This window comes from Leucopleurus acutus (assembly GCF_964270905.1).
Source record: "Leucopleurus acutus genome assembly, chromosome: 19".
NCBI classification, from domain to species: Eukaryota; Metazoa; Chordata; class Mammalia; order Artiodactyla; family Delphinidae; genus Leucopleurus; species Leucopleurus acutus.
Window position 1 is genome coordinate 14,919,938 of NC_139161.1, and position 502,215 is coordinate 15,422,152.

The 502,215-nt window shown below is 38.8% G+C and overlaps 2 protein-coding genes across 2 annotated transcripts; both read right to left on the reverse strand.

The window, feature by feature from the left end:
* Positions 1-4,042: 4,042 nt before the first annotated feature.
* TANC2 (tetratricopeptide repeat, ankyrin repeat and coiled-coil containing 2) lies at positions 4,043-357,516 on the reverse strand (the record flags this gene model as incomplete). The annotated part of the gene is made up of 28 exons (XM_082861750.1): positions 357,415-357,516; positions 324,925-325,018; positions 269,305-269,376; positions 242,575-242,757; positions 185,860-185,970; positions 156,295-156,443; positions 145,733-145,919; positions 135,194-135,457; positions 120,968-121,093; positions 94,749-95,030; positions 89,880-90,013; positions 77,553-77,784; positions 68,954-69,120; positions 64,882-65,489; positions 41,008-41,116; positions 33,965-34,087; positions 33,174-33,410; positions 28,638-28,823; positions 26,255-26,348; positions 19,777-19,910; positions 17,957-18,080; positions 14,156-14,331; positions 13,727-13,859; positions 13,137-13,166; positions 12,224-12,315; positions 10,108-10,254; positions 7,580-7,680; positions 4,043-5,996 (listed from the first exon to the last, which is right to left on the reverse strand). The coding sequence occupies exons 2-28, from the start codon at positions 324,989-324,991 to the stop codon at positions 4,043-4,045; spliced, it is 6,222 nt and encodes a 2,073-aa protein (XP_082717876.1). The 5' UTR covers positions 324,992-325,018; positions 357,415-357,516.
* Positions 159,110-159,499, reverse strand: LOC309975897 (large ribosomal subunit protein P1-like; the record flags this gene model as incomplete). Its single annotated transcript, XM_082861241.1, has 1 exon — positions 159,110-159,499. The coding sequence occupies one exon, from the start codon at positions 159,497-159,499 to the stop codon at positions 159,119-159,121; it is 381 nt and encodes a 126-aa protein (XP_082717367.1). The 3' UTR covers positions 159,110-159,118.
* Positions 357,517-502,215: the final 144,699 nt, after the last annotated feature.

The following is a 502,215-nucleotide window of genomic DNA, read 5'->3' on the forward strand; positions in this document are numbered from 1 at the left end:
ACAGGCAGGGCGGGCGAGGCTGGGATGGGGTGGGTACATCCTGCCCCCTGGGGAGCCTGTTCCATTTTGTGGCAAAGATTCAGCAAGCAACTGGTTTTGTCCAAGGCAATTCTGCAGGAGAAAAATAACTATCTTTGAATCAAACCATCCAACCGTGACACCTCTGGAGTTATAAAAGTTGGAGGCCGAGAGGAACTGAGAGGGATGCTCCTGGGGAAGAAATGGGTCTTCTGCACGCCCATTCATCCACCAGAGAAAGGGAACTCTGGTCAGCCTTCCCCCAGCCTCTGCCTGGCTGAAGGTCCAAAGCAGGAAGTGTTCAAAGAGCTTATCTCGCCACATCTGGCACAGATGTATGAAGAGCCCTTTCCAGGCCTTTGTTCCCTCCTTCTCGAACCCTCTTGAGCCTATGAGCCTGTCTGTTGTTGGCCTGGATGTCGCTCCTCCAGAGATGCTGCAATTCTCTGCTACCAGACAAGCCTGGTGCAGAGCCACAGTGACACCTAGTGGTAAAGTATGGTGAAGCAAGGTGACATCCACAAAAACCCACTGTCTATGACTAAAATCTAAGGAAAATACTTATGGATATTAAATTAGATACTGACTAATTTTTCTGTTGGGTACATCTCTGGAATATAAAAATACCAATATTTAGAGAGGGGGTTCATAAACTACTATACAATATAAGGGCCGAGAATACCTTTCTCTAAGCTGTTCTGTTTACAATAATCCAGGCTTAACTAAATTAGCAAACTTGTTATCTCTGGACAACGACCTGGGGTACTGTACATGATTCTAATTAGTGGAATTTTCCTGAGCCTTCGAGTTTAAGTTAAACACATCTAGAAAGAAGGGCACATGGGAGAGGAACAAGAAGGGTTTGTGCTCTATTAACTTGGGACTTTTAATAGCGCACGTCTGCAACCCGGACAAGATACAACAGCAGATACAAAATGGTCTCCATTTTGTCCATGCCAAATTCTCATGTTACACAGGTTTTCCCTTTACTTTGTAAATAAACATTAATTTTTAATTGTTAATTGTGTGCCTTACTGATCCAGTAAATAAAGTAACCATGTCTCAGGAGTCCCTAAGAAAATTGCTGGAAAAGCACTTTAAAATCACGGCAAGTATTTTTTTGTATTTAAAAACTCTTAATCTTTTTGATGCTTATATACAACAGTTATTTCTTGTGCTATAAATGTTGTGATCCACTGCTTGCTTTCTTTCCTTTTTTTTTTTTTCCCCTTGAAAAATACACTAAAAGACAAGGGCGGTTTTGCTATTTTCTAATGAAGACATTACTCACACTTAAATATCCAGTATTTATCAGTTACAAATTCAAACAATAAAGTGCACCCATTTAAAGACATGATGTGATGGAAACCCATTAGTGCAAGAATTCTGGGTGAACGGAAGGTAGGATTTGGTGAGAAACCTATGAGCTGAAGTCTGTCACCACTGTCTCCATTTCAGGGTGATGTGAATTGGCTGAGTGGAACTTACCGGTTTCATGTGAAAAATTCCCCCCCCCCCCACCTGAAGCCAGACATTGACTGAGCAAGTGCTGCCTGGGGAGGAGGCATCTCTAAGGTACAGCACTGAGATCGTCCCGTGGCAGTGAAGTAGCAAAACAGGGCACAGGCAGTCTGCTTACAAGGAAGAGCTTTGTCTCCTGCTCCAATAAGGTCCAGTTGGCAATTTTTAGTCAAAAACAACGGGCGCCCAGTAGTGATATTCACTCCCTCTTACGATGGCTAAAAAAGAATTGCATCTTGACTGTTGACAGTTTAGTGTTTTGTCCAGTAAGGCATGGACCCTAAATCTGTCTGTCCTAGAAAATTCTAAGAGACACGCTCGGGAGAAGTGGCATCAGTGGTGTATTTGTAAAACTACAGCACCTGCTTGCCCACTCACGTGAGTGCAGGTGGTACGTGTGGTGTTCCAAATAAACAAGGGGCACTTTTCTAATAAACACTGAGAAATTTTCAAAATGTAGCAGCAGCTCCTCAGTGAGTAGTAGTTAAAAAGGGTAAGATGCAAAGAGCCCAACAGGGCTGAGATCTGGACAAAAAAAGCTGAGAGGCTGCTGGGCTCCTGGCTGTAGGCTGATGCTATAGCTGAACATTTCACCTTCTTGAGAGAAAGAGAGAGACACTGATGTCCACTCTGCGCTAGGTGAGTGGGAGATAGTCCTTAAGCATCAGAGAGAGTGGACAGAGGCTGGGTCTTGAGTTAGCCTTGCTGTTGACTTCTAGCACAGGACACACATCCTGGCCTGTTCCAGGCTTGGGGGTGGAGGGGTTCATCTATTTGGCAGAATCTAAGTTAGTAAAGAAGTGTTTCTGATTTCAGCTTCATGCTCCCCGTGTCTTAACGATTCTTTCAGAGGACACTTACTATTACAAACAGGTCTGGTCACATCTGGATTTTTACTCAGGAAACCTCCCTTCCTGTAGCCCTTTACTAACAAGAGCAGAATGATTCCTGGTAACAGTGACCGAATTCTTTTGTTTACTTTTAGTTGTTTAGTTTGTTAACTCTAAGAGCTGATGTGCAGTCGCTACCAGGCCTGTGCTAAGGCTTCGATTTCAGTGTTCTTGCCGTCCCTCTCATGCTGGCCTCAGTCACTCAAAGGACCGGTTAGCAAAGGGCCACCAGACACAGGAGATGTCTGGAGGGTGACTGGATCAGAAGACTTGCTGTCTACCTTATGTGCTCCTACCCAGGGCTGAAAGGGGTCTTTCTTCACCCGGAAACACTTTGCTGTGCCTGGCCTTTAAATATCAATCCCCAAACACTCCTACCTAGAAGAAGAAAAGAGTAAACAATTCCTGTAATAACAGATAATGAAACAATAGACCTTGAAATGGAGTTAGACAGCATTTGCCATGGAATGCAATGGCCCTGGGTGCAAGCTCTGGGAATAAGTCTTACCGTCCCCAGAGAATTCAACTTCCTTCCCCCAAAACCAATTCTTCACTATACCATCTGGGTTTAAAAAAAAAACAAAAAGAGGGCCAGTAGAACAAAATCTGGCTCTAGGCAAAGATCCAACTTAACAGGATTACTACACCAGGCAACCTCCGGGAAGAGAATGCTTTTTGAGGAATACGATGCTCAGTGACGTATCAGAACCCAAAAAGTAGATTTCTCCAAGACAGATTTTCTACAGCCTTTCACTGAGAATCCAGAACAGTCTCTCTCTCTACGTATTTATTCTCTCCCCCACCCATGGAAAATCGGTAGCTTTTAATGGTTAATTTGGCTAAAAACGTAAAGAATAACTCAGTGAATTATTTAAAAGTATGCACGATTCTCATCCAATTTCCTCGGCTGACTGGAATATTTAAAGGGCTGGTTGTTTTCTCAATGTTCCTAAAATGCCTCTTGGGAAATCCATGTAGTGACATTTCAAATAACCGCATTGGTGCTTTCTTATTTCTTCTCTTTCTCCTTGATCCTTTACCCCCAGAGGAAGACCAGCGATAATCTAAATGAACATTCTAGACCGGATGGCTGCAGGGAGCTGGCGGTCCAGGGGAGGAGACCATGGCACAAGAATGCACTGGGGCTGCTATTTGGATAACACTGGCTAAGAATGCAAAGGCAAAGGGGCAACACACTCTTTCTAAAGTTCCTAGAAGAAAACGAACAAGAACATCTTATTTTTGTAAAAAAAGGAGAAAGACGTTTTACACAACAAGAACATCAGTGAAAGCGATTGTCTCCTGGAAAAAGCTGACCAGTGTGTCTGATCTCCCTGGGTTAAAGCACACGGCACAACAATCTCCTCGTTGGCATCTGAAGAGAGGGAGAGAGCGTGTGGCTAGGGTACAGACAAAAGAAACCCAAGTCCTGGCTCCCCGGAGGCCAGCTTCCCAGTTGGCTGCATGCAAAGGATTTCGGCATGTGGGCTGCCACCTCTGAACACCACGCGGAAACTACATGAGAAATTAAGCCAGAGAACTACCTCGAATGTGGAAACCAAGCCTGAAAATGTGCAGTGAACACATAGGGGTCTCACTCCAACACACGTCTTTTAAACATTAGACTCCACAAATGGTCTCTTTGGTTTGATAGGGGACGTCTGCCCGTGTCGAGAGTCCCGGGACAGCTGCCTGTGCAGGTTGTCCTGGTACGCCTGAGCCACAGGGAGGGTCCGAGCCACCTTCACGTCGGGGTACGAGGAGGCCTGGCTAACTCTCTCCAGCAGGTCTCCGCGCGACCCGTTAGCCAGCATCCCATGAGGGCTGTAGTAATCGTCCTCCAGCAAGTGGCCGTTCTGTGCATTGTTGGTTTTGTTATAAAAGGCAATGTTGCTGATGGATGACGGTGGGCTGAAGGACTCAGGCTGAGGCAGGTTGCCTGGAGACGTAGGACTGAGAACGGTATCCACTGATGACACTGCCCAGGTCCGATTCTGCTGGTGAAGGTGGGGGTACTGTTGAGTCCGGGCTGTTTTATCTATGATCCCCATGAATGGTGTGGTCCTGGATCGGGTGGGCTCACTAGGGTAACCTCCCTGAGTGGGAGACACTGGCGACAGCTCGTCACATGACCTATCGTATGCCGGTTTCAGTGGGATCTCCATTTGTTGAATCGAGGAAGATGGCCGGAAGGTAGGAGTTAGGTTGGAGGCGGATGAGATACTATTGCTAGATGGAGAGAAACGAAGGCCTACGCTTTGGGAGTGCAACAATGGCCTGGGAGTTGGTGGGTGGGGTTTGATTTCATTAGGGTTGACACTAATAGGTCTTCTGATTAAATGTGACACATCGGGGGAACCTAGTTGGCTGGAGGAACGCTCCAGATCTAGTTTTGAGTGACAGACTGGGTAATAGGATGCGGACTGGCTACGCCCAATCTGTGGTGTCTGGCTGTATCTCATGCCACCTCGATAGGCGGAGGAAGGTCGCTGGGGAAGGTCTTCTTTGGTCAACCCTCCGTGCTGACAGATGGCGCCTGCACTCAGGCTGGCCTGCACATGCTGCACGGGTCTCCCATCCCCTACAATCCCCCCGATTGACCCTTGATAAACCAACCGGCTCTGACTTACTCCTATGTCTCCTTGTGAAGACTGGTATTTACCAGCCATCGAATGGGCCACTTGGCCGTAGGCCCCTGTGGAGATGACAGTGCTCGAATGAACTGCTGAGCTGGGCTGGTTGCTTCTCACGATCTGCGCTTTGGCCGGCTGGAGCCTGAGCCCTTGCTGGGGCACTGCCACGGGAAGCTGGGGCATCTGGTAGGGCCGCTGGGCCATCTTGGATAGTGGAGATTTCGGTCTTCCAGGAAGCTGACTAACATTTGTTTCTTGCTGATAGCGCACGGGGGAGCCTGACTGGGATCTATAGACACTCATGCTTTCCGCGGGAGGGCTGGCCCGATACTGAGGGCCTCTGCGGAGAGGGGACGGGGGAGGGCTCGGGTATTCCTTGCCCTGCCCTCCCACAGGAGGGGGGCTGAAGCGGTAAGATCCTCCCTGATGAGCTGGGGAAGTGTGCGGGGGGCTAGGCCTGTAATGCGAGTTCTGGTGAGTCGGAGAAAGAGCGGGTGAGGTGGACTGATAGCTCTGCCTAGTGGGAGAACCTACAGAACTGCTGGACCGGAAGTCAAAAACCTGGTGAGAGCCGAGAGGCGAGCTGGAGACGTAGGCCGCGTCACGGTGGGCCGGGGAGGGGGGCGGGCTCTGGATTATCGGGGGCCCCTGGCTGGGCCGAGCCTCCGTCTGGAGGCCGATGGACACATTCTCAACATCCTGTTCCAAGAACTCCTCCTCGAGTATGTCCTGCACGGAGTAGATATCTTCATGCTGGGGTTCGGGTTCTGTCTCTTCCGGTAACTGCTGCTGAGGCTGCTGCTGTGCCGCCGGCGGCTGCTGCTGCATCTGCCGACACTCCTCCTCCACTCTCAGCAGAAGCCTCTGGATCTCACGGTTGTTTGGACACAGCTTGATGGCCTCGTTCAGGTCCTCTAAGGCTGCTGCAAACTGTCTGCTTGACAAAATGTAAACACAGGAACTGGAGTTATTCTGAATCAACAGGAACCACCAAGAGCTGAGAACACGGTCACTGTTTCAGAGAACTGTTAGCGTCTGGGGGCATCTGGGGGGCTTTGGTTTCGTCTGATTTGTAAGGAAGGAAATAGGTAGGCTGTCATTCCAGAAGAGTCCAGAATGATTCCCTAGCCAGTTCAGCCTCCATCTTCCCTCTGGCCTCTCTGGGATCAGTGGAGAAATGTCCCCATTTTGTCAGTCCAGCGAGGCCCTTCAGGAAGTTTCTCTCAGTGTCCAAATGCACACCAGGTAGTATGAGGGTTGGGTGGGGTTGTCATTTACAGGGCCACTGTCAATTAGCTTAGGAACAAAACAGTAACTACAATATTTAAAATCTTGCTGATCCAGCAGAATTTTTTCTTTATATTTTAGCTCCAATTTCCAGGCCTGTTCCATCCTAGGCAAGAACCCTGTCCTCTGCCCTTTCTACCCCTCACCCCACAGCACTGCGGCTCCTCCATTCTGCTACATCCAAGCTGGGCAGGCGTTAGGCTTGCTGACGAGAAAACTCAGATTCTAGTCTACAGATAAGGACACAAACGGTCAGAGATACTCCCATCCTCTCTATTAACCTTGCCCAGAAAAGGGGCAATTGGCCTTGTGGGGAAGGAATAATCCAAGGGGAAAGAGAATTTGACAGTCAAGCTTCTGTAAGAACTCTGTTGCCCCAGCTAATTAAGACCAAGATCACTGCCACCGTCATCACTAGACTTAACCTGGGTTTGATTTTCAGGACCACATGCCCCCTGGTCATAGCTGTGAACCTGAAGCAGTTCTTTTACAGGCAGAGCTGGGGAGAAGGGCAGGGCGCCGGGCAGGAGGCATTAAGGACAGTGACAAGTTATCTAAAGATCACTGATGGCAGTTTCTAGATCTTTCTGGAGGCTTTCCTGCCCACTGGCCAAACCACAGCAGATGGGGCATGAGAGATGGGGTTTCTCTTGGGCCCTCTCAGTCCTGGCAGCAGGACCTCCTGTCTCCATGCATGTGTGGTGCGGTGCTGGGAGGGGTGGGTATGGGAGAAGGAGGCTTGACCCCACCAGACTTGAGGAGAGCCCCAGGAGGAAGACTAAATGATCCAGGGAATCTCCCAAAGGCCTGTAAGAAAAGAAGGAGGGGCCTGTGATATATGCCCACCTACTTTCCCCTCGAAAGGGCTGGGAGGATATTTTGCTCAAGTGACCTCTTCTTAAGCCACCAGTGTCTCTACGCTATCTGCTTGGGGGGTTAAAGAGCGACTGAGATACGGCAGAGGCTTCTGGGAAGAAGGTGCCATTCTCCAACAATGAAAAGGCAGTTTTCTCCCAAAGGAAAATGCTCTAGATCTCCACAGCCCCAAAGAGCTGCCAGCTGTACGATGCGTTCTGTGCGATGGGAGCCGTCCCCAAAGCTTGGTCCTGCGAGTCCTCAGGGACAGACATGTGGGTCTGTCCGATATGCCCCAGGATGGTCTACGTTGCCTTGGCCAGATTTTCAGAAAAGAGAGCTCTTGCTTCTCACCCTCTCTCTCTCTCTCCTCACCTGCTGCTGCGTTTTGCCCTTGCTCTTGCATAGTAAGCTTCATAAGATTTCGGTTTCAGCTCCAGGGCCTTAGTAGCAAATTCCTCCGCCATTCCAAAATCCTGTCATTACAATAGGTGTGCAAATGAGTCATTGAAGAGATATGAAAAATAGACATCTTGGGAATAAAACAGATTATATGTACATTTCTTTGACATTTATGGACGGAACACCTGGGATTCTTGACATGCCTGGCATGGCTCTAGCCACGTGGCCCAGACTGAAAGTTCCTTCTGCCTTTTGCCCTGTGTGGCCCTGCAATGGCTCACAGGAATTCACCTGCCCAAAAGTATGAAAATATTTTTAATTTGTCCTCTTTCTGCCTTTGCAACATAGTTCTTTCTGGTCCAGAAGCCAAATGTCAACCCACTGAAGCTCTTGAAGTTGGAAACCCAAACTCTCGCTGCACATGCGTATATGAGGCAAACACACACGTCGACGCCTCGTGTGTGCCCTCATCCTACCCCCCACCTTCCTGCCGCACCCACTATTCCTTGGCTTTAAAGGGATGAGAAATAAGTCTAGGAAGATGGGATTTGTGTAAAAAAGAAATGACCGGCTATGGAGACGGGAGGGATGGAGGAGGGACGTCAGACAGGCTTGCGTTCGATTCTCTGCTCCGCTTTGTAAGCCCTCGGGGTGTGTTGTGTGTTTTCTTATCCATACGGACCTCCCAGGTAGGATTAAGAGCAATAAAGCATTTGAAAGCTCCATACACAGTCCCTGGCACACAGGAGATGCTCAATGAACGGTAGTTTCCATTCTGTTTCATAGAGGCTTCTCTGGCCTGCTCCTTCTCTTAACTTGTTCCTTACGTAGGAAACATTTAAAATTTAAATAATAATAATAAAACAAGAGAGAAGACTGGCTGTCACTGGGGCCTGTGCTGTCACCTCATCTCTTAATCACTGAGGCTTCCTGGAGGAACACGGTCCCATCTGTGCTCATTCTGAGAAGCCCTGGGAACAGGAACCAGGGAAACGAAGCCATAGTCTTCAAGACACCCTTACATACTAAACTAAAGGGGAAGGTTTTCTCCTCTTTTACTATCAAAGCCATAGTACAGCACAGTAGCCTCTGGTTAAACTTGTGAATCCTAAGGCAGAACAAAGGCCCTGGGGTGGAGGTAAAGTTGAAAAAAAAAGATTAATGGGCAACTTTCTACATAGGACGACAGACTTCAGGCGGTCCTGGGAGGTGATTAACTGTTTCTGATCCAACGTGGAGCTACAGAGGAAGTGTTCTATTTTATAGAATCGGCTTCCAGCTCTACTGTTTCAACCTTTCCCCTTCATTTTTTCTTTTGGGACAATCGTTATTTCTGGGAAGATGACAGAGTATTTTTAAGAAGCAGACTATTTGTGAGGCAAAAAGGCAGCCAGCAGGTTGGCAGCAGCTTCGGAGCTTTGTCTAACCCTTACTAACTGGAGGAGACCCTTGCTGCTGTTTCTTCTGTTTCACGTAAGAACCTCACCACCTTTCCCGGAGCACCTCTCCCCCATCCCCGCTCTCCTCGGCACCTGGGAAAACTCTGCCTCTTAGGGCATCACTGTGCCCTCTGAGATACCCAAGTCTGTTTATCAGGGTGCTCTTTTCATTGCCATCTAAAGATGGATGATATAAAGGTCATTTTCCAGAACCGACAGCAGATCTGTTGCTACTGAGGCTGAAAGCTCACTTCTGTACACCTGAGTTCTCTATCCCTTTATTCAAACATTCCTGTTTGGCCTGGATTATTTTTATCTCCTGAGGAACCACGAGACCTCAGGCTAGTGGATGTCAGAGATGCCTGACATGATCCTGGCTATTCCCAGGATCTGAGAGAGGGTTCTTGGCCCAGGAGTGTCTGCAGGTCAAGGGAGCAGTGCCTGAGGCCATCAGAGGCTGTATCTGCAAGGCAGGCAAGAAGGACCAAGGACTACTTAGGGGATAATAAAGGACCAGGAGGAGTTCTAAGACTCCCTCTGTGACAAGAAGGGACACGTCATGTTAGAATAAAAGGACGAAGAAAGAAGTGAAAAGTTGAAGATTAGCCTTAGAAATTAAACCTTCAAGTTCATGGTCCTGGGCCCTCTTTCCAGCCCTTCCTTAAATGACTAGGGGGTCTACCAGTAAGGAAGGGAATGACTAAAATTTGTATCTAATTGCATCTGGAATTCCAGTGACCACTGCTCTCACATTTTCCCAAAGACCAGAAAACTGACCTGGGGGCAGGGCAGGATGATGATGGCATTCCAATCACTTTCAGCAGGAATGAGGAAAGTTCAGAAAGCTACAAAGTGCCCACAGGATTCACTTTTTTATCGTTTGAGGTACGGATTGTACTTAGACTTGATTTCTTTCAAATTGCAAATGTCAGTGCTCTGTGAAGGACAACCAAGTTCCAAATGGGGCAGACAAGGATTTCAGGGGCCTGGTAAAAGCCAGTGCGTGACACGGACCGTCAACTTCCAGTACTGCAGAAAGGAGCCGGGATGAGAGGGACTTACGTTCATTTTCCTGCGACATCGAGAGAGGTTGAGGAGGAGAGACACTTTTAGTTCCCGGAAGGTTTTCAAGTCCTCACCAAACCCTTCTCTAGGGAATTTCTTCAGAGCGTACTGGTAGCGCTGGGCAGCTTCCTTTACTTTCCCTTTCTAGTGGGAGCACAAGATAGCAAAACGCGCTGTTGGTCTGCTGAGCAGCTGAGGAGGTTTGCCCCCACTCCCCTCCTCTCTGCGCAGTTACTACTAAGGGTTAGCCCTCCCAACACCAGCCCCGACGGTGAGAGCAGCAGGGTCCAGTCTTTTCTACTGGAAGCTCACCTGGCAGGTGAGGGGTGACGAAGGGGATTCCCAAGATACAAGCCAGAGAAACAAAGTCTTGGCGTAGGAAAGGCCTGGGACCCCAGCTTCCCAACTGGACTCCCAAGGAACTGACCTTGTTCATTTCAAAGGAGGTTTTTCCCAACCTGATCTCCCTATAGGACACATGGCATTCCCCAGTCCCAATCACTCCAAGGTTATTACTACTTCTTTACATCTGTCTTATCTGGAAATTCTTTTTGTTCCACCTTGCCAGTCCTCTACAAGAGGCCATTCTCCTCCTCACAAAGGATGTGGGAGCTAAAGCAGTCTAGCTGTTGCTCCCCTAATCTCATGGCATAAAAGAATATCAATGAGTCTTCCCCTGTTTTTCGGAAAGGCATGGGGTAGGGTGGTGGTAGACAAGTGAAATTTAGAATTTGTGATTCCATCTATGTCAGAGGGATTTTCCAAGATGAGGTAAATCTGTGACCCACCTAGGGAACTGGTCACAGGGGCCTTGAACTTTTCTTACATTTTGCATCTGAAAATCTATAAGCTGAGCCCAGAATGATGCAGGAGGCATCTCACACTCTGTTAGCTGCCCCTTATCCACTCCATTCTGTCTGTATAGTTGCAACTCCAACCAGGGATCCTGATCTTTTATTTTCTCTTTAGACCCTTTCACTGAGGATAGACTTGGGAGTCTTCCAAGGCAGAATTCTGGGTAGGAGCAGGAGTAGCTCTGCCTGTTTAGGAGGTAGGACTCCTTGTCTTGGGGTGCCACAAGTTATGTCATGAACAGGGCTGAGATTCTTGACAGCAGTGCCACTCTCGAGTCCATAAACATGACACCCTGAGAGGCCCTTCTTTGAAGTCATGTAAAATCATGGCTGGGTCAGAACTCAAGTTTCCTAGAAGCCTAAGAGTCCTAGATTACAATAACTCTCACTCAAAGGGTCTTTGGGAAATACAACTGTACTCCCAGGAGCTCTGTATGCTCCTTACACAAGGCGGAAGTAACGTGCATCACAATCATTTCCTCATCTTTGGGCCTGGGCATGTCTCAGTGACACCCGCTGCCAAAAGTTGGGCTGGATTTGTATTTACTTTAGGAGAAGAAGATTCAGCTAATCTTAACACAATGAGATAACTCTGACATGGGAAGTTCTTAAGGGACTTCCTGCAGCCCATGGGAGTTTGTGTGTGTTAGGGATATGCAGCCTTCAGCTTGAACTGTGAGTACAAGAAGACTTCATACCTTTTTTGTTGTCATTTCAAGTAAATCTTGTAATTGCTATTTGTCTTGGTTTCCTTTCCTTCCTCAGGGATGCTGATAAGCTATTATTACTACAGAGTTTTAAATCTACATATATATTAAATATAAAAGCTAAGATTGATGCCTCTTTCCCACAGACGGGAAATATCTGCACTACATAACGTTTCTTTTACTTGTCCCATGGTTTCCAGGCTCCAATGAACAGATTCCATGTAGAATCTACCTACATGTAGAATCTACTACTACCATGTAGTAGAATCTACTAATCTATTCCATGTAGAATCTACTACTACCATGTAGTATCTGCCTATTAGTGACCAGGTAAGACCAGGTCTTTAGGTCCATCAGCTGCAGGCATGTGCAGGCTACTCTTGCTTTCTTGTTGAGAAAGCAAAAGCCTGGGGTCCTCAGCTTATGGGCCCACCACCGAGGGATGGCATTGCCTCTAGAACCAAGAGTGAGACCTGCCGAGACTTCGGGAGATTCTACAAGGAGAGAACAGTCAGCGGCTGTCTGGAGGACACGGTTCCTTCCTCCGCTCACCTTATAAAACATGTCCCCCTCTTCCATCAGCTTGCTCAGCAGGATGATCATGATGTCTGGTTTGGAGGTGGCCATCGCCCATGTGGCTGGACCTGTAGTGTACAGGATGCATGATGGGTAAAAAACTCATACAATGTAAGGGTGGCAGGAAGCTAGGTGAAAAAAACACCCTTGGGGAATTTCTGCTGAGAGAACAACTTGCTCCACAACAATGGCCTCATCTTTTAGAACTGGGAGTGTCTTAGTAACTCCCACTGCCAAGAAGCTGCGTTGGATTTGTATTCACCTTAAAATAAGAATGTTTGAACTGTCTGAGTTTGCACCACTGGAGGGCAGCAAAGCCTGCGTGTTGTATTTGGGCAGGCGATGGCTTATTTTGGAGTTATTTTAAATAAGGAAATTGGGAGAAAGGGTTTACATTAAATGTCACCATAAGATTTAAAAAATCTAAAAAGGGTAATTTATTTCAGAATCTGGGACTCAAGAGCCCCAGCTGTTTAGTCTCAATTTTTAAATACGTTCTTTGCAGAAGGGAAACCATGAAAGACTCTAAAGGCTCCCCTAGTTTGTAAGTACTGAATAGGACTCCTGGGATTCATGCTGAACCAGGAGCACGGTTCCAATGTGAAACAAGCCAACATGACCGAGGACCACTTTACCCACAAAGAGAAAGAAAAGGTTAACGTGATTAGTTTGCGGATGCCCGAATTATTTACCAACTAGGCTTTTCAGGGTTAGTTATCAAAAGTTCAAGTTATTCTCTACAACAGTCATTAAAAAAAATCTTCTTTTAAGGTGAAGTAAATTAAAAGATTAGAGGTGTAGGGAACTCATGCAGGCTAAATCAGAGAGGAGAAGGCAAAGCTGACCAAGCCATCAGACCACGCCTGATGCTGACAGCGGTGAAATATACCTCGTGGGCGACTCGGTAACGTCTGACAACCTTCAAAGAAAGGAGAAAACAAAAAGTTGTAGGAGAGGAAAAAAAAATGGATGAAGGTGAAAAAAAAAAAAAAAAAAAAAGAAGGAAAAAGCAGCGGTGAGAGGCAGGCAGCAAAAAAGCCAGCATATCAGCCAACCCTTGTCTACAGGCCTGAGGGACGGGGAGTGGATGGGACAGCAGCCGCAGGGACTCGAGAGTCCAAAGCACATACAGAGCAAGGGAAAGAGAAGGCTGTGGCGGTGCAGGGATCCAGGATGCTCACAGGGCGGGGCTGCTACCGAGGTGTCAGCGCTGAGATGTGCTTAAGGTTGGAGCAGCCTCCTGGCTAAGGCTACTCGGGGCACGGCAGATAACCGTGTGATTTTGGACACAGGGTAGTGTAGACCATGGCTCAGATGGTGCTTTCTCTGGGCCAAGAGCCTTCTGTTCACTTGGACAATAACTGGGCCAGGGCAGAGGGGAAACTACATACACGCACACCACACACCCAGGGCAGCCAGACCGCCGGACCAGTCTGGCCCCTGGGCACAGATGGCCAGCACCTTCTTCCCTTTTCCTACCTATCTTGGCTCCTTTCTTCAGAAGAGTGACAACAACAGAAGTGTTCCGGCACCCCACTGCCCTGTCCAAAGGGCGCATTCCGCTGTAGTCAACGTGCTCAATCATGGCCCCGTGATCCACCAGGAACTGGACCTAGGACACGGACGAAGCAGCGCAGTTAACGCAGGTGTGACGGCTCACACTGCTCCACTCAGGGCTCTGGCTGCTGCCTGCCCTTCATTCAGCTACTGGTTTGAGCCAGGCTGGACAGTCATGGTATTCCAGGCCAGACCTATGCTCCTGGTCTTTAATGGTGTTTGCAATGTTCCCGCCCTGGAACAAGTACAGATCTGAGAACTTTATATCAGGAATCATCAACCCCAGATAACACTGTGGATAGAGAACCTTCCCTATTCTTACCACCCTGAGGCTTGGTTAAAGGCACTCACCACCTCAGCATCACCATAGAAAGCCGCCAGATCCAGTGGGGTGCGGCCATTCTTGTCAGCATGGTCTGTGGCGGCTCCATTATCCACCAGAGAACGTACTACTGAGAGGTGACCCTTCAAACAAGCCCAGCTGAGGGCTGTCAATCCTTCTTTGTCCATTAGTGCAATGGAGGCACCTACAAGAGCAGGCATAATACAGGGCTGAGGAAACATGAAAAACATGGAAATTCACAGCAGGAGGGAAAGCTGGTATTTAAGGTGTACACTCGGCCAAAGCACAGTTATGTTTCTGGGATGTGAGTTGTCTTTGGATAAAACTGTTAACAAAATTGCTCCACAAGCTGTCAGTACAAGAGTCCAGTTCTTTGACAGGGCAGCCTATCCTGGGTTATGCATAATCTCTCCCCAAGCTTACTGTTTATCCTTAAGTTTCATTACTCCTCTGTGAGAATCCTCAACTTTGCCCAAAATGGATGTGCTCACCACCTCTAGAATCTCCCACAAGTACTCCTGTATCCGCACTTCCGGTCATGCTGTCTCCATGTGTGGATACCTTTTATCTCCCCATGACTTACCTTACTTCTACCTGTTCTCTAGGAACCATCTCAAACCTCCCTGTCGGGGCTTCCCTGGTGGCACAGTGGTTGAGAGTCCGCCTCCCGATGCAGGGGACACGGGTTCGTGCCCTGGTCCGGGAGGATTCCACATGCCACGGAGCGGCTGGGCCCGTGAGCCATGGCCACTGAGCCTGCACATCCGGAGCCTGTGCTCCACAACGGGAGAGGCCACAACAGTGAGAGGCCCGCATACCGCAAAAAAAAAAAAAACCCAAAAAACAAAAAAAAACCCTCCCTGTCTCCAAAAAGCTTCTCGCATTCACTGTTACCTCATCTTGAACCTGCTTGACATATGTCACCTTATTCTGATATTAATCTTTTTTTTAATGTATCCCACTTATTTGTAATAAATTCTCAGTGCTTATTTTCTGAACTTGGCAAAAATCTTCGATTTCTAATGGTATAAACAATTAGTCTAAACTTCAATATACGTTTGGTTCTCAGCCTAGACTGTAAGCTCTTGGATGGCAAAGAGCCTGTCGTTCCCTTGCTAGTTTTGAAGAGTACCTAAGATGACTCTTTCCACACAGTTGGCATGACATGCGCACTAACTAAATTAGAGATCAACTTACTGCACACACAGTACGTTTTCCAGGCTGCGTCCTCAGCTGGACAGGATTCAGATGTCAGATCAAGCTCAGGACCTGCCACAGCCAGGCTCTGGGGCTACTCAGCAGATATGTGGCCTATCACCTCTGTATCCCTAGAGGTCAGACAACCAGACTTTGTGGCTTCCCGTAACAGGATGGAGGGTTGGAAAGTACGATACTTCTAACCCTGAGGAGAGCCATCCATGTAGTGGGTTATCTTTTCACAATGGTGTAGTTTGCAACTAAAACACTGACTCTAACATGGAATGAATCTGAATATGGGACAGGATCTAAGGAGTTTTCTCAGATGCAACATCTATAAATTTCCTGGACAGAGTCTTCAGGGGTGGAAAAAGCAGGATAAGAAGGTTCTGGATGTATGTTACAGATAAATTGATTTTACAAAGATAAGGGAAGCTGGAATTTAAGAAATTAAAAGAAGATACATATGAAAAACACCCAGGTATTCAATTTCCTCTGAAAATTCAATTTGAAATCTTCCTCTTCTCTCTTTTCTTCTCCGGGCAGTTAACAGAATCACAGTTCTCCCAAACATCCCTTTTAGAACTTTGGAGTTACCGTCAACTCATCTGTCCTTACGACCTGCATGTAATCAACCCTTATATCCAAAATCTTTTTTGCACTTGGCCCTCCTGTTCTAACAGCTACTGCACCTGGATTCGGCATTACCTCTCATCTACTCAATGACAATGGCTTCCTAATTGATCCCCAGGTCCACTATAATCCCTTCATCAACTCTACTATTCACACTACTGCCAAAGTGATTTTTCTTTTTTTTTTTAAAGCGCAACTCTGGCACTGATTCTCTTTTTAAAAATCTTGAAAGGCTCCCTACTGCCTTCAGATAAGTCCAAACTCTTTGAATCTGCTCCTTTTCAATTCCTTTCCACATACATTTCCAATTTTATTTCCCAACAGTCCTCATGTACGTCACTGGACAACTTGCATATTTCCCCAAACCTGTTGTGTACTGTTTCTCCTCTCTGACCTTTCATTTACATTACGTCCTCTCCCTGAATATAGAACATTTTTCCCATTCAAATTTCAAAGTCTGTCCTGTTCTAACTCAAATACCTTTATCATCAGAGTACTTAGGATTCTCTGCTTTTTAAGGTAGTTCCTTATCTTTGTTTTATCCCCTCCTTGCCAGATTATAGACCCTTTGAAGACATGGATTGTAGTGTATTTATTTAAAAAAATCACTCAGTTCCTAGCATAGTAGGATTTGTTGATTGAGAGAAACTCTCTGATTTAAGTGTGAAAGAATGAAACGGTAAGAAGACCGGGACCAGAATGCCTGCAGCGTAAAGGGAACACATGTCTGGGATCTGTGTCTGATGAGCTTCCACGGGCTCACGGCAGACTGTGTGCAGTCATCTACAGCTTATCTGTGGTGAAGGGGTCCTGCCTTTTCCAGTAGACTCAGGTTGTTCTGGGACATTTACTCCTGCCATGTTTTATCCTGAGGAGCTAGGCGTATCTCCCTTGCTCCTCCAGCCCCCTCTTAGCAGAAGGATAGAAACCATGAAAACAGGTTTGTTTGGTGGCTTGTATTGGGGAAGCAAGAACCACTCTGTACACGGGGAAAACAGTTCTCTGATTCTGACCCAGTTTTGTGAGTCTAAGGTTGTGGAAACAAATCTTTGCAGGAGAGAGCTAAAGATCCAGTAAGTCTCTGACTGAGTTGTAGTTTGAAATCTTAGAAGAAGAAACCTTGTCTTCTTCCTAAATCAACTACCCTTCAGCTGCTCCAGCCTGGGCATGATGTGCAGGGGCTTGTTTTTCTTGAAGTGTGTGCACCTGTGGGTATTAATTATCGATGAGAAGATCCCGTTTACTCATAGGGGAGGCTTGCTGGAATGGAGTAAAAGCTGGTCACAGTCACACCACCTCCTGCTTGATGCAAATGCTCGAGCTCCACTAGATGGTACTGCAGAGTCACCAGTGACTGGAGCTTTTCTACTACAGAGGTTCGTTCCCCTGTCACTCACTACTATTCTGTATAGATGACTGAGGTCGGAGCCATTGAAGGGAATGCTTTGGATAGTATGACCACAAACTCCTTTAACTTATTTCCCATTCACCAGGAATATATGAATGTTGGTAAATGTCAAAAGGAATTTATTACAATAGGAGGGTAATAATACCCTGATTCCTCAAATAGGGTCCCATGGTCAACAATCATTTCAACTTCCATTTGCCTCCTTAGGATACAAGAAAAATATTAGTTGTGCAGGCTTACAAAACAATTGATCAAGTCAAAATAAGATCCCCGGAAGATGAACATTTATTGAGTGTACGTTAAAAAAAATCAAAGTTGGGAGATTAAAGAGCTTAGATTATGTAAATTTGATTAGGATACCAAAAACCCCTCAAGCCATAAAGAAATAGAGAATGTCAGAATTAGAAGGGTCCCACTGTATATGAGAAGAGAGGAGACGGACTTTCATTTTCTCACCAACTGGCTTAAGAATATCCGTTCTCAACTCCTCTTGGAATCCATCCCTGGAAATCATGAGTTCCTGGGGTTGTTATGGGCACTGGTCATCAAGCTCTGGCACTGCAGGACTGACCTTGAGCAAGGAGAAAGTCCACAGTTCCCAGGTGGCCTTCGGAGGCTGCCATCATCAGGGGAGTGCGGCCCTGCTTGTCCGCCATGTTGACATCAGCTCCGTGGGTGAGTAAAAGATCAACAATCTGCAGGTGCAGAGAAGCAGGGCCCAATCAGCCAGGAAGCGCTGCTGAGCAGACACACGCACGCCCTCCCCCACACCGTGAGAACTCCCCGCTAGTCACCCCTAAAGAAACTTTCCACTGCAAGAACCCCCCACGTGGTCTGGTACCATGGGATTCGATCTCTGACTGTCTCAGGGACAGCCGAATGAGAAGAACTCAACTCTAAACGTCCGACTCAGCCACTCAGTAAAAAAGAATTCAAGATGACAAAGGCCAAGATGTAGACGAAACAACCCCATGATGGAAGCGCCAACACCTATGTCAGTGCCATTTTCCTGGCCTCCAGGGGTTGCAAACCTGCCTGCAGTGAATATTTACAACTGAACAGAAGACAGTAACTACAGAATACAGCCTCTGACAACTCTTTAGCAATGCTTGGCTCCTAGGACGTTTTTCCTGCTTAAACATTTTCAAAGATTATAACCAATAGACTTTTTTTTTCCATCCTAAATATATAAATTAGCGTTTATCCAGAATCCAAACATCTGGAAAGATCACATAACTAGAATTTACAAATACCACATTTTCTTTTTGCAAGTCTGAGGCACACCTGCTGTAAGCGGTTAGCAGGGATCTGTTGAGGTTTGAACCTTCCAGAGACCCTGGGGATGTTGTGAAGTGTGAGAAGGAGGTCGCTGCACCACCAGGCCAAAAGTAGCTAGTCCTTCTATATGATACAGATCATCGGGAATGATCTGTATTATATAGAATGTATGAATGTTAATTTTCGGATGTACTCTCAATTAACCAGAATATTAATAACAGAGGCCCAAGTCTTCAAACCCAAAATTTTGTGATTCTTTTGCTCTCTGCTTGAGAAGTTCCCACCCAGGAATGTAAATTGATACAGCCACTATGGAGAACAGTATGGACGTTCCTTAAAAAACTAAAAACAGAACTACCATATGACCCAGCAATCCCAGTACTGGGCATATACCCTGAGAAAACCATAATTCAAAAAGAGTCATGTACCAAAATGTTCATTGCAGCTCTATTTACAATAGCCAGGACATGGAAGCAACCTAAGTGTCCATCAACAGATGAATGGATAAAGATGATGTGGCACATATATACAATGGAATATTACTCAGCCATAAAAAGAAACGAAATTAAGTTATTTGTAGTGAGGTGGATGGACCTAGGGTCTGTCATACAGAGTGAAGTAAGTCAGAAAGAGAAAAACAAATACTGTATGCTAACACATATATATGGAATCTAAGGAAAAAAAAAAGAAGGTCATGAAGAACCTACGGGTAAGATGGGAATAAAGACACAGACCTACTAGAGCATGGACTTGAGGATATGGGGAGGGGGAAGGGTAAGCTGTGACAAAGTGAGAGAGTGGCATGGACATATATACACTACCAAACGTAAAATAGATAGCTAGTAGGAAGCAGGCGCACAGCACAGGGAGATCAGCTAGGTGGTTTGTGACCACCTAGAGGGGTGGGATAGGGAGGGTGGGAGGGAGGGAGATGCAAGAGGGAGGAGATATGGGGATATATGTATATGTATAACTGATTCACTTTGTTATAAAGCAGAAACTAACACACCATTAAAGCAATTATACTCCAATAAAGATGTTAAAAAAAAAAAAAAGAAGTTCCCACCCAGAACTCACCCCTGCCTGGGGCACTGGAAGTAGCTACGTGCTTACCTGCCAGTGGCCTTGGCGAACGGTGCTGAATAAGGGCACTGCCCCTCGGCGGTTTGGCTGGGCCACTGCTGCCCCCTGTTCCAGGAGTAGACGACACACCTCCAGTTTGCCCCTTCCGGCTGCAGCTGTCAGGGCTAAGGGCAGAGAGCACAGAATGAGCACAGGGGGTCTTGCCTTCTCCAGCCCTCGAGGGTAAGCAGGGCAGCACACCTGTGTTTGATGAATGTAATTGCTACTTTACCTCCAAGAATGATGATTCTGGCTACTTCTGCCATGAAGGAAATTTTCAAAGAAAAATAAAAGGGCTTACATATACGGAGACAGTTATAATAATTTTATTGAAAAAATCACCTTTGACCAAACTTACTTGGTTTCATGTTTCCTACCCAGACTATCTTCTCTGCTTTTAATCCCTCTCTTTTTTGGTACCTCGTCCCAGCTACAAACCTTTTACTGGTATGTGCATGGGTAAGAATGCAGAGAGAAGGGTCTTTGCAGACTACGGTCTTTTAGAGTTAGCTAGGAACCACCTCTGGCCAATTTCTACTCCTGGGCCCTTAAACTCAGAGAACCAGTCAGAAATTGCAGTCTTAATTTTGTTGATTTCTTAAATGACAGTTTCCTGGATTGCTTTTAAGGGAGTATTTACAATAAAAATATATTAAAAAATGTAAAAAAAAAAAAGAAAAAAAAGAAATTGCAGTCTAAGAGCCTTGGGCCAGTTTTCTTTTTTGTCATCAGTTGGGACAGAAGTTTCTAGTACATGTGTGACCATTTTCATAGGAGGGTCAAAACTGTTCAAAGTAATAGTCTTAAAGATGAGAGGAGTGTGACAAAGGCTCTTTTCTTCTGAATACAGGATAATGGAGTCACAGATAAAGCACAGCTATAGCGAGGATAAAGGACACACAGCAGGAAGAAACATAAACATTCTTCCTTCTGTGCTACTGCCCATTGTTTATGGTCTCTGATACAGAGGATTCTAAGAGTGCTTATTTCATCCTTTGAGTACTGTTTCAATAGCAGTAAGAGGAATTTGTCAATACACTTTCTACTAAGTTCATATTTGAACAAATATGTATGTGTTTCTTAACCAGGGATCTCAAATGTGTACACTCAGTGTTTTAAATGGATGAGGGTAGGGAAGATGGTAAACACTGTTAGAAAATGGCAGGAGTTATGCTTTTAAAGAAAGAGTATGGAGACCTTTTTCCCCACAGACTTGAAAAACAGATGTGGTCGTCAGCAGGTCCTTCCTTTGCTGTGGCCACCTACTCCAATGACAAATCAGAGGAAGATAACACACGGCAGGTGCAGATATTTCAGTTTGCAAGTGTTGGTATCTAATCAGGGAAGCAACTGAAAATCAAATCAAATGGTCACTTGTGATTTTTTTCATTTAAGTGCAAATTAAGGCATTTTGTCTTTGAGCTTGGCTAAATTTACCCACGACTGACTCATATGCAAAACTAAAACTACCTGTAATTTCCACTGAGATAAACCTTCAAAGTAATCTTTTCCTTCTTCAAGGATAGAAAGGGCTTATGAAGGAAAATGTGGCAATTTTAGAAGATCTTAAACTAGATGTATCTAGGCCTTGTCTTATGTGTATTTTTCATTTTATTTTTTGGAATTCTTAACATAGGCATTTCCATCCTGTTCTCACAGAAGGGCAGAGGCTTCATCCTATCTGAGGTGAGGGTCATTTCCAAGTTCCGAATGGATAAGTTACAAGTATTGATGGGTTTGATTGTTTACTTGACTGAGAAGTTTGTCTCTTGTTCTTTAAATCAAAGTGATTTTCCCTCTTTTCCAAGTTCACATTTCTAATAGTTCAGGAAAAAAAAAAAAACTTTAGTTCTTGGGTCAGAACACAAGAGTAGCTTAAGAATTTGACTGGCAATCATCACATTGTATACATTAAACTTACACGATGTTGTATGTCAATTATATCTCAGTCAAGCTGGGGAAAAAGAAAGAACTTGACTGGGTTAGACACTTGTTAGGAACCATAAGAATCACCTCATTGGTACATAAAACAAAGGGTTTGGAAAATTTCTAACTCTCCCAAGTTTAAATTAGCTACCAGGGGGCAGGGACGCAGCAAGCCTCCCTTTCAATGTCTTGTGTATGGCGTGGTGTGTGTGTGTGTGTGTGTGTGCGCAAATACATTCTTTTTCACGCAAGAATTTATAGCACTCTGGAGAAAATACAGACAGTATTTCAGAATCAAGCCTCTCGTCAATGATGCTAGTTCACAGAACACAGATAAAAATTCACAAGCAGTGCCCATCCTGAAAGCTAAACTTATATACTGTCTGCTCTAACCTGGAGTCATGTTGCTGGGGGCTGGCCCATCTCAACCCACTGGACAACATGTTTATATGAGAGGGAATGTTCCATTTGGCCTTTTTCTTTGTTGTATCATCTCTGTTACTTAGGTTATGATGTAATTTGGCAGGAATCTCCAGCTGATATCTGGACACGGTCATTAACACAGCTGGCCAACTTCATCTCAGAACAACACAACTATGGAAAATTGGGTCTGTACTTTTCAAAATCCAAGAGCAAGGAGTTGCTTTGGCTGGATTTTATATAGTTCTTATCAAAAACCATTAAAACTTTTTGAAAGTGAGACGAATAAGGCAAAGCCAGTTCTGTAAAACAACCACCTGATTCTTAGAGCAAATGTTAACAGTTTGGAGCCAAATCTCTCTTCCTAAGAGACCAGTAACAGAATTCGTTCCCTAGCGTGTCAGCATCTGATGAGATTATTTGAAATAAATGGTCCTTTTTCAAAGGGAAACAGCTAAGGAGTTTGAAGAAACAGATAGGATACAGCTCAGAGTTGATGAAATAGCCAAAGTCGGCTTCGATGGGATGCTGATGCTAAATAGAATGCAGAGAAGCAAATGGTTCTTTTATCTCTTCTCAACCTTGACAGTGTACAGCACAGACAGGTCATGGAAGACCGATGGGATGGAGGTGGGTGGGGAAGACATATACTGATCACTGCTATCCAAAACAACATTCATTAGTTACACATTTATAGAGCTATTTTGTCAGATACTGTCAGCTCTCAAGGAACTCAGGGTTGAATAAGGATAACAGACAAACAAAAACATTACTATACAGTGTGATAAGCACAACAGAGATAAGTCCACGGGGGCTGTCTGGAGGTGGCACAGAGGAAGAAGTGTCTGAGAAGGTCTCCAGGAAGAGATGACAATCTAAACAAGATGCTGAAAGAGAAATAGGAGACTTATAGGCAACGACGACAGGGAGGCATTCTAGGCACAGGGAGAGCACGTATAAAGGCACTGAGGTGGGGAACGGCACGTTTACTCCTACTGGAGAAGACAGGCAACAGATGATGCTAGAGATCACGACACGTCTTTTTATGCTACCTTTTTTTTTTTGGCCGCATCACACAGCATGTGGGATCTTAGTTCCCCGACCAGGGATCGAACCTGTGTCCCCTGCATTGGGAGCGTGGAGTCGTAACCACTGCACCACCAGGGAAGTCCCTTTTTATGCTACATTAATGTTACAGGTGGTCAATGAAGGGTGGTAAGCAGGAAAGTGACATGGACAGATTGTGGCTTAGAGAGATCACTTTGGCTGAAGCCTGGGAGATAAATCACAAAAGGGTGAGGCCAGAGACAAGAAGATCAGCTAGGAAGTAGTTGCAATAATCTAGACAAAAGATGATGAAGGCATGAATTAATGGTATCTTGTTTATGTTCTGAATTTTCGCTACTTTTGGGCCATGGATGGCTCAGGCTCTCCAGAGTTGCTAGAAGCTTTTAATGCTGGTTCTGTTCTACAGCTGTAAGACAAAGGAGAGGAGGGATTGGTGAATCTTGTCATCTTAATTGCCTTTCTTCTGTGTTGGAATACAGATTTCTGTGTTCCATAAGAAATCTGTGAAAACCCTGCAGGATGGGAGGGGGTCAGCCAGACGGTGAAAGCTCGATGTAGGAAGGTGCTCTTTGGAAGGACAAAAAGGCCATAAAAGGAGGACGAAGACAACCAGGATATTCCAGTGACCTGCTTTTAGAAAATCTGATATGTAAAAATTACATCTCCATAAATATTTCACTATATGCTATGATACATTTCATTGATTCTAAGATGTACTTTCTTCCCTCCGCATTTTTAACATCTCAAAGTCAGGTTGCATCTCATAATCGATGTGATAATAAAGAACTGTGTCAGTTTTATAGGCAGAGGGTTTTTCTTTCTGGTTTTTTTTTTGGAATGGCACATAAGATAATGGTTCTATAGTTTCTTATAGTTACTGGTGTTTTGGATTTAATACAGCTTTGATTTGATACAAATTTGATACAAATTGTTGGAAACATCATTACCATCATATTTTCCCTAAGTAAAAACTGGGTTGTTTAGGCCAGGGTTGCAGATACGAGACCCTAACCAGCTGGCTGCAGGTCACAGACCTTCATTCTCTATGCAAGGGAAACCTGTATGAGATTTTGCCATTGGAGGAAACATCACAATTCAATGAGTCATTATAAATTTTAAATGATTATGTGCTGTAAGTTAAAAAGAAATGTGTACTTGGTAAACCCATCACTATAGACAGAAAAGCAACTCAGAGTCTACTCTACACTAGCGGTGAGTGGTAGGGACATTTTTTAACATAGCAAAGACATTATTTCCCAGCAATTTTTCTGAAGTCAAATAACTTTTTATAGCTCTATAAATTATATTACAAATGTATTTCATTCTAACTCATATTTAAATAACGTCTTATGTTCATAATGCTGAAATTAGTTCATATAAATATAAAATTAAACACAACACAATTCTGACTACAAGCAAACTGACATGAAACTTTGATTTTTTTTTTACAATCTTGAGATACGGTATGTAGGTAAGAAAATTAATGTAACAAACTTTATTGCACACTTTAAAGCAGGAACTCTTTTAAAAGTCCTGAGGCTGTAAAGTTTTATTCTAATAAGAAATTCATCTCAATAAAAATAAGTCTTCCACTTAGTTCACACCCTTCTTCAACATTTTTAAGGAATTCTTTCAAGGACAGCACTAGGACGTGTGTGATAGTCATCACTATGATGGTTAGTCTTGTAATTTCTGTCCACTGTCGCCAGCGGGCCACTACTTTTTGTTGCGCTCCCCAGTTAGGGTTAGGGTTGCACGCGGGTGGCCTGGCAACAGGAGACTCTGGGAGGGACGGAGGGGCTGTGCCGGGGAGGCTGTGCTGACGGGATGTGAACCGTCATGTCTCTCCTGCAGCTCCAGGTCTCAGGACGCACACTCCACAACTGCTGGCGACCTGGCCAGCCCCTCCCCCTCAGTGTGTCCTCTGGCTTCCCTCAGGGTGGGGCCCCAGAGACAGCAGCTGTTGCCAGCTGCACATTTTCCTTTAATCTGTCATGGGCTCTTAAGCTGCAGCTGCCCGGCATCTGCTCCCTTTGGCTCTGACAGAGGGAGGGATTGTTTGAGAAGCAAATTCCTGAGCTCTGGACCATTCTACATGATGTTAAAGAAGCCATGAAACCTATATGAGATTACTGCCATGTGTGGAAACATCACAGTTCAATAGGTAATTATACATTTTAAGTGAATTCAAGCCTCTTCTCATTTTTAATAACATTCTGACCCTAACGAAAGCATACCCCCTTCTTGTTCAGTAAAACGCTCTCCCTAAAATCGGCCATCTCCATGTTGGTCTACTTATCCTGGCAAACACGACACATATCTGTGGTGACGCTACAGTTTTTACGGCCCTGGTTTCATAAACACATAAAAGGTTACTAATGTTTTTCCAGATGTTCCAGTTTAGACTTGGGGGAAAGACAACAATCATTTCCTGCAAAGGCCACAAGGAAGAGGCTTCTGTTTGTGGAGTAAGTACCAAGCAATATAGAAATGGCTTTGCTGCAGATCGTGAGAGACTACGCAGGGCTGTGCCCTACAGGGGGGACCTTCATTTTGCATCCTGACAGCAACGGTACTCATGACGTATCAGTTTAATCATGTCAGGACCACTCCGCCGTGCTAACACTTGGTTCAGTAAGCCAGAGGTGTCGATAAAAATTTAACTTCTTGGTTTATAGCTACAGGAGAAATATTTACTCCTAACTGCTATAAGGATCACAGGGAAAAAAAGTTCACAACTCTTTTCTGCTATGGTTTGGCATATTGTAAGGAAACTTCCAGTCTTTTAAAATATTTGGAAACAAGAGCGGGGGAAGGTTTGTCTGAAAGAAGACTCTGGGGCTAACGGCATGGAGCACCCAAAGGGAAAGAGGATTGAAAGGAGGAAACTTGTGACTTTTCCTTTGGCTGAATCAGTCTCCAACACAATAGCCATAAGACAGAGATGGCCACCTTTGGTCTGGCAGAGAAAAAAATCAGGGTGTGAGATGCAGAGAATATCTCCACACAGACATGACACGTTCACAGAGAAGAGAGAGATGTCCACAGGAGGTACCTGTCTCTCCCCAGAGACTGTCAAAGCTGTTGATCTGTGCTCGTTCCACCTCTTCCTCATCTTTTTCTGGAAGATCAAGTAGGTAGGAGACAATCTGAAACAAGAAGCTGTGTCAGCTCAAAGGTCAGTTGGAAAACTGTACTACTGATACTAGCCTGTGAGGTTTGGAAGATACCCGGATACCCAAGGGTCACGCTCTCTCTTGCACACAAAAGGCATCAGAACTGACTGTCCTCGTCTAAAAACCCAAAGCTGCCATGATGAGCATTTGTTCTACCAGGTACAGTTTACATGTTTCCCTTGAACACAATTAACTTACATAGCATGTGACTTTTAAAAATCACATATTTATCACATTTGAGTTAAAAAAGCAAACCCTCGTCCTCCTAATAAAAATGCTACCAAGAAATAAACAGGAAAAAAATCAATAAACAAAACCCAGAAAATAAATATGGAGAAAACTGAGGGTCTGTAGTTTTTCAGAGCGGAGCTATTATCTTCTTTTTTCCTCTTGGAATTACAAGGACTGTTTGGGGATAATAAAAGGAGAATGGCTGCTAACAACAAAGGAAAGTGACAGCTCTGTTTCCAGGAATTGCACTGTAGAGAGAGCTAAAAAACCTTCTGTAGATAATAAAAATTCCAATTTTACTTAATATTCCCTTGGTGATACGTCAGGTCAGCTGATGGGGTAGCTGTGTCACTGAAGCATCTCAAGCAGGGGCGAGCCAACGTGTACTGGCCCGTGAAAGCGGACTGTTAAATTTTCGGAATTTTGCAAGCCAGTCAGTAAACAAAGATGTTTATTAAAAATTAAATAACGATTAAAGAAATTAAATTCAAAAAGGTTAAAATATCAAATGTTATAACTTCTTAATTATTTAATTACATTTTACTATTATCTATGCTCTTCAGGTTATTTATATTTACTGTATCTGTATGGTGGAAATTTTATATAATGGTGTGCTCCTGTGCATCTCTTTGAAACTTTGTGTTCGGTGATGTCACATTGGCAGCTTGAAATCAGCCATGGTGGGGGGACTTATACCCTGGAAATTGGCAAACTTTGTAAATGAGGATTTGATTTACTGCTAAAGCTAAAAGGGGTTCCAGTTTAATGAATATAATTTGTATGAGGATGAGAAGTAATTTAACAGTAGATCGCACATCAGATTTAATGACAAAATTATTGGGAAAAGAGCAAATAGGGGTGCAACTTCATTTATCAAATCATGGTTGAGTTGTAACCACAGGTTGGGTACGGATATACGTTTAGCAAAAATCAACAAAAGCATTCAATTAAGAGTATTACACAATTCATTATTATTTGTAAGCTGTGTGCAACATTTTTAAAAATATCAGTAAAATTTATCATAAATTTAAGTCTGTATGTACACACACACACACACACACACACATACACACACACACACACACACACACTTCTGTTCCACTCCACTCCCCTCCCCAGAGCTGGCTGTTACACCTTTCCTAGAACACTACCAATTCCACATATTTTGCCACTGTATTATTACTTTCATTAATAAATAAATTAGCAAAAATACCATTTGCACAGTGATTAACAGTTTACATCTCATATCAACCTTGTAAAAAAGAATTTATTAGCCTCGCTTTACTGGTGGGAAACTAAGGTTCTAAGAGATTAGGTATATTGCCCAAGGTCCAGAGCTAATGAGTAGGAAAGCTGGGCCTCAAACCTGGTCCTTCTGAGATTCCAACTGTTGTGCCCTTTCCATTCCACTCTGTCTACCCATGTGAACACAGGTCAAAAAATAATCCACCTGAGCCTAGTGTCATTGTCTGTTAAATAGGGGTGGAAAGATGGGGAGGAATCAGATTAGATAATTCCCGAGGTCCTTTCCAACATAATTCTAGGTACCCTGGAATCTCCCTACTCCTCAGATCAATGACCAAAAACCTAATTCACATTAATTAGGCTAACAAATTTTTTTTTAATTTATTTTTGGCTGCGTTGGGTCTTTGTTGCTGTGCACGGGCTTTCTCTAGTTGCAGCGAGCAGGCTTCTCATTGTGGTGGCTTCTCTTGTTGCGGAGCACAGGCTCCAGGCGCGTGGGCTTCAGTAGTTGCAGCATGCGGGCTCAGTAGTTGTGGCTCGCAGGCTCTAGAGCGCAGGCTCAGTAGCTGTGGCACACGGGCTTAGTTGCTCCGTGGCATGTGGAATCTTCCCGGACCAGGGCTTGAACCCGTGTCCCCTGCATTGGCAGGTGGATTCCTAACCACTGCACCACCAGGGAAGCCCTAGGCTGGCAATTTTATAATAATGCAACCTCTTTCTCCTGGTTTCCTAGGTCCTTCAATACATAGCTTGAAAAAACCCCCCAAACCTTATCCGCTTTCTTACCTCAGTATAACCCATGCTGGCTGCAGCGATGAGGGCCTGCTGGATGGCGTGGCTCTTCTTAAACACCCCTTGCTGCTGGCCCGCCATTGTCCAGTCACACTGAATCAAAAACTTGACAACCTCCAGATGACCTCGGAGTGCAGCGTGGACCAAGGCACACTGTCCATTCTTATCCAAGTGATCCACCTACGGGAGGGGACAGAGAAACCTATGTGAAAAAGACTGTGGCTGTATTCCCAATCTAGTCACATCAGCCCACTGCACAGGTCGGGACTACTAAGATTCATCCTCTCCTATTCCTTGGACCAATCCCTGAGAAAATTTAGAAGATACTCTCCTACTCAGGCTAGATCTTCACTGAGCTACAACTCTGGTAGATGCCCCTCTGGGGAGAACCTCTTTGCATAACGTCAGGCTTTTGTTTTCACATCAAAAGAAACCAAAAAAAAACCAAAACAAAACCCAAAAACAAAACACCAAAACTCCCAGCTCCAGCTTTGTTTTCCTGAGGTACACTCTCCCTTGTCTTCAAATAGTTCTTTTTAGACCCAAATTTGAAAGACTTGTAAGCTGCGTTGGCACAAAAAACTCTTTGAAATCATGAAAGGGAAGAAAAAAATTTTGAAGCTCAAATTTTTTGGTCTTCCAAAGAGGCAAAACACCTCATATCATGACTCACACATTTGACCACTATGCTGTAGCAAAGGCCACTGCTCTCTCCCAGTGGGAGGGCGGAATCGCAACCATCCGGCCAAAATGGCTGGAGGTACTTCGAACTTAATGCTAGACTATGTTCCACCAGCAGTTTTTACAGTTGCAGTGCTGGTTACAAGTTTAGGCTGAAAGAGAAGGCTGACTAAGGTCAATGTACCAGAAGGTCCCCAGCTACAAGTCTCAATAGATGAACAGCCTTTTCTGGCAGGTGGGCAGGTTATTTTCCAGTGGTAGTTAGAGCACTTGAAGCCTAAGTTCTGTATCTGGTTCTCTCCAGCTTTAGTTTCACCCGGCCATCCATATAACAAATGTTTACTGAATGCCTACCGTGTACAAGGTACACAATAGGATAAAAAGGTAAATAGGAGAGTAAAATATAGATTCTGCTCTCAAAGTTTTGAACAAGATAGGGGCAATGCGACCAATACAACAAAAACGTGTCCAACAAAGGTGTAATATAATAAATGTCAGACGGAAAGCAAAAGTGCAATAAAATTTCAGAGAATTTCCAGCCAGAAGCAGGAACAGATTCAGAGGGAAAGGTGCAATGGTCTGAATGTTTGTGTTCTCCCACCATTATTCGTTGGAATTCTAACCCCTGAGGTAATTAGGAGGTGGTGCCTTTGGAAAGTGACTGCGTCATGAGGGCAGAGCCCTCATGAATGGGATTAGTATCCTTATACAGAGGCCCCAGAGAGCTTGCTTGCCCCCTTCCACCGTGTGACGGCACAGCGAGAAGGCACTGTCCGTAAACCAGGAAGCTCTCACCAGACACCGAATCTGCTGGCGCCATGCTGTGGGGACTTAACATCCAGAACTGTAAGAAGGAAATGTTTATAAGATACTCAGTCTATGGTATTTTATTACAGCAGCCCAAATGGACTAAGAAAAGGGCTATCTCAACTGGCTGGGATAGGAAATGATTAATTCTAGTTTTTGAAGGGTAAAATACATTAAGGGGGAGTTCAAACTACAATGTTGAGAGGGTCTTTCGGGACAAGAGCATGGATATTTTGAATGCCAGGCTAGTGGTCTGAATTTTCATAAGTAATGGAGAGTCACTGAGAATTTTCATGTTCAGAACTGTATTTTTTAAAAACTAAAGGCATGAATTAAAAGAACCCTTGGCTTCTTGGGGAAATGGTTGATTCCAGGGCTGGGACAGTAATAGCAAAAGATGAGTTTGGAACATCTTGTGGTGCCAGAAAGTACAGAAGCACTCATGAAATAATGGGGGGGGGGGCTTGAAAGGACACAGGAACCAACGTGAAGAAGCTCCCAGTGGCCAAATCTGGGGCAATTTGAGCAAAAAAAGAAAATACCGGCAATGAGTTATAGATCACAGAATAAAATAAATATCCAGGAACCCATAGTGCTATAAGTAAATGAACACATTGAGGAGAAGGGACAGCTCTTCCTTACAGTAGAATTCCAATTAATAAATGTAGAAGGAAGAGGGAAATAGAAAATCGCTATAATGCAAATATCATAGCAATAATTACTGCAGCAAGAATGGACCCATCAATGGATGGATCCTAAATTAGTGGACAAAAAAATTAGTGGACAAAAAAAAGATACAAGGTATCTGCCTAGTCTGAAAGCATCTCCCTAAAAGATATTTCTTAATTCCAAATGGGAGAAACAGTGACTTCAGGTTGAGAAACCTGGAAGATACCACCTTATCCAAGTGATAGAGGTTAACATCCCCTGTAATGAGATCTCAACATCACGCACCTCCTGCAGCGCTGCATGAATAAGGGCAGAGCATCATGTCTGTGGTGTGCTTGCCAAAAACATACAAACTCAATCTAATGAAGAGAAAATACCAGACCAACTATAATTGAAGAACATTCAATTCAGTTATGCAACAAAATAACTGGCTAAATACATAAGTGGTTTAGAGGGGTGAGAAATGAGAAATAGTTACTTTATTTGGCGACTGACAGTTGTTAGTGACTTTTGAGAGCAGCTTCAGTTGAATGCCAAGAGGTTGGGGTTTTTCAAGGATATTATTTATTAGGCACTGCATGAGACTAAAAGAGACTTCATCTCTTTTTAAAAAGGCTCGATCACTTTTAATTGTCACAATGCCCCTCTTAATCCTGTTTCTAGGTTAAACAAGTGAGGCTGAGAGAGGTCAAATGACTCGTCCAAGCCCTCAGAGAAAGCGAGTGTGAATGCAGGCTTTGACCAGGTCGTGCTTGAAGCCGAAGTTTATGATTTTAATGACTTGCCTCCTCTTTCTGTCACGGAAGCCAGACCACAAATGGTTAAGGAGTAGTAAGGAAGCAGTGGTAGCAAGTAGAGATGACTCTTAGGACAGGCTTGGTGGACATGGGTGGGAAGAGATGGGATGGTGGCTTCTGGTTAGGAGAGAGAGGGGAGTTTCTCTTTTGGGTTAGAGAAGACAATCATAGGCTGTAGAAACTGAGAAGAAAGGTAGTGTGAATTTAGAAAAAGAATGAAATGATGTGAGAGAAAGAGCAACATACTGAGATTAAAAAATATAGGTGGGGAATTCCCTGGCAGTCCAGTGGTTAGGACTCCGCACTCCCACTGCAGGGGGCATGGGTTCCATCCCTGGTCGGGAACTAAGATCCCACAAGCTGTGCAGCATTGCCGGAAAAAAAAAAAAAAAATATATATATATATATATATATATATATAGTGGAGGCAAGCATTCTGGAAAGGAAGGTAAACACTTCCTTCTCTGAGGCAGAAGTAAAGGTGAGTGTATGTAAGGATTAATAGAGTTTTGAGACCGAGGCACAGTGAGATTAAAATCAATCTTGGTAGTCGTAGGAGGGCAAAAAAGGTTTGATAGGGTCTTGAAAAGATCACAAATTATTTATTTATCTGCTCTGGGGAAAACAAGAGATGAATAAAATGATACCTGAGCAACAGGAAAGACCCAGCTGAGATTAGAATATGAATTCACAGCAGTAATAATAAGGCCCAATTTTCACTCTGTTTCTAGAGGTGTTCATTCAAGTGACTAGGACCATTCCTGTGTCACAGTTAACATCTACAGCTCTGAGATTTCACTGAGGTTCCCAGGTCCCAGCTCCCAAAGGAGTCTCAGGAGACACAGTTCTTCCCTGGTAAGGACACTGGACGCCTCAGAACGAGGGCATACATATTACTTATATTTCACTGCAAAACCACCAAATTCCTCAGTTTGTTTTCAGGATGGAAACAAAATACTATTGGGCTACAATGTTCCCCAGAGGCCTACATTTTTGAGACCAGCATTTTTCTTTTCACCAATATTTTCAAATTGAGTTCTATCAGTGGCCTTTGAGATACTATAAAGCAAATATATTTCTGAGAAATGTTTTGAGAGAATTAAAATACACTAACAGAAACACTTCTGAGTTCCTCTGGTCAGAGAGAATCATCTTCTCCCCATACCTCTTCAGGGGTATCTTCAAGACTCTAACATGAAAGGCTTAGAGTCTAGAGGCACCATTCAGTTCAGACTTCACAGGGCCATCTCCTTGCTCCCCCACTTCTCTTTCCTCACTCTGAGCTCAGGAGAGAATTTCTTGGCTGTTAGGGACTTTTTGTGGCTGCTGATAAATGCAGTTTCCTAAGTGCCTCTCAAAAGTTTTAGAACTGTGTGCAAATTCAGCATGGAACTGGCCATGGCAGGTGGGCAACAGTAGGATGTAATCAGAGCTAGTTCTCCCTTTGATCTGCTCCCTAATAGGATCAGATGTATTCTACCTACACTCAGGAGGTCACGCAGGAGTTAAGGAAGAGTCTATAGCAGGAAGAAAGAAAAGGGAAGAAGAAAAGGCAGCAGAGCCGGACAGCCACTACCTTGGCCCGTTTCTTGCACAGCAGCACGACAATGCTTAGGAAGCCTGCGGCTGCAGCATAGCCCAGAGGAGTCAGGCCGCTTTCCGAGGAGGCATCCACGTTGGCCCCAAACTCCAACAGTAGGGCCACCATTTCTGTGTAACCAAGATGACACTGGACGCATAGAATTGGAGCATTATTTAAAACCTCTGTCCGGTAATTAATGTTGGCACCTCCCAAAATCAGCAGTCGGCTGACCTAGAAATAAGTGAATACACAGAAATAATACTCACATAAATATCAGTTATATCCTATTAGTCATCTTGTATTAAGTCCTCTGGGACCCCACAATAAGTGCCCAGAAGCATTTAGTAACGGCTTTATTTTAAAATCTTCATTTGTTCCTTTTTCAATCCCTTGCCTTTGGAAAGGGATGTGAAATATCTCCTTTATATAAACTGCTCAGTAACTAAAGTCAACACCACCCATACTGTAGTGCTGTCAGAGTCTCCACTAAGTGAGCTGTCAGTCAGAAAAAACCCTATCAAAACAAAGGTGGTCCAAGAATGACTTACTCCCTAGAAGCAGCAGGACTTATTCTACAAATCAGATCATCTTATACAAGGTACAAGGTCAACAGGCTTGGTCTTCAACTCACAGAACAAAATGTAAAATATATCAAATTATCAGTAAAAGGTTAATAGGAGACAGTCTAAGGCAAGTCAAAGATCGATTAAATAGCTACTTAAATGTCCTCCTAGTTTTAGGTTTTCATAGTTAATTTTTTAATCTGACTGTAATTTATCACTTACCTTTATATTTGGAGTATAGAGATTTCGTAAAGATGCCAATGCCATGGAAAGACCCTCTGTGCTATAGGAGATCCAGAGACCTTGGAGGATGGAGGATGATACTCCAACTTTTTTACTCAAACCCTGAAAAAGAAATATAGAGACAATTAAATCATTAGCCCAGCTAAAAAGTACCATCAGTAGTTAAGTTAGGAGCCTCTAGGTTTGTGGTACTAACAAATGAGAAGAGAGTCTTGCTCAAACAATACCCAGGCATAACAAAGCCAATCCACTGATGCAGACGAAGACTAGTCCTGCAGGAACAGGCTAACTTAAACTGTCTCCACCTTGGCAGTCTGCGGAAACAAATCTACTTAATACCTCTCTTTTCTGCTATATCTGGATATAATCCCCTCTCCCCCCAGATCTTTTCTACTAGCCTTCTTGAATCAATCTCTTAAATTCAAGTTAGTAAAGTATACACGGTAACAGAGATAATGCAGTGTGATCACTGATCTCCATCTCATTTCCGTCCTGGGCATTTGTGAAAACTGTATCTCTCAGCCTCCTTTACAGTTATGCGGGCCATGGGACTGACTCCTGGCTAATAAAATGTGGGCAGAAGTAATATGTCATGTCCAGCCTTGGCCCCACATTCCCTGTGTGTTTCTCCACACTTTCTATTATTCCTCTTGATTGCAGGCCAGATGATCCAATGGAGGATCCTGAGGCCCTAGGAGATTCTGGAACTACTGTGTGGAAGAAGCCTGCCCAATGATCTGTACTGGACTGCAACGAAAGTGAAAAATAAGCCTTGGTTAAGTCACTGAGATTTTGCAGGTTTGTTAGAGTAGCTAGCATTGCTCACCCTAACATAGCCTAAAATAATCACATCTGTTCATCCTCAGGGAAACAACATAGGTTTGATTGCCATCAGCAACAAATTTTCTCTAGTATGACTGGCCTAAGTCCCACTGTATGTACTAATGCTTGCCCTTTTACTTGGACTTCTCCAAAAGGAAGTTAGAATAAATTGTCTTTTAAAATCTCCTGCTGTGATGGCAAGATTCTCTGGCAATCTTCTTCTTCTTCTTTCTTAAGGCTGTGCAGCGTGGCTTGCAGGATCTTTGCTCCCTGACCAGGGATTGAACCTGGGGCCCCTGCAGTGGAAGTGTGGAGTCCTAACCACTGGACCGCCAGGGAATTCCCAGCAATCTTCTTACTATTCTGCCAATATCTGGGTCAAGTGAGTTAAAGCAGGAAATCCTGAGGGCCGCAAGATATTAACAATGAAGTTTGGGAACCACAAAGTAGATCTGAGGAGGTATTTTTTTTAAAAACTTAATCTGCTCTGTTTGCTTTGTGAGAAAGTAGTCCAGTTTGATTCTTTTGTGTGTAACTGTCCAGTTTTCCCAATACCATTTATTGAAGAGGCTGTCTTTTCCCCATTGTATATTCTTGCCTCTTTTGTCATGGATTAATTGACTATATAAGTGCGGGTTCATTTTTGGGTTCTCTGTTCTGTTCCATTGATCTATGTGTCTGTTTTTGTGCCAGTACCATACTGTTTTGATTACTGTAGCTTTGCAGTATAGTTTGAAACCAGGGAGCATGATACCTCCAGCTTTGTTCTTCTTTCTCAAGATTGCTTTTGTTATTCAGGGTCTTTTGCATTTCCACACAAATTTTAGAATTATTTGTTCTAATTCTGTGAAAAATGCCTTTCATGTTTTGACAGAGATTGCACTGAATCTGTAGATTGCCTTGGGTAGTATGGTCATTTTAACAATATTAATTCTTCCAATCCATGAGTATGGTATATCTTTCCATTTGTTTGTGTAGTTTTCGATTTCTTTCATCAGTGTCTTATAGTTTTCTGGATAGAAGTGTTTTACTGCTTTAGTTAGATATATTCCTAGGTATTTTTTTTTTTTGATGCAATTGTAAATGGGATTGTTTTCTTAAGTTCTCTTTCCAATAGTTTGTTATCAGTGTATAGAAACACAACAGGTAACTGTTTATTAATTTTGTGTCCTGCAACTTTACTGAATTAACTGATTAGTTCCAACGGTTTTTGGTAGCATCTTTAGGATTTTCTATATATAATATCATGTCACCTGCAAACAGTGACAATTTTACATCTTCCTTTCCAATTTGGATGCCTTTTATTTCTTTTCCTTCTCTGATTCTTGTGGCTAGGACTTCCAATCTATGTTGAATAAAAGTGGTGAGAGTGGGTATCCTCGTCTTGTTCCTGATCTTAGAGGAAATGCTTTCAGCTTTTCATCACTGAGGATGATGTTGGCTATGGATTTGCCATATACGACTTTTATTATGTTGAAGTATGTTCCCTCTGTATACTCTGTTGAGACTTTTTATTATAAATCGATGTTGAATTTTGGCAAAAGCTTTTTCTGCATCTACTGAGATAATCATATGATTTTTATCCTTCATTTTGTTAATGTGGTGTAAGATGTTGATTGATTTGCAGATACTGAACCATCCTTGCATCCCTAGGATAAATCCCACTTGATCATGGTGTATGATCCTTTTTATATTATGTATTATTGAATTCGGGTTACTAATATTTCGTTGAGAACTTTTGTATCTGTGTTTATCAGTGATCTGGGCTTGTCAGTTTCTTTCTCTGCGGTGTCTTTGTCTGGTTTTGGTATCAGGGTGATGCTGGCCACACAGAATGAATTTGGAAGTGCTCCTTCCTCTTCAAGTTTTTGGAACAGCTTGAGAAGGACAGGCATTAACTCTTTAAATGTTTGGTAGAATTCACCTGTGAAGCTGTCTGGTCCTGGACTTTTGTTTGTTGGGAGTTTTTTTTTTAAATTATTGATTCAATTTTCAATTTCATTACTGGTAATCAATTTGTTCATATTTTCTATTTCTTCCTTATTTAGTCTTGGGAGATTGTAAGTTCCTAGGAACTTATCTGTTTCTTCAGGTTGTCCGTTTTATTGGTGTACAATTGTTTGTAGTAATCTCTTATGCTCCTTTGTATTTCTGTGGTTATTTGTTATAACTTCTCTTTTATTTTTGATTTTATTTATTTGGGTCCTCTCTTTTTCTTCATGAGTCTGGCTAAACATTTATCAATTTTGTTTGTTTTTTCAAAGAAGCAGCTCTTGATTTCATTGATTTTTTCTATTTTGTCTATTCATTTATTTCTGCTCTGATCTTTAAGATTTCTTTTCTTCTACTAACTTTGGGTTTTTTTTTTTTTCCCAGTTCCTTTACGTGTAAGGTTAGATTGTTTGAGATTTTTCCTGTTTCCCGAGGTAGGCTTCTATCACTATAAACTTCTTTCTTAGACTTGCTTTTGCTGCATCCCATAGACTCTGGATCATTGTGTTTCCATTTTCATTTATCTCTAGATATTTTTTGATTTCCTCAGTGACTCACTGGTTGTTTAGTAGTGTGTTGTTTGGAGTTCACGTGTTTGTGTTTTTTTTTTTTTTGCGGTATGTGGGCCTCTCACTGTTGTGGCCTCTCCCGTTGCAGAGCACAGGCTCCAGACATACAGGCCCAGCGGCCATGGCTCACAGGCCCAGTCACTCCATGGCATGTGGGATCCTCCCGGACCGGGGCACGAACCCGTGTCCCCTGCATTGGCAGGTGGACTCTCAACCACTGTGCCACCAGGGAAGGCCCCTTGTTTGTGTTTTTTGTAGTTTTTTCCTTATAGTTGATTTGTACTCTCATACCACTGTGGTCAAAAAAGATGCTTGATATAATTCAATCTTCTTAAATTTATTGAGAACTGTTCGTGGAATAGCATGTGCTCTATTCTAGAGAATGCTCCATGTGCACTTGAAGAAAGTGTGTGTTCTGCTGTTTTTGGATGAAACGTTCTGTACATATCTATTAATTCCATAATTGTCATTTAAGCCTAGTGTTTCTTTGTTGATTTTCTGTCTGGATGATCTGTCCATTGATACGAGTGGGGTATTAAGTCCCCTACTATTATTGTATTACTGTCAATTTCTCCCTTTATGTTTGTTAAAATTTGCTTTATGTATTTATGTGCTACTATGCATCCACATTTACAATTGTTACATCTTCTTGTTGGATTGATCCCTTTACTCCTTTATCATTATGTATCATTGATCCCTTTATCATTATCATTGATCCCTTTACCCTTCTTTGCTAGTCCTTGTTTTAAAGTCTATTTTGTATAAGTAATGCCAGTCCAACTTTCTTTTTGTTTCCATTTGCATGGAATACCTTTTTCTATCCCCTTACTTTCAGTCTGCGTATCTCTGAACTGAAGTGAGTCTCTTGTAGGCAGCATATATACAGGCCTTTTTTTTTTTTTCAGTCCATTTAGCCACTCTATTCCTGCAGCTCTTTGGGACTCCCAAAAGTAATCGCCACTGGCCTTCAAAGCCAAATGCTCTGGGGACTCATCTTCCCGGTGCAGGACACCCAGGCTGGGGAGCCCGATGAGGGACTCAGACCTCTCACTCCTTTGGGAGAACTGAAGACATGTCCACACAAAAACCTGAACACTAACATTGTAAGTGTACTAAATGCCAATGCGTTATTCACTTTAATATGTCTAATTTTATTTTTAAAAAATAAAAAGAGGAAAAAAAAACCCTGTATGCTATGTTCATAGCAGCGTTATTCACAACAGCCAAAAAGTGGAAAAAACTGAAATGTGCAACTAGCAAATGGATAAACAAAAAGGAGTATTATTTGGCAATAAGAAGGAATCAAGTACTGATACATGCTACAACATGGATGAACCCTAAAGTCATCATGCTAAGTGAAAGAAGCCAGACATAGACAACCAGGGATTGTATGATTCCATTTATACTAGATGTCCAGAAGAGTCAAACTTACAAACAGTAGATTAGTGGTTGCCAGGGGTTGGGGGAAGCTCATGGGGAGTGACTTCAAATGGACACAAGGTTTATTTTTAAGGTGATGGAAATGTACTAATAGTGGTAATAATTACACAACTCTGTAAATATACCAAATATCCAGAATTACAGACACTCAACCTCATATTTTTAAGGTGATTAATGACATCATATGTAATTTTTCATGAACAAAGATAAAATAAGGGAAATTTAAAACTAATTGGAAAGAAATATGAATTGGACTATATGTCATTGCTGATTGGCAGTTCTAAGTGGCGCTGAGTCTAAGCATTGAGTCTGTCTTTGCCTTTTCATGACCCTCAGCTGATAGGAAGTGAGAATTCTGGCAGTCTGAGAGAAGCTTAAGTCTATCAACAGGGAGCACACTGCATTTAGAGGACCCTGAAAACTGCAGCATCAGGAAAACCATGGTCCGAGTCCACATTCTTCAGCTTGCAGTCATGTCATCACCACATGCTATACACCCAAGTATTTATGGCCTGAATCACACACGGAGCCAGTCTTATCTCAGGCAACCATGTTGTCTGCAGCAACATAAGATAAAACTGTGTCAGTGACAGGAGTGTATGGTTTAAGTGTAGGTCTCTATGACAGGCTGGTGGTTCCCAGAGAGGAGGGGGTTGTGGGGAGGATGAAGTAGGTGAAGGGATCAAGAGGTACAAACGTCTGGTTATAAAATAAATTAAGCCATGGGGATATTAAAAAAAAAAAATGTAGATCTCCCTGTAGTGGATAAAGTCACAGGGGATCAAATGAAACTTCATATCATTTATCTGTTTCATGTGGTATTTATTTTATGGTGCAGGGCATAAAGACAGACATCATCTTCATTGCATCTGATCCTAGGCAGAGGGTGATGACAAATGTTCAAGCGTTTAAAGCAGTGATGCTTAATATGTAAGTTACTTTCCCGTCTAATTGAAGGATACTCATCTTACAGTTTGTAGAAGTAGCAGATACTTTTTGGTCCACTTGAAATGGGAATGAGACACCTTGCCTGTTAAAAGAGTCTCATTCTGCTCCCATTAAGTAAGGTCATTTTTGGTAGAGTGATTTATTAATAAGACAATTATGATTCAAATAAAGGACTTGTCACTGTGGGTTTTACTTCTGTCCATCTGATGAAAAGGCTTCTCTAGCTGTGTACTTATATACTGGGAAGAATTTGCTAGGCTCTTGAAGTTGCCCTTAATGCCATTTTTCTCTCTGAAGAGAACAGAACTGTTTTATCTTCAACAGTATCTCTTGGGAGAAGTCCAAGCCAGAGGACTATTTAAGATCTCTGTATTTCTCAATCTGGGAGCAGCAAAAGTGGTCTGAAGAGATTGTAGGGATTGTAGGTGGCAGATGAAATAGCAAGCTGTGGGCTAGGAAAATCAGGAAAACAAATTTCTTCCTTGACTTCTGTCCTTTGCCCCACAACTGATATCTAGACAATAAATTCCTTGAGATTAGGGGCTGTATATTTTTGGCTTGTGTATCCCTAGTACCTAGTACAATGCCTCAGTAAGCACTGAATAAACAAATGAATGCATACAAGCACAAACAGATGAATTACGTGCCCTTCTCTGGGTCCTCCACTCCAGCCGTGTGGATGTTGGGACAGGGAGGCTGATGCTTGGAGTCCTTAAAAGTTTTGAAACTACTGCGAAAAACTGGGATTATAATTTGAAGAGGGAATGGGGGAAGTAGCTTAAAGGAAGGTTATAGTTGGTTCTAGACAAAGAGTTTGAAAATCACAGCACCAGGAATATTAAAATCTTCACTAAGACAATTATGAGAACACAGAGAGTAAACTGCTCTCAGCGATTTTTTTTAGACGTTGTGAAAACCTGCGACTAATGCTACAACGTGACTCTTCTCAGGAGATGGTGGGTCATATATGGAGTACACATGTGTATGTGTATATGCTTCTTACCTAAATGATTATACATGTACCTTTTCTGGAAAGCCTAGCAATCCACTAAACTGGGAGATGACAAATGTGGCTTTCTTTCAAAGTCCTAGGGAGGAACGGGTCAGAAATGTTAGGAGATGGACCAATTTTGCAACAAACTGATTTCAGAAAGCAGGGGCCACACTGACATAACAGTAGCTTCATACACACAGTGTTAAGGAAAGCCTGATGGAAATGGAAAGAAAAACACCTCCAACTTCTTTAATTACCTTAAAAATGTGTGCTTTGAGGATGTGATGTCCCAGTTCAATTGTCTGCTGTCGGTTTAGTTTTCCCTCTTGGCGGGAAAACCAGAAGGCAAGTAATGTGTGACCACTCCTGCCAAAAAAAAAAAAAGACCCATTTTAGAAAATTTAATGCTCCATTTCTCCTTTGGGTGGATGACTGTTCAGGTCTAGCCATGCCTCCAATGAAACTCTGTCTCATTCAACCAGTTTCTTAGGGAAGGGCACCTGCTATTGGGCAAGTAACGGGCAGTGAACGGTTCCTAGCTTTTACCGGTCCTTTACCCAAATCACATGTGTGAATATCACAGAATGTCCTTTCTAGTTGGCTTACACCCATCCCACACATAGATGGCATTAAAAGATCCACTTTTATTTTCTGTCTCTGTCAACTCCTCTTATTTCACCCATGCTTTAAAAGTCAGGATCCTGCTTCCTCAGGATCTCAGCTTTGGTCCTAGTGTGTCTTCTGGATTTAGCCCATCCATCCTCAGAGCCTTCGCCACCACCTAAACCCTATTATCTTTTTCTCTATCTAGATGTTTCAGCTTTAGATCAATATACATCAACTGTCTACTGGATTTCTCTACCTAGAGGTCCTATAGTACCTTAAACTCAACATGTCCCAAACTGGATTAACAACCTCTTCCCCAAGTGAAGTCTTCTCTGATCAGCCTCTACCAAGCCTCTATCCTTTCTCTCTCACATTTTCTCCCAGCCGAGAACACAGCACTCTGTCTTTGGTGCAATCATCATCGGTTGTATATGCCTTTAGTACAGTGTCTACCACACTATTACATGCTCTCTCCTCTACTAGACTGTAGGTTTCCTGATGGCATCATTCTCACCCCCCATCTCCTCGTCAACAGATCCCCAATCTGCTCATGAAAGAGAAAACCCTTTTCTCTGCCTCTTCATGTTGTCTTATCTGCCCAGGATGCTCAGTACTGCCACAGCCCTCCTGTAATCACGTGGTCAGCTGGCCTGATGACAAAGCCAACAAAAAGGCTAAGCTGAGAAAACTGCTGAAAAACAGAGCCTGAGTCCTGACTGTACAGCATCAGAAGCGGCCCTAATTTTGGACTGCTTGTTATATGAAGTGATAAATTTCTTTATTGTTTAATCCATTTGAGTTGATGTTTCCTATTTCTTCCAGCTCAGAGCATACTAATGATATATGCCTTTAAGTGTGAATGTATATATGTATATGTGTATGTATGTAAGGTATGTGTATGCATGCAGGATTCTGTATGTTTATTTACATTTATGACAGAAATCCCGAGTTGTTTATACTCTCCACAGTGCCAAACATTGTGTATTGCACATAAAAATTCTCAATAAAATTTTCTGGGGGGCTTCCCTGGTGGTGCAGTGGTTAAGAATACGCCTGTCAATGCAGGAGACACAGGTTTGAGCCCTGGTCCGGGAAGATCCCACATGCCACAGAGTAACTAAGCCAGTGTACTACAAATAGTGAGCCCGTGCTCTAGAGCCCACATGCCACAACTACTGAAGCCTGCACGCCTAGAGCCTGTGCTCCGCAACAAGAGAAGCCACTGCAGTGAGAAGCCTACGCACCGCAATGAAGAGTAGCCTCCGCTCGCCGCAACTAGAGAAAGCCCGCGCACAGCAACGAAGACCCAACACAGCCAAAAATAAAACAAATAAATAGATAAATTTATTAAAAAAATTTTTTTTTGGAAGCAAGATCAGACATTAAAGAAAGGATACTGGGTCACCTTTGGGCTGTGCCTTCTTACCACATTTGCTGTAGTCTGTAGGAACTATGACACTTAGAACTGTCTCTCTACTCCCCAACCAGGTTAGTGTCAGCGGAGTTCTCTATGCTACTGACAACACAACTCTTTTACTCCTTTCACTTGAAGTGTCATAGAGGAGGAAAATCAAACTATTATCTCAGTTTCAAGCCTAATGAATTAATCAAACAGAAGGAAAAACAGCAAATGAATTTTTGTTGGTGACTCTTCGCTGAGAAGAGGCCCAAATGTCTACTGGACGATTTTCTCTCATATTTAACACTGGCTACTCTGCCAGGTTTAACATTTGAAGATGTCTAATACTGAAGTCTGAAAAACAAACATATCCTTCCTTCCTTCTTCCTTTCCTTCCTCCCTCCCTTTTTTTTAAGCTTCAGTAAAGAACCTGGAGAACAGAGGATGGGACAGTTCCCATCTTAGGTAGGAATCATCCTATAAAACTTTAAAAAGAATTTCTACCATGTTCTAACCTTCGGCTTCATAGAATTTCTGAATCCTAGTGGATACCAGGACATCTTACTTGATCAGACAAGACTAACCATAAAGGAAAGAAAGTTATTTAATTGAGAGAATGTCTCAGACAACTGTATCTTGTATGGAATCATCAGTGTCATCTGAAGATATGAGCCCAGGGTTGTTTCACACTCACAAAATCTAGAAATTGCTACTGAACTTTTATATATCCCTTGAAAGCCCAATGTAGTTGGTAGGCTATTTTAACAGAAGTTAATGAGAACCATTTCTAAAAGTTCCCTATCTCAAGTTCTCAAAATCCTACCCAGTTATTAACAATGAAATTATTGTAGCCTCCCTGGTGTAAGAATTATTACATTAAGCGTCTCATCCATGGCTGTACATAGTGACTAGAACTCCTGAATACGATCCACCACTTACGCTTCAGGCCATTAATGAGTATCCACGCCGGTGAGAAATAAGGATGAAGCTCATGGCTGACAAGGATATGAATTGTCAGTTAGACACGGAACTGACTTGCCCTAGTGCATTTACTTTACTACCGTGACTAGGGCACCCTGGGAAGATGCTTCCGTCTCTCTAGTGTGCATTTCAGCCAGCTACAGAGGACAGTGCTTGCTTTTGTTATTGTTGATCAGGCACTGAGGAGAAACAGCAAGCCATATGGGTCAAGGAAAAGATGAAGGTGACAACACTAGTTTCTTTCTTTTCGGATACAAGCATATTACATTATTCATAAAAGAATGATTCTGATCAGTTCACTGGACTCAAAGCTTATGGTGTTTAGGACACAAAAGGTAAAACAGCAATTTCCATTACATGCTGGCATTTCCATTTGTACCTTACTATTTTTTTTAACACCTTTATTGGAATATAATTGCCTTACAATGATGTGTCAGTTTCTGTTGTATAATAAAGTGAATCCGCTATACATATACATATATCCCCATTTCTCCTCCCTCTTGTGTCTCCCTCCCACCCTCCCTATCCCACCCCTCGAGGTGGACACAAAGCACCAAGCTGATCTCCCTGTGCTATGCGGCTGCTTCCCACTAGCTATCTGTTTTACATTTGGTAGTATATATATATCCATGCCACTCTCCCACTTCGTCTCAGCTTACCCTTCACCCTCCCTGTGTCCTCAAGTCTATTCTCTACGTCTGTGTCTTTATTCCTGTCCTGCCCTTAGGCTCAGCAGAACCTTTTTTTTTTTTTTAAGATTCCATATATATGTGTTAGCATATGCTATTTGTTTTTCTCTTTCTGACTTACTTCACTCTGTATGACAGTCTCTAGGTCCATCCACCTCACTACAAATAACTCAATTTTGTTTCTTTTTATGGCTGAGTAATATTCCATTGTATATATGTGCCATATCTTCTTTATGCATTTATCTGTCGATGGACACTTAGGTTGCTTCCATGTCCTGGCTATTGCAGATAGAGCTGCAATGAACATTGTGGTACATGACTCTTTCTGAATTATGGTTTTCTCAGGGTATATGCCCAGTACTGGGATTGCTGGGTCGTATGGTAGTTCTATTTTTAGTTTTTTAAGGAACCTCTATACTGTTCTCCATAGTGGCTGTATCAATTTACATTCCCACCAACAGTGCAAGAGGGTTCCCTCTTCTCCACACCCTCTCCAGCATTTATTGCTTGTAGATTTTTTGATGATAGCCATTCTGACAGGTGTGAGGTGATACCTCATTGTAGTTTGGATTTGCATTTCTCTAATGATTAGTGATGTTGACCAACCTGTCATAAGTTTGTTGGCAATCTGTATATCTTCTTTGGAGAAATGTCTTAGGTTTTCTGCCCATTTTTGGATTGGGTTGTTTTTTTTGTTTTGTTTTGTTTTTTATTTATTTGCGCTAACCGGGCCCCTCACTGTTGTGGCCTCTCCCGTTGTGGAGCACAGGCTCCGGATTCGCAGGCTCAGCGGCCATGGCTCACGGGCCCAGCTGCTCCGCGGCATGTGGGATCTTCCCGGACCGGGGCACGAACCCGCGTCCCCTGCATCGGCAGGCAGACTCTCAACCACTGCGCCACCAGGGAAGCCCGGGTTGTTTGTTTTTTTGATATTGAGCTGCATGAGCTGTTTGTATATTTTGGGGATTAATCCTTTGTCAGTTGCTTCCTTTGCAAATATTTTCTCCCATTCTGAGGGTTGTCTTTTCATCTTGTTTATGGTTTCCTTTGCTGTGCAAAAGCTTTTAAGTTTCCTTAGGTCCCATTTGTTTATTTTTATTTCCATTTCTCTAGCAGGTGGGTCAAAAAGGATCTTGTTGTGATTTATGTCACAGACTGTTCTGCCTATGTTTTCCTCTAAGAGTTTTATAGTGTCTGGCCTTACATTTACGTCTTTAATCCATTTTGAGTTTATTTTTGTGTATGGTGTTAGGGAGTGTTCTAATTTCATTCTTTCACATGTAGCTGTCCAGTTTTCCCAGCACCACTTATTGAAGAGGCTGTCTTTTCTCCATTGTATATTCTTGCCTCCTTTATCAAAGATAAGGTGACCATATGTGTGTGGGTTTATCTCTGGGCTTTCTATCCTGTTTCATTGATCTATATTTCTGTTTCCGTGCCAGTACCATACTGTCTTGCTGACTGTAGCTTTGTAGTATAGTCTGAAGTCAGGGAGCCTGGTTCCTCCAGATCCATTTTTCTTTCTCAAGATTGCTTTGGCTATTTGGGGTCTTTTGTGTTTCCATACAAATTGTGAAATTTTTTGTTCTAGTTCTGTGAAAAATGCCATTGGTAGTTTGATAGGGATTCTACTGAATCTGTAGATTGCTTTGGGTAGTACAGTCATTTTCACAATGTTGATTCTTCCAACCAAGAACATGGTATATCTCACCATCTGTTTCTATCATTTTTAATTCCTTTCATCAGTGTCTTATAGTTTTCTGCATACAGGTCTTTTGTCTCCTTAGGTAGGTTTATTCCTAGGTATTTTATTCTTTTTGTTGCAATGGTAAATGGGAGTGTTTCTTTAATATCTCTTTCAGATTTTTCATCATTAGTGTATAGGAATGCAAGAGATTTCTGTGCATTAATTTTGTATCCTGCTACTCTACCAAATTCATTGATTAGCTCTAGTAGTTTTCTGGTACCATCTTTAGGATTCTCTATGTATAGTATCATGTCATCTGCAAACATTGACAGTTTTACTTCTTCTTTTCCTATTTGGATTCCTTTTATTTCTTTGCCGTCTCTGATTGCTGTGGCTAAAACTTCCAAAAGTATGTTGAATAATAGTGGTGAGAGTAGGCAACCTTGTCTTGTTCCTGATCTTAGTGGAAATGGTTTCAGTTTTTCACCATTGAAAATGATGCTGGCTGTGTGTTTGTCATATATGGCCTTCATTATGTTGAGGTAAGTTCCCTATATGCCTATTTTCTGGAGGGTTTTTATCATAAATGGGTGTTGAATTTTGTCAAAAGCTTTTTCTGCATCTATTGAGATGATCATATGGTTCTCCTTCAATTTGTTAATATGGTGTATCACATCGATTGATTTGCATATATTGAAGAATCCTTGCATTCCTGTGATAAACCCCACTTGCTCAAGGTGTATGATCCTTTTAATGTGCTGTTGGATTCTGTTTGCTAGTATTTTCTTGAGGATTTTTGCATCTATGTTCATCAGTGATATTGGCCTGTAGTTTTCTCTTTTAGTGACATCTCTGTCTGGTTTTGGTATCAGGGTGATGGTGGTCTCATAGAATGAGTTTGGGAGTGTACCTCCCTCTGCTATATTTTGGACGAGTTTGAGAAGGATATGTGTTAGCTATTCTCTAAATGTTTGAGAGAATTTGCCTGTGAAGCCATCTTTTTTAAATTTTTTTAATCACAGTCTCAATATCAGTGCTTCTGATTGGTCTGTTTCTATTTTCTATTTCTTCCTGGTTCAGTCTCGGAAGGTTGTGCTTTTCTAAGACTTTGTCCATGTCTTCCATGTTGTCCATTTTATTGGCATATAGTTGCTTGTAGTAATTTCTCATGATCCTTTGTATTTCTGAAGTGTCAGTTGTTACTTCTCCTTTTTCATTTCTAATTCTATTTGAGTCTTTTCCCTTTTTTTCTTGATGAGTCTGGCTAATAGTTTATCTTCTCAAAGAGCCAGGTTTTAGTTTTACTGATCTTTGCTATCGTTTCCTTCATTTCTTTTTCATTTATTTCTGATCTGATCTTTATGATTTCTTTCCTTCTGCTAAGTTTGATGTGTTTTTGTCCTTCTTTCTCTAATTGCTTTAGGTGTAAGGTTAGGTTGTTTATTTGAGATGTTTCTTGTTTCTTGAGGTAGGATTGTATTGCTATAAACTTCCCTCTTAAAACTACTTTTGCTGCGTCCCATAGGTTGTGGGTCGTCGTGTTTTTGTTGTCTTTTGTCTCTAGGTATTTTTTTATTTTCTCTTTGATTTCTTCAGTGATCTCTTGGTTATTTAGTAGTGTATTGTTTAACCTCCATGTGTTTGTATTTTTTACAGGTTTTTTTCCCTGTAATTGATATCCAGTCTTATAGTGTTGTGGTCAGAAAAGATACTTGATATAATTTCAAATTTCTTAAAGTTACCAAGGCTTGATTTGTGACCCAAGATATGATCCTGGAGAATGGTCCATGAGCACTTGAGAAGAAAGTGTATTCCGCTGTTTTTGGATGGAATGTCCTCTAAATATCAATTAAGTCCATCTTGTTGAATGTGTCATTTAAAGCTTGTGTTTCCTTATTTATTTTCTTTTTGGATGATCTGTCCACTGGTGAAAGTGGGGTGTTAAAGTCCCCTATTATGACTGTGCTACTGTCGATTTCCCCTTTTATGGCTGTTAGGATTTACCTTATGTATTGAGGTGCTCCTATGTTGGGTGCATAAATATTTACAATTGTTATATCTTCTTCTTGGATTGATCCCTTGATCATTCTGTAGTGTCCTTCTTTGTCTCTTGTAATAGTCTTTATTTTAAAGTTTATTTTGTCTGATATGAGAACTGCTGCTCCAGCTTTCTTTTCTTTCTTTTTTTTTTTTTTTTTTGCAGTACGCGGGCCTCTCACTGTCGTGGCCTCTCCCATTGCGGAGCACAGCCTCCGGACGCGCAGGCTCAGCGGCCATGGCTCACGGGCCCAGCCGCTCTGCAGCATGTGGGATCTTCCCGGACCGGGGCACGAACCCATGTCCCCTGCATCGGCAGGCGGACTCTCAACCACTGCGCCACCAGGGAAGCCCCTCCAGCTTTCTTTTGATGTCCATTTGCATGGAATATCTTTTTTAATCCCTTCACTTTCAGTCTGTATGTGCCCGCAGGTCTGAAGCGGGTCTCTTGTAGACAGCATATATATGGGTCTTGTTTTTGTATCCATTCAGCCAGTCTATACCTTTTGGTTGGAGCATTTAATCCATTTACATTTAAGGTAATTATCGATATGTATGTTCCTATTACCATTTTCTTAATTGTCTTGGGTTTGTTATTGTACGCCTTTTCCTTCTCTTGTGTTTCCTGCATAGAGAAGTTCCTTTAGCATTTGTTGTAAAGCTGGTTTGGTGGTGCTGAATTCTCTTAGCTTTTGCTTGTCTGTAAAGGTTTTAATTTCTCCGTCGAATCTGAATGAGATCCTTGCTGGGTAGAGTAATCTTGGTTGTAGGTTTTTCCCTTTCATCACTTTAAATATGTCCTGCCACTCCCTTCTGGCTTGCAGAGTTTCTGCTGAAAGATCAGCTGTTAACTTTATGGGGATTCCCTTGTATGTTATTTGTTGCTTTTCCCTTGCTGCTTTTAATATTTTTTCTTTGCATTTAATTTTTTATAGTTTGAATAATATGTGTCTTGGCTTGTTTCTCCTTGGATTTATCCTGTATGGGACTCTCTGTGCTTCCTGGACTTGATTGACTATCTCCTTTCCCATATTAGGGAAGTTTTCAACCATAATCTTTTCAAATATTTTCTCAGTCCCTTGCTTTTTCTCTTCTTCTTCTGGGACCCCTATAATTCAAATATGGTTCGTTTAATGTTGTCTCAAAGGTCTCTGAGACGGTGCTCAATTCTTTTCATTCTTTTTTCTTTATTCTGGTCTGCAGTAGTTATTTCCACTATTTTATCTTCCAGGTTACTTATCCATTCTTCTGCCTCAGTTATTCTGCTATTGATTCCTTCTAGAGAACTTTTAATTTCATTTATTGTGTTGTTCATCATTGTTTGTTTCCTCTTTAGTTCTGCTAGGTCCTTGTTAAATGTTTCTTGTATTTTCTCCATTCTGTTTCCAAGATTTTGGATCATCTTTACTATCATTACTCTGAATTCTTTTTCAGGTAGACTGCCTATTTCCTCTTCATTTGTTTGGTCTGGTGGGTTTTTACTTTGGTCCTTCATCTGCTGCATATTTCTTTGTCTTCTCATTTTGCTTAATGTACTGTGTTTGGTGTCTCCTTTTCAGAGGCTGCAGGTTCGTAGTTCCTGTTGTTTTTGGTGTCTGCCCCCAGTGGGTAAGGTTGGTTCAGTGGGTTGTGTAGGCTTCCTGGTGGAGTGGACTAGCGCCTGTGTTCTGGTGGATGAGGCTGGATCTTGTCTTTCTGGGGGGCAGGACCATGTCTGGTGGTGTGTTTTGGGGTATCTGTGAACTTACTATGATTTTAGGCAGCCTCTCTGCTAATGGGTGGGGTTGTGTTCCTGTCTTGCTAATTGTTTGGCATGGGGTGTTCAGTACTGTAGCTTGCTGGTCGTTGTGTGTAGCTGGGTCTAAGCGTTGAGATCGAGATCTCTGGGAGAGCTCTCGCTCATTGATATTACGAGGGGACAGGAGGCTTCTGGTGGACCAATGTCCTGAACTCAGCTCTCCCATCTCAGAGGCTCAGGTCTAACACCTGGCCGGAGAACCAAGACCCTGTCAGCCACTTGGCTCAGAAGAAAAAAAAGAAAAATAAATAAAATAAAGTTATTAAAATAAAAAAATTATTAAAAATTAAAAAGTAATAAAAAAGAAAAGAAAGAAGAGAGCAACGAAAGCAAAAAGCAAATCCACCAATGATAACAAGTGCTAAAAACTATACTTAAAAAAACAAAAAAACATGGACAGACAGAACCCTAGCACAAACGGTAAAAGCAAGCTACACAGACAAAATCACACAAAGAAGCACACACATACACACAAAAAGAGAAAAAGGAAAAAACTATGTATATAAAGGAAGAAAGCAACCAAATCAATAAACAAATCTGCCAATGATAATCAGCTGTAAATACTAAACTAAGATAAACATAAAACTAGAAATGAAGTAGATGCAGAAAGCAAACGCCAAGTCTACAGTTGCTCCCAAAGTCCACCGTCTCAATTTTGGGAGGATTCATTGTCTATTCAGGTATTCCACAGAGGCAGGGTACATCAGGTTGATTGTGGAGATTTAATCTGCTGCTCCTGAGGCTGCATAGGGAGATTTCCCTTTCTCTTCTTTGTTCACACAGCTCCTGGGGTTCAGCTTTGGATTTGGCCCCGCCTCTGCGTGTAGGTCATCTGAAGGTGTCTTTTTGGAAGTCTGAGGTCTTCTGCCAGCGTTCAGTAGGTGTTCTGTAGGAGTTGTTCCACATGTAGATGTATTTTTGATGTATTTGCGGGGAGGAAGGCAATCTCCATATCTTACTCGTCCGCCACCTTGAAGGTCCCTCCCCTGTACCTTACTATTCTGACAAAATATGATGTCACTGGCTAATCCACAGTCTGAATGTGCCTATATGTGGAGTTGTCTACATTTATGTCTATTTTTCTTATTATTTGCTCACTCCCAAACCTTTTTTTTTTTAAGAATACAACATTTGAACATTTATTTAACTTTCTTTTATACTTATTTAGGGCTATAAATTTCAAATATAACACTTCTAATTTTTTGTTTACATCCCTCTCATTGAAGATGGCAAGTGTTAACCAAAACAAGTCCCTGCAAAGTCACATGACCAAGGGCTTGGCTACAAGAAAGAACAAAGAATTAAAGTCCATGATGCAATTTACCAGACAATGATACAGAGATGAGTTTGCAAGAAGCTAGCATTCTGGCTGGAGTGGTGGATGGAGCAGAGTAGGCACTGATTGTGGTATGTGCTACAAAGAAGTACAAATATAAAATACATTACTATGAGTCCATTTCTGAAAATAAACATGAACCAGGCAATATGCTGTTTCATATACATCATTTCATTTACTTCCCACAACACCACAAATAAGTAAATATCATTATCCCCATTTTACAGATATTAGATATAAAAATCAGAGAGGGGAAGTGACTCCACTAAGACAGCACAGTAAGTGACAGAACCCAGATTCCATCCCAGGTCTATCTGATTACCAAGCTTGTGCTCTGAACCTCTTGACTGCTACTGAGTTCCTGAAATTAAATGTAACAGTGATTCTGAGGAGAGAGAGGGAATTGAAAGTCTTCCTGCAAGAGAAATCCTTTGTCTCTGGGTCCTGGAAGTTTGAGTGTGATGCTGATAGGTAGGAAAATAGGAAAGTGGGGAAAGGTGTAGAAGATGGAGGGAACAGAATGAATGAACATATAAAGGCAAATTTTTACAATCCCAGAGGATGTATGGGGAGAAACAAGTCAACTGCTTTGGCTTCCCAGGAAAGTTAAGATTCTGGGCTGAGGAGTCGGTATTCAACACCACAGGGAGGCACTGAAGGCAAACCTTATTCCTTTTGACTCCTAGCCTCACCATTCTCTAAGATCACCAGGAGCCTCTTAATTGGTTTTCTTTTAGCCTTTGATCTTTTTCTTTCTATTTTCTCCCTCCAGCTTTAGGTCTTATGGACTATTTTCCTTGAAACTGTCTCTTTTCTTAACATCTGTGACACTACCTTGGCACTTTTCCTTTCCTTCGGTTACATTAACTTCTTTGCTCTATTCCCCATTCACTCTTCTTTCACAGGTAGCCCTCCCCTCGACTCCTGGCTTCAGCTCTCACTGCAACAGCATCTCTAGCACTGAGATTTCCTTTGCTTCTCTAGCTGCCTGCTGATCCCTCTACCTCCAAATGACCTGTCAAACGATGCTGTTTGAAGCTGAAGTCTTCCCTTAAAACCAAATCCCCTTAAGAGTTCTTTATTTTTAAAAAATACTTCCAGTCACTCAGGCATAACATCAGCTGCTGTTTTTCTCCCCCCTTTGCATCGTCTCTCTTGGATACTTGCAATCCACTCATTCTCTCCACTGCCTCCTTCCTGGCCCACACAGAAACCTGATCAAAATTCACCTCAAAATTCTTCAATGGCTTTATATTTCCTTCTGTACATAATCTAATAAACTCCTTAGCATGGTATTCAAAGGCTCTCCATAATTTGTCCCTCATCTATCTGTCTCTGTCTTTACCTCCTTACCTTGTACTTCTAATTCCAGACAGAGTAACTCATTCTAGAGTTCCAAACATGCTTTCCCTCTGCCTGGAATTCTCTTCTCCGTTTAGTTCATCAGGCAAACTACTTCTCATTCTTCAAGTCTCAGTCCACACCATCTCCTCTGTGCAGCCTTCCCTGGTGCCCCCAGATGGACTCAGGGATTCTTTCCTTTAGACTCTGTTGTACCTGGTACACATCCCCATCACTGCACCAATTGCAGCACTCCCTCTCTGTCTGCACGTCGGTCTTCCCACTAGACTGTACTGAGGACGGAAGCTACGTTTTTTCACATATGTACAACCTACTAATAGGAGTAAATAGCTGCAGAATGAATATTAATCCCTTACATTTATAAACTACTTCATGATTTTTGAAATACTACAAATACTACAACACTTATATTCTCCTGTACACCTATACTACATTATTTCTCCTAATACGATAGAAAATTGACTGAAACTCAGGAAGATTGAAGGACAGATCCTAGCTCACGTTGCTCAGATGTAAAAGAGATGAGATGAGAACCCAAGGTCTTCTGAAACCTTGTTCCACTGCCACACTGACAAGATTAGCAACTGGTTTTTATTTCTGGGCAAATTTGTATGAAAAAGTTGACCAATGTAAAGAACAATATGTTCATTTTTACAGTGTACAATCTGAATTCTTACAATTAAAATCAGCAACTGTTAATTTTGACATTTTTCGATTAGCATTTTGGGAGAGAGTAGTTAAGAAATAGAGAGAGACCTAGTCACTGTGACATTTTACGCATGACTGAACACAACTATGTTTTCCCCTATAATTAAAGATGATGGTGATCAAAATAAACATTAATGTGGGTTCATATGTGGTTATAAAGACCAATGGGGGGGTGGCAGTGGTGAGGGCAGAAGAAGTATTTCCACATAGCTTATATAATGAGGTCACCTTGTGATTCAGTCACCCTGCGGACTCCATCCCTGAAAGAAAGTCAAATCCCAGTTCTGTCATTTACAAGCTCTATAGCCTTGAATAAGCTTTCTAACCTCTCTGTAAGACAGGGATAGTAACACCTGTCTCTCAGGACTGTGGTGAGAATTAAGTGAGAGATATTAAGTAAAATGTATTTTATATTTCTTTTATATCCTCCATAGTAACTAGCACACTGCTGGACTAAAGGAATGAACGTTAACCATAAAAGACTTTAAACATATTAAAAGATGACTGTGTGCTCAAAAAGAACTTTAATCTTTAACGTATGCAGCACGGTGAAATGCAGTACCCTATCCTTAACTCCAATCTTTGCCCCTCCACACCTAACCCCACTACCTTTACAGCCAGAAAGGAAATCCATGGATCAGGGAAAAATGACTGGGGATGGATGTCATTCACTGTTAGTCACTGCAGGAAAACTTGGCAGTGTAACTTCAGGCAGAGAGTGGGGATAAGGACAGAGCTAACCAGTCCCTAAGAAATAAGGTAAAAGTTAAGCTAACAGGAGGAATATTAACCTCTCATGTAGATCAGAGGTTTTCAGGAGGATATACACCTTACATTCAAGATATATTTGCTTTGCGATATTTTAGGAGAGAATCAATCACGTATCAGAGTTAAAGATTCTTCCCCCCAGAACTGTCTCCTCTCCCCTCTCCTGACAAAAGGCAGGGAAGGGCGTATCCAGAATAACAGAGGGTAGATCCAACCTCCGTTCCATCTGTAGGCATCAGCAGCCCCTCGATAAGGATAACGGGAGACAAGTGATACTCACCCTTGGACAACTATAGGTTATAAGACAGTGAGGAACTGCCCTTACCTGATGCCCCTGTACCACAAGAGTTCAGAATTATGGAATCTTTTCAGACAAAATCTCTTTCTAAGGCAAGACTACCCTCTAGGGCATCCCTACCCTCTGCCCATTTCCCGGTTTGGAAGTTTCATAACAGTTGTTATATATAAAATATACAATGGTACTATGTTTTTCTAATAGATTTTCACTTAGCACACAAGGGAGATAGTTAATCTTAAAGCTTCTATTTGTAGTACTGAAACACACTAACAAATGGACTCAAATATTTCCAGCATGGATGTTTTCTCCATTGTTCTAGCCAGAGTCACTAATGTGTAGTCACATAGATTTCATCAGCTCTGGTGATGACAAACCTGATACACAACACTATAGTGTTTCAGAGAAATAACACTTAAGTGTTCTGATATTCTTCTATGTGGTGCTCAGATGTGATAAAGTGGTACAGGGACAGCCAGCTGGCGAGGAACTGCTTACAACCTAAAGCCTATCCTAGCTATCTTATAATGTGGGCTGAAATAACATGTGCTGCTGTGGAATGTCTTTATATTATAGAGGTACTTGTGGGGAATTATTTAGGGAGACCTAGTGAGATTAGAATTATGGGGCAGAGAAGGGTATCTGTCTGCAAAAGGTCTGCGCTCCCATCCACAGTCGAGAGTTGTTGGGAAGCAGTTACTTTGCCAGGGACCTTGCGTTCACATTCAAGTGGGGTCACTTGACAGTTCTGGCTAATGGAATACAGGCAGAAATTATATTCATTACTTCAGACCTAACCCGGAAAAATCTTCTCCTTTGATTTCCATGACCTTACTTTCTCGTTTCTCTAATATTATTCTTGTAAATTATTATTTGGCTCACCATTTTCTACTAGCATTTAAATACACCTACTCTGATATGAACCTATTTACGAAACAGAAATAGACTCACAGACATAGAGAACAGACTTGTGGTTGCCAAGGGGGAGAGGGTTGAGGGAGGGATGGAGTGGGAGGCTGGGGTTCGCAGATGTAAGCTATTATGTATAGAATGGATGAACAACAAGGTATTACTGTTATAGCACAGGGAACTATATTCAATATCCTATGATAAACCATAATGGAAAAGAATACAAAAAAAAAAGAATGTGTGTGTGAGTGTGTGTGTGTGTATATATATATATAAATCACTTTGCTGTACAGCAGAAACTAACACAACATTGTAAAACAAATATATGTCAATAAAAAAATATACCTATTCTGTTTTCATGCTTCCAAACTTCCTGCTTTATACTCTTAACCTGGGTGATCTTGTTAAGTTGTATGGCTTCTACTGTCAGTTATTTGCTGATAACTCTGCAGTCCATAACCTCATGCCTTCAATTTTCTCTTTTCCTGTTTTCCAAGGTCACATTTCTACATATATTTGTTCATCTTCCCTTGGAGGCAATACATTATAAACATGCCAAAAATAGGATGTCACCTCTCCCCATAAGTCTGTTCTTCCTCCTGCCTTTGTTCATGCTAAAACCTTTCCTCCTTTCAGAATGTTCTATGCTGGTCAGTAGCTTCACTATTTTCCATCATTGAAGATAGGTTCTGAAGTCATTTTTGATCCCTCCACCCTTACCTCCCATACACACAAAAAAAGACCAAGTGCTTTTGAGTATCTCCAAAATGTCTACCTTGCTCTCTGTTCTCACATTACAGGCCTTAGTGTTTCTCACCTAGACTACTGCTCTAAACCTCATAACTAGTATCCTGACCTGCAGTCTCTCCTCTTCTTCAACCCATCTTCTATTTGCTACTTGTCAGAGCTATTTTGCACATTATCAGAGTTATATGATCATTGTCTCCTCCTTCTCACAAAATTATAGACTCCCTGTTATCTAGAGAATAAACTGTAAAGTCTTAAACCTGGCATTCAAGACTTTTTTCCTAGTGACACTTGCTATCATTCTCTCTGACCATATGTCTTATTTTCTAATTATGGCTTCTCACAATTCCCCAAGGGCACTTCACGTCTTCATACTTGTTTTTGTCCCTGCCATTATGTTTTCTAGCCTGCTTACAGTGCTCTCCTGTGCCAATGCTGCTAAACGGAATCAACTCATCCTTCAAGGCTGAACCTGACTGTCACTTACTCTGCAAAGTATTTTCTCTTTGTCTAGGTCCCTATGGTACTCAGTACTATGGCACTGTCATTGGTTGCTATGTGTTTGGCATTCCTCTAGAAGGTCATGGCTCTAGTGTGGGGGTGTCTCAGTCACCTAAGTTTCTCTAGTAACTAGCAGAGCCCTTGGTGTAGAGTAAAAGTTCAATAAATGTTTCATGAATGAATAAATGCCACGCAGATGCGTTCATGGAAAAGCAACACAGGGACTTCCAGACCCACTGTCTAATCCACTACCCAATTCAACCTTGAATTGGCAGGCATCTCTGTTGCCACGGATCAACTGTGAAATGAGTGTGACCACGACTCAAATACTGACCGTACACTGACAATCCTGATCTTTTTCATCTCTCATCTTAAAATCCTGCCTGCAGTTAAATTTATAGTCTGCTTATTGCAAATGACACCCACATCTTTACAAAAATGCTCGCCTCTATCTTCAGCTTTTCAGTTAGTAACTGCTTTGGCATGTTCTTTTTGTGGCTTTCTCATGGAATCAGAATACAAAATACATCTCTAGTCAGCTTGTCTTACTGTTTCATATTCAACGCAGAGATGGAAGCGCTAACGATAAGGAGGCTATATATAAGTAAAGCGTGCCCAAGATGTACCTTTGTAGAAATGGGTGCAACAGCATGATTTCTTTTTAAACATAGAACTTGGATAGAAATTTGCTTTCTCCCGCTATGCCTCGCAGTTTCCTCCTGTGCTTCTGTTCTGTTAATGCATCACTGGCCCTAGGAAAACGGATGCTGTCTGCCTCTGCTGTGCCAGTGAAGCCTTTAGGCAGCTGGCAGGGCTTCATGAGGCAGCAGAGCTGTGACGCCATTGAACTGCCACAGTTTGAAACGCCAACAACAGGCACAGGAAGATGGATCACTTCTTCTTCCTCCACGTTCCTCAGCTCTTCCTTTGTACCTCCAGCACAGCACTCGGCCTTAAATAATAGCTGGTCATAAATATGTCTGTTAAAACTGCTATCCTGTAAGTCGTGGTACACAGATCTGTCTTACTTGTATTTGTATCCGCTGTAGTGCTTAACACAGAGCCTTGAATATGTTACCTAACGAACGTTCACTGGGTGTGTGCCGAAATGCATGCCTTCACTTTCTACTGACGTGCAGGAGCAGAAAAACGAAACTACTTAACTGTGGGAAGAGTTTCTCAAATACTTCCAGTTGCAAGCTTAAAGTTAGTACCACTTACCACTTCTTTGTTCACTCATTAATTCATTATTTAACAAAATATTTGCTGAGTGCTGACTGTGTGCCAGCCACTCTATTAATCATTAGGAAGACCAAGGTGAGCGTGATAGGAAGGTTCCTATCCTCATGGAGCTCACTCACATTCTAGATGGGCAAGTGGACAATAAACAAGTATTCACAGACAATAAATTAATAAAAGACTAGAAAGTAAAAAGGTTGCTATGTTAAAGCCAGGAAGGACTTTCTGAGATAAGGTGACACGTGGAAGTCTTAGGAGGTGGCCATTAGGCTGAGACCTGAAGGAGTGAGGGATCTTGCCATGTGATGAGGGAAAGTGAGCTCCGGATGGAGCGAACTATTAAGTGCAAAGAGCCAGGGGTGGAAAAGAGCTTAGCAAATTCTAGGAACTGGTAGATGACCATTTATGACCAGAAAATTGTGAGTAAGAGGGAGAACAAATGAACTTAATTAGAGAGGGTCGGCAGAAGCTATCTTTGTAATACAGGGCTTTGAAGGATCTGGCTTTGATTTTATTCTAATCACAACAAGAAGCCATTGCAGGATTTTCAGGAGGAGGTTACATAGGGTGTGGTCAGTAGAGGTGGAAATAAGTGGATACTTACAAGTAAAATTTGGGTGGTAGAACCAAGTGAGTATGCTGATGGCTATAGTGAATACATGTCTCACAGCTGTGGGTTCTTATGGTTGAGTGAATAGAAGGCTATTAGTGTTGATTTTACCAAATGTGGAGAATCAGCTGCTTTTGAAAGTCTAGAGACAGCCGAGTAAGTTGTTCCGCTCACAAAAAAAGAAAATGTGCTGTCATATCCCACTAAGCTGGCAGTAACTCATTCTGATTGCTGTGCCATGAATCTTGGTTTGACAATCTAGGAAAGCCTGTGGGATTCCCATCTTTTCATTCAGCCAGTGTTGCTTCAGAGACTCATTAACAGGACAAATTAGGCTCTATTTCCTAGGCTACTTTCAGTACCAAAAATTTCCCTTAAAATTTCCCTGCTCTACTTCTTCTTCTTTTTTTTTTTTAGCGGTACGCGGGCCTTTCACTGTTGTGGCCTCTCCCGTTGCAGAGCACAGGCTCCGGACACGCAGGCTCAGTGGCCATGGCTCACGGGCCCAGCCACTCCGCGGCACGTGGGATCTTCCCGGACCCGGGCACGAACCCATGTCCCCTGCATCGGCAAGCAGACTCTCAACCACTGCGCCACCAGGGAAGCCCTCCCTGCTCTACTTCTTATGTGAAGTTGCTTTAACCTGTATTTGCTACACCTTAGAAAAGCAATATATATATAAAATTTAAATATATAAAGCAATATTATGTTTGCAGCAAAATCAAATATAGGAGAGTACAAGTCCCTTCTGTGTTTTCGTTAGCTGACTCTTCTGCATGCCTGCTAAGTCATAAAATGATGCTCTCTCTCCATCTTCTAAGCAGAACTACTTCTCTGTATATTTATTAACTTAGCAAACTTCACGTGAGTTTTTATGACAGTAAAAATAAGTAGTTCTCAGTTTTAAATAGTTGTGGAGAACAATTCTGATTACCAGCTTTCCCCAAACTTAATTTTGGACTTGGAAAAGGAAAAAAAATATGTTATAGCTGTACATCTCTGAAGACATGAGAGTTTTAACAATGGGGACAATTTACCTATTTGACTGATAGATGTGGGTTCCATGATTTATGCTGAGAGAAACAAATTTGTAAAGTTTAAGGACATCATGCCTGGGGAAACTGGACACATTCCCAGATATATATTAGATTTCATGTAATATCTTCCTTGCATTATATTACAAAACCATGACCCTGGGTCACTAGAATAATAGATATTCTGTTATTATTTTGAGTCTCAAATTTATTCTTGATGCCAATAGGGAGTTAGAAAATGGTTTAGATAATAAGGACAAAATATTTATTGCAAATTAGACAAATCCCCCCAATTATCATAGATTAGTGAAATCTCTCCATGAAAATCACATATCGAAATCATGACACCAGAAGACTGACTTCCCCTTAGTGGTAGAAAAGAATTAGGAGTGAAGCAGATCTGGACCCAGAACAGTGATTAGACAGCTAATATTTCTAGGCAGGTAAGGTCATCTACTAAGGGACATGTACTAGCAAAAGGTGTTCGGTACACCTCTCCTCTCTCTGCATTACCTCTTCCAAACCTCCTAAAGGCTGACTTAGTTCCAGAAGCCTTTTTTTTCTTCCATGATCTATCACTTTGCTGAATTCTTTCCTAATGCTTTTAGAAAGCAAAATCCATCTGCCAGTTCAAGGGGTTGTTGTGGGAGCCTGCAATGGCTGAGGAGCAGTAACCTCAAGTTCGTGCTTCAGTGAGGGTAAGGTTAAGTGTCGTTCTGCCTGGAGGCTCCTGTTTGGATTAAAAAAACAAACAGGGCTTCCCTGGTGGCACAGTGGTTGAGAGTCCGCCTGCCGATGCAGGGGACACGGGTTCGTGCCCCGGTCCGGGAAGATCCCACATGCCGCGGAGCGGCTGGGCCCGTGAGCCGTGGCCGCTGAGCCTGTGCGTCTGGAGCCTGTGCTCCGCAGCGGGAGAGGTCACAGCAGTGAGAGGCCCGCGTACCGCAAAAACAAAACAAAACAAAACAAAAACAAATAAAACCACCACAACCCTGCAACTCACCATTTTGTGGTCGTTTCAGACTTACGTATTCTTTAAGAAGCCAGGCTGTACAAGTTCCTGACACAGAATTAGTTTTCCTTTATAGGGAGAATGGCCTCTTTTTTTTTTTCCCTTTGACAAACTGCTTCTACTCTGACACTATGCTTTGTGACATGGATTTTGGAGCACCCAGTCTCCATTGTGTAATTTGCTAACATGGCCAAAATAATTAAGAAAAATCTTAAAGAACATTTATTTTAAGATATCAACTCTGGCCACAAGGAATTGAGTAAGTCCTCAACTGTCCTCACAGGTACAGTTAGGACTTGTGTAGCCTTTTCCCTTTTCCACCCACTATAAATCTGCTACTCTCAGTTTGAGGAAATCAGGCCAGCTCAAATTAGGCTTCCAAATCAAACCTCATTGGTTCTACAGCTTAAGACTCGTTAAAGTTTACAACAGGCTTCCTGTGTTTTATTCAAACAGTTAAAAATAAGGCAGCTGAGTCTTTGAATCTCTATGTCAAAATCTTACATGTATATACACATCAAAATGTTGATCTGAGAGCTGTTCTTAGGGAAGGGGAGGCTAATACCATGAACACTGAGATAACAGGAAAGAAACAGGAAAAACAAGAGTGGGGATTCATTCAGGGCTAGCCTAAAGCTATGTAGAAATATTAGGCAGTAACTGGACAGCACCACAAGGCTGGTGGCCCAAACTGTCTACTCTACCAGCCTCACATTTCAACTATCAAAGTCATTAATAGGTTGGATTATAAAGGCTGGTGACTTCTCTTAAATGCCTTACTTAAAATACACAAGTTGCATTTAATGTTTTCTACTTCCCTGTTATGAACGTAACAACAGAGATTAGTTTATTAGATTAGTGAGTTAATCTGATAGCTCAGTGGCCGAGGGAATAACATATAAGAAAGATTAGTTTCAGAGTATGACAGAATATGACAGTGATAGATAGTGGGAAATAGAAGGCAGTATAAGGTGGTGAGGTCTAAGGCTTATGAGTGCTTCAAGGGGTAAACTTTTATCTAGAATGTAAATCTAAAATCTTAGAAGTTTTGATGTAATAAAAGATTTTGCAGTGATACTTTGCTTACAGTTTGATAAACACCAACATGCATATATATACAAATACCAAGCCAAGAAAAGGTATCTATAACTCATTTCTTTCTGTGACAGACGTGTATGCAACCTTAGGTCACTCTTTCTGGGATGTCAATTGTCTGCCCTGATTCTGGGACAACAGGAAATCTGATATTTAAAATAAGGAAAACTCTATCTCAGCTGCTGCACTGACCTCCAGCTCTGCTTTTTCCTCTTTCTAGCGCCATCCTCAGATTACTGACTCTCTTCACTTAGCAGAAGTACCTCCCTGGGTGGCCTATTTCTGATGAAGGTCAACTACTTTTTGGCTTCAGTAGAATATTCTCATCGGTGTCTAATTCCCTAATAAGGTCAATAAGTTCAGGGTGAAGACGTGAGTGTTGAAAGCCCAGGAAAACGGACTAGAAGACATGTTCTGTAGCTTCTGAAAGTTCTCCTTACACAGAGTTATGCATGTCAGGCACTGGCCTACATAATGTGACTTCAGAGGCACTGAGTTAGTCTTCCCTGGTCTACTGAACCACATTAGATGTTCTAGAGAGAAGCTGGAGATGAAGTGGAGAACAGAGTGGGAAACAATGTACAGGAAATAGAGGCTGAAGCCATAATGGCAAACCCTGCCTGGAGAGAGTCCTGCTAATCAGACTCGCCTACAATGGAAAGCAATTACAGCCAGTTTCTTTGAAAGGCCAGCCTGGGCTTTGCCAGTGACATTAAATTCTTAGTGAATTTCCATCTCATTGACCCAGGGGGCCTTGAGCTCTGAGATCAATACCTTAGTAACAAAGCTGGTGCCAGACAGTGCTGGGAAGAAGGCTGAATTCCAACTGAGATGAAACGTGTAAGAAAGCTTTTTTGATAATGCCTGGTCCTGTTTACTCTCTGCCATTAAGTGATATACGATGATCCCTCAGCAGCCCTGAGTGTTATTCAATCACCAGGGAACAGACTACACAGCATTTGAAGTTAGAAGTGTTTGCTCTCCTTGTCCCAGTGCATCAGCCTCTTGCCAAAATGGTTCTAGTTAATAAACAATGTTGAGAAGGTAAGCCTGTAGAGCCATGATATGGCTGCATAAATACCATCTTTTTCCCTTTGAAAGCCTGAGGGTTTTATCTGTTGTAAGGATACTGTTAATTCAGCGTTCGTCTGGCTCCCTTGGACCTCAGTTCTCAATCCTCTGAGACGTTCCAGGATAAGAGAGCAGATCAGCCAGCAAAGTTCCTCTGGAAACTGATTTCAGTGTTCATTAGGCAATCCTAGATTGGTCTCTTTTTCTTAACTATGTCGTTGCCAACTCTGTGTACCAACATCAGCAGCAGTACTAGTGGGATTTACAATAAAATCCTCTTGGGAATGGCATACAACTCATAGAAGAGACTCAGACCCAGGGTTTTTTAAAAAAATCTTATGCCCCCAGATGCGGATAGCAGAAGACTCCTGCTGCCTATCCAATCAGCCACAGGATTTAGCTAAGGTGCACCTGAAAGGTCTATTACTGCAGAGAGAGGAGGACAAGGAACATCCCCTGACCACCTTCTCTGTACTCTGTGCTAGTCTAGGCACTACACTACATGACCTCAATTCTCAACAGCTCTAGAAATTATTATTCCTTTTATGTAGATGAGGAAACTGTCTCAGAAACATTGTGTAATTTTCCAAAGGCCACAGTTCCTAGAAGAGGTAGGATTTATTAAGCAGGTCATCTGACTCTAACGTTTATGTTCTTTCCACTACAGCATGTTTCTTTAAAAAGTTTCCCTCTTAGGGAAGACAGCACAAAATCTCCTGCCTGGCTTAATATCGTCATCAGAGTCTGGAACTGATTTTCTAATGAGTCGGCATGACGTAGGCCGAGCAGCACGCCCACGAGCACAGGTGTCTCTAACAGGACCTGGTGAAGAACATGCCTCGCGAGTAATAATAAAATCGCAGCACGGTCAGAGACGGTCAGCCTCTGATGACTCACAGCGGAAGGCAGAGGCAAACCTGGCCTATCTTCTTTTTGAGCCACAATAAGCTCTGCGTTTGTCAGCTATGTTGTTGGTATCTTCTTTGTTTCCGGGAAATCAGGACTATACCTGCTTTTGAAAACATCAACTTTATTAAAGGAACAGTTCTTTCAAAAAGGAGTGTGAAGGAGTAGAAAGCACACCTCACTAGGATGCTAGAGATCTAGGTTCTACCCAAGAGAATGGGAAACAGTTTCATATCGAGTCTGGTTTGTTGAGCTGAGAGAGATTAAGCCAGGGTCAAGTTCATCAGGAGAGAGTGCTGGGGTAAATCAGTGACGTCTGCCATGGGTGCAGGATAGGGGAGCGGTGGTACACACAGCGCATTTGCCATTCTTCTTTTAACTCCTCTTCCTTTCTCCCACCTGTTAACCTTATGGCTTTTCACAAGTGATTCAGCATTTTAAGGCCTTTATAGTAAAATAGGGATAATGACACTTTATTTATCTAAAGGTAAGAGTGGCTAAATCAGCTGATCTCCTCAAGTCTTTTTCAGCTATAAGGTGTAAGATTCCATTTTCCACTGTAAATCTTAGCATCAGCTGGGCTCTAATGGGGTCAGTCATTGGTGACTTTAACAATGGCATGGCTTTTAAAAGGGCACTCACAATTTTAAAACAATTCTGCTCTAAGTCAAAGAGGTGAACAATGTATCAATTCTTTCTGAAGAATACTGAGGAAGTCTGTTAAATGGTTAAATTAATTACCGCCTGGGGACTGCCCTGGTGGCGCAGTGGTTAAGAAATTGCCTGCCAAAGCAGGGGACACAGGTTCAAGCCCTGGTCCGGGAAGATCCCACATGCTGCAGACCAACTAAGCCCATGCGCCGCAACTACTGAGCCTGTACTCTAGAGCCTGCAAGTCACAACTACTGAGCCCGTGCTCCGCAACAAAAGAAGCCACCGCAATGAGAAGTCTGCTCACCACAACGAAGAGTAGCCCCTCCTCGCCGCAACTAGAGAAAGCCCGCATGCAGCAATGAAGACCCAACGCAGCCAAAATAAATAAATTAATTAAAAGAAATTAATTATAGCCTGTGAACCCTAGTGGAATCAGAGAAAGTTGTTTAGAAAAATACAGGAATGTAAGGAGCATTCTAAACATCTATGCAGATTTTGAGTCTTAAGGAAATAATATTGTGAGAAAATAAACTTCATTATAGCCTTGTCTTAAGAAGAAACAGAGATGATGCTTCCTTTATGTGAAATGTTCAATGAAGAACACTTCTCACTGTTTTCAATACCCATGCTCCATGCAATAAATACAAAATAGGCTCACAAATTGCTTATTACAGATCTATGGCTTACCTGGGATCACAGAGAAATTTGGTTTTCTCTCCTTCTTCTCTCCAGATAAGCCATTCTCGAAAAGAAGGATGTACAAACATACGAGTCATGTCTCTGCGCTTGATTAGGAACATGGAGAGGTTCTCCATTCTCTGCTGAAAATCCTCCCATTCTAGCGTGCCTTCAATGCTGCCAGCATTGATGGCTTGGAAGATATGTTCATCAGTCAGTGGGTGGAGAGAGGCCACTGCCACATTCAGGAGAGGCATCACCCGGTCAAAGGAAGACTGGGTTGGGAACTTCATATTGCACTGGAGTAAGTAAACCTCAGAGAGCGAAACAGGAACTACTTTGTAGCTAGAGCTCTTTAACACTAGATAGCCTTTCTCTATGAGGTCAAATGTGAGTTTCAGGTATAGATAGGACCCTTGACTGAGTGTCTTGAGATGAGAACTGAGTTTGCCAAATGTAGTATTGTCCATTTTGCCATTAAGTGAAATGTTATTCTGGATCTCTGAGCTGCTGTGTATCCGGTGCAGGATGTAAGCCTGCAGGTCCTGGTCTATGGCTTCATTCTCTTCTAGTCGATCCAAAAAAATCCTATGGAAAGGCAGCAGCTTGGTAATTTCCTAAAACAGATGGAGAGAGAGAGAGAGAGAGAGAGAGAGAAAGACCTTCAGTTTCCCCTAACTCTTGTGATAAACTACGAGGTCCACAAATTTATTCTGAACTTCTGAGTGGTCAAAGAAAAGAGGGAAATACGATCGAGTATTAGTGTCCATAGATTAAGACATATTAGTTGCACAGGAGGGACACTTTTCCTAATATTGAGACTTAAAATAACTTTTATGGGTCTTCATAAAGGGCACTTTAGGAGTGATTTAATGGTCACTATCCTAAATAACACTCACTCCTAAAATAGAAAAGAGAATGCCATCTAACTTCTGTTGTAATTTTTCTCAGCGTAAACCATAGCCTAATGTCAAAGTACAACTCACTAAGATAAATGTAAAAGGACTTAAAGAATGTCATATAAAAATGTGACCTTCTATCCCACCTGATAAAATGACTTTATTTTAATGTAGGTTTTTTGGAGATGCCTTAGCCCAAAGGAACACTTCTAATAGTGGGAAGCTTGGTACCTTGGTGATCTGCTTGGAAATTACACTGGGGGAAGGTGACAGGGCTTTGTGGTGACTCTCATGCTCTGGAATCCATCTTTTCTTATCTGCTTATAGACTTTGCTCCTGTAAGTATCTATTCCCTCTCCTGCACTAATTTCCTCTTCTCTTCTCTTTCTGTCTTGTCTCCACACAGACATGTGACTCCATATTCCTCCCTCCAACTACTATATCTCTGTTCCCATGTTTAGCAAAACCTAACAGAAAAGTTTTCTCTACTTACTGTATTTCATTCCTCCCTTCCCATTCTCTCCTCCATTTGTTGCAATTGGCTTCAATCTCGTCACTTCACTGAAATGGTCCTTGCCAAGATGATCAGCAATCTTCATCTTGCCAAATCCAATAACCAAGTTTCATTTCTCTTCCCCCTCAACCTCTCAGCAGTATCTGACACAGGTGAACACATCTTTCTTCTCGAGTCCCCTCCTGCAGCTTTTGCTTCCACAGCATGCTCCCCTCGTCTTCCTCTTAGCACACTGGCTACTCCTACCCAGCCTTTTCGGCTGGCTCCTCTCTCATTTCTCAGTCCACCCAGGGCTCACGTCTCCATTCTTTCCTCTTATCTGGCCACCCTCACTCCCTAGAATAGTTGGGTCCCATGGTTCTAAATATCATCTATACATGGATGATGTCTAATTTCATATTTCCAGCTTAGCCATTTCTTCTGAGCTCTCATCTTATATCTCCGTCTACTCAACAATGACACCTGGATGTTTCATAGACAAACTTAATGTGTGATCAAATCAGAACTACTAAAATCTCCCCCCACCACAAAACCTCCACACGTCAATAAATGGTATTACCACTAACCCTACCACCAAATCGTAGGAACTATCTATGATCCTTCTCTTTTCCTCAAACCAGCATCTACCCAGTGGCTCACCAAAACCCCACAATTCATCCTTGAATCTTCTCTCTTGCTCATTCCCACATCCAGCCCATCATCAAGTCCTTTTGATTCTTCTTCAAAATATACTCCAAATATGACCACTTCAGAGGGTCTCCACTGTTCCCACTCTGGTCTAAGCCACCATCACCTTTCACCTGTACTTCTGCTTCCATTCTTGATCCCCTACATATTATTATCTACACAGCCAGCAGCCAGAGAAAGTAAGTCAGATGTCATCACTTTACAAGGCTCCTTGGAGAGGCCTTTCCTACCTGCCCTATCTAAAATATCTGTCATCCTCATTTATCCCTTTACTCTGTTATGTTTGTCTTCACAGCACTAACACTACCTAAATTTTTAATATATGTTCATTTTTTACTTTATTATTTGTGTTCCTCACTAGAATACAAGCTTTACGAGGGCAGGGATATTGTCTGTCTTGTTCACCATCGTATCCTCAGCTCTTAGAAAGAGCCTTTTATACTTGAAGTATGTAAAAAATGTTTGTGGAAATAATGAATGATCGATTATGAGGGTTCACTTTTAAAGACCTAGGAATTGTTTCATTGTCAGCTAAATAATTTTAAAAAGTTATTGGTTGAAGTGAATGAAGTATCTGGGAAGTTGTTGCAGGTCTTGATCTATGAAGACATTGACATTTGGACTTTGAGTGTATAGTACTTTTCCTGTTCTTTGGCACAGCTGAAAAATTAAAGTTACGTGGTCTACCAAGTCATACTTAAAACGTCTTTTGAGATTGCACACGGCATTATATAAAAATATAAATGAAGAAAAAAACCAAAACCAAACAAACAAAAATTATATAAACGAAGATATCTCCTAAGTACGTACTTAGTAAAACTAGTCAGAGACTGTGTTCCTGGAAGTTTCTTTTATTCATCTTTCATCTTTAACAAGCTACTGACCAATAATGGCGGATTACATAATTTTTAATTGTAAAGATGCATTTACGTTGATTCATTCACATTCCTCAAATTACTTTGAGATTTTAATAACAAACATCTGCAAGTTGGTGGTCAGGATCAGAAGTACAGTCTTTGATCAAAGAAGGCAGACTGACCTAAATTGGTCAATCTATAGGAAAAATACTAAATGCCTGGGAGAGGGGAAAAGGAGGGCACCGAGACTATTTTCTGTATATTAACAACTGTTTTAAGGGAGTTGCATCAAAATAGTGGGATGGGTGTATAATATGCAAAATTTTAATGTTCTTTAAAAGAGGTTATGGTTAGGGGAAAAAAGGTTGAGAAACCCTGTTTCAAACCAAGTGTGAATACGTAAAGAATGGAAAATACCAGCTCAGCTATACTGTGAGTGGTAGAGAAGGTGGAGTCATTTCTCCTCAGCCTGTATGTCTTTTACAGGCACAGTTCCAACATTCCTAGTCATTCTTCTAGGCCATAAACTGAGTGGTCAGTGAGTGAGCAGGGATGGTAATTAAAAAAACCTCTTATCTCCCAGCTGCAGTAAATTTAATATAAAGCCTTAATATTGCCAATATTTCTTAGAAAAAGAAATATATAGAAGAAAGTCCATCTTCATGCTATAGAAAGTTGAGAAACAGAGGGAAGAACTAGAAAATCTGACTCTACACTGTATATTGAACTGGATTTTGCCTGGCATTAAATGATAAAAAACATAAAACAAAAGTCAAACAGTGAATTAGAGTGTTACACCATCTATTTGCTTTACTATACTCATGACAAAGTCTAGAAAAGTGGACTTTCTTTTCATACTTTTTTGAGGGACACTTTATCAAAACTTACCCAGAGCAATGGAAATGGGAATTTGAGCTAAGAGAGTAGTATACAGAGAATGCTCTCTCTAGATTGTATCTCTTACTCTCAAAATATGCTCGTTGGGAATTACTCTTGCTAGCGCTCTAGGACATGGTAGAGATTTGGAAAAGCTCATCACTAAGGGTACAAGGACCTAGAACTTTTTCAGTTTAAGAACTCTCCAAGGGAAATAATTTATGGTCCAAAAGCAAACAAACACATACCTGTAAACTGGTCCTAACTGTTACAATTAGTTTCAGCCAGGAAGGAAATTTTCCAATCATTTTACTCAGAAATGATACAATTGTATCCCCATAATCCGGTTTGTGAAATTCTGCTTCATTTAATCCATCAATTAAGATGATGAAATCTCCATCTGGGATTTTTCTCTCTGAGATAGAAAGAAACAAATTACTTAATAATTACAAGTGGATAAGTGAGTTCTTTCTGGGTCTTTGATCACATATCTCCTTGGAAGAAAAAATTAGAAAAGGTCTGTTGTGTGTTTAGTGAATGCTAAGGGTACGTAATTTATTATAAACACGTGGAATAATTCATTTAGTGGGTTCATTTTGCTTTTCACCAGGTATGAATGTGTTTGTCACATAAATAATATATAAGGCATATGTATCATCATCATCATTTCCCCCACGTTATCAGTTGTGAGACAGCCTGAGCAACGCATTTATGAGAATTTGCACATGTAAATTTATTTTTCTCTCATACCTGAAAAAGCTGGAAAGAATGTTTTTCTCCCCCTCAGCCCCCTGGAATCTGACAGCATTAAAGAGAACAGTATCACATGTTCTTTGGGGAATTTCCAAAAAAAAAAAGAAAAAGGTCTAATTTGGAGTCCACAGCAGTATATAAGACTATATGTGAATACGTAGTAGGAAGGAAGGGATGGAGGAACAGAGAAAAGGAATCCCAACCCACAGACAGATCTACACTAGGCAGGCTGGATTCCAAGATCTTACAGAACCAGCAGCTTCCTAGACTATACCTAAAGCAGCTTCAAGGAGACCAGACCCTTACATGATCTTTCCAGGGGAGCAGGAGCCATGTAGGAAAGACAAATATCTTTTGTTTCCCTTTCCCGCCTGGAGGCTATACTATCCTAAACTGACAAAATCAGTTTATCGTTAGGGCTAGGCTGCAGAAGACTTGGTAAGATTTCAGGTTTCCACTCCCATTAAATGCTTACTGATTCTTAAACAATACTGAACAGTTAGAGATTAAAAAAATCCCCTGGCTGAATGAATATTTCAGTATAAATGAATTGCAAATAACAAGTAAAAGTTCCTAGTTGGTAGGACCTTACAGGTTCTGAAGAGAGGAAAGCAGGGGAAGAGAGAAAGAAGTCACTGGATGCCTGAAACAGGAAATAGGTTATATCTGAGGAGGAAAAAGGAAGTGAAGCTGGGGACAGAAGGAAAACTCTGAGTAACTCTGTACCACGTTGGCTCTTTTAGCTTTTGAAAGAGTCAAGGCTAATCGAAACTACATATTTTTGTTTCACATTTGAAAATATGCAGATTTTTTGCATGATTAATAAATCTTTATATTTCCCCTCTGAAGTACAAGTTTACATAAAGGAGTTTAATTTCAATAGCCTAAGTACTATAAATTAGTTCTCAAATTATAAAGAGTTTCAACTATTACTTTCATCTGGTGACTTTCGGAAGAGAAATGAACTATGGATTTCAGCTCCCTAACTGTTAACAATGATTATTAATGAAATGGCATTCTAGATGATGTAGGGCTAAGAAAACACATTACTCCTTTAGGGAGTCCAAAGAATTCCGGAAGAGAGAGGAGCTGCTTGGAACTAATTGGGATTTACCCACACAAATGGGGGCTCTTAAGTTCTTGATTTTGAGGACCCTGGCTCCCTTTAGCGTACTTGTGTCTTTAAGTCCCATAGAGGAATTTTCTAATTGATTCTGCTTGGTGATATACTAGAGCTATCCTTTGTTACTGAGTAGAACCTTAAAGTATCGTGCAAAACGTTGACTCTCATTTTTTAAAGAAAAATATATAATTTGAAATCTAGCTCTTGAATCGAAATTGAAAGTGTTTTCAACTGAACTTTCCTGGAAAGAAAACTCCAGCTACCTTTAAAAAACTCCCTATTTTAAAAACTACTGTGATAAAACTTATATATATATAATTAATACAATTAATTGTGAAGATCTTAACTGTACACTTCGGTGAGTTTTGACAAACATGTATACTCATGTAACTAACATCCTGATCAAAGTAGAGGACGTCTCCATCATTCCAGAGAGTTCCCTGAGGTTCCTTCGCAGTTCTCAATAGGCAACCACTGTTCTGATTCATATCACCATAGACTATACTTGCTTCTTATGCTTGATACAATGTTTCTGAGATTCATTTATGTTGTTGAGGGTATTATTAGTTTCTTCCTTTTTACTACTAAGAAGAATACTGAGAATTTAATACTAAGATTTCATTTAATATCCATCGAATGAATATACAATTTGTTTATGTATTCTTTTGTTGAAGGACCTTCGGCTGTTTCCAGTTTTTAACTACTATGAATAAAGTCAATATAAACATTTTTGTATGAGTCTTTTTGTAGATATATGTTTTCGTTTCTTTTGGGTAAATACATAGGGATAGAATTGCTTGGTCATAAGGCAGATTTATCTTTAACTTTATAAGGAACTGTCAAATAGTTTTCCAAAGTAGTTGTACCATTTTAAACTCCCACCAGCAACGTGTGAGGGTTCCAGCTGCTTACCATCCTCACCGACATTTGATGTTCAACTTTAAAAATGTTAACCACTGTAGTGGGAGTAAAGTGGTGTCTCATTGTGATTTTAATTGGCATTTCCCTGACGACTAACGATGGCAAACACCTTTCTATGTGCTGGCAGCCTATTTGAATATCTTCTTTTGTGAAGCATCTAAATTTTTTGTCCATTTAAGAATTGGATTATTTATCTTTTCAGCAATGATTTATAGAAATTCTTTAGATACTATGGATACAAGTGCTTTGTCACACACGTACACAGAGTGAATTATTTTCTCCCCTTTTGTGATTTGCTTTTCCTTTTTCTTAGTGTATCTTACGTTGAGCAGACATTTAACATTTTGATGAAGTCCAATTTATTAATTTTTTCCTACATGGTTAATGATTTTTAGGACCTAAGAAATCTTTACCTACCCCAAGGTTGTGAAGATATTCTGAGTTTTTTCTATTAGCTTTAGAGATTTAGTTTTTATATTTTGGACCATGATCTATCTTGAATTTATTTTTGTGCACCTATAGTGTGAGGTAAGGATTAAGATTCATTTTTTTCTCCATACATGTATCCAGTTGTTGTAGCATCATTTGATGACAAAAATTCTCTTTTCCAAATTATCTTGGCATCTTTGAGGAAGGTAAACTGACTCCATATGTGTGGATTTCCTTTTAGATTTTCCATTCTGTTCCACTGACCTATTTATCTATCCTTGTGGGAATACCACCCTGTCAGGGGAGCGCTAGAGCCATCTCAAGCTGGTTCATGGGAGCTGATTGCTAAATTTCTTATGGTCAAATCAGGCCCCCACCCCTGGACTGACTGTTAAACATTTACTAACATATTACTGCCTGTCATGATTTCTGTAGCTTTATATTAAATCTTGAAACCAGGTACTGTTGGTCTTCCAGTACTGTTGGTCTTCCAATTTTTTTCTTTTTTAAGATTGTTTTGGCTATTCACAGTCCTTTGAATTTCTGAAAGTTGTCAATTAAAAAAAAAAATCCTGCTGGGATTTTGATTGGGATTATGTGGAATCCACAGATCAGTTTGGGGAAAAACTCCAATCTACAAACATGGCCTATCTCTTCCATTTACTAAGTTCTTTAATTTCACTCTGCATGTTTTGTAGCTGTCACTGTGGAAGTCTTACACATCTTTTGTTAAATTTATTCTTAAGCATTTTGATTCTATAGAAAACGGTATTTGCTCCAGTTATCTACTGCTGCATCAAACAGCTAAGAGTTACTCAATGGCTGGGAAACGGAATCATCTGCAACAAAAACTCACATGTTTGGTGTCACGGCCAGAACGACCTGATGACTAAGAACAGTCAACTGGAACACTAACATACGGCTGCTCCATGTGGTTTGTACTTCCTCACAGCAGGGTAAACTCAAAGTAGTCAGTCTTTTGACATGGCAATGCATACCCCCAAAAGCAAGTGTTTCAGTGAACAAGATGGAAGCAGCATGACCATTTATGACCTAGCCTCAGATATCACATAGCATCATTTTGTAGTATTTTATTGGTTGAAGCAGCCACAAGTCTGCTAAGATGCAAGGGAAGGAGACACAGACCCTAAATCTGGATGGGAGGAATGTCAAAGATTTTGCAGCCACGTTTTAAAACTGCCACACTACTTTTTAAATTTCAGTTTTCAGTTGTTTGCTGCTAGTATATAAATACAACAGATACTGCATATTAACCAGTATGGAGTGGAGGAGACTGTAGCTCCACCTATGTTAATTCTCGTAGGCTTTTTTTTTTCTTTTGTAGATTCCTTAGACTGTTCTAGGTAAACAATCACATCTGCAAATAAAGACAGTTTTACTTCTTCCTTTCCAATCTTTATACTATTTGCTTGTTTGTTTTCTTATTGTGCTAGCTTGGACCACACATGGAATGTCGAATGTTAAGTCGCCTTGCTCCTGATAGTAGGGGAAATGTATTTAATATTTCATTGTTACCCGCTTGTCCTTTAGGAGACTAAGTTTTCTTCTATTCTTAGTTTGCAGAAAGTTTTTATTGTTAATTGTAATATTTTGTTAAATGTTTTTCTGCATTTGTTGAGATTACAGATATATATTTATATAAAGACATATAGATTTTCTCATTTATTCTGTTAATATTATGAATTACAGTGATTAACTTTCAAATGTTAAACTAACATTGCATTCCTGGTCAAGTAAAACTAATCATTTTGCTATTAGTGTGTTTCAGGATTTTGCTATTATGGTTATGAGGAATACATGTCTGTAATTTTCTTTTCTTATAAAGTCCTTATCATATTTTGGTTTCAGCATTAATGCTTGTCTAATAAAACAAACTGAGAAATGTTCTCTTTTCCTTTATTTTCTGAAAACATTTGTGTAAGACTCATATTATTTCTTCTTTAAATGTTGGATACAATTCATTAGTAAAGCCATCTGAGCCTGGAGTTTTCTTTTAACTTACAAATTAAATAGATAAGAGCTAGTCAGATTTTCTCTTTCCTCTTGAGTCACTTTTGGTAAGTTGTGTTTTTTATAGAATTTGCCCAATTTAAGTTGTTGAATTTATTGTTATATAGTTGTTCATAATAATCCCTTATTTTTCTTTTAATGTCTGTAGGAACTGTAGTGCTAGCTCCTCTTTCATGCCTGATGTGTTTTCCTTTCATTTTCTTGATCAGTCTTCCTAGGGGTTTATTCATTTTAACTATTAATTTTTTTCTATTTCACTGACTGCTGCTCTTGCTTTTTATTATTTCCTTCTTTCTGCTACCTCTGGTTTTATTTTCCTCATTTTTTTCTAGTTTATTAAGTCATAAACTTAACCACTGATTTTATGTATTACTCAGTTTGAAATATTCTATAATTCGCTTTGTGATTTCTTCTTTCTCTAATGGGTTGTTTAGAAGTACACTGCTAAATTGCTAAATATTTGGGGATTTTATGTGTATTGATTTCTAATTTAATTCCATTATCTCAGAGAACATTTTCTGTAAGATTTTAATTTCTTGAAAATTTCAGACTGATTTTATGGTCCAGAATAAGGTCCATATGCACTTGAAAAGAATGTATATTGTGCAGTTATTGGGTAGTGTTCTATAAATGTCAGTTGGATCAAATTGGTTGACAGTGTTGTTAAAATCTTCTATATATTTACTAATTTTTGTCTACTTGTTCTAACAGCTACTGAGAGAGAGGTGTTAAAATTTCCAGCTATGACTGGGTATTTGTCTATTTAGCTCTTTGGTTCTATTAGTTTTTGATTCATGTATTTTGAACCTCCATTATTAGGTTCATACACATTTAGGATTACTTTATCTTCTGATAAATTGGTCCCTTTATGTTTATCAAATGCCCCTCTGATAATACTCCTTGTCTTGAGGTCTACTCTGCCTCACATTAATAGACCCACTCCAGCCTTCTTATGCTCCATGTTTATAGAGTATATATTCTTCTACCCTTTCACTTTCAATCTGTGTCTTTAAATAACCTCTCCTGCAGACAGCATATGGTTGGGTCTTGTTTTTTATCCAGTCTGACAGTTTCTGCCTTTTGATAGAAGTATTTGGTCAATTTAAATTTAATGTAATTATTGATATGGTTGATTTTAATCTCTCATCTTGTTCCATACTAAAAAAAATTATTCTGTTCTTTCTTTCCAGGCTTCTTTTGGATTAATCAAACAAGTTTTAGTATTTCATTAATTTTATAAATTGTGTTTCCAGTTATTGCTCATGATGGTGATTTTCTTTTAAGGGTAAGAACATGGGAATTTGATAGAATAATTAAATTCACTCAGAACAACATTTACCAATGGGGATATCTAAAGCTGGTTATGGAGACCTAAATGAGAAGCAAATATATCTAGTAGCAAAATTAAAAAACACATGAATTATGGTTGAGAATCCAGAGCTGAGTCTGCATGCATTTGGATATTCTCCTTGAATTAGCCTTAAGATGTAGATCCTTGTATCACTGACTTTCCTTCAAGGTACCCCTACATGTGAGCAATTTCTATGTTCACTTATTTGTTCAAAATTTATTTCCTGAAATGCCTACTATGTCCAAGGTGAGGTAATCACTATGAAGGATAAAAGTTGAACAAGAAAAGGTTCCTAACTTCAAAAGCATGCAATTTAGTCAAAGGAATAAGTACAGAAATAACTAATTCTTATAAAGCACAAAGTATAATATCTGACGTATAATAAATGTTAGTAATAAAAATTTAAGTTCTTACTATACATACAGTAATGTATGAAGTACCACAAGTGAGATATAAAAAAGAAAAACCTATTGTCAATTTGGAAGGATATTGTAACTTACTGGAGGGGGCAGGTGGATCAGCAGGTATTTCATGAATGAGGTGGTATTTAAGGTGGTCCTTGAAAGATGGGTAGAATTCTGACAGGTAGAGATATGAGGAGAAGGTATATCAAGAAAAGGAAACAATGAACAAATGTATGGAGGCAGGAAAATGGAGGGGAGTATTTAAGGATTAATGGATACTTTGGTTTACATGTAAATACAGGGTTCATAAGGGTAAAAGTAGATAATAAGGCTGGAAAGTAGGCTGGATCCAGGTCATTAAGTACCTTAAATGATAGGTCAAGGAGCTGGAAGTTAATTCAGTGAGGTAATAGGGAAGCACTGGAGGTTTCTAAACAGGGAAATTTAGTGATCAGAGCAATGCTTTACGAAGCTTTATCTGGAAGCAGTACATAAAGTCTAGAAGACTGGAGAGACTGGGCAGAGACTACTCACCAGGTATGCCATTAATGGGTTAGAGGTGTGCCTAAAAATGAATCCCTTCAGCCCTCAGGGCTTCGGGGGATTTGTGCAGCTGTAGCCTCAGGGCCAGCCATGTCCAGCCATGAGGAGGCATGATTTTTTATCCCAATGTGCTAAACAAATTTTAATAATTTTCCAAGTGTGTTATGATGTGAAAGAAGCACTAGACCAGAAAACCAGAGAAGACCAGGAAGGGTAGCAACACAGATGTGATATCACGGGCAGCTGAGCAGCCTTCAAGGTAACAGTGGTAGGAATGACTCTGAGATTAACGGATGTGAGAGACATCAGGAGGGCAGAATTAACAGGATTTAAAGATTGACTGAATGTACAGAAATTTCTTTTTAAGTTTGCTCAAAATACTTGCAGAGAAATTCCAATATTTAAAAAAGTCTAGGGTATGGTAAAGCTAATAGGTAGGTAGTAGAAGTACAGATAGAGGTCATCAGCATTGAGAAGAGAAACTCTGATATCCAAGTAATTGGCATGGAAGTTCACATAACTGAAGATAGAGGCCGGAAGAATGTAAATTCTTATAAGTATCTCTGAAATGCTCGAGAAAAGTATATAAGTCTCTCAGGAATAAGCAGGATTCTCAGCAATCTCATGCTTACTCAGGTCCTTTTCTTCGGCTTCCAGCACTGACAGAACATTAGGAAGGGGGTGAGGCAGAGAGACGGGTGAAGGAGGAGATGGTTACATTTAGGTCACAGCCGACACTTGAGCTGCAGAGTTAAAACGGAGGAAAGGCACGAGGCGTGAGAGGGGGATGGATCCCATTTCATTTTCCCCCACTTCTTAAAAATATCTTAATACCTTTTAGTGGACAATTAAGTAATTTTTAGCATATACACAGTTATGCAACTCTACATGCCATTTCATTTTACCTGACTGTGGAGTAATAAAAAAAAATAGCAAATATAAAAACTGAGGATGTTTCTAACCATAGAAACTCCACGGCACTGGGTTGGAGTCATGGCTTTACTGATTTATTTGAACTCCACGGAAGGACTGGTAGCTCTACTACCTTTAGTTCAAGAGAAATGCTTTATATTTGGAAATAAGAATGAGAATTTTTACAAATAAAGGAGGAAGTAGCAATTCCTGGAGGAATTTTTATTTTTTTCAGGTAAAACCTTTTATTTGTTAACTGTATCCTGTAGGAACATTTAGTTTTTGCAGTGTGATAAAAATGATCATTTTTATAGCATGACCCGAGGTGAACTTGGGCTTCAGAGCCTCCACCTTCCACCTGCTTTGCACCTCATCTGTACCTTTGTGGAGATTCTCCAGGGGCTCCAGCACTCCCCTCCGGAAGGAGGCCATGGGATCTTGAACACAGGACCGAAGGCTCAGCATGCTCTGTAGGTGAGGCTCCCGGAGAAGCTGCTCCCGATAGGCCGCCAGCTGTGGTGAGCGGCAGAGCAGGGCAGCAACATTGTGGACGAATTCCGGCACCAGGCAGGTGTAGGCATTATCTGCTTGGCAATAGTGATAGGCAACCACCTAAAAAAGAAAGATGAGAACACAGACAGGTTTATCAGTAGCAAGAGCAACAGTCATGGCTACTGTACAATCATTCTCTAACACTGTCTTCTGTCTCCCCACTCCTCAACTTCTTCAAGTAAAAATAAAAGCTGCTAAACTTTGAAACTGCCTGATTTATCTAAGATCAGAAATTTGACCCAATATTTCTCTTGTGTATGTATGGTATCATAATTCGTAATTAAAATTTATAAATATAAATTGAGTTTTCCCTCTGGATTATAAGAAATAGGAAGCAGGCCTGAGAATAAAGATTTATATTAATCTCTCTAATATTTATTCAGCATAGAGTAGTAGAGGAAAGAGTCTGATATTGTAACAAAGCATTAGGGATAAAATAACCAGAGAAATACCATATGTTAGACTCAACAAACATATGCTCCTAAGGCATATTTTAAAAATTATTAAAAAATTATAATTTCATTATAAACATCTTATAAAAAATAAAATGACTCTGACTTAAGAATTCTCACTAAGTATTTCCTGAGCACCCAGAGAGAATCAGAATTAGATAACAGGAAGCAGAAAAGGAGTGAGATTTTTGTCAGATGCAGGTGTTAAATTCAAAGAACTTAGAAAATGTATGCATCTTAATACCGTTCACGGTCTGGCCTGTCAGGCTGGAACCTGCAATTTTAAGCTCTGTTTTTTTTGTGTGTTTTTTTTGCCGTACGCGGGCCTCTCACTGTTGCGGTCTCTCCCGTTGCGGAGCACAGGTTCTGGACGCGCAGGCTCAGTGGCATGGCTCACGGGCCCAGTCGCTCCGCGGCATGTGGGATCCTCCCGGACCGGGGCACGAACCCGTGTCCCTTGAATCGGCAGGTGGACCCTCAACCACTGCGCCACCAGGGAAGCCCTGTTTTCTTTTTTTTGTTTGTTTGAATTTGCACAGGATTCGCTCTATACCTTCTGGTTGTTCCCTCTGCCTCAAGGTCAAGTGCAGAGGGTGATTTTAATCTAGACCACTCTGTTGGCTCAGTACTACCTACAAAAGTGATGGGATTGTGCAGATAACAAGAAACTGCAGGGGAGATTCAGCCTGAATGTATGGAAAGCATTGACATGGTGCTCAGAACATACAAGCGCACAGTAATGTTAGCCGATGCTGCCACCACCATCATCATTGCCTTCCTTCTCCTCTTTCATCACATCATCTCCATCAACATCACGGTCATCATCAAGGTTCTGTATACCCTCTCCTTTTCAGCTACTGGCTTTGTAACTACAGGCATTTGAAATTTGCCCTAGGAGCATGCATAGATATACCACTGGGACCCCAGCTCCTCAATCATCTCTCAGAGAACAGTCATCCACGAAAGTGTTCTGCTTTGAAATGACTCTTAATCTAGCTCTTTAACAAATGCTGGGGTTTCCCTGGTGGCACAGTGGTTAGGAGTCCACCTGCCAATGCAGGGGACACTGGTCAAGCCCTGGTCTGCGAAGATCCCACATGCTGGGGAGCAACTAAGCTCATGCACCACAACTACTGAACCTGTGCTCTAGAGCCCATGAACCGCAACTACTGAGCCCATGTGCCACAATGACTGAAGCCCATGTGCCTAGAGCCCGTTCTCCGCAACAAGAGAAGCCACCACAGGGAGAAGCCCGTGCACCACACCAAAGAGTAGCCCCAGCTCGCCGCAACTAGAGAAAGCCCACGTGCAGCAACAAAGACCCAATGCAGCCAAAAATAAATAAATAAGTAAATAAATTAAAACAAAACAAAAACCCAAATGCTGGAAATGTCACTTTTTAAAAAACACCTGAAATTGTTCTCATTCAGCATTAAGAAAACTGAACAATACAGGAAATGTTACTACACATGTAAAGCTGAGGATAGGAATTGCTTGTGAGTGAAGCAATGATGTCTGAGCACAGTGTGGAACTGGAAATGAGGAGGTGTACTTAGAAATCTCCACTCCTTTCTGTAGACAGATTGACCACCGACCTTAAGCACAACATAAGGAACCCAAAGAGAAAACTTGGCAGCAATCCATCTGTGCTCTCAATGAACAGTGAATGTCAATGGTTATGCCCACAAGGACACAGATCTCCACTTTATAAAAAGCAAACAGCAAACCTCTGAATCAATATGAACTTTCATCATATTTTACCTCAATTGATTTCACATGTCCAGGCAAAGCACAGCTGAGCAAATCAGCTGTAACTTACCCTTTACCTAAAGTAACGAGATAGGAGTTTGAAGATAAAAATTCTAAAATTTAGGAAGAGGGTTCTTTTACTGATTTCATTAAAAATCATCTGCACTCTTGGCTGTATGAGGTTTTATCTAACAAAGATCATTGCTAAAGTTGCCCCTTCTGTGGCTGCCTTTCTTTCTTTTAATTTAAAAAATTTTTAGGCATTCTAAATATAAAATCTCGATTCCTCTGAAGAATTCAGGCAGAAAGACCATTCAACATCTTCATGAAATTTGTAGTTTGACTCAGAACTGATCATCTACTAGACATTTCAAAGCAGCTACACAGTATGTAAATGTACACACAATCTGTCAAAAACACTTGGTACTTCCCCTTAAATTGTCTATTGACATTATCTACAACTTTTCCTACATATGCAAATAGGAAACAAGTCTGGGAATGTAGTTTTCTCCTGCATTCTCTCATTGTACTAGTGTTCAGTGATGGATAATAGATCACTCCCTACAGCTCTGAGGAAGTCATCACAGCCACCCATACTCAGTCACTATTATTACAACTTCTTGGAAATGGTTCAGAATTAGTCCACCCTCAATAAATCAGCAGGTAAAACCTTTCTGCTTGGTGAACTCTTGTCTCTCACAATGACCTGTTGAAATTTCATTTTCAGCTATGTTTTTCTTATGTTATTAATTTTTTTCCATCTCACATTTTCCTTATGTTAAATCTCTATACTTTTGATTAAAACAATTCTATCCAAAATATCTATCTATCTATATATATATATATATCTCTAATATAACCAACACTGTAGTAATTCTTTGAAGAGGACAGTGAGTAACTTTTAGATTAATGCTGTGAGGGAGGAAAAAAAAGGCCAGGTTTGTAGACTATACAGACCAAAAAAAAAAAGAAGACTGGAGGTCAGTATTGCCTTGGGTATAAAAAGGTTTTGATTTAAAGCTATACACAAGAAATGATACAACTAAGCAAAATCCTCATCAAAGGCCTTAATCAAATGATTGAATGGCAGCAAACCTGTCAGGCTTGTGTTAAAAGTCCCAGGCCTTCACTCTTTAAAGATTCTTTTCTACTTCAAATGAATAATCTGTGACAGGATTAAGCTAATCTCACATAAAGAAAAGGCAGCTTTGAATATATGGAACTCATTTGGACATAAAAATTTAATTTACATCATGACTGGCATTTGCATTACTTAAATTCTAATGTTGTCATTGACCTTCCTTCAGGTCTGCTCTCATATTCTTATTCCCTGTCTCCTTCTCTTCACTTCTTGAATGCCCTCACCACCACCTGATTGATTTCTGACTCAGCGCATCCCTTCCAACACTTCGGGTTACTTTGGCTTTTTGTGTTTCTAGGGACCTGAAGGCTCAGTGTCAAAAACTACTTTCTCTGCCTTTTCTCCTGTCCCTCAACTCTGATTCTAATCTCCATCCTGGGACTGGAAGCTAAGAATAATTCCAGACTTGGGTTCGGCCTCAGTAATTTTCCAGCTTGGAGCTCTAACTTTTTTTTTTGTCAGTAGGACTTTTATTTATTTTTTAAAACTTTTTATTTTGAGCTAATTTTAGACTTAAATGTTGCAAAAAGATGTGAGTTTCCGTATATCCCTTACCCAGCTTCCCTTAACATTTTATATAACCGTAGCATAATTATCAAAACCAGGAAATAACACTGGCACAACACTATTAACTAAAGGCAGTATTCGAATTTTGTCAGTTTTCCACTAATGAGCTTTTTCTGTTCCAGCATTCTATCCAGGACCCTGTGTTGCATTTAGTTGTCATTTCTCCTTAAACTCCTGTAGTCTGTAAGAGCTCCTTAGTCTTTGTCTTTCATACCTTGACACTTTTGAAGAATCCTGATCTGTTATTTTGTTGAATATCAGTCAACGTGGGTTTGCCTAATGTTTTCCTCATATTCCAACTGAGACTTTTTGGCAAGAATACCACAAAAACAATGTTGTGTCACTCTCAGTGAATCATGTCATGGGGTTCATGATGTTGACATGTCTTGTTACCGGTGATGCTGACCTTGATCGCTTGGCTAAGATGAAGGCTTCTTCTACGTTTCTCTACTGTAAAGTTACTGTCTTACCCTTTGTAGTTAATAAATATCTTGGGGGAGATACTTTGAGAGAATGCAAATCCTGTTTTTTCCACAAATTTTTGCCCATTACTTTTAGTATCCATCGGTGGCTGCTGTCTGCAACATTATCATTATTGTGATGCTGTACAACACGGTGACTATAGTTAACAATACTATACTGTATAGTTGAAAGTGGCTAAGAGAGTAGATCTTAAAAGTTCTCATCACAAGAAAAAATTCTGTAACTACAGGAGCTGATGGGTATTAACTAAACTTAGTGTGGTAATCGTTTCACAATATATACACATATCAAATCATTATGCTGTACATCTTTAACTAATACAATGCTATATGTCAATTCTATCTCAGTAAAACTGGGGGAAAAGCACTATGAGAGAGGAAATATAAGATGTTGGTACAACATATCTAAGTAACTTAGGAGAGCCAGAGAAGTCTTCTTGAAAGTAAAACTTAAGCTGAGATCTAAAGGATGAGGTGGAGTGAACAGGCATAGGAGTGTCCCAGGCAGAGGAAAGCAATATGTGCAAAGGCCCTCAGGCAAGACACAGTTTTACACTTTCAGGAAATCAGTTTTAGTGTGGCTACAGTGGAAGTGAGCTGGGGGTAGTAGGAGATAAGACAGAGCAGAGGTTTTCATCTGGGGTGGCTTTGCTCCCCACGGGACACTTGGCAACGTCTGGAGACAGCTTTGGTCATCACAACTGGGGGTGGGAGGATGCTACTGGATAGTGGGTAGAGGCCAAGGACACTCCTACACATACTACAATAAACAGGAAGGCCCCAAACAAAGAATCCTCTGGCCCAAAATGTCAATGGTGCTGAGGCTGAGAAAACCTGAGCTAGATATAAAAGGTAAAAAGCCCTTTATGCTAATACATGTGATGTTTCAAGAAGGGAGCGTGGATTCCATTTAAGGGCAAGGAGGAGCCACTGACAGGTTTTATGTAGCAAGAAGAAAAATACATTTTAGAAAGATTACTCAGGCTTCAGTATAGAGAACAGACTACAATTTAGTCACTCATTTAACACATATTTCTGTGCAAGGCATTGTGCTAGGAGCTGGGGATAGAGTGGTGAACAATAATTTAAATACTGACCATTCTGGTGAAGGAGACAGATTAAAAACCACAAGATGGACAAAGGAATAAATAAGGTTGTTTCCCATATTCAGTATCCTGAATGTAGATGTAATCTGGGTCTCACTATAAAATTTCAGTGTTAATTTTTAGAGGAAAAAAGCCCTAGACACATTTTATAAAACATCATCTATAGGTTACTTGTTTAGTTCTGATCACATTTCTCCTAAAATGTAAATCTTTTAAAAAATACCCAACTGGAACACAAACCAAATCTTATACTTCACTGTTGTCATTTTTTGTTTTTCTCTCTCCATGTGTGGCTTAAGTCTCTGTATTATGCTCAACACACATGTGTGAACTGCTGAAATGATCACTTCCTTGGCTGATAGCTTTAACAGTATCAGCAACAATCTCAGGAACCGTATCACTTGACATCCATCCTCCTGATTTAGTACAGAACTAGTCTCTTGGCAAGGATGACATTTCAGTTTTCTTTCTTTCATAGATTTCCTTCGGTGAAAAAAACCTTTGCTTTTTGTATCACTGTGACACTTCTTAAAATTAGCTGGCTTCTCTAATTAGCTTTATTTCAGATGTATTAGCTTCTTAATATAAGGACTAAGCTAGTGACAATTTACCTAATGTGACAAGAGCTTCTAGATGCATAAAAACTTTTTTTAAAGACTTTTTTTTGGATGTGGACTGCTTTTAAAGTCTTTATTGAATTTGTTACAATATTGCTTCTGTTTCATATTTTGGTTTTTTGGCCGCAAGGTGTGTGGGATCTTAGCTCCTCAACCAGGGAAGCTAAGCTAAGCAAACCCGCACCCCCTGCATTGGAAGGTGAAGTCTTGACCACTGGACCACCAGGGAAGTCCTGCATAAAAACTTTTTGAAGAAGAATTTTAGGTCAGCAAAATTTCTGAAAGGTGCCCCTTCATTATGACTTCCTTACTTTAAAGCCACTCAATTATCGATAGATTTTCCAAAAGAACACTAAATAAAAATCCTTCCTGTCACACTACAGAGGCAGCACAGTGGTTAAAAGCATGGACTCTGGAGCCTGCCTGCCTCAGTTTAAATCTGGTTTCAAGTCACGTACTAGTTATCTCAGCAAGTTGTGTAACCTCAGAGCCTCTGTTTATCTGTGAAATGGAGAGAAGAAGAAGACTCACTTCATTGGGGTGAATACTGGCTCTGTATCCTAGCTCTGCCATTTACTAATAGTAAGACCTTGGGAAAATTAACTATCACTGAAGCACAGTTTCCTCATCTGTAAAATGGGGATGATAATGACCACCTCACAGGCTTAAGAATGAAGAAGTGAAATAACAACTATAATGTAAAAAGTACTAAGCTCAACACACATTAAGCCCTCAGTAAATGGAAGTCAGCCTCTCCTTGTCTGGGGAAGTCTGCATGTATGATCACTTGGTGGCAACAGACTGAAAGCCTGGAAAATCTATGGTTGTTATAAAGTCACACACCCAGGAGAGGCCCCGAATGAGATCTTTGCACCGCTCTACTGTGATTATACTTCAGAACACGTAAGATTAACTGGAAATACATTTAAGAGATGTACACCTAGCAAAACCTGTTACTTCAAGTGGGAAGTGTTTCTTCAATAAATAAAATTGCTTGAAAGTTGTGACAAGAACTCTTCAGTGTTCTCAATTATGAAGAAGCATAAGAAGCGGCAAGCATACTACGAAATACCAGTGATAATTGATGATATACAAGCACCAACACTAAGAACTCTGGCTAGCAAATCAAGAAGTTTTTCAAGGACACTTTTAGTTCTCATATATTAGCTTACTTTATCAAAATATTAACTGGTTTGAAAAGATAATTTCTGCTTACCAGTTTGTTACAGATGAGAAGCAAGGTTGTTGGCTTCTGCTCTATGCTCCTACAGCACAAACTTACACCTGAACTGCAACCTGTGGCACAATTACTGGGATAATATTCAATTTTAATCTAAGGGGCCATTTGTTTTAGATTTTTTTTGTTTAGTGTAAACTTCACAATATCCCATCTCTAGGTGTGAACAGATGTATTTATATTTTGCTTAAGGAAGAAATAAGTGTGAAATTTTAAATATGTTCCTTGAGTAAGTGTAAATAATCACTAATTTCTCACTTATAATATTTAACATTTTCCAAATATTGAACTAAACATCAATTTTAATCTAAAGGGCCATTTCTTATATAATGTTTAATATAAATTTTAAAATATCCCATTTCTAGGTACAAAAGACATTTATTTATATTTTGCTTAAGGAAGGTATAACCATGGAATTTAAAATGTGATCACTTTTCAAGTAAGTAGAGTCACTAATTACCTACTAAAAATAAATAACATTTTCCAAATACTTAACATAAACATCTTGGGACTTCTTCTCTTGATGAGAGAGAGGCTAAGAAGTGAAAACATGGGGAGACTTTCTTTTTAGCACTCATCACCATCTGACATATTACATATTTGTTTGTTAATTGGCCTTTTCCCACCACAAAAATGTGGGCTACATAACAGCAGGGATTGTGCCTGTCTTGTTCACTGCTTTAACTTCAATCTTGTGTTATAGGCATTCCAAGCATATATTCTAAATGAATAAATAAATGACTGTGATGATGAAAGCTCTTCAGCATTTGTGTATTTCTTTCTTTCTTTTCTTTTTTTTTTTTTAGCATTTGTGTATTTCTAGGATGACAGTTATTTTGATTTTTCTAAAGAAGAGGCAGGAGTCACCTTACATGGAATATTTGGAAAAGTAAAACAAAGATGTCTTTTTTTCTTTTTTTTTTTGGCTCCACTGGGTCTTCGTTGCTGTGCATGGGCTTTCTTTAGCTTCAGCGAGTGGGGGCTACCCTTCGTTGCGGTGTGCGGGCTTCTCATTGTGGTGGCTTCTCTTGTTGCAGAGCATGGGCTCTAGGTGTGTGGGCTTCAGTAGTTGCAGCACGCAGGCCCTAGAGTGTGCAGGTTTCAGTAGTTACAGTGCATGGGCTCAGTACTTGTGGTGCACTGGCTCTAAGGCATGTGGGCTTCAGTAGTTGTGGTGCGCAGGCTCAGTAGTTGTGGCTCGCGGGCTCTAGAGCAGAGGCTCAGTAGTTGTGGCGCACGGGCTTAGACGCTCTGCAGCATGTGGGATCTTCCTGGACCAGGGATCGAACCTGTATCCCCTGCAGTGGCAGGCGGATTCTTAACCACTGGGCCACCAGGGAAGTCCTCCAAAGATGTCTTTTAAAGTTGCACTGACTTAGCAATGAATATAAGGGAAATCTCAGACCGTTTTCAGAAGCCCATTTATAAATGGATGTGTACCAATAAGTGGGGACAACTGAAAACGTATTTGGGGGAAACGTGCTGTTTCTGGCTGTAAGCTGGACAGGATTTCTATGAGGAAATTAGAACCTTATGACATTGAAGATGGCTCCCTGTTCCTCATTACTAATTAACCATGCCAAGAGATTTCTTTAAATACTGGAGACAGGCACTCTGCACTCTATACTTCTCCTTAAAATCCTCAAAAATAAGGAGAATAAGAAACAGAAATGCAAACTCCATTGATTAGGAATATCTATCTCTAATCTTAGATTATAATATATAAAGATGGAAAGTGGATGTAGGATTAAACAACCTAACAGACAGAAGAAGGTGAAACAAATGCCTGCTGGGGTTAACAACAGGAATGAGCCAAATCATCTGTCAAACCTCAGAAAAGCACAGGAGTTAGAAGCACCAGGTACTATGGAAGATGGGGGTGAGGAAGGAAGTTGCAAACACGAAACTATTATATGAAGTTTATATAAAGAGCAGTTAGATTCCCAGATATCCATCCCTATCCTGCCCAGCCAGGTGACTACCTTCCCCAAAACCCACAGGAAAGAGAAATTAAAATCACTAGAGAAACTAAAGCAGAGAATCTAGGCTTAGGAGACATAGAGTAGGTGAGGATCAGGTGCAGGACTGAAAACAAGGGGCTTAGGTAAAAGGCTGCAGCCTAAATGATGAAACTCCGCCACCTTCTCCTACTAGCTCCAGAATGTTGGCGACCAGGTTATACACCCTCCAGGAAATTGGTGGATTCTTTGCTAGAACAGTGCAAGGAAAAAACTTATGGACACTGACTTTTGGGTTTTCCCATAAAGGCTGGAGGGTCATCTTAATGCTCTATAGTTAAGCTCTCCATATATATAAGCTTCCATCAGTTCTTTGGTGCCTAACTATTAAGGAAGAGATAAGAGAACATACTGCATCTATAAAACAAAAACAGTATGCTATAAAAAAGAGGGGTACAGGGACTTCCCTGGTGGTCCAGTGGTTAAGACTCTGTGCTTCCAATGCAGAGGGCTTGGGTTCAATCCCTGGTCAGGCAACTAAGATACCACATGCCATGCAGTGCTGCCAAAAACTAAACTAAAAAAAAAAAAAATCTCAGCTTCCCTTGTGGCACAGTGCTTAAGAATCCACCTGCCAATGCAGGGGACACGGGTTTGATCCCTGGTCTGGGAAGATCCCACATGCCACGGAGCACCTAAGTCCGTGCGCCACAACTACTGAGCCTGTGCTCCAGAGCCTGTGAGCCACAACTAGTGAGTCTGCACGCCACAACTACTGAAACCCGTGCGCCTACAGCCCGTGTTCTGCAACAAGAGAAGCCACCGCAATGAGGAGCCTGTGCACCGCAACGAAGAGTAGCCCCTGCTTGCTGCAACTAGAGAAAGCCTGCGTGCAGCAATGAAGACCTAATGCAGCCAAAAAAAAAAAACCTCAATTACAAAAAAAAGAAGGGAACAACTGGGGGAAATAAAGACCTATTGGAAATTAAAACTATGATAGCCAAAAAATTTTTTGTGAAAGGACTGAAAGGTAATGTTGAAGAAATCTCCTAAAAGTGGATAAACAAATAGGAAACAGAAAAGTTAAGAAGAGTAACAATACAGGCAATCTAATTTTTGACTAAAAGGAGTTGTAGAAGGAGAGAACAGAGGAAGTGGTGGTGAGAAAATTTTCAATAAATACTACAAAAGCATTTCCCTGAAACAAAAAATATCTCCAGGGCTCACTAGGTACCAACAGAATATGAAAAAAAGACCCAAGAACAGTGGTGATAAAAAGAAGATTCTGGGCTTCCCTGGTGGCGCAGTGGTTGAGAGTCTGCCTGCCGATGCAGGGGACATGAGTTTGTGGCCCGGTCTGGTAAGATCCCACATGCCACGGAGCGGCTGGGCCCGTGAGCCATGGCCGCTGAGCCTGCGCGTCTGGAGCCTGTGCTCTGCAACGGGAGAGGCCACAACAGTGAGAGGCCCGCGTACCGCAAAAAAAAAAAAAAAAAATAAAAGAAGATTTTAAAAGCTTCTGGAGAGAAAAAAGGTATATATAAAGAATTAGGAATAAGAATAGTACCATATTATTTAATAGTAATACTGGAAGTTCAAGATGGATGCCTTCAAAATTCTGAGGGAAAATAATTTTTAACCTAGAATTATGTCAAACAAAGAGTAATGTATGAGAATGGAATAAAGATGCTTTTAGGAACATTAAGTCTCAAAAAACTTACCTCCTATGCATTCTTTCTTAGCAAGCTACCAGAGGACGTGCTCCGTCAAAATAAGGAATACAATCAAGAAAGACGATGACATGGGATCAAACACAAAAGGGAAGTAACAGGAATTTCCAGGATAACAAGTAGGTGGTAAGACTAGAGCATCCTAGGTCCAGATTACCTCGATGGAGAGCTCTAGGATTTCCAGGGTGGGGGGGGGGGGGAAATGTAACTGATGTGGAAAACTATATTGAGAGGCATTTTACAAAGCATTAAGGCTTATGGAATGACAGCCATAGTTTTGAAGAAAAATAAGCAAACTTTACAATGAGGCATTTCATAACCCAGGAAAAACAAAACTGCTCAAGAAGAAAATGTTATCCTTGGTTCCACAGTGAACCATATTTGTGTAGTATTAATACTGAAAATACTGTAACATGGATTCAGACTAAAATCATGATATAACTGTACTGAGATGGTAGAGGGAGGAAGGAAGGTGAAAGAGCTAACATTCTCAACATCCATAATAAGAAGGAATAGATAATGTACACAACTGATCAAAAAAGTTATAGCAGTATATGAATATTATTTAGAAACATGGAGGTAAAGATCAGAGAAACATCTCCAAATGTTGAAAGGAGCTGCCTTTGGGGAGAGGGTGGGCTCAGGAGGGGAAAAGAATTTCTGGTTTTTATTATAAGTCTTTGAACATTATTTGATTTCCTAAACTATGTATATATGTTACTTTGATAAAAATAGAAAATTAAAATGCAAACATATAAAGAAGTTATGGATAGTGTGGTATAGCAGGAAGAGTTTTGAGCTAGGAATGAAAATACAAAGCTATTGATTACTTATACTGTGATCTTGGGTAAATCATACAACTTCTTTGAGTCTCAATTTCCTTATCTATTCATTGTGGGACTTTGGTTATTTCTAAGGGCCTTTCCAACAATAAGGTTCTGATTCCATAATAACGAAGTATTTTTCTAGGAACGGCAAAGAGAGAGAAACTTTTATCCATGTTCTCATGGTCCACCTGTACATACTTTTGTTCACTTTGCCAGGGGTCTCCCTACCATTGCCCCCTTGATGTTAAAATGGAACTAGCATGCCCGCAACCTGAGAATCCGATTGTACCTGCGAGGCTAGTCTCCGCATGGCCTCCTCCTGCCGCCTCCGCATTTCTGGAGTTCCTGGGCAGCTTCCACTGGTGATGGCTGAGTGGGCTGAAGGTGGCTGTGTGAGTGGCAGCTCTCTGTTGGCATCCATATCTGTATTATAAAGATGAGATGTTTGCATCAGATAATCATAAAACTCTAAAGAAAGACTGGTTAAATCCCATTTGTTCTTTGATCCAGCAATTCTACTCTTAGGGGTATGTACCCAAGAGAATTAAAAACATATGTCCATGCAAAAACTTGTACAAAAATGTTCAAAGAAGCAAGATTCATAATAGCCCCAAAACGGAAACAACCCAAATGTCCATCAACTGATGAATGGATAAAAGATGGTACAGCCTCACAGTCGAGCATTACTCAACAATAATAAAAAGAAATGAAATACCAATATATGTTACAACATGGATAACCCTTGAAATTTTACACTCACTCAAAGAAGTCAGTTACAAAAGACCATATAGCATACGATTCTATTTATTTGAAATGCCCAGAATACGGAAATCCATAGGGACAAAAGGCAGATTAGTGGTTACCTAGGGGTAGAGATAGGGATTTAGGGGGGGAAATGAAGACTGACTGCTAATGGGCATGGGATTTCTTTTAGGGGGGAATGAAAAAGTTCTAAGATTAAGGTGATTGCTGCACAACTGAGTGACTACAGTAAAAAGCAGTGAATTGAACCGTTTAAATGGGTGAATTATACGGTACGTGAATTGTAGCTTAATAAAGCTGTTTTTTAAAAATTCCATTCGTTTATGTTATTTAGGTAACATCTTAACTACTACTAGAAATTATAGACTCTATTTATAAATACAGACCATACTTAAAAATGGGTACACAATAAGTAGACTGTTATTGGATGGTCAATAACTACTGAAAAGGAGAAGAAATAGGGGAAAATAGTTCTCATTTAACTCCCTACCAGTAGGACTTAATTGAGACTTCTTCCATCCAACTGGCAAAGTAAATTCCCTGGCCACCGCATAGAGTTCTGAATAAACTGTAGGGGGGTAGGTGTGGGAGACGGCAGTGAAAAAGACTGAAGAAATGTGCGCAGTAAAGTTCAGTGACTGTCACTGTATCATGCCTGTTGTTCACTCCCTCTGTCCACCCCATTCCCCCTTATCTGGTTTTGTGGGTAATTAGTGTCTGAGTACCTTCTGTCTTCTAGCTGTTCCCTTTTGGAGAGGCCCTCCTTTTTGTCTGGGTGTCTTTACTTTCTGCTTGGTATTCAGAGAACAGTAGAAATAAAAGTTAATAGGGAGGAGCAGTCAGCGTGCACAGCGAACTGGCAACACAGACTTCTGGAATGAGCAGAGTGGGGAGGGGAGGGGTTACTCACTGAACAGCTATTTGGGGGCATGGCAGCTGTTGGCAAATGTCAAATCCAAACAGTAACTACCCTCAGACTTTCAGTGATAGGAAAATACAGTCTTGTAATTAGACCGAACTTCCCTAACTACTGTACTGGGTACACTTGTAGTTAATGTAACAATGCCTGGATTACACAACAGGTCCATTTTTCACAAAATGTTTCCGTTCTCTGTACGTGTGTGTTGCGGGGTGGGTGGTGACGGTAGAGATTGATGGGGGAGTCGGGTTTGGGACGGGGTGTAGGTGGACAGCAAGATGACAGGCTAGTGTCTGCCTTGACAGCTTCTCTGTGCCTTCCCAGGGAAATGACAAGGAGGGGGCGGCTGGGGGCTGGGTGTCTGTGGGGGAAGGACAGAGCCAGGCAATGCAGTGCTGCAGGCTCGACTGCTCATGTCTTCCACAGCAGCGCTGCTCAGCGTGGAGGAGTGAGGGACAGAAGAAAGAATGACACAGGATGCAGAAACGGAGGTGGGGAGCTCCAATAATCTTCCACCTATTTTCATTACTACTACAACTGCATCACTGACTTAGGGTTGGGAAGGCCAGTGGGATCCCAAATACACCTATCAAAGTTGAATGTAAATTAAACTGCAAAACATTAAGCCAACTCTCTCTCGCTAAGACATCATTCTTATTCACTAATGAAAAAAATTCTGCTACTGCCAGTAACATTTTCAGTGCCGGCTCATAAAGTAACAGATCAATGCCGAAAAACAGCTTGTTCTTTATCAACCACTTACTCTTTTTTTTTTTTCTCAAAGAAATATGTTTAAATTGGTTAAGATATATTCAGTTCATATTTGTTTACAGAAATAACAAATATAAAACAGAAACAGATCACTGATTTTTTTTAAAAAAGTAACATTTTTGAGCGCTAATACTTGAAAAGCTTTAACCAAAACCTCGTGAGGATAATACAAGAAAGACAAAACATTTGTCCTCAAAACTAGAAAATTTAATGAGAGCCAGTTCTAAAACAAACTGAAGTTAGATTTTATTATTAATCATTTGCATAACAGAAAATGAAATTTTACAGGTGTGTGTAGCTATTGGGGTAATTTCAAGAGTTGATTTTGTTTTTCAGAGTTAATATTTAAATACCAGTAAATGACATCAACCATTTATTCTTGACCATTCTTAAGTGGTTCAGTTAAGATGGCAGAGGTGGAATGTAGTTTGGACATCAAAGCGGGCAACAAAAATTATTACATCAAATTACGACAAGGCAATGCTGGTTCTGTGTAGTTCTGATAAATATATAACCACATACTCAATCCCCTTTAACACCTTTTCAAGTTTTCTAAGTTAACTATCAGGCCAAATCTATAGTCTTGACATGTGGACATTTATCACATGAATGGGGTATTTTTAGAGTTTCTCTGGAGGTAAAAGGCAACGGATGTTAGAGAATAACTTAATGAACTATCTTTAAAGGACCTCTGCTTTGGGGAGCACATGGGCTGTTTTCTATTAACTCCTGCTCTCCCAGGCTTAGAGGGGGCACTTCCAGGCACCTTTGCTTTCAGAGAAAGCAGCTCTTCTTGCCCTTGAGCCATGATTCTACCATCTGTTATCTGCAACAGTGATTGATATATAGAGGAGTCAGAGAGACTACTACCTAGCTGGTTTTCTTTCTGACACACTCAAATAGTTAACCTCTTGGATTACTCAGATAAGAAGTAGTCTGGCATGATATTTAAGCTAAGCACTCTAACGAAAATACTGGAATAGGTATGGAAAGTTACTTTCAACCATGCAGACATCTTAGAATCACAGAATTTTAGCATAGGAATGAATCTTAAAGATCACCTAATCCCACTGACTTATTTTACAGATGACAAAAACCAAGGTCTAAAGAATTAAAGTAAAATTCTCAAGGTTACAAAGTACAGTAAGTTTGAGCGCTGGAGCCAAACTATGGGCTCTTGACTCCCATGACATTATGCCAATCTACCTCAGATAAACTTAATCCAGAAACTAAGCATGATACTGCTCTTAAGACATGAATTATTCCATACCAATTCTTACCATACCCTGGCAAATGGGACTCTTGATCCAACCAGTTTTCTTTCTAGACACTAGTTCTTCTACGTGTCAGATATCCATAAGTTTACCAGAGGCAATCTGCCTACTTAACAACATGAAACAGGAATTAATTTCAACAGGAAGCCAGGATGTTTGGAGGGTGTTCAGTGAGCTCCTGTTGAGTTCCCACAGCACCGTTCTAGACTCTGTAACTACAATACTATGATCCCAAACAAACCATTTCTAGTGGTTGCTGTCTGGAAATCTGTGGTGAGCTAGATTATTGATTTGGACTAGCAGGGCAAGAGTTTCTTTTTGTTTTCTTATAACTAGCAGAAGCCAGGTAGACTGGTTCGATACATATAGTGTGTATAGGAAGAACCCTTATACATTTCTTTTTATCTCCTTTACTCAAGTGAGTTCCATCAATAAGGAGAGGGAGCACAGCAAAATGGATGACACTGGCCTCTGAAACCAGACTGCTTAGGCTCAAATTCTAGTTTCACTATTTAGTGGCTACGAAACCTGGGAGGCTTACTTAACCTCTCTGAGCCTTAAACCACTTATCTGTGAAAGGAAGATAACAGGAACTACCTCTCTGAAAGAGATAAGAAGGTTGGATGAATGAATGTTTGTTAAGCTCTTAGAGAGTGCCTGGTACTAAGGACCATATAAGTATTTTAAAAACAAATAAACAGGATCCTGATGGTGATCATTAAGCTGCACCTGCCTGTGATGAAAGAAGCATAAATATATATGAGATCTCAGCATCTTTTCACATAGAAGCAGGAGAAACCCTTCAAGGACACAATGAAGTTCAAGCCCAAGCAGTGCAACACTGACATCGATCGCAAGGAAATGAAGGCCGCAAACAGACTGTGCCGGTGTGAACAGGAAGCCTGCACACAGGCTGAGCAAAAGCTGACAGTGATGGATGCAAACAAGCTCTTATGGGCAATTGCTCTAGTCATTATCCAAAGGACAGACCAGCCAGACAGTCAGGAGGGAAGAGGCATACATTTATTCTGAGAGAAAGGTTTTTTCAGTCACTCTCAGGTGACTGTTGGATATGTGGGTTAAATGTCAACAGAGTATTACATTCTTTCCCTCGACTCTGAGTTAATGGTCCTCACGTGCCAGTCAGGTTTTGCAGATGAGAAAATGAAAGGATATAAGACTTAATACAAAGATGCCGGAAAAAATTTCAGAGCAATGAAGCATGGAGTTATTTAAAAAAAATTTTTTTAGTGTTTTTTTTTTTAACATATTTATTGGAGTATAATTGCTTTACAATGGTGTGTTAGTTTCTGCTTTACAACACAGTGAATCAGCTATACATTTACATATATCCCCATATCTCCTCCCTCTTGTGTCTCCCTCCCACCCTCCCTATCCCACCACACGGAGTTCTTTAAAAAGGGATACATACGTTTGGGGGAGGCATGTGGGCTGTCTGAGGCGATCTGTCTCATCCGTGTTCCGTGGCAGCTGAGGGCCACCAGTCTGGAGACGATGGCGGTTTTGCCGAACCCAATGTTCCCCACGATCACTACTCCTTGGTTCACGCTGGCATTTGAACTCTGAAGTTGAGCATCTATTTCATGGAAAACCCAATCCCGGCCAACAAACACTGACTCTGTAGTGATGCTGGGCACTTCAAAGAGCAGCGGCTTCAGGGAGATATCGGGAGGCCTGTAAGGTGCAAAGCGAACTGGAAGGAACAATAAGAGAACACAGAACTTAGGCCAAACCATCAACATTGAGAGAAATAAACAAAAAAACCAGTATGGTTTAGGAGACCACTGGGAGTTATAGTATGATGGTATTCTGGGTTATTCAGAAAATAATAAAACTCTGAATTTTGGTTCTACACAGATAAGCAATGGCACATGAGCTAGAGCTATTTGATACTGTAGCTGGCAGAACATAAGCATAGCTAAAACAGTAATAATTTACGTTATAGGCAGAAAGTCAGGGTGATATTCAAAATTATTAAGCAATGGAGATGGCCCAGGCACCGGCAATCAGGATGGATGCAAAAGTAACAAAATGCAGGGTTCTTAAGGCCTCCTTCTATGCCTGGGGATAACCTTCAAAATGTTGGATTGTGGGGAGATGTAGGGTTGGAGTTTCTGGGGGAGAAGCTGGGGTGTGGCAGGGAATCGGGACGGCTTACAGCGCCAGTCCTGTAGATGCAATGTAAAGAGAACTTGTGTTTTTAAAAATACCAATAAAAACAGTAATTCCTTTAAGTTCACAATGGTAGTTTTTAAAAATCTAGTAAGTATATTAAGGGAAGCAAACTCCTAAAAACCGTGATGGTTTAAAAGGTTTTCAATATGTTAAGCAGTCAAGGAAACAGAAACCAAACTTTCATTTAATGTCTCTGCACCTGTAATGCTTGTACTCATGCCAACTGAAGAAAAAAAAAGATTTCTGGTTTACACACACACGTCTTGGGGACAAATCCCTATTGCTTTTCTCGAGATTTTTTTCTGTGCTTATGTAGTTGTGAGATGTGCTAAGGGCCAACCAAGCATGAGCTCTACTTGCTCTCTAAAAACGCATAATAGATATAACCTGGTTTCAATGATCAACCTTCTAATTACAGTGATGGTAAAAACAAGTCCTGCCTGACCTCCCTCATCTGAGTTAAATGCCTTCATAACTCTTTCTTTTTTTTTGGGCCACACCGTGTGGCCTGTGGGATCTTAGTTCCCCGACCAGGGAATGATCCTGGGCCCCCAGCAGTGAAAGCCCGGAATCCTAACCACTGGACCGCCAGGGAATTCCCTTTTTAACTGTTTCAAGAGCAGTTCTACATGTATCTTTTTTTTTCATTTTATTATTTTTTAAAAGTTCATTTTCTGTATCATTTACCTTAGCACAGTACCTTGACACACAGTAGATGCTAAATAAATGCTTACTGAAAGAATTAATTAAAAACAAGGTATTAACACTCTCAGCCCATTTTATATTTTGAAGAATAAAGTCCGGGGTGGGAAGGGAATGAGGATAGGAGAAAGGGAAATCATAAAGGGGGAAATCAGATCTATTAGTATGGCTGATATTACTCTAGAACATACTTAAACCACTTATACATCATAAATTGGGATCTGGAGATGGCAGCTTACTCGAAAAACACACACAAACACACTTCATGTAAACACTCACTTAAAACCATCTGAAAGCCATTAGAATGATAGCTGAGCATTTTCAAAAAGGTAACAATTCCAGGGCTTCCCTGGTGGCGCAGTGGTTGAGAGTCCGCCTGCCGATGCAGGGGACACGGGTTCATGCCCCGGTCTGGGAAGATACCACATGCTGCAGAGCGGCTAGGGCAGTGAGCCATGGCCGCTGAGCCTGCGTGTCCGGAGCCTGTGCTCCACAACGGGAGAGGCCACAACAGTGAGAGGCCCGTGTACCGCAAAAAAAAAAAAAAAAAAAAAAAGGTAACAATTCCAAAAGTAGTACAAAAATTAAAAATATAAAGCCAAATCTAATAATAGAAGCAAACTGTTTCCTATGTAAGTTTTAAAATTTCCCAAATTTTCACTAAAAAAAAAGGCTGTGGAGATACACCTACATGGTTACTTGTAATTTCCTGATTCACATCTCCTTATCAAAACGTACTCTTTTAAAATACATATGTAATTACAGAATTAAGTGAAAAATTAGACTTTAACTTGCTAAAAATATTCTTAATTCTATTTTGTGTCTGGCTTCTTTCATTTAGCATGTTTTTCAGGTTCATCCATGTTGTAGCATGTATCATTACTTCATCCTTTTTACTGCTGAACAATATTCCATTATACGGATAGATCACATTTTGTTTATCCCATTTATCAGCTGACAAAAATTTGGGTTGTTTCCACTTTTTGTCTATTATGAATCATGCTACTATGAACATTCATGTACAAGTTTCTTTTCTTCTTTTTCTTTTTTAAAATTAATGACTAAATTTTTTAAACACCTTTATTGGAGTATAAGTGCTTTACAATGGTATGTTAGTTTCTGCTGTAAAACAAAGTGAATCAGCTATACATATACATATATCCCCATATCTCCTCCCTCTTGTGTCTCCCTCCCATCCTCTCTATCCCACCCGCCTAGGGGGTCACAAAGCACCGAGCTGATCTCCCTGTGCTATGCGGCTGCTTCCCACTAGCTATCTATTTTACCCTAGGTTCTTCAGAACCATTTTTTTTTTTTTTAGATTCCATATGTATGTGTTAGCATACGGTATTTGTTTTTCTCTTTCTGACTTACTTCACCCTGCAGGACAGACTCTAGGTCCTTCCACCTAACTACAAATAACTCAATTTCGTTTCTTTTTATGGCTGAGTAATATTCCATTGTATATATGTGCCACATCTTCTTTATCCATTCATCTGTTGATGGACACTTAGGTTGCTTCCATGTCCTGGCTATTGTAAATAGAGCTGCAATGAACATTGTGGTACATGACTCTTTTTGACTTATGGTTTTCTCAGGGTATATGCCCAGTAGTGGGATTGCTGGGTCATATGGTAGTTCTATTTTTAGTTTTATAAGGAACCTCCATACTGCTCTCCATAGTGGCTATATCAATTTACATACCCACCAACAGTGCAAGAGCGTTCCCTTTTTTCCACACCCTCTCCAGCATTTATTGTTTGTAGATTTTTTGATGATGGCTATTCTGACAAGTGTGAGGTGATACCTCATTGCAGTTTTGATTTGCATTTCTCTAATGATTAGTGATGTTGAGCATCCTTTCATGTGCTTGTTGGCAATCTGTATATCTTCTTTGGAGAGATGTCTATTTAGGTCTTCAGCCCATGTTTGGATTGGGTTGTTTGTTTTTTGGATATTGAGCTGCATGAGCTGTTTGTATATTTTGGAGATTAATCCTTTGTCAGCTGCTTCATTTGCAAATACTTTCTCCCATTCTGAGGGTTGTCTTTTCATCTTGTTTATGGTTTCCTTTGCTGTGCAAAAGCTTTTAAGTTTCATTAGCTCCCATTTATTTTTGTTTTTATTTCCATTTCTCTAGCAGGTGGGTCAAAAAGGATCTTGCTGTGATTTATGTCACAGAGTGTTCTGCCTATGTTTTCCTCTAAGAGTTTTATAGTGTCTGACTTTACATTTAGGTCTTTAGTCCATTCTGAGTTTGTTGTATACAGTGTTAGGGAGTGTTCTAATTTCATTCTTTTACATGTAGCTGTCCAGTTTTCCCAGCATCACTTACTGAAGATGCTGTCTTTTCTCCATTGTATATTCTTGCCTCCTTTATCAAAGATAAGGTGACCATATGTGTGTGGGTTTATCTCTGGGCTTTCTATCCTGTTCCATTGATCTATATTTCTGCTTTTGTGCCAGTACCATACTGTCTTGCTGACTGTAGCTTTGTAGTATAGTCTGAAGTCAGGGAGCATGATTCCTCCAGTTCTGTTTTTCTTTCTCAAGATTGCTATGGCTATTCGGGGTCTTTTGTGTTTCCATATAAATTGTGAATTTTTTTGTTCTAGTTCTGTGAAAAATGGCATTGGTAGTTTGATAGGAATTGTACTGAATCTGTAGATTGCTTTGGGTAGTATAGTCATTTTCACAGTGTTGATTCTTCCAATCCAAGAACATGGTATATCTCACCATCTGTTTCTATTATCTTTAATTTCTTTCATCAGTATCTTAAAGTTTTCTGCATACACGTCTTTAGTCTCCTTAGGTAGGATTATTCCTAGGTATTTTATTCTTTTTGTTGCAATAGTAAATGGGAGTGTTTCCTTAATTTCTCTTTCAGATTTTTCATCATTAGTGTATAGGAATGCAAGAGATTTCTGTACATTAATTTTGTATCCTGCTACTCTACCAAATTCATTGATTAGCTCTAGTAGTTTTCTGGTACCATCTTTAGGATTCCCTATGTATAGTATCATGTCATCTGCAAACAGTGACATTTTTACTTCTTCTTTTCTGATTTGGATTCCTTTAATTTCTTTTATGTCTCTGATTGCTGTGGCTAAAACTTCTAAAACTGTGCTGAATAGTAGTGGTGAGAGTGGGCAACCTTGTCTTATTCCTGATCTTAGTGGAAATAGTTTCAGTTTTTCACCATTGAGGATGATGTTGGCTATGGGTTTGTCATATATGGCCTTTATTATGTTGAGGTAAGTTCCCTCTAGGCCTACTTTCTGGAGGGTTTTTATCATAAATGGGTGTTGAATTTTGTCGAAAGCTTTTTCTGCATCTATTCAGATGATCATATGGTTTTCATCCTTCAATTTGTTAATATGGTGTATCATATTGATTGATTTGCATATATTCAAGAATCATTGTATTCCTGGGATAAACCCCATTTGATCATGGTGTATGATCCTTTTAATGTGCTGTTGGATTCTGTTTGCTAATATTTTGCTGAAGATTTTTGCATCTATGTTCATCAGTGATATTGGCCTGTAGTTTTCTTTTTTTGTGACATCTTTGTCTGGTTTTGGTATCAGGGTGATGGTGGCCTCGTAGAATGAGTTTGGGAGTGTTCCTCCCTCTGCTATATTTTGGAAGAGTTTGAGAAGGATAGGTGTTAGCTATTCTCTAAATGTGTGATAGAATTCGCCTGTGAAGCCATTGGGCTTGGGCTTTGGTTGGCGGAAGATTTTTTTTTTTTCTTTCGTGGTACGCGGCCTCTCACTGTTGTGGCCTCTCCCATTGCAGAGCACAGGCTCTGGACGCGCAGGCTCAGCGGCCATGGCTCACGGGCCCAGCTGCTCCGCGGAATGTGGGACCTTCCTGGACCGGGGCACGAACCCGTGTACCCTGCATCGGCAGGCGGACTCTCAACCACTGCGCCACCAGGGAAGCCCCCTGACAAAGATTTTTAATCACAGTTTCAATTTCACTGCTTGTGAATGGTCTGTTTATATTTTCTATTTCTTCCTGGTTCAGTCTCAGAAGGTTGTACTTTTCTAAGAATTTGTCCATTTTTTCCAGGTTGTCCATTTTATTGGCATATAGTTGCTTGTAGTAATCTCTCATGATCCTTTGTATTTCTGCAGTGGCAGTTGTTAATTCTCCTTTTTCATTTCTAATTCTATTGATCTGAGTCTTTTCCCTTTTTTTCTTGATGAGTCTGGCTAATGGTGTATCAATAATGTTTATCTTCTCAAAGAACCAGCTTTTAGTTTATTGATCTTTGCTATCATTTCCTTCATTTCTTTTTCATTTATTTCTCATCTGATCTTTATGATTTCTTTCCTCCTGCTAACATGGGTTTTTTTTTGTTGTTGTTGTTCTTCATTCTCTAATTGCTTTAGGTGTAAGGTTAGGTTGTTTATTTGAGATGTTTCTTGAGGTAGGATTGTATTGCTATAAACTTCCTTCCTAGAACTGCTTTTGCTGCATCTCACAGGTTTTGGATCATCGTGTTTTTGTTGTCATTTGTCTCTAGGTATATTTTGATTTCCTCTTGGGTTTCTTCAGTGAACTCTTGGTTATTTAGTAGTGTATTGTTTAGCCTCCATGTGTTTGTATTTTTTACAGGTTTTTTTCCCTGCAATTGATATCTAGTCTTACAGTGTTGTGGTCAGAAAAGATACTTGATACAATTTCAATTTCCTTAAATTTACCAAGGCTTGATTTGTGACCCAAGATATGATCTATCCTGGAGAATGGTCCATGAGCACTTGAGAAGAAAGTGTATTCTGTTGTTTTTGGATGGAGTGTCCTCTAAATGTCAATTACATCCATGTTGTTGAATGTGTCATTTAAAGCTTGTGTTTCCTTATTTAATTTCTTTTTGGATGATCTATTGGTGAAAGTGGGGTGTTAAAGTCCCCTATTATGACTGTGCTACTGTCGATTTCTCCTTTCATGGCTGTTAGCATTTTCCTTATGTATTGAGGTGCTCCTATGTTGCGTGCATAAATATTTACAATTGTTATATCTTCTTCTTGGATTGATCCCTTGATCATTATGTGCCCTTCTTTGTCTCTTGTAACAGTCTTTATTTTAAAGTCTATTTTGTCTGATATGAGAATTGCTACTCAAGCTTTCTTTTGATTTCCATTTGTACGGAATATCTTTTTCCATCCCCTCACTTTCAGTCTGTATGTGCCACTAGGTCTGAAGTGGGTCTCCTGCAGAAAACATATATATGGGTCTTGTTTTTGTATCCATTCAGCCAGTCTATACCTTTTAGTTGGAGCATTTAATCCATTTACATTTAAGGTAATTATCGATATGTATGTTCCTATTACCATTTCTTAATTGTTTTGGGTTTGTTATTGTAGGTCTTTTCCTTCTCTTGTGTTTCCTGCCTAGAAAAGTTCCTTTAGCATTTGTTGTAACGCTAGTTTGGTGGTGCTGAATTCTCTTAGCTTTTGCTTGTCTGTAAAGGTTTTAATTTCTCCATCGAATCTGAACAAGATCCTTGTTGGGTAGAGTAATCTTGGTTGTAGGTTATGCCCTTTCATGACTTTAAATATGTCCTGCCACTCCCTCCTGGCTTGCAGAGTTTCTGCTTAAAGATCAGCTGTTAACCTTATGGGGATTCCCTTGTATGTTATTTGTTGCTTTTCCCTTGCTGCTTTTAATATTTTTCTTTGTATTTAATTTTTGATAGTTTGATTAGTATGTGTCTTGGCATGTTTCTCCTTGAATTTATCCTGTATGGGACGCTCTGCACTTCCTGGACTTGATTGTCTATTTCCTTTCCCATATTAGGGAAGTTTTCAACTATCATCTCTTCAAATATTTTCTCAGTCCCTCTGGGACCCTATAATTTGAATGTTGGTGTGTTTAATGTTGTCCCAGAGGTCTCTGAGGCTGTCCTTAATTCTTTTCATTCTTTTTTCTTTATTCTGCTCTGCAGTAGTTATTTCCACTATTTTATCTTCCAGGTCACTATCTGTTCCTCTGCCTCAGTTATTCTACTGATTCCTTCTAGAGAATTTTAAATTCCATTTATTGTGTTGTTCATCGTTGTTTGTTTGCTCTTTAGTTCTTCTAGGTCCTTGTTAAACATTTCTTGTATTTTCTCCATTCTATTTCCAAGATTTTGGATCATCTTTACTATCATTAATCTGAATTCGTTTTCTGGTAGACTGCCTATTTCTTTTGTTTGATCTGCTGGGTTTTTACCTTTCTCCTTCATCTGCTGTGTATTTCTCTGTCTTCTCATTTTGCTTAACTTACTGCATTTGGGGTCTCCTTTTCACAGGCTGCAGGTTCGTAGTTCCTGTTGTTTTTGATGTCTGCCCCCATTGGGTAAGGTTGTTTCAGTGGGTTGTGTAGGTTTCCTGGTGGAGGGGACTAGTGCCTATGTTCTGGTGGACGAGGCTGGATCTTGTCTTTCTGGTGGGCAGGACCACGTCTGGTGGTGTGTTTGGGGGTATCTGTGAACTTACTATGATTTTAGGCAGCCTCTCTGCTAATGGGTGGGGTTGTGTTCCTGTCTTGCTAGTTGTTTGGCACAGGGTGTCCAGTACTGTAGCTTGCTGGTCGTTGTGTGGAGCTGGGTCCTATCATTGAGATCAAGATCTCTGGGAGAGCTCTTGCCAATTGATATTATGAGGGGCCAGGAGGTTTCTGGTGGACCAATGTCCTGAACTCGGCTTTCCAACCTCAGAGGCTCAGGCCCGACACGCGGCCGGAGTACCAAGACCCAGTCAGTCACACGGCTTTTGGGAAGTCTGAGGTCTTCTGCCAGCATTCAGTAGGTGTTCTGTAAGTGTTGTTCCACATGTAGATGTATTTTTGATGTATCTGTGGGGAGGAAGGTGATCTCCATGTTTACTCCTCCGCCATCTTGAAGGTCCTCCCATGTACAAGTTTTTATGTACAGATGTTTTTAGTTCTCTTGGGTATATGTCTATGAGAGGTATTGCTGGGTCATATGGAAACTCTATGTTTCAGCTTTTTGAGAAACAGCCAAACTGTTCTATTTTACTTTTGTTTTTTTACATGGAAGTAATACATACTCACTACAGAAAATTTAGGAATAGCTGATAAACAAAATAATTTTACTCCCATTGGCTAGAGAGAAACACAATTCACTTTAAAAACAATTTAGTTAAAATAAATTATTTTAATTAATTTATTTTATTTATTTAATTTTTGGCTGCATTGGGTCTTCATTGCTCCATGCGGGCTTTCTCTGGTTGTGGTGAGCGGGGGCTACTCTTCATTGTGGTGGCTTCTCTTGTTGGGAGCACGAGCTCTATGCGTGTGGGCTTCAGTAATCATAGCACATGGGCTCAGCAGTTGTGGTGCATGGGCTCAGTAGCTGTGGCTCGTGGGCTCTAGAGCGCAGGCTCAGTAGTTTTGATGCACAGGCTTTTTTGCTCTGCGGCATGTGGGATCTTCCTGGACCAGGGCTCAAACCTGTGTCTCCTGAATTGGCAGGCGGACTCTTAACTACTGCACCACCATGGAAGCCCCGCACGATTCACTTTTTTTTTCCCCGAGTTTTGTCTGTATTATATATACTTATTTTTAAGACAAAAATCATACTATAGGTACTGTTTTATAATCTGCTTTTCTTGCTTTGCTTAGCAGTTCTAGAGTTCTGAAAAACTCTAGAGTTCTGTCAGACTTGCTTCAGTGGAGGGACTGATTTATTGGAGCTCCTTACTCCATTTTCCATAATGTCACTTGATAGTAGGGGGCTGCTCACCATGCAGGGGGGTTCCTGGGTATCTGAGTGCCCTTCGTGGGCAGACACCCAGACATATGCTGAGCTCTGGCTGAGCAGTCACAGGACTCACAGCGAGGAAGGAGAAAACAGATCAATTGGTTTGAGATAAGTGTAATTAGGCCTAGAGAGATCTAAGGTCACACGGCTGGTTTCAGAACTAGAATCAAAACCTAGTTTTGACTCCAAAATTCAGGTTTTTTTCTATTATTTTATGTTGCTGCTCTATAGGATGTCACTATGAAGTCTGAAATCTGGTCATGAGTTATACTACTGATGACCAGAATTGAGCAGCCTTTAGCTGACTGGCTAGGCTAGCTTCTTTCTCCTTCACCTCTCCTGTGCTTCCCTTTAGGAATTGCATGCTTGACCTTCCAGAGAGAGAAGAGCTTCTGAGACACTCAGTTGCTTTCTAAACTAACAGACCTATCTCTTCAGGTCCAGGATTACTTAACATTTTGCATCAAAAGGGGGTTTCATGAACATGACCGGTGCCAATTTATAATATGGGATAAGTAAAGATTCAACTTAAATGCTGAAGTTTTTGAGAAAAACTCTATTAAGATAACTTGTTCTCATGTTGATGTAATCTCTCATCATATTTTATTCTACTGAGAAAGCTCTGACATTTTAAAAAGTTATTTTAAAATTTTTCTAAAAATGTAATCAATTTACAAAAGCCTCAAGGGAAGAACAGACAAAATTAGCCCAGCACCATATGGTAAAACAACTGTAGACACCAAGAACAGCCTAGAAACAATTTCTGTACCTCAGAATCTAATGCTTTTGTCAGATCAATATGATAAAAGAAAGCCATACCTCCTATGCACCAACAATAAATTTAGGGCATACGAACAAGAGGGCACTTTGGCCTGCACTGTGAAACACGGAGGTAATGAATACCCTCTGTGGAGTTCATATTCCTAAATAAATGCTTCTTTGTTTAGGATATCCACTGGCTTCCAAGAGATTTTCTAAGGCAGAAACCACTGAAATAATCCAGTGAGAAATGACCACTGCAACTATAGCTGAGCCAAGGGATAAGAGATGAGCTAATCCATATATTTAGTAACAGATGTGGTCTTCTTACCCCTGGCACCCAAGAAGTGGCAGTCCCAGGGTGGCAACAGAATGGGAACACCATCCCATCCTTCTCAAAATAGTCCAAAGTATACTGACATCTGGAATTTACTTTGAAATTTGTAAAAAATGATGCGTGGTTAAAGAGATGGGCAGATAGATATGTGATAAAAATAATAAAATATTAATGATATAATCAAGGCAAGTAAACGAGGGTTTACTGTAAAATTGTCCTTTTTTGGGGTATATCCGAAAATTTTCCTAATAAAATGTTGAAGAAAAATACACAAAGAGGAAAAACATTCCAACAGGGTATACAAATAAGACAAGCTTTGGAAGGCAGTTTTTTAAAGAAATTTAATAACCACTCAAGACTCAGATCTGTGTGTGCATCTCTTCAATGCAAATTAGGCTTGTGACAGACAAATGAATGCTCTCTAGGAAACAGTCTCTGTGAGACCATCGATACAAATAATTATATATCTAGGCTTATAGAGAAAACTGACCTTTCTTTAACTATGGCAAAGAGTAAACATTTAAAAAACAAACAAAAGTGCATTAAGGCTAACAGACCAGCTCGTCCAAATGCAAATATAAACAGCTGCAGCAAGAGGAAAAGGGGAAGGGGAAGTGGGGGCAAAAGAGCTCTAACTGGATTTAGACTAAAGCTTATTTACTCATGGAAAACAACTATGAATCATCTTAAAAGAAGTCAGTCACAGGACTGGCAGAAGAAAGGGTGTATGTAATACAGACAAAGGTCTCGTGCAAACAGGAGCAGAGTTGTATTTCCTCACATTCTTCCATTATGGCTGCACAGCCTAGCCTGGAAGTACCTCTGTTCCTCAGAACAAAAGATAATTTCAGGCTTATTCTTAGGGTTCGGGCCATGTATGCTATTCCCTACACGGAGCAGAGGATAAAAACATGTTCTTCAGACAAAACCTGATATCACTTTAGTGCCAAACGTAAGTCAAAAAAACATGCTTATTTTTTTCTCAAGTATATTTATTAAACCAAGGCAGGGCTCATTTGTCTACTGAGTTTCTAGAAGACTCATTATTCCATTTACAAGAGTCAAATCTCTTTAGGATCTGTTCCTTATTTATGGCACTAAGGAATAGGACTACAATTGGCAGGTACTCCTACCCCAGGAAATGAGTTTTGGAAGAATGTAAAGCAATTTGAAGCAGGTCCTAGAAAACAATCTAAAGATAATAGCTTGAGAAATGTTCATTCCAGATAACTTCTGTTTAAAAAAAAAAAAGATTAAATAAAGCAGAGTCACTTTTTGGGTGAGCAGGGAAACATAGAGAGCAGGGTGGGTAAAACTGCGGACTCAGAGCCAGGATGCTTCAGCTTGTATCCAGTCTCTGTTACTTATGGGCTGTGCGACCTTAGGATAGTGACTTATGTTCTTGGTATCTCAGTTCTCCTTATCTTTAAAACAGGGATAACCATGACATGTGAGGATTAAAATGAGTTAATACATGTAGTGTGCCTAGGACAGAGTCTGCTGGTTAACTCTGGTAGCTGCTACTACTATCCACGTGATCAAGCCAAAAAAGAATCCAGTGTAACCTAATCACCTCCCTCCCACACACATTTATTTAAAACAAACATAATGAAAAGGATATTGAGACCATACTGGCTCTCTTGGAGCCCTCATCCCTTTGAGTTTCTGACTTATGTCCCTTCTCCCTTTCACCCCCACCCCCCTACAACATTTTGAAAGGGCCATGCTTGCCATCTTCACTTCCACAGCAGTAACTCATCCTAGCCTGGCTTCCTCCCATGTTACTCTGTTGAAATTGTTTTAGGTAATAACACTAAAGACTTCCTAAATTTTAAGTCCAATGAATTATTTTCAGTCTTTATACTTAACCATGCTTTAGTATTTAACACTTCTAATAAATCCCCACTTTTTGAAATACATTCTGTTCTTGGGCTTTACATAATAACACTTTCTTCTAGTTCTTTTTTTGGTCCTCTCTTCCTGATATATCTTTAATGATTCCTCCTCTTCTGCCCATCCCTAAAATATTGCCAATCTTAGGTTCTATATTTTATTTTTTTTTTCTTCTTCATGATCTCCCTGGGTAATCTCAAAGGAACAGACTGATGGCTTTTATAACCATCTAAGTGGTGATGGTTTACGTATCTGTTCCAGATCCCATTCCTAAACTCCTGTATAGCATTTCCAGCAATTTACAAGAGTTATCTATGTGGATTTCCAATAGATATCTCAAACTTAAAATGTTCAGAACTAAAGTTATTTTCTCACTCACCTTAACCTATTCTTTATTTTCCATTCATTATCTCAGTTAATGGAATATCACCATCTGCCTGGTCTCCCAAGATAGTAACTTGGGACTCACCAGGATTTCTTCTTTCTTGACCTTTACATCTAATTTGTCACAGGTCCTATCAATTATTCTTGAGGAATATCTCCCAGATATAATTTCTGTTTTCTTTTCCCATTCCACTGTTGCTCCTAATGATATAATCTTTGGAGGTGTTGCCAGATTACTCTAAGCCTCATTTTTGTTATCTGTAAAATGAGGATAATAAGAACATCTATCTCATAAGGCTAAACAAGAAAATGTACATTAAGTTTGTAGTTCAGAACCTAGTTAATCCTCAATGAATGACAGTCATATAGTTCAGATTCTCAACATCTCTTGCTTTTTACCATGTACTTAAACAAGCTTTTAATGAATAACTTTGCATTCCACACAGCCCTCCTGTATACAGTCATCAATGATATGTATCTGATATAATCATTTCAGCCCCTACACTTCTACCCTCATATCGCATCAACTTACCCTACCACAATCACCCAACCTAGTAAGTCCTTATTAACTAGGACAGTTCTTGTCACAGGGTATGTACATTTAATAACATTTAATAAATGAATTAGTGAATGAAAACAGTGAATATGAATTTTCCATTCTTAACTGCAGGGAAATGTTTATAGACTTGGCTTTGGTAGGACAGCAGGGCTACAGGAAGACAGTTATAGGATGCAAACCAAAGTCTTTGAAAATCACTTGAACCATATTATAATAAAAAGAAATGAATCATTTGTTTGACACCTTTCAAGGATAAATTCCTGTTTAAAGGCTTCTGTCATAAACAAGAGGGCCATTAAGTAACAAGACATTCAGGGAAGAAAAACTGTTATTTTCGAAGCTCTGTACACATCACAGGCAAGGCCTGGATGCTGGCCAAGACACAAACAATCATATTCCTACAGGAAGCTGGGGGAAGGGAGAAAATGTGCCTTAGAGCTAGTGTCCAGAGAGGACAGGATATATTTTTTTAAAGACTAGTTTTCCTTTCTTTTAGAAAAGTTACTGAGAAGGCTGAAGTCACACATATCCACTTAGTAACTAAAGTCTTGCTAATGTGACATGTGGGATTTATTCTGTGCAAATAATAACCATATTTTTCTTCATCATAAGTAAATATGTATTTTAGCTTACAGAAAACCCAGTTCTAACTCTCAAGCCAGTCATTTTCTAAGGAGAGATGGGTTGATGCTCTGGTTCATTTCATCTATAATTTTCTTTTTAAAAATCTGACATGAATTTCCACTTCTGGCGAAGGAGAAACAAGGACTAGATTTGCCCTCCCCCCTAAAACAACTCCAGAACAAACATATAAAGCTCTAGACAAAGTATATGAAATGACGGTTTTCAAGACACTAGACACAGGCAATGAAAAATAGTAATCCCTGAGAGATGAAAAACAAATGAGGTAAACCCTATGCCCACTCACAACATTGAGAAAATTTTCAGACCACTATGGAGGGAGAGAGAGCCCAGTCAGATTCTGGCAGACTCCCTTAGTTGAGTAGACTGAGCTGAGAATCCAGGAGACCAAGGCAGCCACTGTTCAAAGAACAGAGTACTGGAAAGGAGAGAGCTGTACAGAAATAATTCTGGGGACCTGTGGGGAGTAACCCTTGAGTAATCAGCAGGATAGTGATTAGCACAAGTATGAGGATTGGAGACAAGAGTATCTGCAGCTTACACTGGGCCAGGAATAGTGCCTGCTCCTACCAGCCAGAATGGAAAACCTCACAATGCACAGGACATTGGATAAATCCAGGAAGACCTTGACTCAGTCGTATAGAATAATGAGACCTGTAAATATTGTTCTGGTTCTACTCAACAAATTTTAAAGGCAAGACCCAAAATTGATCATACTGTTTCCAAATAAGTAAGTCACATTCCAGAAAAAAGCTGAAGAATATTTATAGGAATACAAAAATATCCAACACCCGATAACGTAAAACTCCCAATGTCTGGCATCCAAATGAAGATTGTCAGGCAAGCAGAAAGAAGCAGGAAAATATGAGCCATAAGTAGGAGAAAAACCAATCAACCGAAACTGACCCAGAACTGACCCAGATGTTAGAATTAGCAGAGAAAAGTATTAAAACCACGACTATATTCTATCTGTTCAAAAGGGACAGGGAAGATACAGAAGACCCTCATTGTGCTTCTACAGAAAAAAACATCAGAAATGAAAAATACACTAGATGGGATTTGGGACAAATCTGACATTACAAAAGAAAAGATGAGTAACCTTGAAGACACAGTAATAAAAACAATGCAAGGGCTTCCCTGGTGGCGCAGTGGTTGAGAGTCCGCCTGCTGATGCAGGGGACGCGGGTTTGTGCCCTGGTCCGGGAAGATCCCACATGCCGCAGAGTGGCTGGGCCCGTGAGCCGTGGCCGCTGAGCCTGCGCGTCCGGAGCCTGTGCTCTGCAACGGGAGAGGCCCCAACAGTGAGACGCCCATGTACCGCAAAAAAAAAAAAACACACAAAAAAACCACAATGCAAAATTAAATACACAGAGAAAGAAGAGATAAACATAAAAAAATTATTTTAAAAAATAAAAAGAGCATCTGTGAACTGTGGGACAACTCCAAGTGGTTAAGTATAGGTGTAACTGGAGTCCTTAAAGGTAGAGGACAAAAAAAATATTTAAATAAATAATGGCTATGAAATTTCCAAATATGACAAAAACTATAAACTTACTGATCCAGGAAACTCAATGAGCCCCAAGGCAAGAAACATGAAGAAAATGACACCAAGGCACATCACAGTCAACTTGCTCAAAACCAGCGATAAAGAGAAAAAAAATGCAGCCACAGAATAAAAAGACACATTAAGTACAGAGGAACAAAGATAAGGATGACAGCAGATCTCTTGTCAAAAACAATGCAAATGAGAAGGTAGTAGACCTAAAGCTTTAAATTATGAGAAAAAAAACATGTCAATCTGGAATTCTATACCCACTGAAAATATCTTTCAAAAATAACGATGAAATAAAGATTTTCAGATATATAAAAGCTGAAAAAAATTAATAATTAGTTACCAGGAGACCCATAACATAAGAAATGTTAAAAGAAGTCCTTTAGGCAGAAGAAAAATGACATCAGATAGAAAAATACGACAAAAGAAATGAAGAGCACCAGAAATGGGAACTATGTGGATTAACATATAAGATTTTTTTCACAACTCTTTAAAAGATAACTGACTTTTATATGGTGGGGTTTATAACATTTAGATAAATAAACAGTCTCACAACAATAACATAAAGGCTCAGAGGAGAGAAACAGAAATATACTATTGTGCAGAAAAGAGTTAACATAACAGGCCTAAGACTACTAACCCTTAGAAAGCCTGCTTACAAGATTGGCCCTTACTGAAGTTTGGGAACGTAGATTTCAAGAGGATTCACACCATTCCAAGAACTAAGAAGAATGGCTCACTGTGCCTAATTTGTTTGTACAAACAATATTGTTTAGGCTGAATACTTGCTTTTCTTCTGGAAATCTGGAATTTTGGTATTTTTTTTTAGGCAAGGAGGTCTATGTGACCAGACCCCCATAAAAATCTTGGGCACTGAATCTCTAATGAGATCTCCTGGTAGACATTTCACACAGGTCACAACTTATTGCTGGAGGAATTAAGTGCATGTTGTATGACTTCACTGAGAGAGAACACTTGGAAGCTTGTGTCCACTTTCCTCTGGACTTTCGCCCATCTACCTTTCCCTTTGCTGATTTTGTTTTGTATCATTCTACTGTAATAAAGCATAGCTATGGGAGTGACTATATGCTGAGTACTGTGAGTCCTCCTAGTGAATCAGTGAACCTGAGGGACGACCCAGACACAAGTATTATAAAGGCCTTGAAAAATTTACCAAGATAGACCATATTTTGGCTCATGAAAAATTCTGGATAAATTTAAAAGAATTCATGCTGTTCAAAGTGTGTTCTTTCACCATAACAGAACTAAGTTAGGAATCAACAGCAGAAATATATCTGGAAATTCCCCAGAAATATCCCTGAGATGAAGAAGAAATCAAAAAGCAAATTAGTATTTTGAACTGGATGAAAGTGAAAATACAAAAATCTATGAAATACAGCTAAAGCAGTACTTAACAGGGAAATTTGTAGCATTAAAATGCTTATATTAGAATAGAAGAAAGGTCTATGTCAATGACCTCACCGTTTACCTCAGCAAATTAGCAAATAAAGAAAAAAATCCCAAAGTAAGCAGAAGAAAGGAAATATAAAAATCGGAGTGGAAATAAAATAGTAAACAGAAAAACAATAGAAAAATTAATGAAAATAAAAGATTTAATAAGCTCAATAAAACTGATAAATCTCTAAGCAGACTAATAAGGAAAGAAAGAGAAGACATACCAATAAGGATAGAATCAAGAATGAGGGGTAACATGACTACAGATTAAAAGGGTTAAGGGATAACTATGAACAATTTTATACCAATAAATTCAACAGGTTATATAAAATAGACAAATATCTTGAAAGACACAAACTAATGAAGCCCACTAAAAAAACCCACACATGACCTGAATAGCCTATATCTACTAAAGTAACTGAATTGATAGTTAAAACCTTCCCATAATTAAAACTGCAGACCCTGATGGCTTCATGAGCAAAACCCAATCATTTAAGGAAGAAATAACATCTATTTTACACAAACTCTTTATAAAACTAAAGAGGAGAGAATACTTTCTCATTACTATGGTATTAAAACCAGACAAAGACATTGCAAGAAAACTATAACCCAATATATCTCATGAACACAGATGCAAAAAAATATAAAAATTATAGTAAATTGAAGCCAATATAAAAAAATACACCATGATCAAGTGGATTTTATACTAGGAATTCAATGTTGGCTTAACATTTGAAAAATCAATGTAATTCATCATATTAACAAAGCAAAAAAAAAACCATATGATCATTTCCACAGATACAGAAAAACCACTTGACAAAATCCAACATAAACTCCTGATTAAAAAATAAAAAATCAAACAACTCTTACAAACTAACAATAGTAGGGGAACAACCTCAACCTGATAAAGTGCATCTACTGAAAACCTATCACTAACGTATCTCATGGTGAAAGACTGAATGCTTTCTCTCAAAGATCAGAATAAGGTAAGGATTTCTGCTCTCTTTGCTTCTATTCAACAATGTACTAGTTCTAGTCAGAGTCACAAGATAAGAAAAAGAAAAAGGAAGAAGTAAAACTATGTTTGCAGACTATATGATTATCTTAATGTAGAAAATCCTATGGAATCTATTAAAAAGTCATTAGAGGGGGCTTCCCTGGTGGCGCAGTGATTGAGAGTTCACTTGCCGATGCAGGGGACACAGGTTCGTGCCCTGGTCCGGGAAGATCCCACATGCCGCGGAGCAGCTAGGCCTGTGAGCCATGGCCGCTGAGCCTGCACGTCTGGAGCCTGTGCTCCGCAATGGGAGAGGCCACAACAGTGAGAGGCCCGCATACCGCAAAAAAAAAAAAAAAAAGTCATTAGAAATAATAAATGAGTTTAGCAAGGTTTCAGGATACAGAAGCAATAGCAAGGTTTCAGGATATTCAGAAGCAATATACAAAAATCAATAGTACTTCTATGTAATTGTTCACTAGCAATGAACAATTAGAAACAGAAAGCAATACTATTTATAATAGCATAAGAAATATGAAATACTGAAGGGTAAATATGACAAAATATGTTCAACCTCTGTACATCTACAAAACATTGCTGAGAGAAGTTAAGGAAGACCTAAATGAATGGAGAGATATATTATGTTCATGGATTGGAAGATTCAACATTGATAAGAAGTCAATTTTCCTCAAATTGATTTACAGATCCAATGCAATCCCCATCGAAATTCCAGCAGGCTTTATGGGTAGAAATTTACAAGGTTTCATATGGAAATACAAAGAACCTGGAATAGCCATAACAATTCTGAAAATGAACAACAACATTGGAGGGTTAACAGTACCTGATTTTAAGCTTTATTATAAAGCTACAGTAATCAAGAAGGTGTGGTATTAGCATCAAGATAAAACAAACAGATGAATGGAACAGAAGCAGTCCAGAAACAGATCCATACATATATGGATGACTGATTTTTGACAGTGCAAACGTGCAAAAGGAATTCCGTAGAGGAAGAACAGTATTTGCAACAAATGATGTTAGAACAGTTGTATATCTACATGCCAAAAACAAAAACCCAGAAAACTTTGATACATATCACGCACTGCACCACATACAAAAATTAACCCAAAATCAATCACAGACCTAAACGTAAAACCTAAACCTGTAAAACGTCTAGAAGAAAATACAGGAGAAAATATTTGTGACTTTGGGTTTGTCAAAGAAATCTTAGATACAACCCCAGAAGAACAATCCATCAAAGGCAAAAATTCATAAACTGGACTTCTAAGAACTTCTGCTCTTTAAAAGATACTGTTAAGAAAACGAAAAGACAAGCCCAAAACTGGGAAAACATATTTGCAAAGTACCCATCTGATAAAGGACTTGTATCCAAATTATATAACAAACCCTTGAAGCTCATTAATAAGAAAAGAAACCATCCAATAAAAGGGGACAAAATATCTGAATAGACACTTCACTAAAAAAGATATCTGATGGCAAATAATCATATGAGATGATTAACAATAAGCACAATGTTGTACAGCAGATCCCTAGAACTTTTTCATCTTGCATGACTCAAACTTTATATGCCCAATCAACAGCAACTCCCCATTTTCCACTCCCTGCAGGGCTTAGCAACCACCATCCGGCAATTAGTGTTTATATGCAACTGTTTCCCATCCCTAACACCCCGGTGTACTGAACTATGTACAATAAGCCATCGTATTGCTATTATTATATTACTTAAAGCTTTTTATATTATATTGTCTATGACATAGGATAGCATGGTGGTTAAGAGCACAGGCTCCAGAGTCTTCCACATATGAAATGAATCCTTGCACTGCCAACTACTAGACCTGTAACTCTAAGCAAGTTACTTAATCTCTCTAAGTCCCAGTTTCCTTACTACCCCACTTGCATCAAAGCGTTGTGAGGATTAAATAACATGTTTAAAGCTCTTAACACTGGGTCTATAAAGAATAAGAACTCCAATAAATGTAAGCTATCATTTTTATCTGTTTAAAAGTGCCCCATTCTCAGCATTTGTCTTAGTGTTTTAAGAAGTCTATTGTATTCTACTAATGTGGGGATAAAAAAGGGAAAAGGCTTATTTGCCTCTTGAAAATAACACTTTGAGTCTCTGAAAAACTTGCATATTAAATTTCAGCTTTCTGACATCCGTCTTATAGAAAAACATTTGTTGAGAAAAACCTGGAATCATTGCTGAGTGGAATTTTCAGGAAGGGAACAATGATCCTTGAAAAATAGTGGAAGAAATAGGGAAAATCCAACTCTCCTAAATGTTGCTACTTTTCACATGTTTCCTCACACTTAATATCTCAAAATGTGGGGAAAGTATAAAAATGGTAAACCTTTTAAAATGTGAAACATCTGATAAAAGAATTATATAACTATGTCAACATAGTTTTGTGCTATTAGATTGTTGGTCTTGAAGGTGAGATTTTTATTGGGGAATCAGAACTGGCTAATTACTTGAAATTTAAGATTAAACTTAAAAAAATTAATTAATTAATTGGCTGTGTTGGGTCTTTGTTGCTGCACGCAGGCTTTCTCTAGCTGTGGTGAGCGGGGGGCTACTCTGTGTTGCGGTGTGCAGGCTTCTCATTGTGGTGGTTTCTCTTACTGCGGAGCATGGGCTCTAGGCGTGCGGGCTTCAGTAGTTGTGGCACACAGGCTCAGCAGTTGTGGCTCACGAGCTCTAGAGCGCAGGCTCAGTAGTTGTGGCGCATGGGCTTAGTTGCTCCGCGGCATGTGGGATCTTCCTGGACCAGGGATCGAACTCGTATCACCTGCATTTGCAGGCGGATTCTTAACCGCTGCACCATCAGGGAAACCCAGATTCAACATTTTTAAAGTGAACACTCAGTGATGAAACAGCTATGGCCCTACAAAGGAAACTCTCCTGTGCTATATTTTGTTAGTATCTGGGGAAGTTATTACATAAAAAGTCTTTTATTACATACTGTAAGATTGGAACACTTAGATCATTTTACTGAATCAAAAATGTTTTACAAAGTGTTACCTAAATAAATTTACTGGCATTATGGTTAGTTTAATAAGATTTAGTCACTTTTGGAGAATATAATGATAGAAAGATTAACTGGGAAGCTATTCTTTAAATCTAATTTAGATCAAAACATAAAAATGGCTTAATAGTTATTTTTCTTTATTGCACTTAAGGCATTTAAAAATATTTTCAGTGATTTATTCTTGCAGAACTAGATATCACGATTAGAATTTCTTTCATGTTACTCCACAGCCTTTCTTTAAGTAGTGTGTTATTTAATGCGAGAGGTCAATACGTGCCCTGTTAGAAGATTAAATGGTTTATAGACTCTTGTCTTTCCCAAAGGCTAATTTTCCCTTTCAGGTCTTGTGGAGGAACTTTGTTGTATATTAGCCACTGTTTGTGCTTTCAAATTTTTAGACAGATTTACCAACTAAAGCTGGTTTATATAAAAACCAGATCTGTGTACTGATCTGGAGCTACTTTAACAAGTAGTGATCTGCTTTAAAAAACGACAGCTAGACTACTCCAAAATGTATAAATCAGTTTTCTAGCAGACAAAGACATCCAGTTTGAGTACTGCATTTTAAAATTTTAGGGTACTTTGCAAAAGAGCTGGCTGGAGGCGAGAGGATCACCTCATACAACTAAAGCTTACAATCTACCCTAATATTTATATATAGGCAGTTATGTGCATGCAACTTTATTTCTGGATGTTCGATTTACCTAAAAAGAAAGAAATTTTATCTTGGAAAAATAAAACAATGACCAGTGAGATAGAAAAGACTGATGGAAATATTCCCTTGTAAATGTGAGAGCTAGCCAGGCAATGATCAAGATGACTAAGCAACCTCAGGGATGTATGACTCAGTAGGCTAATGCAAGATTATTAGCTTCATGACATACAACTTAGCCATCTTCAGAAAGGATTCATTGTTTTGGAAAAGTAGGGGACTCACAAATGGCATGAAACACTGATTTTATTTGATAAAAATTCAATTTTTTGCTTTGACAAAGCCAAGTGAACTTTGTCAGGGTCAATTTCACATCAGTTCTGCCAATGAGTCAGACCATCATTTGCACATACGCCCCAACCTAGTATCTATTAAAGCAGCTATTAATTAAATCCAATGCCTGTGAATGGCCATTTATGTAATGGGATTTAGTAAAAGTCCTAAGGAAACCAACACATATTGAGAAATGAAGTTTTAATTAGGAATGTCTAATCTCTTTAAGCAGAATACTGTGATGATGATTTCACATCAGGCAGGTTCCAGAGTCTTATCAATAATAATCTGTTGTTAATTTACCCCAAGTAGCTATTATTCAAAGTCATTATGCTATGATTTGCTTTGTGTATTTTTTTTTTTTTTTTTTGGCGGTACGCGGGCCTCTCCCTGTTGTGGCCTTTCCCGTTGCGGAGCACAGGCTCCGGACGCGCAGGCCCAGCGGCCATGGCTCACGGGCCCAGCCGCTCTGCAGCATGTGGGATCTTCCCGGACCGGGGCACAGACCCGTGTCCCCTGCATCGGCAGGCGCACTCTCAACCACTGCGCCGCCAGGGAAGCCCTGCTTTGTGTATTTTAACTTCCCCTGGTTGCATTTATATATTCTTTCTTCAGATTTATTACATTTATCCATAAAAACCAACATCCTCTTCTTCCCTTTTACTGGACAGTAAACAGTTTCTTTCTTTATCTGGGTAAAAAGAGATTCCATTAAGGTGGTCAGAGAGAGTGAGAGGTTTCAGGTCTAGCATGACTCCACATTTACACAAGGTGATTAAATTAAAAATGGACCCTGAAAATAATTTTAAAAACTTGACTTAAAAACTTTAAGATTTCAAATTAATATCTGTCAAGGACATTAGGCTTTGGGACTTAAAAGGCACATGTAGTAGGTTAACTAGCTGTATACTCTGCATTAGGACACAATCTACTGTAACTATTTTGTCATTAGAGCTCAAGCTCTTGGATGGTTGACAGCTAGAAATCTACTGACTTGCTGCACTAAGATCCTGGACAGTGCACTTATGTGACCTCCTCCCCACTGTTGGGCTGGGTCTCTGGAAACATCAATTTTGGGAGAACAGTTGTTCAAAACAGCTGTCTTGAGAAGTAAAAAAAAAAAAAAAAAAAAAGACTTTTTACTAATGAGGCAAATGTTAATGTTAATACTGAACTTGAAGATCCAAACTGTAGCTCATGGGTTACCTCAGCAACTTCTGCTTCAGCAGTCAAAAGACTATTATTATGATCAAACAACTGCAGTTATTATTAAGATAACTGTTAAATGAACTATGCCTGTACTATTAAACCATGTTCATGAATAACTTCTAACCAACTCTCAAACTACACTTTTCCACATTTCTGTAAACAGGCTCCGTGATCCTTAAAGGCATAAAACTTATCTTCAGTTACAATGGTATCCTCTAAACCAGTCTTTCTTAGTGTGATATTGGGACCCCTGGGGCTTCTCAAGACACTTTTGCGGGTCCACAAAGGCAAAACTATTTTCATAATATTAAGAGAGTATTTGTCTTTTTCCACTCTTATTCTCTCACAAGGGTAGGGTGGAATTTTCCAGAGCTTACATTAACACTTAATGTGTCTACTATTAAAAAAAAAAAAAAGAATAGGTATTTTAACAATTTATCAGTTTTAATTTAATATGGTAAATATCAATCAATACAACTCATATAACACAAGCTTTTTAGGGTCCTCAATAATTTTTTAAGGTGGAAAGAGGTCCTGGGCTCAAAAAGTTTGAGAACCACAGCTCTGAACAAAATAGTGCAGGACTGCCTGTATGAAGGGCCCAATAAATGCTTGCCATCTCTTCATATATCACAGTGATTTTACTTCAGATAATCTCTGTACTTGAAATCAGTCAGTTAATTTAGTACCCACTGGATATACTACAGTGTACATGACCATTAACTACGTTCTTCTGAAGATCCAGGGTCATTTAAAACCGGAATTGTGATTTAAAAACTATTTCATAGGACTTGTTTGAGTTATACTTTAAAATACAGAAAGATATACCTCTAATGTAGAAAGAGATACCTTAATGTACACTAAAAAAGTTTTCAATCACTTTATTACTTTTTTGGGGTAAAGTTGTTTTACTTCAATCATAACCAGAGTTAGCAGAAGATATAAAACTGAAATATGACTGCAATTTGTATGTTCCTTAAAATAAAAGTAGAAAACATGATGTGACATGATTTTTTAAAATTATACCAGGAAAACAATATGATTCTGTTTCTATAGTAAAGTGTACTGTTTTGGATATAATAACCACAAATTATAAAGGCTTGCCAAACAGGTCTACAGAAACACAAGGAAAATCTGTCCAAGTTTGCTTTCCTTTCTTGTTAATGTCTAAGCTACAGAGTTCATTTGTAAATAGTAATCAAGACAACATGTTTTTGAGGGAAGGTTATTGTCTAGGGCTTCAAAGTTCTAAATAAAAGTATGCTAATTTTAGAAGATAAAATACTTAGTAAACACCCTGTGTCTTATGGATTAATACACTCAACTGGATGGCATGTTCCAACCCTTTGGACTACTAAAAGAAAACTTATTGAAAGAAAAGACAGCTTTAAGGAACTGAAACACTAATACCATAGCACACTCATCAACGGACAAACTCCATCTTTAAGTATTAATGTAAGCAGTAAGTTGAAACCCTATCTGCAAGGGATATGAAATTAGTTTTGTTAGGAATGCATTATTCAGGTGGAGAGCTTCCTAAAGATTTAGGTATGCTTTGGAAAAATCTTTGGAGGCACTTTGGTTTTACTGAATGTTTAGGCTGAAGCTCAGTGAAATGGAAAAGATTTTCGTTGTATTCTATACACAGCTGATATCTATGTGTAAACAGCAAGCTTACCAGAATGTATCTGTCGAAGACCTTACTAAAATCTTTAGATACTGGAAGTAGACATGTGTCATCAAGTATCAATAAAACCCAACATGAAGGGTTCTCAAACATACACAGCTGGAATCTGTCATTAATTTTGTTTTTGATGTAGTATAAAATCCATTATTCAATGACTAGCAAAGCAGAAAATAAACTCAACAATGTCAGTATGTTTTTCAGTAATGCAATGCAAGGTGATGCCAATGTGGCAGATTTTCAATCAAATCTGAAGGTCTATATAGATCAATAGTTATATCCCATCTTCTTTATTATGCCTTCTGGTCATGGCACAAATAATATACTTGGCCTTTGAATAAATTTATTCAGGCTTTGGACATGATCAGTATAGCAGCACTAAAGTAATACTTGACATAATTCCACTTTCTGGGATAAGCAACTAAGATGTGGCTAACTGAAGAAACGGCAAGCAGGATGGATAGGATTGGGAACTAAAACCATGACTGAGGCCATCAACTCACCACTGTTGATGGGAGGTATGGTAATTGTAGCAATACAACTAATTATTTTATGCTCCTAGTTTCTGAGCCATCAGTGAAAAACGGTCAGCATAATGACTTCCAGAATGGACAGCAGGCATGTTTGAGTCCCTTCCTGTGTGAGTTATGCATGTGGCACTACACAGATTAGAGTAGGGCACAGCACAAGGGGTGAGGAGAAGAGCAAAGCAAAGATGCAAATAATCTGTAAGATAAAATAAATAATGAACCTGATGTAGTAGAGCTATGGATTACTAGATACTAGAGAAAGCAGACCATCTGTTAAGACTATCACAGACAGTTTGGTTCACTTGAACAAACAAGAGGCACAAGCAGAGACACCAATAACAGGCCTCTCAACTAGACTGTGGTTATAACAAAATGAAAAGTCTTCAAAAACATCAGGTTCCTGACTGCAGAAGCATGTAGCATGCACAAAAAACAGGTGTCTGAATGGGAAAAGGATAAGTTGTTTAGATGTTGCCAGGACAGGACTAGAAGCACTAAAATTCTAAGAAAATAAAAGTACTGTATGTCACTAGAAATGGCCACTAGAATGTAAATGAAATGCATTCTCTAGTGAAACAAATTAGCAGCATCAAGTTCACCAGCAATAGGGCTAGGGCTGAAATTGGTCAACAATTACTTCTAAAATCCAGGACCTTAAAAAGGTTATTTCCCCCATCAACCCCAGCCCTTTCCACTTGTTTTCTTTCAGAATTTCAAGGAATCAATGCTTCCAACTGTTGGTAATTACACTGCCTTTCTATGATGATGAGTACAATGTATTTGTGTTCACCTTTCTCTCTAGATTCAGCAGAAATGAACTGGTTACATGCTCACTTAAGGGAGGCTTAAATAGGTGTGGAAATTGGAAACAAAGGAACTTTTTGCCTACTGCCCATTTCCATTTTCCCCTGGGCATCCCCATGCAAAGCCCTCTTGTGGTTCTAACCTCTTAAATCCTGTTGTGTGCGAGCACCGGCCATGCTCTGTCTTGGCATTCGAAGAGAAGTTCTCAAAGGTGTATGTCTCTGCTCATCCAGGTAAGCGAGGTCCTCCAAGTGGGTGGAGCTTGTGGCTGATAAGACAGAAGAGTTTAGTCAGAATACCTAAGTTTAGAAAACTGTCAGTTAGTCTGTATCTCCAGACTTTGGAATCAGAGCAGATACATTTACTGAGAATTTGCTTAACTCAAAGTCCTCATCAGTGTCTGGAACATGTGCCAGGAAAACATGTCAAGAGTTGTCTGTGGCTCCTTCACTACTATCAAATGCCTGAGCTTATAGAGAATACTAGCAACAAGTTGGCAAACACATTAGTACCTGACAACAAAGATTATTAGTTTTTGCTTCTTTTGGGTCACAAATCCCATCTGTATAAACATCAGTGGAGAAATCTGTTCCAAATTATATTAAGCTAGAAAAGAACCATGAAGCTCTATTTTCAACATTTCTCATTCACGGTAAAGAATGAAATATGAAAACATCCTAAAAACAATTTTCACATGTGTGTATATATATGTATATAATGGAAAGGCGGGCACCTGGGACAACGGACAGAGAATTGCCAAATAGCATTTAGGGAAATGCCAATGTCCATGAATTCCAAACAACGTGTTGTTGCTCTCTGAAGATGAAGGTCAAGTAACAGTGGCTTCCCACTGCGCCTATAAATCCTTTAACCCCTAACCTAGCCACGAAAGAGAAAGAGAAAACGGCAGAAGATGGGGGTAAAACGGCACTGCTACATACTGAGAGCTATTGAGTCCAAGAATCAGGAAGTGCTGAAGACAAAAAGCTTTTAACAAGAAAGAAAAAAACCCCCAAACTTCCATCAGAAAATGGTTATTTAGAGCTCATACGTGATTAATTAAACCGTTAATTCAATCTGTTGCCAACTATGTAAGATACTGTGCTGGGGGTTAGTTCAGTAATTCCATGACAATCATTTACTGAGAGACTCCTGTGCGCCAGGCTCTGTTCTTGGTGCCCTCGCTGGCTTCATTGCTAGTCTACCTCTGGGACATTTTGGAGTGGGTGAAATGAAGCAAACTGAGATCACTCTTGGCTGCTGAGCTCCAGTGAAGCAACGTCCACATCCTCAGTCAAGGTAAGACATAACAATAACATAAAGAGGGCTACGATAAATGGCACAAAGTCAGTTACAAAGTGCTCCATGAGCTGAAAAAGAGAGAGAAAAGATGGAGAAAATCGAAGAGAGGGAGAGGAGGAGAGAAAAGAATAAGAACAAGTGCAAGAGACGTATATTCCCCTCACCCTTCAATTACTCCAATTGTCTTATTTACCTGTATCTACTGGAAACCCACACAAAAGGAATTTATCCAAATTATACATATAGTTTCTATAAGGAAATAAAAGTCTTTGAAAGCTAGTCCAGGGAACTTAAACCAAGAAAGGGAAGCCAAATGACACATGACACACCAGAGAGAGGAAGAGAACAACTATCAGAAGAATAAAAGATAATCTCGATTTCTGCATTCTGAAATTAAAACTATAAAGAATAGATAACTTTCTAATCTCTTATTTAAAAACACTGGGGGGCTTCCCTGGTGGCGCAGTGGTTGAGAGTCCACCTGCCAATGCAGGGTACATGGGTTCGTGCCCTGGTCCGGGAAGATCCCACATGCTGCAGAGCGGCTGGGCCCGTGAGCCATGGCCGCTGGGCCTGCGCGTCCGGAGCCTGTGCTCCGCAACGGGAGAGGCCACAACAGTGAGAGGCCCGCGTACCGCAAAAAAAAAAAAAAAAAAAAAAAACCCACATAAAAACACTGGGGACAATTACACCATCCCCACTGGTTCTAATTTGGTTCTGTGAATTAGTTCTTTCTTATGTTTCATACAATCCCTCCTGTTTTAACCAAAGTCTATTTTCTTTTGCTAGGTTCTTTATCCATATGTGTGTAGCTACCAAAAAAAAAAAAAAAAAAAGGTGGGGGGTGGGCAGCCCCCAGAAGTCCTGTCCCCACAGAGCCCTCCTTGGAGCTCAGAAATATTAGCATCAGTTGAGCATGGCCCCGTCACAGAGATGTTTGTTTCAGCTTTGTGGGGCCTCTCCCCCAAGCTTCTATGGTTTAATCATCCCAACCTCTTCTCGTTTACAGGCTCAGAAGTGGTAGCTGCTTCCTGAAGTTGCTAAGTCCATGATATCTCAGTGTTCTCTTTTACCTTTTCAGTTCTTTAAAACCTAGTTAACAATTCTTTATATATAACATCTTCTGTTAAAATATCTGTGTGGTTTCTGTCTCCTGGCTAGCCCCTGGCTGAGATAGCATAGAAAATAACTGAACAGCAATTCTTTTACTACGTGATGTTGATAATAAAGCAATATCACAGAACGCAGATGTAAAAGACGTTTTAAAGGCCATCTAGACTAGAGGTCAGCAAACTATGGCCTGTGGATGAAATCTGGCCTGTCGCATAAAGTTTTACTGGAACACAGCCTTGCCTCTTTGTTTAAATAGCTGTTTACCATAGAGTTGAATAGTTTCGACACAGACCATATGGCCTGCAAAGCCTAAAATACTAGCTGACCCCAATCTAGTCAAATCCCCTCCTTTCACAGTTTAGGAGACAGTGAAGTCATTTATCTACAGTGACTCACTTATTCACTGGAGAGCCAGGCCTGGAAACCAGCTATCTTAACTGTCAATCCAGTGAGCACTGTTTGCATTGTACCCTCCTCTCCTTTTAAACCTAAACAAATCTAATTCTTTCTTAAAAAGCTTATTTTTCATTCCTTCTTCATCTTTGTCACTTTCCCTCAATTCTCTGTTTTTTATGGTTTCAAAGAGCAGTGATCAAACTTGGGCAATAAAGGCCTTGCCAATGCACAGTAAGGTGCCCTGCATGTCACAGACCAATACATCTCTGCACTTCAAAATTTTCTGCAGAAGAAACAAAAGAACAAACAAAAGTCCAAATCTGTTATTTTTTTAATAAGAAAAATACTTATAAGGTACTTTTTAAGCTGATAAACTGAAGAGTAATATGAAAAGACCAATGACAATGAGAATTTTTTATTTTCTTTTATTCACATTAAAACAAAATTCAAATAAAAACTGTAACAGCTGGATGAGTGATAGAAATTTCTGGTTATCATTATGGCAATATTAATGGTACATTATATGATTTTAAAGCAAGGTTCTAGCAGGGTACTTTTACTAAAATGGTTCTATGTGCTAACACACTAAGATGGTTTGATATGTTTTAATAAAAAGAGAATATATATTTCATTAACAGTAGGCAGAATGATATAGAAATACACAACATGAAGTGGAGCAAAAAGCTTTGTTAAAAAAAGAAGCCTAAAGTCTTTCCTTTTTATACGTTATATCCATCTATGAATCTTTTAAAGATTAAACTATGGGAGATCTATACTTGGAGTATAGATTTAAGTTAAATAGCAGTTACATAATCCATTTTAATTTCTTTGTATTAAAAAAATCTTCTGGCACAGCCTTCGTTTCACAGGTTCAACTTCTTATATTAAATGAAGAGCTACTGACAGCTTTTATAAAACGTAAATGTTTACTGTGAACTTAACAAGTTTTACTAAACTAAGCTTTACCATAGTAATTCCTAGAAAAATGAACATCAGTTGTTCTACTGCTTTTTTTCACAAAACCAAGAAATGTAGTAAAATATATTTTGGAATCAGCACATTTCTCAATTCAGATAAATGACATTAGAAGAAAAAGAAAAAATATTGCAATAACCGAACTGAAAAACAGGTCATTCCTTTACAAGTCCAAATACTCACAGGCAAACTGAACTAAGGAAAAGCAGAGATATTCAATATCAAGCACTATAGCTCTGAACCAGCCAATGGGGAACTACTGCTTTATTCTAGACTGCAACTGATTTATGGTTAGTGTTACCTAAGTCTCTTAAAACATTCATTCTTTTTCTTATTTTGGCAATAATATCTTTTTCTCTGATCTCTGAATCTATCACTATTTTATCAAATAATCCAAAATAATTTCTTTACTGCCTCTTTTCCTTATTAAATTGTTTTCCTTAGTCTTATTTTCAGTTTCTTTCTGCTTCATCATTTTCAAAATTCTTGTCCCTTCAAATATAGTATTTAAAGACTTGGCAGACAAATACTGGAAAGATCAGCCAGGAGATCTGAAATTCTATGCGCTGTGGCCTTTGTTTCACTAATTGTACGTAGTTGTACTCTCCGGCGTAGTCACATGAATCTTTTCTATTTGCAAGCCAATTTCTGAGAAAAAGTCTTTGTCATACTTTGCCAAACATCTCACTCATTGTCAAAATTTGCTCAGGCTACACTTTTTCTGCTTCCCTGATAGATCCCCCAGGCAGAATTAATTGCTTCTCCCTTTCAGCAACCATACACATATATGGCTAATTAGAACTTGTGTTATTCAGCTAATTGTTTACATGTCTGTCTTCCCTTACTAGATTATGGTAGGTTCTTGAGGGCAACTAGGAAATGTCTGATTCTTCTTTGATAACTACATTCCTTTAGAGTAAATCAGAGTGCCCTGCACGTAATGCTCAATACAGAACTAAATTCCAGGCTAGTCCTACTTAGATTTAGAAATCTGTCTGGCTCTATCCTCACCTTCCTCATTGCTCTGCTTAATGTTTAACAGACATCACTATGGTAATATGCTTGGCTCCAATGATATTCATAAAATCTTTCTTCAGGTACTGCTGATCCTTTACTTTTTTCTATAACACATATCACTTTCTACTGTATTGAATACTATATAAATTACTTATTTATTCTGTTTATTTTACTTTCCCTGGTGGGAATGTAAGTTCCACGAGGGTGAGAATCTTTGTTTTGTTTATTGATGATTCTCAAGTGCTTAGAAGAGTGCCTGGCATATATAGCATATGCTCAATAAGTGCTATTCTAATGACTAAATAATTGTATTTAACATACACGTTGTGTTTTGCCTATATTTAAACAATCAATGAATAACAAATTAGGTTTTGTCTCATTGGGTTATCTGAAAGCTAAGGATGAAGGAGGTGGCTATAACAACAATGCCTTGTACATCATCATCCCATAAAAACACCAGTGATAGATCTATAGGGACACATATATTCCCACCTTGTAGCGCTACTCTTACTGTGAAATTGTCCTGGCAATTTTTTTGAGATAATTCTGTCAAATTAAATCAATACTATAATATTTAATGAACACTTTCTAGATACAAATATAAGAATTAATCAGGTAAGTTGAAGTGAACTGATGAAATAGGAAAAACAAGTCAACAATAAAAAGTTTTATGTAAAAAGAAAATGCTTTAAAAAAGTAAGCCCATAAAATCTATGTCATTAAAAAATCCTTGTTTTCAGAGAAGGAAGAGGGAAGTGGAAAAAGGGAGCATATATTTTTCTGAGATTTCATCAGATTGGAACAGCTGACTCATTTACAGAACATTTAACTGACATACTTTTTGAATTTAATACACAAGTGGGCAGGAAGAAATCCAGCAGATGACATTTGGTACAAAACATTCCAGAGGCAACTCTGTATTACAGAGTTTGGAATCAGTTTAAATTGTTTCTTCTTATATCGGTTGCCACTAATGCAAACAGATTTTAGTAGCACAACTGCCATTCTGGCTGACCTGAGCAGGGAGCCTGGAATGACACTTTATGTTTGCTACAGCCTGGGCAAGAAGCCACTCTGCTGTTCTTACACCCTTGATTCATAAAGCCAACATTCTGACTGCAGAAAAGCCCATTTCTGATTTTACTCTTTTTGGTAAAATCTTTATTACAGTTTCCGATTGGATTCATTTAAATCCCCCAGGATTCCCATTTTGCATTTACCTGATTCTTAAGATCCTTCTCTTAGGAAAATGTGCAGCACCAAACATTAAGAAGCAGATGGTGAGAGTTTATATTTTAACTGACTTCTGTTGTTTGCATGTTTCCCTGATAGACTCTTCATTTTCACACAAAGCACTGAGGACAGCTGTTGTAAGTGAACATTTCCTGCTTCTCATATCCCTCCAATTCATTGCCAATCTCATTTTAAGACATCAAGGATGACCACAGACAGCCTACTCTGATCATTTCTGCCATGCAACCACAAGTCCACAAGGGTTCTCTGCTTCCTTCCAACACAACAGGCTTAAAAATATGCAATAGTGATTTACATTTTGAGAACAATAAAAGACAGTTTTTATTTTTTCATATTTTACGATTTTAATTTAAAGGTGCATAAACTTCTAAATTTCTATTCAGAAAACTGAGCTGCTCCAGGAAAAACCCAACCTTTAATGCTAGACTGCCAAAACTCACCTTTAATCACTTCATCATTCAAGATAAAAGTTTGTATGTTTTCAGTAAATAGTACTATTTTCATTTGTGGTATATGGAGCTTTTAATTGGTACATTAACTTTAGACTTCACTTGTTTAAGAATCTTTATGTTGCTAAAGGTATATAGCTAAATCTAACTGACCAATATATTTATTCAATCAGACCTACTTTTGTAATCAATAAAAAGTACATGATTGTTTAAAAAATTTCATTACATATGTTACTTCAATACACTGTAGTGAGTTAAAATCTCAGAAAATATTAAAAAAATAAATCACCATAAACATTTTATATGTGCTGACTCCATTCCCTGAAAATAGAAGTGTTATAAAAGCCACATATCCTTTCCAATTCTCTTTAAAATCAAGTATTATGGAATAACACAGTTTTACTCTTCAGAGTTCAATCCAGCATCAGCCTCATATAATTCCTGGACAATTTCCTGGTTGTGACAAATGTGGTCCTGTAAAGATGCCACAAAGCTCAAGCTAAAGAGGATGCTTCTCTTCCCCAGGTGGGGAGAAGTCTATAACACAGCAAGGACCAATTAAACAACTAATTCCCTAGGTTTTTAAAAATGTGATGAAAATGGTATTTTCATATCATTATTCAACATTAATTGGTCTCTAAAATAAATAATTATATCACTCATATTGAGATAAAGTTTAAAAAAGAAGGAAATTTAAAAGCTGAGTTTGAACAAAGCCTTTTATTACTGGCATTCATCACTCCCCAACCCCATTCATACACTTAGAACAATTTAATAAGTAAAATATACTGACTCTTTTCCCTATTTCAAACTCATCTCATATTTGAAATCATCAATCATTCCTGTTCACCAAGGAGATTTGAGTATTTGATCTTCCCCCAGCTTGGGGAACCACTTCTACGTACATTAGAAAGTAAAGGAAAACATATATATCTAGAGCTAAAATGAGAAGAGAGGACCCTCCTGAGCTAATACAATTTACTTTAAAAACTGATTTAGGTATCTAATCACTTAAGCTACTAGAGATTGTGGTCTTATCAAATATTTACACACATTATACAGTTAGCAGGTGAAAGTAATTTTGTCCTTCTACATTCTGGAAACACTTTCAACCTATAATCTATTAAATTTTGAAAATAATTGAGTCGTTTGGTTTACTTTCCTGCCTCTGTGTGAGGATCTGAAACGATGGTTTCCAGATACAGAACATGGTTACAGATACAGATACATGGTTTCCCATACAAACTACTCCTTGACCTATGACTTGCCCTGTAGGCAACAGAAGGTCTGTTTGTATTACATTCAACATTGACAAGAAATAATTCTCTGATGAAGTATTTTGTTCAACATAGTAAGTGCTCCTCCAACAGTATAAAATCCTATTCTCCAGGACAGATCTATTGAAGAAGCATGATCAGTACTGCTTAGGAATCTGAAAAATCTCTGCTAGCCAGAAAGGCCAGTGTTATGAGATGCCCACTGTGATAGACGAAAAACTAATCAATAATTAAGGTTTATCGGAATAACAATTTAGACTAATATTATGCCTTTTATTTATGTTTTAACATGAGGGAGGGTAGAAGGAAAAGAAGAAGGAAGAAAGCATTTAAGTATGTAAGGAAGTATTTTTCAGTACTTGAGTTAAAATAAACTTCAATAACAAAGAAAAATCAGTGTTTTATAATACTTGATATAAACAGTTTTACTTTCTGTTAAAATGATTTAAAAAAAAAATGGCACCAAAAGCATGGTCCACAGAAGAAAAATCTGATAAATTGATGTCATCAAATTTTTTGTGTTTCAGATGAATGGATAAAGAAGATGTGGTATATACATACAATGGAGTATTACTTAGCCATAAAAAAGAATGAAATAGTGCCATTTGCAGCAACATGGAAGGACCTAGAGATTATCATACTAAGTGAAGTAAGCCAGACAGAGAAAGACAAATATCATATGATACCACTTGTACGTGGAATCTAAAAAACGATACAAATGAACTCATTTACAAAACAGAAAGACTTACAGACATAGAAAACAAACTTATGGTTACCAAAGGGGAAAGGGAGGGGGGAGGGAAAAATTTGGAATTTGGGATAAACAGATACACGCTACTATATATAAAATAGATAACCAACAAGGACCTACAGGGTACTGTATTCAGTATCTTGTAATAACCTATAATGGAAAAGAATCTGAAAGAGCATACAAATATATATGTATAACTGAAACACCTTGCTGTACACCTGAAACATTGTAAATCAACTACACTTCAATAAAGGAATAAAAATTTAAAAAAATTTTGTGTTTCAAAATACATCAATAAGAAAACAAAAAGATAAGCAACAGAGTGGGAGAAAATATTTTACAAACACATCTCTGATAAGGATTCGTATGCAGAATATACAACAAATTCTAACAACTCAATAATAGGAAGACAGACAGCCCATAAAAAATAGTTATTTCACCAGAGAAGATATATGAATAGCTAATAAGCACACAAAAGAAACTCAACATCATTAGTCACTAGGAAAATGCAAATTAAAACCACAAGACAGCATTTCACATCTGCTAGAATAACCATAATAAGAGGTAAGACAATAACAAATGGTAGACGGGAGGTGGAGAAACAGGAGTCTCCACACACTGTGGGTGGTGCAGTCGCTTTGGAAAACGGTTTTGCAGTTTCTTAAAAAGTTAAACATAGATTTACCCTATGATCCAGCAATTCCAATCCTAGGTATCTATTCAAGAGAAATGAAAATATATATCCATTCAAAGACTGGCACAAGAATGTTCATAGCAGCAGTATTCACCAATAGCTAAAAAATGGAAAAAACCTCAATGTCCATCAACTTGGTGAATGGACAGATAAAATGAGGGAGAGACGTACAATGGAATACTATTTGCAAGAAAAAGGAACAAACTTCTGATACACCTTAAGTAAATCATCCAGTTCTTGAAGTTATTTGGATATTTTTAATCAACACTAAAAATAGGTATTTCTTCAAAGATCTAGTGATGTCACCTAGGACTGCTATTTTTTTTTTTTTTGCAGTATGCGGGCCTCTCTGTTGTGGCCTCTCCCGTTGCGGAGCACAGGCTCCGGACGCGCAGGCTCAGCGGCCATAGCTCGTCGGCCTAGCCGCTCCGCGGCACGTGGGATCTTCCCGGACCGGGGCACGAACCCGTGTCCCCTGCATCGGCAGGCGGACTCTCAACCACTGCGCCACCAGGGAAGCCCCTAGGACTGCTATTTTTAAACCAAAGACAAAGGAAAACCCTTCTAGAAAGACAAGAGCTTAAATATATACTTTATATGTATTTTAAGTTGAGGTATAATTTATATACATAGTGTACATAAATCTTAAGTATTTAGCTCAATAAATTTTTATCTATGTATACACCCATGCAACCACCATTCAGATCAATATATAGAAGGCTCCCTTAATTGATACTCCCACCAAAGGTAACCACTACTTTAGTTATTCACCACAGAAGTGCCATAGTTTTGTCTGTCTTTCTGAACTTTATATAAATATACATACTTCATATAGTGTGCACTCTCCACGATGTTGTCTACAGCAGTAGTACATTCGTTTTCATTGTTGTACACAATTCATCAAGACTGCTGATGGACATGTGGATTAATTTCAGCTTTTGGGTATTATAACTAAAACTGATATGAGCATTCTTATATTTGCCTTTTGGTGAATATAAGGACTTATTTTTGATGGCTAGTCTATGCAGGAGTGGAATCGCTAGGTTTTAGATAACATGCACATATAGCTTTATACACCTTTAACAGATCTTGCCAAGCAGCTTTACAAAGTGGTAATGCCAATTTATTAATATACCCCCATCAGCGATGTATGACAATTCCAATTGCATCACATCCTCATGAACACTTGGCATTGCCGTTCCTTTTAATTTTTTTAGGTATGGGTATAATGGTATTTCATTGTCAAGAACTGTGAAGGATCTGATATTTTATCCTACTTGTAAGCTAACAAGCCTGGATGCTTGAGGAAGAAGACATGAGACATCTAGGTCATAAATGAAAGACAGTTTATTACTCAGAGGAGTAACAGTAGCCAGAGTATCGACATTGTGTCAGTTATGAGCCCCAATTCCCACAGGGTCATACAAAGAGGGCTCGGTGAAACTCGCACGTGCAGATGGTTGTATTGCAAGAGAGACCCTCTGTGCCTATAGACTAGTTTGCATTTTCTAGGATTTTATATAAATGTAATCATACAGTATGTACTTTTTAAAACTCTGGCTTCTTTCACTCAGCATTAACTATTCTGAGATTCATACATGTTGTTGCAGTATCAGTTCATTCTTTTTACTGCTGGGTAGTATTCACTGTAAAGATATGCTTAATTTGTTTATCCATTCACCTGTTGATGGGCATTTGGGATACTGACAATTTGTGGCCATTACAAATAAAGCTGCTATGATTTGTGTAAATCTGGGTAAGAACAGATGCTTTCATTTCTCTTGTATAAATCTTATTGATTTTTGACCTCACATGTCTCTTACATATGTTATAATCACATGTAGCTATATAATATATATTATATTATGTATATAATATGAATATTGTATGTATAATATATTTTTTTTAAAGAATCATAATATTAACGTTTTACTAAGAAGAGGGGAAAGTGGCTTTTCCTTTTGTGTTTGAATCTGAATTTTTATTTTATATATATTATATAATATATATGAATCTTTAATTTCTAGAATATGTCAGCAGGAACCACTGGGCAAGGAGGTTATAGCTCGTTTCTTGTTTTGTTTTCTTCTTTATATCTCTCTGTATTAAAAAATCTAATAAATGTTATTTTTTAAGGTAAAAAAGAAGAAGATCTCTCAAGCCACTCTCTCAACTCTATTGATATAACCTGGCAATTCAATTCACTATAATTTTGCACAATACCAGAAGCTTTTAACTATTTTCTCTAACTCCAGGCTTTTGCCCTTCAGTCTATCTTATAAGGGATGGATACGTACAGTCATTCTTTTGAACTGCAAACGTGATAATATGGCTCCTGTTTAAACTCACTATCAACAAAGTAAACCCAACATAACATCAGAGTGCATAAGGTCTTTGGCATCCCTTTCAACATCATTTTCTACCATTCCTTCCATATACCCCAGGTCCTAGTCATGGAGAAATACCAAGTATATGCCAAGTTTTTTAACTTCTTGGTGCCTCCTTCCTCTTTCTTCTCTTAGTCCTTCTAGTGAACTCTTATTTGTCCTTCTCTGTGATGTTTTCTGTTCTTCTCTACCCTACTCTCCCCTTTGCACTTAGATGCTTCCTTCTCTGTGTTCCTATGGTACTTCATAAATTACTGTATTATAGCATTTATCACACTGTAGCCAAGTAGGTTACCAAAACAACAATGGATGTCAATTAGAATTCCCTCCTGTAATTCTCCCCAAAAATCCTAATATTTGCTTCAGTCACTGTTCCAATGGATATGCAAAAAGTTACCGAAGTACAATTGTAGCCACAAGTATGTTGACGACTGCAAACAGTGAAGTTGCTAAGTGGCAGTTTGCAGAAATATACCATGAGAGGCAGCTAAGAAGTCTGAAAAACTCACCAATTGAATAATTCCCTAGAAGTTGACCACAAGTTAAAAGATTTTATTAAGTAACTAGAATAACAGTGCTTACAAGATAAAATTCTAAATAGACAAAAATCTTACAATCCATATAATGGAAGAATGTACTCTTCACCTGATAAAATACTGCTTGCTTTTTAAAGTTTTTTAAAAAACATCTTTCAAATTATACTTTTACCCGGTGATTAAAATACCTGGTATAGAAACCTGGGTTCTATACAGTCAATTTCTTCAATATCTATTAGTTAGAGAAATGTCTGATAACTTATTGATGCTTCTGACAGCTGCCTTATGCCAATTTCTGGAAAGCAACAGTGTTAGAAACCTTTTGAGACAGTGAGGGATGAATCATATCTGTCTAATTAGTCCTGTACAACTTTTTGTAAAACCTAAAGTTAGTTTTTGCATAGGGTAAAATAATGAACCTTTACAGACACTTACTCTCAAGAAGGGAAAAGTATTTTATAATCTCTTTAGTGAACTAAAAAGAGAACAAAAGAAGCTTATACCTCTGTTTCCTACTAAGTGCTCAGTGATTTTCTCAAATAACAGAGCCAGAATTCTCTTAGAAATCACTGCAGCTTGGTTAAGAAGTAAACTGGGATGTACCATTAAGGCTGGTAGCTATATTTTCCATTTTTATGTAAGCAAGGATTTAAATGCTTCTCTTTTGGATAGATTGAATTTGCCTAGCAATTTCTCATAAGTTATAGCAGTCTAGGATTCTAAAAATGATGTCATGGTTGGGGATCATCATATTTAAAAGAACCCAGGAGAGAAAGTTTTCTGTCATTATATAAAAGTGAATAATCTTGAAAAATTAATATTAAAATCTTTTGCAGTTACTGATCTTCCAGATGAGCCATGCTCCTCGTAATCACATCTGATGACAGATGCTGATGGTCTCCAGAGGACAGAACAAAGAGTAATGGTTTAGAAAAGGTACAGAAGGGAGATGGGAAAGGCAAGAAGCATCACACCATCATCTGCGTAACATAAATAATTACATCTGGAAAGAGCTCTTGACTACAATAAGTATTTTATTATCTTGTGTCAGTGAGATAAACCCATCCTGACACTCATCAGGCAAGTAAGAAAGACAAACATAACTTTGATTTTGTAGCATGGACAAAGTCCAGATGATGATGCATTTTGAAAATGTCAGAATGCCCAACCGTTCTGCAAAAGTCTTGGTCTGAATTATTAAACAGCAACTTAGCTGTATTAAAAATACCCCTTGACGTAGTTCTGAACAGCTGCTAAAGAATAATGGCTCCATATTCCAGCCACTTATTATCTGTATCATCCCCTTATGACTGAGACTGCTAGTAGTGTTTGAGTTATTCTTTAGCAATGTAGGTACCTGATGATTCTACTATGGTAAGATAGCCAGTGTACTGTGAAAATACTGAGCTCTTCGAATGGGGAAGTTGAATTCTTGCCTGCTTGTCACTCTCTCAAACTACAGGTGATGTTTCTGGTAATATAAATTCGACTGAAATATACTTCAATTTAATAATGTTTTTAAAATTTTATTTTGGCTGCACAGCGCAGCTTGTGGGATCTTAGCTCCCTGACCAGGGGTCGAACCCAGGCCCTTGGCAGTGAAAGCTCAGAATCCTAACCACTGGCCTGCCAGGGAATTCTCAAATAATGTTTTTTAAAACGAAAGTTTTTAAAACCTAAAATCTCAAAGTGAAATCATTTGAAAGACTTCTGACGTGAGAAAAGACTTTTAACAGCTTGACAATATACTTTATAGGTTCTCTTTTTGACTTAATGTGTTTTTATTTTATATTTTGGTTTTCTTTTAAGATTTTTTTTTGATGTGGACCTTTTTTTTTTAAAGTCTTTATTGAATTTGTTACAACATTGCTTCTGCTCTATGTTTTGGTTTTTTGGCCGGAGGCATGTGGGATCTTAGCTCCCTGAGCAGGGATCAAACCCGCAGCCCCTGCTTTGGTAGGTGAAGTCTTAACCACTGGACTGCAAGCGAACTCCCTATTTTATATTTATATTTTGGAAGCAGAACTAAACAATCACTTAAACAACACAAACCTTCCCCCAGGTTCAAAAAGATATACACATGTATATCACCCAAACATAAAAGAATAGCTTAGTTGAAGAAGATGAATGGAAAATTTGAATACTGTGAGAACAGAATTTATCTTCATTTCAATATATATGCCAATAAAATGGTGATTTAAAACAAATAAAACTTACCTGCTACTGAATTTGGCCGTGGCATAAGATAAAGAGGAATAGACTGTACTGACTGTGATAAAACTGTTTCCAAATTCCTCTCTGGGATCTTATTCAGACTATAGGTGGAAGCCGTCATGTTTTCATCTACTCGATATAAACAGGAATCCATGCTGGATTTTTGAGACTGCCAAGGCTTTATGTTTCCTCCAGATCCTAATTCTTTACTGCTTTCCCCAACGTATTTTGTGCGTTCCATGTTTTCAGAATAGCTTGTCAAGGTAGCTGAAGAAAAGAGTAAAGTGAATTAAAAAAGAAAACCAAACCTAGAGGTTAATCTGTTTACTACTCTCCAAATACATGACTAGATAATGACAATATCAGAAACATTATTTTTAAAAAGTTACTGATGATCTCATCTCCATCATGAAGTTTAAACAATTGAAACCAAAATATAACTCTCTCACACAGGTTCTCTCTCAAAGATTTACTTTTAACAACTCTATTTGAATGAATTAAATTCATATATCAGTGCCAAAGGACCTACAAATAGGGCCCATCAATGGTAAAAACTGTGGAATTTCATCAAAAGGGAATGTACATACTTTTCATGGATTGCTGGAGAGCCCCAGAGGTGTCAAAAGATCTTTATAGTCTTTTTACCCTATATTTTTCCTTCCTGGCCCTTTATATGAAACAAAGAATTAGAGAATATAGAAACATTCCCTAAGTAGATGCTAATATAGGAGAAAGAGTCTGTCTAAGTAAGGAAACACTACAAGGCCTCTGTTTTTAATTAAAAATTCAGTTCATATATTTATCTTTCAGTCATAAATAGCCCAACGGATCCTAACCTTTTTGCCACCAAACACAATGTTACACCTTCCCCAATGAGATTTTATGGGTTCTACAGCATACTGTATAATTTCTAAATATGTTCAGTGATAATATATAGGTGTAAATTTATATTACGTGTGTATGTGTCTGTGTGCGTTCTTTTTAAACAGATGCATGCTTCTTTTCCTAATTTCTGGAAATTGTCTTATTACTTTAAAATATATTTAAACATTTTTCTTTCTGTAAAATTTGACTGAAGTATAATTTCATTTGGTGTAAAGATGTGGTGATTCAGCTGGCTTTTAATTCTTAGCTAGAGGCTTGGAGTTCACACAGCTGCTAGGGTCAGTATGATGAAAGCTGGAGAATGTAAAACTTCTGTTTCCCGGAGGACTTGTCTACATGTAAAGTGTCTGTTAGTTAACCCTTTGCCTTTCATGGTTTTTTTTGGTGGTGTGTCCCAGCAGAAGTTTTTAATCCTTAGGTCCCAAATGAGAGCTGGCTAAGATCCACTTGTATCTGTGTGGTCTCACCCTGGTATATATTCCAGAAATAGACCCCTTTTCTCCAGATAAACCCTGAGCACATTCAGTAGGCTCCAAACATTGGAACACGACACCTTTAAAGGTCTGAGCAGGTAGTAATGGGTTTCACTATTTTCAATATTTCAAATAATTTGTAAGTAATAATATGTTTTCAAATAATTTATAAGTAATAATATGTTGACTAGTTACCTAAAACATCAAGCTTCTATAAACATAGTTGCAATTATATCAAGGGTGATAACATTAGTTATCTCACGCTGAACAGAAATTTTGGCATATATATATATATGTATACATATCATATGTGTATATATATATCATACATATATATACATTTGATAAATAAAAAATGAGATAGAAGCTATTGGATAGTGAATAGAGTGATGCTGAAAAGTTTTTCAAAAATACAGGGCCTATCAATAAAAATTATGAAAGTCCTCATTGGTGGTGAAAAGATTTGAGAAACTTTGAATTAGTTCATGGTACAAAGAATTATTCATTGGCCTATGGACCCTATTTTATCATTTAAATGATAAAGTTTATAATAAGGAAGGGCTTCATGGTCATGGTATTTAAAAGTAAAGACAAGGAAGACATCCAGTTTCCCAGTGTGAGAAGAGCAGTGATGTCATTTTGCACTACAACTGTACTATCTGCATGAACCAAACCTGTTATTATATAGTTCACTTGTTTTTCAAACCCAAAGTATCCCTTGCCCTTTTTCACTAGAGAGAAATGTATCTAGTCCCTGGCACAGGGATCAACAAATATTTGTTGAGAGGATGAATAAATTAGTTTTATTGGATGCTCAATGGTCCAGAACCATTGGGGCACAGAAAGAGTGAAAACAGACAACTCACATAAAATACCAGAAGTAAAATCCTCTGGTTAACCATTCCCATTTAGGAATTTTGTACATTTTTGCTTCATTGATGCTTTTCACAGAATATGGTGACTTTTAGTTTATTTCATTCACTTATCTAGCCAATAAAATTTTATTGAGCAACTAGTATGTGTCAGACTACAGTGGCGAACAAGATAGGTCCTAAATCTTTAATCCCAGAAAAAGGACAATCCTGTGGCAAAAGAGGCCACACACAGAAAAATGAAGAATCACAAAATGAAATGCTATTTTTTTTCTTGAGGTACGCGGGCCTCTCACTGCCGTGGCCTCTCCCGCTGCGGAGCACAGGCTCTGGACGCGCAGGCTCAGCGGCCATGGCTCACGGGCCTAGCCGCTCCGCGGCACGTGGGATCTTCCCGGACCGGGGCACAAACCCACGTCCCCTGCATCAACAGGCAGACTCTCAACCACTGCGCCACCAGGGAAGCCCTGAAATGCTATTTTTAATAACAACATGCTAATGTTGTTATTTTATGTCAATTTTATTTATTTATTTTTAGTCAATTTTATGGATGCTCCTATTTTACTCAACCATTCCTCTAGAGTGAGAACTTATCATATCACCTGAAGTCAACAAGGTGAATGAAGCTCCAGAGAATGCAATGATATTTTGATTCCTGTGGCTACTAAAAGTTTCAAAAGTCTAAAGCCCAAGTCTATATGTCAGACATTGGCCTACATAAATTAAGCACCCCTATGTGCAAAGTTTCTATGAGTGGAGTTGAAGAGGAAGACATGGCCTCACATTGACAATTATACATATTTGTTTTCCACTAGACCTATTCTATCTCCATTTTAATTCTCTAGACCTAGTCATTCCCATGTGGAGCAAAGAATAGTGGGAAATATTGAGTTGTAAGTAATTAAGGATATTTTTCTGAGAATTTCTCCATTTTCCTTCCTTGATATAGAAAAATAAATTGCTACCTCAGTATAAAGAACTGCTTACATGGCATTTCTGTTTATATTGTCATATAGGCCAGGAAGATAGTGTGAGAAAGTAGGAATTACAGGCTTATAAACAGGCTCATTGTGAATAAAATTAGCTCCATATATTTAAGTTTTATTGAGGTACAATTTACATACCATAAAATGCACCCATTGTAAGTGTACATGGGTACAAGCACATTTGCTTGTCATCTATAATAATTAAAAACTGATAGTAGGGACTTCCTTGGTGGCACTGTCATTAAGATTCCACGCTCCCAATGTAGGGGGCCTGGGTTTGATCCCTGATCCAGGAACTAGATCCCACAGGCATGTCTCAACTAAGGAGCCCACCTGCCACAACTATGGAGCCCATGTGCTGCAACTAAGAAGCACTCGAGCCACAACTAAGGAGTCCGTGAGCCACAAGTAAGGAGCCTGCCTGCTGCAACCAAGACCCGACACAACCAAATAAACAAATAAATATTAAAAATAACTGATAGTAATAATTTTTATCTTGATTCACTACTTTGCTTTTGCTGATAAAAACTAAATTTTTAATGCTGGATAATAGTCTTAGGTCATCTGTTCTGAGAGAGAATTATTTTAGAACCATGCACTGTTTTGTAATAATTAGGACCATGGGTTTTGAAGTTATACAGAACTGAACTTGAATCTTAGCTTTGCCTCTTAATATCTATGTGATCTGGGACCAATTATTTTTGAATCTCAGTTTTCTAAGTCTAAGAAAGATTGTTATAGTATTATGTAAGACAGAGTTAATTTACAGCTAGACTGGGCCAGCCCTACACTTATCTCTGGGGATGCCTGGAACTCTGGTACTGACTCTTAGCCAAGATAAGGTCAACAGGGATAACTAATGATTTATAATTTGCTGTTTAAAGTTTGAAACTCCCCTGGTAGCAACCAGGTCTAGTTGCTTATTGACAGCTTACACCTGGACTACTTAGACAGCCTGGCTTAGCTATGTGACCAGAGGGGCATAAAAAGCTTCACTGTAAACTTCTGGGGAGCTCTCCTGAAACCAAGATTCCTTATACAAATCTCGGTGATTTATACTCTGGGGACAGGCACATCCTATTTGATTAAGAAGGAACCTGGATATATATGGAATCTAAAAAAACAAAAATGGTTCTGAATAACCTAGGGGCAGGACAGGAATAAAGACGCAGATGTAGAGAATGGACTTAAGGACACGGGGAGGGGGAAGGGTAAGCTAGGACAAAGAGAGCGAGTGGCATGGACATATATATACTACTAAATGTAAAACAGATAGCTAGTGGGAAGCAGCCGCATAGCTCAGGGAGATCAGCTCGGTGCTTTGTGTCCACCTAGAGTGGTGGGATGTGGGGGTGGGAGGGAGACGCAAGAGGGAGGAGATACGGGGATACATGTATATGTATAGCTGATTCACTTTGTTATACAGCAGCAACTAACAACAATGTAAAGCAATTATACTCCAATAAAGATGTTAAAAAGAAAAAAAGAACGTGGAGAACTGCACTTGGGAATGGATCCTCGGTGCTCGCCAGCATTCTCTTTCGTCTGCTGTACTGTATCTTTACTAAAAGCTTTTTGTAAGCATTTTTCTGCGGAGTCTTATGTACCCTTTCAATTACCTGATCCTGTGAAACCTTTACAACTACTTTCTTATAAGATGATTGTAAAGAATAAGTAATGGTACCTGCCTCGTACTTTGTACTCAATCAACGGTTGTTGTTACTATTATTATTGTTATTTTAGTTAGGTCAATTATGCAAGAGAAATGCTCTGTTTGGTCTCCTTGATCAATTTAATAGGCAGTATCTAGACTTCTTTAACATATATGCCATGCCATATAAATATAACGCTACAGCTACCAAAAATTTATTAGTGCTAAGTAAGTAGAAGGTGGGAAGGATGACAGAGTCACTGGCACAATAACTGGAGAAACTTAGCAGTGAAGATACAATTGCACATTTCTGAAAACAGGTTGGAGAAAATATAAAAAAATAACTCAAGTTATCTAATGTTCAAGTTTATGACTCAGGGAGGTGATTTTTTAAATGTGAAAATTTGGATCCAAAAAAGAACATACAACATCCTACTGGAATATATGTTACTAAACGAACAAAGGTCTTTGATTAGGAGTTTCTGATTTTGCTTTTTAGTTACTAACGTGAAATACTAGGAAAACATAATCACTGAACAATGAGCAAAGCTGTAGATGTTTCATCTTCCCAGGTGTTAAGTGATATAAGGCTAAAGGATATAAGAACAAATTTGGCAATAAATCAGAACCTAAAGAAAAAAAAATTCTGAGATTTAATTAAAAGAGGGAATTCAAGAATTATACCTTTCTGGGACTTCCCTGGAGGCACAGTGGTTAAGAATCTGCCTGCCAATGTAGGGGACACAGGTTTGATCCCTGGTCCGGGAAGATCCCACATGCCGCGGCGCAACTAAGCCTGTGCACCACAACTACTGAGCCTGTGCTCTAGAGCCCGCGAGCCACAACTACTGAGCCTGAGTGCCACAACTACTGAAGTCTGCGTGCCTAGAGGCCGTTCTGTGCAACAAGAGAAGCCACAGCAATACGAAGCCCACGCACTGCAATGAAGAGTAGCTCCCGCTCACCGCAACTAGAGAAAGCCCGCGTGCAGCAATGAAGACCCAGTGCAGCCAAAAATAAAAAATAAACAAATAAATTAAAAAAAAAGAAATTTAAAAAGAATTATACCCTCTGGAAGGAACTGTGATCTCCAGATAAACAAAAGGCAAGAAACATGCCTAAATGGATCCATGCTTAAATTCATTTTGCTACGTAACACCATACCAAAACAGCCCATTATTAAAACTTAACATGAAAAAGGAATAGGATATAAAAATGATGTGTATCTCACAGAGTTTATGATTATCAAGATTTTTGCTCGAAGCTATATAGGAGCTTATATATAAGCTAATAGGAGATTATATGTAGTTGGTGGTATTTAACTAGCCACATATGTAAGACCATTATACCATTAAAGTTCTACCAATAAAATAAAAGAGTAACAAATATGGGGGCTTCCCTGGTGGCGCAGTGGTTGAGAGTCCGCCTGCTGATGCAGGGGACATGAGTTCATGCCCCGGTCCGGGAAGATCCCACATGCCGCGGAGCGGCTGGGTCTGTGAGCCATGGCCGCTGTGCCTGCGCGTCCGGAGCCTGTGCTCCGCAACGGGAGAGGCCACAACAGTGAGAGGCCCGCGTACCACAAAAAAAAAAAAATTAAAAAAGTAACAAATATGAAATTACATTGTAAACACCTGACAATCATGTCAGTGACATTTTACCACATATTTAAGAAAGGTTGTGAGTTTGAGGAAAGGGAAGCTATGATTGGAACAGAGAATGCTTTCTGTGGTAAAAATTAAATTACATCTGGGGTGAATCTAGACCACATAGAATCTAAGAAGTTACAGTTATTTACAACCTTTTAGAATCTGAGAGAGGAACTTTTTACATTAACAATACTTAAAAATTCAGGAACTCTGCATTTCTAGTATTCTGATTCTTATAACTAGAATTCTACATATTTTGGCATGCTATAAGAGTGATACAGCAGGCACCACTAAAATTCTGATTGCTATAATTACAAAATGTAATCATAAGGAATTCACACTGAACTGACTGATATATAAAGAAATCAAAAATAGATAATTTAAATTAATACATTTAATAACTTTTGTGCTTTTCGCTGACAGGGCAAGATTTAAATATGGAACACTAATAAACAACAGACCATCTTGGAAGTTTTTGTTTGAAATAATTAAGCAACATTTAATTTGGAAAAGCAGATGTTTCTATAATCAGCAGGGAAAATACTTGAAACATATTTAACAGTTAAGGTAGGCTAGCCTTGAGATTTCCAAGGTAATAACAATATCTTTGACTATTATTACTTATGCCATATACAATTTTCTTCCAAATCAGACTGAAGTGAAAAAAAACTAAAGGGAAACAAGTCATTTCTCAAGATAAGCTGCTCACATATAATTTGATAACTACTCTATAGTCTTATGTAATTTTAGGAACAGACATTATTCTCTTTCTTCTCTCATTATTTTGCAAGTAAATCTGTTTCAGTATTTATACACATTAAAGAATGGAAGTTCATTATTCTTCAAATTAGCTCTCTTATCCACAAAGGCACTTATATTTACAAGGAACACAATTTTGGAAATTTATCAGAAAAAAAAATGAGGAACGCTGTCGGCTATAAGTCAAAGCAGGATCTCATTTTTAATTTTCAGAACATTATGAACATTTATTCTGAACACTCACTGACATGTTAAGCTTCCACTTTGAAAGGTAACTACTTGTAAATGGATTTTATCCAATCTGTCAGTACCATGCCTTCTGCTTGGATGAATGTATTTCTAAAGCTATTTTTTAATGTATGGCAGAATAGATGATATGCAGTTACAGACACTCTAATAAGATGAACAGAAGAACCCAGGAAGAGGTGTGGCTGGGATTATAAAAGTCACTGGGCCAAAATGAATCATAAAGAGAATTTAAGAGAATAAGATTAGTCGATGGAGAATTCTAATCTCTATTATTTATTAAAAATTTAATAAAGTTCCATCTTGTATCCAATGGTCACTCTAAACACTCTAAACACCTGTCAAAAAAGTAAAGTGCCAGGTCAGTCCTTTATCCCCTCTCCTTCCACACTTAAGCTTTCTTTCCTTTGAGCACCTACTATGCTACCATGTGTCAGTCACTGGACTAGGTGCTACAGATACGGATGAATAAGACACAATTTTGGCTAACAAGAAACAGTCTAATGGTGAAAAGCAGGCTCCAAAAGTAATTATAATACCATGTGTTAAATGTAATGGTACAGATATGCACAGGTATTACTGGGAACATGGAATAATAATATGTATTGGATAGGAGGTGGAGTGGAGAAGTGAAGAGAGGTGGTGGTAGTAGTGGTGACAGAATACTCAAGGTGAATCTTAAAAAATATGTAGGAGTTAGTCAAATTTAAGAGGGAGAGAGGAGATTACAAGGCAGAATGATCAATATGAGCAAAAGCACAGAGATGAAAACATGAATGTGTCAGGTAACAACAAAATCTGAAGTTGCCAGAATAATATATACAAGGCCGAAAGTAGTGGGCTTGAAGGCTGGAGAAATTGGCTGCGGTCAGATCAGGAGAGCCTGGCCTTTATCTGCTAGGTAAATGGGAGTCAAAGGAGTGATCTGATCAGATTTGATTTTCAGGTAGTTCACTACATCTTATAGATAACAGAATCAAAACAGTAATTGTTTTTCAGTTAATTCACTTTGGTGGCTGTGTGAAAAACAGACTTAGGACAAGGCAAAAAACGCAGAGAGAACAGTTAGATTTGTATTAATCTAGGTCTAAGATAATGCGGACTATCAAGGCAATGCTAGGAAAGATGAAAAAACAATACAGGGATGAGAAATACAGGGGGAAGGAAGGTGGGAAGGACTCTCCTCTTGGCTTTCTAGCTTGGGTTCCTGGGTAGGTAGTGATGTCATTGTAAGAGAATATTTTGGACAAGTTTTTGCAAATAAATTTGAAAGAAAAACCATTACTAAGGAAAAGAGATTCAGAAAGAAAAAGAAAAAAATTTAAGTCCTACAGTATTAAATACACTGAAATAGTAGTTTAAAAGATTGACATAAAGAAAATAACAGGTCTGAAATATTTTAATGGCAGGTCCTACTAAATAGTCCAGAAACAGGTAATTCCAATTTTCTATAAACTATTTCAGAGGTTAGGAAAAGAGGTCAATTTTCATCATATTTTATCTATGTATTTTATTTAGTTAAAATATTTAGCTATTTAATGATAATACCTTCATAATGACTTCTCATATAAAGTAAGCACAAGTCAGAAATTATTATGTTACATACTGAGGGTACATTAAATTATTAGACATGAATCTGCCTTTTAGGAGCTATATAGTAAGTTTTAAAATCAGGAAATGTGAGTCCTCCAACTCTGTTCTCCTTTTTCAAAATTGTTTTGATTATATGGGGTCCTTTGAGATTTCACAGGAATTTTAGAATGGGTGTTTCTGTTTCTGCAAAGAACATTGTTGGGATTATGATAGGGATTTCACTGATTCTGCAGATTGCTTTGAGAAATATTATTTTAACAATATCAGTCTTCCAATCCATGAACACAGGATATATTTCCAATTATTTAAGTCTTTTAAAATTTCTTTAGCAATGTTTTGTGGTGTTTAGTGTAAATGCCTTTTGCCTCCTTAGTTAAATTTATTCCTAAGTATTTTATTCTTTTTGATGCTACTGTAATGGAATTGCTTTCTTAATTTTATTTTTTTTGGTTATCCATTGTTTAGGGTATAGAAATGCAACTGGTTTTTGTATGTTGATTTTGTATCCTGTAACTTTGCTGTAAAAATATTCTTTTTATCAACTCATTATTTATTTAAAGTGAATAAATTCACGTTGATGTATATTCATTTAAGTACTAGAGATATGCTTAGTTGACATGGCATTAAAATATTTGCAATAATATCTAAACAAATAAATATTTTGATTTGATAACCTTTAGAAGGAAGCCAAATGAGGAAAAAATATTTCATTGTCTTTATTCCTTTATCGTTTCCACTTTCCTAGTCTCTTCAGCTTCTGTCATTTGTTGACCAGCCTCTCCTCACCCCTTCCTTGAAACTTTTATCTTCCTTGGCACTTATAACATTATACTGCCCCAGTTTTTCTCCTATCTGTCTGACTACCCTTTTTCTGTATCTACTGGCTCATTCTCACACCGCTCACCCCCTGCTCAATTTGAACATGCCCTAAGATTCTGTGCTCAGTCTTCTTTTCTTCTCTTTGCATTTCTTTGTCTTCAGAGTCTTCTTTTCCCAAAACTTTGCTCACTTCCATGTGACTGACTCCCCTTAACAAGTATACAACAGGCAATAATACGAAGAACTGAGAACCACCAAGAAACTACTAGTTCAGTGAGGGATGAACTTTTTCTGAACCACTTCTGTTGGTAGACAGATGATGCATGTGAATTTACAAGAAGAAGTAGAAAGAACTTTTTCTATTCATCCATTCTTTTATCAGATAATATCTTTAAAGGACTGGTTAAGCAGGGAGAGATACCTCTCATTTTGTTTACCCTTTATGTCTCTCTCCTGTATCATTAAAAAGAAAAGGACACATTTTATATATACATCTCAGTAACTCAAAAGCAGAATTTTTGAAAACCTTGAGCTTGTGTAATTATTTTAAAAGGAAAAAAAGACATAAAATGCTTTCTTTTTTAATGATTAATATAAAAACCAACTTACCAATGATACCGCTATCTCTGCTTTCAAGGGTGGAGGTTGGACTAGTGACAGCCCCATAGCTGCTATCCTTGGCAGTTGCATTTGTACTGACTTGCGGGAGAGTAGAGCAGGGGCTACTGGCTGGTGGAGAGGCAGTGCTGCTAGTCAAGGTGGAACAGGGACTTATCCTCTGGGTGATTGCTGAGGTCTGAAAAATTTAAATGAAAAATGAGATAAACTGATCAGCTGTTAAAGTAAAATATATCTTACGGTAAAACACATGCTTTGATAAGAAAAAAAAATTCACATGCACAACTTTTACATCTATTAGGTTCTGTTTGTTTTTGCCTTCCGGGATAAAGCATTCTGTGTTCTATAATTAAGGTGAAACTTGATAAATTTAACATGAGCAGAGACTGGCCTGTTTTTCTGCCTAGGAAACTCACAGTGACAAGTAGTCTTTATCACTGCTATGAACTAACAGAGGAATTTATTAATCACAAAATTTTCTTGCTATTTTCAATCGAAATTTTTCTGAAGGCTTGGAACTTTTTCTTGCTAATAATTTTCTTTGGATAGAAAAAAATATCTCTGCAGCCAAAGAGAAATAAAAATAAAGTTCTTAATGCAAATAAATGGGGTTTTTTTGATACACAGGTGGTTGCTCAGAGGCAATAAATGAATGCAGGGAAAATGCCTTATCTAAAAGTTTGTCAAATAAAATAGATCAAACAATATTAATTTAATACAAAATGAAATAAGTTCTCTGTAGAAACTGATTACAGACTGAGATCACTGAGTGATTCTCACACCTAAAGTTACCTCCTTTTCACATTTTTGATGGGAAGTAATGAATAATCACCAAAAAGACTGATGCTAATATATTCCGGTTTACCTAATTAAATGACAATTCGCTTTTCTTTAGCTCTTTCTACCCAAATAAATTAATGAAATAATGAATGAAAGTCTACGTTTTTTCAAACACTCAAGAAATGTTATCCTACCCTGATACCAAAACCAGACAAAGATGTCACAAAGAGAGAAAACTACAGGCCAATATCACTGATGAACATAGATGCAAAAACCCTCAACAAAATACTAGCAAACAGAATCCAACAGCACATTAAAAGGATCATACACCATGATCAAGTGGGGTGTATTCCAGGAATGCAAGGATTCTTCAATATATGCAAATCAATCAATGTGATAAACCATATTAACAAATTGAAGGAGAAAAACCATATGATCATCTGAATAGATGCAAAAAAAGCATTCGACAAAATTGAACACCATTTATGATTAAAAAAACCTCCAGAAAGTAGGCATAGAGGGAACTTACCTCAACATAATAAAGGCCATATATGACAAACCCACAGCCAACATCATTCTCAATGGTGAAAAACAGAAACTATTTCCACTAAGATCAGGAACAAGACAAGGTTGTCCACTCTCACCACTCTTATTCAACACAGTTTTGGAAGTTTTAGCCACAGCGATCAGAGAAGAAAAGGAAATAAAAGGAATCCAAATCGGAAAAGAAGAAGCAAAGCTGTCACTGTTTGCAGATGACATGATACTATACGTAGAGAATCCTAAAGATGCTACCAGAAAACTACTACAGCTAATCAATGAATTTCGTAGAGTGCCAGGACACAAAATTAATGCACAGATATCTCTTGCATTCCTATACACTAATGATGAACAATCTGAAAGAGATATTAAAGAAACACTCCCATTTACCATTGCAACAAAAAGAATAAAATACCTAGGAATAAACCTACCTAAGGAGACAAAAGAGCTGTATGCAGAAAGCTATAAGACACTGATGAAAGAAATTAAAGATGATACAAACAGGTGGAGAGATATACCATGTTCTTGGATTGGAAGAATCAACACTGTGAAAATGATTCTACTACCCAAAGCAATCTACAGATTCAGTACAATCCCTATCAAACTACCAATGGCATTTTTCACAGAGCTAGAATAAAAAAATTCACAATTTGTGTGGAAACACCAAAAACCCCAAAGAGCCAAAGCAATCTTGAGAAAGAAAAATGGAGGTGGAGGAATCAGGCTCCCTGACTTCAGACTATACTACAAAGCTACAGTCAGCAAGACAGTAATGGTACTGGCACAAAAACAGAAATATAGATCAATGGAACAGGATAGAAAGCCCAGAGATAAACCCACACACATACGGTCACTTTATTTTTCATAAAGGAGGCAAGAATATACAGTGGAGAAAAGACAGCCTCTTCAATAAGTGGTGCTGGGAAAACTGGACAGCTCCATGCAAAAGAATGAAATTAGAACACTCCCTAACACCATACACAAAAATAAACTCAAAATGGATTAAAGACCTAAATGTAAGACCAGACACCATCAAACTCTTAGAGGAAAACATAGGCAGAACACTCTATGACATAAATCACAGCAAGATCCTTTTTGACCCACCTCCTAGAACAAGCGAAATAAAAACAAAAATAAACAAATGGATGGGACCTAATGAAACTTAAAAGCTGTTGCACAGCAAAGGAAACCATAAACAAGACGAAAAGACAACTCTCAGAATGGGAGAAAATATTTGCAAACGAAGCAAGTGACAAAGGATTAATCTCCAAAATATACAAGCAGCTCATGCAGCTCAATAACAAAAAAACAAACAACCCAATCCAAAAATGGGCAGAAGACCTAAATAGACATCTCTCCAAACAAGATATACAGACAGCCAACAAACACATGAAAGGATGCTCAACGTCACTAATCATTAGAGAAATGCAAATCAAAACTACATGAGATATCATCTCACACCAGTCAGAATGGCCATCATCAAAAAATCTAGAAACAATAAATGCTGGAGAGGGTGTGGAGAAAAGGGAACACTCTTGCACTGTTGGTGGGAATGTAAATTGATACAGCCACTGTGGAGAACAGTATGGAGGTACCTTAAAAAACTACAAATAGAACTACCATATGACCCAGCAATCCCACTACTAGGCATATACCCTGAGAAAACCATAATTCAAAAAGAGTCATGTACCAAAATGTTCATTGCAGCTCTATCTGCAATAGCCCAGAGATGGAAACAACCTAAGTGCCCATCATCAGATGAATGGATAAAGAAGATGTGGCACATATATAAAATGGAATATTACTCAGCCATAAAAAGAAACAAAATTGAGCTATTTGTAATGAGGTGGATAGACCTAGAGTCTGTCATACAGAGTGAAGTAAGTCAGAAAGAGAGAGACAAATACCGTATGCTAACACATATATATGGAATTTAAGGAAAAAAATGTCATGAAGAACCTAGGGGTAAGACAGGAATAAAGACACAGACCTACCAGAGAATGGACTTGATATGGGGAGGGGGAAGGGTAAGCTGTGACAAAGTGAGAGAGTGGCATGGACATATATACACTACCAAACGTAAGGTAGATAGCTAGTGGGAAGCAGCCACATAGCACAGGGAGATTAGCTCGGTGCTTTGTGATTGCCTGGAGGGGTGGGATAGGGAGGGTGGGAGGGAGGGAGACACAAGAGGGAAGAGATATATGTATATATGTATACATATGTATATATGTAACTGATTCATTTTGTTGTAAAGCAGAAACTAACACACCATTGTAAAGCAATTATACTCCAATAAAGATGTTAAAAAAAAATAAAACTACAATGAGGTTATCACCTCACACCAGTCAGAATGGCCATCATCAAAAAATCTACAAACAGTAAATGCTGGAGAGGGTGTGGAGAAAAGGGAACCCTCTTGCACTGTTGGTGGGAATGTAAATTGATAACAGCCGCTATGGAGAGCAGTATGCAGGTTCCTTATAAAACTAAAAATAGAACTACCATATGACCCAGCAATCCCACTACTGGGCATTTACCCTGAGAAAACCATAATTCAAAAAGAGTCATGTACCACAATGTTCATTGCAGCTCTATTTACAATAGCCAGGACATGGAAGCAACCTAAGTGTCCATCAACAGATGAATGGATAAGGAAGATGTGGCACATATATACAATGGAATATTACTCAGCCATAAAAAGAAATGAAACTGAGTTATTTGTAGTGAGGTGGATGGACCTAGAGTCTGTCCTACAGAGTGAAGTAAGTCAGAAAGAGAGAAACAAATACCGTATGCTAACACACATATATGGAATAATAAAAAAAAAAGGTTCTGAAAAACCTAGGGGCAGGACGGGAATAAAGACGCAGATGTAGAGAATGGACTTGGGGACACGGGGAGGGGGAAGGGTAAACTGGGATGAAGTGACAGAGTGGCATGGACATATATATACTACCAAATGTAAAATAGATGGCTAGTGGGAAGCAGCTGCACAGCACAGGGAGATCAGCTCACTGCTTTGTGACCCCCTAAAGGGGTGGGATAGGGAAGGTGGGAGGGAGACACAAGAGGGAGGGGATATGGGGATATATGTACATGTATAGCTGATTCACTTTGTTATAAAGCAGAAACTAACACACCACTGTAAAGCAATTATACTCCAATAATGATGTTTAAAAAAAAATGTTATCCTTTTCAAAACAGTACCTGATCAGTGGCAAAATTACTTGGAGTACTAATGATAAATTTAACATCTTTAAATGTTAAATTAAAAAAAGCATTTCAACTTTACATACAGCGTCTATTCATAATCTCTCTGCTAAAATTGAAGATTTATATTTTATAACTTGACTGGAAAATATGCTGATCACTGAATATGAGAATATCAAGGCTCTTTGACTCATCCCCAAATGATTTCCAGATGCAATCTCTTATATTTAATTATCTGTGTTGAATCCAGGTTTTGATTTTAATTTAAATGCTATAACCAGGTCATAAAAGATACATTCAACTCAACCAAGCATAAGTGACATTCTCAGAACCCTGCAACCAAGTAAATCTTTTCAATCATATGAATAATATTAGAAACTGATTTTTCTTAACAACACAATAAGCCCTCAAATCTATGCCATTTCTCTTCTATATAATTTTTCTCCAGAAGAGGGAGGAGTTTCAATTTCTTTGTAATTTCCTCTATTTCTATAAAATGATGTTGGTCTACCAGAGCAATGAATTTTTTAAAAACTGGGCTTGCAGTAGAATTTCCCGTGGAATGTAAAAAACAAGTTCCCCTACAAAACTGACAGATACTGAACCCCACCCCAGTCTTACTGACTTAGAATCCTCCCTAGTTAGAATTTGGCATGGCAATTTTTAACGGCCTCATTCTCAGTTTAAGAAATATGTGGGTACTGTAATAGAACTGTATTAGATTCTTCTACATTAGATGTATCTATACTATAGTCATTCCATGTTGAAAAAGTTTAATTTGGGTATAAATCTATTACCTCTATAGCAACTAATTTCCATTTTTAGACAAGATTCTCAGTCGGTTCTTTGAGAAAGGAAACTGTATTATATGCATAATATAGCCAATGTGGAGGTTAGGCTCAAATGACACATAATTTTTACTACAAGTTATTTTCTGGAAAATAAAGCATTTATCACAGACTATGCTTTAAAAGCTTTAACTGTAAAAGCAAAGCTTAAAGATCAAGCCATTCAGAAAGCAGAAAATTGTTCATGGCTTGTGAATTAAAAGGCAAGCCTTATATTTATTTAAGGAGGCTAGTTAATGAGACATAGAAATCTCTTCTGGGCACAGAAAGACAACATTATCTACTCTCCATACTGCAGGCTAAAATGGACATCTAATTAAGCCGCTCCGCTTCTAAAACCTTTCAGTGGTTTTCCCATTGATCTTTTAGTGGTCTCCAGAAGGATCCCAAACTCCCAATCGGATCTCTTCAAGGTTCTACAAATACCCAAGGGAAGAATCTAATGATGGAATTTATAAGGTACATCCTAATACACCAGAAACTACTGAGAGAAGACCAAGAGACAACCCTCAGAATGGGAGAAAATATTTGCAAATGAAGCAACTGACAAAGGATTAATCTCCAAAATTTATAAGCAGCTCATGCAGCTTAATAACAAAAAAACAAACAACCCAATCCAAAAATGGGCAGAAGACCTAAATAGACATTTCTCCAAAGAAGATATACAGACTGCCAACAAACACATGAAAGAATGCTCAACATCACTAATCATTAGAGAAATGCAAATCAAAACTACAATGAGATATCATCTCACACCAGTCAGAATGGCCATCATCAAAAAAATCTAGAAACAATAAATGCTGGAGAGGGTGTGGAGAAAAGGGAACCCTCTTACACTGTTGGTGGGAATGTAAATTGATACAGCCACTGTGGAGAACAGTATGGAGGTTCCTTAAAAAACTACAAATAGAACTACCATATGACCCAGCAATCCCACTACTGGGCACATACCCTGAGAAAACCGTAATTCAAAAAGAGTCATGTACCAAAATGTTCATTGCAGCTCTATTTACAATAGCCCAGAGATGGAAACAACCTAAGTGTCCATCATCGGATGAATGGATAAAGAAGATGTGGCACATATATACAATGGAATATTACTCAGCCATAAAAAGAGACGAAATTGAGCTATTTGTAATGAGGTGGATAGGCCTAGAGTCTGTCATACAGAGTGAAGTAAGTCAGAAAGAGAGAGACAAATACCGTATGCTAACACATATATATGGAATTTAAGGAAAAAAAAATGTCATGAAAAACCTAGGGGTGAAACAGGAATAAAGACACAGACTTACTAGAGAATGGACTTGAGGCTATGGGGAGGGGGAAGGGTAAACGGTGACAAAGCGATAAAGAGGCATGGACATATATACACTACCAAACGTAAGGTAGATAGCTAGTGGGAAGCAGCCGCATAGCACAGGGAGATCAGCTCGGTGCTTTGTGACCGCCTGGAGGGGTGGGATAGGGAGGGTGGGAGGGAGGGAGACACAAGTGGGAAGAGATATGGGAATATATGTATATATGTAACTGATTCATTTTGTTGTGAAGCTGAAACTAACATACCATTGTAAAGCAATTATACTCCAATAAAGATGTTTAAAAAAAAAAAAAACATTCACATTGGGGAAAAAAAAAAAAAAGAAAATATAGTGATCAGTTGAATATCACTTTCAATATGTTGTCCTTTGCAAAAAAATGATATATGCTGACTTGCCTGTGCTGGATTTTGTCATTACTAGCACTATTCTGAGGACACCATTACTATATAGGGTCTTTCTAAACAAAGCAATCTATCTTTGTCAGTATGTTGTTTAGTACAGAAGAAAGTCTCTAAGTGAACATGACCTCCTAGTTCTTAATAATTTTCCTAAGACTAGAAATTCCAATGGTCAATTCAGCCACTTTCTTCTGTGGTTCCAAGATAGTTTCATGGTATATTATATTCCAAGAGGGCTATCATGTCGCTTCATTATTAATATTTTACATTTGTTCAATGTTTCGTAGTTAAAATTTTTTAAATGTTATAATTGATACTTCATTATCTCCTTATCAACCAAGTATGAGGCATAATAAATATTATTTCCCCATTTGAGAAATGTGAAAATGAAACTACCCTAAGTATGCAAGCTATGAAGCGATTTCCCCCAAATCATACAGTTCCTGCATACATTTACATACTAATTATATTGCATATATATCTTTTGTTTATATGACACTTTACAGCTTACAAAGTGATTTCATATTCATGATAAAACTTGATCTTCACAACAATCCTGTCATTATTTCATGCTATACTGGACCAGTATGGTGTAGCTATTAAGAACATAAGTTGTAAAAGCAGACTGCCTGGATTTGAATACTAGTCCATCACTTTCTGGCAGTGTGCTTCCATTTTTCTTTACCTGAAAATTGAAATATAAATGAACCCTACACATCTTCTACCTCCTGGTTCAGTGACTTTTCTGTTATACTATATCACTTTAATTACATTAAATCAATGATACTACTCATTTACTTATTTTATGACGAATTTATTCAGTAAACGCACAAAGCACGCTCTAATCTGAAATCTTTATTTACCATGACCAGGAAGGGGCTACCTGATTTCTAAATGAAGTCGCAAGTCATGTGACTTCATTTAGAAATTACTGCAACAGGCTGTGACATGAAGCATCTCAAAAGCAACCAAATATAAATTTTAGCACCTCAAGAAATGTAGCTTTTTAGAAACACAGGGTCCTTGGCAAATTCTCAGATTGTAATGTCATGTTTCTTGGTCATTATCAGAACAGTCATATTTTAACCTGCTGTGAATATAAAGAGATAAAAAGTAAAATAGATGTTTTATTTATACCAATTTAAATGAAGCTCTCAACATGTATCATTTCTATTTTTTATTCACAGATCACAGCATACTGACATAGTTACAATGTAAATTAGTTAAAAAAAAATCCCTATCACCATGCAGCTTACATTCTTGTATGATATACACAACCCCCTCCACAACTAAATATATAATGTAATAAATTAATAAGAGCTATAAAAAAAATAAAGTACAAGGATAAGGGGATACAGTGATGGGCAGATGCTATTAGATAAAGTAATTAAGGAAGAGGCCTCTCGGAGGAGGTAACATTTGAGCAGAGCACTGGATAAAGTAAGGAAGTGAGTTATGTGGGAAGAACATTCCAGTATAAATGAATGTTTTATGTGTTTGAGGAATGACAGGAAGGCCAGTGTTGCTGGCGAGCTGCAGGTGAAAGGGAGAGGGGTAGGAAATGATGTAGGAGAGGCAGCGAGGGGTCAGATCAGGTAACCCCTTGCTGGTCATGGTAAAGATTTCAGATTTAATGTTAAATGTGGGGGAATACAGTGGGAGATTGAGAGAAGAGAAGTCAAAGGACCAGGTTCACATTTTCAAGGATCACGCTGGCTTCTGTGTAAACAGACTACAGGGGGCAAGAGTGGAAGCAGAGCCCTATTAGGAGGCCATTTATTCAGACAGTAAATATTTATTGAGCACCTACTAATAGTAGACATTGTTCTAGGTGCAGAGGATACAGCCGTAAATAGAACAGGCAAAAGTTCCAGCCTTCTAGCCTTACATTCTAGGAGCTATTGCACTAGCCCAGGCAAGAGATGACAGTGACCTGGATTTAGGTGTACCAGTGGAAGTAATGAAAAGGGATCAGATTTAGCATAAATTCTGAAGACAAAGCCTACATAATTTGCTGAAAGAGTGAATGTAGAGTGTGACAGAGTAAAGCCAAGAATGACTCCAGTGCCTTTGTTTTATGCCTGTAGGTGATGCCACCTATTCAGACAGGAAACTCAGTAGAAGGAGCAGGTTCTGGGGAAAAATGCAAGAGTTCAGTTTTTTGACATGTTAAATTTGAGATGTATCTTGGACACACAGGTAGAAAAGGTAGTGTAGGCAGCTAAAAATACAGATCTAGAGTTAAGGGGAAAGGCAGGGCTAGAGATAGTTTAGGAGTTAAGACAGTATTTAAAGACATAAGAATGGAAGAGTTTCAATCTGATTAGAATCTCCAGGTATTTGAATTTTACAGAAACTGCCCACGAGATCAGAATGTGCAGCCAGAAAAACCAACGACCTTAGGAGTGAGAATATAAAGAAAGGAAAAGTCTGAGGAGAGCGCTCTGGAACATCTGAGCATTAACCACATGATCGACAAATATATTCAAATAATCCTTGTACACTTTATGGTGAAGCTAACATATGACATAGAATCTTCACCAACATTACTGAGAATACGCAATTTGAATTTAATTTGTCATCTTCTGAGTAAAATGGTTCACTACCGGACGTTCATTTTAAAGATTAAGACCGCATAAATGAATCTGAGTCTAATACTTCTTTTGCTACATTTTAACTGAAAAGAATGGAATAGACAAAAGAAAAAAGTCTATGAAATAATAATTTTTTCAAATTGCTAATATTTTTAACTTTCTGAGATAAATATCTAGATCATTAATTTTTCGGATTTTCTAATATATGTATCCAAAACTAAAGTTTTTTAAAGCATATTTTATATACTACAAGTTTTATTATATTTCGTTTTTTATTATTTCCGTTTAAAATCTTTTCCAATTTCTTGTGATTTTCTGACTTAAAGACTACTTAGGAGTATATCAATATCCCAACACTTGGGGATTTTGATTTTCTGAGTTATCTTTTAGCTATCATTTTCTATGTTATTTTATAATTGATTAATTCTACTATGGTCACAGTAGTTGAAATCTTTTGACATTTGTTGAGATCTGTTCAATGGATCAGCATATTGTCAATTTGGCAAATAATCCATGTGTACCTGAAAACAATATGTATTCTGCAATTTGGGGGTGCGGTGCTCATATATATGTCTATTTTGTTTGTTGGCTTATTTACTTATTTATTTCCTCATTCATTCAATAAATAAGTCAAAACCTTAAAGTGGCTTTTTAAACTTAAGAAGGAAACTAAAAGACGTTCTATAAACTGAAGAAATATAGTGATTATGGAAAATTAAGTTATATCTCCAGGCCTCAAAAGGCACTCTATACTTGGGATTATTCTTCTCAGAACACTGACACCCTGCAACATTTTTCCTTTCCTGGTTATAATAGGCTGTTTCATCCCATGTTTCACTAAGTTAATAGGAAGCAGTTTACCTGATTTTCATCCTGTACTTCCATGTTGTATTGGTCACCTGGCTGAACTTCCGTGACTTTCTCTCCAAGGAGGAAACCCAGACGAGTCATGAGTGTGTTTGCTGCCTCATCTACAGATGGAGGGGGACCAAGTTCTTGTTCAGCATCACCTATAACAGGAAGACATTGAAACACCTGAATCTATCAAAATAAAATGGCCAATTTTGCAACTATTTTTACATTCAGTTTGGTCATTTCCTTTGTTTTCACATTCTAAATGCAAAATTACTAGGTCCTTGACTAGAAGCTGATTTTTCCACTGTTACATATTATAATTGATAGTCTACTCAGAATCCTCAATATATTTACTTGAAACCCTTGAATTTGAGAGAATGTTTTTGTAACTCACTGAATAGAAGTTTCCCATTTCTTTGGCAGTTAGCCTTCCAATACAAGTCCTAGTCTTGGGATCTAGTCCTGGCCATAATCACCACCTTCATTCAGGTTCTTTTATCTTTTTTTTCCTTACAGTTCGTGTAAATATCCTTTTTTATTTTAAAATCAGTTCAAACTTACAAAAAGTTTCAAGAATAGTACAAAGAACATTTTTTTCCTTAACCATTTGAAAATATAGACATGATATCCCATCATGCCCAGACAGTATGCATTTCCTATAAACAAGCAATTCTCTTACATAACCACAGTACTAGCAGAGAAATCAGGAACCTAACATTTTACATTATTATGATCTCATCCACAGACCCCATTTAAGTTTTGATATTTATCCAGTAATGTCATTTCTAGCAAAAAGATCCAATTCAGGATTAAGCAACTGCACTGAGTTCTTAGTTCTCTTTGACTCCTTTAATCTCGAACAGTTCCTCAGTCTCATCTTAACTTTCATGATCTTGACACTTTTGAAGCTTACAGGCCAGCCATTTTGCACAGTGTCCCTCAATTTGAAGTTATCTCATGACTTAACTCAGGTTATGCATTTTTGGCAGGACTATTGCAGAAGCAATGCTGTGTTAACTTTGATCACTTGGTTATGGCAGTGTTTACCAGATATTTCCACGCTAAAATTATACTCTTTCTCTTTGTAATTAATAAGTATGTAATGGGGGGATACTTTGAAAGTATGTAAGTATACCATTCTTCAACAAACTTTTAAATTAAAAAAAATTTTTGTGATAAAAATACACGTAACAAAATTTGCCATTTTAACCATTTTTAAGTGTACGATTCAGTGGCATTAAGTACATTCACAATGTTGTGCAACCATCTCCATTTTCAGAACTTTTTAATCATCCCCCAGAGAAACTCTGTATCCACTAAATAAAACTCCCCAATCTCCCCTCTTACTAGCCCTAGTAACCTCTATTCTACTTTCTGTCTCTATGAATTTACTTATTCTAGGTACCCCATATAAGTGGAATCACACAGTATTTGTCCTTTTATGTCTAACTTATCTCACTTTGCAAATTTTCAAGGTTCATCCCATGTTAGATCATGTGTCCGAATTTCACTCCTTTTTATGGCTGACTCCATTTTATGTACATACCACATTTAGTTTATCTATTCATCTGTCCATCAAGTTGGACACTTGAGCTGTTTCCATCTATTAGATATTATGAATAATGATAGTATGAACACTGGTGTATAAGTAGCAGTCTGAATCTCTCAATAAAACTTTGCCCACTATTTTTAGCATCCATTAATGTTTCTTGGTAGAATTACTATCATGCTTGCCAAATAGTGATATTTTCTAAATCCATCACTCTTCTATAGTTTAGTTTCTTTTCCTTTACCTATCTACCTACCTATCTGAACTCAAAGACTCCTATCTTACTCAATGAGTTATAACCTGTTACTATTATTATTAATTTTGATGCTCAAATTGTCCCAAAGTTGGCCACGTAAGCCCTTTCGATTTGGCTCCTGTAACCTTCTGATATATCCCTGTCATTTTCTGAGCACTTCTTTGCTTTCTGGCATCAGATGTTCCAGGCTCATCTTGTACTTTCCCTGCCCTAGCCCTAGAATCAGTCCTTTTCCCAAGAAGAGTTGGTTTTTTTTTTTTTTTTAGTGGGGAAAGGTATTTAGAATATCAGGTATGCTCATTGCCATCAGGATGTCACTGCCCCCCAGGTCCACTCCATCGACAGAGTTAGGCAGTATGCTCATACACTTATATACATACACACAACTCTATATTCATTTTTATTTGTAAATCCATATACAAACATACACTCTAAATGTTCACAAAGATGCTCCAATTCCAATTCATACCATAGGGTTAATTCTAGACTTCTTCCTTTCCAAAGTTATAACTCTGTTCTCCAATAGTGAAAAATCTGGTTCTTGTTTTCCTTATTTAATACTATACTTATTTAATCTATCCCCCTACATGTAACAAATCTCACCGCTGCTCATTGCCACCCTGCACAAAGGTGCACTACTCACCCTGGTTGGGTTCCTACCCTATGCCAGATGGCCCTGAGCTATCATTTTCCCCACAGTCAGGGTCATTTTTTCAAAATAATTCATATACCATAAACTCTGTCCTCTTAAAGTATACAGCTCAGTGGCTTTAGTCTCTTCATAAGTTTATGGAACCATCACCACTTTCTAATTCCAGAATACTTTCATCACTCCAAAAAGAAACCCCATTCAGGTTCATTTTTCTGCCCTGGAATTTAGACCCCTAAAATTCCTGATCTCTGGCATTCATTTTAATCCTGTGCTTCCAGACTGCTACACTCTTCCCATACAATTAGCTTTTAACGCAATTTTCTTTTTTCTTTTTTAAGAGCTCAGATTTTATTGAACGTGTTACTAAAGAGGTTTAGTCAAAAAGACCAAAGCCCATGTCATCATCAGACTCTTCAGATTCTTCTTCCTTTGCTTCCACTTTCTTCTCCTCAGCTGGGGCAGCAGTGGTGGAGGGGCCAGGACCTCCTGCCGGTGCAGCCCCAGATGCTGGGGCAGGTCCACCTGCCCCTGCATTGCAGATGAGGCTCCAGATGTTGACACTGGCCAAAGCCTTTGCAAACAAGCCTGGCCAGAAAAGTTCAACATTTACACTGGCTGCTTTAATGAGGGCATTGATCTTATCCTCGGTGACTGTCACCTCATTGTCGGACAGGATGAGGCCCGAGTAGGTGCAGGTGAGCGCTGAGTCGGAAGCCATGGTGCGGGCGAGTGCTAGGCAGGGGTTGCCGGGCATGGTGCAGTCGCCAGATGAAGTGAGGGCCTACACCCCAATGCAGCCTTAGCTTCCTCAGAAGGACTGAGCACCTTAGCGGCAGCTGAGGAAACCGTACTTTTCTTTCTATTTAGGCTATTTTTCGGTGGTTCCCAACTACAGGAATTATTCTTTTTCAAACCTTTTCACTGAGGGATGCTGAATAATGTCAGTGTGAGGTTTTTCCTTGGGCTCAATTTATTTCCAAATAGAGAATTTACAGAAATTTATAGACATAAAAAATAGCCAGGGAACTCAACATGATCTATTTTAAATGTGAGGCAGAACTAATTTACCTAAACTGAATATCCCTTTACATTAACTTGATTCATTGTCAGCATTTTTTCAGATTTTGTTTTATGTTCAGATGCACTCAATCTAACCTGTTAACAATCCACAGTAGCACATATCCTACATAGGATATTACAAAAATCTTTTTTTTTTTTTTGGAGTCAGATATGTCCTTCCACCATAGCAAGCATTAACTAGAGTATCATACGGTTTGATGCTAAAATATAATAGCTTAATTTTTTAGGATATTCAGCGTTACACATTAAATCACTCCTAATGGCAAGAAAGTGAGGTTTATGTTCTTATTATTCAATTTAACATTTACCTTAACTTCTCTACTAAAGTCACAAGTTGCAGGTCAGAGGAAGGGACTACAGGTGTATCCTTGTATAGTATTATTGAACTCAAGTGCTCCATCTGTGGAAAATCTATATAGAATTCTCACTGAGGACTTCCCTGGTGGCACAGTGGTTAAGAATCCGCCTGCTGGGTTCAAGCCCTGGTCTGGGAAGATCCCAGATGCCATAGAGTAACTACGCTTGCGCACCATAACTACTGAGCCTGCGCTCTAGAACCTGCGAGCCACAACTACTGAGCCCATGAACCACAATTACTGAGCCCACGTGCCACAACTACTGAAGCCCTTGCACCTAGAGCCTGTGCTCCGCAACAAGAGAAGCCACCACAATGAGAAGCCCGTGCACCACAATGAAGAGTAGCCCCCGCTCGCCACAACTAGAGAAGGCCCATGCACAGCAATGAAGGCCCAATGCAGACAAAATAAATAATAAATAAATTAATTAATTAAAAAAGAAAGTGCCTAGACTGGCATTCAAACCTAATTCTACCAGCGTTAAAGTCCCATTAAAAAAAAAAAAAAAGAATTCGCATTGAAATTACGCCAGAGTAGAAAAACAGGGTCTATATTCCCTTCCCTACTTCTCTGCAAGAGGCAACAAAAACGGATTTCTCTGCCAGAGACCAGAAAGATATCCCAGGGGCTTTATTACCTCTATAATGTCCAACATTATAGACAGTTCCTTATCTCTCTACCTCTGCCCAACTATGATACTCTAACATAAAATCTCAGGAAAAAGCTGTGTTACAAATGCATGCAAATGCATCTTCAAAACAAGTACCCTAAATCTAAAAAATAATACAAATGAGTGTATATACAAAACAGAAACAGAGTTACAGAGATAGAAAACAAACCTGTGGTTACCAAAGGGGAGAGGGAAGGGTGGAGGGACAAATTAGGGGTATGAGATTAACAGATACAAACTACTACATATAAGTAGATAAGCACCAATGGTACACTATATAGCACAGGGAATTATATCCATTATCTTGTAATAATCTATAATGGAATATAATCTGCAAAAATACTGAACCATTATGCTGTACACCTGAAGCTTACACAAGACTGTAGATCAACTATACTTCAATTAAAAACAAACAAATCCCCTATCCGTCATTCAAGCAAATTTCCACCTTTAAACCCTTGCTATGAAGAATTTTTCATTTCGTTACCACAGTGTGTAGAATTTCTAAACTACTGAGTCAACTATTTAATATTATTAAAATTTATCAAAGTCTACTATGATAACAAGAATATTTATAGCATATGAAATTTGAAGTAAACAGTTTCAGGTTAAAATGCTAAATGTAATTATGAAGACATCTATAATAAAATGTAGAAGTCCCTGACCTCTTTAAATTTCACAACATACTACTACACTATACACAAATGGCAGGCAAGAGGTTATTATTATTTTTTCATGCATTATTTGCAAAAGTCCAAATGTTACTCACTTAAGAAAGAGGCTAGGGGAAAAGAAACCAAACTCCTCCTTTTTCTTCTAGGCTCTTATACTCATGTTACTCTTAGTCTTATTATATCACTCTATTTCTCTTAAGTGCTTTTTTTCCTAAATATTAGTTTCTTAAAAAGATACTAATATTTATTATTTTTAAGAAGTCCACAAGCTCATATACTTTATATACATTAAAGTATTTATGGGAGAAATGGTATAATGACCAGGTTTTGCTGAAATTACTACAGAAAAAAAATGGAGAAGATATAGATAAAACAAAGTTGTCAAAATTATTGAAGCTAGGAAATGACTACATAGTAGTGCATTATTTTATTCTCTGTTTGTGAATGTTTGGAACTTGAGGAAAAAACTCTATGCAGGGAAGTTTCTTTTAAATAACTTAGCAGTTCTCAACTGGTGACAATTTTGCCCCCCGGGGAACGTTTGGCAATGAGTGGAGATATTTCTGGTTGTCACACTGCAGGGAGCGGTGCTGCTACTGGCATCTAGTAGGTAGAGGCCAGGGACTCTGCCAAACATCCTACAATACACAAGACAGCTCTGCACAATAAAGGATTATCTAGCCCCGAAAGTCATCAAATAGTATTGAGGTTGAGAAACCCTGAAACAGCTAGAATCACCTTATCCTTTAAAATCTGTCAAATTGGATGAACTCTTAACACACAGTCAGTAGGAAAACCAGTGTCCAACCTGTGACTTCCATGGATTCTTAAAATTACTTCAATTTCTAACTTACAATGAATTTTTAGTCTTTGGGCTATTTCTTTCCTGAGTGTAGGGTCTGTTTTCTGCACTACTAGATTCTGCTGTAATCTTTTCAGTCTTCAACGAACCTTAGTCTTATGGTGGTGTGTGGACAGGACTTTACTGGGGTTACAGTGTGCTTGTTAAGGGTGGGGGATTATATCATGGCACAGAACAATTAAATGAAACTAAAAAATATGATATATCTCAAATTTTCAGATTATCTTTTATTAATTATAATAACAGCTAGCACATATGGGGATTAATAATATGCCAGGTACTGTTTCTAAGTACTTTATATACATTAACTCTTTTAATGATCATAACCACCCTATGAGGTAGGCACATATATCCCCTTCTTATGAATAAAGAAAGTGAAGCACAGAGGGATGAGTAACTTACCCAAATTCATAAGCTAATAAGTAGCTGATCCAGAAAATCTGGATCTAGAACTCAGGCTCTTAACCCCTAAGCTCTACTGTCATCCTTGATTCCAGTCTCTCACCATTTTGTTGGGCATCACTTCCTACCTCCCCTCTGCCCAGGGTATTTGTTCAAAACTCTCAAAATTCCTCTTAAATCCTCATACCAAATATTTTACCTATCTTTCTGTCTCATCCATGACCATCCAGGCGATGTGAAGAAGGTGTCATCTTCATAACCAAACACGCCCAATTAAGGTATGTCCCTAAACAAAGACAGTACTTTTCTTGAGTGGAATTCTACTGTGACTCCTTATAATAATGATGAATTTGGAGTATGATACACAACAAAACAAGATGGCTGGTAGGTTGTTGGAAAATAATCACCGTGACACTATTATACACAAAATAAATCATATCATTCATACATTATGTTGATTAAAACTCTTGAAATTTATCTTGGCTATTTGGGAGCAGTGTGTTTATGCAATAGGCTTTGCTCCCAGAATACTGAATGAGGAATACAGCATCGTAAAACTAAAGGATTCTTATGCTTGGATATTTTTTCCACAGCAGAAGTGGTTATTGAATGTTTATCAAATGCCTTTTTTAGCCTCTATGAAGAAAACTAGTTGTTTTTATTTCTCTTACAGCTATTAGTATGATGAACTATTTTAATGGATTTTGTAATTTTGAAAAGCCTTCATTAAAGTTAATAGGAATTATTATTAAACATTAAAAAAAATAAAGGATTTAAAATTCACATGGGAATGGAAAGGTCTAGGAATAGTAAAGAAAATGTGAAGAAGAATGACTGCTATTACTTAATATCAAGGTTTAATCTAATGCTAAAGTAATTAAGACAGAGTATGATTGGTACAAGCATAGATAAAATGACCAGGAGAACAGAATAAAGAATCCAGAAACATATCTATACATGTATATTCACCTTATTTGGACAGAGATGCCATTGCAATATTTTAGTAATCAAATGGCGTTTTCAATCTTTGGTGACGGATCAGTATGTATGAATAAAAATGAAACCTGTCCCAACCTCATCCCATACACAAAAATCAATTCCAGGTGGATAAAAGACCCAAATACGAAAGATAATACATTTTCTGGAAGATAGCCTAATAGAATAACTTCATGAACTAGGACTAGGCAAAGATTTCTTAAACAGAACACAAAAAAGAAAAGATGGGTAAGTTTATTAATGAGAAAAACTTCTGTTCACCAAAGACTCCATTAAAACAGTAAAAAGGGGCTTCCCTTGTGGCGCAGTGGTTGAGAGTCCGCCTGCCGATGCAGGGGATACGGGTTCGTGCCCCGGTCCGGGAAGATCCCACATGCCGCGGAGTGGCTGGGCCCGTGAGCCATGGCCGCTGAGCCTGCGCGTCCGGAGCCTGTGCTCCGCGATGGGAGAGGCCACAACAGTGAGAGGCCCGCGTACCGCAAAAAAACAAAACAAAACAAAACAGTAAAAAGGCAAGCCATAGAGTGGGAAAAATATCTTTAGTTCATACATCCAACAAAGGACTTGTATTTAGAATATACAAAGAACTCGTACAAATCAATAAGAAAAATAAAGACAATACGATTAAAAGATGAACAAAAGAAATTCCACACGGGAATTTACAAAACTCCTGTTTTATACAAAATGTTCAACATTGTACGGAAATGAAAATCAAAACCACAATGAGATACCACTACGTATGTGTAGTGCAGGATAGCATACAAAAGAAACAAACCAAAAACACCTGATAATATGGGGTAAAAGGACAGTTAAATCCTGTTGTACTGGTGTGAATGTAAACTGGTAGCATCAAATCTGGAAAAAAATTCAGACTGGGGACTGAAACCCCATGACCCAGCAAGTCTACTACTAGGTATATACCGAAAGGAAAAGTATATGTAGGGGCATCAAAATAGATGTAACAAACATTCATAGAATTGTTCATAATAGCCAAAGTTGAAAATGTCCATCAACAGTAGACATACAATGAAATATGACAGCAATGAAAGAGAATCTCACAAACATACTACTAAACAAAAGAAGACAGACTCAAAGGAGTACATACTAAATGACTTCGTTTATATAAAGTTTGAAAACTGGTAAAAGAAATCATTGATAATGCAGTCGGAACAGTGGTCAAGCTTAGAGGGAACGGATTATGATGCAGAGGAAACATGAGAAAAGGTTATGAGGTGCCGGTAATGTTCTATGTCTTGATTTAGGTAGTGGTTATACAAGTGTGTTCACTTCTGAAAATTTCATAGAGCTGCATAATTATTATTTGTATACCTTTCTGTAATTATGTTATATTTTAATTTTCAAAACTTACAGAAAATGTATTAAGGACATAGGACACTGGGTTTGAGAATGAAACAATATTCACAATACTTTTTTTCCTCCAAGAAAGGAGTCTACAGCTATGAAAAACTAACTAATGCTATATATAATTAAAAATTGAGTGTAAAATAAAAAATTATCTGACCACTCCCCTCTTACATCCGTTAACTTAAAGTGGAGCAACGACCTAAGGATAGAGAGAAGCCAGTATATATACAAGAAGTATTTTGTAAATTAAAGAAAGTAGTAGAGAGCACAGAGAAAGAACAATTAAACTTGTTCTGGAAAGATGGAGGAAGAAAAGGAGGAAAGAAGGTTTTTTGCAGGAGGCCATACTTGTTTGATTTTTTAACAGTAGAGTTAAGGAAAAAGAGCAGAGGGAGGAGCAATTTTCAGATTCAAATTCTGTAAGACTTACCAGTTCAACACAAAGACAGAATTCTGAGATCAAAACTGAGTGATATAGCATATTCAGTATTGTTTTAAAAGAGTGTTTTAAGTTTATTTCTGGAATAATAATATTGATAGTTGTACTAGTAGTAATAATAACTTATTGAGGCATTACTGTCTGGTACTCTTCTAAGTGCTTTACATGTATTAAATCATTCAATCTTCACAACACCTTCCTTATCGTACAGAGAGTAAAAGTGAGGCACACACAGATCAAGCTTTTGCTCGCCCACAGTTACACAGTTAGGCAAGTGACAGAGTCAATGTTGAAGTCCAGGCTGCCTGGCTGCTGGACTCATTATTTTGCCAGGAAACATGTGATTATTAAGTACAAATTGTTTAAATGGTTATTTTATTTATTAATGGGATCCAGCAGAATAACCTCCATGGACAATACAAGAAAGCATGAATTAATTCAATAAATATTTACTAAGTACTTTCTGTGTGTCCAGCACTGTGTGAGGTATTAGATCACATTTGTGAACAATGGGCACAGTCCCTATCCTTAAGGAGCTTATAGTCTCGTGGGGAAAAATGGAAAATAAATAATTTGAATCATAGCAAATTAAACTCTGAGAAATATAATGCAGGCAAGAAATAGGATGCTGTAAAAAAGCAAATGCTGAATATTTCAGAATATTTTGGTGTTTTGATGACATCAATTTTCTTTTCAGAGATGGTTTATACTTTACAACATTTGCAAAAAGTATTTTTTACTCTAAGTAGCCAAACTGCAGAAGGATTAAACAATGATTAAAACTGTGCCAAGAAATGAATTCATTTCTTGGATACAATTAGCTAATGTATCCAAATCCCTAATCTGTATTCCTAACATGGCAGGCTACACATAGAACAGTTCCACAGACTCTTTAATTCTCAGCATTCTCTTAGTATTTTCTCATCGGGCTGTTTACATTTTCCTTTATGATCTGTTCATTATAAACTGCTTGTTCTCATCTATTTCAAGACTCAGAACTTCGTACTACATTTAATCAAATAAAGAAACCCATGCTTTCTCTCCAACAGAGTTACAAAACCTGTGATTAGCTTGGCCCAACTGCCAAAGCAAACCTGGTTATATTTTCATTTCTTAGTTCTTAAATGGCAACCTAAATTTCTCCTTTTCTGATGAACATTGGAAATGGGTGACCGACAAAAGCAGTGCTTCTGCAGTTTGCCGCAGGAAGTGCTAAAGTGGAGCTCTACCACATCCTCCCCACGCTGAGCTCCAGATTGTGAGTCACTGCCAGTGATCCAGTGATCAAGAATCAAAGCAACACCACTAGCCCATCTCTACTCATAGAGGCTGACCTGAAAGCATATCCCTACGCTTCTTAGTTCTCTTGGGCATAACTGAAGCAGCGGGGGAGAAAATACATGAAATGATTGTTGATACTGTGGGGTGGGTATATGGGAGGTTCTCTGGGTAGGTTTAAAACTTTACACAATGAAAGATGGTTTTGGCTTGGCCATGTGACTTTATTTGGACCTTGGAATGTTATGAGCAGAGGCTTGAAATGTGCCTGAGCAGTTGGGCTTGTGTTCTTGTGCTCTGGTGATCCGCCAGGAGAAAGAGCTTCTCTCCAGTGGATGCCCCTTCATCCTGGGCCCCAGAATGAACACCCACAGGCCTGAGCCCAACTTGAACCCCAGAGCTGCTCAGCCAACCTGCAGCCTGAGACAGAGCCATCCCAACCCACACTTGCAAATCCATGACTAAAAAAACTGCTTATTTTTTGGTTGCTCTAAATTTTAGGGTGGTTTGTTACACAGCATTATGATGAGCATTTACTTTTTAGGTACTTAATTTGATTCAAATGCAACCATAACTTATTAGTAGACCAAAATGAAACCCTGGTGATTTCTCTTACCATGTATTTTCTGTTCAGTATAACCATTCTCTCATTCTCAACCACTCACCTTCATACCCACTCACTTCTAGCTGTCATCTTATTCCAGGATTCTATTCTATTTCTTACTCACCTATTGATCTTGTCTTTTTAAAGATGTAATTTACATACAATAAATTATATTCCAATAAAGTGTGCAATTCAGTGAATTTTGACAGATATATACATCTGTGAAACTACCACCAAAATTGAGATATAGAACATTTCTATCATCCCCAGAAGTTTCCTTAGGTCCCTTTGAAGTCAAACCCTCTCTCAAACCCTAGCCACAGGCAACCACGTTTTCTATTATCAGAAACAGAAACCACTGCTTTCTGTTATCTTAGTTTATATCTTCTATAATTTTATATAACTGGAATTAAATAGTGTATTTTCTCTTTTGTCTGGCTTCTTTCATTCGGTTTTTGAAATCTATCCATCTTTCAACAGTTTGTTTCTTTTTATAGCTGAGTAGTATTCCTTCGTATGGCTATACCACCTTTTTTTTCTTCCTGCTGATGAACACTGGGTTGTTTCATATACAATAGTTTTTTGGCTTTTATATATGAAGAAACTACGAATATTCTTATAAAAGTCTTTGTGTGGATATATATTTTAACTTCTCTTGGACAAATACAAAGTTGTATAATGGCTGGGTTATAAAGTTTAAACATTTAACTTTGTAAGAAATTGCCGGTTTCCAAAGAGACTGTTCACACTCCCAAGTAGTGTGTAAGAGTTCTAGTTGCTCCATATCCTCGCTAACGCTTCGTATTGTGAGCCATTTTGATTTTAGCCATACCAATGGGTGCACAGAGGTATCTCATGGTTTCACTTTGCATTTCTCTGATGACTAAAGATATTGAACACCTTTTCATGTATTTACTGGCCATTCTTATATCTTCTTTTGTGAATGTTTCTCCAAATCTTCTGTACTTTAAAAAATTAGGTTCTCTTCTTATTATTTGTAAGAGTTCTTTATATTGGATACAAATCTGTCAGACATATGTATGCTAATATTTTTCCTGTTCTATGGCTTGCCTTTTCCTTTTCTCAAAAGCCTCTTTTGAAGAACAAAAGTTTTAAATTTAAAGATAAAGCCCAACTTTTAAATTTTTTCTTTTATAGCTCACACTTCTTTTGTCCTATCCAAGAAAACTTTGCCTACCTTAAGATTGCAAAGATTTGCTCCTAGCTCTTACATTTAGGTCTATGGTACTTTAAGTTAACTTTTGTGCATGGTATGATGTAAGGATTGATGTTCACTTCCCCACTGAATTTCCCTGACACCTTTATTGAAGAATAATGGAAGTCCTTTAACTTTGCTGTTCTTTTGAAAAAGCACTGGGGCCACTCTAGGTCATTTGCATTCCTATAAAAATTTTAAAATCATGTAAATTTCTAAATTTATAATCATGTAAATCTTATAAATTTCTACAAACATTTTTTTCTTGGGATTGTAGTAAATCAAAATTGCTACTTTAGCAATACTGAATCTTCTAATCCATAAACGATATCTTCATTTATTTGGATCTTTATCTCAGCACTGTTTTATTTATAATTTTTAGTGTACATGTTTTGTTGAATTTATCCCTAAATATTTCATGATTTTGGATGTTATTGTAAATGAAGTTGTTTTTAGATTTAATTTTCCAATTGTTCTTTGCTAGAATATAGAAACACTCCTGATTTTTATATACTGACCTCACTGTCCTTCTTTTATACTTACATAAATGCATTTATATAAATGTTATTGGAAATGTATCTTGCAAGTATTAGTCTGTGTTTGTGTATTGCTCTGCTAGTATATAAACATATAATATAAAGGTAGTTAGAGTTGGGGTGGGAATCTCCATGTCCACATAGAACACTGACATATCGAGGCAGCTTATCAGAGGCTTGCTTTACACCAAATTTGGGAGAAACAATGATGAGACACTCAGGTATTACCTAGTTCTGGCATTAGGATTCTTAAACAGGAAAGGAAGATAGTCACAGACTATCTTCTAAATTCTCAGGCAAGTCCATAAATACTGACATATATGGAAACTTTCTTTTAGTGCTCCTAGGGGAAACAATTTAGGGTGGAAGACGAGATGCCACTTCCAGTACCTTCGAACTTAACTGCAGGAACCTGGTTCTGAGTTCTTCCAGCTGCGGATAAAGGTAAGGGGAATGGAGGTGGTGTAAGGGTGTAAGAAAATGAGGCTAATAAAAGAGCTGTTAAACTAGGGGTACTGTACAGAACCGAAAGAGTAAGTTAATTCTAATTTAGAAGTCTGACAAGAGCTGTAATACTGGCATACTAAAAAAGCGCTTACCTCACACAGCATAGCTTCAGTGCCATGAGATGACTAAATCAAAATCAGTTAATGTGGAAAGTGATACACCACCAAGGCATTAATAGATTCCAAAGTCATGTCAAGATCTGCCTTTGTCACTGGGAATGATGTTATGTGAAAAAAAGGTATGGAAATAAATGAAGACCACCCAAATAAGAACAAGAAAAGGCTATTTATTCAGAGCTTGCTATAGCAAGGGAATCAGCTACTATCACTTGCACCTGGAGGAGACTTAAAGGCAGGCAGAGGAGTTGAAAAGCTTTATAGTGGGAAAAAAAGGAGAGGCTTCAGGTCATGCCCTGATCGGAGGCACCTGGCACAGACGAGCTGAAGGTGGGCTAGCTAGAAGCGTCCTACGTGACTGGCTAGGTGTGTGTATTTAGCCTTCTCTGGTTACTCCTAAGCTGGAAGTGAGGGCAAATACTAGGGAAGCTGTCAGTTAAAAATCAAGCCCTGGTCATTTAGTTCCAATAGTTACAGGGGTTACTTTTGGCTTCCTGGACTGGTTATTAGAGATAGTAGTCTTACTTCCTACAAGTCTGACTTGTAGATAGTAAGTTGGGTTCCTAGGCTATCTGCTGCAAATTGGGTGTCAGAACTCTATTTTTATACATGGTCTGGTCATTGTTATATATATTCAGTTTCTCAAAGGATAGTGTTAAGCTTATTCATGTATTTATTTTCTTTTCCCTGACCTTTGAGGATAAATGTGTCACATTTGGCTGGCAGATATTTTCCTGAAATCCTCATTCTTTGTTTTATACTCATTGATTATGTTCTCTAATGACATTTATTACAATTCACTCGTAGCTGACTGATCTCAGTTGGCTGCCATGGCCGAATTCTTATCTAGTGAAGCTTGAAGCCCCTTCCCATATGCTAGTCACATTGGCCTTGTAGGTAGACTTCTATCAATGGAAGGAGAAAGTTTAGGAATTTAAAGCAAATGAGATACCACAAATTAAAAAACCACTGAAAGAAATACTACTGCCCCTTTCTCAACACCATAGTGAAATTACATTATAAGCACAGATTAAGAAATCATGGTTCCAGCTGTTCACACTTACAGGCCCCTCTGTAGTAAATTAGAAAAAGACATATTCCTAAGTAGAGAGAAAACCATGTGATTTACACATATTTATAACATACTAAATTTTTTTTCGTTTTGCCTTCCTCTGACTTTTTAGGTTCATTTCATTCATTCAACACACACTGAATGAACACCTACTATGTATTAGTCAGTCACTGCACTAGGCACTGTGGATACAGTGGTGAGCATAAAGGAGAAAATGTGTAAATTGTCCAGATGAGTGGTTTTGGTCATTTTAGTGTGGTTTTTTTTTTCCTTCTTTTCCTCTTGTTTGAATATTTAAGAAGAAATGATTTAGGGATAACTGTTATTCAAAAGCTTTCATTAGAGAAATGCTGTGATGATTCACTTATAGTTTAATTCTTTCTTCTCTCTAAGGCAGAGAGCATATAATCTGGGTCATTATAAAGAATGTTACTTGATTAGGGACCAGATAAGGCATGTGTTGTACTAGAGAATTCATTGTATAGAATAAATTTTAACTAAGAAAATAAGCATCATTGCTCTGGTAAGGTACCAGAAAACAGCATCCATATTTTATGTCCTTGACTATAATGGAAGTTTTACTTGTATACAAATGAATTCTAACCAGAGTTCTTTCACTTTAAGACTTATAAACAGGGCTTCCCTGGTCGCGCAGTGGTTGAGAGTCCGCCTGCCGATGCAGGGGACACGGGTTCGTGCCCTGGTCCGGGAAGATCCCACATGCCGCGGAGCGGCTGGGCCCGTGAGCCATGGCCGCTCAGCCTGCGCGTCCGGAGCCTGTACTCCACAACGGGGAGGCCACAACAGTGAGAGGCCCACATACAGCAAAAAAAAAAAAAAAGACTTATAAACAAAAAAATTATTTATATGAAACAAATAATACCTTTACATTTTAAGGGTAGCATTCTGTTCTATAGTATCAAAGATGATTTACATAGATTAATAGAAAATTGAGTCTTTAATATATGTACTAGGAATTTTGTGGTAAATACAAAAAATAGATTACATGGCTTTTGATATTCAATGTTTTAATGAAACATTAACCAGCAGATTAGAACATTCCTTTTAAAATTGGTTTGCAACAGAGCCAAGCAATAGAAAGCCAGACTGTAGTAAGCTTGTGTCTCATGATCCTCTTCAAACACTAAAGAAACTCTCCAATCATTTTGCATGATGACTCCTATTCCCTATTTAAAATTTTTTGTCTGGCAGCAATATAAACATCAGCTTCATTCACTCACAATTATAATTTAACTATTACGGCTATTGTAGAAGGTAAGATGAAAGCTGAAAACATAATAATGTTTAACTTACCTCAGTAATCTATGAAATATATTTGGGATTTGTGACTGGATGAAACAGACATTTTCCTCCCCAATCTAATAGTAATAGATCAAATAACACCAGAAAGACATCAGGCGCAGAAAGGCACGTTTTTCAACAATTCAGTATCATGGGTAATATCATAATCACACTTGGCAAAACTTGCCAAAATTTTGATGCAAAATACTAATTTCTTTGAGATTAAGTTCCAAGTCCAAACAGGAGACAACTTGCTCAAAGAGATGGACCATGAACCAACTCTGAGAACCTGTTTCAGGGCTTCCCTGGTGGCACAGTGGTTAAGAATCCGCATGCCAATGTAGGGGACACGGATTCGAGCCCTGGTCCGGGAAGATCCCGCATGCTGTGGAGCAACTAAACCCGTGCGCCACAACTACTGAGCCTGAGCTCTAGAGCCCGAGAGCCACAACTACTGAGCCCACGTGCCACAACTGCTGAAGCCCACGTGCCTAGAGCCCGTGCTCTGCAACAAGAGAAGCCACTGCAATGAGAAACCCGCGCATTGCAACAAAGAGTAGCCCCTGCTCGCAGCAACTAGAGAAAGCCCATGTGCAGCAATGAAGACCCAACGCAGCCAAAAATAAATAAATTAAAATAAATAAATAAATAAATAAATAATTTTTAAAGGCCTGTTTGAAAAGAGAAGTTCTTTATATTGATATTTAATCAACCGGCTAATACTATCAGTTCAATTTCTTAGTAGATAGCTCCCAGAATTTATGGGGACTGGTTTGTCCAAAGAGGTAGTGTTCTAAGACTGTTTTAGCATACAGTCTGTTCCCATGTAGCTTCATGGGGAGCACAGAACAGAAAAATAAAAATGTATACATACCTTCAGATGTATACATGATCTACAAATACAAATGCTAGAATTTTTTTCCCCCAAAGGAAATAATGATGGTAGGGATCTTTTAGTAATTGGAAACCTTCCAGCTGATGACAATTATTAAAAACTGGACAAAATATATTTTAAAAATCTTTTGGAAAGCATTAAAGATCCAACAAGATGGTGGTAAGTCATCATTATAAGAACAGGGAGAAGATGGAAATCAGAAATGGAGATCTTGCCCAGCACGGAGAGCCACTTTAGCACTGGGGGCATTTCTTAATAGGGAGGAAATGACTGAGCAGCTGAGCTGTGTGTTTAGCTGTCTCACAAGGTCAGGGGAACAAAAATGGAGTCTAGGATCTTCCAGGAGTGGGAAATCTAGTAAAACGCCCCATACTTTAGGCTGAGACCCTTAAGAGCTACAACCTAAGGGTAAAGATGAACCAGAAGTAAACTAGGTCCTGCAGTACCGATTTGTGTCATTTCATTGGCTTGGAAAACTTCACACCCTGAACTTGGATTGAACTGGTCACAGGTGGCAGAAGCAAATGAAAACCCTCTCTGGAAAAAAAAGAAATCATCCTACTTTCAGATTATTTCTACACATATTTTCAAATATTAAATCCAGCACACAAAAATAATTAGGGGTATGAAAAGGCAAGAGAATTAGCAGAATAATAGGCAAAAGAAATAATGATAAAGGTCATAGGGTTAGAGTAGTACAGTCAATCTTTTAAGATTATTCTTAATATAATATTGTAAAAATGTGGTAGAAAAGAGCTAGAGTCTGTGGGAAGATGAGTGGTGGAGATGGAGGAAGGAGAGAGCAGTGGGAGAGTTACAAGAATAAGAGTCATTTGATGAACACCGTGTTGGAAAAGGTGAATATTTCCCTAACACCACTAGAGGTTATTGGTTGAGGAAATTCTCCTTTAGTTCTTCTCTTTTTAAAGTAACATTACATTTCAATTGTTCAATCATGCACAATGCTTCCTCCTAGCAGAGCTAAACCACAGCAGCTAATAACAAATGATAGTCTAAATAGTAGCTTATGTCAGCTAATGAATGATCTGAATCAAGAACTCTTGATGTGAGATCCTATGATACACTTTTGGAAGTCTATGAATCTCCTGAACTTGCATGTTTTAATAGGGAGAGAGTAAGGGAAATTTTCATTCTTTCATCTTCCAGTTCTTCTTTGCCACCTCCTAAAAAAAGTTAACGACTTCCTGTAACCCACAGCAGAGGTTGCAAACCCAAATACCTTCAGGATATAAGAAATTTTAATATATCTGGCATGGCTAGGGGTGATGGTAGCAGGAAATGATAAAGTGTATGTTGAGCTGCAGAATATACAGCCAGGCTGAAGGCACTCTATTTCTTTTCAATGTGCTTGCTAAACAGTTTTTGAATACCTTATCTCAAAAAATGTGTCTACTGTTTTAAAATTAAATATAAGTTGGAGGTTAAGATGGTGGTCTTGGTCTGAGATGTTTTCCATAGTTCTAAGTGAGAGCCACCTCTCAATATGGAGGATCAGGAGGGCAGAAAATAGGGAAGAATGGTCCCTGGATGTAGATGGGAAAACTAGATCCATGTCAGGGTACCAGTGACACAGGTCACTGTCAATCCTCAACTGAGGGAAAAAAAGTGCCTTAGTTGGGGCAGGTGCAGAGAAATCTAAGGAACCTTTAATCACAGGACCCCATCTCTTTAAAACAGAAGTGTTTGAATTTCTCCTACTTACCCTTCCTTTCCCCTACTTCCTTCCTAAATAACTGCCTTCTTTAAATTAACTCACCTAGAGCCTAAGTTAAAGAACCAACTTTTATGGAATCTCTACAGTTGCATTATTTAGATACCTAGCTTTAGGGTATGGAATGGAAGTTAGCAATAATGTAACTTCCTTAGAAGACTCTAGTCTGATTCTTATTAATTTTGGTTTGCTTAGACTAGTTTTCAGATAAAACTATTACACAGGGCAAACAAACCTAAATGTTTTATTAATTTCTTCAAAACTCAGACAATATGCAAAATTTTGCACGTGGGTGCAATTTTCTGGAGAGGCTGTCCATAAACGTCATCAGTAATCCATATATATATAAAATGATAGTGTTGTACACAATGAACTTACCCAATGTTATATGTCAGTTATATCTCAATAAAGCTGGAAAAGGAAAAAAATGCTCCCTAAAAAGTAAATTTATCTCCTAATAACCCTATACTCTTTTTTTTTTTAATTAATTAATTTACTTATGGCTGTGTTGGGTCTTCACTGCTGTGTGCGGGCTTTCTCTAGATGCGGTGAGCAGGTGCTACTCTTCGTTGTGGTGCGTGGGCTTCTCATTGCGGTGGCTTCTCTTTGTTGCAGAGCATGGGCTCTAGGTGCGCAGGCTTCAGTAGTTGTGGCATATGGGCTTAGTAGTTGTGGCTCGCAGGCTCTAGAGCGCAGGTTCAGTAGTTGTGGCACACGGGCTTAGTTGCTCCACGGCATGTGGGATCTTCCTGGACCAGGGCTCGAACCTGTGTCCGCTGCATTGGCAGGTGGATTCTTAACCACTGCGCCACCAGGGAAGCCCCTATACTTTTTATTAATAACTTAGACATACACAAATAAATGGGGGAAAAAGTCCTACACACACACACACACACACACACACACACACATATACACACACACACACACACACACAGACAGTGGTTCTCCCTTGTGCTATTTAGGAATAAAATTTTTATAAGATTAGGGACTCTTCGCATTTTAAAAAATTCATTACTTTAGCACTTAGCTAAGAGAACAGGCTTTTAAATGCTTATAATCTTCCATTACAACATCCCACTATTCTGATTCTCTCCCATTGGAAGTGGGAATCACTGTAGAGGCAGGACGCCTAGAGATAGAAAGTACTCATTGCTTGGCAAAACTTACACTAGTTTCCTTGCCTACATAATTGCCCCCAATGTACAAGAAGTACTATGTGCACGTCAATGTATGATGAGGACTATTTGGCTGAAATGAAAAGCAGTATTTGACAAGCTCAAGAACCTTAAACGCTTCACTGAAATCTGTAAGACTGATGTTTATCATTGAATGTTCCTTTGGATTTTAAACTGAGGTTTCTAACAACTGCTTTGAACAGACATATGTTTGAGATACAAAATATGGTAAAAATGTGTTACTTGTGTAATACAGTATTTCCATAGTATTCCCCTACTGACCTGGATTTCCTTACCCATCGTACAATGTATTCTAACGTGGAAAGCAAGGCATTTATATATTGCTCACAGTAAGAAAAGTATTATCCTCAAAAGTCACCTTTGTCTAAATGGCAAATGTATTCTCTGTTGGCTTCCAAATCTGGAATTTATTCTAGAACCTGCACGTTAAAATAACATGATGTAGTTACCCAAACTTAAAGAGAAAAACACCATTCTAGGAACAAGTATTTCACTGGACCATAGTAGTATAGGTTAGGCAAGAAGAAAGAACTACAGACAGTTATTAGAAGGGCAGCAGGGGAATTCTGAATATAAAAGGGTAGGATACCAGGAATACTATGGAACTCTTCTATTGGAAGACAAGGATGAGAAGGATTCATGCTTCCAGAACACAGAAAGGTACATATCAAATACGTAGAAAAAGCAAGGAAAACTCACTGCTTCATTTAAACAACTTTCTTTAAAATTTCAATTTACTCCTTTGAGTGTGGGTTGGACCTGGTGACTTGCTTCTCATGAAAAGAATACAACAAGAAGTGACAGGATGTCACTTCTGAGACTAAGTTATAAAAAACTGTTACCCTCATATTGCTTGCACTCTCTCTGCCCCTTGCTTGCTTGCTCTCATGAAGCAGGTTGTCATGTGTGAGGTGCCCTGTGGAGAAGCCCACGTGGTGAGGAACTGAGGGTGTCCTCTGGTAAAGGCCAGCAAGGAACTGAGGCCCTCAGTTCAACAGCCCATAGGAACTGAATCCTTCCAACAACCATGTGCATAAACCTGAAAGGGGAGCCTTTTCCAGTTGAGCCCTGAGATGACTACAGCCCAGGCTGTCATTTTTTTTTTTTTTTTTTTTTTCTGCTCCTTGCAGCTTGCAGGATCTTAGTTCCCTGACCAGGGATTGAACCTGGGCCCTTGGTTCAAAGTGCAGAGTCCTAACCACTGGACCGCCAGGAAACTCCCCAGGCTGCATCTTGACTGCAGCCTGTGAGAGACCCTGACCCACAGAATGCAGCTAAGTAGCATCTAGATTCCTGACCCACAGAAACTGTCAGACAGTAAATGTTGCTGTTTTAAGCTACCAAGTTTTATGGTAATTGGTTATATAGCAATAGATAACCAATACAAGGACCTATATTCACAAGGGTACTCAATAATGATAAACAGAATATAACCAACACTTCCCATATCATATATATATATATATATATATATATTTTTTTTTTTTTTTTTTTTTGGTGGCCACAAGGCTTGTGGGATCTTAGTTCTCCAACCAGGGATCGAACCCAGGCCCTTGGCAGTGAAAGCACAGAGTTCTAACCACCGCACTGCCAGGGAATTCCCTAACTTTAAATGTTATAATGAATCACTCCCTAACACCATACACAAAAATAGGCTCAAAATGGATTAAAGACCTAAATGTAAGGCCAGAAACTATCAAACTCTTAGAGGAAAACATAGGCAGAACACTCTATGACATAAATCACAGCAAGATCCTTTCTGACCCACCTCCTAGAGTAATGGAAATAAAAACAAAACTAAACAAATGGGACCTAATGAAACTTCAAAGCTTTTGCACAGCAAAGGAAACCATAAACAAGACCAAAAGACAACCCTCAGAATGGGAGAAAATATTTGCAAATGAAACAACTTACAAAGGATTAATCTCCAAAATTTACAAGCAGCTCATGCAGCTCAATAACAAAAAAACAAACAACCCAATCCAAAAATGGGCAGAAGACCTAAATAGACATTTCTCCAAAGAAGATATACAGACTGCCAACAAACACATGCAAGAATGCTCAACATCATTAATCATTAGAGAAATGCAAATCAAAACTACAATGAGATATCATCTCACACCAGTCAGAATGGCCATCATCAAAAAATCTAGAAACAATAAATGCTGGAGAGGGTGTGGAGAAAAGGGAACACTCTTGCACTGCTGGTGGGAATGTGAATTGGTTCAGCCACTATGGAGAACAGTATGGAGGTTCCTTAAAAAACTACAAATAGAACTACCATATGACCCAGCAATCCCACTACTGGGCATATACCCTGAGAAAACCAAAATTCAAAAAGAGTCATGTACCAAAATGTTCATTGCAGCTCTATTTACAATAGCCCAGAGATGGAAACAACCTAAGTGCCCATCATTGGATGAATGGATAAAGAAGATGTGACACATATATACAATGGAATATTACTCAGCCATAAAAAGAAACGAAATTGAGCTATTTGTAATGAGGTGGATAGACCTAGAGTCTGTCATACAGAGTGAAGTAAGTCAGAAAGAAAAAGACAAATACCGTATGCTAACACATATATATGGAATTTAAGAAGAAAAAAAAATGTCATGAAGAACCTAGGGGTAAGACAGGAATAAAGACACAGACCTACTGGAGAATGGACTTGAGGATATGGGGAGGGGGAAGGGTGAAATGTGACAGGGCGAGAGAGAGTCATGGACATATACACACTAACAAATGTAAGGTAGATAGCTAGTGGGAAGCAGCCGCATGGCACAGGGATATTGGCTCGGTGCTTTGTGACAGCCTGGAGGGGTGGGATAGGGAGGGTGGGAGGGAGGGAGACGCAAGAGGGAGGATATATGGGAACATATGTATATGTATGACTGATTCACTTTGTTATAAAGCAGAAACTAACACACCATTGTAAAGCAATTATACCCCAATAAAGATGTTAAAAAAAATGTTATAATGAATAACTTCCAGATAAGGAAAAAACAAAATGACAAAGAGGATTTTAAGTGACTTAGAGATGAAGGATGGCAGTGGTGATATCAGATACAAAATTCATAAATCTCTAGTTTCTTAGGTATCAAAACACAAGTCAAGGGGCTTCCCTGGTGGCGCAGTGGTTGAGAGTCCGCCTGCCGATGCAGGGGACACGGGTTCGTGCCCCGGTCCGGGAAGATCCCACGTGCCGCGGAGCGGCTGGGCCCGTGAGCCATGGCCGCTGAGCCTGCGCGTCCGGAGCCCGTGCTCCGCAATGGGAGAGGCCACAACAGTGAGAGGCCCGCCCACAGTAAAAACAAAACAAAACAAAACAAAAACAAAAACAAAAAACACAAGTCAAGAATAGCTTTCTGTCTCTTCCTTGTTCCCACTGAATTTTTCATGAACATTGGGCTGCCGGAATGTATATACTGTTTAGGAAAAGAAAAACACAAAACATTTTTTTTTAGAAATAAATGTATAATAATATATAAATGTGAGAGATGTTGTTAGTCATAATAACTGATGTTCCAGACATTGTGCTAAGCACATTATGTGTATTATCTTATTTAATCATCACACCCTATGGAGTAGGGTTATTTTACAGATGAGGAACCAGAAAATTAGAAAGATTAAGTAATAAAAGTTATACAGCTAGTAAGTGGCATAATTAGAACTTAACCAAGCTCATTTGACCCCAGGGCTATATACCATTATGAAAAGCTGCCTCCACTAAAAAAACAACCAAAACCCACAAAACTTAGTATCTATACATGGACTGCTTATGAAAACAGGCCAGTGACAACAGGTTATACGTGTAATTTTATCCTCTTTGCAAAGCGCTCATAAAAAGGATATAACCTTACCCATAACATTCTTAGATAAAGGGTAGTAAAGTCTCCGAAACACTTTAAAAATTGTAGCTAAGAGTTATCTAGCACTAACTATGGACCACATAGTTGTCCTTATTATTTTACATATTTTATTACATCTTCATAGCATTCCTATGATACAGGTAATATTATAATCCCCATTTTACAGATAAGGAAAGTAATCATTCTTATGGTTAAGTAATTTGCCCAAGGTCACACAAGCACTAAGTGGCAGAGTCAGTATTTGAACACAGGCAGTCTGGCTCCAGGGTCTGTTGTCTAAACTAGTGCATTTTACTGCCTCAAAAAACCAAAAGTTAAAAGGGTTTTCAGAGTTAATGAAGAAACTGTCCATTTGGATATCTAACTAAATTATGGATCTAAGCACCATACTCACAGCCCAAGTCTTTACGATTTGTGATGCAAAACACCTTGAAACAAGTTAATCTAAAAGTTAGTTAAAAGATGGTTAACCTTTTACATAATGATAAAATATGAATCAATAAAACAACTGAAAATGTTCAAAGTGAAAAGTTCTATTCAACAAAGCATCTGTCCATGGAAAGAACTTTCTAACATGTTAAGAACTTACTACTGGATAAGGGAGTGTGCAGATGAAAAGCTATTTATTTTCATATTCTAGCTCTTTGGTGTGTTTATGTTCATAATCAGTTTTTAGGCAGTATCTCTCATACTTAAAATATACTGAAATTATTCCTGTTTATCTCTCTGCTTCCTATCTCTAGTTGCTATACTGACTTTCATATCCCGATCAGGGCAGCACTGAAGTTCATGTATACCCTTCATCCGATTTACAAGTCTGTCCACTATCCAACTTTTAGGTGCTTTTTGTTGTTGTTGTTCTAACAGTTGTACCATTAACAACCTTCATTTCATGTCAACCTTTATAACAGCATTTCTTTTTTCCTTTTTCTTGGGGGTGGGGGGAAGTATGTGTTACAGACCATTTTGAGAACCTGTTATAGGAAGAAGTACATATATGCATATAGAATGGTGTTTGTATGTAATTTTAAGGAGTTTAGAACCCGCCTCCCTAAAGCTCACCTGTTTAATTCAGGTTAAAAATCTTGCTGTATACTTATTGTGTTTACAACATAGTAGACTTAAGGAATACAAATACAACATAACAGAAGACGTGAATTACAAGAAAAAGGCTTCTGGTATCCATATACCAATCAAAAATCAGAGGGTTTTATGTCTAAAGTATAAAATTCATAGCCAAAAGAAAAAAAAAAAGAAGCATGCCTAACTATTTAGGATAAAGATAACATTTGATAATGTTTTCAGGAAAAACATGGAAGGAAGAAAATGAGAAAACAAATCATCCTTTTCTTCTAAGTGGAATGACCATGACTATACAGGAGTTGGAAAAAGAGGATTCAAGGAACTACTCACTTTGTGTAAAATATTTCATCTATCAACAGTGGTTTGTACTTGTGCTACAGAGTACCATGCTGATAAGAAATCCAAATGAAAAATCCTTTACAAATTCAAAAACTATATAAATATGAGTATGTACTTTCAAATAAGTATCATAAAACTCTCTTCCATTCTTGAGTTGTAAATACATCTTAATTTTGTTGTCACCTTAAATAACACTGTCCTTTGAAGGACAGTGCCATTTTTAAAGAGATTTAAAAGAATCTATTCCAAAAAGATTAATCTCAAATTCCTCTGAAAGTATCTGCTGTGGATAAAAGCCTGTCTATTTTCAGAACACTGGTCTGGACTTTGGCCCTTAACCTTGCACATGTAGTCAAAAGTCCTATAAAACTGTCAACGTGGCCTGCCATCTGCATCAAGGGTCATTTCTACACTTGAAATTATGTGTTATAACATGCAAACTAAAAACTAAGACATAAGGAATGTTGCTATCCTTTAGCAGCACCTGATTACTGAAAAATTTCAATACAAATTCATTGCAGAAATTTTAGAAAATGAAGAAAATGATGATGATGAACAACAATAACAGGAAGGGTGCTACATATCTCCTCGTTTGTTTTGCCTGAGCTAATCATTTGTCATATACATTATTTTACTTAACCTTAACAACTCTACGAGATAGATTTATTGTAAAAAATTAAAAAAGACCTATTTTTATCACAATCTTATAGACAAGGAATTTAAGACTATGAATGTTACATGTATTCACATAGCTAGTAGGCGACAGAGTCAGGAATTAAACTCAGATCTGATTTCAGAACCAGAGCTCTCATTCACTAACATATATTGCCCAATAAAGAAAAGTAAAATCATCTGTAATCCCACCAGCCAGATACAACCACTGCTAACGTGATCCTTATCTCACCAATGCTACTTTCTCCTCTGACACCCAACCAATCGCAAATCTCTCCCTCTTCAGGCAACCGATGTTAGTTTGGGGTATTCTTCTGGACATTTTCCCCTTTGAATGTGTACTCATGTATCTATACAAATATATACTTAATTTGTTAAATTATATAAGTAACATTATGTTATATGTAACGTTGCTGTGATAGGAAACTGAGGCACAGAGATGTTACATGACATGCTTAAGATCACAGAACTAGTTAGGGGAAAATCATAATTGAAACACAATAAGACACATTTAATTAAAAATGACCCTAAACCTTTACACCTTGTTTTTCCTGATTGTTTAGAAAAACTTTAAAATCTTGTGTTATACACCTCAGGATCATCACTATAATAATAACAGAATTAGATAACATTTATAAGCATTTACTATAAAACAAGCATTGTGCTAAGTGCTCTAGATTTATTAATCTAAGGTTACCATTTCCATTTTTACAACTGAGGAAACAGGCTTAGACAGGTTAAGTGACTTGCCTAAAATCACACAGCTAATAACTAATGCTGTAGGTAGAAAAGTCAGAGTGTAGGGTGAGCATGTTCCTTTATTTTGGGAATTGTTTTATTGAAATCACTGATATCAGTTGGTTACCCTAAGAAGAGAATACAGCCCTGTCTCATATGAAAAAACTGAATTTTCTACTTTTTAATTTAAGGGTCAGTCAAGGGGTGCTTATAGAATTTACACAGCAATTAGAATTAGGGACAATGTATTTCTGGACTATACTGTGTCCACTTCAAGAGTTCAACAATAAATCCTGCTTGTGACCTTCCACAAATCACTTAAATTCTCTAGGCCTAATTTCCCCACTGTAAGACGATTATCAAACACAATTCACTTGACCTCGCCTACTCTGGTAGTTCAGTTATATAACATCATCAATCATCTCCACGGTTCAGCTGCAGAACCAAAACATACTGTTAACTTGTAACTTTTCCTCAGGTTTTCTGCATGTAACAAATCTGATTTGAGGAAGAGTAAAACAAATTAAGTATTCTAGAATCTAATGCTATGCAGACTGAATCCTTCAGTTTATTAGACAAATATTCTGGATCAACAGCTATATCCCATTGCAGCTTTCCCTAAACTCTGCAGACCAAATATCAACAACTTGCTCTGGTTTGATCCACAGTTTCCTTTTTCTTGTAGGACAACACTGAAAACTAGTCATGGGTACACAGATACCATGTACAAAAAGACAGATCAGGAAAAATATATGTCAATTTTTCAGACACAAAAGCTTCATTCTTCCCACCTAAAATACAGGTAGCAAAAGGTTTAAGTTAAGATAATAAGGAAACATCCCCAATTACTCCTCAGAAGTCAACAGCAGAATGAACTCTATAGGTTTGTAAGCAGCCTCCAGCAGCCCTGTAACCCAGTTGGTTCTCCAAGTGTGGCACCTCAACCAGCAGCTTCACCATTAACTGAGAGTTTGTTAGAGAATTGAATTCTCAACCCACCCAGGCTTACTGAATCAGAAATTCTGGGGGTGGGTCTTGCAATCTGTATTTGAACAAGTCCTCCAGGTAATTCTCGAAGCATGCTCAAATTTGAGAACTATTGCTCGTTTAACCTTTAGCTTAGGACTGTTGCCTCTGTCTGATATACTATTTTCCTAAATCTGCATGTGATAATGAATAAAGCAGGTGGACAGGAAGATTTCAGATCACTAGCTTTAACTGCACTATTATGCATGAGTATACAATAAAATATGATCATTATTTGGTTAATATATCCTATGCAAGAGAAATTCAAAGAGGATGGATTATTTGTTTGCTTTATGAGTCTACTAAATTCATTTGTTTATTGTTAATTTTTGGTACTATGTAGAAGATAATAGCTTCAACCCTCAAGTCACTAATCTTATCTCAGTAGAAACTTATTTCCACAGAGCTTAATAACTTTACTATAAAAGAACAAATTAAAAAGTTTCTGTGCCTTAAATCTATTTCAGATAAGAAAAGGAGAGACTGCAGTGTATGGCAATTAACATTTTGGCAATATGTTTTAGTTTCTTCCCGGTTTTCTGAAAATCTTAACTGAGGTTTAGTTTGGTTCAATTCCAATTCAGCAAAGATTCCTGCTTGTGGAAAATATACGTAAGTAATAACACGGACAAGATTTTTCACAGTGATTCAGCACTGGCAATCTAACCAACAGCAGCTACCTTGCTTCTTGACAATAACAAAAGCTAGATTAGATTAGGGATGTCAGATGGGCAATCAGGAAGTGAAAGATTAGTCTCCCTACAATCATTGTGATTTGCAAATCTGGAAAAGAAAAGGCCTCTGATAGGGTTTCTCTTCCAAAACTCAATGCAGGAATAGAGAATTAGTGCATTTATTTATTTTACTTTATTACACTAAAATTTGCGTAAGGAAATGCAGAGCATAATATTCCATTGCCCAAGAAATGTGACAGTACCTCAAAACATGAAAAAATTTTGTTCCTTTTAGAAATAGAAAAGCTATTCCTAACACATATCTGCGATCGATTTAAATTGAATAGTCATTTACAACAGCGGATGAAGCCCAAGTTTCCGCAACCTGCAAGCGAAATCCCCTAGGTCTTTGAATATTCAAAACTGATTCATAGAATCAAATGTCTCTGATTAGGTTTGGCTCAAGTTTCTGCCTACTGTCTTTTTTTAAAACATGTCTTATTTGGCTTCAGAGGTATAGTATCCTGCTATTTCAGATTACAGCTACTGATAACTTCCCTAGAACTAGAAATCACCTTATTCTGCTGATCTGTAATGCTCTAAATATGTAGTAGTTGCATCCACTGTGCAATTTTAATGAGCAGGAATAAACAAAAGACCTAAAACCAAGTCTTGTAAAGTTTTTTACTGAAGCTCTGATCTGTATACTCAACTAGAGCTGTGAACATTTCTGACACAGCTCTACAGACTCACTGTAGAGTGAGTGTAAAGGATGTTGCCAGGCAACTCGTCTAAGTTTGGAAGAATCTAAGCCTTGATAATGAGTCTGTCTCAGGTTTGCTCCCACACAAGAAGGGTTTTAGTGAACTCCCACATGTGCTTACAGGCCATTCATGAGAAGAGGTATTTCTAACAGTGAGTCCAGGAGTCCAAATCAGGAACCTATAATGTTTCTTTTTTAATTCAAGTATAATGTTTCCAACATCACAACTATTTTCTGTAACTGTCCAGAAAACCAACAGGGATTAGGCAAAAAAGGTCATATGCAAAGGGCCAGTGTTGAATGAACATTTTTATTCACACTTGAACGTTCCTGACTGCACATGGCCAAAGCAAAATTTCAAGTATCTCAGATCACAAAAATCACCCTGAAAACGTATCTACTGAATTATTTTAATTCTTTTGAAAATTATCTTTGAAGCTGTTTTCAATACTTACATAATTATATCAATAATCAAAAAGGATGTTCAGTAAAAACAGTGCTCTAGTGAGGAGAATATGCAATCACAGTTGCAAAAGAGGTAGCGGCTATGTTTTTATGAATAATATACGTGCAAAACACTGCTCCGCTTGATGGGCCTGATCCAAACCTCCCTCTTTCAAAGCAGATACTTTGCATGCATGCTTACCAGGGCAGTATGCATCCACGTCCAGTTTCTGAGCTGAAGTGAGGGTTGGTGAGCCAAGCTCGGATTCTGGAATTCGTGGGCTCTCAACAAACTTTGCCTTCCTCAGAGGGGCTAAGGACAAAAGAGAGACAGAGAGAGAGAGCGAGAGAAAAAAAAAAAGAGAGAGGAAAATAGAAAGGAAGGAAGAAAGAAAAAGGAAAGAGAAACAGAGGGAAAGAGAAAGGAAAGAGAAACATAGAGGGGTCATGAGTAAGGGGAACAGCAGGCAACAGATGGAAGCACTTAAATGAACGACACACTCTGTCAGACTCAGATCAGGTTACCCTATTTTTTTTGTGCCAGAAAAAAAATTAACTGCATTCTACATAGAGGAGATGGGTCTTGTTAAAAAGTCACTGCACACTGGAAAAGCTAAAATCTAATAATCAAAACTATGAGCATAAGTTGTAACTGTCTATCACCTTTAGCTATTTTCTCTCTCCTTATAAAGCAAGAGCTTTCTTATTTTGTCTTCCTTTGCCGTTAAATACAGGTATTGACTGAGTAAAGTATAGGACTAAGTTTTAAGATTTTGTTTATAATAATTGTAATCAAAAGTCTTCTTTATCTAGAAATAACTATTATATAATACTGGGTTGTGATAAATACCTTAAGTAAGATTAATCTATTGATATTTAGCTTAACAAGGAAATCAATTATCTAACTGCTCAGCTGTTAGGTAAGAAGTCAAAACTGCTAGTGGACTAAAATATTAACTAGGCCATGCCAGTTTACAACTGGATGCTAAAGATAAAGAGATGTGATTTAGTTACAAATATAATCATGAGGTCTATGGAACAGTAATATTGCATGCCACGGAAAACATTCATTCTTGTAAGAAATGAATGAACGAAAAAAGTATAATTCATGAATTGAAAGTTTTCATATTGAAAGCTCATATAAATTTTATTTAATGGCTTTAGGGGGAAAAGTTAAGGAACATTATTGATATACATTTAAATAATCAGTTAAATATATTAAAAGTTATAATTATGAAGATTGCTTTGGTACTTTTAAACTGAGTTCTATTAAATAAACTGTAATAGGGTGAAAGTGCTTAGCATAATACTGGTGCAAAAGTAACGGCTGAATCTGAAATTGACTTATATGCATTACACATATCATAACTATAGGTGTCCCAGACATGTGAGTGCTTAAGATCACATTACTTTTTTCAAAAGTTTCTGCATGTTCTTCAAAATCCTCATCCATTACTGATTCACAGGGGGATTTTAAGTTATTCCTAAAACACCCTGTAAAAAGTAATATAAAACTTTGTCATTACAATGACCAGAATTCTCCTCTATTTTCTTTGGAGAACAAAAATATAAAGTTTTTAAAAAATAGAAAATATTTTTGATATGTGCCAATACTCAAAACCTGCAGTCAACTAAACCACACTTTAAATCTTAAGGTATGTATGTATATTTTAAGTGTATGTTAACAAAAACAAATTAAAGCCTTACTGTCTCCATGGCAACAAAGGCTAAGGGTGCTAACAGTATGGTTCTCTGCCAAAAGCAAGCTCTGGAATAGCAGAACCCTCACCTCTGATGAGAGGTAAAACTTGAGCCTATTTTTAAAAATCACTATCACAATCGAAGATCTCAAATGATTTATACGCAAACCTGCAGGCTACTTATAGCCAATATTAGAATCTCTTTCACTCTAATCTCACCAATTCGAAAATGAAACATTTTATTTATCCAATATTGCTTTGTATAGGAGAAATTATTATAATCTAATTCTTAAATCTCTTAAGTCCTTTACTAGAATTTTATTATTCTATTTTATCATGGCAGTAGAATAATTATTTTACCTGCTGAGTTCTGACAAAGACAGCCCTGGTCCCTGTTCAAGGGACTCTATACATCTAAAAATCTTAATAACAATTTCTATAATGAAATTTGGGGCTAGTAGACAGACAGAAATCAGCAACTTAGGGTAGATATGTAAGAAGGAAATTGAAAGATGGCAGGAGAAATTGAGGGAGGTATGAAGAACGTATTAAGAATTATGAGATGGAGTCAAGGGGGAAAATCAGGATCCTAGACATCTGTGAAACTCAACACCATGCAGACTTCTCTTTTCCCTTCTCAGGGAATCCCAACTGTTACCTTTATAGCTCATACTGGACATTTAATTCTGTTTTTCTACCTTCATCTCTAACTGTGATCCATGGGACACTGTACATGTCTAATAATGAATTTTCACTATTCTATAAGGTAGATAATAATGTCACTCTCAGTCAAATTACAGAAAACTAGTGTTACCTGTAAGTCAATCACACAGAGGAGGTACAATCACAGGCATGACAGATTGTCCAATAGTCTTAACACTACTTGGTGGAGAACATAACAGGTCAACATGGAAGATGGGACACAGTAGTTCATTTGGAAGCCTAGAATTCCAATATATTTTATTGTAAAATAAATGGTATATAAGATTAATCAGATGGGTAAAAGAAATCTTTGTCAAAAGGGTTACCAGATAGTTTTTTAAAAAAGTGGTTGAAATGAGATGGGTAGGGGACTCTAAAACCAAACCAGGTATTTTATTATGACATGAGAGATAACAGGAAACTACTACCAACAATGGGAATATGATTCTTATGCTGTAAGAGACTTGAGTTTGGGAATCTGGCAGAGTTGAGAGGAGGATGCATACTGGTTAAGAATATGGGTTTAGTCATTTCAGAGATTGAGGTTGTAGCTCTAGTACTTATAAGTAATAAGAAACTGGGCAAGTTAGTTAACGTTACTAAGGCTCAGTTTTCTCAAAAAGTCACAGGATTATTATGAGGCTTAAATAATTCCAAGCATGTAAAGTACTTAGCATAGTGCTTGGATATGATGATATAGTTCATCTAGGAGTTTATTAAGACATGGAGCAGGGAGGGCAATGGCTATGGAAAACAAAGTAAGCATGTGGTTCCAAGACATAGCATGGAGAGGCAGTGTAACACGGTAATATAGTAACGAGGGGTTGGATAAGAGAGGAATGAAGGGTCTGAGCCCTGAAACCAGAAAGCCTAAGTTAGATCCCATCTCTTCCACTTTTTCCTAGCTGTGAGAATTCTTCTGTGCCTAAGTTTCTTCATCAGTTACTTGGAGCTAATAACAGCAGCTACACCATGGGGGAGTTGTTAAGGATTACACTAATTAATTCAAATAAAATGCTCAGAACAGCGCCTAGAACAGAATAACTCCTCTATAAATGTTAGCTGTTTTTATCATTGTTTCTGCTGTTGTTGTCATCATTATCACCGTCACAGATGCAGCACTATTTGGAAAGTCTGAATTGTGTGTGTGAGAGGGGTAAAACAAAGACCTTTAAGATGGCATGGCGGAATGACAAAAATGGTGATATTACCAATTTTGTTTTTAAAATTGAGAAGGGAATAATGTTGAAGAAAACATGTTATACCTTAGAAGGTGGTAGAATACCCAAATCAAAGTGGTCTAGGTTAGACAATGAGAAATATGTGGGTACATAAAGAAAGTTAAACACTATGATTTAGACCACTGGTTCTCAAACTGTGGTGCCTGGACCAGCAGCACAGCATCATCTGGGAGTTGGTTAAAAATGCAGATGATCAGACCCCATGTCAAATCAGCTGATGATCAGAAACTCAAGAGGGTACAGTCCCAGCAATCTGTGCTTAGCAAGCCCTCCAAGTGATTCTGAAGCACACTGAAGTTTGTAGACACTGAATTAGAGAGAGAGAGATCTATAAATACCTCATGAAAACAGATCATTAAAAGGCCTTTTCTAAGAAAAAAGTTGAAAGAAAACAGAAATCAAGGCCTCATCTCTGAAAGAAGTAACGTCTATCGTGAAAGTTAGGATTTCTTCTCAGTCACTCTTTTAGCAATATAACTCTTGTGTTATGGTTTTTTTTTTTTTAAACAGTTCCAAGTAATAAAGTATCCATTATTTGGGACCTATTTTGAAGAGAGACCAAATATGTCTATACTCACTAATTCTTACCAAGATCACTGAGGGGTGGAGGATGGGGTAATAAGAGCACTCAGATATATCACAAAGAAATGTTAATGGTGAAAGAGAAAATCCACCTATGGAGATCCTCTGTAAACTGAGATGCTATAGATGATGCTGAACCACACCTAATTCAAGCAATTACAAAGGCATTAAAATATAAATTTTAATAACTATTGAAATATTTGTCTTTAATAAAAGTTTCACAACAAAGGGGAATTTTTAGGGATAAACTGTCACAAGACTCAGATATTCATGGAAGAATGGTATGGAGGCAGATAAGACCAGGAAAATGAGAACTGAAGGATAAATATAAAGATGTGCAGAATATAAAGTACCAAGAAAGTACTTTCACAAAGTTGGTTTTGAGATTAAAAGCATATTTAGTAAGCTTCATCTAAAAACAAATTCACTGTCAAATGAATATCGTATCTACTAAATGTGAAAGGAGGGTAAAATGACTTTAGCTATAGGCAAGAAAAAGAAATACAAGGCACCCAAGTTAGAAAGGAAGAAGTAAAATTATCTTTGTTCGCAGATGACACAATCTCAAATGTAGAAAATCCTAAAGATTCCACTAATAAATGAACTCAGCAAAGTTGTAGGATACAAAATCAATACACAAAAATACACTAACAATGAACAATCTGAAAAAGAAATTAAGAAAACAATTCAATTTAAAATAACAAAAAGAATACTTAGGAATAAATTTAATCAAGGAAGCTAAAGACTTGGAACACTGAAACTACAAAATGTTGCTGAAAGAAATTAAAGACACAAATAAATGGAAGGATAACCCTTGTTCACGAATTGGAAGACTTAATATTGTTAAGATGGCAATACTACCCAAAGTGATCCATAGATTCAATGCAAACCCTATCAAAATCCAATGACACTTTTTGCATAAATAGAAAAACTCATCCTAAAATTCATATGGGTCTCAAGGAATCCTGAATAGCCAGAATAATCTTAAAAAGAATGAAGTTGGAGATCTTAAACTTCATGATGATTTCAAAACTTACTATAAAGCTACAGAATTAAAACAGTGTGGTACTGGCATAAGGACAGACATATAGACAGTGGAACAGAATAGAGATTCCAGAAATAAAACCTATGGTCAAATGATTTGACAAATGTACCAAGACCATTTAATGAGGAAAGGATAGTCTTTTCAATAAATGTCGCTGGGAAACTTGGATATGTGTATGCAAAAGAATGAAGTTGGACCCTTATCTTATACCATATACAAAAATTAACTCAAAATGGGTCAAAAATCTGAATGTAAATTAAAGTTATAAAATCCTTAGAAGAAAACATAGGAGAAAAAGATCTGAACTATAGAATTGTTAACAAAGTAGAGAGAAACAGTGGAAAATTTATCTGGAAAGAGAAAACTGTATTTTTAAAAGTTTTTAACAGAGCTTTCATAGGCAGAATCTTAGGACATTCATAAAATTTTTGTTCCTAAACGTTTATTAGAAAATAAACCTTTCAGTAACAATGGATTTCCTGGAGTGGGGGTGGGAAAAAGGGGTAAAAGGAAAGAGATTATTTGAGAAATTCTTTATTTCCTCCTTCTTAACCCCCAATCTATGGTGAGTTTAAAATCGGGAAATAGGTGGTAACAGCATCCTTCCAATTTATCAAATATCCTGATTGCTTGTCGTAATTGTGCTTAAATGGTGACATAAACCACACCTTGAAGAAAGAAAGAAGGCCAAGGAGCTTTTCTTTTTTAGTTATGCACCAATAAACAAATGAATCCCCCAAAATAGAGGGAACAAAAACTAAAAAAAACTGAGAAAGAAAAACCAATAGAATTTGACAATTTGACACATGCTAGATGTAAGTGAAACACAGATAAAGAGAAAACTATAATTCATATAGTTCCCCATTTTTTGCAAGGAGAAAGTATCCATCTATAGAAAAGAAAAAACATATAAAACAAATGAACACCCTCAGATGCAACCCAGAAAGAGGAAATTAAAACGTGACACGACAGTCTTTATCAAATAATGGCTAGTCTACTACAGAAAGAGTTTCCGACTCATTATAATGAAAAATAAAACTTTGCTGCTCTAACCAATGACAAAATTAACATAAAGCTGGCAAAGTATTTTTCTGGTTCTCTTTTCTTCTATAAAAGTATTAAAAAATGAAGTATATATTTTACACATTTCTCTTTACCCTGCTTCTTCCCCAAATACCATGTGTTACCTTCTTTAGTCTCCCCACTTTCCAGACTCTAAGCTACAAATGAAAATTGTTGCATGTTGTTTTACACCCATACTATGCAGTGAAGTATCAAATAATTAGAATGCATTTATTTTAAATCTAAATATATATTAGTATAGCTAGAAATACAATATGCATATTTATTCTTGACAACAGACTATTAGAGATCTGATGTCTTTGAAACCTATACAAATATAAGTGAAATATGAAATGTGTGCAGTGTGGCAAAGTCAACTATGTTTACCAATACAAATATCAGTTAGTGTGTGGTCACTAGTTATCCTTGGATAACTAGTGGGTGGGTTCGCCTGTGAACATTTCCTATCTCCGCTGATCACAGTGAACAGCTTTATAAAGAAGGAATCCAGAATTCATTTTATTTGAGCAAAAAAGCAACATTGCATAGTTTTACCATTTCCAAAACTAACAGCAACTACATCTACTTTTTTTTTTTAATTGAAAGGTAGCTGATCAGCATCAACTTACAGCATTATGGTCCCAATGAAAGTAAGGACTGAAAAGAAGGTCCCACTTGAACATAACACAAAGAATACAGAAGCTATCCAAGTACAGAGAAATTTAGCAATTTGAATATCAAAATAAGTTCTTTTAAAGTACCTATCACCTAAAAACTTTAACACTAACTTCCTAATAATGAAAACAAAACAAAAAACTGAAGAAACAAAACCCAAATAACTGAAATGACATTAATAATTTTAAATTTATAAAGAATTCAATAAAGTATGGAACAACTATTCACTAACAGTGACACAGCAAACTGCTACAAATAACAGTAAATGGAACTTGAGATAGTACATTGGTATATTTATTTACTTACAAGTAACAACTTCAAAGCAATAGGATGCCTCAAATACATTCATAAAGCTGTCTATCCACCAAAATATAGAGGTTGCGAGATCAGTGCTAAATTTTTTTTTAGTACTTTCTTCTTCAGAAGTTATAGCTGTGAGGTATAAATTTATATATAAACACATATAGCTGAAAACTCTAACATGAATCTAATTTCTTCCTATTTAATTTTTTCATATTTAAGGTACCCCTTACTTAAATAATCTTGTAAAAAAAATACAACATAACAAAGGCACCTCCTCTACTAGAGATGCTAATAGGTAATAAAAATGGAGGCATCAGAATACATTTTAGGGATTATCATAATCATTTGACAGGATTAGGATACTTCACTAACATGAAAATTCATATTTACTCAAAACGTAAATTTAATCCTAAATGAAAGTTTTACATATAAATACTGATACTTTTAAAGTGAGAATTCTTTTTGTTAAAAAACTGCATACAACCATTTGTAAACCAATTCCATACAAAAAATTCCATAAGAGCTCTTCCATTCAATTCAATAAATGCTATTGTGTTCTTACCATGTGCAAAGCACAGTACTAGACACTTCAGGGGAATCAAACATGATTAAGGCAGTCTCTGACCTGAAGGAATGCAACAATGGGATAAGACAGAACAAGAACAGCTATGATAAGAAGCAGAGAAAGTGCCATGAAAAAAGTACAAAACAGAAGCTATAGGGTTTAAAGAAGAGAAAAATGTACATATCTTCCTCAACTTATGATGGGGTTACATCTTGATAAACTCACTGTAAGTTGAAAATATCCAAAGTTGTAAATGCATTTAATACACCTAACCTACCAAACATCATAACTTAGCCTAGCCTACCTTGAATTGCTCAGAACACTTACATTAGCATACAGCTGGGCAAAATCATCTAACACAAAGCCTATTTTATACTACCGTGTTGAGTACCTCATGTATTTATTGAATACCATACTGAAAGTGAAAAGCAGAATGGATGTTTGAGTAGAGAATGGTCCTAAGTGCACCAGTAGTTTACCCTCATGATTGCCTGGCTACTGGGAGCTTTGGCTGCTGCTGCCCAGCGTGGCAAAAGCATATCATACTGCATATTGCTAGCCCAAGAAAATATCAAAATTCAACGTTCAGGGTATGGTTTCTATCAAAGGTATATTGCTTTTGCATCATTATAAAGCTGAAAAATCTTAAATAAAACCGTCATAAATCAGGGGAGCATCTCTACTTCAGAATGTCTCCCAATTCAGTATGAAGTTTAATAAATATAATTAATTTTCTATTAAAATCAAAATTACAAGGTTAATTTAAGAAGCTAATTTTGAGAGAATTACTAATCTTGCTATCCCCTTTTTTAAAGTTTCAATGAAGAGTTTTATGGTTACAATAGTTGAAAAGGTACTAGGGGAAAAATGCTCAGCATGTGTTTTTAAAAAGTTGAAAAAGAACAAACTAAACCTAAAATCAAGCAGAGAAAGGAAATAATAAAGATTAGAGCAGAAGCATTAAATAGTAAATTAAAAAACTGAGGATTGAGGACGGTAATGAAATCAGAATTTAATTCTTTGAAAAGAGGAACAAAATGAAAAAGTCTTTAAAAATGGGCAGAAGAACTGAATAGACATTTTTCCAAAGAGGAAATGCAGATGGCCAACAGACACATGAAAAAGATGCTCAACACTGCTAATCATCAGGGAAATGTAAATCAGAACCATAAAGAGGTATCACCTAGTACCTGTCAGAATGGCTATCAACAAAAAGAACACAAATAGGGCTTCCCTGGTGGCGCAGTGGTTGAGAGTCCGCCTGCCGATGCAGGGGGCGCAGGTTCGTGCCCTGGTCCGGGAGGATCCCACGTGCCGCAGAGCAGCTCAGCCCGTGAGCCATGGCTGCTGAGCCTGCGCGTCCGGAGCGTGTGCTCCACAACGGGAGAGGCCAACAGCAGTGAGAGGCCCGCGTACCGCAAAAAAAAAAAAAAAAAAAAAGAACACAAATAACAAATGTTGGTGAGGATGTGGAGAAAACGGAACCTTTGTACACTGTTGGTAGGAATGTAAATTGGTGCAGCCACTGTCAAAAACAGTATGGAGATTTCTCAAAAAACTAAAAATAGAACTACCATATGCCCCAGCGACTTACTCCTAGGTATATATCCAAAAAAACCCCGAAAAAACTAATTTGAAAAGATACATGCATCCCAATGGTCCTAGCAGCATTATTTACAATTGCCAAGATATGGAAGCAAACTATATATCCATTGACAGATGAATGGATAAGGATGTGGCGCAGGCGTGCGCGCGCACACACACACACCCCAGAATACTACTCAGCCGTAAAAAAGAATGAAATTTTGCCACTAGCAGCAACATGGATAGACTTGGAGGGCAATATGCTAAGTGATATAAGTCAGAGAGAGAAAGAAAAATACTGCATGATATCACTTATATGCGGAATCTAAAAAATACAACAAACTAGTGAATATAATGAAAAAGAAGCAGACTCACAAATATAGAGAACTACTGGTTACCAGTGGGGAGAGGGAAGGAGGGAGGGGCAAAAAAGGGGTAGGGGACTAAGAAGTACAAACTATTAGGTATAAAATAAGCTACAAGGGTATATTGTACAAGACAGGGAATACAGCCATTATTTTATAATAACTATAAATGGAGTATAACCTTTAAAAATTGTGAATTACTCTATTATATACCTGTTAACTTATATATTGTACAGCAACTATACTTCAAAAAACAAACAAAAAAGATGCACTGTATTTTAAAGTTACATACAATTTTCAGATTTTACAAAAATAAAAGGATTTATACCTAAAAAAAATTTTTTTTAAGTCTTAAACCAGACTGACCAAGAAAATACAGCAAAGACACAAAACTTACGAATGAAAGAGAGGACATTGCTATCAACTCTACAGAAATGAAACAGATTATAAGAGAATGTTATGAACAACTTTGTGCCAACAAATTAGACGGTTTAGATGAAATGGACAAATTCCTGACACAAATGATCAAAATTAATGCATTAAAAAATGGAAAATCTGAATAGACTATTACATGTAAGGAAATTGAATTAGTAATTTAACATCTTCCCATAAAGAAAAACCCAATCCTAGTTGGCCTCGCTGGTGAATTCTACCAAATATTTAAAGAAGAAATAAGAGCAAACTCTATCAGAAAATTAGGAAAGAAGTTGGGACAGGAGCCAGAGACCTAGAAAAACAGGTTAGTTTAGGTACATGTGGCTAGATTTTGTATCAACAGTCTACAAGAAATCTGTAGTGATATTTATTTAATTTATGAATTTAGTTTATTCATATTTAGCTTAAGCACTTAAATAAATATCATCACATTTTTGCCTTGTTTTAAAAATTAGTTAATATGACACCATTTTAAGTTTTATCAAATAAAAAAGTTTAAAAACTAAGCTTTTTCCAATATTACATCTATTGATAATAGTTTTCTTATAAAGCGTTATAAAAAATTATAATTTTGCTCTGATCTTATTTGGTAGTTCAAAGCAAAATTAAGTACAAAAAAATCTTGTAGAAAGAGCATTCCAATAGTAGAAAAATATGCTTAAACTTTGTTTTAGAAAGATCAGTGGGAAGGGTAATTCTGCTTGAGACTTGATTAGCCTCTTCTGTTAGTGAAACTAACTTCTTGCTGGAGCCTAATTCTAATGCTGGGTACATAGCTCTAAAAACAAAATATCTCACTTTCAAAAAGATATGCAACAACCAACAGAACAACAGCTAACATCTGTATAACAGTTTACCTAACTCATTCAATGTTCACACTTCATGATGAACACATTAACCTTGTTTTGCAGATGGGAAAATAGAATCAAAAGATCTCTTGCCCAAGATCACAGTATTCAAGTGGTAGATTACAGACTTCTGATTCAGAATATTATTTCATTCACAATATAGTTCTTCAAAAGGTGGCACTCATTTTAGGAAGAGATGATTTTACACAATCTATAAAAGTGGCAGTACACTGAATTACACAGTATGGTAGACTTTACAAGTGCCTACCAGCATCCTGCAGCCTCCATTCCTTTCTAGGCACAGGGATGACTACAACTGCCAGCTCCTGTGACGTTTAGGAAGGACTATGTGCCTAGTTCTGGCTTAGGAAATAAGAGCAGAGGTGACACAGTCCCTGAATGATTTTACAGTCTGTTTCTTCCTCTGGCACAAAAACCACAGACAGGTATCATGTTGAGATGGTGGAGACACAAGATTGAAGCAGCCTGGGTTGCTGTGTTATTGCATAAAGGACAGCTGTCCTGGAAAGTTGCCCAGGCTTGCTGGATAAACTAGAAATAGACCTTTGTTGTATTAAGCCACTGAGATTTTTTTGCGGTACGGAGCCTCTCACTGTTGTGGTCTCTCCCGTTGCGGAGCACAGGCTCCGGACGCACAGGCTCAGCAGCCATGGCTCACGGTCCCAGCCACTCCGTGGCATGTGGGATCTTCCCGGACCGGGGCAGGAACCCGTGTCCCCTGCATCGGCAGGTGGACTCTCAACCACTGTGCCACCAGGGAAGCCCAGCCACTGAGATTTTTAAGGTTCTTTGTTATGACAGTATAGTCTAGCCTATTCTGACTAATGAAATAGCTACAATGTTATTCCCTTTTCAATTATCTTTCAATTCTTCTGAATATGTCAAGAAGAAAAATGTAATGTAGTGTTAATACTAGCTAATCCTCCTTTTTAACAAAGAGGGAGAAGAGTTTAGTTTCAGAGCCATGTGAAAGTATTTAGCTAGAATTAATGTTCTAGTTAATCTTATAGTTATAGCATGTGATACTGAGTTTCCAGTTTGACTAGTAATATAGTTTCTTTTAAAGTAAATTTATTTAAATAAAAACATGAAATTCAAAGAAAACATTAGATTAAAAAAGGTTAAGAGGAGATGTGGCAAGAACATGAAGATGCTCTGCCAGTGAATGAAACTTCAGACAGTGCATTGTACCAAACTGTAGCTCAGCAGCGTAGCTCTTGATCTGTTTTCAATTCATTCTACGCTGAGTTGTTAGCAAACTATTTAGGCAGCTACATTTAAATTGGTATCCAGCATGAAGGGATGAATAGAACTGATAAAATATTTTGGTAATATGAACAATCTATAACAGTCATGACTGGGATATTGGTTAGGCATTAAAGATAAAAGAATCAGGAGACAACAGTTGTAAATGGTGAGAATAAATTAATAACTTAAAAAAAGACTTATATGAATAGATTTATGGTCGTTTGAGCAATCTAGTCATTTGATTAAATAATCAGAGCAGTTGCCTCTTTAAATTTTTTGCCATCTTTTCAGGAGGGCCAATCCAATTCCACATACTTGTAATAGCCACTGATGGCACCGTCAGAGGTCAAAAGTGGGGAAAGAGGAAGCACAGAGTGAATCAGCTGTACATACAATACACAAACTCTGAAGAACCTACATACAGGGTTATATTGTGGCATTCTTAGACAAGTGTGGTCTGTCAATATAGAAAAAGCTTTAGTGACTTTATTAAACTGAGAAAAACCATCAGGTTGTTCTTAGAGGTAAGCAGGTGATTAGAGGGTTCTGACACTATAGTTTCAAAATTGTGCTACCGCACTTCATAATATGTAAAGGGTCTCATATGCTCACTCACCATACTTGCCACAGAAAGAAAAACCCTTGAAAAATTTGCCTCTTGTCATGAAGAAAGAGAAAAGGAAATATAGAGAAGATGGAGAAGAGAAAAGTATTTTATTTCAGGGAGATAGTAGGAAGGATACAGATTGACAGGGAAAATGGGACAGGATATGGGAAGTACATAGATTAAAGCAGCCCTTCCCATAGTTCAAGCAGACTAAGAGCCAGCACCAGAGCCCAAAGGAAGGCAGGTGTTTTCATCTTAACCAACTGGTGTACATGCAAACTGGCTGGTAAAGACTTAAGTCTCTCAAGCCCACTTTTAGACTTCTGTATTCATAAAAATTATGGTCCTCTCCCATAGACATATAACCACAGTTATAGGACAATCACGGTTCTTCTTTGTATTAGGGTAAACCAAGAGCCAAAACAAACAACCCTAAAATCTCAGTGGCTTGAGACAACAGAATAGAGTTCTCATTCAATAGGGATGCTCAGTAAGAAGCGTCTTATCTTAGAGTCTCAGAGTTTTCTGGTGTGTTCTATTCATCAAGCTAAAGACCAGGGGAAAAAGGGAAGAACTGCATATGTGACGTTTTTACAGCCCAGTCTGGAATTGGTATATATTATTTCCACTCATATTATTCAAAATTCAGTCACATGACACACTGATCTGCAAAGAAGGCTGGGATATATAGTTTACCTGTGTGCACAGGAGGAAAGGAGAATAGGTTTTGGAGAACGCATAGTATTCTTCGCCACATTCTACAAATCAGCTTTGAAATTCATACAAGTTAGATGGAACTTTGTTCATTAGTGGAACCAATGAACAAAGCAGCAAATTCTATATAAACAGCCCCTTTCTTTTTTTATTTTTTTAAAATTAATTTTTATTGGAGTATATGGCTTTACAATGTTGTGTTAGTTTCCACTTTACAGAATCAGCTATAGTGAATCAGCTCTACATATACCTATATCCCCTCTTTTTGGGATTTCCTTCCCATTTAGGTCACCACAGAGCATTGAGTACAGTTCCCTGTGCTATACAGTAGGTTCTCATTAGTTATCTATTTTATACATAGTATCAATAGTGTATATATGTCAATCCCAATCTCCCAATTCATCCCACCCACCCCCTTTCTTTTAAATGGGCTGAACATACATCACCAAGAATTAGGAGCAGCCTAAATCTACACAATTATTTTTATTCAACTATAATGCCTTTAGACTTGGTGCCTAGAATAGTGTCCGCATGTGGTACCTGGTTAGTAATTATTTGCTAATGAAGAGTATATAGTAGAAAATCAAAGCAAAGCCAGGCATTAAAAATAATAGTTTTAATAAAAGGAATGTCTTAAAAAGTGACCTTTAAAAAGCACTTGTGGAAATGTTTATTGTAGCACTATTTACAATAGCCAGGACATGGAAGCAACCTAAGTGTCCATCAACAGATGAATGGATAAAGAAGATGTGGCACATATTTACAATGGAATATTACTCAGCCATAAAAAGAAACGAAACTGAGTTATTTGTAATGAGGTAGATGGACCTAGAGTCTGTCATACAGAGTGAAGTAAGTCAGAAAGAAAAAAACAAATACCATATGCTAACACATATATATGGAATCTTAAAAAAAAAAAAAAAAGGTTCTGAAGAACCTAGGGGCAGGATAGGAATAAAGACCCAGACGTAGAGAATGGACTTGAGGACACGGGGAGGGGGAAGGGTAAGCTGGGACGAAGTGAGAGTGCCAGGACTTATATATACTACCAAATCTAAAATAGACAGTTGGTGGGAAGCAGCTGCATAGCACAGGGAGATCAGCTCAGTGCTTTGTGACCACCTAGAGGGGTGGGATAGGGAGGGTGGGAGGGAGACGCAATAGGGAGGAGATATGGGGATATGTGTATATGTATAGCTGATTCACTTGGTTATAAAGCAGAAACTAACACACCATTGTAAAGCAATTATACTCCAATAAAGATGTTTAAAAAAAAAAAGGTTCTGATGAACCTGGGGCAGGATAAGAATAAAGACGCAGATGTAGAGAATGGACTTGAGGACACGGGGAAGGGGAAGAGTAAGCTGGGATGAAGTGAGAGTTGCACTGACATATATACACTACCAAATGTAAAATAGATAGCTAGTGGGAAGCAGTTGCATAGCACAGGGAGATCAGCTCGGTGCTTTGTGACCACCTAGAGGAGTGGGATAGGGAGGGTGGGAGGGAGATGCAAGAGGGAGGGGATATGGGAATATATGTATACATATAGCTGATTCACTTTGTTATATAGCAGAAACTAACACAACACTGTAAAGCAATTATACGCCAATAAAAATGTAAAAATAGATAAATAAATTAAGTTAAATTTTGTAAATAATGTGCATTAAAAAAAAAGCACTCGTGGATAATATAAATGTTAATCACACTATAAATCATCTCACTGAGGGCTTCCCTGGCGGCGCAGCGGTTAAGAATCCGCCTGCCAATGCAGGGGACACGGGTTCGAGCCCTGGTCCAGGAAGATCCCACATGCCGCGGAGCAACTAAGCCTGTGCGCCACAACTACTGAGCCTGCACTCTAGAGCTCGCGAGCCACAACTACTGAAGCCCGCACGCCTAGAGCCCGTGCTCCGAAACAAGAGAAGCCACCGCATGAGAAGCCCGTGCACCGCAATGAAGAGTAGCCCCTGTTCACCGAAACTAGAGAAAAGCCCGCACGCAGCAAGGAAGACCCAACGCAGCCAAAAATAAATGAATGAATGAATGGATGAATGAATCATCTCACTGAGAGACTTAGACTTCCAGAAAACAAACATTGTATAAATCATCATTATAATTAGACTATAATTATTTAACTTTGGCTTTATTTTCCATAAAAATTATCCAACGAAATATGCTAAGAACATAGTTGCGTTAAAAGGGAAACACTACAAAAGAAACTTTGGCTGTGTCCAAGCTCTTCCACATTCAGGGATATCTGAAGGATGCATCAACAAAGGAAGTCAACATCCTCTTTATTCTTGACTTTCACCAGGAAAGCTAAGCAGCTGCTTTCTGACCCTCCAAGGCATATCAGTCACTGGCTGATCAGTCTGATCTTTTTGAGCCTTATTTTAAAAGCTTTGTTTAGTCAGGTCTGCAGTAACCTTTAACGCAGAAGACGTTTAGCCCTACTACAAAAGTGTGTCCTTTCTTGGATCTCTACTGAATGCTCCAAGTTTTTAACAAGAACTCTACACTCTGGTCAGAATGAAAAAAATCTCCCACTGCTGGGAGAACTCTAAGAATTGTTTTGTTTATAGGTATTTATTCTTTCTTCAGCCTCATGGAGTCTCACCCCACCTATGTGCCATTCAGTATTAAGTTAAAGACTCAAAAGGGCCCCTATGCAGAATTTTGTAGTTATGTTTCTATTTAGCTCCCCATTCTTCAGTACTCTGTAAATTCCAGTTGCCTTGGCTTTCCCAATTTCTTTCCTTTTTTTTTTTAATTGAAGTATAGTTGACTTACAACGTTGTGGCAACCTCTGCTGTACAGCAAAGTGACTCAGTTATACACAGAGACATTCTTTTTTTATGTTCTTTTCCATTATGGTTTATCCCAGGAGACTGGACATAGTTCCCTGTACTATACAGGAGGACCTTGCTGTTTATCTGTTTTAAATGTAACAGTTTGCATCTACCAACACCAATTTCTAATCTGTTTCCTCAGTTCGGCAAGACTGTCATTCTCTAAATTCTCCATCATCAGGACAATACCTTGAATACCTTTAGGCAAAAAGCCAGGATTCACCTAGTTTCCTCCACCACACTTTCTCCCAGAGATCACATTACTATGCTGTCAACTGTCCAATGTCTGAAAAAAGTTGTCTCTAGTGGAAGGGCAAGTCCAGTACTGGTTAATCCATCATGATGGGAAGAAGTCTCTCATGGTGTTTTAATTTGCATTTTCCAGATGTTTAGTATTCATAATGTGGCTGACAAAAGGCAGAACCTCTGCCTGTTTTATATACTACTGCAGCCTTAATAATGCTTACAACAGTGCAGGGCACAGAGCAAGTACTATTATTTGTTAAATGAATTAACTATTTATGTTTACCTATATATTTTTGAAGGTATAAATGATCTGTTTGTCTTTCATCCATTTAGTGATTATAGCCTAAGAAACTGGTGATTCTAACCTGTATCCAAGGTAACTCAAGAGTAAGTCTCCCACATAAGTTCTATTTTCATGCAATAAGTATGGAGACAACATGGTGCTCCAAAGAAACAGTTACTCCAAAAATGAGCGCAATAACTTTTAGGACATTCCCACAAGACATTACTTTAATGGAATTTTTAATAAAATTAAATAGAAATTCTCATTTCAATAAGAAATTGAGATTTAAATCTTTGTTTACCATACACATTACTACAAAGAAAAATTATTATAGCCTACAAACTCATTGCTGTAAATGCCATCTCTTTACAGCAGTGAATGGCAAAACTTAGGGTGTCTGAGATAAAATAAGGCAGCATAGATTTCAATTACCCATTTTAATATCTTTGCATATACAAATCAATAATCAGAGTTTAGAAAAACCTTTTAAATATGCTTATACAATATTCAAATGCCAGTTAGTTTAATGGTATTAGGTTTCATTTCCATACATCTGAAGAAGTACTGGGTTTTTGATAGTTTAAAAAAAAAAGAGTTCCAAATTTCAAAATTTTGGGTATGTTGGCTTATGTATGATTACTGATTTACTGATATAAGCAATTCTATATATTTGTAAGGCCAGCTTCTGAGTTCTAAAGTACCTAACGTTATATAACTACATGAAAATTTAAAATAGTACATAAACATGTTTCATCATAGGAAAACTAGAAAATATAAGAGGCAAAAATAATGCAACTAAAAATGATCAGAATCCTACCTCTGTTAAAGTTTCAGAGCATATGGCCTTTCCTATTATTTTATATAAAATATTAATGCCAACTAAAGCAGCTAAAAATGACTGAAAGGAATACTTAAGACCCTAAAAGTTGCAAGTGAATTCACTGAGCAACATTTTACATGAAGTGAGACAGTATGATGCCTGAGAAGAGCTGCATCACTAATATAAACCTGAATATTTAGCCAAAGGTTTTTCCTTGTTAAATGCCTCTTACCTTCTCAAAATATAAAATGCCTCAAACAAACTTACATATGTAACTTATAAATATATAACATTTTATATGTACTTTATATATGTAATTTATGCAATAATACAGAACAGACATGTGATATGACTGGAAGGCATGAGGCTAGATGTACTTGTAAATGTTCTAAAAATGAGTTCTAAAAATTAGTCACCATCTCTCCCCTATTAGAGGAAAAATACATCTTTTCTAGCACCTTTATGACAGAAATATTACATCTGTATAATTCATATTTTCTCATCATACACCTATGAGAAAGTAGGAAGAAAGAAACAGGATAAAGAAAAGAACACGGTGATTAAAAGAAAGAACATTAAAGTGAGGCTTATGTTACATGGCCTATGTATGTGGTTCAACAAATTATTTAACTTTTCCAAGCTTGGATTCCACATCTTTAAAATGTGAGCCATAATCTCTCTCTCAGAGTTGTTATAAGGATTAAATTTAAAGAATAAAGTACAGATAAAGCTAAAAAAGAAGATATTAGTGTTTATCATTCTTTGGAAATAGGCAGCTGAAGCATAATGTGCTACTCAAGGCCACAGACTGAGCTACCCCTGGAAGAGAAACTAAAATGTGATCTTGGATTCATGGATCAACCATAATGCCACAATAGATGCTCTGTACATCTCTAAACTAAGTGGTCTACAAAATCATAGTAATAATATGCCACTTACACCTCAAGGTTATTGTAAAGGTTTAAACAAACTCATCTTTGTAAAGCAATTAGCATACTGCCTTGCACACAGAATGCACTCAATACTAGCTGTTGTTGTTGTTAATAGTATGTGATGGTGACGGTGACGGTGATGATGGAGGAGGAGGAGGGGGATGTCACAGGTAATAGAGGAACATGGAGATACATAATTTTTTTTTTTTTGCTGTACGCGGGCCTCTCACTGCTGTGGCCTCTCCCGTTGCGGAGCACAGGCTCCAGACGCGCAGGCTCAGCGGCCACGGCTCACAGGCCCCAGCCGCTCCGCGGCATGTGGGATCTTCCCGGACCACGGCACGAACCCGTGTCCCCTGAATCGGCAGGCGGACTCTCAACCACTGCGCCACCAGGGAAGCCCCATAAAGTAAATTTAAGAGGCTGATCAGAATTTGGTAGCTAGAGGGGATGATTTAGGACGTCAAAGTGCAAGAATTAATCTACTCGTGCTTCTTGCCTCAGTTCTGTCTATCTCTCTGTACCCAAAAGGATAGCTGTTATTTAATGGATGAAGTTATTCTCTTTACTGGAATATGTATTATAACAAGAGTACTAGTATAGGTCCTCTTACATATATGATGGGGAAAGGTACGGTATGTTGGAAAAGTGGTATTTAGAATATGAGAAATCTAGTGGTTACCTCCTTTTTGAACATTTTACAAAGTATAATTTAAAAGTGTGTTAAGTTATTGGATCCAGGAATTATAAATTTGAAGTACAAATTCCATCCCTCTATTATTTGTGCCTGAACTGTCAAACCCTACTAGATTATAAGCTCTTTTAAGGCAGGGACTGTAGAATAATCATCTCAGAACCGTGTTTTGAGAATGATGTATAATGCCATCACACTGCTGCTTTCAATTTTGCATCAGCCATCAATAATGGCTGAAAATATGCTGACTAGGTGCAATAACATAAAATTCCTTGGAACAAATAGTTTTACATATACTTAGGAAGTGAGGAGAAATAGATGTGGATAGTTAGTTAGCATGTAAATAATGGTCAGCCATCAATTCCTGACAACTCCAAATTGATTTCTCCAAAAGGACTAGGGTTAAAAAGAAAACAGAAAGTTAACAATTAAGGAAGGAAATTAAACCCTTTTTTTCTTTTACGAAACTTGAGGAAAGTATGCTGAAGAACATCCTAAGCAGTCAAGGTGGGAGGCAGAGAACGGCTGCAATCTGCCATAAAAGGAAACATTGCGCCAGGCTGTGATAAAATTCTACAAGGATAGATAACAACAAATTAAATCTTTGTCCTATGGACAAAAATGACTACTGAGACATTTTCAAAGATTAAGTGGGAAGGATCAATACCTTCTGGCTTGTTTGTGGAGTGTACAGTTGCTATTGATCTTATAATAAAGAACTTACAACAGAGAATACTTTACTATCCACTAACTGTGGGTAGAGAATCACAACATTTCTCTAATCTTAGAATATCTGTCAGCAATTCCCAGTCTTTGTAACAATACAAGTTGCTCCACATCACTCAGAAACCTTGAGATCATCTCTGACTAGGAAGGAACAGAGAGGAAAATAAGATGATCAACTCCTAAGAAGAACAGGGTATGGAAAGATGAATTGCAGCCTCTAATGCAAATGAAACCATGAAAAAAGAGAGTTAACTGGAGGAGCAGAACTATTGTTCTACCAGGCAAGGCTCTGATTTAGAAGTAGAAGCAGAGATTTTTATTCTGGCTTTCCTTAAATATACAAAGGCATGAAATACTGTTTGCTTTATTACTCTTCTTGTTGTATGTTGGTAAGAAGCAATGTTACATAAATACAGTAAAGAGAAGTGGAAGCCAAGAAGTAAATCTCAAATTAAAAAGTTTATAAATTTTTCTTATGATTTCTGTCATTTTAATAATGTATCTCACTGGATGTATGGAAAAGCGAAAACATGTAAGTATGTAACAAATCATGGTAAAGAAAAGAACACTAAAATCAGAGCCTCTATAAAATTTGGTACATGTAAGCTCCACAATGCATAAATGTTTCTACGGTTAGAAATAAATAACTTGAGAAAGTGTCAGTGTTAATGAAAGACAAAAATCTCAAAATCCTATTTGGGGAGGTTCTGTTTCTGTACAGTAAGCTTCTCTATCTGATGAACCCTCTCACAGATAATAACCATAAACTCTGGACAAAACACAACCACCTCAAGGCTCTGAGGATTGAATACAATAAAGAGATTCTTGGAGGAGAGCTGACAATTGCAAGATAAGACCAGATTGGGATTTCTCTCTCAATCTTTTTCTCCCCCGGCTTTTAGACTACAAGCAGACCACAGTCAGCACTGCATGGGGTCATTAAAACTCCAATAGAATACCTACAGTTTTTCTAGTCTTAAGTATCTAAAGACAGAGCCTGTGGCAACAACAGTCTCGGAAAAGTGAGGGGAGGAGGATTTCCAGAAAAGAGAGAGAGAGCTAGAGGAGGTGGCCCAGATTCTGTGTATAAACTCCACTCAGATCTCTGGCTGATTCTGACCCATGCATACATGGAGCAGGTTGGCTAATGATAAAACAATTAAACTGAACTGAACTGATGCCCAAGAGACAGAATATTCCATTGAGTCAAACTAAGTTAATTGCCTGCTAAAAGAAAGATATTAACACTCTTTGAAGGAACATGACAAAATCCAGAGTATCCACTAAATAAAATGTCCATGATACAATACATGAAAATTAATCAATACATGAAGAACCAGGAAAATGTGACCCATTATCAAGAGAAAGATGGAGACCAACCCTAAAACACTCCAGATATTGTCATTAGCAGATGAGGAATTAAAAGCAGCTATTATAAGTAGTTTCAGCATGGTAAAAAAATAGATTCTCTTAATTTACAAAGGGAGGAAATCTTAGCAGAGAAGCAGAAACTATAAAAAAGAACCAGGAGGAGCTTCAAGATGCCGGAAGAGCAAGACGCAGAGCTCACCTTCCTCCCCACAAATACATCATAAATACATCTAGATGTGGAAAAACTCCTATAGAACACCTACTGAACGCTGGCAGAAGACCTCAGACCTCCCAAAAGGCAAGAAACTCCCCCACGTACCTGGGTAGGGCAAAAGAAAAAACAGAGACAAAAGAATAGGGACAGGACCTACACGTCTGCAAGGGAGCTGTGAAGGAGGAAAGGTTTCCACACACTAGGAGGGCCCTTCGCGGGCAGAGACTGCAGGGGGCGGAGGGGGGGAGGCTTCGGAGCCACAGAGGAGAGCGCAGAAACAGGGGTGCTGAGGACAAAGTGGAGAGATTCCCGCACAGAGCATCGGTGCTGACCAGCCCGAGAGGCTTGTCTGCTCACCCGCCGGGAGGGCGGGGTCTGGGAGCTGAGGCTCGGGCTCCGGTTGGATCCCAGGGAGAGGACTGGCTGCGTGAACACAGCCTGAAGGGGCGAGTGCGCCACGGCTAGCCGGGAGGGAGTCCCGGAAAAAGTCTGGGGCTGCCGAAGAGGCAAGAGACTTTTTCTTGCCTCTTTGTTTCCTGGTGCACGAGGAGATTAAGAGCTCTGCTTAAAGAAGCTCCAGAGATGGTCGCGAGCCGTGGCTACCACCGCGGACCCCAGAGACGGGCATGAGATGCTAAGGCTGCTCCTGCAGCCAGCAAGGAGCCTGTGTGCAAGCACAGGTCACTATCCACACCTCCCCTCCCAGGGGCCTGTGCAGCCGGCCACTGCCAGGGTCCCGTGATCCAGGGACAACTTCCCCGGGAGAACGCACGGCATGCCACAGGCTGGTGCAATGTCATGCTGGTCTCTGCCGCCGCAGGCTCGCCCCATACTCTGTACCCCTCCCTCCGCCCGGCCTGAGTGAGCCAGAGCCCCCGAATCAGCTGCTCCTTTAACCCCATCCTGTCTGAGCGAAGAACAGACACCCTCAGGCGACCTACACGCAGAGGCAGGTCCAAATCCAAAGCTGAACCCTAAGAGCTGTGTGAACAAAGAGAAAGGGAAATCTCTCCCAGCAGCCTCAGGAGCAGAGGATTAAATCTCCACAATCAACTTGATGTACCCTGCATCTGTGGAATACCTGAATAGACAACAAATCATCCGAAATTGAGAAGGTGGACTTTGGGAGCAAAGATACATATATTTTTTTCCCTTTTCCTCTTTTTGTGAGTATGTATGTGTATGCTTCTGTGTGTGATTTTGTCTGTATAGCTTTGCTTTTATCATTTCTCCTGTCCTAGGTTCTGTCTGCCCGTTTTATTTTGTTTTGTATTTTTTAGTTTAAAAAATTTTTTTCTTAATAATTATCTTTTATTTTTTTAATAACTTTATTTTATCTTCTTTCTTTCTTTTTTTTCTCCCTTTTATTCTGAGCCATGTGAATGAAAGGCTCTTGGTGCTCCAGCCAGGCGTCAGGGCTGTGACTCTGAGGTGGGAGAGCCAAGGTCAGGACACTGGTCCACAAGAGACCTCCCAGCTCCACGTAATTTCAAATGGTGAAAATCTCCCAGAGATCTCCATCTCAACGCCAAGACCCAGCTCCACTCAATGACCAGCAAGCTACAGTGCTGTACACCCTATGCCAAACAACTAGGAAGACAGGAACACAACCCCCATCCATTAGCACAGAGGCTGCCTAAAATCATAATAAGGCCACAGACACCCCAAAACACACCACCAGACGTGGACCCTGCCCACCAGAAAGACAAGATCCAGCCTCATCCACCAGAACACACGCACTAGTCTCTCCACCAGGAAGCCTACACAAGCAACTGAAACAACCTTAGCCACTGGGGACAGATACCAAAAACAACGGGAACTACGAACCTGCAGCCTGCAAAAAGGAGACCCCAAATACAGTAAGTTAAGCAAAATGAGAAGACAGAGAAACACACAGCAGATGAAGGAGCAAGGTAAAAACCCACCAGACCTAATAAATAAAGAGGAAATAGGCAGTCTACCTGAAAAAGAATTCAGAATAATGATAGTAAAGATGATCCAAAATCTTGGAAATAAAATGGAGGAAATACACGGAACATTTAACAAGGACCTAGAAGAACTGAATAACAAACAAACATTGATGAACGATACAATAAATGAAATTAAAAATTCTCTAGAAAGGATCAATAGCAGAATAACTGAGGCAGAAGAACGGATAAGTGACCTGGAAGATAAAACAGTGGACATAACTACTGCAGAGCAAAATAAAGAAAAAAGAATGAAAAGAACTGAGGACAGTCTCAGAGACCTCTGGGACAACATTAAACACACCAACATTCGAATTATAGGAGTCCCAGAAGAAGAAGAGAAAAAGAAAGGGACTGAGAAAATATTTGAAGAGATTATAGTTCAAAACTTCCCTAATATGGGAAAGGAAATAGTTAATCAAGTCCAGGAAGCACAGAGAGTCCCATACAGGATAAATCCAAGGTGAAACACACCAAGACACATATTAATCAAACTATCAATACTTAAATACAAAGAAAACATATTAAAAGCAGCAAGGGAAAAACAACCAATAACACACAAGGGAATCCCCATAAGGTTAACAGCTGATCTTTCAGCAGAAACTCTGCAAGCCAGAAGGGAGTGGCAGGACATATTTAAAGTGATGAAGGAGAAAAACCTACAACCAAGATTACTCTACCTAGCAAGGATCTCATTCAGATTTGATGAAGAAATTAAAACCTTTACAGACAAGCAAAAGCTAAGAGAATTCAACACCACCAAACCAGCTTTACAACAAATGCTAAAGGAACTTCTCTAGGCAGGAAACACAAGAGAAGGAAAAGACCTACAATAATAAATCCAAAACAATTAAGAAAATGGTAACAGGAACATACATATCGATAATTACCTTAAATGTAAATGGATTAAATGCTCCAACCAAAAGACATAGATTGGCTGAATGGATACAAAAACAAGACCCGTATATATGCTGTCTACAAGAGACCGACTTCAGACCTAGGGACACATACAGGCTGAAAGTGAGGGGATGGAAAAAGATATTCCATGCAAATGGAAATCAGAAAAAGCTGGAGTAGCAATTCTCGTATCAGACAAAATAGACTTTAAAATAAAGACTATTACAACAGACAAGGAAGAACACTACATAATGATCAAGGGATCGATCCAAGAAGAAGATATAACAATTGTAAATATTTATGCACCCAACATAGGAGCACCTCAATACATAAGGCAAATCCTAACAGCCATAAAAGAGGAAATCGACAGTAACACAATCTTAGTAGGGGACTTTAACACCCCACTTTCACCAATGGACAGATCATCCAAAATGAAAATAAAAAAGGAAACACAAGCTTTAAATGATACTTTAAACAAGATGGACTTGATATTTATAGGACATTACATACAAAAACAACAGAATACACATTCTTCTCAAGTGCTCATGGAACATTCTCCAGGATAGATCATATCTTGGGTAAAAAATCAAGACTTGGTAAATTTAAGCAAATTGAAAACGTATCAAGTATCTTTTCTGACCACAACGCTATGAGACTAGATATCAATTACAGGAAAAAATCTGTATGAAATACAAACACATGGAGGCTAAACAACACACTACTTAATAACCAAGAGATCACTGGAGAAATCAAAGAGGAAATCAAAAAATACCTGGAAACAAATGACAATGAAGACACAATGACCCAAAACCTATGGGATGCAGCAAAAGCAGTTCTAAGAGGGAAGTTTATAGCAATACAATCCTACCTTAAGAAACAAGAAACATCTCAAATAAACAACCTAACCTTACACCTAAAACAATTAGAGAAAGAAGAACAAAAAAACCCCAAAGTTAGCAGAAGGAAAGAAATCATAAAGATCAGATCAGAAATAAATGAAAAAGAAATGAAGGAAACGATAACAAAGATCAATAAAACTAAAAACTGGTTCTTTGAGGAAATAAACAAAATTGATAAACCATTAGCCAGACTTATCAAGAAAAAAAGGGAGAAGACTCAAATCAACAGAATTAGAAATGAAAAAGGAGAAGTAACAACTGACTCTGCAGAAATGCAAAGGATCATGAGAGATTACTACAAGCAACTGTATGCCAATAAAATGGCCAACCTGGAAGAAATGGACAAATTCTTAGAAATTCACAACCTTCCAAGACTGAACCAGGAAAAAATAGAAACTATGAACAGAACAATCATAAGCACTAAAATTGAAACTGTGATTAAAAATCTTCAAACAAATCAAGCCCAGGACCAGATGGCTTCACAGGAGAATTCTATCAAACATTTAGAGAAGAGTTAACACGTATCCTTCTCAAACTCTTCCAAAATATAGCAGAGGGAGGAACACTCCCAAACTCATTCTACAAGGCCACCATCACTCTAATACCAAAACCATACAAAGATGTCACAAAGAAAGAAAACTACAGGCCAATATAATTGATGAACATAGATGCAAAAATCCTCAACAAAATACTAGCAAACAGAATCCAACAGCACATTAAAAGGATCATACATTATGATCAAGTGGGGTTCATCCCAGGAATGCAAGGATTCTTCAATATACACAAATCAATTAACATGATACACCATATTAACAAACTGAAGGAGAAAAATCATATGATCATCTCAATAGACGCAGAGAAAGCTTTCGACAAAATTCAACATCAATTTATGATAAAACAACCCTCCAGAAAGTAGGCATAGAGGGAACTTTCCTCAACATAATAAAGGCCATATGTGACAAACCCACAGTCAACATCGTCCTCAATGGTGAAAAACTGAAACCATTTCCACTAAGATCAGTAACAAGACAAGGTCGCCCACTCTCACCGCTATTATTCAACACAGTTTTGGAAGTTTTAGCCACAGCAATCAGAGAAGAAAAAGAAATAAAAGGAATCAAAATTGGAAAAGAAAAAGTAAAGCTGTCACTGTTTGCAGATGACATGATACTATATGTAGAGAACGCTAAAGATGCTACCAGAAAACTACTAGAGCTAATCAATGAATGTGGTAAAGTAGCAGGATACAAAATTAATGCACAGAAATCTCTTGCATTCCTATACACTAATGCTGAAAAATCTGAAAGTGAAATTAAGAAAACACTCCCATTTACCACTGCAACAAAAAGAATAAAATATCTAGGAATAAACCTACCTAAGGAGACAAAAGACCTGTATGCAGAAAATTATAAGACACTAATGAAAGAAATTAAAGGTGATACAAATAGATGGAGAGATATACCATGCTCTTGGATTGGAAGAATCAACATTGTGAAAATGACTCTACTACCCAAAGCAATCTACAGATTCAATGCAATCCCTATCAAACTACCAATGGCATTTTTCACAGAACTAGAACAAAAGTTTTCACAATTTGTATGGAAACACAAAAGACCCCAAATAGCCAAAGCAATCTTAAGAAAGAAAAAGAGAGCTGCAGGAATTAGGCTCCCTGACTTCAGACTATACTACAAAGCTACAGTAATCAAGAAAGTATGGTACTGGCACAAAAACAGAAATATAGATCAATGGAACAGGATAGAAAGCCCAGAGATAAACCCACGCACATATGGTCACCTTATCTTTGATAAAGGAGGCAAGAATATACAGTGGAGAAAAGAGAGCCTCATCAAACTCTTAGAGGAAAACATAGGCAGAACACTCTAAGACATAAATCACAGCAAGATCCTTTTTGACCCACCTCCTAGAGAAATGGAAATAAAAACAAAAATAAACAAATGGGACCTAATGAAACTTAAAAGCTTTTGCACAGCAAAGGAAACCATAAATAAGACGAAAAGACAACCCTCAGAATGGGAGAAAATATTTGCAAATGAAGCAACTGACAAAGGATTAATCTCCAAAATTTACAAGCAGCTCATGCAGCTCAATAACAAAAAAACAAACAACCCAATCCAAAAATGGGCAAAAGACCTAAATAGACATTTCTCCAAAGAAGATATACAGACTGCCAACAAACACATGAAAGAATGCTCAACATCATTAATCATTAGAGAAATGCAAATCAAAACTACAATGAGGTATCATCTCACACCAGTCAGAATGGCCATCATCAAAAAATCTAGAAACAATAAATGCTGGAGAGGATGTGGAGAAAAGGGAACACTCTTGCACTGCTGGTGGGAATGTGAATTGGTTCAGCCACTATGGAGAACAGTATGGAGGTTCCTTAAAAAACTACAAATAGAACTACCATATGACCCAGCAATCCCACTACTGGGCATATACCCTGAGAAAACCAAAATTCAAAAAGAGTCATGTACCAAAATGTTCATTGCAGCTCTATTTACAATAGCCCGGAGTTGGAAACAACCTAAGTGCCCATCATTGGATGAATGGATAAAGAAGATGTGACACATATATACAATGGAATATTACTCAGCCATAAAAAGAAACGAAATTGAGCTATTTGTAATGAGGTGGATAGACCTAGAGTCTGTCATACAGAGTGAAGTAAGTCAGAAAGAGAAAGACAAATACCGTATGCTAACACATATATATGGAATTTAAGAAAAAAAAATGTCATGAAGAACCTAGGGGTAAGGCAGGAATAAAGACGCAGACCTCCTAGAGAACGGACTTGAGGTTATGGGGAGGGGGAAGGGTGAGCTGTGACAGGGCGAGAGAGAGTCATGGGCATATACACACTAACAAACGTAGTAAGGTAGATAGCTAGTGGGAAGCAGCCGCATGGCACAGGGATATTGGCTCGGTGCTTTGTGACAGCCTGGAGGGGTGGGATAGGGAGGGTGGGAGGGAGGGAGACGCAAGAGGGAAGACATATGGGAACATATGTTTATGTATGACTGATTCACTTTGTTATAAAGCAGAAACTAACACACCATTGTAAAGCAATTATACCCCAATAAAGATGTTAAAAAAAAAAAAAAGAAATCAAAGGTTAAATTTCAAGTGGCTTTGGGCTAAATCAGTGATTCCCAAACTTGCTGATGATAAAAATAAACTGCGGCCATTGTTAAAAATATGGATTTCCAGATTTTTCTGGAATCCCTAAGTTTAAGAAGTACCCCAAGTGATTACTTCACTCCGACTAAATTTGGGGAACATTGCGTTAAATGTTCATTTTAAATGAAAACCAAATATAAAGCAGGAATCTTGGTTGACTTTTTGTAAGATCGTAGAGGTTCTCTTCATTCAAAAATTGAAATTAACTTAAGTCAGTTGAACTTGGGAAAATAAAAATATTCGATATTAAAAAAAAAAACATGACTAGTTTCTCTTATCATGCATTTTCCCCCTTTTCTGTCACTAATAAGTTTCTTAAGCGTTTCTTATTCATGAATTGATGTAAATTTTCATATCTCTATCTATAATACTTTCACAGTATTCAAAAGTTATCTTGAAGGGCTTCTAAAAAAAAAAAAAAGAACCCATCTTCCTGATTTCCCATTAATGTAAGGTATCATGAAATTAAACTCTACAATTTGGAATGCTTGTTAATTTATCTGAAGAGGGACTAATGTTTGTAGTTTTTAAAGTATTCTGGAAAAATTATCAAATTTATAGTGTCAACAATATTATGTGGAAATACATAATTAATCCATAATATAATCATTGACTTACACCATCTCAAAATATGAAGGGTAAATATCTAAGAATCCTCTCTATATCATAAACCAAAGATTAGTAGACTATGGCTTGAGGGCCAAATCTGGCCATCTGGTTATCTTTCTATGACCTGTAAGCTAAGAATGGATTTTACTGTTTCAAATAGTTACATTTTAAATGGTTATATAAATACCTACATAACACCCTTGATTTTGCCTGTTGGCCAACAAAGCCTAAATTATTTACTATCTGTTCCTTTAAGAAAAAGTTTACTCTCGATCTGTGGTTACCAGAGGCAGGGGGTGGGGAGAGGGGGGACTGGATGAGGGCAGGCAAAAGGTACAAACTTCCAGTTATAAAATAAATAAGCACTAGAGATGTAATGTACAACACGATAAATATAATGAACACTGCTCTATGTTATCTATGAAAGCTGTTAAAAGAGTAAATCTTGAGTTCCCATCATAAGGAAAAATATTTTTTTCTATTTCTTTAATTTTGTATCTGAGATGATGGGTGTTCACTAAACTTGATGGTGATAATCATTTCATGATGAACGTAAGTCAAATCATTATGCTGTACACCAAACCTGTAATGTACAAAAACTGGAAGAAAGAAAAAGTCTACTGATCTCTGTCATAAATGATCAATCTAGTTTGAGTGTAACTATTAATAATAACATTACCAGAAAGTCAATTTTATCTCATTCTCGCTTATTAAAGTAGCAGAACCTTTATATAGCTAGTTAGAGACATGTTTTCATAGCACAATCTATATTACTAGGTATACTAAAATGGAATAAATATCCATTTAAAAGTTTTATTAATCTCTGGATAACTCAAAAAATATGTAGGGCACAGAGAGAATGAAAAAGAAAAATAAACATGTCACTTTCAACCAACAGTCTTGACTTCTTTTTTTGTTTCTAATGTTCTCTTTCTTTCCTTCACACAAGAAAGAACAGAATCAGCTACACTGATAACAGGCCATCATGAAGCATTCACCAAGAAAGAAGTGCCAAACCTTCTGCTTTAGGGCGCTTATTAGAGTCTAATAAGTAGTGGTGGTAATGTCACCTAAGTCTCCACTACTCCTACGGGAATACTGGTATGTCTATTTTTTTCTTTTCATTGTGAAGTCTGGGCAACGCAGCTATTTCCCACCAATTCTAAAGTAAAGCAGTTCAAGCAATTAAGAACTCTGCAGTTTTTCCCTACAAGGCAAGTCTATCTTACAGCCAACTTGATGGGTAACCCTGGCCAAAGACTAGTTTGTTTGCTGTCCCCAAAACTTTATATCCAGTCTGTTCAAATACAGAGAGAATAGCCAGGTAGCCTAACACACAAAGGATAGCCATTTTGTTCTAGATATAATACAAGGTACCTATTGCCTGGGAAATAGAGTTCCCTTTCCAGCTGACCTCAAAAGCAAGTAGTGTATAATTCTACTTGAAGCACTATGGTGAAAATACCTTCCTTAGAGGTTGTGTTGTCTAGAAAAATGAATCTCAAACTTTAGCATGCATCAGAATCACTTAGAGAGCTTGTTAAAACACAGACTGGTGGGTCCCACCCTCACAGTTTCTGATTCAGTAGTTTTGGTGTGGCGGGCCCAAGAATATGTACTTCCAAAAGGTTTCTAGGGGATGCTGATGCCCTTGTTGCTGGTCCGTAGACCACATGTTAAGACTCACGAATCTAGGTGATCTCCAAAGTTCATTCAAAATCTGAACACTCTGAAACAATATCATAAAAAATGTCTTGAAAGTTAAGTTGTTTCCATTTGATTTGAACATCCATTAATACCGGATGGTTTTATCAGCCCTGTGATGAAAGCAAATTTTCACACAAACCCATGTAATTGGTGCAAACCAGGAAAAACTAAAGAAGTTTTGTTGAAAAAGTAATAATGATGTGACATTTGGTAAGATACACATGTTTAATCTTCTCCTTCCCTTTTGTTCATGGGATGAAGAAGGGATTGTTCAGGAAGAAAAGAATTTGTTGATTAGTTGTATGTTTTGGTGGGGTGGGCCCAAGAATCTGTACTTCCAAAAAGTTTGAACATACAACTAATCAGCAAGTGATCTAGACCTTTTCCTTTCCCCAGTCATTTTTATATCCTTAGCCATTACAGCCACAGACTTTCTACAGGGCAAAATTTTAGTCTAGATTTCTATTACGATTTTATTTTAGTCTGCACATTGATGTAGCAGTAACTGCATTCTTTTTTTTTAATTTTTAAAATTAAGAAATGTTTATTTTTCATTCCAGTAACTGATTTATAACATTGTGTAAGTTTCATGTGTACAACAGTGTATTTCTATTTCTGTATATGCTACAGCATGCTCACCATCAAAAATGTAGTTTCCATTCATCACTATACAGTTGATCCCCTTCACCCATTTTCCTCTCCCTCCACCCCTTCCCCTTTGGAAACCATCACTCTGTTCTCTGTATCTACGTGTTTGTTTTGGTTTGGTTTGTTCATTTATTTTGGTTTTTTGTTTGTTTGTTTTTTATATTCCACATATGAGTGAAATCATTTGGTATTCCTTCTCACTTTTAAACATTTTACTTTATCAAACTGTGCTATGAGCTTGAAAAAACAGGGTGGAGAATTAGGCCTATATTCCTACAGCTCTAATACAACATATTCCACAGCAATGTGATTAGAGCTATTTTCTTTTAATTAAATTCTATTTAGTCACAATTCTAGAAAAACCCTTCCTGGGTTTCTAAATTCTAGTCAGTATTTTGGCGTTTCTGATCTGCTCCATGTTTCTCAATTTGAACTCGCTGAAGCTTACTCTTCATTGATGCTGTCTGACTCTTGTAAACTTTGCTAAATTCATTTTTCCACAGTTTTGAAGGAACAAAGAATTAATGTATTTTGTTTTGAGATTCCTGAAAAATAAACTGATTATCAATTATCCATAGATTTTAGTGGTGTTCTTACATATCAATGTAAGCTTCAATGAGTTATGTATATTACAATAGCTATTTCTGAATTTAGTGTTTTATATACAATTGCAACTGTACTAAATCAGAGCTTTAAATTCTTAGGGGAATCTCAAGGCACAAATAAACTACTTTGCTCTTAATAAAGAATATGTAGAATTGTCTAGTAATAATAACCATAATAAAACATTTTACTATTGTATAGATTCAATTATAAACAAGTTAGGTTAGACCACGTCCCCTGAAACGTAAACAGACAGCAAATTAACAGATTTATAAAGTCATTGTCAATACTGACTCCTTTTAAGAAAATAATTAACAAATAGATAACAAAAGACAGTAAATCTTTTATTGTGCTACCTAAATAAGAAAAAAATTTGGTTAAGATGAGAAAAACAATTAATTTAAATACTGAAGGAAAAAAATAGCTTTCCCAATTTTATTTCCTATTTTATAATCGTGTAGACATATAACAGAAGATTACTACAGGGAAATAGGAAGTGGTGAGTATAATTTACTTTTCCAATTTAATTGGACTTCTAACAACAGGTAGAATACTGTAGATACGATACCAAGACTCTTGCTCTTAGTTGTTGCTATGTGTTTCCGTGCACAGGTGTACTTTAGACTTAGTAGTTCTATCACATATTTCTGTACAACTTTCAAAATGATTTAACTGTTAGTAATAAAGACCACTTAAAAGTATACTAATGGCATAAGTGCTTACTATGGGCTATGCACTGCTAGATACTCGATATACATTGTTTGCTTACCCTCAACATTCTTGCAAGGCAGTTGCTCATTATGCACATTTCGTCAATGAGGAAATTGAAACCGACAGAGTAGGAATAACTTGTAAAAAGTCACACAGCTGGTGAGTGGTAGTGCTGGAACCTGAACTCTGTATGTCAGACTACAAAATCCAGGAACTTAACTACTTTTATAAACTGCCTTAAAGTATGCACTTCTACCCAAAGGAACAGAAGATTCTTTTTTTTAATTATTATTATTTTACATCTTTATTGGAGTATAATTTCTTTACAATGGTGTGTTAGTTTCTGCTTTATAACAAAGTGAATCAGTTATACATATACATATGTTCCCATATCTCCTCCCTCTTGCGTCCTCCCTCCCACCCTCCCTATCCCACCTATCCAGGTGGTCACAAAGCACCGAGCTGATCTCCCTGTGCTATGTGGCTGCTTCCCACTAGCTATCTATTTTACATTTGGTAGTGTATATATATGTCCATGCCACTCTCTCAGTTTGTCACAGTTTACCCTTCCCTCTCCCCATATCCTCAAGTCCATTCTCTAGTAGGTTTGTGTCTTTATTCCTGTCTTACCCCTAGGTTCTTCATGACAATTTTTTTTTCTTAGATTCCATATATATGTGTTAGCATACGGTATTTGTCTTTTTCTTTCTGACTTACTTCACTCTGTATGACAGACTCTAGGTCCATCCACCTCACTACAAATAACTCAATTTCGTTTCTTTTTATGGCTGAGTAATATTCCATTGTATATATGTGCCACATCTTCTTTATCCATTCATCTGATGATGGACACTTAGGTTGTTTCCATCTCCTGGCTACTGTAAATAGAGCTGCAATGAACATTTTGGTACATGACTCTTTTTGACTTATGGTTTTCTCAGGGTATATACCCAGTAGTGGGATTGCTGGGTCATATGGTAGTTCTATTTGTAGTTTTTTAAGGAACCTCCATACTGTTCTCCATAGTGGCTGAACCAATTCACATTCCCACCAGCAGTGCAAGAGTGCTTTATACACAGCCCTGGTTTGCTAGAGGGCATATATGCTCAACGGATAGGGGGGTGACATGCGACTAAACACAAATCTCCACTTACAGTTAAACCTGGACCTAACTCACATGAGATAAAACCAGAATTCAAAGGCCTGTTCCATGCTATTCTATAGCTTGTCTCATGATTCCCCCAAACTTGATCAGGGCTATCAAAAAATATGATGGCGATATATATATACTAGAAGTTCTCTCTTCCTACCCTGATAGGGACTAGCAGTTGATCAATCTATCAAAAATTTTGGAAGAAGAGGGAAGAGACAAAAATGATGTATGTATGAAGCTCTTTAACTTAATATGTAAGTACATTTATTCATCAAACTTTTAATGTAAAGCCAAGACCTTCTTGTTTGCATATCAGTTCCAATTTTTCTTTCTGGCATAAACTGCACTAAAATGTATTCTATTCATTTCATTTAAAATAAAACAAAAACATAGACAACCTAAGTATAGGTGGATTTTTAAAGTGCTTTTTTTTAACCGAATAAACTTGACATGTAACACTGTGTAAATTTAAGGTGCACAGCATGTTATTTTGATATACTGATATACTGTAATATGACTGCTGATGTAGTGTTATTTATCACATTATGTAATTATAGTACAGGATTTTTGTCTATATTCATTATACTGTGCATTAGATCTCTATGGCTTATTTATTACTCATTATAAGTTTTTACCCTTAAATACTAACAACCTTACCCTCCATGTAGTGTTTTCACACTAATTCATTATAGCAATTTTTTTGTTAGCAAATTACCTTTACTGACATTTTAATTGATTTTTTCCAAGCTTTTAACATAGTTTTCTAAGAACAATAACTTTATAAATGCTCTCCTACTTGCATTGGTATTTCATTAGTTAATGTATATATATTTAACTATATTATCATAATAGGACATAAAATGGGCATTAATTTAACTGCCTCTCAGTAAGTAAGCACATGCCACTACAGGGATAACAGAAGTACATGGGTATATCAGAAGGTAGCCTACTGGCCTATAAAATCCACCTTGTCCTGGCAACCATCAGTAGGTGTCAAAAAGAGGATGGAGAGCATTAATCCTGCAAATGGTTAGATGAAGGTCAGTTAAGAAAGCATCTCCTGTAACTGGTAGAGCTAATCTAACCTGCCTGGGGCATGATTACATGCAGAATGCAGATGAAAACATAAGATTGGACTCAGATGCCTAACTGAACATCTTCAGATGTCACCATGCCTGTAAGGCACCAATTATTAAGACTGAGATTTGGAAATAAAACACAGAGTATAAAATTCTGCCAGTCCCCTATGGTGATTAATGAGAGCCAGTGTCCATAATTAAAAGAACAGTGATGACCTAAACAGTGATGGAGTGGGAAATTAAAGCATGAATAGATTTCCCCAGAGGGAGCTGTTCACACTTTGTCATGTTTCATCCTCTAAAACTATACTATTTTTGTGACATTCTACTAGCTATATTCTTACCAATAAACTATTTGAGAAGTAAAGGGTCAAAAGCAACACTACAAACATAAAACAAAGCCATTTCAGACAGATAAATGTTGACCAAAAATATTCCTTTTCAAAATCCAAGGCATAAATAATCTAGGAAATATTAATTAGAGTTTAAATTAAAATTAAGTCTGAAGTAGAAGAGGTAGCCCACGGTTCAATGTCACATTGCACAGACAAATGAAATACTGTTTAAAATAATCTAAGCTAGGGCTTCCCTGGTGGCGCGGTGGTTGAGAGTCCGCCTGCCGATGCAGGGGACACGGGTTCGTGCCCCGGTCCGGGAAGATCCCACATGCCGCGGAGCAGCTGGGCCCGTGAGCCATGGCCGCTGAGTCTGCGAGTCCGGAGCCTGTGCTCCGTGACGGGAGAGGCAACAACAGTGAGAGACTCGCGTACCGCAAAAAAAAAAAAAAAATCTAAGCTAAATAGATTAGATATTGACATGTCTAAAAAAACTGTTCATTAAAGCAATGATTTATCCTCAGAATGGGGGAGAGTAGCAAATACTAGGCATCTGGTACAATGAAGAGAATTCCAAAATACAATAGAGAAGACCTAGTGGTGAGAGTAAGAAAATAACAGCAAATTTTAATTTCAGTTTTGCCAAGTTAAATCTGACCTTTTTAGGTACTTAAAAATGAGAAACTTTGTCATACCTGCAGTATGTTCCCAACCTTGGGCCTTGGTAAACTGACTTCATATGTTGGGGCAACTTTTCAGTAAGAAGTTCTTAAACCAGGTCAAAATTGGCATGAAGAAAGCTATTTCTCCCTTTTCTAGGCATTACAAGGTCTACAAAGAATCCTAAGAATGAGGGAGGAGAGGAGGAGCCTCACTCATTTGTCATACCTACTTCTAGCCTCAGTTTAAAAATGTTTACCATCACAACTGCGATCAATAAACAAAATGGTGAGTAGAGCATGCTCAAGATTTCACTTAAAAAAAACCTCAGTGAGCAGAGCAAACCTCTTAACACTATGCGAGGGTTATCTGCTTTGGTGTGCTTGGCTGAAAGTATTCAAGCTAAGAATATTACTGAAGCCCTACTATGTAAGCTCAATGTTTTACTGATCAACAAATGTGTATTGAAAATCTACTGTGAATATCTACTATATACCAGGCATTGCACTCAAGACTGAGGATATAATAATAAAGAGGATAAATACTGTTTCTGCCTTGTAAGGAGATAAGAGATAAACTACACACATACTAACTAATAACAAATTAACAAAGACTGAGCAATTATGATCCGAAACTGCTGTGTTAAGGTTTACTTCTTGACTCCCGAGAGTAGGAACTATAGTTAGAGAAAGACCTAAGTTGGAATCCTGATCTCTTACACCTAAATTGCTTAACGGTTAACCTGATTAGGTCTTGTTTTCTTCATCTAAAAGATCATGGCCATAATAATTCAAACTGCAACTGAAAAGCTCAAATGACTTAAAGTGATAATGCCTGGTAAATGCTCATAAAATATTCATTTCCCACCTTTTTCTGTTTATTTGTTCTATTCTCATTAAGAGATTTTTTTACCTATTCTTAGTGTTTTAAGTACTCTCTATGGATATAGATATAAATTTGGAATATAAATTCCAAACTTATATCCTAAAATCTTACTCTTGTAAGTGTTGAAACTGCATTGCCACTCTAATATTCTGCTATCACCTTGAACTCCATGTGTTTCATTCTCTCAGAAACAGCTGTCCTAATCTCTCTGTTCCTATTAATGAAGCCACCAATTCCCATTCTTAAAGTCTCGGACTCATCTTGGACAGATCTTCCATATTCCTGGATTCTGTAACTGGTCGGTCACCAGTTTGCTTATTCCTCAAAATCTTCATCTCTTTGTACCTTTTCCACTGCTACCATCTTAGTTTACCATTGCCCCAAACCAAAGGCCTCCTCGATCTAGTCGCAGTTTTCTCTTCCACATCATCCTTTACGAAACCTCTGTCCACACTGACTGATTTACCATTTGAATGCGTCCTGTACACTCTTGTTTCAAGTTTTAATTCAAGTCACTTTATTTATCATTTCACTTTCTAATCCACATGATAAATACAACCTTTTCTCTCATTAAAGAAACAAAACAAAACATACTATTCTTTAAAATATTAAAGCACAACTTATCTGGGGAATTTGAGTAAAGTGTAACTTTCCCATAATTGTCTGGAATGCCCAGGTGATTGCTTTCATACTTTGTTCTGTACGGTTATCCATTCTTCTTTCCTTCTGAATGACATAACTTCCTTTGGCCACTTACTTCCTTAGACGTACTCCTTAGAACACTTACTTGTCGCACATGAGTTTGCAGGAGTTGTGTAAGGGGGCCTGATGTAAGTTTTAGAGATGCTAGGTTAAGCAGTTAAAATAGGTTGCTTTATTTCAGGACTTCTCGCAGTTTTAAAAATGCTAAAACTGTTCCTCCATCACCGTTCTTCATTTCTGACATGAGGGTATTCCTTTCTCATCCCACTACAGCTTGACCCAGCTCCATACCACTGCTCGCTCTTTTGAACTGAGTAATAAGCCTTTCAGCTTTTACCAGATTCATTTTTCGTCCCTGCCTCTTGATTCTCAATCTGTTTCTCCAGAGAAACACGTGTCTTTTAATAAAGGATCTTTATTTCTTAAAAAGTGATACCCAGGGACTTCCCTGGTGGCACAGTGGTTGGGAGTCCACCTGCCAGTGCAGGGGACATGGGTTCGAGCCCCGGTCCGGGAAGATCCCACATGCTGTGGAGCAACTAAGCCCATGTGCCAAACTACTGAGCCTCTGCTCTAGAGCTTGCGCACCACAACTACTGAGCCTGCGTGCCACAATTACGGAAGCCCGTGCGCCTAGAGCCCGTGCTCCTCAACAAGAGAAGCCACTGTAATGAGAAGCCCGTGCACCACAATGAAGAGTAGCCCCTGCTCGCCACAACTACAGAAAGCCCGTGCGCAGCAATGAAGACCCAACACAGCCAAAAATAAATAAAAGTTAAATCTTAAAAAAAAAAATGATACCCAGACCAAGAGATCTGAGTAGTATGTCTTAAACTTGGGAATTCATAAGGATAGGTAGTAGTATGTTGGTGCAAATTTACAGGAGAAAATGTGGCATATTTTCCTAAAAAGTTGAGTTTTACTCAAAGATTTTTTTGGGGAAACATTTTTATGGTTTTAAAAAAATATAGAACGTAGACTATTTTAAAAGGGGAAATATGAGACTTCCAAGAAATTTCCAGATTTGCTTTTAGATGCCCCTTTAGGCTACATCGCATACTCTTTTGGTACGCATTCAAATTCCTATGTCCTAAGGTACTCCGAGGGAAAAGCCGAAGAACTTTTGGACAATGGAGAGGAAGGATGGAGAATTATTACTTAGAAAATGTTTCCTTTGTGCTAAGTACTATACTAGATATTTCACACATATATTATCTTCCTTAATGCCTACAATGACACTACAAAAGGCATTATTTCATTAATTTTATAAAAGAGAAACTTCAGAGAGGTAAACATGTCCCAAGCTGCAGAGCTTACAAAAGTGGTTAGAATGTCTTACTATATAATGTTGGAGTGTAAAGAAGACACATTTATCATAGATATATTATGACTGATGTCCATGAGAAAACAATAACTAGGAATCACTCTTTTAAAATAATTTATCACCAATATGAGACTTTCAATCTTAATGCAGATCCTGAGAGAAATTAGGCACCTATTTCCTAGTAAAAGCTTATTAGTGGTACTAACAATTTTCCAGATATTCAGAAGTGGTATTAGGATGACAAATTTAAGTTTTAGTTAATGGAAACTAGGGAAGAAACCTAAGCCTTTTTTTTTTTTGCGGTACGTGGGCCTCTCACTGTTGTGGCCTCTCCCGTTGCGGAGCACAGGCTCTGGACGCGCAGGCTCAGCGGCCATGGCTCACGGGCCTAGCCGCTCCGCGGCATGTGGGATCTTCCCGGACTGGGGCACGAACCCGTGTCCCCTGCATCGGCAGGCAGACTCTCAACCACTGCGCCACCAGGGAAGCCCCCTAAGCCTTTTATATTTATAAATTTTATATATTATTTACTCACTAGCACATTTCCCCCCAAATGAAAGCAATGCCTACTTTCAAGTAAGATTTTACCCAGTTATCTGTTATATGAAAAATATTGTAAAGACACTAAAGGATTTTAGAAAGTAAACCTGAATATGTCAAACTAATTTGAAATTGAGGGTTAAACTTTAGTCCGAAGCATGAGGTTTAATTTCTTCACAGAATGCTGCCAGTTAAATCTGCAACTTGAATCTCTAGATACTGAAATAAACTGGATGGCTCTTTAATAAAACCTAGGATATGATATACAGATTCACCAAATCAACTTAACGGCAGAATCTGTCAAAACAGGAAGCTTCACTAGTGGATTTTAAATTAGACAATTTACAAACAAATATACTTATATACAACCTTTTAGGAATACATACGTTAGGCAAGGACCCAAACATTAAAAAAAAAAAAAAATCACAGGATGTGCCAAGAAAAATTACTTTAAAATGAATAAATCTGATATTAAAAATACTATCCTTATTTAAAATATCCAAATCAGGGACTTCCTGGCAGTGCAGTGGTTAAGAATCCACCTGTCAATGTAGGGGATACGGGTTCAATCCCTGGTCTGGGAAGATCCCACATGCCGTGGAGCAACTAAGCTCGTGTGCCACAACCACTAAGCCTGCACTCTAGAGCCCGAGAGCCACAACTACTGAACTCACGTGCTGCAACTACTGAAGCCTGTGCACCTAGAGCCCGTGCTCCACAACAAGAGAAGCCACCAATGAGAAGTCTGCGCACCGCAACGAAGAGTAGCCCCTGCAACGAAGGCCCAACGCAGACAAAATAAAAATCCAAATCAGTCTTTGCTACTATTAATAAGAATTATAGTTTCAGAGATAATGGAATACAAAATCCTTTGAATACTTATGAGGATAGACTAGTCAAAAAGGAGCGTTAACTTACAATGTACACAGTTATTAAATATACATAAATTTTTAAATTCATATTTTCTTGCATGGCAATGGTTAAAATGTGAATCAATTTATTTAATCTATTAATTATAGGCTTTCAAATAAAAGTAAAATATTACTACTAATGACAGAAATGACAGTAAGTATAAGTGATTAGTACTTTCATTATCCTTTAATATATTAATTCTCCCTATTTAAAGGTTTCTTAAACATTACGCAAAGTCTTATGTTTAGCTCTACAGGCAAAAATCTCAAAAACGGAAGGAATACAAATCAAAATATAGTAATGGCAAACACTATCAATTTACAAGTAAACTGATAGTAATTTAATCTAAATTAAAGGAACCCAGTTATGTCCCTGAAGTCTATCTACTCTGAACAACATGTATTTAAGAAGAACAATTTAAGAAGGTGATTAACTACAAGAATAAGTGCAGATGAAATGCCTTTTTCTTTTGTGAGGTGGCTGGAGATCAGTCTAAATATTCTAATTTTGAAAAATCAAGTTCCTACTTCTAGTACATTTCTAAGTTACCATGGTTAGCTGAAGAACTAAAAAGAAAAAATAATTAGAAGCCAGAAAATGGACAGAGTCTTTTGAGAAAATGTAATCTATAAATTCAATTTCTCTCAAACTGATAATTACCAAATGGTCTAAAAACACAAGTAAGAATGGTAAATCTCTAATTCACCTTTCTCACTTGGGAAAACAGATAATATAAATTAACACAACTAGCAAATAATGTTAAGTTAAAAAAAAGTCCTTAAACTATGCAAGAACATCCATCTGCAAGCACTCCAGTTAATAAGAAAGATTTGATGTACTAAGGAAATGTGCTTACAAAATTCTAGTTTTCCATACTGTTATTTTTTTTAATGTATTTTACTTATAAGGATATTGCAATAGGAAGTAGAAATCTATTCTGGAATCACAATCTAACAAAAAAAGCAATCTGACCCTCACATTTCATTAAAACATTGAGTTAAACAGCATTCTTTACAATGAAATATTATTTTTAAAAATATATCACTTTAAAAGATTCATATAGACACACACACAAGTAAACGAACACAATTCAAAATTAAATAAATGTACCTAATGACATTTCTTAATGGCTTCCCTGAAAACTAAGTGTAAAATTCTCTTAGGTGGCGTTTGCTTTTCTACAAAGCTCAAAGTAGGCCTCATAGCTCAGAAATCCATCTAATACACAAATACTCTACTCATACTCACAGGCTTTAGTTTTTCTTCCTCATTAGTCAATACTATATGGTCTTTTCTCCTGAAAACCTGAAAGGCTTCTTTTTATTCACCGGTCGTGCTGTTATCAGAGCTGACACGTCAGTAACGATCCACACTTTAATCTTCCCCAGCCAGCAATTCACACTGCTCAGAACTTACTGTGTGTTACAGGTGATACTTCTCATAGCAGATGCTGATTATGGTCCCAAAGCACAAGTGATGCTCCCAAAGGACCTTAGAACCCCTAACAACATCACCTGCTGCTTTCTGTATCCAGAGATGCAATGTGGTATTTGTTTTGAACAGTTAATGATTTCAAGAAAGATTACACAGACGAGTTCTTTTCATTAGACTGCTTGACATGAGCTTATCCTTTCAGAATACTGCAGCAAATATAGATTGTAAGATTCCCTTAGGAAAAAAGGAATATTTGTACAATTTTCCTCTGTGGCGCAGTTTAGTTTACCCTTCTGTTACAGCAAAATGCTGGAAGAACTGGTTCTTAGGTTTCTAATGGCGCAGCGTTAACATAGTGAATGATTCACGGATGTTCTTAACATTCAGGAGTAACACGGAAGGCTAGCAGTGCAGCCCAGGTCCAGAGCTGATGAATGGTGCAGTGCTGCTGTTGTCATAGCAACCAAAGGGAAAAAAAGCAGCACCATATAAGGAGCTGTGACATGGATTCTGGGAACGATTTATATTAAAAAGCTGTAAGCTCCTCATGCCTTAAAGCTATTAACTCCTTTCTTACTGATTTCTCCTAAGATTTTACTCTTCTGAATTCCTAAATCAAAAAAAAAAAGGAACTAAATAAGAAAAAATTGCAATATTGAGGTTTCTAAAAACCTCAATAAATTTTTTGCAATACTGAGGTTTCTAAAAAGATTAATCATACTTTAGCAAGCTAATAAGTGCCTGTAATATCATTACAGTTTATTGGGTTAAATGGTAAAATTAGACACTGAGAAATAAGGAACTGTCTAAAATGTGAGACAGCAGAAAATTTATTTTTAAATAGAGATGTTAAAAACTTGATTAAATGCCTTTCATTCATCAGATGGATCATCAGATAGACCAAAACTGCAGAACCATCAGTTGACTAACACAGTAGCAATGGTTTCAATTTCAAAGAGAGGTACACTACCTCCTATATTCCTTACAGATGCAGAAAGGTACAAAAGACACTAACTGCCCTGAAAACGCTCACAGTCTTCACGTGTGATCAAGGAAATTCTTCGTGTCGGTCACTGGTGAGAAAGGGTTACTAGCCCACTCCATGCTTCTGATGAACTTTCCCTTCAGGGCCTGGAGAACTTTTCTCTTGTCATAGCTTCTCCTCACCTCCCTGGAATCCAGAAGAGTCCCTTCTCTTTCAGTGGACAGCAGAATAGCTTCAAAAAAGAACCATGGGAGAAGGGGGAGCTAGGGAAATTGTCAATGCATGGATCTAGCAGTGGTAACGGCACTCTCTCTGCAGTATTGTAGACATGGTTCTGAACTGACTTGAGGAAATAATCTTTCACTAGGCTTCTGAAGCATGGGTCACTGGAAATATTCATCTATTTAGATAGGGCAATTCTATATGGAATTGTTCTATATCAATCAGTGTGGGTTTCTTTCCCATCACCACATATTTAATGAAATGTTCAGAAACAAAGTAAAGCAAAAAAGGTAATTTTTTATTATATTGTTCTTTTTTTTTTTTTTTTGGGTACGCAGGCCTCTCACTGTTGTGGCCTCTCCCGTTGAGGAGCACAGGCTCCGGACGCGCAGGCTCAGCAGCCATGGCTCACGGGCCTAGCCGCTCTGCGGCATGTGGGATCTTCCCGGACCGGGGCACGAACCCGTGTCCCCTGCATCAACAGGCGGACTCTCAACCACTGCGCCATCAGGGAAGCCCTATATTGTTCTCTTATGTGGGCAGCATTACCACTGTAATAATAATTCTGGTATAATTATATATTTGTTAGTCATAGATTTATGTTGCATAACTCTCCCTAAATGATGATAACCTCAGTAAAACGTGAATTAAAAGGACTGCAATGTAGTAGGAAGGACATGCACTTGGCTAGACTTTTGATTGTAGGTGTGATAATGGCTCAGTTGCTTACTAGACATAACCCTGGGTAAGTCACTTAACTCCAACCCTCAAATTCTTCATGAGTAAAGTATGGATAATAACATATTTTCTACTTTCTTCCTAAAGCTACTGTGGAAATAAAATAATGTAATGCAAAGGCTTGAAATTCTAAACATCTATGTCATCTTATTTAAAAATACCTAATTAAGCAAAAGAGCAAAGATGAAAAGGAAAAATGGATTTCAATAGAACTCAGTAGACATGGAAAATAGCCTAAAAGAGTAAATATTTTTTCAGCTAGTTTTATGTTTGACTGAATATTTGGTGTCAACATATTGCACATATTTGTTGCAAGGAAACACTTCATTTTAGAATTATAGTAAACAGAGATTCTGTGGACTAGTGTTAAAGAAGTATTTAAGATAATCATGCAAAAGTAATTTTACTACCCCAACATGACTTATAAACATCTTTAGAAAATGATAACTTGGAGATACAGAAGTACAAGCAATTTCTATAGAATGGTAATACTAAAGATCATGCAAAGTAAGAAACTTGTTTCAAATGATCTTCAATTACTTTTTCTCTCACCTAACTAGAAAACTGTAAGGCAAACCTAAAAATGAGCATTTCCGTTAGGTTTGAAAATTCTATGGACAGCACAACTCTGTTCTGTTTCCCTGATAGTCTAATCTATCTAGTGTGTTTTTTTTTTAAATCAAATATTTTCTTGCCCCAATGGTTATTTTTCAGGGAAATTCTCTTTGTGTCTTTAAGAATACCAATAACTCAATACTTCAGGAAAAAGAGGGCAAGTTCCCTTCTCCCCCAAATCAAGTTGAGCTGATCCATGCATTAGATGGATTCCAGAATAATTCTGGAAAAAATGCAAACTTGGACAACAAATCATTTTTCCACTGGCTTTCATTTTAATGTTGCTTATGCTCTGTAGGAGCTGACTGAGATGAGGATATGGTTAAGATACTTTAAAAGACAAAGTACATAGGTTTGTTTTTGTTTTTTTAAAAATTGGATTTCACTTAAGGTAAGGGTAGAAAGAGATTTAAGAGACTAAGCTATTCCCCTGACTACTAACTTTTAACTCCCTTATGATTAATTTAGGTAAGTCATTCTAAACCTTATGCAGAGTTTTATATTCTTTTTATTCTTTTTCCAATCTTCTCCCTTTATAAGCTTTCTCTAAGGAGTAATTATCAGTGTTAAACTCTATAGTGCTTAAAGGCAGGGTAATACTTATGAAGAGGTGAATATATGAAATCTCTATTGGCACAGAAGTAAGAAAGTATCCATCCTACTTATTATAGCAATTCAAGCTTTGGCCAAATTTCTAATTTTGGTTTCTTCCTTTCCCAGGAATGGCTACTGTTCCAGATCAGGACTTCAACTTCCAAGAGAAGAGTGATGACTAACAGAGAAGAGAAAGAAATATATTCTTAAAAATCATATAATGTAGCCTCTATACATGAGCCAACTATTCATCTGGTGGTCAATAAATGAGTTTAAAAAACTGGCAGGGTTGGACATATTGAAAAGCAGTATTTCTGTTTAATGAATGCTATGAATTATCCTCTTAAGGGATTTCAGAGGATAATTTTTATTATATAGAGTTTTTACTTGATATGTTGACTTTATTACCTAAGCCCTGAATAAAATTTCCTCAAATGTGTGTGATGCTATCTGTACATTACAATCCCAATATTTGAAAAAGATCATTAGCTGGCAGGTGGCTCTTTCAGAATGCTTTTATGGATAAGTAGAACATAAAAGGGCATACTGAACTACAAGACATACATATTGATCACCTTTCTTTCACTTTACTTAATTCACTAAATAAATCTTCAATTTATGAAACTCACTAAATGATACAGATGTACATATGACTTAAAAAAAGTCACTTTCAGAAGCCACAAATATAGACTTTAACTAGAAAAGGAGGGAACATGTGGATTAACCAACTCTAGCATGTATCAGAACACTGCTCATTATGTTGTCTAAACAAAACAGATCACTCAGATACATAGGTGATTCTCAAATGGCCATATTTCTTACTTTTTTAAAATGCAGCCAATGACATGAAAGAATGAATAATGGGATAATAGAAAATGTCCTTTGGAACACTCTGCCCTCTGGTGTTTAAAATGTTCATCAAAGAGGGAGTATTCTGTCATGCCGTGTATTTATTACTCTTACAAGCTGAATACATCATTTAGGGCACATAATTTTCTATAATGAGAAAAAAAAAACATGGTTTAGCATTATAATAAGCACTGTTATAATGTGAATATATATTCTATGCTAAGCTTTAAATAATCCCATACTATAATTTACTTCCTGTTTGGAGAGTCACTAAGATGATTTCCTTTGAATCATGGATATCTACTTATTTGCCTTTTATGATACTTTGTGACTGAAGAGTATTACTGATGACCAACGTTATTTAGTACCTACATTCAGTATCTGACACTTTTTGAACTGCTCATATTCCATAGCAAGTGGGTAGATAAGTAGGGAAAACAGGGACAATTAACTTTAAAAATAGACTTCCTAGGAACTGTGCCAGAAAATCATGGTGAGTTTTCTGGGGAAATCACAAAGGAAGAATCGACAATGAAGAATTTTTTTTCTATAAACTTCACTGCCATCTTTAAAAGTGATATTCAACTCTTAGAAATATCACACACTAGCTCAAAAGGTTATCAGAGATTATCAACCAAGTAATTGCCAACTTTTTCACCTGTTAGGATTCCTTTTATTATTTCCTCCCATATAGACTTAAATTTTAAAAGGTTTTACCTGTCAAAAATTTTATTTAGTAATTTAAACAGAGATATAATAAACTATTAAATGGAGTTTCAAATAAATATAAGTTGATCACAGAAAGGTGATATAATTTCATCCAAAACAAAATAAGCTAGCCTGTATAACTTTATGACAAGTAAATGTATATTTTCTTTTAGGCTCTTTCAAATATTGAGAATTACATCCAGGGTGTAGTATTGAATGTAACAGAGCTTCATGGTAGTAACTGTCAAATCATACTTAAATGTTTGACACAGTAAATGCTAGGAACGTAGAGAAACTCTATACAAACATTTCTGTATTCCTCTCAGCCCTAAGGTATTACTTTTCCTACTATACATATTATAGGGGAAACAGAAGCTCAAAAAGTACTCATCTGTCCAGACATACAGCTTACAAATGAATGAGTGGAGAATTTTAACCTGGTTCTCTGTCCAACTGGGCTCTTGACCAGTATGGCACTATTGGTTCTTTTGGGCCTAGAGTTCTGAGCCTTAACTCTGCCACATTATAGATATATCAGTATCACTCTTCCATAAAGATCTGCTGACAACAAAACACTGCTTTATGATGGGTTCTCATTGTTAAACATTTTCCTTAATATTAACCACTTGTCCCCCCTGGAACTGTGTCTGCTGTCTGTCCCAAGATTCCCTTGGATTAACAGGTTTCACCCTTTTCCTGTTCACACAACCAGTTACATACTGCTGATCACCCTAATGTTTAGGGTCTGTTTAGACCTCCTCTTAGTGATTGTTACCAGATTGTATCTTACTAAGTAGCCTTGAACAATGATAATAATAATATTATAATACAGATTAGAAAACATGCTCAGAGGACTTAAGTGGCTTGACCAAGGTCATACAGCTAATAAGTGGCAGAGTAAGGGCTTGAACCTTGCATAACAAGTATAACTGCCTCCAAAGTTTGCCAAGGTTAACAACAACCTGCCTCCAAGCAAGAGACATAGAACAATTACTCCCTTTTTTTGCTTTAGTCTTTTCCATTAATTACATTTAAACTAAAAAGCGTAGAATAAACATTGTTAAGAAGTCACTGAAGTCCAAGTTATGAGTTTAAAAACATATACTTGAAATCCAGGCCCACACAATTTACACTTGAGTTCTAAAAGAACATGAAGACAGGAACATGAAACTACTAATAGCATTCTCTGTAAACCCACGTAAGAAATTAGGAGGGCTACAGGACTAGAAAGTGGGGAAATATGCATTTTAAATAGTTTATAAAAAAACCTTCATAAAAGGTAAAATGCTCACTAAGAGTCAATAAAGGGTCACAAAGAAAAGTAATTCCAAAATAATCTCGTGTTCATTTTGATATAGTTACTAGACTAGAAGATAAAGGAAATAACATAGACCTAGGACCATCTTGATACTGGACAGGTCTTAATGAAGTCTCTTAAGCTAGAGAAAGCAGATATGAAAATGGCTTTCCAGGATATAAAGGACTGCCATGTGGAAGAGGAGGTTCATTTATGTCATAAATAAAAAGAACTAGAAGTAGCAGGTGGGAACAATAGAGGACATTTGCATAAGTGTAAAGAGAAAATTGATGGTTAAAACTATTCAACAAAATAGGCTAAGTACAAAGTAGAAAGCTTGCCATCACTGAAATTTTTCACATAGAAGCCACTGACTATCCACTTAGATTGCCATGAAAATTAAATCTGCTCACTACGTAAAGCATTTCATACCGTCTGGAACAGAGAAACAGCTCAATATACATTATCTATTATTACTATAACTATTATTATCACCTAAAAGTTTAATAAAACTTGCCTGTAAAATCATCTGGACCTGCTGAGTCTTAGGGTTCTTTGATTTCTATGGTTCCTGGGCTAGTCATATTTTTAAGTTTACTTGAGTCAATTTTACAGTTTGTTTTCTTCCATTTATCTAGTTTTTAGGTTGTTCTGCTATAAGCCTGTATACTATATTCTGTTACAATAAAGAACATTATTATCAGCAGCTATTTCATTCCTTGTTCTATGTATCGCATATGTTATCTTTTCTCTCTCCTCTTTTCCTCTTTGGTGGAAGATCATACCTGTCAAAGATTGTTCCACTCCCTTAATCTTTTCAGTGAACTTGTTTGTGGCTTCACTGATCAAGAATTTTTATTTTGTTTTTTAGTTTTACTCATTTTTGCTTTTAATTTTTTGATTACTTCTTTTATGTTTACTTATTCTTCTTCTATCTCCTTGAGTTAAATTAATAGTAAATTTACTTTCGGTATTTCTTGTTTTCTAATAAAAGCACTTGAACATACATACACCATATATATATGCACACTGGAAAAAAAGAAATCAATTAGCATATGATAAACACTAAGGTGAGGGTACATCTGGTTCCTCCAGGGCAACTGTGATAGAGGTGGTTGTGTTGTTCCTTTAGGATTGTAGGGTGGTGGAGTTTCTGGCTGCAGTCAGGTCTTCCTGGAGATTCTGAAAGCTATCACAACACTTCACTAAATGTCTTTCTGTTTAGACTAGCCAAGGCAACTCAGTTTTCTACAACTGAGATCCTAACCAAACAACTACTAAGATAGAAAAAGAAAGTAGGGGATCAGCTCATTTGCTTACCAGTTAAGTTCTACATCAAAGAAAAGAACACCTCTCAGGAACCTTTTTTTTTTAAAACACAGATGAAGACTAAAAATAACAGTTTCACAGGAAAATTATAAAAACATCTTGTTGGGAATTACCCTCATTTGTACTATATGCTATAGTTTTCCTAGAAAGACACTATTTTCTTCTAGAAAATATTAGTCTACAAATAAAAAAGAATACATGTAGGAGGTAATGGCCATTTAGAGAGATACAAGGAAATGGGAAACGGAGCACAAGTTTATAAAGAACAACTTCTCACAGGTAGGTGCTGATAAGAGTTCTGTTGACAAATACTGTCATGGTTTCTTACAATCTTGCATACACTTGGCTAAGTCAACTCAGACCCTAAAATGTGAGTATTTGACTCCAGAGGCTCCTGGGCACTGTTGATCCTCACCAGAGGATCTTGGCCCTTTCTCCGTTAAGGGACATTTTGGCATTTTTTTTCAACCTTTACCCAGTAGTGGTTGAATAGAGGTAGGAAGACAGAACTACTGTATTTCAGTGGAATATACACAGCAACACTATAGTTGCCTTAAATAATCCCACTATAAACACCACAATGGTATAAATAATGCTTTTACTCTGTATGAGTGACTTCCATTTAAATATAAAAAAATAGTAGAAGAGAAAATTATTTGCTCTATACAAACTCTTGAGTTCCTATAAAAATCTAAAAAGAGCAGATTTAATTATGTTGCAAATTCAGCACATGCAAACATCAAATAAAGAACTCTTTATCTGATAATGTATGTTGCCATTTAGGTGTTCAAAATATACATAATGACAAAGACTCTCTCCTTAACTAAAATTTAGTTAGGCTGCTCTGAGCCCCCTATCTATCTGTCTGTCTATCTATCTATCTATCTACCTACCTACCTACCTACCTACCTACCTATCTACACAATTTTTAAAAGTTACACTCCACTTACAGTTATTACAAAATATTGGCTCTATTCCCCATGTTGTACAGTACATCCTTGTAGCCTATCTTACACCCAGCTTAGACCAGTTGTATCAAGAATCCTGCAAAGTCAGTTCAGCAAGAACCCCACACACTTTACCTAATTCCCTGGTTTGCCTTCAGCAAACCCTTCCCCTACCCTTGATGTCTCCACTTAGTAATTTTCTATCCACTGCCACCCTTGCCATCTTCCTCCCTGGTTATAAATCCCTAGCTGTATTTACTCCTATCCTACAGTAGCATGAGTACACTAAGATAAATCAAACTGCGAAGACTAACATGATCTCTAGGCTCTTTATATTTCCAAACTGGCTTTTCAATAATTTTCTCAAGACTATATTTCCACTTTATCCAAGATATAAAATGAAAACTAACATTTATCATAACTAATAAGAACCTGCTGTATAAAAAATTAATTAATTTAAAAAAGTAACATTTATCAATGTTTATTACATGCTAGGTTGTATGTTTAAGAAATCTTATTTAATCTTCATAGCAACCCTGTATTTTTTTCTAATAAAATTTACTAAAGTACACCTTGAATTCCAGTGTTTCTAACAATTGCAAGATAATTATTCTTATGTGAAGAACATATCATAAGTACACTATAATATATCAGACTATGTAGACTAACTATGTATAGGTTCTTTTTAATGTCAAAATAGCTGTAAGCAATTTTCCCAGGATGTCTCAGAAAGAAGTCAATGATTCCATTTTATTAATAATGTATTTTAAAATAATATTTTGGCCTTAGCTAGCATCTAAAATAACTAGGCTGTAGCATGATCAGACTGGTTATTGTAACTTATTTACCATCTAAATTGGATTGCCACTTGGTCATTACAATCTGTTGGTAGCAAATACTTTAAAAATCAGGCCAAAAAAATCTTTTCCCAGAGGCTAACACTAATTAGTATTCCCAGATACTAATCCTTTTGATATCAGTATTTTAAGGTTACTCCTCAGAACAGGAGAGGGACTTACTTAAGGCTATTAAATAAAGTACTTGAAGGTCATCTTCCAAAGGCTCAGAATTCATATTTGACAGCTGACACAAAGTCACCCAAATCTATTTTAAAATTATAATAATGACCATTGCTAACATTTATTGGACTACTTATTCTACGCCAGATGCTGTTTTATGAGCTTTTACACAAACCAACTCATCCAATTCTCTTATAGTCCTATGAGGTAAATACTATTATTATCCTTATTTTAGAAACAAGAAAACTGAAGTACAGAGACTATGCAACTTTGCACGAGTTGACACAATTAGAAAAGGGCAGTCAGGGTCCATTTCGTTATATTGCCTCATGAGATACACTGGGTTTTACACATAAAAATACAAACATGATAGAAGGATATACAACAAAATTCATGTCATTCTCCTCCTGCTTTTGAGTTAGAGCTATCGTATCTCCACTCCAGCACCAAATGAACACACCTGTGATGTGTGTATGTTTGCATATCATTTTAAAACACAAGTGGATTACTATTATTGATATTTAGATTTTCATTTTTTACTACACAAACAATATTATATATACATACACATATACATTTCAAATTTATTCAAATTTATTTATAAAATACAATCTTAGCAATAAAACTATTGTGTCAAAGATTATGTGCATTACAATTTTTAAACATATTTCAAACTGTTCTACAAAAAGGGTGTACTGGAACTTCCCTGGTAGCGCAGTGGTTAAGAATCCACCTGCCAATGCAGGGAACACGGGTTCGATCCCTGGTCCGGAAAGATCCCACATGCCGTGGAGCAACTAAGCCCATGGCCACAACTACTGAGCCTGCGCTCTAGAGCCTGCAAGCCACAACTACTGAAGCCCGCACGTCACAACTACTGAAGCCCACATGCCTAGAGCCCGTGCTCCACAACAAGAGAAGCCACCACAATGAGAAGCCCGCGCACTGCAACAAAGCGTAGCCCCTGCTTGGCACAACTGGAGAAAGCCCGTGCACAGCAACCCAACGCAGCCATAAATAAATAAATAAATTTTTAAAAACTTTAATAAAAACAGGGTGTACCAATGTACAGCCCTACTAACAGTATGAATATTCAAAATTTAGCTTTTACTAAACCTACAGTGTACATAGTAGGCAGACAGTGTAAATTCATTAAGTGTTGAATGAGTGAACTACTGGCACTCGCAATTATCTATATTTTAAGAAGTATGCTGAGGGGCTTTATGATATTATGAACAAAAGCATCTGGAAAAGGTCACTGAGTAAGAATCCAGAGAACGGGGCAATCCCATGACCACACTTACTGGGGCCAACGGTGTGTCTCTGCACACTCTCTTCCACGCCTCCCCCAGTGCAGAGCAACATCCACTGAGCAAGTGAACCTTGAGGCTTGACTAACCTCTAGGTCTTCTAGTTTCCCTATATTGGCTTAAACCATTTGGCTATGTTACTTTTTTTAACAAAAAAGTCTTAAGCGATATACCAGATGTCTTGGGTGAGTTGGTTAAGTTCTCTAAACCTCAATTTTTTCATTGGTAAAATGAGACACATTTAGGGTTTAAAGGCCTAGGTATTAATCTTGGCTCTGACCGTTTCCTAGTTGTATCATTTTGAGCAAGACATTTTACCTCTCTAAGATTTAATTTATTCATGTGTAAAATTGAGATACATGTGAAGAATACGTGAGTTGACATGTGTATGTCAACACAACAGGCACTCAAATGAGAATTATTATCATTATTACTATTACCCATTAAAAAGTATAATTTTTAAAACGTGCAAAGTTTTAAAGTTCCAAATTGGTATCTAATGCTAAAAGAAATTTTTAAAAACTTCTCACCAAATATAACAATTTTGTTAACAATAACAGCGAACACATTCTGAGCATTTATTATTTGCCAAACACAGTTTTAATCAAGTATTAAGCAATGTGATAACCATCAATGAGTTATAGACCTGACTATCCATGAGGTAGGAGGTATTGTTAACCCCATTTTGCAGATGAAGAAACAGAAGCAGGTAGTAAAGTGACTTTCTCAGAGCTGGGATACAAACTCAAGCAGTATGACCACAGAGCCTGTTTTTCTCTTGATCACTTTTACGGTAACTTGTTTTTGTACAGGATAGAGCTATATATATTCTAAATATACATGTGTGTATATATATATATATATATATATATATATATATATAAAATTAGTTTTCCAGCTTCAAATTACATGTCTTTACTCTTGAGCAAACCTTTCCCCATTCTCACTCCCTCGAGACTAAAGAGAAGTCAAAGTATTTGGAAATGGATCTTCACATACACCTCTGTGTATAAAACAAATACGTTGAGAGTACAAAGGTTATATAATAATAGGAAAAGTTGCTCCATTATGTTTTACGAGATAAAACAAAAAAAAAGATTAATTGTCTTTTCAACCTCTACTAACTTGTTAGAAGTTAAAGATCTATTAAAGATCAGGAAAACACACCCAAGGTTAATGGGATACTCCAGACCCCCATACCCTCTACTCTGAGCACATTTGTCACCAAGATCTGATTAAAAGCTAAATCAGATCATATTATATCCCATTCCAGCTCTGCTGAAAATCCTACAGAGTAGATTCCTTACCATGATTCTAAAAACTCCGGCTTCTGCCTACCTCTTCAATTATTTCATACTCCCCTCCCCTCTGCCTTATTTTGCTGACAACACACCTGCCTTCTTTCTAACCCTTGAACATGCCAACGCTGCTTTCTGCTTTAGGACTTTAGTTCTCGCTGTTCCCTCTGCCTGGAAGGCTCTGATCCCAGATCTTCCCATGGCTGGCTTCGTTTTGTTATTCAGACCTCAGTTCAAATACCTCCTTCTCTGACTCTCCCTGATCACTTCATAGAAAGAACCTACCTCTACCCCAGTCTTTCTCTATCCCTTTTCCTACTTTATCACCTTCACAGTACTAGTTACTATCTAAAATTATTTATTTATTGGTTATATGTTTATTATCAGTCTCCCTCCCAAATGGAATATAAATACCTTGAAGGCAGGAGATTCAACTCTATTTACTGTATCTAGAGCAGTGCCTGGCATATAGTAGGTCCTAAACAAATATTTGTTTAGTGATTAAGTGAAAAGCACAGAAGAATAATGAGCAAACTACCCTGACCGTAGCAGAGACAGGGGACTAAATATTAGAAAGTCAGAAAGAAAACAGAAGAAAATAACTATTCTGGCCCTACTTATTCGGTTTGGTTGTAATACGAATACAAGAAAGATAAGGTAGTTGGAAGTTTAAATGAATGGAAATGCATAAGTTAGTTAGTGTAGCCCTAATGGCCATATTAATGTATTTTGTTAAGAACCATTCTCTGAAGGACATTTCCTTATGGTCAGTTAATCTCTTCCCATACAAAGTTCTTTTTACTTATTTATAACAAAATATAATTAGGAAAGGAAAGTTAACTGATGAATAATCTACTAAGTAACTTTTTTTCTTTTTCTTGAGGTACGCGGGCCTCTCACTGTTGTGGCCTCTCCTGTTGTGGAGCACAGGCTCCGGACGTGCAGGCTCAGCGGCCATGGCTCACAGGCCTAGCCGCTCCGCAGCATGTGGGATCTTCCTGGACCGGGGCACGAACCCGTGTCCCCTGCATTGGCAGGCGGACTCTCAACAACTGTGCCACCAGGGAAGCCCCTAAATAATATTTTTAATTTAAATTTCAAAGTAATTTAATTCCAGGTTAAACCAGAAAGTTCTTATCATCTAATTTACTTGGCAGAAAATTGGCCACAGAAAAATTTTCATGGCATCCTCTTTCAGGAGAGAGATTTCTTTCATTCAGATATTTAAAAATGCATTCTCAAACTTCAAATTCTTAGGCCTCTGACAACCTCTTCAGTAAATAAAATTATTTGAGAGGATGCTTATACTTCGAGCACTGTAAAATTAAAACTGAATAGTTCATATCTGTGATTAACCAAGTGTACTTCCTATTACTGCTTCCCTGTACTATCTCTGTGATATCAGGCATGTTGTTGACTTTGTTAGTATATGTATTTATCTTTTAGGTCATCTAAAGGTTGTCTATTTAAGTTAAAGTTCAAACTGAGATAGGCTAATGGGGTAGGAAAGTGCTATCTCTAAAACCTCAGGCAATTCAGCTAACTCCTATAAGGAAACTGAATTTTTCTTACTATTTCTTCCAATATGTGTAGTAAAATGAAGCACATCACTTGACAGCCATCAGATTTGATTATTTGTATTTTCAGTAATCAATAATACCTTAAACTGTAAAAAAAAAGCAGGGATTTCAAAGCACTGAAATTTTTATTCAAGCCCAATCACATAAAACTTACCCTGTTTTTAGATAACAGAAGGAATAAGTATTTTAGTAAAATGTTATTAAGCTACTTTACTGATTTTTACCTAATGACCCAAGAATCAAAGTAGACTTTGACTCAGTCATTTGAAGATGCCTAAAAAAACAATAAAAAATATAAGAGGCATAACTTATGCTTTGTGCAGGTTGTAAAGAAGCATAAGCTATGCTCTGTGGAACTACAGAATAAAGAAATACTATTATTTTAATGAAAATTATAAACGTTGTAAAAGTTCCATTCAAAATAGATGGAAGAGTGAAAAATCTCATTTCCCCCTCTATCATCTTATTTTCTTTTGAATTGTCATTCGATAATCAACACTACTGTCTAACTCAATGCCAGACGCATAGGAGGAAGTCAATATAGGCTTTGGGAATGACTTCATTTCTTGCCTCCATACACTCATAATCCATTCAACACCAGTCAACTTACTGATGTTGATATAAACTAATAATGTTAAAAGAAACCTGACAAAGTGATCCAGGTGTACATATTTTCACACATAAGTATCATTTAATATATTAACATTTCTTCCCTGAAAAAGCTTTAAGGGATAAAAGTTCATTTAATCAAGACACAGTTTCATACCTAACAACTAGACCTGACTGCACAATACATACTGTGAGATCATATTAAAGTTAATCCACAACTTATGAATTATAGTAAATATCCTAACAAGTTGGACTGTACCATGGAGAGGTAAATATCTAGATCAGCTTTTAAAAACACGTATGAAATATACACATCAGGATTTCAAACTGATGTACCTTTGCTAAACGATGAAGCGTTTCTTATTCTAAAATTACAATATCTCCATTTGGTAATCTGACACGAACAAGCTGATAAATGCAATCAGAACAACAGTATATTCTGGCAAAGCTGAAAATTTCCTGAAAGCCTAGAAAAATATGTCTACAACAGATGGATCATTTAGGAAATAAGTACAACACTCTGTCAAATGGAGCACTATTCTAATTCCCTAAACTAAAATCGGTAGGAGCTCCACTTCCCAAGAGTCTGTGACATTAGTAAGGCCAAAGAGGAAAAACCTAGAGCTGCACATAAACATATCTGATATGACCTAGAGTGCCACACTGTTAGGTTTCCTGTTAAATATACTAAATTTAGGTAAAGTCCTTACCAGTTAACTTCTTCACAGGTTGGAGCCGAACACTGATAGACTGATGTGTGAGTAAGGGGGAGGATGGAAGAGAGCGAGACATGCCCTCCATAATCCGAATGTGCTGCATACCTTCACTCACTGGAAGTGGTGGGACGGCGTAGTCTGGCTCAAAAGCACAGTCGCTTTCTGTGGAGATGCCACCTGTTACATAGAAGAGAATGGGAGAAAAGAGCTGGTGAGAAAATATTCTTCTACTAAAATTCTTCTCTATTAAAATTTATCTTTTTGGATGACTCAGCACAGTGTACACTGATATTGATTTTTCACTGTGAAAAGAAAATAAGGAATTCCCAACACACAGATTCATTTCTACGTAACTGGGTACTTAACTTCAGGTCCAGCACTAGGAAACTGAACATGAATAAGACAGGATTCCTCCTCGTAAGGGGCTCACTGTCTCATGAACAACGTAGTCATATAAAAAGTAATTACAGTACAATGCAACAAGTGTTACGATTACAGCAATGGTCTTCAATTGTCCCTGAGAAGACAAACATGAAAGAAGATATTCCCCTGCTTGACAATCCAATCTGTGCAATTCCTAGTAGGATCACTGTTACCCTATTTCTTATTCTCTTTCTCCAAGAATGTACCTGAAAATATAAATGGGTAAGACTAACATTATATGGTGATTTTTGAATCTGCTCAAACATTTAAAAAAAGAGTAAATGATATGCTGTTTACTTCCACTTACGTACTGTTGACTTCTACTGCCGGCAATGGCAGATTATATACTTCAGACCAACCTTTCCCTAAGAAAACTACAACTATATACATTTTAAAAATCTTCCTGAAGGCACTGGAGAGTTAATAGCATGATGAAGAATTACAAGAAGACTGAGACCTGGTATTTGGGGCCACTTTTTACTTTGTGGCATCTGAAAGGCTAAGAAGCCATTGACAGTTTTACAGAGCTGGGAAGACAAGTACTGGAATGGCTGGAGAACCAAGTTGCGAAGGGGGAGCTGGTGTAACTCCAACACTTTTGTTTGGAACCCCAAAGGGCTACATTCTAGGAGTGTGTATAAACCAAAACTAGGGACTTCCCTGGTGGCGAGTGATTAAGAATCTGCCTGTCAATGCAGGGAACACGGGTTTGAGCCCTGGTCCGGGAAGATCCCAGATGCCACGGAGCAACTAAGCCCATGTGCCACAACTACTGAGTCTGTGCTCTAGAGCCCACATGCCACAACTACGGAGCCTGCATGCCACAACTACTGAAGCCCACACACCCTAGAGCCTATGCTCCTCAACAAGAGAAGCCACCGCAATGAGAAGCCTGCACACCACAACAAAGAGTAGCCCCTGCTCTCTGCAACTAGAGAAAGCCCACATGCGGCAAGAAAGTCCCAACGCAGCCAAAAATAAATTAATTAATTTATTTAAAAAACAACAACAACAAAAAAAACTAGACTGGCCTTTACAGGACTGAAGCTCAGCTCCAAATGTCTACCACAAAATTTAATTAAGGCAATCTTGGATTGCTAGTCCCTGCCAAAAACAAACATAAATTTTCTTAGAAGAAGATAACATCATCACAGATCTCAAAATACTTCCAAAATTTTTCATATACAATATCTGGTCCTTAACTAACAATAACAAAGAGAGAACATGAAAAAAGCAAATCAGAAAGATCATGCAAAATAAAGTCTTAGAGGGAATACAGACTATGGAACAATAAGACACAGAATTTAAACTAGTATGCTTAACACCAAAAAGATTAAAATACTTAGGAATGAATTTAACCAAGGAGGTGAAAGATCTGTACATTGAGAACTATAAGACACTGATGAAGAAACTGAAGACACAAATATATGGAAAGATATCCTGTATTCATGGACTGTAAGAATTAATATTGTTAAAATGTCCATACTACCCAAAGTAATCTACAGATCCAATGTAATCCCTATCAAAATTCCAATGGCATTTTTTCACAGAAATAGAAAAAGCAACTCTAAAATTTGCATGGATCCACAACAGACTCTGAATAGCTAACGTAATCAAGTAATCTTGAGCAAGCAGAACAAAACTGGGGGCATAACACACTTCCTAATTTCAAGTTATATTACAAAACAGTAGGAAGACAATTTGGTACTAGCACAAAAACGGACACATAGATCAATGGAACAGAATAGAGAACCTAGAAATAAACCCATGCATATACGGTCAACTAATCTTTGACAAAGGCACCAAGACTATACAATGGGGAAAGGATAGTCTCTTCAATAACTAGCATTGGAAAAACTGAATATCCACATGCAAAAGAATGAAACTGGATCCTTATCCTACACCATACACAAAAATCAACTGAAAATGGGTTAAAACTTAAACCTAAGACCTGAAACCATAAAGCTCTTAGAAGAAAACACAGGGGGAGAAGTCCATGAAATTCATCTTGAAAATGATTTTTTTGGATTTGACATCAAAAGCACAAGCAACAAAAACAAAAGTAAAGCAAGTGAGACTATATCAAACTAAAAAGTTTCTGCACAGCAAAGGAAACCATCAACAAAATGAAAAGGCAACCTACCGAATGGGAGAAAACGTTTGCAAACCATGTATCTGATAAGGGGTTAATACTAAAAATATGTAAAGAACTCATACTCAATAGCAAAATAAAACAAACAAACAAAAAAACCTAATTTAAAAATGGGTAGGATTTCCCTGGTGGTGCAGTGGTTAAGAATCTGCCTGCCAATGCAGGGGACATGGGTTCGAGCCCTGGTCCAGGGAGATCCCACATGCCGCAGAGCAGCCAAGCCCATGCGCCACAACTACTGGGCCTGCACTCTAGAGCCCGTGAGCCAGAACTACTGAAGCCTGCGTGCCTAGAGCCCGTGCTCCTCAACGAGAAGCCACTGCAAGGAGAAGCCCACGCTCCACTACGAAGAGTAGCCCCCACTCACCGCAACTAGAGAAAGCCCATGCACAGCAACGAAGACCCAACACAGCCAAAAAAATAATTATAAATAAATAAATAAATATTTTTTAAAATGGGCAAAGGACCTGAATAAATATTTTCCAAAGAAGACATACGAATGGCCAACAGGCACATGAGAATGTACTCAACATCAACAATCATCAATCACAAAAATCAAAATCACAATGAGATACCCCTCACACCTGTTAGGACAGCTATTACCAAAAAGTCAAAAGATAATAAGTATTGGCAATGATGCAGAGAAAAAGGAACCCCTATACACCATTGGTGGGAATGTGAATGGTACAACCATTACAAAAAACAGTATGGAGATTCCTCAAAAAATTAAAACTAGAACTACCATATGAACCAGCAAACCTACTTCTGAGTATATATCAAAAGGAAGTAAAATTACTATTTCAAAGAGATACTTGCACTCCCATGTTCACTGCAGCATTATTCAAAGTAGCCACAATATAGAAACAATTTCAGTGTCTGTCAATGGATGGATGGATGAAGAAAATGTGATTTTACAAACACACACACACACACACACACACACACACACACTCTCTCTCTCTCTCTCTCTCTCTCTCTCTCTCTCTCCCTCCCTCCCTCTCTCTCTGAGGAATATTATTCAGCCTTAAAAAAGAAGGAACTCCTTCCACTTGCAACAACAGGGATGAACCTGGAGGACATTATGCTAAGTGAAATAAGCCACCAGACACAGAAAGAAATAATCTCTATGTAATCTCACTTATATGTGGAATCTAAAAAATAAGGTCAAAATCATAGTAGTAGAGAGGAGAATGGTGGTGGCAAAAGGAGATGTTGGTCAAAGGGTAAAAACTTTCAGTTATTAGATGAATAAGTTCTGGAGACCTAATATACATCATGGCTCCTAGACACAGTCAATTACTGAGTCAAAAGTGCTGAGAGTTTCTATTGAGAAATACTGACCAAATGCTGTATTAAAATTGTGTGTCATGTTATGTAAAAAGAAAAAAATTAACATGCTTAATATATATATATTTTTTTTGCAGTACGCGGGCCTCTCACTGCTGTGGCCTCTCCCGTCGTGGAGCACAGGCTCTGGACGCGCAGGCTCAGCGGCCATGGCCCACGGACCCAGCTGCTCCGCGGCACGTGGGATCCTCCCGGACCAGGGCACGAACCCGTGTCCCCTGCATCGGCAGGCAGACTCTCAACCACTGTGCCACCAGGGAAGCCCAACATGCTTAATATTTAAAGAAAGTAAAAGTTTAGAATTTCAGCAATGAATTATGAAAATAAAAACTCAATAGGTGGATTGAAAAAACAGATTAGACACAGATGAAGAGAGAATTAGCAAACTGGAAGATAAAACATTTATGCATCAAAGGACACTATCAAGAGAGTGAAAAGACAACCCTCAGAATGGTAGAAAATATTTGCAAATCATTTATCTGATAAGAGTCTAGAATTGAGGGGACTTCCCTGGCAGCCCAGTGGTTAAGACTCCGTGCTTCCACTGAAGGGGGCACAGGTTCAATCCCTGGTTGGGGAACTAAGATCCCACATGCCAGAGTGGCACAGCCAAAAAAAGTTTTTAAAATAAAAAACTTAAAAAAAAAAGAGTCTAGAATCAAGAACATAAAAAGAACTCCTAGTACTCAACCACAAAAAGAGACACAATGCAATTTAAAAGTAGGCAAAAAACTTGAGCAGACATTTCTCCAAAGAGAAATGTACAATACAAATGGACAATAAGCTCATAAAAAGATACTCATATCATCATTCATTAAAGAAATACACATCAGAGCCACAATGAAATACCATTTCACACCCAGTAGAATGGCTATTAAAACAACAACAACAAAGAAGTGTTGGTAAGGATGTGGAGAAATTAGAACCTTCATACATTGCTGGTGGGAATATAAGATGGTACAGCTGCTGTGTAAAACAGTTTGGCAGTTCCTCAAAAAGTTAGACACAGAATTACCATACAACCCAGCTATCCCTCTTCTATGTATATACCCAAAGGCAATGAAAACAGGTTTTCAAGCAAAAACCTGAACATAAATGTTCACAGAAGCATTATTCATAATAGCCAAAAAGCAGAAACAACTCAAATGTCATTAATTGATGAATCAATAAACAAAATGTGGTATATCTATAAAATGAAATATTATTTAGCAATAAAAATAATGAAGGCTTGATTCATGCTACAACACTGATAAACTTTGAAAACATTCTACTAAGTGTAAGAAGCCAGACAAAAACAATGCCACATGTTGTATGAGTCCATTTATATGAAATGTTCAGAATAAGCAAATCCAGACAGAAAGTAGATTAGTGGTTGCCAGGGATGACTACAGGAATGAGGAGTGACTGCTTAATAGGTACAGGGTTTCCTTTTGGGGCGATGGATTATATAGCAGTGATGGCTGCACAACACTGTAAATGTACTAAAACCACTGAACTGTACACATTAAAATGGTTAAAATGGTAAGTTACCTCAATTAAAAAATATTACGTAGATATTTACCACCTACTCACATATTTATTCAAACCAGAAGACTAGTAATCATTCATTTCTTCCCATCACATCCCTTTGCAACAAATGCAATAGCTATTCTGCAGAGTATCAACCTCATATAGAGTTCAAATCTACCATGTTCTCTTCATTTCTCCTATCACTACCATAGTCCAGATCACTACTATCTTTCCCCCAAACTTCTGTTGGTAGAAATCTAGGACTTATTCCTTATCTTTGGATTTCAAAACTTTTACCAGAATAGGTCTTAACTTTTTATTTCTCATTAGTCACTGGGTCCTTTCCTTTACTATATTGACCAATTATTTTCTTCCAACCGTTCTCTTCTCTTTCTCTCTGGAACTGTGATCAGATGAAATCTCCTAGACCTATTTCACAAGTCTCTTTATTAATAGATTTCTAATCTTTGGGCTTTCATGAATAGACATGAGACTGATTTATATGGAATTATAGTATTTTACAGGTTTACAAAGAGGTATGTCATTAGTGTAATAATTCCCTAATTAAAGAAAAATCAGCACTAGATTGTTTAAAGACAATATATCTAGAAGAATGCATTTGATTTAGTGAAGTATCTCTTTTCATTTGAAATGTTCTAATCTTAAAACTTAGCTGATAATTTTAGAATCTAATAATACTCCTTAAGGAATAATACTGCAATTAGTCCAGTATGGATGTCCTAGTTTACTTTTTTGCTTAAAAATATTTTCCTCTATCTTCTCTGCCCTATAAATAGAGGAAAAACTAAAAATATATGTTTCAAGTAAAGAAAAGTACTGGTATGCATGAACAGAATTGGACTGCATTAGCCATTTTTTTCTTGGGTAACTAACAACCTCAAAATCTCTGTAGTCTACAACATTCACTTTTATGCTCATGAGTCTGTAGATTGACTGTGGGTCAGCTGATCTTGGTTGGGTTATCAAGTTCAGAACTATTCCAATGTGTCATTCATATTGGGCCTAGTCACTGAAGGGGCAGTGAATATGTGGGGCACACTCTTGTCATGGTAGATCACAGGGCTGCAGGAGACCAAGTTAAATCAGAGGAGCATATTTAAGACCTCTGTTCACTAATATTTCACTGGCCCAAGCAAGTCCAAGAACAACATCAATGGGGCATGGAAATACACCTGGTGCATTTCAGTGGGAACCACTGAAAAGCTGCATAGCAAAAGAAATGGATGTATAATTTTATAACAGGAAGGAAGTAAAAAATTTGAAATCCAATTTACCAGGACTTCCCTGGTGGTCCAGTGGCTAAGACTCCACACTCCCAATGCAGGGGGTCCGGGTTCAATCCCTGGTCAGGGAACTAGATCCCACTTGCTGCAAATATAGAGTTCGCATGCCGCAACAAAGATCCCGCATGCAGCAATGAAGACCCCCGTGCAGCAACTAAGACACGGCACAGCCAAGTAAAAAAAAAAATGTAAAAAAAAAAAAAAAGAAATCCAATTTACCAAGCATGTAAGATGATATTTACTGGTACTCCAAATTACTCAATCTTCATTTTCCTACCACTCACTTTTCCTGCTATAATCAACTGAATAAAAGTTACTGAAATAATGTGATAGAGATATGGCAGAATAAAATAAACTGCTAATGTGACAGGAAAATTCAGTTTTGCTGGATACCCGGAGATTAGATATTCAAAAGTTGAATTAAGATAGCACAGGGAGGGCTTCCGCGGTGGCACAGTGGTTAAGAATCCGCCTGCCAATGCAGGGGACACGGGTTTGAGCCCTGGTCCAGGAAGATCCCATTAGTTGCCACGGAGCAACTAAGCCCGTACGCCACAACTACTAAGCCTGTACTCTAGAGCCTGAGAGCCACAACTACTGAGCCCACACACGTAAAGCCCATGCTCCGCAACAAGAGAAGCCACCACAATGAGAAGCCTGTGCACAGCAATGAAGAGTAGCCCCCACTCCCTGAAACTAGAGAAAGCCTGCATGCAGCAACGAAGACCCAACGCAGCCAAAAATAAATAAATAAAATAAATTTGTTTTAAAAAAAAATAAAGATAGCACAGGGATATCAAGTATATGGACACTAAAGAAATGTTAGGAGTAATTATGACTCAAAAAACTTTCAGTCCTAAGTCTTATATTTAGTACAGATGATTACGAGATATTAAAGTTCAAGTTAATAAAGAAATTCTTTAGCTGAAGGCCGTACCTATTCTACAGAACTGCCTTCTAATTTTTCAAGTTACATAAATAACCACAAATAAAACTTATAAATCAAAAGCCTCTAGCATGATAATTCATTAAACTGTATACATTACTTATGAATTTTCCAGTTTATATGTTATTAAAAGTTATTTTAAAAAGTACACAGAGAAACAAAACAAAACAGAGCATGGTGATAAACTAGTCCCTAAAGTCAAAGGGCTTTTACATATTTCAGAAACAAAGGGGTTTTGCCTGAAATTATTCCAAATATCATTTTAACTTACAGCACTCGGTGACTCAGTAATAGTCTCATAACGTGCCCATAATATCAGGCAGGAAACAGGCCAAGAGAAGTGTAATAGCTAGTACGGGGTCATGTAATCAGACAGCATGCCTGCCTATGCAGAAAATTTTAAGTAATCTAGAAAAAATTCCACTAGAAAAAAACAAGTGAGTTAGACAAACTCAAAGATTACAGAGTCCGTATACAAGAAGCAAATTTCCAGCAATGAATATGCAGAAAATTAAAAAAAATTTAAACCAGTAACACCAAAACAGCACCATTAAAAACATGAAATAATTAGGAAGAAATCTAACAATATATGTACAATATTTGTATGCTGAAAACTACAAAACACTGATGAAAGACATCAAAGACCTAAATGGAGAGATGTACTATTGACCTGTTCATGGATCTGAAGATTTTAGGATGCTAGGTCTCAAAGTGATCTACAGGTTTAAAGCGATCCTAATGAAAATCCAGCAGTCAATTATTCTGGTAGAAATCAAAAAGCTGATTTTAAACTCATGTAAAAACAAAGGGACTAGGATAGATAAAATAATTTTGAACAGTAAAATCAAAGTTTGGAGTCTCACAGCACCTCATTTCAAGACTCATGTGAAGTTACTGTAATCCAGACAGTATGTGGTATTGGTAAAAGAATGGACACAAAATCAATGGAACACAACAACTCAGAGGCACTGGTAAAGTTCACAGTCCAGGGGCACAGGCTCACCAAAAGACTGAGACCTAATCATAGGACTACAGAATGCTTCCCACCCCACTCCCACCTTATAATTACATTACTATTTGCCGCAGTTCATTTTATCCAGTACACCATATTCACCTTTCAGCAGAAACTTACATGGCATACTAAAAGTTAAAAAAACAAACAAATAAACAAAAAACAGTATGAAGAGACAGTGCACGCATCAGAACCAGCCTCAGATATGGCAAAGATGTTGGAATTATAAAACTGTGAATTAAAAAAATGAAATACTTAGGTATAATTCTAACAAAATATATAGAAGATCTATATGAGGAAGACTACAAAACTCTGATGAAAGAAGTCAAAGAAAATCTAAATAAATGGAGAGAAACTCCATGGTCATGGATACAAAGCATCAATACTGTCAAAATGTCAATTCTCCCCAAACTGATCTAGCAGACTTAATGCAAACCCAATCAATATTTGTTGATATTGAAAAACTGATTCTAGAGACTTCCCTGGTGGTCCAGTGGTAAAGAATCCACCTTACAATGCAGGGGACGCAGGTTTGATCCCAGGTCGGGGAACTAAGATCCCACACACGACGCTGCGGGGCAACTAATTCCATGCGCCACAACTGCTGAGCTTGTACGCCTCAACTAGAGAGCCCACGTGCTGCAAACTACAGAGCCCACGTGCTCTGAAGCCTGCGTGCTGCAAGTAGAGACAGAAAACCCACACGCCACAACTAGAGAGAAGCCCGTGCACAGCAACAAAGAGCCCATGTGCCACAACGAATGATCCTGCATGCCTCAACGAAGATCCCATGTGCCACAACTATGACCAGATGCAGCCATAAAAATTAAATAAATAAGAAAGAAAAACTGATTCTAAAATTTATATGGAGAGGCAAAAGACCCAGAATACCCAACTCAATATTTGAAGGGGAAGAACAAAGATGGAGGACTGACACTACTGAACTTCAAGATGTACTATAAAGCTACAGTAATCAAGGCAGTGTGGTACTGATGAAAGAACAGACAGACAAATCAATGGAACAGAATAGAAAGCCCAGAAATAGACCTACATAAATATAGCCAAAGGAGCAAACGCAGTACACTGGAGAAAAGATAGTCTTTTCAACAAATGATCCTTAGACAACTGGACATCCACCTCCAAAACAATAAATCTAGACACAGACCTTACACCCTTCATAAAAAATTAACTCAAAATGGATCACACACTTAAATGTAATATGCAAAAGTATAAAACTCCTAGAACATCACATGGAAAATCTGGATAACCTTGAAGACATGATCCACGAAAGCAGTAACTGATGATCTAGACTTCATTAAAATTTAAAATGTCTGCTCTATGAAAGACACTGTCAAGAATATGAGAACACAAGCCTCATACTGAGAGAAAATATTTTAAAATATATCCAAAATATACAAACTAAATGATAAGAAAAAAAATTAAAACATGGAAAAAGACCTGGACACCTCACTAAAGAAGCAAATAAGTATACGAAGAAGACATTCAATATATGTCATTAGAGAACTGCAAATTAAAACAACTCAAGGTACCACTGCACACCTATTAGAATGGCCAAAATCCAAAGCACTGACAACACCAAATGCTGGTAAGGATGTGGAGCAACCGGATCTCTCGTTCATTGCTGGTGGGAATGAAAAATGGTGCAGCCACTTTGGAAGACAGTTTGGCAGTTTCTTACAAAACTAAACATACTCTTACCTTACAATCCAGCAGTCATGCTCCTTGGCATTTACCCAAATGAGTTGAAAACTTATATCCATACAAAAACCTGCACATGGATATTAACGGCAGGCTTTATTCACAACTGTCAAAACCTGGAAGCAACCAAGATGTGCTTCAGTGAATGGATAAACTGGTACATCCAAACAATAGAATATTATTCAGCACTAAAAAGAAATGAGCTATCAAGTCATGAGATGTCATGGAGGAACCTTAAATGTGTATTACTAAGTGAAAGAAGCCAATCGGAAAAGGGTACATACTGTATGATTCCAACTATATGACATTCTGAAACAGGCAAAACAATGGAAACAGTAAAAAGATCAGTGGTTTCCAGGGATTGTAGGGAGGGAAGGATGCACATTTAGAGTATAGAGGATTTTTAGGGCAGTGAAGCTATTCTACATGATACTATAATAGTAGGTATATGTCATTATACATTTGTCAAAATCATAGAATGTACAACATCAAGAGTGAACCCTAGGGACTTCCCTGGTGGCACAGTAGTTAAGAATCCACCTGTCAATGCAGGGGACACGGGTTTGAGCCCTGGTCCAGGAAGATCCCACCTGCTGCGGAACAACTAAGCCCGTGCGCTACAACTAGTGAGCCTGCGCTCTAGAGCCCGCAAGCCACAACTACTGAGCCCACGTGCCACAACTACTGAAGCCCGTGCGTCTCGAGCCTGTGCTCCACAACAAGAGAAGCCACCACAATGAGAAGCCCGCGCACCGCAATGAAGAGTAGCCTCCCCTTGCCGCAACTAGAGAAAGCCCGCGTGCAGCAATGAAGACCCAACGCAGCCAAAAAATAAAATTAATTAAAAATATATATTTTTTTAAATAAAAATGAAAGGCTTCCTTAAAAAAAAAAAAGAGTGAACCCTAATGTAAACTATGAACTTTGGGTGATAATGATGTGTCAATGTCGCTTCATCTATTTTAACAAATGTACCACTGTGGTGCTGGGATGTTAACAGTGGGGGAGGCTGTGGGTGCAAGAGGCATATATAGAAACTCTGTACTTTCCACTCAATTTTGCTGTGAACCTAAAACTACTCTAAAATAGAAAATCTTTTTTTTTTTTTTTTTTTTTTTTTTTTGTGGTACGCAGGCCTCTCACTGTTGTGGCCTCTCCCATTGCGGAGCACAGGCTCCGGACGCACAGGCCCAGCGGCCAAGGCTCACAGACCCAGCCGCTCCGCGGCATGTGGGATCCTCCCCGACCGGGGCACGAACCCGTGTCCCCTGCATCGGCAGGCAGACTCTCAACCACTGTGCCACCAGGGAAGCCCGAAAATCTATTTTTTAAAACAAATAAATCTATAACCAAAAACCAACCAAAAAGAGTGGGTAGAATACATATCTGAAGACTATGAAAATAAACAGTAGCAGGCAGATTGGAAAAGAAGCACAGAATGTGAAGTTCCATTGAAGTGGTGGTGAGTTTGCCATGTTTTTTCTCAGGTATTGCCTCACCTGGACTCAAAGGCAGCCCAAAACTGAGAATTGTACACCGGGTAAGAAAAAGCTCCAAGAAAATCCCTCCCTTTCTAGTGAGGAACAGGGAAGGGGGCCCTTGCTAGTCTGAGAAACTAGGGGAAATCCCTCCTTTTTCCCTTCTCTTCTATCCTGGTCTCCAGCCAATTCTAGGGCAGTAGCAGCAGAGAGATGGTAGTGGTGACTGGGCAGGTACCTAAAACCCTGGGAGAAGTGAACCCTTTTTTCTGACCCCAGGAATTGTAATCCCAAGAGTGTGAGGCAAATCCTCACTGCTTTTTATTTCTCTGTCCTCTTATCACTTGACTTGGATACAGACACAGTTGTAGGAATTGAACAGTGGAACAGGGAAACTAGAGTCCCTGTTTTTTAGCCAGACTACTAGCAAGGGAGAGTCTGAGAGCTGGAAAATGTTGGTAAGATTGGGGTGTGGAGGTATATCAAGCAAACAATCCCATAGAGTTGTATATGAACTTCAGGGCTCACCTCTGAGCTCTGCGTGCATGGATGTGACCCTAAACATCCATACCATAGGCTTTAAGAACAGAGCAACAAGACATACTTACTACCACTCTGGTCCCAGAATGGATACTGGGTCCCACACATGGAAATGATCTAAATAGAAATGCTCAGAAAACCGAACTGACGTTGCAACTAGAGCCCCGAGAATGCAGGTAGGAATCTGTTTCCTGAACATAATCTGGTTGACTAGCCACTAACATACACACACACACACACACACACACACAAATCAACCTTCTCCTTAGAACTTAAATAAAACCTAGGGTCTCATATCATAATATTCAAAATGTCCAAGATATAATCCAAAATAATATGGCATATGAAGAAACAGGGAAATCTCAACATGAGAAGGAAAAGTCAACAGATGTTACTCCCAAGATTATACAGATATTAGAATTAAACACCAAAGACCTTAAAGCAACTATTACAACAATGCTTCAATAAGTAAAGGCGGGCTTCCCTGGTGGCACAGTGGTTGAGAGTCTGCCTGCTGATGCAGGGGACACGGGTTTGTGCCCCAGTCAGGGAAGATCCCACATGCCGCGGAGCAGCTGGGCCCGTGAGCCATGGCTGCTGAGCCTGCATGTCCGGAGCCTCTGCTCCTCAATGGGAGAGGCCACAGCAGCGAGAGGCCCGCGTACCACAAAAAACAAAAAATTTAAAAAATTAAAAGAAATAATAATAATAAGTAAAGGCAAACATTATTGAATGAATGGGAAGACAGAAAATTTCAAAATCTAGTGTGTAGTTTACACATACAACACATCTCCTTTTGGACCAGTCACATTTCAAGTGGTCAATAACTACTGTATTGCACAGTAAACCTTTACACCTATGTCCAGAATCAAGTTCATTTAGTTTCTAGAATATAAGGCAAAAAGTATGATCCAATCACTAAATACTGGAAAGATCCTAGAGGATGACTCTTACCACATTCCCATTCAACTCATCGATATGGCCTAAGCAGAAGAAAGACAAACCTTAGAGAATGCCAATGGATTTTTGTAACTTATTCAGGTTGTGTATCCCACTGCTGCTGCTGCTTTAGATGTGGTTTTCTTGCTAAAGCAAATCAACATATCCCTGGTACCAGGTCTGCAGCTACAGACCTGAGAATGAGATCATCGTAAGCTGTAAGCATTCAGCTGTCAGGGTTAGCTATACATTTTCACTGGCCTACCTGCTATTAATTCTCCTGGTCTTAGGAATAATCTAATCCACAGGGACCTTAACTGCCTTTCCATTCTAAGGGCACCATGCTGGTCTACTACACTAATAATTTCATGCTGATTAGACTTGGTGAACAAGAAGCAGCAACTGATCTAAGTACTGTGGTAAAATATATGCACTCCAGAGGGTGGGAAATCAATTCCACAAAAATTCACAGGTCTTCCACACTGGTAAAATTTCTGTGAGCCCTATGGTCTTGAGCAATTCAAGATATCCCTTCCAAGGTGATGAAGTTGCTGCACCTACTCTCTCTTAATACTGAGAAAGAAGTGCAATGCCCAGTAGACCTCCTTGGATTTTTGAAGCAATCTGTTCCTCATTTGGGTATGCAACTATGAACTATTTACCAAGACTGCTGGATGTGAGAGAGGCCCACAACAATTGAAGGCTCTGCAACACATATGGGCTGCTGTGAAAGCTGCTTTGCCACTTGGGTTATATAACCCACTAGATCCAATGTTGCTTGACGTATCTGTGCTAGATAGGGATCTTGAACGGTTATTGCACAACTTTAGGTGAATCTCAGGCCAGATCTCCAGCATTCTGTAAAAAAGCTATGTCATCCGGTACAAATAACTATCACCCTTTTTCGAAAAACAGCTTTTGGCTTACCACAGGGCCTTAGAATGAATGCCTGATCATGGGCCACCATGTTACCATGTGACCTGGGCAGTCCATCATGAACTAAGTTTTGTTGGACCAACAAAGCAATATGGTTGGGTGTGTACTGAAGCACTTCATCATCAGAAGGAAGGGATATACATGAGATCAGGCTTGAGCAGGTCCTGAAGGCATAAATAATTTGCATAAGCAAGTGGCCCAGATGCCCAAGTTTCCTAATTCCTGCTATATTGCTTCTTTTCTCTCAATCTGGATATATTTTATCTCATGGAGAATTCTCTATGACCATCTCACTGAGGGGGAAAAAAATTAATCTTGTTTACTGATATCTCTGCATGATAACATGCAGATGACAACAATACTAGAGCCCCATTCTGGGGTCCTGAAGGACAGTGGTGAAGGGAAACCCTTCCAGGGCCAGAAGTATGAACAGGGTACCTAGTTGTTCATTTTGCCTGGAAGGAGAGATGACAGAGATACTGTTCTATACTGACTCAAGGACAGTGTTTAATGGTACGACTGGATATTCAGAGATTTGGAAGGAATAATTAGAGAACTGGTGACAAGGAAATCTGGGGATAAGGTATATGGACAGACCTCTTTGAAAGGGCACAGAATATGAAGCAATTTATGTCCCATGTGAATGCTTGCCAAAGGGCAAACTCTACAGAGAAGGTGCTTAATAACCCCGTAGATAAGATGACCAGTTTGGAGGACTAAGCCAGTCTCTTTACCCAGCCATTCTATCTTTGCCTAGTGGGCTCATTAACAAAGAGGCCATGGTAGCAGGATGCAATTTATACAGGGGCTCAGCAATATGGGCTTCTGCTCACCGAGGCCAACCTGACTACAGCCACAGCTGAGCATCCAACCTGCCAAAAGTTCACGCATGCACTGGGGAAGAGGCAGGTGGATGCCCCCAATACATGGTACCATTCATGCGATGGTTGGTCAGTTGTCTCTCTACTCATTTCTAGTCCCTGGTGACTTCCCCTTCCTTCTTAGTAAATCAATTATGAATGTAAAAATATTGTTTATAGTGTCAAGGATTTCAGACTGTCTTAGTCTGCCCCCTTGTGGGAACCAGCTCTTCAATCTTTCACTAGGAATAAAATTTATTAAATCCAGCCTGGTCCTCAAACAAAACAAAACACAAAATGTATTTATTAGATAATAATTTTACCCTAGGCTTCACTAATAGGTTCCTTCCTCATCCTTTGTTATCCAACTCTTTATGACCCTTCAATAAAACTTATGAAGTTTTTCAAAGAGATTTTTGTCATTTTTATCTCTTGCGAGAAGAATTCAGATAAAAATATTTTAAATCAGAATCTTTCTAAATGTCCAACAAACCTTTTCCAACCTTTTTAGTTCCCATGCTTTTATTCCGTTTCATTCATAAATATGGATAAGCAAGGAGTGGCTTCTACAAGCCTTCTAGTGTTAACTAGTCCAATTATCATAATACTAAGTAGGATACTTAATATGTTCTGACACAAAACGTGATTAGGGTTGCATATTCCTAGAGTTTAAGATATTACTAAGTAAATTATTATGAAACACTTCGAAAATCTGAACACTCATTGATGAGGAAATGGTGGAATAAATTATGGATTACTTAGCTAAGGAGGATTATACAGATTTTAAGAAATTAGAATTTAAGTATGTTCCTGGAGGGATGGCCATGCTACACTGTTAACTGAGGGAGAAAAGAATTAAAACTGCATTTTAGGTTTTCCCTGGTGGCGCAGTGGTTGAGAGTCCGCCTGCCAATGCAGGGGACACGGGTTCGTGCCCCGATCTGGGAAGATCCCACATGCCGCAGAGCGGCTAGGCCCGTGAGCCATGGCCGCTGAACCTGCGTGTCTGGAGCCTGTGCTCCACAACGGGAGAGGCCACAACCGTGAGAGGCCTGCGTACCACAAAAAAACAAAAACAAAAACAAAAAAATGCATTTTATTTTTTAAAATCTTCAAAGTAATACATACACACACACACACACACACATCCATGCATGTGCCAGTATGACTTTAGCGGAAAACATGGAAGGATACAGACTGAATAAAATTAATACTAGTTACTTTAGGGGAGTGGAAGAGGAAGAAGCCCTAACATATCCTTTCTAAATGTCTACATTGTTTGCTAAAAGTAATTTTTTACTTAATACAATTATTATATCTCACATTAAAAAATATAAAGTGTAACTGAAATATATAAACACATTCTGACATATGCCTAGCACCCTAAGATAATAAGAAATTGTTGGCTAGAGGGCCAATTTCAAGTTTAATTTTTTGGAAAAAAGAGTGTTACACAAAGAATTATCAACAAGAAGTTAAATCTCAGAAGAAACATATGACAAGAAATAAAGACACTTCAGAGGGATCTGTCATTTAAGGTCAGACCTTTTCAACTCTGTTGGTCCAACCACCAACAAACAAATTTGTGTTTAAATATAAGAATGGAAAGATTCTAAATATGTGCTACCAACAAGGCTGATTTGGAACTTTTGGCATAGATCAGTGTAAAGCCTGAAATATTTTCTGACTGAAAATAATACTTCACAGCATTATTCTGAGAATTAAATGAGGATTTTGTGAAAGTACCTAGCTCAGAGCCTGGCACATATGTATTATTAAAATTCTTTTCTTTATTCCTAAAGCAATCTATGTTGAAAGCTAAATAATTTTTATCAGAAGGAGAAAGTACTAAAACAACAAAATAATCCTGTACATTAGTGATGCCACTATGCCAGATATACTCTTATACTGAGATAAAGAAATGATATACTGAATATTGAAATAATTTTCCTTATCATTCTATATAATAAAACACTCTGGGTTTAATAAAGAAATCATCGTCACCAGACTAAAGATAATTTGTATACGTTTCAAGCACACGAACATCTCATTTCTACGAAATATTTCATATGCTTATAAGGAAAGAAAAAGAACCAGGAGATAGCATATTTGAAAATTTAGTACATTATTACTATAGATACACCAGCATGCAATAATCAAATGAAACCAGCTACAAATAATGGGAATCACACAAAGTCAAATACTGTGCAATTTCCCAGTCTTCCGGCATGAACTGATCATAGGCATTATTATACCAATACATATCTTATATATCAGAGTCTAATGCCTGCATAACGTTATCTTTGCAGGAGTAAATCAAAACTGGGTTTCAGCCATATTACATTAGTTCATGCACCTATTTAGTATCTAGAAGCAGTAAGTCGGCTTATGTACAGATGACCTCTAATGCAAAATCATTTGATTCAGGAAATGGAGCTAGTACAATAAAAAACAATTCTGATGAAGCACCCCATGATTCCAGAAATACAGAACCAGAACTCCTAGAACTGATAAGCTTCCTTCATCAACTCGATGGCCTAAATGCAAGACATTGGTACTGTGCTAGATGCTAAGATCCTACCATTAATGAACTCCTAGATTACTAAGAAAAACAGAGATCCAACAGACAAATAAGACCAGATGTGGTATATAATATAACCCAATAATGTACAAAATGCTACGCTGGAAAGCAGAAAATAACCACCCAACCTGAAAAGGCTATACTAGGTTAAACTGTCACAATCAGTTTTACAGTCTTATTTCAAGAGCCTCAATTCACAAATCAATAGATAGTTGATAGCCTGACAAACTACATACATCCAACAAATTCCTCACACCGCGGCTTTACTTTTTCAGTTACGTAAATAACAGAAGTGAATATTGGATCAATATGTGACCTGGGCACATCCACATACTTTCCCATGCACACTAAGTGCTAGATATTTGTTCATTCCTTCATTCAGCAAATACTGAAAAAATTTTATGTGCAAGTGTTCTAAGGCTAGTGTGGTGAATAAGACGAAGTCTCCGCTCAAATGAAACCACAAGTAAAGTAGTGGCAATTATGAAGGTTAGAGCTGGGTGTTTAGGTGGTCAGAGAGAAGGCCTCTCTCACTTAAGAAGAAATCTACAGTCCTTTAGTCAAGAAAGAACAAATGTACAAGCCCTTCAAAGAAAACACTCTTTAACATGTTTAAGCAAAAAGGCCAGCATAGATGAAACAAAGTGGGTAATGAAGGGAGTGGGAGGACATAAAGTATTAGAAAAAGGGTAGCTTAGGCAGGGTCATGTAGAGAATGATAAAGACTTTGGAATTTATTCTGAATGTGACAGGAAGCCACTGGAGAATTTTTTTTTCAAGTTTGGGGAAATATACGATTTGATTTGTTTTAACTAGAGCAGTATAGCTATCAAATGGACAATAGATTATATACTGGCAAGAATAGAAATAATAAGTTAGGACACTATAATAGTAGTAAAGGAAAGAAACGATGGTAGTTCAGACTAAAATGACAACAATATAGGTGGTGGGGAAATGATAGAAAATATATCTTAAAAAGAACAGATTTTTAAAGCATTATAAAACAAAACAAAAAGCCAATAATGGAGGAGGAATGTTAAGAAATCCATGGAAGACAGAAACTAGATGCAACTGGAGGGAGGAAATTATAGCCCACAGCATGTGTAGTAGGATAACTGTAAAAGATGAGAGTGTTTCCAGGTCTGTTTTAACCACAAAAGCAAGAGATGCAAGGAACAGGAAGTTCTCAGGGCAGCAATCTTAGTGAGTGGCATGAGATCTGTTTCAGTCCAAGTAGTCAGGCCATCTCCCATCTCCTACATTTGATAAGCAGATGACATCAGAGCTCTTTGCCCCTAAACCAGAGCAATGAGTGTGGGTATGTGTGAGTCAGAATCCACTGCATCTGAAAGACAGATCAGAGGCCAAACTAGTTAGTTAACACACAGGAGAGAGCCCTCATGCCCGAAGATTAACACACCTCACCAGACACCTTACCTTACGTGTCTGCCATTATTACTGAGAAGAGACATTAAATAGCAACTATATCCACAATCAAGCAGGGCAGATTATCAAGCATTATGGCCCTCTACAGGCATATCAGTTGTTTAAAGATAATGTTTGCTCTGAACAGACTGGCATCTGTTCTGGTTGGTTGATATTTTTGGCATATTAATTATTAAATATTTTGAATGTTACCCTCCAGACAGGCCAACACAAAATATAATAAAATGGAAAGGGACTTCCCTGGTGGCACAGTGGTTAAGAATCCACCTGCCAGGGGCTTCCCTGGTGGCACAGTGGTTGAGAGTCCGCCTGCCGATGCAGGGTACACAGGTTCGTGCCCTGGTCCGGGAGGATCCCACATGCCGCGGAGCGGCTAGGCCCGTGAGCCATGGCCGCTGAGCCTGCATGTCCAGAGCCTGTGCTCCGCAACGGGAGAGGCCACAGCAGTGAGAAGCCCACGTACCGCCAAAAAAAAAAAGAATCTTCCTGCCAGTGCAGGGGACATGGGTTCGATCCCTGGTCTGGGAAGATCCCACATGCCATGGAGCAACTAAGCCAGTGTGCCACAACTACTGAGCCTGCACTCTACAGCCCACAAGCCACAACCACTGAGCCCACAACTGCCGCAACTACTGAAGCCCATGCGCCTAGAGCCCCTGCTCTGCAACAAGAGAAGCCACCACAATGAGAAGCCTGCACACCACCACGAAGGGTAGCCCCTGCTTGCCGCAACTAGAGAAAGCCCACGCGCCGCAACGAAGACCCAACATGGCCAAAATAAATCAATCTATTTTTTTTAAAAAATGGAAGGGCTCTGGTTCTGGTTCTGGGTTAAAATGGAGTAAGCACACTCTGTGTTAACTGAATATAACTAAAACCCATGAATGTAACTGACAACCCTGGAAAGAATGATGGAGCAGCAATCTGAGGACTCTGAAAACTAAACAGTAGCAGGCAAATTGTGGAAGGAAACCAGAACTTGACAGACAACCAATTCAGTGATGCATTTCCTGTTGTTTTTTAATGTCACCGAACTCCCAGCCTGAACTCAAAGGAAATCCAAATCCTGGATTGGCACACCAGAGTCAAACAGATACAAGTCTTCTCTTTCTGATTAGAGAGTATAAATGGGGCAGTGGTGGGGGGACAGTCCATATAGAACTGTGAGAGTGGGAAGATCTGGCTTTTTTCTCTTTTTACCTTCCTCTTCCAGCCCCGCCTATAGGTAAGACTATTTCAGTAATGGCAGCTGTAGGGGATACTTAAATCTCTGAGGCAGGGGAATCCTTTCTGAACAGAGGATCAGTGATATGAGCAATGTAGTAGAACTGCAAGGGGAAATAGATAAATCCACACTTACGGTCTGAGATTTCTGACAGAATGAGCAGACATAAAATCAGCAAAGATATAGAAGACTTGAACAACACTATCAATTAACTCAACCAGACTAATATTCGTAGAACCTTCCACCCCCAAAGAGCCTAATACACATATTTTAAGTGCACACAGAACATTTAAGATAGATAATTTCCTGGGCCATAAAACATATCTCAATAAAACGTGATCTAACTCAGAATATGTGTTCTTTGGCCACAGCAAAATTAAACTAGAAATTAATATGAGGAGGTATCTGGAAAATTCTCAAATGTTTGAAAACTACATCAACACACTTCTAAATAACACATGGGTTAAAGAAGAAACCAAAAGGGGAATTAGGCAGTATTTTGAAATAAATGAAAAGCATTACTCATCAAAGTCTGTGAAATGCAGCTAAGTCAGTAAATAGAGGGAAATTTATAGCACTAAAATTCCTGTATTAGAAAAGAAAGTTCCAATATCAGTGATCTTAGCTTCTACCTTAAGAAGCTAGAAATAGAAGAGAAAATTCAACCCAAAGCAGGCAGAAGTAAGGAAATAATAAAGAGCAAAGAAGAAACTGATAAACTAGAAAACAGGAAAGCAATACAGAAAATGAATGAAAACTGAAACTGATTCTTTAAGATCAATAAAATTGATATATCTCTATCCAGAATGATCAAGACAAGGAGAAAGAATACTCAAATTAACCATATTAGGAATGAGGAGAGGTGACACCATTACAGATTCTATAGATTTAAAAAGGTTACTCGGGCTTCCCTGGTGGCGCAGTGGTTTAGAGTCCGCCTGCCGATGCAGGGGACATGGGTTCATGCCCCAGTCCAGGAAGATCCCACATGCCGCGGAGCAGGTAGGCCCGTGAGCCACGGCCTCTGAGCCTGCGCGTCCAGAGCCTGTGCTCCGCAACGGGAGAGGCCACAACAGTGAGAGGCTCATGTACCGCAAAAAAACAAAAACAAAAACAAAAAAAAAGATTTTTCTTGAGTTAATTTGAATAGTCCAAGAAGGAGGAGTTAATTTGAATAGTCCTATATTTACTAAAGAAATTTAATTTATATTTTAAAACTTTCCCACAATGAAAATTCCAGGCCCAGATGCCTCCCTGGGAAATTCTATCAAACATTTATGAATGAAGTAATACCAATTCTATAAAAAATACTCCAGGAAATTGAAGAGGGAGAAATATCTCTCAACTTTCAACTGATTCTATGAGACCAGGAGTACCTTGATACAAAAATCAGACAAAGACATCCTAAGACAGGAAAATTAAAGGCCAATATCCCACATGAACACAGATACAAAAATAATTAAAACTGTCTTAGCAAATCAAATCTATCAACTGTACAAAAGCAGGCCACACAGGCCAGATTTGCTCACCCTGCTTTAAGCACTACTGCTCAACCATAATGGTCCAAATCAAATAATAAAAATATTTGTACCACACTGGAAAAAACTGATATCGTTTACCACTGGAGGTGACTGACATGAACTTCAGCTACTCCAGACACTACCCCAAGGACTGAGAACTTATTCTAACATCTCCTTTCACACATTACTTGCTTTTATTTGAGTTTAGATCTTTTTTCACTTACTACTTTATGTATTTATCACCAATTCAACCCTAAGCCTTTCATCAATTAAAACTTTTCTAAAGATAATTAAATGCATCAGATTTCTACCAATTTCATTTTCCTGAGAATGGCTCTTCTGGAAGCTTCTAAGCTACTCCAATCTGGTCTGTTTACCCTCCAACCCTGTCTTTTCATTGTATGCTGAAGATTTCTTTACCCTTCTCTTTTGTTAAATTTCCTATTTCTTGTAACCTTTCCCTTTTTTATTTGGCTGACTTTCTCATTTTGATGGATCACATCCTCCAACAGATTTCTAAGAAAGGGTACAAGGTAGGCAAACAAACAAATAAACCAAAAAAACAAAGAAAAAACCTTACATGTCTTAAAACATCTTAATTTAACTCTTACATCTGATTAATAGTTTCAATGCATATGAAATACAAAGGGGTTGAAATTATTTTCCCTCAGAATTTTGAAGGTGATGCTCCATTTCTCATTTAGTATCTAATGCTACCATTAAGAAGTCCAAAGCCAACTGATTCCTGTTACTTTGACACATTTTTTTCCCTCTCTGAAAGCATGAAAAGACCTTCTGTTTCACCCAGTGATTTGAAATTTCACCATGATGTGTCTTAGTTTGTGTTTATACGCATCCATTGTAATGAGTACTCAGTAAGCCTTTTGAACCAGAAACTCATGTTCTTTAGTCCAAGAAAGTTTTCTTGAATCATTTTGTTGATGATTTCTTCCCCATTTTCTCTGTTTCTTCTGGGAGCTACTGGTGGTGTTTTTCTTTTTTTAATTAATTAATTAATTTATTTTTAGCTGCGTTGGGTCTTTGTTGCTGCACGCAGGCTTTCTCTAGTTGTGGTGAGCGGGGACTACTCTTCGTTGCAGAGTGTGGGCTTCTCGTTGTGTGGTTTCTCTTGTTGCGGAGCACGGGATCTAGGCACGCAGGCTTCAGTAGCTGTGGCACACAGGCTCTAGAGTGCAGGTTTAGTAGCTGTGGTGCACGGGCTCAGCTGCTCCACAGCATGTGGGATCCTCCCAGACCAGGGCTTGAACCCGTGTCCCCTGCACTGGCAGGCAGATTCTTAACCACTGCACCACCAGGGAAGTCCCAACTACTATCATTTGAATACTGAAATTCCTGGACTGCCCCTGTAAGTTTCTTAATACTCCTCACTTCTCTTCTGTAACATTTGTTCTTTTGCTCAACTTTTTCACAGATTTCTTCAACATTAATTTTCTAAGTACTTCTACAAAGCTTTTTTGATCTCTGCTATCAGAATTTTAATGTCTAAGAGCCTCTTTTAAAAATCAGAATTATAACTCTTTTACAGTAACTCCTTCTTATTTCATGGCTGTATTATTTTCTCTTATTTCCCTGAAGTTGTTTATAATGGTTGTTATTTTCCTCTGCAAAAGATCTGTTCTCAGTTGCTCTACCCTGTTTATGTTAATCTCTACCTTTCATACATTACACGGTTTCCTCAAATATCTAGTAATCCTTGGTCAGCTGCTCACAGTTAGGAGAAAGGACTAAAAGGTTGATTATTTTCAGTATGGGACTCCTGCCCTCCACTATGCCTGGTGTCTTCTGCTCTAGAGACAGTCTCTACTTTTGCTCTCTCCAAAGAATAAATTTCTGGCCTTTGCCAAAGTTAGGGGTGAAGAGCTGGGCACTTGTCAAGCTAACTGGTTAGCTAATTTTGAGAAGGAAGTCCCAGGAACCAAGGGCTTCTTCGACTGACTTTCAACCAATCCTCCTTTCACTTCCACTTCCACATGCTGCCATTCTTGAGTTTTTTTAGTCTTTTGGAGGGTAAATCAGATTATTTTCTTGCTTTTCTCTGCTACTGAGTTTAGCATCCAGTCTACAATTATTCATGTACTCCCTAGTTTCTAAAATTGTGTTGATTTTGTCTCCTCTCTAATTCCCCTTTGCTGATCTTTTAGCAGGTTTCTGAAAGGAGAAAAAGTAGAAGTATGTGTTCATCCTATCTCTTTATTCCTGATAATATGGATTCTCATTCATTCCAACTCATTATAGATGGCTTTGTATTTTTATTTCTGTCTTTTGAATAAAAAGATACAGTAAGTCCCCTACATACGAACGAGTTCTGTTACAAGAGTGCGTTCGGAAGTCCAATTTGTTCGAAAGTCCAACACAACTAACACAGTTGGCTATATACTGCTGCTTTTATGCTTGCTTCCAGACATCCTGGGCTTGAAATAAAGAAATAAAGAGACTGTACTACTGTACTCTATACAGTACTGTAAAGTACACAAAAGCACAACCACTTGTAGAGGATGCACGTACGTGACAATATACATCAGACGTGAACTAACTTACGTGAGTGGACATGCGAACACATGTTCACATCTTTGAAAGTTTGCAACTTGAAGTTATTCGTATGTAGGGGACTTACTGTATTACAAATAAACTCTCTAAGAAGGTGAGAAACATGCTTTTATATCAGTTAACTCTCATAATGATACAGTTCCTGATGACTTCTAATTGAGATCAGTCCTGATGAGTTCTGAGATCAGGCAGCTGTGCTCAGATCATGAAAATCACTGATTTTGTTGTTAAGTTCAGCTTTTGCTACTAAAATTCAATTATACTCATTGATTTGAAAAATATTTCAACTGACATAATTCAGAGGGCACAAGGTAAATTAATAATCTCCCACATCTATATCTGTGACATTAAATAAAATTAAACTTTAATAAAAATTAGTATAATTATTTTTCTATTAATTTGTACTAATTTTGTTTTTAGGGTTATATGATGAGGGCACCCAAGGTGGCTGTTCTCTTGCTCTCTCTACATGCCCTGTTCAACAGTCCCTGCTTCACCTACACCCTACTCACATGACTGACCTTTCCTCTTAATCATAGAGCCTAATCAGTAAATGCCTGGTCTAATCTTCAGATCAGACCATCTCCACCACGATAAGTATCAAAGGGGCAGTGAGGGGTGTGCTCCTCTGCTGGTTTCCCTGGTAACCGATGAGCCAACCTGACATCAATTCCCCCTATAACTGGTAAACACCTCCACCCATCCCCGCTCCCAGGAGTGAAGACTGCTGCCATATCCTGCCCACTGTCTGCTGCACACAGGACCTTGCTCCAGACATGTAAGATTCTCATATCCATTAAACCACTGATGTCTCTGTTGCTGACTCTGGGCTCTTTCTTCTGTCTTGAGGTTGGGCAAGTACAGGGCATGCAGGCTTGCGGGGTGTAGCCCAACAAGGATTTTAAACACATAAACTCATTTTCTTTCTTTCCTCGCCACCAAGGTTTACTGAGATATAACTGACATAAAACATTATATAAGTTTAAGGTGTACAATGTGTTGATTTGATATAGTTATATATTACAATTCAGTTTTTCTCTTAATTTCTTTTTTTATATCAAAATACATGTAACATGAAAAAGTAAAAACTTATACAAATTCCTGACATTTATAATACATGCATATTATTTAAAAATGATTAAAAGTACTAGTGTAAGTTTAAATTTCCAAATCAACCTGCATATATTATTCTACTTTTTATTCTGCGACAAACAACTGTATTAAAAATAGTACAACTCTAAAACTTGGGAAGAGCGAAGTTGGAGAAAAAAGGGAACAGAATTATAGAATAAATGAACCGGGAGCTTTCACAGGATTAAAACATCACACATTTGTATATCTAAGGCTTTATTTTATTTGTAAATACTCTCAAAAAACTAAACTCAGTAATGACTGCTTGAAATTTTGCAGTATTTTAATCAGTCTGGGTTCCTAACTCTCATTCTCTTAGAGATGACTTCATTCATCCAACAGTATTTATTCAGTAACTATTATTGTATATACCAGGTACTTATTCTTGGCACTGGAAATACAGTGAACAAAGAAAACCAAAAATCTCTGCACTCATGAAACATTCATTCTAGTTTTGGATAGAGAAAACAAATATAAAGGTGATAAGTACTATAAAGAAAAATGTGGAGGTGCTAGTCCTGCAAATTTAAATGTTCCTTAGGGAAGGCCTATCTGAAAATCCACTGGTAGAGAATACTTTAACCTAGTTTTGAAGTGGTCACTTCAAAAAAACCAGTCAAAAGCCTATGGTAATAAATTTTAAACAGAAAAGGAAAGTAAGTAAGAAGATCTTAATTTTAGGTAATAATTATAAACAAAACCCATTTCTTCTGAGACAGCTAAGACGACAAATATTGCATTGATGAACTTTTAAAAGCCAGTGTGATGATACTTGCAACAAACGTTACTGCTAAAAATTTACTTTTGGTTATATTCCAAAAGTGATATCCAGACATATATACCACAATGCTCCAAAATTACTTAAAACCTTAATATCGTTAAAAAAGAGACCATTTCTCATTTTCTTTTATCCTGAATAGATGATTATCAAATGGAACTAATCAGATTGTAACATCTGAACTCCTAAATGAGAAATGAGAATATCTAAACTTGACCCAGTGAAAACCCCAGTCCTCAGATTAAGTACTGGAAAGGAATAGCCGGTATCTATTCTTTTTAATTTAATAATAAATTTGAGGAAAATTTACCTTGCCCAGAGCGGCTTTGGCGAGAGTCTACACTTGACTGTCTTCGATCCGGTGCTTCCTCGTTCCCTCCATCTGCATAAAATTAGAGCGATCATAAGCGAATAGATAATGAAATTGATGTAATATCATCCCTGGCGACATCTATATCTTAACACTACTATATCTATCATTTGTTTTCATTTCTTATAAGCTCAATCATTAAAACATTTGAGGATTTTTCATACACAAAGCAAAGGTCCTTACCCTTACTTTTGTGGGGATGGTTTACACTCCTCTCTGAAAGTCTAAAGAAAGTGAAGGTGTTCTTTCCCTACCCCCATACATATACACCCTACTTTGCATATAATAAAGCAATGTTATCTACTCTGAAGTTCATTCACAGAATTTCAATTTAAAAGCCTTGATTTAAAGCAATGTCTAAATTAATTACAGCTGCTTATTTAATCTAAAGTATGTCAAATAATCCTTAGGGCTATATATTTTACTCTAATAAAATTTACATTTACATGTTTTATGAGAGATAATGGGAAAATTACGTAATACATGAAAGAGCAATATAAATCAGAATCAGAAAAACTCAGAAATGAGGAGGCAGAAACCAAGAAATAATGAGAAACCAAACAAAAATCATTTCAGTAATGAAGACTATAAGAAATACAAGAGCAAACAAACACAAAAGGTCTTAAAAGAAATAGAAGGTAAGATGGAAGAAAATCTTTAACAAATTTTTTACAAAGAAGAAATAGATTAAAAAGGATCTGTAAGAAGGGGATAAATATTGGAGATAGGCAAAGAAGATCCAGCATAAGGATAAACATAGGAGTCCCTGAAGAAGAAAACCAAAGTGAGAGAATAGAACAAATACTGAAAGACAATAATTCAAGAAAGCTTTCCAGAGGAAAAAAAGTGGCTATGTATGTGTAATATATATAGTTATATGTGTGTATAAATACATTTATACATGCACACACACACACACACACACACACATATATATATATATATACATCTATATTTGAAACTACATATTTCAAGAGCATCATGTGTCCTACTTAATCAACTCAGATCAATGCACCAAGACATTTTCTACTAAAACTAATGGACTTTAAAGGGAAAAAGAATCCTTTGGGCATTTAGGCAAATACATCACAAGATTAATAAGGGAAAACAACAGAAGAAAACAAAATAATATATTTAAAACACACAAGGAAAAAAAATTGAACCAAAGGCTTTACAACCAGTAAAACTTACCTTTAAGTATAAAGAGTAAAGAAAAACTATTACTAACATGCAAGAACTCAAGGAATATTGCTCCCATGGGCCTCTTCCTAGCTCTACCAGAAAACTAACTTTAGGCAACCAAAGTGACTAGAGAGACATTAAATAAGGACTGGTGGTGAGCATACATATACAACTGACTGTAGAATTAAGACTAAATGAGATGTAGAGAACAAAAGTATGGACACCAAGGGGGGAAAGTGGGGGCAGGGGGGATGAATTGGGAGATTGGGATTGACATATATACACTAATATGTATAAAATAGATAACTAACAAGAATCTGCTGTGTAAAAAAAATAAAAGTTCCAAAAAAAAAAGACTAAATGAGAGTTTTAAATGGAGAGATTATAATATGTAATGGCTATAAGATCTGACAATGAAGATACAGTACAGCCAAAACAAACGAAGAAAGAATAAACAAAAAGTAACTGATTTCAGAAATCAAAATTGGTAATTGGAATGTTGTGAGACCACTGTACTTAAAAAGCAAATGAATAATTATAAAATTATTGATAAAGCAAATGAAAAATTATGGGATACTCTAATGGTATCATCTTGAGAAACAGCATTCTCTGGGTGGAAGAAAGGAACTATAGATAAAAGAATACAGAAGAAGTTAAGTAAAAACTCTTTAGTATTGAATTTATATTGGAAACATCAGTACAGTCTTACAAGTCACATGTATGTCCTAGCTCTGTCCACTTAAAACACCTAACACCTTGACTAATCAAGTAGTACTAACCACTCCTAGGGCCCAGACTGTTATCCTGAAATGCCATTCTCCATTAAAAGAAATCAGAAGTTCTTAAAGAACCAGCTGGTTTAGCAAAGGAAAAGTACTAGATGAACTTGGAACACCCTGACATATGCAACAGTAAAGAAGCTATTAAAGACAATGTAAAATTGAGGTCATGTCAAAAAAAAACCACAGTGAAGAAGCTCATCAACATTCAAGAACTCAGGGAATATTGTCCCATGGGCCTCTTCCTAGCTCTACCAGAGAACTAACTAACTAAATGTACAACTGACTATAGATCATAATGTTTTTTTAAAAAAAAAAAAAAACAAACCACAGCACTACCACACTAACTGGTCACCTTCTGAGGTTGAGAGGGGCCCAGTTCATTATCTTGAAAACTGTGGAAGAGAAAGAATCAGCAATTCATCCTACATTCCCTATATAAACTGTACTAGTAGCCAAAAAGTATATGAGAGCTCTCTCTATAAAATTATTCCAAATAAATGGGAAACAAAAGATAAAATATCACCATTTCACTAACTGCAAGTAATTAGTATCTCTGCAGCCATCGAGCATCAATGGCTAATAACATCAAAAGAGAGAAAAAACTGGACATTATATGCCTCCTAATGATAGGAACACAATTACAGTTTTGCCAAAGCAATCAAACCTGAGTCTAGTCAAACCTCTGAAACTAGCTGTCAGTTTCCAGGAAAAACAAAGAACAGAAGAAAATGCTGAATTGTTCCTGAGTGTATAATCAACAAAATACTGATTGTGGGAAATTCTACAAGTCAAACAATCCAGGTCTCTCAACAGGTAAAGAAAAAAAATAAAGTATTATGAGGTCCTAAATTATTGTGAAACAAAAATTCATTTTATGAAAAGATAAAACTATACCAGAAATCTGTGGCATCTTATATCAGGGATCAGGATGTATAAATACAGTCCTAGTCAATTTCCCTTCCTACTGATCATCTAATTTTTTAATGCAAATTTCTTTCTTCTCTTTTACTTGGGAATAAATTACAATGAGCAACACTTGTATTCAGGCCTGTCTTAAATTTTCATTTTCCACATGGATAAAATTACATACATGCATCACATTCTCTGTTTTAACATCAAAACATGCCCTTGAAGTATGTGAGAAGTAATACGAATAAAATACAGACATTTCCCCTCACCAGGATGTCTTTCTAAATAATAAAAGGAGAAAAAGAAATAAAAAAACAAGGCTTCAAACAAATTAAATTTGCACGATCTGCAGTATGTCAGCGTATCAATAAAACAACCTACAGGAAAACTACAGACAAGAAATGGTTTAAGACAGTTTTGAGTCAGCCAGCCAATGGCAAGACAAAAAGTCACCAATTTTGATACCATCATAATCTAAAATGTTTTAATTGCCTGAATTAAAAAAATTAAATTAGAACTACATTGCAGTAAATTTGAGCAATTCACTCCTCTACGACTGAAATCTTAACCATGTCTTACTCTAGTGGAGGTTAGTCATAAGAGTTGAGATTAACTCTCAGGTAAAAGTAAACAGCTAAAGATTTTTTTTTAAATAATAAACTCACCATTGACCCAAGATGGTATAGAAAGGAAGTTCAAGCTCTTTAAAAGTATCTTGTGGTATGCTATGCAATCAATGGCTCCATTATCCAAAACAGCAAGACTGCAATGATGTACAGTACTTTGCCTATTTTTGCTTTGCTTAAAACACAATTCCTTCAGTACAGACAAGACCTCCCACACATAATACATACATCTACATTTATGGACAAAACAGAAGACCTTCAGTCATCAAGCAAGTCAAGTTACTTGCATAAGACTCATTACCTCACCCTGAAGTGCAGACGGGAGAAAGGGGCTGTGTCTGTGAAGTTAGAATTTACTCATCAAGCTTGAGTTAAAGACTTTCTTCAATGTAACGGGTACAAAATTTAAAAAGACCTGATGTCCAATTTAAGTGCTAGCTTTTAAAATTAGAGCTTAGGTTTCCTAGATTTGTTCTCATCAGAGAACATTTGTTTTTTATCAGCATACTAAATTAAATCCAGCAAATAATATAAAACAATACACCTTTAATAGACTTCCTCGTCCCATTATTTAAAAGGGAAAAATGTCATAGGAATATTTACTTCATAGTGTGAACAGCTTTCAACTCAGGTCATAAATGCACTAAAATAGTCTAAGTAAAAAAAATACCAACTACATAGGGATATTCCATATTTAGTGTTTTCCTATGAAGAAATTTAAGTTAGAGAAAGTTAAAGAAAGTTAAAGAAAGTTATAAGAAAGTGCCTAATTCCAAAACAGATGTTTTCTTTCCTGCAAGTAGAAGATACTTCAAATGATTATTCTTCTCAATCCAGGATCAAAATATTACAGTTGAAAAATAAACAACTTAAGTGACCTTGAATTTGGTAGCCCCAGCCCATCTTTAGTATTCTCAGTTAAATAATGTGCCAGAATAAATATTAGATTTTATGAATTAAGATTTTGAAGTTGACTGTCTTCAATCCTCCTTTAGAAGTATAAATATATGACCTTAATAGAAGGAGTGGGAAGTATTAAAACTATATACATATAATCTATTATACATATAGATTAAAGTTTTACTATTCAGATATGAACTCTGGTCTCTTTTACTATTCAGGTATGAATCTGTAAGAACTGTATACACTTAATGCCAACAAAGGGAGACATGAATTGGAGGACATATATGGAATGTAATGAAAATGCAAAAGTATGGACCAAGAACATAAGCTAGATTTGTTTATTAGCCAAGGTCCACTTATGAAGAGGTACATACAGAAGATGTTCCTTGGCTACATATGCACGACGATAACCAGAAAAGATGAAAAGCAGCTCATCCGTTTGGTGTAGAAAAGAGAAAAGAACTACAATTTGTTCAGTATCTATTCTCTGCTGGCTATGGGGTCAGTAAGGTCTTTACAACATTATCTCATTTAATACTAATAATAATTCAATGAAACAAGTAGTATGCCCATTTTTAAAAATAAATTTATTTATTTTGTTTGTTTATTTTTGGCTGTGTTGGGTCTTCGTTGCTGCGTGCAGGCTTTCTCTAGTTGCAGCGAGCAGGGGCTACTCTTCGTTGCGGTGTGTGGGCTTCTCATTGCGGTGGCTTCTCTCGTTGCGGAGCACAGGCTCTAGGCACGTGGTCTTCAGTAGTTGCCGCAGGCGGACTCAGTAGTTGTCGCTCACAGGCTCCAGAGCACACGCTCAGTAGTTGTGGCGCACGGGCTTAGTTGCTCCGCGGCATGTGGGGTCTTCCCAGACCAGGGATTGAACCCGTGTCCCCTGCCTTGGCAGGCAGATTCTCAACCACTGCGCCACCAGGGAAGCCCTATGCCCATTTAAATGTAAGACACATTCAGAGAAGAAAAGTGACTTTCCCCAAATCACACTGCTAGTAAGTAGCAATCCTAAAATTTAAAGTGTCTGGTTTCAAAAATCTGTCTTCATTTCCAGACCCTCCACTGTCTTTTTACTATAACAAACAAATCATTAAGATGGTGGTGGTAGTGGTTTGGAACTGAAGTGAACAGAAGAGGACAGAAGTAGAGACCAATTAAGAGGCTGCTGAAAAAACCGGACAAGGATAAACACCTGGACTAAGTGAGTAGTAGAGGTGGTGAGGAGAGGTCAGATTCTGGATATATTCTGAAGGAACAGTGGAGAGAATCTGCTGTCAGAAGAGAAAGATACAGAAAGAAGTCAGGGGTAATTCTGCTATTTGGGGCCCAAACAATGGATCTGCAACTTACTGAGATAGGAAAGACTGAGAGAGAAGAGGTTTGGGGATGAGAAGAGTATATGGAGCTCAGTTTTGGACATACTAAGTCTGAGATGCCTAACAGACAAATAAGCAGAGATGGACATACATATGCCATCATTACATAAATCACATTTAAAGTGTATGACATTCCCACAAACTGGAGAGGGACAAAATGGTTCTAGTGACAAAATTGTCTCCATCAGAGAGAAAAACTCTTCAGTAGGATTTTTTCACAGCCCGCCATTCACTGCTCTGAGGAGTTGCCTTGCAAATGTCCATTACTGCTCTGCTCAGTCACACCCTAGGACAGCTCTAGCCCTCATTACTCATTTGTAATAAAAATAATACCTTGCATTTAATGTGCTGCTTATCATATATATGATATGTCATAAAACATTTATGATATATTTATTTACATTTAATTATAATTTAATAATTTGATATATGTATTTTATAATGTACTGCTTTATCAGGTATGTATATATAGTACATTAAGTTCATGATAATTTGATACCTATCTGTGAAGTAAAGAATTAACCCAGCAGCCTTGAGTTACTCAAATCTTGTACATTCTCAGAAGGGCTTACTTGTATAACTAGCCTTTGGCTGGCTCCTAGGAACTGAGGTCTTAGAATGTTCCCTATGCTACTAACTGATTAGGGCACTGTGCATGCTTGAGGTCTTGAACCACATTATACCAGCTTGTGTGGACAGTGTGTATAAAAAATGTGATTTATGATGAACACTTGCTTTCCTTCTGGGGGGTCTGAAGTTTCAATAACTGCAATCAGCACTGAAGTTACCCCAATAAAAACCCTGGACTTTTAGGCTCAAGCAAACTTCCCTGGCAGAAAACATTTTGCATGTGTTTCTCCAGTTCATTGCTGGGGGATTTAGTATGTCCTGTGTGACTCCACTGGGAGAGGATTCTTGGAAGCTTATACCTGGTATCCTCCAGCTTCTGCCTGATGTACCTTTTTCCTTTACTGATCCTGCTTTTTATCCCTTTGCTGTAATAAACTATAGCCTATTAAATAAATAAATAAATAAAGTGTATGACATTCCCAAGGAAGGGAGTACAGACAGGAGAGAGACAGAGAGAGAGAAAAGAGGTCAGAGGTGTAAGCCTTGGGGCTGAATTCAACATGTCGAGGCTGCAGGTATGAGGAGAGACCAGCAGACAATAAGAAGTAGTGGCCAGAGAATAGGAACAAAACTAGAAGAGTAGAGAAGTCAACTAAAGAGTTTCATGGAAGGGAAAAGATCAGATGTTGACAGGTCAAGTAATATGAAGAGTGAGAATTGATCACTGAATTTGTCAATGTAGATGATTTAGTATGGTCCCTGTGGAGTGGTAAGGGTAAAACCTGATGGGATTAAGTTCAAGAGAGATTAGAAAGAGCTTCTGAAAAAGGTCTTGTCTCTCCCTAGACATGGAAGATAACACATGGAGACCCTGGATATTCTGACTGCCATCTTGTAAACACAAGGGAAATAAACTATGGGATAAAGCTAACACTATGAAAATTATGGCAGAGAGACAGAAGACACTAAGATCCTTGTTGACACTGAATTACTGACGAAAGCTACTCTTATCTCTGGACTAGTTATATAATCGAATAAATCCCCTTCATCATATAAACCAGAGGTCAGTAAACTAGTCCATAGGCCAAATCTACCCTGACGCCTTTTTTTGGACAGCCAGTGAGCTAAGAATGGTTTTTACATTTTTAAATAACTGAAAAATAGTTTAAAAAATAGTATTCTGTGACAAATAAAAACTGTATAAAATTGAAATTTTAGTGCCCATAAAGTTTTATTAGAACACAGTCATGATCACTCATCTACATACTTCTGTGAAATTGATACAGTAATACCCTATTGAGTTGTGGGGAGAAACAAATGTAGTAATATAAAACACAGCATGCCATCTGGCACTAAGTAAACACTTATTAAATGATAACTGTACTCTTTATCTATCATCATCATGATCAACAACATCCTTTCACCAAAAGATGGCTTAAATGTCATTTCCAATCTTCTCTATAAAGACTTTCTGGAGGCCTATCAGAAAGAATTAAATGTTCCCTCTTCTGTGCTTCCAAAGCATATTATACATATCTGTTTTATAGTACTGCCACACTGTATAATAATTATTTATACGACTATCTCTGGACTGTAAAATGTTCTAAGTGTGCCTTTGAAAGCCTTTTTCATATTGGTATTTTCAGTGCCAACTTGGGAGTCAAAAGGTATTCTTTGAAAAGAAAAACAACAGTTGAATTACTTTTGTCAAGAGCCAGCTCTAAAATTAATGTATTCATCAAATTAAGTTCAAGGAAAAAACCAAAAAGTGGTATTGATATGGTTTGAGATACAGTTTTAGGAGTTCAGTGTTCCTCTTTTCTTATCCAAACTATTTCTATGAAAAGAAAAGATGAGCGGCATCATTCGAAAGCACTATGACCTTATCCACCACATCTATCTCCATGATCTTTATTTATCAATAAAAATTTTCATAGGGAATCCCAGACCCACCTAAAAGTTTATTTAGTTCTTAAGAAAACATATACAGAGTTTCTTTAAAGAGAAAAGGAAGCATTCTACACCAAATAAAATATACTGATTAACATGCCATCAGTACTACAGCTAACACTTTTCAAAAGTATACTATAAAATATTTTCAAAGTTTGCCAGAATATAAAACTGCCAAGTTCACAGGTTTTCATAGACCTAGCTTGTATACTCTAAATTAAAAAAATAATAACTTCTCTATGATAAGTTATTAATTTGTCTTTGCCTAAGGCATCCAAAATGTCCTAGAAAGTCTGATCTGTAGCTCAAGAAAAGTTCTGCTAAACACAGAATGTTCTGATTCTCATGATGTAGCTAATGCATCAATGATGATGACTAATAACAGGCAAACGAGGCAGACTTGCTAATTGTAAATGGAGCAATCACCAGTAATAATGTCAGTAGTTTAAAAGTTGATTACTATGCTTTCAAGGTGCACAATGAATATACAAAATATCAAGCCTAACACTGAGTTAAATTAATAGAGTAACTCTGTTAAAAACAAAGGTGTCTACAATTATATATTTTTTGCTTTTTTTAAAAAGTAAACTTTTTATCTTAGAATAGTTTTAGATTTACAGAAAAGTTGCTAAGATAGTACAGGGAGATCTTATAAACCCTAAACCTGGCTTCCCATCTTAGATTAGTCTAGTCATTTGTCCAAACTAATCAATCAATATTATTATTTTAAAGTCCATACTTATTTAGATTTCCTCAGTTTTTATCTAATGTTTTTTCCATTCCATGATACCGTATTACATTTAGCCATCCTGTCTCCTAAGTCTCCTCAGACTATAACAGTTTATCAGACTTTCCTTGTTTTGGGTGACCTTGACAGTTTTGAGGAGTAATGGTCAGGAATTTTGTAGTGTAGAATGTCCCTCAGCTGGGTTTGTTTATAATGTTTTTCCCATGATTAGATTGGGATTAGACTGAGATTATAGGTTTCGGGGAGGAAGACACAGGCAAATTGCCATCCTCACCATATCATTTCAAGAATACATACTATTAATAGCATGAAACTAGTTAAATAAATATCCTATGTAACTGAAAAGGAAAAAGTGAAGCTCAAGCCTTCTTAGACTGTGCCAACATTAATGAAAAAAGTTGTTACCTACTTGGTCTTTACTATGTCAGGCACTATGATAAATGTTTTACGAATTTATGTAGTTCAATTCTCAGTAAAACCTTATAAGATGGGACTTCCCTGGTGGCACAGTGGTTAAGAATCCGCCTGCCAATGCAGGGGACAGGGGTTCGATCCCTGGTCTGCGAAGATCCCACATGCCGTGGAGCAACTAAGTCCATGCGCTACAACTACTGAGCCTGCCCTCTAGAGCCTGCGAGCCACAACTACTGAAGCCCATGCACCTAGAGCCCGTGCTCCGCAACAAGAGAAGCCACCACAATGTGAAGCTCATGCACCGCAACGAAGAGGAGACCCCATTCGCCGCAATAGAGAAAGCCCGCATGTAGCAATGAAGACCCAATGCAGCCAAAAATTAAAAGAAGACAAAAAACAAAAAAAACCTTATGAGATAAATATTAGTTTTCTTTTTACTACATCGGGAAACAGGAGTTGAGACTTTAAGCAAAAATGGTCACAATTGTAGAGTTAGGAAGTGCAGGACCCAGGATCTGAAATGGCCTGATTCTAAGACCTGTTCTCTTCTCCATTCTAGGTCACCTCCTTGCAAAAGGGAATACAGTTTATTCACATCTATATACAAACATACCATGACATGTTAAGGAGCTCTAACAATATGGTTGTAGGATATAAAAAAAAAGATGAAAAAATTCCAAGGTGAATTTGAAATAATCTCTGATTTCAAACTTCTTCCCCTCAAACTGGGTACTCAGTATAGCTCACTTAAATTCTTGAGCTTGATCTAACAGTTTTCTCCACATGGAGTTTCCTAGTAAGACAGATATCTCTACACATAAGTATTTCTTAGATTCATAGAATGACAGGGCCAGAAGGAATCTGGGGTTTCTTTGTTTTTGTCAATTTATTATTATTTTTTTAACATTCTGTGAAGTTGAAGCTTTAAAAAAAAGTCCAGCGCAGCAATTTATAATAGTTAAAAATATAACCGAATGTCAACAATAACTGTATATATACACACACATACTTTATTTATATTTAGTGTTCTTATCTGTTGAAACTGGATGCTGAAGAGCATACACATGGGTCTCAATCTTGGCTGCACATTTGAATGATCTAGGAATCCAGGGATTGTGAAAAATCCTCAGTGCTCAAGCTACTCCCCCAGATCAATTAATCAAGAATCACTGAGAGTGAGACCCAGGCATGAATATTTCTTTAGAGCTCCCTGGATGATTACAAATTGCAGCCGAAGTTGGGAAACGTTAGTAGAGATTAAGTGGTGCTGTGATACAGTGATGAACTGAATCCACCTGAAATTTTCCAGTGCTAACAGACAGATGCTGTAAGTCAAAGATACTAACTACAGAGAAGGATATGATCTCTCAATTGAGGACAAAGATTATATTCACAGGTTCACTCTCTGATCTCTTCTGTTTATTTTTTATTTTAATTTACTTTGGTGACTTGCGCAGAGGGTTGTAGATTAAACTAGGATAGTAAAGTGGAGAAGAGTTTAACCTACAGTTAACTAGTCTGAATGTACATCTCTGTACTGGGCTTGATAAGTTACATTACTGAGATGATTATTTCATCTATATGTGAAGTTTCCTAAGATTCTAAAATCTAGAATAGCCTCTGCTTCTTTCTATTAACCTGAGTCTCAGAGAAGCCACAGCTTCTGAAGTATGAGAAGGGCTGTTCAGAAACAGTACCATATTTTATTTGCAAAGACAGGAGTAAAAGAACATAGTGCATTTAGGGAAATTCAAAGAGTTTGGTATGGCTAGAGAACAGAAAAGTATGGGGAAGAGGCAGAACATAAAAGTAGAGAAGTTGGCAGAGGCAAAATCATAAAAATCAAGAGGCAGAATCAAACGGCGTAATTACGCTGATCAACTTGACCTTTATCCTGTTAAGTGTGGGGAAGAAAATGAAGGGCGTTAAGCAGGGAAGGCGCATGATCTGACTAGTGTTCTGAGAACATAAACTTGGCATGTGTATACAAGTTGGCTCTATGGGGTCACAGGCTAAAGGGAAAGAGATCGCTGAAGTAAGTCCGCAGGAAAGGAAAGCCTGAGTAAATGCATTAACATTAAGAATAAAGAGGAAAAGGTAGGTTCACGGACTATTTGGGACTTAGAAGTACAAAGACTTTGTAGCCGGCTAAAAGAGCTGTTTCTAATAACTATCATCAATTTTCTTTCCCTTTTCTTCCTTGAATCCACTCCTATCGGGCATTTGCCCACACCACTGCAGAATATTCACACTTACCAGCATCGCCTATAAAGTCCATTGCTAAATCCAATGGTTATTTCTCAGTTTTCTTATTTTTTGACTTATCAACAACATTTGATGCAGTTAATCATTCTTTTTTCCCTGAAGCTTTGTCTTCACTTAACTTCCAAGACACCACACTTTCCTACCTCTGTGTCTCCTCCTTCTCAGTCTCCCTGGCTTGTTCTTTTTCATCTCCCCCATCTCTAAATGTTATACTGCCCCAGGGCTCAGTTTTCTAATCTGTACTCTTTGCTGTGTACATTCCCTTGGTTATCTCAAACAGACCCAGGGTTTTATGTTTCATCTATATGCTGATGATTTCCAAATTTATATCTCTATCTGGACCTTATCCATGAACTAATTCCGTATTTATAGAGTTACCTACCCTACCTCTCTACTTTGAATATCAAATAAACATCTCAAGATTTAATGTCTTAATATTCCTCCATAAACCTGCTCCTCTCACAATCTTCTTCATCTCTGTAAACAGCAACTCCACTCTTTCAGTTGCTGCTCAAGTCAAAAACCTTGGAGTCATCCTTAACCCATCTTTTCCTCTCACACTGCACAGACAAACCAACAGTAAAAGCTGTCAGCCATACATTCATAACATATCAAAACTATCTCTCACCCTTTGCTACTGGTCCAAGCCACCTTCACCTACAACCTGGTTTCTCAGCCTCTGCCCCAGCCTGGCTTCAATCTAGTCTCAACAGAGCAAGCAGAATGGTTCTGTGAAAACACAAATCAGACCATGACATTCCTCTCCTGAAAACCCTTCAAAGATTTCCCACCTTAATAAGAGTAAAAGTCAAAGTCCTTAGGTCAAGGCGTTATATGATCTAACCCCCATCCCCTCTCTGACTTCACCTCCTACTACTCTTGCCTCTCTGGCTTCTCTCTTGCTTCTGGAAGCATACTGGTTCCCCTCACCATGCTTTAAACACTCCAAGAATATACCCATATCAAGACCTCTGCCTGGAATACTTTTCTCTCAGATATCAGTATGGCTTGTTGCTTCATCTCCTTCAGGGAGACACCTAAATGTCCCCTCAGTAATGCCTTCCCTCACCACCCCTATCTAAAACTGTACCCCCCCACACACACCATATTTACACAGATAGACTTTTTTCTCCCTTCCCTGCTTAATTTTTCTTAGTAGTTATCACTAACGTATTCTACATTTTGCTTATTTATCTTAATTTTGGCCATGTTCTCCACTAGAATTTAAGTTCCATGAGGGTAAATAATTTTGTATTCACTGTTCTATCCCTCATCCCTCATGCCTATAACAGTATCTGACACATAATAGGTGCTCAAAAAACAGCTCCTGAATGAATTAATTTGCATGAGTGAAATGAGTAAAAGGAAGAAATTCTAAGGATGCCTTAGAATTATTGATTTGAGAATTCCACTGCACTGATTATAATGTCATTAACCAAGACAGAGAATAGAAGATGGGAGATTGGGAAGAAGAAAAAATAAGCCACTGTAACCAAGGAGTCAATTAAAATCTGATTTGATCTTCACCTCTATTTAGAGCCTCATCAATTTCTAGATCTAGAACCAGGTGGAGGAAAACATGAACAGCCAGAAATGAAATTATTTAATCCCTTGAAAACCAAATTAGTCACTCTCAAATAAGAGTTCTGTACTGATTCTCAATTCTCAACCCAAATATTTATGTTCTACTTTAAAATCCATTATTCTATTAGGGAGCTCCTCATTCATCTATCTGCGTGAAAACTGGAAAGCTCCATCTACATGACAACTGTTCTTTGCAACGTGTATTTGAATGTCTTAAATATACTTCAAACTCGAAATATCCAAACGTGAAATTCTGACCTTCCCCTCACCCTTCAGACCTGATACTCTCTATCAGAGTTCCCCATCTCAATGAATTCATCACCAAATACTATTGATTTTCCTTCTTAAATGTCTCTTGAATCCATCCTCCCGACTCCATATCCAACCTGTATCCATTCCTATATTGATTCTCTTCTAAATGTTTATCCACAAAGCATCTGAGTAATCATTTAGAAATGCAAATCTAGTAGTTACCCCATTTAATGTTTAAAATGTTTAAACGATCTCCCATCAGAATAGATGAAAATTCTTAACATGATCTATAAGGTTCTACTTTTCCAGCTTCATTTCTAATTAGTTCTTCCTTTGTTTTCCTAATACTGGCTTTCTTTCATTTTCTGATCTCTACTCTCAGGATACCTAGAGCAGAAACCTAAGAAACAACTACTATATACTTGTGGAGTCAGGATAAAATGGTTTTCATCCAAAATTCCTGCCTTCATATATGAGGATAAGTTTCAAATGCACTAGTAATAGAGAATTTTATGTCATATAGCTCACAATAAAATAAACCTTTATATTTATTCCTCCTACTCCCTAAAAAGAAAGATAGCTACTGACAGACTAAAACTCAAATCTCCCCTTCCCCACTTCATCCCCAAGGCACAGCATCTTTCTGCTTTGACTGATAAGTATGTTTAAATGTATTGACACTGACATGACCACGTTAGCCCAGCTGCAATGCAACCTCGGTCGATGAGTGTAGAACATCAGTACTACTACAGGAGCCGATAGGGAATCAACTGGGGGAGGGCACAAAGGCCTGGCTTCACCCCAGCCTGTTGCTCCTCAGCAGGAACTTCCTATGAACAAATTCCCTAACTCACTGAGTACCACCCACTTCTCTTCATCATCTGTGGGTTGCAAACAGCATCATAAATTTAAAAGTAGTGTTAGCATACAAGGGGATTATAGATACAGGGAGCCATGGTTATCAGCTAGAGATGATTTAAGTAAAAGCCCAGTATAAATAAAATTGTAAAATGAAAAAAAAAATGTATTCACACTGAAAACCCAAAGTAATTAAAAAGCCCCCAAATCATACATTATCTAAACATTCTTCAATTCTTTTTCAAATAAATTATTCTTTATTTATCCTATACCCGTAAATAATACTTTGTTGCTACTGGTTTATATTTATATATACATACTTTTTTTCAAGTACTCAGCACAGTACCATGCACTTGTGAGTACCTAATCTTTATCATATTATTCGATTTTGATAGTGATGACAATGAAAATAAAAATTCAAGACCAAAATGTTAAAGTCTGGAGCTGCCGAGAGGCAAGAGAGTTTTTCTTGCCTCTTTGTTTCCTGGTGCACAAGGAGAGGAGATTAACAGCACCGCTTAAAGGAGCTCCAGAGACGGGCATGGGACGCTAAGGCTGCTGCTGCAGCCACCAAGAAGCCTGCATGCAAGCACAGGTCACTCTCCACACCTCCCCTCCCAGGAGCCTGTGCAGCCCACCACTGCCAGGAACCTGTGATCCAGGGACAACTTCCCCGGGAGAACACACGGCGCGCCTCAGGCTGTTGCAACGTCATGCTGGCCTCTGCCGCCGCAGGCTTGCCCCGCATTCATCTCACTCCCCCGCCACCCCCCGCCTGAGTGAGCCAGAGCCACCGAACCAGCTGTTCCTTTTACCCCGTCCTGTCTGAGCAAAGAACAGATGCCCTCAGGCGACCTACAGGCAGCGTGGGTCCAAATCCAAAGCTGAACCCCAGGAGCTGTGCGAACAAAGAAGAGAAAGGGAAATCTCTCCCAGCAGCCTCAGGAGCAGTGGATTAAATCTCCACAATCAACCTGATATACCCTGCATCTGTGGAATGCCTGAATAGACAACGAATCATCCCAAATTGAGGAGGTGGACTTTGGGAGCAAAGACATGTATATTTTTTTTACCTTTTTCTCTTTTTGTGAGTGTGTATGTGTATGCTTCTGTGTGTGATTTTGTCTGTACAGCTTTGCTTTTATCATTTGTCCTAGGGTTCTGTCTGTCCGTTTTTTGTGTGTTTTGTTTTGTTTTACTTTTTAAAAATTATTTCTTAATAATTATTTTTTATTTTAAATACTTTATTTCATTTTACTTTGTCTTCTTTCTTTCTATTTTTTCTCCCTTTTATTCTGAGCCATGTTGATGAAAGACTCTTGGTGCTCCAGCCAGGCATCAGGGCTGTGCCTCGGAGGTGGGAGAACCAAGTTCAGGGCACTGGTCAACAAAGACCTCCCAGCTCCACGTAATATCAAATGGCAAAAATCTCCCAGAGAACTCCATCTCAATGCCAAGAGCCAGCTTCACTCAACGACCAGCAAGCTACAGTGCTGGACACCCTATGCCAAACAACTAGCAAGACAGGAACACAACCCCATCCATCAGCACAGAGGCTGCCTAAAATCATAATAAGGTAACAGACACCCCCAAACACGCCACCAGACGTGGACCAGCCCATCAAAAAGACAAGATCCAGCCTCATCCACCAGAACACACACACTAGTACCCTCCACCAGGAAGCCTACACAACCCACTAAACCAACCTTAGCCACTGGGGACAGACACCAAAACAACGGGAACTACGAACCTGCAGCCTGTGAAAAGGAGTCCCCAAATACAGTAAGATAAGCAAAATGAGAAGACAGAGAAACACACAGCAGATGAAGGAGCAAGGTAAAAACCCACCAGACCTAACAAATGAAGAGGAAATAGGCAGTCTACCTGAAAAAGAATTCAGAATAATGATAGTAAAGATGATCCAAAACCTTGGAAATAAAATGGAGGAAATACACGGAACATTTAACAAGGACCTAGAAGAACTGAATAACAAACAAACATTGATGAACGATACAATAAAAGAAATTAAAAATTCTCTAGAAGGGATCAATAGCAGAATAACTGAGGCAGAAGAACGGATAAGTGACCTGGAAGATAAAACAGTGGACATAACTACTGCAGAGCAAAATAAAGAAAAAAGAATGAAAAGAACTGAGGACAGTCTCAGAGACCTCTGGGACAACATTAAACACACCAACATTCGACTTATAGGAGTCCCAGAAGAAGAAGAGAAAAAGAAAGGGACTGAGAAAATATTTGAAGAGATTATAGTTCAAAACTTCCCTAATATGGGAAAGGAAATAGTTAATCAAGTCCAGGAAGCACAGAGAGTCCCATACAGGACAAATCCAAGGAGAAACACTCCAAGACACATATTAATCAAACTATCAAAAATTAAATACAAAGAAAACATATTAAAAGCAGCAAGGGAAAAACAACCAATAACACACAAGGGAATCCCCATAAGGTTAACAGCTGATCTTTCAGCAGAAACTTTGCAAGCCAGAAGGGAGTGGCAGGACATATTTAAAGTGATGAAAGGGAAAAACCTCCAACCAAGATTACTCTACCCAGCAAGGATCTCATTCAGATTTGATGGAAAAATGAAAAGCTTTACAGACAAGCAAAAGCTAAGAGAATTCAGCACCACCAAACCAGCTTTACAACAAATGTTAAAGGAACTTCTCCAGGCAGGAAACACAAGAGAAGGAAAAGACCTACAAAAACAAACCCAAAACAATTAAGAAAATGGTAACAGGAACATACATATTGATAATTACCTTAAATGTAAATGAATTAAATGCTCCAATCAAAAGACACAGATGGGCTGAATGGATACAAAAACAAGACCCATATATATGCTGTCTACAAGAGACCCACTTCAGACCTAGGGACACATACAGACTGAAAGTGAGGGGATGGAAAAACATATTCCATGCAAACGGAAATCAAAAGGAAGCAGGAGTAGCAATTCTCATATCAGACAAAATAGACTTTAAAATAAAGACTATTACAAGAGACAAAGGACACTACATAATGATCAAGGGATCAATCCAAGACAAAGATATAACAATTGTAAATATTTATGCACCCAACATAGGAGCACCTCAATACATAAGGCAAATACTAACAGCCATAAAAGGGGAGATCGACAGTAACACAATGATAGTAGGGGACTTTAACACTCCACTTTCACCAATGGAAAGATCATCCAAAATGAAAATAAATAAGGAAACACAAGCTTTAAATGATACATTAAACAAGATGGACTTCATATTTATAGGACATTCCATCCAAAGACAACAGAATACACATTCTTCTCAAGTGCTCATGGAACATTCTCCAGGATAGATAATATCTTGGGTCACAAATCAAGCCTTGGTAAATTTAAGAAAACTGAAATCGTATCAAGTATCTTTTCCGCACAATGCTATGAGACTAGATATCCATTACAGGAAAAAAACGTAAAAACTACAAACACATGGAGGCTAAACAATACACTACTTAATAACCAAGAGATCACCTAAGAAATCAAAGAGGAAATAAAAAAACCTAGAAACAAATGACAATGAAAACACGACGACCCAAAACCTATGGGATGCAGCAAAAGCAGTTCTAAGAGGGAGGTTTATAGCAATACAATCCTACCTCAAGAAACAAGAAACAGCTCAAGTAAACAAACTAACCTTACACCTAAAGCAATTACAGAAAGAAGAAAAAAAAAAACCCCAAAGTTAGCAAATGAAAGAAATCATAAAGATCAGATCAGAAAGAAATGAAAAAGAAATGAAGGAAATGATAGCAAATATCAATAAACTAAAACCTGGTATTAGCCAGACTTATCAAGAAAAAAAGGGAGAAGACCCAAATCAACAGAATTAGAAAATAAAAAGGAGAAGTAACAACTGACACTGCAGAAATACAAAGGATCGTGAGAGATTACTACAAGCAACTCTATGCCAATAAAATGGACAATCTGGAAGAAATGGACAAATTCTTGGAAATGCACAACCTTCCAAGACTGAACAAGGAAGAAATAGAAAATATGAACAGGCCAATCACAAGCACTGAAATTGAAACTGTGATTAAAAATCTTCCAACAAACAAAAGCCCAGGACCAGATGGCTTCATAGGCGAATTCTATCAAACATTTAGAGAAGAGCTAACACCTATACTTCTGAAACTCTTGCAAAATATAGCAGAGGGAGGAACACTCCCAAACTCATTCTACAAGGCCACCATCACCCTGATACCAAAACCAGACAAAGATGTCACAAAGAAAGAAAACTACAGGCCAATATCACTGATGAACATAGATGTAAAAATCCTCAACAAAATACTAGCCAACAGAATTAAAAGGATCATAAACATGATCAAGTGGGGTTTATCCCAGGATGCAAGGATTCTTCAATATATGCAAATCAATCAATGTGATACACCATATTAACAAATTGAAGGAGGAAAACCATATGATCATCTCAATAGATGCAGAGAAAGCTTTCAACAAAATTCAACAACCATTTATGATAAAAACCCTCCAGAAAGTAGGCATAGAGGGAACTTTCCTCAACATAATAAAGGCTGTATGTGACAAACCCACAGCCAACATCATCCTCAATGGTGAAAAACTGAAACCATTTCCACTAAGATCAGGAACAAGACAAGGTTGCCCAATCTCACCGCTATTATTCAACATAGCTTTGGAAGTTTTAGCCACAGCAATCAGTGAAGAAAAAGGAATCCAAATCGGAAAAGAAGAAGTAAAGCTGTCATTGTTTGCAGATGATGTGATATTATACATAGAGAATGCTAAAGATGCTACCAGAAAACTACCAGAGTTAATCAATGAATTTGGTAAAGTAGCAGGATACAAAATTAATGCACAGAAATCTCTTGCATTCATATAACCTAATGATGAAAAATCTGAAAGTGAAATTAAGAAAACACTCCCATTTACCACTGTAACAAAAAGAATAAAATATCTAGGAATAAACCTACCTAAGCAGACAAAAGAACTGTATGCAAAAAATTATAAGAAATTGATGAAAGAAATTAAAGATGATACAAATACATGGAGAGATAAACCATGTTCTTGGATTGGAAGAATCAACATTGTGAAAATGACTCCACTACCCAAAGCAATCTACAGATTCAATGCAATCCCTATCAAACTACCACTGGCGTTTTTCACAGAACTAGAACAAAAAATTTCACAATTTGTATGGAAACACAAAAAACCCCGAGTAGCCAAGGCAATCTTGAGAAAGAAAAACGGAGCTGGAGGAATCAGGCTCCCTGACTTCAGACTATACTACAAAGCTACAGTAATCAAGACAGTATGGAATTGGCACGGAAACAGAAATATAGATCAATGGAACAGGATAGATAGCCCAGAGATAAACCCACGCACATATGGTCACCTTATCTTTGATAAAGGAGGCAAAAATATACAATGGAGAAAAGACAGCCTCTTCAGTAAGTGGTGCTGGGAAAACTGGACAGCTACGTGTGAAAGAATGAAATTAGAACACTCTCTAACACCATATACAAAAATAAACTCAAAATGGATTAAAGACCTAAATGTAAGGTCAGACACTATCAAACGCTTAGAGGAAAACATAGGCAGAACACTCTACGACATAAATCACAGCAAGATCCTTTTTGACCCACCTCCTAGAGAAATGGGAATAAAAACAAAAATAAACAAATGGGACCTAATGAAACTTAAAAGCTTATGCACAGCAAAGGAAACCATAAACAAGACAAAAGGGCAACCCTCAGAATGGGAGAAAATATTTGCAATTGAGGCAACTGACAAAGGATTAATCTCCAAAATTTACAAGCAGCTCATGCAGCTCAATATCAAAAAAAACAAACAACCCAATCCAAAAATGGGCAGAAGACCTAAATAGACATTTCTTCAAAGATATACAGAGTGCCAACAAACACATGCAAGAATGGTCAACATCATTAATCATTAGAGAAATGCAAATCAAAACTACAATGAGATATCATCTCACACCGGTCAGAATGGCCATCATCAAAAAATCTACAAACAATAAATGCTGGAGAGGATGTGGAGAAAAGGGAACCCTCTTGCACTGTTGGTGGGAATGTAAACTGATACAGCCACTATGGAGAACAGTACCGAGGTTCCTTAAAAAACTACAAATAGAACTACCATACGACCCAGCAATCCCACTACTGGGCATATACCCTGAGAAAACCATAATTCAAAAAGAGACATGTACCAAAATGTTCACTGCAGCACTATTTACAATAGCCAGGAAATGGAAGCAACCTAAGTGTCCATCAACAGATGAATGGATAAAGAAGATGTAGCACATATACACAATGGAATATTACTCAGACATAAAAAGAAATGAAATTGAGTTATTTGTAGTGAGGTGGATGGACCCAGAGTCTGTCATATATAGTGAAGTAAGTCAGAAAGAGAAAAACAAATACTGTATGCTAACACATATATATGGAATCTAAGAAAAATAAAAAAAGGTCATGAAGAACCTAGGGGCAAGACGGGAATAAACACACAGACCTACTAGAGAATGGACTTGAGGATATAGGGAGGAGAAAGGGTAAGCTGTGACAAAGCGAGAGAGTGGCATGGACATATATACACTACCAAACGTAAAATAGATAGCTAGTGGGAAGCAGCTGCATAGCACAGGGAGATCAGCTCGGTTCTTTGTGACCAACTAAAGGGGTGGGATGGTGGGGGGTGGGATAGGGAGGGTGGGCGGGAGGGAGATGCAAGAGGGAAAAGATATAGGAACATATGTATATGTATAACTGATTCACTTTGTTATAAAGCAGAAACTAGCATACCATTGTTAAGCAATTATACTCCAATAAAGATGTTAAAGAAAAAAAGATCAAAATGCTTTAAGGAAAAAATGCTATTAAAGCTAACAATATGACCTTGATATACATAATATACAAAACTCAAAAACAATATTCCCTTCCCTAAACATGCCACTGGTAAGGTAAGACTAGAGTATTACCAATTTGTATTTTTCTCCCAAGGAACTTTGGAAACGTGAATACAATGATGAAGTGGTTGAATAATAGAGATCTTGAGGATCGAGTAGAATATAGAAATATTTAATCAAAGAATAAGCAAGGAACTGAATCAGAAAACAGACTTGCATAAAAATAAAGAAACTGTGTATATGAGAAAATAGTATTATAAAACACTGGAGTAAGGAAAGGTTACTCAACAACAAATAAGGTGGGAAAATTGTCTTTCTCCATATAAGAAAAAATAATTATATCCTCTTCTCTCACCATAATCTCATCACCAAATATTAAATGGAAAAAAAGAAAACCAAAATGTTCTAAAAATCTGAAACTGAAAAACACAACTTTAACCATTTTAAGAAAATACAGGAGTATATATTGGCAATCTTTTAAGGAAAGATTTGTGAAACAAAATGGGGGAAAAGAATGTCAAATATGAATAAATTAAAAATTTTAACTTCTATTCAACAGGAGGTTCGAGTTTTAGTCTCATAACCAAAAGCAAAGTTTTAAGACCAGATAGAGACTGAGAGATGATATCTGCCCTAAACATCACAGACTAAGGATCAATGTAAGGGTATACAAACTTCTGTAAAGAGAACAAATATTCTAGGCTTTGCAGATCACATGTTCTCTGTTGCAACTACTCAACTCTGCCACTGTAGTGCTAAAGCTCTGTTCCAATAAAACTTTATTTATGGACACTGAAATCTAAATTTCATAAATTTTCACATTATGACATTTTATTCTTATTTTATTTTTTTCTGAATCATTTAAAATAAATGTAAAAACTATCTGCACAAAAACAGGTGGTAGGCTGGATCTGACCCATGGGCTATATAGTTTGCTGAACCCTGCCTAGAATATATGAAGAATATTCACAACTCAATAAGAAAAAGATAAATAATCCATGAGAAAATGCATAAAGGATATGAGAAGGCTGTTAACAAAAGAGGAAATGTGAAAGGCCAATAACCACATGAAAGGATATTCAGCCTTGCTAAAAATTAGGGAAAGAGAAATTAAAGCAGTAGGGTATTACCTTTCATCTACTAGATTGGGGAAAATGGAGAAGTCTGACCATGTGAATGTTGGAAAGGATATGGCAAAACAGGAAGTCTCAAACACTTCTGAGAAGAGTGTAAACTGATATAGTGACACAGGAGAGAAATTATCTAATAAAACTGAAAATGCAAATAATCTACATCTGGTTAATTCCACTTCTAGGTAGAGCCCCTAGATACGTATGTAAGGATATTCACTGCAGCATTATTTGTAGTAACACAAAGCAAATACTAAAATGAACTCCCAGAATAAATAAAACTCCCAGAAACTTATCTCTAAATTTTACCCCATTCTAAGAATGTTTTCATTTTTTATCCCTTTTATTCTTAACTACACTGTTACTGTGAAATCATAAATAATACCCTAAGAAACTACCTGGATCTTAGAATTATAAATACAAAGATGGTTAAACGAATATTAGCAATAGTTTTTTTATTGCTTAGTTGAAAATGAATTATTCTCTATAGAGTAAAATCTTTTGTTTTTATTCTGTAAGAGTATTTGTACGTTTTCTTTAATAAAATGATGTTTCTTTATTGTCAAAGCACCTAATACAACAGTCATTCAGTCGTCAACTTACTTTGCAACATTCTCCTTCAACAAAAGATACCTTAATTGCATCCAGCTCTCTACTGCAAATTTACAGTACTAATCCTTGCCAGCCATTTTGTTTTCAGTTTGTAACACTAGCCGCCAGCTGCCTTCAGCCTGACTCTATTAGCATATCGGATAATTTACGAAAGAAGCACAGAAATGGAACTAAAAGATATAGTTGGTTTGTATCAGAATATAACAATACATAGATATACTCTTTAAATATGCTTTTTAAATGATGCTTCTCTACTTCTTTTCAATATAATAATTGAAATTAATAATTATTTTTTTAATATAAATGCTCATTCCTGCTCACAGTAATTTTTCCTTCCCCCAAGTCCTATAAATGATGTTGACCTATTACTGTTTAAATATAAGACTTTTCCAATTTTAATAGGATAAACTACAAGTGTATTTTAAATATGTTCTGTAAAAGGATAAAAGGGTTGGATATTTGGTACTGTAATTTACACCTATATTCCAGCAGGCCACCTAGCCAAGAATAATAAATACTTAAAAGCTAACATACATTGTTCTCACACCTCAAGGGTGTTTCTAGTAACCAGCGGACAGCAAACAAGTCTTCACCTGTTTTAACTTGCAATAGCCTGCTGTTTGAATGTCAATAACAATGTGCCCTCACCAAGCATCACTAAAGTCTTAGATGACAAACTATCTAATGCAATTTTAATATGATGGGAAAGGGTAGGGCCAGAGTTTCTATTAGTGTCCTGTTGTTCTTCAGAACTCTTTCCATCCCATCCTTCCCCCTCCCCCAATAAGTTCCACTCATCCATATTTAATAAATGTTCTGAAATTATATTATTCATTAACCCACTCCACTTAACATAAAACTCCTTTTAGAGAGACTCTTCTAGCTCATTAAATAATACTATTTAGAAAGTTTGTTAACTTAATAGAATATAACACTTCCTTGAAATAACAATGAACAACAACAGAGTCTGAAGGGGATAAAAACCCACAAGGACATAAAATGCTCAAGAATAAGGATAATCAAAGTGCTTTAACAACTTCATTTTCTCTTCCAAAGCCCTCCAAGGCATTCTTCTGTTTTTACTGTGATGTTAACTAACCATCCAGGCTGCTGTAGAAGCCTCTGGTTAGAATGGATTTCAAGGCTGCTGTGTCTTGTGAGGAACCAATCAGATTTCTTTGTTTCATCTGCAACATTCCATCAGGGTTATATAACATTTTAGATACATGAAACATTCTAATAATACAGTGTATTTCGATCTATAGTTAGTTATCTATTGTCACTAAATTTGGTACATGAAAATCCCTATTATTCTTCTGTGTCATTCGATAAATCAAGGAATACAGTACAGATGAAAAGGTTATATTTTCTTTTTGGGGAGAAGATAGAATGAATTTGCTTTGTCTAAAAGAAAGAGTTTTTGAAAATATAAAATATAAGCACTCTGCAGACTAGTAAGATTAATGCTGATTCTTCTTATTTCTGTCTACAGTAAAGTGGGTGAGGTAATCCAACACAGTAGCAAACAGCCATGTAGTTTGTTAATTCTTATCACATACAACATGTCATTAGTACAGAATAAAACATTATAAATAGATTTTAAACTCAGGCTTAAACTTTTGCTAATTTTTTTAAAGCACAGAAAAATTAAGTATTTAATATTTAAACAAATATTTCCTCAAACAAGAAAATCTGAACTCTGTATGTCATAGCCCAAATAAACACCCACAATACCAACCAAAAAAACAGTATACCAGCAGCACTGTTACCTATATGATCAGAATACTTGCAGTACACTTCTACTGGAACCACGTAAATATTCATGTTCTCTCTCTCTCTCTGCTAGAGATAATGCTGCATAACTTAAATACTGCTCTTCTGTGCTATTAATATAACAACTCAGATATTCAAGAATAAAGCCAGCTGGAACCTGTGAATCTAGTCTTTTCTTTCTTTTTACAACTCAAAGGCATCCCACATTTGATGCTTACAAATCAGCACAGGATTAAAATAGTGCCTGAATGCATTAAAAAGCTGAATCTGTTGGGTGTGGCTTAAGTAAATACATCTTGTCTCAACTGGACAGCTCCCCAGTACCATGCAGCCACCGACACCCAAAATATATGAGTACATAAGTGCTCCCGGGAGAGGGTGAGAAACTAAACCCCCATGTTTTTCTAAGCTTGATGTTCTATTGTTTCTTTACTGTACTTCTAAAATGACAGTGCCTTGAGTCAATAGGGAGCATTGCTCAAGAAACCAAGGACAGAGAAATTTTACTTGTCCTATTTCCTCTCCTTATTTTATACTCACTGTGTACAACATGGCCGTTCTTACTAACATTTTGCTTTCATAAAAGAGGTAGTCATTTAAATCATGACTATGTGCAATGCGAACTCACACTGCATTACAATCATCAATAAAATATGAAGTGCCAACTCCAGTGTTCATTCTCCTTATTCTCCATCTCACCAGAGAATGCTCTACTAACACTCTCTACTATTATAAAATGAACACTATTAGGAAAGAGACATTGCTAGGAGCCGCGACAGATATGCAACAGAAAATATAAAACCTGTAAGTGCTTACTTTTAAAAAAATCTACTATTAATAGGAAAAAAACCCTTCATGTATATGTATATGTGTATCTATTTTTATATATACACATTACACATATTTAGTACAAGTATAAATCTGTTTATAAGCTACCATGCATGCATTTATTAAAGCTACACATGCAATATACCTGAAACTTCTATATATAGAGGGCATGCAGATTTCAGAACTATACATTTGCACTCTTAAGTGGCCATAATCAAATATTAAAACAGCTAAGGATATCTGACATACTGAACTATAGCTAAGCTTTTAATCTTGTTAGACAATTTTCTCTGCTATTCAGTGTAGCAAACCCACCTTTGGATCATATTGTCGGTTATTTTTTTCCCATGCCCTCTACGTGCTGCACCATTTTGTTTGTCTTCTGGACAGTGGAGAACTCGGCAGAACAGCAGTGAAGGAGTGTACTGAAGTCAGCAGAGGCAGTGCCAGCCTCCTACTGCAGTCTGTATATTGAACGCACTCAAACCCACAGGTGCCTACGTAAAATCCTCCAGCTGCAGCCTGTAACTTAATGTTTCCTTCAGCAGCAGATCTGTATGCTACCTTCACTTTGTTTTAACCCAATAAATGGACAGGATACACAACAGTATGCATCTTTTAAAAATGCATTTTACACAAAATACTTATATTGATATTATCTCTATTAAGTAGCCAAAATTGACTGACTTTTTAAATCAGGAGGATAATTACCAAATTATGAAGATTCAGAGGAATAATCACCAAAAAAGAAATACATTTCTAACATTTTAAAAATTCTAAATTGATAATTTTTTCAAGAAAGTGTAACATTAAAAAGTAACAAGTGACATGTCTTACATCGTCTTACATGAATGGCTTTACAAGTAATTTTTCACATACCATTTAAGTATATCATGAATAAATGTATAAATAGGCCTACCATTAACCATATCTTTTCAACAACAAATAATCCATTGATAAGAAGAAAATACAGAACTTATCTGTTAAAAGGCAAAGTGAACCTAAGTAAACCATTGTTCAAACACTGACGGATGAAACAAAAAACAGAAGCTCATAATCCTTTCACATAAACTTCAAACATACACACTTTTGTTCTACCAGGATTATAGAATTTAAAAACTGAGAGAAACCTTAAAGAAGACAAATAAATCTAACTCTTTAATTTTTCAGATGAACAAATTAAGAACCAGAGAGGTTAATGCTAAAGTACCTTTCCCAAGGTCACACAGCCAGTCAGTAGCAAAACCTGGATTTCTACCCACATCTTTTAATAAATAATTAATAACTACTGAAACTCACCAAAGATTAAATAGTAACCTGAATATTCCTATAACTATTAAATAAAGTTTGGGGCTAAAAAACCTTTATAAAAAGAAATCTCCAGGCCCAGATGGCTTCACAGGTAAATTCTACCAAACATTTAAAGAAATAACAATTCTACACAATCTCCTCCAGATAACAGAATAGAGGGAAACACTCCCAACTCATTTTATGAGGACAAAATCACTCTGATATCAAAGCAGACAAAAACATCACAGAAAAGTATAGACCAATATCTGTCATGAACACAGAAACAGAAATCCTCAACAAAATATTAGCAAATCAAATCCAGTAATTTTTTTTTTTTTTTTTTTTTTTTTTGCGGTACACGGGCCTCTCACTGCTGTGGCCTCTCCCATTGCGGAGCACAGGCTCCTGACGCCCAGGCTCAGCGGCCATGGCTCACGGGCCCAGCCGCTCCACAGCATGTGGGGTTCTCCCAGACCTGGGCATGAACCCGTGTCCCCTGCATCAGCAGGTGGACTCTCAACCACTGCGCCACCAGGGAAGCCCCAGTAATGTATTTTTATTTATTTTATTATTTTATTTTTTTTATTTTTTGCGGTACGCGGGCCTCTCACTGTTGTGGCCTCTCCCGTTGCGGAGCACAGGCTCTGGACGCCCAGGCTCAGCGGCCATGGCTCACGGGCCCAGCCGCTCCACGGCATGTGGGATCTTCCCGCACCAGGGCACAAACCCGTGTCCCCTGCATCGGCAGGCGGACTCTCAACCACTGCGCCACCAGGGAAGCCCAGTAATGTATTTTTAAAAGACCCACATACACCATGACCAACAGGGATTTATCCTGGGAATGCTAAGCTAGTCAACATTTGGAAATCACTGACGTAATCCATTATATTAGTGATTCAAAGAAGAAAAATCACTTGACGTAGAAAATGCATTTAACAAATTCCAACATCCATTCATGATAAAAACTAGAAAACTAGGAAGAGAGGGAAATTTCCTCAGCTTGATAAAGAACATCTACAAAAAACCTACAGCCAACATCATACTTAGCAGTCAAAGACTGAATGCTTACCCACAAACCCCAAAGATCAGGACCAAGGCAAGAACACCCACTCTCACCACTCCTAGCCACCATCATACTAGAAGCACGCATCAGTGTATACAGACTGGAAAAGAAAAAATAAAACTGTCCCTGTTCTCAGAAGACATTATTTTACACTTAAAAAATTCAAACAAATCTACCAAAAGCAAACAAACCCCTCCAAAAACCTCTTAAAACTAAGTGAGTTTAACAAGGTCACAGTACGAAGTCAAAAAAAAAATCGTTTTTTAATTAAATTATTTATTTAGACTTTTATATATTAGCAATGTACAATTAGAAACAAACATGTTAAACACACAATAGCTAAAAAAAAGGAAAAGAAAAGAAATAGTTATAAATCTAACAAAACAAATACAAGATCTGTATGGCAGTACTAAAAAGTGCTGATGAAAGACATCAAATAAGACCTAAATAAATGAAAAACATATGTTCATGAACTGGAAGATCCCACATGGAAAGATTTCAATTCTACTCCAACTGGTCCACAGACTTAATGCAATTCTAACCAATATCCCAAAAGGATGTTTTTATAGATAAAGATTCTAAAATATATACAGAAAGGTAAAGGACCTAAAATATCTAAAACACGTCTGAAAAACAACGAAGTTGTAGGAATCACACTACCCTGTTTTTAAGACTTACTATAAAGCTACAGTAATCAAAACAGTGAGGTATTGGCAAATTGATAGAAACAGACCAGTGGAACAGAACAGACGGTGGAGAAACAGACCTGTTAGACAAATACGGTCAATTGATTTGTGACAATGGTGGAAAAGCAATTCAAAGGAGAAGGGATAGCCTCTTCAACAATGTTGTTGGAACAACTGCATATGCAGATGTAAAAAAACAAACATACACATCAACTTTAACCTCAGACATGATATTAAAAAAAACTCAAGGGACTTCTCTGGTGGTGCAGTGGTTAAGAATCCATCTGCCAATGCAGGGGACATGGGTTCAATCCCTGGTCTGGGAAGATTCCACATGCCGCGGAACAACTAAGCCCGTGCACCAGAACTACTGAGCCTGCACTCTAGAGCCCGCGTGCCACAACTACTGAGCCCATGTGCCACAACTACTGAAGCTCGTGTGCCTAGAGCCCATGCTCTGCAACAACAGAAGCCACCACAATGAGAAGCCCACTCACCGCAACAAAGAGTAGCCCCCGCTTGCTGCAACTAAAGAAAGCCCACGCACAACAATGAAGACCCAACGCAGCCAAAAATAAAATAATTTTTAAAAAACTCAAAAAGGATCATAAATCTAAATATAAAACTATAAAACTTAAGGAAAAAATAGGAGCAATCTTTATGACCAGGTTAAGCAGAATTTTTAGATATATACCAAAAGCATGATCCACTTAAAAAAAAAAAAGATAAATTGAACTTCATCAAAATTTAAAACTTTGTTCTGCAAAAATCACTGTTACGAGAATAAACAAAACAAGCAAATCACATATCCAACAAAGGACCTGTATCTAGAATATACAATGAACTCTCAAAACTCAAGAGTAAGAAAACGAACAACCTAATTAAAAACTGAACAAAAGATCTAAACAGACACTTCACCATAGGGGATATACAAAAGGAAAAATATGCACAGGAAAAGATGTTCTACGTCATTCACCATTAGAGAATTGCAAATTAAAACCACAATGAGATACTGGTACACGTTTAATAGAGTGGCTAAAATAAAAAATTTATATATTGACAATATCAAGTGCTAGCAAGCATGTGGAACAACTGGAACTCTCATACATAGCTGCTGGGAATCAACATGATACAGCCACTCTGAAAAATAGCTCGGAAGACATTTCCTGAGACCCTCACACCACGCTGCTTCTTTATGCCACAAATACCCTGCCTTCAGGGAGGCAGATTCGACATTCGTTCTCCCATTTCATCCCCTGCCTGCCTTGTGAATAAACCCTCTCTTCGCTGCAAACCTCTACATCTCAGTATCTTGGTTTGTGGGATGTCAGGCAAGAGCAACCTAGTTTGGTAACACTTGGTTGAATGGCAAAACTGCCATGTGGCTGACAGGGTCTTGGTGCTCTGGCCGGGTGTCAGGCCTGAGCCTCTGAGGTGGGAGAGCCGAGTTCAGGACGTTGGACCACAAGAGACCTCCCAGCCACACATAATATCAATTGGTGAGAGCTCTCCCAAAGATCTCCGTCTCAACGCTAAGACATAGCTCCACTCATTGATCAGCAAGTTCCAGTGCTGGACAACCCATGCCACACAACTAGCAAGACAGGAACACAACCCAACCCATTAGCAGAGAGGCTGCCTAAAATCATAATAACTTCACAGACACCCCAAAACATACCACAAGATGCAGTCCTGCCCACCAGAAAGACAAGATCCAGCCTCATCCACCAGAACACAGGCACTAGTCCCCTCCACCAGGAAGCCTACACAACCCACTGAATCAACTTTAGCCACTGGGGACAGACACCAAAAACAACGGGAACTACAAACTGGCAATCTGTGAAAAGTAGACCCCAAACACAGTAAGTTAACCAAAATAAGAAGACAGAGAAATACACAGCAGAGAAAGGAGCAACGTAAAAACCCACCACACCAAACAAATGAAGAGGAAACAGGCAGTCTACCTGAAAAACAATTCAGAGTAATGATAGTAAAGATGATCCAAAATCTTGGCAATAGAATGGAGAAAATACAAGCAATGTTTAACAAGGACCTCAAAGAACTAAAGAGCAAACAAACAATGATGAACAACACAATAAATGAAATTAAAAGTTCTCTAGAAGGAATCAATAGCAGAATAACTGAGGCAGAAGAACGGATAAGTGACCTGGAATATAAAACAGTGGAAATAACTACTGCAGAGCAGAATAAAGAAAAAAGAATGAAAAGAATTAAGGAGAGTGTCAGAGATCTCTGGGACAACATTAAACGCACCAACATTCAAATTATACAGGTCCCAGAAGAAGAAGAGAAAAAGAAAGGGACTAAGAAAATATTTGAAGAGATTATAGTTGAAAATTTCCCTAATATGGGAAAGGAAATAGTTAATCCAGGAAGTACAGAGAGTCCCATACAGGATAAATCCAAGGAGAAAAACGCCAAGACACATATTAATCAAACTATCAAAAATTAAATACAAAGAAAACATATTAAAAGCAGCAAGGGAAAAATAACACACAAGGGAATCCCCATAAGGTTAACAGCTGATCTTTCAGCAGAAACTCTGCAAGCCAGAAGGGAGTGGCAGGACATATTTAAAGTGATGAAAGGGAAAAACCTCCAACCAAGATTACTCTACCCAGCAAGGATCTCATTCAGATTTGATGGAGAAATTAAAACCTTTACAGACAAGCAAAAGCTAAGAGAATCCAGCACCACCAAACCAGCTTTACAACAAATGCTAAAGGAACTTCTCTAGGCAGGAAACATAAGAGAAGGAAAAGACCTACAAAAACAAACCCAAAACAATTAAGAAAATGGTAATAGGAACATACATATCGATAATTACCTTAAATAAATGGATTAAATGCTCCAACCCAAAGACTGGCTGAATGGATATAAAAACAAGGCCCTTACATATGCTGTATACAAGAGACCCACTTCGGACCTAGGGACACATACAGACTGAAAGTGAACGGATGGAAATGGAAATCAAAAGAAAGCTGGAGTAGCAATTCTCACATCAGACAAAATAGACTTTAAAATAAAGACTATTACAACAGGCAAAGAAGGACACTACATAATGATCAAGGGATCAATCCAAGAAGATATAACAATTGTAAATATTTATGCACCAAACATAGGAGCACCTCAATACATAAGGCAAATAAATGGTAACAGCCATAAAAAGGGAAATTGACAGTAACACAATAATAGTAGGAGACTTTAACACCCCACTTTAACCAATGGACAGATCATCGAAAGTGAAAATAAATAAGGAAACATAAGCTTTAAATGATACATTAAACAAGATGGACCTAATTGATATTTATAGGACATTCCATCCAAAAAGAACAGAATACACTTTCTTCTCAAGTGCTCATGGAACACTCTCCAGAGTAGATCATATCTTGGGTCACAAATCAAGCCTTGGTAAATTTAACAAAACTGAAATCGTATCAAGTATCTTTTCTGACCACAATGCTATGAGACTAGATACCCATTACAGGAAAAAAAACTGTAAAAAATACAAACATATGGAGGCTAAACAATATGCTACTAAATAATCAAGAGATCGCTGAAGAAATCAAAGAGGAAATCAAAAAATACCTAGAAACAAATGACAACAAAAACACAATGACCCAAAACCTATGGGATGCAGCAAAACAAGTTCTAAGAGGGAAGTCTATAGCAATACACTCCTACCTCAAGAAACAAGAAACAGCTCAAATTAACAACCTAACCTTACACCTAAAGCAGTTAGAGAAAGAAGAACAAATAAAACCCAAAGTTAGCAGAAGGAAAGAAATCATAAAGATCAGATCAGAAATAAATGAAAAAGAAATAAAGGAAACAATAGCAAAGATCAATAAAACTAAAAGCTGGTTCTTTGAGATGATAAACAAAATTGATAAACCATTAGCCACACTCAGCAAGAAAAAAAGGGAGAAGACTCAAAACAATAGAATTAGAAATGAAAAAGGAGATGTAACAACTGCCACTGCAGAAATACAAAGGATCATGAGAGATTATTACAAGCACCTATTTGTCAATAAAATGGACAACCCGGAAGAAATGTACAAATTCTTAGAAAAGCACAACCTCTGAGACCGAACTAGGAAGAAATAGAAAATATAAACAGACCAATCACAAACACTGAAATTGAAACTGTGATTAAAAATCTTCCAACAGGGTTTCCCTGGTGGCGCAGTGGTTGTGAGTCCGCCTGCCGATGCAGGGGATACGGGTTCGTGCCCCAGTCCAGGAAGATCCCGTGTGCTGAGGAGCGGCTGGGCCCGTGAGCCATGGCCGCTGAGCCTGCACATCTGGAGCTTGTGCTCCACAACGGGAGAGGCCACAAAAGTGAGAGGCCCGTGTACCACAAAAAAAAAAAAGAAAAACAAAAATCTTCCAACAAACAAAAGCCTAGGACCAGATGGCTTCACAGACGAATTCTATCAAACATATAGAGAAGAGCTAACACCTATTCTTCTCAAACTCTTCCAAAATATAGCAGAGGGAGGAATACTCCTAAACTCATTCTACAAGGCCACCATCACCCTGATACCAAAACCAGACAAAGATGTCACAAAAAAAGAAAACTACAAGCCAGTATCACTGATGAACACAGATGCAAAAATCTTCAACAAAATATTAGCAAACAGAATCCAATACCACATTAAAAGGATCATACACCATGATCAACTCAGGTTTATACCAGGAATACAAGGATTCTTCAATATATGCAAATCAATCAATGTGTATGGTGATACACCATATTAACAAACTGAAGGATAAAAACCATATGATAATCTCAATAGATGCAGAAAAAGCTTTTGACAAAATTCAACACCCATTTATGATAAAAACCCTCCAGAAAGTAGGCATAGAGGGAACTTACCTCAACATAATGAAGGGCATATATGGCAAACCCACAGCCAACATCGTTCTCAATGGTGAAAAACTGAAACCATTTCCACTAAGATCAGGAACAAGACAAGGTTGCCCACTCTCACCACTATTATTCAACATAGTTGAATATTCCACATAGTTTTAGAAGTTTTAACCACAGCAATCAGAGAAGAAAAAGAAATAAAAGGAATTCAAATAGGAAAAGAAGTAAAGCTGTCACTGTTTGCAGATGACATGATACTATACATAGAGAATCCCAAAGATGCTACCAGAAAACTACTAGAGCTAATGAATGAATTTGGTAAAGTAGCAGGATACAAAATTAATGCACAGAAATCTCTCGCATTCCTATACACTAATGATGAAAAATCCGAAAGAGAAATTAAGGAAACACTCCCAATTACCACTGCAGTAGAAAGAATAAAAAACTTAGGAATACACCTACCTAAGGAGACAAAAGACCTGTATGCAGGAAACTATTAAGACACTGATGGAAAAATTAAAGACGATACAAACAGATGGAGAGAGATTTCATGTTCTGGACTGGAAGAACCAGCATTGTGAAAATGACTATACTACCCAAAGCAATCTACAGATTCAATGCAATTCCTATCAAACTACTACTGGCATTTTTCACAGAACTAGAACAAAAAATTTCACAATTTGTATGGAAACACAAAAGACCCCTAAGAGCCAGAGCAATCTTGAGAAAGAAAAACAGATCTGGAGGAATCAGGCTCCCTGACTTCAGACTATACTACAAAGCTACAGTCATCAAGACAGTATGGTACTGGCACAAAAACAGAAATATAGATCAATGGAACAGGATAGAAAGCCCAGAGATAAACACACACACATCTGGTCACCTTATCTTTGATAAAGGAGGCAACAACATACAATGGAGAAAAGATAGCCTCTTCAATAAGTGGTGCTGGGAAAACTGGATGGCTACATGTAAAAGAATGAAATTAGAACACTCCTTAACACCATACACAAAAATAAACTCAAAATGGATTAAAGATCTAAATATAAGGCTAGACACTATCAAACTCTTAGAGGAAAACATAGGCAGAACACTCTATGACATAAATCACAGCAAGATCCTTTTTGACCCACCTCCTAGAGAAATGGAAATAAAAACAAAAAACAAATGGGACCTAATGAAACATAAAAGCTTTTGCACAGCAAAGGAAAATATAAACAACACAAAAAGACAACCCTCAGAATGGGAGAAAATATTTGCAAACAAAGCAACTGACAAAAGATTCATCTCCAAAATATACAAACAGCTCATGCAGCTCAATATCAAAAAACAAACAACCCAATCAAAAATGGGCAGAAGACCTAAACAGACATTTCTCCAAAGAAGATGTACAGATTGCCAACAAACACATGAAAGGATGTTCAACATCACTAACCATTAGAGAAATGCAATTCAAAACTCCAATGAGGTATCACCTCACACCACTCAGAATGGCCATCATCAAAAAATCTACAAACAATAAATGCTGGAGAGGGTGTGGAGAAAAGGGAACCCTCTTGCACTGCTGGTGGGAATGTAAATTGATACAGCCACTATGGAGAACAGTATGGAGGTTCCTTAAAAAACTTAAAATAGAACTACCGTACAGCCTAGCAATCCCACTACTGGGCATATACCCTGAGAAAACCATAATTCAAAGCGTCATATACCACACTGTTCATTGCAGCACTATTTACAATAGCCAGGACATGGTAGCAACCTAAATGTCCATCAACAAATGAGTGGATAAAGAAGATGTGGCACATATTTACAATGGAATATTACTCAGCCATAAAAAGGAACGAAATTGAGTTATTTGTAGTGAGGTGAATGGACCTAGAAATCTGTCATACAGAATGAAGTACATCAGAAAGAGAAAAACAAATACCGTACGCTAACACATATATATGGAATCTAAAAAAAAAAAAAAAGGTTCTGAAGAACCTAGGGGCAGGACAGGAATAAAGATACGTAGAGAATGGACTTGAGGACACAGGGAAGGGGAAGGGTAAGTTGGGATGAAGTGAGAGAGTGGCATTGACATATATACACTACCAAATGTAAAATAGATAGCTAGTGGGAAGCAGCCACATAGCACAGGGAGATCAGCTCGGTGCTTTGTGACTGCCTAGAGGCGTGGGATAGGGAGGGTGGGAAGGAGACACAAGAGGGAGGGGATTTGGGGATATATGATACGTATAGCTGATTCTCTTTGTTATACAGCAGAAACTAACACAACATTGTAAAGCAGTTATACTCCAATAAAGATGTTAATAAAAAATAGCGTGGCAGTTTCTCATAAAGTTAAACATAACCTTACCATAAAATCCAACAATCTCACTCCTAGGCACTGACCCTAGAGAAATGAAAACTTATGTTCACACAATACCTGTCCATGAATGTTTATAGTGGCTCTATTCGTAACTGCCAAAAAATGGGTAACAACCCCAATGGTCTTCAGTGGGTGAATGAATAAACAAACTGTGATACATCTATACAATGGCATTCTACTCAGCAATAAAAAAAAAAAAAAAAACTATTGCTGGACCAACTTGGATGAATCTCAAAGGCATTATGCTGAATGAACAAAGCCAGTCTTAAAAGGCTTTATTATTCCATTTTCCATTAAATGACATTCTTTAAAAAAACAACAACAAAGATAGAGAATAAATAGCTCATTGGTTTCCAGGATCCGGGGTAGGGTAAGGGTATGACTAGAAAAGGATATCATAATACAACCTGTACCATCATGTATACTAATTGTAGTGGCAGCTACACACATCTATACGTGTTAAAATTCACTAAATGGTACACACACACAAAGTAAATTTTACCTTATGATAAGTTTTTAAAACTTTACCCACTACTACAGAGGTTCTAAGATCTCTTACTCTGTCCTCTTCTCCAGGAACCTAACTCATGTGTCTAACTTCTCCTGGTTATCCCATCATCACCTCAAACTTAATATCTCTAAAACTGATTTCATTACATTTCCCCACAAACCTCAAATGAATGGCAACCACAATTCACCCAGTCACCTAAGCCAGAACATGGGTGTCATCCTTGCATAAGTTCTGTGAGTTACTACGTAACTAGGACAGTAACTTGATCTATAGCACTACTGTATCTCCAGTAACTCTAACTGTATCCAGCACATAGCAAGTGCTCACTCAATAGTTTTGTTGAGTGAATGAATAAATATAAGACCAGGGCTCTTTCTTCATTGGACCCACACCCAACCTATCAAGTTCAGCTGATTCTTTCTTGACATCCCTCCATCCCCACCGCCACCTTCTTATTTTAGGCTCTCATCACTCCCCCCTGGTTGCTGTTGCAATCACTCCTAAGGATGACGTGTTGCCTGCCCACCATCACACACACACCCTTTCTGCAAACTGCCCTTTACCAATCCTCATTCCATCTGCTAATTGTCAAACTCTCTCACAACTTCATGCCTTTATATTTGCTGTATCCTCTGCCTGAAACTTACTTTTCTCCATTTATCAAAGTGGCTAACTACTAATTAGGTCCCACAATAGCCACTACCTCCTCCAGGAATTGTTCTATTTCCCAGTCTGAGATGGAGTCCTTCCTCTGTACTCCAATAGTATCCTGTGCAGAACTTTATCCTAATACTTCTCACACTATTTTAATAGTACTGGATTACTTGTACCATATAGTCAAATCTAATAGGGACGATGTCTTATAGCTCTAAGCAAACTGTATCCCTCAGGACTTCACCTGGCCCACAGCAGGCACTCACTATATAATCAGGGTTGAACAGACAGAACACAGAGAGGGAGGAAGGAAAGAAGCATCTAAGTAGTATCTAATAGTACTGTAGCCTCAGAGTATGAAGTGACTGGAAGGTTAACAGAGTGGAGATTTACTAGCAGTATGGCTATCAGTCTCTAAGATAGGAACAAAGAAGAATGGCAAAGTAACACAATACTCTGAGTAAAGAAATGGCTGATATGAAAAGTATCAGAGGTAATGGAATGAGGCTTGAGGTAAATTTTTAGAGCAAAAAAGTAAAGCTAGGCATTATTTTGAAACAATTAATTTTTTATTCAATATTGTCCTTCTCCCAGTAAACATCCCCTTTTTCAAGCAGCCAAGTTTTTTGTGATTAGGTGACAGCAAGAAAGCAGACAAATCTGTTCCAAATATTTGACCTGGCCCCTTACAGACACAAAAAGGCTTCTAATCGGGACTTCCCTGGTGGTGTAGTGGGTAAGACTCCACGCTCCCAATGCAGGGAGCCTTGGTTTGATCCCTGGTCAGGGAACTAGATCCCACATGCATGCCACAAGTAAGAGTTCGCATGCCTCAACTAAGGAGCCTGCGTGCCACAACTAAGGAGCCCACCTGCTGCAACTAAAACCCCATGCCATCAAATAAATTATTTTTTAAAAAAAGCCTTCCTATCATTAAAAAATATATATTCAGGAAAAAAATTTAGAGCAAATCTCCCATCCACTCTTACTCTAGACTAGAAAAGAATTCCCCTGGCCAAGAACAAGCACAGAAATCTGTCTTCTGAGATGATCGGTGGGTTTATTTCCCAGGCAAAGCCTCTCATACAGTAAAATCCTATGGTTCAAGGCCCAGTCCTCAACCTTGTAGGTCAGAAACCAAGTCTTTAAAGATTTTCAAAGTGGATAAAACTCAAAGATTGAGTCACACCATAACAGCTCTATACCATCTGCAAACTTCATAGCAAAATATTAGTATTATTGACAAATGTAAGAAGGTCCTGTCTTTCCTATTTTGAGGCAAGTATGGGTTTGTCCTTCTGACTCTTGGCATAGGAAACACCACTAATTTTTAAAATAAACAAAACCCATAACTAGGTTAGTAAAACAAAGTGGTGGACTCCTCTGGTTGCCTACCCAACCCCTTCTTTCACACTACCAGAATCCCAATTTTATTTTTGGTATTTGCTTCAAGGGAGGCTGGTTCTCTCCCTAGCCTCAGAGCCAAACTTTAATTAGTAAATGAATCTTAAGAACATCAGCTGCAATTCCATTAATTGGTATAAGAAAGGTTATGTGCTAAAATTTGGCCAGTGGGACGTGAGGCAAATGCGAGAGAGAGAGAGAGAGGTAGCTTTCAGGAAAGTTTTTCTTAATCTTAAAGATGGACCCAAGAAAGGGGCAGCTGTTCTACAAGTCTTTGAACAATGCTGTGTGTGGATATACAAGTTGAAAGTACAGCAGTCCTCGCACAGCTATGCAAGGATAAGCCTGAGAAGAATAACCAAAATTCTAAAAATGGCAGGGCAGAAAGTTGGAAAGAAATTGGGTCCTTGATGATGTTATCGAGTTTCAGAATTAATTTATCTATAATCACCACACCTCTGAAATTCTTTATTATGTGAACTAATAAATCCCCTTCATATCTCAGTCATTGTAAATTGGATCTTTGGTAATTCTAACCACTCTGTTACAAGAGCAAATAAAAATGACCAGGGAAATGACTATAGAATCTAATCAAATTTAAATTTTAACATAAAATTATTGTTTCCTCTAGAAATGTCAAATTTAATAAATATGGAGCAGAGGTACTGAGTTTAGATGTTAAAATCTTCCTTTACTTACCAGTTTAAAATCCTGCAATGGCTCACTTGAGGCTTTAAGGATATAATCTGAACTCTTCAGCTGGGCATACAAGACACTGCATTAACTGATGTGTGATTAACTGTCCATTTTTTTTAAGCAATTTTCTAACTCACCCTAGGTTCCAGGAATCGAGAATTCTTGTAGTTGCTAGAATGCACCATATAGTCTCCTATCTTCGTCTACTGGCAAATGAGACTTTCTCTATGTAGACCCCTAACGCATACTTATCCTTCAAAGTTCAACTTGCATTCTCTTCTCCTCCCTGCCTCTCGCCCAACTGCTGTCACTGTTGGTTTTAGCAAGCTCTCTCCTCTATTAGACTTTGAGTTCCCTGGGAGTAGCAACTGTTTCCAACATGTATCACAATGACTGATACACAGTAAACACTAAAAATATCTTTGTGGAATGATTTAATGAACCACATTTGGGGGCAGTCATAAGTTCCTTCCATTGCAGTACTGGATGATGCAGATTTATAAAATATATCCATCATCACATCAAGTTCTATTAAACAGCACTATTTTAAAGGGTTGTTAATTTGTTTTAAAATGACTCAAAACCAGTTTTATCTGACTTTTAAAAGAATAACAAAACATAAGACAAAATAATGTCATAACTTTTTAAGAAAATTCATGCTATGTGACAAACATTTATTATGAAACAATGACCAAGGATAAAAAAATGGATAAGAGATGTCTCTGTTCCCAATAACATTCTTGATCTGATCACAGACTATTACCTAAATGCTTTACAATAGCCATAAATGATATTTACCATTCCTAATCAAAACTATAGGTGCCCTAAAATAAAATCTTCAGTGAGCAAAAAGGAAATCATCCCACAATTTTCACATATTATACATATTTCCCATTAATGTTGACTAATATATGAGTATTTGATTAAAGTGTTTAATATAGTGCAAGAAACGTAATATTCGATAAATGCATGCTAAATCTGAATCAACTTTATGCAGAGATGAACAAAGTATTTTTCTAAGTTTTATATCTTTATGTACATATACCACAGATTCATCTGAGGAAAGTAAAACCATATTTGTTACAGAAATAAAATTAGTATCATAGTTATAAATTATCAACTCACAATGTATAATTGGTACCCATATTTAAAATGTTTTCATGACAATCAATCAGAAAAAACGAGAGAGCAAAAAAAAAAATCAGAGAGCAAAAATGCATGCAGTTTAAAATAAAATCTCTCTCAACTACCAAAAGAAGCCACCAAACTCTTGGCTACTTTCTGCTTTGATACAATCATTAGCAACTTAAGATCTGTTAAAAACTGACCTGCTACTTCAAAGAAAATACATTTAGTAGTGTTCAGATCTCAATTTAGACTTAATTCCGTTACTAATTGTCTCATTTACTCAGAGACAGCAACATATGAAGAGTGAGAATTCAATTGCTTCTACTCCTATGGCTGTCTACTAGCTATAGATACTTGGGAAAGTCTTTTTATCTTGGGCAAGTCTTTTTATCTCTCATCACTAAAATGGAGTGGTGTTTGCTATACAGATTAAATGAGGTAATAACACGTTAAAGTCTTTTCCTTTTGTGAACCACAGAACACATGCAAATGTAAGGTAACTGTTACTCAATACATTTTTATCGAAGACAAGATATTTAACGAAATAACCTCTTACATTCTCTTTCAATGAAATATAGATATATAAATGTAAATATAATGACACTATGAACTGATGGAGGGTAAAAAGGCAGTGAGCATTTCTTACCCTTAGGATAGTTAAACTGTATTAGGAAAGCATTTCTAGAAAGTTTATATGCAATAAAAGGCATTACATTATTAAGTTTCACATTAGGGATAAACACTACAGTACATGAGACACAAGAGTGATCACTGTGAACCTGAATAAGATATAAGCTGGACTTTAATGATTGACTGGGTAGTATTTAAAGAGGTGACTTAAGTATAAATGGCAAGTTTATTCCAGACAGGGTGAATGTCATGATCAAAGGGTCACAGAAAATACAAAGCATTAAGAAGATCAACTTGGATAAAGTAGAAAGTTTCTGAGTAAGAGTTATAGGGAATAAGGCTAGAGAAGTTAGGTAAGGTCAGGTGCCAAGCTAAGAATTTTCTAATTAAGAAAATTAATATGGCAGCAGGATGAGAGTAGGGCAAGTGCTGGTGAGTCAGAGAAAACAGTATATTTATTCATTCGTTCAACAAATATTTATTGATCTACTAATTTCCAGGCACTATTCCTGATTCTGGGAATAATACAGTCAATGAATCTGTAAGACTTACTTTTATTAAGGAATGCAAACAATAAACAAAACCATGCAAACAAAGTAAAATACCTCAAAGAGTGATATGTGCAAAAAAGATAGAAAGGGTAACTGGATGGAGTTTGAATGTGGTGGGGACTGAGAAGGAAGACTGGTGAGGAGACTGAAAAGAAAGACCAGTGACTATTAAAAAAAAGAAAGCTGTATGCATGTGAGGGGCAGATGGTACATGGGAAATCTCTGTATCTGTCCCTCAATATTGCTATGCACCTTAGTGGTCTAAAAAAAAAATCTATTAAAAAAAAAAAGAAGGAGAGTGGGGAGGCAGGCAGTGCTTATATTATCAAGGGCTCTATAAGCTTTTTTTTTTTCTAACATTTATTTATTTGGCTGCACTGGGTCTTAGTTGTGACACGCAGGATCCTTTAGTTGCGGCATGCAGGCTCTTCGTTACAACATGTGGGATCGAGTTCCCCGACCAGGGATCGAACCGGGGCCCCCTGCATTGGGAGTGCGGAGTCTTAACCACTGGACTGCCAGGAAGTCCCAAGGGCTCTATAAGCTTAGTGAAAGACTTCAAACTTTATTCTAAAACCTACTGAAATCTATTGCAGGGTTCTAAGGTTAGGACTGATATAATATGATGAAGTTGATTTAAGATCACTAAAGCCATTTACTAAGTCAAAGCATGGGCAGTAAGAGGAAGACTGGTCTACCATAGGCAAGTACACCTGAAATAACACAATATTATAAATCAACTATACTTCAATAAAAATAAATTAAAGAAATAAATTAAAAAATAGAAAGAACAAAAATATGGGAAAAAAGAGAAATCAGCGCATTTTTTTAACGACTGTGTGAACTGGCTTGACAGTACAGAACAGGGACCAACAAATTTGTCCAGAATGGGCCAAACAGTAAATATTTTAGTCTCTTTCCCAATTATAGAATTCTGCTTTTATAGAATGAAAGCAGACACAGACAACACATAAACAAATGATTATGGCTATGTCCACATAAAATTCTACTTACAAAAGCAGGTGGTAAGCCAGATGTAGCCTGGAGGCCATGGTTTGTCAACTCCTGGTATAAAAAGTGAAGGAACCCCAAATTCAAAGCTAGTTCTCCCTGTCCACTGATACTCCACACAAGACTTCTACCAAATTCAGGGAGGCAACAATCCGGGAGACTGGAAGCTTGACAATAATGTTGAGCAAGATCTCATAATGAGATGATACTTAGATCCCAGAGTCCTGCTAAAGGGAGAGGACTGACATACACACAGAACAGACCTCAACCTAGACATCTGAAACACATGTGACCTGAGACAAACTAAACTGCAACCTAGCCCTTATCCACCTCAACCCTCCATCAGATCCAAGAGAGCAGACCCTCACCATAGCTGTCTTACATAGGAAAAAGCTTTCCCTCTCTACATGTTGACGAAAATTCAATTAACTATCAAGAAGAAAAAAGAGAATTTTCTTCAAGCCGAACTGAGGATTATAACCCAGGAAGCAGATGCTCAGAAGCTCTGAGAACTGTTCCACCTGTTAGAAGTTGAAGGCATAGTCATATACATTTTTGAGACAAAGGATCATACATCAAAATGATATACTGATTTCACATAAAGTTCACCAAGGATACACAGTGCAGGTAAACATGTACAAAGCGAACAGCAAGGCACCATGACCCCTACAGAGCTGGGAAAGAACACTATTCTTTTAAAAAATTACATTGCTAGTGTCAGAAGGAAGAAAAACAAATTTACCTTTACAGTTGAGCAGGCACTCCCACCTCTGAGGAGCTCTGGTTAATGTGTAATGCAGATGCACACCGCGCATTAGGGAGGGAGAAGGCCCAAACAAACACAGAGAGGGAATTTTATGTTTATTTTTTCTTGTCCTGCCTTAAAATATGAATTTTATTTCATCAAGGGAAAAATATTATTTACTCTAGCCTCTACAGATCTTTTAAACACAATGTCTGATAAACAACAGAAAAATGAGATGTGTGAAGCAGCAAAAGAATTAACAGAAGCAGATACACATCTGACCTAAATGCAGGACTTAGCAGACACATCAGCTATTAAACTATTATTTTTGGCTATTATGTAAAAGTAAAAAAAGGAGGTTAAAAACAGAAAAAACAGATGAAAAGATTAAAAATTTCAACAGAGAAATGAACTATCTTTAAAAGAACCAAATGAACATTCTATAACTGAAAAACACAATCTAAATTAAGAATTAACTGACTGGGCTTAAAAGCTGACTGGACTCAGCAGAAAAATATTAATAAACCTGAAGTCAGGCCAACATAAATTAACCAAAGGGGAAAAATTACCAAAAAAACAAAGAAAAAGAACAGTTTGAGATGCATTAGGTAATATCAAACAATTTAACGTACAAACTAAAGTTCCAAAACACAGATGAAAAAAGGATAGAAGAAATGCCTTAAGAAATAATGACTAAGGTTTTCCACAACTGATGAAAGACATCAACACTTAGACTCAAGAAGCTCACCAAAATCCAAACAATATAACAGAAAGAAAAGCATACACCTAGGTATATCATAGCCAAATGCTAACAGCCAAGATAAAGCAATTTTTTAAGCAGCCATACTAAATAAAATAAATAAATAAATCACATTTCATTCAAAGGCAAAAACAATGAGAACGACTGCCAACTTCTTATCAGAAAGAAAAAATAACAGAATAACATCTTTAAAGTGTTGAAAGAACTGCCAATCTAAGATTTTATACCCAGGGAAAATATCCTTCAAAAATGAAGGTAAAATTAAAACATTATGAGAAAATGAAAGCTGAGATAATTCACTGCCAGTGACCTACACCTCAAGAAATGCAAAGGAAGTTCTGCAGGGTGAAAAAAAAATATCCCAGATAAAACACCATTTTATAAGAAGGAATGAGGAATACTAGAAGAAGGAAATATATGGGTTAATTTTTTTTAAGACATTTAAAAAGCACCTTAAAGACTAATGACTACTTAAAGTAACAAATGTATTGTGGGATATATATCAATACTACAGTGGAAGTAAAATACAGACAACAAAAAGTGGGATATAAATAGAATTAAATATCCTAAAGTCCTTACAGTGCTCACAGAGCAGTAGAATAAAATTTGAAGTTAAACCATAAAAAGTTAAAGATGCATATGGTAATCCTTTGCACAGTCTCTTTTTTAGAAAATCCAAGAAGGCATAGCTAAAAGGCCAAGAAAACAGAATTTAAAATATTTCATAAATTCTAAAAATGACAGGGAACAGGGGAAAAAAAAGAACGAGGAACACATGAATGCAAAAGAAACAAAGAGCAAGATGAAAAACTTAAACCAAATCACATCAATAGTTATATAGCCAATGTAAATGGACTGAATATACCACTTAAAAATAGAAAATCAGATTGGATTCAACAACAAGACACAACTACATATTTACAACAAGAGATACACCTTAAATACAAAATCTGGATAGACTTAAAGCCAAAGTATCAGAAGCTCAACTAAGCAAAACATTAACATACAGTAGTTAAAAAAAGCAGTAAAGTTTACCTAATAAATACAGCAAACTTTGTCCTATAAAAAGAAAATACATTTTGTTTTCTAGCATCCATTAGATAGTTATAAGATCTGATCAAAATACAGCCAAAAAGACCCCCAAAAACAAAAAAGCAAAACCCTCAATGTTTTAAAGCAAAAGTTGGCAAACTTTTTCTCACAGGGTCAAACCATAAGTATTTCGGGAGTGTGGGCTATACAGTCTCTATCACAAATGGGCGTGACTATGTTCCAGTAAAATCATACTATGTAAAAAGTTAATATTGAGAACACTATATATCAAAATTTATGGTATACAGCATGAGCTATATCATAGAAAATTCATAATGTAAATGAGAAGAAAAATAAAATTAGTAAAATCAAGAGATGAATCTTTTGAAAAAGCTGATAAAATAGATAAGCCTCAAAGTTAAGAGACAGAAAATATAAAAACATTCAATATTAGGAGAAACTGAATTAAACTCAAATGAATACAATATTTATAACTTTATACAAATAAATTCTAAAATCTCAATGAAATGGACATTTTCTAGGAAAATAATAAATTATCCAAATTGCCTAAAGGAAACTTAATTACACTGATGAAAATAAAATAGAAAATACTGTCAAAAAACTACCTAAAAAACCCCCAAAAAGCTCAGGCTAGCCATTTTTATGTCTGAGTTCCACTAAACTTTCAAGGAATAAATAATTTATATGATACATGAAGCACCGTAAAAGATGAAACCATGACAATTCATCTTGTGAAGTTAGCAAAACTCAAACAACTCTGAATAAATAGGATAAAAATAAAACTGGAAATAGAGGTGAAAACATGAGTGCAAGCGTATGTGTCTATCTGATGAGAAGTGCTATTAGTTTAATTGCTAAACCACTACAAATACCTGAAATATAAATAAAACCAGTCAAATCAGATATGTTTCAAAATGCAATTTCAAGGCTCTCACCACTTTTTTCACTCTCCAGTCATGTTCATTTTCACAGCCCACCACCGAATAAGAATCCTTCTTTTTAACACAGCCACACTCTGTCACTTCCTCTAATGACTTTTCCCCTCAAGTTCTATGACAGCCTATCTTAATTGGCAAGGACAAACAAATTTCATAAAGAGTATCTCAACTGACAAACACAAATTGGGCAAATAGATGGGCAGAGAACAGAAAGGGAAACAGCAGTCAATAAAAATATGACAGGTTTGGGTTTTATTACAAAAGATGCTATAGCTCTACAATTAAATAAGTAAAATCCTTTCCTCATATTAAACAGGAGTATGTTTTCTAACCAAATTTGTTAGAACAGGGTATAGAAAAGGTAAAAACCCTTGAAAAGCTTATGCTGTAATTTCACGGTGTATTAATGAAATAAAACTTAATGTCCCTAGAAGGAAAAAGATATTTTTATAGCAAAATATATTTACATGAATGCTATGGTACATATTTCCTTGAACATTTTATTATGAACATTCACTATTCAGACAGCAATGAAGATTTTAATTAATTTCAATGCCCAGTTGGTGGTGGTGAGGAAGGCGGAGGGAACGCCAATAACAAATGCTTCTAACAAAGTGCCCTATTTTCACAGATGGACTGATTTTTGCTCATGAAGTGGTTAAAGAGAAATTAACTCAAACTCAAGTATCAAGCAACCAGTACACTACCCAGTACTTAGTGATTAATGAATAAACATCTGTTGACAGAAATGAAATCATGATCTATAAAAGTAAAAGAATAAACTGGACTTCATAAATATTAAAACTTTACAAAAGACCCTGCTAAGGGGATAGAAAGACAATCAACAGGCTGGGAGAAAATACTGGCAAACAACATATCTGACAAAGGCTAGAATATATAAAGAGCTCTCAAAACTTAATACACACACACACACACGCAAACACACACACAGCCCAATTAGAAGACAGCCAAAAGACATGAAGAGATGTTTCACCAAAGAAGACATACAGAAGGCAAATAAGCACATGAAAAGATGATCAGTATCATTTAGCCACTAGGGAAATGAAAATTAAACCACAATGAGGTACCAATACACACTTATCAAAATAATTAAAATTAAAATAGTGACAACACCAAATGCTGGCAAGGATGAGGAGAAACTGGATTACTTACACGCTGCTGGTGTGAATGTAAAATGGTACAGGCACTCTGAAAGAGATGGCACTTTCTTTAAAAACTAAACATGCAACTAAAGTATGTCCTGGCAACTGTACCCCTGGACATTTACCCCAAAGAAATGAAAGCACATGTTCACACAAAACCCTGTACATTTCCCCATATGACCAGCAATTCCACTCCTAGATATATTCCCCCAAAAAACTGAAAACAGAGACTCAAACAGATACTTGTATGACAATGCTCAGAGCAGCATTATTCCAATGGAAATAACCCAGTGTCTATCAACAGATGAATGGATAAACAAAATGTGGCATACACATACAAAGGAATAGTATTCAGTCATAAAAAGGAATGAACTTCTGATACATGCTACAACAGGAATGAACCTTGAAAACATTATGCTAGGTGAAATAAGCTACATACAAAAGGACAAAATAGTATGATTACACTTACGTGAAATATCTAGAAAAGGCAAATTCACAGAGACAGAAAGATTCGAGGTTATTGGGGCTGGGGAGAAGAGGTAATGGGGAGTTACTGCCTAATGGGTACAGAGTTCGTGCTTGGGGTAATGAAAAATTTGGGGAAATGGTGGTGGTTACATAACATGGTGAATGTAATTAATGCCAATAAATTGTACAATTAAAAATGGTTAAAATAGAGCTTCCCTGGTGGCGCAGCGGTTGGGAGTCCGCCTGCTGATGCAGGGGACACGGGATCATGCCCCGGTTCGGGAGGATCCCACGTGCTGCGGAGCGGCTGGGCCCGTGGGCCATGGCCGCTGAGCCTGCGCGTCCGGAGCCTGCGCGTCCGGAGCCTGTGCTCCGCGGCGGGAGAGGCCGCAACGGTGAGAGGCCCGCGTACCGCAAAATAAAAAGGTTAAAATAGTGAACTTTATGTTATATATATTTACCACAACAAAAAACTTTAAAAAAATCAGTCCGTGGCCTATGATACCAGTGCAGTGCCTAGCAAGAGACCATTACAATAACTAACAGCACAGGATCCTCACAGAAAACAATTCCTGCCTGAGATGAGCTTACAAACAAACTTAGAAACACTTAGAAAACACACCGGAAATGATCCACCATGAACAAGTCACAAAACATCACAGAAGAATCAGTGCCCCAAGCATTAAAGGTAATACAATGATGCCAGAAAACATAAGCTCTAACACCTCCATTCTATCCCTAGTTTAAGTCTAAATCAAAGGCAGCCTCTGGCTGTTCCCAAATTTAGAATGTATCTTTTGGTCATAATGGCATTTGTGTCCTACAATGTGCAGGACAGCGCCACAAAATGAAGTGGCAATAATGCTCTTCCCTCAGTAATGCCATGGTTTTCTTTGCTCTCTTTCCTAGACATATGTCTAGCCTATGTGTCTATGTAACCAAGTATTTATAGCTAGTTTTAATATCTTGTTAAGTCATACCCTGACCAAAATCAATTATTCCTTTTCATACTTATTTTCATTTATTCTTCCATAGAATTGTTTTGGGTTTTTTTTGCGGTACGCGGGCCTCTCACTGTTGTGGCCTCTCCCGTTGCGGAGCACAGGCTCCGGATGCGCAGGCTCAGCGGCCATGGCTCACAGGCCTAGCTGCTCCGCGGCATGTGGGATCTTCCCGGACCGGGGCACGAACCCGTGTCCCCTGCATTGGCAGGCGGACTCAACCACTGCGCCACCAGGGAAGCCCTTCCACAGAATTTTAAAGTTATTTTACCCAACTGAAAATGAACCTGCTGTTTCCTGAATGGAACTGAAACAAATTTATGTGTAAATCCAGAAGCACGACATGTTTTTCCATTTGTCCAAGTCTTACACACTTCAATAAGGTTTCTTGTCAAATCTATTCTTGAGAATTTAATGGCTGTTATCATTGTGAATGTAATTTTTTTCTCATTTACATTTCTAATCAGGAAATATTGGTAGGGATAAAAGTGCTAACCCCCTTGCCAAATTACATTATTATGTCTAGTAAATATTTACTGGATTCTCTGGGGTTTTTACCTAGCTTAAAGATAAAAATGACACTCTCTTGTCTTTTCCAATATTTATATTAGTCACTTTATTTTCTTGTCTTTATTGTATACTAGAACCTTCCAAACAATTTTGAAAAAGAGTGGTAATAGGAGAAATCTCTATCACGTTTCTGTTTTAATGAGAATGGCTGATCCATTTCTTTGTTTAGAATGATGCTGGCTGTTGGATTTGGTGAATACTCTTTATTACATTTAAAGTATCCTTTTTCTATTTTAATGCTTTTAATGGCTGCTCAGATTTATAAAATGCTTTTTCAGAATATAATGATATGATAATGTGGTTTTAAATTTTTTTTCTAAGTAAAAAACTTACATTGATTTTCTGATATAGAAACGTCTTTGCATTCCTGGAACAAATTCTACTGTTGTAGTACACAATCAGGAATTATTTATATTTAACTATAAGTTTTACTTACTTTGCTCACTTTTCTTTCTGCATCTCCTTCTTTCCTCACATTTATTTCTTATTTTGGTAGAAGACCAAAGGTATTCTTTTTTTCAAGGTATTTTTTTTCTCCCAATGGCTGCGTTATATTAAGGGTACTATACTTCCTGAGTTCTTGAATATCTGAAATTGACAGTATTTTGCCCCCCTCATACTTGAATGATGGTTTACCAAAACAATGATACAATGATACCAAATAGTGGCATTAGTTATATCAAAGAAACATATTGGAACTTTTACTAATTACTTGCATGATTTTAAATAATAAAAACAACAGTTAAGAAAAATATAAATAAACATTTAATTTTTAGGAAACATAAAAACACACGATTTCTTTATAACTCATAATTCAAAAGAGCCACACAGTTGTCTTTTCACAAAGCAAGAGTTCCAAGTCCTATGTACCTCAGAAACAATTTTCACATCATAAAACTGAATTAAGCTATAAAATTCAAAGCTGATATTCACATATCCTTAGAGGGAAGACTTTGCCTGAGAAAATTCATTTGTTATTACTTGATATAAAATCTATTTCTGTTAAATATTTATGTAGTGCCCCACACAAGAGTTGAGATCAACTATTTAAAGGACAAATTAGAACAGTCAATATCCTTTATTACAAGTGCTTTTCAAACTAAAAACTAAATTGGTTCCCTAAAACAAAACAAAACAAATGATTATGCCATGAGAAAACTTACCTTACTAGTTTTAAAAATAAGCCATGAGCCAAAAGTTAATATAAAGAATAAAGTACCCACCCAATTATTCATTAATGATTAAAGAAAAAAACTGTAATGATGAAAACATTAATGATATCATCCCATAAACACACTCTTTCTTTTAATATCAAATTTATTCTTGCTTTGGAATTCTTGTCTTAGAGAACATTTGAAAAAAAATACTGCTTCTCTATAAATTCTTGCCATATAGAATACAAATCTCTATTTTTATAACTACTCTAACTTACAACTACTCTAAATTATAAACATTTTACATGAAAAGCCATGGAGAAGAATAAACACTAGAATAAGACCCCCCCGAAATCATTACTGACATAATTAAATACCTAGTAAATCAAAATAATAAGCTCTAATAATACAGTAGAACCTTGACATATATGGATTTAATAATATGATTGCTACTAAAGCAGTAGTTACTCAGAAGTCTAGGATACAATAATTTGTAATTTTGCTAAAGCACAAATTTGGTGCCTACCTCTAATAAGGGTAGTATGTGGAAATAAATCACACCTGGTACTTAGGGCAAAAAGTCTACCCAGCATCTGCATCTTAATATGGCTTTACTGTTTTCTACTAGTTATTTTATATGGATTAGTTGTTGTGAAGTGACAGAAAATCCTACTCCTGGTGTCAAAAGTAAACAACTGTAGGTGTCTAAGGAAATCATAGTTCTTGACCAGAAAATAAATTTTGGATAAACCATTTCTTTAAGTGACAAATGTGGAGGCAGCTTGGATCTCTGACATGTATGAGTTACTCTGTGTGTGTGTCTTTCAAAAAGTGACCAGTGGGGTGACATCAACTATTATTCATCTTCTGCTAAATCCAGTTAATGTCTGGGGAGATGCAATACCTAAATGCAATGTAGTTCTCTGGATTCAATTCTGGAACACAATGAGGAGTTTAATGAAAAAGCTAATGAAATCCAAATAAAAGTGTGGAGTTTAGTTAACAGCAATATACCAATGTTGGTTTCTTAGTTTTGACAAATGCACCATGGTAATATAAGATGTAACAGCTGGGAAAATTAGGTAAAGGATATACAGGAATTCTCTGTACTATCTTTGCAACTTTTCTGTAAAACTAAAATTAACCCAAAATGAAAAGTTCATGGAAAAAAAAAAGAGGAATAGGAGGAAATAAAATTATATTAGTAAAAACCAAAAGAAACAGACACATTTAGAGTTAGGCAAAAAAATATAGATATAAATATAGTAGGTCTATATTTATAAAAGATAAGAGACAAGATTGAGAATAGTACTGACAAAGAACAGAAAAAAATAAAAACCTAATGGTGTCTACCTGCAGACTGTTTTTAAGTTGAAAGGGGAAAATTAGTATCTACATAGCAGAGAAACTGGACAGTACACTGATTTGGTCATCAAAATCACTAATGAGTGACAGATGGACATTATGTGCCTCCAGCTGTGATAACCCAAGAAGAAAAGAACATATGTAACATTCAGACCACAGAAACATACCCTGAATCTAATCATTAAAAAAAATCAGAACAAATATAAAATTAGGAGCATTCTAGTTATTCATCAAACATGTCAAGAAAGGCTGAGAAACTGTTTTGAATTAAATGAGAGTAAAAAGACATAACAAGTAATATAATACCTTATTCTAGACTGGATCTTGGAAAGGAAGAGGGAAAATTCTTTTTTAAAAAATTACTAGGTAAACTGACAAAATTTGGAGAATAGATGGTAGATTGGATAAAAGTATTATATCAATCTTAAACTGCTTGAGGTTGATAACTGGACTGTGGTATAAAAAAGAATTTCCTTAAGAAATACCCGTTGAAATTTTTAGGAGTAAAGGGGCATGATGTATTCAACCCACCCTCAAGTGATTTAAAAAACAGTGAGTGAGAGAGAAAGGGTGAAGTAGGGGAGAAATGGAGACACTGTGCATGTGTACTTATAGAGAGAGAATGATGAAACAAGTACGGTGAAAAGTTCATGAATCTGTGCAAGGGTATATGGAGTTCTTTGTACTACTGCTGCAACCTTTCAGTAAGCTTAAAATTATTTCCAAATTTTGGGAATTCCCTGGAGGTCCAGTGGTTAGCATTCTGTGCTTTCACTGCCAAGGGCCTGGGTGCAATCCCTGTTCAGGGAACAAGGATCCCGCAAGCCACACGGCGTAGCCAAAAAAAATTAATTAAAAAAAATTATTTCCAAATTAAAAAAAAAATTTAAAAAGCAAATGGAAGTTCTAGAACTGAAATATACAAAAACTAAAATTCAGAACTGAATGTGGTTAAGAACAGATTATATACCAATGGAGAGTGAATCAGTGAACTATAAGATAGATAAAAAGAAAATATCCAGCATAAAGTATATAGAGACAAAAGGATAGAAAGAGAGTGTAAGAGACATAGATGACATGCATGTAGTCTATCAAATGCATAACTGGAGTCCTAGAAAGAAAGGAGAAAGAGAAAAAGGGGAAAAAAATAAAATTTGAAGAGATGATGAGTAATAGCTTTCCAAAACTGATGGAAGTCATCAAGCCACAGATCCAAAAAACCCTACAAACATAAATAAATAGAAGAGAAACAAAGAGAGATTAAAAAGAAAACCACTCCTAGGCACATCAATGTAAATGTAGAAAACTAAAAACAAAAAGAAAAACAACAGATTGCCTTTAAAGAGGGAGCAATTAGACAGTTGACTTTTCACCAGAAATAATTCAAGAAGCCAGAAGACAATGAACAATATTTCAAAGTGCTGAAAGAAAATAACTGCCAACCTATAATTCCACTCCCAGCAAAAAAATCCTACAAAAAATAAAGGCAAAATAAAGACACTTTCAGATAACTAAACGCAAAGTAAAATCACCACATCAAGATCCCAACTAAAGGAAATTTTAAAGGGTGTTCTACAAACAAAAAGAAATTTGGTGATCCCATCTAGAAAGTGAAGGAAGCAGGAGGGAACAAATATCAATAAAAATGTCAAATACATGAATAAACCCAAACAACAGTGACTACATAAAACAATAATAATGTCTTGTGGCATTTAAATAAATATAGTTAAAAAGATTCTAAGACTCTTCCATTGTCCAGGAAGTGGGTAAAAGTACAAATTGATACCAAACTTTGATTGATGTTTTAATCTTTAAGCTAACCACTGAATGAATTATAAGAGTATATAATCTCCAAGTCAAGAAGGAGAGACATGGAATATAAAAAATCTTTTGATCAATCCAAAATAAAGCAATACAGGAGAGAGAAAAAGCACAGAACAGTCAGGACAAGCACAAAACACACAGCAATATGTTATATTTAAACCCAAATCTATCACTGGCTGAATTACTATAGACGAACCAACATCTCCCTTAAGAGAAAAACTTGTCTGAATGAATAAAAAAGGAAAATTCAACTATGTGCTATTAACAGTATAAACATATATATATGTTGAAAATAAAAGAATGGAACAAATTATACCTTATAAATACTAATCAAAAGAAAGCTAGTACAGCTGTACTAACATTAGACAAAATCAACTTTCAAACAAAAGGCATTATTAAAAATCCAGGGCTTCCCTGGTGGCGCAGTGGTTGAGAGTCCGCCTGCCGATGCAGGGAACACGGGTTCGTGCGCCGGTCTGGGAAGATCCCACATGCCACAGAGCAGCTGGGCCCATGAGCCATGGCCGCTGAGCCTGCGTGTCCAGAGCCTATGCTCCGCAATGGGAGAGGCCACAACAGTGAGAGGCCCGCGTACCGCCAAAAAATATATATACATATAGAGGGACATTTTGTTATGGTAAAACAGTTAATTCACCAGGAAGATATAGTGAGTCTAAATTTCAATGCATCTAATAAGATATCTTTCAAATACAGACAATTCTACAATCATAGTGTGAGATTTAATCACACCTTTCTCAGTAAATAATTAAAAAAAATAAGTTAGAATATAAAACGTTTGAGGACTACCATTAACAAAAACTGACCCACACTACACCCAACAACTGCAGAATCCACATTATTTGGTGCATCTAGAACATTAGACTAAATTGATCATATGCTGAGCTGTAAGGGAAATCTCAATAAATATGAAAAGAATAAAATACAGGATAGGTTCTCTGATAAGAGTACAAATAAGGTAAGTTAATAATAAGATAACCAGGAAATCATCAACTGTTTGGAAATTAACAATTATACTTTAAATACCTATGGATCAAGAAGAAATCACAAAGAGAGCTAAAAAACATTTGAAGAGAATGATAATGAACATACTACTTATGAAAACTTGTAAAATACATAAAAATTAGGAAATTGAAAATATTAAAAGGATATAATAGCAACAAGGACATACTGTATAGCCCAGGAGATTATACCCATTATCTTATAATAACCTATAATGGAATATAACCTGAAAAAATACTGAATCACTATGATGCACACCTGAAACTAACACAATATTGTAAATCAACTATACTTCAATTAAAGAAAAGAATATGATAAATACCAACAACCCATTTGCAGAAAACAAACATTTAGTACATTAATCTTCAACATTTCTCCCAAAAAAGTATCTATACAGTTTTGGTTTGTTTTTACCTTAAAAGCCTAAGAATTACACTCTTGTTATTTTTAAAAAATCTTTATTTTAATGACTAGAAGAATGTTCAACTTATATTTCACTTTCTGTATAACCCTTTGAGGACAGTTTCTATTATTTTTAGTCTCATTCCCCAAAGAGTATCTAGGACTGAAATAATTTTACATGTTAATTCAAAAGTAAATTTAGGTCTAGAAAATCTTTAATACATAGTTCACAGAAGCATTATACCCTCATATATTAGAAATAAATATTTTTCTTTCATTAACTCTTCCTTTACCTGACTATTCCTGATGAGTGTTCATCAAGTGTTCCTCTTAATAAAGAGTCTGACAGCCTATAGGAATGTACACTTTCTTTTTTTCTAAATTAAATAAGCTATTTAATAAATATATAAAGTGCTGTAGCACTAATTCAGATCCCTAAGAAAACTTTCTTTTCTAAAACATCACACAGAATAAATGTAGCAGAGTCACTCACCACTTGATCTATTCTTACGACTTGATTTCCCTCCAGTAAGAAGCATCTTGAGACTATTCCGAAACATGGTTGTGCTATTCTAGTATTCACAAAACTGTAAAAGAAAATGTGGGAAAACGTTAGAAAACTTGGTTTTCTATTCAAAATACTATTAAGAATTAATTTTAAATGTGCTATAAGGAATTAACTACTCTGTTTAAATATATAGTACAGAAATTTTAACTACATGAGAGAAACATTTATTTAAATAATTTAATTTAATTAAACATTTATGTTGTTTCTTAAAAATATACTATAATACTTTGAGTACCCTAAGAGACAAAGGTAGACATCACTGAGGGTACACAGAAATAGAAAACAATTAGGTCGCTATAAATACAGTTTACCCTTCCACCAAGCTCTCCATTTCTTGGACAATTCTCCCATATGCTCAATACACACACCCAAAGTTTAAGAGTTCAGAACTTAAGAACAGATGCCTATTTCCCATTGGTCAAGCCAGAATTCCATCTCACGATACTACTAATATACATGAGTACATCAGTATACAGATATACTACTAACCTCCCGCTCCTATCAAAGGAAAATCCTGCTGACTGTGCTTTGGATTATGTCCTCTCTCACCTCAAGAACTTTTATCTAAAAGGCATCTTCCTTTTCTCTCTCACGCAGCTTTAATTTTTTTCTCTCTACTGAATCATTCCAGTCATAACATAAACATGCTAGTACGTCCTAACCAAAAACAAATAAGTAAGCCCCTCTCTGTACTCCCACAAGGACCAATTACTGCTCCTATATCCTTGCTATGCACAGCAAAATTTCCCAAGTGTCAGTACTCGGCACCTGCAGCAGACTGAACAGAGCAAATGTGAATTAGAACAGAAGTTAACAGAAAATCTCCAAACCAAAGCACAGAGAAATTAAAGGTTGAAAACTACAGAAGTGTATGAGAGGCATATGGAATCCTTGGAAAGGTTCTAACATACATATCATTGAAATCCCAGAAAAAAAGAAAGAAAAAATAAGAAAGAAACGTTATATGAAGTGACAACAATCAAGAATTTCCTAACACTGATGAGACATAAAGCCACATCTTTAAGCAGCTAGGGAAAAAATAAACACACTGAAAGAAGCAACAATCAACAGACTGAGCGATAACTTTGAATAGAAATGCTGAATGGCACAAGACAATGGAATGACTGCTTAAAATTTTTGAAAGAAAAGAGGTGCTAATCAAGAAATCTATTCACAGTTTTAAATGTTTTGAAAAATGAAAATGAAATAAAGGTGATTTCAGAACAAAAACAAGGAATTTATCAGTAAAAGAAATACTAAAAGGGAGTTCTTCCAACAGAAGGAAAATAATACTAGAAAAAAACATAGAAATGCAAAAAGGAAGAGCCATAGAAAAGTAAGTATATTGGCAAATATGAATGAACTATAATTGTAAAAAAAAATAACATTACTAATTTGTTAAGTTTAAAATATATAGAGATTTTAAATGCATAACGACAATGACAGAAAAGTGAGGAGTGGGGTAAACGAAGTTAAAGTGTCCAAGATATCTGTCTACATTGTGCAGGAAGTGGCAGAAGTAATAATTTACACTAGACTGCAACAACTCAAAATTCATGTAGTAATTTCTAGGATAGCCATTAAAAGCTAACTGAGGTGAGAAAAAGAATGATTAAAATATCTGACTGAACCAAAGAAGGTAAGAAGTGAGAGAAAAAGCACAGTACCTGTGGATAAAATATAAAATAAATAGTATGCTGGTAGCTTTAAACTTAAATTATATCTGTTATTATGTTAAATACTCTACTAAAAGACTATTTATGGACACAGAAAGATTAAATATAAAATGATGAGAAAAGATATACCACAAAAAAATCAATTAAAAAGAAGCTAGCATAGCTATGCCAATATCAAAGTAGACAAGGCAAGATATTTCTTAATAATTAATAAGTCATACCAACAAGAAGATACCCTAATTCTAAACCTCAATGGACCCAACAACAAAGCTTAAAAATATATAAAGCAAAAATATCCAAGACTAATAGATGATACAGACAAATCCGTAATCACGTGGGAGACTAACACACATTTGTCAATAGCTACAAGATCAAGCAGACAAAAATTTCACTTAAGATATATTGATAGACGATTTGAACTACATAATTAACCAACTAGACTTACAAAGTATATGTATAGTACGCTCTTCCAAATAAAAAGAGAATACACAAACTATACACAAAACATATACCAAAATGGACCATATGCTGGGTTATAAAGCAAGTCTCAATAAATTTCAAATCACTGAACTCTTTAGGAGTATATTCTCTGACTACAACGCAAATTATTACAAGTGAATAATTTTTAAAAATTGAGAAAATCCCCTACTGCTTGAAAATTAAGTGATGCACTTCTAAATAACCCATGAGTCAAAAAACGTAAATAAATCACAATGGAAATTTTAAAAAATTTGCAATGAATGATAATGAAAAAATGACTTAGGGAAACATATGGGATGTAACTAAAGCAATGCTTATAAATAAATGTATACCTTAAATGCAGTATTAGAACAGAAGGGTCAAAATCAATAGCTAAACTTCTATCTCAAGAAGTTCAAAAACAAACAGCAAATCAAATCCAAAGAAAGTAAATGGAAAGAAACAGTAAAGAGTAAAAATGAGTGAAGCAGAAAACAAATCCAAAATGGATAAAATCAACAAAGTCAAACAGTGGATTTCTGAAAAGTTGCAAAATTGAAAAACCTAGTAGCAGGGCTGATCAAGAAAAACAGATGGAAATTACCAATATCAGGAATGAAACAGGGGACATCATTTCAGATACTAAAGCCTTTTTCTAAATAGGAAGATATACGAACAACTTTACACCAAATTTAACATTTTACATGAAACAAATTCTTTGAAAAATACAACTTAATGAAACACAAAGTTGAGCAGAAAATCTCAACTAGTTCTATCTCTATTAAAGAAACTGAATTTATCAAAACTTTTCCCACAAAGAAAAGTACCGGGCCAGACTATTTCACTGGTGAAGTCTGGCAAACATTTAAGAGTAACACCAATCTTATAAAAATTCTTTAAGAAAATAAAAATAATACTTCCCAACACATTTTAAGAGGGCAACATGATCTTAATCACAAAATCTAACAGATTATAAGAAAAGACAATTACAGATTACATACCTCATGAACATCGACTCAAAAATCCTTAACGAAAGACACTGAAAACTACAAAAGGTTGCTTTAAAAAGAATTAAAGAAGACCTAAATAAGTAGAGACAGAGGCACACCTCGGAGATATTGTGGGTTTGGTTCCAGACCACTGCAAAAAAGTAAATACTACAATAAAGTGAGTCACACGAATTTTTTGGTTTCCCAGTGCATATGAAAGTTATGTTTACTCTATACTGTAGTCTATTAAGTATGCAATACCATTATGTCTGAGAAAACAATGCATTATATATACCTTAATTTTAAAATACTTCAATGCTAACCATCACCCAAGCCTTCAGCAAGTTATAGTGATAACATCAAAGATCACTGATCACATACAGAAAATAAACTAGTGGTTACCAAAGGGGACAGGCAAATTAGGGGTATGGGACTAAGACATACAAACTACTGTGCATAAAATAGATAAGCAACAAGGATATATTGTATAGCACAGGGAATTACAGCCATTATCTTGTAGTAACTTTTAATGGAGTACAATCTGTAAAAATATTGAATCACTATGCTGTATATCTGAAACCAATATAATATTGTATAAATCATACCTCAATTTTAAAAAAGATCATTGATCACAGATCACCATAACAAATATAATAAAAAATGAAAATGTCTGAAATATTGCAAGAACTACCAAATTGTGTCAGAGACATGAAGTGAACAAATACTGTTGGAAAAATGGTGCCAATAGACTTGCTCAACTCAGGGTTGCCACAAACCTTCAATATGTAAAAAACACAGTATCTGCAAGGCACAGTAAAGTGAAGCATAGTAAAACAAGGTATGCCTATATACTATGTTCACAGATCGGAAGGTTCAATATCGTTAAACTGTCAATTCTCCCTATATTGCTCTAAAGAAACAATACAATCTCAACCAAATTCCAGCAGGCTTTTTTTTTGTGTGTAAATTGAGAAGTTGATTCTAAAATGCATATGGTACTGCAAAGAGCCTAGAACATCCAAAGCAATCTTGGAAACTACCAAAAAAAGCTAAAGCACTTATAAGACCTGAAATCAAGACTTACTCTATAAAGCTCCAGTAACTGTGACAGTACAGTACTGTCGTAAGATTCATCAAATAGATCAATGGAACAGAATAGCTAGTGTAGAAAAAGACCTATACTTAATACCGTCATTTGTTTTCAACAAAGTCGTTAACAGGTAAAGGAAAGTCTTTTCAACAAATGGTGGTGGAACAAATATATATCCATTTCTTAAAACTTAACCTTGATCTGTGTCTCACACTATACATGAAAATTAATTCAAAGTAAATCAAACATCAAACATCACATAAATGCTAAAATCATAAAGCTTTCAGAAGAAAACACAGGAGAATATCTTTATTATTTAGAGCAGGCAAAGGATTCTTAGACACAGCAAGTAATAACCATAAAAATTCATTAAAATGTAAAAAAACATCTGCTCATCAAAAATAACATTAAGTAAATGAATAGACAAATCACAAACTGGGAGAAATTATGCACAAAACATATATCTAACACAAATAAACATCCAAGATATATAAAAAACACCTACAACTCGATAATAAAGAGACAATTCAATTTTTAAATGGGTAAAAGATTTGAATAGACACTTAAAAAAAAAAAGATATATCTTCTTTTTTTAACACACATATAAAAGGAGCTCAACATTCTGTCATTGGGTAAATACAAATTACAACGAGCTACCTCTATATTCCCACCAGAAGAGCTAATTTTTTAAAGCCTGACAATATCAAATATTGACCAGGATGGAGAGCAACTGAAATTCTTAATACATTGTTTTAGGAGTATAATGATACAATTGCTTTGGAGAGTTTATTATAAAACCAAGCATATACCTAACATATGACTCCACCCCTTACATATTTACCCAGGAGAAATGAAAACATATGTACTTAAAAAGACTAGTACAACAATTTTCATAGCAGCTTTATTCATAACAGCCAAAAACTAGCACAGGTGCCCATCAACAGGAAGATGGATAAACTGTGGGATCTTCTTACAGTGGAATACTACTCAGCAATAAAAAGGTATGAACTATTCGTATGTTCAACAACACAGATAAATCTCAAAATATAGTATGTTGAGTGAAAGAAACTTACATTAAAATGTATGCAGTTGGGCTTCCCTGGTGGTGCAATGGTTGAGAATCTGCCTGCTAATGCAGGGGACATGGGTTCGAGCCCTGGTCTAGGAGGATCCCACATGCCGCGGAGCAACTAGGCCCGTGAGCCACGAATACTGAGCCTGCGCGTCTTGAGCCTGTGCTCTGCAACAACAGAGGCCGCGATAGTGAGAGGCCCGCGCGCACCGCGATGAAGAGTGGCCCCGCTTGCCACAACTAGAGAAAGCCCTCGCACAGAAACGAAGACCCAACACAGCAAAAATAAATTAATTAATAAAATGTATGCATTAATATATGGTAAGAAAAAAATCAGAATAATTGTTGTCTCTTAGGAATAGATATGAGAATTAACTGAGAAAAGGCATGAGTAAATTTTCCAGTATGATGGCAATATTCCGTATCTTGAGGGACCTTGGGATACACATATGCATACATTTGTCAAAACTCAGCCAATGTTCACACCAGATTTATGCATCACATTGCATATAAATTTTACTTCAGAAGAAAAAAGTAAGAAAATATTCAACTTTACTTAATGATATTCATGCTTAAATATTTAGAGGAAAGCATACTGACATATCCAATTACTTTGAAATGCATTAAAAAAATAAGACAAAATGATGGATGGATAGAGGGAAGTTAAGGCACACATGTAATAAAGCAATTATAGCAAAATGCTAACACAAGATTCTAAGTAGTAGATATACATGTGTTAAATGTAAAATTATGTTAAATATCTATATGTTTGAATTTTTTTATATGAGGTAAAAACACACTGCCACAAAAGAAACTCTAGGCCCAGATGATTTCAACAATTTAAGGAAAAAATATCAATCTTACACAAATTGTTCCAGACCGCAGAAGAATAGGAAGCATTTCCAAACATGTTTTCTAAAGACAGCATAAGCTTGATAACAAAAGTCAACAAAGTTGTTACAGGAAAGAAATGTTACAGACCTCTTTTGCCACAAGTACAAAAATTCTAAACAAAATATTGGCAAAATCAAATCTACCAATATATAGATCAGGACCAAGTGGTGGTTTAATTCAGAAATGAAAAATGATTTAACACATGAAAATCAATATAATTTACCATGTAACAAAATAAATCATATTATCAATAGATGAAACAAAACCAATTGATAAAATTCAACATTCATTCATTATTTTTTTAAAAACTTACACAGAACAATAAAAGAGAAGCTCTTTAATATCATAAAGTGTATCTTTTAAAAAGCCTATAGAGGAACTCCCTGGTGACGCAGTGGTTAAGAATCTGCCTGCCAATGCAGGGGACGCAGGTTCGATTCCTGGTCCGGGAAGACCCCACATGCCACGGAGCAGCTAAGCACGTGCACCACAACTACTGAGCCTGCGCTCTAGACCCGGTGAGCCCCAACTACTGAGCCCACGAGCCCCAACTACTGAAGCCTGCGCACCTACAGCACATGCTCCGCAACAAAAGAAGCCACCGCACTGCAACAGAGAGCAGCCCCCGCTCGCTGCAACCAGAGAAAGCCCGTGCGCAGCAATGAAGACACAACGCAGCCAAAAATAAATAAATTTATTTAAAAAAATAAAAAGCCTATAGCAAACATCATACTAAATGGTGAATGACTGCAAACATTCCCCGAGACTGAAGAATGTGACCACCTATTATCACTACTTGCACTTAACATGGATGGCCCTGAAGGTCTTAGCCAGTACAAATAGCTAAGAACATGAAATAGAAAGTATAAAGAATGAGAACAAAAATGCCACTTTCACAAACAGTATGATTACTTAGAAAACCTAAAAGAATTTATAAACCATTAGAATTAATAAGTGAATTTAGCAAGGTCATTAGATACAGTGTAAAACAAGATTTAAGGTGAACATCAAAAAATAACTTATTCTGGGCTTCCCTGGTGGAGCAGTGGTTGGGGGTCCACCTGCCGATGCAGGGGACATGGGTTCGTGCCCCGGTCTGGGAAGATCCCACACGCCGCGGAGCGGCTGGGCCCGTGAGCCATGGCCACTGAGCCTGCGTGTCCTGAGCCTGTGCTCCGCAACGGGAGAGGCCACAGCAGTGAGAGGCCCGCGTATCGCAAAAAATAAATAAATAAATTTATTCTTTTTCCAGTGAAGATAAATATGGTGATGAATCCTAAAAATATTTCAAGCATTTATGAAATATTCCTTTTATATATGAACTTGAGAGCCATTTTTAGGGTTTCTGCCCCCTAATTTTACTTTAAGAGACTATCTGAGAAGTAAAAGTTCCAAGCTTGATAAGTACTTACTTCACTAATATTTGAAAGACTTAAAAAATTTGTTTTATATGTAGGGATATATAAAAAATATACTTCATGCTTTAAAACATACCATGAAATTTAAATAGCAAACTTTAGAATTCTTAAATTTATATTTTCTTAGAAGAGAATGAACAACTATTTTCTTATATATCAGATTCTCTGCGTGTATACAAGTGAGAAAAATATATATTATGTAAAATATTATACACACATGATTTCATTTAGTCCTCATCAAAACCTCCTTAAGACAGGTAGTATTTGCTTCATTTTAAAGAAAAGGAAGCTGAATTAAAGAAAAGCAAAATAGCATGTCCACAGTTATACAGCTAATAAATGCTTAAGGTCATATTTGAACCCATGCTCTTTGTCCTCCTCCTCAGTGTCTCTTCTTAAATAAGAAACGCTTAATAAGAGCTGAAACTATGAAATTTCTAAATCTAGCGATCCAAATTAAAACTCCCAGAAGCAGTATTCCATTTGGTTCTTGTTTTTAAAATACGTTTATTTATCTTTTTGTGGCACTACCACATACTTATTTTACCTTACTCTAGTAAATTTTTTTTTTAAAGTACTGCTACAGGTTGGCATTAGTCTTTGCAAATGCATCAAGAAAAATTATGACAAAACTCATTTGGGGGTGGGGGGGGAAAAGATATCCTGCTTTAGTGGACACTATGATGTCCCACCCAGATCCTCATTACAGGATCAGTGCATCCGTCCCTCCAGGTGTTACTATTGGCTGAGAGCTGCTCCCCCTTCACCAGACAACTGCTCTAGACTGACTAGAGCCACCAATGACTCATTAGTGCAAAAGGAGTGCAAAAGACCAGCTCCTTTTAATTCAAGGAGGGCAACTCTGTGGAATGATTTATGCTCCAAAGCCCTCACCCATCTCTTTCTATTCTTTATTTTTCTTCAAATACTGATCTCTAAATGATGTATTATATACCTGGTTTTTTTTTACTGTCAGTTCCCCCACTAGAATATAAGCTTCACAAGGGTATGAAAGCTGCTTATTTAACTCACTGCTGCAAGCCCATAACTGGAGAATAATGCCTGGTAAACAGCAGGTACCAAATAAATATTTACTGAATTAATCAATTAATTTCTTTAGTTTGTATATCACTGTCCAAATCGAATCTCTTGTAGAGAAATCTGATCTTACTCTTTTTATCCTCGATGCCTAGCTCATAGGAGGTTCTCAACACTTCTTAAATTAGTAAATAAATCAATGAATAATTGAGCAAAGACTTGATTAATCAGAGTATTAACTTGGTAAAGAGGTAAACAGATATAAGTAAGCTTCAACAGACAAAAACAGGTTATGAACTACCTAGAATAATGAAGACTAAAATGATTGTGCATCAGAGAAGGGTACAGAAATTTTAGTCGAGTCCAAATTTTTATCTGAGGAAAAATCAAGAAAATTCTAGACATACTTCGAACTTCTGCCTAACCCAGACCTTACTACTATATACGTATAGTTCTTCAAAGTTTCAAAAGGAAAAAAAGTATAGGCACAGATTTTTATTAGAAGAAAAATGAATTATTGCTTAAAATTTACTAAAACTAGGAGTAAAAAAGAATAAAAATTTTATATCTGAAAATAAGCCAAGATAACATTCTACAGTTAATTTAAGTAAAAATGATGACGGGTGAAATAAATTAATTATAATGATAATCACCTTTTGAAGTACAGAGGGGTTTTTTTGGTAGTCCTAAAACATTTTATTAAAATTGACTAAAATGTATAAAGAATGAAATGAAACATAAAATACTTAGTTAAGGCTAATTATCCATCTCATTGCTACATTTTGATAAAATGACTTTCTTATTCAAGTTAACCCACCACTAGAAAATTTATTGTAATAAAATATTAATACAGAAACTCTACAAACCTGAAGCTAAGTGGAAAATGACAGTTTGATCTAATTGGATTTATGACAGTAATATATGGCTAAATTTCACCCTACTTTTCCAAGTTTCAGATCCAAATTTTTTTAAATGTTAACTCTCTAGGAGAAATAATCTAAAGTCCTGGCAAGTGAATCTCTGGCAGGAGAATAATGAACAACATTCACAGACCCCCAATCATTTCTAAGTGTCTTGTACTTAACTGATTCAAACCTTACGTTATCTACATGACCCCGAAGCTTCTATGTTTGTGACACACGGCTTAAACCATTCAGGAAAAGTATTGACTATTCTGGCCCTAACGGTCCACCAAGGCTGGAAATTCAATGTCCTATCTCAATACCTTCTTGCACTATTTTATTAGTGGATAATCAATTTTCATTTTCAATGTTCATCCCTCCTGCACATAGAAAGCCCTTTTCTTATCCTGTTATTCAAAAAAGGAGCACAATATCCCCTTCATTTAAACATTTATGTAATAATAATGTAATCAAATTAACTCTTAAGCACTTCTGCACCATTCAGGCTAAATAATCGCAGAATTCCCTTTAACTTTTCCATATCAGACATTTTGCGTTCTGTTAGCCAGCTTCAAAAAAAATAATCTGTGCTCCTAAATTGTCTTCCATTATCAGTGGTTTGGTATCATTTTTATTCTTATTTCTGGTTTTGTGGTAGATTGATTTATTCTTACTTTTTTTTGTTTTCTCATTCTAGAAACAAGTTGCTTGACATTGGAACTATACCTAGTAGATAAATTATACTATTAACATGCTGTTAAAGTTTTATAGGATCTGAAGAAAATGTTTTCAACAGTAAGAAAATAAAAAACAAGGAAAAGTAATAAACTAAGATATTGTCTGTAGAATTTTAATTACAAAAACAAAAATACATACTGATCCAAATGATGAATTATCACCTTTCCCTATCCAGAAAACCAACAAAATCTCCTTCTAGAATTCTCTCCACAATATTTGGATACTGCCTTTATCAGAGTCCCCTTGAAAACAAATCTGTTGGTATAACTGTGAAAAGTAAACTATAGATCTTTAAAGTAGATGCCACTCATTTTTGAGCATTACCCTTCCCTCCAGAGAAAGTTTTGCAAGGGAAAAAAAACACACACACATACCCATGCTTACTAAACATTTCAAAGAAAAATTTTAAACATTACAGGGAAAGATGCAGTGCTTAATGATGCAGATATGATGGAAATGTTGGAAAATATGATAATATCGTTTTATAATACATGGTTTTAATGGAAGATGCTAAGCACTTAAGTACATATCCTTGATTTTAAAATATCTAAAAGAGAGCATATTCCTCATACAGAAAACCTTAAAGAAAACATGGCCCAAGAATGTAATTAATGACTATAAAGTTGTTTAGTGTTTATTTAGTATATGTTTATCTCACTAGACTGTAAAAGTGAGGTTACCACTGAAAACCTTGCACCAGACACAGAAGCTGGTACATAAAAGGCATTTAGTGAGTATTTGTTAAAGGCATGAGGGGGTTCCAAAAAATGGACTCACAAATAATCTAAGAGAGAAATAGAGAAGAAAAGAAGATCTCGAAAAAGTATGCACATAACTATAACAGGAGAAGTAAATAACCAATGACAAATGCAATAATGTGAACCATGAGAATATTAGTTAAAAAATAAATCCAGGGCTTCCCTGGTGGTGCAGTGGTTGAGAGTCCTCCTGCCGATACAGGGGACACGGGTTCGTGCCCCAGTCCGGGAAAATCCCACATGCCACGGAGCGGCTGGGCCCATGAGCCATGGCCGCTGAGCCTGAGCGTCCGGAGCCTGTGCTCCGCAACGGGAGAGGGCACAACAGTGAGAGGCCCGCGTACCGCCAAAAAAAATAATAATAAAAAAAAATAAATCCAGCAGCATAAACTGGGGCTTTTGAAAAAAGGTTAAAACTCTACATTAAAAAAAAAAAAGAATAAACAATGATAGGACAAAATCAATACAAGAATGAAGAATCATCTGTCCACTATCTGGAAATTGCATGTTTTTCCATCTGTGAAAGGCATGTTGAATGACCAGTATATTATCAAGAATGGCTTTCCATTGAACGTTGACTGAGGTAAATTGCTAGATGTGTCAGATACATTCCATTAAATAACTCCGGAAGTACCTACAATTAATCAAAGATAAGAGACGGTGACAATATAAAGACGGAAGGACTAAGGGAAAATCCAGAGTATCCAGTATAATATACAATAATCATAAAATGTCTGCTCATACTTTAACTTTTTTGAACAAGTTATATCCAGAGAAGTCTTTGGACTGAACAAAATTAGCTGAGCTCTGTCCACAGATAAACAATGGTAATTTCTCTGAGAAATTCTGAACTGCACTGAATAGCATCAAATCATGCAATCTCATTCAAGATTTGAGGGCACAGGAAGGAATGTAGGGCAATTAATTTCTCAAGTAAGGGGAGAAATTGATTATGGGCTCCATCTTACTCTCAATCATCTCACTGTAATGTCCACACAAGGATGCTCACTCTAGCAGTGTATGAAAAATAAAGGAAGACATGGGTATGTATAGCAGCTTTATTTATAAGTGCCCAAACTTGGAAGCAACCAAGATGTCCTTAAGCAGGTGAGTAGATAAATAAACTGTGGTATCCAGATTATGGAATATTATTCAGCACTAAAAAGAGATGAGCTATCAAGCCATGAAAAACCATGGAGGAAACTTAAATGCATATTAAGTGAAAGAAACCAATCTGAAAAGACTGTAAGATTCCAACTATGTGACATTCTGCAAAAGGCTAAACTATGAATACTAAAAAGATTAGTGGCTGCTAAGGGTTGGGGGGAGTGATGATTAGGCAGAGCAGAGGATGTTTAGGGCAGCAAAAATATTCTGTACGATATTACAATTGTAGATATATGTCATTATACGTTTGTCAAAACCCACAGAATGTATACCACCAAGAGTGAACCCTAATGTAAACTATGGACTTTGGGTGATAATGATGTGTCAATGTAGGTTCGTCAATTTTAACAGATGTACCACTGAAACGTGGGATCCTGACTGTGGGGAAGGTTGTGTATCTGTGGGGACAGGGGGTACATAAGAACTCTGTACTTTCTACTTAACTTTGCTGTGAATCTAAAACTGCTCTAAAATATAAAGCTTCTTAATTTTTTTAAAAAAGAGAATGAAAGAAGGCACAGAATGAGGGAGGTAGAGAGGAAGAGAGGACCCATTAATACGGAAATGATTAAATTTTGGCATAGGAAATACTATGAACTATGGAACACTGTGTATGGTTTAAACAGTATGCAGCACATCTAAGATTAAAAATTCTCCAAGCTTTATCCTTAAGTGAAAAAAAGCAAGTAACAGAGCAGTGTGTGCAGTACAGTCTTATAATTTTAAAAACTATGAGTTTGTTGACCTGTACTAGATACACATATGTACTTAAAACTGTGGAGTAAAACTTGTGAGAGAAGATACACAAAACTTCTCAGTGGTTTCCGTAGGAGATGAATACAATGTTGAAAGGAAGATAAATGTGAATTTTTAATTAAATGTGTTTGTATTAATGTTAAAAAATAATAGGGCTTCCCTGGTGGTGCAATGGTTGAGAGTCCGCCTGCCGATGCAGGGGACGTGGGTTCGTGCCCTGGTCCAGGAAGATCCCACATGCCGCGGAGTGGCTGGGCCCATGAGCCATGGCTGCTGAGCCTGTGCGTCCGGAGCCTGTGCTCCGCAACGGGAGAGACCACAACAGTGAGAGGCCCGCGTACCGCAAAAAAAATAATAATAATAATAAATAAAAATCAGTTGACCCATAGTACATTCACCATCTCTGTCTAGTTCCAAAACATTTTCATCATCTCGGAAGTATTTATTCATTATTGATGTCAGTATAAATTTTTAAATTATTAAGTTGACATAAATTTTCTTTGACTCCCCCAAAAAGCAGATAAGATCTCACAGGGTGAAGGATGAGCGAGCACTCTAGAAAACCTTTGCCTTTCAAGTTGGCTGCCTCCTCAGTTATCCCACCAACCTACATTGTTTCAATGCATACCCAGTGACATATATACCCCCAAAATTAAAAATCATTTTTTAAGTTTAAAAGTTTAGATCCTTCTTAATATACCCATTTCTAACAAAAAAATTTAAAGTTACATTAGAGAACTGTTTTGTTACAAGTTCAGTAAAAGGTCAAATGAAAAGAAGAGTATTTACAGAACTGTCACTACCACTCCCTGCATCATTTGCTTTCCCTTGGTTTCTCCAAACCATATAATGAACCGGTCCAGCATGCCTGTGAAGTTAAAATTAAACTATTTTAGAGACAAAGTCCAGGCACTAAGCATTCTTATAAATAACATCAAGAAACAACCAAAACATATACACACACAGCAGAAACTTTATTTTAATAACATACATTAACTAAAATTCTTTACAAATTATATTCTTGGGCTTAGGAATACTTCTCTACTTCTAAAACACGTAAAATACAGATGGCAAAGCTACCTCTAATCTTTTTCTAGTAGTAACCTAGAAATAAATTTTTTAAATAAAGTGTCTTTTGATCTACTATTTATTCAATCTTTATTATGAACGAGCTAAGATAAGGCCTTGAACAGATACTGGAGGAAATTTTTAAAAGGTTAAAAGCAGTTCCCGCCTAAAAGGAGCATCCAGGCAGGTAATGAGAATTAAGGAAAAGTGAACCCAAGCACAATTCAAGAGAGAAGGTGCTAACGGTATCACAAGAGAAATACAAAATGTAATGGGAATTTACAAGAGGGAGAGATTACTTGCAGGATTAAGTAAACAAACATTTCTTAAGTGTCTGCTGTGTGCCTAGCACCATGCTGGATACTAGGATAGCAACACTGTCCTGCCCTCAAGAAACGTAGAGTCAATAGGTGAACAAGAAACCTTATAAATGGCTTATTATAAAATTCAGGGATAGAGGTATTCACAAAATGCCTGGTAGTACAAAAAACTTCACATGCTTATCTACCCACCTTTAGATAGTGTGTGAAAATAATCCTAATGAATTAAAACTATTCTGCTGGTTTACTGACATAATTTTTTAGGGGTTAAAAAATACTTAAAGAAAAAAGTGTAAGTAATATCCTCTCATCATATCCCCTATCTTAAAAATACAATCACAAAAATCATTATCTTTATAAGCATGGTTTTTAGACCTAAGGATGGTTTCTAGGGCAGTTTATAGACACTAATTGTCAAACAAAGTTAAACATTCTTATTAGTATCAAAACACTAATAGGACTTTTAAGAACAAGAATCCATCTATACCAATACATTAATTTATTTTAATTCCCAATAGATATCCAGAGATAAAGCTTCAGTTGACATAAAGCATTAATAATTAAAATAATAATTTATTGTTATAGGTACAGAGAGAACCCCCCCAAAATTAAGTATAGGATAAAGATAAAATGTCAGACTAAGGCAAGAGCAAAAGAGGAAGAGGTTCAGTAGATGCTGGGTCAAATGGCTGGCCATTAAAGGAAAAAAAGGGGGTGGGAGGGATGGATGGATTCCTACTTTTACCCATATACAAAAATAAATTCTAGACATAATAAAAATGTAGCTACAAAATATTTAACTATAAAAATAATAGACTTGCATAATAAGAAAACCCATCCTACAATTCTACACACAATTATGCAATAAAAACCAGAGCACTTGTGGGAAAAAAACAAACACAATTTTACACATACCAAACGGCTAAGTAAAAAATACCACAATAAATATGGTACTTTACCTTGAGAAACACCTGAGATTTGCTTGTGGAAGTGAATGTCAGAGGGTTGCAACTTGTGAGTTGTAAAGTGACAGAAGGAGGGTTATCAGATACCAAGTATAAAGTTGTAACACCAAATGTGGATGGGTATAACTCAACACACAAGGTAAACTGAGGTAGTTGGTAAATGTCTATCAATCACATTAGAATTCACATTCTCAAAACAAGCAGTATAGCAGAACTGACTAAATAAGTGCTTCTGTTCACCAAATACAAAAAGGAAGGAAGGAAGGCAGGGAGGAAAGAAGGAAGGGAGAAAGAAAATACTCAAATCTCAATTTTTAGGGTGTTGAGGATGGGAAACAATTTACTGTTTCCTAATGAACATCCTTAGCAAGCAGTGACTCAGACACTGCAATTACCTAAACCAAAAACCTGTCAATAAACTCATAATTTGTAAGCTATTAATACAATAGCGTCATTATCATTAAGGAGATCAAAATAAGTTACCCACAAGAACACTAACGTTTGTTGACCAAAACAGTTAATGCCAGGGATGACAATAATGATGACTAGCTGTAGTAAGAAATTAACTACTTTTATCAGGTATCTGTCTTCCAAGGCAAGTTTTTCCATGATTTCATCATGAAATATGGACATAGTTAAATCAACTGATCAAATCATCTTCAAAATTCCAAAAATGCTATATACACCTTTACTTGGCTTCAACCCTATTTCCAGCTGTTTTGAACATTTATGGATAATGCCAGTACCAGCCTCTGGTTTCTGAAACTGACAGACATAGGAAGCAGAAGATACCAGAAGGGAGGCCAAGTTTGATGAGAAGAAGGCTCAGAAGAAGATGCAGAGCAGATTGCCTAATTTTCCCAGAATTTTCACCAAGTCAGAACCAGTAATAGAAATCAAGTTTCCCAATATCTGTCCTGGAATCCTCATACAAAACAAATAAGAGACATAATTATAATAGTGTAATTGTAAGAATTGGGGTTTGGGGGACAGTCCCCATCACCAGTTACTAGTTTTGTGCGCAAGAGCAAATTAATTAGCTTTTCAAAGCCTCAGCTTCCCATCTGTAAATTGAGGCTAATAACAGAAAAGTACCTTTCCAATCACTTGTGAAAATTAAGGGAACTAAAGCAAGTAAAGCACTTAGCACAGTCTGGCACCTACTAAGCAATCAATAAACATTAAAGTGTTCAATGAAAATCAGTATTAATTGAGGATATAAACCATCATCAATTTTTCCCAAATCTTCTGATCATCACTTCTAAACCCCTTAATTCTTTTTTTTACATCTTTATTGGCGTATAATTTCTTTACAATGGTGTGTTAGTTTCTGCTTTATAACAAAGTGAATCAGTTATACATATACATATGTTCCCATATCTCCTCCCTCTTGCGTCCTCCCTCCCACCCTCCCTATCCCACCCATCCAGGTGGTCACAAAGCACCGAGCTGATCTCCCTGTGCTGTGCGGCTGCTTCCCACTAGCTATCTATTTTACATTTGGTAGTGTATATATGTCCATGCCACTCTCTCGCTTTGTCACAGCTTACCCTTCCCCCTCCCCATATCCTCAAGTCCATTCTCTAGTAGGTCTGTGTCTTTATTCCTGTTTTACCCCTAGGTTCTTCATGACATTTTTTTTTCTTAAATTCCACATATATGTGTTAGCATACGGTATTTGTCTTTCTCTTTCTGACTTACTTCACTCTGTATGAGAGACTCTAGGTCCATCCACCTCATTACCAATAGCTCAATTTCATTTCTTTTTATGGTTGAGTAATATTCCATTGTATATATGTGCCACATCTTCTTTATCCATTCATCCGATGATGGACACTTAGTAAACCCCTTAATTCCTGATTTATAATATGCCTCTTACACTGGCTGCCTATTTCTTCTTTTTAAAAATGTCACCTTCGGGCTTCCCTGGTGGCACAGTGGTTGAGAGTCCACCTGCCGATGCAGGGGACATGGGCTCGTGCCCTGGTCTGGGAAGATCCCACGTGCTGCAGAGCGGCTGGGCCCGTGAGCCATGGCCGTTGAGCCTGCGCGTCTGGAGCCTGTTCTCTGCAACGGGAGAGGCCACAACAGTGAGAGGCCCGTGTACCAAAAAAAAAAAAAAAAAAAGTCACCTTCCCAGACTAGACTTTTGCACAAGTAAAATAATTTTTCACAGCTTCTCTGAAATAAAGTTCAAGGGAAAGTTTACAGAGAAACCACGACTCCTTTTCTCCATCCTGAAGGAGGTAGACAATTAACCTTGCCTCCTTCTGTCTCTATGCTCGGTTCCTGGGCACGCTGAAGAAGTGGAGCTGGCACTGGTTTTGTCTTCTGAAAGGAACTTCAGAGCTGCGCCTGTGTGCTGCATATGTAAATCTGGGGTATCCAAATCATACTGAGAATCACCTTATTATATTTGCCCTAATTATGTAGCCCAAATTACATACCATTAAAATAAATTTCCCTTCCTTATTTTCCTCCAAACTCCTGATTTGACTATTTGGGGCTACAACCCAAAGAAGTTGTTACTATGACTTAATACAAAATCTCACTGTACATCAACTGCATTTAAACTTCAAAAATTATTCTTACACCTGAACACCATTGCTGTTCTCAACATACAATCAGAAAAAAACCTCATTATAGTATGAGGAAAGCTTAAATGTTAGTATAATATGAGGAAAGCTGAAGAAAATCTACAAAAAAGTAATTAGAGCAAGAAAGTAGGTCCCATCTAAGACATCCTGAGACCAAAATAATCTGATTTCCCAGATAGTTGTCCCTTATCTTGCAAGAAAAATTACTGCTCTCACCAAGCAAAAATACCACAGGTGAATCAAAAAGATTGTGTTTAGTAAAGATTTACTATATTGACTATAAAAACCATGGAGAATATCAATCTTCCTAACATGCTTTTCTAATCGTGTTACTTCTCTTGTTTCTACATTTTAGTCTCCTGTCCCTACCGCACCCCTCAAAAAAACCTCACTTTCCCTCCACTGTATTTACTCCCTACTGAAGGTCGATGACGACCTTCATCATCATCACATCAGCAGATAATAATTATTGAAATGCTTACTATATGCCAGAAACTGGGCTAAGCACTTTAGGTGCATTAATTTAACCCCCAAATCCTATGAAACGAGTCTTTTACAGGATGAGAAAACTGAGGCTTCCATGGGTCAAATAACTTGCCACAAATCATACACCTAGCAACTAAAACAAGTCAGAATGTGATCTCAAATCTGTCAAACTCCAAAACCTGTGCTTGTAATCACTTCCTCCCTATATACTATGAGAAAATGTTTTAAAATTTTTTTAGTATGTAGCTCATTGTCTGGCATGTAAAATTCAATAAATATTTTCTGAAAGGATACGTTTAGTTTAATTATTCTGACATTCAAAGTTTCCCACTGGGAGAGAGAAGGAAATTCCCACTATTCCTTAAGACAAACCTTCTTCCCCAACCAAATTACAATCACTGGGGTCCACGGGATTTGAATCCTGGCAGTGGGGAAGGGAGGAGGAGAAGAGAACTTAGGCTTTTCTCCCAGTGTAAATAATAATTTCTCCTTGTTGTAATATCCCCACCTATACATATCTTATTATAAGCTCTTTGACATGTTTATATAAGTAAGGTACACAAACACATTTTAATAAGTAGTTACTACAAAGAAGAAAAAATGCAGCCCAAACAGGTATATGAAGTACCAGCATTTGCAAATTAAAAGGATATAAAACAAAATGGGGACTACTCCTAGGAATCTATCCAACAGAAATTAAAACATATATCCACACTCAAAGCTTGTACCTGAATGTTTATAGCAGCACTATTCATAAGAAACAAAAACCAGAAACAATCCAAATGTCCATTATTTGGTGAATGGATAAACAAAACGCAGTATGTCTATACGATAGAATAATATTCAGCAATAAAAATCAAGTACTGATACATGCGCAACACGGATTAACCTCAAAAACATTACGCTAACTGAAAAGACAGAAGCAAAAGACTGCACAGTATAAAACAAAACTACATATTGCATGATTCCATTTATATGAATGCCCAAAGGCCAATTTATAGAAACAGAAAGCAGATCTTTCTGTTGCCTAGGGATGGGGCTGGGAATGGAGACTGAATGCAAATGGGCTCAAGAGAATTTTGGGGGGTGATGGAAATACTGTAAAACTGGATTGTGGTGATGACTGCACAACTCTATAAATTTACCAATAATCACTGAATTATGCTGTTACAATAGCTGAATTTTGTTAAATGTAAATAATACCTCAATAAAGCTGTAAAAAAAGAGAGTTGGATAAGGTGAACAAAGACAACTGTTTTTGTGGAGTCTGGTATAAATGAGATAAGAAATGGAGAGGTAGCTGGAAGGAGAAGTAAGGTTAAGAGAGAGTTCCTTTAAGATGAAAGAATTATCAATACAATGTTTTTATTCGGTTGACAGCAATCCAGAAAAGGAGAGATAGAGAAGAATTACAGGAAGAATGTCCTTGAGAAGGCAAGAAGGGGTGAGCTCTAATGGACAATTGGTGGGAATGGCCTTCAAGAGAAGAAAAGACAATTAATTCACAATACCATTGGTATGCAGGTGGTAAGAAGATTATTTCTGTTTTCTTAGTAAAATAGAAAGCAAAGTCACAAGCTGAAAGAGAGAAATGTGGAAAATTTGGGTGCAGGGGAAGGATAGGCTCATCTAAGTGAATAGGAGTATGGAAGAACTAGAATAATACAGTAGGACAGCTTGGCAGCACTAAGCAAGGAATTTAAAGTCATTTGGTACTGGCCAAGAATTTAAAGTCAACACAGTTGTTCTGTTCCAGCCACATTCAGCTACAAGTATACAGGTGTAACATAAGTAGACTTAGTTTTAACCAGGCAATAACAACCAAGTAAAAAAGGTCAAATCAAGGGGGTTGAGGTAGAGGCAGGAGAGCAATTGTAATGATGGACTACAGGAATTCAGCTCGTTTAAAAAAAAAAAAAGTGAGGACATGAATGTATTGAAGAACAGCTGAAAAGGTGGTAAATTAAAAGGTCCCTGTGAGATCAAGGAATTAAGGTTGTTGGGTACTAGAAGAAATAAGCCTGAAAAAATGTAGGTGGTAATTGGAGAGTAAAATGCCAGAAATTGATATTATAGAAACTTGTAGTTTTGGGGTAATAACAAGTTCTAGGGCAGTGTCTCTCAATCCTGGCTGCACATTAAAGTCACCCTGGAAAACTGTTAAAAATATTATCCCAGGCCACACCTCAGACCAGGCAAAACAGACTCTCTGGGAGTAAGTTCTAGGCATCTGTAGTTTGTCAAAGCTCTCCAGTTAATGCAGATGCACTGAGAGTTTAAAAACATCTGCACAGGACATGCCATAGAAGTGAATGGCTGAGTGGAGGAGAGGAAGTCAAGAGACCAGAATATCAGAAGGATCATGTGCGTGAATACTGAAATCGTCAATAATTACAGCTGCAGTAGTAGGAAACTAGCAGTAAGTCCAGAAGAAGTCTAGAAGCAAATATGAAAAAGCAAAGAGAATATTTAACCCACCTCACCAGGAGGAACCACCACTTAAGAACTCTCCAGGAGGAGTAAGTGCCCTCAGCGGAGAGGCTAAGTTTCAGTCAGAGCAAGAAGGTAGTAATGTTTAGAGAAGAGGTTAAAGATAAAAGGGAGTTTTGCAGATGACTGACAATGAGACCCAGAAGGCACAGAGAAGCATTTCACAATCATAAAGGGATGAAAATTGAGATCAGGCAAGAGAGATGAAGGAAAGAGAAGGTCCAGATGAAACTACTGGAGGAGAATAAAGCCAGGAAATCTCGGAAAGCAAGCTGCCGTATTTTTTAACACTACACAAAAACAACAGAAGAAAAAGCTCAGTGAAAGAAGCAGCTTTCCTGAACCCAGCCACATTCTAAAAGATTCATTTAACTAAGTTCAAGGAAAACTGAGTCACAGAAACGTATCAAGGTCAATCCCATATAAAGTTGTTACAAGAAAAGAGAGAACATGACGTGGAATAACATCCCTGCAGACAATGAAAGTATGCCAGAAAGACATGCCCACATAACAGATCAAAATTAAAACATGCTATTTCAGAATCAGCTAAAAGACCTTAAGAAAATGATATAACATGAAAGAATAACAAATATAAGAACTATAAAAACTCATAACTCAGGTAAGAATTAAAAATAAAAGGAAAGACACATTCCAGAAATGAAGACAAGAGTAAATAAAAACAGACAGTCCCTTAAGAAAAATAGAAGGTAAAAAAGAGAAAAAAAATTTAAACTCAAAAACAGAGATAAAAAGGATTTGAGAAAAAGTGACAAATACTGAAGACAGGCAAAGAAGATTGAACATACAGCTGATAGGAACTCCTGAAGAAGAAAATCAAAGCAAGGAACAGAACGCAGTCAAAACAATAATTCAAAAACACTTTTATGAAATAAAAAAATATTTGAGACTACATTTTGAAAGTGCACAATGTGTACCTGAGAATATCAACTCAGAATGACCAAAATGATTTTACTATCACTAAACATTAAAGAATAAGAAGAAAAAAAAAGGGGGGGAAAACTGGAATAAGGAAGAAATACAGAACTATAGAAGAAAAAAAAAAGGGGGGGGAAACTGGAGTCAGTAAGGAAGAAATACAGAACTATACAGATAGGAATTAGACTCCAATAAATGAGGGATGAACTGGCAATACTGAGTTTCTCATGATATAAAAAGGATAAAGTGCATAATGAGGTTAGACCTGATAATCTCAGGGCACATAAAGGTGGCAAGACTTTTTGTGTAGAAGATAAAGAACGAGTTATTGATACTTAAAAAGAAAGGAGAATCAGACTGGCATCAGACTTATCTATTGCACAAGAAGCTTAAAGACAGTGGTATAAGGTGCCTACGCTATATAGGAAAAAAAGGATTATGATCCAAGAACACTATATCCAGCCAAGATACCCTTTACTGATCAAGAGAAAAGAAAGGCATCTTCACTTAAGCAAGGATTCAGAAATTACGCCACATACACTCTGAGGAAATTACTCCAAAATGTTATCAAATGTTTTTCTAGCACCTATTAAGATAGTCATGGGTCTCTTTTTTCCAGTCTCCACCACTCCCAGAGTTGTGGCTAGCAGTAGAGATGTGGCCAAATCCAATAACAATATCATATATGACCAGTCCTAGAAATGACTTCAGAAAACGTAGATCCTAAGGAATGTATATTTTGCCAACAAGCACAACAAGAAAGGCCTCAAAAAGATTCAGGCCAACATTTTCAAGACACTGAGCACCTGTACAGACGCCAATGAGGTGCTCATTAAGCCCAAAGTAATCAAATACAAGATCTTAAAAAGTGCCAGCCCTAAATCGGACAGGCTCACCCATAACATCCATCCCAGCTTCTAGAAGTATGCTTATCTTCATACTGTCAAGAGTACCAGGTTTAGCAACCAAACGGTGAGAGCCAAAGCCCAGGTCCCACAGAGTCCTCCCAAAGAGTCCAGAAAAAAAGGTTTTTGTCTATCAACTCTGAGGATCAAAGAATTCTACAAAACTTAGACTACTGTCTGCAGGCATCTCCTTTTGCTGTTTTATATAAATACAATACAAAGTCCCCCAACTCACCCCAAAAGAGAGAGAGAACCATACAGTTTTTAATCTCAAAATCTGTTAACATAACAAATTACGTTAATATTTAACTGTCCTTGCCTTCCTGGAATATACTGTCTTTTATATACACTGCTGGATTTATTTTGCTAATATTTTATTTAGAATGTTTGCTTGTCTACTTATGAGTAAGACTGGACTGATGTTTATAATAGAAAAAAATGAAAACAATCGTAGTATCCATCTGTTGGAGAACAACAGACTAAACTATGGTGTAGTATGCTATGGAATGTTATTCAGCTTTTTAAAATTAATTAAAGCTCCATTTACTAAACTGGAGACAGCCATGACATATTCTTAAATAAATAAAGCAAGTTACAAAAAGCCTGTGTGTGTGTGTGTGTGTGTGTGTGTGTGTGTGTATATGCTTAAAGGTTTTTGAGCAAAGAGAAAGATGGTAAAAAACAAAGTGTTGGTTAATGCTGGCTAAACCAACAAGGTCAAAGTGGAGAAGGAAAGGAAAATATTATTTTTTTCTTTATTCACCCCGGTTTGGTTACTTTAGTGGTTGCAAGCGGAGAAATACTTTTGTAATTTTTTAAAAAAAGCAGAAGCGTGGGGGGGAAGGGGAGAGATACCAATTATCTACTATAATTAATGACAAATTAACATTTGTTAACAACTAATAAATGGCTACCTTTAATACATCCAAAGACAAGATAGAATTATATTATCTAAAACAAGGAGAGGAATCATTATGAAGTTCATTTACTTAAAAATACAAAACAATCCTGGGGCTTCCCTGGTAGCTCAGAAGTTAAGAATCCCCCTGTCAATGCAGGGGACACGGGTTCAAGCCCTGGTCCAGGAAGATCCCACATCCGGGGAGCAACTAAGCCCGTACACCACAACTACTGAGCCTGCTCTCTAGAGCCCGTGAGCCACAACTACTGAGCCCACGTGCCACAACTACTGAAGCCTGCACACCTAGAGCTCGTGCCCCGCAACAAGAGAAGCCACCGAAATGAGAAGCCCACGCACTGCAAGGAAGAGTAGCCCCCGCTCGCCGCAACTAGAGAAAGCCCACACACAGCAACGAAGACCCAACGCAGCCAAAAATAAATATAAATAAATAATTTTTTTAAAAAAGGTAAAAAAAAAAAGAATGATTAAAAATACAAAACAATCCAATCTGGAACCAAAGTCGCATATAAGTGGTCTTTCTAAAGGCATTAAGCAAGATGTCTTCAGGATGAACTAGTTTTTATCTTACAACTAGCACAAACTGATCAGTTCATGGATATTACAACGACCAAGAATAAAACTAAGATAAAGTGAGTCACGTCCATTTAAAGAAAAATAGTCGGTGGATTACTGTTCGCATGATATGTAAACAGATTAGCAGAAATGGGCAAAATGTTAAAGAAATCCTTGAAGCTTGGGAAGAAAGTGAGATTTTGATAGCTTGTTATACTAAAGAAAGAGGGGCAAACTTCTTTTGATGTATAATTTTACACTGTAAATAGACAAGTCCTTTTTATTAAGTAGATCACAAAAGACAATCAACCACCATGACTGTCACAAATTTTTTAAAAAGAAAAATTACAAAAAGCTAACAACATGGCGCATGGTGGTGGGTGAGTGGGGGATAAAGGTATCAAACAGAGAACACTTCAGTTATTCACAAAAATGAGAAATGTCTGTAAAAGTAGAAAATATTCACATGATCAAACTGAAAAAAAAAATTGTCAAAGGGCTCAATGTCTCAAGAAGTGCTGAGGTTTGCTATTTTATAGAGGAAATTAAAAATTAATTTTTCGCAAGTTTGTGGTACTTAAAGGGAAATAGTGCAAAAAGAAATGCATACTAGGAGTCTGCCTAAGAGTTTATATTTTTAAGTTTACAGTTATTCAAGAACTTTTTCTCAGCGCTCATCAAATCCTTCATAAAAGAAAATTTCAAAGCACAAAATTAATGAGTAGCCGAATTACCACAGGTTTTTTTGTTTTGTTTTGTTTTAAATACTTTGCTAGGCTGAAAAGACAAAATAACAAGGAAAAGCTGGACAGACAATGCTAGTAAAACACTGCGGGGCGGAGCTATGTGAAGCACACATCAAAAAAACAGAAATCCAGGGCTTTCCTGGTGGCGCAGTGGTTTAGAGTCTGCCTGCCGATGCAGGGGACACGCGTTCGTGCTCCAGTCCAGGAAGATCCCACATGCCGCGGAGTGGCTAGGCCCGTGAGCCATGGCCGCTGAGCCTGCGTGTCGGGAGCCTGTGCTCCGCAATGGGAGAGGCCGCAACAGTGAGAGGCCCGCGTACCGCAAAAAAAAAAACAAAAACAGAAATCCAGGACACTTTCCAAAACCTAATAAAACTTACCATTCATTAAGATCTAGACATTGTCCTAAGGATTTTTCACTGGCATTATTTCATTTCATCATCATCAAAACCCTGCAAGAGAGGTTTTAGCCCCTCACACAGCTAGTAAGTGACAGAGTGATAATCTCAACCTGTTTTCATGACTCAAAAACTCACAAATTCATGTTCTCTCTACTATACAAAGGGTCTCATGATTGTAAAATTTCAAAAGCTACTTACAACCAAACAACAGTATTGTCACATCCTACAATATAGCAACATCTGAATAATAGCTTCCAAAGGAAGTCTCTCTTCCTCTTTAAATCCCTAAAAAGGAAGAGCTAAGATTTTCTGACGCTGAAGCAGCATTTGAGTGTGCAGTAAGTCTACATCCCACGTGTCTACTAAAGCTAATTACCTTCATTCACCCTAATTCACAATCTTTGGGAGCTCTACAGGATTCCATGGAATTTGAACAGAAACAGAATTCTAGAGTACAAATACCCATCAAGCTTCCTTAGTTTTGCGTTATCAAATTTCAGCAATTAGAGCTAGAAATTGTGGGACCTCACAACACAAGATTAGGAACAAAGGGCTACAAAGAGACTTCCTTCATTTAGGCAGAGGGAATTTACTGAGATGTGAGGCAGAGTCTCCTGTCTAAATGATTAAATCACAGTTCTACATACCCACTCCCATTTCCAAATTTAGTAACTAACGAATCGACTTATAAGGATAGATCCATTGGTGGGGAAAGGGAATTTCCCTGGCAATAAAAAACTGGTGCCGTATCTCTTCATGTTGTTCATCTCTATGATCAGATATGTCATCTGATATAATCATATATGATAATGCAAGCATGGTGTTACAGACAAGCATGGCTACCTGGTCCAAAGACATCTGCTTGGAATAACAAAAGTTTTCCATTATTATTGCTCACATACTTTTCATTGTGAATTTTATGTCTGTAGTACTTGCTAATATTTACAAAAAGAAATATATAAGTCACTGTTTTTCTTTTCATGATACCTTTGCCATCTAAAGAAGACAGTAAAATTTATCAACATTGGCCAGTGAAACTTTAGGAAAGTGACAAACTTTAAAATATTTTTTCAACTATATTTTTCCTGGAGGTAGAGCGAATACCCAGGACACAATTCTGAACTGCAAATTTAGTTATTTAAGGAAGAATATGATATGTCTACCTTCAACTGAAAGATTACAGTAGTTAAAGGTAACTACTTACACATAGTGGTCAATAAATATTTAAGTGAAGGATTTAATATATTAATATACTGCATAAAACTCCAATTTTTCCAACATAACAAATCTAACTCAACTCATATACCTTAAACATAACGTGTCTGTACAATAAACTAATATACAAAAATCAATTTTTTTTCATACGACCTTTTCTATACAAAATAAGTATATGAGAGACTAAAACCGGAGCAAACAAAGAAAAATGTTCTCTTACATGCTGTGCTCCAAAATCTCTCCACTTGGGATACCTCTTCTGAGAAAAAAAAGTAGGATCGAATAATGTATTTTGGCAGAAACTTCTTCAGGTAGACATAATATGGGTGTCATAAGGAGGCATAAGATGAGCCTGTCAGATAAATCATTACTAAGGCAATTAGATTTTTTTAAAACATACCAACAATATTATTCACTATAACGCAACTACTTGGTTTAAATAACTGACACCAGAATCTCTCAAGTTCCGATCAAAAGAAAGGCATTTGAGAAGTAAGATATACCATTCACTGAATAAAGGCAGAAATTAATATTATGGGGAAGGAAAGGGTAAAGAAAGGGTGTGATTATGACTAACACCAACTTAATTCTTTTGCCTCTTAAACTTAGTCATGTTTACCCTTAACTACTCAAGAACAAACAGAAGTTGAACATAACAAGATACTGTTGTAATGTGTGGCCCATAAAAAAGCAACTTACCTGATACTTATAGCATCCACAAACATAGCTTTCAAATGATTTATAAAGATTCTGTAAATAAAATAATTTGACCTAATAAAAGAAATTTGTTTCCAGAAAAAAATTATGGTATTACAATTATTTACTTAGAGCTTTCTAGAATATGAAAGATCCCTACCAGAAACTTTTTTCACTGATTGCATCCTCAACCTGCTTTAGCCTTCTAAAACCCAGGCCCAAACAGCTTGTTCTCCATCTAATATTATCTTTTTAAAATTTGTTTATTTATTTATTTATTTTTGGCTGCGTTGGGTCTACGTTGCCGCACATGGGCTTTCTCTAGTTGCGAAGAGCAGGGGCTACTACTCTTTGTTGTGGTGTGCTGGCTTCTCACTGCAGTGGCTTCTCCTGTTGCGGAATACGGGCTCTAGGCTCATGGGCTCAGTAGTTCTGGCACACGAGCTCAGTAGTTGTGGCTCTCGGGCTCTTGAGCACAGGCTCAGTAGTTGTGGTGCATGGGCTTAGTTGCTCCGTGGCATGTGGGATCTTCCCGGACCAGGGCTCGAACCCGTGTCCCCTGCATTGGCAGGCGGATTCTTAAACACTGCACCACCAGGGAAGCCCCATCTAATATTATCTTGAATCGTAAATACTCAAGGTAAAAATATCCTCTAAAAGAAAGAAAAAGGACATTGGGTGGGGAAATATTGCTGTAAGTCTTTAAGCTCTTCTTGTAACCTATTTCTCTCCACAGACTTTTAGAGATTCATCAAGGTCATGATGTAGTCTCTCAATCACCATACAGACATCTCCTTGACTCATTTTTTTTTAAATTGTAAACAATCTTCATCTAATACAAGTTATTACAAAAGATGCTATTCAAATAAACCAAGTGGTAGTTTTCATGGTATTATAACAAAGACTAAACTATTTATTTACACAGTGCCTTCTCTCCAAATGACAATAGTATTTGATGACTACAGGCACTCAACAGATACAATGCCGAGAAAAAAAAATCCAAATAATTAAACTAACTTCCAAACTAGTTTATAACATTTGTTACCTCGATCAGACTCGTACTAGAAAAGTAAACAACCATCTGCAACCGCTTGTTCTAGCTCCTTGAAATAAAATCTGGGTACCATCAGGAAAAATATTACAGCTAACATTGGTGATCATGTGTAAGTACAATCCAACATAATTCAACTAGTGTGCCCAATCCGTACATCTCAGAGATTCAATTTTAATTCTGTTGTAAGAGGAAGTAATACGACAAGGAGAGAATTTTGATGCATTCCTTTAATCATACTTATTCTTTCTTATATCTAATTAGCATCAACTACCTTACAATTCCCCTTTGGGAACTACTGGTTTAGTATACTCTTTTCTAGGCCTACTTCCTTCTCCATTCAAAACAATGCACACAGTCATTCAGAAAATACTAAAAGAACAAAGGCCTTTATGAGGAAGGGCGGGGGAAGCTAGAGAGCTAGCATGAGACAGTCAAGAATCAATGACAGAAGAGGGAAATAAATCTACTACCGTTTAACCATGTTAGTAAAACTTTATGATAAAGATGCAAACAACAAATTAGGTTTTATAAGTATGCTAAAATGAACCATCAACCAATATAAATACAGAGCACGATCTGAGTCTATGACGGTTTATTAAATAAACTAAAATATATAAACATACAAGAATAAGTCTTAGCCATAATCAGTAAATTGCCTTATCAACCAATGTATATAAAAATGAAGGAAGTGTTTGATTACATGACATATGTGATTCACAGAATGGCACAAAGTTTGATTAAGAGAAGAAAATAATTGTTAAGTACAGGAGGAGATACTCCATTTCTTAAACTGGGTAGAAGGTATATAAGTGTTGGCTGCATTACTAGTCTTCTACACTTTATACATTTTTATAAATATTATTTCATATGTAGTCGACATCTGTAAAACAATGTTTAAGTGCAAGAAAAATCTGAGCAAATATTTGTTGGAAAAAAGAGGTAAAAAGTACATATACATCTAATCAGTTTTTGCTAATTATTTTTTTAAATAAATAGAGATCATAGGGACTTCCCTGGCGGTCCAGTGGTTAAGACTCTGCGCTTCCACCACAACGAAGAGTAGCCCCCACTGGCTGCAACTAGGGAGAGCCAGTGCGCAACAACGAAGACCCAACGCAGCCAAAGATAAATTAATTAAATAAGTTTTTTAAAAAAGTTTACTAGTAGGTTAGAATTTAAGAAAAAGAAAAAAGACTGCACTTCCACTGCAGGGGGCACAGGTGTGGCCAGTAAATAATTAAAAATTTTAAAATAGAGATCGTAAAAACGTAAGTAGGTAGGAAAATAAGTTTCCTGTAGAAAACAATTTCTATAGCTCTACACAGAGATCTATATACTATTTCTTTAAAAGCACCACTAAACCTTTCCTGCACACTATGTGTACACACATATACACACAGACATACACACCAAATTACTTTAAAGTAAAACTTTCTACCTCCAAAGATCCCCCCAAAACCAACCTCCATCACAAATATTACCTTAACCCCATAAAAAATACTGATACTCCTCTACTCATAATCCCAGAAATAAATTACAAAAATAAATTCCTAAAGAGAAATGTTCATACTGTAAGTAACTGTATTTTTGGTGTATGTGTAGGCTTAGCATTTATGAGTCTTACTACCTACATGGGCCTATCCACATCTACAGTATTTGCTTTTTTATGATGGGCACCTGCATTTTAATGATGTGTGTCAATACTAATTTGATTGAGGGCAATATAGTATATTTATGAAGAGCACAGAGTGTGGAGCCAGAGTTCCTGAATTGGAATTCAGCTCTTCCACTTGCTAACTAACTAATCTATTTCACATCTCAGTGTTTCAGTTTCTCATCTGTAAAATGGAAATAACAGTACATACCTCGTAGGGTGTTGGAACTGATTAAAACCTGTGTAACAGGACTGGCACAAAGTAGGTGCTATGTAAGGGTGAGCCATTACTACTAGCACTACTAATAGTACCATCTTCCCAAACATACTGAAAACATTCTTAGCAATTCGAATTACTGGCTAAAATCAGATACTATTAAAAATAGACATTAAACCTGAAGCCTGACTGACAGTAAGTTTAAAGCCCTGCAACTCTGAATAGGTGATTATAAATCTACATAACCACTCTATCAAGAACAATCTGGGGAGAGCGGCTTTCCAAAGTGCAACTATCAATTTCTTCCCTTACACAAGGGGGCAGTGATAACAAGAAAAGAACTGGGCTCTGTGACACCTCCTCCTACAGACAGTAGGGGGTGGCAGTACATATGGCTTACAGTCAGAACAAAACAGGAAGACCCAACAGAATTGCTCTTTATTCTCCTCAGGCCCTCTCCTCTATGTTTTAGGCCCAACACAGCCTCAAGGTGAGAGACATATCAACAGAAAAGACTAAAACCCAAAATTAATCACCAAAGAAAATCCAGTTTTGCCTTTGAAGCAAATAATCCCTCAATGGCTAAATCTGGATCCAGGAGGAAGCCAATCAGTATGAATTTTAATTATCTGGCAAATTACTTACTGTTCTTCTTATAAGAACAACATTCAGGCAAGTAACTCCGTTTCTCTGCAAGAATTGTAACATAAGACACTAAAATCTCATCAATAATTAACTATACCCTAATGAACACATGCCGATATTTCTGCTTGTTTCATACTATACAGACATACACTCACTGAATGTATATAAGTTATATTAAATAGCTCATGGAGCTGTCTTTTGTTACTTCTGAAATTCCAGCTATGTTCTGACAATCCTCTCAAAACACAGATGTTCTTCTTAAATGGAAGTCACAATGTTTTGCAGCATGTGGGTAATGATATATATATATATACACACACACACACACACACACACACACACACAGAAAGAGAGAGAGAATGAGAATATTTAATATTTCATTTCTGTGCTCACATTCCTGAGATGATCTACCTGGGAAATGCTGCAAGAAGCGTTCCACTGACAGTATCCATGTTGTTGCTTTTTATGCCACCTTTATTGTATTCAATTTTTTTCCTATTTTGCCACCCCAACATCAAGAATATTTCACTACTGTCATTCACCATAATTAGCCACTGCAACAGCTTTTGGCTTCAAACCCTCAAAATGCCTGAAAATTTATCCCTTTTGTTCACCATATTGTTTTGTTTTCCTCATTCCAGAAATTTTCACCTGTATAAAATTGAAGAAAGGGGCACCTATGAAAAAACGTCCCTTTGCCTAATGATCTTGAACTCAGAATTATGGTCAAGATGTGGGGTGGGTTTTTTGTGTGGTTTTTTTTTGGTTCGTTTTTTTCCTTTTCCTGGAGAGGAGCAGAGAAGACAGTGCAAGACACCCAAAACACCAAATCTTCTTCCTAATATTAATTACCATTGTTTATGTTTGGTGAAAACCATTTTAAACATTCCACACCTGGAACACAACACAGGATACAATTATATCAGTGCTCTACACGCTGACGGCAAACCCTGGAATTATTTAGCCCTATTTTTTCTTTCCCATCTCACAACCAGACACAATTTGCTTGTTTCTTTCACGTGGGCACTATCTCTATCTCAAAAAATAGTGTATCATAGCTCCTCTCGATTCCCTGTGTTAAAATATCTAGCCATGAGCCTTATTAATCTCTTCTTAGACTACGCCTCCTTTCCCAGAGAAATTAATATCACTAATAACACTTCTACCGTGAATTTCAACGCCACACAGGCCAACCCACCCTGTGCCTTACCTGGCACATTTCACAACTACTTTCATGCTGCATTCAGGGGGCACATTTTACAACTCGTTCTGCACCACATTCCCTGCCACGTTCAGCAATCTGCCTCGCATCTCCTCCTGGGTCCCCGTCATCCGGAGACTCTCTCGGTACCAAATTCCATGACACCTTCGGTGACACCGAAGTGGCCGATCCCGGACCCATCCGAAGCCACCCCGAGTGCCACATTTGGAGCCAACCTTCCCCACGCCCTGGACACCGGAGGCACTCCACTGCCCATTTCGCTGCCTCCCCGCTCGCCCCCGCCCCTCTCCCTGGAGCCCAGGCGTCGGAGGCGAACGCCGCTGTCACTGAAGCAACCTTTCCTTCCCGGGCTCCCGGGGTCTCTCACCTGCCGCTCTGAGAGGGGTTCGCTGCACCTCGGGGTCAAGCCCGAGTCCCCGGGGTCTCCTGTGAGAACCGCGCCGCCCGCCGGCGCCGCCCGCGATCCCAGAGCACCTCGCTGCGCTCCGACGCCCGCTGTGGGTCTGCGTCCGGGAAAGGCGCGGCCCGGCGGCTAGCGCAGCCCTCGGCGGTCCTCCTGTCAGCGGCGGCGCGGGTGCAGGCTCTCGCCCAGCGCGGCGGCGGCGTCGGCGGCGGGCAACTTGCTCCGCCTCGCGCGCTGCACAGCCAGGAGGTGAGCGCGAGGGGGATGGGAACGGGGGCGGGGCCGCCCGAAGGAGGCACGGAGGGCGGCGGCTGGAGGGCAGCGCTGGCGGCCCCGGGCCCGGCACTCGGAGCGCTCGCAGCTTCACCCGCCGGGCGGGCGGCTCGCACGAGGCAGCTGTGCAAGCGGGCCCCGCCGGAGCAGCGCACCCAGCAACCCGCGCCCGGCCGGCCGCTCGCTAGCGCCGCCGCCGCGCCGGGGGCGTCGCACCCTCAGAGGCCGCCCGCAGCCCCGCCCCCTCCGGGCCGGGGTGGGGAGGAGCGCGAGCGCGGAGGGAGAGCGCGTGCGTGGGAGCGCGTGCGTGGTGGAGCGCGCGCGCCCCCGCCCCCTCCACCGTTTGGGGGTGGGGAGTGGCGGGGAGAGAGAGAGAAGACCGAACCGTTTTCTCCGCGGAGAGGTTTGGCCCTGGCTCTGCCTCTCTGTGAGGTCTGGGCATTTCTGTTTCCTCAAGGGGCTTTGACTGGTGGGGTCGTGGGCATTCAGTGGGGAAGAGGGGAGGGGAGCTCAATAGCAGACAAGGCCCTGGATGGTTCGGCTCCGCCCCCAGGGTGATGTCACTCTCGAGGTGCTGCTGCTGTCACGTGCGCCCACTTCTGGGCCTGTCCTGATGCTTTGATGGCCAGAACGTTCCTCTAGATTTTCCCCACTTAAGTCACCTCATACACATATCACTCCTAGAAGTCGTCGAACCCTACAAATGTCAGTTATTCTTTCCCTGATGCTCAATTGTAATCTGTAGACTGCTTCAAAATGCCATAGTTGGCTGGTGTAGGAAACAGAATGAAGTGCAAAACCAGGAATGGGGGGATAGTGGGGAGGGGAGAGAGAGAAGGGAGAGCTATTATCTAGAATCATTGCTGAAATTCACCAACCACAGCTTGAGAGCCTGAGGTGAAGTTGTGACGCTGCTTCTGTTGCTGCCAGGTTGGACAAGAAGTAATGTGATTTTACGGGCTAGTTGTTAAGGCACGGAAAGCCACCACAGCAAAGCCTCCTTGAAGGTCATATTTCCCTCACTTCCCTCCACCTAGATCTTCTTCCCCTTTACTCTTCCTTTCCCTTGCATCGTAGAACAACAAGTCAACTGTGGAAGATATCAGCACATAAATTTGTTCGTGTGCTTTAAGATGATGCAAAGCAATCACTGTTACCTACTCTGCCTGGTTAGCCTTTCTTCCGTAAACTGAGATGACCTTTCGTGGTCATCCATTCCTTAATGAGACACCATGATTGGAAATAGATACACCAGATTACTTCAGTCAAGCAACCTGTGTCTGTGGTGTTTCTAAGATGGAGAGATTTGATAACAGTCCTTTAATCTGCTGCATCCAGGATTTTCTTTGTGTTTTTTTCAAAATTAGTATTAATTTCAGAATAATGCAGGAAATTGAATATGAAGCCATTTTGCAACAGCTAGTCTCTACAGTGAATTCTTGAAAAGTCAGAGCTAGAGCAGCTTTGAATACTACAGCTAAAATGGCAAGGTGAAGGATTGGTCTATGGAATCTTTTGGTGATAACTCCAAAAAGTTAGATCACTCCAACTAAAACCTATTTATCTATGGTGATAGAGTCAGAGTAGTGATTGGAGGAATTGTGATTTGGAGGATTGTGATTTGGAGGAATAGTGATTTGGAGGAATTGAATGAGTTGGGGGGGGCAGGAGGGAGCCTTCTGGGTTGCTGGAAATGCTCAATACCTAGATCTTGTTAATGATTACAAGGGTTAATATATGTGCAAAACGATTGGTGTGCTTTACTCTATCTCAATTTTTAGAGATTTTAAAAAATTGTATACACAAAAGAGGCATTACAGTGTCATCAAGATGGGAGTCTGGAAACCTAGATTTGAATGTCAGTGTCACCCACCACTTACCAGCCTATGAGACCTTGAGCAGGTCTGAGCCTTCTTTTTCTTTATCTAATATGGGTGATGTTACCTCACAGGATGGTTGTGAAGATTAAGTGAAATTATATTTGAGAAGTACTTATCACAGAGCCTGGTATATAATAAACGCTCAGGAAACATTAGCTATTGTTATGCTATTCTTGTTGCACTCAAATTTACCTTATTTAATTCTCTTTTGGTCTTTTTATTTATTTTAAAGATTACTTTGATTCTGAGCCTTTGCCTGTGAGTTTCACTGAGCTAATAACATTCCTTTCCCTAAGAAATAACAAAAGGCGGTTGGGGTGTAATGTATTGGTTTTCAAACTGGTTCAGGTGGTGATACTTAGAAATTATGGTGCTTATTGTGGAACACCATGAAATATTGTTAGATTGAATTCTGCCATATGGACTTGACACAATTTTACTAGCACTAAATCTGGCTACATTATGTTTATGCAGATCTCCCACATATTAAAAAAATGTATTTTTAAGAAATAATACGTCTGCGTTTTTCCTCTAAAATTTGTTTGCAACTTTTCACTAGAAAGTACCAAAAGTTTAATAACAATTCACAAAATGAAAACCTTTAAATCCCTTCTTCCTGGAAATGGGAAAAATACTGTAACTGTTCAGTCTTAGCAGCAGAGCTCTTTATTGGATTTTCCCACAGTAAACTCTAATAGCTGTGACCCACAGGGTCTCTTGCTCTGATGAAGTGAGTAACTCTGACTCACTATCCTCATCATACTTCCAAAGATCCGTCTCCATTTCTTTCAGCCGACCTTTCCAAGATCCCATGTTCACACTGAGCAGTGCCAGTGCCCACTGGAATGAACTTATTGCTTCGCTGTTTCGATCATCTAACATGATGCTACTCAGCCAGTTCTCTTCCACATAGTTCTGCTGTTAAGTCTTGCTATTTGCTGCCACACTCTTAACTTTGTGGAGGAAACAGTCTGTCCCTGACAGAGGTAAGGGTGGGGTACGGTAAGGATGGAAAGCAACAATGTAGAGAGAAGCCACCTCTGTTCTCAACTCCTCACCCTGATTTCCTTTTCGGTCACTAATACCTGAAATCCTGAGAATGCTTTTTTTTTTTTTTTTACCTACTAAAACTCCATTCTAGTCAAGATGATAATTTAGTCTATAACTTAAACTTGGAAACATAATTTATGCCATGTAAGAGGAAGCTGTAAGTAATTGTCCATAAAGTGGCCCAACCATACTCTATACCTCCCAACTTTTCAGTGCCATCTATACCATTCAAAATTACCTTCCTTGCTTTGTCAACTCTGCACAATCACTCACCTCTGCATATGGCATATGTCTTCCCTGGCACCTCCAAGTCTCTTAAGTAAAGCATCAGGGCCACCTCTCTCTCCCTACTGAATAAAGAGTCATAACATCTACCATTGATGGATTGCCTACTGGCTGCAAATACTTTACTAAATGCCTTGTATATACTACTTCATTTAATTCTCACAACATCCTATCAGGCAAGTTTTTGTTTTTGCTTTTTTAATTTTATTCATTTGTTTAATTTTTGGCTGCATTGGATCTTCGCTGCTGCACGTGGGCTTTCTTTAGTTGCGGCGAGCGGGGGCTACCCTTTGTTGCGGTACGCAGGCTTCTCATTGCAGTGGCTTCTCTTGTTGCAGAGCACGGGCTCTAGGCGCGCAGGCTTCAGTAGTTGTGGCACACGGACTTAAGTAGTTGTGGCTCGCGGGCCCTAGAGCACAGGCTCAGTAGTTGTGGCGCACAGGCTTAGTTGCTCCACGGCATGTGGGATCTTCCCGGACCAGGGTTCGAACCCGTGTCCCCTGCGTTGGCAGGTGGATTCTTAACCACTGCGCCACCAGGGAAGTCTGAGTTGCTATCTTATTTCTTAACGAAGACAAGCAATGGCGTGAACTCTAAATAGACATGTTGCAAGTCAAAAAAACAGACCAGAAAGCAACAGGTGTGAATGAACAGAAAAGTATTTACTAATCAGGGGAGAAAACATCAGTTGGTAAGAGGTTGGAAAGGTGGGACAGGACTGAACTGAAGTGGGTACTGCCCAGGAAGGGAAACACCCTGGAATCTCTGAGCAGAAGAGTGACAAGAAGACAGTGTTTGAAATATTCATCTCAGGGTAGATTTGAGCATGGAGGCACAAGTAATAATGATATGGGTAAGATACTACTATTACTATTTAAGGAGCTAAAGAAGAGGACAGCTTTAGTCAAGAACTGTGACAGTAGAGATAGAAAGGAATAGTCCCAACAGCCATTGCGTGGGAAGAATTAACAGAACTTTCTGAATAACTGAATGCAGAGGGTAAAGAACAGTGAGAAATGAAAATACAGCAAGATGACAAGACTAACTGCCTAGAAGACTGTGGTGCCTGTGACAGAAGCAGGAGAGTCAGAGGATTGGTGTTAAGGAGAAGAAAGAGATGGTTTTGGCATATTTTGTGTTGTAGTTCTTTACTGCTTTTGAGTTACAAATCACTTCTTTTGAGAATCTGACAGAATCAATGGATCCTTTTCTCAGGAAAAAAAAAATGGATTCATACTTATACATGTTATATGATTTGTAATGGACACCCATGGATTTGGCTGCTGGAGAGCTCTTGACCCCAGCTGGGCACATTAAAGCCCTTTCTGGAATTTTTGTACTTTATATCCAAAGGATCAAGTCAATCTGTCCCTAATAACTGAAGCAATGGATGCTGTTAGCTGATGTGTTTCCTAACACATGAGCCCGAGAAACGAAGAATGCTCAAATGCATTTGAGTCCATGGATCCTTCACGTTCCTATTCTTGGATTCCAGGACATTTCCTAGTCCTTTGTTGGAATCCTCCATGGTTCAGCTTGTTTGAGCCACATTTCTGCCATTTATATGAGAGGTCTGATTAATTCACAGGTTAAAGGTATTAATTGAAACCCACCCATGGGCTCCAGGTAAGAACTCCTAATTTAAAGTAACTTGGAAATAGCTAGTAGAAAGATGGGATTTAGGTGAGAAAGGGAACATAGTGAATACTCAAGGAGAGGGAATATAGCACAGGTGTATAAGAGCAAGGACCCTGGACCCAGACTGCACTCAAATCCTAACTTAACTGTTTACTAAATGCGTGACCACAAGCAAGTTATTCCACATTTCTAGATTTCAGGATACTCATCTGTGGATTGGGGATTAAAAACTGTACCTACCTTATAGGGCGGATGTGAGGCTTAGGTTGGTACAGGTGCAAGTACCTGGTCCATAGCAAGTCTCTATGGACTATTATCATTCAATGAAACAGGCCTGTACCTAGGCATTTCACATATGTTATATTATTTAATCTAATCCTCATAAAAACTTTACAGGATTGGAATTATTCCCATTTTACTAGATGAAAACATTGGGCTCAAAATAACTTGCCCCAGATCCCACAGTAAGAGACAAAATCCAAATTAAAATACAGAATATTTGAATAGAAAATGAAGAGGAAGATTTTCATTACAATTAATAGAGCATACTACCTATCCTAAGAATTAATGTGTATATATGTATATATACTAATTATATATATTTATTCGGCATCTATCTCATATAGCGTCTATCACATATAGATGCTGGATATATATTTGTGAATTAAATTTATTAAATCATCCAGATCTGTAAAAAAGGGATTGGAAAGAGTGTTCATACCAACATAACCATTCTAATCCATGTACAATTTTGCATATTAAAATTAAATATTGGCCCTCTGGAAGATATAATCATTTCTCATGATTTTAGTTAGCCTGAACCACACTTTCAGAGTCTAGTCCACTCTATGTTATGGACAAGCTAGAATTTGTGGACCTATAAAACTGAGGACAAGGCTCTGGACCTAGTTGACCTTTCAACCAAACTTCCTCAAAGAACCCTCACCTTCTTGCCATGCCCTTTCAATTCGTAACGACTTGAAACTGTGAAAGTACATTTACCATTAAAACTCAGACACCCTAGGTTGTGGCTGAACCTTGAGAAACACCTTTATTTGGGGAAAAGGAAGTCAACAGAGGATACGGAGAAGCAATAGGCAGAAAGCACATCTGTATGTCTGGTACTGTTTTAGGCACAGACTTCTCCCTCGCTTCTCTACAGAGTTTGAAGGTACTTAGTATTGATCATGTAAATTCTATGAAAGATGCTTGGAAGGGAAAAGGAGGGTAAATAAAGTTCCATTTGGAACTCCCTATAGGTGGACCCCTAGTTTATTCCCTACCCATCCCCATGCAATTTCTCAGTACAATCCTGGTAACATATACAAAAGTTGACTATGAAAAAATTAAATGCACACATAATACAAGAGCATTTCCCCCAAAGAGCTGAAAGCAGTATTCAGTTGCTATTTGCAACTCACATTTAAGATATGATCTTTGATAAAGTATTTTCAGCGTGTATTATATTTCCTAATTTTGTCCTAACATCTACCTGACTGAGGATAGAGTCCCTGCTTTGTATATAGCTAATGACTCCACCTTTACTCAACTGGGTTATGTTTAGGAAACCTATGCTTCTTATTACTAGTATCAGCACTTCCATTTTCTACTCATTTATGAACAGTAGTAAAAAATGTAATAAAATATTCAAATAATTGCATAAACAAATACTGAAAATGGTGATGATGCTGAAAATAAACTCTTGACTGGTAGGCTACACCACTGTGTAAGAGCATAAAACGTTCATTCATCTGCAAATGCATGAATATTATAATTCAATGTATTTTAAAATAACTGAGGAGTGGCATTGTATAAGAAAGTTTGAGTTGTTCCAAAGTTGAAACTATAAACATTGATGACCACCTATTTTGCACTCGTACTTGATACATTTTTTCTTCAAGGACAACATACTAAAGGAATCACAACACTGTCGTCATCAAGGGTATTTATTGTGCCCTAATACAAAGATGATGCCACTGACCCACCACTAATAAGACGTGAAGATTGAGTTGATGCTCCAGTATTGTGTGGGTTTTATTGAACCTGCCATATCCCCTCACTCAAAGCACCTAAGTAGTTGCAATGTAGTTAAATATTAAGAGAGGCAATCAGCGGCAAAGGGAGAATGATTGGCCTTTACAGAGAATGACCACACAATCATGGTTTAGTACCACAGCCCTTATCAATTAGCCATGAGTAAGAGTAAAGGTAAGAATGCAGTAGAGTTGTGTAAATTGTCTTTGTTTTCTTCACATAATGGAATTATTAATTAATTTCTTTTTAATAAAAAGAGGCCTTAGATAATTTTTAAATTAATTTTTATTGGAGTATAGTTGATTTACAATGTTGTGTTAGTTTCTGCTGTACAGCAAAGTGAATAAGTTATACATATACATATATCCACTCTTTTTTTAGGTTCTTTTCCCATACAGGCCATTACAGAGTATTGAGTAGAGTTTCCTGTGCTATACAGTAGGTTCTTATTAGTTATCTATTTTATATATAGTAGTGTGTATATGTCAATCCCAATCTCCCAATTTATCCCTCCCCTGCCTTTCCCCCTTGGTAACCATAACTTTGTTTTCTACATCTGTGACTCTATTTCTGTTTTGTAAATAAGTTCATTTGTACCAAGGAAATGATTTTTTTTAATATAAGGGAATTATAGCTTTGTTGGTGTGAAATGTAGAGATGTTTTAGTTATTAAAAAGAGGTGGGAGAAAGAAAAGTTAAGGGAAATGATGGTTTCGATTGGTTCCGAAGCCCAAGTAACAATTTCTCTAGATTTAGTCAACCTGACACACAATGTGAAAGGAACAAAAGGAAGTAAAGAATCAGAATTCAGTAGAGGAAAAGGAAAGGAGGCATTTTACTATTACATTATCAACCTGATAATTGTAATAAAACTTCATTTGTGTGAAACTCTGCTATCTGACAATCTCATCTATCTGAAGTACGGCAAGCAACCAAGGAAACAAAGGAGACGGAAAAAGACCGCTGCAGAAACAAAATAGAGCTCACCAAAGCCCATGCCCTAAAGATCACGCCCGTCACTCCTAGAGGTTTATCGAAGCCCTTTCTCAGAGGCTATTAATTTTTACTTGGATTCGATTTTAAAAGACCTGGCAACCTGGCTTCCAAACTCATAAAAAATCAGAAGCGGTAAACTAGAAGAGGAAGGAGAAACTATCCCATGTAGGCATGCAGATAGCAGTCAGAAGAGAACACTGCAAGTCTGTAAGCAGGGCAGAGAGGAAAAGAGGCATAAAAATTGACTTAATGATCAAAAGAGCACAGGAATTTAGTGCCTTTAGCAAGGGAAAAACAGTTCTACATACCTCCATAGAGCTTGGGGAAGAAATTTTTAAGTCTGAGTCTATATTAACCCTGAGTAAATCAAGAAAATTATATTCAATATACAGACATTCTCAGAGTTTTGCAGCACTCAACGTTATGTAAGTAGTTCCATAAGGCACATAATGAAATTTTGAAGATATGAGAGATTTTATTTTATTTTTTTTGGCCACACGGCATGTGGGATCTTAGTTCCCCAATCAGGGATTGAACCCGTGCCCTCTGCATTGAAAGTGCAGAGCCTTAACCACTGGACCGCCAAGTCCCCAAGATATGAGAGATTTCATATCACATTGAGAAATGCAAAGAAGTCAAGTGTGTAAATGAACACTGCAAAATAAGTGTACAAGGCCAGAGGTTGCTGGTTCAAGGAGATAATGGCCTTCCATGGTCAGTCTTGCATGGCTTTTGTCCCCATGCAGATTCTCGCTGCATCAGCTCATGTTATGACACTACTGTTTGTTTGTTCCCCATTTTGTTACTTTCTAATCATGTCCAAAAAGTGGCTAAGTGATGGGAAGAAGGCAGGACCGGTTTATAAGAGTAGGTAAAATGAATGAGAGCAAAATATTAAAACTTTAAACAAGTCTGAAGATATTTTCACCCTACCCTGATTTTGTGTTATCCAGGACCTTTCAGGGGATATCTGTATTATGCATAAGATAGAGAATATCACTAATAGGAATATATTTTAAGGAACAATCCAAAATAGAACAAAGATTTATGCACAAAGATGTACATTATGGCAGTATTTAGCATTTTAAAAATTGGAAGCAATCCAATTTACCAACCTTAAAGAATGGTTAAATAAAATATAGTACATAAAAATTTGATGGACAATTATGCAACCATAAAAATTATATTTTGGTAGTCAGGAAATTTGTATGACATAATTTTAAGTTAAAAAACAGGATACAGGGCTTCCCTGGTGGCGCAGTGGTTAAGAATCCTCCTGCTAATGCAGGGGACATGGGTTCAAGCCCTGATCGGGGAAGATCCCACATGCCATGGAGCAACTAAGCCTGTCCACAGCTACTGAGCCTGTGCTCTAGAGCCAGTGCTCTGCAACAAGAGAAGCCACCACAATGAGAAGCCTGCGCACCACAACGAAGAGTAGCTCCTGCTCACCGCAGCTAGACAAAGCCCACGTGCAGCAACGAAGACCCAACGCAGCCAAAAATAAATAAATAAAATAAATAAATTTATTTAAAAAAATACAGGATACAGAATTGTATATGCAACATAATCTCTACAATGTACAGAATACATAGAAGATGAAAAGCTCTCATTAATCATGGCCACCAAAAAAAATTTTAAACCTAGGAAAAAACTATATATGCAATACCCACACAAAGAAAACTACAAATATTCACTGAAGGAAAATAAAAACTGCATAAACAAAAATGCATACCATGTTCCCTGATGGGAAGACTCACGATATTGTAAAGAAGCCATTTTGCCCAAATAATTTACAAATTCAATGTAATTCCAATCAAAATTATAATAGGATTTTTAACAAAATTGACATGCTAATTCTAAAATTCATCTGGAAGAGTACATACTTAAGAATAGCTAGGTATTTTTTGAAGTATAATGAGGGACCTCTTCCTACCAGATATCAAAATATATAATCACAGTGATTAAAGTGTGATATTGGGTCACAAATTAAAAAAATAGATTAATGAAAGAGAATAGATCATCAACTACTGACACAAATATATGTGGGAGCATTTCAAATAATTGAAAATAGATGTCAGGACATCTATTGGTTATCCATTAAAAAAAAAAAGATATATCTCTTACATCACACCATTCAAAAATAAATTAATTAACTTCCCCTTCCCAGAAACTGGCCTGGTCAGGGTCAAGGCCTGAAGAGCAAGGTTGAAGGCCAGCATGGCTGGGATGGGCAGAGCTGAAGCCAAGCAGACAGCAGGCCACAGGGTGGGGCAGAGGAAATGACATGGCAGGGAGATCTGTTATGTCCAGGGCTCTTGGGCAAACGGGGAAATAAAGGAAGATGGTGAGAGCAGGTTTCTCTTTTGGAGAAGGGAGTTGCAAGTATGGAAAGTGAGAAGCCTAAAATGAACTGTATAATTTTGGATTGGAGGAATTGGTGTGAACTCAACGTTTTATATATCTGTGTTCTAATTTGGATGCTTGTGCTAAGGTTATATAGGAGCATGCCCTTGTTTTTCGGAAATATACAGTGAAGTATTTAGAGGTAAGGGCTTCATGTCCACAATGGATCAGATGTCTCAAATGGTTCAGAAAAAAAATACTACATGTATATAACATATATGTAAGGTGGGGGACAGAGAGAAGAGATGAAGCAAATGTAATGAAATGATAATAATTGGGGAATCAAGGCACATAGGTTATGGGAGTTCATTATGCTACTCTTGCAACTTTTCAGTGAGTTTGAAATTATTTCAGAATAAAAAGTAAAAATAATTTCCAGATGTATCAAAAATCTAAATAATTCTACTTCCTGGAATCTATCCCCCAAATTTCTCACATATACACAAAGATGTATATGTACGAGTTCATATTTAGAAATAATAATTAAAAATGTAGGACATATGCATCAATAGGGAATGGTTAAATAAATTATAGTATATCCATCCATGGAATGGTGTGCAGGCATAGAAAAGAATAAGGTAGATCTGTATGTACTGACAATGCACTGACATGGAGAGATCTCCAGGTTGTGTTAAATGGAAAAGGAAGTGACAGACCAAGAGGTAGAGTATGATCCCATTTGTGTTTTTTTTTTAAAGTTTTTTAAAAATCTGCTATGGGTGTGAGTTATGTGTATCTGTGCATAGCTATGTTTATAAACAAATTTTAAAAATGGTCTGAAAGGATACACACCAAGCCATTAACAATAGTTAACTCTAGGGAAGGAGAATAGTAGTATACTTTCCAGGTTTTCCATAGTGGCATGTAATACTTTATTATCAGTTGAAAAAAAGCCTAAGTACAAAAAGGCAGGAATGTATACGATACATTCTGAAAGATTTCCTCTCAAGGTGATTATAATATTTACTGCTGGGAATTACCTTGGGTTATCTGGAAAACTCCTAGTCCAAAGGCTGCATATAGGGAATTGACCTTCCAGTGGACTGTGCCCAGGAACACTTTATCATTAATTTAATAGAGGATTAGGCAGCCGGCTGAGCCGCTCCCTGCTTGCCAGGCCACCGTCCAGAAGTGAATTCCCTTGCAGCTCTCCAAAAGGAGGTCAAACAAGTCCCCAGGGACTCTCAACAGAAAGAAGTTGCCAAAGGCTAAATTTGGCATGCAAGCCAAGCCCTGGACTGGGATAAACTGTGCCAGTGCTTTTCAGTTACGCTTTCAAGACCTCAGTCAGAATATGCAGGACTAGATAGCTATTTTCAAGAGTGGCTTAGCAGCTCAAATTGGAAACAACTGTTCAAACCAGAGTTTGGGGGTGAACTTGAAAATGTAAAATTCCTCTTCTGCCTCCTTAACCCCCATTATCTCTTATTTAAAGGATATTTAAATTCCCTTTCTTTTCTCTTGCTCCAAGCAATTTATCATAGTGATAATTCCTGCCAACCTGATCAGATTCTGCAATTCTTACGCAGGAAAGACAGACTAGCCATCTTTTTCATTTTTCTTTTTCTTTTCTAAGTGTAAATGGCCAGTTTTGTATTTAAGTTGCTTTTTTTTGTGGGGGGGAGCTCTTTTTCATATACAGTGTTTTATTGAGTTGTAATTCACATACCACCAGATTCATCATTCAAAGTGGATAATTCAGTGGTTTTTAGTATATTCACAGAGTTGAGCAACCATCACCACCATAGATTTTAGAATATTTCATCACCCCCAAAAGAAACCTTTTACCCGTTAGCCGTCACTCCCCATTTCCTCTCAATCCTTCCATCTCTAGGCAACCACTAATCCATTTCTTTCTCTATAGATTTGCTTATTCTGGACATTTCATATAAATGAAATCATTCAAGATGTGGCTTCTTTTACACAGCGTAATGTTTTTGAGGGTCATCTATGGTGTAGCATATGTCAATATTCCATTCCTTTTTTTTTTTTTTTTTTGGCTGCGTTGGGTCTTGGTTGCTGCGCATAGGCTTTCTCTAGTTGCGGCGAGCGGGGGCTGCTCTTCGCTGTGGTGCGTGGGCTTCTCATTGCAGTGGCTTCTCTTGTTGCAGAGCATGGGCTCTAGGTGTGCGGGCTTCAGTAGTTCTGGCTCGTGGGCTCAGAAGTTGTGGCTCACAGGCTCTAGAGCGCAGGCTCAGCAGTTGTGGCGCACGGGCTTAGTTGCTCTGTGGCATGTGGGATCTTCCCGGATCAGGGATCGAACCCGTGTCCCCTGCATTGGCAGGTGGATTCTTAACCATTGCACCACCAGGGAAGCCCTCCATTCCTTTTTGAGGCTGAACAACATTCCATTGTTTGGCTCTATCACATTTTATTTATCAATTCATCATTTTATGCATATTTGAGTTGTTTCCACTTTGGGGCTATTATGAATAATGCTGCTATGAATATTCATGTACCTGTTTTTGTGTGGATATACATTTTCAGTTTTCTTAGGTATATACCTAGGAGTAGAATTGCTGGGTCATACGGTAACTCCATTTTTAACTTTTTTTGGGGGGAAGAAGAGGTTCTCTGGTTTTTATTTCTTTTTTTTTTTTTGAATTTTTATTTTATATTGGAATATAGTTGATTAACAGTGTTGTGTTACTTTCAGGTATACAACAAAGTGATTCAGTTATACAAGTATCAATTCTTTTTCAAATTCTTTTCCCATTTAGGTTATTACAGAATATTGAGCAGAGTTCCCTGTGCTATACAGTAGGTCCTTGTTGGTTATCTATTTTAAATATAGCAGTGTGTACATGTCAATCCCAAACTCCCAACCTATCCCTCCCCCCAGTAACCATCAGTTCATTCTCTGAGTCTGTTTCTGTTTTGTAAATAAGTTCATTTGTATCATTTTTTTAGATTCCGCATATAAGCGATATCATATATTTGTCTTTGTCTGACTTACTTCACTTAGTATGCTAATCTCCAGGTCCATCCATGTTGCTGCAAGTGGCATTATTTCATTCTTTTTAATGGCTGAGTAATATTCCATTGTATATATGTAACATTTTTAACTTTTTGAGAAACTGCCAAACTGTTTTCCAAAGCAACTGCACCATTTTACATTTCCACCAGCAGTGTATGTAGGTTCCAATTTATCCATATCCCTTCCAACACTTGATGTTGTCCATTCTTTTGATTATAGCTATTTTGGTGGGTATAAAGTGGTATTTCATTGTGGTTTTGATTTGCATTTCCCCAATGACTAATGATGTTGAACATATTTTCATGTGCTTATTGGCCATGTGTATATTTCCTTTGGAGAAATAGCTGTTCAAATCCTTTCCCTATTCTTTAATTGGGTTATTTATCTTTTTATTGTTAAATTGTAAGGGTTCTTTATATATTCTGGATAATAGCCCTTTACCAGATATATGGTTTGCAAATATTTTCTCCCATTCTTTTCACTTTCTTGATGATGAAGAAGAGGGAATAGTAGAAAGAGGCCATTAATGGGTAAAGAGTTTCTTTTTCAGGTGACAAAAGTATTATGGAATTAGTTATGATGGCTGTACAACTGTGAATGTAGTAATATGTATTATATATTAGTAATGTTATAGTATATATATAATACATTAAAATGGTGGATTTCATGGTACCTGAATTATATCTTAATTTTTTAAGTATAAAAATCGCTTTTAAAAGTATCAGCTGATCCACCTGACTTCAAACCTAACATCACCATTTCATTTGAGTTTAAGAGTTTTTTACTGGTGCTGCTAGATGCTCAGATACAAAGATGAAAAGACTTTGTCTCTACCTTTAAAGAGCCCAGAGTCTAAAAGGGGAGAACATCATATACATACTTCACTTTAATTGAACTTGGTTAGGACTAAGATAGAGGTGTGCTTTGGGATCATGAGGGCCAAACCAAGAAACCTGGGCTTTGTTCCAGAGGCAGTAGGGAACCATTGAAAGTTTTTAGGCTGGGGATTGACATGATCAGTTTTGTGTTTTAGATTTATCATCCTGGCAGCTGTGTAGAAGACTGATATGAAGGCAGCATGGCTAGCATCAGAGAGGTCAGTTAGGAGACAGTTGAAGTAGTTTGAGTGAGAAGTGGTGGAAGCGTGAACAAAAATAGTGGTGGTAAGAATGGAGAAGAGGAGGTCAGATTCAAACTAATGTTTAATAGGTAAAACTCTATAAAGCTTGGTGTGATGATAAATGATGGGGAGGGAGAAGTCTGGGATGACTCACAGATTTCTGGCTTGGGTCACTGGTTGGATGATGGTACCATTAACTGAGAAAAGAAATATAAAAAGAGGAAATTTGGGCTTCCCTGGTGGCGCAGTGGTTGCGAGTCCGCCTGCCGATGCAGGGGACACGGGTTCGTGCCCCGGTCCGGGAAGAGCCCACGTGCCGCGGAGCGGCTGGGCCCGTGAGCCATGGCCGCTGAGCCTGCGCGTCCGGAGCCTCTGCTCCGCAGCGGGAGGGGCCACAACAGTGAGAGGCCCGCGTGACGCAAAAAAAAAAAAAAAGATAAATAAAACATATATATCCTTCTTTAAAAAAAAAAAAAAAAAGAGGAAATTTGTAGGCTTAAATTATAAGTTTAGTTTTGGACAATACTTAGGTAGAAGACACCTGGAAAATGGTCAAGCAAATGTGTCCAGCAGGCAATAACTTTAATCTCTCTCTGATGCAGTTTCCTGATCTATAAAATGGCAGTATAGTAATAAAAATGAACTAACCATATATATGATATATATATCATATATCCGTATATGATATATATATCAGAATTTGGTATTAGGGATATTCACCAAATCTGCTTTGGGGAAACTGCAAACTCTATTAACTATTAAATATTTGCCTAGCTTTCTAAAAAAAACAAAAAACCTTGCTCAGTGGTATCAGAGGCATGTTTATATTTACAGGTGCAACTTCTTTTAAGCCAACTCAATGAAAATACAAAAAGATCAGTCAGAGATTGATAATTTGCTGCCCCCAAAGACTCAATATAATATTCTTTTAATTAGGCATTCCTCCTAGTGAATATAAACCAATTTGCCTTAGAGAAATTAGACTTACATAAATTTCAAAAATAATAAAAGCTAACATTTATTTTGTGCTTGCTGCATGCTAGGCAAAGTGCTAAGCTCTTTATAAGTATTAACTTTTTTATCCTCACAATAACCCTACTGAGGTAGATACTATTAGCATTCTCATTTTATAAAGAAATAAACGAAGGTTTAGAGAGATTAAATAATAGAACCAAGGTCATTAACCTAGTAAGCAATAAAGCCAGGATTCAAACTCAGGTCTCTTGACTCCAAAGCACAGGTTCATGACCAAGAGCTATTATTTTATATGTAAAGTCATGGTTGTATCCATGCTTAGATCAATTTAATGATCAAAATAACAATCTAATCTCACTTATGTGGAAATTATTGACCCTCCACTATTGCATTCATATCCTTATTCCTCTTTAGCATTCCTAGTTAATTTCCAGATTTACTCTCTAATCTTCATGGGAGGTCTCATTTTCTCTCTGTCCATCTTCCCATACTCTAATCACATTGTTCTATTCAGCACACAAATTGGAAATGTTCAGTAAACAAGGAAGGCTTCTTCCTTGAAATAGCAACATTTATGGCAGTTCTCAGAAGGCCCTTTGTGAAACTCATTCCCTAGCTGTGCTCCTGGATTCAGGACTTACTGTGGCTCAGCCTGGAAGCCCATCAACACAGAAACTTATTGGAGGAGGAGGAAGGGCCAAAGCAAATGTATATTCATGACAAGATGGACCAGTGGTGCCAGAGGAATTTGCTGAGTGGGGATGGAGAAGTGAAGAGCTGTTTGTTCTTCATAAGAGAGCGTGGCTGTGCTTTTTCCAAAAAAAGCTGAGCAGGGTCATCTCTAGCAGTGACACATTTGGGGACATAGAGAATGGGCACAAGAGAATTCTTCACAAATGGAGCTAGGCTGGCAGTCACTGCCAGGGGCTAGCCTAAAGTATGTTTGAATGAGGGCATTTCTGGACTCCTCAGACCCATGTAGATTGTTTAGGCAAGGAACAATCCCTGTCCATGGTTATTCATCTGAATAGTGACCGAAAGTTTTGAGAAGAACCTCACCAAATGATAGAACTTTAAATTAATTTAACATGCAGATTTTTTTAAATTATTGGACTGAAATTATCTTTTCATAATGGCACAGCACTTCAAATAATCAGGATGCATTGTGTTCAGAATCTAATTTCCCAAATGTCAGCATGCTATTCATTTCAAAAGTAATTCACTTGGGACTACCCTGGTGGCACAGTGGTTAAGAATCTGCCTGCCAATGCAGGGGACACGGGTTCGAGCCCTGGTCCGGGAAGATCCCACATGCCACGAAGCAACTAAGCCCGTTCGCCACAACTACTGAGCCTGTGCTCTAGAGCCCATGAGCCACAACTACTGAGCCCATGTGCCACAACTACTGAAACCCGTGCGCCTAGAGCCCGTGCTCCACAAGATAAGCCACTGCAATGAGAAGCCTGCGCACCACAACAAAGACTAGCCCCCACTCGCTGCAACTAGAGAAAGCTCGTGCGCAGCGATGAAGACCCAGCACAGACATAAATAAATAAATAAATAAAAGTAATTTACTTTGCAGTGTGTTTTCCCCATTACACTCATATGGCAGAAATTATTGAAAATAATAGCCTAGGAACTGAGATCCTCACTGTATCAGCTAAGGGGTCTGACTGGGCTGTTGACAGTGAAGATTATTTCTGTTGAAAAGAGGAGAATTCCACACTATTTCAAAAATAAACATATTTGATGTCTTCTATCAACTACCCCCTGCCTCTCTTTAGCCTCACATATTCCCTCCATTTTTCAAGCCTGTCTGTACATAGTTGCCTGAACATGACTTACTATTTTCACTCGGTGCTTTGTGTGTTCTTCTCCCTGCTTAGAAAAATCTATGCCCTTTCTCTTCCATGTATTCCCATCTAACCTTCAAAACCAGAAGATACCTCTTTTCATGTCTTCCCTAATAATCACATCGCAAGTGTGATCATTTATTATTTCTAGTTTCCTTATCTATTGCAGCTTTACTCTACACTATACCATATTTTCTTGCAGTTATTAAAATATTTCTTTGGATTTCATCTCAAATTGTGTGTATGCTTTAGCCTCCAGTTCGATTTTACGTTTTTTGGAGAGTTCAAGAGCTGTGCCTTTTATTTCTTAACATCCAGGAATAGTACAAAGACTCACATTAACATAAAATAAATACCATACCTGTGATACACTCCAACCAGCCTTATACGTTTGACAGTGATAACAAGAAAGATTTTATTAAACAGGTATCAAATCAATTTCAAAAGATTAAAGATGTAATATGAACATCTAATCTGTCCCTCGTGATTGTTTCATCTAAGAAGTTATTAAAACATTTCTTATGTATGTTTATAGTAATTGCCTTTATCAAATCTCAGTGTAACAATTTATTAGCTAATGGATGGAAGGTTCTGTTCTAGAAAACAGCAAGGTCATCTCACTCATTACCAATTGATTCTTCAACAAATTTATTCAACATTTATTGAGCACATACTATATAGATAACATATAGGAGACACTTAGAAAGGACATTAAATTTGCACTCTGTTTGAGAAACCAAGAACCACAAAGCAAAATAAAAACAAAAAATAACACAAAAAGTTGTCAGTTTAAGTTCTGAATAAGTGAGCCATACAACGTGGTGATGAGTTAGAGGGGTGGGAGAAGAGATATAAATGAAGGAATAGTCAGCGAACTCTTCTGAAGATGTTATGATATAAATTTAGCCTCAAAGGATGGGCAAGGGGGAGACAATAGGCCCAGAGACAAGAAAGTAAATGCCATGTTTGATTGATGGTGTTTGGTCTATCTCTATGAAAGGGTATAGAAAACCTTCTTAAACATCACAAGACACTATTATTCAACACAGTTTTGGAAGTTTTAGCCACAGCAATCAGAGAAGTAAAAGAAATAAAAGGAATCCAAATCGGAAAAGAAGTAAAGCTGTCACTCTTTGCAGATGACATGATACTATATATAGAGAATCCTAAAGATGCTACCAGAAAACTACTAGAGCTAATCAATGCATTTGGTAAAGTAGCAGGATACAAAATTAATGCACAGAAATCTCTTGCATTCCTATACACTATGATGAGAAATCTGAAAGAGAAATTAAGGAAACACTCCCATTTACCATTGCAACAAAAAGAATAAAATACCTAGGAATAAACCTACCTAAGGAGACAAAAGACCTGTATGCAGGAAACTATAAGGCACTGATGAAAGAAATTAAAGATGACACAAACAGATGGAGGGATATACCATGTTCTTGGATTGGAAGAATCAACATTGTGAAAATGACTATACTACCCAAAGCGATCTACAGATTCAATGCAGTCCCTATCAAACTACCAATGGCATTTTTCACAGAACTAGAACAAAAAATTTCACAATTTGTATGGAAACACAAAAGACCCTGAAGAGCTAAAGCAATCTTGAGAAAGAAAAACGGAGCTGGGGGAATCAGGCTCCTGGACTTTAGACTATACTACAAAGCTACAGTCATCAAGACAGTATGGTACTGACACAAAAACAGAAATATAGATCCATGGAACAGGGTAGAAAGCCCAGAGATAAACCCACACACATATAGTCACCTTATCTTTGATAAAGGAGGCAAGAATATACAATGGAGAAAAGACAGCCTCTTCAATAAGTGGTGCTGGGAAAACTGGACAGCTACGTGTGAAAGAATGAAATTAGAACACTCCCTAACACCATACACAAAAATAAACTCAAAATGGATTAAAGACCTAAATGTAAGGCCAGACACCATCAAACTCTTAGAGGAAAACATAGGCAGAACACTCTATGACATAAATCACAGCAAGATCCTTTTTGACCCACCTCCTAGAGAAATGGAAATAAAAACAAACAAATAGGACCTAATGAAACTTAAAAGCTTTTGCACAGCAAAGGAAACCATAAACAGGACGAAAAGACAACCCTTAGAATGGGAGAAAATATTTGCAAATGAAGCAACTGACAGAATTAATCTGCAAAATTTACAAGCAGCTCATGCAGCTCAATATCCAAAAAACAAACAACCCAATCCAAAAATGGGCAGAAGACCTAAGTAGACATTTCTCCAAAGAAGATATACAGGTTGCCAACAAACACATGAAAGGATACTCAACATCACTAATCATTAGAGAAATGCAAATCAAAACGACAATGAGGTATCACTTCACACCAGTCAGAATGCCCATCATCAAAAAATCTACAAACAATAACTGCAGGAGAGGGTGTGGAGAAAAGGGAACCCTCTTGCACTGTTGATGGGAATGTAAATTGATACAGCCACAATGGAGAACAGTATGAAGGTTCCTTAAAAAACTAAAAACAGAACTACCATACGACCCAGCAATCCCACTACTGGGCATATACCCTGAGAAAACCATAATTCAAAAAGAGTCATGTGGGCTTCCCTGGTGGCGCAGTGGTTGAGAGTCTGCCTGCCAATGCAGGGGACACGGGTTTGTGCCCCAGACCTGGAAGATCCCACATGCTGCAGAGTGGCTGGGCCCGTGAGCCATGGCCGTTGAGCCTGTGCGTCTGGAGCCTGTTCTCTGCAACGGGAGAGGCCACAACAGTGAGAGGCCCGTGTACCACAAAAAAAAATAATAAATAAAAAAAAAATAAAAGAGTCATGTACCACAATGTTCATTGCAGCTCTGTTTACAATAGCCAGGACGTGGAAGCAACCTAAGTGTCCATCAACAGATGAATGGATAAAGAAGCCAGATCTTCTCCTGCCCTCCGACATTGGTGCTTCAGGTTCTTGGGCCTTCAGATTCCAAGGCTTATACCAGTGGATCCCCACTCTCAGGCCTTCAGCCTCGGACTAGGAGTTAATCATCGGTCCCTCTGGTTGTCAGGCCTTCAGACTTGAACTAAATTATACCACCATCTTTCCTGGGTCTCCAGCTTGCAGATGGAAGATCATGGGACTTCTTGGCCTCCATAACTCCTTGAGCCAATTTCTATAATAAATCTTGGGAATTCCCTGGCAGTCCAGTGGTTAGGACTCTGCACTTCCACTGCAGAGGGCACAGGTTTGATCCCTGGTTGGGAAACTAAGATCCCACAAGCCACACAGCCAAAAAGAAAAAAAAAAGAATTGCTATAATAAATCTGTTCTTTTATCTATCTATCTATCTATTCATCCATCCTATTGGTTCTGTTTCTCTGGAGAACCCTGACTACTACAGACTATGAACTCCAACCTTTGTCTCCCAGGACAATCTTAAAATAATACTACTAGTACTAATACTACCACCGTTATGGATAATAAAAACATTTAAACATTTTTTACTAATGTTCTGCTTCCCTGTTTTATAGTTGGACTACATCTACATTGTCGGAGCATATAGCCATTATATATCATACTCTCTCTCCTTTAACCCTCACTTGGTCTTAGTTATACCAGAAACTTTATTTAATGCTCACCGCCAATCCTTACGTTGCTGTCTCCCCAGTCATTTTGTTTGTCTGAAGCTCATTTGCCAGTATATTTCTCAGGAAAGGCTCATGGGAATAATATTTCTTGAGTTCATAGATGTTGAGTTCATAAATATCCAGTAATTTTACTAGAATTTGTCATTCTGTGTTTGTGGTATATTCTATCAGTGTATCATTTCAAATTTTTTTTTCCAGAAAGCTTTTCTAAATATAGTTTTAGTATTAGTTCTGTTCCCTTACTTTTGTTTTCTTCTTTAGGGACTTATGTCATCTGTATTTTGGATCTTATCATCTATATTTTGGATCTTCTTGGTTACTCTTCAATATCTGTCACTTTCTTTCAAATCCTTTTTTGTCTCTTCATCTAAAATTTTTTTTAAATATTTTCTTCTATTTCACTGATTTCTCTTCAGGCACTACTGTTCGATTTATTTGCTCTTATTTCCTTTCTAGAATACTCTTTATTTCTTAAATTATTGTTTCTTTATTTCTTATTATTTCCTGAATCCAATCACTTCTTCTCTGAGTTTCAAATTCTTATTTCTGTTATTTCATATCTTTTATTATTTTCTTAATGTCTTTTAGCTCATTTGGAACTACTAGGTTAACTCTCGTTATCTGTTTTGTGAGTATGTCTTTCTGGAGTGCTTTCATTGTCTGTAGGGATGTTACTCAGCTTTGTCTCCCCTTCTTTTTCTTTATAAAAACTATGCAGCCTTGATTTTTTTCTGTTGCTTCTTTAATGTGAAATTAGTTTTCCTGAATTTTTGTTATAAGGTGGTGTTCAAGAAAGCTTTCCTTGGGGACATCCCTGGTGGCACAGTGGTTAAGAATCTACCTGCCAATGCAGGGGACTTGGGTTCAACCCCTGGTCAGGGAATTAAGATCCCACATGCCGTGGGGCAACTAAGCCCATGCGCCACAACTACTGAGCCTGCATGCCACAACTACTGAAGCCTGTGGGCCTAGAGCCCGTGCTCTGCAACAAGAGAAGCCACTGCAATGAGAAGCCTGTTCACAGCAACAAAGAGTAGCCCCTGCTTGCCACAGCTGGAGAAAGCCCCACACAGACCCAACGCAGCCAAAAATAAATAATAATTTTTTTTTTTATTTACAAGAAACCTTTCCTTACTTCACAGAAGTTCCTCTCTTGATTTTGAGGACTGTCAAAAGATAAGGCAACTTGCTTTATAATATTATACCACTTTGGTCTGGAGCTTTTCTTTCCCTTCTCTCTTGTCCATGTCCCATTCAACTTTTATTCTACTCCAAGTAGTTTCTCTTTGGTTTGGGGTTCTGTCCTGCAAAGCAGTTGTTTTTCAGAGTTCATAGGAGTTAGGCTGCTCCAGCTTCATCAGATCTTTTTTCCCATGGGCTTTATACTGGTTTTGGTCGTGAGTTCGTGAGGATACTTTGTTCTTGGTTTTGTTGTAAATGTTGTTCACGGGTTTTAGGTTTTGCTATCCATTTGTTTCTCTCTGTTTCTATGTAAGGATTCAGAGAGAATGAAAATCTATGCTACTGATGCTGTCATCTTCCCAGAATCCTCTCCTGAGTTAATTCAATTATAAGTGTATTTTGTATTACAGTTCCTGTGGGAGACTGCTCATAACTTATGGGTGTTGACATTTTGCTTCTACTTGGGTCTGGGAAGGTTAAGGGCTTTAAATCTTAGCTGTTTATGATACCACAATTAATGACCAAACATAAGGAAGCTAAAAATATGAACATAGTAAACTGCCAACTCACATGAATTAAAAAAAAAAAAAACACAACATTTATATTTAATTACAGCAGAAATATTTCTGAGGATTTGGGGATTGCTTTTAACAACAAATAAAAGAAACCATTTGTGTATATATACTCAGAATTAACACAATGCAGCTTTCTTTTGTGGGGTACATATGCATAAATAACTTGCATAAAAGCTCCATAGGAAATAATATATTTGCATATATTGTTGTGAATTTTATTTAAATTTTATTACTCTCGTAGTTAGGAAATTGTAACAACTGGCAAAAAAAATTTATTTTCAGTAGGCAGGCAGTCAATCAATACTATCATTAGCTCTAAACAGAATCTAGCATATGGACCTTTAGAACTAAAAAAAGTCCCAAGTGGTCATCTTGTCCAGACCACAGCCTCAAGAATCTTTCCAACGCAACATGTTTAAGTACAAACAATTTTTTTTTTATTGAAGTATAGTTGATTTACAATGTTGTGTTATTTTCAGGTGTACAGCAAAGTGATTCAGTTTTATATATATTCTTTTTCATATTCTTTTCCATTACAGGTTATTACAAGATATTGAATATAGTTCCCTGTGCTATACAGTAGGCCCTTGTTGTTTATCTATTTTATATATAGTAGTATATATCTGTTCATCCCAAACACCTAATTTATCCCTTTCTCCCTCTACCTTACCCCTTTGGTAACCATAAGTTTGTTTTCTATATCTAGTACAGACAATTTTTAACTATTAACAATATCTGTAAGAAATAGGTTTTTGGTTTTGCTATCTAGTTTTTCTACCAGATGAACTAAGGTGTTCTGACAACAAGCATAACCAACAGAAACAATACTTAAGCATGACTTCAAAAAATTATGATAGAGCTATAGTAGTTAGGAAACAGCAGCACAGATAGTGCAGTGAAAAGGAATAGTTGAATAGCCAGGGGTAACTCTAGGGCCATGTTACGATGCTATGCAAGTGGCATTGCACATGGTTGCCATAGCTACAGAGCTGCACAAGCTATAGACACGCAGACCCTGTGTACCCACCCACTCTGCTGCCACTGCTTTCCACACCTGCCCCTCTGAGTTTTCTACAGCTCCAGTGTAAGGAGAAAAAGGCCATATGGCTTAAATCAAAATATTTTTTTCACTTCTAAAAATCAGAATACCAGAGATTCAGAGCAGAAGGCAAGGAAGCATTGGAAAACACTTCTTTCCCAAGGGTCAGGAGGTTTCAGAACATCCATTCCAGGAGGAAAGGCTGGTGACCTTTAGTCACCCACCTCCATGTCTACTTTCATGTTCCTTTTTACCCTCTCTATTCTTCTCCTGGCAACACAGATCCTGTCTCTCTCTGCCTTCCCCACCCCCAACTCCCTGTCTTGACAGCAGCACCAGGGAGAGTTATAATATTATTCGAAGGAATATATGTGGGTTAAAGTGCTAGCGTAGGGATTAGATATTTTGGTAGTCTGTTTTGTTCCACAGGGATTAAAGAAATTACTTTGGATGCCACTGACAGCTTTAAAGCAAAATCAGGATAAGCTAAAGAAAAAAAAGGTTGCTGGGGGTAGAGATTGGGGAGAAAAAACAAAGAACAGAAAAGAGAAGCATCTTGGGTATAATTAGGGAGGTCCCTAGGTATCACCCTGAATTTGGGGGTGGAGAGGGGGGCAATGAGAAACACATGTTGGGGAGGGTGCCCAGGGGGGCATTTAATTTTCCCTGGTGTACTCTTCCTGGTGAAATAACTTGTACTTGGTCAACTGGGGGACTTACTTCTTCACATTCATGAATATCATAATGCAAGTCAAATGGTTGAGGTACTTTCCGAACCTAGGGATTTCACATGAAGTCTCCAGACCCTTTACGCACACATTCTTTCTCTGCTCATCCCATATAAGCCAATCCTGTCCTAAATATATTAAAATGGTGTGGCAGAGAGGAAAGATGGCTTTGCTGTTTGCATTAGTTTCCTAGTTAGTTGCCATAACAAAAAAAACACAAACTGGGTAACTTAGAACAACAGAAATTTATTCTCTCACAGTTCTGGAGGCTGGAAGTCCAAAATCCTACTTCCTCTGAAACCTGTTGGCGAATCCTTCCTTGCCTGGTCTTAGCTTCTGCTGGTTTGCCTGCAATCCTTGGTATTCCTTGGCTTGCAGATATATCACTCCAATCCAGCATTATCGTGTAGAGGTCTCCCTGTGTCTCTTCACATGGTGTTGTGTTTTAGAAGGACACACAGCAAACTGGATTAGAGGCCCACTCTACTTCAGTATGACCTCACCCCTGACCTCTTACACAATCTGAGCTTAGTTATTCTTTTAAGAAAAATGTAGTTTATTATATTTTAAGCAGCATTTCTATGTGCAGGGACTTGGGAATGGGGCTATTTTATTTTATTTTATTTTTGTGGCCACACCTTGCAGCTGGCACGATCTTAGTTCCCTGACCAGGGATTGAACCCATGCCCCCTGCAGTGGAAGCGCAGAGACCCAACCACTGGACTGCCAGGGAAGTCCCTGGGGCTCTTTTAAATTACCTCCATTCTCCATATTGAGCAGAATTTCCTATACCTTTTAAGATGAATAGCCTTTAAATGAATGGGTTCAATAAGATGATAGCTAGTAGGTTATGAAGAGTCAAGAAAGATATTTTTAAAGAGGAGAGACATGAGCATATATACATGTGCACAAGGAAAGAGACCACGGACAAGGGAGAAATGGCAGATATGGGAATGAGAGGGAATAATTGTGTAGGAACAAGGCTAGAATCAAGAATGGAAGATCTTAGGATTTGGACCACAGGCAGAGGGATTAGCTTTGAACAAGAGTAGCTTCACCTCTTCCTTAGGAACAGGAAAGCAGGAAACAAAGGGTGCAGGTTTATTTACGTGCTTGGAGAGAGTCTGGAAATTGGGGCCAGATACCTCTCCTTTCTCTGAGGTTGGATGTAAGGTGAGCAATGGAGATGGAAGCCTGGGGAGCATTGAAGCTTCGCAGTATCAGCTGTGAGGAGTAGGAGAGTGAGTCAAATATGTATATACAGTGGAATTCTCAATAGACACACTGAGGTTGGAAACCGTGCATTTATAATGCCACCAATACAGTGGCTAGGTAATGTATTTAGGGCTGGTTAAACCCTAAACTGCCCATGTATAGGAGTAGAGAAGTACACGGTTGGGTTGGTAGAGGGTTAGAGTTTGCAAGGCAGTTACAAATAAAGAACAATCAGGGAAGGGTACAGAGGATGGGAAGCAAGTGGATGAAGTGATGAAATACAGAAGTTGAGCTGACCATGAACTAAACCCATCCTCAAATGATAACACGAAAATGGAACACACTGGACCATGATTAGTGACAGTGCCCCAGTGGCACAGTGAGACCTCTAGAAATGGAAGCATCACTCAGGATGCAGTGTTGCTCCTGTGAACAGGTTTTCTTCCTATCCCTTAGGTAACAACTGCCCTGTCATTGTGGTGACAAGTACGCTCTGTTTTTGCTTTTGCTAATCTTGACACATAGATTCACTGTCTCCAGAAGTCTTTAAGCTCCCCAAGAGTGAGCATGAGGTTGGTGTGGCCCTCATTCACCCCTATTGGGCAGAGCCCTTGTACCAGGCCATTATATAGGCCTTTGACCTTTGGATCAGGTATCCAGCCTTGACCCAGTCAGCTGAGGCCAGGGTGATGCGGTCACATGGCAGGCCTGTACTTGATGCATAAGGGACCTCTCAGAAAGGTCAAAGACTTTCCACAATACTTTCCAGAAGGAATAAAACTGCAGGCAGAACTGTTCTCATAAACATTGGAATAGCATTTCGCCTCCTGGACTTCATGACAGATCTCCATCCATTTCTTCTCTCCAATTTGGGGAGCTGGACACAGTTCAAAAAATTCCCTGTATAGAGCACCTCATTTTGTAAGTTGCGTATGTTGTATCTGCTTGGAATTTACTCCACCCACACCCCCTATTCACGCACACATAAATTAGCTCATATATATATATATATATATATATATATATATATTAAAAAATACATATATAATATAAAATACATACATATATATATATATATATATATATATATATATATATATAAAACACCCCTGGCTCCCATTTTTGAGATAGAAATAAATTATTTTCTACACATAGTTGTCTTCCTGGCATGCTGACGTTAACAATAGTAACGTAGACTCTTCCAAAGTATGATAAAACGAATGGTTTCAGTTTCAAGGTGAGACTTTTTTTTACCACTTAATATAAAACATTTTGGCAATGTCTCTCAATTTATACTCTCTAGAGCAGGGTTCTGCAAACTCTTTCTGTAAAGGACCAGATAGTAACTATTTTAGGTTTTATATCACAAACACTATCCATCACAACCACTCAACTCTCTCACTGTAGGACTAAAGCAGCTGTAGACAATATGTAAATCAATGAGTATGGCTGTGTTCCAGTAAAACTTTATTTACAAAAGCAGACAGCAGGTTGGACTTGGCCCAAAGCTGTAGTTTACCAATTCCCAGTCTAGAGGAGAATTATTTATGGTTTCTTCTGTTTGGCTGGGTAAGAGCTGAACCTCCCAATAGTAGTGGTTTTTCTAACACATGGCCTGGAGGTTCACTGTTCTATTGACTTTCCTTACGTTGATTAAGTTATTCAATAATAAATAATTGAAGGTCACCACATCACACAACTCTGGAGTCATGCAGTGCCTAGCCTGTGTGGCCAAATGCAGCAGCACTGAATGTATTTAAAGTGATTTTTCTGCTGTTGCAATCTGAGACCAGATTAAGGCAAAGGAATAGGTAGTGTGTTCATTCATTTATCCGTCCCACGTATTAGTTCAGACACTGTGACAACTGCCAATAAATATATCAAACAAGGTCCTTGTCCTCAAGGAGCTTGTGGTTTAGTAAGGTGTTTGCTAGGACTGCCATAACAAAGTACCGCAAACTAAGTGGCTTTAAAAAAACAGAAATTTAATGTCTCAGAGTTCTGGAGGCTAGAAGTCTGAAATCGAGGTGTTAGCTGAGCCACGCTCCCTCTGAAACCTATAGGGGACAGTCCTTGCTAGCCTCTTCTTAGCACCTGGTGGTTTGCCTGCAATCCTTATAACTACAGCTCTTCAATTTCTGCCTCTGTCATCACATGGCATTCTCCCCTTGTGTGTCTGTGTCTCTGTCTCCTTCCTCTTCCATTAAGGACCCCTGTCATAATAGATTCAGAGCGCACCCTACTCCAGTATGACCTCATCTTCTTTGAACTAATTATATCTGCAACAACCCTATTTCCAAATAAGGTCATATTCTGAGGTACCGGGAGTTAGGACTTCAACCTATCTTTTTAAGGGAGACACAATTCAGTCCATAACACAAGGCAAGAATAAATGTGAAATAAATGTGAAAACTTAACAGTTGCTATGATGGAATTCTGTGTCAAGTACATGGTGAGGCCAGGGAGAGAGGGGATGAGTTTTACCTGGGAGAGTCAGAAAAGGTTGTATGGGCTTCCCTGGTGGCGCAGTGGTTGAGAGTCCGCCTGCCGATGCAGGAGACGCGGGTTCGTGCCCCGGTCCCGAAAGATCCCACATGCCGTGGAGCGGCTGGGCCCGTGAGCCATGGCCGCTGAGCCTGCGCTTCCAGAGCCTGTGCTCCGCAACGGGAGAGGCCGCAACAGTGAGAGGCCCGCGTACCGCAAAAAAAAAAAAAAAAAAAAAAAAAAAAGGTTGTATGGATGAGGTGAAGCTTGAGCAGATTTTGGAAAATGATGTTGAACGCTTGCCAGGTGCAAATGGGGTGTGAGTTGGGCCTGGGGAATGAAAGAGCATCCCCTGTCCGAGCAGCAACAGGCAGTAAGGAGTGTGACATAACCAGTTTCACAGTGTTCCACTACAACTCGGAAGGGGCTTAGGCTTCCTGTTTTCCAGAGAAATAAAAATGAGGTCTAAACACTTTGGCTAGTGATGCCCCTGTGCCAGTTATTCAGGCAGCTTCAAAATTTCAATATACACTTTGTTGTACAACAGAAACTAACACAACATTGTAAAGCCATTATACTACAGTAAAGATATATAAAAAAAAATTTTCAGTGTAGGAGGGGCACAGGGAGATAATCTAATTGGAAGGTGGCTGACTTATCAAAGCTACCTTTGCATGATAAACACATTAGTTTTATTAGTTTTACTTAGTTTGCCTGTTAGAGACTAATAAAGATAGCAATGAAGATGCCTTCACTGGCAGTTCACATAAAATGGAGAAAATGTCAATTGCATATTTCAAAGAACAAGCACACCCAGGGGTGGCTTGAAGGGGCAGTGATGGAGACTATGAAAAGGGGCAAACCCTCCTCCTGGCCTGTCACCCATTCACATTCCTAGTGATTGAGTGTTGTTTCTGTTCCAGACACTGTGCTAAGTGATTACATGCATTATATCTCATTATCTCCAATTTATAGATGCAGGCAGTGAGATTTAGAGAGGTTAAATACATTGCCCTACTCAAACAGCTAGTGATTTCATTTTAATGATAATCTAAAAAACTATAATAAATGCATGAACTAGAATTCTGCACTGTCCAACACAGTAGCCGCTAGCCACATACAGCTTTTTAAATGGAAATTAATTAAAAATTCTGTTCCTGGGTTACACTAGTCCCCTTTGCTGAATAGCCACATGTGGCCAGGGGCTACCATATTGGACAGGGCAGATATAGAACATTTTCACTAAGAATAAGATAAATACTTTATCACTGAGTACAGCCTCATGATTTTGTTCATGTTTGCTTTGTGTTTGTGATCATATTGACACGATTTAGCATTCTCCAATTGGCCCCGGGCAAATAAGAAAAGACTAGAGCTGGCCTTAGTATGTGAATGATGCACTACCACTGTATTAATGAAGGTAGCCTAATAGTTCAAATAAAGAAAAACTGAGAGATCATTTTATAAATGCACCAACATCAAAAGAGCCTGCCCTGTGGCAATCAGTAGCATGTTTACTTTGTAATCAGTTACATAATTGCAGCAAAATAACATTATTCATCTCATTAAATTAGTATTGTCAATTTAAATATCATTGGCTCCATAGTTTTATTTAAATTTAGTCTGGAAAAAACAAAAGCCTTTGGTTTACAAGAACTATAACTATTAGGAGTTTGCACCTAGTTTTATTTGTGTACATTTTAAGATAACATTATACTAAGGATAATTTAAGTAAATGTAAGGATCCCTGGAGAATTTTCATTCCTCTTAGAAGAGTTCGTTATATTACCCAAGATTGAGAAACACTATGAAAGCCTTTAGGGTGAAGGAACCTGAACACTTTACCTGTAACACACAGTCCCAGGCCCACGGAGCTGTGTGATTGTCAGTATCCTATCAAATCCAGATGAACTAGAGCCCTCTTGGCACCAGTATGCCATAATTCTACCCAGGGATATATTAGGCTATAACTGCAGCAGCTGGCAAAACTTCACACTGATGAAGCATTTTACTCCACGATTTTCTAATCACTCCCCTGTTTTAGAATCCTGTTAGTAAAACTTGATTTACACTCTTCATAAATACCAAAATTTCCACCACCACCACCCCTTCCTAGCTCTTAATATGCAGAAGATGTTTGTAGTGAGGAAGACCACAAAGCAAGACTTCCACTTCTCATTTTCTGGCTCATGAATATTTTTTTCCCTGTCTTAATCAGACCAACTATTCTCAGGCATCTCACTGATGGGAAATAGGACTCAAGAGCGTCATTTTCGTATTACCACTTCCCAATGTTTTACTGAAAGATTTCGTGTCTTCTCACTTAATCCTTGGCCTCCAGCTTTCCCCTTGAAATCTGCAGATGAATTTCACACTGTCTGAGGCAAACACTGCTTTTCTTGCCATAAATGAGAAACAGGCGTTATCTAGGCCGAGCTATCTCACTGGGTGCACCCCAGGGCTACGGTCAGCTCAAGCTGATCTTTTCACTGTGATTGCAATAGTCAGAGAAGCCCATTCAGGCAACTTCTTCATCACTGGGGAAGTAAACTATTCTTTTTAGTAGTATTGTATATTACATTGAGACCCCTTATTTATGTTGTTGCACTGTTTATGTATCCCCAGAACCTTGACTGAATTTCTTACCTCTCATTTCTGAAAAATGCTTGGTAAATATTCCCACTATTTTCTGCAAAGTGAGAAAAGAAGACACAGCTTCTTATGTAAGTGGCAAATAAGCTCCCCAAACCCATGAACCAGAAGGATACTTCAAAGCGCTGCTTACCACCTTTGAATATACCCCAAAGACATGCAAACTAACACTGAGAAGAGTTTTAAAAATCCACTCCCCTCCCCTTGGGAAGGTGTTTCTGGTTGTTAAGTAAGTAAAGCCATCTTGTCCTCAGATTTTTGCAAGTGTAGTTAATTATAATTGTTGACGTTCAATTATGCTAAGCTAATGATAGTCGTCACCATTTATTTGGTTCTTACTCTGTACCAGATACTCTGCCAAGCTATTTACATATATTATCTTATTTATTCCTTACTTAGTGAAGGTAAGTAGTATTACCTCTATTTTATAGATTTAAAAAACCAAACAAGAAATGGGGAAGTTAGATATTAGTCTGAGGTCACATAGGTACTAAATGTTGGCATCAAGATTTGAGTTCAGAACTTCCTGAAATCCCAAGCCCACACTCTTTTTTTTTTTTTTTTATCTTAAAACAATACACATTTATTAGCTTTCTGTGGGTTAGAAGTCTGGCATGGAGTGGCTGGGTTTTCTGGTCAGAGTCTCACAAGGTTACAATCAAAGTGTTGGCAGTTGCATTCTCATCTGGAACTTGGGGTCCTCTCTGAAGCTTCAGAGGTGTTGCCAAGCCCACACTCTTAGCGTCACAAACAATAATACAACATAATAAGGCTTTATGTAATAATGAGCCATCTTTGAGTTAATTTGTTGTTACTCCTCAACCGAAGCATTCTGATTTCCAATATTTACTTCCCATTTTCGGGAAAATGTCAAAATAAGTTTCACTACAGTCAGTTGCAGATCATTCTTAAGGGTATCTCAGGGTATTGGCAACTCAAATACCCTTCACAAAGTACCTTTTTTTTTCCTGCTCGGTTCACGAGGTTTGGCCCCAAATCCCCAAAGCACTTTCATCTGTAGTCAGAGAGCCCTTTTATGAAGAGAATTGATTCCCCTTTTCATCCTAAGGTGAGCTCTCAACAGTGCTCTGCAATCAGGACTTCACTTCTCCAAGTGGGGGTCGCCTTTGCGGGAGAGTTCAGCTACCAACAGCTGGGCATCCACGGGACAGGAGCAGAATAATGAATTGCCTACTTGAAGATTCAAGGGGAATTTTGAGGGCGTGGATTTTTTCCAGGTTCTTGGTAAGCAACCTAATTTCAGTTAATAAAAAATTACTGATCTTTAGAAAAACACAAACAAGGTTTAAATTCAGGTTACTTTTCGAAGATCTTAGTATTTATTTTAAGTATTATTAGGTAAGCTTTGAAAATTAACTCTATAAACCCTAAACTAGCCTGTTTGTTGTAAAATCAGCTATACCCTCCCCCCCACCCTGCCCCCAACTTCAGGCTCAGGGGCAGACTCAGAAAGCCTGCTTACTCCTTATTATTTCTTGCCCCTTATCAGTTTATTTAGGGGAAAATGTATCCCAAAGAGAACAGTAACAGTCTGGCAGGTACTGACTAGATAGTTATCTCCTATGCTATAAAACCTCTTCCATAAAATTTATCTATTGTGGAATTTGTGATGTTTGTTATGAACTTGTCCAAAGTTTGTATTTGCACCCTGAATTGAAAGGATTTGCTAGGCAAATAAATAATGTCTACATAATTGTAACTTGTAAAGAAAAGATCTTAAACTGAAGGGAAATAAACATGTCTTTTGCTATGAACTGTATTGTGTTTCCCCAAAATTTGTATGTTGAAGCTCTAACGCCCAGCGTGACATATTTGGAAGTAGGGCCTTTAAGAGATAATTAGGTTTAGGTGAGGTCATGAGTGTGGGATCCGTGAAGGGATTAATGGGCACCAGAGAACTTGCGTGCTCTCACTCTGCCTTGAGCACCCAGCTAGACGGGGTCGTCTGCAAACCAGGAAGAGAACCTGACCATGTTGGCTCCCTGATTTCGGACTTCCAGCCTCCAGAACCGTGAGAAAATTAATTTCTGTTGGTTAAGCCGCCCAGTTTATGGTGTTTTGTTTTGGTAGCCTGAGCTGATAAATACATCATTCATTACTTTAGAAGCACCTATTTGCATGCAAAGATAATAATTTTACAGTTATCATTTGTGTGTACGTTCATTAGAGAAGAGATAGGACCTCTCCATGGCAACACTTTTATGATACTCTTTAACTTGGAAGTGATAAAAGTGCCCTTTAAAAAATAGCATAGGGCAGCTTTTTCAATAGTTTGGACAGAGTTGTAGCCAGCTAGTCAGAATTTGTGAAGTTTTATTCTTTTGCCCCAAAACTCTAAAGCAGTTATTATGTATCATAACACATGTTATAGCTATAAGACACATGGGCATATTTCTCACAGCAGAATGGTGTGTTTTATTGCAAGAACATTAAAATGGAATGGATTTATGTGGATAATCATTGAAGTTGGGTATCGAGTACGTGGGGTTCATTGTATTATTCTCTCTACCTTTGTGGATGTTTCAAAATATTGATGATACAGAGTTTTAAATGAATATACACATATGAGCTAATGGGTAGACAGATTCACTTTGCAGTATGTGTGGTTGCTTAGTTGTGTGTTGGTCCATAACCATTTTAAAAAATGGAAAAAAACAACCTCCTGGTTTCTTCTTAAAAAGTGCAAACTGTGCCAGCTGACTTGAATGAGAGGGAATGGTTTTCCGCTTTATTTTCACAGCTGTCTTATCAGTTTCCTAAACTCAATTAGGGTGGAGCACAGGAATTTCACTATGGGGGGACTAAGGGCTTTGTTGTTGTGGTTTGAAGATAATGTTATCTTCCCAGACTAACCTCTTGGAGTGAAGACATTTCCCCAGAGGGGAAAAAAGTAGGGCCTTAAAGATGTCTTCATAGAGTTTGCAGAGTGGTTGAAGCTTAACAGTCTATGGAGAACTCTGTCAGCCTCGTGGGAAAATGATTTGGTATTCAATTGTTTTCACTTGGGCACTTTCCCAGACTAGATAAAGCCTCCCCATTCCATCCTACCCCTCCTCTACCCTAAAATGCCCTGAACCCTAGGTGTGGCAGGCTTGCTTTTGTTCAGGATGAAGTAGGGCAAGAGCTATCAGGTAAATAAGGAAAGTACCCTTTCAGTTTCTTGCCTGCTGACGGCATGCCTGTGTTCCCTTGGCTATAGTGTGGAAATGAGAATTTCCACAGTTTTAAAGGGAGTGTCTGTTACTGTTCATTATGAGCTGAATCATTATTTAGGTTCCTGACCTCTTTACACGATCTGGATTTTCATGCCTGTGAGATATGAATTGAGCCGAGGACTTTATGAGAAGCAGAAGGATTTTTTTTTTTTGCAGAGTTTTCATTTTACTCATAACCTAGTTTTAGACTGGAGATGTGGGTGGTGAGTATCCAGGCCCTTCATAAGGCATTACACAATCTATTCGAGTTATACAGAGTGGATAGAAAAGTGCCTATAACCCACTTATTTAAAAGTGTTTCATAATATAGACTTGAAAACCTTAGAAAATTCTTCAGGGCATGGAATTCTTGACACTGTTTCTTGATGGAAGAGAAGAATTCTCAATTAAATACTCACTGCTTCTATAGTTCACAGGGTAGAAGGGGAAAGGAGGGTAAGTGTGACAGACGGCATGAGGAATGCTTTGCCCTTGGGACTTGTCAACCACTTATTGGTTCAAAGGTTTGAACCCCAAACCTAGAAAAGATTCCCATATTTGGGGGATTGCAGTTAGTATATCATAACAGATTTTCATCAGAAATTTTCATTGAGTGATAGAAATAATTAATGCAATGTGAAACTTAATTTGGAAGTGCCTCATCCACCCCTTAAAAAAAAAAACTAAAAACTTAAAAAAAAAAACAAATATTCATTAAGATGAAAGCATACATTAAGATCTTCTCTTTTCCTTTGTCTCTCCAGAATTTTAAAGGGAAAGTTATTTTCTGTGCTTTCATCATCATGAATCACATTTTGAGAGCTCATAAGTTATATAGCAATGTCATTAGACAATTGGGAAAATTATGTAGCAATTTATGAGTCATAATGGTCCTAGAGTTCAAGGATCTTATCTTTCGCTAATTTATTAAATATTTGAGTCCCTGCTATGTGCTAGGCACCATTCTAGGTGCTGGGCACGTGGCAAAACACAAGAAAGACAAGGTTCTGGTCCTCACAAAGCTTGCATTCTAATGTGGATAGACTCACACAAAGCAGTGGAACACTAGGTAGTAATAAGTGCTAATATCAAATAAAACAGGACAGGGTGATAGAGAGTAGATGAGTGAATGTTTTAAATTGGGTGATGCAGGAAGGCCATTCTGAGAAGGTGACATTTGAATTGAGACCCAAATATTGGGAAGAAGCCAGCAATGAAGATCAAAGGAGTTGATAATCTAGGGAGGAGGTAAATAATGCAGACGCTCCAAACCTTAACCTGCACGAGGAGCAGAAAGATAGCAGGTACGGCTGGGGCTTGGAGAGGAGGGGAGGGGGTGATCTAGTCAGAGAGAAGACCAGAAACCTAACAATGCAGAGCCTTGAAAGCCAGAATTTATGCTAAACGTGATGGAATGACATCGAAGGGTTTTGAGCAGAGGAGTGATATTACCTGATCTGCATTTTAAAACATTACTCGGGCTGCCACATGGAGCATGGGTTACATAAAGTGTCTATAACAATCTCAGTAAGAGATAATGGTGGCTTGGATGAGGATCAAGATGGAGAGAAGCAGACAGATTTTGGATGTGTCTGAGGCAGAGTAGATAGCTCTTGTTGGTGGGTTCAAGGTGGGGGAATGAGGCAATGGATGATCCTCAGACTCTCTGGGCTCCTGTTGGAGCTATTTGCCAGATAAGGAAAGCTGGGAGAGGCATAGATCAGGCTGGGGAAACAAGGGTTTGCCTTGGCAGCACGTTAATTTCGAAATTAAACAGCCACATCAGAGTGAAGGAGACAGCTGGTTAAGAAGGTTGGGGCTGGAAATACAAATTTGGGAGATGTCAGCGTAGAGAGTAGGACAAAAGCCCGTGAAGTGGGCTGAAGAGAGAATGAAAAGGTAAGAAATGAAGACAGTAGCTACAAACAACTTTTTATAAGCTGACGCTGCAAACGGGGCATAGAGAAATACAGTTGCAGGAGCATGAGGGGCCAAGGACTATTTTCTTTAAAATAGTTACTATATACTTTTTTAAGATGAGAGTACTAAACTATGTAAGCTGATGGGAATGATGCAGGACAGAGGGAAAAATTAGTCTGAGGGGTTACCTATTCCATCTCCTCCAAGCGTAGACCCAAAGGAAGATGACAATTTGGAAAAACTAAAAGCACAGCTTACATTCGTTATGTATGTGTTGCAGGCTTTGGGAGAGAAGTGGGACAGAAAGAGAAGATAAGCATTGGAGAAATGGGAATTAGGGAAGGCAAGAGAAGAAAGAAATATTTTTAAAATAGTACAGAGTTAGAAAATATATCTATGGGACCTGGGAAGGGGGGCTGAGGAATGAATGAGTTATGCTTCTACCTCCTAGAGACAATTTTTTCTAGGAGACATCTGTTCCATTGTCCACTAGAGTCTTTCTGCCCTGGAGAGGGTAGCGGTTAGGAATCGTGCTGACATAAACTCCTGGCTCCACTTCTTGCTGGAGGGGAGCAAGTTATGGAACTTATTTGTGCCTCAGTTTCCTTACCTGAAACATAGGCTCAGAAGTGCTTGCCTCGTGGGGTTAGTATGTGAATTAAATGAGACCATTCTTGTAAGGCACACGGCAAACAGCCTTCTTCTAGGCACCTTAGAGCCTTTGGGCAAATCCTGCCTTAAGTCCTTTGAGGCCAGGGAACATGTCTTATCTTTTAATTTTCCATGGCATCTAACATATAGCCCTAAGTAGAAGTGAATTTTGAATGCTTGCCTTTTTTCCCCCTCCTTTTCTTTCCCTCTCCTTCTGCTGTGCGAAACCCCATCTCGTGCTGCTCACCACCTTACCTCGTATCTCTTTATACTTGCATTTTTGATCTATAGAGTGTTCTGTCGGATGTAGAAGCACAGAAAACATGAGGTGGGACTTTAGCTTTATTCTGTCTTCCCTCCCAAAACAAGAAGGATTTTAAGTTGAACACCTTGATTTAAAAATGAAAGTTTAAAAAAAAAGAGAAATTTTATACCACCACTGAATTTATCTTTTGTTGCAGAGTTCATATGTAATTTCTCTTCTTGATCTAGTTGATTAGCTCCACAAAGATTGGTTTGTACTTACCGTTGTTTTTCTTTTTTTTGAGATAGTATGTTTTTTCTTTTTTAAAAAATTTTTATTTTATATTGGACTGTAGTTGAATTTTTTTTTAAGAATTTGATTTTTTTTTTTTACTTTTGGCTGCATTGGATCTTCGTTGCTGCGTGCGGGCTTTCTCTAGTTACGGAGAGTGGGGGCTACCCTTCATTGCAGTATGCAGGCTTCTCATTGTGGTGGCTTCTCTTGTTGCGGAGCACGGGCTCTAAGGTGCACGGGCTTCAGTAGTTGTGGTGCACGGGCTCAGTAGTTGTGGCTCGCAGGCTCTAGAGCGTCGGTTCAGTAGTTGTGGCGCATGGGCTTAGCTGCTCTGCAGCATGTGGGATTTTTCCTGGGCCAGGGCTCAAACCTGTGTCCCCTGTACTGGCAGGCAGATTCTTAATCACTGCGCCACCAGGGAAGCCTGGACTGTAGTTGATTTACAGTGTTGTGTTAGTTTCAGGTATACAGCAAAGTGATTCAGTTATACATATATCTATTCTTTTTCAAATTCTTTTCCCATTTAGGTTATTACAGAATATTGAGCAGAGTTTCCTGTGCTATACATTAGATCCTTGTTGGTTATCTATTTTAAATATAGTAGTGTGTATATGTCAATTCCAAACTCCCAATTTATCCCTGCTCCCCACCTTTCCCCTTTGGTAACCATAAGCTTGTTTCCTATGCAGATTTTTTTCCCTTGATTGAATATGTATGAGTCCATATCAAGTTCTGCTTTCCTCCGGTTTCTGATGTGAACACATAGTAGGATCTCAAAGTTTGTTAAATGAATAATGCTTGCTTGCTTGAATAGGAAATGGATCTTTTCCTTCCTTTTCTGTTACTCTTCCCAAAGTCTTTCTCACCTACTGGGTGATTTTGGAGGATCAAATAGGTGCTTAATTACTGTTGCCTTACATAAAATTTATGAAATAAATCATACGTATTCTACCAATTCTCATGCTGTCTGTCTCTAATAGGAGCAGAATGTAATACTACAAATTTGAGTCATAAAATCACCTATGTATAAGGGAAGGAGGGTTTATTGAGAATCCTTCTAGTTGCCATATGTGGATATTCAGTATCATATCTGTATTTTTCCACAGGAGAACATGTTCTCTTAGACTCCCCTAATGAGAGGCACTTGCATGAGATCTGGTAGGGAAGAGAAAGAGAAACCATTGTCTTCTAGAGGCAGTTATGGGCAGAAGTATAGGCAGCAGCAGATGGGATGGCTGACGTGGGATTTTTGCCTACAGCTTTTGGGTGGGTGGTCTGAGAATCTTCCCGTTGCTTTTACAGGCAGCTGAGATCAATGGCAGTAGCTTCCTTGTGATCCCTGCACTTCCAGATTTCCTGAAACAGATCTTAACTGCCATCCTTCCTGCCAGTTCCCCAGAGTTGTGAAAGTCTCTAATTCCCTGTGTTAAATCCCTTCCTATTTGAAATACCTACAGTGCTGACTGTTTTCCTGATGGTACCATGACAGATGATAGGACCTAGTCCACAATCTTCCATTGGAAAGTCTAGGAGAGTAGAACTTGTTATAGATGTTCCCTAAGCCCCTCAGAGCAGTAGTGATGGGACCTTTAGAATTGATGGGTCCTTGACTTTGGAATTAGGAGTTCTTCAAGTTGTCACCCAAACCTATGCTTGTGGGATCTACAGAAACAGGGTTTATGGTAAAATGAAATAATTAACACTGAGTCTATAAAACTGTATAGAACCTACTGAGACAAAAGAAGTGCAATAGAATGAATTGTCTTAGTGTTTTACTACATACATCCTATGCAGTTACATGTATCTGAAGAACACACAAGAAACAGATTACAGGGCAGAGAGCTAGGTGGCTAAGAGACAGGGGTTGGGGGAAGACTTATTTTCTACTGTATATGCTCTTGTACCTTCTGAATTTTATGCCATGTGCATATATTATCTATTCCAAAAACATACATTTATCTTTAATAGCAATAGTTGTATATTGTTTTTTATATACTGATTTTACAATCATCAGATTTTTTAAAAATCGTAAACTCTAACAACATAAAATGTTGACCATGAAATGAAAAAACGAGAGCTTGTATCCACTGTTTATGGAAGTTTATAGAACTACTTCCTAAGGATGTCAATTCGGTAATGTCTAGTAAGATCAAAAATGCACAAACCCGATCATCATCAATTCCTCTTTTATGTACCTACCCTGGAGAAAGGCTCATACATCAGGAGAAAGGTACAAAGATGTTCATTACGGTATTGTTTATAATAGTAGAAGAACTGGAATCATAAAAATGTCCATTATTAGGAAATAAATAAATTGATATGAAAAATAAAATACCATTTTGTGGAATCTAAAATGTGACACAAATGAACTTATTTACAAAACAGAAACAGACTCACAGACATAGAGAACAGACTTTTGGTTGCCAAGGCGGAGGGCGGGTGGGGAAGGGAAGGATTGGGAGTTTGGGATTAGCAGATGCAAACTATCATATATAGGATAGATGAATAACAAGGTCCTGTTATATATCACAGGGAACTATATTCAATATCCTGTAATAAACCATAATGGAAAAGAATATGAAAAAGAATATATATGTATAACCGAATCACTTTGCTGTACACCAGAAACTAACACAACATTGTAAATCAACTATACTTAAAAAAACAAACGAAAAAACCCCCAAAGGGACCACCCAGGCTACACACAGTATCATAAGCTAATTAAATTGTTGTTAAAAAAAAAAAAAAAAAACAACTTTGCGGGGGCTAAGGGGGAGGAGGAGGAATAAACTGGAAGATTGGGATTGACACATACACACTACTATGTATAAAATAGATAACTAATGCGGACCTACTGTATAGTACAGGGAACTCTACTCAGTACTCTGTAATGGCCTATATGGGAAAAGAATCTAAAAAAGAGTGGATATATGTATATGTATAACGGATTCACTTTGTTGTATACCTGAAACTAACACAACATTGTAAATCAACTATGCCCCAATTTAAAAAAAAATGCTATGGAACAATTAAATGGCCTAGCCCTATAAATGTCAACATGGATAGTTCTCAAAAGTGTATTCTTGAGAGAATAAAGGAACTGCTGAGTGACATATAGAGTATGGCAGCATTTAGGTAAATTCTAAAATACATACTAAAAGAATAAAAAGGGGGGGGCTATAAGGGTTCATACCTAATTCATGAGAGCAATGGTCTCCATTAAGAGAAGAGATAGGGGTTGGGATGGAAAACAAAAGAAACTTCATTTTTATTTTATTTCTTTTTTAAAAATATGAAGCAAAATTATCCAATATCCTCTTTTTTTCATTCCGGTAGTAGATATACAGTTTTATATTATCTGTACTTTTCTATGGTACTTCTCAAAATAATACTTTCTATTCTCTAATCTCCCACTCATTCCCCCACCCGCTACAGTCTGGACTGTGTCCTGCATCACTCAGGATCCCAGCAGGAAACAAAGGGCACTCTCAAACTGGCTAACTTTAGGGGAGTTTAATATAAGCACTATTTACAAAGATACTGACAGGATACAGGGAAGCCAACAGAAAAGTGTGGCACCCCAGGGGCTGGTAACAGCAGGAAGCTGTCACTGTCCGGGGGCCTGCAGGAAAAGGGGAAGGAGGAAAGCCTGAGAGAGTGCTATGTGGAAAGAACCACCCAACAGGAGTAGTGGCCTTTATCAAGGAATGCAGCCAGCCTATGGTGACCCTCCTCAAGGGAACTGGAGAGAATGGATACCTCCACTTTCCTGTCCTCCCTCCCTCTGATTTCCTGTCAATACCCTCCTTTGACCAAGCCCAGCCCGAAACCATTGGGCCAAGAAATCCACTGATGCTGCCCATACAGGTCAGCTTCCCAGGACTCAGAGCAGGGACAAACTGAAAGTATCCATAGGCTTCACCATGTCTCACAAAGTTTGCCAATTCCAGCTAAATGTCAAATCCAGGAGATGCTTCGGATGTTTTTAAACTTAGCTTCTTGGTTATAATTTACAATTGACTTTTCTCTTTCTTTATACTCCCTCCTCTAGTTTTCCAGCTAACTCAAATGGCTCCTTGCTAGTCTTGTTCACTGGAAACAAGACTGCCCCTCTCTTAAGTGTTAGAATTCTCCAGGTTTCCGTTTCTGATCCTCTTTCCTCATTCAGTCACTCCCATGCATGTAACTCCCAACTCTTTGCTGATAAAGACCAAATTCTTTATTTCTAGCCAAGACCTCTCATCTCAATTCCAGACTGACTTATTGATAGCAACATGGGACTGTCTCACTGGCTTCTCAAAGTCAGCATAGCAAAGCCAAACACATCAACTTCCCCGATAAACCTGCTCCTTTCCTTATGGTTCCCACCAAGTGAATGGCCCTGCCACTACCCTGAAATCTTCCTCTAATTCCTTACCTTCCACATACTGTCTACTTCTCTTTCCCTTGAAATGGGGACTGGTCAAAGGAGAGCTCAAGTGCAGAAATGGTGAGCTATTAACTGGATTTGTCCTGGAGAGGTGACAGAGCTGGAAAAATAAGACCAGAGCCAGGATATCCAATCTAAGTGGCTTCTCAACTGTGCTGAGCATTAGATCTTTCTGGGTACCTGGAACCCACCTAAAACCAATGAATCCAAGAATCTGGTGTTATGGACTTAGGAAGGAAAAGCACACCTCCTGTGTGTCTCCTCTATTTTTGATACTCCAGTACATCACTTCTGAAACCAGATGTGTAGGTTTTCCACACTGCAAGCAATTCTGTGACACCAGCTGAGTTGTCCTACAATTTAACCCAACTCTAACATTCATCAACCTGGAAGCTCTCCAAATCCTGTCCTTTTGGGGTTTTATAGGAGGCTCATAACATAGCTATAATTAGATTATAGGTCATTGGTGCTCATCTTGCAGGAAGGGGGACCCCTTCCAGGGCCCGAGAGTGGGCTCTTGTCAAACACTCGGAAATGAATTGTCTGAGGAGACACATGTGCTGACAAAGCAGGAGACTTTATTGGGAAGGGGTGCCCAGGTGGAGAGCAGCAGGGTAAGGGAACTCAGAAGACCTGTTCTGCCACGCGGCTCCCAGTCCCAGGTTTTATGGTAATTGGGTTAATTTTCCAGGTTGTCTCTGGCCAATCATTCTGACTCAGGGTCCTTCCTGGTGTCGCATACATCTCTAAGCCAAGATGGATTCCAGCGAGAAGGATTCTGGGAGGATGGTTAGGACATATGGACTGGTGTCTTCTCTCTCCTTTTGACCTTTCCCGAATTCTTCTGGTTGGTAGTAACTTGTTAGTTCCGCATTCCTTACCAAGACCTCCTGTTGTAAGATAATTCATGCAAGTGATTACTATCAGGCCTGGCCAGGGCAGGCGGTGTTGGTCAGTGTTTCCTCTAACAACTGGACTCAATCTCCAGCGGCTCTCCCCTCCCCAGAAATGGGGGTGGGGGCCTGGGATGTGGGACTATAGGTTGCAACCCTCTAAATGTGGTTGGTTCCCCTGGCAGTCTGCCCTGTCCTTCGGAGCTTTCCAAAAATTACCTCGTTAGCATAAACTTAGTGTGGTTGAAAGGTGCTTGTCATGAATAACAAAAGACACGCATTTCACCTTTATGCTCTGAAGCTATCTCAAGAACTGAGGAGGACAAAATGAAATATTGTAACAAAAGATGCCCCTATGGTTCTTCACAAGGCTTTTAGGAACTATGTGCTAGGACGAAGACCTAATATATATTCCTTATTATAAATCACAGTATCACAGGACTGAACTGTGTCTCCCCCCACCCCCTTGCCAAATTCATATGTTGAAGCCCTAACCTGCGATGTGACTATATTTGGAGATAAAGCCTTTAAGGAGGGATTAAGGTTAAATGAGGTCACAAGAGTAGAGCCCCAGTCTGATAGGACTGGTGTCCTTATGAGAAAAAGAGATGCCAGAACTCCCTCAAGCTCTCTCCTGGTGCATGCGCAGAGGAGAGGCCAAGTGAGGACACGGCAAGAAGGGGGCCATTTGAAAACCTGGGAGAGGCTGCACCAGAAACTAACCCTGACAGCACCTTGATTTTGGACTTGGAGGCTTCAGAACTGAGTAAATTAAATTTTTGTTTAAGCCACCCAGTCTGTGCTATTTTGTTTGGCAGCCCAAGCAAACTAATACACCTGGTAGAAAGTCCAGACAGGGATCTTTCTCATAAACTCCCCAGGTGATTCTAATGTACAGCCAGGTTGGAGAAGCATTGAGCCAGACAGAAAACGAGATATCTATAAAAAGACAAACACCGTGACTAACCAGGGAAGCCAAGGAGGAGGAGCAGCCCAGTTAAAGGAAAGCCAGCCTCCAGGATGCCTTTAACATCTCAGCACAGTTTCAGCTCGGGCTTCCACTGGCACCTCACGGTAATTAAGGGGATCCAAGTAGGGTGGCCATGCCCTTAGCAGTCATCAGCTCCTGATAATTCCACCTCCTATTTCCCAATTCTGCCTCCCTCTCTCCATCAGCACTGTCCCTTTCCTCCTATCCTCTAGTATGGGGGTTGGCAAACTATGACCCATGGGCCAAATCTGGCCAGCCAACTGTTTTTTGGTTTTTGTTTTAATTTTTTTTTTTTTTTTTTTTTTTTTGCGGTACGCAGGCCTCTCACTGTTGTGGCCTCTCCCGTTGCGGAGCACAGGCTCCGGACGCGCAGGCTCAGCGGCCATGGCTCATGGGCCCAGCCGCTCCGCGGCATGTGGGATCTTCCCGGACCAGGGCACGAACCCACGTCCCCTGCGTCGGCAGGCGGACTCTCAACCACTGTGCCACCAGTGAAGCCCTGTTTTAGATTTTTTAAATTTTATTGAAGTATACCTGATTAACAATGTTGTGTTAGTTTCTGCTGTACAGCAGTGACTCAGTTATACATGTATATATTCTTTTTCATATTCTTTACCTTATGGTTTATCACAAGATATTGAATATAGTTCCCTGTGCTATACAGTAGGACCTTGTTGTTTATCCATTCTATATATAATAGTTTGCATCTGCTAATTCCAAACTACCAGTACTTCCCTCCCCCATTCCCCCTCAGCAACCACAAGTCTGTTCCCTATGTCTGTGAGTCTGTTTCATAGATATGTTCATTTGTGTCATATTTTAGATTCCACATATAAGGGATATCATATGGTATTTGTCTTTCTCTTTCTGACTTCACTTAGTATGATAATGTCTATGTCCATCCATGTTGCTGCAAATGGCATTATTTCATTCTTTTTAATGGCTGAGTAATATTCCATTGTGTGTGTGTGTGGTATGTGTGTGTATTTATACACACACATACCACACACCACACACCACATCATCTTTATCCATCCGTCTGTCAATGGACATTTAGGTTGTTTCCATGTCTTGGCTATTGTAAATAGTGCTGCTGTTAACATAGGAGTGCATGTATCTTCAAATTACAGTTTTTGTCTGGGTATATGCCCAGGAATGGAATTGCTGGATCATATGGCAACTCTATTTTTAGTTTTTTGAGGAACCTCCATACTGTCTTCCATAGTGGCTGTACCAATTTACATTCCCAACAACAGTGTAAGAGGGTTCCTTTTTCCCCACACCTGTTCCAGCATTTATTATTTGTAGACTTTTTAATGGTTGCCATTCTGACTGGTGTGAGGTGGTACCTCATTGTAGTTTTGATTTGCATTTCTCGAATAATTAGCAATGATGAGCATCTTTTCATGTGCCTATTTGCCATCTGTATGTCTTCTTTGGAGAAATGTCTATTTCAGTCTTCTGCCCATTTTCGACTGGGGTGTATGTGTGTTTGGTTTTTTTTGAATTGTATGAGCTGTTTGTATATTTTGAAAATCAAGCCCTTATCAGTCACATCATTTGCAAATTTTCTCCTGGTTCACAGTTTGTCTTCTCATTTTGGTTACAGTTTCCTTTGTTGTGCAAAAGCTTATAAGCTTGATTAAGTCCCATTTGTTTATTTTTGCTTTTATGTCTCTTGCCTTGGGAGACTGACCTAAGAAAACATTGGTATGATTTATGTCAGAGAATGTTTTGCCTATGTTCTAGGAGTTTTATGGTGTCTTATATTTAAGTCTTTAAGCCATTTTTAGTTTATTTTTGTGTATGGTGTGAGGGTGTGTTCTAACTTCATTGATTTACATGTGGCTGTCCAACTGTCCCAACACCAGTTGCTGAAGGACTGTCTTTTCTCCATTGTATATATTCTTGCCTCCTTGAGGAGATTAATTGTCCAAAGGTGTGTGGGTTTATTTCTGGGCTCTCTATTCTGTTCCATTGATCCATATGTCTGTTTTCTGCCAATACCATGCTATTGATATTTTGATTACTGTAGCTTTGTAGTATTGTCTGAAGTCTGGGAAGGTTATGCCTCCTGCTTTGTACTTTTTCCTCAGGACTGCTTTGGCAATTTTGGGTCCTTTATGGTGCCATATAAACTTTAGGATTATTTGTTCTAGTTCTGTTAAAAAAAAAAACGTCATGGGTATTTTCATAGGGATCACATTAAATCTGTAGATTGCTTTGGGTAGTATGGTCATTTTAATAATATTCTTCCAATCTAAGAGCATGGGATATCTTTCCATGTCTTTGAATCGTCTTTAATTTCCTTTATTAATGTTTTGTAGTTTTCAGCATATGTCTTTCACCTCCTCAGTGAGGTTTATTCCTAAGTATTTTATTTTTCTTGATGTGATTTTAAAAGGGATTGTTTGTTTACATTGCCTTTCTGATATTTCATTGTTAGTGTAAAGAAATGAAACCATTTCTGTATGTTAATCTTGTATCCTGCCACCTTGCTGAATTTGTTTATCATTTCTAGTAGTTTTTGTGTGAAGTCTTTAGGGTTTTCTATGTATACTATGTCATCTACATATAATGGCAATTTTACCTCTTCCCTACTAATTTGAATACCTTTTAATTCTTGTCCGATTGCTATGGCTAGGAGTTCCAGTACTATGTTGAAGAGAAGTGAGAGTGGGCATCCTTGTCTTGTTCCAGTTTTTAGTGGGAAGTCTTTCAGCTTTTCACTGTTGAATATTATATTGGCCGTGGGTTTGTCGTAGATAGTTTTTATTATGTTGACATATGTTTCCTCTATACCCACTTTCATGAGAGTTTTTATCATGAATGGATGTTAAATTTTATCAAATGCTTTTTCTGCATCTATTGAGATGATCATAGTTTTTGTCTTTTCTTTTGTTGTTGTGGTGTATCATATTGATTTTGCACATGTTGAACCATCCTTATAACCCTGGGATGAATCCAACTTGGTTGTGGTGTATGATCTTTTTTATGTGTTGTTGGATTCGGTTTGCTAATATTTTGAGAATTTTTGCATCTATATTCATCAAAGATATTGGCCTGTAATTTTCTTTTTTGGTGGTGTCTTTGTCTGGTTTTGGTATCAGGGTGATGGTCAGCCACCTGTTTTTATAGTCTTTTTGGAGGACAGTCACACTTGTTTATGTATTGTCTATGGCTGCTTTTGCACTACAACAGAGTATTTGCAACAAAGACCATAGTAGCCTACAAAGCCTAAACTATTTACTATCTGGCCCTTTACAGAGAAGGTTTACCAACCCCTGCTTTAGTAGATGACTACACCCTAATGGTGGTTAGGCCAGAGACCAGTCATTTATATACTAGTGTCTCACTGGTCCAAAAGAATAAAAATCCTTCACAATGTGCCCAGTTTGGCATTTACTGAGCGCCTACGATGTGCCAGACTCTATGGTAAGAAGTAGGGATACAACCGTGGACAAGAGACCCATATTGCCATTGCCCTTATACTCCAGCAAGAGGGAGCCCTACCAGGGAGTCCTCACTTTAGAAGGCTATGCATATTACAAATACACACAGACACAAATTTATTAAAGAATACATGTTGCTTCTGTCACTTGAGCCCTTGTGCTCAGCATTGGCAGAGCATGACCTGTAACTCTAAGCAACTACCCTTTGCAGCTCATTCAGGCCCCAGGAAGATGCTTCATTACATCCCTGGCAGTATGTCCTCAAAACTATAGATGACTATGTCAGGGCCACAGAGGTTTGTGTGTTGTGCCACTGCTAATGTTGGAGCGACACACTTCTTTGGCACGCAAGGAGGATTTGAGCAGTGGAAGGTCTTAAGTAAGAGACAAGACAAATATGTTCTCAAATCCTCCTTTCAGCATGAATGCAATAGATTGGTGCAGAGTGAAGTATGATTTCCCAGGGGGGCTGAGAGTCCATTTTCTTTTTAGTATTCTTCCAATTTACAGTTCTCAGGGTACTATGAAATAGCATGATATTAACTATGTTAAATAATTTACATTATATTTGTGCATTTGTAGGTCTAGATATACTATATGAAGAGTGATACCAATTCTTTACATTGTCAACTAATAGGTATTACACACTAGAATTGAAATCCTTTATGTATATAATAAGATTTCGTTAATTTTTCACAAAATTAAATTTTAAATTTAGCTTTTTTTTTTTTTTTAAATGTTTTGGCTGTACCACGAGGCACGTGGGATCTTAGTTCCCCGACCAGGAATCAAACCCACACCCCCTGCATTGGAAGTGCAGTGTCTTAACCACTGGACCACAAGGGAAGTCCCTGATTTTGCCTTTTTAATGCATGGTTTTGAATAACTTAGAAGAAAAATAACATATAAAATCACGTTTTCCTTATTTTTACTTTACTTTACTTTTTTTAAACATCTTTATTGGAGTATAATTGCTTTACAATGATGTGTTAGTTTCTGCTTTATAACAAAGTGAATCAGTTATACATATACATATGTTCCCGTATCTCTTCCCTCTTGCATCTCCCACCCTCCCACCCTCCCTATCCCACCCCTCTAGGTGGTCACAAAGCACCGAGCTGACCTCCCTGTGCTATGCAGCTGCTTCCCACTAGCTATCTATTTTACATTTGGTAGTGTATATATATCCATGCCACTCTCTCACTTTGTCACAGCTTACCCTTCCCCCTCCCCATATCCTCAAGTCCATTCTCTAGTAGGTCTATGTGTTTATTCCCATCTTACCCCTAGGTTCTTCATGACATTTTTTTTCCCTTAGATTCCATATATATGAGTTAGCATACGGTATTTGTTAATTTACTTTTTTGATGTAAGTAATCCAAATTTTTTGTTACTTTTAATACAATTTTATTTTTAATTCTTTAGATTATTACAAGCAATTGAACACATATTATGTGAAAATCTAGATTATAACACGATTGGTGGTTTTGCCAAAACGAAAACAAAAATAAATTTTACAAAATAAATAATACAATAGTTCTTAAATTTTGTGTCATTTTTGTTACTCATCTAAACATTGGTCTATCAGTGGAATACTCAGACATTCACAATAATAATTAAGTTGTCTTTAATATTTTGCCAGCTTTTAATCATATCAAAATAATAGCTTGATATGTATTTTTCACCATATATGAAGGAATACTTGTCAGGGTAAGAGTATAAAGTTATTTTATTTAACGATTTGCTAGCTTGTAGTTTATAATGCTTAAAAATTTAGACAAATGATACGCAGGACTTTATACTCTTGCCCCAGGGCCCTCTATAATGGAGAAGCAGGTCTGCAAGGCAGACCCAGTCTTTGTCCTTAAGGAGCTTACAGTCTAAAGGGAGAGACTAGTAGGCCCTTGTAATTATTGTTGTGATACAACAATAGAGTGCTAGGGAAACATATACAGAGGATGGGATGTAGTCAGGGAGGACTTCTGGAGGAAGTTATTTCTAGGCTAAGAGCTGAAGGATAATTAGATGTAACCAAGTGAAGGGAGGGAAGGATTAGAAGTGGAAAAGGGACATAAGATGAGGAGAGTTCCAGGCAGAAGGAATCGTGTATGGCAGGGACAGCAAAGTTTTTCTATAAAGGACCAGATAGTAAATATTTGAGGCTTTGCAAGCCACAAAGTCTCTGTTGCAACGACTCACTTCCACTGTTGTATGTAATAATACGTTGTTATGTGTATTGTAGACAAAACATAAATGAACGGGTGTGGATATGTTCCAGTAGAACTTTATTTACAAAACAGGCAGCAGGCCCGCAGATCCTAGTTTGCTATCTCCTTAGTATATGGGAAGGCCCAGTGTTCAGAAAAAGCTTATTTGAGGCACTGACAGTCAATCAGTATAGCTGCTGCAGAGGGGATGACAGGGAAGCAGGGAGGGAGGAGTCTGGGGAGTTAAAAACAAAGCTGCAGAAAGTGGATGGGTGGAGTCTGGATGCAGAGACCAGAGAGGTTGCTGCCTAGGCATCCTGGACTAGGGTAGTAGTGGGCGGAGGGAGAAAAGTGAACGGTTTAGGGAGAGATTCATTGAGTGGTCATAGGGAGAGGGAGGGTCAAGGCCGACTCCCAGACAGGCAGTGGGTGGATAATGCTGGGGGGAAGTGGGAGACCTGGGGGAAGCAGATTTGAGGGGTGGGTTGGGGATAGGTGATGGGATCTATTCCCCTGAGGGCTCAGTTTAGTGCTTGCCATACACACACACACACACACACACACACACACACACGCATAATATTTTTGTCAGAAATGTGGCTGGCAGTTTCTATGAAAATACAATCTATAAATCCTGCGAAAATCGGAGAGAAGCTGAGCCTGCAGAGCTAAATACCTTTGTAATGACAATCCTGGGGAATAATTACTATTGACAGGTTTTTCTCTAGCCTATGAGGATTGTAGGCTTTAGTTACTTTGGTTCCCTTTATTCACAGCTAATTTAACAACAGCACAAGGACCCAGTATCTGCTAGTAACAATAGCCAACTTGGTCAGGAAAGACAGCTTCACCCAGGCAGTAAATCTGGTCAACCAGATGGATTGGCACTTGGAACATCAAGTGCCTCAAGATGCAGGATTTGCTGCTGGCTTGTGTGTGTGGGGTGGCATTGCTACAGTCCCTGGCGCACAGCCAGCCTGGGGCGGTGTCCTGTGTGAAATGAGCGTGCATGGGGAGAGGTGGGTGAGGGAAACAGGCTTGCTGAGCACTCCTGACACATACTCTCACCAGGGTGGGTTAGCTGTAAGCCTTGCTCATCAGGCCAGAACAAGGGTAGCATTTTCATCACTGAAACAATTTAGAGATTCTCTGGATGTGAATTGATGGACCTGTGGCATTTGTCATCAATCAGAAGCACATGCATAGAACACCTGCCTTAGAACGAATGCTGCTGGGGCTCTTTGAGGAGCGGTGACCCAGATGACACAGTGGGAAGCAGGTGCTGTGGGATGTCTCTCAGGGCTCCAGCTGGAGTGTTGTAGGCCTCCATCATCTCACCTGGATGACGGCCTCCCTGGTTCCCCTCTTGCCCTCTTCCAATCAGGCTGCCTGAGTGACCTTTTTAAAATGTAAATTGGATCTTGTCACTCCTCTGTTTAAAAACCTTTAACGCTTTCCCATTGCATTTAGAAGACAATCCAGACTCTTCATCATGGCCTGCAAGTCTGCCCAGTGCGGCCCAGGTCTCCCTCTCCAGGGTTTCTCCCCTAGAATTCCTCCAACTCAGCTACACTGGCTTTCTCTCGGTTCTTCCAATACCCCAAGGTCCTTCCCACTTTAGGGTCCTTATATTCCCTTATTCTAGAAAGTTCTTTGCACCCACTCCCACCCCTAATGTGGCTGGCTCCTTCTCATATTTCAGATATCCACTTAAAAATCACACCTCAGGCCTTCCCTGGTGGTCCAGTGGTTAAGACTCCACGCTTCTACTGCAGGGGGCATGGGTTCGATCCCTGGTTGGGGAACTGAGATCCCTGCATGCCGCGTGGCAAGGCCAAAAAAAAAAAAAAAAGAAGAAAAATCACACCTCAGAGGGACTTTTCCTGACCACCCAGGCCTCCCTCTCTTATTCTATCTAGCATTGCACTATGGTCTTTTTTTTAAAATCATAAAACTTGACATAATTTATAATTTTACAATGATTTATATGTTTGCTTATTTATTGTCATCTCCGCGCCCCCCACTCCCGCCCAGTAGACTGTAAGCTCCTTGGAGGCAGGCACCATAATTAATTTATTCACCACTGTATTCCCAGAGACTAGCACAGTGCCTGGCACATGCATGCTCCATAGATACTTGTTGAGAAATTAATGTCAGTAAATAAAAAGCCATTCAATTGATCCATCGATGGATGGATCCATCCATAAGTGTATCTGTCCATGTGTGTAAATGTATAACTTCTGTCCTGGTTACCTATTGCTGGATTACACACCACTGAACTTAATGGCTTAACACAACAACTTCTTATCTCATGTTCTGTGTGTTCAGTGGTCTCAATTGGGCGGTTTTTCTTGTATCTCATGTGGCTGCAGTCCAGTGGCAGCTGCTGCTGGAGTCATCTGAAGTGACAGTCAATGCAGGCTGTCAACAAGGAGCAGAGCTGGGTTGTCAACTAGAATGTCTACACCTGGATTCCCCATGTGGCTTGGGCTGCTCACAGCTTGGTGGCTGGGTTCAAGAAGGAATGTCCCAAGGGAGTATCTCCTTTTGTCTAGGAGACCAAAGCAGAAGCTGCAAGGCTGCTTATGACCTAGCTTCAGAAGACCCACAGTGTCATTGAAGCCATATTCTGGTAGTGGCAAGTAAGTCCCAAGGCAACCCAGATTCAAGGGAGGACATTTTACAACGGCATAAAGGGCTGGTGCTGAGAAGCATGGTTCACTGGGGGCCATCTTGGCAGAGTAGCTGCTACGACCTCTTCTATCATGATTATGTAGGTGCCTCTGTTCCTAGTTTACTTTCCTTTGCTTATTTCTCTTAGGCCCTTGCCCTCACCTTCTATAATTTGTGTCCTTTATTGCAAGGACACTTATTGGTAAAGGTTGAGCATCTCTTCTGCAAGTTTTCAGAGGACTGACACTAGTCCTTCAATTTCAAGTTACTCCAGGAAACTGCTGTACGTTTTGGAGGCTAACTTGCTGTGGGAGGGGCAACGGTCTTTCTGCACCTCTTGGTGCGGGTGGAAGAGAGGCCGGTGCTGCTGGTTGACATCCAGGAATCTTGGTGCTCACTGTTCATCGCCAAGAGCAGTGTGCTGACCCCAGCCAGCACGCTCGACTCGACACTGAAATCACTGGCTTTGAGAGCCAAGCCTGAGGAGAAATTGAGTTTGGGATAGTTTCAAGGGTGGGAGATGCCAGCCCTGTCTCAGTTTTGCCTTGGAGCTAGTTTTTTTATCCAAATGTGAAAAACTTTCCCTCTCCACCTCTCTTGCACTCCCACACCCTCTTCTCCCCCGCCTTTTCCAAATGTCCTTCCAGCTGCTATTTTCGATTCTGGCCTCAAGGCAAATGTTTCACTGTAGCAGAATTACTGTAAAATTCCTTCCTGTGCTCCCACAGATAATGGGACAATTCCCTAGAGAACCCCCGGGAGCCTACCACTTCAGAAATGGCCCAAAGGCAATCCCAAAAGGCAGATCTGAGGAAACAGAACTATTATAAAAGGTTATCATCAGAGAGTCAAACAATATGATTGTTTTTAATGGCACTGGCTGAACCTAGGTACATTTTCTTTCTCTTTTGGGTATGGTCTCTTTCAAAGCACCAAAGACAACTGAGGGGCAGAAAAGAGTATTATGAAGTTTGCTAATGGGCCCATAAACATACAAACCTAGGATATAAAAAGAACTTCAGTGGACAGTGTAAAAACACTGGGCTTTTAAACAAGGAGAAAATAAACAAGGAGAAAATCTTATCCAGAAACAACTTGGAAAACTGCAGAGGGAGCAGCATCCTTGAAAACAATGAGTCATAAATCTTTTTTTCCTTTTTTTTAACTCCTCTGATGGGCAGAGAATACAAAAAAGGGCAGCAGTGAATACTGATGATGTGTGTTTCCATTTCACTACTATTTCAGCATGTCTGGGGAAGGCATGAGGACCATCTATGTCAAGGTTAAGAAATAATGCCTCTGAATCATCATGAGAAGGAATCCTCCAATTAAATACTTCTGGAAATTGTGTGTTGTCTTGAAGCAGTGTCTCTGGTTGCTCATTGGTTTTTCTATCATGCTTCAGCTATTGAACTAGACACTTCACTTCAAATTCATTAGTTCAGTACTAAGACAAGTTCAGATGGACACCTTTATTGGATCCATTTTAAAGTGTAAAAACAGGTTGTTTACTGTATAAGAGAAAAGATCAAAGTCCTTCCTAAGCAAGTCAGAATGTAATTTACAAAAGTTACAAAAATTGATGACAGCCAAGTGTTTCCTGCAGGACTCTCCCAGGAGACAGACAAGTAGAAAGGTTAAAGACATATGAGGACAAATGTATAGGTGTTGAGTAGATTTGGCCTCAGTTCCTCATCCCTCACTCTCTCCATGCCCCTTGCCATGGGATTTTGCAGATCCTCCCAAAGAGGGGAAGAGATTTTCCTACCCTTTGAGTTTTGTCATCTAATTTACTTGGGCCAAAGGAATATTCACATAGATGGTACAAATAGAGGCTTAAAAAAGCACTTGCTCCATTGGACATGTTACTCTTCTACCTCCGCCATTGCCAAGAGAAGAATGTGCCCAGGCTGGCTGGCTGGTCCCAGGAGGGGGGATGGAAAGACACATGCAGCAGAGTTGCCCTGCTAAACTCAGCCTGCAAGAGAGCCCCTAGCTGACTGCCCATGAATGAGCAAGCCCAGTCTAGATCAGCCAACGCCAACCAATCCCTAGATGCATGAACTGTAATAATAAAGGATTCTTATTACTATGGTCGGGTACTATTGTTGTGCAACAGCAACTAACCAATAGAGGTGTTATGGGGTCATATTGGCCCCCCAGGTAGTTCTATAACCTCAGAATAGCCCTAATATCATAAGGGTTAATAACCAAATGAATCAACAGAGACAGTAGAGGATAGTTGCATAATAGGCCCACCATTCCTATCCAGAACCACAGAAAGCCTTCCTTAGCCTAAAGAAAACTCCTGAATCTTTACCTGAAATCTTCATCTTGCCTTGGGGACCTCCACAAGTTGACATTGAGATAAGGACTCAAGTGCAAGTATAAGTGGTGTAAGTGTGGGAGTGGGTAATGCAAGGGAGGAAAACTTGACAATAAAGGATGTGTTACTAAGCCAGCTACTACGAGCAACTGGAGCTTAATCCCATCGGGAGAGCTGAGAGCCAGTGCAGACCATGCCTCGGAGCAATCCCATCCAAGGGATGGGGAGGTGGGGTGCTGCTTCAGCTCTGGCCAGTCAGTCACTGGGGGAATAATATCTGGGTACTTCCAGCCAGCCACACTAGCAGCCAGAGAACACCCTCAGACAAGGAAATGCAGATGCTGGCGATCAGAAGTCTGGTCATCGTCTACTGGAAGTGATAGGCAAAGGGATAAGGGTGGGGGGCACTGATGTGTCTGCTGCTCCTCCGTTCGGGTTCTGCCTCAATTTGGGGAGCGTGAAACCATGGTAGGTTGAGTGCTAGGCAGGTCAAGCATGTGCTGGTCAGATTGGAGCACAGGGACCCCATGTTCTCCTCCATGCCAGTATTTTTTTTTTAATACTTATGTACATTTTCCTGTGGCTTTTCCAGTCCTTTCTGGAAGGGACTTCTATCATTTTCTAGGGTGTCCATTCCACTGGGGTGAAGAGGGTGGCAACACCCATGACTGGCTTTTATTGTAGCTGCCCACAAGTCTGACAGTTCAGGTCTGTTTGGTCTGGGGGGCAAAGAGATGGATGCTGTCTATGAAATTGGAAACACAGGCTCTGCAATTTTACAACATCTACAGTGTCAAGACTTCCATCTGAAAAGTATAACATCTGTGTGATAAGGACAGTCACAACTAACACAGTAGCTGTAGCTTGAAAAAGCAATGTGTATTGATCAGTGCTCCCCAAACGTTTTCATGAAAGTTCCAGTACCAGCAGAAGACGTTAAACTGCGTACCCCTAACCCTGCTGGTAGACCAAAGTGGGTTTATTTGAATATAAAATGTTTTAAATTATTGGACACGGAGTGTAGTGGACCTGATGGCTTTCTGTGCCAGCATCCTTTCCTTGGGGGAAATTACTGTCCACCTATTCCATCATTGCCAGGGGGCTGTTATTCATAATGGCTTTGATCCCTTGTCACAGGGCTAAGATGCTGACATGGACTAGGGAAGGCACCAACTTCCTACCAGTCATGGCACCCCACTGGCACATATCTCAAGCAAGGCACAACTGCAGTGTCTTTTCATAGGTGTATGGATATAAGGAGAAAGAAGTTCTTTTCCTTCTTGTGGTTGGCTAAGTAAGGTAAATAAGGATCCCGAGTTGCCAGCAATCAGCTTAAGTGTAAGCTGGAGAGAGCCTGCATATAGAACGAGGCCAAGCAGAGCAAAAAGATGGAAAGAGAGCTAGAGTTCTGACATCATTGGAGCCCCTGTATATCCAGCCATATCTGAAGCTTCATAGGCTTCCCAGACAAGTGAGCCCCTCCAAGAAAAGGGCGGTAGGTTTGCTTAAGCTAGTTCATGTGCAACTAACTGAAAGATTCCAAAATTGTTTAGTAAAATAGACATTCCAGAAAAAGTGCCTTGTTTATCCTGTGGCTTCATATTTCCCCCGGCACATTGTCATGTATCCCTTAGGAATGTGTGAGGCCTTATAATCTTTATTTCAGAGATGCTTTAACTGCATCTCTAACTATTCTTCAAATCGGCATTGATTTGGAACACTTTTGCTCTAAATTTCCCCCAGCCCCTCCTCAACCTGAGCTGCCTGTGAAGAGTTTAAGCTCTTTGCCGTGTCATATCCCAACTACCTGTTCCCCCCACGATTCTCCCAACACTTACAGGTTTGCTCCCATGCCTTCTTGGGTCCCCTGCTATCTACTTAATATCACTCTTTGCAGATCTCACTCTTCCCTGCCTCCCTACCCTTGCCATCTTGATTATGGACAGTCTAACCTTTGGAAAAATCAAATTCATGAGATGTTAGGAGACAAACTTGTGACAGATTTCTGGGGTCAGAGCAGAGAGGAATATGCCAGGGTGGCATGCCGTCACCAGAGCAGTCTGGGAAAATCCCATGAAGTGGAAGCGGTGAGTCTGGTTTTCAGGAACAGAAGGCAAAGGCAGGATCCCAACTCCAACACAACCACCATGAAACCTTCCTCTTTTATTAAGAAACTAGGGGCTTCCCTGGTGGCGCAGTGGTTGAGAGTCCGCCTGCCGATGCAGGGGATGCGGGTTCGTGGCCCGGTCCGGGAAGATCCCACATGCTGCGGAGCGGCTGGGCCCGTGAGCCATGGCCGCTGGGCCTTCGTGTCCGGAGCCTGTGCTCCGCAGCGGGAGAGGGCACAGCAGTGAGAGGCCTGAGTAATGCAAAAAAAAAAAAAAGAAAGAAAGAAACTAGGTACCTATAGCACTATACTTAAATGCTATAGAAGTACACAAAAGAGGTAGTAGACAGGTCCTAATTTCAAGGCAGTTTTAATTTAGCTGAAGGATAAAGTAAAATTTAGAGAATGGTCACGAGGTAAAACATCACAGTGCACGGTGGAGCAGAACAGAGAGCATCCGACTAGTAATCAGCATATGTGGTATAAGGGAATGGCTGAGGGCCTGGAAGTTCCTGAAAGAGGGAGTCTTGGAGGAAATGAATCTTGAGCCAGGCCCTGAAGGAAGTAATTGACAAATGTAAACTCTCCAGCTGGCCACAGGGGAAGAGGCTCTTTCTGCAGGGGTTGTGTAACTCAAATCTGCTCTGACCTGTTTGTGAAGAGGCAGGCCAACTCTGAAGCTATTTAGCCTGCATCTGTAAGGCTGCACAAAACCACTGTTTTGGTCAAAAGAATTCAGTAGTTTGGCACTGGGCGCACCCTCTAGATGATATCATGTCTGTAGATCAAAGTCGGGCTAGTGTCACCTGCAAGGAGAAGAGTTGAAAAATAGTTTCTGTTATGGGTGGGGTTTTTTGTTTTGTTTTGTTTTTTTGCCTTCTGTTTCCAAAGTTAAAGTATTTTATTTAATTTATTTTTTTTGGCCGCTTTGGGTCTTCACTGCTGTGCGCGGGCTTTCTCTAGTTGCGGTGAGCGGGGGGCTACTCTTCGTTGTGGTGAGTGGGCTTCTCATTGCGGTGGCTTCTCTTGTGGAGCTCAGGCTCTAGGTGCACAGGCTCAGTAGTTGTGGCTCAAGGGCTCTAGAGCGCACCAGGGAAGTCCCTCCAAAGTTAAATTTTAAGATAAAGATTTTCATCTTGATTACAGCTCTTGGTAAATAGATGTCATTTTAAAAGTCTGATTCCTTGCAGTGAAATGCAGAACTTATGGCCATACAAATTCTTTTTGATATGTTAAATGTGCTAATTGAAGCAGAAGTCCTCTATACAACACAAACAAACCTACTTTTTGCCTTAGGAGCAGAGAGCTAAAGAGAGACAAAATCGTGGAGGTTTGCAGGTTGTTCTCTCCTTGCAGGAGGTATAAGCGGAAACAGCTAAAATGTTTTTATAATGAAAACACATTTTTAAGTTTCTTATTCTGGCAAGATAAAAACAAGTTGTAAAGAAACCACTTCCGTCAAGACTAGAAGTTTTGGCCTTCTTGCCATTGTTAAAAAGCAATCCAAGAAATACTATTTAAGGTTAATTTTGCTGCCCTTTTATAAGAAGAATTTTGAAACCATAAAAAGCCTGTAAGGGAAAACAAAACAATAAGCTGAATTGGAAGGGTGAGTTCCTCTTTGGCAGTAAGTGTCAAATTACAATGTCCCCTGTCTGAGGATAAAACGGAGAACTGTGCTCTTGGAGGCTGCCAACATCTAACTTGACAACCACTACAAAAATTTAACAGTAAGTGAAACTGACGGCCTACTTCACAAGATTGAGAATACATCTGGACTTCTCCAGAAAGACAGCCGGACTAGAGTTCATTTCCCTGGAGGCTGGGCTACAGCAACACCTAATGAAAACAATGATGGGCACATATTTATTTCCAAGGCATTTGTAGCCTGCGTTCTGGTTCCAGTCTTACCGCAGAAGCAAGATCAACTTTCACATCTTTTCACTAAATGGATGGGATGTGAAATTACTCACATTGACAATCAGCATTCTCAAGGGCTCCAGTAATTACATAGCCCAGCACAGCAGGAAAGAGGCACTAACAACAGCACATAGACAATTGGTTACCATCAGTCTCCTCTGGTGCTGGCACGGGTATCTGCAGTAAAAAATTGAGGTCTTGGGTAAAAGCTACTCCTTCCAAATCCAACCAGCAGAATGCAGTTCGCAGGTGATTTCTTCTCCAGCCATCTTTGGAAAGTTCATGCACCCATATCTAATCATAGCCAGGATTTGTGGGCTGAGAAACCGAGGACCTAACCTCCTGTCTCATAATTTCTGCCTACCCTCCCCCATCTCACTCCATTCCTCCCATTTTTTATTCTGCTCCATTTGTGAGATGAGAGCCAAAGGACCTCTTTCACAGTGGACCATAGTGGACAGCTGCTTTTTCATCTTCATCTTTAAAGGTTCAACCTGTGTAGGATGCTCAGATTGGAGACAGCTCCCAGCTCCTGCCTTCTTAATTGTTTTGTCTCAAATACACCAGTCTATGTTACAGGGACAAAGAATGAAGACAAAAGTAAGCTACTGTCAAGGTAAATTAGGACCCAGGTAGAGAGCCTGTGGAGTATGTATGTGAGAGAAACTGCTCAGAGTTTCCAGACCTCAGATTCGTCTTGCAGTCACCAAAAGCTGATCCAAGACTAATGAAACATTATACTCAGGAAGGTGCCCATAAGGTCAACTTCCTCACTATTATAAGAATGATTTATTTCCTCTCAAAGATTCCATCTAATTCAACCAAAAGCAAATTTAATAAGAAGCCCTTTATGTGTTTGTATAAATATAACTTAAGTCGGAAGTTGCTATTTTGACAGTTTGGGAATAAAGGTATAAATGATGGGAAACAATTCTCATGAAGTACATTAAAATTTGGATTAAAAATATTACAAGATCAGGTTCACCTTTTGGAACTTTTGGTTCAGTTTAGGATCTGGGCTGTCGATCTATCAATAGAAAGGCACATTTCTTTCATTCCTTTCCATGTCCAAAGTTAAAATAAATAATAGTAAAATGTTCCTATCCATGTTTGGTATCAAAGAATTTCCTTTTTGCAGTCCCAGAAAACCAGATAGGAGAAGAAAACCAACATTTACTGAATGTCAGGCATTATTTAGGTACTTTACATACAGTATATATTTCATAAATGTTATCTAATTTAATTTTTACAACACTGAAGAATTATTAAACCCCAGAGTGTCTGGTTCCTACGCTTGAGATCCTCCCTCTGTATTCCATATGGCACACGGTTTGCCAATTTTCAGAGAAAGAGAATATAACAAAATTTACTTGACAGTAAAATCATAATGAAAAAAACTTGATCTTCTATTGTAATCAAAAAGGCACTTTATCTCAAGTTTGATTTCTCTAAACAGCAACTATCATGGCTTAGCTTTATCTTATTTATTTTTTATTATTATTTTTTTTGGCGGTACGTGGGCCTCTCACTGCCGTGGCCTCTCCCGTTGCGGAGCACAGGCTCCGGACGCACAGGCCCAGCGGCCATTGCTCACGGGCCCAGCCGCTCCGCGGCATGTGGGATCCTCCCGGCCCGGGGCACGAACCCGTGTCCTCTGCACCGGCAGGCGGACCCCCAACCACTGTGCCACCAGGGAAGCCCAGCTTTATCTTATTACTTTCACATACATCATAGTTAAAAATAAAACAGGAGTAGGTAAGGCTGCAACTATACTATTCTATGTCATATTCTAATATCAAATTATTTAATTAATTGCTTTTTCTAATAAAATGAGAGGCCAGAAAGAAAAAAAGGTAGTTATTTGAGAATTTTGGTTGTGTGGATTCCATATAGTAGTTGCTATTATATACCTCTTTGTGTAGATCCATTATGGCCTGCTCTCAACATCTGGCCATAAGAACTTTAAGCAAAACAATATTACGGGCCTTAATTCTCCCAAACAAATGTTTTGTTTTCGAGTTAACTATGACCTTAAATAATAGTCGAAAATATAAACAGGTTCAAGAAGAGTTGAGAAAAATTTGTGGATCTCAGCTGCCTAATAGATTAAGAGGAATTAAGTAATTTGGGGGTACATCCCTAATTTCTGAGAGCATTATGGAAAACCACCACTCTTCCCTCAGAGAATATTAAGAGAAAGATTGCATTTTTAATGCATTTCTCAAGTTAATTTCCATCATCTTTCCCTCAAAACCCATTTTGCTTCTTAACTATCTAATCTGTTAATTTTATCATCACTTTTTAAGTCTCCCAGGATAAAAATCTTAGAATAGAATCTCCCAAAATGAGTTCTGTGAAATACTAAGGCCTGTGATATAGTCATAAGGTTCTACCAAATGAGGAATCTCTTTCGGGAATCCTAGATTAAAGAAAATTATACAGGTTCCACTTCCAGTGATGGCCCAGGAGCTCATGTTAGAACAACGCTTCTGCAGAGAAAAGCTAAATTCTTGAGAAAATATAATTCTTGAAAACTATAAACAAAAACTGGAAAAACTGAATGCAAGCAGATACTGAACGTGGCCAACACTATGAAGAAGGGGATGGCATGGGATGAACTTCCCATTTTTATAGCTGTTGGCCTTGGTGTACAGCAGGCCCCTACAGACAGCTGTGCCAAGCAGAGTGGCTAAGATTCAAATAGAAACTCAGTATTACTGAGTTGAAGAACTAGAAGACAGAGTTCTGGGTGACCACAGCAGCTAGAAAACGGAAGGCATTTCAGAAAGGAGAGAACCAGAAAGGGGGAGGCCCACATTCTTTATATAAACTCTGCCCAAATCTCTGTCTGATATTTGTACCATGCATGCATGGGGCAGACTCCAAGCAGCCCAGCTAAGACTAAAATAAATAAACTGAGATTTTAGTTGATGCCCTTCTCAAGGAAGATAGTTTGCAATTTGATTTCAGCCACGTTATCTTTCTGCTAAAACAAAAACTGAAAACTCTTTAAAGGAACATGATAGAATTCAGAGTATCTACAGTGTATTATTCTCAATGTCCAAGGATTATAAAAGAAAGTAAGCTCACAATGAATGAAAAGATATGAAATCTCAGCAGAAAAATAGAAATTCTAGAACTGAAAAATGTATCTTAAAATGACACAGATTTCTTTAATGCACATTTTAAAAATGTGTTCATGTGCATCATGAGGGAAATGAACTATGGAACTGTTTCCAAATTTCATCACAGAACTGTAAAGAACACAATAGAACACAGTTTGAATAATACTACCGTAGACATTCAAGTTAAGGTGTCTGTGATTCGACTGTAAACAAAAGCTTTAGGGCTTTGGTTTGACTCTGGTACTGAATCAGTATTCTGTAGGGCAGATATAATTCTGAGATATGGGGCAGAGAACAACTTTGTATTAAGTGCTTGTTATGTGCCAGGCAGTATCATTGCATAAAATAAGTTTTATTGTTCTTGGTTTAATATAAAGTATTTTACTAATAAGAAAGTTGAGCTAAGAAAAAGAACTTCTGTGTTCAAGGTCATCAATTAATAAGCACAGACCAGGATTCAAACTCAGTTCTGCCAGAATTCAGAGTCCAGACTCTTCATTCTATTCCCTTGATACTCAAAATATGGGGTGTGAACCAGCAGCAGGAGAATTATCTGGGAGCTTGTTAGAAGTGAATCGCAGGTCCTGGTGAAGACCTACTAAACCAGAATCTGCATTTGACAAGGTGCTTGGGAAGTTTGTATGCACATTAAAGCATACAAATGCTTTGAGAAGCATTGGTCTCTACCAGTGGTTCTCAAAGTGTAATCTCTGGACCAGCAGCATCAGTATCACCTGAGGACTTGGTAGAGATGCAAATTCTTGGACCCAATTCTAGAACTATTAAATCAGAGCATCTGTGTTTTAACAAGCTCTTTAGGTGATTTGATGCACACTGAAGTTTGAGAGCCACCGGTGATACCACGCTGCCTCATATTAAATTACTGAAAATCACGGAACCTGTCTAGTTAGGAGAGTGAGTAAAAGGCAAAAGTGAGTGAAACTTGGATGGTGAGTAGGATCCAAAAATAAACTAAGACCTGGTAGGATAAAGTTTCAAGTAATAACCTATATGAAGAAAAGCATAAAATATTACTGGAAAACATAAAAAGTTATTAAGTCTAAATATGGAGGAAATGCCAATGCTTTACAGATTAACATTCCCATTTAATATAATTAGAATTACTATCCTAGTAAGAAGATGCTTAACAAAGGAATTTTAAACTTCATATAAAAGAATAAACAAGCAAAAATAACCAATAAATTTTTGGAAGAAAAAGGCTAATTCTAGCAGAAATGAAAGCATGCTATAAGGCTACAATAAATAAAACACAAGAATTTATAACTAGATCAATGAAATAGTTTCTGTGACTCCCAATGTAGTGATTTTCAAAAAGCGGGGCTTTTTCCAACAATGCATGCCATTCATTGGAAATTCTAGTATGCCTCCATTTACAACCCTCCTTGTAAATCACTGCGTGTTGTGAGTTTGAATTTTGTGGAGACAGAAAAAATACTAAGAGCCACTTCTCCATAATAAGAATTTTATATATGATTAAAAGTGTATCTCAAATTAACAGGGGAAAGTCTATTCAATAATTCATACTGAGGGAAATGGTTAATTATTGGGGGAAAAAAATAAGTTAGAGCTTCCCATCAGAATTTGTACCACATATATTCCAGGTTTTAAAATAGTTTAAAAACACACAACATAAAAGATAGATTTGGTTACATAAAAATTCAAACTTCTGCATATCAAAAAAAAAAAGCCACAAAAAATTTAAAAGGCAGTAATGACACAGTTTGTGACAATTATGGAGAAAAGGTTAACAATCTTAATATTTAAAGCATTCTTACAAATCAATGACATAATCAATGTCTCAGTAAAAAAAAGTTAGAGGCAAAGGACACGAACAGATAAGTTGTGAAAGAATACAAATGTCAATAATTGTAATTTTTAAAAATAAGAACAGGGTTAGAGTAAGCTGTTTTGATAACAAAGATTAGAAAGAAGGATGCCATGTTTCCCTTAAAAATTTCTTTTCACAGAAAAATGCTCCATGTGAATTGTATTCCTTACTATGTCATATTTAAATATTTGCTTTCATTGCCATATAACTGACATAACATTATATAATATATATTAACTTAAGGTATGCAACACAATGATTTGATAGTTTTCTATATTGTAAAACAATCACCACAATAAGTCTTGTTAACACTATACATAGTTACAATTTTTTTTCTTGTGATGAGAACCGTTAAGATCTATTAGCAACTTGCAAATATGCAATAGAGTATTATTAAACATAATCATCATGCTATACATTACATCCTCAGTACTAATTTATTTTATAACGGGAAGTTTATACCTTTTGACCTCCTTCACTCATTTCACCCATTCCCACCCTCCACATCTGGCAACCACCAATCTCTTCTCTGTATCTATGAGTTCACTTTTTGTTTTATGTTGTTTTGTTTTAGATTCCATGTATAAGTGAGATCATACAGTATTTGTCTTTCTCTGTCCAGTTTATTTCACTTAGCATAATGCCCTCAAGGTCCATCCATTTTGTTGCAAATGGCAAAATTTCCTTCTTTTTTTATAGCTGAATATATTCTACCATATATATATATATCACATTTTCTTTATCCATCGATGGACACTTAGGTTGCTTCCATATCTTGGCTATTGTAAGTAATGCTGCAGTGAATATGGGGGGGGGGGGTGCATGTATCTTTTCAAGTCAGTGTTTTCCTTTTCTTTGGATAAATGCCCAGAAGTGAAATTGCTGGATCGTAGACTAGTTCTATGTTTAATTTTGTGAGGAACCTCTATACTGTTTTCCACAGGGACTACACCAATTTGCATTTCTACCAACAGTGCACCAAGGGTTCCCTTTTCTCCACATCCTCGCCACCAGTTGTCATTTATCTTTTTTTTTGTTCTTGTAACAGCCATTCTAACAATGATGAGGTAGTATCTCACTGTGGTTTTGATTTGCATTTCCTTGATGATTAGTGATGCTGAACACCTTTTCATGTACCTGTTGTCCACCTGTATGTCTTCTTTGGAAAAAGGTCTGCAGATCTTCTGTCCATTTTTTAATCAGGTTGCTTGTTTGCTTTTGAGTTGTATGAGTTCTTTATACAGTTTGGATATTAATCTCTTACCAGATATATGACTTGCAAATATTTTTTCCCATTTGGTAGGTTGCCTTTTCATTTTGCTGATGGTTTCCCTCGTTGTACCAGGAACTTTTTAGTTTGATGTAGTCCCACTTGATTTTTGCCTTTGTTGCCTTTGCTTTTGGTGTCAAATCCAAAAATTTTTCATCACCAAGACCAATGTCAAGGAGCTTATCGCCTATGTTTTCTTCTAAAAGTTTTATGGTTTCAGGTCTTTCATTCAAGTCTTTAATCCATTTTGAAGTTAATTCTTTTGTATGGTGTAAGATAGGGGTCCAGTTTCATTCTTTTGCATGTGGCTGTCCAGTTTTTGCAACACCATTTATTGGAGAGACTGTCCTTTTTCCATTGTATATTCTTGGCTCCTTTGTCATAAATTAATTGATAATATATGCATGGGTTTATTTCTGGGCTCTCTATTCTGCTCCATTGATCTATGTGTCTGTTTTTGTGACAATACCATACTGTTTTGATTAATAATTATATTCTAAAATATAAACCACTAATAATAAACACAAATTAAAACACATTTTTACTTAAATTTGGTTATTTAAATTTGGTTAAGATTTTGCCAGGTAACACATACATACCAGAAAGTTTCTATATGGAATGGCAAAGTAGTAGAACTTTTCTAGAAAGCTAGTTGATAATGACTTCATCCAGTAATCCCACCCATGGAAATCCTAACCAAATAATCAGAGTTTATCCCATAAAAGCAAAAAATTAAAAACAGTTTAAATGACAAAACTCAGAAAAATAATTATAGATACATGATAGTAGATTCATTAGCTATAATATTATGCATCCATCAAAGTCATGCTTTCAAAGAAAATTTAATGATGTAAAAATAGCTTAATATAATGTTGGGTTAAAAAAGGCAAGATAGAAAGTTATATACCATAGAATTTAAATTTTGTACAAAGTGAAAATAAGCTAAAATATTAAAGGTGATTTTTCTCTGAATAGTATAATGAGGGTGATCTAAATTTTCTCTTTATTATTTTCTCTTTAACAATAAACATTTATTACTTTGATAATGTGGATTTTAAAAAGTACTTTTTAGTAAAATAGTAAGAAGGGGATTCATGAAAACTCATTTTTTACCATTACTACCAGTGCAAAAAGAGGGCTATTTCTTATAGAATCAATCAATTAAAAGATATTTATTGGACCAACCACTGAGTTATATGCTACTAGGGGCAAAATAAAGAAATAGTCACTTTCTCTGGCCTCAGTTATCTTAAAATCCCAAATGGAGACATTCTCTCCAGTCTGTATTTTATGTGTACATATGTGATGAGAAATAAACAAGCAAACAGTGCCCAAAAATAACCCCCAAAACGAATTTTCGCTGATGTTACTGATTCATGACACGAATTTTCACTACTCTTACTGATTCAGGACACTTCTATTACTGTGACTCTCAGAATTCTGATCTTAATCATTGCTCCCTGCTGACTGTTCTGCCCCCTTTGTTCCCTCCTCCTTTCCCTGTTGATTGACACCAGTTCTCTACTTCTTCCAGACTCCTCTCTAGCCACACTTCCCCCACATATATTGATATTTTTCCCCCATGCCTTCCATTAAGTGTCTGCTAATATAGAACAACACATATCAACATTTGTCAAATTGGTTGACAGTTCTTATTTTTACGTTTCTTTTTGCTAAGAACTGTGATGGTTCTGAGATTTCCCCCCACTTGCAAATCAAGAAGTTAGCCTGTCACAGTTTCCTGGTTGCTGGCAGAAGATGTAACACTCCAAGGTCAGAGACAAAGGATTTTATTATTCATGGGACATCTGGCAGCATGGAGCTTCATGATTCCATTGGTTCCTCTTGCCCCCAAAGTCTCAAAGAGTGACACAAAGGGGTCTAGGTGGGTGCTGTGCACGCAGTGGATGTGCCTCAAAGCTGAGGAACCTTAAGTGTAGGGGATCTGAATCTTTAAATGGACTGCAAGCAATCCTGCCCAAACTTTGCCCTGGAGGGAGACATTATATTATTATACTTGACAGTAAACAAACTTGTCCTTTGCACCAGAAGGGGATACAATCTCTATCTTCTAAGGCTCTTTAACTTTACAAATATCCTTGAAAAGTTAGACTGGGACAAAAGCTATCAGTGCCTCTGCTCACAAGATAGAGAGAAACATGCAAGACCCGTGGAAAATTTTCTCCCAGCATCTTTTCCAACATTTTTTGGCAACTTTTTATTTTGATACAATTTCAAACTTAAGTTGCAAGCAAGAATAGTTCAAGGAAAGCCCTTATACCACTGCTTGCTAATTACATGTTGTCACATTTGCTTTATCAATCTGTGTGTGTGCATGAGTGCACACATGCATTTTCTGAGCAACTTGACAATAAGTTGAAAACATCTTGCCACAGGGTGGAGGTTTGTCCCAATGTTGGTGATGTTAAATTTGATCCTTAGGTTAGATAATGTCTGCCCAATTCTTCTACTGTAAAGTTATTCCTTTTCCCTTTGTAATTAGTAGTTTATTGGGAAATACTTTGAGACTAGGTAAATATGCTGTTCCCCATAAAAAATTTACCCACTGGTTTTAGCATCCATTGATGACTACCAAACTTCATCATTTCTTCTATATTCTTATTGCCTTGCTACTATAAAGAAGAGCTTTCTCCTCTCCCGCATTAATTTTTGAATTTATTTATGTCTGTTTGGGCTCATAGATTCCTATTTTGCTAAACAGGTTATAATCTATCACTATCATTATTTATTATGATGCTCAAATTGTCTCATATTTGGCAACTAGGGGTGTCTTCAAGCCCTCTCTAGTACAACAAGATCTTCTAGGCTCATCTTATACTTTTCCCATTTCAGACGTGGAATTACTCTTTTTTCCAGTGGTTGCTTTCAGTATTTTGAAATCAAGATCTTAGCTCTTAATGTGCTCATTGCTACTGGTGTGATGTTGTTTCTGGGCTCTCACAGCAAGCAGTCTCTCTCTCTCTCTCACACACACACACACGCACACACACACACACACACACGCACACACACAATCATAAGTTAATACTCATATCTCGAATTCCAAACCAACTCTTTTTCTTTATTGAGATATAATTAACATGTAACATTGTATTAATTTTAGGGGTATAACATAATAACCTGATATATGTATATATTGAGAAATGATTACCACGAGTTTAGTTAACATTCATCACCACAGTTATAAGTTTTTTCTTGAAAAAATAAAAGATGAAAACTTTTAAAATCCACTCTTAGCAACTTTCAAATATACAATATACTTTTGTTAACTATAGTTACAACACTGTACATTACATCCCCAGGACTGACTTCTCTTATAACTGGAAGTATGCACCTTTTGACCACGTTTATCCAGTTCCCCATCCCCCTAACCCCCACCTATTGGTAACCACAAATCTGATCTCTTTTTCTATAAGTTTTTTTCTCCTCCCCATTTTAAAGAAGATTCTAAGTGATGTCATCATCATACAGTATTTGACTTTCTCTGATTTATTTTACTTAGCATTATGCCCTCAAGATCCATCCATGTTGTTGCAAATGGCAGGATTTTCTTCTTTTTTATGGCTGAATAATATTCCTGTGTGTGTGTGAGTGAGAGAGAGAGAGAGAGATCACATCTTCTTTGTCCATTGATCCATCAGTGGACACTTAGGTTGTTTCCATGTCTTGGTTATTGTAAATAATGCTGCTATGAACATGGAGGTGCAGATATCTTTTTGACAGTGTTTTTTTTCCCTTTGGGTATATTCCCAGAAGTGGAATTGCTGGATCCTACGGTAACTCTATTTTTAACTTTTTTAGAGGAGACTTCCTACTCTTTTCCATAGTGGCTGTACCAGTTTACAATCCCATCAGTAATGCACAGGGATTTATTTTTCTCCCCATCCAAGCCAGCATTTATTGCTTGTTTTTTTTTGTTTTGTTTTGTTTTTTGTTTTTTTTGCGGTACGTGGGCCTCTCACTGTTGTGGCCTATCCCGCTGCGGAGCACAGGCTCCGGATGCGCAGGCTCAGCGGCCACGGCTCCACGGCATGTGGGATCTTCCCGGACCAGGGCACGAACCCATGTCCCCTGCATCGACAGGCAGACTCTCAACCACTGCGCCACCAGGGAAGCCCTATTGCTTGTCTTTTTTTTTTTTTTTTTTTTTTGGTGGTACGCGGGCCTCTCACCGCCGCGGCCTCTCCCGTTGCGGAGCACAGGCTCCGGATGCGCAGGCTCAGCGGCCATGGCTCACGGGCCCAGCAGCTCCGCAGCATGTGGGATCTTCCCAGACCGGGGCACAAGCCCGCGTCCCCTGCACCGGCAGGCGGACCCTCAAGCACTGCGCCACCAGGGAAGCTCTGCTTGTCTTTTTGATGATAGCCATTCTAACAGGCATGAGGTGATAACTCATTCCGCTAACGATTAGTGATGTTGAGACTCTTTCATGTAACTGTTGGCCTTCTTTGGATTGTCTATTCATGCCCATTTTTAATTGGATTATTTGGGTTATTTTGCTACTGAGTTGTATGAATTCTTTTTATATTTTGAATATTAACCCTTCATCAGATATATGGTTTGCAAATTTTTTTTTCCCAACGCATAAACTGTCTTTTCATTTTGTTGATGGTTTGCTGTGAAGAAGCTTTTCAGTTTGATGAAGCCCCACTTGTTTGTTTTTAATTTTGTTGCTTGTAGTTTAGATGTCATATCCAAAAAAATCACTACTAAGACCCATGTCAGGGAGTTTTTTCAGTATATTTTCTTCTAGGAGTTTTATGGTCTTTGGTCTTACATTTAAGTCTTTAGCCCATTTCAAGTTAATTTTGTGGGGGAAGATAGGGGTCTAGTTTCTTTCTTTTACATGGGTATATCCTATTTCCCCAGCACCATTTATTGAAGAAACTGTATTTTCTCCATTGAGTATTCTCGGCTCTCATCAAATATTATTTGCCAATATATGCATGGGTTTATTTCTAGGCTCTTGATTCTGTGCCATTGGTCTATGTATCTGTTTTTACACCAATACCACACTGTTTTGATTACTATAGCTTTATAATATAGCTTGAAATCAGGAAGTGTGATGCCTCCCAATTTGTTCTTCTTTTCTCAGGATTGCTTTGGCTCTTCAGGGTCTTTTGTGGTTCCACATAAATTTTAGGAATGCTTTTTTCTACTTTTGTTTAAAAAAATGCTCTTGGACTCTTGATAGGGATTACATTTAACTTATTGATGGCTTTGGGCAGTATGGGCATTTTAACAATACTCTTCCAATCCATGAACTTGGGATACCTTTCCATTCATTTCTGGCTTCTTCAATTTCTCTCATTAATGTCTCGTGGTTTTCAATGTAGAGATCTTTCACCTCCTTTGTTAAATTTATTCCTATGTATTTTATTGCTCTTGATGCTATTATAAATGGGATAATTTATTTTTCAGATAATTTATTGTTAGTATATAGAAACACTACTGATTTTTGTATGTTAATTTTGTATCTTACAACTTTACTGAATTTGTTGATTAGATCTGTTTTTTGGTGGAGTCCTTAGGATTTTCTATATATAAAATCATGTGATTTTCAGATAGAGACAACTTTACTTCATCCTTTCCAATTCAGATGCCTTTTCCACTTTTTTTTTTCCTCCTCGCTAACTTCCCTAGCTAGGATTTCCAGTATTATGTTGAATAGGAGTGAGAATAGGCACCCTTGTCTTGTTCCTGACCATAGAGGAAAAACTTTCAACCTTTCACTGTTGAGGATGATGTTAGCTATAGGCTTGTGATATATGGCCTTTATTATGTCAAATTACATTCCTTCTAAACCTAATTTGTTAAAAGTTTTTTTTTAATCATGGATGGATGTTGAATTTTTTCAATTGTTTTCCTGCATTTCCTGCATCATATTTTTCTTTCATTCTATTAATATGATGTATCATATTGATTTGCCATCCCTGTATCCCAGGGATGATTCCCACTTGATCATGGTGAATGATCCCTTTAAAAATGCTACTGAGGGACTTCCCTTGTGGCACAGTGGTTAAGAATCTGCCTGCCAGTGCAGGGGACACGGGTTTGAACGCTGGTCCGGGAAGATCCCACATGCTATGGAGCAACTAAGCCCGTGTGCCACAACTACTGAGCCTGCACTCTAGAGCCCGCGAGCCACAACTACTGAGCCCATGTACCACAACTACTGAAGCCTGCATGCCTAGAGCCTGTGCTCTGCAACAAGAGAAGCCACCGCAATGAGAAACCCATGCACTGCAACAAAGAGTAGCCCCCGCTAGCCGCAACTAGAGAAAGCCCATGTGCAGCAACAAAGACCCAATGTGGCCAAAATTAAAATAAATAAATTTATTTTTTAAAAAATGCTACTGAATTTCATTTGCTAGTACTTTATTGAGAATTTTTGCATCTATTGTCATGAAGATAATGGCCAGTAGTTTTCTTTTCTCGTAGTGTCCTTTTCTGACTTTGGTAGCAGGTAATGCTGGCCTCGTAAAATGAGTTTGGGAATGTTCCCTCCTCTTCAATTTTTTGGAAGAGTCTGAGAAGGATTGGTGTTAATTCTTCTTTAAATGTTTGGTAAAATTCACCCGTAAAGTCATCTGATCCTGACCTTTTCTTCATTGGGAGATTTTTTTCTTCATTATTTATTCAATCTCTTTACTAATAACTGGCCTGTTCAGATTTTCTGTTTCTTTCTGATTCAGTCTTGGTAAGTTGTATGTTTCTAAGATTTTGTCCATTTCTCTTAGGTTATCCAGTTTGTTGGCATATAGTTTTACATAGAAGCCTCATGATCCTTTGTATTTCTGTGGTATCCATTGTAACATCTCCTTTTTCAGTTATAATTTTGTTGATTTGTGTCCTCTTCTTTCCTTGGTTAATTTAGCTAAAAGTTTATCAATTTTATCTTTTCAAAGAAATAACTCCTAGTTTTGTTAATTATTTCTATTATTTTCCTGTTCTCTATTTCATTTATTTATGCTCCAATCTTTATTATTTCCTTCCTTCTGCTAACTTTTGGCTCAATTTGCTTTTTCTAGTTGCTTAAGGCATAGAGTTAGGTTGTTTACAGTCTTTCTTGTTTCTTAATGTAGGCATTTATTGCTATGAACTTCCCTCTTACAATGGCTTTTGTTGCATCCTGTAAGTTTTAGTATGTGTGTTTCCAATTTCATTTGTCTCAACACATTTTTTTACTTCCCTTTTAATTTATGCTTTGATCCATTGGTTGTTCAGGAGAGTGCTTAATTTCCATGTATTTGTGAGTTTTCCAGTTTTCCTTCTGTTACTGATTTCTACTTTCATATCATTGTAGTCAGAGAAGATACTTGGTATGATTTCAATCTTCTTAAATTTTCCAAGACTTCTTTTGTGGCCTAAAATATGGTCTGTCCTAGAAAGTATTCCATGAGTGCTTGAGAAGAATGTGAATTCTGCTGTTATCTATGGTGTTCTGTATGTCTGTCAGGTCCATTTGCTCTATTGTGTTGTTCAAATCCACTGTTTCCTTATTGAGTCTCTGTGTGGGTGATCTCTCCATTGTTGAGAGTGGGGTATTAAAGTCCCCAACTACTATTGTATTGCTGTTTATCTCTCCTGTTAGCTCTGTTAGTTTTTGCTTTACCTATTTAGGTGCTTCAGCGTTGGGTGTGCAAATACTTACAACTGTTATATTCTCTTGTTGTACTGATCGCTTTATCATTAATGACCTTTTTCTCTTTTTACCATTTTTTATTTCAAGTCTGTTTTGTCTAAGTAACTGATAGCTACTGCTATACCATTGTCTGATAAGTCTGATAGCTACCTCTTTTGTTGTTGTTGTTGTTACCGTTTGCTTGAAGTATCTATCTCCATCCTTTCACTCTCAGTCTGTGTGCTTTAAGGCTAAAGTGAGTCTCATGTAGGCAGCATATCATTGGATCTTGTTTTTATAATTATTCAGCCATTCTGTGTCTTTTGATAGGAGAATCTAATTATTAAAGTAATTATTGATAGGTCAGGACTTACAACTGCCATTTTGTTAATTGTTTTCTGACTTTTGTAGATCCATTATTCTTATACTGCTGTCTTTGTGTGTGTGTGTGTGTGTTTTGATGTTTTTTGGTTTCAGTATGCTTCGACTTCTTTATCATGTTCTTTTGCATAATTATTACAGGTAAATCTCCCTTGTGGGTACCCTGACACTTACATAAAATATCTTAAAATTATAACACCCTATTTTAAAGTGATAACAGCTTCAATAGCATTCCTACACTTTACACTTTTCCTTCTCTCCCCCCTCACGTTTTAGATTATGATGTTATAGTTTACATACTTTTATATCATGTAACCAATAAGATTATTGTAGTTATGCTTTTTTACTATGTTTCTTTGTTTGTTTGTTTGTTTTGCGGTACGCGGGCCTCTCACTGCTGTGGCCTCTCCCGTTGCGGAGCACAGGCTCCGGACGCGCAGGCTCAGCGGCCATGGCTCCCGGGCCCAGCTGCTCCACGGCATGTGGGATCTTCCTGGACTGGGGCACAAACCCGTGTCCCCTGCATCAGCAGGCGGACTCTCAACCACTGCGCCACCAGGGAAGCCCTACTATGTTTTTTTACTTTACTTTTACTTTTTAAATTTTTATTGGAGTATAGTTGATTTATAATATTGTGTTTCTGCTGTACAGCAAAGTGAATCAGTTATAGATACATATATATCCTCTCTTTTTTAGATTCTTTTCTCACATAGGTCATTATAGAGTATTGAGTAGAGTTCCTTGTACTATACAATAGATCCTTATTAATTATTTTATATATAATACTGTGTATATGTCAATCCCCATCTCCCAATTTATCCCCCATTCCCCCTGGTAACCATAAGATTGTTTTCTAATCTGTGAGTCTGTTTCTGTTTTGTAAGTAAGTTCATTTGTACCATTTTTTAAGATTCCACATATAAGTGATATTATATGATATTTGTCCTTCGCTTTCTGACTTACTTCACTCAGCATGACAATCTCTAGGTCCATCCATGTTGCTACAAATGGCATGATTTCATTCTTTTTATGGCTTAGTAATATTCCATTGTATATATGTACCACATCTTCTTTATCCATTCTTATTTTGATGGACATTTATGTTGCTTCCATGTCCTAGCTATTGTAAATAGTGCTGCAGTGAACATCAGGGTGCATGTATCTCTTTGAATTATGGTTTTCTCCACATATATGCCCAAGAGTGGGATTGCTGGATCATATGATAGCTCTATTTTTAGGTTATTACGGAACCTCCATACTGTTCTCCATAGTCGCTGTACCAATTTACATTCCCAACAACAGTGTAGGAGGGTTCCCTTTTCTCCACACCCTCTCCAGCATTTATTGTTGGTAGATTTTTTTGGTGATGCCCATTCTGACTGGTGTGACGTGATACCTCATTGTAGTTTTGATTTGCATTTCTCTAATAACTAGTGATGCTGAGCATCTTTTCATGTACTTTTTGGCCATCTGTGTGTCTTCTTTGGAGAAATGTCTATTTAGGTCTTCCACTCATTTTTTGATCTTTTTTTTTTAATATATTGAGCTGCATGAGCTGTTTGTATATTTTGGAGATTAATCCCTTTTTGGTCTCTTCATCTGCAAATATTTTCTCCCATTCTGTGGATTGTCTTTTCATTTTGTCTATGGTTCCTTTGCTGTGCAAAAGCTTTTGAGTTTAATTATGTCCCATTTATTTTTATTTTCATACTCTAGAGGTGGATCAAGAAAGATCTTGCTGTGATTTGTGTCAGAGTGTTCTGCTTATGTTTTCTTCTAAGAGTTTTACAGTATCCAGCCTTAAATTTAGGTCTTTAACCCACTTTGACTTTATTTTTGTGTATGGTGTTAGGGAGTGTTCTAATTTCATTCTTTTACATGTAGCTGTCCAGTCTTTGCAGCACCACTTATTGAAGAGACTGTCTTTTCTCCACTGTATATTCTTGCCACCTTTGTCATAGATTAGGTGACGACAGGTGTGTGGGTTTATCTCTGGACATTTTGTCCTGTTCCATTGATCTGTATTTCTTTGTGCCAGTACCATACTGTTTTGATAACTGTAGCTTTGTAGTATAGTCTGAAGTCAGGGAGCCTGATTCCTCCAGCTGTGTTTTTCTTTCTCAAGATTGCTTTGGCTATTCAGGGTCTTTTGTGTTTCCATACACATTGTAAAATCTTTTAATTCTATGAAAATTCTATTGGTAATTTAATAGGGATTACATTGAATCTGTAGCTTGCTGTGGGTAGTATAGTCATTTTGATAATATTGATTCTTCCAATCCAAGAACTGGTATATCTCGCCATTTGTTTATATCATCTTTGATTTCTTTCATCAGTATCTTATCGTTTTCTGAGTACAGGTCTTTTGCCTCCTTAGGTAGGTTTATTCCTAGGTATTTTATTCTTTTTGATGCGATGGTAAATGGGATTGTTTCCTTTCCCTTTCTGATCTTTAGTTGTTAGTGTGTATGAATGCAAAATATTTCTATGTATTAATTTTGTATCCTGCAATTTTACCAAATGCATTGATGGGCTCTAGTAGTTTTCTGTTAACATCTTCAGAATTTTCTATGTATAGTATCATGTCATCTGCAAACAGTGACAGTTTTACTTCTTTTCCAGTTTGGATTCGTTTTCTTTCTTTTTCTTCTCTGATTGCCATGCCTAGGACTTCCAAAACTATGTTGAATAAAAGTGGCCAGACTGGACATCCTTGTCTTGTTCCTGATCTTAGAGGAAATGCTTTCAATTTTTCACCATTGAGAATGATGTTTGCTGTGGGTTTGTCATATATGCCCTTATTATGTTGAGGTATATTCCCTCTATGCCTACTTTCTGGAGAGTTTGTATCATAAATGAATGGTAAATTTTGTCAAAAGCTTTTTCTGCATCTATTGAGATGATCATATGCTTTTTTTCTTCAGTTTGTTAATGTGGTGTATCACATTGATTGATTTGCAAATATTGAAGAATCCTTGCATCCCTCGGATAAATCCCACTTGATCACGGTGTATGTGTTGTTGGATTTGGTTTGCTAGTATTTTGTTGAGGATTTTTGCATGTATGTTCATCAGTGATAATGGCCTGTAATTTTTTCTATGTGGTATCTTTGGTTTTGGTATCAGGGTGATGGTGGCCTTGTAGAATGAGCTTGGGAGTGCTTTTTCCTCTGCCATTTTTTGGAAGATTTTCAGAAGCATAGGTGTTAACTCCTCTCTAAATATTTGATAGAATTCTTCTGTGAAACCATCTGGTCCTGGACTTTTGTTTGTTGGAAGTTTTTAAATCACAGTTTCAATTTCAGTACTTGTGATTATTCTGTTCCTGTTTTCTATTTCCTCTTGGTTCAGTCTTAGAATGTTGCACCTTTCCAAGAATTTGTCCACTTCTTCTAAGTTGTCCATTTTATTGGTACATAGTTGCTTGTAGTAGTCTTTTATGATTTATTTATTTATTTGGCCGCACTGCACGGCATGTGGGAATCTTAGTTCCCTGACCAGGATCGAACCTGTGCCCTCTGCAGTGGAAGTGCAGAGTCCTAACTGCCAGGGAATTCCCTCCTTTTTCATTTCTAATATTATTGATTTGAGTCCTCTCCTTTGTTTCTTGATGAGTCTGGCTAAAGGTTTATCAATTTTGTTTATCTTTTCAAAGAACCAGCTTTTAGTTTCATTGATCTTTTCTACTGTTTTCTTCATCTATATTTCATTTATTTCTGCTCTGATCTTTGTGATTTCTTTCCTTCTACTAACTTTGGGTTTTGTTTGTTCTTCTTTCTCTAGTTGCTTTAGGTGTAAGTTTAAGCTGTTTTTTGTTTTTGGCTTTTTTTAATTAATTAATTTATGGCTGTGTTGGGTCTTTATTGCCACACACAGGCTTTCTCTAGTTGCAGCGAGCAGGGGCTACTCTTTGTTGCAGTACATGGGCTTCTCATTGTGGTGGCTTCTCTTGTTGCGGAGCGTGGACTCAGTAGTTGTGACACACAGGCTTAGTTGCTCTGTGGCATGTGGGATCTTCCCAGACCTGGGCTGGAACCCATGTCCCCTGCATTGGCAGGCAGATTCTTAACCACTGCACCACCAGGGAAGCCTGGTTAAGCTGTTTATTGGAGATTTTTCTTGTTTCCTGAGGTAAAATTGTACTGCTACAAACTTCCCTCTTAGAACTGCTTTTGCTGCATCCCATAGGTTTTGGATCATCGTGTTTTTGTTGTCATTTGTCTCTAGGTATTTTTTGATTTCCTCTTTGATTTCTTCGGTGATCCATTGGTTGTTTAATAATATATTGTTTAGTCTCCATGTGTTTGTGTTTTTTACAGTTGTTTTCCTGTAATTTATTTCTTATCTCATAGCATTGTGGTCAGAAAAGATGCTTGATATGATTTCAATTTTCTTAAACTTACTGAGGTTTGATTTGTGGCCCAGGATGTGATCTATTGTAGAGAATGTTCCATGTGCACTTGAGAAGAAAGTGTATTCTGCTTTCAGATGGAATATTCTATAAATACCAATTAAGTCCATCTCATCCAATGTGTCATTTAAGGTTTGTGTTTCCTTATTAATTTTCTGTCTAGATCTGTCCATGGGTGTAAGTTGGGTGTTAAAGTCCCCCACCATTATTGTGTTACTGTTGATTTCCCCTTTTATGGCTGTTAGCATTTGGCTTACATATTGAGGTCCTCCTATGTTGGGTGAATATATATTTACAATTGTTATATCTTCTTCTTGGATTGATCCCTTGATCATTATATAGTGTCCTTCCTTGTCTCTTGTAAAAGTCTTTGTTTTAAAGTCTATTTCGTCTGATATGAGTATTGCTACTCCAGCTTTCTTTAGGTTTCCATTTGTATGGGATATCTTTTTCCATCCCCTCACTTTCAGTCTGTATGTGTCCATAGATCTGAAATGGGTCTCTTGTAGACAGCATATATATGGGTCTCATTTTTGTATCCATTCAGCCAGTCTGTGTCTTTTGGTTGGTGCATTTAATCCATTTACATTTAAGGTAATTCTTGATATGTGTATTCCTACTGACATTTTTCATTGTTTTGGGTTTGCTTTTGTAGTTCTTTTTTCTTCCCTTCCTCTTTTGTTCTCTTGTGATCTGACCACTATCTGTAGTGTTGTGTTTGGTTTGCTTTTCCTCTTTTTTTGGTGTACTTATTGTAGTTTTTGGGTTGCTGTTCCCATGAGGTTTTTGATATAGCAATAGACACACACACACAAGGTTGTTTTGTTGTTTTTTTGTTTTTACAAGGTTGTTTTAAGTTGATGGTTTCTTTCACGCCTAGAGAGTTTCCTTTAGCATTTGTTGTAAATCTGGTTTGGTGGTGCTGAATTCTCTTAGCTTTTGCTTGTATGTAAAGCTTTTGATTTCTGCATCAAATCTAAATGAGAGCCTTGCTGGGTAGAGTATTCTTGGTTGTAGGTTTTTCCCTTTCATCACTTTAAATATATCCTGCCACTCCTTTCTGGCCTGCAGTTTCTGCTGAAAAATCAGCTGATAACCTTATGAGGATTCCCTTGTATGTTATTTGTTGCTTTTCCCTTGTTGCTTTTAATATTTTTTCTTTGTCTTTAAGTTTTGTCAGTTTGATTAATGTGTCTTGGCATGTTACTCCTTGAGTTCATCCTGTATGGGACTCTCTGCACTTCCTGGACTTGATTGTTTCCTTTCTCATGCTAGGGAAGTTTTCAGCTCTAGTATCTTCAAATATTTTCTCAGGCTCTTTCTGTTCTCCTGTGACCTCTGTAATGTTAATGTTGGTGCATTTAATGTTGTCTCAGAGATCTCTGAGACTGTCCTCATTTCTTTGCATTCTTTTTTCTTTATTCTGTTCTGTGGCAGTGATTTCCACCACTCTGTCTTCCAGCTCACTTATTTGTTCTTCTGCCTCAGTTATTCTGCTATTGATGCCTTCTAGTGTATTTTTCATTGTTATTGTATTGTTCATCTCTGTGTTCTTTAAATCTTCTAGCTCCTTGTTAAACACTTCTTGTGTCTTCTCAACCTGTGCCTCCATTCTTTTTCTGAGATTTTGGATCATCTTTACTTACCTTTACTCTGAATTCTTTTTCAGGTAGATTGCTTCTCTCTTCTTCATTTAGTTGTTCTTGTGGGTTTTTATCTTGTTCCTTCGTTTCCAACATATTTCTCTGCCATCTCACTTTGTCTAACTTTCTGTGTTTGTGGTCTCCTTTCTGCAGGCTGCAGGATCATAGTTCCTCTTCTGGTGTCTGCCCCCTGGTGGGTGAGGTTGGTCCAGGGGCTTGTGCATGCCCCCTGGTGGGAGGGACTGGTGCCTGCCCTCTGGTGGGTGGAGCTGGGGCTTGTCCCTCTTGTGGGCAGGGCCATGCCAAGGGGTGTGTTTTGAGGTAACTGTGAGCTCAGTACAACTTTGGGCCACCTGTCTGTTAATGGATGGGGCTCTGTTCCTGTCTTGCTGGTTATTTGGCCTGAGGTGTTCCAGCTCTGGAGCCTGTAGGCAGTTGGGTGGGGCTGGGTCTTGGTGCCAAAATGGGGACCTCCAGAAGAGGTCATGATGATCAGTATTCCCTGGGGCCTCTGCCACCACTGTCCTTGCCCCCACAGTGAGCTACAGCCAACCCCTGCCTCCCCAGGAGACCCTCCAAGATCCCTAATTAGGCCTAGCCCTGGTTCCTATGGAGGTGTTGCTTTGTGCTGGGTCCCAGTGTGTGAGAGGTCTTACGTGCACCCTCCAGGAGTGGAGTCTCTGCTTACCCCAGCCCTGTGGAGCTCATGCACTCAGGCTCTGCTGCCCTTCAAAGCCAAATGCTCTGGGGGCTCTTGCTCCTGATGCCTGACCCTCAGACTGTCTTCGAGGGCTATTTTTATGTGGGAACGTCCCTACATAGCCTGTGTGGGTTAATAATTTTTGGTGCGAGGGCTGTTTTTAGTATGGATGTCTGCCACTTCTTTCCTCAGTGTAAGCTGGCCATTATCCCCTTGATAGGAGGTGTGACTGATGTTGTGGTGACCTGAGCCTGCACTGGATATTGAGTGGGGCCTCGCCTTTGCTCTGTGGTTGTTACTGCCTTGTCAGGGGCAGGGTCTGCTCCCTAGTTTTTGGAGTAGAGGCCCCCAAATCTGTTTCTGAGCTGTGTTTCTGATCTGTGGTGTGAGGTGAGCAGGATTGGAGCACTCCCACTGGGAGAGAAGCCACTGAGTATTCCTCCACTGGAGCTGTTCACCTGTGAGTGCACTCTGTTGTGTCACTTCTCACCTGTTTTACTGGCTCACAAATTACACTGCTGTTGGAACTGCTCTCAGTCCCACCTTAACCATTGGGTATGTGGGCAATTGGCTCTGGTGTCTCTCAGGCATTATTTTCACCAGGCCACCTGTGCAGATCCACCAATGTCAGGTCCCAGAACTGCAGTGGTCATGCACCTGGACCCGCTGTGGGGGCTATGGAGGCAGCTCAGATTCTGGCCTGCTCCAATCCCTGCATTTACATGCCCACAAAGCCCACACCTGCTAAAGCTAGACCCATCTCAGCTATAGGAGCACTCATCCATTTGGATGTTCTACAGGTGTTGAGTTTACAAAGCTGGGGGTGGTGGGGGTGGGGATGGGGGTGTAAATCTGTGGTTCCTGCAGCTGCGTGGAGAGATCTCAGCTCTTCTTCCTCAGTAGCACGGCCCCGAGGCTCAGCTATGGTTTCAGCCGCACCTTTGCGTGTGGGCCTCCCGCCAGCATCTGCTCCCCGAGGCTGCCCCAGAGCACACATGCATGCCTGCCCAGGTCGGTGGAGGCTGAGGCAGTGATGGGCAGGGCGCACAAGCCCGCTGGGGCCAGCAGGGGCAGAGGAGGCAGTGGCAGTTGTTTAACTTTTAAACTAGAGTTGTAAGTGAATTACACACTGCCATCACCATATTACAGAATCTAACTTTGATTATCTATTTACCATTACCAGTGAGTTATACGTTACCTTCTTATGTTTTTATGATGTTAAGTGGTATCCTTTCCTTTAGCATTTCTAGTAAGGCTGGTCTAATGATGATGAACTCCCTCAACTTTTGTTTGTTTCAGAAAGTCTTTATTTCTCCTTCATTTCTCAAGGACAGCTTTGCCTAGTAGAGAATTCTTGGTTGAGAGGGTTTTTTTTTTTCTGTCACTGTAAATTGTATGTAAACTGTAATAACATAACTTAAAATGTTAGGGGGAGGAGAATAACAAGTGTGAAGTTTGAGAATTCTATTGAAGTTATCACTTTATAATAGGGTGTTATAATTTTAAGATATTTTATGTAAGCCTCATGGTGCCCGCAAGGGGGAAACCTGTAGTAATTACACAGAAGAATAAGATAAAGAAGTCAAAGCATACTGATATCAAAACACATTCAAAATATTTTGAAAATATCATTCCATTCTCTTCTGGCCTAAAAAGTTTCTGTTGAGAAACCTACTGATAAACTTATGAGGTACCCTTAGTATGTAACTTCTCTCTTTTCTCTTGCAGCTTTCAAAATTCTTTCTTTCACTTCTGACAATTTAATGATAATGTGTCTTGGTGTAACCCTATTCAGGCTCAACCTATTTGAGGTCCTTTGGGCCTCATGGGTCTGGATGTCCATTTCTTTCCCCAGGTTTGGAAAGTTTTCAGCCACTATTGTCTTAAATATACTTGTTCCCTTTTCTCTCCTCTTTCTGGAGTTCTTATAATGTGAATATTGCTTCTGTTGTGTCCCATAGGTCCTGTAGGCTTTCTTCACTGTTCTTCATTCTTGTTTTCCTTTTGCACCTTTCAAACGTCCTGTCTTCTACGTCACTGTTTCTTTTTTCTGTGTGGTTGAGTCTGCTTCTGAAACTCTGTTGAATTCTTCAGTTCAGTCATTGTATTTTTCAGCTTTAGGATTTGTTTGGTTTTTGATGGTTTCTATTTCTCTGAACTTCTGATTTTGTTCATGCATTGTTTTCCTAATTTCATTTAGTTTTCTAATCAGTTAAAACAAAAGTTTGGGTTTTTTTGCTGTCTGGGTGATTCTTTTAGTTAATTTTTTTTTAATTGGAACATAGTTGATTTATAATGTGTTAGTTTCTGCTGTAGAGCAAAAAGTGAGTCAGTTATACATATACATATATCCACTCTTTTTTAGGTTCTATTCCCATATAGGTCATTACAGAGTATTGAATAGAGTTCCCTGTGCTATACAGTAGATTCTTATTAGTTATCTATTTTATATATAGTAGTGTGTATATGTCAATCCCAGTCTCCCAATTTATCCCCCTCTTTTCCCCCTTGGTAACTGTAAGTTTGTTTTCTACATTTGTGACTCAATTTCTGTTTTGTTAACAGATTCATTTGTACCATTTTTTTAGGTTTCACATATAAGCGATATCATATGATATTTGTCTTTCTCTGTCTGACCCTCTTCACTCAGTATGACAATCCACGTCGCTCCAAATGGCATTACTTCATTCTTTTTTTATGTAGTTTTCTAATCAGTAGATTAGTATCACATTTCCATATGAAGAACAGCATTATTATGGCAAATAAATCATAATTTGTTAATGACCAAATACACTCCTTTAAAAATATTTCCTTTTTGGTTAGTTTTTAATAATTACAAAGTGAAAAATACATTAACAGAATCAATAAATGATGTTCTACCTAACAAATTCCTTTTCTTGGATCCTCAGTAGGTAATATTTTTCTAGTTATAAACTCTCTTCTGGCCTGTTTAAAAGGCAAATTTAAATAGCACAAAGAAAAAATTCTAAAACACTGAAAGAAGAGGCTAGTGTTTTATGTGTGTGCTATGAAACATGCTTGATAAACTGCACCTGTGAGGATTTCCAGTTGTATATGCGTGCACATGGGTGCACAGCGAAATTCACTGCCTGAGAGAATGGGGATGTATAACACAGCTTTTTAAAAAACTAGTAAACAGACACACTAAGATATTTAGGAACCGTGTCCTTAAACATAAAGACATACATAGGACATAAGGACATAGGGAGAAACACCTCAGTTTCAGGAACTGGGTAGGCCTAATTTTGAATCCCAGCTCCACTACCAACCAATTATAACTCCTCTGAGCTTCAGTTTTCTTACCCATAAAGTGGTGGTAAGAATACCTAAGTAGCAGAGGTGTCATGAGGATTAAATGAGACTAAACGTTAGGGACTTATGGTTAGGAATCAGGCTTTCACTCATCACCACAGCCAAGGATGTCTGTCTGCTTTCCTTCCTCCAACCACTCTTAAGGGGGTAATGTGGTCTCAAAGAGCATGAGTTTTGGAGTCAGTTCAATTCCAGCTAGGAGTCCTGGCTTTGCTTCTTAAAAACTTGTGATCTCAGGCAAGTTAATGTCCCCGAGCCTCATCAGAGATAAGGATACCCACCACATTTAGATTAATGTGCAGATTCATTCATATGGTTATATTTAGCTCCTACCACAGCAACTGGTAGGATATAGTCAATGCAAACTGTATTGCTACAGCACGTGCTTCTTAAATGTGAATGACCTTACATGCCGTAGGTAAATGGGGAATTGGTATAACATGGAAGTCATTTTGGTTCCTATGCAATTTTTTTTCTAGCATGTTAATATTCTGAAGCAACCAGAGGCAAGCTTTCTCATAATAATTACTTTTTTTTTTTTTTAATTTTTGGCTGTGTTGGGTCTTCGTTGCTGCATGCGGGCTTTCTCTAGTTGTGGCGAGCGGGGGCTACTCTTCGTTGCAGTGCGCAGGTTTCCCATTGGGGTGGCTTCTCTTGTTGCAGAGCATGGACTCTAGGCACGCAGGCCCCAGTAGTTGTGGCCCGTGGGCTCAGTACTTGTGGCTTGCGGGCTGTAGAGCACAGGCTTAGTAGTTACGGTGCATGGGCTTAGTTGCTCCACAGCATGTGGGATCTTCCTGGACCAGGGCTCGAACCCATGTCCCCTGCATTGGCAGGCAGATTCTTAACCACTGCGCCACCAAGGAAGTCCCAGTAACTACCTCTTTAATAAGAGAAAACCTTAGCACTCTGTGAAGACCTTAAGGAAAAGCTGCCTTTTTTAGCTGCAGAAAGCAACTGATTCAGTGACTTTAAGAATCACTATTATCCTCATGTTGTGCTTTCTAGAGAAGCTGAAGGTACTGATGATGAGTCTGTGAAGACATTTCCCTTTAAACTAGGAGAGATTAGTGAAGAACACTACTCCTTAAATCACGTTTAATTTTGATGAAACTGATCCCTATTAGAAATGAATGTCCTCCAGGACTTATATCTCAAAAGAAGCCCCAGGGCTCAAGGGCAGAATGCAGCCTGCAGATATTCAAGCTAAGGTTTAGTGGGGGCTAATATTTTGCCAATGTTGACATTGTTTTTGTTTGTTAGTGCTTGGGTTACAAAATTGCATAGGTTTTTTTGAGTGGTCTGCCCAGCCCTATTTTTTTCCCAGCAGCCCAGTTTTTTTCAGTGGGCTATTTTGTAGACCATGGAGCTTTTCAGGAACACATAGGTGGTGTTATAGCAGGGACATCTGTATACGTTCCCTTTCCCTCTAAGGTTTATTTCTGAACAAAATCTAAGCAATACAAAATGTAATAATGAAAACAATGGCTCACATTTATTGTGTACTCTTTCCAAATGAGTCAACCCTCATTTAATTCTCAACAATCCTGTGAACTAGGGGCTGCTGTTACACCCCTTTTATAAATGCGGAAACAGATGTATAAATAACAATTTATAATTTGTAACTTATAATTTAATATAAATTATAAATTTATAGATTTATAAATGAGTAAACTGAGATTAACTTGCCCAAGGTCACACAGCTAGAAAGTAGTAGAGTGAGAATTTAAAAACCTGTGCATTTTCTGTGCATTGAACCACACATCATATTGTTTTGTCAGTCTTTTAGCATACCTGGGATTATACTTAAATTGTTTAATTTTACAGGCACTGCCCTATTTAGACAGGCCATGTAAAGGAAAGCTGTTAGTAATTCACAGCTATTTACATTTCACAAGACTTGTGTTCCATTCCAAGAGATCAGGCTCATCAATTATTTGCATTTGGTAACATGTTAATTATACAGAGAATTAGCCTTGAGACTAGACTTGAACTTGAAAGTATAATGAACAGTTTTGCTAACTGCTCTTTTCTGTCATGGACAGTCCTTGATCTGAAGTATTAACAGCTCCAATATTCAGCTTGCCAAACTCTCCTAACTTTCACTTCGTGGAAAAGTCCAAATCAAGGATGACAACTAGATTTCCTCTGGCATGCCAACTCTAACCCGTTGATTATGACTACTGCGAGCACTGTGTTGAGAAGCTTTGGAGGGGGCGCGGCATCTGGGCCCCAGGGGCATTGCGTGGTGCTAGATGAGTCTGTTCACCACAGGTGAGTGTGAGTTCACAGCCTGTGAGCCAGAGATCTGCCATCTCTGGCCTGAGTGTTGGGAAACTTACTTCCGCCTTGGAGGTCATAGCTTCTTACTTCCTGCTCCCTCGGACGATCCTACGAGTAAGCTGTGTTCTGGGCTAGGAGTATCAAAATGAACCAGACGTGGATTGTCTCCTAATAAGAAAGGCATAAATGGCCGTACACAAATTAAAAGGTACTAAGTGCTCTAAAAGCAATAGATAGTGTGACACAAGGGATCAGAGGAGAACATGCATTGTTTATAGTAACAGGGAGGCTGGGGCAGAGACGGATCAAGTGTCCCCCCTTTGAGGTGAGCCTTACAGGATAGGTAGCAATGGGTGGGGGCTGAAGTGAGGAAGGCTCAGCGTTTTTTCCCTTTTTTGGGCAGATGATGAATCACCTGCTGTAGAGAAAAGAAGGAAATGTGAAATAGGGGCATGTACAAGGGAAGAATTCAGTGTGCCTGGAATGTAGGAAAATAAAGGAAGGTAAAGTCGGGAAACAAGGGCAGGCCCAGGTTGTGAAGGGCCTGGGAACACCAGATTAGGAATGCTTTAGAACAATATCTCTCAAGGTGTGTCCACAGGATGTTCATAGTTTTCACGTAATAAAAGGATCCTGTTGTCAACTGTTACTGGATTAAAAACAGGTTTCTATATCACAGGAGTTTGAGCTTCTAAAATGCTGATGTACACCATGAATTTCCAAGAGGGACTTGCAGTTTGCAAAAATCATAGTGATCACAGAATGTTTTTCTTGGAGCACCTCATGAGGTTAGGGTTCTGCGGGAGCTTTAGGCAAGGAATGACACCCACAGAGTACATATTCAACATTACCTGCTAATTGACCAACTGACTGATCTTCTAGGAACCTGTACTAGTGTTACAGGGATACAGAGAAAATTATTTGCCCCGGAGGAGGCATCAACCCCCTCCTCCCTCCCTCTCTGTTATCCCTTCTGCTTTATTGTCATAAGGATCTGTCTTCAGCCAGGCTCAGTTGTACTACTCCCACTCCTGAGGCTCAGATCCCCTTCCTGATAAAGCCTTGCCTTGTTTCAGGGCTCTGATGGTGCCGTTTTAAATCTCCTATCTGTCATCCTGGAGCCCAGACGTGCTGCCTGCCTTGCCCTCAGCGGCCTGATGTCCCAGCCCGCCTGGACTCTTTCTTAGCCACTGCTCTGACGTCCACCTACTTGGAGTGCTTCCGGTCCCCCTGGTAAACCTCGAGAGATCCCGTCTCCAGCCGGTCACAGCCCTGGGGTGACTGTGGCTCTGGCTTCTGCTACCTGTTCAGAAATGAGGTACCTGTGTGCTACCTTCTGGGGAGCTGAGTTCATGTGTGTCTGGTAAACATCCTTCTTCAGCCTCTCCCGGTTGTCACTGCTTCCAGGTGAGATTCCATCATTCTGCTTGGGAGGGATGAGCAAGCAACCTCTCAATGTATCATTGAATTATCCCCTGCGGAAGAGAAAAATTCTAGCAGTGACACACTAGAGCTGCAATCCTGAGAGGCTTGAGTCAATTAGGTGGGATGCCCCGACAATCTAGAAGGGGCAGTGAAACCCGGCCCTTCTGGGTGTTGAACAAGAAGCCAACGGGGGTGAGATCAAATGAGGCTGGGTGAGTGGGCAAAACCTTGGCAGATAAACTTTGCTGAGAATAAGGGCGTGACAGGGAGGAAAAGTACGAACTATAGAAGGTGAGACGCTGCCCACTACAAACCAGCTGCTGTGACCCAGAAAAAGGACTTGGGGTTCAGTGCAAGAGTGTGCAGCAAAGACTCTGGCCCCCAAAGTCCTACCAGTTTTGCAAAATTATTAGGAAGAATGAAGAACAAAAACACACAGAAAATACTACCTTTATAGGGAACGTATAGCTCCGGTTGATGCATTATAAGAAAGAAAGAATGGAGGTGACAAGGCATTTGAAGTGGTCCAAACTAGACAGGCTTCTGTTTGAGGCCAGGGTGTTTTCCAAATGGCTGTAGTGCTTGTCTTTAACAAGACAGATGGTTCTTCTGACTCTCTAACGCAGGGTTTCTCAAGCTCGGCATACTGGCACTGTGGGCAGGATACTTCTTCGGTGTTGGGGGCTGTCCTTTGCCTAAACATCGTAGGATGCTTAGCAACACCTCTGGTCTCTGCGCCCTGGTTATCAATGACATCCGCCTCCCCCACCACTATGACAACCCAAAATGTCTGCAGACCTTGCCAGATGTCACCTGGGGGGCAAAATCATCCCTGGTTGAAAACCACAGCTGTAACTCAAGGGGGCTACACGGTCTCCTTGCCTTTCTACCAAAAACCCAACAAACCAATTCACTCCTCCCAGGAATGTCAGCCAAGGAGAAGTGGTCCGGTGACACCTGTGGGTGGAGCCTGGCTTTTCTGGTTTGGGGGAGGGAATGCAGCACACAGATTGCTGGCCCTGCACTTACTTGATGCCCCCACAAGATGTGAAAAATGTAGAGCTTTCAACGTGCAGATGGCTCGCGCTGCTTAATTTCCAGCCGAAAGCATGCTAACATTTTCCTCCCTCTCTCTGCCTGCAAGCCAGGAGCAGTGAAGGCATTAACAGGGAGCGGTTGCCCTTTCCCGCATCCTTATCGCACACTATTTTATTCTAAAGAGACAAAGTAGAAAGAATGTAACATATGATTCTGACTACACTTTTTTTTTTTTTAACTGTCTGCTTTTCCTAGTGACTAGAGCATAGGAGCTGGTTGCTAAGCAACTGGGAAACTGCAGGCTCCTGTACTGGCCATGCTGGTTTCGGAAATGAGCCATAAAAGGAATTCCCCAGTGAGAAGGGATCCCATACCATTGCCTGGTTGCCATGGACACCATATATAAGTGATGGATCCTGGGTTATAGGCCCTGCTGAAGAAAAAATGTTACCCCTGTTTAAGGCTTGAATGGTATAAGAAAGGGATGGAAGCTGTCTTCCTCCACATTATCCACGTGGGCACTTCCCGGCCTCTTCCCCACGTGCTCCCCCTAAAGAGAGGTCTGAATCTAAGTGGCTGAGACATTCCATCCAATTTCAGCTCTGCTCTTATTTAATATGTTCCAGTCTTTGCTAGCGTTGGAAGGGAGTCTGCAATCTGGAGAACAAATTTTTAAGCAAGAAAAGATGCCTCGGGTGGCAGGCAGGCTGTCTATCATCCACCCCTGTTTGGGGGCCACACAGCACCCAGATCAAGCACAAGGGCAACTCTCTCTGTTCACAGGTTCTATTGGAATTTTGCAAAACGAGATTAGTGGGGAAAAAGACAATAGCTGTGACTCCAAAATGAAATTGGCATGTCATGCAGAGGGAGGCACACAATGGGCCGCTGCAATTCTGTCAGAAATTAGAAACAGACTTCAGATAATAGGAGTGAAAAACGTGAGGCAAATTTAAAGACGTGGAGCTTAACATACAAAGATGTGCAGGTTTAACCGGGCTTCATACACTAAACAGTAGAAGAGATGGGCCTTGTTGTAACCTCACAGGCTACATCTTCACGGACAGAAGACTTGAGACACTAGACTCTAAGCCCAAAGCCTCCCAGATGAGGAGACTGAAGCCCAAACAGTAGCAGCGATTTGCTCAAGGTCATAGAAGACACACATTTCTGAGTGGGGGTCTGTAAAGGACAACTCTGCATTTTTAATATTGCTGCATAAAAAATTACCCCCCAAACTTAGCAGCTGAAAACAACACAAACACTTCACTACTATACATAAAATAACCAATAAGGACCTACTCTATAGCACAGGGAACTACACTCAATATTTTGTAATAACCTGTAAGGGAAAAGAATCTGAAGAAAATATATATGTATAACTGAATCACTTTGCTGTACACCTGAAACTAACACAATATTGTAAATCAACTGTACTCCAATTGGAAAAATAAAAGTTATCTTACAGTTTCTGTGGTTCAGGAATCCAGGAGCATCTTAGCTGGGTGCCTCAGACTTGGGGTTCCACACCGGCTACAGTCAAGATATCGGAGGGGCTGCAGTTGTTTCCAGGCTCCACGGGGGGAGGATTACTCACGTGGTGGTTAGCAGACCTCAGGTACTTGCTGGCTGTTGGCTGGAGATTTCAGTTCCTTGTTACATGGGCCTCTCGGTAGGTCAGTTTACAACATGGCAGTCAGCTTCCTTATAGCTTCCACCTAAGGTGGAAGCCAAAGCTTTTTTTAACCTGAGCGTAGAAGTGATGTCCCATCATTTTGGTCATATTTTATTCATTAGAATTGACTTACAAGGTCCATCCTGTACCAAAAGGGAAGGGATTCCACGAGGGCATGGAGACCAGTAGGTGGGGACCACTGGCCATTGCAGAGGCCGCTGACCACAATAACCAAGTATGCTTCCAGGATCCAAGGTGGCAGAGGGGAGAGCAAGGGGGCCTAGGAAGGGGCAGCTCAAGGGAGGTGATAGATAAATACGAGGAAAAGAAATATATAGTAGCAGAGAAGAGAAAGAGAACCTGGTAGAATGGGAACAGAGAAATGGTGGAGGAAGGGAATCAGGGAGTTGGAATGAGGGACATAAGCTGTAAGAAAAGAGAAAATAGTTCCTAGGTTTTGGCACCAAAAACAAACAAGAGAAGTGAAAATAGGATGGAGGATGAATTGGGAGTGGCAACAGGGGAAGAGAGCTGGGAAGCAAGGAGCGAAGAGCTCAAGCAGACAGGGTAAGAGCCCTGAGGGCACAGGGTCTCTGTTCCTCAGATCCCCACAGAGCCTTGCACTATCTTGAGCAGGTATTCAGAAAACTTTGTGGCACCAAACATTTACTTCTCCTGAATCCAGTGAGAAATTCTGCTGCTTTCTTAACTAACTCCATGCAAAGTGAGAAAAGACCGGCTCTCTCTCAGCCCAGCTCCTGACTCCCTGTTTGACTCTGGGTCAGTGACTTAACTATTCTGGAATGTAGGATCCTTATCAGCAAAACACACAGGTCGGCTGGATGATCTTTAAGGTTTTTTCTAGCTCTGAAACCTCACAAATTACATATCAGGGCCTAGAATTAGGAGTCAGAGTAGAAAAAGTCCATGGCTCTGATACAGATACAGGCTGCCACTTAGGTCTGACACAACACTGAGCTGAATTCCATTTTACCAAGATGGTAGTCCATCAATATGCCTCTCAAGGGAAGTTCAGCTCCACTCTTTTGTGGCATCTGTGTGCCATAGAGACTCCATGAGCTTAATTCTCCTTTAGCACCAAGATCCCCATCTGATGCTGTGTTAGGAACTTAGACTCATCAACCCTCAAAACAGTAGGAAACCAACCAGGGCATGATTGGTTCAGCTGCCAGAGTGCCATTAGGAATAAAGACAGTAGCAGGAGTCACCAGGAACACGAGGGTCCAGGGCCTCCAAGATATGGGAGTTAGGATGCCTGGATTTAATCACTCTTTTCAGTTGTCAGTGTTTGGAGCTGGTACCTATGAAAAGAGGACAGCATCCCATACCTCTGTTTGACCCCTGCCCTCTTGGGCAAGTTACAAGTGGTCTGCCTGCCACACCATGGTCCATGAGGTAACAAAGGATATACAGGCACTTTGAAAAAGCATCTAAGATTAGCCTTTGCTAATCATGGCAATCCAGTGATGGTGGAATAAAAACAATCTTGAGAATAAAGGCTGTATATATTTGCTTCTATATCCTCCAACCACCGAAGATGACGGATGGGAGCATTTTGAAAAGACTTGATATTAATCTATTGGTTGTGGCCACTGGTTCCATTTCCTAGTATTTCTGTATAAAGAAAATATTTTGAAGGAAATACTTCACTTTCCTAATAATAAGTCTCTCAGAACCTTTTTTGATTTGCAGAAAATGCATCTAGGAGACACTTACCGATAAAGAAGAGTTGTTGCAGTGACACTCAGGAGCAATGGAGAAGCCACCTCCTCACACACATTCTGAGGATCTAAGTGTAGCAGATGTGCTGGTGTCCTGCCCACAGCCGTTTACGTTTCAGCCACTTACATGTGGCTTGGCTTCCAACCGCCAGCATTTACCATCCAAGAGCTTTCTTGGATTTCGATAGCCCCTCCCCAAGTAGAAGGTAGAGCGCTAGGATATTATTACCCACCCGCTCCCCAGAAGCAGCCCTCCAACAGTGACCGAGGGACCCAGTATATAAACACCCCAGGTTCTTCGCCCTCAGGTGGCACAAATCTGAGGTGTGTCTTTCCACTGTTTCCTAGAGAGCCCCCCCAGGACTGAGCATCCCTTGCCTAAGTAGTAACCTGCTCCATGACATACCTTGTGTTGACTTTCCTTCCCTTCCCACTATCAATTCCCTCTCCTACTGGTGTTCCCTGGCATGAACTCCCTAATACACAATTTGCACTTAAACCCTTATCTCAAGGTCTGCTTCTAGGTGAACCCAAATTTCTGCTAGGGCAATAGGAAGGAACAGGAAAAAAAAAAAAAACAAAAAGACTTATTTAAGAAGGATTTCTGTAAGCACTGTGCTCCCCTGGTGCATTTAAGAGTTTGTTTACCGCTCATTACCTTCCTTTACAGAAACGCTATGGGACAGATTAGGTAAGAAGTGCTACCAGCGAAAGACCGGCCAGAAAAGAAGATGAAGCATCTCTGAAATGGCCATGGAGGTTGCTAGGAGTATTGACTCGATTTACAAAACTTCTGTTTACTCACGACTTTCCCGGTAGGAGAAAGGCAGGATGCCTGTAGTGATAGCCAACTGCAGCATCCCTAGAGACGCATGTCCACGGAGTCATCCGGAAAAACACACTGGGGACAAGGGGCTTTTCAGAGGAGACAGTGCTGGAGCTTGGCGGTACCCACACTGGATTGTCTGGTTTTCCTCCAGCAGCATTTGGTCCCGAGGCTGCCCCGCGGCAGAGGAGTGGGGGCAGGGAGAGCCGCGACACCAAAGCTTGAAGGGCAGCTGAATAGGAAGCAGCTTACAGCATGTGGGCTCAATTTTCCTCAAAAAGCTCATAATATAACTGTCAAAAATGGCACTATGAACCCCAATTGTAAGGTAATTATGTTCAGTCCCACATTCAACACAATAAACGTCATTTGCTCGCAAGCCCTAGCAACCATCTCATAAGGGGGAGAAAAATACTGTACAAAAAACAAAATGTAAACTCACAAGGCAGTAATAAAACAGGCACACAACTATTCATTTCAAGTCTATTTTGAAAAGCCTTTGATAATACCAGTAATTCCCCATAAAGCTCATAGTCTCCTGCCACAGTTCCCTGCTGGAGATAGAAAAAGGTTTTGCTGTTCTACAGTCATTCCATTTAAGGAGATAAAGTCCACTTTCTTTCCCAATTTTAAATGTTTTTCATTCTTAAAAAAAAAGTTAAATCCCTAACCACCTCTATCCAGCTAAGCCTACCACCTAGGCAGGGCTCAGGGGCAGTATCCATGTGACTACTTCTTGTTTTGCACAACAAAATTCATTCAGTGGTCTTAACAAGGTGCTTAACTGGAGTCCAAGAGCCTTGTCCACAAGGTACTGAAACGTTCCCCAAAAGGTAGAAAATTCAACCAACCGTCTGCCCATTTCTAAATATTCTGATGCTTCTGAGCACGCAGGCCAGGTGGTCTCCCTTTTACATCCTGGCTGACACGAGGGAGGCTGAGCAACTCCTCCGGGCACCACTGGCAGGTGTACCTACAACAGAGGAAGGAAGGGGTAGGGGCTTGAGATACACCTTTGGTTGTAAGAACAGAAACCTACTTAGACAAGTAAGAGGGTGATGGTTATATCCTCTCATGGACCCCGAGGAAAAGCTGAGCAATCGGGCCTCGGGGAGAGCGGGAACCAGCAGCAATTTGGGTGGGGGAGTGAAGTGGCAGGGAAAGGACAGGCAGGGCCGTGTACAGGGACAGAGGCCCCCTAGAAGGGACTGGGCATGTGGGTAATTAGTCCCTTTAATACAGGAAGACAGAAAGGAAAAGAAAGAAGAACAGAAGGTGGGGGATGAAGTAAAATAATAGGAACCAAAGTGAAAAGGAAGATAAGCATTAACTGAGGAGTGAAGAAATGTCGTCCACAAATGTTTCAGCCAGCAGTCAGCAGCTCCCTGGTGCTGAAGGTCAGCCCGTCCCCTTCAATCAATCAACTAAAGCTTAGACTCTGCCTACTGTCCGAGCCCCTTCATGGACATGCATGTTCCCACAGCTTAAGAGTCCCCTAATTTTGTTGTTTGGAGAGACACTTCTTTGGGAAACAACCCCAGTGTTCTTATTTGCTGCAAGTAATAATAAACCCTTCATTCTCCCGGGGCGGGGGTGGGGGGATCAGCTGTCCCTAATGTAGAACCAGCCTGTGTAGTACTGCAGATACAAAGCCCTTCTAATTTACCCACGTTGGTCATTCTGATTTACATGATTTATATTCTGATTTTACGGACTAATTGTAAAGAGAGAAAGTTGTATTCATTGAAAGGATGTGTATGATCTCGAAGAAGTCCACGTACTTTTCACGCTTCAGTTTTAAAAACTTGGCTTATACGTACAATAAACGTAATCCATAATTGTATTGGGGGCACACTGATGTTTCCTGCTACAACTGATGTGAACATCAGTTTACTTCACTAGGTTTATCTTTACAGATATGGCATCAATTCTTTGTCCCAAGGTGTATGCCCTAAACTTTAATAAATCGTTGTTTCAATTCCACTTCAACTTTATCAGAAACGTTTCCTGAACACCTATGATGTTAAAAGCACTGTTTTAAGCACTTATGTTGTTACAAAGTCGAATAGAACATAGCCCTGTCTTTATGGATCTTGTCATTTGAAAGTGGAGGAAGTGAGTGGAAGGGGAATTAGGCACAATCCCCTATAGACATAAATCCCCTAATTTATGTCTATAAATTAGACCTATACACAAGTGACTATAGGACAAGACTATGTCTATACTACTCTACCCAGCAAGGCTCACGTTCAGATTCAGCAGAGAAATCAAAAGCTTTACAGACAAGCAAAAGCTAAAAGAATTCAGCACCACCAAACCAGCCTTACAACAAATGCTAAAGGAACTTCTCAGGGTTGGGGGGCAGTGGAGGGGAGGCCACAACTAGAAACAACAAAATGACAAATGGGAAAGCTCACCAGTAAAGGCAAACATAAAGTAATAGTAGGAAATCACCCCCACACAAATATGATATCAAAACCAGCAACTGTGAGGAGAGTACAAATGCAGGAAACGGGAATTGCATTTGAAATTAAGAGACCAGCAACTTAAAACAACATTGTATATATATAGACTACTGTATCAAAAACCTCATGGGAAATGCAAATCAGAAAACTACAATAGGTACACAAACAAAACAGAGAAAGCAACCCAAACACAACACTAAAGATGGTCATCAATCCACAAGAGAACAAAAGAGGAAGGGAAGAAAAAAGAGCTACAAAAACCTAAAGCAATTAAGAAAATGTCAATAGGAACATATATATTGATAATTACCTAAATGTAAATAGATTAAATGCACCAACCAAAAGACTGGCTGAATAGATACAAAAACAAGACCCATATATATGCTATCTACTAGAGACCCACTTCAGACCTAGGGACACATACAGACTGCAAGTGGAAAAAGATATTCCATGCAAATGGAAATCAAAAGAAAGCTGGAGTAGCAATACTTATATCAGAAAAAATAGACTTTAAAATAAAGACTGTTACAAGAGACATGGAAGGACACTGCATAATGATCAAGGGATCAACCCAAGAAGATATAACAATTGTAAATATACATGCACCCAACATAGGAACACCTCAATATATAAGCCAAATGCTAACAGCCACAAAAGGGGAAATAGTAACACAATAATAGTGAGGGACTTTAACACCCCACTTACACCAATGAACAGATCATCCAGACAGAAAACTATTAAGGAAACACAAGCCTTAAATGACACATGAGGGCTTCCCTGGTGGCGCAGTGGTTGAGAGTCCGCCTGCCGATGCAGGGGACACGGGTTCGTGCCCCGGTCCGGGAAGATCCCACATGCTGCGGAGTGGCTGGGCCCGTGAGCCATGGCCGCTGAGCCTGCGCGTCTGGAGCCTGTGCTCCGCAACGGGAGAGGCCACAACAGTGAGAGGCCCGCGTACAGCAAAAAAAAAAAAAAAAATGACACATGAGACCAGATAGACTTAACTGATATTTATAGGACACTCCATCTGAAAGTAGCAGAATACACTTTCTTCTCAAGTGCACATGGAACATTCTACAGGACAGATCACATCTTGGGCCACAAATCAAGCCTTGGTAAATTTTAAAAATTGAAATCATATCAAGCATCTTTCTGTTCTGACCACAATGCTATGAGATTAGAAATGAATTATAGGAAAACTGTAAAAAACACAAAACATGGAGGCTAAACAATGTTACTAAACAACCAATGGATCACTGAAGAAATCAAAGGAAAAAAAAATACCTAGAGACAGGGGCTTCCCTGGTGGCACAGTGGTTGGGAGTCCACCTGCCAATGCAGGGGACACGGGTTCGGGCCCTGGTCTGGGAGGATCCCACGTGCCGCGAGGCAGCTGTGCCCATGGGCCGTGGCCACTGAGCCTGCGCGTCCGCAGCCTTTGCTCTGCAGCGGGAGAGGCCGCAGTGGTGGGGGGGGCCTGCGTATCGCAAAAAAACCCAAAACAAACAAACAAACAAAAAAATACCTAGAGACAAATGACAACAAAAACACGATGATCCAAAACCTATGAGATGCAGCAAAAACAGTTCTAAGAGGGAAGTATATAGCAATACAGTCTTACCTCAGAAAACAAGAAAAATCTCAAACAACTTAACTTTACACCTAAAGCAACTAGAGAAAGAAGAACAAACAAAACCCAAAGTTAGTAGAAGGAAAGAAATCATAAAGATCAGAGCAGAAATAAATGAAATAGAGACAAAGAAAACAATAGCAAAAATCAATGAAACTAAAAGCTGTTTCTTTGAAAAGATAAACAAAATTGATAAACCTTCAGCCAGACTCATCAAGAAAAAGAGGGTGAGGGTGATGGCTCAAATCAATAAAATTAGAAATGAAGGGGCTTCCCTGGTGGTGTAGTGGTTAAAAATCCACCTGCCCATGCAGGGAACAGGAGTTCAATCCCTGGTCCAGGAAGATCTCGCATGCCGTGGAGCAACTAAGCCCATGAGCCACAACTACGGAGCCTGTGTGCTGCAACTACTGAAGCCTGCGTGCCTAGGGCCTGTGCTCTACAACAAGAGAATCCACCACAAGGAGAAGCCCACGCACTACAACAAAGAGTAGCCCCCACTTGCTGCAACTAGTAAAAGCCCGCACGCAACAATGAAGACACAATGCAGCCAAAAAAAAGGAAAGAAAAACACATTTACAAATGAAAAAGAAGTTACAATGGACACCACAGAAATACAAAGGATCATAAGAGACTAGTATAAGCACTATATGCCAATAAAATGGATAACCTAGAAGAAATGAACAAATTCTTAGAAAGGTACAACATTCCAAGACTGAGCCAGGAATAGAAAATAGAAACAGACCAATCACAAGTACTGAAATGGAAACTGTTATTTAAAAACTTCCAACAAACAAAAGTCCAGTACCAGATGACTTCACAGGTGAATTCTATCAAACATTTAGAGAAGAGTTAACACCTATCCTTCTGAAACTCTTCCAAAAAAATTGCAGAGGAAGGAACACTCCCAAGTTCATTTTATGAGGCCACTATCACCCTGATACCAAAACCAGACAAAGATACCACAAAAAAATAAAATTACAGGCCAATATCACTGATGAACACAGACACAAAAATCCTCAACAAAATACTAGCAAACTGAATCCAACAACACATTAGAAGGAGCATACACTGTAATCAAGTGGGATTTATCCCAGGGATGCAAGGATTCTTCATTATTTGCAAATCAATCAATGTGATACAACACATTAACAAATTGAAGAATAAAAACCATATGATCATCTCAATAGATGCAGAAAAAAACTTTTGACAAAGTTCAACACCCATTTATGATAAAAACTATCCAGAAAATGGGCATAGAGGGAACCTACCTCAACATCATAAAGGCCATATACGACAAACCCACAGCAAACATCATTCTCAATGGTGAAAAACTGAAAGCATTTCCTCTAAGATCAGGAACAAGACACGGATGTCCACTCTCGCCACTTTTATTCAACATTAATTTTGGAAGTCCTAGCCACGGCAATCAGAGAAGAAAAAGAAATAAAAGGAATCCAAATTGGAAAAGAAGTAAAACTGTCACTGTTTGCAGATGACATGTTCCTATACATAGATAATCCTAAAGATGCCATCAGAAAACTTCTAGAGCTTATCAATGAATTTGGTAAAGTTGCAGGATACAAAATTAATACACAGAAATCTCTTGCATTCCTATACACTAACAATGAAAGATCAAAAGGAGAAATTAAGGAAATAATCCCATTTACCACTGCATCAAAAAGAATAAAATACCTAGGAATAAACCTACCTAGGGAGGCAAAAGACCTGTACTTAGAAAACTATAAGATACTGATGAAAGAAATCAAAGATGACACAAACAGATGGAGAGATATACCAGTTCTTGGATTGGAAGAACCAATATTATCAAAATGACTATACTACCCAAAGCAATCTACAGCTTCAGTGCAATCCCTGTCAAATTACCAACAGCATTATTCTCAGAATTAGAGCAAAAATTTTTACAATTTGTACGGAAACACAAAAGACCCAAGTAGCCAAAGCAATCTTGAGAAAGAAAAACGTACGTGAAGGAATCAGGTGCCCTGACTTCAGACCGTACTACAAAGCTACAGTCTTCAAAACAATATGGTACTGGCACAACAAAAGAAATATAGATCAATGGAACAGGATAGAATGTCCAGAGATAAACCCATGCACCTGTGGTCACCTAATCTATGACAAAGGAGGCAAGAATATACAATGGAGAAAAGACAGTCTCTTCAATAAGTGGTGCTGGGAAAACTGGACAGCTACATGTAAAAGAATGAAATTAGAACACTCCCTAACACCATACACAAAAATAAACTCAAAATGGATTAAAGACTTAAATGTAAGTCTGGGTACTATAAAACTCTTAGAGGAAAACATAGGCAGAACACTCTCTGACATAAATCGCAGCAAGATTTTTTTTTTTTTTTTTTTTTTTTTTTTGCTGTACGTGGGCCTCTCACTGTTGTGGCCTCTCCCATTGCGGAGCACAGGCTCCGGACGCGCAGGCTCAGCGGCCATGGCTCACGGGCCCAGCTGCTCCGCGGCATGTGGGATCCTCCCAGACCGGGGCATGAACCCATGTCCCCTGCATCGGCAGGCGGACTCTCAACCACTGCGCCATCAGGGAAGCCCAGCAAGATCTTTTTTGATCCACCTCCTAGAGTAATGAAAATAAAAACAAAAATAAATGGGACCTAATTAAACTCAAAAGCTCTTGCACAGCAAAGGAAACCATAAACAAAACGAAAAGACAACCCACAGAATGGGAGAAAATATTTGCAAATGAAGCAACCAACAAGGAATTAATCTCCAAGATATACAAACAGCTCATGCAGCTCAATATCAAAAAAACAAACAACCCAGTCAAAAAAATGGGCAGAAGATCTAAATAGACATTTCTCCAAAAAAGACATACAGATGGCCAAAAAGCACATGAAAAGATGTTCAACATTACTAATTATTAGAGAAATGCAAATCAAACTACAACGAGGTATCACCTCACACCAGTCAGAATGGCCATCATCAAAAAAATCTACAAACAATAAACGCTGGAGAGGGTGTGGAGAAAAGGGAACCCTTCTACACTGTTGGTGGGAATGTAAATTGGTACAGCCACTATGGAGAACAGTATGGAGGTTCCTTAAAAAACTAAAGATAGAGCTACCATGTGATCTAGCAATTCCACTCCTGGGCATATATCCAGTGAAAACCATAATTCAAAAGGATACATGCTCCCCAGTGTTCATTGCAGCTCTTTTTACAATAGCCAGGACATGGAGGCAACCTAAATGTCCATCGAGAGAGGAATGGATAAAGCAGATGTGGTACAGGACTTCCGTGGTGGTGCAGTGGTTAAGAATCCACCTGCCAATGCAGGGGACACGGGTTCAAGCCCTGGTCCGGGAAGATCCCACATGCCGCGGAGTAACTAAGCCCATGTGCCACAACTACTGAGCCTGTGTTCTAGAGCCCACGAGCCACAACTACCGAAGCCCACACACCTAGAGCCCGTGCTCCACAGCAAGAGAAGCCGCTGCAATAAGAAGCCCGCGCACCGCAACAAAGAGTAGCCCCCGCTCCCCGCAACTAGAGAAAAAGCCCGTGCGCTGCAATGAAGACCCAACGCAGCTAAAAATAAATAATAAATTAATTAATTTTAATTAAATAAAAAAGATGTGGTACATATATACAATGGAGTATTACTCAGCCATAAAATAGAACAAAATAATGCTGTTTGCAGCAACATGGATGGACCTAGAGTTTGTCATACTGACTGAAGTAAGTCAGACAGAGAAAGATATCATATGATATCACTTATATGTGGACTCTACAAAAATGGTACAAATGAACTTATATACAAAACAGAAATAGAGTCACAGATGTAGAAAACAATCTTATGATTACCACGGTGGAAAGGGGAGGATGGAGGGATAAATTGGGAGATTGGGATTGACATATATACACTATTATATATAAAATAGATAACTAATAAGGACCTACTGTATAGCACAGGGAACTGTACTCAATACTCTGTAATGACCTATATGGGAAAAGAATCTAAAAAAGAAGGGATATATGTATATGTGTAACTGATTCACTTTGCTGTACAGCAGAAACACAACATTGTGAGTCAACTATACTCTAATTAAAAAAAAAAAAAAAAAGAGTAGACAAGACTATTACCTGCTTCAACCCACATTCTTTAAACCTCTTCCAGCTCTCTGATCGGAGCCTTTGTCGGCCCCTCATCTGTTATACCTCCCAATCTTTCTATCTACATCTTACCCATCCTTTCCTGCTACTCATTCCATAACCATACCCTCTTGTGAGATCCTCCCGTAGCATGTGATCTCTTTGGAACCTCTGCAGCCTTTGTGTATTCCAGTGTGATGGAAGTTATCACTGGAGGTTAAGTGGTGCCTTTAAGATACGCTGAGTCAACGGACTCTGTGAACATGCCCCAGGGAGACCCTGAACACTGGAAATCTGCCTGAGCTGCTGGGCGCCCACGCCACTTTTGCTACTCAGACACTTACTCTGCTCTCATTTCTGGTTTCATTTGGGACTTCGCATTTCTGATTCCTCCCGTAAGAGTTCTCCATGCTTTGATCAGGCTGGAGAGAGAGTGTGTATGTGCACACACAAGTGCACCAAAGGGGAAACGATAACTGATGGGTTTGCCTTCATTTCTTCTCTTGCCTTCTTGTCCTCAGCTGCCTCTTAAAAATTCAGGTGCGGGTCTGCAGGTGTTGAGGGGCTCACACACCTCCATCAGCCCTGCCCCTGGAGAGAGGCTTGGCCAAGGACAGGATGAGCCTGGTGCCTGTGGAGGTACTCTGTGGTTGGCCTTACAGGAGGGTGTATCATGCTGGAAACCCTGTCCTTGGAGATTTGGGTCCTGTAGCTCCTGCCTTTGTTCCCTCTGCCCTGATTCTGATGGTGACAGGGATCAAACGTATTGCTGGCATCAGTGCTTGCGGATTACTCAAGGATCCTCACAGGACACCTCTGACCCGCAGCCCAAGTTCCATGGGGGTAGTAATAAACTCTTACTGCTTTGGAAGTGCAGCCCTCAGCTCAGACCCTGACCAAAAGCAGGTGATTCTTATCAGAGGCTGAAGGACAGGTTTTACCAGAGTTCCCATGCCCAAGCTTGAAAAGCAAGTTCAGCTGCCCCTTACTCCACCCACTTGGGGCTCCATCCTGTTCTTGAGAAAGGGTCAAATGCTCTGCCTCTCTAATGACTCTTGAGCTCACCGTGTGGCCTAGTGACCACTGGCTGCTGGCCACTGAGGCTGACCAACTACGCTGGTTTGCCTGGGACTTGGGATGTTCAGTGCTAAAACCAGGAAAGTCCCAAGCAGCCAGGGACAAGTTGATCAGTTTTTCAGAACTCTTGCTGTATTCAGAACCCTTGTATGTACAGGATAGTTTGCCCCCCGAGACTTGGATGGGGAAGGAGCGAGGACCAGGACTTTTCATGATCACCGTAGACCTGGACTGTATTCTAAGTCTTGTCAAAGTGGGATTTTGATAGTTATTTGTAGGTTGAGGACTGTATGACTGGTCCAATTGGGCCAGTCTGAACCAGTCTGGAACAACCAAACTTCCCTCCACCATCCACTGCTTCCTACAAGGTCATAGGGAAGCTATACTCACTGAGGATGAAGTGAGGCAAAGGGACACTTACTCTGGCTGGCACTTTGGCCCCAAACCCTATCGTCAAACTCCAGTGAACTGGCTTGAGTCACTAATAGGGCTTCCTCTGGCTGAATCAGAACGAAAGCACAAGCCCAAACCTCAGGTCAAACCACGCCAACGTGAGGAAGAGCCATGCCAGCAAAGTCACCTGTGAACAGAGCCAAAGAAGGAGGCAGGGGTACGTGGGAAAAAGAGTATTTGCCCCAATGGCCAAAACCGGGCGGGTCTCATGGCCAGGGCCGGGGAAGAACCAGTTGAGCCTGACACCAGGACCTCTTCTACCCCTCAACCCCCTGCAAGCACTGCCATCCAAAATCAGATAGCGACTGGGTCTGCAGGCCAGGCCTTATTTTTTTGGAATCCTTATAGGCACAGGATCCAAAGAGAGACTACGCATGTGCTCTGGGATCTTTAGCTATTTTTAAAGCTCTATCTCTATGTCTGTGGCCCTTTAAAATGCTCTGATTTGACCAATTTGTTGAGCTTGCCTCCTTTGCGGGGGGAGATGAGTTTTCCTCTGCTTTGGAAACCATTATTGTGTAAGTATTCACAGGACTGGTGGCTAAGAGCCCGGAGCTTTAGTATTTTTAAAGATATCTGTGACTGGCTTAAGGTGAGACACTGAACTTCTCAGTTTCCTTGCCTATAAAATTGACTGGACTAAATTTTGGGTACTAAGGTTTCTTCTGGCTTTGTGATTCATCTCTCTCTCTCTCTCTCTCTCTCTCTCTCTCTCTCACACACACACACACACACACACACACACACACACACTTACTCTGCATCATTTCTGGATGTTAACTCCAAAAGCCATGCCAAACTATATTAGAGCCTGAGGTAAAAAGGAAAAATCAGTAGTACTTGTTCTCTATTTAAATACTGATACGTTGTTCATGGGTGTTTTTGCATTAATTTGGATTTTAATGCACTATTTAAAATCTTGACTGCTTGGGACTTCAGGCAGTGGTTAAGAATCCGCCTGCCAACACAGGGGACATGGGTTCAATCCCTGGTCCAGGAAGATACCACATGCCGCGGAACTAAGCCCGTGTACCACAACTACTGAAGCCCACACTCCCTAGAGCCCGCAGGCCGCAACTACTGAGCCCATGCGCCATAACTACTGAAGCCTGCATGCTCTAGGGCCCGCGTGCTGCATCTGCTGAGCCCCCGTACTGCAACTACTGGAGCCCACACACCTAGAGCCCATGCTCCGTAACAAGAGAAGCCACCGCAATGAGAAGCCCGTACACCACACGAAGAGTAGCCCCTGCTCACAGCAACCAGAGAAAGCCCACGTGCAGCAATGAAGACCCAATGCAGCCAAAAATAAAAATAATAAAAAAAAAATTTTTTAAAGGCAGGACCATAGAGAAATTAATGGTCATGACAGATCATTTAAAAATAAATAAAATAAAATAAAATCTTAGCTGCTGGATTTTTGGTACCCCCTTAAATTGTGTGCCCAAGGCAAGGCCTCACTTGCCTCACCCTAGTTCCAGCCATGTTAGCCCCTCTCTCCCCCTGGGTGATGAGGGAAGAGGGACTGCCACAGACAGGCAGAAAGAGGAGACTAATTCAGCTCGCTCTATGAAGTTACCAGGGCCAGCGGTAAGGGTTATTTTATGATCGGTAACCCACCTATAATTTCCAGTTGTTTATTTTGTTTCCCCCAGACTAACAATTCTTTGAGTATGGGGACCCTCATATCTATTTTTTTTTATTCCTGCCCCCTGCATACCAAATGCCCAGCACAGAGTTAAGCACTGAATTATTAGAACAAAATGACAAGACACACGCTGAATTCTAGACTTCACACCCACCCTTCTCTTGATCTTCCAGAATACGACTATCTGTCATTAAAATTAGTTTTAAGTTCAGACAATAAAAACACAAGCAGCCGGAAAACCAGAAACGTGAAACAGTGGCGTTGGCGCAATGTTTTCAGAGAACGAGAAAGAAATTTGGGTTTTATTCCTCGATTTTTTCTTGCAGAGTCAAGAGGAGCAGAGGGAGGTAAGACCTAGACAAACAAGCCTCATGGGACTAAGATGATTCCAGAACGTCCTCACTCTGAGGAGGGTTACCATTCTTTGACCTAACAAACCAAAGAATGCCTGTTAACCACTGGCTTGAGGTAGGATCTGCAGGAAAACCTTCTAACCGCACTCACCGGGGCTTGGGATGGAGCGCAAAGGACTTAGTATTGCAACAGGATCTGTGAAAAGTCTGCATTAGAGGACATTTCAGAGGAATTTTATTTCTTTTAATTAGATGCATTAATAAAGACTAATAGCTATAAAAATGGATACGTGCTGAAGTGCTGGCACGCCTTTATCAAAGTAAATAAGTGACGACTGGCGTTTGGGTGCTATTGTGAGGGAAGGCACTGGACTGTATTCTCTACTTATTTGACCGCTAATTGGCTGTGTGCCCTTGAGCAAATCGCTTGCCCTCTCTATACTTCATTTTCTTTATCTGTAAAAGAAGGTGTTGGACTATTTGGTCCAGCTGCTAAGATCCCCTTCTACCTCTGATATTATATAGGAGGGGCGCTATTCAAGGGCTGAGGGAAAGTTTGTTTGTTAACTATTCCCTCCTGTTGTCTTTCTGCCCCCTTGGCCTTTTTTCTTCGGGAGTGTCAAATTCTTAATTAGTAGGTTTCCAACCATGAAGAATACAAAGCTTTACTGTACATCTGGTTTTGGTTTTTTGCTTATTTGTTTTTGTACATTTGGGAACAATGGAGGTTTACCTTTGAAAGCAGAGAAATAGAGCCCGCTTAGGAAATCAAACTGAAGTCACACCCCCCATGAAAATCAAATGGAAGCATGAAAGGTCCTGAAAATCTGGGACGCCATGCAAGGAAAGAACAAGAACCGTGTTGGTATTTTTTTTTTTTAAAGATTCTCATTTTATTTGCAACATCTCTGTGCTTCCTTTGTGGATTGCTCCATCTTTTTCAACTCTACAATGAGCTATTTTAAGACTCTGTTTTCCTTCTCTACAGTAATACTGTTCAGATAGGCAATTTAATTGTCATCATACTTTTTCTTAGTCTTTCAAGACCTTTCATTATGGTGAAATAATTTTAGGCACACCAAGCACAGATCCATTAAATACATTCCTTATTTCACTAACGAACTATTGTGGGTGGTAAAAATTAATTTCATTCCACCCATGATACTCACATATCTGTTCAATTTTTATAGCTGAGAAATGAAGGTTGCAACTAACTGAAGGCAAATGAGAGTCTCCTCTTAAAATGTTAAGTCTGTTGTTTCATTTATGCCAAGATGTATCCGAAGGAAAAAATCTATAAAAATACTTCACAGAATGAAAATGGCTCAGCAGTTCCAATCTCAGGGCGGACGCTGCAGAAGCTTTCCAGCCTGGATATGCTTAGGAATTAGAAGGCCCCTGTGTTAATGCACTGGAAGAAAATCTGAGCAGATGTGTTTAAGCTCATCCCAGTGGGCAAGTCATCTCCATGCTTGCATGGTACCAACAATATCAAGGTCCTGGGTTAAATCGCCACTCAGCTCAGCCAATGTCGCTCAATTCCACAGCTCAGGCTGTGGCCCTGACACCTCCCTGCCATTTCACACACCCCTGTGGGAGGTCACAAATGAGAAGGGTAGGGGATGTGGAAGGAGTCAGTCAAACCCTTCCCTTCCAAGCTCAGGCCCTACTAACGAGGGCCAAGGAAGCCACCCTGACATTCGAGGGACAACACAGCATAACAGTGATGGTCAGACCCATTAACTCTGGTTGGAAGGTGAACTGAAAAGGAAAACAGAAATCATCCCATCACACTGACAACAATAATGATCCCATTGGTAAGGGGTGTGGGTGCGGGGGATGTGCCTTTAGAGAAAAAGGGCAAAAGCCAGAGTTCTCTTTAGGGGGACAAGTGTCACAAGGCAAGAAAGGTCTAAGAACTGTCCCTGAAGATAAATACTTACAGAACCACCAAGGGCCTTGACTAATGTGAAATTGGGACTGACTGGTAAGTGCTTCCTTATTTACAACAAGTCCCTTCCAGAGCCAACTCTGATTTACTTAACATCAATGCCTCAGGTAGAAGAAGCGGTGTGCCGATTTTTCTTTAGTCAGATTTAATTCCAGTTTCTGCCTTCAAAGGTGCGCAAACTGCTCCAAAGGGTGCCCCGAACCTGGTGCTTGAACCCCGCTACTCTTTTTTCCTTCATCTCTTATTCTGCACTTCCTCATTTCTCTCCACCTTTCTTTCTAAAACCCAAATGGTTGACTGACGAGAGGACACGATCACTGATAAGAAGACAGTCAAAGAGGAGACGAGCAAAAAGCCCCCGAGTCACGTCCTGTGGCCCTGACGTAAGTACTCAGGAGAGTCTGATGGAGTTCATACCAATGCTGAGTTTAGGGCTTAACAACATAACCAGGAAGATCACGGATGACTTTAAAGAAAAAATGAAGAAAAGGGCACTGAGAAGGCAGTTACATTTTTTCAGTCTACAAAAACCATGATTTCATTGTACTTCCATTTATACACTTACACACACACAACCTGATACCTTTATTTTTTTTTAATATATTAAATGGCAGCGAGCCATGTTAGACTGCAGAGAATTATAAGTGGAGTCTGCCTTAAAAAAGGGAAAAAAGAAGGTTTCTCTCAAGTGACAGTAAATTGGATAAATGCTATTTTTAGATGAAATATATCTAACTAATGTCCAGATGTGATTCTACCACATGAAGAGAAAAATGAATCTATCTAAAGCACTGAGCTGTACTTGAAAACATTTTGTAAAGATTTCTGGTAATAACGATTTATCATGGAAAGGCTTAGACACATGGTACTGACCGGCAGCCTCTGCAGCAGTTCCCTTGGGAACAACATCTGCACACATGGCTTCAACATGTAGATAATCCCAAGGTTTACATTCCTGATTTAATTGTTACTAACTCTCCGGGCTTGCAACTCATTGGCAGTGTATCTCCACATGAGCAGAAAGGAATAGGGGGAGAAGAACACACGAATCAGGATTTCTGTGCTCAGCCAGTGGGGTCCTCACGTGGCGGGTGTCATGAGAGATCATCTGCTTGTTCAAAGGATGCTGCTTCTGCTCCAGACATTTTTGGACGTCTGACTCATTCACTCAACAAGTATTATTTAAATGACCTCTTTTTTTTTTTGACCTCACTGTGTGGCTTTCAAGATCTTAATTCCCTGACCAGGGATCGAACCCATGCCCACTGCCATGGAAGCTCAGAGTCCCAGTCACTGGACCGCCAGGGAATTCCCCCAACAAATATTATTTAAGTGCCTACAGTCTTCAAGCTGAGCATGAAGTGATGAGCAGAACAAACACAGCCCCTGCCATCATGGTTATAGTCTAGTGGAATTCCTTTTGGCCCAGATTACAAGTTACAAGAGAAAATCAAATCTTATTACTTCGCTGACACAAACAGTGGCGCCGTGTTAGATCATGGTCTTTGCTACTGTGCGTGACCCTGAATAACGTCTGGCCATTTGAAAAGTCAACCCCTGAAATACAGTCACTGAAGATGTTTAAAATAACATGATATTGGCTTTAAAATAAGAGTTACAAACAAGTCACTGGGCAGTGGCATCATCACTGGAATAAAGGCATGGCCTCTCCAAGTGATTCTCTCTGCTGTTTCTGCTCCTACAAGGGAGTGAGGAAATCTGCCTGAGGACAGCAGCAAGGTGGCAGGGAGGAAGCAGCAGCAAGGAGGAAGGTGGAGCAAGTAAGGCAGGTAAAGAATCCCTGGATAGAGGAGGGAGTACAGCTTTTATTGGGGGATAAAAGCAATAAATGAGGGGAGCTTCAGAGCTGAGCCCAGCTGCTTAAAAAACCTTGGCCAAGTGTGTAATGGAATCCATCAAAACAACTAGATGGGGAAGCGCAGGAACTGGCCTCACCTAGGGCTGGGGAAGGAAGTAGCTTCATGGGGCCATGGGCGTGTCAGGCACTTCTGCTCTTGGTAGGAGTGGCCACAACTACCTTAAAATCTTCAAGACTGTCCGATTGGCCCCACCATTGTCCCAAGAAGAGGATGAAGCCACCTAAGGATAACTATGTTCTCATTATGGACAGTCAATAAAAGGTGAAGATGGAACAGGGACTAATGACTTTATCTGACATGACTTTCTAATGATTTCTTAAATATCCAGTAGCGATGTGAAGATGCACACATACGAAAAAATCCTCTTTTTATAACTGACAAATCATATGCGCCATTTTGCAGTTTAAGTGGTTTTCATTTTCCGGTATTAGAGATGGATTGGCATGTAGCCCTCTAAACTCTCCTGCTCCAAGTCTCTCGCGAGTAGCCCACTCTGCAGAGAATAGCTGCAACCTGGGGTGTGCCTCGTAGGCATGAAATCGAGCCGTGGAAGATATCAGGCCTGCGACATCAGTTTCACTCACATTACCCTCTACAGCTCAACTAACCAGGACAGGCCAGAGCTGGCTTCCTTTCCCTCCTCAAGAGCCACCCCACTGGGATAATCTTTTAAGCCAGAAATATACTTATTGTGTGCTTCCAGGCACCTTGGGTGATGCTGTTCCCCTGTAGGGACTCTAATGGAGTTGATCTCTTGATCTCCACCCCAATGCCCTGCTTTACACGGGTGGTTTTAAAATATACCTCAAGTAAAGCAATTATACTCCAATAAAGATGTTAAAAAAAATAAAAAATAAAATATACCTCAAATATACATCTATGGGATGGCCTGGTGGGTAGGACCAGACTTTCCCACTTGGCTACATACAGAGCTGCTATTTATTTATTTATGGCTGCGTTGGGTCTTCGTTGCTGTGCACGGGCTTTCTCTAGTTGTGGCGAGAGGGGGCTACTCTTCATTGCAGTGCACGGCCTTCTCATTGCGGTGGCTTCTCTTGTTGCAGAGCACGGGCTCTAGAGCTCAGGCTCAGTAGTTGTGGTGCATGGGCTTAGTTGCTCTGCAGCATGTGTGATCTTCCCAGACCAGGGCTTGAACCCGTGTCGCCCGCATTGGCAGGTGGATTCTTAACGACTGCGCCACCAGGGAAGTCCCTAGAGCTGCTTTTTTTTTTTTTTTTTTTTTAAATCAGTTTCTTGGGCTTCCCTGGTGGCGCAGTGGTTGAGAGTCCGCCTGCCGATGCAGGGGACACGGGTTCGTGCCCTGGTCCGGGAGGATCCCACATACCGCGGAGCGGCTGGGCCCGTGAGCCATGGCCGCTGAGCCTGCACGTCCGGAGCCTGTGCTCCGCAACGGGAGAGGCCACAACAGTGAGAGGCCCGCGTACCACAAAAAAAAAAAAAAAAAAAAAAATCAGTTTCTTAAACTGGTCTCCATGCAAGATTTTGTTAGATAAAACAAAAAATTTGGAGGAGTTTCTATTATACATATTTAAAGAAAAAAAGGTGGGGTGCTTGCAATAGCTATTCTAGACCAAGAGTCAGCAGTCATTTCAACCATATATGGGATGAACAGGGCTAGACAATGGGGTAAGCAAATTCCTTCTGTAGTCTGTTAAACCCAAGGCATGGACAAGAAAGAAAAAAACATGGGAAATCAATAAAAGAAGAGGAAAGTCAGAGAAAGAAAAGGATTAATTGCTGGAGTAGTGGTTTGGGGCCTTTCTCCCCAGAAAATGCACTCTTACACATATTCACATAATACTTTGCAAACCATCCGTCAGGTTCTGTGGACTGTGGAGTCCCTCACCTAGGGCCCAGGTTGAAAATCTCCATGGGAGGCCTCACCCACAGCAACCACCTTAAGTTACCCTATCAGTTACACAGTGTATCTGCTGTGAAGGCAAAATTCTGGGTTCTTCATTTCTCTTTAATGCCGCTCTGATCATTTTCCCTGATTATCCTCATGTGGATGAACCATACCCAAAATTGTGGACATGGGCTTTCAAATATTTCGCTCAGGATTCATCTGATTTAATAGGCTTTATCAGCTACTGTCCAGTCCATATCTACAGATCTCTAATCAAAAGAAATAACATAACCTGTCCGCTTCAGGTGAAGTCTACCCCTTGCCAAATGTGTTTCAACATGTCATATCAATAGCTCCCCTCAGAAACATAGACAATTGAGGTTTTTGCTGGAGACATCTAATATTACTTGGTTACTTTAACAGCACTAGCCTCCTGGTGTCATCCTTAGGCCTCGGTGGTTGTTACTGAAACTTTTAATCCACCTTCTCTTTAGAACCCTAAGACCAAGTAATCCACCGAGTCGCTACCCTATCGTGCTTGATCATTACCCAAAATAATCACTGCGTTTCTGGCCATCCGTCCTCTCTTGCACTAACAGAGCAGGGTTTAATTCCAGCACAGACTTTTCCTTCTGAGTTCCAGACTCACATATCCAGTGGCTTATATGTCCCAGACACCTTAAACTCAACATGCCTAAAGCTGGACTCTTCTTTCCTCCAGATTGACTTCTCCACCTGTCAACTTGCACCTACCACCATATAAACCATGCTTAAGACAAAGTTATTTGGACTTCTTCCTTCTTCTCCGCTCTCACATCCAGTAGGTGATAAGGTCTTAAGGAGTCCACCTCCATAGCCAAGCGCTTTCGTTCAGGTCTCCATCCTCCTTCTGGATTACTGCAGCAATACCACTGGACTTTTAGCCCCTCTCCCCTCAATATGTTGCCAATGACCTTTCAAAATTACAAATCTGATCTTGGAACCATTTCTACTTAAAATCCTTCAGTAGATTCCCCTTGCCTTCAAAATACAAACCAGACCCTTTAGCATGGAATTCAAGGCTGTACCCATGCTACCCTTCACTCCCCGAGGCCAGCACCCAAAGCTTGGACCCAGTCAACCACGTGCTATTCCTCTGAAAAGGAAAGGGTGATCAAGAGGGAAAGGCCATCTTTCCTCTTGCTTAGCACCTATGGGTTCTTCAAAAATGCATGGAATGTTGACACTGGCACTATGTTGCTGTTGAATGCACATTTTATCATTTCTAATCCTCCCAGCAATCCCCTGGGACTTGCAGAATTTGCTGGAAGTCACACAGCTAATGAGTAGCTAAACAAAGATTCAGAGCCAGGGCTGCTTGATTCCACTGCATACAATCTTTCCATGAAGCCAAGATGCCCCACTTCAGAGCTGCACTCAGATGTCTTCTACAGCCGCACCGCCCCCCACCCCGCCCGGCTCCACATCTGGCCTGTTCTTATAGCGCCCCACCTGGGCTTTCCTCTAACTGCCTCAGTAATATGCAGTGCAAGTGTTCCTGAGTCTCAGTCCTATGTTGTGAGCTTCTAGTTGGCAGAAGTTGGGCCTTTCAATTAGAAAAGAATACCTGTTCACAGAAGCTAAAATTTAACTAATATATCAGACTATGAGTAGACCCCCCCCCCCAGTTCAGCTTCTTACAAGTAACCAATGTTAACCTCCTTTTGTATAACCTTCCAGAAATGTTCATGACTATGGAAATATATGTACAAATACTCTTTCCACCCACAGATGGCTCATACTGTATATACTTCTCTGCAATTTGTTTTTTTTCCTTAAACCTACACCTTAGACATTTTTCTACATCAGTATGTGTAGATCTACATCTTTTTTTTTATAGAAATAAATCCATGTATACTACTTTCACAATTCATATAAAGGAATAAAACTCACTGTTGAAAGGTTATAAAGTCAGTGTGGAAAAGAAAAATAAGTCTAGCAATGTGCTGTTTACAAGAGAAACACCTAAAACATGAGGCAGAAAGATTAAAAGTCAAGGGATTCACTCCTACACTGTTGGTGGGAATGTAAATTCGTGCAGCCACTATGGAGAGCAATAAGGAGGTTCCGTAAAAAACTAAAAATAGAGCTACCATATGATCCTGTAATCCCACTCCTGGGCATATATCCAGAGAAAACCATAGTTCAAAAAGATACATGCACCCCAATGTTCATTGCAGCACTATTTACAATAGCCAAGACATGGAAGCAACCTAAATGTCCATTGATAGATGAATGGATAAAGAAGACGTGGTACAGAACTAGAACAAAAAATTTCACAATTCGTATGGAAACACAAAAGACCCCGAATAGCCAAAGCAATCTTGAGAAAGAAAAACAGAGCTGGAGGAATCAGGCTCCCTGACTTCAGACTATACTACAAAGCTACAGTCAGCAAGACAGTATGGTACTGGCACAAAAACAGAAATATAGATCAATGGAACAGGATAGAAAGCCCAGAGATAAACACACACACATCTGGTCATCTTATCTTTGATAAAGGAGGCAATAATATACAGTGGAGAAAAGACAGCCTCTTCAATAAGTGGTGCTGGGAAAACTGGACAGCTACATGTAAAAGAATGAAATTAGAACACTCCCTAATACCATAAAAAAAAAAACTCAAAATGGATTAAAGACCTAAATGTAAGGCCAGACACCATCAAACTCTTAGAGGAAAACATAGGCAGAACACTCTGTGACATAAATCACAGCAAGATCCTTTTTGACCCACCTCCTAGAGAAATGGAAATAAAAACAAACAAATAGGACCTAATGAAACTTAAAAGCTTTTGCACAGCAAAGGAAACCATAAACAAGATGAAAAGACAACCCTCAGAATGGGAGAAAATATTTGCAAATGAAGCAACTGACAAAGGATTAATCTCCAAAACATACAAGCAACTCATGCAGCTCAATATCAAAAGAACAAACAACCCAATCCAAAAATGGGCAGAAGACCTAAATAGACATTTCTCCAAAGAAGATATACAGATTGCCAACAAACACATGAAAGAATGCTCAACATCATTAATCATTAGAGAAATGCAAATCAAAACTACAATGAGATATCATCTCACACCGGTCAGAATGGCCATCATCAAAAAATCTACAAACAATAAATGCTGGAGAGGGTGTGGAGAAAAGGGAACCCTCTTGCACTGTTGGTGGGAATGTAAACTGATACAGCCACTATGGAGAACAGTATGGAGGTTCCTTGAAAAACTAAAAATAGAACTACCACACAACCCAGCAATCCCACTACTGGGCATATACCCTGAGAAAACCGTAATTCAAAAAGAGTCATGTACCAAAATGTTCACTGCAGCTCTTTTTACAATAGCCAGGACATGGAAGCAACCTAAGTGTCCATCAACAGATGAATGGATAAAGAAGATGTGGCACATACATACAGTGGAATATTACTCAGCCATAAAAAGGAATAAAAGTGAGTTATTTGTAGTGAGGTGGATGGACCTAGAGACTGTCATACAGAGTGAAGTAAGTCAGAAAGAGAAAAACAAATACCGTATGCTAACACATATATATGGAATCTTAAAAAAAAAAGAAAAGAAAAAAAATTTATCAGAAGAACCTAGGGGCAAGACGGGAATAAACACACAGACCTACTAGAGAATGGACTTGAGGGTACAGGGAGGGGGAAGGGTAATCTGGGACAAAGTGAAACAGTGGCATGGACATATATACACTACCAAACGTAAAATAGATAGCTAGTGGGAAGCAGCTGCATAGCACAGGGAGATCAGCTTGGTGCTTTGTGACCACCTAGAGGGATGGGATAGGGAGGGTGGGAGGGAGGGAGATGCAAGAGGGGAGAGATATGGGGACATATGTATAACTGATTCACTCTGTTATAAAGCAGAAACTAACACACCGTTGTAAAGCAATTATACTCCAATAAAGATGTTAAAAAAAAGTTAAATAAAGTAAAAAAAAAACAACAAAGAAGATGTGGTATACATATACACAATGGAATACTACTCAGCCATAAAAAAGAATGAAATAATGCCATTTGCAGCAACATGGATGGACCTAGAGATTATCATACTAAGAGGAGTAAGTCAGAGAAAGACAAATATCATATGATATTGCTTATATGTGGAATCTAAAAAAAAAAAAGATGCAAATTAACTTGTCTACAAAACAGAAATATACACAGAGACATAGAAAATAAACTTATGGTTGCCAAAGGGGAAAGGAGGGGAAGGATAAATTAGGAGTTTGGGATTAACATATACACACTACTATATATGAAATAGATAATCACCAAGGATCTACTGTATACTACAGAGAACTATACTCAGTATTTCATAATGACCTATAAGGAAAAAGAATCTGAAAAAGAATATATATGTGTGTGTGTATAACTGAACCGCTTTGCTGTAAAACTGAAACTAACACAACATTGTAAATAAACTACACTTCAATAGAAAAAAGCACAAAAAAAGGGGAAAAAAAGACCAATAAAAGGCAAAACAAAACAGTGTTCTAGAGAAGCCGTTAAAAAAAATTCGAGGGGTTCATTGAATAAAAGAATACATGAATCTGTGTGTGTGTGCGTTTAAATAAATAAATGGAGGAGAAGGGAAATTTCTGCCTTACAGAAAAAAACTAACCAGTAAGTATGGGAGGAATGTTGGAAGTAGAAAACTGCCATTTGGCAACCATCGTAGTAATAACTGATTCAAGCAAGAATCATTAATTTTTACTAAAGGGTAAACATTTGAGGAATAACAGCTTATTTACAATTGTCTCAAAATCTCTCTCCACAAGAAAGGATGAATTTACAAATTACAAAAGGAAAAATAAGAACTTTCCAATGAAGATATTGACAGGCACCACCCTAACCAAGTGATCTAAATTAGCAGCACAATTAATGTGCACATCATCTGATATCAAGCACTAAGAAGGACACAGCATTACTTCTGGGGTAGTTCTGTCAAAATATAAAACCTGAATATCATCATGAATGAACATCAGACAAACCCAACTCAAGAGACATTCTGCAAAATAACAGGCCAGATCCTTCAAAAATGTCAAGTTCATGAGAGACAATGAAAGCACTAAGGAAGCATTTCAGATTTAGGGTAGCTAAAGAGATGTAACAACAGAATGCAACCTGTGATTCAGGACTTTCTTTTGCTATAAAGGACATTACTGGGACAAATCTCAATGGCATTCCAAAATTACAAATCCGATCTTGCAACCACTTCTACTTGAAATCCTTCGATAGATGTCCTTTGCCTTCAAAACATAAAGCAGGGCTTCCCTGGTGGCGCAGTGGTTGAGAGTCCGCCTGCCGATGCAGGGGACGTGGGTTCACGCCCCGGTCTGGGAAGATCCCACATGCCACGGAGTGGCTGGGCCCGTGAGCCATGGCCGATGAGCCTGCGCGTCCGGAGCCTGTGCTCCACAACGGGAGAGGCCACAGCAGTGAGAGGCCCGCGTACCAAAAAAAAAAAAAAAAAGTTAAAAAAAAAAAACAAACATAAAGCAAACCTGTTAGCACGGAATTCAATACTCTTCGTAACCTGTCCCATCTGTAAATACTTCAGTATGTATCTCTAAGCAATGACCTTCTTGTTGTTGTTAATGTAGCCATAATTTCAGCCAGGGCTGGATGTGGGAGCTATCAGAGACCCAAGCAGAGCCTGTGTACCAGCCCCCACCATCTGGAAGCACAGGGGTGCCCTTGCTATAGATGAGCTGAATTCTGGATCTCTAAGAATGATGCTAGTTGGTACTTTTAACCCCCCTTCCCTCCAGGTGATTACAGTGTGTAGTTGGCCCCTGCCAACCTCTCCATTCTCCTCTCCCACCCTCCACTGTTGAGCTCTGTGAGATCACAAACCATAATTCTGGGGACCCTCAGTCTTTTTTTTTTTTTTAATATATTTTAATTTATTTTTCATTTTTGGCTGCATTGGGTCTTCGTTGCTGCACGCGGTCTTTCTCTAGTTGCGGCGAGCAGGGGCTACTCTTCGTTGCGGTACGTGGGCTTCTCATTGCGGTGGCTTCTCTTGTTGCAGAGCACGAGCAGTAGGCATGCGGGCTTCCGTAGTTGTTGCACATGGGCTCAGTAGTTGTGGCTCGCGGGCTCTAGAGCTCAGGCTCAATAGTTGTGGCGCATGGGCTTATTTGCTCCACGACATGTGAGATCTTCCTGGACCACGGCTCGAACCCATGTCCCCTGCACTGGCAGGCAGATTCTTAACCACTGCGACACCAGGGGAGTCCCATCTGGTTCCTTTTTTTTTGCGGTACACAGGCCTCTCACTGTTGTGGCCTCTCCCGTTGTGGAGCACAGGCTCCGGACGCACAGGCTCAGCGGCCATGGCTCACGGGCCTAGCCGCTCCGCAGCATGCGGGATCTTCCCGAACCGGGGCACGAACCCGTGTCCCCTGCATTGGCAGGCGGACTCTCAACCACTGCGCCACCAGGGAAGCCCCATCTGGTTCCTTTTTGCTTAATAATTCCTTCTTCAATTCATCTCTCCCCTTCCACATTTCACTATAAGTATTCAGGAGGAACCAAGCTTTTCCTTCAATAGTTTCCATAGAAATCTCAGCTAAGCATCCAATTTTATCATTCACAAGTCCTACCTTCCACAAAACACTAGAACACAGTTCAGCTAAGTTCTCTGCCAAATTATAACAAGGATCACCTTTCCCCAAGTTTCCAAACACCTGTTTCTCATTTCTGTCCCAGATCTCACCAAAATCAATTGTAACATATTTCTAGCGTGCACCTCAAAACTCTTCCAGCCTTTACCCATTACCCAGTTCCAAAGCTGCTTCTACACACACAGGTGTTTGTTACAGCAGCACCCCACTTCTCCGTACCAAAATCTGCTTTAGTCAGATTGGGCTGCTATAACATAGACTGGGTGACTTAACCAAAATTTATTTTCCCACAGTTCTGGAGACTGGAAGTCCAAGGTCTAAATACAACAGGGTCAGTGTCTGGTGAGGGCTCTCTCCCTGTGTTGCAGAAGGCCATCTCTTGCTATGTCCTCACCTGGCAAAGAGCAAGCAATCTCGCATTCACTCTTCTTCTTATAAAACCAGTAATCCCATCATGAGGGCCCCACCTTCATGACTTCATCTAACCTTAATTCCCTCCCAAAGGCCTCATCTCCAAATATTAACACATTGGGGGTTAGGGTTTCAACATATGAATACGGCTCACAGCATTGTCTAAAATTTTTCTGTCTTGCTGGGCTGCTCCTTTTCCAATCCTTTGGGTAGAGACAGCAGGCTTTTGTTGGGGTTTCCTTGTCTGCTCCTATTGGCATTTCCAGGTTGCAGGCTTCCTTCAGCTCCAAGTCTGGGGTGTATGAGGAAAAAAAGAAAATGCAAGAAACTCACCGCCATATTGTTTTTCAGGTCCGAAGTCCCTAGCCATTCTGCCTTTTCTCCACCTTTCAGAGTCTTCTTTTGTTTTCTTTATAGTGTCCAGTGTTTTCAGTTATACTTAGTGGAAAGAATAAGGAGAAGTATATCTACTCTACCTTCCCTGTTATTCTTTTAAAGAACTCTACTAGGGACTTCCCTGGTGGCACAGTGGTTAAGAATCCACCTGCCAATGCAGGGGACACAGGTTCGTGCCCTGGTTGGGGAAGATCCCACATGCCACAGAGCAACTAAGCCCGCGAGCCACAACTACTGAGCCCACGTGTCGCAACTACTGAAGCCTGCGCACCCAGAGCCCGTGCTCTGCAACAAGCCACCACAATGAGAAGCCTGTGCACCACAATGAAGAGTAGCCCCCCACTCGCCACAACTAGAGAAAGCCCGTGTGCAGCAATGAAGACCGGATGCAGCCAAAAATAAATAAATAAATAAATAAATATTTTTTGAAAGAGCTCTATTGGAGGGCTGTGCCAGTTTACTGATGACCATTTAGGGTTGGTAATAAATGTCATTTTTTCCTACTGAAAACAATGCTGCAATAAACAAGGGAGTCGACTGTTGGGGTTTTGCTTGTTTTTCCTTCCTCTATCACCAGGGCTCAGTAGTGCCAAGCCACATAGCAGGTAAGTAATAAATGCTTATTGAATGAATAACTGCATTGACTGAACGGCTTCATTCTTTACCTCGTGTGCCCTTAAATGCATCAAAGATTCTTACCACTTAAAAACCTCAACAATTCGAACTGAGTTGACTAAAAATTAGCTTATTAATTGATAAAGACTTGATCTATGCCTTCTCCATCAGTTGTTGCACTTTATGACTGAAAGAACTTAGCTTTCTAGGTATGGGAGCAAATATGATTAGAAGGAAATTCATCAAAACAAATTCCCAATGTGAACTCTGGGATTACGGGTGATTTACATTTCCTTACCTTCTAAGTTTCCTACAATGATCACACTTTCTATCTGAAAAGCGTAAAACAATAAGTTATTCTTAGAGTGAAAAGCTTTTAAAACTCAATGGCCTGGGGCTTCCCTGGTGGTGCAGTGGTTGGGAGTCCGCCTGCCGATGCAGGGGACACTGGTTCGTGCCCCGGTCCGGGAGGATCCCACATGCCGCGGAGCGGCTGGGCCCGTGAGCCATGGCCGCTGAGCCTGCGCGTCCGGAGCCTGTGCTCCGCAACGGGAGAGGCCACAGCAGTGGGAGGCCCGCGTACCGCAAAAAAAAAAAAAACAAAAAAAACCTCAATGGCCTGAAGCTGTGGTCATCGGTGGAGGGTCTGGAGTCTCCATAAATAACATCATGCTGTGGGTATATTTACTGGTCATCCTGGCCCTGCATTAACTTGGAAATAGATATGGGAGCATAAGTGAAATGTATCACTTCACCAAAAGCATCATGGCATGTAAGGGAGACAGGCCTACAGGTAAACGCACAGAAGGTTCACACAGCTGTACCCGGTGTCGGTCAGATGAGTGAGCAACTTGGGTGGCAGATGAATGATAAAAGCTGAGATTTGCTGAGCCCTTACCTCATGCCAGGTACTGTCCTGGGTGCTGTACATGAAGCGATGGCCTCAAAACAACACCTATTCTGAGATGAGAAGACGGAGGCAGAACTGCCTTATGTGATTGCCCTAAGTCACACAGTGCAAGCAGAGGAGCTAGGATTCAAAGCACAGGAAGCATGGCTTCAGAACCCAAACTCTGAATTTCAAGGGTGTCAAGATCTCCTCTGCTCTAAAAATATCTCCTCCTCCAGCTGTTTCTTGATTTGTCATACTTGCCAAAAGCAGCATTAAAGTGCTTCTGAAAGAAGGGTAGATGCGACGAATCTTGTCCATGGGAGTTCTGTGTGGGCACGTACATCCCCATGGCATTTCCCTGCTGGCTCACTACCGATTTGCCACTCCCACTGTTTCTGGAACACACCCCACGATCTGCCTTCACCCTTAACTTTTGACCATTACTAGACCTTTGCCTTTGGAATGGGTCTCAGCCACCTCATCAGCTGCACATCACACCTCCTCGGGTCCCATCCTTAGGTTCTGGTCTAGCTGCTTCTCATATTCATTCACATATTCATTCACATATCATTCATTCATTCACATCATTCACATATCCCCTCTGCTAGGGGTTGACAATATTGGATTTATTTCTCTGGTTTGGGTCCCTGTGAAAACATAGTATTCCTAGCGAGATGCACCAAGTCTCATTAGTATCTTCTCCAGTAAACTCACGCTAAGGCATAATTACCTGGGCCAGAAAATCATAGGCTATGAATCTGTTAAAAATGGAAGGGATGATTTTGATGATGATGTTGGTTACTCGAGTGATACCTATGAGGTTCTAGACCCTTCACATGTATGTCTTCTATAATCTTCACAGCCTTGGCAATGATAGTTCCCTTTTACAAATGGAGAACAAAAGGCTCAGAGAAGTTAAATAAGATTATATAGGCAAGACTCAAATCCAGGTCTGTCTGGTTTGCAAAACTAGAGTTCTTCCCCCATTTCTGTGCTTGTACACAGGGGTGGAGGATTGGGAAAAGAAAGTAAAAAGTTGAGGACTCCATGTACTGTCTATATATACAAATATACTATAAGCCCATTACTGGGCATCATCTGCCAGTTTTTTGGCCATTAAGAGACATTCAGTGGCTCACAAACTTTAGGTGATATATTTATACACACACACACACACACACTATATATATATATATATTTCTTGAAAAATAAGAATGATATCCTGCCAAGAACCACTGCGGGGAAAAATCTAAACAAAATTGACTCTGCCCAATGAATTAGAACACTGACTTCAGTGCATAATATTTCTTCTGTGCCTTCTAAATCATTTTTGCAGAAAACTAAGTTCATATTTCACATTTGGGAAGCAGAGATTTCTAATTCTATTCAGTCTTTCCAAGGCTTGAGCTAAACAGTAGGGGTTGTATTTGTTTGCTCTAGCCAGTGGCTCTCAAAGTGTCGTCCATGGGCCTTGGGGATCTCTGAGACCCTTCCAGGGACGCCCACAAAATTAAAACTCTTTATAATAATACCAAGATGCTATTTGCCTTTCCTCTGTGTTGAAATTTGCACTGATATTAAACAACGGTGGGTGAAACTTCTGGTGTCTTAGCATAAATCAAGGCAGCGGCACCAAACTGTACCAGTATGAAAGGTTCATTGACTTTAGAGAATGGAAAGACAAGCCACAGACTGGGAGAAAATATTTACAAAATGCATATCTGATTAGAGACTAGTATCCACAATATACAAAGAACTCTTAAAACTCAACAATAATAAACAACCCAATTAAAAAATGAGTAAAAGATCTCAGACACCTCACCAAAGAAAATACAGATAGCAAATGAGCACGTGGAAAGATGCTCAACATCACATGTCATTAGGTAATTGCAAATGAAAACAATGAGATACTACGATATACCTATTAGATGGCTAAACTTTTTTTAAAAAAACAAAACTGATAATACCTAATGGTGGCAGGGATGTGGAACAACAGGAAATCTCGTTCATTGCCGGTAGGAATGTGAAATGGTACAGCCACTTTGGAAGAGAGACTGGCAGTTTCTTACAAGCCTAAAATAAACATAGTCTTACCAGAGCACCTAGCGATCACACTCCTTGGTATCTACCCAAATGAGCTGAAAACTTATGTCCACACAAAAACCTGCACACAAATGTTTAGAGCAGCTCTGTTCATAATTTCCCCGAACTGAAAGCAACCAAGATGTCCTCAAAAGGTGAATAGATAACAAACTGTAATATATTCATCAATGGAATATTACCCAGCTATAAAAAGAATTGAACTCTCAAGGCATGAAAAGACATAAAGGAATATCAAATGCATATTGCTTAGTGAAAGAAGCCAATCTGAAAGGGGTGTATACTGTATGATTCCAACTGTAAGATGTTCCGGAAAAGGCAATACCATAGAGATCATAAAAAGATTAATAGTTACCAGAGGTTCGGGGGGAGAAGAGAAGGGATGAGTAGGTAGAGCACACGATTTTTAGGTCAGGGAAACTATTCTGTATGATACTGTCATGGTGGATACATGACATGAATTTGTCAAAACCCATAGACCTATATGCCACAAAGAGTAAACTCTATTGTAAACCATGGACTTTAGCTAATTATAACACACCATTACTGGCTCATCAGTTGTAACAAATATACCACACTAATGCAAGACGTTATAACAGAAGAAACTGAGAGGGAAAAGGGTTTACGGGAGCTCTCTACTAACTTGCTCAATGTTTTGTAAACCTAGAACTCCTCTAAAAATGTCTGTTCGTCTAAAAAATAATAAACGTCCACTGATAGGACTTCAGATTCCTCATTAAACTGACCTTGAAGAAGCTACCACTTGTTGAGTCTGGTTTTGGTGTTCAAAGAAGAATATTCATAATTATTTGAAAAGGCTGTTAAAATACTCTTTTCCAATTACATATCTGTGTTGGGCCAGATTTTCTTCATCTGCTTTAACCAAAGCAACATATCACAACAGATTGAATGAAGAAGCAGATATGAGAATCTTCTTTCTATTAAATCACACAAAATCTAAAAATAATCCCTCTTCTCACTAACTTTTCTTAAGAAAATAGTAATTTTTCTCTTGAAATGTTATGAATGTTACATGCAATGTTTAAGTTATTTTAAAACAAATAAATATTTTTATATATATTTTTAAATGGTCTCAGTTCGCATTTCTTATACAGTAAATACTGATAGATATAGTCCACACAAATGAAAGCTCTTTGGGGTCTTCAAAAACATTTTGAGAGTATAAAGGGGTCCTGACGAAGTGAGAGAGTAGCATTGACCTATATACACTACTAAATGTAAAATGGATGGCTAGTGGGAAGCAGCCGCATCGCACAGGGAGATCAGCTCGGTGCTTTGTGACCACCTAGAGGGGTGGGAAAAGGAGGGTGGGAGGGAGATGCAAGAGGAAGGGGATATGGGGATATATGTATACATATAGCTGCTTCACTTTGTTGTACAGCAGAAACTAACACAACATTGTAAAGCAATTATACTCCAATAAAGATGCTGAAAAAAAAGGGAGGGGTGGTCCTGAGAACAAAAAGTTTGGGAACTGAGGCTTCGGGCCTATGTGGTCTGACTAAACTTTAATTTTTAGGCTATTTTCTGGACCATTTAACAAGTGATGTACTAATAGCAACTGCATCTAATAGTTAGTTAAGCGGAAGCTGCCAATCTCCAGAAAGTGGCCATCAGGGCTGTCCGGGCATATGCAAAAAAGATATGTATGCTAAGCGTATCTTTTTTCAAGTGTGAATTTGGAATTTGTTCAATTTTCATTCTTCTGTTATCTTCCTTTATAATGAAACATTGCAAAGAATATAATAAAACATGAAGATAAATAAAAAAACAGTGCAAGTCAAATTTATGGTGTGGGAACATAAGGCTTTGCTATTACAGCTTTTAATGGCAGATAGTTTACAATAAACATTGGGCTTAGCCTGGTAGAAAATAGTCACAGACAGGAGGTAATTACTTGTCCATCTCCAAGCATCAGAAGCTCTGGAGTCCCTCCAGCTGAATAATGTAGATCTGCCAACTGTCACTCACTTGGACTAATGCTTTTTTTGGTGGTTGTTTTAATTAAATTGGAAAAAAAGAACATAAGATAAACCTCCCTCTGAAAGTGCTAAAATTCCACGGATGGATAAATCCATGGCCCATCCTTTTGCACTGTCTTTATTAGTCTTGAGTAAATCACAGAGGCTCCCATAAATAGAGTCACAGAGGGGAATGGAATGTATATGGTGTTAGAAAGGGCTTGTTACCGGCAAATCTGAGTATTACAGTGACGGTTCTATAAACAGTAAGAGAAAAACAGCTAGATCCCCATACAGATAACAAGAATATAAATGGACCTTTTAACGAGCTTTGCATCATCACATATGAAATAATAAATACACCCAAACAGAGATAAAAAGAGGAAGAGCAAAATTATGCGAAAATTCTGTCCTTAAGATTTGTGGGCAGCCTGGCTCAAAATAGAAACGAAGCAGCTTTCCAAAGACTCGAAGGTTTTAGATAAAATACAATCGCTCTAAGTCTTGTTTAATCTTGTTGCCTTCAGATTTTGTCAGAAACTCTTACCCACCTCTGGTTATTTGAGGACAGGGGAACTGTTCACAGAAATATACCTGAAACAGAGTCTCACAAGTAGAAATTCTAATTTTAAGCCTTTTACATTTAAAAAAAGAACCATGGCAAAATTCAAGGTTATGTGTAAGGAGGACAGCCAAGATACAAATGCCATGCATATTCTACGTTAATCTCCAATATGCTTCACAAATAACTTACATTTATCTTTGCTGTATACTTTGGATTAAAGGGTAATTTAGCATCAATTCTTAAGTTGTTAACGAGAAAGGCTTCAGGTGTTATTAATATCTTCGATTATTTGAAATCAAGAGCTCTTGAAGTCACAGTGTTTTTAGCCGGGATGTTTTCTTCTTGAAATAAAGAATAAGGGTAAGAGTCATTCTAATTTTTATTTGGATTATCATTTCATTGGCTAAGAGGTTGCCCCAGGACTTCAATGGAAACTTCCATTTCATTTTACAGTGAATGAAAACATTTTTCCTTATACAGCCCTGCATAGCAGAATTAGCTTATCCCATGGCAATGCTAATAATAGCCTGACTTGTTATATGTTCAAAAAGAATTTAAAAATAAATAATGCTAGATCTTAGGAACTGTAATGATCTCTACTTTCAATTTCTTATGAAAATGTATGACATGTCACAGGTGCCAAACCCAAAAGAAGTAATGTGGACAGTGAGAAAATGAATAAAATTTAAAAAGAAACTGAGGTACTGAAACGCAGCAAGACCCTATTGTCCTTCCCCACACCCACCCCGCAACCCCCGTCTTCCTCCTGCCTTTTGTCTGTAGAAGAACTTTAGCCAAAGAATAAGTTTAATCAGAGAAATGAGAAAATACAGAAGCAAAGGAAAGCAAACTGGACAAAATAATAGTTTAGTCATTAAGCAAAGTCAAGGACCTTTAGTTCCTCCTCAAGGGCTACAGATAATATTCGGAGCCATACCCTTTGAGCTGTTTCGTAGATACTGAAACTCCCACCAGGTGGAAGAAGTTAACTACATGATGACCAGACTGCAGCCATGACAGGAGCTGCCACCATTCCGAAAACTGGCCTCAAGGAAACGGGAACAAACCGTCTGCGGAACCGAAGACGAACTGTTCTTAAAACAATCAACGTGTTGGTTGATTACACCAACACGTGACCCATTTCAAAATGACTGTCAGAGCTGGCTGTGCTGTCTCTGCATGTAGCCCCCTCCCTCCTCCAAAGGCTCTTGCCCACTGGTTGTCGGGGGTGGGAGGGAAGAGGGCGCGGGGAGTCGGCCTTTGGACAGGAGTCCGAGCACCCCAGCCCCTTGCCGGCCTCTGAAATAAAGCAAATTTTCGTTTCCACCAAGCTTGACTCTTTACTGTCTTCAGAGCTGTGAGCAGCCGGACCCCACTTTTGGTAACGGTACTACTTTTCTACTAGTTTTCGTTCCGGTACTGATGCTTGCTTCCAACAGCTTCACAGGGTCAGGGCAAAAGTAAGCATGATGGCATGAGACCAACACTTTGTAAACCAATAAGACTCAATATTGAGTCTTAAGAAGTCCTAGATTTAACTACAAGTTTGCACTCGGAACGCTTACAGGTAGAAGAGACCTCACGAATGGACTTTATCTGACCTTTACGGTGTTTTTCCAAAAACTGAATTGGTTGCCGACATTCACAAATCAGGATATTTCACAAAAACAGAAATAAACAAAGACCTACATTTCTGTCTTCCGGAGCAACCGAGCGATCAGCAGTTCTGGCAACACAGCACCAACGTTGCTGCACCCTGGCAGAGGGACAGGAGCTGGGCCTTGGCGGTTCTCCTCCCAGGGGCTCAAGAGTTCCCCCAGCCCACTTTGCGCATGTGCGCGTGCACTTCCTGCTTGGCGTTTGGCTATATTTGCAGGTGAGGCCCCTTTGGATGAAACACTTGCTCCACCTGTGAGTCAGTGAAGACGCCTGATCAGACTCCGGTGTTAGCTTCTCCTGGGTTCCTCCCTATCCTTTCCAATAACATCCAGTATTCACTGTAGCGTTTCAGATCCTGATTGAATCTAAAAGGAGAGGCGTTTAGGGCCGTTGCTCCAGATCAGAATCACGTCCAAGTTATCACTGATCTGGAGATTTTCTGGGAAATAAGGACTCAGAGCCTTGACTAGAAGTGTTTGTCTAATCTAGGTTGAGCTGGGTAATGCATCTCGATTCAGAGCAAGAGTAATTCTGGGACCAAACAGGAAAAAGACTGGTGATGGAGGTATCATTGAAATGTCTCTCTGTATACGAGGTGGGGAAGAGAAGAATTCCTGGATTCTGGACCCCACTCTGCCTCTAACAACCTGTGTGACCTGAGGTGAGTCACTTCATCCTTAGCCTCTGTTTCTTCACCTAAAAAATGAAGGGGATGTTTCTGCGTTCAGAGCCCAGGCCATACATTAGAATCACCTGGAGGATTTCTTTTTTTTAAATACTGATGGTCCAGATCACCTGAGTCTGATTCTCTGAGATGGGGGTCCAGGAATCAGTATTTTCCTGACACTTCCCTCTGTGATTCTGAGGTACAGATAGGGAAACGGTGCAACATTGTCTCCAAGGAGAGACATGATTCCACTGGATCTCCGATTTTCCTTCCCATTCTCCAATTTTGTGGTCTCAGGCATTGGGTGTGGGTGCTAGGAGAATAGCCATTTGTTCTGTTAATTTCTCCTTTATGTCGGATTGCTGGCAAAGGCTATCCATTTCACCCTTAAAAAAATTTTTTTTTTCATTAAATCACTAAAAGAAGCCCAGACTGGAAGCCCCAATTCTAACACCCACTCCCTTAAATTCACTCTCCACAACCTATTCAGGGATCACTTGTTCAAGGTGCACTGATTCTCATATTGTAAATATTTTTATCCTGGAGAAGGTATTGAAATTGTTGCCATTTAAAGATACCAAGATGCAGCCACTATGGAGAACAGTATGGAGGTTCCTTAAAAAACTAAAAATAGAACTACTATATGATCCAGCAGTCCCCCTCCTGGGCATATATCCAGAAAAGATGAAAACTCTAATTCAAAAAGACACATGTGCCCCAATGTTCATAACAGTACTACTTACAATAGCCAAGACACGGAAGCAACCTAAATGTCCATCGACAGATGAATGGATAAAGAAGATGTGGTACATATATACAGTGAAATATTACTCAGCCATAAAAAAGAATGCAATAATGCCATTTGCAGCAACATGGATGGACCTAGAGATTCTCATACTAAGTAAGCCAGAGAAAGACAAGTATATGATGTCACTTATATGTGCAATCTAAAAAAATGATACAAATGAACTTATTTCCAAAACAGAAACAGACTCACAGACATAGAAAACAAATTTATGGTTACCAAAGGGGAAAGCGGGGGGGGATAAATTAGGAGTTTGGGATTAACAGATACACACTACTATATATAAAATAGATAACCAACAAGGACCTACTGTATAGAACAGGGAACTTTATTCAATACCTTGTAATATCTATAATGGAAAAGAATCTGTATTTATATATGAATCATTTTTCTGTACACCTGAAACTAACACAACATTGTAAACGTATACTTCAATAAAAAAAAGATACCAAGAGCTTCACAGTATAATAAGGTAACTGCCAGCCACACCCTCTGCATGAACACCTGGAATGTGACGAGTCCCGATTGAGATGCACTGGAATTGAAAAATATACGCTGAACTTTATGTATTTAGTACCAAAAAAGTAAAATATCTCATTAATAATTTTTATGTCAATCACAGGTTGAAATGACAATGTTTTAATATAGTGAGTTTAATAAAATATATTATTAAAATTAAATTCCCCTGTTTGCTTTTACCTTTCTAAATATGATTACTAGAAGATTTTAAATTACTTAGGCTGCTCCCATTATATTTCTACTGGACAGTGCCGATTAAGAGGTGTCCACTTTCTGAAACTTCCATTAAAGCTTATAGTGTTTAAAAGAAGAATGAACTCCTCAGAATGAACTACGTTGGGGTTTGAAAAACATTTTATTTCCAGTCTTTACTGCCCAGGCTCCTACAAGGGGACGATTCTTAATAGAACCTACACAACTTCATCTGGATGGGGATACACAAATAAACTCAAAAGCAGTGCTCTGGCAACAGGACACTCTTGTACAAACAGGGCCCTTGGGAGAACCCTAGTGGAAAACTTCAAGGGAGAATGATGTGGAGGTTAGTGGTCACTTCCTCCTTCCTTCCACCCAACACTAGGAATATAATTTCACTATATGTACCGGTCCACGATGCTTTCCCCGTTCATGCACTCATGTGAGTTCTGTCCTGAAGCCGGAAAAATGCAAACCATAAAGAATGAATTAAACGAGTGAGTGCATTTGGAGGGGACAGCATCTGTAGGTCCCACTCACAGCAACTTTGTTTTTCATCACTGGTGTCTCAAATGCTTCAAAGCAGTTGTTTCTGCAGCCTTGTGGGATTTCCAGCCAAAAGGTCTCAGATTAGCAGTAATCTGGCTCCCACCCTTGCCTTATCATGCAGCCACAATAGAGGGCAGGGAGGGAAAAACACGTAAGACTGAATGGAAAAACAAGGCCAGCTTTAAGTGCAGAAAGAGCAGGCAACTATCCAGAATCTGGGAATTCAGAGGTGCCAGGAGCGCTCCAGCACACTCAGGAAAATTCTGTTCCGTAGCTGGCCGAAGCTCTTTACCCTTAAGGCTTTGAAGCCTGGTAAATGCACGTGCTCCCAGGTGTCCCCCATACTATTCATTCCTACCTTAACGTGAATACCTTTTAGGTGAGCTCGATTTGATAAGTATTGATGGACCACCACGTGCAGCTGCCCTAAGCAGAATTTGGTAAGACAGGGAGGGAAAGGAACGTGGGGGAGGGAGGAAAAGGGCAGAGACGGAAGGCAGGGAGAGCTGACGGACGTCCTCTAGCTCTGCCGGCGCTGTGAGAAATGCTTCCGCCAGAAAGGACTGGCGCACCAGCAGGCAGCACTGAGTGGGACCTCTAGCAACACTTGGAGGTACTTCGTTCCTCGCAGTGAGAGCCTTCCGTCTTTCCATCTCCCCCTCCCAGTCTCCCAGGCCCACACACTCCTCTGCTGTGGGGCTTGCTCCATCGTCTTACTTTCCTTCCTCCCGCGCAAGCACAAAGACTGCGTCTTATTCCTCTAAGTCCGCGGAACCTAGCACGGCACTTGGCACTTAAGTGCTTAATAAATGTTTGATGAATGAATCCTTAACGGCACCGCCCTGCCTCATGGTGGGGGGAGGGGCGGGGGCCGGGCACCAGGAGAATCTATCATCCTGCTGGTGGCACTCGGTTCCAAACCCCTGCATCAAACTCTGCCTGTGTTTCTCAACTCTGGACACAACATTCTGAAACAAAGACAAAGGGGAAGAGGCCTGAGACAGGACGGGGCATGAAGATACCGCCGACTATGTGCTCACATACCTATTGAGATGCTGCCAGAACGTTGCTTGGCCTTTTCTCGTGGACTCTTGTGTTACTGTTTTATCCCTGACCTCAGTAGGTTTTTTAATGAGAAAAAAGCATTATTATGACTTGTTTTGCTCTATCCTGTATCGAAGTAAATAAAAAGCAGAGTATCTCAAAACCCTACCCCCCCCATAGTAGATTATTCTACTTTTTAACAAGCTGACTCATCACCGTTTTCCAGCACTTGTGATGTGCAGCATGTGAGCGCCTGGCACTCAGAAAGCCCACGGTTCCAGTAACAGTTGTGTGGCCTTGGATAAGGGACACAGGGAGACTCTTTGTCCTCTGGTTTCTTCAGTGTATTAAAGGAGATAATGGTATATTCAATGGGTATGAAAAAAGCTTAACATTCGTCTGCACGAAACTCTTTGAAATGCATGAAGGGCCCTACAGTGTATAAATATAACACTTGCCCTATAGTGTTCACTTAGAACCCTTGTCCGAACATTTATAAAATCTCTCTGTGGATGTGTACACACACACACACACACACACACACACACACACACGAATATATTTAAAATTGCTTAATTGCTTTTAAAGTTTTAAAGTAAACACACTGAAATGATTATAAGGCATCTGTACAGTGTATCCAAAATGCAAGCCTGCCACGATAAGAGCTATTTGAGAAGCTAAATCACATCAATTCAAGAATAGCAATGAGCCAATTGATGAAATACTGCATTAGCAGCAGCCTCTGACCCCATATGAGGCCAACCAAACGCTTTTTCCTCTCTTTGTAATTTAATCATTTTCAGTTAAATTAATTTCTTAAAATCCACTCAGATAAGCTGCCTGTGTTACACACACACACACACCCCTCCAGGTGTAGGTGAAATAAAGGACAAACCGCACCCTAGTTGTGACTCTCTCCCTCTGCTTGATTTTGGTAATGGACAATATCCTGTTCCTTTTTTCTCTATCTGAAAGAATTTTCCATAACTTCTTCCTGCTAATGTGTGACGTCAAGGGCCCCCAATCCCCCAAGATAGAGACCCAGTCACCATAATACAAAACTATGAAAATGCAGCTGTAAGAGACCCCACTGTGTCTCTGGCTTTTTTTTTTTTTTCACGTTTTAAAAACTGAACACACACTAACTGGCTCGGAAGGTGGTTTTGTAAAGGTAGCAACTTTGAGGAGAGTGCTGACAAGCCCGCCCTGCACGTTTGTGCTCGGGCTTGCTGGTGGAGCATATTCCACACACATCCAGGAATTTGTTTGAGGACTGAGCGTGGTTTAGTCATGTTTTAAGAATGTTCTCTCATTATCCTGACTCAGAGGGTGCAGCGAGCCAAGAAGGGAGGCCGCCCAGTGATACCTTCTGTTCCATCTGGTTTTCAAGAACTGCCTTCCGTGGTCCTGATGCCCATGGACTGATGTCACCGAGGTTCATTCCTTCACATGTTCTTTTCACAGGGCTTGAGCAACAGAGCTTTTTCCTGTTGACGTGTCTAAAACTGAGTGACCTCGGGTTGGGCTGGCTGAGGGAGGGGAGAGGTGAGGGGAACCAGAGAAGTCTCTAGCCTGGAAGGAGAGGAGAGAACCAGGGACCAAAATGACCAGCCAAGAAATTTGTTTGGGAAAATAGAAATCTAAGAGCTGCAGTTTGGCAAGGTACTCTGACTCTTAATGAGAAAGGCAGAGGGAGAAGAGAGGGAAAATGGGATAAGGTGGGCAGGGGGAAGATGAGGAAGGAGAGGAGGAGGAAAGCAAGACAGGAAGAAAGAGGCGGGAGGAAAAGGAGCATGACTCAGTGTGGGACAGAAATGCATCTCTAAGGGACATCGTGAAGAAATGCACCGAAATGAGACTGGAAGTTGAAAATCAGGATATACTACCCAATATGGGAACTCTGGTCTTGTCAGTGTCCTGGAAGTAGGAGAAATAGCTCTAATAATTCATCTTTAATCATCTTGTGCCACTGGCCAAGCACATGCTTGAATGACATTTTGAAGTTTCCTCAACGGCTGGAATAGGCATCAAGTGGTCACATCTACCAGTTCTGGCACGGGAACCTCCTCACAGGTGTCCACATGATATGGCAGACACGCACATGCACACACACACACACGCACATGCACGCACACACTTGCACACACACGTGTACACAGGCACACGTGCTTTAAAAACCACCCCATGGCTTTCCACTGTACTTAGAATAAAATCCAACCCTAGATCTTGCAACCTCACCAGCCTTCCCTCTCAACAGTTTTCCAGCCATACTGGCTTCTTTTCAGCTCCTGGAATCCCCTGAGCTCTCTCTCACCTCAAGACTTTCCCAACGTTGTTTGCCCCACCTGTGCCCCTTCTCCACCCTCCGAGAGCTGGCTCCTCTCCATCCTTTGGGTCTCACCAGAGAGGCCATCTTTGACCACTTTCTCTAAATAGGTTCCCACCCTCCCCATTGCCGCCCCCAATATTCTCTGTCACTGCGCCCTATTCGTGTCCTGGTGCTAATTACCATTGTCAGCATGTATTTACTGATTTGTCTACATGTAAATTGTGCTTGACACCTACCACTCAAAGATTTGTTAAGTGAACAGACAGAATGTTCTAAATTTATTTGTTTGGGGTGCACAGCTTGGAACACTGGCAGCAGTCCCAAGTAATCCACCTTCAGTGTCCCCTCCTCCTCCCCGCTGCGCCTCACCTAGTACCCACCTAAGTCTTGAAGCCATTCCCACTGCCTGCGGAAACTCTGAGAGGGCTTCCCCCCACCCAGCCCTCGCTAGAGGGAAGGGAAGCATCTGTCCTTGGTGGGAGAGGCAATGAGAGGCCACAAAGGGTTAAAGAAATAAATTAGTTAGCCACTAATCTGATGCTACTTCCATATAATTAGAAAAACAGAAAGTGAATCATAAAAGAAAGAGTCCTGGGACTCCCTGGTGGTCCAGTTGTTAGGACTCGGCGCTTTCATTGCTGTGGCCCCAGGTTCAAATCCCTGGTTGGGGAACTAAGATCCTGCAAGCCCCGCAGCATGGCCATAAATAAATAAATTTTTAAAAAGTAGTCCTGAAGAGAAGAGTGTGCAGGCATTAGAAATATTCTATGTCAGGGACTTCCCTGGTGGTCCAGTAAATTAAGACTCCGCACTCCCAATGCAGGGGGCCCGGGTTCGATCCCTGGTCAGGGAACTAGATCCCGCATGACACAACTAAGAGCCCAAATGCCGCAACTCAAGAGCCTACATGCCGCCTGCCACAACTAAGACCCGGCACAGCCTAAATAAATAAATATTAAAAAAAAAAAAAAAAGAAATATTCTGTGTCAGGGATGAATGCTCCTCTGTGTGGCATGGTCATCTGATGGATCACTCCTCCATCCCTGTGAGTACAGAGGACACTTCACAGAGAAAAACCTCCATGGCTGCCAGGATCAGGAAACAGATGATTAGAAAGGAGCTCCCCCCGCCCCTCGCTGCCCCTGCTCCTCCAGCAAGCTGCCTTCAGGTCGTTGCTCTGCGCTCTCTCTCACTTGCTCGGCATTTCTATCCAAACAAAACATCACCGAGTAACATCCATTTCATGAAGGTCCACAAGTTGCTCAGCGCCCTGTTGATGAGAAGGATTTTTGTTGTTGTTGTATTTGGCCTGAATAGTCATCTGTCCAGAAGCATGTTTAATAATCGCATGAGATCCCTGATGTAGCTTTTCTGAAGCCCGAGTCTTGTTCAGAGCTTGGTGATCGGTCCACAGATTAAACTCTTGGCCAAACATATATGGCTTGAGTTTATCCAAAGTCCAAACAAATCAGATACCCCTTCTGGACAGAAGTCAAGTTCTTTCCTTTGGTAATAATTTCTCAGAAATTCAGAAAAGCAGTATGTTTTATGTTCTCAAAGTTCTTATAATCACATCCAATCCTGTATCAGCTGCATCAGTTGCCATAATGAAGGGTTTCAAAAAGTCTGAAGCTTCCAAAATGGATAAAGAAATCACAGCCTGTTTGAACTCTTGAGAAATATCCCAGCAAACTTTAATGAGTTTGCTCTCTCTTTGTAAAACAGCACAACAGACTGGCTACAATTCCAAATGAGGAAAATTCTAAGGGATCCCCCAAAGGACATGCTGTTTTAAACTTAATTGTAGAGAGTTTGCCAATCTCTAGTAGAGTCTACTTTATTCTACAAGGGAATCATATCTCAAATATTTGACCTATGAAAGCCCAGCAGGCATTACTAAATTTCAAATAGTTCACGGATGGCTGCAAGCCCCAAATTGGACACACCCTCACGATTAGGTATGAGGTCACAAAATGTCACTCTCTGAAATTCAGGATAAAAAAAAATATCAATCTAAAATTAACCACCATGATGTTAGCAACATAAGATTAACATTTTAAAAAAAATAACAAGCTTTTGGAGATGTTTTATAAATTCATGGGGTGATGTACCTTGATGTATCCTCAGACTTCAACAAGGAGAATTAGGTCTACATAATACAAATAATCATGACAGCTACCACTTGCTGAAGAAGCCATCATGTGGCAGGTTCAAGGCCAGAAACTTTGCACTTGCTCTTTCATTAATCCTCACCAAGCTGGTGAGGAGGCTCTGACTGTTCCCATTGTACCAATGAGGACCTCAAGGTGTGAAGAGGGATAAAAGTTGTTCACTAGCATACAGCAAGGGCCATCGATGAGATTCAAACCCAGGGCTTCTCAATTCCAAACTATGCTGTCAATGGCGTAAGTGGAAGAGATATGGTCCCGTAAAGTTGAGTAAAAAGGCAGTTAACTGAAACAAAAATGGGGTAAAAAAAAAAAAAAAAAATCTAAAGCTTTGAGGTGAATAGTCCAAATCAGTTATCCAGACTGAAACAGCTCTGGAGGGAAGGAAGTTTATTCCTTAAATCCTCCTCAGCCTGCTAGATATATCACTCAAGAACACTCAATCCCCTTTGATTTAATTCAATATTCACCGAACCTTCAGATCTTTAATTTGATCTCCCGGGGATGCCTTTCCACCAGGAGGAAGTACCTTGTGCATATGACCAGGGCTGGTCAGCTGCCAGCTTTAGTCTCTGGGATAAAGCATCAGCTTAGTCAGGTGGAGGACATTTAGTCTCTGCTGAGTGGAATTACTGGGAATCAGTTCCTATAAAGATCAGCGCTGAATTAACTAAAATGGCATTTCTGATCTTAAAAGACCAAGGACCCAATCCTGGGTCTTCAGTGACTTCCATCAAAATGTATACATAGCCTAGAGGGTTCACCTTTAAACAGCCTACTAGGCTCTCCAGCCACCTTAATTACATCAATAAAGGAGCACTTTTAATGAGTGACGTTGAGATGATCACATTGCATACCCACAGTCTGGCCAAATTATCTCTATGGGATGAATGCAGAATGTCACAACAGCCCATGCCATATTCAATAAGCCGTTAGCTAGTTTTAAAAATTAATCGGATGAAACAGACTTACGGTTACCAAAGGGGATAGGAGGGCTGTGGGGGAGAGAGATATTAGGAGTTTGGGATGAACATATACACACTACTGAATATAAAATAGGTAAACAACAAGGACCTACTATATAGCACAGGGAACTATACTCAATATCTTGTAATAACCTATAATGGAAAAGAAGCTGAAAAAGAATATATATATTATATATGAATATATTTTTATATATATATATAAAAAACGGAATCACTTTGTTGTACCCTTGAAACTAACACAACATTGTAAATTTACTAAACTTTGATAAAAATTTTTTTTAAAATTAATCAGATGAATCCCCTACCCAGAGGGGTTCTGGAGGAGAATCCATGAAGCTTTAAAGAACGACGTGCCCACAGTCCCCTTCTCAGGAAAGCCACTCCTAGAGATTCTATCTGTAAGCAATCTGCCATGGCACATAGCCTGTGCATTGAATGAAGGCAACGTCACCTCGTTGGCCTCAGCTGATGAGAACAGAAGCCTGTTAGTCACAGTGAGGCCCAGGTAAAAAAACGACCATGTTGTTTATGACGGAGCCCATCTCCTTCTGGGGCCACTTGGCCTGAAGCTCTATGCCCATCAGGGGAGCTCCTGATTGGATAATGACAAAGCGACCTAGTTAGACTCTCTCTTAGGAAGAGGAAATACTCAGTGGACAAAGAGAGCATGGGTTGTTCCAGATCAAGTGAGTAGCTGGGCCAGGTCTCATGAGGTGCCTAACACTTGGGAGGCTTAGAAAGCATAGCTACCCCTCTGCACAGCTTCCTCTTTGCAATGAGCTCAACATTGCCCTCAAAAATGTGATTTCCAGGGCTTCCCTGGTGGCACAGTGGTTAAGAATCCTCCTGCCAATGCAGGGGACACGGGGTTGAGCCCTGGTCCAGGAAGATCCCACATGCTGTGGAGCAACTAAGCCTGTGCGCCACAACTACTGAGCCTGCGCCCTAGAGCCTGCAAGCTACAACTACTGAGCCCATGCACCTAGAGCCCATGCTCTGCAACAAGAGAAGCCACAGCAATGAGAAGCCTGCGCACCGCAACAAAGAGTAACCCCAGCTCACTGCAACTAGAGAAAGCGTGCGTGCAGCAACGAAGACCCAACGCAGCCAAAAATATAAATTTTAAAAAAATGTGATTTCCAAAACCCAATACAGAGTCTACTTTTGAAATTTTATACTTGAAGTTGCCCTTTGCAGAACTCTTAGATTAAACTGAAAAATTTCTTGACACTTATTTGCAAACACCAAACATCTCAGTCATTAGAATCTATTATCTACTTAAGTTGGTTTTTTTTCCTTAATTTATTTATCACCTATTAGGGACACCGTGCAAAGAGCAATGAAGAGTAGGATCCTTTCCCCAACCAGGAATTGTGTTTCTTCCTCACTTTAATATTTCACTTTCTTGGCATTTTGCTCTTTAAAGCTAGAACGAATCTTATTGGCAATTTACATGCCAAGCTCAAGTTTACTCACTGAACACTGAACCAGGAGTTGCTCAGTAACTTTTTACAGGCTGACCTCTGGCACTCTCACCCTCTTTCAAGGGCACCATGGTGCTTTTCATAGAACTTAATTTTCAGAAACACTGGAAATGTAGAAGAGTTTAAAACTGAGACATGAAGTGATGTCTCCAAACTTTGTTAGTTAAAAATCTTTAAAAATGTATGATTGACACACATACGCATTAAATAAAATCTTAAAATATGCCTCAGAAAGTAAAGCTACTGATTACTGAGTGCTTCCGGTACACCAGGTATGATGGTAAGTGCTTCACTTGTCCTGTCTCATTGAATCCCCACGGCAACCTTTTGAGGTAGAAACTATTATTTTATATAGATGTTGAAGTAGAAGGAGAAAAATCTGGGTCCAATATGTACCAAGATGTTTTTCTTACTAGGTAGGTAACATCAGGGATTTGGGAATGGGAAGCCCTGCTTTTTATATATATATAAATTTATTTATTTTTGGCTGTGTTGGGTCTTCATTGCTGCGTGCGGGCGTTCTCTAGTTGCGGCGAGCAGGGGCTACTCTTTGTTGCGGTGCGCGGGCTTCTCATTGCGATGGCTTCTCTTGTTGCAGAGCATGGGCTCTAGGCGCACAGGCTTCAGTAGTTGTGGCACGTGGGCTCAGTAGTTGTGGCTCACAGGCTCTAGAGCGCAGGCTCAGTAGTTGTGGTGCATGGTCTTAGTTGCTCTGTAGCATGTGGGATCTTCCCGGACCAGGGCTCGAACCCATGTCCCCTGCACTGGCAGGTGGATTCTTAACCACTGCACCACCAGGGAAGTCTAGAAGCCCTGCTTTTGAGCCCTGATCTGCCACTTACCATGTGTCCTAGGGCAGGTCACTTCTCTTCGACTATCTCACCTGCGTTTCAACTTCCTTCTCTGTTAATCATTAATCGTTATAATTATTTTTATTTGAGGGGGGGCCTAGCTCCAACAGAACAAACTCTCTACCTACCATTTCACTATTATAGTTTCAATGCAGTGTGTCTTAAAGATTCTGCGTTTTTAAGCATTTCCTTTTGAAAAGCACAAACCATGGGGAGAGGTCTTAGGTTAGTACTTACCAGTTAATGCTTCAATTATCAGTTGATGCTTTAATAAGAATTACTCGATAGCTAGCTGAGAACAAGAACAGAATGTGGGTTGGGCTACTGGAGACGGAAAGGTACTAGGAGTTACGGAAGGACTAATAAAGTTTGGACGACAAAGTGCCCAAAACAAACACTTCACCTAAGTACATTTGATCTGGGCTGTGCTTGGCTCAGGATATGCCTTAGAAGTTGATATAAAGTCAGGGAGTAATATTCAGTGTGTAATAGAGTCTCATCTGGCTGAAGTATGATTGAAGAAGTGCTGAATGAGGAAAACCAAGAATGTGAGCCCTGGGGAAGGGATTTCACTCCCCAGGGAGCAAGGAATTTTGAGAGCTTCATAACATGGGGCCAATGACATTGGATCTATGCCGATTATGGAACAGGGAAAATGGTGGCGATAGGGTGTGGAAGACAGGGGCCCAGGGTGTGGATAGGAGGCCCTTCTAATAATCCAGTTAAAAGGTCATGCAGCCCAAAACTAGAGCGGTGGTGATAAGAATAGAAAGAAGGGTGTGATGCTGCAGGAGACATGGACGTCAACTGGGTTTGTGGGTTGCTGAGAAGACACCCAAACCACAGACACCTGGGGATTCTGGGCACTGATGAAAGGTCCAAGAATTTCTATTCTCCTTTCTCCCTATTCTCTACCCAGTCAAAAATGCCCTAACTTGACACCAGTTGGCAAGTTATCAAGTGCCTAAATGTGCACAATAAATGAAAGAGAGTCATCTTTGCCTGTGAAAACCACAGACAGAAATAAACCTGGCAGAGGGTGTGTCTAGCACAGGTTCCAGTGCCTGCTTTCTAAACCTGTGGGCACTAGTCTAAGCCTCTAAGAACCTCCTACCTTGGGAAAGGCAGCCAAGATTACTGATAACCAAGATATAACTGGGTTCCTGTCTCGTTTCTGCCACTGATGGGGTGCCTCCCTTAATTATTTATTTCTTCCTTTTAATGTTGGATCAGATATTTCAGAGATCCCCTGCACAGCTCAAACTGCAGGGCTGCACTCTTTCCCTCCTCTATCAGTGTATTGCCTTTAATATTATTTTATTCAGTTAAAAATACTTTCCCCTCACGTTTTCTAATCTCATTTTTTGTAAAGCACAGCACTGAGTCGGGGCAGGAGTGAAGGCCTCGATATCTGGGCTTTGGACTTCAAGACAAAGCCATTCCGCCTCCTCCTGCTCGCCGCCATCACCGCTTTGCCTTCCCGACCGCATCCCGACTAGTTCCCAAGGCAACCGGCGCAGCGCCCACGTCCGGTTTCGGGACCGCCTGGCCGCAGCCCAACCCCGCCCCCACTCCCGCGCGAGGGAGGAGGACCGGGTTGCCAAGGAAACGGGAGGACGCCAGGCAGCCGCCCCCACCGCCTCCGCCCCTAGAAAGCCCGGCCACCGCCGCTAAAAACTGCCTCCGAGGAGGAGGAGGAAGAGGGGCCGGTAGAGGGAAGGGAGAAGAGCGAGGAGAAGGAAAAGGAGCACAGGGACGGCCCCCGCACGATTGATGGGCTGCTCCTCCGCCCTGGACCAGTCCGCCTGCCCCGCCCCTCGGCCCCTTTAGCCCCTCGCAGGGGGAAAAGACTGACCCGAAAGGTAACGGCCCGGTTCGGCCCGGCCCTCCCCAACCCTGCCCCCGCCTGATCCTCCGAGAAAGTCGGGGCAGTAGCGGGGGGACCACCTCTCCTTGCGACTTTTACGATTCTGGAGGGAAATCGGGCCTGAAGCCTGGGAGCCTGGCCGCTCCCTCCTTCCGGCTGACCAGAGCCTCCGTATTTTTCTGGCTCAAAGAGACAGGTTTGGGGGGCTCTATGATCATTTATTTGCACCCTGGCAGCGGCCCCTCACGTACATAACTTCCCCGCAGACTACCCTTTTCTGCAGGTCCAGGAGAGGTATACGGATCACGGCCTTTCCAGCTCCTGAGTGCGAAATTATCGATATTGTGAGAGCGTCGAATTGCTTGTCCAGCCTGTGACATCCCGGCCCAGTCCCAAAGTTAACGAATTACACGTTGAGTCTCTCTTCTGGACTTGATGGTCAGTGTATGCCCGCCCAGCTCTTTCACGGTTACACAATAAAATGAAGAGTCACCGCCAAAGAGCTTTTCTCATAAGCCCTTTATAGCACAGCACCTCCCACCCCGCCCCCTGATTTCCTAAGCAAATTGCATGGAACCAATCTACCATCTACCCCGTCTTTTTCTTTGGTCACAGTATTCTCTCAGGAGTACAGTGTTAGGAAGATTGAGCCCAAATCACTCATCTTTGTGGCTTATAACTCAAAATATTTTTATAAGTTAAGATTTAAAAACTCTTCAGACTTTATTTTTTGTTCAGATTTTCAAAGTTCTAAGATTTTTGAAAGCTAAACAAATTCTGTAATCTTTGTCATTACATATTAATTAATATTAATTGTGTAAAAGGATGAATAAGGTCTCCTGCAATGCTTCTTCCCAGCACCCAGTTATGGAAAGGGGGGGTAATTTATAAACCTGATAGTCAGGTATAAATATAGCCATTTAGATTTTGGTTCAAAGGAACCCTCCGCCGAAAGAGGGGCTTACACTTACATTTTTCTTTATAACTGAACCAACAAAATATTCACTTTAACGAACATTTCTAATATGAGAACACGGTAAGAAAACAGTGAAATCGCTTGATTGTTAACAAAATGAACTCCCTTCCAATCAATTCGTTTGACAAACGTAGCCATAGAACAGAAAGACAGCGCATATGATTGCTTTTTAGAGAACTGAAAGAAATATACTCTGCAATCAGATTTTGTTCTCCTTAGGGAAATTCAGTTTGAATTCATGGGAAGTGTACACTAGAGAGGAAGACATATGTCACAAAGTTCTTAGAATATTCCTCCCTAGAATTTTGAGGCCAAGATGAATCATTCACTCTCACTTCCAGCAAAGCAGGACTTCCTTTCCCACATGCCTCCTCCTGCCTTCTCCTCTCCTGCTCCCTCTCCCTCATTTAATATGGCTTCTTATGTAGATTTCTAAAAGACAAAATTGGCACATCATCACCAGAGACTTAAAACAGAAGCGTGCATAACCATGAGTGGATAGTAAATTGAAAAGCAGTTCAAAGGTGAGAAACGGAAGAGAATACAGAATGCTCTTTTAGAAACATGCGCCCTGCCCACATTTTATTACCACTCTCCTCCCCTCCACCTGTCTGTATTTGCTAAGAAAAAAAATTTTTTTTGGCTTCAAATGGCCATCTGGTTGAGGAAGGCCACAAAGCTGAGATCCACGAATTAAGCATGATCTCATGTGGATTTATTTCCATAGAGTTATTTCCGTTTCTTGTTCCTCCTGGTCCGTTTTTAAACCTGAAGTATAGTATGAAGTTCAAGTGACACTTGAGAATGTTTGCCTAAACTGTGGTGATCTACCTACTATCTCCTTGATCTGTCTCTAATAATCTGTTTCCTTGGGGCCTGGAGTATTTGTTTAATCCCACAAAGCACTGACGTACTTAAGAGATTAAATGTGGCACCATGATGCTTCTAAATATTCATTTTACAGTAGAGTACAATAATAGAGAGTTTATGGGAGGGCAAAGAGACTTTTGCAGGCAATTTTAAAGTCCTTTATTTGTTCGGTGATTGTGAAGTCAGAGGTAACCTAGCAAGGAGTAATTCAAATAGTGTTATTTCCTGCCTATTTAGACAAAGTGATTTCATGCCTCTTGATGTAGAAGCCTCCTTAAAATTACACTACATTAAAGCCAGGATAGATTAGCTGGCTTTTTTCTATGTTAATTTTGTAACCAAAATGTATCATCCAAGTGGACTCTGGGATGTGCTCCCTTAGTGACCATTAACATATTTTCATTATGAATCCTTATGTGCTCTCCCTGATTAATATTCAGACAGGTTTTTCTTTCCAACAGTAGCAGCAGGGGTCCATCTTTCTGCCGGTTTTAACACCATCGTTTTCTGAAAAGTGTGGGAACATAACTTTATTCTATGCAGGTACAAATTCACATGAAAAGTTAAAAGTGGTCTTTTAAAGTAGAGTTCCATAAATGACTATTAAAATGCTCAGAGACAAAATTTAGATTTTGTGTGTCATCTGTGGAACTACCTATCAGAATGTAGTTTTAGATTCTGACTCACAAAGACCAACCTTCTATAATTGAGAGAAAATATTCCCCAAGGGACCAGAACAAGTTCTTAGATGGTATTGTTTGGGGCTCATGATAAACCTTTTAAGAGTTCATAGTGACCAGACCAGACATTGGGCCACCATGAGTCAGGTGCAACCTGATTCTGCCGATATCTGCACAAACGGAAAACAAAAACAAACCGGAAAAGGGAAAGAAAGCTATAGAATGTAGACACTTGAGGTCAGGGATGTTGTCTGTCTTATCCTGCTGTTTCCCCAGAACCTAGAGCAGCACCTCTCACATGGCTGTCATTAAAAAGTATGTGTAGGAAAGAAGAACCAAGCTGGAGAGATCACGCTTCCTGATTTCAAACTTACATTACAAACCTACAGTAATCAAAATAGTATGATATTGGAAGAAAAACAGACACACAGATGACTGCAACAGAATAGAGAATCCGAAATAAACCTATGCATATAAGGTCAATTAATTTATGACAAAGGAATCAAGAATATACAATGGGGAAAAGACAGCCTCTTCAATAAATGGTGTTGGGAAAACTGGACCGCCACATGTAAAAGAATGAAACTGGACCCCTATCTTACACTGTACACAAAAATCAACTCAAAATGGATTAAAGACTTAAACATAAGAGATAAAACCATAAAACTCCTGGAAGAACACATAGGTAGTAAGTTCTTTGATATTGGTCCTGGCAATGATTTTTTAAATGTGACATCAAAAGCAAAGGCAACAAAAGCAAAAATCAACAAGTAGAACTACGTCAAACTAAAAAGCTTCTGCACAGCAAAGGAAACCATCAACAAAATGAAAAAGCAACCCACAGAATGGGAGAAAATATTTGCAAATCATATATCTAATAAGGGGTTAATATACAAAATCTATAAAGAACTCAATAGTAAACAAACAACTCAATTTAAAAAATGGGCGGAAGATCTGGACAGACTTTTTCCCAAAGAAGATACACAGGTGGCCAACAGGTACATGAAAACGTGTTCAACATCACTAATCATCAGGGAAATGCAAATCAAAACCACGGTGAGATATCACCTCACACTTACTGGAATGGCTTTTATCAAAACGATAAGAAATAACAAGTGATGGCGAGGTTGTGGAGAAAAGGAAACCCTTGTGCACTGTTGGTGGGAATGTAAATTGGTGCAGCCATTTCGGAAAACAGTATGGAGTTTCCTCCAAAAAATTAAAAATAGAATTACGTGTGATACAGCAGTTTCACTCCAGGGTATTTACCCAAAGGAAATGAAAACATTCACTAACTCAAAAAGATATATGCACCCCTATATTCACTGCAGCATTATTTACAATAGCCAAGACATGGAAGCAATTGATGAATGTATAAAGAAAATGTGGTGTGTATATATAATGGAATATTATTCATCTATTAAAAAAAGAAGGAAATCTTGGCATTTGTGACAACATGATAGACCTTGAGGGCTATGTGAAATAAGTCAGAGAAAGACAAAATACCATATGATCTCACTCATATGTGGAATCTAACAAAACACCGAACTCATAGATACAGAGAATATACAGAGAACAGACTGGTGGCTGCCAGAGGCATGGAGTAGGAAGTGGGTGAAATGGCTGAAGGAAGCTAAAAATTACAAACTTCTAGTTATAAAATAAATAAGTACCGAGGATGTAATGTACATCATGGTAACTATAGTCAATAATACTGTATATGTCAAAATTGTTAAGACAATAGATCTTAAAAGTTCTCATCACAAGAAGAAAAAAATTGTAATTATGTGGCTGACGGATGTTAACTAGACATACTGTGGTGATCCTTTTGCAATACATGCAAATATCATTGTACACTTGTAACTAATATATTGTTATATGTCAGTTATATCTCAGTAAAAAAAATATGTAGAAATAGGACTTCCCTGGTGGCGCAGTGGTTGAGAGTCCGCCTGCCGATGCAAGGGACACGGGTTCGTGCCCCGGTCCAGGAAGATCCCACATGCTGCGGAGTGGCTGGGCCCGTGAGCCATGGCTGCTGAGCCTGCACATCTGGAGCCTGTGTTCCGCCACGGGAGAGGCCACGGCAGTGAGAGGCCCGCGTACCACCAAAAAAAAAAAAAAAAAAAAAAAGTAGAAATAAATGAAAGAGCTTCACTTGACAATAAGCAGGAATAGCGTGGGACCTTTGATGACCTTATAGATGAGGTCTAGTAGACTCACTATGAACAGTGCCATTTACTAACTCAATGTTTTGGTCATAAATTTAGACTACACCAGTCAGAGACAAACTTCTTGAAAGCATCGTTTCCACGTCCTTACTCCCATTTACACAACTCAATGCAATCTATCTTCAGCCCCGTCACGCAACTAAATGCTCTCACCAAGGTTATTAATATTCCCCTCCTTGAAGCTTGCACTTGACAGCATCTATGAAACTGCACCCACCTGATTCTCAGTTTTCCTCCTGCCTCTCTGGCTTCTTTCCAGAGCTCCTCTTCTGCTACTTACCTGTTCTTAAGATCCAGTGGTCCTCAGAATTTTGTCCTGGGTCGTCCTCCTTTCTTCAATAGCCATCCTGCCTTCAACTTCATTTGTCACCAAAATGCCAGCAATGCCCAATTCTTTTCTTCTCTAATCAGCTCCAGAGCCCTACGTCTAACTGCTTACTTAACATCTCCATTTGCTGTCCCACAGCCCCTTCAAAGTTCACATTACCTTCTCACAAACTTGATCATCCCTGCGAGTTTTCTGAAGGGAATGTTGGCATCGACCAGCCAGCTGCCCAAGCCGGTAACCTGGGCCTCCATCTCCCATCCCATTCGTATTATCAACAACTCCTGATGATTCCCTGCCCTGAGTATCCCTTGATTCCATCATGATTAGAGCGTGGGCACTGGCATGAGACTCTCTGGGTTCAAACCCCAACACTTGCACCTACCAGTTCTGTAACCTTAGGCAAGTTACTTAATCCCTTTGTGCCTCAGGTTCCTCGTCTGCAAAACAGAGATATAATTCTTCTTTTTTTATTTTATTTTTAAAATTTTTGGCTGCGTTGGGTCTTCCTTGCTGTGCGCAGGCCTTCTCTAGTTGTGGCGAGCGTGGCTACTCCTCGTTGCGGTGCACGGGCTTCTCATCGCAGTGGCTTCTCTTGTTGCGGAGCACGGGCTCTAGGTGCACGGGCTTCAGTAGTTATGGCACACGGGCTTCAGTAGTTGTGGCTCGCAGGATCTAGAAAGCAGGCTCAGTAGTTGTGGCGTGCGGGCTTAGCTGCTCCGTGGCATGTGGGATCTTCCTGGACCAGGGCTCGAACCAGTGTCCCCTGCATTGGCAGGCGGATTCTTAACCACTGCGCCACCAGGGAAGTCCCTAGAGATATACTTCTTGCCTCAGTGTGGCTGTGAAGATTGCTTGAGCTAATATGTATAAATGTTTAGACCAGTACATAGCACTTCCAGAGGCTCAATACCTCCCCCTCCCTCCCTCCCGCGTTGAGACCCAAGTCTGGGCACCACCTTAACGGGATTAGTCTAACATATCCCCAGTGGCCCACCCACTTCCCTTCGTCCTCCGCCGCCCTCACACTCCATCCAGTCTCTGTACTACCGCTGGAGGGACCTCTTTTTTTTTTTGGCCGCGCCCTGCAGCTTGTGGGATCTTAGTTCCCCGACCAGGGACTGAACCCAGGCCCTTGGCAGTGAGAACGTGGAGTCCTAATCACTGGACCGCCAGGGAATTCCCTGGAGGGACCTTTAAACATGTAAATCTAATCATGTCCTCCCCCGATTGGAACCTTCCAGTGGCTTTACATGACTCTTTGAATCACGACCTCCAAGGCCCCTCGTGAGCCAGCCCCTGCCTATCCTACAGCCCTTCCGTTACTGTTCTCTCCTCTCTCTGCTCCAGCTGCACCAGCCCCTGAAGCCCTGAAGCCTCTGTACCTGCTGTCCTTTCTGTCCCAGATCCTCTCTGTTCCACTTCTGGCCCAGCTCACTCCTTAGCAAACCCAGTGTCATTTCCTAAGGAAAACCTTGCCTCCCCCTCCCCCAATGACACTTTCTCAGAGAACCCCGTAGTTCTGCTCCATCGCACTTATCACCATCAGGGTCCACTTGTCAATGTTCAAAGACTTGGGATTTGAACCCAGAGAGTTTCACGCCAGTACCCATGCTCTGATCATGATGGATTCCAGGGATACTCAGGGGAGAAAATCATCAGGACTTGTTTTTTATATAGATGGGGCAGGAGAAGGAAGTGTGAAGAAAACTGCCCAGGTTACTGGCCGGGCAGCCGGCTGGTCGATGGCAACATTTCCTTCAGAAAACTGGGAAGGAG